Source organism: Cetorhinus maximus, chromosome 19, assembly GCF_964194155.1.
Source record: "Cetorhinus maximus chromosome 19, sCetMax3.hap1.1, whole genome shotgun sequence".
In the NCBI taxonomy this organism is placed as follows: domain Eukaryota; kingdom Metazoa; phylum Chordata; class Chondrichthyes; order Lamniformes; family Cetorhinidae; genus Cetorhinus; species Cetorhinus maximus.
Genome location: NC_135897.1, coordinates 37,161,290 through 37,651,720, shown reverse-complemented (window position 1 = coordinate 37,651,720; position 490,431 = coordinate 37,161,290). Strand labels below are relative to the sequence as shown.

The 490,431-nt window shown below is 42.6% G+C and overlaps 1 protein-coding gene and 1 pseudogene across 8 annotated transcripts; both read left to right on the top strand.

The window, feature by feature from the left end:
- The first annotated feature begins 44,033 nt into the window (after positions 1–44,033).
- dock10 (dedicator of cytokinesis 10) lies at positions 44,034–414,278 on the top strand. Of its 8 annotated transcripts, none has more exons than XM_078563739.1 (55): positions 44,034–44,271; positions 195,259–195,378; positions 206,749–206,838; positions 245,075–245,157; positions 245,859–245,931; positions 247,760–247,885; positions 250,715–250,849; positions 268,882–269,077; positions 269,559–269,635; positions 273,647–273,730; positions 281,379–281,534; positions 282,215–282,451; positions 291,266–291,388; positions 291,684–291,766; positions 293,879–294,001; positions 294,108–294,187; positions 297,471–297,658; positions 301,559–301,624; positions 303,835–303,927; positions 305,570–305,693; positions 308,740–308,861; positions 310,156–310,242; positions 310,508–310,600; positions 310,987–311,105; positions 314,676–314,745; positions 318,965–319,084; positions 320,448–320,522; positions 320,855–321,001; positions 322,217–322,300; positions 325,521–325,629; positions 329,282–329,460; positions 330,139–330,255; positions 330,516–330,633; positions 331,177–331,298; positions 332,077–332,194; positions 332,598–332,664; positions 333,571–333,618; positions 337,589–337,690; positions 338,321–338,445; positions 339,554–339,669; positions 340,247–340,384; positions 344,564–344,746; positions 347,240–347,350; positions 349,461–349,676; positions 352,406–352,463; positions 357,792–357,890; positions 360,902–361,008; positions 362,362–362,484; positions 363,255–363,368; positions 387,380–387,526; positions 387,808–388,018; positions 388,709–388,899; positions 394,290–394,390; positions 397,711–397,849; positions 413,095–414,278. In XM_078563739.1, the coding sequence occupies exons 1-55, from the start codon at positions 44,164–44,166 to the stop codon at positions 413,218–413,220; spliced, it is 6,567 nt and encodes a 2,188-aa protein (XP_078419865.1). In that variant the 5' UTR covers positions 44,034–44,163; the 3' UTR covers positions 413,221–414,278. The 8 variants fall into 8 exon arrangements, with proteins under 8 accessions (XP_078419865.1, XP_078419864.1, XP_078419863.1 ...); XM_078563738.1 differs by lacking the exon at positions 44,034–44,271 and adding an exon at positions 119,050–119,332 and having other exon boundaries at positions 331,216–331,298; XM_078563737.1 differs by lacking the exon at positions 44,034–44,271 and adding an exon at positions 119,050–119,332 and having other exon boundaries at positions 331,192–331,298.
- Positions 198,385–198,805, top strand: LOC144693752 (large ribosomal subunit protein eL34 pseudogene; annotated as a pseudogene).
- Positions 414,279–490,431: the final 76,153 nt, after the last annotated feature.

Sequence of the window (490,431 nt, the reverse complement as noted above, 5' to 3'; positions counted from 1 at the left end):
GAAATAGTTTATCGTTGAGTTTGCCTTATCTCGTTTCAGGTAGGAATGTTACAGCCAGGAGAGGAAAATTGTTGCATTATTAATCTAGGCTGCATTCAAATCTAGGTTCCCCAAGGATTTTGCTAGCCAATTGCATGATTAGTCTCATCACCGTTATCTGGGGTCTGATGAATACTATTGAGTCCCTTTAAAATTATATAAAGAAATATAATGCACTGATTAATTTTGATGATAGGGCAAAAGAATTATTTATGTTAGCGTGTAAAGGAACATAACAGCATTCAGAACCTTTTAGGGCTAATTGTTAAGCTTCTGACAGCCAGATGGTGAAGTAGGAAACCAGACACCAATCTTTTAATTAACAGTAGATTTACTTACCTCCTCGATAACCAACACCCACTGTGCCAGAAGTCTCTCTTCATACTTTTTTTTTGTAAAACAAATAAACAAATTGTTGTAAGATGGGTGTAGTTCCATAGGTCTCATGAAGAGGTTCTGAGACTTGTATAATTTAACAGTAAGTGTTTATTAACTACTGGTAAATATATACTTATATACGGTATAAGGTCTAAGCTAGGAGCTGTCTCCATGCTTGCCTCTACACACGTCTCTGTCCAGTCCAAGACTTCCCTCTAGACTCAGGTCATATGTTCCTTTAAATCACAGTGTGGGTGGTACTGTACTCAGTCACACGTTAGCGCTTTCTATGCCAGACCCTTATACTACACCTTTCCCAAGTCTTTACCCAATGCATTTACAATGCACTTGGTTTACCCAACATTACTTCTGCTACCCCTTTTCCCTCCCTAAAGTCTCTCTGTTTACAGGTTCAGATGGTCTGGAGGCTTTATAATTCTATTAGATCTTGTCTTTACACTAATTGGAGGAATAGTAGCCTCTGTTGCACTGCGTTAACCTTGGTGAATAGGAGGTTGTTTTGCATGTGGTCATTCTGGCTTTTGGTTGACTGTTCTTATTTCTCTTTTTTCATTCTTTGGAGTTGAAACACTCTTTGTCAACTCCCCATCCGGTGTTATGGGGGGCCAGAGGTTTATCCCATTCCTTATGGGAGTACAAACTCTCAGCTCGTCTGTAGTGTGCATTCTGTTTTTCTTGCTATATTCAGTTCACTGTGATGCATATGGAAATTTGCAGTTAGTCGGAAGTACAGTTATAGAATATTTTTAGGGCACAGGTGGATAGATTCATCATAAGCAAAGGGATGATGGGATATTGGATTCAGATTTGAGGTTACTATCAGATCAACCATGATCATATTAAATGGTGGAGCAGGCTCGAGGGGCCAAATTGCTCCTTGTTTGGATGTTACTGGTAAGACAGAGTTTAAATGTTCCGTGTATGGGAATAAAAATCATTTGTTCACATCGTCTGCTGAGACTCCAGTGAGTTCACATCAACTGTAGGGGGTTATTCTGCTGTTATTTACACCCAGGACAGGACTATGGCAGAGGGAGGGTGCATTTTGTTTGTCATATCAATTTACTTAATAATGTTATATTTGCCACTGGTCATCGTCATCGGGTCAAGAATGGGACCTCAATTCCCACTTGTTTCATAATTTATCCAAAAATTTGATTATGTCTTATTTTCCAGTTGTTTTTCAAGCTTAGGAATCTTTTCCTTCAAATCAGCAATTACTCTGGTAAGTTCAGTTGTCTTTGTTTCAGAGTTACCTGTGGAACTCTTACATAAATTTAACAACTTTGCCCGGGAATTCAGCTCTTTTTGGAATGTTTCTTCCATGGTCACTGACTGCTTCTTAGACTTTTTCAGTTCATTTGTTAGATCTTAAATCTATTTTGTAGAATTTTCCGTATCTGCTTTCGAAGTCTGGATTTGCACTTCCATTTCGCGCATTTTCATGTTGTTCAGATTGGATCAGAGTTCAAGAATTTCATCAGTTTTGGTTGTTAATTTTGCTTTCAAGCAACTGTTCTGATGCATCAGCGATTGTTTCTCCTGTTGCAGGCATTTTCCATGATGCCGACCAGAGACTTCTGATATTTGAAGTTCATCAAGTTTTAACTGAAGATCTACCTTTGTTGAATGTGTTTCTACAAGGTTATCATTGAGGTGTTTTAAGTTGTCTTTCAAGTGTTCTGCTTCCTGTGAGCGACATTCTGATGTTCTCGCCAGTTCTTGTTTTTCCTTATCAAGTTCATCTTTTGTATGTGATAGTTGATTCTCTACCCTGATAAGTTTTTTTTTGTTGGCAGAGCCTAATTCCTCTATGTTATCTTTCAAGCTCACATTCTGTGATTTTACTTCTGCTAATTGTTTCTGAGACTCTTAATGCTCCTTTGTGAGAACTTTGACTTTCTCTTGCCATATTAGGCTCTTGACTTTAATTTCCTCATTTTTTTTGCAAGTGTTTTTTCCAAGTTTTTTTCCAAATGTGCTACCACTTTCTGCAGCTCTGCTGCCTCTTTCATGTACTGCCTGGCTTCCTCCATTCTGCTTTTTTGTTCACCTCTTGCCAACTCAAGCTGCCCCTTCATTGCTTTGCTTTGCTGCTGATAGTTCCAATGCAGCTTTTTCTGAACTAGTATTTAGCATTTTTTTAAACTCCTCATGATTTTCCAGAGGCTTGAATTGATTCTTCAAACAATCTTTCAAGGCAGCAATTTCTTTGAGTGCATTTTCCGCCTGCTATTGTGCCTGGCTGTACTTCTGGGTGAGTTCTGCCAACTGCCTCTTTGATTGCCAACTATGGAATTCAGAGTTGTTATTTCCTCCTTCTGCTTTTCTGGAGATACATACTGAGTCTGCAAATGATTTAAATTTTTGCTTATTGCACTCAACATTTTTGTTTCTGTCAAAACCTCCTTGTACGTTTGTGACACCTCAGAAATGTTGTTCAGATCTTGAACTGTTTGGTTCATTGAAGACTTTAGTTTATCATGCATTTTTCAAAGGTACATACACAGCTCAGATCTTGTGTTTCAAATCTTCCAATTCAGCTTTGATACAAACATTTTCCAATCTTATTTTTGCCTTTTCTTTCTCTGCCTGCTTCAGAGCTTTATCCTTGTCCCTCATTTTGGTTTCACTGTTAGCCAGGTCACTGACAGACCACCCAGCATTGACCTAGGCACCAGAAACGACAAAGGCAAAACCAGCACTGTCGACTCTGCAAAGTCCTCCTTACTAATATCTGGGGGCTTGAGCCAAAATTGAGAGAGCTGTCTCACAGACTAGTCAAGCAACAGCCTGACATAGTTATACTGACAGAATCATACCTTACAGATCATGTCCCAGACACCACCATCACCATCCTTGGGTATGTCCTGTCCCGCCGGCAGGGCAGACCTAGCAGAGGTGGCGGTACAGTGTTCTGCAGTTGGGAGGGTGTTGTCTTGGGAGTCCTCAATGTCAACTCCGGCCCCCATGATGTCTCATGCATCAGGAAACCTCCTGCTGATTACCATGTACCACCCCCACCCCTCCTCAGCTGATGAATCAGTACTCATTCATGTTGAACACCACTTGGAGGAAGCACTCAGGGTGGCAAGGGAGCAGAATGTAACCTGGGTGGGGGACTTCAATGTCCATCACCAAGAAAGGCTTGGAAGCACCACCACAGACTGAGCTGGCTGAGTCCTAAAGGACATAACTGCTAGACAGAGTCTGTGGCAGGTGGTGTGGGAGCCAACACGGGGGAAAAACACACTTGACCTCATCCTCACCAATCTGCCTGCCACAGATGCATCTGTCCATGACAGTGTCAGTAGGAGTGACCACCAATCCTTGTGGAGACGAAGTCCTGCCTTCACATTGCGTTGTGTGGCACTACCACCATGCTAAATGGAATAGATTTCAAAGCAACTCAAGACTGGGCAACCATGAGGTGCTGTGGGCCATTAGCAGCAGCACAGTTGCACTGAACCACAATCTGTAACCTCATGGACTGACATATCCCCCACTCTACCGTAACCACCAAGCCAGGGGATCAAACCTTGTTCAATGAAGAGTGCAGGAGGGCATGCCACGAGCAGCACCAGGCATACCTAAAAGTGAGATGTCAACCTGGTGAAGATACAACACCAGGACTGCTTGAATGCCAAACAACATAAGCAGCAAGTGATAAACAGAGCTAAGCGATTCCACAACCAATGGATCAGATCTAAGCTCTGCAATCCTGCCACATCGAGTTGTGAATGGAGGTGGACAATTATACAACTCACTCGAGGAGGAGGCTCCACAAACATCCCCATCCTCAATGATGGAGGAGCCCAAAAAAATAAGGCTGAAGCATTTCCAACAATCTTCAGCCAGAAGTGCCGAGTGGATGATCAATCTCGGCCTCCTCCAGATGTCAGTCTTCACCCAATTCAATTTACTCCACGTGATATTAAGAAACAGCACTGAAGGCACTGGATGCTGCAAAGGCTATGGGCCCTGACAATATTCCAGCAATAGTACTTAAGACTTGTGCTCCAGAACTTGCCATGCCCTTAGCCAAGTTTTTCCAGTACAGCTACATCACAGGCATCTACCCAGCAATGTGGAAAATTGCCCAGGTATGTCCTGTGCACAAAATGCAGGACAAATCCAACCCAGCCAATTACTGCCCCATCAGTCTACTCTTGATCATCAATAAAGTGATGTAAGGGGTCAACAACAGTGCTATCAAGTGGTACTTGCTCAGCAACAAGCTGCTCACTGACATTCAGTTTGGATTCCACCAGGGTCACTCAGCTTCTGACCTCATTACAGCCTTGGCTCAAACATGGACAAAAGAGCTGAACTCCAGAGGTAAAGTAAGAGTGACTGGCCATGATATCAAGGCAGCATTTGACTGAGTGTGGCATTAAGGAGCCCCAGCAAAACTGGAGTCAACGGGAATCAGGGGAAAAATTCTCTGCTGGTTGGAGTCATACCTAGCACAAAGGAAGATGGCTGTGGTTATTGGAGGTCAATCACCTCAGTACCAGGATATCACTACAGGAGTTCCTCAGGGTCGTGTCCTCAGACCAACCATATTCAGCTGCTTCATCAATGACCTTCCATCGTAAGGTCAGAAGTGGGGATATTTGCTGATGATTGCACGATGTTTAACACCATTTTGCGACTCTTCAAATACTGAAGCAGTCCATATCCAAATGCAGCAAGACCTGGACAATACCTAAGCTTGGGCTGACAAGTGGCAAGAGACATTTGCACCACACAAGTGCCAAGCAATAACCAACTACAACAAGAGAGAATCTAACCATCACCCCCTTCACATTCAATGACATTGCCATCATTGAATCCCCTGCTATTGACATCTTGGGAGTTACCATTGACCAGAAAATGAACTGGGCTAGCCATATAAATACTGTGTCTACAAGAGCAGGTCAACTCCTGGCTCCCCAAAGCCTGTCCACCATTTACAAGGCACAAGCCAGGAGTGATGGAATACTTTCCGCTTGCTTGGACGAGTGCAGCTCCAACAACACTGAAGAAGCTTAACACCATCCAGGTCAAAGCAGCCCACTTGATTGGCACCCCTTCCACAAACATTCACTCCCAACACCACTGACGAACGGTGGCAGCAGTGTGTACCATCTACAAGATGCACTGCAGAAACTCACGAGGGCTCCTTAGGCAGCACCTTCCAAACCCATGACCACTGGCATCTAGAAGGACAAGGGCAGCAGTCTCCTCTACGCTGGGGAGACTAAATGCAGACTGGGTGACCACTTTGCGGAACACCTTCGCTCAGTCCACAAGCATGACCCAGACTTTCCTGTCACTTGCCATTTCAACACACCACCCTGCTCCCATGCCCACATGTTTGTCCTTGGCCAATGTTCCAGTGAAGCCCAACACAAACTGTAGGAACAGCACCTCATTTTCCGATTAGGCACCTTACAGCCTTCCAGACTTAACATTGAGTTCAACAACTTCATACCATGAACTCTCACCTCCCTCTTGACCCCTTTTTATTCATTCATTCATTCATTCATTCATTCATTCATTTATTTAAATTTATTTTTTTAAATTTTATTTTATTATTTTACTTATTTGTTCATTTTTTCAAATTCTTTTTCCCCAAATCCTCCCACAGGACCATCTGTCATTTGTTCTTATGTTTTGCTTTCACAGAGCGCTGACCCTTGTTCTGCTGTTAACGTCTTCTGCTATCTTACCTTTATGTCACTGTCAACAACTTCTTTAGTCCTTACCACTACCATTAACACTCCCTTTGTCCTGTGTCTGTGACATCTTTGTCAATTTCTCCTTAGGTGTCACCTATCCCTGACCTTCTATCTCATTCTACCTGCTCCACCCCCTTCAAACAGTATAAAATCCATCACATTTCTACTTCTCTTTAGCTCTGAAGAAGAGACATACAGACTCGAAATGTTAACTCTGTTCCTCTCTCCACAGATGCTGCCAGATTTGTTGAGTTTTTCCAGTGTTTTCTGTTCTTATTTCAGATTTTCAGCATCCATAGTATCACTACAATTTATCACCACAATTACACTTAAGCTTCTTTCTTTGTATTATTTTGTTATTCAATGGGAAGATTCCAGGGGGTCTCACTATAAAGAATCAACTAGTTATTTCCTCACCAATGTGAGTGTTTATTCATTTGTAACAGTGAAGGATAAAATACAACAGTCTGGAGTATCTCTGAAAAAAGACACGTTGCAGCTTTTCGTCTTGTACTCATCTGGACATTTGCAAGAATACCAAATGTAAAGGGAACAGCAATTCATACTTCATGAGAAGAGAGTGCTGATTGGTTGGCAAATGAACTTTGATTGGTAGAGGCATTGCCATGGTGAATGCACCAGAAACCAACCAATCACATTCTCTTCTCATGAAGCATAAATTGTTGTTCACTTTACATTTGGTATTCTTGTGAATGTCCTGATGAGTGCAAAGTGAATACTTCAAAATTGTCTTTTTTCAATGATACCCAAGTTCTGTACTACCAAATGACTATTTGTATACAACAACCTGTTAAAAAGATTGCATATTGGATATCGTTGTTACTTTAGACCGCTCTCACTGAAACTTCTATTTATCATGTTAGCATTTCTTGGAAGAACTGAAGAGTACTGAACAAGGTCTAACAAGTGAGGATGTAGAAAGAGTAGATTTTTATTTTGCCACTTACAATAGATGTTAAAACAGAATAGTTTGCTTACAATCTAACAGCCTGCAACATTGTTTATTAATTAAGAATTTGACCTGCCCAGCCTAAAGGCAAACTATATCAAGAATGGTCAAAGAACATTTGAACCCAAAGTCACTTGTTGTTATGGAAAGGTTCAGGTTTAACCAGAAGAGGCAAAGGGGCGATGAAAACTTTCTTGGTTTATGGCAGAACAGAGGAAACTAACATACGACTTTAGTGAATTTCTTTACTGTGCAGCTAGAGACACTTTGTTTACGGTTTGAAGGAAATGTCGATACAGAGGTATCTTGGTAGAACACAGATTCACATTTGCGAGAGCTCTTGAAATAGCATTTGGGATGGAGATTGCTGTCAAACATGCTTGTGAGTTATATGCCAGAGGGTTCAGCAGCTCCAGAATGAACAGAATCACTCAACCATGCTATCAAAATATTAAAAGTAGTCATCTTCCAGACCAATGCTTTTTTTTTAAGGAAGTTAAATGCATACCTGCACAGAATTAGACCATTTAGTTCACTGTTGATATAATCAATAGGTGGTACTAGATTGGGGATATTGAGAAGAAAGAAAGAAAATGGTTGGAATTTTCTCTGCCCATTGGCATCGGGTTTCATGGCAGGTGTGAGTGGACAATATGGTGGGAAGGCCAAAAATTGGTTTCACAACGTCATTTGCAATCGTCCACTGCGCCTGTCAGTGGCGGGCTGCATTTCCTGCTGCTGCATGTCAGGAACTTAATTTTAATACACCTGCATATCATTATAAGCCCTGCTCACTGGAATCATTCCCCGCGCTGGATCATCCGGACACGTCGGCATGATTACACGCCAATGCGTTTCACAACTGTACATAAGCAACGTACACCTGGTGAGCTGCACTTCATTCAGGACTTTGAGGTTTGTTTGCCTACCTTGCTTTGGGCAACACTCGCAGTCATCAGCGCCAGGCTTCACAGACAGCACCACATCACTTTTAGGAGGGCTGACTGGCAGGTCTCTACCTACCAGACCAGCTGTGAGACGGGGTTGACTTTTCAATGGCTGCAGGGCTATGGCTTGCTTGGGGAAGGGGAATAAGTGGCCTCAGACAATGGAAGAGGCTGCAGGGTGAGAGCTGCACTGGGGAAGTCGGGTATCCCAGGGTGTGTGTTGAGACATAGATGATCTGTACCAGTGGCCTCAAGATGGTGAGGGCTGAGGAGGCAGACTCCAGAGGAGATGAGGCCAGAAGGAAATGTGAGGGTGTGTGTGAAGCAGTGAGTGGTGATGTCCTTTGAGCTGGCAGTGAGTGAGATACCAGTGAATATGTGATGGACTTGTGAGTGTGTGAGTTTAGAGTGATGAGATGGTTGCCTTACCCTGGCAGCACAGGTAGGATCATTCATCCTCTTTCTGCACTGGATGACAAACCTCTTCTGTGCAGCATTGGCATTGACCACCTCTGCCACCGCCTCCGAAGCCGGAATGGTGACACTGATGGGCCTCCTGCAGCCAGAGCATGGGTAGAGGACATCATGGCAGGCACCAATGATGTCCAGAAGGTGTCCCAGGGATGTGTCATTGAATCGGGGGACTGCAGTCTTCTTGCCTTTTAGTGCCGTGTCTTCTCTGCAGCCGTCCTGGGCTGGAAGCACTGAGAGGCGTATGCGTGGCTGCACTTTAAATCTGGCACCCGGTGTGAGGAAGCAGCAAGGTTACGGTGTATCAGGTGAATGGGAGGCCGCCCGTCAGTGAAATGCCATGTCTCCCAGGAATGTATGATTAATGAGGCAGGGTTGGGACGATATGGCGTGAAAAGCCACCATTGCGGCCGACGGGTAAAATGTTCTTTTTCTCACCTACTACCGCACTTAGTGCAAATCTGGGACGATTCCGTCCATAGAGGGAGAAGCTGTATTATCTTAATGGATGAACAGGAGGTGCATTTTCCTGTACATTTCCAACCTGGGGAAACAGCCGCACAAAATGATGGTTCCTGACTAGAGAGAAGGCATCAACTTATTTACTGAATTAGACACTGGGGCTGCAGTAACTGTTATATCATCAGAGGTATAGAGGAAGCATTTGGAAAATTGTCCCATAAAAACCTAAATTTTCATGAAAATTTATTGTGAAGATAAATTGCTGGACCCATAATTATAGTTTTGGATAATGGCCTTCATTGATGGGCTGAGATTGGTTTTGTTGCCAGAAGTCAAGGTGAGCCAGAATGAAATAGGTCACTATTCAAAATCCCATAGATTTACTCATGGAAGAGTACCAAGCCTTTATACAATCCTTGGTACAGCAAAGTGTATCCAGACGCACTTAATTATCAGGAGGAGGCAAAGCGTGAGCAAATTTTGATCCCAGATTGGTACCCTAAACTTTAAGGGAAATGATATAAATAGAAACTGCACAGAGCATAAGTGCATAGTTGAGAAAATTGACCACTGTGACTGGGCAAGACCAAACATGCTTGTGGTAATTCCAGAACAGAATAATTTGGAAACCGTTCCTGAAAGTGGAAGTACTGTGATCGCCATCAAAGAAAGCTTTGATGATGGTGTGTTACAGTTTCAAAGAAAAGCAGCAGAAATTCCTCCACATGTCAGGAAATTTCTCTTTGGTTTCCAGTTCATACCAGACAACATTCAGAAATCAGATGGTTTGCCAGCAATTTCTTTTTGACCCGAAGAACAAGACCAAACCACTAACAAGACTGAACCCTTCGTGAATACTGTCCAGGGGTCTGGTTCACACTATGTAATGCAAAAATTGGAAGGCAGGCACAATGTGAATGAGAAAGAGTTCCTGTTGACCCTGAAATACAAAAATAAAAAAAAAAAATACTCCAAGGAGTTAAAAGCATCATGGACAAATGTCATGGACAACCATGAAGCAGTTTCATGAGCTGACAATTAACAATGAGGCATTAATTGTTATAATTCTTCAGAAAACTTCAAATGTTTTTGCCTATTCCCATGTATATCAAACCATCTCCCAAGACATTATGCTCACTGCTGACTTTGAATTGAACTCTCTGGGACAGTCTCTGAAGAAAATTGTGAATCCTGACAGTGTTGAAACTGAACCTGAGAAGTTAACATATACTGCCCCCGTTGTTAGTCCCAGCTCGCCCATTGTCAATCCTGCTACTCAAAGATATCATCAGAGGTCAAGGAAATCGCTAAATTATTTGGATTTAGACTTAGTAATGAGTACAGTTGTTTTAGTTCTAGCATGACCCATCATTCTGGCATATTACTAAAAGAGTGTTCTGGCTTTTTTTTATTAACTTATTGTAAGATGGATTTGTTGAATTTCTTTACTTTATGTATTTTTAGCTATTAACTAGACACAACCTTGGAGATGATTTTCACCTTGTAATTCTTAGTGAGAATACCTGCATATTGTTAACTGAACATTAATGGCCCTGATGGAAATCAGCATGTTATTGCAATTAAAGTTGAATATCTTCCATTACATTGGTTGTTATTCTTTGATGGGAAGATTCTAATGAAGGACTGGGAAATAATGAAGCATCAATTTATTACCCCTTCAATGTGACTGTTTTTTAAGCATAACTCCTTCCATTAAACGAGAGAAAGGCTTGTTGAAAATAACAAAATAATCAAAAGGAACAGCCTCAAAGGTACACAGAATTTTTATATGACATGCTGTGTTTACCTTGATAGGCTTTCACAGAGACGTGTCTTCTTAAGGAACACTTGCCTCTCATTTTCTCCTTAATTCTCTTGAAAGTGCTGGCATCATGCAAGGGTAAAATTACAAGGGTGATGATCACGTTCCAATATCTCATACAGATGACTACTCTTTGTCTGTGTGGGAAGAAAGTTAGTGCAACCAACTACTTAACTGTGGGAAGAGGCATTATACAATGTCCACACATTTGGACATTTGGAGGCTGAGGCCTAAAGGATGCCCTTCCTATCTTTCCAGCTGAAATGTGAGAATGAACCTGCTATTTTTCTGGTCTGTATACATGGGCAATGTGCTGAACAGACACTAAGTGAGCTATATTGCTTGTGTAAAAAATATAGAGGTGTAAAGTTTCATATTCACAGTCTGGACATTAAACATCTCCTGAGAATAGTATGGAAAGGGAAAGCTGACACGGAGGAGCACAAGTCTCTTACAAAACCTACTGGATATTACTTCCATTAATTAATTTCAGGCATATAATCATCCCTGCTAGATCTCACATTCTGTGCTCCTCTGGGACAGTACTTAACACTCAGGTGATAGAGATAGAAACTTAAGCATGGTAACCAGTCTTCCAACTGATTCAACATTACAAAGTCTTGCTAAGCATTTACAGCACAGAAACAGATCTTTTGACTCAAAAGGTCCTTGCCAGTGTTTATGCTTCATATGATCTTCCTTTGTTTCCACTTCATCCAGCTCCGTCAACATATCCTTCTATACCTTTCCTCCACAAGTGTTTATCTAGTTTCTCCTTTAATACGTTTATGTCATTTGCCTCAACTACTCCCTGTGGTAGTGAGTTGAACATTCTAACCACCCTCTGGTTAAATATACATCTCCTGAATTCCCTGTTGTGTATCTTAGTGATTATCTTATATTTATGACCCCTAATTCCGGTCTTTCCCCCAGATGGAAACCTTTTCTTTACGTCTATCCTATTAAGCCCTTTTATCTGTCAGGCAACCCCTCTGTCTTCTCCTTTGTTGGGAAGACAGTCCCAGCTTGTCCAATCTTTCCTTGTGGGTATAAAATCTCAGCTCTATTATCGTTCTAGTAATGTGCAGGCTAGATCAGATGTCACACGGAGGGGAAGCTGCTCAATCCGAGACGACTCCAGGCAAAGACCAAGGTTTTCAAGGAAACATTTAGTGATTTCCTGTTTACCAATGACTGTGCACTAGCTGCCGGGTCAGAGCTGGACATGCAATGTGGTGTGGACTTGTTCTCCAATGCATGTGATAACTTTGGCCTTACAATCTGCAGGAAGAAAACTGAAGTAATGTATCAGCCTGCTCCAGGAAAGCCCTATCTCTTGAGCTGTCTATATTGACAACAAGACATAAGCAAGAATTGCAAAGGCAAGTGTGGCCTTTGGCAGACTTTGAACATCAATGGGAATGAAGAGGAGTAAATTTGCCTAACAAACTCAAAGTCTATAGAGCAATAAAAGCAAAATGCTGCAGATGCTGGAGATCTGAAATAAATACAGAATGTTCTGGAAAAGCTCAGCAGGTCTGGCAGCATCTGTGGAGAGAGAAACAGAATTAATGTTTTGAGTCCAAGATGACCCTTCTTTGGGGTCGAAGAGAGGTATGATGGATTTTATGCTGTTGAGAAAGGGTGGGGGGAGAGTCGGGTGGAACAAAAGGGGTCAGGGATAGTTTAGAGGGTGGGGCAATTAAATACCGAAGACTTCATGGAACAAAAGGCAAAGGGAACAGTAATGATAGTAGTAAAGAAACAAAGCTCCAGAGTAGGCGCTAATAGCAAAATAAAGGTCAGCTCTGAAAGCAAAAACAAGATACAAATTGGCACTTGGGGAAAAATTCAAAATGGAGGACAGAGTTCATGGTCTGAAGTTGTTGAACTCAATGTTGAGTCCAGAAGGCTGTAAAGAGCCTAATCAGAAGATGAGGTGCTGTTCCTCCAGCTTTTATTGGGCTTCAATGGAATATTGCAGCAGGCTGAGGATAGAAATATGAGCATGAGAGCGAGATGGTGAATTGAAATGGCAAGCGCGTGCTTTCAGACTGAGTGGAGATGTTCACTAAATTGGTCACCCAGTCTGTATTTGGTTTCCCAGTGTAGAGGAGATTGCAGTGTGAGCAGCGAATACAGTGGACTAAATTGAAAGAAGTACAAAAACCTATTCCTGACCATCCCTTTTGTTCCATCTGACCCTCCCCCCTTTTCAACAGCATAAACCCCTTCACATTTATACCTCTCTCCATTTCTGAAGAGGAATCATATTGGACTCAAAACTTTAACTTTGTTTCTCTCTCCACAGATGATGCCAGACCTGCTGAATTTTTCCAGCAATTTCTGTTTACATGCCTATACAATGATAGTCCTGCCCACTCTGCTCTAGCATGCAAGACTTGGGCTGTGTACCAGCGCCTTTCCAAGAAATTCAAACATTTTCACTTGAGCTGCCATCAGAAGCTTCTGAAGATCAGATGGCAGGACGAGATATCAGGCATTGAGATGCTCACCCGAGCTGACATACCAAGAATCACACCATATTGAAACAGTCACAACTGAGTTGGGTTGGATATGTAGCCAGAATGCCCTGACACTTGCTTACCAAAGAGAATCTTCTATGGAGAGCTTGAGCCTAGGCCTGCAGTGTACTCACATGGTCGAAGGAATCATTACAAGGACACTCTGAGGCTTCACTTAGGAGGCTTGATATCGATTGAGTCCTGGGAGAAGCTCACCCACGATCTCTGCACCAGAACCAAATAAAAAACAGTGCGTCCTTTGAAAGCAAGGGCATATCAGAGGCATAGAGAAAATGCAAGGAGAGGAAATCCCGAGCCAGCAACTTGTCCAAAACTCAATCGTCTGCGGTATCCTATCGTATGTGCAGCAGAACCTTCTGGGTGCAGATCAGCGTCAGTAGTCCCCTACATACCCATCCAAATCCTACCAAACACCCGAGATGATGAATGTGGCCACCTTCGCCTTGAAGGATGAACAAGAAACCTCTCAGTTTTGGTATCATCCCAATAACATGCAGGCTAGATCACCGCAAATGCTCTTGCAAATGACCATTTCATTATTTCACAGATCAACAATGCCTGTTAAGAAAAGGGAGGAATTAATTTATGCCAATTTATTGACAAAAATACAAAATTGCTGTATTGCATTTACTCTTGGAATTGCAGTATGACTAGCTTGAGGGGAAAATTAAGCCGTATGTCTGTATCTAGTATCTATTTCTGATTATCAGCACAAAGTAAGTGTAGCTAATGAAAGGCTGTAAAGATTTGATGAAACTCAGCTGAGCTGCTACAAATGTGCTAATTCCTGTGATACTCTATACACTGAAGTCTGTTGAGTGTCAGAATCTTTGTCTTGTTGATTTGCATGTGAGAGAGACAATGGTTTTCATGTCATTAATTCCCTGCATGAGAATGTGAAGCCTACAATAACTTATCAACCAGAACAACAATGATTGCCATCTGTGCTCTTTGTGTACATTCAAACATCATGCTTTGGAGTAAGAATTCAGTAATTGTACTTTTTTTATTGTAACCAGATGTCTCTGACTAGATATAAATCTAGATTTGAAGGCCTGAGAGATTTAAAATTCAGAAATGCAAACATGTCTGTCCTGAGCACCATCTTTATTGTTTTCATGTGTAGAGAATCCGAAATATTTGTCGAGGAATTAGTTTCTTTTTATGTATTCTTTAAATAAATTTTGGTATTTTCGTGGCCTTGCTGCAGTGCTAAAATGATACGAACCAACAAATTAATTTACAATGTTTTATGCTGCAGGGAAAGAGTGAGCAGTTGAAAAATCAACTTGAGGAATCAATATTACATAAGTATTCTGATTTGTTCAAACGCCTCCTCCCAAATCATCATGCTGTTGCTTGCCTGAAGTCCAAACATTGTGTTTTCATCTTCTTTCCTGTTTCCCACAGAAGAAAATAAAAATTTAGATTTAAGTTCGGGCATCTTGAATTCATGAATAATTTATAGACATTTTTCTGAATAAAATCAATGCATGGACACACACTGTGAACATTAAATAGCTCATTTTTCTGAAAATGCAGTTATAAAGTATATGAAGTCGAAAGCCAGTATCAGTGATATCATTGAGCAAGGCCATCTTAAGAAATAAAGCCAAATACTGGATATCGGAAATAAAAGCAGAAAATGCTGGAAACACACAGCAGGTCAGGTGGCGTCTGTGAAACGAGAAACTGAGTTAATATTTCAGCTCAATGACCTTTCATCCAAACCTATCACTCTTTACAAATATCTTTTTCTTTCCGTTTTGAATCGACTTCAGAAATTAGAATTAAAGTTCATGATTGCTGCTCAATAGATCAGAGCAACATAGCAGTCTGACCATTACTGGTTTGAATAAGCATGATTATTTTGTGCAGACTCTTGACTTGCCCCTCAGCAGATGTGATAACTCAATTCTGTATTCCATGTGCTGATTGCGAAATGAGGTAATTGGAAGGATGCATTTGTATTCTGCTCAGCCCACCCTTAGCCAAAACAGTAAGATAGCAGGTGTGCTAGTTTGATTCAAGTTTGTTATATTTTTAGGTGAGATGATTTAACTTTGTGGAATATTTGTGCTAAGATTATAATATGACAGTTTAACCAGGTATAACCCCACATCTCCACTTGTGTAGTAATTATGGTTTTATTTAGTGTGTAATGTACCTTTAAGAATAATTTGTTAGGAGAGATCACGTGACCTGTAGTAACCAATAGGAGAGTAGTGCGGGCTACCTCTGCAGTCAGTGTAGAGATAGAGTTGGAGTTGAAAGCACAGGTGTAGTTGCTGCTGAGCATATTATAAAATAAAATTAATGTTTCCACCCAGCAAGTGTCTGCAGATCAACTCTATCATTAATAGTACAACTTGGCCACCCTACAACAAACTGGTGATGAGGACAAAACAGGATTGAACAGAAAAAATCAAGTTGAAAAGAAATCAGCACTGTACCTTGCCCAGTGATTGTAAGTAGCAAGCTCCCTTAGAATTAAAGAAGTTATCCTCTCTCAAAATGCCACAATTTGGGAGAATTGATCCTCTGATGATTGGTCTCAATACATAGAATGCCTCACGTTCTTTTTTCAAGCGAACGACATTACCGGGGAAGAGAGGTGGTGAGCGACCTCTTGAGCACTTGTGGGAGCAAAATGTATGGTTTGATGCAAAGTTTGATGATACCCAATGCCCCAGATTCAAAGATTTTGTGTTTTGGTGGACCTCATGAAGGGTCATTTTCAATCCAAGCCCTCAGTCACAATACAGAGATTCAGGTTTAATTCACAAAATAGAGCCCTGGGTGAGGCAATTGCATGCTATGTAGCAAACTTGAAGCAGCTAACAGAACATTGTGAGTTCGGTACAACTCTGAGCAACATGCTCAGAGATCATTTAGTGTGGTGTGAAAGAGGGCTCTATTCAGAAAAGATTATTTGTCCGAAGTGAATCTGGATTTCAAGAAGGTGCTAGAGATAGCGCTGGCCATGGAAAGTGCTGTAAGAGATTCAAAATTAATACAGGGTACGCAAAATGGCACCGTCCTCCACATCGAGTGGGAAACGTCAGCCGAAAGTGGCGCAATAAAGCAAGACTCTGCCAAGAAGTGGGAAATAGCCTCTGCTAGCCGAAGAATAAAGAAAAATAACTTAGCTGCGAAATCGAAGAATAATTTTAATAGAGGTGGAAACAATCAGCCTTTTAGCGATTGGCAATTTAAAAAAATTGAATGCTGTTATTGTCACAGAAATGGACATATAATGAGGCAGTGTAAGGAATGATTCAAGCAGGCTTGTAAACAAAAGAGGAAGCCCAATGAAATCTACAATGTAGAAGAGCCTGAAACAGCAAATTCTGACATTTACTCATTGTTTAATCTAAATATTTGAAAGACAGAACCAATATTTGTCACAGTGAAAGTAAATGGCAAACCTGTTAAAATGGAAGTAGACATGGGAACTTCCACTACAGTAATTGGGGAACATACCTTCAGATATCTGAATAATGGTGAACATCAATTAAGCTTGGAACAAACAGCGGCCAAGTTAAAAACTTATACAGGTGAAGACATTCAAGTAAAAGGCACAAGCAGAGTAGCTGTCTGTTATGGAAGCCAATCAGCAAAGCTGACTGTTAGTATTGAGAGGCACAGGACCAAGTCTTCTAGAGTGAAATTGGCTAAGGGATATCAACCTTGATTGGCCATTGGGATTCCAAAAGGAAGCTGGAAGCATTCCTGTTCTGAAAAAGGAGTGTGTGAGGACTCAACAACCTGAAGAAATGCAGGCTGTCTCAAGCCAAAACCTGGAAGAACAGCAGAAGGAACTTGAAGAGACCCTACTTGATGACAGAGTTCGAGACGAGGTGAGCAACCTTCATAGGGAAAAAAAAAAACCTGTTGAAAGACCTTCACACACTATAAGAATCCCCCAGGTCAAAGTTTCTACTTCTGGAAAAGTATGAAGAGAAACAGAAAGAAATCAGCACTTCTCTGAACAAACTGAAGGATGAGTTGGCAGAGAAGAGACGACAATGCTCAATTTTCCAGGAGGCAGCAAACAAATACAAAAAAGGAGATGGAAGAGCTGAAGAATCAGCTAAATGAAGCCAAAGGGGCTTTGGAAGCAAAAGCCTCAGAATTTTCCAAGAAGCAGACAGATAATGAAATTTTGGGAGAATCAGCCACTGAGCTCACAAAAGTTGAGCTTGCATCTGAGAGAAGTCTGGCCAACATTGAAGTCAAAAAGAAGACCGAGATTAAAGTCTGTGCTAGAAAGAGGAAGGCATGTAGAAAGAAGATACAGAAATATTAATAGGGCTTTAATTCTGGCAGCATATGAATACACTTTCGCTCATAGGCCTGGCAATGAAATCGCAAACGCTGATGCCCTTAGTCTTTTGTCTTTACAAGAAAATGATGAGCACGTCCCCGTTCCACAGGAACTTGTTTTACTGTTAAATTTCTTAGATTCCTTGCCAGTATGTACTCGACAGATCAGAGACTGGACAAATCGGGACCCAGTCCTATCTCAAGTACGAGAACAAGTACTACATGATTGATCTCAGGAGCCCGTATCTGACTAAATGAACCCGTATTTCAACAGAAGACATGAAATAACAGTCAGGATGGCATCTTATTGTGGGGTGCACGAGTGATAGTCCTCCAAAGGGAAGGAATCCCCTTTTAATTTAATGAACTACACAGGAATTTCCCGAATGAAGACCTTAGCAAGCAGCTACCTATGGTGGCCTGGGATGGATGGTGAAATAGAAATAGAAAGTTTAGTAAAGCACTGTGTGCCATGTCAACTGCAAAAGTTGCCAGTGACAGTTCCATTACACCCAAGGGAGTGGCCAGGTAGACCTTGGGTGTGGTTACACATTTGCTATGTTGGAACTTTTCTGGGAACAATGTTTCTGCTCATTGTTGATGCCCATTCAAAATGGTTGGATGTATATAAGGTGAAGTCACCATTGTCGGGTGCTACAATTGAGAAACTGTGTCAGGGTTTTGCCATTCATGGATTACCAGAAGTAATCATTTCCGATAATGGCATGGCATTTATGAGTGCTGAGTTTCAACAGTTTATCAGCCTCACGGTATCACTCGTGAAAATGGCACTGTACCCACCCCCCCACCCCACTTCCTCAAAAGGGACTGGTCGAAAGGGCAGTTCAAACACTCAAAAAGGCACGAAGAAGCTAACTGGTGATTCCTTGGCAACCAAGCTATCAGACTTTCTTTTTCATTAGAGGACTACCCTTCACACAACAACAGGTGTCACACCTGTGGAGTTATTGTTGAAATGTGTTGCCATCTCAGGACGAGATTAAGCTTAATAATGCCGAATTTAGAGGGGAATGTGGAAAGGAGTCAGGGAAGCCAGAAAACCAGACATGACTGGCAGAGTTGTGAGAGGAAATTTACCGTGGGAGAGCCGGTGTAGTGAAAAGCTTGGGGGAAGGACCAAAGTGGTTACTGGGTGAAATAAATGCGGTGACTGGACCTCTATCTTACCATGTGGAGTTGGAATGGCCAGATCATCCATAAACATGTGGACCATTTAAAGAAGAGAGAAAGACAAATCATCAAGATATGGTTCCACCAGTGACCATGACCAGGTCTGCGTTTCCTGTTGAAGATACTCAACCCAGGACTGACATGTCTGATGTTTCTGTAAGAGTTGAGGATACAAACTGCAAGTGCCCACCCAAGCACCTGATGTTCAGGCAATTCCGGAAAAGGAGGTTCCTGACAAAGAATCTGAAGTTGTGGAGCTGCGACGTTCCACACGTACCAGGAAACCACCTGAAAGACTGAACTTGTAAATTCCTTACCCAGTGTAAATATTATGTTGTCCTGAAAAATATATACTTGTAAATATAATATGTATAGCCGAGTTAAAGGGGGAGGAATGTAGTAATTATAGTTTTATTTAGTGTGTAATGTACCTTTAAGGATAATACTTGTTAGGAGAGATCACATGATCTGTAGTAACCAATAAGAGAGTAGCATGGGCTACCTCCACAGTCAGTGTAGAGATAGAGTTGGAGTTGATCGCACACGTGTAATTGCTGTTGAGTGTATTGTAAATAAGCTTAATGGACAGAATATTAAGTTCAGCAGGCGGGCGCGCATCCAACCCGGCTGAGCATAAAATGATGCACAATGATGCTGGGCGAGTGTCCCAACTTCATCGTGCAGTCCCGTGATATTCCGTTCAGTGGGCACGGTCCGGAATCGACATCATGCACGCTGTCGACAATTAAAAGGCCTGTTAAGGCAATTAAAAAGATAATTAAATTCAAATTTACACTGCCCATCTAACATTACGGTAGGCGGGCAGGCGAAAAGGCCAAGTGGCCTTTGCACTTTTTAGGAAACCTCATCCAAGGGCGGGATGAGGTTTCCTAAAGCAAATAAAAAATTTGGATTAAAAACATGTCCCTGCTCAATCTGTTCTTTATTAATTTTTTTCAACATCTTCTTCATCTCCCTGAGGCAGCTCCATGCCTCAGGGAGATTATTCAGCGATCACTTGCGCGGACATGAAGAGTTCGCACAAGGCCTGCTTGCACTCCCCTGCCCACACAGGCAGCGCTCAGCACTGCCACTCGCGTATCATGCCGGGCGGGCCTTAATTGGCCCGCCAGCGTGAAATCGCGGTGCACTGTCGATTGCGGTTGGCTTCCCAACTGCCCCTGCCCGCCCCCGCCGATCCCACGTGCCAAAGGCAAAATTCTGCCCAATGTTTCCACCCAAGAAGTGTCTGCAGATCAACCCTATCATTAATAGTATCATTATCTTGGCCACCCTACAACAACTTAGTTAAACAAACTTCTTTTAAAACTAAGGATCTGAATTTTATTGGCTAGTATGACAACTTTTACAGTTTAAGATCATAAGAAATAGGGGCAGGAGTAGGCCATTCGGCCCACCAAGCCTGCTCCACCATTCAGTAGGATCATGGCTGATATGATTGTGGCCTTAATGGCACTTGCTTGCCTGTCCCCATAATCCTTGACTCCTTTGTCAATCAAAAACCTGCCCAACTCAGTCTTGAATATACTCAATGACCTAGCCTCCATTGCTCTCTGTGGAAGAGAATTCCAAAGACTAATGACCGTTTGAGAGAAGAAATTCCTCCTCTTCTCCATCTTAAATGGGACACCTCTTATCTTTAAATTGTGGCCCCTAGTTCTAGAATTCTCCCACGACAGGAAGCATCCTTTCAGCATCTATCATTTTGTCAATTCAGCAAATTGTGAGCATTTTAACAGCACTGAGGCTTGGTACTTAATTTAAGATTATTTATCCTATCACAAATGTACCTTTGATAATGTCAGAATTTACATTTCTTTTCCACCACTCAAAGGTTCCTTGCACCCATGAGGCCTGATTCCCTCTGCTGCTCCTGTAGATAGACACCCAGTTCTCTCTTTCTCCACTAATTTGCTCTGAACCATGGACGGTGCACAGCAGGTAAATCCAGGCCTTAATTTCTTCCATTATTACATTTTCGCTGCTAACTATTCTAATAGGCAACATCATATTGTTGTTGCTAATGTAAACTAATTAACTTGTGCATATTGTATGTTCAGGAAAAGAAGCAGTGTAACTGAGAGGGAATAGGATGCAGAAAGTGATATTTGAATCACTTTGTTTCCAATATAATTTTTGTTCCTTTGTAAAAGTAAAATGTACATGTTTTGTGGATTATATCATGTCTTGGCATAGCCTTAAAGTTGCAGCAGTTTGTTTTCTTCAACTTTTAATCAACTCCTGGGTCCAAACACTCTTCTTTAATTCTTACATTGTAAATTAAAATCACCTCCCGGTAAAACTCTTCCATTACTAAAACTCAGGTAGACTTTTGAAGGGCATTTTATATCCACCAGCACAGACATTGCACCTATAACTGTTTATTTCCAGGAACTGATGAGTAACTTCAGTTCCTGCAACTATCAGCTTTCATTTATCAATACCGAAAACATTTTAAGACAGGACTGACCATAAATTAGAAAGAAAAGGCAATTAGTGCAGTTAATTTTGGCATGAAATAACTGAAGCAATTTTTTCCTGGATACTGCAAATTAAAGAGTTAACAACCTTCCAGTTACAGAATTGATATTTTTACTAAATTGGGTTTTGTGTTACGATATGAGCATTTTGATTGATTGTAAAATACAATCCCGTTATATTGTGGAATTTATCACCTAGTGCTATGGAATAACAAATCTCAGTTTTATAATTCCTTCCACTGCTCTCACAAGATCTTAGTTAATTACTTTTTGTTTTTGATAGATGAATCGGAATATAGTCCCTGGTGGGGTTTATAATACTCATCTGAAATAATGATGGTTTAATTATCAGTAATCATGGCAGAATAATGAGTGATAATTGAAAAAGAATTCAGCATGGACATCATTATTAATCATGATTCAATGCCTCTGAACATAACACATGAAAAGTAGGTGAGGCTAAATTTGATAGCTTCTGAAAATGGGCATGGGGATCATGATGCTGAATAATCTGAACCCAATGACAGCAACGCAGGCATCATGCCAACTTTGTACTGCCTGCTGTTTTAAATTATTTCAGCATCCAGCAGTGCTAATCGTACACTTGTGTGGCTGGGCGCCTGAGCTGGGGGCCAATATTGTAAGTGGAACCAGTTAAAGCTAGCATGCATCTGTTAAAGGGGCGGTGCATTGTGCCTGAAGCAAGTTCTGGCAGTTGTGCAACAAGCGAATCTGACCTGGGAAACATTGAATGATGGCACAACATGGGAGAAAGCGGGCACCAAGATTTTCAGATGATGTACTGGAGGGTTTGATGAAGGAAATAGATGGTGGGGGAGATGTCTTCTACACACAGGAGGACCCCCCCCCAGACATAGGCTCTGAAGGCAGAGGCAACAGTTAGTTATGGAGGTCACTGCCAGGAGGACTTGGATGTAATGTCACAAGAAGTTTTATCTTTTTCACACAGTGAGTTGTTAGGATCTGGAATGCACTGCCTGAGAGTGTGGTGGCGGCAGGTTCAATCAAGGCATTCAAGAGAGAATTAGATGATTATTTGAAAAGAAACAATCTGCAGGATTATGGGGGAAAGGCATGAGAATGACACTCGGTGAAATGCTCATTTAGAGAACTGGTGCTGACATGTTGGGCTGAATGGCCTCCCTCTGTGCTGTGACAATTCTGTGATTCCATGAAATTAAATGATCTCGCACATGTGGTCAAGGTCAGTGAATGCTTCTTCAAATGCCTTATCCCACCAACTGTTCCACTACCCTCAGACACTGCTCAATTCACTATAGCCCTGTCATTCATTTACCCACATTCTCTATCAATCACGAGTCACCCCTAACATTCACATGATCCACTGCACTGTCCTGCACTTAACATTGCTGCAAGCTTCACACCTACATTTCACAGCTTGTACACACGATCAGCTGTTCAACATTAATAGCTACATCAGCCTAACAGATTGCATGATACTTACTGATACACTTCCCTCTCTCTTGCAGGCAGGGCCCAGTAGAAGAGGGTGCACGATGTGCAAAACATTGGGACCTGGCGGCTGGGGGTCCCAAGCTCATTGTCGTAAATGGAGTTCTCGTTGTTGTCCAGATTAAGCATCAGAGCTTCAGCTGGCTTTAAAAAAAAAAATCAGAACTGTCTGTTTCACTGATTGTTGTTGCAAGTAGGCACTGCTGCTACTGGCCTTTGGGCAGCTTCGAGGCTCTGATTTTTTTTTTTAAGCCTGCTGGAAAACCATGAAACTGCCCAAAAGTTAGCAGCAGCAGTTCCTACCCGCAGCAACTGTCAGTTACCTGTCAGTTGCTGAGAGTGGGAACTGACAGCAGAGCAGTGATTTGAGGAGCAACAGGCGTGGAAAAGACAGGGCTGCCACTCCAATCACAGGCTGGGATTTCCTGGCCCTGCTGTTGTGGTATAAAGATGAGACCACTCAAGTCTATGAGTTCCTAGTAAGCAAATGTTTTATTCAAGCATATGCTGGGAAGACACAGCTTGGTTCTATAGTGTGTCTCTCCCCGATACAAAGGCTGCATAGCATATTAATATAATTTAGTTATCACATTTCGCTATACAGCCTCGTACAATCTTATGAGCAGAATTATTCAGGCTGCAAATGTCTGTTATCTCACTGGGATGATGGGAAATGCCTCAGTTCTAATGCCTCCCAGTCTATGCTCTTATCGCCCTAACATGTGAAAGTCATTAAGTTTTATGACTTGTGACTGTTAGTTGGGTTCCCACAGTACCATACCCATCATGCCTATGTGTTGGTTATATTTCCCATCATTCTTAGAAAGAGCTCTGATATAGCCAACATAACCACTTAAAGTTATCAATGCTCATAAGCACATTTGACTACGTTTAAAGCAGTTAATGCATATCTTAATATCAGTTTTAATATGGAATTATTCCAATTATCCCACTTCACTTGCTGTGGCGGAGCCCGCCGTGGGAGGTTTGGTGGTCAGCCATAAGTCTATTGACTTTCATCGGGACGCGTGATCCCAGCGGCACGTGGGGCTGGAAAATCTTGCCCACAGATTCGGTTTCTCTCATGCTGGATATATGCAAGTTCTTCCTTTCGTTCTTTGATTTCTGGTGATTTGCTAAGCTGGTTTTCTGGTGGCTGTGTGGTGCTGTCTGCTCCTCTCTCCCTCATGCTGATTGGTCTTTAAAGGTTGTCGAGCAAAGCACTTGTATGAAAATGAAATAAACAAGTTATAATGTATGAACAGATCTGCAGGTATGAGCGTACTGCTGAAGGCTTTCTTTTGAAGTGTTCATGTTATCTTCCCTTGAAGTTGCTAAAACCTGTTGAATGCAACCTATTGGGGAAACCAATGAGACAACACAAGACTGTGCATTCGGCACTTAGGTTAGTCATTGCTCCAACTCTTCCAATCACACTTTCCCTCCCTCCTGTGCTTGCTGTTCCTCCAGAGATAGAATCTATGATTGGAAGAGCAGCAAGGGCAGGAGAGAGGGAACTTGTGATTGGAGGAACTGGAGCACCAGCTATTCTAGTACATTCCAGTGATACGGAGTTATCCTGACCAAGGTGAGTGAGTGCTGTGTCAGCTTAGGCAGCAGAAAGTGAATGGCACTGACCCCTCTCCTCCGCCCCTCCCTCTTTCCCTTCTACAACTCTCCAACTATGAAACAATGTGAGCTTCAGCATGGAGAATGAATCTGATTCCATTCCTTGTAATGCAGAAGTATCATGAGGCTATACCCCACTATTTTGAAAATATGATTTTTCAACTTTCAACTGACTGGAAAGTTTGCAATTTGAAGTTAGACCGAGCAAACTGTTTAAAAATGCAAGGCCACCTTTCATGGTGAAGGTGAAGAACAAACAAATCACCCTCAGGGGAGTGCGAAGAGAGAGACAATTACTATAATTCAGAGAGCTATCGAAACTCGCCACTGTCTGAAGAAGAGAATTGGGCTCAATTTTCCCAGAATTGCACTAAGTGCGGTAGCAGGCGGGTAAAATGGAATCCTACTTGCCGATGAAAATTAGTGCATGGCAGTGGCCTGTGAAAGAGGACACATCACTCATGGCATGGTTGTCTGCCATGGAAATGGCAGGTTTTCACGCTGTCACTTCCCAAGCTTGCCTCATTATATATTCAATCCCACGAAACACGCCATTTCCAATGCCGGGCAGGCCCTCATTCGCTTGCTCGCCATCACCCCGCCGTTGCATCACGCAGGCCGCCATCTTTAAAAGGCAGCTGCCAGCAAAGCGCTCATCGCCACCAGCTCACCACCACTGCCCGGGAGACATGGCCAGCAAAGGCAAAAAGACTGCAGCCCCTCCGCTTTAATGACGGTTCCCTCGAATGACTGCTGGACGCTGTGGAGGCCCATCAAGATGTGCTCTACCGCCGCAGGATGTGCAGCATGTGTGGCTTGGGAGGCGGTGGTCAGTGGGAATGCCTTGCAGATGAGGACAGCCACCCAGTGCCGCAAAAGGATGAATGATCTGCTTCGTTCCACCAGGGTAAGTCATTCTTTTCATCACTCCCAACTTATAGACTCACAAACCCATCACACGTCCACAGGGCCCTCACTCATTGCCAGTGCAAGGGACATCACCATTCACTCTTTCACACACACCATCATTGTCCTCATCCTGTCCGTTGGACCACTCATCACCCACACAGGCCATCATTTATCATCTGGCCCGGCAGGCATCCTGATACACTCTCCCCATCTCTAGCCATGCAGGACAAACTGGCTCACAACAGGAGGGAAAGGTTGCAGACAGGTGGAGGGATGCCAGAATTTAAAGTTCTGACAGAATTCAAAAACAGAGCCATCCAGCTGGCCGGCGATGACTGGGCCCAGTCCTGTGTTGATGGTGAGGTCGGCGCTGCTCTACCAAGTGAGGATCCAGCAGTGCAACATCCATCAGACAACCATGCCGTGGGTGATGTGTCCTCTTTCACAGGCCACTGCCATGTACTAATTACCTCCCTTTGCTTTCGCAGGCACATCTGGGAAGCAGCCGATGGAGTCCACGACCCAGAGCCTCTAAGCAAGCTCCGAAGAAACCTCTGAAGAGGAATCTGAAGGCACCCTCCCTGAAGTCCCATCACAGCGCTCACCCACACCCTCCACCAGCGCAGAGACACACACCTCGGTGCGGCCTAGCTTTAGAGTGGCCTCGGGATCACAATCTGGTGAGCAGATTGCACTTGCTGATTCACAGCAGGTGGAGGCAGGGACTTCCCAGGTCCCCGGCACTCGGAGGATTGTTGGAGGCCAGAACGTTGCTGAGTCCGAGTCAGATGATGAGCCTCTGGATTCGGTCATGTCGCAGTTGCTGGAGCTGCAAAGGCAAGCTCGGGAACATCAGGAAGGGATGTCTGCTGCACTCCTCAGATTGCAAGGCACGATGGAGGAGTCTGTCCGTCTTCAGGCCATGGCGATAGCGCCAGCATTGCAAAGCACCGAGGTCAACACTGACAGGATGATGGCCGTCATGGAGACCTTTGTCCAGGATGTCACTCCTGCCCTGCTGCGTGGGCTTAACTCCATCGCTGATGCCATAGTTGGCCTCCAACAGTGTGTACGCGAGAGGGATGCTGGGCAGCTCGATCTCACTCCAGCTACACCTTCCGCTCACGGAGTCAGCCAAGGGCCTTCGGGCACCAATAGGGAGGAGGATCAGCAGGTGCTCTGGGGCCATTCACCCAAGAATGTCTCCCTGCCTATGGGTCCTTGTTCTGATGAGCAGTGTTCTTGTCACTCAGATGTGAAACCTTTCTGCACAAGACAAAAGCAGGAGCCTTAGTCCAGGACCTCTTCCCTGTGTTCTCTGTGGCCTTCAGATCACAGTGATGGTCCAGCCTCACACACCTTGGAAACATTACTGATACCTGCACCGTGCCAGTGCTGGTCATTGCTGCCAGAATATAGTGGGCAGGCGCCACAGAGTTCTCTCATTCTCTCAGTGTGCTCTCAGCACCTTTAAGGTGGGGCTGGCCCCCTTCAAACCAGCATCTGTGACCAGTGATGCTGTGCACTAGCTCCTGAAGGGCTGAGGTGCTGATGGTGGACATGGCATCAGATAAGTTTCATGACTGCGTCTCGCAGATGGCCCTGATCATGGAGCGCAAGTGAGCTGCCCTTGGCCAGGCAGGAAGTCAGACATTCTCAGAGGCTATGTGAAGATCTATGGAGTGTCCTCACTGCATGTCATCAACATCCTCCACAAATCTGGCAGCTATGAGGGCCTCCCAAGCGCACCTGCCTCATCTAGCCAGTGCGAGAGCCTCATCCCCGACGTCGTCACCCCTGAGTACCCCTCACCCTCATCCCCATCAATGTCCTCTTTATTGGAAGAGACACATAGCTCCGGCATCTCCTCCTCAGCAAGTTTCTCACCCTGTTGCAGCACCAGGTTGTAAAGGGCGCAGCAGATGATGACGATGCGTGACTGTGTACTGTATTGCAGGGCTCCACCAGACTGGTCCAGGCACTGGAACTGCATCTTCAGCATCCCAATAGTCTGCTCCACCAAGTTGCGAGCTGTTGTATGAGCCTCATTATAGCGTCGCTCAGCTGCAGTCTGAGGCCGCCGCACGGGTGTCATCAGCCACGGCCTCTGCGGGGAGCCCTTGTCCCCAAGGAGCCAACCTTTGTGGACCTTGGAAGACTGCAGGGATCTGCGAATGATGCAGGATGTAGCAGTCGTGCACACTCCCTGGAAACTGTGCGCACACCTGCAGGATGCGTTTCTGGTGGTCACATACCAGATGCACGTTCAGTGAGTGGAAGCCCTTGCGGTTGATGAAGCCCACTGAGTGTAGCGATGGAGACCTGAGCACCACGTGAGTGCTGTCAATTGTACCCTGCACCTGTGGGAATCCCGAGATCAGGGCGAATCCAATGGCCCTTATGTCCTGGCCCCGGGCGAAATGCACAAAGTTGTGTGCCATGGAGGAGATGACATCCATGGCCTCATGGATGCATTTGTGGGTGGTGGATTGTGAAATCCCACAGAGGTCACCTGTGGAGCCCTGAAAAGAGCCACTGGCATATGGGGGGGGCAGGAGGTGGGGGGTAAGGCATGGAGCGCTTGGTGGCCCTTTGGGGCCACCACATTGCTTGCATGGGTGGGCAGGCTCAAAGCCCGACCCCAATCATATCATTGTGGCTGCACCTGATCTGTCTCAGTTGCAGAGGCATGGTCAGCTTATACAGGTGTCCCTAATACGTGGCCACTTCCCTCGCTTACCCTGCCCCCAACCTGTGCGCGGGATGCAGAGCCAGGGCAGCCCCCACCAAGCAGGCGCCTCTGAGGCTGGCCAGCACTTGCCCCCGCGCACAGTCCAAACCCCTCAGCACTTGCCCCCGGAGACCCCCACCCCTCAGCAGTCACCTGCAGGGCCAGGCATCAGTTGCCCCTGCGCCCCCAGTATCCCTGAGGCCTGTAAACAACAGGTGAGCTGTGGAGAACGCTACTGCTCACTCACCTCAGTTCCCCCAAAGTGAGGGCCGCAAGTGTACGTCGCCTGCGTGCTGTTGTGAAACATGTCGGCGTGCTTTCCCGCCAACGTGGACGGACGATACGGTGGGGTTCCAAGAGCCTGGCAGGATGGCCTTTTAATTACATACTAATGCTTTACAATTAACTCCCCGCCGACTGATGGCAGGAAATGCGGCCCACTGTCAATGGGCTGAGTGGAAGCTCGCGGCCTGCCTTCACGCCGTCATGAAGTGGGTCCTGCCATACTTTCTGCGCAAGCCACCTATCACGCCCGCCGCCAGCCGGCTTGGAAAATTCCACTCATTAAAATGCAAAGTGTTGGGTATTGAAACAATGGCTGCCACAGACAAACCCACCCAAAGCCTCTTGGAAATACACAACTGGTGAAGTATTCCAGGCCAAGTCTGCCAGCCACTTAGAGAGATTGTAAAAAATACTTTAGCAGAAGAGACAGCCTGAAAGTGACCCCTATCTTTTTCTCTTTTGGAACAAGTGTATTACTTGGTTAGGAAGCCATCTTTACTAGAAATGTACCGGTGAACTGTGATCTTGTAATAATTGCAAATTCTTCTACATTTGGCCGCAACCACAAAACCAGTTAATCTAAATCGGCCACAACTTTTAACAATCTACGCCTCCAGGACAATTAAAGGACAATTAACCGTATATTCTTTTAACCTTTTTTTATAGGACTCTACCTTTCCTTATTTCTGATACCTGTGTGTGACATCGCATTTTTAATATTTTTTCCCTTGAGTTGAGTGGTTAACAAATTTGCTCTTTCATTGACTCAAGGAAACCTTGTTTGATTGGCTTCTTATTGCTCACAGCTTAAATAGTCAAATACATTCGGATTCAGAAAGGCATATCCTCATGAAAAAGAAACTTAAACCTTTGTTGTGACAAACTGAGAAGGTTGAATAAAGGGGGGTTAGTTCGCCCCTTCTCACCTGGTCTTAACATACACCTGAACTGAATTCTGCTTTCATTCCATTCAATGATCAAAGATGAAATCCTCCCCTTTCTGCTGAGACAGATCCACTTCCATTGTTGAAAAAAGTAGGTAAGTTAATCAAAAAGTAGTGATTGGGTGACTTGTGGCAAGCTTGTATTCTTAAAGGAAGAAAGTGCTAAGGGTGATTTACTGTTTTGGAATACCACTGTTTGAATTGGCCTAATTCATAGACAAAGTTTAGAAGTATTTATATCGGTAGAAAACAATTGAGTGCTCGACTTTTAAATTAATAGGAAAATCTATCACCTGTTGCATTCAACTAGCCTACAAGTTATAATGTGTGATATTAAAGGTTAGAGATCAATACATTTATAATAAAAAATATAAGACAGGAATTTAAGTAACAGACAAAATAATTTGGTACAAACATATTAAGTCTCCATACAATATTACATTGTGTAATTTCAAAGCTGCTATATTTCTAATGCATTTTTTACTTAGTAAAGGTTATGTTTGGTATACCAGCTCATCATGACCTGTTTATTGCAAACCTTGCAAACACAACAAGAACAGTCGTTAACAGCACATTTAAAGTTATCCAATCTCCACAGTGCATTATTGGTGGGGTGGGTCTACTGTGTGTTGACCTCAGGTCAGCTGAAAGATCCAGCCCATGTTGAATGATAAGTGACACCTGGACATACTGTATCAAAGGCTTTATCATGAAATTTAAATTGGTTACATGCATTTTAAGGTCAGCTAAAAAAAATGACCCAGAAAGAGTGATAAATATTCATTTGTGCACACTCCAAAGAACTGCATCTATCCTGCATGTTAAAGAATTTGCCTACACGGAGATGTCAGCAAAAAAATAAATCAGTCATGGAGAATAGATTAAAAGGAAATTTATTTTCAGCCAAGCCTAGAAATACCATGGCCTAGAAATTTGATCATGCCCAAAAACGGATGGTGGGGTATGTGCTGCATCACAGCACAGTTTCTTCCATGAGAGATAGGATGAACCAGAGACTTGTGAAATTAGTGCTGGCAGCTCAACATAATGATTTAGGTGAGCAGTCAGTACTCCCCACACTATGACTCACTACACGTCCACGGGGAGCTGGTGAGCATAACTCATTGCACTTAAAGGCAGCCATCACTTCTTAAAGGAGAAGAGCTCTCTGGATGCAGATGACAGAGAAACTTCCAAGATTGTAAAAAATGCCTAGAAGAGATCCAGTGAGAGAATATCTCATCATTCTGATCGGCATTAGAGGCCCTGATTCAGGGCCACAAGGACAGATCTCCTTTTCCCACCAAGCCCAGAAAGCTTTTGAGGCACTACCAATGGAAAGAGGTTGCAGACGAGGATATTGCCAATAGTTTATCTCCAGGGCTGCAATGCCCAAAGAAGTCTAATGACCTCAACAAACTTAAGAATATACCTCATATACTCTCTGCTCACGCCACTACTACTTTCAGCCTTACTGCTCATAATACTGCCCTCGTCTACTTCCCTACAATCACAGTACCACATCTCACTACTACTCCTCCTCCTCATACTCACATACTCACCAAAATTCCAACCCTCACTTCCTTACATACTGTACACCAACTATTCTACCAAAACAGGCATATTCTGTAAGATTGTCATTAACACATTCCATTCTTTCTTGCAGGAGAACATTGTCCACAACTCCAGACAGCACACTGCCAGTAGAAGAGGCCCATCACAGACTAGTTCTGCTGCAGAGGACTCAAATACTAACTTTGAGGGCCCAGGATACTGAAGAAGGCTGTTAGATATATAGCAGGAAATGCTAGGGGCATATTGTGAGTAGAAAGGTGGTATTCCATAGAGAACAAAGCATAGTTTGTCCTGGTTCAGAAAGTTTTGCTCCTACAAATAAGATCCTTTGGAATCCAATCAAAAATTGTTCAACAATGTATTCGTTGTATCAATTTTACAATCTTTTTCCTTTATGCAACCCTATTTTTTCCAAATATACTAGGATATACTCAGGATGGGTGGCTTATATTAATGATGACAATGTCTGGAGGTTATGTGATAACTTTAATAAGCCATAGAAAGAACACGTAACCACCATTGTGTCCATTAAGGGATGAAGGGACAAATCTCTTCGCAATCCTTCTTGCCTAGAGACATGTTGAACAGACTAAGACTTCTGTTTCACTGTTTCCATCCATGTTACTAAAAGCCCCATACCGACTCATATTGACAAATTGAATTGAGCATTGCCTGGTTAAAGAAGACATTGACAATGGATATAAAACTCTATCATATGCTTCGTTGAGCTAAGTTACTCAGGATATATCATTGCTACATTATATTTGTGTAGACTGTGTATATTCAGTGTTATGGATTTCATGTTATTATTAGCCATTGGTTAACCATTATTAAGAAGACCTGATCTGCTTCACAAGATATCCTCAGGTTTAGGACTTTACTGTGATTTAGCTGCATTATATATGAAGTTGAAATACATAAATAAATTTGAGGACACTAGTCATTCTAATATCATGTAAATGTCACCATGTTTCACCTTTTTAATTTGCTGTGATCCATTTCCTGGTTACGAACTGCCCCTTTCCAATCCTCTTTATTCTGATCTACATATACTTGTTATTGTTCTACTGTCTGTGGCTAGTTCCCTTAGACTGACCCTTTAAAAGAAACTGTCAAAGTGATGGAATATTCGCTTCTCTGTGAGTCTGTTCTTTGCTGATGACTCTGAGAGTCTCTTAAGGGTGTTATAGAATGTTTGCATACATCTTATATGAAATGAGACACATCCATATTCTTTGGCAGTCTACAAAGGTTTGCACGCTGCTCTAGTAATCAGTTTTAGAGTTTGGCTACATTCATAAAGAATTTTACAGGTGGCAAATCCATCCTCTAGGACTATTGTAATTTATCCCACTGTCTAGCTGAGATTGCAGTTTCTGCTTAGTAGGTAAACAAATAAGACTCTGAAATGCATGCTTACTGGGCAAATATACTTCACAACTACAAACATATTTGACAGTAATTCCTTGGAAATATTGGAGCTTGCTTGTTTACTAGCTAATAGCTGATAGTGAAAGCTTCTCATTTTTTCCTCACTGTCTATTATACAAAACTACAGAGTGCTAAATAAGATATCTTGCACAGCCAGCGTACGATTATGATTATAATTCTCATTTGTATTCCAGTCACAGTAAATACATGCTCTTTTAACAATCTACAGTCCATGTAATTCTAAATGAAATGTCTTCTAAGTTGTAGGTTAAACTTGAGTGGTATTACTGTGTAGACAATGTTATACAGCTTTTCTGCTTCTTGGAACTGGCATAGTTGTTTAATTGAACCTTTGATTCCTGTCCAATCAAATGAAAATCAATTAGAATATGACTGCATCTTACATACAAAAATTTTTTTAATGTTAAAACTGAGTGAATAGATAGTGTGTGCTCTTCAAGAGCAGTTTCTCAAATTATATTTTTTTGGCGAATCAGAATTGTTTGACTAATATAAGCTCATAGAAACATATTTGTTTCTAAATGTGATTTTACAATCAACTGTGGGACTGACTGAAAGTCATTTCTCTCACTGCATTAATCCATTAAGTTGATGAGTGTCTCTCAGCTATACCTATCTGACCAGAGTATGCCACACTCATTTATTTAGGCCACCTGCATTGCCATGATAACATTTTTTTGCTTAGAATTGCGATTGATATTGCTGCAGTTTCTTTGCTTCTGTAGAAAACCTCCCATATGATAAAGTAATGAAACCGATGCCATAAGCAGAAGAGTTGCATCAGAAATATGGCTGCCAGAAATTACGGACGGATCTGGTATTTGATCTCTGAAGCACATTAACCATCATGTAAACCTGTATTAATTCCACAGTGTGTACCCATCATCATTATAATCATAGTGTATGTTGTAACTACATCTTTGAAGATGATTAGTCATCAGATCACTGCTCTTCCTTTTCTCACTCAGGTCTGCTGCTTTTGCTGTATTGGGTCTTGCAGGCATTCGTGTGATTTTCCCAGCTTGGCTCAGCTGGTAGTACTGTTGTCTCTCAGTCAGAAAGTTGTTGGTTCCAGATTGACTCCTAAACTTGAGCATATGATGTTAAATTGATACCATGCAGTCCTGAGGGTTTTGCTGTGTCTTTCAGATCAGATGTCAAACCTAGGCACCAGTTTCCTGTTCAGGAGGACATAAACAATCCTACAGCACTGTTTGAAGACATGTATTCCTCTGATGACGTGGTCGACATTCTCGCCCCCAAACAATACATGTAAACAGATTGCCTAATCACTTAGTGATTTGCTGTTTGTGGAACATTGCTGTGTGCAAATTGGCTATTATGTTTATCTGTATAACAACAGTGACTATATTTCAGAAGTAAATCATTGGACGTGAAGCTCTGTGGGATGTGCTGAGGAAATGATAAAGTGCTTTATAAGCATTCATTCTTATTTTATTACTTTGGTAGTTGATGTTTAAGTTTTATCATTATAATATTACAACAGCTACTTTTGTTGATGATCTCTTTTTTTTTCATGGTCGATTGCTGAAGAAAATAGATAAGTTATTCAGAAAGCAGATAATTCTGATAGATGTTTTCACTTTTGTGCCTGGCAATGCTTTCAACAAAATACAGGAAAAAAAGTTCAAATATATGGATGAATGAAAATTGAAAATTTCACCATTGTCAATTTGAGAATGTGAATTCATTTTTTTTGAAAAAGCTTTTAATTTTAAGAAAGCAATACAAAACGTGGTCACAAAACTAGTTGGATTGTCATAATAACCAGACTAGTTTACGAACATTCTTTTGAAAAATGAGGCTAAAAGTAGTTTATTTGCTCTGGCCTTTCTGAAACTCTACCTCAGGTTATTTTGGTTTGACTCTTAATTGCCCTCTGAATTGGCCCAGCAAGCCATTCAGTTGTATCAAACTGCTTACAGCAATGAGAGATTTGACAATAAATGCTGGTTTTGCCAGTGATGTCCGGATCTTGAGAATAAATGTTTAAAAGTTTGGCCAGATTGTAGTATCTTCCTGCAAGCTACCACTTCTTCTAATAACCACTGGCCCATCGTGTGTTGCATCCAGATGGCTTCTGAATGTATTACTGTTCACGATAGCCTGTACTTTGCCATTCCTATCCTTAGGAAAGTGTCATGCTATCTGCTGTGGTTAGCTATACTCTTGCCTATGAATGAGAAGGTTGTAAGTGTAAGGCTCAGTACTGGACTTGAGCACATAAGCTACTCTGACATTTTAGTTTACTATGGGATATACTGCATTACTGAAGATCTTTCAGATCAGATGGTAAACCAAGTTCCTGTCTGCCTATTCAGATCCTATCAGAGACTTTTAAGAAGAGCAGGTGAGCCATCAATCCAAAAACAGATTAACTGATCAATTATATAATTGCACTTTGCAGAATTTTGTTGTGCGTAAATATGCGGTTAAGTTTACCTACAAAAAGCAACACTGACTAATTGTGAATTATTCTTAAATACCTTGAGAATGTGAAAAACCAAAATATAAATTCAACTTTTCACCTGGAGCTTAAGTTTCTGCCATTGGCATTGGTCGTCTAGATCACCAGTAGCATCCACAACTTCCCACATATTACTGGACACATGTTCCACACAGCTGAGCTGCCCTGCCATGTCTTAATTTTACTTCCCTTATGTTAACTTTATTTTACTTATATTCCTTTACGTTACTGGCTCTGACTTCCCCTTATTCCTAGTGTTTCTTACTCAAATCCAAACAGCTATTTCTTTAAAAATAATACTTATCTAATTTACAGCTATTAAAAGACACCCCCTATCAGCAATTTCTTATCAACCAATGAACTTACTGTTATCCAGTGATGTCACTGTTCAATTTTGTTTTTCAAATTCAGCTCCAGTTTCAAACTCAGCTCCAAAGGTGAGGTTTACACCCAAAGTCTGTTCCTGCTCAGCTGCTCCTGTTCTTGACTTAGAATAGTTCCTATGTATACCACACCTCTTTCCCCTATGCACCAAATTCCCACATGAGCCTAATTTGCTACTCACTCAGCCTTTGTTTCACTCCAGTGAAGCTGCCTCTCTCCTCACGCACTCCTTACTGACCATGCAGTTTGGAAAGCCTATCTCTTTTATAGACCCTCTGATAAGTCACTAGCTGGTCTAGTTTCTTGCTACAGTAATAGACACCAATTGAACCAATTGCTTTCAAGTGACAGATAATTGTCACCCCAGGCAGTTCTCTACTTAACAAGCTAACCTAACTTACTTATGTCAGATATTCATTCTTAATCTATGGTTAAACCTAAAAAACACTTCCCAGAATTTACCACGTGAGCCTAATTTGCTATTCATTTGGTCTCTGTCTCATGCCAGCATAGTAACCTGCCTCCTCATGCGCCTCTTACTGCAATATTGTCCCTATTGTTATTTAGGCATACATGGCAGTGAATATACACACAGTAAGCACTCATAATGTGATACATTTATATGTTTTGATAGTGTTCATTGAGGTATAACTCTAGGCCAGTATTTCAAGGGAACTACCCCGTTTTTCTTCAAACAGTGCCATGAGATCCTGAGCTAATGTCTCACATGAGCAACAGTATCTATGACAACTACAATTCAGTCCAAGACTAAAGTTTGTGCTTAAGTTGTGCCTTTCTGACTCAGATGCAAGAATGCTACCATTAAGCCATGACAACAATTTTGAGTAGCTTTAGCTGTAACAAGGAGCTTGGATACGATTTAGCATTATCTTGGACTTCCAGTGCAATCTCTGCATTGACTCTCAAAAAGTAAGATAGAATTGGACTGAGGACAAGATCAACCAAAATAAGGTCACCAAAACTTCTAAAATATTTTGCACAACCTAATCAATATTTTCACACTAAAATGGTATACTTCTCAATTTCACTTCTTCTTCTAATTAGGTATTGGGTCTGAACTTCCTCAGAATGGCAATCAGAGTTGGAGCCAGCAGCTGTTAGGTTGGTTCTTAAAACACTGCCTGTGGCATGTGGATAGTCAAACAACAGGCAGAGCTCAAACTTGCAGAATGGATGCGGAGAAAGAGAAATTGTCCACTCAGGGAACCCTCTTCTTCTGTTCTCTGCTTCTTCTGGTCTGTGGCCTGGAGAAAAGTCATTCCTTAAAAGCACAAAAGAATTGGCTGTTAGTTGACTGACAGACTGGATGCTGAGAGGATGTTTCCCCTAGTGGGAGAGACCTGAACTAGGGGACACAGTTTAAAAATAAAGGGTCTCCCATTTAAGACGGAGATGAGGGGAATTATTTTTCTCCCAGAGGGTTGTGAGTCTGTGGAACTCTCTCCCCTAGAGAGTGGTAGAGGCAGGGTCATTGAATATTTTCAAGGTAGATGTATATAGATCCTTGGTTAACAAGGGAGTCAAAGGGTATAGGGGTAGGCAGGAAAATGGCATTGAGGTCACAATCAGATCAGCCATGATCTTATTGAATGGTGGAGCAGGCTCAAGCTCCTATTTCATACGTTGATAGGTTCATCACATGATTCTCTCCCACCAACTGACCAGTTACCCAAATATGGCCAGATAAAGTCAGTTTGTTGGTTTAGACATGACTAGATTTTGGCTGGACAAGTTCCTTTCTCAGCCAGAGTCCACTGTCCAAAGTGATTACATCTAATGGTTTGTTCCAAACTCAGCTGAATACATAGCTGTTGTCTGGATGTTTTGTGAATGGGGCAGGAGATGCAGTCATTCACATTCCTCTAAGGTGATTGTCTTTGATGGAGTTCTTCTAGATAGCCTGACTGCATTTTTAACGGCTGTGGAATTTGCAAGCTACAGTCATGCAAATGATCGGCTATCTTAGAAGCTGCTGCTTTAAGCCACTGAAATGCTGTAGTTCAGTTTTTAAAACTCAGCCAGTGGTTTCAACCCAATAAATAAAGTCATTTTTGGTATAAAGCATGACTTAATAACAGCTTGTTTTAGAATATCTAAATTTTAAGTAATCCCTTCACATTAATGCAAAATGCTAACTCTTTGATGTCAATTTCAATCTTAAGTAATGAAATATAATTTGTATAATACAGTGGAACCAAAATAATCTGAACTCCATTTTCAAGAGAAAAAAAATCATCTTAATATGAATTTAATCTTTCAGAGTTGATTCAAGGTGCCAGAGAAATTATGAGTGTAAAGATGATTGAATGTTTTATGTTAGAAACATAGAAATGCTGCTTGTGGAATAGAAATGGCCAGAGGTGAATATACATTGTAATATTTCATCATTTGATATTCCCATTCAATTGCATCTGGATTGAAGGAGAAATTTTAGAGCATTTGGCAGTTTTATCTATTGCTATTTACAATCCTTTGCCACTTAAAAAGAGACTGAAAATTGTCATGGTGCATTGGATGGAGATAATGAATTACTTGACATGCTAAAATAAAATATCCAGTATTTATCCATTCAAAATGTAAAATATTCTATTTTTATATGCATCTGACTTGCATTTCATTGCATGACACCTAGATATTGTTTATTAATCATATTCTGAAATGAAGAACACCATTGTTCTGCCACATCAAAATTTAATTTAACCTTCATCCATCAAACTATTTATTATTGTTCAGTGAAACATATAAGATATCTGCATATATTGAGGCTGTCCAAACATTCAATGATACAGTACGTAAATATTAAATAAAAATTACAAAAAAAACAAAAATGTGATACAAAAACTTAAAAGCAGCTGAATCCACAGTAATCCTGACCAATTCATATCCATAAATGTCCATGCTGGGTTGTGCAACAATGTTGTACCAATTTTATTTTAATACTAGGGACTACAAAACATTCAATGTACTTGATAATGCACCTCAATGGAGCTTTCACTTACACCTAGTTAACAAGCACCAGTCTAACTCTTCAGTTGATTAGTACATAAATATAAAATATGCACTTGAAATTGGAGTGCCTCCTCCACTTTCTTCTGAAATTGTGACAGCAGGTACTCTGCCATGGATGCTGAAAACTTGTGCTTATACATGTGTAGAGGTCCCTCCAGTTTTAGAAAAGTGAATCTCCAGCTATATATAGTCAAGTTAAATCAATTACCTGAGCCAATGACTGAGGGAACATACTTTAATGAGTCTCAGGTTTGAACTGTGGCTCAGTTGGTATCACTCTCACCCAAGTCAGAAAGAAGGTTATGGCTTTTAGCCCCACTACAGAGTATTGAGTACAAAATCTAGACTGACACTTCAGAAAAGCCCTGAGAGAGTGCTGCAGTGTCAGAGATGCTGTCTTTCACCTGAGACATTAAACTGAGATCCTGTCTGCCCTCTCAGGTAAATGTAAAAAATCCCATGACACTATTTGAATAAAGAATGATGCCTAACGTTACAAAAATACAGGTTATTTGGTCATTATCACATTGCTGTTTGTGGAACCTTGCTGTGAGGAAAATTGTTTGTCATGTTTTAGACATTACAACATTGATTACATTTCAAGAGCACATCGTTGGCTGTAATGTTCCTTGGGACATCCTAATGATGTGAAAAGTGCTACTTAGATGCAAACTTTGAAGCCTCATTTGTCCCAGCACTTGTGAAATAAAAGGTGTGGCTATGGGTACCCGCATGGGCCCCAGTTATGCCTGTCTCTTTATGCGGTATGTGGAACATCCCTTGTTCCAGTCCTGCTCAGGCCCCCTCCCACAACTCTTTCTTCGGTACATTGATGACTGTTTCGGTGCCACTTCTTGCTCTCGTCTGGATCTGGAAAAATTTATTAATTTTGCTTCCAATTTCCACCCCTCCATCACTTTCACATGGTCCATCACTGACACTTCCCTTTCCTTCCTTGACCTCTCAATCTCAATTTCTGGTGATAGACTGTCCACCAATATTCATTACAAGCCCACCGACTCCCACAGCTACCTCGACTACAACTCCTCACACCCTGCTCCCTGTAAGGACTCCCACCCACGGTGATTGACAGGACCCTCAACTGTGTCTGACCCATCTCCTGTGCCTCTGCCCTCACACCTTCCTCTCCCTCCCAGAACCATGATAGGGTCCCCCTTGTCCTCACTTTTCACCCCACCAGCCTCCGCATTCAAAGGATCATCCTCCGTCATTTCTGCCAACTCCAGCATGACACTACCACCACACACATCTTCCCTTCAACCCCCCCTTTCAGCATTTCATAGGGACCGTTCCTTCCGGGACACCCTGGTCCACTCCTCCACCACCACCTACACCTCAACCCCCTCCCACGGCACCTTCCTATGTAATCGCAGAAGGTGCAAAGCCTGCCCCTTTACTTCCTCCTTCCTCACCATCCAAGGGCCCAAACACTTCTTTCAAGTGAAGCAATGCTTCACTTGCACTTCCCTCAATTTGGTCTACTGCATTCACTGCTCCCAATGCGGTCTCCTCTACATTGGAGAGAACAAACGCAGACTGAGTGACCGCTTTGATGAACACCTTTGGTCTGTCTGCAAGCATGATCCAGGCCTTCCTGTCGCTTGCTATTTCAACACACCACCCTGCTCTCATGCCCACATGTCCATCCTTGGCCTGCTGCAATGTTCCAGTGAAGCTCAACTCAAACTGGAGGAACAGCACCTCATCTTCCGATTAGCCACTCTACAGCCTTCTGGACTTAGCATTGAGTTCAACAACTTCAGATCATGAACTCTCTCCTCCATCCTTACCCCTTTTTGATCCCCTTTTTTCATAATTTATTTTTAAATTTATATATATATATATATATATATATATAAATATATATATATTTTCCCCACCTATTTCTATTATTATTTTTAAACTTATTTCTATTCATTGTTTTATCCCCAACCCTTAGCCTATTTCAATCTTCTTTCCCACACCTTACCCTCCCCCCACCCCACCCCCACTAGGGCCACTGTCACTTGCTCATCCTGCTTTTTACTGTTAATGTCACCATCAGCACCTCCTTTAGCCAGCATCACAACTGTCAACACCCCTTCAACCTTTTGTTTATGACATCTTTGTCAATCTCTCCTTTGCCCCCACCTATCACTGGCCTTCTATCCAGCTTCACCTGTTCCACCCCCCCTTAAACAGTATATATTTCCCCACATTTCTACTTCTCTTTAGTTCTGAAGAAGAGTCATATGGACTCGAAACGTTGGCTCTGTCTTTCTCTCCGCAGATGCTGTTGGACCTGCTGAGCTTTTCCAGCAATTCTTGTTTTTGTTTCAGATTTCCAACATCTGCAGTATTTTGCTTTTATTTTACTTAAAAAAAGGTGTTGGGGCTTTGGATAATAACCTGATCGGGTGCAATATCTTTCGTAAAAGTATACAATATTGAAAGCAAAACAGTGAATTTAAGATTTTAAAAATCCATTGCAGTGCAAGTGATAAATTAAACACAGTGTCTTCCATTTGTAGCAAATATTTTGGAAGCAAATTTTCTTTACCAGTTTCGGTATCTGACTTTCTGCATAGCACTAAACAGATTTTCAGCTAAAATTCGTCAAGAATTAATTGAGATTGCCAGAGTAAGTTTGTTAGAAGTCAAACATGTGGACTGCTTATAGACATAAAACATTTTTGCCAAGACCAACACAGCTCAATTGTCTGAATTATGCTGGCAGTCTACTACTCAATCGTGTACTCACCTGTTTACATCAGAGTGAAATATTTTGTAATGGCGGTGAAAATAAATCTGATCCTAATATTTTGAAATTAAACTATATGATGGTATAGTATTCTCCGTCATGTTGATGTAAATTTAAACAAGTTCACCACTCCCTTATAAGTAGAAGATGTATTCATGTAAGGTTGTAAGTGTCATTTACAGATTTGTGTAACTGCTGGAGACAAGGTACACTTATTGCAATGGTCGTCCTCTTTAATTTAAATTGTAACATTTTATTTCACAGTGGTTGGCATTCTTCCATCTGTGAGAGATGATGGGAATGCAGCCTCAGAACTTAGGTGAGGTCAGTTGAGGTTATTTGCTGCTCTTCTTTTGCTGGCTGAACAAAGGCAAAGTCTACCACAAGTGCCACACGTGAAGTTGTCCCTTGCTGGTGGTGCAAGATGATATCTACTGATGCCTTGTTTGCAGGGCTGGCATCTGCTTTGGCGCTTCTGAAACCACATGTCAGTGTGGGGTAAACTCCTGCCCACAGCGGGTGTCACTATTTGCATCGATTGTCAACTGGCGGTTCCCACTTGGCATGGCTGATGTTGAGGGCTTTCACCTTTCTTTTGATGGCATCCATGAATCGGAGTTTTGGGTGGCCTGCTGTTCTCTTGGCACAGGCTACAACCCTGTATAGCATATCCTTGGGATGTGGCCATTCTCCATTCTGTGCATATCCCCAAGCCGGTGTAGCCTTCTTTGCTTGATTAGTGCTAACATACTCAGCACTTTTGCCCTAGGAAGGACAGCTTTATTGATGACTTTTTCTTTCGATGTGATGCCATGGATGTGTTGTAGGCATCAGAGATGGAAGTTATTGAGCTTTTGTTTTGGTAGGTGCAAGTTGTCCAGGCTTCGCTGCCTGCCATCCAGCAATGTGCAGAGGATACAGGCCTTGTCGATATCATCTTGTTCCTGTGGGTCAGTTGTTGTTTTGCCCATTTTGTTAGTCACCCAAAGTTGGTGACTGCCTCTCCAATGCATGTACTGAGCTCTGCGGCAAGAGACAACTTGTCTGTTACTGTAGATCCAAGGTGGCGGAATTTGCTGACTGCTTCCATTGGTGTGATGTTGAGCTATTCACCCTGCAGGGAACATACACAATGGTTCTGAACTTCCGCGGAGTAGCAATCAGAGTCAGATCGGCACTCTGCTCCTACTTACTTTGAAATTTTTTCGATCCTATCCCGCCCGACATTCTGACTCAGGCTGGGTGAGGACTGTGCAAGGCAGCGCGCTCCTGAGGCCTTCACTTGAACACTGTTGAATTGGATGGAAGAAGGCCACACCCCCTTTTTTACATCACCTGCTGTTGGCCAGTCCAGAGGGGGGGATTGTGTCAGCCAGTTGAAGAGGTAGAGGGAGGTGTTGGCCAATTCGGGGGGGCGGGTGTCGGACAGTTGCACAGGTGGGTGGGGTTGTCGGCCACTCGGGGGTGGGTGGGGGGGTGGGGGTGGGTGGGGGGTGCCGCAGCCAGAGGGGAGTGTTGTCCTGCAGTTGGTGAGGGTGGGACGAGGGCAGTTGGGCAGTCGAGGAGGGGTTCTCATAGTTGGGGGCTGTGTCGGGTCATGCTGGGCCTGGGGGATGGCAATGGGGGTCAGCGGTAGTTGGGTGTTAAGGGAAGTCCCGTCGAGGTGGGGAGAGCTGTATGGAGGGGGAGTCCCATGGAGGGGGGTTGGGGTTGGTTTGCGGGAGTCCCGTGGAGAGGGGTAGTCAGGGGTTAGGAGGAGTCCCGTGGAGGAGGGTTGGGGTTGGTTTGGGGGAGTCCCGTGGAGAGGGGTAGTCAGGGGTTAGGAGGAGTCCCGTGGAGGGGGGCTGCGGGAGCCCATGAGGGGTGGGGGAGTCCTCTGGAGGTGGTTATGGGAGCCCATGGGAGGATGGGTTGGGGGATTCCCATGGGGCAGGGTAGTCGGTGGGGTCGGGGGGGCGGTGGGGGTAGACCCCTGTGAGTTCAGGTGTGTGGGGGGAGTCCTGTGGGGGGTCATTGTGGGTCTGTACAATAGTTACCCAGAAGCTAGAAGTGGTTTTAATTCTTCTAACTTTTTCTGGGTGACGATCAATGTAACACAGTCAGAACCATCTGAACTTTGCAATTTAAATCACACTTTTCGGATGGTTCCCAGTGCAAGGCAATTGCCCATAGGAAGTTTGCATTTTCCAGGCAATTGCCGTGCAATCCTTACCTGGGAACTTCGTTGGGTGGGGTGGATGCAGAGGGTTCGCCAGCCCGTGTGCACACCAGCAGGCTTGGCAGCATCTGTGGAGAGAGAAACAGAGTTAACGTTTCGAGTCCATGTGACTCTTCTGCAGATATTTTACTTACTTCGCAGTCACGAAACTTCAAAATTCTCACTTGTCAGATGGAACAGTTGCAAAAGGATGCGTGTTTTATATCACTATAATTTCGAGTTTTAATTTTTAAAAAAATCTACCAACAAGCCCGGTGTTTTTCAGCTCTCCAACATCTGCAGTATTTCAGTCATTTTAACAGGTGATTTTTCTGTTGTAAAGCAAACCGTCGCCAGGTGGTGCTAACAATTCAAAAAGTGAAACTGGAAAGCTGCATGAAATTGAGTTTCACTTTTCCAAATGAGTTGTAACATTTCTACATTGACAATATGTGGAATTTGCATGAACTGAGATTTATGACTGGCTTTACTGCTTTTGTTTATTTTATTTTATGGTGGTGCTAACTGTAAAAAAGCAAAACTCCACATTGTAATAGGTTTCAGAAATTGCTTCTTCAAACATTTGCTCGAAAGTAGTTGTACAGAAAGAAAGTCGGTGGAAAATTAAACAGTCATGCACCATGTGTATCGGGGAGTTATTCGTTTCATTGCCCCGGGAACAGCTGGGCGAAGTGGTGTTTACTTAATAAAAATGAAATGATTGACGTTTATAGAAAAGAGCAAATGCCCTTGTTGTCACTTGTGGCTGAGTTCCGTTTCCTGGTTGACGAGAACTGAAAAAAAAAGCCAGTTCTGCACTGTGTGACACCCATACTTCGCATGGTTTCAATCTGTCAGAAAGGGACCATTCTGAACTGGAAACGACAATGGGAGAGTCAACTCGCCGCTTCACCAGAGGTCTTTTCAAACCTGGGACGGCTGCAGAAATCCGACAGAGCGCCTCGGTGGCTCTCAAAAGACGATCTCTGCTTCTGGTGAGTGAAATATTTCCTTTTGGTGCTGTTAGTGTGCGAAGATGCCTGAATGGGACAATGTGTACAGTCAGAAGACGATTCACAGCATCTTCGTGGGGTCTTCAAGTAACATTTTGCTGAAAGGGCTGCTTTTAAAAATGAAAGCGAAGCATTGAACCAGAGAGATCATTTCTTATAAACGTTAACTTTTATTTAAAATTTATTTAAGGGTACTTATTGTGCATTCTGTTAAACAGTGCCCTTCCGCCGCTGCGTTCGGGCGTTATTGCCCACGATTTTCTAAATGTTTACGATTACTCATTGCTATCACTTAAATGACCGGCAAGTGCTTTCCATCGTCGGTTATGAATAACAGTTGAACTATAACAAGGTCCAAAACGGATTGTTTGCTTTTCAAATAAGTTTGACATCGTTTCGCGGAAACTGTTTGTAGGTCTGAGTTTGGTATTTTGGAGGGAGGGGGTTAGTGACTCCAGACCATTTGGAGTTTACAGGTGAAGAACAGTAAATCGAGAAGAAGAGAATTGCAAACAACTTAATTCATTTAAAAAATGTTCACAAGTACAATTATGCTTCATTAAACGTTCATTAAAACATTTAATGTTTTAGCTCCTGCTTGTTTTGTTAAGTCTGTTCGTCTGTGAACATATCTCAAAAACTAATGGACAGATTTGACCAAACTTGGTACACAGATAGGGTATGGTTCAAGGAAGAACTGATTAGTTTTTGGTGACGTTATGGATCCGGATTTGGACCCTGGAAGTTTTTTAAAGGATCCATTAACATCGAGGCATGGTGCTGTGGGAATACCGTGGGTTGTTTTATTTGGAACACTCTTGATTGTTTTATAATGTTGTGGATTGTCTATTGTCACAGCTATCAAAATGTGAGCAGAGTTTTCAGAGCAGGTTGTTGGATGTGGATTGGCCTGAAGCCTCCTTAGTGAGATGAAAGCTCTTCATAAGAAGATTTCCTTTTTCAGCTTTGTAGTCACAGAGCAGGGTAAAGCCTCAAGGAAGAGCTGCGTAACTGAAATAATATTGAGCCAGCGTAGTGTGGCAGAGGTCTGCGCTCGGCTGAGTGCCCTCTTCACTTACTTTAGCTGAGATAGGAAGGTTAGAGATAGATTTATCTACAGTAATCATTCTTTTAAATCAATTTAATAATGTAGGAATTTGTTGGAAAGCTGCTCTTATTTTTTTTTAGATCTATAGACTATATATGAATATATAGCAGCAAATAAAATGTTAACTGAGTTGGATCCATAGAGTCAGTCCACTAAAATGATATTGGCAATCCTTCAAGTGTTGGCGAAATTACCCTTGTAATTCTGTCTTCAGTTAGATCACCAAATAATAATAGAAAGGAAAAGCAGACTGAAAAACTAAAGTAGTCAGGATTCACACTCCTCCCATCTAAAATCAGTGCCTATCACTTATTCCCTTGATGACAAGAGACTTCAAAGGGAAACATTGTGATTTGTCCATTGTTATCATTGTATAATTTCTGCATGATTTTTGTTCTCTCAGCAGCCAGTAAGGCCACGGTTGAATTGTGCGAGATATCTCCTCTTCTTACTGTTGTCTGTGACTGCAATCTGTGTCATTCAACTTGTCATCTGAGCCAAAAGCTGTGTAGGTGTTAAACCAATGAGCAATAGAGAAACAGGGAATAGGTGGGGCGGGGGAAGAAGAGGTGGGGATCGTGGGGGGAAGGGGGGCGGTGCGGGGAGAGGTAGGGATGGCGGGGGGGGAGGGTTGGGGATGGCGGGGGGGGCGCGGTTGGTGTGAGAGAGAGGGGGGATGGTAGTGGAAGAGGGGAAGATAAAGGGTTGGGGAGAGGGGGTGAAGGGGAGGAAGGAGGATGGGGAGGATGAGGGGAGGATGAGGGGGGAGATGGGGAGGGTGAGTGGGGATGAGGGGGAATGAGGGGGGATGAGGAGGATGAGGGGGAGATGAGGGGTAGATGGGGAGGATAGGGGGATGAAGGAGCGATCGAGGGATGAGGGGAAGATGTGGGGATGGGGAGTATGAGCAAGGGTTGGGGAGGATGAATGGGGGATGGAGAGGTTGAGCAGAGGATGGGGTGGATGGGGGATGGGGCGGATAAGGGGAGGTGGGGAGGATGAGCAGGGGATGGGGAGGATGGGGGGGATAAAGGGGGGATGGGGAGGATAAAGGGGGGATGGGGAGGATAAAGGGGGGATGGGGAGGATAAAGGGGAGGTGGGGAGGATGAGCAGGGGATGGGGAGGATGGGGGGGATAAAGGGGGGATGGGGAGGATAAAGGGGGGATGGGGAGGATAAAGGGGGGATGGGGAGGATGAGCAGGGGATGGGGAGGATGAGGAGTTGATATGGGGGTGGGAGGTTGAGGGGGAGATGGGGGGTGGGGAGGATGGGGGGGTGGGGAGGATGAGCAGGGGAAGGCGAGGATGAGGAGTTGATGTGGGGGTGAGAGGTTGAGGGGGAGATGGGGGGTGGGGAGGATGGGGGGGTGGGGAGGATGAGCAGGGGAAGGCGAGGATGAGGAGTTGATGTGGGGGTGGGAGGTTGATGGGGAGATGGGGGGTGGGGAGGATGGGGGGTGGGGAGGATGGGGGGGATGAGGAGAGATGGGGAGCATAAGAAGGGGATAGGGAGGATGAGGAGGGATGGGGAGGATGAGGGGGATGAGGAGGATCAGACGTGGTGGGGGGTGGGAAGGATGAGGGGGAATGGGGAGGATGAGGGAGTATGAGAGGGGATGAGGAGGGATGGGGAGGATATGGGGAGGATGAGGGGAGGGTGAGGAGAGATGAGCATGAGAAGGGGATGGTGAGGGTGAGGTGGGGCTGGGGAGGATGAGGTGGGGCTGGGGAGGATGAGGTGGGACTGGGGAGGATGAGGTGGGGCTGGGGAGGATGAGTGGGGCATGGGGAGGATGAGGGGGATGGGAGGATAAGGATGATGAAGGAGAGATGGGGAGGATGAGGTGGGGGTGGGGATAATGAGGTGGGGTGGGGAGGTTGAGGGTGGTTTGGGGATGCTGAGGGGGCATAGGGAGGATGTGGGGGCATGGGGAGGATGTGGGGGCATGGGGAGGATGGCAGGGCGATGGGGAGGATGATGGAGAGATGAGAGAATGGGGAGGGTGAGGGGTGATGGGAAGTGTGAGGGGGGGATGGGGAGGATGAGGGGGATATGTGCAGGATGAGGGGAATGGGTGTGGTGGTGAGGAGGAGGGCAGGGTGGGGAGGATGTGGGGTACATGCAGGATAAGAGGAGATGGGGGGATGGGGAAGATGACGGGGGCTGAGTAGAAAGAGGGGGTTGGTGAGGATGAGGGGGGATGGGGAGGATGAGTGGGGTCGGGGTGGTTGAGGGGGGATGGGAAGGATGAGGGGTGGATGGGGAGGATGTAGGCATCATGGGGAGGATGTGGGAGATGGTGGGATGGGGAGGATGAGGGGGAGATGGGAAGGTTGAGGAAATGTGGGGGATGCTTGGTGATGGGGAATATGGAGAATAAGGGGGAGATAGGCAGAATAAGGGACATGGCGAGGTGGGTGATTGGGAGGATGAGGGGGAGATGGGGAGGATGAGTTGGAGATGGGCAGGATGAGGGGGAGATGAAGGATGGAGTGTATGAGGTGGGGGTGGTGAGGATGCGGGAGAGATGGGGGAATGGGGAGGATGAGGGAAGCTGAGGGGGGATGGGGAGGATGAGGGGGAGATGGGAGGATGAGGGTCAGATAGGGAGGATGAGGGTAGTTGGGGAGGATGAGGGGGATGATGAGGGGGATGATGAGGGGGATGATGAGGGGGGATGGGGAGGATGAGGGGGAGATGGGGAGGATGAGTTGGAGATGGGCAGGATGAGGGGGAGATGAAGGATGGAGTGTATGAGGTGGGGGTGGTGAGGATGCGGGAGAGATGGGGGAATGGGGAGGATGAGGGAAGCTGAGGGGGGATGGGGAGGATGAGGGGGAGATGGGAGGATGAGGGTCAGATAGGGAGGATGAGGGTAGTTGGGGAGGATGAGGGGGATGATGAAGGCGGTTGGGGAGGATGAGGGGGATGATGAGGGGGGATGGGGAGGATGAGGGGGATATGGGGGATGGGGATGAGGGGGAGATAGGGAGAATAGTGGGGGAGGATGAGGTGCGAAAGGGAGGATGATGGGGAGATGGTGGGATGGGGATGATGACGGGGGGAATGGGAGGATGAGGAGATAATGAGGGGGATGAGCTGGGCATGGGGAGGATGAGAGGGCGATGGGGAGGATGAGGGAGAGATGAGAGAATGGGGAGGATAAGGGGGGATGGGTGGGTTGGGGTGGATGACAAGGGCTGAGTAGAAAGAGGGGGTTGGTGAGGATGAAGGAGAGATGGGGTGGATGAGGGGGGATGGGAAGGATGAGGGGGATGGGGAGGATGAGGGGGGATTGGGAGGATGAATGGGGGATGGAATGGATGAGGGTTTGGTGGGGAGGATGAGGGGGTGGTGGGGAGGATCAGGGAGGGTGGAGAGGCTGAGAGGGGCATGGGGATAGGGAGGATGAGTGGGGATGGGGTGGTTGAGAGGGGATGGGGAGGATGAGGGGTGGATGGGGAGGATGTGGGGGTCATGGGGAGATGTGGGAAATGGTGGGATGGGGAGGATGAGGGGGAGATGGGGGGACTGAGGGATGGGATGAGGGGGAGATGGTCAAAATGAGGGGGAGGATGAGGGTGGATGGGGTGAACGAGGGGGGTGATCGGGAGGATGAGGGGGAGATGGGGGCTGGGGTTGTTGGCCGGAGGGGGAGGATGAGGGCTGGACGGGGAGGATGAGGGGGCAATGGAGAGGATGAGTGGGGTCGGATGAGGGGGTTAGGGAGGATGAGGGACAGATGGTGGGATGGGGACGATGAGGGGGGGAATGGAAGGATGAGGGGGTAGTGGGGTGGATGAGTGGTCCATGGGGAGGACGAGCAGGGCATGAGGAGGATGACCGGGGGATGGGAGGAGGAGGGGAGATGGGAAAGATGAGGGAAAGATGGGAGGATGGGGAGGATGAGGTTGGGGTGGGGAGGATGTGGGGGAGATGGGGGATGAGGATGAGGGGAGGATGGGCAGGCTGAGGTGGGGATGGGTTGGATGAGGAGGGATAGGCAGGATGAGGGGGCGTGGGGAAGATGGGGAGGATGAGTGGGGGATGGGGTGAATGAGAGGGTGATTGGGAGGATGAGAGGGAGATGGGGGATGAGGGGTAGATGGGAGGATGAGGGTCAGAGGGGAAGGTTGAGGGTTGGATGGGGAGGAGGGGTGTATGGGGAGGATAAGGGGGCTATGGGGAGGATGGAGGGAAAGGGGAGGATGGGGGTTGGGGAGGATGAGGGGATTTGGGGATGTTGAGGGGGCATCGGGGTATGCTTGGTGATGGGGAGGTGGGAGAATGAGGAGGGGTGGGGAGGATGAGGGGGAGATGGGGTGGATGAGGCGGCAATTGGGCAGATGAGGGGGAGATGGGGGATGGGGATGAGGGTTGGTTGGGAGGATGACGGTTGGATGGGGAGAATGAGGGGAAGAAGGTGGTATGGGGAGGATGAGTGGGGGATGAGGAGGATGAGCGGGGCGGTAGGTAGATGGGGATGATGAGGGGGAGATGGAGAGGTGTGGAAGATGAGAAGGAGACGGGGGATGGTCAGGATGAGAGGACATTGGGCAGAATGACGGGGTTTGGGGAGGACGATGGGGAGGATGAGGTGGGGAATAGGGAGGATGATGGGGGATCGGAAGGATGGGAGGGTCGGAAGAATGAGGGGTAGATTGGGTTGGGAGCATGAGGGAAAGATGGAGGGTGGGGAGGATGAGGGCGAGATGGGGGCGATGGGAAGATGAGGGTGATGGGAGGATGGGGAGGGGTGAGAGTGGATGGGGAAGGCGTATGGGTGGGCTGAGGGAGGATGGGGAGGTGTATGGGTGTTTAGGGATGATGGGGTGGGGTATGGTGTTGATGGAGGATGGGGAGGCGCATGGGGGAGGTTTGTATGGGGATGGGGCATGAGGGAGGATGCGGAGGGGTATGGGGGTGAGGGATGATGGGGAGGGGTATGGGAGAATGGGGGGTGAGGGAGAATGGGGTATGGTTATGGGGTTGAGGGTGGATGGGGAGGGATATGCTGGTTGTGGGGAGAGAGGATGGGGAGGGATATGGGGGAGGGGGAGAGAGATGGGGAAGGAGGTGTGGGTAGTGGGTTGGGTGAGGGGGCAAGGGGAGGGGGATGGGTGGGAATGGGGGTAGGGGTAGAAGGGCAGGGGCTGGGAGGGAAGCGGGGAGGCTAATGGGATGGATGGGAGGGGTTGGGGCATGGGGATGGAGGGGACAGGTGGATATGGAGGATGGGAGATGTTTTGGGGGAAGAAATCATTGCATAAGGGGCAATGCTACTGCTAAATTTTCGCAAACAATGTTAAAAAATGTGTTACTTAGTACAAAATACTTGCTTTCTCAGGTCATAGTACAAAAAACGATAGATTACAATAGATTGCACATTACGATTATCTTTCAAATTAATACATTGAAGTCTTTTGAGTAGCTACAGTTTTTCAATCTTGCATGGGTGACTTGTTGGCTGGGATTGGTTCATCCCTTGCTGGCATCATATCCATTTCTGGTTAAGGATTTGATGGCTTCAGGAAACCTCAGTCCAAATTAGAAGGGGCATTTATTTGAAGCTTATATTCCTGTCCTCATAGCCTATTTAGCCAGTCAGCTAAAGTTATCTTCAGGCACAGTACTGCCAGTGGCTGTGAAGATCAGGACACCTCTCATCAGTTATACTTCTGGACCAATCCAAGATACCACTAACATTATCGTTCATAATTGTACACAGCAAGTGATGTTCATATGACAATATATTAACTTTATCAAATTACCAACAGCGGCATGAACAGGTTCTGCAATCCTAGCAAATAGCAGGGCATCTCAAGAGGGTAACTGATTGTACCCATGTGCTCTATTGCAGACTGCCACTTCTGAAATGAATTAGTACTAGATAATGCAAATTACTGGATTATGAAAGTCATTGCTCACTCCCCAGATAATTGTCACAATGCCTTTGCTTTAGGTGGCTCACTCGAATTTTCATCAAGTCTTTTAGGAAATTCAGGCAATCCTGTGGAGCAATATCCCAGTATATTTGCTGAACACTGTTGTGTGGAGTGCATGGATCTACCAATATAATTTACTTGCTGAAGCAGCCCTTTAGGTGCTCTAACAGATTTAGAGGCCATCTGCTATACAGGCCAGCAAAGATTTCTGCAAGAGCAGCATGATTTCACTCTGTAAAGAGACATTATAGTGAGGAGCAGGAGGAAGTAGTTGAGGCTGCAGGCAAAAATATCCCAGGCTGTTTAGTGAGGCAAGGGATGAGAAAGTAGAGGCGCTGGCAATAATTTTCAACACCTCTCTGGCTACAGGAGAGGTGCCAGAGGACTGGAGGACATTGTGGTACCGTTATTCAAGAAGGGAGGAAGGGATAAACCAGGGAACTACAGACCAGTCAGTCTAACATCAGTGCTGGGGAAACTTTTGGAACCAATTCTGAGGGACAAAACTAATCTACACTTGGAGAGGCAGGGATTAATCAAGGACAGTCAGCATGGTTTTGTTAAGGGGCTTATGTCTGCCCAATTTGATTGAATTTTCCGAAGAGGTGACCAGGTGTATAGATGAGGGCAATGCATTTGATGTGGTCTACTTGGACTTCAGCGTGGCTTTTGATAAAATCCTGCATGGGAGACTGATGACGAAGGTAAGAGCCCATGGGATCCAAGGCAATTTGGCAAATTGGATTCAGAATTGGTCAAATGGCAGTAAGCAGAGGGTGATGGTCGAGGGGTGTTTTTGAGACTGGATGCCTGCGTTCAGTGGGGTTCCACAGGGATCGGTGTTGGGTACCTTGCTGTTTGTGGTATATTTAAATGATTTAGACTTGAATGTAGGAGGGTTGATCAGTAAGTTCGCGGATGACACGAAAATTGGTGGGGCGGTAAATAGTGAGGAGGATAGCCTCAGATTATAGGAGGATATAGATGGGCTGGTCAGATGGGCTGATCAGTGGCAAATGGAATTTAATCTGGGTAAGTGTGAGGTGATGCACTTGGGCAGGACAAACAAGGCACGGGAATACACGATGAATGGTAGGATCCTGGGAAGTACCGAGGATCAGAGAGATCTTGGTGTGCAGGTCCACCGGTCACTTAAGGTAGCGGAACAGGTAGATGTGGTGGTTAAGAAGGCATATGGGATACTTGCCTTTATTAACCGAGGCATAGAATATAAGAGCAGGGAGGTTATGCTGGAACTGTATAAAACGCTGGTTAGGCCACAGCTAGAGTATTGCATGCATTTCTGGAATCCGCATTTTAGGAAGGATGTGAATGCACTCGAGAGAGTGCAGAGGAAATTTACCAGGATGTTGCCTGGGCTGGAGAGTTTTAGTTATGAGGAGAGATTGGATAGACTGGGGTTATTTTCCCTGGAGCAGAGGAGATTGAGGGGGGACATGATTAAGGTGTGTAAAATTATGAGGGGCATAGATAGGGTAGAGAGGAAGGAACTTTTCCCCTTGGTGGAGGGATCAATAGTCAGGGGGCATAGATTTAAGGTAAGGGGCAGAAGGTTTAGAGGGGATGTGAGGAAGAATTTTTTCACCCAGAGGGTGGTGGGAATCTGGAACTCACTGCCTGAAAGGGTGGCAGAGGCAGAAACCCTCATAACATTTAAGAAGTATTTGGATGTGCACTTGCTATGCCATGGCATACAAGGCTATGGGCCTAGTGCTGAAAAATGGGATTAGAATAGTTAGGTACTTGTTTGACTCGATGGGCCGAAGGGCCTTTTTTGTGCCGTAGACCTCTGTGACTCTAAAATCTGATGCTAGCTCTGAGAAACATATGGAAGATTTTCCTTTAAATGTGCAATGTTCCATTTAATTAACTGTTCTGCTTACAAACACCTCCACAAAATGGATTACATGCAGTGTCTTAAATAGTTCAGAAAACTTATAAATCTTGTATTATTACCACCATAGGAAATGTGTTTCAAAACACTTTGCTGTAATAATCTGCCACAAAACTTGTGCAACCAGATATTTGCCAAACCATGCCATGTGTGCAAGTGTTCCATATTTCCTTCTTTCAGACTTTCTCTAATTTAATGCCTAGTCTAAGTATCACCTAAGAAGCAGGTGTATGTAAAGTGACTGAGTGACTGCTGTCTGTCCATACCCATCTCAAATTGAGGTGGCTCTTGTCTTCTGGCTGTCAATTCCAGAGATGAATTACCTGCAAGTTTTGTCATTGCTGAAACTGTATGTGTGACCAGACCCTATGCTTTTTGTGACATGTAGCTTTTAAAAGTGGTGGTAGCTAGATAAACTGTTGGATTGAGCAATGATATCACATCACTATCCATTACATCTATACCTCTGGTTCATGCCCTGCCTGTCTTGTCATTATCATTAATTGATAATAGAGGATTGCATAAAGATAATAGTCAGAAAGGATCTAGCTCAAAAGATCAGGAAGTAAAATCAGTCGGGGTGGTGATTAGGAATAACAAAGGAATAGTTTATAGGCCCTGACCAGGGGTTATATTATCGGACAGAACACAAAGCAAGAAATAATTGGAATTTGGAACAAAGGCAATGTCTTAATTATGGGGGACATAAATCTTCATGCAGACTGCGCAAATCAAATTGGCAAAGGTAGTCTGGTGAAATAGATAGCCTGATTGACTCTGGAACTGTTGGCTTCTATGGGCAGCACTCACGACAGTCATAGGATAATAACTGACTGGCCTTGTAACCTTTACTATGTGGAGGAGGCTCCAGATATTCTTGGATTTGCCACATGCTCCATTGTGTACTGCAATGTTGCAAAAGCATCATAGAATCAGCTGGTGAACTCCTACCTGTGAACTCCTGTCTGCAACGTTATTGTCCATATCCATATACTTCATTAGAAAACATTCCTCATTCGAATGCAAGATCTGAGAGTTCCAGATCCTCAGGCTAACTCATCCTAACAGTGAAATAATGGACTCTGAAGACAACGGCTAAGAGTCTGTTTTGCACCTATCGGTGATTGTTTTGAAAAATGTTTCTGCTCAAGCTTATTTGTATATTCATTGTGTATATTCATTGCTTTGTGTCTCACTCAGTGGATTCACTTCAATGATTTTTCTTAAATTATCCTTGGTAGATGTGTCATGAAGCTATTAATGTATATAATATTTTGGAAAATATTTTTCTTTTAAAATAGGGGTTTAGTTTGCGCGTGTGTCTTAATTGGATTAAAGTCAACTAGTCTGGGTGCTTTGATGGGTACTAGTTTTGATATGTAAGAGAGATGGCGTGCATTTGCATTTTTTGAATAGAGCATTCAAGAAGTGGGGTGAAAAGGGATGCCTTTCTAGCAGCTACTAAGCAATATGTTCATATTACTAATAAAATTGGTACTATGAAAGGGGTTTTATTGTTAGACAGGTTTAGTTCAGAAATTGTTGATACAATGAGAATTAACATTCAAGGGGGCTGGAAGGTATAACTTCAGTAGTTTTTGGGAGTGCAGAGCAGAGGCAATGTGAGATCAAAAGGCAGCTGCAAGCCTCCAACTGGCTCCACAGGAACCAAGTAAAAGAACCTCATTTTGAATTCATATGGTGAAAATGCTTTGCCTGGTGTTTGGTTAAGTTTATGGGTTGCTGTTGCCTTAATGGAGATTAGTTTGGGAATTTGTTTATATATATATATATATATATATATATATATTTTAACCTGTGTAAAATTAATAAAATATTTCATTTAGTTTAATGTAAAGCCTCAAGAACTGGTGGTCTGATTCCTGAATTTAGAGTCGCATCTCAAACATACCACTTAAAATTATGGGTCATGACAGTTGTTTAAAGTTTCCCCCTGGGATTTTCAAATAACTCCGCTTTACCAACTGCATCGGTCATAACAGATGTTACATGGTTGATGCTAGAGAGGAGTAGAGTGAATGATGGTATTCATTGTAAAGTACCTTGGGTTACTCAGGCCTGGTTTAGTTCCTTTGGCATACTTAAGAGAGCAAGAAGAAAGGGAGATGCTATAATGGTCAAGCCTTTACAAATAGCTTTCAGAAGAGGGTGTGCCATGATAAAATGCTTCAGTGTGTGCTTTGTTGCCCCAGCAAGTAGAGACTAAAGTGTGGTTTGTAAATACTTGGCATCCAGATGGAGTGACCACTGTCTCAGTAGTTGAATTCCTGCCTCTGGTCAGAAGGGTTGGATTTGGCTCCCACTCCAGGCAGCCCTGATGAGTGGAGACCAGACAAACAACTTTGAATTCTGGATTGGCATTCAGTGAGGTTACTTGCATCCAATGGGTGCTGGCTGGTGTTCTACCACCCCCCATCATTTAGTGTAGATGGGACTGTTTAGTTTTGGCTATAGCCCAACTAAAGAAGATACTCCTGAAGATAAAAACTGAGAGGACAGCAAGAGGAAACCATCTCATCTACTCTTCCATAGTAAGCAGCTGAAGAATCTCATATGTACTACTTGAGATAGAACCTCCTATAGGGCAGAATACAATGGGCAGATATATCTCATTTATTGCCAACAAATGAATGCAAGAATAGTATGAGAAAAAGGGCAGATGAAAGTTTTGAGGCAAACTCTATGCTGATGTAAATTCTGCTCTTTCGTTCATTTTTAGGGACTCCCCCACCACATTCCCCTTCCCCACCAGACCCTTTCTTCATAGAATTTACATGACTTCTTCCTCTGTGTTTATACATGAAAGATCACCCTATGTGCATTTGTTTCCTCCTTTGTAAAGGATCATCCTCTGCAAGTAGAAAGTGAGTGATTGCGATTATGTTAATCTCCAGTTATATCCAGGGATCAGCAGACAGCCCACTGGGCGTTAAGATATTTACATGCTTCATAGTTAGGGTGATTGCTTTGGCTTGAATGTATGCAATTGAAGGAACAGTCCCAGGAGAAGATTGGTGTTAGGTGCATTCTACTTAATGGCATTGATAAGTAGCAGTGGAATTTATTGAAGACTGTGTAAGAGGGAGAAATGAATGGAATGGAAGACACTTGTAAGTATATGCCCTGCTGAAGTATGGATTGCATGAGATGGGGTACAGGAGCATAGTGGTTATATTACTGGTTGACTAATGCAGAGGTTCACATCAGTGATCCACAGAGACGTAAGTTCAAATTCCACCACTACAATAGGGAATTTGAGTTCAGTTAATTAAATAAATCTGGAATTTAAAGGTAGTTTCAGCAATGGTGACCCATCTGGTTCACTTTAGGAGAGGAAATTTGCTGTCCTATATGTGACTTCAGAGCTTTAGCAATCTTGTTGACTCTTAACTGTCCTCTGAAAAGGCCTAGCAAGACACCCAGTTGCATTCAATAAATGCTCGCCTTGCCAGCCCACATCCCTTAAATGTTTTCTTTTCTTTTATTCGATGAAAGGTTATATGAGGATTTGGATATTTCAGCAAAAGGAGAAAATTTAAATGAAAGGATTCCATAATTCTGAGGTCCAGGGAAGAAAATCACAGCTTAAGGATCTCATTGGCTTCCTACCCACTTTGTGCAAACATGTTTTGACCTGATTGTCTTCTGAAGTGCTCTCTGTCGTAGACAATATGTGCAAGAGCTTTGTTAAGCATTCAAATAGGGCAGCTAAAGATTTATGTGTTTTTCCACACTGAACTGAGCTCATCCAATTAACATCAGCATGAAAGACCAGCAAACTTATTGCTTGCAAGTTGTTTTGCTCTTTCTGTCATTCTATCGCATGATATGGGCTTGGACATCAGTTCTCATGTATACTGTGGAAAAGAATTGTCAGTTTAAAAGAATCGTACTGCAATTAGAAGATATCCCTTCCCAATTGCTGCCTTTTAATGCCCCTTCTAGCTTTATATGGAAAAACTGCAAATAGGTCTCCCTGCAGAGCCAAATTTTCTCTTCAGTCCTCGCAGGTGACATGCTTGTGCCAGCCATTAGTCATGAAGCCTATCCAGTTACCAGAATCCTTAACAGAGCGTGCTCTTGAAATTTTAAAGTTATCCCATGATCTTACAAGGCACATGTTGTAGTATTCCACCAGAGTTACCAAGATCACCATTGTCTCCGTACCGGTTAGCAATTCAAAGTGGCATAGCCCTAAGGGTTGGAGGTGGAAATGGTCATGCAATAATGAAACTTAGAGCAGGATATAGACAATGACGCAGAGTGTATCGCTGCAGAAGCGCCTGCACATCAAGAAGTTGTCCCAGTTTTTCATAGAAGAAACCTTCAGCTAAGTAAATGAGCGGTCTCTCTTGTGGAACAATAATGAACCTATCAGCAGCAAATGGAGGAGAAAAACAGACTGTGATTGGAGGAGCAGGTCCCTGAAGGAATCTTCAAAGGCACTGAGCCCCTTACTAGCATTTTCAACAATTGTTCTGGCCTGCGGATTGGACACACCTGGTTTACTGGAATGATATCTGGACTCCAGTGGTTAAATAATGAGGAGAGATTACATAGACTAGGATTGGGTCCCCCGGAATTTAGAAGTTTTAAGAGCTAATATTATCAAAATTTTCAAGTTATTAAGGGGAATAGATAGGGTGGATAGAGGGAAACTATTTCTGCTGGTTTTGGAGCCTATGGCTAAGGGCTATAATCTAAAAATTAGAGTCAGACCTTTCCGGAGTGAAGTTAGGAAACACTTCTTCATGCAAAGGGTGAGAGAAGTTTGGAACTATCTGCCACAAATGCCAATTGATATTAGATCAATTGTAAATTTTAAATCTGTAATTGATAGATTTTTGTTAATCAAAAGTATGGGGTAAAGACAGGTATTATGGAGTTTGGTTACAGTTCAGCCATGACCTCATTGAATGACAGAACAGATTTAAGGAGCTAAATGGTCTACTCCTGTTCCTATATAAGATTTTCTAAAGACGTTTCAAGTGGTCTAGTTTTTATTTTAATTCATTCTTGTCATGTGGACATCAATGCCAAGACTGACATTAATTTTCCATCTATAGCTAGTGGTGTGCCTTTTTCTACTGTTAACAGTTTGAAACAACTTTGTGCCTTTCTTGACCACTACAGAGTGCAATTCAGAGTCAGTCATGTTGATGTGGGCTTGAAGTCAAGTATGGCAGATTGGATAACATATCTCCTTTCCTAAAGGTTATCTTTGAATCAGTTGAATTTGGGCACTCATGTAAGTGTTATGGTTACTTTCACTGTTATCTTGCTTTTTATTTCTAGGTATGTATTAAACCCAAATGGAAATTCTCAAATTCAGTCGATGGGATTGGATATTGTGTTCTCTGGATTACTTATCCAGTAACATAACCACAATGCTAACATTCTCTGTATTTATAACAGTTTGAGCGAAATTACGTGGAATAGGGAACTGTTGGACAGCTCAGCTTGGCAGGTTACTTCAGTCTTGCTATCTTGCATGTTTGTTTCAAAGTTCTGTAGGTTCCTTCTCAAGATTGCCATTCGGTACCTTCAGTGAGGACTGCTGGTGAGAACAGATTGCACTTGGCTTTCATGCACCCTGTGGTTAAATATTTTGCTGACTCATGCTATCAAATATCACACATTGCTGCGATACAGCATGGTGACTGGTAGTCATGAAATTATATTCTAGCAAAGAATGAAGGAGAAGAGGAGGAGGAAGAAATTGGTAAGAAAATGAATCTTGTCACAAAAAAGTGATGTTCTGGATTGTAAAAACAGAACGCACAAGATTAAACAGATTCATGTTGGATATTCATTAAAATTCAGAACATATACACAACACCCGCCCAATTAATGCTGTGATAATGCATGCATGCTGCATGTCTAACTGACAGGAAGTGGCTTTTATCTTATTTCCTACCTGTTGATCTCTATTAGATAGCTTACACTGACATACTTACAATATAAATCTTCGGGACTTTGTTGAAGGAGCAATGATGAACTAGATAAAATAAATAAAAATATATCTGGAGGACTATATTTGTACACCTGATTTGCAATTTCTATGTATTCATGAATTTTGCAGAATGAAACTCAAAAGTTCAAAATGGGATAGATTTTGAACATCTAGCAACTCAAGACTGGGAAACCATGAGGCACTGTAGGCCGTTAGCAGCAGCAGTATTGTACTCAATCACAATCTATAACCTGAAGGCCCGATATATCCCCCTCTCTTACCATTACCGCCAAGCCAGGGGATCAACCCTGGCTCAATGAAGAGTGCAGGAGGGCATGCCAGGAGCAGCACCAGGCATACCTAAAAATGAGGTGTCAACCTGGTGAAGCTATAACACGGGACTACTTGCATGCCAAACAGCATAAGCAGCAAGTGATAGGCAGGGCTAAGCAATCCCACAACCAATCGATCAGTTCTAAGCTCTGCAGTCCTGCCACATTGAATCACGATTGGTGGTGGACAATTAAACAACTCACTGGAGTTGAGGAGGAGGCTCCACGAACATCCCCATCCTCTATGATGGAGGAGCCCAGCACGTAAGTGCAAAAGCTAAGGCTGAAGCATTTGCTACAAGCTTCAGCCAGACGTGCTGAAGGTCCCTAGCATCACAGATGCCAGTCTTCAGCCAATTCGATTCACTCCACGTGATATCAAGAAATGGCTGAAGTCACTGGATATGGCAAAAGCTATGGGCCCTGACAATATTCCGGCAATAGTACTGAAGACTTGTGTTCCAGAACTTGTCACGCCCCTAGCCAAGTTCTTCCAATACAGCTACAACACTGGCATCTACCCGGCTATGTGGAAAATTGCCCAGGTATGTCCTGTACACAAAAAGCAGGACAAATCCAACCCGGCCAATTACTGCCCAATCAGTCTACTCTTGATCATCAGAAAAGTAACGGAAGGGGTCATCAACAGTGCTACCAAGCGGCACTTGCTTAGCAATAACCTGCTCACTGATGCCCAGTTTGGGTTCTGCCGGGGCCACTCAGCTCCTGACCTCATTACAGCCTTGGTTCAAACATGAACAAAAGAGCTGAACACCCGAGGTGAAGTGAGAGTGACTGTCCTTGATATCAAGGCAGCATTTGACCAAGTGTGGCATCAATGAGCCGTAGCAAAACTGGAGTCAATGGGAATCAGAGGGAAAGCTCTCCGCTGGTTGGAGTCATGCCTAGCACAAAGGAAAATGGTTGTGGCTGTGGGAGGTCAGTCATCTCAGCCCTAGGGCATCATTGCAGGGTAGTGTTTTTGGCCCAGCCATCTTCAGCTGCTTCATCAATGTCCTTCCTTCCAACATAAGGTCAGAAGTGGGGATGTTTGCTGATGATTGCACAATGTTCAGCACCATTTGCGACTCCTCAGATACTGAAGCAGTCCATGTCCAAATGCAACAAGACCTGGACAATATCTAGGCTTGGGCTGACAAATGGCAAGTAAAATTCGCACCACACAGGTGTCAGGCAATGACCATCTCCAACAAGAGAGAATCCAATCATTGCCCCTTGATATTCAATGGCATTACCATCACTGAATTCCCCCACTATCAACATCTTGGGGGTTACCATTGATCAGAAACTGAACTGGACTAGCCATAGAAACACCATGGCTACAAGAGCAGGTCAGAGGCTAGGAACTGTGCGATGAGTAACCCACCTCCTGACTCCCCAAAGCCTGTCCACCATCTACAAGGCTCAAGTCAGGAGTGTGATGGAATACTCCCCACTTACCTGGATCAATGCAGCTCCCACAACACTCAAGAAGCTTGACACTATCCACGACAAAGCAGCCCACTTCATTGGCACCACATCCACAAACATTCACTCCATCCACCACCGACACACAGTAGCAGCAGTTTGTACCATCTACAAGATGCACTGCAGGAATTCACCAAGGCTCCTTCGACAGCACTTTCCAAACCCACGACCACTACCATCTAGAAAAGCAAAGGCAGCAGATAGATGGGAACACCACCACCTAGAAGTTCCCCTCCAAGTCACTCACCATCTGACTTGGAAATATATCGCTGTTCCTTCATTGTTGTTGGGTCAAAATCCTGAAACTCCCTTCCTAACAGCACGGTGGGTGTACCCAGACCACATGGACTGCAGCGGTTCAAGAAGGCAGCTCACCATCACCTTCTCAAGGGCAACTAGGGATGGGCAATAAATGTTGGCCCAGACAGTGAAGCCCACATCCCATGAATGAATAAAAAAATAATGCTGAACATTTGCAACAATCTTCAGCCAGAAATGTCAAGTGGGATGATCCAGCTCGGCCTCCTCTGGAGGTCCCCAGCATCACAGATGCCAGTCTTCAGCCAATTCGATTCACTCCACGTGATACCAAGAAATGGCTGTAGGCATTCAATACTGCAAAGGCTATGGGCCCTGACAATATTCCGGCAGTAGTACTGAAGACTTTTTGCCCCAGAACTTGCTGTGCCCCTATCCAAGCTGTTCCAGTACAGCTACAACTCTGGCATTTAGCCGGCAATGTGGAAAATTGCCCAATTCTGTCCTGTACGTAAAAAGCAGGACAAGTCTAACCAAGCCAATTACCACCCCATCAGTCTATTTTCGATTGTAGTAAAGTGATGGAAGAGGTCATCAACAGTGCTATCAAGCGGCACTTGCTCAGCAATAACCTGCTCACTGACTCTCAGTTTGGGTTTCGCCAGAGCCATTCAACTCCTGACCTCATTACAATCTTGGTTCAAATCTGGGCAGAAGAGCTGAACTCCAGAGGTGAGGTGAGAATGACTGCCCTTGACATCAAGGCCGCATTTGGCCGAGTGTGGCATCAAGGAGCCCTAGCAAAACTGGATTCAATGGGAATCAGGGGAAAGCTCTCCGCTGGTTGGAACCATACAAAAATACAAAATAGGGGCAGAAGAAGGCCATTTGACCCCTCGAGCCTGCACTTCCATTCAATAAGATCATGCCTGATCTATTTGTATTTAGAATTCCACATTCCCATCTACCCCTGATAACCTTTCATTCCCTTGCTTAACAAGAATCTATCTACCTCTGCCTTAAAAATATTCAATGATCCCGCTTCTACCGCCTTCTGAGGCAGAGAGTTCCAAAACCGCTCAACCCTCTGACAGAAAAAAATTGTCCTCATCTCTGTCTTAAAAGGGCGTTCCCTAATTTTAAAACCGTGCCCCCTAGTTCTGGACTCACCCACAAGAGGGAACATCCTTTCCACGTCCACCTTGTCAAGGCTGTTCAGAATCTTATATACTTCGATCAAGTCACCTCTCACTCTTCTAAACTCCAGTGGAAACAAGCCCAGCTTGTCCAACCTTTCCTCATAAGACAACCCGCTCATTCCAGGTATCAATCTAGTAAACCTCCTCTGAACCGCCTCCAGTGCATTTACATCCTCCCCTAAATAAGGAGATCAAAACTGCACACAGTATTCCAGATGCGGTCTCACTGATGCTCTGTATAACTGAAGCATAACATCCTAACTTTTATGTTCAATTCCTCTCATAATAAAGAATAGCATTCTATTTGCCTTCTTGATTATATGCATACCTGTATACTAACATTTTATGACTCATTCATGAGAATACATAGATCCCTCTGCACCTTGGAATTCTGCAGTCGTTCTCTGTTTAAGTAATACTCAGCTTTTTTATTCTTCCTGCCAAAGTGAACAACTTCACATTTTCCCACATTATACTTCATCTGTCAGATTTTTGCCCACTCACTCAACCTATCTATATCCATCTGCAAACTCCTTATGTCTTGTTTGCAATTCCTCCCTATCTTTGTGTCATCTGCAAATTTAGCTGCCATGCCTTTGCTCCCCTCACCTAAGTCATTGATGTAAATTGTAAAAATTTGAGGCCCCAGCACAGACCCCTGTGGGACTCCACTTGTCTCATCCTTCCAATTGGTCAAAGCCTTATTTATGCATACTCTGTTTTCTGCCAGCCAGTCAATCTTCTCTCCATGCCAATATGTTACCCCTTTCACCATGAGCTTTTATTTTCCGCAATAACCTTTGGCGCCTTATCAAATGCTTTCTGGAAATCCAAGTGTAGCACGTCTACAGGCTCCCCTCTTTCCATTGCACGTGCTACTCCTTCAAATAACTCAATAAATTGTTTAAACATGATTTCCCTTTCATAAAATCATGCTGACTCTTCTCGATTACCTTGAGCTTTTCTAAGTGCCCAGGTATAACCTCTTAAATGATCGACACTAACACCTTCTCCATGAAAGACATCAAATTAACTGGCCTATAGTTTCCGAGCACAAAGGAAGATGGTTGTAGTTGTTAGAGGTTAATCATCTCAGTTCCAGGACATCGCTGCAGGAGTTCCTCAGGGTAGTGTCTTAGGCCCAATCATCTTCATCTGATACATCAATGGCCTTCCTTCCATCATAAGGTCAGAAGTGGGGGTGTTCGCTGATGATTGCACAATGATTGAACAACATTTGCGACTCCTCAGATACTGAAGCCGTCCATGTCCAAATGCAACAAAACCTGGAGAATATATAGGCTTGGGCTGACAAGTGGCAAGTAGCATTTGTGCCACACAAGTGCCAGACAATGACCATCTCCAACAAGGGAGAATCTAACCATCACTCCTTGACATTCAGTGGCATTACTATCACTGAATACCCCACTATCAACATCCTGGGGGTTACCATTGACCAGAAACTGAACTGGACTAGTCATATAAATACGGTGGCTACAAGAGCAGGTCAAAGGCTAGGAGTAGTACAATGAGTAACTCACCTCCTGACACCCCAAAGCCTGTCCACCATCTACAGGGCACAAGTCAGGAGTGTGATGGAATACTCTCCACTTGCCTGGATGAGTGCAGCTCCAACGATGCTTGATAAGCTTGACACCATCCAGGACAAAGCAGCCTGCTTGATTGGCACCCCATCCACAAACATTCACTCCCTCCACCACCAACACACAGTGGCAGCAGTGTGTACCATCTACGAGATGCACTGCAGGAACTCACCAAGGCTCCTTAGGCAGCACCTTCCAAACCCACAACCACTACCATCTAGGAGGACAAGGGCAGCAGACACATGGGAACACCGATACCTGAAAGTTCCCCTCCAAGCCACTCATCATCCTGACCTGGAAATATATTGCTGTTCCTTCACTGTTGCTGGATCAAAATCCTGGAACTCCCTCCCTAATAGCACTGTGAGTGTACCTACACCACATGGACTTCAGTGGTTAAAAAGGCAGCTCACCACTACCTTCTCGAGGGCAATTAGAGATGGGCAAAAAAAACACTGGCCTAGCCAGCGGCGTCCACATCCCATGAATGAATAAAAGAAAATTGAGACCTCAGGACACCCCAAAGGACTTCACAGCAAATTCAGTACTTTTGAAGGAGAGTTATTGTTGGAACAAAGGAATACGAGAAAGCCATTCAGACTCTTGAGCTTGTTCTATTCAATGGGATAATATGTGGTCTGTGCCTAAATCATCATCTTGGTTCTATATTCCACAATACTGTTGGCTAGCAAAGGTCTATTGATCTCAGATTTTAAAATGATTAATCTATTGCTTTTTGTGGAAGAGTTGAAAATGTCTACCCTCTACTGCATGATTATAGTCCCAGAAAAATAGATCTTTCTATCTATGCTTGCAATTCCTTTCAGAATCCTAAAAACGTAAAGCAACTTCCCTTAACTCCCTATTTTCCAGTGATAGAAGTAGAACTAGGTCATTCAGTGCTTTGTGCCTGCTCCATCATTCAGTAAGATTGTGGTTAGGGGTTGACTACCTTAAATTCAATTTCTCACCCTGTCCCCATATCCCTTCATTTCCTTCGTATCCAAAAGCCTGTTGATCTGGCTTGAATGTAATCAATGACTGAGCAGCTTTAGCATCTGGGACAAAGTATTCCAAGGTTACACAACCTTTGATTTGTTGAAGAACTTTCTTCTCATCTCAGTCCTAAATGGTTAACTCCTTGTTCTGACTATGACCGCTAGTTTTAGACTCCGCAGCCAGGATAAACATTCTCCCAGCATCTACCCTGTTAAGCCCCTTAAGAATTGCGAATAGTTCAATGAGATCATGGCCTAGATTTTTGCAGAATGATGGAAACTCAGGAGACTTTAAAAATGGAGAGTGGGATCCGGACCTGGAAGGCCCACTGCCATTCCCAACAGATCCTATTTTCACAGGGGAGGGGGGAAGAGAACATGAGCCAGAATGTGACTCACACATGAGGGAAGCCCAAACTCAGCAGGCCGTTTGAACCCAGTGGTGAGTTTAAACAGATAGCATTTTTGCTGCAGCGAGGGCATTAGCCCGCAATGTGTCAGTAACGATTTTTTGGAGTAGTCATAAATGCTTCTGAAGTTATTCAAGTTATTTCAATAGCCTGTCCTTTAAAAATGCCTGTGTCTAAGTTGTAAAACATCAATGCTTGGAGTTTCAATAACAGTTTGTTGACATAAAGAAGTGCTATCATCATGGCATTATTATTGCTTGACTGCTTTCCACAAACTATCATTATCAAAGTGGGGGCTGTAAGTTCACAGTTTGATTGATAACTCAAAGACGTTATTAAAGGATTAGTTGTCTTTGATATGGGGTTATGAATACATCTATTTCTTTTTATAAGGGATTAAGTATTTGAGGGTATTTAAACGTATTGAATGGGCTTTTATGATTGAGGGTGTTTTCTTTTAATATAGTGAAGCCTATAATAGATATTTAGAACTTTATTTCATCTCAGCATGGCTCCTGAGGTCTGCCCATGGTGGATATTGGGTGAGTTGGCATGGAAGGTGTAAGGGCTAAATATGGGAGGCATGAGTTGGCACTAAGTTGGCATGGGGCAATAAGGGGCCATGAAGGTGGGTGGGGTGCTTGGGTTGGCATGTATGGGCATGGGGGCAAAAAGTGGACATATGGGTAGGTGGGGTCATAATTTGCTATAAATTGGCATATATGGGCATGGGAGCAGGTGATTGGGTATGAGGAGTGAGACCTAGATAGCTTAATGTTTAAGAAAAGAACTGGGACAAAGTCCCAGAATACTGAGGTGGGCCTTTTAATCAGTCTGCCTTGGCACACAGTAGCCCCTGTGTCTACCTCTGATCTCACTCTGGAGGTGGAAGGTTTGACTCCATCCTGCACCCACCCCCACAATGAAGATCCTGCCATTTGGGACAGTTTTTCCTGAGGTGGGTGTGGCGAGCAGGAGATTTCCTTGCTCTATTCATCCACCTCAGGAATGACAATCTGGGCCCACCACTCTCCTAAACTCGAAGGGATATCAATCTCAAATCAATCTCTGCTCTTAGGACAAATCTTGATTCCAGGAAGCAGTGCAATGAATCTTTGTTGCTCTCTCTCTAAGTCTAGCACATCCTTCATGGGTAAGGAGACTAAAATTGCACACTTGGAGTACACAATTGGAGTACTACTTCTTTACTCTTATACTACTCCAGTCTCTTTATAATAAAGGCTAATATACTTTTTTGCTTTCTTAATTGCTTGCTGTACCTGCATGTTAACCAGCTGTTATTCATCGACAAGGACCTTGCGTCCTTCTGAATACCAACTTTTTCCAGTCCCTCACCATTTAAAAAATATTCTATTTTTTTATTTTTCCTTCCAAAATGGATAACTTAATGTTTCTGCACATTATATTCCATCTGCCATGCTCTTGCCCACTTATTTAACCTATCTTTATCCCTTTGCATCCTCCTTGTGTCCCCCACACAGCATACTTTTCCACCTAGTTTTGTATCATCAACAAAATTATGTATATCACACTTGGTCCCCTCACCCAAGCCATTGACTTAAGTCATTGCAAATCAGCCTGCCAACCCAAAAGCAACCTGTTTATTACTATTCTCTGGTTTCTGTTCGTGAACCAAATCTTCAGCCCTTGCTAATGTATACCCACAGTGCCATGAGTCCTTATATTACCATGAGTCCAAATTTTGTGTAATAGCTTCTTTTGTGACATCTTATTAAAAGCTTTCCGAAAATCCAAAAGTAGTACAGGTACAGTATCCCAAATCTGGCACTTAGGACCGAGGCCATGCCAGATTTCGGATTTTCCTGGATTTTGGACGTCGAACTTGTACAGTGCCTGAATATAACAAAGACCCTGAAGCAAATACTAAAGAGGTTAGGATCTAGGTTAATCTGAAGATAAGTATTTCCCTACCTTGTCGGAAGTGTCGAACTGCAAATGAAGAAGCAGTCTCAAGGGCCAATTGCCCTCCCTCAGGGCAGTGCCACAGATGCCAGTAATGACCCTGAGGCTGGCGGATCCACACCACCTTCTCCAGTGATCATGCATTTCTCTCACCATCTACTCACTCTCATTTAATTGGTGCCTGGTGGAGAAGAACCAAGACCAAGGAAAGCCCAAGGAAAAGATTTCCCCGGAGGACTGGGAGAACGATTCTGTTTCACAACAGGGAACAAAAAGTGGAAGCCCGTCATTTTGAGAGACAATCTGGGCACAGCAGAAGTTAAGGAAGAAGACCGGGAAAAAACTGAGCAGAAGGATGATCAATAATTCAGACTCTGAACCTGAAACAGGCCATGGAACTAGAACAGTGTGCCATTTCAAAAATGCCTGGTTTTCAGATATTGCCATTTATCGAAAAGCCAGATTGGAGGTACCTGAATTCCTATTCAATCCCCCTTGGCTACCCTGTTAGTTATAGTCTCAAAGAACTACACACAAAATTTCCCTTTCATAAATACATGTTGACTCTGCCCACTCATATCATGATTTTCTAATATAACATAACATAAAAGAAAAACAGATAATGCTGGAAATACTCTGCAAGTCTGGCAGCATCGTGGAGAGAAAAAATAACTTAACGTTTCAGGCCAATGACCTTTCATCAGAACCTAATTTGGTTTATAATATTTTCAGCTGTGGGGCTTGTGACCTTTCTATCAAAACAACACATTATATTTGATTGCCTATTTCAAAATATTGTTGGTGGCACGTTGGATGGTTCAATGATTAAATTGAAAGTTTTTCTTTTGTAAAAATAAATCACTAACCCCAGTTTTTAACTTGATGATTTGTGGTGACTTCACTTTGTGGTACTTTTTTAACTAGATATCAAGTTATAAATCCATTCAATTAAAGTCTTTGTGGTATCACAAGACCTATGCACAAGTGTAAATGTTCCCTTTCGAATGGAATCCTCCCAGTATTCATTCAGAATTGTACAGTGTAGTTACAATATGTTGTCAAATGTTCAAGAACAGTCCATTGATTTCCTTTTCCCAAAAGAGAGATAATTAATGTCTAGGATATAATTGTAAATAGTAATATAGTGAGCCAAATCTTCCATGGAGTGGCCATCACTGTTGGATTGCCATTCTGTTCCTTTTTACTCAGCTTAGTTTGGAGCTGCACATTTCACACCTGGACTTCCGACGTGGGCCTGCTGAGGAATGTGCAGTGTAGCTCCTCCCAGAGTCCTTTAGTGCAGTGCAGGATTGTCAGGGGTAGTGAAGCCCCCCTTTTTTAACAGCATTAGCTGCCATATTCTAGGAGGTTTAAATATCCTAGCCACTTTGACAGGAGAGATGGGAAGTGTATAAGGTACAAAAACAGAATTACCTGGAAAAACTCAGCAGGTCTGGCAGCATCTGCGGAGAAGAAAAGAATTGACGTTTCGAGTCCTCATGACCCTTCAACGGAACTGAGTAATATTAGGAGAGGGGTGAAATATAAGCTGGTTTAAGGTGGGGGGCGGCAGTGGAGGGAGAGAAGTTGGGGGGGGTGGTTGTAGGGACAAGCAAGCAGTGATAGGAGCAGATAACCAAAAGATGTCACAGACAAAGGAACAAAGATGTGTTGAAGGTGGTGATATTATCTAAACGAATGTGCTAATTAAGAATGGATGGCAAGACACTCAAGGTACAGCTCTAGTGGGGGTGGGGTGGAAAGACTAACAGGGCATTAAAGGTATAGATTTAAAAATAATGGAAATAGGTGGGAAAAGAAAAATCTATATAAATTATTGGAAAAAACAAAAGGGAGGGGGAAGAAATGGAAAGGGGGTGGGGATGGAGGAGGGAGTTCAAGATCTAAAGTTGTTGAATTCAATATTCAGTCCGGAAGGCTGTAAAGTGCCTAGTCGGAAGATGAGGTGCTGTTCCTCCAGTTTGCGTTGGGCTTCACTGGAACAATGCAGCAAGCCAAGGACAGACATGTGGGCAAGAGAGCAGGGTGGAGTGTTAAAATGGCAAGCGACAGGGAGGTTTGGGTCTTTCTTGCGGACAGACCGCAGGTGCTCTGCAAAGCGGTTGTCCAGTTTACGTTTGGTCTCTCCAATGTAGAGGAGACCGCATTGGGAGCAACGAATGCTGTAGACTAAGTTAGGAGAAATGCAAGTGAAATGCTGCTTCATTTGAAAGGAGTGTTTGGGCCCTTGGACGGTGAGGAGAGAGGAAGTGAAGGGGCAGGTGTTGCATCTTTTGCGTGGGCATGGGGAGGTGCCATAGGTGGGGGTTGAGGAGTAGGGGGTGTTGGAGAAGTGGACCAGGGTGTCCCGGAGGGAACGATCTCTACGGAATGCCGCCGGGGGGGTGAAGGGAAGATGTGTTTGGTGGTGGCATCATGCTGGAGTTGGCGGAAATGGCAGAGGATGATCCTTTGAATGCGGAGGCTGGTGGGGTGATAAGTGAGGACAAGGGGGACCCTATCATGTTTCTGGGAGGGAGGAGAAGGCGTGAGGGTGGATGCGCGGGAGATGGGCCGGACACGGTTGAGGGCCCTGTCAACGACCGTGGGTGGAAAACCTCGGTTAAGGAAGAAGGAGGACATGTCAGAGGAACTGTTTTTGAAGGTAGCATCATCAGAACAGATGCGACGGAGGCGAAGGAACTGAGAGAATGGGATGGAGTCCTTACAGGAAGCGGGGTGTGAGGAGCTGTAGTCGAAGTAGCTGTGGGAGTCGGCAGTGTATAAAGTAGGTGAGTAGAATGAATTGGGGGGTGGGGGAGGGGTCAGGAGGGTGTAGTCAAAGGGGTCCAGTGGGGAGTCGGGGGGTGGTTGGGGGGATGGTCAACAGTATAGTTACCCAGGAGTAAGAATTAGTTTTAATTCTTCTAACTTTTCCTGGGTAACTATTCTGCTGAGAGAGTCAGAACCATCCAAAGGCTCTGGCTTTAAATCAGAGTCTTAGAGGTTCCATGTGCAAGGTAATTGCCCAGCGGAAGTTGAATCCCTGTGCAGTCCTCGCCTGGGGACTTCTGAGGGGTCCCGCAACGCATCTTCCAGGGTATGACCCCTCTGGAGAACAGAAAATCAGGGCCATTATGTACTGAAAAGATCAGCTGTGTATAGTACTATTGATTGATACTCCAGACGTGCCTGGATCCAGAATCAAAAGATTTTACATAGAAGTTTTCTTTGAAAAGATCATGCTGAATAATTTTTGAAATACCTTTGTTCATAATAACACAAGGATAGTTACTTTGACAAAAGAAAAAGACAATTAGAATAATGAGAAATCCAGTTTCAGTTAAATGAAACAGTAGCTGAATTACATTCTCATAATTTCTTTACTCTAAATTCAATAATTGATGAGAATCTAATGACTTGTGGTGTAGTGCAGTTCAAGATGCAGGGCTGTCATCTACAGAAAAAAAAAACACAAGTCTGAGGAGTGCCGGACAATTTCTCTTGTTGACCTGCACGTTAGACAAGTTTCTTGATCTCACTGCAGAGCTGTTAGTCAAATCTTTGCACTGAGATCATGTGTTTCAGCTTGGTGCAAGAACACAATCTTAAGAGACAAACTGAAAGTCCATATTTTCTCTGGTAACTTTTTTCTGCAACATTAGACATTCACACACAATGAAATTCTTTTAGAAACTGCGAATGGATTGTTCATCTGTGTTTTGTGTTGCCCTGAGAATTGTTCCTATTCAACAATAGCCACAGGGCAATGGACAAAAAAGGAAAAAGAAACACAGCTCTTTTTCAAGAGTCTTGTGAAAGGCTTTATATAATAAGCTGCTGTAGAATTGTCTGGTGAAGGAAGCAGAATATAAATGAAAGATGAGTATTGCAATTGAGGTCTGTCCCAGTGTTAGTGAATAGAATGAAATAGAATAAAGGGTAAGATTTTGAAGCATCACCACAACTGTACAGTTGCAGCAATGCTGTATAAACTCAAATATCCAGTGCCTAATCATAGTCTAATCAAGTCACACCCTGACAGAAATTTAGCCAAAAGAGATTGGAGATAGTGCTGTCCCAAATAAGTAGAAAGCTGTAGATAAGCTTGCAGAACAGCACCAGATAAACGGTTAGGGGAAAGGGCTGTTTACTCAGGCAATTGGCACAACTCTTCAACATTACTTGCAATGATCTATAGTTCTGGGACACCACTCCCATTTCTTAAAAAAATGATAACAATCAACTAGTGAATCATATGTACCGTACAAGATAATCATTCGAGCATAGTGCAGTATCAAAAATGAAAATTAAAAATGAAAACCACTTGATTCAGATGAGTTAAAAACAAAATACTGCAGATGCTGGAAATCTGAAATAAAAACAGAAAATGCTGGAAAAGGTCAGCAGGCCTGACAGCATCTCTGGAGAGAGAGAAACAGATTTTCTCATAGCTCTGAAGAAGTCATATGGACTCGAAACGTTAACTCTGTCTCTCTCTCCACAGATGCTGTCAGACCTGCTGAGTTATTCCAGCATTTTCTGTTTTGATTCAGATGGGTATCTGGGAAGCTTACAATCATATCCGACAATATCTGTCAGGTAGTGTGTTTAAGAGGAATGTGCTCAGATTTGTTGTCAGGTGCCACTTGTGGTTGTATCATTTGAATCCATTGTTCCAATGTTCCTTGTGGTTTTCCATGAATACAACTTTTTTTCTTGGTTGATGTTGACCAGCAGTGATCAAAATCAACCTGCCACAAATCTGCATTACTGTAGTGCCTGAAAAACCTATTTTAAGCCAATGGTTTTCTTCTATCAAAGAACAATGATCGGTTAATAAAAAACAGAAACAATGCAGGAAATTCTGAGAAGGTCTGGTACTATCTGTGGAGAGAGAAATCGATTTAATATTTCAGGTCAATTACCTTTTCCAAAAGGTTTGCTCAGACAGATCCCCTTTATTTATTTTTGTTCCTCATGTCATGTAATTCATATAAAAAAAATTGCACTTTTACACTTGCTGCAGGAAAATTAAGTGCAATTCATGCCTTTCGCTATCTCTTGATGATTTGTAGAGATCACTCTCTCTGTTGGTGAATTGCTCACGAGTTACTGCACATTCACCCAATGACTATTACTTACCCTTTAATGTGAGTAAACTGCTTTTTGGTTCTTTTCAGGTAGTTGCGCTCCAAAGGTTATCATGACCAGGTGAGGAGGAGTGAATTGGCTCCCTTCTATTCATCCTCCTCGGTTGGTCACAACAAAGGTTTAAGTTTTTTTCATGAGCATATGCCTTTTTCAAATCAGAATGTATTTAACTATTTACGCAGTGACCAAAAAGGAGCCAATAAAACAAGGTTTTCTTGAATTAGAGCAAATTTATCAACCACTAAACCCGAGAAAAAAAATCATAAATACATGACGTGTCTCACACACAGATAGCAGAAGTAAGGGGAGTTAGAATCCATTTAAAAGAAGATTAAAAGAATAAACAGTTAAGCTTTGCTTGTCCTTAAGGCATAGATCATTAACTATTCTGGCTGATTTGTATTAGCTGGCTTTGTGCTTGCAGTCAGATGTAGAAGATATTGCAATTATTATGAGATATCAGTTCACTGGTAGATTTCTAGTAAAGTTGTGTTCCATAAGACCATACGACCATAAGACATAAGAGTCGAAATAAGGCCATTCGGCCCATCGAGTCTGCTTATCATGGCTGATAAGTTTCTCAACCCCATTCTCCCACCTTCTCCCCGTAACCTTTGATCCCCTTACCAATCAAGAACCTATCTATCTCGGTCTTAAATACACTCAATGACCTGGCCTCCACAGCCTTCTGTGGCAATGAATTCCATAGATTCACCACTCTCTGGCTAAAGAAGTTTCTCCTTATCTCTGTTCCGAACTGGTTAATGCACTTTTTCCAAAAGTGTATTAATTATTACAGAAGAGAAAAAGGGAGACAGCACAGCTTTTCAGCCTGTTTCCTCTGCTGAAGACATTTTTGACACTCCCTGTGTCACTTGCAATCTCTCTGCAGTGGCTGCAGAATGGCCTGTTATACTACACCCAATGTGTATTTCCAAGAGGTTTTGGATGGGTCTGTCTGCGGCAGCCATTCTTTTAGTATCCAGCACTTTGCAATTTAATGTCTCTTCCTTAGACGGTGATGAGTTTCAATTGATCTTTGAATTATAGGAAATATCGCTCTCTTCACACTCCCCTGATATGGGTGGAATAATACAGGGGTGCTGGACAGCACCTTCCCTGGAAACCATGTCGGCGTGGAGCCAGCATGCTCTACATCGACCTGCCCTGCAGCAATAAAGCACTGCAGGGCTCATTAATGAAGGCCGAGTGGGACTTCCACTATCACTGGAATGGCCAGCAGCTCCCTCCGTCCCAGCAGTGCCATGAAGGTGTCATGAAGCAGCTGCCGGGACTGCATATGAGGAGTGGGGCCCAAGACCTAGGATCCCTGCAGCAGGTAAGTCGGGAGGGGCCGGGAGGGATAGGGGAGGTTAGGGAGAGAGGCAATGTGGGGGAGGAGGTGGGTAGGAAGGAAGGGGATGTTCAGTCTAAGGGGGGTCCACCCGCCATTGGCAAAAGGCAGCCCTTGAAGAGTGACCTCCTCCCTCCTTCTCACCATTTAACCATTTCAGATTAAATATAGGGCTTCCTGCTCTTGCCCTGTTGCCATGCCAAATGTATTATGGCGTGGGCAGCATATTATCAGGCTCAATAGGCTTGATAACAAGCCTAATTGGTCCTTAATTGTTGATTTAAATATGGTGCCTGCCTGTCACCCTTATTATGAGGGTGAGCTCGGGGTTGGGCAGGAAGGTGGTGGCATGGGTGCCCTCCCCATTTTACGTGACCCTCCCAGCAGGAAACATGCCTGCCGGGGGCATATAAAATTCAGCCAGGGATGTCTTGTTTGCTTTTTCAACTTCACTTTGGAAGGTGGCCTTGCATTTTTAAGTAGCTTGTTCCATCTCATTTCAAATTGCAAAATTTCCAGTCAGTTGAAAATCATTTTTTCAAAAATAAAGGGGCATAGCCTTGTGACAAGGTGTTTTGATTTATGGACTATTTCTGCTAAAGCTAAAGTTAAAATTAGCAATTTCAACCTCTTTGCAGACAGTCTAAAAGAAGTATTGGGGTGTCTGCTCCATTTTAACACTGACGTTGTTGATGTGAAGCCAGTGAGTTCTCTGTCCCAAATGGCCACTCAGAGACAGCTGGGACAGCATTGGGTGCCTTGCTGGCAGCGAAGCAACTCATCATGGAATGGGAAGCAGTTCGGAGATGCCAGGAAGATTTCAGGAAAATGTTTTTGGAAGCCCAAACTAGCTTTGTAAGGCTCAGAGGAGCCTAGTAATTTTATTTTTTAACTTAACTTTTGGGCCTCTGCTTCTGATGTAACAGCTTCCACTGAGCAAAGTGTCGATAGCAGCTGCTCCACCCAATAGGCCAAACTATAATATTTACAGGAGACACTACTCTAATCTGCATGGACAGTCAACTACAGATGGCATGGTGCCATGGATTCCATGGCGGACTGCAGTTCTGATTAGCAGATTTGTATTCTAAAACCAAAGCTAGCGGACTCCATAGTTGCTGGTAAATATTGCAGGTTGTTTGTTAATGCTATCTCATACTCCAGAAGACAATTGTACTCAAATGCCATCCTTTTATGTACAGGCCTCTTGAAGTCTGAATTTCTTGGTTCTGTAGATTAAGACAAACATGAGCCAGCTCTTTGGAAAGCTGATTCTTGCTTCTATACTGCCACAACTAGATGCCCTTCCTCAATTATTCCCTGTGATTCACTCAATGCTGCCCCCTCATACCAACTATCGGGATTGGATGTATTGGTTTTATTTCCCAATGCCAACTTTAAGCTCTCTTTGTTTCAAATTGTTTATTGGTTATATCTAATTATGCAGTTTTGAGTCTGAACTGCTGATACGTCTTCCTCCTTCAGTTAAGTAATAGGACAGTCTGTTGGTTACAGCCTATGCCATTTGATATTGATTGACAGAAAGTATGTGAAGTGTGGTGCTCAATGTGTAAGTTTTTCTATCACCAATCTTTCCTAGATTGAGCTCCCCTGCCAAAATTTCTGCCAGGCAGTGATGATCCAGTCAGCGCCATTTGCTCAATAAACACTATTGATTTTAAATATTCATTATAGTTGGAATTTGAGTTTTGGCCCTCACAATTATTCGACTTCTTGTTGGATTCATGGTAAGTAAAGCTAATCTTACGATCTTTCACATATGCAGCAGTAATTAACTTTACCATTGAAGGTCATTTTTTCAAAAGGTTCACTTGTGCTACCATCTTTGGTAGAAGTTTACTTTATTCAAAATACAAGAAAAGTGTTCCAGTTTCAGAGCAAAGTTAAATGGAACCAGAGCTTTCTGCATTTCATAAACTTGATTCATTCCACCTTTTGTTGACTGGTTAAACAATGATTTTCAATTATCAGGAATGTGTGAAGCAACAGTAAATCTAATGCAGTCTAAAGGCTGGCGCTCGGGCTGGGATTTTCTGGCCCTGTTGTGGGTGGGACCCGCTGCGGGTGTGGTGGTGCCCCAGCCCACAGCGGGTCCCACCTTCACTGTAACCTCCCCATTGACTTGCGGCAGGACCGGAAGATCGCGGCGGCGGGCGGGTGCGGAAAATCCCGCCCTCTGTATTTTCTAACAGAAATAGCCTAATGGCGACATATTCCTGATGAAAAGAAATATTTATTATGCTATATTCTAGGAATTAAAAATTTAACTTTATGATAGTTGGATAATACTGTGGCTTTTGAATTGAAGGGCTTCCCCCAAGTGATATGTTGGCAATGGCCAAAGCCTTCTGCCCCTGCCGGAGGCAAGAAAGAAAGCAGGGTGGGCCTGAAAATTTGGTGGGTTGGCAAGGGGACTCAACACCCAACGCCTTCCCACTGCCTCCGGAAGTCAATTCTGGGCAGGAAGGCCCATAGTTGACCTTCCTGCCCCCATCTCCATTTAAGTGAGAAATTAACGACCATTTAAGAGCCTCTTCCCATGTTCACTGTAATTTCCCCAGCTCCGGGCAGGTTTGCCGACATGCGGCCTGTACATCTGGTAAAACCATGTGGGCGGGCATGTCAGCTGGGGTTGTTGGCGGGGGCGGGGGTTGCCGGTGCCCCCAATCAGCACCGATCTGTGCATGATTGAAGGAATGGGCAGGGAGGTGGCTCATCTGTGGCGCTGCCGAGTCCAAGAGCTGCTGGCCTCTGATCCTTGGAGTCCTCAGTCTGGAGGAAGGCCCACCGCAGACCACTAAACTGCCTGATGGGCAGAAGATACGGCAAGCCTTCCCTCTCTGAGTCAGCGCAGATGTCTCGCTGCTTTTTCGGGCAACTGGCAAGACATCCGCTGGGAATGGAAGGTTCCGCTCAATTTGTGCATTGACTATTTGTCACTGTGTTGTAGCCATTTGTAAATGGATCATGTATTTCAGGAGGTTCACAGCATTCCTGATCTAGAATATAAAGGCATCAGTGGAATGCAATGTTTCAGTGTTGGGGAGATTAGAGATGAGGGATATAGATAACCAAGACCTTGCTTTGTTGATTTCAGTCCCTTTCAGAATAAAAGTAATTGAAAACTGCCTGAAGCTGGTCTACTTGGCAGAAACTTGAGGTTCCTGAAGCAGCCTCGCTTCCTCCATTCAGAAGGGTGAGAGCATGATGCTGCATGTGCTTTCACTCATTGAACTGGAAAGGGCATCCAGCTATTAACTGTAATACATACACTGAAGGTACTTTTGGTTTCCCATGGTTGTCAGTGTTACGTGAGTTAAATTTTTAGATGAATGGTGCAGTCCTGTCAAGCCTGATATGTGCATGAATAAAAGTAATCTTTCAGCAGTTTTAGTTGAGTAAGGTATCGGCTTGTACTTTTCCTGCACCAGGAGTTTAAGAACAATAATTAAGTTCCAAAAATGTCTGTGTTCTCTGTTGAATTTTCCATTAACAAGTGCACTTTTACTTGCCTAAAATAAGTAGAATGATTTTGCTTCTTTATTCAGGTTGGCTAAGTCATTTTAATTTCAAGTCTTTAAAAGCAGAAATTCATTGTTGCATTTGCCACAGTAATCAGATTGCGGTGTGCTTTGCCCATACATTACAAGAACATTTTGTAGCTATGATGACAACTTTGACCTCATCAGTGCAGTGTCATTTCCTTTATCACTACTTGCGAAAGATAGAAATGCCAGACAACCATTACTTTTATAACGTAAGGGGACATTGAGACTAAAACCATTGAAACAGCTAGAGGCTGTAACCTTTTGGTATTTTAGTTTTCCAATCAAGGGAATCAGTTTGGTTCTGTTGACTGTTGGCATCCCAGTTGAAGGAAGCAATGGAGGAAATTTTGAGGCTGCCTACCAGCGTGAGTGAGGCTGTAGTACCTGGAATGAAACAGTACTGCCTTATCGGCCCATTTTTACTGAAGGTATGGCCAATGTTATATTCTCAAGGGTCTGTTGCTGGGTGTTCCGGGTGACTGTCCAAGGCTGAGGTTAGGCCCTTTTAATATGCAAAATGTGATCGTACGATGTACATGGGTCTGGCATTGCCACTTTCGGACTCAGCTGGATGAAGCATGCACCATGTATGCTTTCAGCTGGTGCTGTAGCCGAACTGGTGTCCAGAAGATAAGTTTTAATTTATTTCTGAGGCACTATGTTTGAGTCTATACCCTCTTCTCCTGAAACATTATTGCTGTCTTACTCCATAGTTGGATGCCAGCTGTTAAATTGCTATTTCCCCTGCTGTTTAATACACTCTTCAAATACCTCACTGTCTCCTTCTTTTACCTTCAAAATCCTCTTTCCCTATGCTCTCAATTTCCCCTAATTATCCCTTTCTGTCTCTTGCTTGTTGTCCATTTTTTCTCCTTGCAAAGTGCACTGACGTGCCATACTTTAGGAGCAGTGCTTAAGTGTTGCTTGTTGTTGCTATCATCATATACTGTTCACAGGAATAACTGGAATATGATTCTCTTGAAGGGGTTTGAATGCTGCAAACTGGACATCAAAGCAAAACAATTTGAAGATGATTCTGAAGCAAAGTTGAAATTATCTTTAACGGATAGTTTATATTTTATGATGTGTGTTTACTTTTCATTGACAGTTTAAAATGCGCAATGTCATGTTTGCTGCCCATTATGCAACTGTCCTAGTTTTTGTTTTCATTTGAAATCATGAAAATTAAAATCGAAGAAATGTACAATGGGCAGCTGAACGGATATCCGTCATTTTACACTTTCACCCATCATCAAAATTAATTGCAATGTGTTGTTCAGAAAAGTACTGGCAGCTTCTTCCTGAACAATCCTTGTACATATGTACTGTACGCTGCTTGTTTTGGGATTTGTAAACCAAATAAGCAAGTGTTATTCTAATTTCCTTTTTGAGATGCTCATTGCTACATAATCACCTCCTCTCTAGAAAGACCACTTGTTCCACAGCATTTAGGTTTGGCATTTATTCCCACTGGATTGGACTTCAGCACAGTACGTGATAGTTGTCATGTGGGTGATGTTACTGTGCTCTTATTAGTTTGGTGTGTACTGTCTGAAGCTCTTGCAAAAGTGATAACATTGGCTGTCTTCTGTTTGTTTAATTGTCTGAGTATTTGGACCATTTGCTAATATTCTTTTCATATGTAATTGCTGGAATTGTCCTCCCAGTTAAACATGTGGCAGGCAATTTGTTTGATGCATTTAAGGAGAAGTTAGGTAAGTAAATAAGGGAGCAAGAAACAGAAGAATATGCTGATAGGGTTAGATGAAGTAGAATGGGTGGAGGCTCTTGTGGAGCATAAATGTTGGCATAAACTAATTGGGCAAATAGCCTGTTTCTGTGCTGTAAAATTCTATGGAGGAGAAATCTGATCATGCAAGCATGCTGCGGAGTCTACATTTGCTGGGGACAGACAGCACAATAAACTGCTGCCTACATGACTTGCATTAATTTCTTCAATGATATCAATGAGGAAATTTGCATGTGCTGCGCCAGGTAATGGCCTGTGGTGCTGTCTGTTTCATGGAATGGATGTAAGTCTACATTACGCAAACACATTTCTCCCTCAATGTATGTAAAAAAAAAACTAGCCTTTTCCATATTTTAATCTTGTGACAGTGTTTAAAAATTTTCCAGCCATTGAATGTTTTGTTAATGAAAGATTTATTATTTGACAAAGAGCATTTAGATGAATCTTTTATTCTGTCAAATATGAGGGAAGCAATGCAATTGTGGATGATCGTTAAAAACGTTAGTGGGAGCTTAATCCCCATCAGTGACCTGTCGGACTGAATAACCTTTTACTGTGCTGTAAATTCATGATATTACTGTAACATAACTTGAATCCTTTTCACTTTATTCATCATGACCTACACCTCATGATTTGTAAAAGTTTATATTCCCTCTCTGTGAAACAAACTTCAGTTGGTTCAGCGATAATTTTAACAAATGCTCAATAGTCCATGTTGTAAAAGATGGGAGACCAACCATTAAAAGCATAAATACTGACATTTTGTGCAAATCATGCACTAGCTTCAATATATTTAGAAGGGTTTTTTTTGGAGAGGGCTGGCCAGCAACTGTTACCTTGTGAGATTTAAATCATATGTTGACTGTGACTTAATTTCTGAATGCTGAGGATCGGATCACAAAGCAATCTGTGTTCCTAAATTGGCGGATCTTGCTGGTGGTGTTGGTATATAGCCAAAGTTTGTCACGTTGAGTGGAGGGTTATATTCAGGTGAGGGTTATTTTAGTGAACCATGGTACATTGTAGAGTGCAAATGAATTCCCAGTAGAGAATGTATTGGCCGTCAGTGTAAGGGAGGCAAGCCCATTACATTCTGTGCCAGCAGCATGTGATTTATTTAACTGTTTGCAGAACTTGCAGGAGAAGGCAAGATGTGGAAGCATACAATATCTCGTAATAATTTTGAACAGAGTAAAAATTTTTATTCAGCTCTCAGAGATGTCATCTGGCTTTGCAAACTGTCAATTTCGTGACACTGACGATGCCCCCTTCCCACAGACATCATGCCAGTGTAGAAACTGGCATTGCCCTACTTTACCAGAGGAAAATACACCCTTGGATCAAGATGTGGTCATCTGCCCTAATATCTCATATGTGGCTCAATGTCAAATTTTGTTTTTGGTTTTATTATGTTAAAGGTGCTGTACACAAATCCAAGTTGTTGTTGTAAGAAGCTTTGACATTTAGTTCATAAAGGTACCAATGTGCAGGCTTCCTGCCACTCTGGAGTTTTCCTCCTTGATTTCTTTAAAGCAGCTCATTAATTATTTACAGGCATTGGGACCGATTCTGGGGAAGATAGGACCTGTACAAACAGGACAGATTACATCCCAGCAGTACAGGGACTAACATCCTCACAGAGGTATTTGCTAGGACTGTGGGGGAGGATTTAAACTAGATTGGCAGGGGGATGGGAAACTGAGTGGGGAGGCACAGGACAGGGAAACAAAGATACGAAAGACAGAAAAGTAGAAAGTAAAAGTGGAAGGCAGAGGAAATGAGGGCTAGCAGCAAGTAGGGCCATAGTACAAAAAATGTGTAAAAATGTTAAAAAGATAAGTCTAAAGGCACTGTATCTGAATGCATGGAGCATTCTCAATAAGGTAGACGAGTTAACAGCGCAAATAGTTGTAAATGGGTATGACATGATTGCGATTACAGAGACATGGCTGCAGGGTGACCAGGCTGGAAACTGAATATCCAAGGGTACTCGATATTTAGGAGGGCCAGGCAAATAGGAAAAAGGGGCGGCGTGATGTTGTTAGTTAAGAATGAGATCAGTGCAATAGTGAAAGAGGGTGTTGGCTCAGAAAATCTAGATGTAGAATCAGTCTGGGTGGAGCTAAGAAGCAACAAAGGATGGAAAACATTAGTGGGTGTTATCTATAGGCCTCCAACAGTAGAAATAAGGTAGGGGATGGCATTAAACAGGAAATTTGAGATGCATGTTTCAAGAGTGCTACAGTAATCATGGGTGACTTTAAGCTGCATATAGCCTGGGCAAACCAAACTAGCAATAATATTGTGGAGAATTAATTCCAGGAGTGTGTATGAGATGTTCTTTTAGACCAGTATGTCGAGGAACCAACTTGGGAACAGGCTATCCTAGATTTGGTATTGTGCAATGAGAAGGGTTTAATTAATCACCTTGTGCGGGGTCCTTTAGGGAACAGTGGCCATAACATGATAGCACTCTTCATTAGGATGGAAAGTGAGGTAGTTCGATATGAAACTAAGGACCTAAATTTTAACAAAGGAAACTACGAAGGTATGAGGCATGAGTTGGCTAGGATAGATTGGAGAACTTCATTAAAAGGCATGACAGTGGATATACAATGGCTAATATTTAAAGAGCAAATGCAACAGTTACACATTCCTTTCTGGCTCAAAAACATGACAGGAAAAGTGGCCCAACCATGGCTAACAAAAGAAATTAAGGAGAGTATTAGATCCAAAGAGGAGTCATATAAAGTTGCTAGAAAAAGTAGCAAGCCTGAGGATTGGGAGCAGTTTAGAATTCAGCAAAGGGGCACCAAGAGATTGATTAAGAGGGGAAAAATAGAGTATGTGAGTAAACTTGAAAGGAACATAAAAGCAGACTGTAAAAACTTCTATTAGTATGTAAAAAGAAAAAGATTAGTGAAGACAAATGTAGGTCCCTTACACAAAAACAGAAAATGCTAGAAAAACTCAGCAGGTCTAATAGCATCAGTGGAGAGAAAAAAAAGAGTTAACGTTTTGAGTCCATATGGCTTCTTCAGAACTAAAAGCTAAACTTTTAGCTCTGAAGAAGAGTCATACATATTCGAAACGTTAACTTTTTTTTCTCTCCACAGATGCTGTTAGACCTGCTGAGTTTTTCCAGCATTTTCTGTTTTTGTCTCAGATTTCCAGCATCCGCAGTATTTTGCTTTTATCGTAGGTCCCTTACGGTCTGAAATGGGAGAATTTATAATAGAAAACAAGGAAATGGTGGAGCAATTAAATAACTACTTTACTTTAGTTCTGTCTTCATGGAGGAAGACACAGATAACTTCACAGAAACATTAGGGAACCAAGGGTCTAGTGAGAAGGAGGAATTGAAGGAAAATTAGTATTACTAAAACAATAATGCTGGCAAAATTAATGGGACTGAAAGCCAATAAATCCCCAGGGCCCGATAATGTACATCCCAGGGTACTGATGGAGGTGGCTAAGGAAATAGTGGATGCTTTGGTTGTCATCTTCCAAAGTTCTTTAGATTCTGAAACAGTCCCGACAGATTGGAGAGTGGCAAATGCAACCCCACTATTTAAAAGAGGAGGGAGGGAGGGAGAAAACAATGAATTACAGACCAGTTAGCCTAACATCAGTAGTAGAGGAAATGTTGGAGTCCATTAGAAAGGATGTGATAACAAGACACTTAGAAAATATCAACAGGATTAGACAAAGTCAACATGGATTTATGAAGAGGAAATCATGTTTGACAAATCTACTGGAGTTCTTTGAGGATGTAACTAGCAGAATAGATAAGGGAGAGCCAGTGGATGTGGTGTATTTGGATTTTTAGAAAGTTTTTGATAAAGTCCCACATAAGAGGTTAGTGTGTAAAATTAAAGCACATGGGATTTAAGGTAATATATTGGCAGGGAGTAAGAATTGGTTAGCAGACAGGAAACAGAGAGTAGGAATAAATGGGTCTTTTTCAGAGTGGCAGACGGTGACTAGTGGGGTACTGCAGGGGTCAGTGCTTAGGCCCCAGCTATTCACAATATATATCAATGATTTGGACGAGGGAACCAAATGTAATATTTCCAAGTTTGCTGACAACAGGAAACTTGGTGTGAATGTGAGCGATGAGGAGGGTGTTAAGAGGCTTCAAGGTGATTTAGAAAGGTTGAGTGAGTGGGAAAATACATGGCAGATGCAGTATAACATGGATAAGTGTGAAGTTATCCACTTTGGTAGGAAAAACAGAATGGCAAAGTAATATTTAAATGGTGGTAAATTGGGGAATGTTGATGTACAAAGGCACCTGGGTGTCCTTGTACACCAATAACTGAGGAGCAAGCATGCAGGTGCAGCAAGCAGTTAAGAAGGCAAATGGTGTGTTGACCTTCATTGTGAGATGACTTGAGTACAGGAGCAAGGATGTCTTACTGCAGCTGTATAGAGCCTTGGTAAGACCACAGCTGGAGTATTGTATGCAGTTTTGATCTCCTTATCTAAGAAAGGATATACTTGCCATAGTGGGAGTGCAGCAAAGGTTCACCAGACTGATTCCTGGGATGGCAGGATTGTCATATGAAGAGAGATTGGGCCGACTAGGCCTGCATTCACTGGAGTTTAGAAGAATGAGAGGAAATCTCATTGAAACATATAAAATTATGACAGGATGGACAGACTGGATGCAGGGATGATATTTTATCTGGCTGGGGGGTCTAGAACAACGGGTCACAGTTTCAGGATACAGCGTAGGCCATTTAGGACTGAGATGAGGAGAAACAGAAGGCTGTGGAGGCCACGCCATTGAATATATTTGAGAAGGCAGTGGGTAGATATCTGTACTCTAAAGGTGTCAAAGTATATGGGGAGAGAGCGGGAGTACGGCATTGAGATAGAGGATCAGCCATAAGCATATTGAATGGCGGAGCAGGCTCGAAGGGCCAAATGACTTACTCCTGCTCCTATTTTCTATGTTTCTACAGGGAGAATTTTCCCCCCGTTGGAGGGGGGGCTGAGCAGGAGCGGCGCAGGCTGCCATTTTATGTGGTTGGGCCAATTAAGGCCCGCCCAGCGTGACATGCACCTTGGAAGTGCTGAGCGCTTCCTGTGCGGGCGAGGGGAGGGGGGAGGAGGCTGAGTTGGTTCCTGCGCTCTTTTGCACATGCGCGCGAAACAGCGCAGAAATCTCCCTGAGGCACAGAGCTGCCTCAGGGAATTTAATTTCATTGTGAAAAGGTCAATAAAAGGTTTTTAAAAAATATTCGGACATGTCCCCTCATGTGACAGTGTCACATGAGCTGGAACGTGTCTTTGAATTTTATTAAAATTTTTTATTAAAGTTTAAAAACCTTCATGAAACCTCATCCCGCCTGTGGATAAGGTTCAATGAAAAATGCGAAGGCTGCCTGTGCTCTTCGCCTGCCCGCCAACCTTAAGGTTGGATGAGCAGCCCTGTTAATTGTTTTAATTGCTATTTAAATGGCCTTAATATGCCTTTGACAGTTCGGCTGACTCCGCTGCGCGCCCACTGAACTGAAGATCTGAATGATGCGTGGTGACATTGGGACGCATGCCCAATGTCACCGTGTGTCATTTTACCCATTGGCGAGCAGGACCCGCCCCCGCATGCCGACCAGAAGATTCAGGCCTATGTTTCTAAGTGCCTTGACGCACAAAAAATTTCCATTTTAACTGCTGCACAGGGAAGATGGTCACCAACTATTAGCTATATGATGATGTGAAAGATGTGAAGACATTAAAGAAGAGCGGAAAGGATTTACAAGAATGGTTCCAGGAATGAGGGACTTTTGTTACATGAATCGATTGGACAAGCTGGAGCTGTTCTTCTGAGAAGAGAGAAGGTTGGGAGGAGATTTGATAGAAGCATTCCAAATCACGAGGGGTGTAGACAGAGTCAATGGGGAGAAACTGTTCCCATTGGAAGAAGGGTCCAGAACCAGATTAAGGTGAATGGCTTTTTCATGAAGCAACTGGTTAGGATCTGGAATGCACTGCCTTCTAATGTTGGAGTCCGTTAGAAAGGATGTGATAACAGGACACTTAGAAAATATCAACAAGATTAGACAAAGTCGACATGGATTTATGAAGAGGAAATCATGTTTGTCAAATCTACTGGAGTTTTGATGGTGGAGGGAGATTCAGTCATGGCTTTCAAAAGGGTATTGGATAATTATCTGAAGAGAATAAAAAATTGCATGGCTGCAGGGTAAAGGTAATAAGTGGGACCAGTTGAGTTGCTCTTGCTGAGAGTCACATAGGCACAACAGGCAGAAAGGACTCCTGCTGTGCTACAATAATTCTATGAATTTATACGATTATATCAAAGTAATTTTTCTCATGTTTTTTTCTGAAATTGATGAAAGATGCTGGGGTTATAGTTAGTTACACAGGTGTTAGTGGGTCTCAATACGTAATTAGCCATCTTAATATGTCTCCATGGAGAGTGTTAGGGAATAGAGACAGTTTAAGTAAATTATATTTTTATTTGTGGGTGTTAGGAATGAGTCTTAGCTTTAAAGTTTAAGTTTGATTTGTATGTCTGTATTTGTGTGTTAAGAAAAGGTCAAATTGAGTTTTAGTTTCACTTTAAAAGGTGCCTGCATTTCTAATGAGAGTTTTACGACTGTTGTAGTCATAAGTTAAACAAACAAGAGTAGAGAAACTGGGCTGTTGCCTAGCAACAGGGGTCCAGAGAGGCAGGTCCCTCCCATAGACACACACAGAAGAAACTAAAAACAGCAGTTTTGATTTGGAAGCTGTTTTAGTTCAGTTGGTTTTGAAAGTAGCTGCCAGGAGAGACTGGAGCAAAGGGGACTGATAGCATGTCCCAAGCTAAAGAAAAGACCACAATAATCCAGGGGAGTGGTACGGGAGAAAGTCCCAAGCAGACCTTTTAGCCAAAGGAAGGACAGGAACCTGGAAAAGGTCCTGTTAAGTGAAGTTGTGAGTGAGGGGCAAAGCTTCAGATTTAAAGAGACAAAAGCTGCAGAAAGCAGATTTAAAGTGAGGACAGCTTGCAAGAGGCCAGAAGGTCCAAAGAGACAACTGAAGGTCTGTAACTCTTTGCTATGGGCATGGGAAGCAGTGGTGTATTGTTGACAGGTCAAATTCCACACACCTCTTTACTTACCTCCCATACCTCCTTTTCAGACCACCTTCCACAAACCTTTTAAAGACCACTATTCATATCCCCCTTCAAAGACAAACTTCCATACCCCCTTTAAAGATTATATGCTGCTTTTGCCTAATGTGCCTTTAGGACACGCCAAACATTATTTTCATGATAGATACTCCAAAAATATATTGAGTTTGAAGATACAACAGTTTTTGGAGGCCCTTCCTAATATTTTCACTGTTCTCTGAGCAATAAGCCCAGTGAAGTGGCTACCACAAAAAAAAACCAGGTCAAAATATTCTTAGAGCAATTTTATTTCATAGCACTGACATTGTAACACCTTGGGGCTTGCTCTGGATGAGCTATCAGCTGAGTTCTTGTTTTCTTGATACCGATATCTCCAGGGAGCAAATCAGATCTGTCTCAGAAATTCAGTTTTGATGGTTATTAGCATTTATATAGGCTACAGCTAGGAAAATAGCTCAGTAAATTGGTTGCAAATCAAGGTTTGTATTGTCAAAATTTGCTTTCACACTATTGAGAATGTGGCCTGCAGTTTTCTGCTATATGTTTCGGTTTTGTTTTCTAACTTGGCTCTGCTGATGTTTTCCTCAATGCTGCTATCATAAATATCCGCTCTTCATCCTAAATTCCTCATACTAATAACTTCCAGTTGACCCTTCATTACCTCAGTTTTGCCAGCAGATCTCATTAGTGTGAATTTTGCTGTCTGATCCTTATCCTTAAGTGCTTCCTGATTAGTTTTCCCTTTTTGAGTGAATTAAAAAATGGTCCTTAAGACACTTTTATATTATGCCCAGTTGCTACCTTCTGTCCAGGGAGAGCAGTCCCTATGCTTCATTATCCCATCGCTACCTAACCCTTTAATTTTTAAAATCAAAATGCTGGTTAGGTTGGACTTTGCTGGGTAATGCAGAAACCTAGTCGCTGTGTTGGTAGATACAGACGGCATGTTCAGCATGTTTACTTGACTGAAAATGAGCTGCTTTTAATCTGGCCCACACTTTCAGGTGCCTCAATTGTTGTTGGGTCTTAATGGATGGGAGAGGTTATACTATTGAATTCAGCCAATGGAGGCCCATCCACTTGTCTCCCATCAACATGCTTTTAATTGATAGAAGCATTATTATACATCACCTAACTAATTGCTTGTGTCTCGGGAATTTGATCTCCATGTGATGTTCTCCCTTTACTCATTTAATTAAAGCCCAACACTTGAGTAATGCAGAGACCCAATTTCTGAAATGGAGTGTGAACCTACATTTTTGTGGATGTCTATTGTTAACAATTCAGAGAGGTTAGGTCACTCACATGAGAGAGTGCAGCCAAAATGGGCAAACTCACATTTCACATGAAGGAGGTTCAGTAAATGGCAAAAAACAAAAAAACTGGTTTCGTGAAATCCATTACCATGAAAAATGTACTCAGCAATAGGGTGCTTGTCTGCTGGATCCATCCACTCTAATTTAAGTGTACTACATAAATGTGTTAATATAATTCGGCCTAATTGTGGTTCAATGCCTTAGTGAAAGGAACTTTTCCATTTCCATGAGAGTTCAGAATATACCTGTTGTATAGCAGAATTTCGGATATGGTGTCCTTTATGGAGGGTGGGAGACTGGCCAGGAGGGTATTGGAATATTTGTGTCTGGAGCATTATAAAGGCACAATTGAGTGTTTCAGCAGCAGGCGGGTTTAGCTGGATGATGCTATTGCTGGTGGAAGGAAGCAGTCATTGTGCTGGAGAGCATGTTGTATCAAAAGATCAGCTTGGGGTTGACAATGGGTGTAATGATTGTGAACACTGTCATTCAGCCTGAGTCAGTAGCCAGGGAGCTGCTTTGAATCAGTGGCAAGAAAACTGGTGTAAAAAACACAAACTTGTGCACCCCAACTGTAATATTTTACAGTCTGTACAGTGGAGTCCCAAGGCACATTTTTAAGCATTAATAGTCCAACTGCAACAAAAATTTTTATCAGTGTGTAGACAAATAAAATTCTCGATCCAGGTTTTTTTTTCTGACACATGCATTAAGGAACACAGCATTAAAGCTGAAAATAATTATAATTTGATGCTGAAGCTAATTGCTACTTGGATGCTTTACTGATTTTATATTAAAAGAATTCTGCATATCTTTGTGATTTGTGATACTGATTAGATTACAAGCCAAAGGTGCAATCTCACATTGAACACTAGGTGGCAGGAGGCACACAAATTTTGTGATAATGGTAGATCAAGTCTTATTTTAAATTGTGTAAATAGAATAAGGAAGTATTTTGCTTGATTCTTGTATTTTAGAATAACAACAATTAGGATGTAAAATCTTACTATAATTTGCACAATTTTGGAATAACAGTTTATTTAGAGAAAACATCCACCCATCAATTCAGCTGTTACCTTATGGGCAGAATTTTCTGCCTGTCGGGTGGGCGGAGAAGGAGCAACCGCGGGTGGGCGCGGACCTGATTGGTGCCCGCGATCAGGTCCGTGCTGCCATTTTGCGCAGGCGGGCCAATTAAGGCCAGCCCAGCGCATTTCCGACTCCCGTGAATAGCGGGAGTGTGCGGGCTGAGGCGGGTGTGCACAGACTACCGGGTCCAATGGCGACCCAGCAGTCTGTTTAAAGGAAGGCCTGGCAGCCTCCTGTAGGCTGCTCACAATGGCCACTTCAAGGTCACACCGCAGGGGGTCGGCTGAGCAGGGCAGGCTGGAGGGAAGGGCAAAGGAGCAGGGCAGGCTGCAGGGTCTGCCACAGGAGCAGGGCAGGCTGCAGGGTCTGCCCACAGGAGCAGGGCAGGCTGCAGGGTCTGCCACAGGAGCAGGGCAGGCTGCAGGGTCTGCCCCAGGAGCAGGGCAGGCTGCAGGGTCTGCCCCAGGAGCAGGGCAGGCTGCAGGGTCTGCCACAGGAGCAGGGCAGGCTGCAGGGTCTGTCACAGGAGCAGGGCAGGCTGCAGGGTCTGCCCACAGGAGCAGGGCAGGCTGCAGGGTACACCAATGGGGGGGCCAATGTGCCCCTCGCTTTACTGATGACTGACTTGCTGCCCATCTCAAGAAGGTGGCAGCACAGCGGGAGGTGTTGGTCCCCCAGGATAGGAGGAGGAGGCCCCCCCACATGACGAAAAGTGCCTGGGAAGAGGTGGCGGAGGTGGTGAGCTCCCCCGACGTAGTGCGGTGCACCTGGATCCAGTGCTGTAAGCGCTTCAACGATTTGTTGCGCTCTGGAACGGTGAGTACCATGTTGTTATTGGGCATTTAACCCAGTAGGTAGCCTTAGCCTTTGAGGGAGCCCCCCCAAGTCTTACTGTCGTGACTGCATTGAATCATGTTAGGCATTTCTCGTACACTGGGTGGGAAAGCAGATAGTGCCCATGCTTAGCTCAGCCTCAGTGGTTCATGAGGTGATGACTTCTCCCCCACTCCATGTGTCACACATGACTAGTCTGGGGGCAACCTGCAGGAGATGCAGCTAGGCGCATACTCAGAACTCCAACACATGTCCTATTCACGGTGATGAGATGGTGGAAGGGGAGCCTCAAGGTCTCATGGCCAAGAACCATCTGCTGCCCTCGACGCTGCACGTGGTTGCGCCTCCTTGCTATGGGAGCTAAGACCGTGTGTTTCCTAAAGTGATGGACGTAGAATGTGTCCAAGGTTGGTGGGTGTTGGGAGCAGGCTTACTATCTTTGTGTGACTGATCAGCAGTAGTGGGGAGAGGAGGCACTGGAGGCCTGAGATGGGTCACTGTGGTTGGGGTGCAGTGTGCGCATGCAGAGTCCATGTGCGATTAGCCACAATGAATGGTCTTCTCTGTTTTTCAGGAGGAGAATGCTCACAATGCATCTGAGCATTTGAGGACTGGAGGCGGCCAGGCCCCAGCTCATGATTTTACGCCATTTCGAGCAGGAGGCCCTGGAACTTGAGAGGTGCCACATGCGCCCAGGTCAACTGGTGTCAGTGAGGCTGGGGTGGAACGGCCAGGTATTTGAGGTCAACAGTGAGATCCACTCTGTCCTCCCAACATCCATAGCACTGATGATTGTTAGATTTGTTATTGTTGCAACATTGCTCATTCACAGACTGATAGAGTCAGACACGTGGGTCATAGACAAAGGTCCCTCGGCCTTTCGAAGGTGCGCGTGTCAAGCACCTTCCAAAGTCGCCTTATCCCATTTCTGACCACTATCCCCATGGCCTTGTATGCCATGGCATCGCAACTACACATCGAAATACTTATTACATGTTAGGAGGGTTTCTGTGTCCACCACCCTTTCAAGCAGTGTGTTCCTCATTCCAAACACCCTCTGTGGGCAAACATTGTTCATCACATCACCTGTCAACCTCATGTCCCTTACCTTAAATCAATACCACCTGGTTACTCATCCCTCCGCCAAGGGGAAAAGTTCCTTTCTGCCGACCCTATCTATGCCCCTCATAATGTTATAAACCTCAATAATGTCACCCCTCAATCTCTTCTGCTCCAGAGGAAATAACTCCAGTCTATGCTATGTCTCCTCATAAGTCAAACTCTCCAGCCCAACCAGCATCCTGGCCAGCGACCTCTGCACTCTCTCCACTCCAGTCACATCCCATATCACATATCACAACTGCACGCAGAACTATAGCTGTGGCCTAGGCAGTGTTTTCTGCACTTGTAACATGACCTCCCTATTCCTACATTGTATTCCTCGGCTAATAAAGGCAAGCCTGGCATTTACCTTCTTAAACACCTTATGTACCTGTCCCGCTACCTTAACAGGCCTGTCGACATGCCCAGCAAGGTCCCTCTGATCCTCCTTACTTTCCACGGTCCTATCATTCTTCGTGTATTCCTGTACCTTGTTTCTCCTGCCCAAGTGCATCACCTCACACTTATCCACATAACATTCCATTTGGCATTCCTTAGGCCATCTGACCAGCCCGTCCGTATCCGCCTGTAATGTTAGGGTCTCCTCCTGAATATTTGCCACCTACCAATATTCATCTCCATAGGTTCTGGAAGGTTGAGCGCATATTGAGCCAGGGGGAAAGGGATGAAGTGTGTCACTGTGTGGACGCTAACTGATCCACTGTCCTTGTTGTTCATTTCAGCATCATCAGAGCCTGTCCCCCATGATCAATTCCAGATTCCCCCTCTCACACATGAGGGCCCTCAACTGTCACCTGTGTCACACCCATTTATGCCAGGCAGGCACCAGCGCAGATACTAGCACCTCGGTGGGCATTGCAACATTGGCTAGTGTCCCGGGGCACAGTGGAGAGGGCACTTCACAATCACTGGAGGAGCTGGCAGAGACAGAGAGTACCGATGGTGCCAGCAGTCGGAGGACTGCAGGGGACCAGGCACATGCTCAGTTGGTGCCTGATGATGTGCCTCTGGAGTCGTCCGCGACGCAGCAGCTGCAGGAAATGCGGCCGGGTGTGCGGGGGTATCTGGGAGTGTTGCGTGAGACCATGCTTCGCTTGGTGTCCGTGGTGGAGGAGTCCACACGGAGCATCAGTGATGCAATGAGCCTCATGGCAGAGCGTCATGCTTTCTCCATGGAGAGAGTGGCGACTCTTGTGGAGAGGGGCTTCCAGGAGAACAAGCAGCTTCTCCTGGGGATACGCTCGGACCTGCAAGCCCTCACAGTGCCAGTGGCCACAGCTGGTCAGTGCCAATGTGGGAGATGGTGTGGGCTTCAAGCTTCCCAGCTCGTTGCCCTTTCATCGATGGTGAGTAGGGAGGTCCGGGATCACCTCACGTCAGCGCAGCAGCTGCCTGTCATATCTGCGGGCTCCTCTCAGGACACTCCAGATGAGGGCAACAGCTGCTCCGCCCCTCTCCCAGTGACCGTATCATCCGGTGAGGCTGTGACGACTGGGGAGATGCCTCATGTAGACCTGGCAGCTCCTTCCCAGGTGGGCCCAGCACAGGCTCCACGGGCCAGAGGACGGCCGTCAAGGTCATCGAGGCCAACAGGACAGCAGATTCAGCAGGCTGTCTCAGATGCTACTCCCAGCGATGGGGTGGCACCAAGACGTAGCTCCCGAAAACGTAAATACAAGCCACCTTAGGCACTCCACGGGATTCTCACTGGTGCTTTTGTGTTGGCCCTAGATTAGGGAATTATTACTTGTTTATGCTTGATAAACGTTTTGTTTTGACTTTGTGAGACCTTATGATGGTGAAAATTAAAACCAGATGTGTTACCGTGGCTGAGGGTGGCTCCTTTGTTCTGCATTTGTATGTTTTACAGACATGTCATGAGTGTTTGAGTGGACATTGAAGCTTATGTCCAAAGCCCTTAGTTGCAGCTGATGAAGTGGCAGATTTAGCATTTAAGAGCCGACTATGGAAGCGCCAGGCAAGGCTGGTCCCCCTGATCCATTTGTGTGGAGCTAGCTGAAGGTTCATTGGATTAAAATCTCCCGGGTGTCCCTGCCTCCTTGGTGTAGTCCCGGGTCAGCGTTTAGCCCCTCATCATTCCCCTGTGCTTCCTCATCCTCAGAATCAGTGCTGGACTCATCGTGTGCAGCCGCATTCACTGCGTCAATGTCTTCATTGTCCACTGCGTCCCCCCTTTCCAGCGTAAGATTGTGGAGAGCGCAGCATGCAACCACTATCACTAAATCATGATCTGGGGGGTACTGAGCAGTCCAGGCATCGGAAGCGCATCTTGAGAAGACCGATGGCTCTCTCCACCACAGCCCTCGTGGTACCGTGGCTCCTATTGTAGCGCTGCTCAGCTTCTGTTCTTGGATGGCGGAGAGGTGTCATGAGCCACCTTCTGAGGGGATAGCCCTTGTCTCCCAGCAGCCATCCATCCAGCCGGGCCAGAGCACTGAAGAGCCTCGGCACCTGGGAGTGTCTGAGGATGTAGGCATCGTGGGAACTGCCTGGGTACCTTGCATAGACTTGTAGAATCAGCATCCTGTGATCACACACTATCTGCACGATCATGGAGTGGAAGCCCTTCCTGTTGACAAAGGCACCGGGCTCACCTGCTGGCACCTTGATGGCCACATGTGTGCCCTGGACACGGGGGAAGCCAGCAATAGTCGCGAAGCCTCTGGCTTGCTGTGTCTGGCTTGCCTGGTCCTAGCGGAAGTGGATGAAGGTCAATGCCCGTCTGAACAGAGCGTCTGCAACCTGCTTGACACAAGTGTGGACAGCTGATTGGGAGACACCGCAAAGATCACCCACCGAGCCCTGGAAGGAGCCAGATGCATAGAGGTTGAGGGCAACTGTGACCTTCAGAGCCACTGGCATGAGGTGTCCGCCCACACAGTTAGGGGAGATCTCAGGGCCAATCATCTGACCGATGTATCTGACTGTCTCCCTTGACAGTCGGAACCTCTTTCGGCACTGCACCTCAGTCATATTGAGGTAGCTGCTTCGCCGCCTGTATACTCCGGCAGCTGGATAGTGGCATCTTCTGTGGCCGCTTCCACCTTGGACTACCTCTTGGCCCTCTGCCCCTTGTGCCTGTGTCTGTACTCCCAAAGGTGGCTCCCCTGGAGGCTGATTGTGCACTCCTGGCCTCCTCCCTATTCTAGCCCTCCCTTCCTCCTCAGAGGAGCTGCCTCCAGTGGACATGTCAGAACCCATACCCAGGCTAAAGGGAGGCCCCTGGAAAGCTGCAGGCCCGATGAAGATTACTGACTGCAGAGCGCTGACCTGAAGGTTCAAAGTACAGAGAAAGCTGCTGGAATTGGTTCTGAAATGCTACAGATCACACAGGCAAGTTTAAAACACTTTCTCCAATAAATACTCACAGACCAGATTGACAACCCCACTGAGCCCTCTTATCCTGCCCGTGGATGAGTTTTATTAAAAAGTCACTTACCCGCCTGCCCGTCGTGCCTGTGCTCCGACCCGAAGATTACACGGGCGCCTGAAAATCGGCGTTGATTGACTATTTAAGGGCCTTAACTAGCCCGTTAATTAATGGCGGGCGCGCGTTGAACTTCATCGCATGCCCGCCCAGCGAAACATCGTGATGGCGTGTGGTGACATCGGGACACTCACCCGACATCACCGTGTGCCATTTTACACACTAACGTGCGGTGCCCGCCCCCCCACATGTCAAGCAGAAAATTCTGTCCTATAATTATGGCATTGCCAAGAAGCCATCAAAGGTTATTGCGGAAAATAAAAGTTCATGGTGTAGAGGGTAACATATTGGTGTGGATAGAAGATTGGCAAACTAATAGGAAACAAAGGGTAGCCATAAATTGGTCTTTTTCTGGTTGACGGGATGTAATGAGTGGTGTGCCACAGGGACCAGCGCTGGGGCCTCAACAATTTATATAAATGACTTGGATGAAGGGACAGATGGTATGGTTGCTAACTTTGCTGATGACACATAGATAGTTTGGAAAGTAAGTTGTGAAGAGAACATAAAGAGGCTACAAAGTGACATAGGTTAAGTGAGTGGGCAAAGATCTGGCAAATGGAGTTTAACGTGGGCAAGTGTGAAATTGTCCATTTTGGCATGAAGAATAAAAAAGCATATTATCTAAATGGTGAGAGATTGCAGAGCTCTGAGGTTCAGAGGGAGCTAGGTGTCCTAGTGTATGAATCTCAGAAGGCTAGTATGCAGGTACAGCAAGTAATTAGGAAAGCTCATAGACTGTTATTGTTTATTGTGAGGGAAATTGAGTACAAAAATAGGGAGGTTATGCTTCAGTTGTACAGGGCACTGGTGAGACCACATCTGGAGTACTGGTCTCCTTATTTAAGGAAAAATGTAAATGCATTAGAAGCAGTTCAGGGAAGGTTTACTAGACTAATGCCAGGAATGGGCAGATTGTCTTATGAGGAAAGGTTGGACAGCTTAGGCTTGTATCTGCTGGAGTTTAGAAGAGTATGAGGTGACTTGGTTAAAGCATGTAAGATCCTGAGGGGTCTTGACAGGGTGGACGTGGAAAGGATGTTTCCTCTTGTGGGAGAATCTAGAACTAGGGGTCATGGTTTAAAAGTTTAAAAGTTGCTTATTTAACACAGAGATGAGGAGAATTTTTTTCTCTGCATTTCTGGGTCTTTGGTACGCTGTTCCTCAAAAGGCATAGTCGTTGAATATTTTTAAGGCAGAGCTAGATAGATTGTTGATTAACAAGGGAGTGAAAGGTTATCGGGAGTAGGCAGGAATGTGGGGTTGATGTCACATTCAGATCAGCCATGACCTGATTGAATGGTGAAGCAGGCTCGAGGGGCCGAGTGGCCTACTCCTGCTCCTAGTTCTTATGTTTGTGAGTCGCAAATATCTTGTCTAAGCCGCTGCACGTCTTATCATTTATCTTATAGCTTTCATTGCCTTCTTGCACCGAACAAAGCTAACATCAGGCTCAGTATCCTTTTAACTTCCTAGCTGTTAGTTTTACGATGTACTGTCCTTTATAAAATTACATTATTTATTAAATGTCAGAAAATCTTCAAAAATATTCGTCTGGGTGCACAGTAGTACATATTAAGAGCAATTAAAGATTATGTATAATTGTGACTTATTTATCTCGCTCTATCTTTACAATTCAATTGGGGTGTTAATATGCAGAGGTCATTTTGTCTTCAATAATCATTACCCATCAAAGCATCAACTAATTTAGTTTGAATTTCTAGAAGACCTTGGATTTTGCACTTAAATCATACCTCACAAACAGTTATAAACTCCTGAAACTCTTTATAGTCTTGGAAGGCAAGATAAATGTTTTGTGGTTTGTTATGTCTGATAAAATATTCTGGTGTTCTATAATGTGCATGGGAGTTTAAGGGCTGCACTCAATGTTTCAGTTGTTTTGAAATATCCTAATCTCACATAAAACATAGGTCACTGTTTCCTGGCAGGAGCTCCCTAAAATCAAATGATCATAACAAAGTGGAGGTCATTCTAGGAATTCATGAATACTCCACTATTACTAACTTTACAATAATGCACCAATTACGTTTATTTAAGCTTTATGTACTTTAGACATATATTTAGTTATTGGAAAACAATGTGGTCAGTCTTTGGCAACAGTGCAATTGCTTACCTTTAGAATGATGCATCCTAAAATACTGTATAGCCATGCAAGTTGTAGCTTAGACAATAAACCACATCTAATGTGTTTGGAGTCTATAAATCATGTACATTTGCATTGTGCAAGGCAATATATTCACGCTATCATTTTTTTCTTTTGTGGAATGTTTGAGTATATTCTGGACACATTTTAGGGAAATTTTACACACCTAATTGCTGACTTATTTGTTTTTCTTTTGTTTACATGGGTTCAAATTGTATCACACAATTTATGATGTCTTGCTTACATGTGGAGTAAGATCTGGATTTCTCTTGTGAATGTGTTGTAAGGCCAGGTTTGAAAAATTGTCTGGTAAATGACAATTACCGCTTTTATTTATCTCCACATGCTCTTGATATATGTATTTTTTGAATGGACAAATTCTAACTATGAGTAATGATTTTGATAGATTAACACTGTGGAAGACTGAGGCAGTGGCATAAGTGGTATTGTCACTGGACTAGTAATCCAGAGAGCCAGGGTAATGCTCTGGGGAACTGGGTTCAAATTTCACCATGGAAAATGGTAGAATTTTAATTCAATAAAAATCTGGAATTCAAAGTGGTTTCGTAATCATCATTGTTGACTGTCGGAAAAAAACCCATCTGGTTCACAAATGCCCTTTAGGGAAGGAAATCTGCTGTCGTTTCCTGGACTGTGACTCACATGTGACTCCGGATCTACAGTAACGTGATGACTCTTAAATGCCCCTTGAAATGGCCTAGCAAGCCACTCAGTTGTACAAAGTCAATAAAAAGGAACCGGACAGACCACCCGGCATCGATCTAGGCACCGACGACGGCAAACTCATCTCTGTCGAACCTGCAAAGTTCTCCTTAATAACATCTGGGGGCTTGTGCCAAAATTGGGAGAGCTGTCCCACAGACTAGTCAAGCAACAGTCTGACATAGTCATACTCACGGAATCATGCCTTACAGATCATGTCCCATTATGTCACCACCATCACCATCCCTGGATATGTCCTGCCCCATTGGCAGGACAGACCCAGCAGAGGTGGCAGCACAGTGGTAAACAGTCGGGAGGGAGTTGCCCTGGGAGTCCTCAACCTTGACTCTGGCCCCCATGAAGTCTGATGACATCAGGTCAAATATGGGCAACGAAACCTCCTAGTGATTACCATCCACTGCCCTCCTTCAGCAGATGAATCTGTGCTCCTTGATTTTGAACACCACTTGGAAGATAGCAAGTCACAGAATGTGCTCTAGGTGGGGGAGTTCTATGTCCATAGCCAAAAGTGCTTGGTAACACCATTACTGACTGAGCTGTCACAAGATTGGGCCTGCGACAGGTGGCAAGAGAACCAACAAGAGGATAAAGTCTACTTGACCTCACCCTCACCAATATGCCTGTCGCAAATGCATCTATCCATGATAGTATTGGTATGAGTGACCACAGCACGGTCCTCTTGTGGATACAAAGTCCTTTCTTTGCATGAGGATACCCTCCACCATGTTTTGTGGCACTACCGCCATGCTGAATGGTATAGATTCAGAACAGATCTTGCAGCTCAAAACTGGGTATCCATGAGGCACTGTGAGCCATCAGCAGCAGTAGAATTGTATACAACTACAATCTGTAACCTCATGGCCTGGCATATCCCTCACTCTACCATTACCATCAGCCAGAGGAGCAACCCTAATTCCAAGAGAAGTGCAGGATAGCATCCCAGGAGCAGAACTAGGCATACCTAAAAAAAACAAGTTCCAAACTGGTGAGGCTTAACATAGCACCAAGTGCATGTTAAACAACGGAAGCAGCATGTCACAGAAAGAGCCAAGCAATCCCACAAACAATGAATCAGACCAAAGCCTGCAGTCCTGCCACATCCAGTTGTGAATGGTGATGGATAATTAAATAACTAACTGGAGGAGGAGGCTCCACAAATTATCCCATTTAGTGCTTGGGGGAGCCCAACACAGAAGCACAAAAGACCAGGCTGAAATATTTGCAACCATCTTCAGCCTGAAGTGCTGAGTGGATGATCCACCTTGGCCTCCTCCTGGAGCCCCTGCATCACAGATGCCAGTCTTTAGCCAATTCAATTCAGTCTACATGAAATGGCTGAAGGCATTGGATACTGCAAAGGCTATGGTCCCTGAAAACATTCTGGCTGTGCCCCAGCCAAGTTGTTCCAGTACAGCTACAACACTGCCATCTACCTGATAATATGGAAAATTGCCCAGGTATATTCGCTCCACAAAAAGCAGGATAAATCCAATCGGGCCTTTACCATCCATCAATCTACTCTTAATCATCAGTAAAGGTATCATTGACAGTGATATCAAGTGGCACTTGCTGCTCACTGATGCTCAGTTTGGATTCTGCCAGAACCACTTGGCTCCAGATTTCATTACAGCCTCGGTCCAAGCACGGATAAAAAACCTGAATTCCAGAGGCGAGGTGAGAATGACTGCCCTTGAAACCAAGGCAGCATTTGACCGAGTGGCATTAATGGGCCTTGGCAAAATTGAAGTCACTGAGAATCGGGGGTTGCATTGATGGAGGCCGGGAGGGTGGTGGTTGGGGGGGCGAGGTGGTGGCAGTGGGGGGGAAGGTGGATGCGTGGACAGGTGGAAGCCTCCACTGGTTGAAATCCTGCCTAGCACAAAGGAAGATGGTTGTGGCTATTGGAAGCCAATCATCTCAGTCCTCATCACTGCAGGAGTTCCCCAGGGTTGTGTCCTAGGCCCAATCTTCTTCAGCTACTTCATCAATGGCCTTCCCTCCATCATAAGGTCAGAAGTTTGTGCAACAGCAGCTATGTTCAGCACCATTCCTGGCTCCTCAGATACTGAAGCAGTCCATGCCTGTGTGCACCAAGACCTGCACAATATTCAGCCTTGGCTTGATAAGCGGTGAGTAATGTTTGGGCCACACAAGTGAAAGGCAATGACCATCTCCGACAAGAGAGAATCTCATCAACCCCTCTTAACATTCAATGTCACTGCCATCACTGAATCCCCCACCATCAATATCCTGAGGGTTATCACATTGACCAGAAACTTAACTGAACCAGCTATATAAATACTGTATCTACAAGGGCAGGACAGATGCTAGGAATTCTGTAGTGAGTAACTCACCTTCTGACTCCCCAAAGCCTATCCACCATCTACAAGCCACAAGTCTGGAATGTGATGGAATACTCTCCACTTGCCTGGATGAGTGCAGCTCCAACAACACTCAATAAGCATGACATCATCCAGGCCAAAGCAGCCCACTTGATCGACACACCATCCATCACCTTAAACATTCACCCACCCTTAACCACTAGCATACAGTGGCAGCAGTATGTACCATCTACATTCTAGATTTTTGATAAGCAAGGGGGTGAAAGGTTATTAAGGGAATGTGGAGCTGAGGTTACAATCAGATCAGCCATGACCTTATTGAATGAGGGAGCAGGCTCGAGGGGCTGAGTGGCATATTCCTGCTCCTAATTTGTATGTTCGTATATACAAGATGCCCTGCTGCAATTCACCAAGGCTCCTTCAACAGCACCTTCCAAACTGAGACCTCCATCACCTAGAAGGACAAGAGCAGCAGAGGCATGGAAATACTGCCACCTGCAAGTTCCCCTCCAATTCCACACATAAAACTGACTTGGCTGTTCCTTCACTGCTGTTCAGTGAAAAACCTGGAACTCCCTCCCTAATAGCACTGTGGTTCAAGAAGGTCGCTTGTGATCACACTCTCAAGAGCAATTAGGAATGAGCTGGCCTTGCCAGCAATGTTCTTATCCCACGAATGGAAGAAAATATTGTCAGATTTGCTGTGAGGAATCATTTTTAACTTTACATTTAATGGAGAACAATGATGCTACGGTGTCAGTTGTTCACTGAGTCCTTTTTTTTTCCCTTTTCATATTGTGACATGAAAGATCAGTATGAATGTAAGGTAGTATTTCCTTGCTAGAGGCAACACCCATCAGAAGCCTGATGTTATCAGTCAAGCTATTTGGTTTGCCTGTGTGTTAAGAGTACAAATGATACAGAATCAAGAAATGGTTGATCATCGCCATAAACCATAGAAGGTCTTGCTCCACAGCCATCTGAGGTTATGGAAAATCAACTGTTTCTCTGAATGTTCTGCTAACAAATTTACATGACCATAGGGATCTGATTTCACCATTTGTCCTTGAATGAGCTCATATTGGCATTGAGAGAAAGTAAATAAACGGGAAAGGTGGATATGCTCAATGAAAAATGGGAAGTGATCTCGTTATTGCTTTAATTAACAACTTGCGAATAACACCCTAAGAATAAAACCTACCTCTGTTTTTGTCCATCTGCCCTAACTTTGCTTTATGTGGTTCAGTCTCAAACTTTACATTATAATGCTCCTGTATTACATTAAAGAGGCTGTATAAATAAAACTTGTTGCTGGTGTAAGAAATGTCGTGCTTTAAAGACATACATTCCCACCACATTATTAGTAGGGCAAAAGGCATACTTCCTGTGTGTGTTTGTGGTTCTGGCTCTGTTACATTCAACCTTCTCCATTCCTGTGCCTGTGCTCAAGTTACCTAGCAGGTTGCTAACATTGGATTCATCTATAAGCAAATGGGTTTATGTCGAGTGATTACTGCACAATACTTTGGCGGAGATACAAAATATTAGTTCTGCAGGTTGCCTAATTAAATAATTTAGCACTAGTAGTTTTATTTAAAGTAAGTCATGCAGTCTTTTGCAACACTTCCCCTTCCAGTTTCCTTTCTCTAAAAAATTGTGTTGGGGTATTTCAAAAAAATACCATGAAATAGTTCAATTGCTTTTGACGATTACCAGATAATATTGTATATATGGTGCTTGGCCAAGACATGCATTCGAAAATGTTTCATTGAAATTTCATGTGTTCTTATAAAAGATTAAACCACACTACAAGTAAGTGGATAGGTTGAAGTAGTTAAATAGCGTATTAAATTGTTTAATTCAAGAGCTTGTGTCAACACTTAGAATACATTTTCTCCACTTACCTAACAGCAAGACATTCTGCTGTTTCCTACTCAAACATGGATTTTGGGCATCGGTGGCAAGGCCAGCATTAATTGCCTACCTCCAATTGCCCCTGAGGATGTTGCAGTGACAAGTGAATGGCTTTGTCAGGCCACTTCAGAGGGAAGTTAACAGTTAACCATGTTGCTGTGGATCTAGAGTCACATATAGGCCAGACCGAGTAGGGATGGCAAGCTTTCTTCCCTAAAGGTCATGCATGAACTACTTGGGGTCTTTTATGATAGTAATAAAAAAGTAGTTTCCTGGTCACCATTACTGATAACAGCTTTTTATTCCAGATTATTTAATTAACTGAATTTTAATTTCCCAACTGCTACGTTGGATTTTGACCTCATGTCTCTGGATCCTTATTCCAGGACAATTTTCTTCTCCTTCTGTTACTTCTTTATGTCAGAAATGACCTTTTTTTCATCTTCTGAAAAGCCAGGTAAATAGTAGCAGTAATACTTGTACAAAGCTGTGTCAGCTTGGCTGTGTATATCCTCAAACACACCCAGGAAAAGCTGAAACTGCCCAAATAATATAACAAGAAGCCTTCACCTACCTCCCTTTCTAAAATTGATTACTGTAAGGATTCTACAAGCCAGGAGATGATCAGATTTTGCCTGTTCTTAAATTCAACATCAAGGCAAACCAACCTTTCACATTTGTAAAGCGATAATGGTGAAGGCAGCAGGGAAGAGGCATCTTTCACAATTGGTCAAGACTCCCTGTTTCAGCTCATCTTGTGGCACACAGAAAGGAGCAGCAGCAGCAGAACAATGTCTTTTTCACTCACCAGAGGTGTGACAAGTTTTGGGACCAATTTGTCATCTGTATGGAGAGTTAAACCACGAGCAGCAGCAAGCAGCTTGTAATGAGCTCGAGTGGCATGGATTACACTCGTCAGGTTTTATGAAACTTGTAAAACCTCGCACTCCCCTGCAAGTTTTGTGCTCCTGCAACACCTCTTCCTTTGCCTTTTCTAATATTATGCTGAGGTGATCAGTTTACATGTGAACATTTTTATAAAGTAAATTCACATTTTGCATACATGTTGACAGGAATGTGCACCCTTGTCAGGTAGCTGAAAATATTTTATTGCATTTGACCTGAACATGTACACTGTCATGAGCAAGGTATCCCTTTTGCTCCTATACAATGGCACAGAAAGTTTCTGTGGGTATAAAGGCATTACAAGTATAACAAATGAAAATATTTCTGAGAAGTCAGGATCCCAGTTGGAATTTGATGTGGCCAAATGCTTGTAGCTGTTTAATAAACACTGAAGAAAACAGTTTTGTATGTAGAGTTCCAGAACAGATGTTAAATGGGCCTTAACCTCCAGACAATATCTGTGCCATATCAATTACCATTACACAGGCATTTTTATTCTGCAAGAGTTTTGTGATGATTTGACTGTCAAAAACTCAATTACTAATGAAGGTGAGTTTTTTTGTTGTACAAGCATGGCGAATTTAGAAAAGTCATATCTCTAAGTGCATAATTCTCAAGCAGTGATTTTTGTTTGTTCTGATGTTACTATAATTAATGTCTGTTGTGAGCAGAAGTTCATATTTTAATCTAACTCTTCTTTGCTTAAATACTGCTGGTAAAAGTTTATTTTTTGTAATAATTGAGTGTATTTACTGGGTCTCCAATTTTCCCTACTGCATTTGGGTGGGTCAACAAATGATGTATTTATCTTGAGTGCATGCAAAACCCTGCTGTAATTCCCATTTTGTGCGACAAGTAACAAATAATTGTCTGGAACCTCAGCTTTTTTAAAAGGATGTATCATTTTAAATTATGAGGATTTCTATTCATGCACCACGTCTGCCCTTTTTTTTAAAGTCACGTAGACAAGTAAGACCCATTAAGAGCAAATGGCATTTTTGTTGGATGACCACATAACCATGAATACTACAGGGGACAATTCACATCTTAGTTCTTTGAGAGCTGAACACTTTTTCTTGGTTGAGGGCTATGTGATAAAATTATTTACATTTTCTGTTGGCTTTTGGAACATTGAACGTGATCGGTCTTTCCTTTCTCCAATATCAATGTCCTGCTGCAATGTGGAATTCCTGGGACTGCAAATGAGATGAGGATACAAAGACGTATCATTTATTGTAGAGACATGTGTAATGAATATTTTTTCATTTATGGGTCAAAGTGTTATCAGCTTTTTCAAATCCTATGGAATAGAGTAAGGAAACCAATTTGCAATTAAATAGTACATTATGATGTGCTGAAGAAGCCTCTTAATGGGAACACCCAAAAGAGCAAACCATTCAATTTATCCAGTTGTTTTGGTTAATCAGAGATTAGATTCTGTGGGGAGTTAATTGATGCCTGTGGAAATGTTCTTTTTAAATGAATGTTCTCATTGACAGGATGCCATTAAATGCCGTGCACTGCATTACCAAACATGATGTTTTCATTGTTACTGATCCAGAAAAAAAACTCTTAATTTCGTTCTTGTGTCCAATTGCTTTGCTTTTATGAAACTACTTTTACATTCCAGTCTACAAGGGAGTTTGGAACTTGAAGTATGCAAACAGAAGCCTTCTGTGAATGCATTGTGCATTCAGGCATTGTGGCTCATGGATTTTTGCGGCATTACAATCATTTATCAATATTTAGCCCTTGAGCTTTGGAATACATTCACACGATGGAGGAAATTCTGGCTGTGGAATATGAGTTTTTCTTAACTGCGAAAAATAATAAAGATAATATTTTAACTTGTGAACTATTACGCCACTAGTCTATCAATTAGATGAACTAATGCCTTATCTGAAATGATGCATCTATTTATGCTGTATTTATAAAATTTCTTGCACTTGTTTCTGTTTTTGCATCTAACTTGGGCCACATCTTTCTTCACGGGGGGCTAAGGGGATAGTTTGGACATGGATAGCCCATAAATTGGCACATTTAAATGTAAATTGAGATACTGTGATATACATTAAACCCTGACTATTTTTGGATCAGAATGACACCAAATGGTGGGGTTCAATCCCCTTACTGGTTGTGGTAGCTCATTGACACCTGCCTCCTCACCTTGCCACATGCTTGTGGAGTGATATCCCTCCAGTTATGTATAACTAATTGTCTCTCTCTAATAGAGAGACATGCCAATAGGTCCTTTGTTGCCTATGGCTAATTACCTGAATTAATACTATTTTGGAATGAACAGGGTGCACTCTCTGAACATTATCAGTTGGCACTTGGTTGAAGAGATTCCCAAAGGTATGTTCCTTTTCATGTTTGTGGGATCAGAAGGAGCAGGATTGCTCGTTTGAACTTCACAAGACCGGTCTTAGCCATTGCCGTTCCAACTATTTGCACACTCCTCATCCTCACCCCCCGATTAGAATCCCTCCCTTCATCTCTGCAAATCTATCTTCTGGCCCAGCCACCTGATAATGCCGTGGTCTGGAACTGGTGGGTTTCCCCGGCATTCAATCTTCTGTTGTAGCCCACCATCCCAATGATAGCCACTTTTAACCAATATCAAGCTAATGGGCCTGTAATTTTCTGGTTCTGAATCATTGGCCTTTTCAATATTGACACCACACTCTCCAGTCTGTGGGAACAATCCCAGAACCTAGTGAGCCACTAAATATATCAGCAAGGAACTTGCAGAGCATAGCTTTTTGTTTGAGCACCCTTTGTGAGAGTTATTGGGCCACTATCCTGATGTTTTTTGAGATCCCTTTTTTAGCGTGGACTTGGCTCTGCATGCACTTTGACACTTCAAGCTTCAGCACCAATTGTGCATTGTTTATTGGTAACTCAACATCATTAGTAGTGAAGATTGATGCAAAGTAATCATTTAAACCTATGCCATATCCTAGAAATTCACCAGAATCTGTCCCTAAATGCTTCAGTGCCCATGTACAGTCCTTCAGACCCACTTGACCTCAGAATAAAACTGAAAAGGTCCTTGCTATTACAGGCAACTCATTTAACATTAAATTGCTAAATGAATAGTGTTCAGAGCAGCTTACAAACTTTACTGGCCTCCTTGTTAGATCAACATAGTGACTCTTTCAATGGTTTTTCTTAGCATGAAGTTGATCCTTGAAACATGGGCAGAATTTTACCACCTTAGTCCTTGTTGCAATGACAGGTCGTTTTTCGGGTTTAGAACCTGACTCTGAGCAGTGTGCCTGGCAGCTGCTCTTTACCAGAGCAAACTAATTGTCATCTTGCCTCTGGGCTCCCTGACCAATTAGGGAGGCCGCATGGTATGATGTGCTCATCTGTCAAAGGAATGATTTCTAACTAAAGGGAGCAAGCCATATGTCAGGAGAATCAGGAGCACTTGGAATTTTCAGGCTGCAGCATCCACAGGAATGGAGAGGAGATCTTGGCAAGCTACCCCCTCCACACTTCTCTCCCCACCCTCCCCATTTCCGGGTCTTTCAATCTCTTACCTGGAGATGTTGCTGAGGGACTGCATTGAGGTGAGCTCTCCCAAAGATGAGAGGAAGAGGGAAACTTCTCCAACCAAGCAGGCATGGATGGAAGTACCTGAAAGAGACAGCAGAAGAAGTGTTTTTCCTCCAACTTGGAGAGAATGCAAGAGGACCTGGGACTGCAGGAGGGCATGATGGGTGAGTGGTATAATACTTTCAGATTCCAAGCTCCATACTCTGACTTTTCCAGCATTCTCTTGCACAGGACAGCTCAGATCAACACATCTTGCAGCTCCAATCATTCCTATCCCTGCAAGCACCTCACACCTATCTGAATTGCCAACACTCAGACTCACCCTTAGCCTATTATCCTCTCACAGGGGGCTCAGAGACAGGATGACAATTGGTTTGTCATGAATCCATGGCCGGAGAATCCAAGCTTCAGTGTTAAACCAGATGATAATTGACTTCTTAACAACCCTAACAATTTCATAATTCCTTATCTGACACATCACGCCCTGAGGAAAACTGGCAGAAGTGGGGAATCATGTCTGGATCCTGACCCAACATACATTTTTGGGAGTTTCCCACCATGCCCACTTTCAATGGCCTGGAAAAATTCTGCCAATGGTTACCACTTCTTTGTGGTGACATAACACAAGCCTCACTGTAGGACTGTGGGTAGACCAACCGAGATGAAATAGGCCACAAACAGCAATGTTCTCTCTGAATTTTCTTTATATCGAGTAGGCAACAAACTCCTCTGAGCACTATTTTCTTGTCTGTGGGCAGATCACATTTTAAAAGTTACTGAACTTTCATGAGGTTGAGTGGCCTGTTTATTTCAATGTGCGGTGCATTCCAGACTGCTGTGCAGCCCCATAAATGTACACCTAAAGGGGAAACATTGCTTTTCTCTCATTGCTCCTATTCCCCTACTCCTTGTAGGTACTATTAAACCTCCATTTCTCCCTGATCCCAATCGCCATTTCCTCTAAAAGGTCACATTATACTTCTACTCTCACATGTCCCAATCTTCTCTTCTTATTAATCCCATTCCTGCTCTGCTTTCACTGGCCTGACTCTCTCCTCTCATGTCCCGTTCTCCCCCTCATAATCTGGTGTCTTGTCCTTTATCCATGAACCTGGACAACTTCAATGAACCTGTGGTTTCCAGGCTGGTATATGTGGCTCAGTCAATGTTAATCTGTATCATAAACCTGTCTGTCAGAAAATATCAGGTACCCATTGAAACTAAATCCATTGATCAACTCCATCCCAGGCTGCATGTGTTTATTTGACCATGATGGGTCATGTCCACTGGATTTGTGGTCTTTAGATGCTGTGGGCCTTTCTGGGTCATTCAACTCCAGGTTGAGTCCTAGGCCATTGAGAAATGCTGAATAGGGAGCAATCTCGAGCCTCACTTTAATTCAGGATGACAACCGGATGTTGCACAGGTTCCATTACTTTCATCAGGCTCAGCCCCTCCCCTCACATGCCGACCGACTCTCAGGGATTTTTCCCAAGTTTCTCCCCCTCCCACAGACCTTGGCCAGTGAATCCAGAATGCTCTCACCTTCGGAAGCTCAGCTTCTCCAGTAGCTCGGAGACCTTGTCGGGCTCCTCATCTCCTGCCTTTTTTGCTGCATGCTGCTCACTTATGGACATACATCCTCCTCCTCCCCCCAACTCAAACTTGCTGTCCCTCCAATGACATATTCCTTCTCTCTGCACTGTTCCAATCACAGCTGCACTTTTTTCTACTCTCCAGTCACATGTACCTTTGCCATTGGGTCTTGAAGTCTAGTTTCATCTCCCGCTTGAACTCACTGTTGTAAACAGGCTATTTATTTCACTGGGCAGAACCTTTCCCTTGGTGGGTGGGCTTGGTGGGTGTGGTTGGGAAGTCGACCGCTGCCCGCGGTCGGCACTGGACCGCGATTTCACACTGGCGGGCCAATTAAGGCGTGCCCAGCATGAAACATGAGCAGCAGCACTGAGCGCTGCCGATTTCGAGATGGAGGAGGGCGAGAGCAAACTTGGTGCATGCACGCGAGTGAGTGTTTCATAATCTCCCTGAGGCACAGAGCTGCCTCAGGGAGATGAAAAGATATGAAAAAAACAAAAAAATTAAAAATGTAATGAAACATGTCCCCTCATGTGACTGGCACTTGAGCAAAGACATGCTATTAATGAAAAATTAAAGTTTTTATTTTATTTTTATTTGCTTTGGGAAACCTCATCCCGCCCGTGGATGAGGTTTCCGAAAAAATGCAAAGAACGCTTGGCCTTTTCGCCTTCCTGCCAACCGTTAGGTTGGACAGGCAGTGAAAATTTTAAATATATTGATAATTATTGGTTTTAACAGGCCTTTTAATTGTCAGCGGGTACGCTGCCGGCTCTGCATGTTGACGTTGGCATGCTTGGCCGATGTCAACATGTGTCATTTCACACTCGAGCGGGTCGAGTGTGTGCCTGCCCGCCGAGCGAAAATTTCTGCCATGTATTACATTCCAAACAGCCATGCGGTTTGTAACTGCACACATGCGCATCTTACAGCGAACATTGATTTTAAATTCTTTGTCAGAATCAAGTGCATAAAAACTGAATTATAACTGCACACACAACTACCCATTCATATGTGTCCATTAATTGTCAATATTTTTCCATAAAATTCATTCATTATTGCAGTAACAGTCACTGGTGGGCACAGGCTGTGATGTAGGCCAAGATGAGGTTGCACAAGTGAATGATATTGTTTTCAATTCAGTTTATTGGAGGGCAGGGAGTTAATGGAAGTTGCTGATAACAGGAGTGATATTATGTGCAGGGTAAGATGCAAGCCTTGTATTCTACATCAGTTAGAATTTATATAAAGTGGACCTTAGGAAAAGGGAACTACAAAAATTGAACTGGAGGTAACAAAAGCATAGATCAGGATCTTTCTAGTGGTGGTGATAAGGTAAGTATGGCAGGGATGGGAATTAGTGTTGCAGTGGTACAATAAATTCTCCCACTGATGAATTGGCTATGGGTTTTTGAACTCCGCTCCGGTTTTAACAGACCACTGATGTTGTGTACTGTCCAGTTTTTCCCAAGCCAGCAGCATCAAGGAGCCATAGCAAAACTGGAGTCAATGGGAATCAGGGGGAAACTCTCTGCTGGCTAGAGTCATACCTAGCACAAAGGAAGAGGATTGTGGTTTTTAGAGGTCAATCATCTCTGTTTCAGGACATCACTGCAGGAGTTACACAGGGTAGTGTCCTGGGCCCAATCATCTTTAGCTGCTTCAACAATGACCTTCCTCCAATCATAAGGTCAGAAACGGGGATGTTCGCTGATGATTGCACAATGTTCAGCACCAGCTGTGACTCCTCAGATACTGAAGCAGTACATGTCCAAATGCAGCAGGACCTTGACACCATCCAGGACAAAGCAGCCCACTTGATTGGCACCCCTTCCACAAACATTCACTCCCTCCACCACCAACAAATAGTGGCAGCAGTGTGTACCAAGATGCACTGCAGAACCTAACCAAGGCTCCTTAGGCAGCATCTTCCAAACCCATGACCGCTACCATCAAGAAGGACAAGGGCAGCAGACACATGGAAACACCACCACCTGGAAGTTACCCTCCAAGCCATTCATCATCCTGACTTGGAACCATATTGCCATTCCTTCACTGTCACTGGGTCGAAATCCTGAAACTCCCTCCCTAACAGCACTGTGGGTTGTACCCACACCACAGGGACTGCAGCGATTCAAGAAAGCAGCTCAGCATCGCCTTATCAAAGGCAAGTAGGAATGGGCAATAAATGCTGGCTTAGCCTGCAAAGCCTACGTTCCATAAATGAATTTTAAAAAAATTGATATAAAAATATTTTGTTGGGATCTAAACAGTTTATGGCTTTGGATTCTCAAAGTCCTGCTATTTTATCCATTACTTGTTGTTGGAAAAGCAATTTGATGTCTCACTGTTGTTGTGGAGTTGAAAGTGATGGGAGACTGAGAGCCACACATTTCCATTATATGTGATGAAACTGTAAGATTGTTAAGTTCCAACCAATATGGAAAGGGAATTTAATAACCAAAATTCTAATATTTATTTTGTATATTACACAAATCCTTTCCAACCCGTTTTTAAAAAAATATCTTAGATGTAGGAAAACTTGATGAGAATCTACCATTTATATTTAAGGTTTATAAGATACCTGAATATGTTGTTCTTTAGGTTGCCTTGCTTTTGGAATATGCAATCCAAATTAAACTGATTGTACACGAATCACTGTAACACATCAGGAATACTGCAAAATAGGGAGCAAAGTCCAATAGTCCTAGTGACCATGAATTTTGAATGATGTTGGATACAATGATGCATTAACTAATCATATAAACGATAACACAAGTACCATTAAAAGGTTGAGAGCCAAGATGAGGAGTTCATGCAATCTAAATTATCATGGGTACAACTTTAACTGACATTTATCAAAATATATCCACTTATGTTTTATTCAGTGGCAGTATCTGAGCTGTCATCAATATGCATGGCTACATTGTGGTTTAGCATTTGCAGTTTATATTCCGTGTATCATGGGTGAGTTCCAAGTTTCCAGTTTTCAGCTATTACTTCATAATGTAAACATAAAACACATGGCTTGTTCCATTTAACAGATTAGCTGCTGTAGTGTTGGGCAATTTAACCATCCTCTGGATGCTTGTTTCTCTAGCAATGTTTGTGGCAAGTTGTTGTCACAGAGTCATTTATCGCATAAAAGGAGGCCATTTGGCCCATCGATCCCATGGTGTTTTCCCCATGGAGCAATCCAGTCAGTCCCTCGCTCCCCTTGTTCTACCCCCATAGCCCTGCAAGTTTATTTCCTTCAAGTACCCATTCAATTTCCTTTTGGAACTTTTGATTGTTTCAACTTCTAGCATCCTTGTGGGCAGAGAGTTCCATCTTTGACTTCCATCTTTGGTCACTTTCTTACGTTCTACTTTACCTAACATTGTACATGGGTTGTCTCTCTGCACTGTTCACTGTTACTTTCCTTTAGGTCTGGCCACCTAAGCTATTAACTATCCGCTATGGTACAATTGACATGTCATATAACCTTGCTTAGTCCTGCTTTTGTGTCTTACAGTTTTACAGATTTGTGAGGACATGAGCTAATATCCTCTATCTGAATAAAATAAACTTCTCACAGCAGAGGAGGTTAAAATGGCTTCCAGGTTGATAAAAATTGCTGTTGTGTAGTAAACAGAGTCGGGTGTTGCAATCTATACCAACCTTCAAAAGCATATTTTAGTTTCCTGTTATGCGATCTGAACAGGATAGATATGATAGAATTTAAGATTAAACCTGTTGATGAAGTTCAGCAGAGTTTATCCATTCTTATTACTTTTGTTATACCAACCATATTGGGGTTCTTCCTTTATTTAGCAAATAAGATGCCTTAATGTGCTGTCATTTGCATTATCTTTGGATGATACCCAATGCAAATTATAATTAAATTAATCATACTCAAGTCACTCTATTATAACTGCAGCACTCTGTAATACTGAGTACAATATTCCTATTTGCCATTCATTTAAAAGATGTTTGACATAATGATGTATTAAATAACAATATCTACAACCACATAAGTTCCATTACAGGGTTGAGAAGTTCAGATCATCATAGATATAACTGTAATTGAAATATTCCAAGATATCTCAACCTAAGCTGCATTTTGTGCAATAACACTTCAATGCCGATGAAGTTCTTCTGAAGTGTGACCACTACTGTAATACAGGGAAACACAGCAGGCAAGGTCCCATTGATAGTAATGAGATGATTGACTAGGTAATCTGTTTTTAGTGATGTTGGTTGAGGGATAAATGTTGGCTGGAATCCTTCTTATTCTTCTGTTTGAATAGTTATGTAAGATATTTTACATAGACTTGAGAGAGCAGATGAGGCTCTGTTTACTGCCTTATTCAAAAGGTGCAACTTCCAACAGTGCAGCGCTTTCTCAAATATTGCACTGAAGTGTAGTCTAAATTATGTACTCAAATTTTGAAGAGTTAGATAAGGGCAGTGAACTGGTAGACAATCAGATTCAGTGAGATAAGATATATGGCCTAAATTAACTGGACAAAAAAGTTACAAAATAGTAAATGGGACATGTTGTAAAAGAAGTGGATAGAGTAAAATATATCCCTATAAGGTGAAATCAATGTGCATTGAAGTGGGGGGGGGAGGTTGTGGGAAAAAATAGAGGAATAAAACTAAACTGAAACTTAAAGGAGAGGCATGTGTTAATATCAGATCTAATAGCACTAAAGTAAATCTTGGGAATATGGAAAATATTATAGAAAGGTAAAAAGGCAAATGAGAAGAGCTAAAATGCAATATAAAAATGTAGGTAAAGAAAGAGATAAGGGGCTGGATATTTTTTATTTCTGGCGGGGTGAGGGAGGCAGGATGGGAAGTGCGCGGTACGCTCGTTCCTGCCCTGCCTTTTCAATAAGGCGAATCAAGCTTTTCTGGCCAACTAGCCACCATCCAGCAGGAAGGCCAGCCAAGTAGCACTGGGAAGGGGGGCTCCACGCCCAATCGGGCATGTAAGGTGGGACATCTGGTGGGAGGGGGGGTTAGGCCGCGAACTGGAAGTCGGTCACAGCCACCCATTTGAACGCATGCTGGCATCGCGTTGGTGGCAGCTTCACGAGAAATCTACGTTTGGTAACAGCACTCTTTGAAGAAACCATAGAAACCTTAGAAATGTTGCAGCACAGAAAGAGGCCATTCAACTCATCGTGTCTGTACCGTCTGAAAAAACTAGCTGCCCGTTCTAATCCAAGGTAGCATCCATATTTGACATTGAAGCAGTGCAGCAGCAGCAGATACCACACCTGCCTGGACTGCAGGGCGCACCTGTCCCTGGACAGCTGGCCTCCTCTGTCTCCTTCTCCTCATTTCCTCTGGCGTACACAATCCCCATGGAGATAACAAGCTCTGATTGCTGTGCTGGAGTCCTCACCCTCCTGTTTAGCCCTGTCTGCAGGCTCCCTTCCCTCTCACTCTCTCTTTATTTGCAATGTCAGCTTAAAAACAGTGAAGAAATAGGACAGAATTTTGCCCTTGATGGGCGGGCGGGCCCCACCGGCTCGGCGGTGGGCGGGCAGCCGATCGCCGCCGCCGAAACGAGCTCTGCCGCCATTTTAAGCTGTGCGCTTCCTGTGCGGGTGGGGGGGATTCCCCAACTGCCAGAGTGCGCTCTTTCGCGCATGTTCTGAGACTAAGTGCTGCCTCAGGGAGAGCGCTGAAAGTTTTTGAAAGTTTAAAAATAGAAAAATAAACCTTAAGGTTGGACGGGCAGGGCCTTTAATTGGTTGCGCTGTCCCCCCGCCTTCCTGAATATTTAAATGGGGCGGGATGATGTCATCCCGCGTCATTTTTGCGTCGACGAGTGGACCCCGCCCCCAGCTCGCCGACAGAAAAATTCTGCCCATAATGTCTACTAACAGCCAAACACTTCCAGTTCAGCACCTTCACTCTGCTGCTACTTATGTAGCCAGGGTCCTGTTTGCAGGCCTTTCTATCCATCCTTGTCCCACCTCCTCGTACCTGGTGTAAATCACTTTCAATTTTTTTCCTGGGTGCCCACTGAAAAATGGAATAGGCATTGTAAAATTGTGGTCAGTTGCCTCTTTACTGAGCTCAATGGCCTGCTAAGTGTTCTTTTTTCAAAATGATGATTGGACTTCTGATTTTGGCTCCGCTTGCCTTCTGTATTATCAGAGATTGGCAGGATAATGTCAGATTGCCAACCTGACTTCATCACTTATTTTATGTAAGCAGAGGGGGGTGGCCTGCCTGACTTTCGGCCATAAAATCCAGCCCAAGGAATTTAAAAACATGTGTCCCCCTATGGTAACACATTTAAAACACTCTCTCATTTTCTTTTGATTTCTAACTTACGCTTGGCTGGCCCCTCATCCTCACCCTTTGCCTTTATCCAAGGCAAGACAAGCAGCCGGCTTGCTGAGCAGCTAATCTCTGGGACAATGTGGTTGAAAAAGAGAGTATCATATTCCTGATCAAGCAACCAGATTCTTAACTCGTGGAATTATTTCCTGAAATTTGTCATTCAGTGTTAAAAGGCAAAGTCTTGATAGTCTGTTCTACCTTTGTTTTTAAGCATATCTGCCATGTACCTTCAAGCTGAATGATCATTTCTGAATGGATTCTTCCTTTATACAGGATAAACAGCACAGAAATAGGACAGTTGGCCTAACCAGTCCATGCTGGTGTTTATGCTTCACTCAAGCCTCCTCCCATCTTTTCTTACCTAAATCTACCATCGTAACCATCTATTCTCTTCTCCCTCAAATACTTGTCTAGCTTTCTTTGAAATGCATCTATAATATTCTCATTAATCGCTCCCCTTGGTAGTGAGTTCCACACTTTACCACTCTTTAGCAAAGAGGTTTCTTCTGAACTCCCTATTAGATTTTTTGGTAACTGTCTTATATTGATAGCCTTTAATTATGTCCTTCCCCACAACAGGAAACATTCCCTATGTATCCACTCTATTAAAAACCTTTCATAATTTTAAATATCTCTATAAGGTCACCCCTCAGCCTTTTTTCAAGAGAAAAGAGACCCAGCCTGTCAATCTTTTCCTGACATCCATACCCACATACTTCTGGTATCATCCTTGTAAATCTTTTCTGCACCCTCTCTAATGCTTCTATATCCTTTTTATAATATGATGACCAGAACTGCATGCAGTATTTTAAGCGTGGTCTTATCAAGATTCAAGAATTAATATTATTGAATATTATTCCAAGTAATAAACGATCTCTCTATTCTTCCTACCAAAATGTACTACCTCATATCTACCTGTGCTGAACTTCATCTGCCAATTATTTGCCCATTCTGCAAGTTTATTACCGTCCTTGCGTAATTTGGTGCAATCGTCTGCAGCAGTGACTATCTCCCCTTATTTGCTGTCATCTGCAAATTTAGAAATATGGTTTTGATTCCAAACACCAAATGGTTAATGTAAATTATGAACAGCAGTGATTCCAACACAGATCCTTGTAGAACACCACTTCCCACTTTCTTTTGAATAATTACCTTTTACTCCCATTCTCCGCTTTCTGTCTTGAAGCCAGTTAACAACCCATTGTGCCACTGGTCCCCTGACTTCCACATTCTCTAACTTTATTCATTAGTCTATTATGGGGCACTTCATTAAAGGACTTCTAAAAATCCAGATAAATTATATTTACTGCGTTATCATTATCTACTCTCTCTCTATTTCTTATCAAGTAATTCAATAAGGTTGTTCAAGCATGATTTTCCCTTTTGAAATTCCGAATTATTTTTTATTTTGTTTCTTAAATTTCTGTCTATAAGCTTCAGCCATTAAATTGAAAGCCCTGAGAACATCATACTTGACAATATCGTAGTCCAGATTATCTAGAGGATTGAAGCAAGAAAACACCAAAAGTACCTTCCGCTTCTCAATGTTGCAGGCTGTTTGGCCCACTTGGTTTAGTGGTGATCAGCTAACAATTTAAATGCCCAGAGGAAAAACTCTCATTCTCCCCTGAAAAAATCACAATCAGATATGATTTAATACAGCGCTGGTCCCCAAATTCCAAGACCACACTTACTGGACTTATTGCTGATGTATGTTTGTCTACTAATTCAACAGCATGATGATGCTCTTCTGCCATTCATTAGACTTAAATTTAGGTCACCTCCTCTCTTCCTCCTGTCTTCACTTTCACTCTCACTCCATTCCAATTTCTCTACCTATCTAAACTACTTATTCATTTGGTGGCTGTTATTGGAACCTTTTCAAATCTAATCCACTATTTGTGGGCATTGAGACTAGATCTAGTGTTGTTAATTAGGCCTGATGAAAGCTTTATACAGAGAAAGAACAGAACTTCTTGTTTTATATTAAGTTGTTCAGTAATACACCTTAATATCCCATTTACTTTTGCTATAGTATTGCGACACAGATCTGGACCTTCAGTGATTTGAGCACTATGGCACTCAGGTCCTTCTCCCACTCAGCAATCTTGAGCATGCAACTCAGCACGGTAAAGACAGTGCAGAAGAATTTGGTACTTTTTCAAAGTTTTGTCTTTTGGAATGAGGTTAATCCTGATCTCAATGACTTTACAGTATGGATGAATTGCAAGATGCTGACATCATTTCCAACTTGAAATGCACTTATTGAGAAGTAGTTTCAGAAATTTTGTTCTAAATGCAGAATGTTCACTTGGCTCCACTCTTACCTACCCATTTTTAGCCAGAGGATTTCCTGCATCTCTTTAGCTCCTGCCATATTACCGGTAGAATTCCCCCAAGGATCTAACCTTGGCCCCTCTTATTTTTCATCTACATGATGCTCCTCAGAGACATCATTCAAAAACACAATGCCAAGTTCAGTATCGTTGTAAGACCCAGCTCAATCTTGTCACTACGTCTCTCGACCCCACAACAGTCTAAATTGTCAAGCAGCTTGTCTAATATCCAGCCCCAAATGAGCTGAAATCAGCTCAAATTAAATATTGTGAAGACTGAGCCATTGCCTTGGATCCCTCACACAAACTCTGTTCCCTGGACATTGATTCTGTTCCTCTCCTTGGCCACTGTTTCATGCTGAGCCAGACTGTTTGCGGCTCAGTATCTCACTTGACCCTGAGTTCGGCTTCCAACCCCATATCTTTTGGTTGGAATTGATTTGACACATAATTGTGTCACTCATCCTCCAACCCATTGGCTAATACCATGTAACTCATTAGCTGCCACAGTAGCCAGGATTTACCGTGCCTGCCAGGGTTGGGCATGTTCGGTGCTGTGAGTGGGAAATATGGCGTGATTGGTTTCAAGACGGTGTGAAACCAGTTCGTGATTGTCTGCTCAGCTCGCCAATGGTGGTCTGTGATCAGATGTCGGGAACCTCGTTGTAATACATCAGCATATAATTATTAGGCCAGCCTGCCGGAATCGTCCTCCCCCGCTGGATCGTTCACCCACTTCGGCGAGAAAACACGCTGATGTGTTTCACAACAGTGCTTAAGTGATGTGCACCTAGCCGGCTGCACTTCACTCAGGACTTCAAGCTTCGTTTTCTTACCTTGCTTCAGGCAGCACTCGCAGTCATCAGCGCCAGGCTTCACAGGCAGCACCACATCACTTTTAGGGGGGCTCACGGCAGATCTCTACCTGCCAGAGCAGCCATATGTGGGTGGCTTTTCAATGGCTGCAGGACTAGGGCTTGCTTGACGAAGTGGGGAAGTGGCCTCAGGAAAGGGAAGAGGTTGCAAGATGAGAGCTGTACTGGGGAAGGAGGGTATCCCAGGGTGTGTGTGGGGGGCACATGTTGATCTGTGCAAGTGACCTCAAATGGTAATGCCTGAGGAGGCAGTCTCCAGAGGAGATGAGGCCAGATGGACATGTGAGGGTATGCGTGTGAGAATGGGTGGTGATGTCCCTTGAGCTGGCAGTGAGTGAGGTGCCAGTGAATGTGTGATGGGCTTGGGTGTGTGAGTTTAGAGTGATGAGATGGTTGCCATACCCTGGCTACACGGATGAGATCATTCACCCTCTATCTATATTGGATGGCCAACCTTTTCTGTGCAGTATTGGCACTGATCACCACTACCATCGCCTACCAAGCCATAATGGTAATGTTGCTGCCCCTCCTGAGGCCAGTGTGGGGATAGAGGACATTACAGTGGGTCTTCATGGCATTCAAAGGGCACTCGAATGCTGCAGTCTTCTTGCCTTTTGGGGTCTTGCCTTCTTTGCTGCAATCCTGGGCTGGAAGTACTGAGCGCTGCTGTACATTAAATGTGGTGCCTGGCGCGATGAAGCGGCGAGGTGACGGTGTGGCAGGCAAATTGGAACCCGCCCACCATGGAAATGGCATGTTTCCCGGGAATGCATAAATAATGTGGCGGGTTTGGGATGATACAGCGTGAAAACCTGTCATTGTGGCCGGCAGGTAAAACGTCTTTTTACTCGCCCGCTACCGCACTTAGTGCAAATCTGGGACGATTCCGGCCAGTGTTGTAAATGGACACTGTCCTTTTAAGATGCTCCTTAAAACCTACCTGTTTGACTAAACCTTTGGTCACTTGCCCTAAGGTATCCTTCTTTGGCTCGGTGTCAGTTTTTATCTGTTAACACTCCTGTGACATGCTTTGGGTCATTTCACTATGGTAAATGTGTTATATAAACACAAGTCATTATTGTTAAATATACACAAGCAAGAATTCAGTCAGCATGGAATTTTCTCTCAAGTAATTGTCATGTTGCAGTAGATACTATACAGTCAAGGATGCCTCAGACAAATGCACATAAAACTGGCAGTGGTCACCACTTCACGTCTTCAGCAACACACAACTTTGTAGCATCTTGTTAATACTGTAGCCTTTGTGCCTAACTGCTTTACAGTCATACGCTGTTAACTGTCAGTGACATCTTCCCATTATCATGCAGTTCTTGGCATCAGCCTATCAAAATATTCCATTTCTGCTTGTTTGTGAAAGGAAGAGGACTGTGGCAGTTTGCTGTGAAATTTAATTGGCCCATGTTTCATGGAAGAAAGCCTCCTGCGTTTACTTAGAATTGATTAGTCTGCAAAGCATCTGCATGTGTGGGCCCAAAACAACTGAGGCATTGAAAGGAAATCTGCACAAGCAACACCAGAGCTGTTTGCTTAGGGAACATAATTTTCTGATATAGAACTGAGGGGTTCAAAATGAGAGAAACAGAACACTCACAGTGCTTGAAGCACATTCTAATGTTAGTGTTAGCAACAGTATCTGATGCCTACTGCATCAGCATCATTATTATCTTGTGACAAGTGATTGTAAATCAGTCGTAATTATTACAATTTTCGGCAGTAGTCATTACTTCATTAGATACCCTTTCGCAAAAGAAATCCCTAAATAATGGTGTGTTTTGTAAATTCTGATGCTCGTGTGTTAGAAACACTGTTTGAACCTTGGCTCTTACGGAATGGAGTGCACTTTAGTACAGCATATTCCAGCTGTGCCCTGGCATTACTTCGTCGTGCATCAAAGCGGTGTAGTTGCTTATTGTCAGCTGACCTGAAAACTGATCCGGATTGGAAAGCTGTGTGCTTGCAGCTGCAATGTAGGCTGGTTTCAGGGACAAGGTTTCACTGTCTCTCAGTTATAGCATAAGCATTGAAAAAGTAATTCTGTAGGCTTCAGGATGCAGATATGGGTTGCACTGCCAGCATTGTTCTGCTTGAAGCCTTTCATTCCGTGGTTCAGAGGAACTGTGCACATATCTGCACCCGGCACCAGGAGCGATTGTCACTTGAATTTTTGCCACTGGATGAATCTGACCAAATGAGCAGACCCAGAACTCTTCCAATTATGGTAGCGTAATCTTTTTCTATTTTATTAATTTAAAAATCCTTGCACTGCTCTTGTTGCTTTGGCTTTCATAAAAACAGCAAACAGTAAAAATCTCATAATCCTTATGTAAATGTGAAGGGGCGAAGCCAGTATTAAATGATGCTTTCTTTTGAGCAGCAGATAAGCTGGGTTCTAATGGTATTTGACATTACTTAAATTGAATAGGAAGCTGAAGTCATTCATTTTCTCCATTTTTTTTCTGTAAATAAAACGTCACAAAGGGAAAGCATGTTGTACCATTATCCAAGAATGTTTCTCTTAAATCCTACCTCTTTTTTCACTTCTGGTGTTGTTGTATTTGTGTTGTTTGTGGTCATAAATTCTAGCAAACTTAGATTGAGTAATGATAAAAGATAAGCAATGTTTTGATTTTAAAAGTAAACATAATGTGCTTTGTACTGTATTAACATTTTTTGTGACTGCCAGCTTATGCATTTTATTTTTTAACAAAACTGACATTTAAATGCTCAGTGGATCCTTCTATAATAATGGAGAATTTCTTCTAAAGGTTTTCCATCTCTACAGCCTATGTGCTGCAAATATTTTTTAATATATGTTTAATTAAGGCAATGCAATATTCATAGAAAGTGGGAGTAATCTGAATCTTTTTGTGCTTTGATGTGACTCTACAGTCTTCAGCTTTGTGATATTGGCTGTGTAGAACATAATATCAATAGCCGATTTTAAAATTATTGGAGCCACAAAATATACTTAGTGCACCAGTAGAAAAAGCAAGAATGACATGTTGCAGTTGTATTCATGAACCAGTTATGTTACATAACAGCTGTCAATCTGTGTGGAATATATCAACTTCCCCATTCCAAGCTTATCCATTTAGAAAACTCAGGCCCAGATTTTTGCTCCCAGGTCAGGTGTACAGAGGAGGGAGAATTCTTTAAAACCTTTAAAAATGGCTGCCCAGATGTTGGGTTTTCAGTCTTGGGGGCGTGGGGAGCGGAGGCTGTATTAGGAGTTGGGGCAGGCAACCCGGGAAGACTGAGGAGGATGCCGGGTGCAGAGGCAGGCTGGGTGATAGGCCTGTCTCAGGACTCTGGCACTGTGTTGAAAGTTTAAAAATGAAGATCAAAACATGAACCATCCCTCCAGCCCTCGCCCTCAACCCCATCCACCCCACATAACGCCTCACCTTCCATGCCAACCAATGCCCCTCATCTATCCCACATAACCCTCAAACCCTCCCTGCCAACCTATGCTCCCTACCCACACCCATTGCCTTTTATAGCCCCTATGCCAACTTAGTGCTCACTCATGCCAACACATGCCCCCCACCCACCACCCTTTGCCCTTACACCTACCATGCAAACTTACCTGGAATCCTATATGGTCAGGCCTTAGGATTCATGCAGAGATGAGATAGAATAAAGTTCTATAAAATAAAGTTCTAAGTGTCTGTTGCAGACTGCACTTTATTATATTGGATAAAAACACTCTCATTCGTAAAAACCCTTGTGCTACATTTACATTACTTCAACTAAATAACACCTTATAACAACAAACATTTAATTCAAGTGCACAATCCCTTATAACATCAAGTATTGGGACTCTCAGTCCCACATTAAAGCATCTATAAACATTTGTAGCTGTCAATCAAACTGTGCAATGATAGGCAACTTATTGTGATACTGGATGATTGTGAAATCAACAATGCAGCACTAATCCAGTAATGGAAACCCTTAGGCTTATGTCAACAGACAGAGTGAAATAGCAAGTAATCATTTTCCTTAACACTCCAGACATTTTTTTTCAAAGATTTAAAGGGCAGGAATTTTAAATGACTTGACAGCTTGACAGTGCCCTTCGACAGGTCCCTTTGACAGGTGCTTCTGACAATTTTGACAGTTGATTTTGACAGGTCTGTTGACAGTTCCAATGAGCTTGATAGTATTGAGTTTATGCACTTTTTGTACACATTTATGCCTACTTTTAACAATCCCAAAGGGCACCTGACCTCCTCCAAATGTGTCCAGGGGCCAGATCCAAAGGGAACCTTCATTTCCAAAGGGGTACCCTGGCAATCCAAATGAATCCGTAAAGTTCATACTTGCTCTTACCTCATCTAATCTGCACACTTTGGGTTTCACACCTCTGGCCTACCAACATTCCACTGCAATGGATGCGCTGATGATTTAAATGACCAGCTGCCTCTGTAAACTGCGCATGTGCAAACATGTGGGCGATACTTAGGATTTTCATGCATTTCCACTACTTTCACCATGATGGAGATGTCATGATGAAAATCTGGGCCTCAGTGTCTGATTCACACCGTTGTGAGTTTAGGTCAAGCTTGCTTAGACTTGGCCAAGTGCTGCATGGGCTTGTAGCTAACTGTTAGTTTAGGCCAGCTATGCCTGACAGTTATCTGCTTGAATCCAACCTGGATGGTTCCTTTCTCATGACCTGCCCAGTCTGCTGAACACTTGAATACTATACAGACCATATACACTAAATAATTGCCATGCATCCTGTCAGTTCCCCTCATTAACTATGAAGCATGGGAATAAGGCTTAGCATATGGAAGTCCTGCAGATAATCTGGAAGTCAGGGTAGAAATTCCACTCCTAGAGACAGAAAACAGATAGAATATAGATGGAGGCACTGGAAGTTCGGGTGCAACGAAGGTCCATTGTGCTTAAATCATAGCTTACCAATAACCTTGGCTCGATTCGACCTCTGACTTCCCCTCTTGGAATGACAGGGTGCCACGTAAAGGTTTTGATCTTTATGCTGGGTGGGCACCTCTTCTTCCCCACTATAGATATGGGTAGTTTCTCCCAAAATGGACATAATCCAGTTGTCAGGATTTAGGGTGGGGTCAAGGTGGAAGCAAAGATGCAATGGGAATTTTCATCCTGTGGTGCACTAGCGTTGGTGAAATTTTTACCTTATTATTTCCATTGTCATTCTTAGCACAGAACATCAAAAGACTACTTTGTGCATGAGTCAGGGAATGAAATTTGGCTGCAAGGCAATAAAAAACCAACAAAATCATGTGACTTCAGGAAGATTTAAGATTACAGTGATGTTTTCTCTAAGCAGTGAATGTATGTGGTTAATATTGTGTTGATAGTCGCTTATTTAAAAAAAAAGGTGGTTAAATAGTTAGTAATAAATATGATATAATTTTTGTAGGGATAATAGTGGACAGAAATAATTTCATGCTGGGATTCTACTGTGCAAAGCAGGCTAAGCTGTGAAAGATGAATAAAGCGTTAGGTAGGGATTTGGCACTATTGATGGAGTTAATTTCTTATGGGGGGAAATTTGAGGCTGTCATTCTACTGTACTTCCCAGTCTGTCACGGTAAAATGTAAGACCAGAGACATACCGCCCCATGTGTTTGGCTGCAACTTTCACACCAGAAGAGAGCCCTTTGTATAGATGGCTACAACACTTGGCTTTAACCTAGACCGCAAGTAGCTTAGGATGCTACTCCTGAGTTAGTACTTTTTACCTGATAAGTTCTTTACACTGAAGAAAAAGTAAACTTGCAACCTAACCTGTGTTAATGAAACAGCAGGTGGCCTTTCAAGTTATTGCTCCCGTACATCAGAAGTGCTCAGGATTCCATCTTCTATTTAAATTAGGCAGAATGGATTATTGAGCTTGGTTTATGAACTGAAACTGGAACTCAGAATTACTATCATATTTAATAATGTGTGTGTATTTATTGCTTGCAATTTATTAGTGCTAAAACATTAGGCACAAGGTCAGTTTCTTGCAGAAGAGAGTTTTTACAGGGAACAAAGCAAGACATTGAAATATGTTAATCCCTTATATGAGAGCAGGGTTAAAGAAAGTACTTTTATTTATATAGCTTTTTTCGCATCCTTGTGATGTTTCAAAGTGGCTAACAGCCATGCATTTACTTCTTGGGAGTGTTGCCCCTATGGAATGGAGACAAACATGGCATCTAATTTCATTTCAGAGATTCTGCCCAGTACAGATTATCAAGGCTTCCTGTATTAAGTTTGCTGGGACCGGAGATCATAGCTTGACTGTAGATTCACTGACCTACATTTTCCTGGGTATATACTATGATCCACTCTGGAGTGAAGCTGACAGTAGGAGGACCACCCACAGAGCTGGCACTGGCCAAACTTATTTCATGTATGATCCCAAGTGGAAGTTACCTCAGAGCAGAAAAGGCTATTTTATCTATAATGCTGTCTGCTATTCATGCAAAAAAAGGTCTTCAAATCAATTAACATCTTTATTTTAACTATAGGTAAATCTATGCATTTTACCTCTTGAGGTTTGGTTCAAATCTTTCCTGGACTGCTGGGGTAAAAGTTTCCTAGGTTCTAACTCTTAAAGATGCTACTGAAATGAATCTCAATTCAAATCCTAATATGCATGAACCACACCACAAAACTGTACTTGGTTGATATTAAATTAAAATTTCACATTAATTGTCACTAAATTAGCAAACTTACTTGGACAGGCCACAGGTTGGCTCTCATATCTCTCCTGCATTGGTCATAACTTCCAGAGGCATGGGTACCATCTTTTTTAACAGCACATTTTACAACATAGGACTGAAGAAGATTATTATAATTTTACTTGTTCTGCAAATAATATGATAAACAGTGCAAAAGCAACAGAAGAATGAAATGCTCAGTTTGTATCCAGAAAAGTATAAAGTATTCTGCCCCCAGATGGAAAACCGATTTCTTTTTCAAATCCTCACTCCTAGTTCACTGCTTCTTATGTTTGTCTGTAAGTTTTAAACCTTTTGTTAATTAATACATATTTCCCTTCAGAGAATGTATGGCTTTATAAAGTAAAATTGTTCTGTGAGTTTTGACAATTTATGATGTGGACTGTTGGGGAAATGGTGGTATAGTGGTAATGTCACTGGATAAATAATCTAGGAACCTGGCCTAATGCTCTGTGGACATGGGTTCAAATCCCACCACAACAGCTGGTGGAATTTAAATTCAATTAATAAACCTGGAACATAAAGCTAGTCTCAGTAATGGTGACCATGAAACTATCAATTGTTGTAAAAACCCATCTAGTTCACTAATGTCCTTTAGGGAAGGAAATCTGCTGTCCTTACCTGGCCTGGCTTACATGTGACTCAAGGTCCACAGCAATGTGGTTGACCCTTAAATGGCCTAGCAAGCTACTCAGCTCAAGGCCAGAATTTTATGTTCGGCATGTGGGCGCACGCCCGACACTCCCGAACGTAATACGATGCACGATGATGTCAGGCATGTGTCTCGATGTCATCGCGCACTCGCACGATATTACGTTCGGCGGCCATGCGCCGGAGTTGGCTGTGCTCCCGCCGATAATTGAAAGGCCTATTAAGGCCATTAACAAGCAAATTAAAATCAAATTGACGCTGCCCGTCCAACCTTATGGTTGGCAGGCAGGCGAAAAGGCCAAGTGGCCTTTACATTTTTTAGGAAACCTCATCCACGAGCGGGATGAGATTTCCTAAAGCAGAAAAACATTAACTGTAAACTTTACTTTTGAATTAGAAACATGTCCCAGCTCATGTGAAAGAGTCACATGAGGGGATATTTAAAATTTTTTTTACTGTCTTTAATAATTTTTTAATAAGGCGCTTCAATCTCCCTGAGGCAGCTCCGTGAACTGCGCGCCAGGCCCGCTCTCCCTCCTCCCCCACAGGCGGCACAAGTAGCGCAGAGCGCTGCCGCTCACGATCCACGCAGGGCGGGCCTTAATTGGCCTGTCCGCATAAAATCGTGGAGCGGAGCTGATCGTGGGCGGTCGACCACCCCCGCCTGCTCCCGCCGAGCCTGCCCGATGAGGGAAATATTCTGGCCCAAGGGTAATTAGAGATTGGCAATAAATGTTGGCGTTGCCAGTGATGCCCACATCCCATGAAAGAATAAAGGATCTGCTTTGCAGTTGCCTGAGTTACATATCTATATTTTACACTTTAAATGTTGGTTTTCTATGATAATGAGTGCATTCAGGGATGTTTTAATAATTTATAATATGAAATTGTTCTTTAGCAATAGTTTAATAAGAGAAATGATTAAATTAACAGCATTTCTACAAAAATGTTGATTTAATCTTGTACATTAATTGAGTTGTAGCTATAATTGGAATTCATTGGCATGACGGTCTGACTCGCAATGTTGCCCCCTTCATTTTTTCTGACAAATGATGTGGAAAATTTACTGTTCACTTGGGCAGATCGAGTACGTTTGTATGCTCCTGTTGTGATTAATTCATGCCATGCAATTGTTCTTTTTTTGGTGCAGCATTTTTAAGTGGTGTCTTGAGGTTGAATTCTGCCAAATGACTCATTTTAAAAATTATTGATTTCCAATGTTAGCCAACATTTTTTCTAAAAATCTGTTCATCAAATTGTCACTGAAACCAGTATGTAAGGGTCATGTACACACATCTGATTTTTGTAATTATGATCTTCTTTGACAGTAGACTGAGAGAATGTGAATGCTATTATCTAAGATATGCGAATAATTTGTGTAATGGCAATAGATTATAACACATTGTTCTTATGGGTGTTGTGGCATTTTTAAAAAATTTAATTACTTCTGAGTTAGAAGTTGCTGGAATATTTGTTTGCCAAGTCAGTTGAGACTGATGCACCCGAATAGATGCAGGGTGAAGCTTCTTAAGTAGCACTCTATAATAATTCCTTTTTATTTAAATAGGCATAGAGCAGAATGTGATGCTTGGCGTGCGGGCATGCGCCCAACACGCTCGAGTGTAAAATGACGCATGATGATGTCAGGCGTGCGTACCAAGGTCATTGTGATATTTTGTTTGGCGGGTGCATGCCAGAATCGGCTGTACGCCCGCCGATAATTAAAAGGCAAATTAAGGCCATTAACAATCTATTAAATTCAAATTTATGCTGCCTGTCCAACCTTATGGTTGGCGGGCAGGTGAAAAGGCCAAGCGGCCTTTACATTTTTTAAGAAGCTTCATTCACGAGCGGGATGAGGTTTCCTAAAGCAAATAAACATTAAATAAAAACTTTATTTTTGAATTAAAAACATGTCCCAGCTTATGTGACAGAGTCACATGAGGGGCCATGTTTTATTAAATTTTTATTCTCTTCATTATTTATTTTACACAGTGCTTCAGTCTCCCTCAGGCAGCTCCATGCCTCAGGGAGATTGAAGCGCTCTTTCTCGCACATGTGCAAACTACACGCTAGGCCTGGCTCGCCCTCCTGCCCTCCCCCCCGGCCTGCTTGCGATCCACGCAGGCTTTAATTGGCCCGCCCGCGTGAAATCGCGGTGCGGAGCCGATTGTGGGCGGCGGTGGGCTTCCTGACTGTCCCCACCGATCACCCCCACCAAGGACAAAATCCTGCCCATAAAATGATTCTCTTCATCTTTGTTAACTTTTTAAAAAATGAGGCTCCCTAATAGCTTAGCATGTTCATTCAGTGAGTGGCAGAGTCACTTAGACCAAGAAGATTCCAGATTGATCCTTGGTCTTTGGTAAGCTAACTGACTTCAGCTTGAATGATGATATGGGCCTACAATTAGACGATGTGCTTCTGTGTTGGAAATTGGCAGGGGTTTTATTCCTAATTGTTCTTTAGTGATCTCTGCTGTAAATACGTGTGTAGGAAGACAGTTTTCAGGTTGGTCTGTGGTGCCAGATGGTAGGTTAATCTGTGAAGAATGAATAATGGCTACTCTGGAAGGGATCAGTGGAACTTTACCTCAGAAAGGAGCCCTTCAAGACAATTGTACTGTAGAAGTGGGATGAGGAAAAAATGGCAGAGAGAAATTGTTACAGAAACAGAAATGGGGAGAAAAGATAAATGATTTGGATACATAAATAAGTTCACAACTTTACCATTCATCTTGTTTGGGATATGTATTTCAAAAAGCACAACACCATCAGTACAAAGCACTTCATAGAGTAGCATTGGGAACCAAACATTGGAGAAAGGGTTGGAAAAATCAGGAAAAGCATGGTTCAAAAGAGGGGTTTTCAGGAAATTTTTAACGGCGGACAGATAAATAGCAATGCCAAGGGATTACAGGATGGAGTAATTGAGAGCAGGGCTGAGATAGTTGAACACGCTGCCCCTGCTGGTAAATGGAATATACAGGAGAGTAAAGGTGGCGGGCTGGAGTGAGATATCGAGTTGGAGGAGTTAACCAAGTTGGCCCGCCCAGTGTGACATGTGCCCGGAAGCTCTGAGCGCTCCCTTTGCGAGTGGAGTGGGGGGTTCCCTGAGTCGGGGCCTGCGCTCTTTTGCGCGCATGCGCGTGAAAGAGCACAGAAATCTGTGCCTCAGGGAGATTAGTTTAAGTTCCCAAAATTTTAATAAAGAAAGGAAAAAATTTTAAGACATGTCCCCTCATGTAACAGTGTCACATGACCTGGGATATGTCAATGAACATTAATGAAAAAATTTATTGAATTAATAAATCCTTCATGAAACCTCATCCCGCCCTTGGATGAGGTTCCATGAAAAATGCGAAGGCTGCCTGGGCTCTTTGCCTGCCCGCCAACATTAAGGAAGGATGGGCAGCTCAGTTTCTTAGGTTAATTGACATTTAAATGGCCTTAATAGGCCATTGACAGTTCAATCTAAATGACACGCAGTGATGTCAGGACGCCCACCCGATGTCACCGCGTGTCATTTTTATGCCTCGGCGAGTGGGCCCCGCCCCCGCTCGCCGAGCCAAAGATTCAGGCTGTAACTGTCAACAACAGACAAATGACAGGATAAAAGCAAAATACTGCAGATGCTGGAAATCTGAAACAAAAACAAAAATTGCTGGAAAAACTCAGCAGGTCTGACAGCATCTGTGGAGAGAAAGACAGAGTTAACATTTCGAGTCCGTATGACTCATTCTGATGAAGAGTCATATGGACTCAAAACATTAACTCTGTCTTTCTCTCCACAGAGGCTGTCAGACCTGCTGAGTTTTTCAAGCAATTTTTGTTTTTGTTTGAGACAAATTACAAGATTGCTCCAAAAGTGTGCCTTATTAAATGTCCTTACCTGAAACAGTTTCTGTCAGTTTCAAAAAGAAAGATAAATGTTCATTCTCAACACCCGAATGCATTTGCAACCACACTCACTCACACATTTATACAGACATGCTCAAGAAAATATGGTGATGTACTTAGGCCTTAAAAGTTCAAAGGTTCTCTGTCAGACTTGCTTTTCCTAAGGTGAAGCTTTGAAATTTTGCAGGTCTGTGATTAATTTTTGGTCCACTGAAAAATAGAGTCGGAAGATTTAGGAAGACAAATTCACTATGGTTTATTGTTTGCAGTAGCTGGTTCCTGTTGCTCCAGCCAGTCGGGATGCAGTCAAATCCCTGTAGTGAAAACCTAGTTCAGTTCCTCAAATAGAGAAATAAAGGTCAACCCAAATTCTTTACTTGCTGCTGTTCTTAGGCAGGGTCCTGTTCCTTCACTGGTTTGGGTCTTTCTCCCTTGCTACTCCAAAAAATGTACCTTATTAAATGTCCTTATCTGAAACCTAGTTTCTGTCATGAGAGCAGAGTGTTTCTGTCCATTGTCCTCTCAAACAGTTTCTGATGATTACCCATTGTCGAATAATGGGATGCGAATTTCACCCATTCACGTATCATCATGATAGAATAGAGGTTTTCACACCCATTCTCTGGAATTCCACTCCGAAGTTGAAAAGCCTGCAAGCAGTATTTTGACACGGTTTCTTAAATTATTTAGACAAAGGTAGCCATTAACCACAGGAAAAGTTTGTTGAATTTTATGAACTCCTCAAAGATATGTCCCAAAGTTTGTTTGCATTTTAATATCTTGTCCAAACATGGAGGTTAGCTCAGGGGTCTTGTGTAGTTCTCTGTGTATTGATAGGAAAGGAAATGTCACCTGACCTCCAAACTCCATTTTGTTTTAAAGTAGTGTCCATTTCAAATTTATACTCCATGGGCAAAATTTTCTGCCTGTCGGGCGGGTGGGCCCGACCCAATCTCCGGCGGGCGGGGAGCCGATCCCCGCCAGAGAAGCGGGCCCTGCCACCATTTTACGTGGGCGGGCTAATTAAGGCCCGCCCAGCGTGACATCCGGCGGGAAGCACTATGCACTTCCTGTGCGGGCGGGGGAAGGGGATTCCCCAAAAGCGAGAGCGCGCTCTTTCGCGCATGCGCACAAAAGAGTGCACATCTCCCTGAGGCTAAGTGCTGCCTCAGAGAGATCGCTGACACTTGTAAAAACATTAAAAATAGAAAATAAAATCCTTAACATGTCCCCCTCATGTGACAATGTCACACGAAATGGGACACGTTCATAAATTACACTAAAACTTTATTAAACTTTTTAAATCCCTACATGAAACCTCATCCGGCCGGTGGATGAGGTTTCATGTTTTCTCTATTTGCTGCCAGGGCTCCTGGCCTGCCCTCCAACCTTAAGGTTGGACGGGTAGGTCCTTAATTGTTTCAATGATCCTGTCAATGGCCTCAAATAGCCATTGACAGGTCGGCGGGCACACAGCTGATTTTGCTGTGACCCCGCCTTCCTGAAAATTTAAATGGGGCGGGATGAGGTCGGGGATTTCCCCCAATGTCATCTGCGTCATTTTACGCGTTGGTGAGCGGGTCCTGCCCCCTGCTCGCTGATGGCAAAATTCTGCCCCATAATTGCATATATTGCACAAGTGTGACACTGTTCTCAGACTATCATTCCTGTACAGCTGATCATAGCCATGTAGTGGCTGCCATGGCCAGGTTAATGCTGACTCCAAATCCACATCCATGATATGACTGGCACCAGTCAACATGAGGTTTGCATAATAGGTGGTCAAAGAGTGGTTTAGTGATAAATTATAAGATTTGGTGAGAATGCTGTGTTTTACATTTGTAAAAAAAAGGTGGCAAGGTAAATAATTAGGCAAAGAGTGCAGCAGCTGAGGCTGATGAGAAAACTCTGGTTATGAGAGAGAAAAATGAAACAGACCAGCAGATGCAAATCATTATTATAGCACAGAAGGATGCTATGTGACCAATAGTGCCTCTGCCAGTGCTTGCTCTTTGACTGGACTCATTTCTCAGCCTTTTCCCTTTATCCTTTATATTCTTTCTCAAATACTTATCACATTCTTGCTTAAACAGTATAATAGTTTGACAATAGCGTTTTGTGATTGATCATTCTATATTCCTAAAAATCTTCTATGTGAACATTCCTCTTCCCACTTTGCTCTGCTATTGCCTTCTTGAGTACGATTTCTAATTCCCTCCAATCTGGCTGGGATGATGCTTGGCAGTGTTTAAATTAATTTAAGTCCAATTACTGGCTCGAGGACCAGCGACCTTTTGGCTTTACCGAGGCTTCTATTACAGCCAAACGGGCATCTAATTGAAAACTGTTTTAGTATACTGGGATGTACATGGTCCAGGTCTTGTAACATTTCTGCTTTTAGCCCCATTAACTTTTTTGTACAGTTCCACCTTGAAGTAAGAAGGAAAGAGAGCCTGTCTTTATATAGTATGATTCCTGCCCTCAGGATGTCCCATAATGCACCACAGCCAGTGAATTAGATCCTGATATGCTCTGGCATGGCAAACATGGCAACAAATTTGTCCAAAATAAAATCCCACAAACAGCAAAGCAGATAAACTGTTGGTTAATCTAGTTTCATTCGCACTGTGTGAGAGGGACTTTCAAGACACTCGGGAACTCCCTACTTCAAAAAGTGCATTGGAATCCAAGTTAAGATTTCAAGCAGGCAGAGCCTTGATAAACATTGCATCTAAAAGAGAACCTGTTACTGAAATGGCAGCCGAGATTGTGTGTTTAAATCCTGAACTAATCTTCCACATCCTGCTGAGGTGTTCCTACAGTCCTGTTTTCATCTTTCTCTGTGAGATCTAATCAGGAAGAAGAACCTCTATCATCCCCTCAATGTTAATTACAACCAGACCCCTCTTTAAATAGGTTCACTCACTCCTCTTAGTCTATTTACTTTGCATTATACATTGACCACTAGTCTTCTGTCATATTTCCTATTGCTGTTCTAATTTCTATCCTTAATTTTTGTCCGACTTCAGGATCCTTTGACAATTTGTACATAGAAATATTTTGGAAAAAGAGTTACCTTTAATGTTTCTGTTAAGGCACAATGTGTTCAAGCAAACTTAAAAAAGGGCTATGAGATGACAGGAAGTTAAGCATTGGTATTGTTCCCCAAGAGCATTAGGTGAATTTTAAACCCCCATAACAATTGGGAGAGGAACTGGAGTTGGGAAAGGAGAAAAGGTAAATCCTAAAATTAACAAAACCCAGCATGAAGTGCCTGCTCCCATTTTGTTTAAGTCAATCCAGGCAGCCTGCTGATAAGGGGAAGCATAGCATATTCATTATTTTGTACTATTACATGAAAACAAGTATACTAATTGAACTGAATTGATCTTGCCCTGACTATCTTGTCTTGCTGCTCTTTACGTTCCCTAACTGTGAAATAAAGCAGCACAATGATTCATATTTGGCTTCACCTCACCCTGTGTTTTCATGGCTCACTTCGGAGAGATTGAAGAAGCAAATGTGTGACAAACATGACTTTCCAGTGCAGATCACAAGAGCTGCACTGTTGATCTATGCTCCTTATAAGTAGATACAGGGCAGTAGGAGCCAACTCCCATGAAACTAAGATGTTCAGACCATTTATGGGAGTGACCTAATGCCTTGACTTTTTACTTACTCCCTTTTCACTGTCTTTCCCCTTTGTATCGCTGATCTGCTCAAATAAAATGTCTCTCCATGACTTTCCAAGTTTGCTATTTTAGCTTTCAGTGAGAAGAATTTTCTCCCCGCTGGGAGGGAAATGCAGGAGCGGGCGTGGGCAGGCGCGCCTCTGATCGGCACCCCCAATTGGGGGTGCGCCGCCATTTTAAGTGGGCGGGCCAATTAAGGCCCGCCCAGTGTGACATCCACCAGGAAGCGCTATGCGCTCCCTGTGCGGGCGGCGGGGGGAGTTCCCTCAGCCGGGAATGCGCTCTTTTCCGCATGCGCACGAAAGACTAAGTGCTGCCTCAGGGAGATCAGTTCATAATTAAAACTTTGAAGGTAAATGTTGAAGAAATTTCCCTGACATGTCCCCTCATGTGACACTGTCACATGAGTTGGGACATGTCCATCACTTTAACTCAAACCTTTATTAAATATTTAAAAACCCTCATGAAACCTCATCCCGCCCGTGGATGAGGTTTCATGCTTTCTCTGAAGCCCACCAGGGCTCTCAGCCTGCCCGGCAACCTTGAGGTTGGACGCGCAGGTCCATTAATTATGGTAATTACTTTTTAAATGGCCTCAATAGGCCATTGACAGGTTGGCAGGTGCACAGCTGATTTGGCTGTGCCCCCGCTGACCTGAAAATGGAGATGACACGGGATGACGTTGGGAGTTCCGCCCGACGTCATCCCGCGTCATTCTACGCGTTGGCGAGCAGGCCCCGCCCCCCTGCTCGCTGACCTAAAGATCCTGCCCCGTGTCTTTTCATTATACTTATTCTTTGCCCCACTCACATGTGCTCTAGGATTTGTCTCTTCCCTTAGATTAACTAGTTTATGTCCTTCAAGAAGGCACAACGTTTGGCAAAACAGGGCAAGAGGGGAGAAAAAGACATAATTAAAAAGTAGTAATTAGGAAGAAATATGGCACAGGGTGATTTTAAGCAAGAAAGAGGAATGTGGAAACAGAAGTGGAATGAGGGGGTGCTAAGGAGTGAGGAAGTTGCAGTTAGTGGGATGGAACTCATGGACTTGTGCATTTGCACTTTTGCTACATTAGAACACAATCTATGTATAGACTCACTCAGCTCAGATATACCGTTACAAATGTATATAAATTCTGCAAAAGTGTAGTTTTTCTAAACTGGTTTGGGCCAGCAGTTATTCCACAGATATCAAATGATAGTATTATTTCAAAATCATTTGTTTAAAGCTGATGTCATTTCGAAGTACCATGGGAGAGAAATGTGACCTGCGTGTAAGTCAACAGTGCAGCTCTTGTGATCTGCACTGGAAAGTCATGCTTTTCACACATTTACAAGGATGCCACCCTTCAGTTTTTGGAACCAACTTAACAAATATATTATGGTCTTGCAATTATGATGCAGTACAATTAAAAAACTGATTATTGATTTCAGAGATGCGGGGCTTGTCTTATGAGGAGCGATTGAGCAGTTTAGGCCTATACTCGCTAGAGTTTAGAAGGATGAGAGGAGAACTAATTGAGGTATATAAGATGTTAAAGGGGATAGACAAAGTAGATGTGGAGCGGATGTTTCCCCTTCTGGGGCATTCTAGAATGAGAGGCCATAGTTTTAGGCTAAGGGGTGGTAGATTTAAATCAGAGATGAGGCGGAATTACTTTTCTCAAAGGGTCGTGAATCTGTGGAATTCACAACCTCAGAGTGCAGTGGATGCCGGGACACTGAATAAATTTAAGGAGGAGGTAGATTTTTAATTAGTAACAGGTTGAAAGGTTATGGGGAGAGGGCGGGAAATTGGAGTTGAGGCCGAAATGAGATCAGCCATGATCGTAATGAATGGCGGGGCAGGCTCGAGGGGCTGAATTGCCTACTCCTGCTCCTAGTTCTTATGTTCTTATGTATAATATAATATATTAGTGTCTTATTAATGAAAATTCAAGCAGCCTTCCCAGAGCCCGAGTGATTAGTTTTTCTCATGCCTTCACTAATGGTGGGCTAAAAATTAATTTCCTGTGCGCAGACCCCCTCATGGCCACTGCACAATGAATAATATTGACCCTTCCCCTGATTTCAGTTAATGTATTTCTTGAGATTAGACTGCCATTTTTGAAACCAGGAACTGCTGTTAAGCTATGGCTCTCCTCCAAGTTAAATGTTAACCACAAATGAGAAACACCAATATTGCCATTTACAAATAGGGAAAAGTATATAGTGAAAATGGTAATTATTTAGAAGTTGTATATAGAGTACTAATTGAAGTTAATTATTTATAAGGAATACAAAATATATAATTCAATATTATCATTAACAAAAGAATTCTATTTGGTTTAAAATTTTAATGAGTTTAGTCGACTTGTTTTTGCTTCATCCCCTTAGCAATTAAACCATGGTGCTAATGTGTTACTAATAATATGCTGGTGCGTTTTAAACCTGATTTAGCTCCAAAATGCTTCATTATTATAATTCTTTTGGCTAACACGTAGCCGTAGAAAGGATAATAAGGAACAAAGTACGGTGATTCATTGCCAGCAGAGTAAAATAAAACAACAGGAAGAGAGTACTAAATTTATAATAGAAACTTGGTTCAGCCACACTTGGAGCACTCTGGGTAGTCTGCTGTCCATTCGACAAAAAATCTGTTCAAACATTGGAGAAAATACAGAAAATACTCACAAGGATATTAACAGAATTCAGAGGATGCAATTATCAGGAAAGATTGAGCAGGCTGAGGTTCTTTTTGCAGGATGAGAGGCTAATAGGAGACCTTTAAAATAATTGATCAGGCAGATGAGGGAAAAAAGTTGTGGGTGGGTCCAGAACCAGGGCATAAATTCAAGATGGCCACTGACAGATCAAATAACGATGTTAGGAATGATGTTAGGAGGAATTTGTTTACATAGAGGGTGGTGACGGACATGGAACTTTGTGTCACATGGGGTTGTTGAAGCAGAGCAGTGATGCATTTAAGGGGCTACTTGATGCATACACGAAAGTGAAGGGAACAGAGGGATGCTGGTACAAGCTGGGAACAGATAATTAGAGTGGGAGGAGGCATGTGTCGAGTATAAATACCATCATAGACCAGTTGCGCTGAATGACCTGTTTTTATATAACTGGTAACATCAATGACATAAACTCAGTTCACAGAAATGTGTGTTTTTAATTTTACAATAATGTTTCAGTTTTTTTTATATGCTTATCAAGATGAGGGGTATTGGGAAATTTGAATATTTTCTACATCAAACATGCCCCCAGCTTCAATAAAGAACCTCACAGCAGCACGTGTGATCTTCTCATTATCCATCAAGTAAAAACAGGTGGATAATTTTACAATGTTTATTTGCACGTATTTCAAAAGCAACTGGGTTAAAACCATCAAGTTACTTTCTTTTACTCAGACCTTGTCAACATTCAGTAAAGGAAGTTTTATCCCATCAGTCCAAGGTAGATTACAATTGAGATCCCAAAGCTGCAAAGTCCGTTGTCTCAAAGCCCTCCAGATTTCATCTGTTTTGATTATGAAGTAAGGATCCTTTTTTTTTGCCAATAAAAGTAATAGATGTTTCAGAGTACGTTTGCATTATTTTCAATTGTGCTAGTGAGGTAAATCAAATATATGTAACTAATTACAAGTTTTTTACTGACCCTTTGGAAACTAGATAGATGAACTGCAAATATTAATTATATGCTGGCATGAACATTTGTTAAGAGATTTTTCAGAGTACGTGATAGCCTAGCAATTTAACCTTTAAAAGGTGCAACCAATGCCCTCTTTGCAAAAGGCTTCAACAACTTATATGTTGGGACACAAGAGTGCAACTCATGTTTGAACAAAGCAGATTTATTTAGCTTTTTAATGCAGTGCATAGTGTATTAAATTGAGGGCTTTAATTTCAAATTTGATCTTATCTCAGCTGCTAATCAGCTGCCTTCACTTTCTTTCAGTGCCAAATGCACTGAAAATTCTATCAGTCCCTCTGTAAATGAACTCAGCAGCATTTTCTGGGATAGTTTCCACAGATCTATGTCTGGTTCATAAAAATGCTGTACTTATTTGAATTTGGTTGAGTAGAGCACTGTTTCATGTACTGCGGGATTTGCATTAAGGGTTACTTTGCAGTGATTAGCTAATGTCCACATCATACAGTTAGATAAACTGTGCGCTAGTAACCTCTGTCAAGGGTTCTCCCACTCTCCCACCATAACCTTGGAAGGCAATTGGTGGAAACCCCAGATAAATGGTGAATACCTTGTGGAGACTACCAGAAAACAGTTCCAAATTTTGGCTATTCGAAACAAGCTTATATGATTTGTATCTGTTTGTATTATACTAGGGGCAGAATTTTCCCGTTGGCGTGCGGGGTTGGGCCCCGCATGCCGACACATAAAATGATGCGTGGTGACGTCGGGCAAGCGTCCCGATGTCACCATGCGCCATTGCGATATTTCGGTGGGCGGGCGCGTGATGATATCCGATGCACACCCGCTATTAATTAACGGGCCACTTAAGGCCTTTGAAGCAGTAATTGATGCCGATTTTTCAGGGCCCGTGCAATCTTTAGGTCATTGCACGGGTGCAACGGGCAAGCGGGTAGGAGACATTTGTATAAACCTCATCCACGGGCGGGATAAGAGGGGTCAGTGGGGTCGTGAATGTGCTCTGTCAGATATTTATTTTTGAAAGTTACTGATACTTGCCTGTGTGAGCAGAAATACTTCAAAACTCATACCAGCTGCTTGAACAGGACTCTCAACCTTCAGGTCAGCACTCTACAGTGAAGATTCTTTTTGGGGCCTGCAGGTTTCAGGAAGCCTTCCCTTAGCCTGGGAATGGGAGTTGTGCTCTCCAATGGAGGCAGCTCCTCTGACGAGAGAGGGAGGGCCAGAAGGGGGAGGAGGACAGGAATCCACATTCAGCCTCCAGGGGAGCCGCCTTTGGGAGGAGAGACGCAGGCACAAGGGACGCAGGGCCAACAGGAAGTCCAAGGTGATAGGACCGCAGAAGACGCCACTATCCTGCTGCCAGGGTATACGGGCGATGAAGCAGCTACATCAGTATGTCTGAGGTGCAGTGCCGAAGGAGGCTCCGTCTCTCAAGGGAGACAGTCAACTTTATCTGTCAGATGATAGGCCCTGAGATCTCCGGTAACTGTGTGGGTGGACACCCCATGCCAGTGGCTCTAAAGGTCACAGTTGCCCTCAACTTCAATGCCTCTGGCTCCTTCCAGGGCTTGGTGGGTGATCTTTGCGGTGTTTCCCAATCAGCTGTACACACTTGTGTCAAGCAGGTTACAGATGCTCTGTTCAGGTGTGCATTGACATTCATCCACTACTGTTGGGACCAGGCCAGTCAGACAGAGCGAGTGAGACGCCTTGCAGCGATTGCTGGCTTCCCTCGTGTCCAGGGTGCAATAGACTGTACACATGTGGCCATCAAGGCACCAGCAGGTGAGCCCGGTGCCTTCGTCAACAGGAAGGGCTTCCACTCCATAAATGTGCCGATAGTGTGTGATCACAGGATGCAGATTCTACAAATCTGTGCAATGCACCCAGGCAGCTCCCACGATGCCTACATCCTCAGGCACTCCCAGGTGCCGGGGCTCTTCAGTGCTCCAGCCCGGCTGGATGGATGGCTGCAGGGTGACAAGGACTATCCCCTCAGAAGGTGGCTCATGACACCTCTCCACAATCCAAGAACAGAAGCTGAGCAGCAGTACAATAGGAGCCACGCCTTCACAAGAGCTGTGGTGGAGAGAAACATCGGTCTTCTCAAGATGTGCTTCCGATGCCCGGACCATTCAGGGGGTGCACTCCAGTATCCCCCAGATCGCGTGTCACTGATATTGGTTGCATGCTGCGCTCTCCACAATCTTGTGCTGGAAAGGGCGACGCTGTGGACAATGAAGATGTAGATGCTGTTGCTGTGGCTGCACATGATGAGTCCAGCAGTGCGTCCGAGGATGAGCACGGACAGGGAAATGCTGAGGGGGTAGATGCTGACCCGAGCATACTCCAGGGAGGTAGCAACGCCCGGGAGGCTTTAATCCAACGAACCTTCAGCTAGCACAACACAGATGGACCTCCAACGAAAGCCTGTGCTGCAGGCTCCATACTTGATGCCTGAGTGCTAAATCTGCCTGGATAGGAACATTAACTAAGGGCCAAGTCAATAAAGCTCAATGTGACACAACCCACTCATAACATCATGGGTAACCATCCACCTGCAGAGGAAAAGAGGCACCCGCAGCCATGGTCACATGTCTAAATTTAATGATATAACAAAATTATCTTAAGTAAACAAAATGACAAAGGTATTAAACATCACACCAACTAATCATGACCTCATTGCAGGGCAACACAAAAACACCAGTGAGAAACCTGTGGTGCGCCTTAAATTTATGCTTTCGGGTGCTATGTCTCGGTTCTCCCCCCATGCTGCCACTGGCATCTGAGACAGCCTGCTCACTTGATGACCTTGGCGGACGTCCTCTGGCCCGTGGAGCCTGCGCTGGACCTGCCTGGGAGGGAGCAGCCAGTTCCACAGCTGGCATCGCCCCAGTCATCACAGCCTCATTGGATGCAACGGTCACTGGCAGAGGGACGGAGAGCTGCTGCCCTCATCCGGGGCACCTTGAGAGGAGCTCGTAGAGACGACAGGCAGCTGCTGCGCTGACGTGAGGTCGCTTCGGACCTCCCTGCTCACTGTACACGGATGGGCACTGAGCTGGGAAAGTTGGTGCCCAATCCATCTCCTGCACTGACCAGCTGAGGTCAATGCCGATGTAAGGGTTTGCTGATCTGCGTGCATCCCCAGGAAGCTCTGATTGGTCTCCTGGAGGAGCCTCTCCACGAGAGTCACCACTATCTCCATGGAGGAAGCATAGTGCTCGGACATGAGGCTCATTGCATCGGCGAGGGTCCACATGGACTCCTCCACCATGGAGACCAAGCCAAGTATAGCCTCGTGTATCACCACCAGATCTTCATGCACACACTGCTGGGCTTCCAACATTTGCTGCCTCATGGATGACTTCAGAGGCTTATCATCAGCCACTGGCTGAGCATGTGCCTGGTCCCCTGCAGTCCTCCAACTGCTGGTGCCTTGGGCACTCCCTGTCTCTGCCAGCTGCTCCAGTGACTGTGAAGTGCCTCATCGCTGTGCTCCGGGACACTAGCCGATGATCTAATTCCCACCGAGGTGCTAGTATCTACGCTGGTGCCTGCCTGGCAGAGATGGTGTGACGCTGGTTGGTCAGAGACTTCAGGGCCCTCAGGTGTGAGAGGTGGCCCCTGTGCCTCTTCCTCCCGGCCCTGATCCGCTGATGCTGAAAGGAAGAACAAGGACATCTGATTAGTTAACATGGAGACAATGTCATTGTGCATCCCTGTCCTCCGGATTATTATGCGCTCATCCTTCCATAAGCAATGGTCAACCCATGTTGCAAATTTCAATCACTGAACGTTCAGCAGTGCCATGGTTGCTGGGACACTAATGGTGACCTCAGTGCTGGGCAAATATACCTGCCCGTGGCACCCCAGCCTCACCGACATTGGTGGACCTGGCAGATGGCACCTCCCCAGATCAAGGGCTTCCTGCTCAAACCTGGTAATGATGGCCAACTGGGCTGGCCCTCAGCCAGTCCTCACCCGCTTGGCGGCATTATGAGCATTCTTCTCCTGAAAAGGAGAAAAGAGCATTGATTAGTGCAACTTGTACCTGGAATCTCTTCGCTGCCGTCCCACCCCAACCAGAGTGGGACATTGCAGGGCTCCAGTGCCTCCTCACCACGCAGCTGCCACACACTCACACAAAGATGCCAGGCCTGTCCCCTGTTTCTCCCCCCCCACCCTGGCTAAATGCAGCCTACATCACATTTGGCACCACATGGTCCACCCTTGCAAGCAAGGATGTGCAAGCACGTGGAACGCAAAGGGCAGCAGATGGACTGGTGCCCTGCCACCTGGAAGTTCCCCTCCCAGCATGTTAGCACCCTGACTTTGACAGGTTTTGCAATTGCAGCACTGAGCCTAGGTGCAGGTCCTCCAGGTTGACCCCAAAACAGTACTGTGGATGTCACTGTACCACATGCTGCGAGTGCAGAACCCACCACATCACCACCCTCTCAGGGTGACCTCGGCATGGGTAATATCTGTTGGTCCACCCAGCGAAGGACACATGCCATCAATGATTCAGTGCAGTCACTGCACTCAGAGTTGCGGGGGGTGCGGCCAGGGGCAAAGCCTAACTGCTGGGTTCACTGACCAATGGCAACGTGGTACTCACCCTTCCAGAGTGCTGAAGGTTGTTAAAGCGCTTGCCGCACTGGATCCAGATATGCCGCACCACATCGTGGGAGTTCACCACCTCTGCCACCTCAATTTGGTCATGTGGGGGGGGCCTCTTCCTCCTGTCCCTCGGAACGAGGACCTCCCACCATGTTGCCACCTCCTCGAGGAGGGCAGCAAGGCAATTGTCTGAGAAGCGAGGGGCAAAGCTATCCCCTGCTTGACCCTTCTGCCTGGCCTGCTAACCAGCAGCGCTCTGGGGAGCCCTTCGACTGACCATGATTGACAGGAGCTTTTTTAAACAGGCCGCTGGGTCGCCATTGGACCCGGCGGTCATTGCATTCTGGCCGCCGTCTGCCCAATCCTGCTGTCCTCGGGAGCTGCGTTTCACGCTGGCCGGGCCTTAATTGTCCCGCCCATGTAAAATGGTGATGTGGACCTGATCATGGGCGGCGATCGGGTCCTGCATGGCCCACCCGACAGGCATAAAATCCTGCCCTAGGTGTCAGCTTTGGCTTAGTTGGTAGCACTCTTACCTCAGAGTCCAAAGGTTCCTACCTCAATGCCCACTTCAGCACAAAAATTATGGCTGACCTGCTAGCACAGTTGTGAAGCTGTGCTGCACTGTCAAAGGTGCCGTCTTTCAGATGCAATGTTAAACCAAGGCCCTAACTGCCTGCTCTGGTGGATATAAAAGATCTTATGGCACTATTTTGAAAAAGAATAGGGGAGTTATCCCTGGTGTCCTGGCCAGTATTTATCCCTCAATGAACAACACAAAAACAGAATATCTGGTCATTAGCACATTGCTGTTTGTGGGAGTTTCTGTGCACAAAATTGGTGATGTGTTTCCTACTTTACAACAGTGACTACACTTTACAATTACTTCATTGGCTTTAAAGTGCTTTGAGATGTCCGGTGAGCACGCAAAGTGCTATATAAATGCAGATCTTTCTTTCTTTATCTGTGTTAAAATGATCCAAGTGGGATGCAGTCACTGTTGTGAGGCAAACCCCACAATCAACCTGTGCACAACCCAGGTGGTACAAACAACAAATAAGCTGAATGACTCTTTATTGTGTTTTTATGATTATGATGGTTAAGGTACGATTGTGGCCCAGTACAGCATTGAAGGATGAAGTTTTCATGGGGATCCTTGATTTCTCCGCCTGTACTTAAGCAAAAAACATGCAGGAAACCTGGAGAAATAACTGCTTCTCTACAGTTTCCATTGAAGTTGCAGCCGGGGAACGAGGAGGACCCCAATTGGAAATTACTGGCAAAGATGTTTTATGTTGACCTAAACAGGCAGATAGAACCTTGAGTTAAGGCTCTCTTTAAAAAAAAAAGGCACCTCCAACAATGCAGCACTCATTCGGCATTTTAGTAAAGTGTTAGCTTAACTCAAGACCTGATCCCATGACTTTCTCGCTGAGAGGGTAACAATGAATACAAGTTGACACTTACTACAATTTCATCCTTTCTGACATCCTGATATTGAAACCAATATATGGAATTAAGTATTTCCTCAAGCCTAAATGACTTCTCCATATTATACTTTCAAGGTTGGTGATTTACAGCATCACACATCGGGGCGATGGGCTCAAATAATAAACTAATTAAAAAAAACCTCATTATTGAATAGTTAGGGAATTTACAAAAGAACAAATAATAAGCAGATATAAATACCGTCAATAAACATATAACAAACAGTGGCAGACACAATCAATCAATAATTTGCTTGCTATGGATTTCAATGCAAATGAAAATTGCGAGAGTTTATATTGGGCACCTGATTCGATATTACCCAAAGTTAAAATTACCCCAAAGTCTTTTCCATTTTAATTAAATATAGAAGAGAAAGGCCACATTCTGAAATGCAGGCATGTTAGAATTGGTGACCACTTGAGGCCTTCCTCAGTCACAGCTGTACGTTTTATACAGTATATAAGAAAACTTATGTTAACATTTATATCCAGCTAATTCTGGCTCTATTCAACTTTATACAGTAATAATACCATGGCATTTTCCATGGGCTGACATATACTGTTTGGCAGAATAGGGGGAACTTTAATTTACAAATCTATAGTTGCAACTATGGTTGAGACTATTGTTAGCTGCCTTAAATGGAAATTATTCCGTTATCCAGCACTAATTTCTTTCTCTCTGTGCACAAAATAAATTAGAAGGGAAATAAAGCTGTAAATGGCTTCTTGTGTTTGAAATCACCACAGCAACATTTCCCTTTGGAAAGTCAACCTTCATCAGAAGCGCTTGAGTTTTAATTGCTTTAACTCAGTTGTGGTCTCCTCTTTTGGGCTTTCAGTCTATTTTTTGTTGCTTCAATTTATGACCTCTGATTTATTCTGCATATCTGTAATCTAACCATTCCCTTCCTGCCGCCAGCATTGCTTTTTGGGAGCGGCCAATAGGTTCCCTAACAATGGTTGTAATGTCAGGCATAGCATAAATCAGGAAATTAGAGGCATATGTAATAAATGTAATAAGTAATTATGGGAGACTTTAATTTTCATATAGACTGGGCAAACCAACTTTGTAGTAATAACATGGAGGATGAGCTCATGAAATGTATACAAGGTAGTTTTCTAGATTGGTATTTTGAGGAAACAACTAGGGAACAGGCAAATACAAAAGCAGAATACTGTGGATGCAGGAAAATGAATCTGATGAAAGGTTATCAACCAGAAATTTAACTCTGTTTCCCTCTTCATAGTTGCGGCCAGATCTGCTGAGTAGTTCCAGGATTTTCTGCTTTTTATTAGGGAACAAGCTATTTTAGATCTTGTATTGTGAAATGGAAAATGATTAATTAATAATCTTGTAGTAAAGGAGTCTCTGGGGAAGAGTGATCTTAATATAACGGAATTTCATTTTGAGCTTGAAAGGGATTTGGTTGAGTACAAACTTAGGGTCTTAAATCTAAACAAAGCAACCTGATGTAGATATGAGGGGCAAGTTGTTAAAGCTAGATTGAGAAATCATGTTAAAAGACATTAAAGTAGATAAACAATGACAAACATTGAAAAAAAATACATATTCGTAATTTGCAACAAATACATACTTCCCTTAAGGAACAAAAGCCTCATAGGAAAATCAGCTCAACCTTGGCTAACAAAAGAAGTTGACAACAGTATTATATTAAAAGAAGGGATTTAGAATGTTGCCAAAGAGTAGTAAGCCAGAGGATTAGGAGGGCCTTAGAATTCATCAAAGGATGACCAAGGAATTGATAGACAAAAGAGAATATTTGAGTAAACTAACAAAAAACATTAAAAAATTGTAAAAGCTTCCATTGGTATGTAAAAAATAAAAGATAAGTGGATGTAAATGTGGAGCCCTTGGAGGCAGAAAGAGGAGCAATTATAATGGGGAATAAGGAATTGGCAGAGACATTAAACAAATACTTTGTGTCTATCTTTATGGTGGAAGATACAGAAACATTCCAGAAATAGTTGGAGTTGGAAACTGAGGGTCTATGGAGAATATGGACATTGGAGTTAAAATTAGTTAAGAAATAGTACTGGCAAAATTAATGGTGTTAAAAGTCTACAAATTGCCTGAACCTGTTGACCTGCATCCTTGGGCTTTTAAAGGAGTAGCTACAGAGATAGAGGATCCATTGGTTTTGATCTTTCAAGATTTCCTAAATTCTAGAATGGTCCCCATGGACTGGCAGGTAGCAAACATAACCCTACTTTTAAAGAAAGGAGGGTGGGGGGGTGGGGGGGGGGAGAGGAGAGAGAGAAAACACAACTTTAAGCCAGTTAGTCTGGCATCAAAAGTAGGCAAAAGGCTAGAGTCTATTATTAGCATATGGTAACAAAGCACTTTGAAAAATCATCATTTGGTTGGGCAGAGTCAATGCCGGATTTATGAAAAGGAAATCATGTTTCACCAATCGGTTAGTGTTTTTTGAGTATGTAACTAGCAAGGTGAAGAAGAGAGAAACAGTGGATGCAAAGTATTTGGATTTTCAGAAAGGCAGCCAGCTTGGGTTGAGGCCACGATCAGATCAGCGATGATCTTGAATGACAGAGCATGCTCGATGAGTCGAATGGCCAACTGCTCTGATTTCTTATGTTCCTATGTTCTTAAAGTATTCTATAAGATGCCACAAAAGAGGCTGTTGCCCTCGGATGGCGGGCGGGCCCCACCGGCTCGGCGGCGGGCGAACAGCCAACTCCCGCCACCGAAACGGGACCCGCCGCCATTTTGAGTGGGTGGGCCAATTAAGGCCCGCCTAGTGGCCTGCCTGACGGGAAGCGTTATGCGCTTCCTGTGCGGAGGGGGAGGGAATCCCCATCTGTCTGAGTGCGCTCTTTCGCGCACTGCTCCCTGAGGCAAAGTCCTGTCTCAGGGAGTTTACTGACAGGTAAGAAAAGTCAAAAAATAGAGAAATATTAAAATTATTAACATGTCCCCCTCATGTGACAATGTCACACGAGATGGGACATGTTAATAAGAAACACATAAAGTTTATTAAATTTTTAAAAAACTGACATGAAACTTCATCCCACCAGCGGATGAAGTTTCATGAATAATCTGCAGCCCGCTGGGGCTCCTGGCCTGCCCGCCAGCCTTAAACTTGGACAGGCAGGTCTTTAATTATCTTAATTATCCTGTCAATGGCCTCAATTGGCCATTGACAGGTCGGCAGGCAGACAGCTGATTTCGCTGTCCACCTGCCTTCCTAAAAATTTAAAGGAACCGGGTGACATTGGGGGTTCCTCCCGACATTATCCCGCATCATTTTCCCCTCGGCGAGCGGGCCCCGCCCCCAAATCACCGAGGGGAAAATCCTGGCCACAAAGCTAGAGCTCATGGAATTTGGGGTAATTTGTTAATGTGTACTGAAAATTGGTTAATGGATAGAAAACAAGTAGCAGGAATTTCAGGGTCATTTTCGGGTTGGCAGGCTGTTACTAGTGGGTTACAGCAAGGATCAGAGCTTGGGCCTTAGCTATTTGAAAACTATATCAATGAGTTAGATGAGGCGACAGAGTGTAATGCATCCAAGTTTGCTGACAATACAAAACTAGGTGGGAAAGTAAGCAGTGAAGTGGGTGTAAAGGCTGCAAAGGAATATAGACAGGCTGATTGTAAGAATGTAGCAGATGGAGAATGTGGGAAAATTTGAACTTGTCCACTTGGGAGGAAAAATAGAAAAACAGAATATTTTTTAAACGTGAAGAGACTGGGGAATTTTGGTATTCAAAGGAACCTGGGTGTACCTGTATACGAATTACGATAGGTAACATGTAGCACAGGAGGCGATTAGGAAAGCAAATATAAGCCTACTACAGTTATATTGAGGCTTGATGAGACCACATCTGGAGTACTGTGCATAGTTTTGGTCTCCTTAAGGAAGTGCAATAAAGGTTCACTAGATTGATGAGGGATGGTCCTATGAGCAGAGAATGAGTAGACTAGGGCTATTGTACCAAAAATTTAGAAGAATGAGATGAGCTCATTGAAACACGCAATTCTGAGAGGGCAGGATAGGGCCGATGCTGGAAGGATGTTTTCCCTGGCTGGGGAGCCTAGAACAAAGGAACACAGTCTCAGAATAAAGGGTAAGCCATTTAGGACGAGGATGAGGAGAAATTTCTTCACCCAAAGGGTTGTGAATCTTTGGAATTATCAGCCTCAAAAAGCTTTGGATGCTCAGTCATTTAGTGTATTCAAAACAGAGGTTAATAGATTTTTGAGTACTAAGGGAATGTAGGGATATGGGGATAATGTGGAAAGTGGAGTTGAAGTAGAAGGTTAGCCATGATCTCATTGAATGGTAGATCAGACTTGAAGGGCCAAATGGCCTGTTTCTGTTCTTATTTCTTGTAGTTGGGTTGATGGTTTTATTACCATTTTACTTAATCAGTATATTCTTTTCACTTCCAGCTTTCCTATAATATTTTTATTTTTTAATTTTTTAAGTTTTTCCCCCACGATTTAAAGGGGAATGCTTCTCCAGGTGATTATATAGTCATTAAATATTTACTGACACAATCGTAAATAATACACAGAATATGGAATTGGAATTAATAATTGTGAATTTCACTTTGAACTTTGTTGTTCTTTTTGTGAGAATCGTTTTACACTTGAATTCAGGTTAAAATAATAATTTACCCTCATTGGGATTGAGTTTCAAATCCACTGCGCTGATCCATTACGCAGTCTCCCTCCACCTGTATAATTCTTCAAGCCACCGCTATCAATTTTTATTCTAAAAATGTACTTAATATTATTCAGGGTAAACTACCCATGCCTGTTCTATATTGTCTGCACTTCATGTCTTTCCTACTCAGGGGTGCATGGATGCTACACAACTAAGTTAATAATCATCAGACTCTGTGTCACAAAGCATGACCACTCCAAAATTTAGTGCTAATCCGCTAGCTCCATTACCAATATTGAAAGTATCTTATATCCTTGTAATACGGAAATCTAAAATTCTTATTTTTGAATCATTATGGAAATATTAATGTTTTTCATACAACAACAGCAACAACTTGCATTTTTAAAGCATCTTGAACAATATGCCAAGCCATTTTCACAGAAGCGTAATCTGAAAAACCATCACTTTTTTTTGTTGGGGATTATTATTAGCGCTTAATTCTTAGAAAACTGATTGAAGACAATTTACTGGTGCAGAAATTTTGGCATTAAATTGAAAACTCTAAAAGGTTGAATATTTGGTGAGAACAAGTTTAATTAGTGCGTTTGCTGGAAACCTATATTTGTGGTTGAGGCCGAATTCTGTTTATATTAGACAGACAATGGTTAATGTCATATAATTGTCTTACTACAAAATCTGGCTTGAGATGCTGATGGTTTATTCAGTGTTTCCTTGCCCTGCATATTTCCAGCCACCACAACCTGCACCCAAGTGTGACCTAAACACCACTTTTTTCAGTGGCTGAATTATAACTGACATGAAAATACTGAATAGCCTACTATAACATATCAGTTCCCAAAATGAATGATCATGATGCAATCATTGCTATGGAAGGGCAACAAAGTGTGTGATCTTCGTAGAGGATTTATAGCACTTCCTGTGCATATCATTCAGGAAATTTAACAATGTGATAGCCAAGTCCTGCAGATGTTAGAAATCTGAAGATAAACAGGACATGCTGGAAATACTCAGCAGGTCTAGTAGCCTCTGTGGAGAGCTAATGTTTCAGACAAAGTTGCCTGTTACTGTGCAAATGAAAGACCCAACAAGCATTCAAATCTATTTCAAACATTTAGGATGTGTGAAAGAATTTAAGTAAATGATTGGGATTGTCAGACAAATATTGTTATTAATAACGAAATAAAATTAAACTAGCATTTTGACCTGGGATACAAATGAGGAGACAATACAACAGCGGTGCACAAAAAGGGGATAAAAAAGCACCAGTAATTCCCCGTGCACCAAAAAAAAAGAGGTTTGTCTTTTGATTATGCTTCCATTAAAGTTGGAGTGCACTTTTTTTAAAGCTTTTCCTTTTTGAAATGTTTGAAGCAATATAAAAAAGAGACCTCAGTTAGAAAGTTGGAACTAGGGTAGGAAGCGAGTAATAAACTCTGACAAAGTTGAATAGAACAATACACACGTGCATTGAGTAAGGGATTCAGTACAGGCCAAACCCAAAAACAACCATCTGTCACCTTTGTATGATGTCATAATCATGTGAGCTTAGCAAATTATACAAGGCAGTTCTACCACGAAGCTGAAAGGACCATTGTTGATTTTTTTGAATGACTTACAAAAAAAATGTTAAATACAGTTGAATATTTACTTTAATATGGGTTGTCATTTAAACAGATATAAATCTGTCAGACATTTAAGGATCTATTTTTTAAAGCATTAATTTTGCTGGCAGAAAGAACAAATGTACTTGGCATAATCTTCCCTCAACCTTCCCTCAACCTTCAACTTCTTGTTGCCACCTTCGAGTCTTTCCTTCCTTTCCAGTTGGAATGGTAGTTATCTGGTACTGTGACTTACCATAGGGCCATAGGAAGGCACATTGGCAGATTCTATTTGAGACCAGCCACCACTTAAATTTTCTTTTGGCATTCTATTTCAAATTCGGCAGCATCCCAGTCAAATTACTTTAAAAAAAACGTTTGAAAAAGAAGAGAAAAAAAGCTTGAAACTGGTTCTGTTCTGTTTGAGGCAAGAGCCCACAAGTTAGTCACTAGTTAATGTCACCTGTGACTCGTTCCAACAGCTGTACCCACCTGTAAAGCTCATATCTGATGTATATAAGAAATATTCATTTTAGTTAGCACTTTTGTTGCTCTGGTGAAAATTGAAAACAATAATGGCCGACTTGCCAGCTGAATTTACAATGAATTTATATGGAGCAAATTTAGGGGCTTCATACATTAAAGAAATTTGAATTTGATGTACAAGATATTCCACCTTGGGAGTTGAGACATTCTCACAGGGCCGCAAACTCATTGCATAGACTCATTTCAGATACTGTCGAGTGATCAAAAAGATGTAGGTGTTCTGCATTGGTGGATGACTTATAGAGACTTTATATAGATAACAATTGTAAGTGAAGCAGAATGTTTAACTGTGCTGTTCATCATTAATGGAACTAAGACCCAGATGGCTCAATTGCAAGAATAGGTTTAGGGCCCCTATCCAATCCCAAATTGCTATTATGAGGTGATGTGGCGACTGTGGAGGAAAGAAGACATGGAAATTTGTTGAGGAGGTGTGAGCTCATGTAAGCTCTTGACCAGCAAGTAGAATCATAGGCTGGAATATTCCTGCCCTTTGCGGAAGCCCTTGGGGCGGAGGTGGGGTAAAATTGCGTTGGGTGGCATCTGAATGCAGTTCCGATGTTGTCATGCCAGGCACCAATTTCACGAGGGGCGGATGGCATGACTGGTTGAAAGGGCATGCCACTCTGAAAACCAGATACTTAAGGCACTTGAACTGCCAATTGACTGGAATGTTACAGACCTGTTCCAATTTTGTGAAAAGTGTATGAGGATCAAGGGCATCAGCGCCCTGGCAGGCACATCAGGGTGGCAGGGGAGTGGGAAGTCAGATTGGTGCTGAATTCAGCAGCCATCAGGTGAGACAATGTGTCTCCACAGGAGGCTGGGGCAGCATGGCCATAGCATATTGCAGAGGGGAGTTCAGCTGGCTGCTGGCACTTGGTTGCATTGAGAGTTGGCTGAGATGGGTGGTGATAGGAGGAAGTGTCTTAAGACCAGGAGTATCCATCAGCCATGGGCAGTTTCCACAGGAAGCGAGTCCGCTGGCGCGATGGAGAACCTCAGAGGGAGGGAGCTAGATCCACAAGGATCTGGAATACAGCAACCTCATGGCCACCCGCATGACAGCCTCGGCGTGTGGAAGCAGCTGAAGGTCCCAGAGGGACTGCAAGCTGCCCCTAGTGCAGAGAAGACGATATCTTGCAGCAAGGATGTACAGACAAGAAGGGCTATCTTCGGATGTCAGAGTCACAGTGTTGCTGAAGTCTGCATGTCTCTTGAGATCCATCACAGGTTTTTGCACATTGACGACAGACGAACTGAACCCAGTGGTCAACCAATGCCTATAGCAGTCAAGGTCACTGTGGCCCTTAACTTTACACCTCTGGTTCATTCCAAGAGCACACTAGAGACATGCTTGGCATCTCCCAATCAGTGGCGCAACATTGCATCAAGGTGGTGACCAATACCCTCTTCAGGAGGGCCAGCCCAATACGTCCATTATCGCACTGATCCAGACAGTCAGTATGAGAGAGCCAGAGGATCCAGAGCCACCACTGGATTCCCCACGTGCAAGGTATGATAGACATATGTATTTGATCATGAAACCTCTCACAGGCCAGCCAGCAGCCTTCGTTATCAGGAAGTGATTCCATTCCCTCAACATGCAACTGGCCTGTGACCATTGCCTGCAAGTCCTGCACATGTGTGTGCGGTACCCTGGGAGCAGCCACAATTCCTACATACTCAGGCACTCCCAGGTGACTGAGCTTTTACTTCCCGCATCTACCACCCTCTGCCTGCCTTCAAGGTTGGATTCTTGGTGACAAGAGTTACCTACTGAAGAGATAGCTACTAACACCAGTGAGAAATCTTAGAGCTTAGGGAGAGGAGAAATACAACACCAGCCAGGCTGCAACTCTCACCGTCAAGCAGACTATAGGCCTCCTATGAAGATGCGATTCAGGTGCTTGGATCATTCCAGTGAGGCACTTTCATTTGACCCAGCAAGTGTCTCCCAGATCATGCTGATCTGCTGTGCTCTGCCGTAACCTGATGCTGAAGAGGAGGGAGGCCCTGACTAATAAAGATATAGTGGAGCGTGAAGCAATAACAGATGAGGATGATGATGAGAAGGCTGATGATCAGCCGCAGTATCCAAAAAGAAACAATAAACCTCGTGGAAGGTGCAATGACATGGCATTTGGGAGGCTCTGGAGGCACTTAGACATATGTGTTTCAGATGACCCTTCCAATCAAACACAGGCCCAACTTCACCCTTCACTGTTGCTGTCTTACCTCAGTTGAAAACCCAGGTTCCTGAAGATTCTGAAGCCCCCTGTCCTGCACCATGTCTGTAGCCACGTGTTAAACTATCATAATCTCCTATTTATACTCTCACTAGTGCATGGCACAGGTAGTAACCCAAAGATGGCTACCTTTTTTGAGGTCCTGCTTTTTAACTTCCTTCTTAGCTCCTTAAACTCTGACAGCAGGACCTTAACCCACCTCCTCCCTATGTCATTAGTTCCAAGATGGCTCACGACTCCCACCACTTCCCCCTACCCCCTCAGAATATTCTGTACCCTCTCCATGATGTCCTATATCTTGACATCAGAGAGGCAACATAGCACATGGGTATTACATTGATGGTAGCAGAATTGTTTGTCTGTCGCCCTGACTGTTGAATCCCCAGTAAATACTGCATTCTTACATTGTGCTGTGCCACCATGTGCAGTCCTTAATCTCACTGTCCTAGACTCAAAACTGCACTGCTTCACTAGTATTCAGTGTTGTATAGCAGTTTGAGAGTGCCAGACTCTTGGAGGATTCATGCACTGTCTGCCTCTTCCTATCCTTCTGGGTGGCCACCCACTCGCTAGTCTCGTGGGGTGATCACATCCTGAAGTCTGAGATCCAGGAAACATTCAGCCACCCGTATGTCCTGCACCAAATCTAGCTGCCTCCTCAAGCTCAGAAACCGATAGTGTCTGTTCAAGTAGTTTGAGGCACTTCCTGGAAATATGGCCGTCCAGGACACATGAAACATTCTGAAATTTTCACATGGTGCAAGAATTGCAAGCTACTGGTTATAGCTGTCTGTCCACTTTAATTAGAAACTTAAAATGAACTCCCTTGATAAAGGCAATTATTTCTATAATTACTGTTAAGCAACTCCATTGCTATTTTTCTATTCCCTCCCCAAATTGAACTAATCAAAGACTAATTATTTACTTGAGCTTAACAAGAATCCCTGAGATACTAAACACCTAAATATTGGATATCTAGAAAATTAACCTAACCTAGATATTCATCTTAGAATCCTTGGTTTCTACTACTCCACTCCTTTGAGTTAGAGATGAGAACTACTGTCACCAAATTCTCAGTTTCCCCTGTGCCTAAAATGGGTGTAAATTGAAGAGCACTTTAATGCTGTGCTATTGTAGCTTGGTTTCCTCAGTGAAGATCTTGCTCACATGGACAAATGGGTCTTCCTATTAACCAGTCTTGCTGAATCCCAGTAGGTTGACATTTGGTTTGCAGTTAGCTGTGCAAGATGAATTTAATAGTACAAGCAATAAATAATCAATAAAAAAAATCCCAGCCACCTCTTCCTGACTTTCAATGTCCCCATCATGGCTAAGTTTGTCCACCATCATCTTGGGTCACCATTAACCACAAGCTGAACAGGACCAGTTATATCAACACTGTGGCTATGAGACTGGGGCAGAGGTGAGGTACTCTATGACAAGTTGCTTACTTCCTGACGTTTAGTGCCTTTCCATTTTCCACAGGGTTCAAGTCAGGTATATGATGAAATATTCACACTCACCTCGACCATTGCAGCTGCAAAATGCTTGGATGAAGGGATTGAATGTATGGTTGTTAAACTTACTGATGACACAAACATCGGCAGCAAAGTTACTTGTGAAGAGGGCATTAGGAGTCTGCTAAGAGATATAGATAATTGAGTGGGCAAAAATTTGGTAATATAATGTGGGAAAATGTGAACTTGTCCACTTTGACAGGAAGAATAGAAAAGCAGAATGTTACTTAAATGGAGAGAGACTGCAGAATCTGAGGTATTTGGGATCTGGGTGTCCTGGTACATGAGTCACAAAAAGTTGGTTTGCAGCAAGTGATTAGGAAGGCAGGTGGAATGTTGGCATTTATTGCAAGGGGAATGGAATATAAAAGCCATGATGTTTTGCTACAGTTGTGCAGGGCATTATTGAGACCACATCTAGAATATTGTGTACAGTTTTGGCCTCCTTACTTAAGAAAGGACATTTTTGCATTAGAAGCAGGTCAGAGAAGTTTCACTCGAATGATTCAAAAACTTGGCAAATTGAATGTAATGTGGGAAAATGTGAGATTATGCACTTTGACAGGAAGAATAGAGGAGCTGAATATTATTTAAATGGAGAAAGACTGCAGAAAGTTGTGCCACAGAGGGATTTGGGGTCCCTCGTGCATGAATCACAAAAAGCTAACATGCAAGTGCAGCAGGTAATAGGGAAGACAAATAGAATGTTGGCCTTTATTTCAAAGGGAATGGAGTATAAAAATAGGCAGGTCTTGCTAAAACTATACAAGGCACTAGTTAGATCACACCTAGAATAGTTTTGCTCCCATTATCTATGGAAAGATATACTGGCATTGGAGGCAATCCAGAGAAGGTTTACTAGGTTGATCCTGGGTATGAAGATATTTTCTTATGAGGAGAGGTTGAGTAGGTTGGGCCTGTAATCATTGGAGTTTAGAAGAATGAGAGGCGATCTTATTGAAACATATAAGATTGTTAGGGGGCTTGACAGGATAGATGCTGAGAGGTTTCCCCTTGTGGGAGGGTCTAGGACAGAGGGCATAATCTCAGAGTAAGGGCCACCCATTTAAGACAGAGATGAGGAGGAATTTCTTCTCTCAGATGGTGGTGAATCTGTGGAATTCTTTACCGCAGAGGGCTGTAGCGGCTGGGTCTTTAAGCATATTCAAGGTTGAGATAAACAAATTTTTAATCAGTAAGGGAATCAAGGGCTATGGGGAAAAGGTAGGAAAGTGGAGTTGAGGATTATCAAATCAGCCATGATCTCATTGAATGGCGGAGCAGACTCGATGGGCTGAATGGCCTACTTCTGCTCCTACATCTTATGGTCTTATGATTCCTGGGATGCAGCAGGGCTATCTCCTGAGGAAAGGTTGGACAGGTTGAGCCTGTATCCACTGGAGTTTAGAAGAATGAGAAGTGATTTTATTGAAACCTATAAGACGCTGAAGGGGCTTGACAGAGTGGATGCTGGAAGGATGTTTCCCTTTTTGGAAGAGACTAGAACTAGGGGACACAGCTTAAAAATAAGGGGCCTCCCATTTAATAAGGAAATGAGGAGAATATTTTTCTCTGAGGGTCTTGAGTCTGTGGAACTCTCTTTCCCAGAGAGAAGTGGAGGCAGGGTCACTGAATATTTTTAAAGTAGAAAGGTGGATAGATTCTTAACTAACAAGGTAGTCAAAGGATATTGAGGGTGGGCAGGAAAGTTGAGACCACAATTAGATCAGCCATGATCGTGTTGAATGGCAGAGCAGGCATGAGGGGCCAAATGGTCTACTCATGCTCCTAACTCTTGGGGCAAAAGGGATCAAAGGATATGGGGAGAAAGCGGGAGCAGGCTATTGAGTTGGATGATCAACCATGATCATAATGAATGGCGGAGCAGGCTCAAAGGGCTGAATGGCCTACTCCTGCTCCTATTTTCTATGTAATTCATATATTGACACTTTGCAGGACAAAGCAGTCTGTTTGCTCAGTGCTCCTGTAAATGAAATAATTATAAACCCTCTCACCTCACAAACTTCAACTACACTCTATAATAGCTACAGAATGCAGCATTAGAACTCACCAAGCTTACTTCAACAGTACCTTCTTAAGCCATCATCTCTATTATTGAGAAGTTCAGGAGCACGAAGATCATTCGAGCACTGTCATGCTCCAGTATATTATGAACTTTCAGACAATAACATTTTGAACACAAACAATTTATTAAAATGGCCACAGCAAATCATGTGACCCCTGGCATTTTGGGTCCCAGACAGCCCTAAGACTCAAGCAAATGCCTAATTAAGTATGGACATTCACAGCCAGCCAGGAAATTCACAAAACTCTTTATTTCAGGATGGACCATCAACAACAGAATTAAGCATTCCAGCTGACTCATCTTCTTGTCTTATCATGGACAAAAGAAACATTGAAACCCAATGTGTGTTAGACAAATACGTATGGGATCCCATTGGCTCAGAAAATCTAGATGTGGAGTCAGTCTGGCCAGAGCTAAGAAGCAACAAGGGGGAGGGCGGGAAACATTAATGGGAGTTGTCTATAGGCCTCCAAACAGTATTGTTAAGGTAGGGGGTGGCATTAAACAGGAAATTAGAGATGCATGTAACAAGGCTGCTACAGTAATCATGGGCGACTTTAATCTACATATAGACTGGGCAAACCAAATTAGCAATAATACTGTGATGGATGAATTCCTGGAGTGTGGATGAGATGGTTTTTTAGACCAGTATGTCGAGGAACCGACTAGGGAACAGGCTATCCTAGATTTGGTATTGTGCAATGAGAAGTGTTTATTCAATTATCTTGTTGTGCAGGGTCCTTTAGCGAACAGTAACCATAACATGATAGAATTCTTCATTAGGATGGAAAATGAAGTAGTCTAATCTGAAACAAGGGTCCTAAATCAAAGGAAACTTCGAAGGTGTGAGGCGTAAGTGGGCTATGATAGATTGGGGAACTTCATTAAAAGGCATGACGGTGGATAGACAATGGCTAACATTTAAGGAATGAATGTGTGCATTGCAACAGTTACACATTCTTTTCTGATGCAAAAACACAACAGGAGAATCAGCCCAACCATGGCTAACAAAAGAAATTAAGGATAGCATTAGATCCAAAGGGGAGTCATATAAAGTTGCTAGAAAAAGTAGCAAACCTGAGGATAGGAGCATTTTAGAATTCAGTAATGGAAGACCAAGAGATTGATTAAGAGGGGAAAAATAATGTAGGATAGTAAACTTGCAAGGAACGTAAAAGCAAACTGTAAAAGCTTCTATAAATATGTAAAAAGAAAAAAGATTAGTGAAGACAAATGTAGGCCTCTTACCATCTGAAATGGGAGAATTTATAATCGAGAACAAGGAAATGACAGAGCAATTAAACAACTACTTTAGTTCTTCACAGAGGAAGACACAAATAACTAGGGAAATACTAGGGAACCAAGGGTCTAGTGAGAAGGAGGAATTGAAGGAAATTAGTATTACTGAAACAACAGTGCTGGAGAACTTAATATGACTGAAAGCTAATAAATCCCCAGGGCCTACTAATCCACATCCCAGGATGCTCACAGAGGTGGCCAGGGAAATAATGGATGCGTTGGTTGTCATCTTCCAAAATTCTGTAGACTCTGGAACAGTCCTGGCAGGTTGGAGGGTGGCAAGTGTAACCTCACTATTTAAAAAAGGAGGGAGGGAGAAAACAGCGAATTACAGACCAGTTAGCCTAACATCAGTGGTAGGGAAAATGCTAGGATCTATTATAAAGGATGTGATAACAGGACACTTAGAAAATATCCACGGGATTAGACAAAGTCAACATGGTTTTATGAAAGGGAAATCATATTTGACAAACCTACTGGAGTTTTTTGAGATTGTAACTAGCAGAATAGATAAGGAAGAACCAGTGGGTGTGGCGTACTTGGATTTTCAGAAAGCTTTTGATAAAGTCCCACATAAGAGGGTAATATATTGGCATGGATTGAGAATTGGTTAGCAGACAGGGAACAGAGAGTAGGAATAAATGGGCCTTTTTCAGAGTGGCAGGCAGAGACTAGTTGGGTACCACAGGAGTCAGTGCTGGGGCTCCAGCTATTCATAATATATATCAATGATTTAGATTAGGGAACTAAATGTAATATTTCCAAGTTTGCTGATGACACAACATTTGGTGGGAATGTGAGCAATGAAGGGGGTGTTAAGAGGCTTCACGATGATATAGACAGGTTGAGTGAGTGGGCAAATACATGGCAGATGCAGTATAATGTGGATAAATATGAAGTTATCCACTTTGGTAGGAAAAACAGAATGGCAGGGTGCTATTTAAATGGTGATAGGTTGAGAAATGTTGACATACAAAGAGACCTGGATGTTCTGATACACCAGTCACTGAAAGCAAGCATGCAGGTGCAGCAAGCAGTTAAGAAGGTCTTCATTGTGAGGGGACTTGAGTACAGGAGCAAGTATGCCTTACTGCAGCTGTACAGGGCCTTGGTGAGACCACACCTGGAGTGTTGTGTACAGTTTTGGTCTCCTTACCTAAGAAAGGATATACTTGCCAAAGAGGGAGTGCAGCGAAGGTACACCAGACTGATTCCTGGGACAGCAGGATTATCGCATGATGAGTGATTGGGCTGACTAGGCCTGTAATACAGGAGTTTAGGAAAATGAGAGGAGATCTCATTGAAACATATAAAATTCTGACAGGGCCGGACAGACTGGATGCAGGGATGATATTTCATCTGGCTGGGGTGTCTAGAACAATGGGTCACAGTTTCAGCATACGGGGTAGGCCATTTAGGACTGAGATGAGGAGAAACTTCTTCATTCAGAGAGTGGTGAACCTATGGAATTCTCTACCACAGAAGGCTGTAGAGGCCATGTCACTGTATATATTTAAGAAGGAAATAGATAGATTTCTCGACTCTAAAGGCGTCAAGGGGTATTAGGAGAGCATGGGAGTATGGCATTAAGATAGACGATCAGCCATGATCATATTGAATGGTGGTGCAGGCTTGAAGGACCGAATGACCTACTCCAGCTCCTATTTTCTATGTTTCTATGACCCTGAATTGTATTATAATGATTTCTCATCCAAACTGGAGGGGATGAATTTCAAAGTGCAAAACACCAACACAAGGATTTGTAATCAACACACCACCTTGCTTTGAGCAAAGGATTTTTGAACTTGTACAGGTCACGTGTTGAGGACAGTCATCTTTTCTCTCTGCTTCTAAAACAAAAAAAGCTGCTTACAGAGAGAGAGGTCCATCTGAGTCCATCAGGCATACTGTCGAACCAGCTGCAAGTAATAAACACAGCCACTGTAATAAACAACAATAACTTGATATGTGGAAAGGGACTGTCCCCAACCCGTTCCAAGTTCAAGTTCACCTGAAAACCAACCTCCTGGAAATTCAACTACAAGAGGCTTCAGATAATCCTCTGTTAACAAGACTTTCACTTCAAGTAAAGTCATCAATTCATCTAAGAAACTACAGGCCTGCCATGAAAGAGGGACAGAGACAATTATACTTCGTAATCATATTGTTTTTCCTTCATCTGTATCTAATCTTCGGGCAGGATTTTCTGGCCCTGCCAGCCACAGGCAGCGTTGCAGGTGGGATGGGAAAATTTGGAGACCGGCCTTTTTAGCTGCTCTCCAAAATTCCCCGTACCACCCACGATGATGCCTGTTGCTGGCAGGACCGGAAAAATCCCAGCCTTTGTATGCGTAATAGAGTTTGTGAGGTGATTGGGTGACATATCGTGCTTTTTAAAAACCCTGTGGCAAGTGTGGGATAAGAAATGACCTTTTTTATTTTAATACTCACAAAAAGCCTGCTGCTGGAATAGTTTAAATTGGGACAATCACTCTGAGGGTAAAAAAATACACATACTTCACATACAAAATATATTGATCATGGACAGTCAGAAACACACTAATTTTGTCCATGACAGCACCATCGCCTGCAAGTCCCCCTCCAAGCTTCATACCATTCTGACAGAAATTGTCATACCTTCATCACTGTTGGGTCAAAGTCCTGGATTTCCCTACTTAACATCATCATGGAAACAGCATCTCCACAAAAACTGCTGTGGTTCAAGGAAAAGGTTTAACATTACCTTTTTCAGTGAAACCATTATATGCAATTGATGTCAGCTATGGTCTAAGAGCAAATAAAAAATAATTTACATTGGTTGGGTGACTGGGATAAAAGACTTCAGATTCATGTCAATATGAATAAGTATGCAATTGTTACTGAAGGCGCAAATGGCCATAAGCACATGGGTTAAATGGAACAGCAATATACTGATTTACAAAAAGAGTCTTGCATTTATAACAAATATGTTTATGAAACTATCAGCACAGTACTAAACTATGGTAATTAAAGGTAAATGAGGTAATGGAATGTATTAATAGATGGGTTTCGGGAACACCAGTTTGCCCTTGAGAATTTATGTTGAAATCCAGCACATATTGATGGAATGAAAGTCTGACAGCTGCAAAAGCCATGTCTCAAATTTTGGGCAGTCTTATGGTAGTTCCCAATTCCTGAAGCATAAAAGCTGCCTAATCATGATTGAATTAAACTAAATGATCAACATCTTGAGATGATTGCTATTGGAGTTGGAAAATATACAGTAGTTGCTGCTGTAATGGGCTGTCATTTCAGGAAAATTGTCGAGGCAGCTTTTGTTCACCTGTAATTGGAGCATAATTATACTTGAGCTGCAACTATTTGATGCTGACATCGGGTGGCTGGAATGGAAAGTGAAATGAAAATGAAAATTCCCCACATACATCACAGAAGAAGGGTGCAAAAGGATGGAGTACAAAACAAAGCAGTTTGTATTATAAAAACAAAAGACTGGGATGCTTGAGATCTGAAATAAAAACAGAAAGTGCTGGGAAAACTCAACAGTTCCAAAGAAGAGTCATATTAGATTCAGAATGTTAACTCTCTTTCTCTCTCTACAAATACTGCCAGACCTACCGAGTTTTTCCAGCACTTTCTGTTTTTATTTCGGATGCATTATTTGTCAGTTCCTACCTGGGAGACTGTGCATTTCTGACCACTTAATAAAATGTAAGAGGAGACGAGTTTATTTTGAGTAAGAAAGATAATTTGAGCATTTCTGACCCCTTAATGAAATGTAAGAGAAGATGGGTTTATTTTGTTTAGGAAAGATAATTCGAGGTGATCCAAGTTAACTTTTTAATATTCTGATGGGAATTGACAAAATTTATGCAAATACATTGGTCACTACCATTAAGGGTTCACGCACCAGCAGAGTCATTCCATGGGACTTTCCTAACCAACCTTATTTTCATTAATGACTCAATTATAGTTTTGAGACTAGCTTTCAGTTTTCTTTGTTTTCTGTTTAACTCATGTTTCATGCTAAATATAATTTATTTTGCATTTTTACCATTTAACTACCATTGCTTTTTCTGGCTTTGGGAGAGCCAAGTTCCTGCCATTTTGTTTTGAGCATGTGGCGAGTGCTATTGATTGTTGATGTCTTCATTTGTTAGGTCTATATATGATTGTGTGAGACTAAGAGAGCAGGCCAATCTGATAAACAATGAGGGGTTTCCAGCATGTTACCACTTTAACTTGGGTTTGTGCTACAACCAAGTAATAGTGGAAAAATATTTTTTAAAAAGGTAAAATTGAATACTTCTGATCGCAAACAGTAGATCATGAATAAATGTTGTCCCCGGAGGAGAATTGATCTAAAAATGCCTCCCATGAAGACAGCTTCAAAGTTTTTATGCTGATAAACACAAAGGTTTAAAGATTAGGGCATTAGATGTAAGTTTGGAATTAAGTGGAGCTTTGTCATCCAAGGGAAATAGAGTTGTGTATGTTACTTGGGAGATGATATAGATGACTTCCAGAGGCAATTAGATAAGTTTGTGGAGAAGTGAGGAGATAGATATATGCTTTAGAGCTATTAAAAAGGTAGGCTTTGTGTGTCCATTCATGTTGCTCCTGGCTCACAGGAATAAAACATTAAGATAATTCTCAATTTTTCTTGGGTGCCTCTTTCAGGACCATTTGTTAAACTGCTGAAGACATGGAACAATTGGGCAGAATAGGTGCGGCACAAGTTCAGCTCATTTAAGGGCTACAACTGGCAGCAGGTTCCCAAATGTCTTGTGCAGGGTGCTTAATGCATGTTTCAGGCAGGCACCCTGGATTCTGAAAGTAGCTGGCTTCTAATTTGGAAGCTGATGCACATCCACCGAGGTGGGGTGTGGGAGAACATGGCCTAAAATGTGTCCCCACAGCACTGATTATTCACCCATTTATTCAATCCAGTGTCTATCTGAAAAATGGCTGCGCCAACTAAGTGTCAGCTGAGGTGACATACTCATATACTGGAGGGATGCCGATACTGATAATGTTCAGATATCAACCAAAAGAACTATATCATTCAGCCAAACTTTATACACTTGACCTAAGGGTTATAGATGGTGGAAAGGCATTGAGGGGTCAGGAGTTGAGCCACTAATTGCAAAGTACCCAATTTCTGCCCTGCTCTCATAGCCACAGTGATGATATGGCTTGTCCATTAAATTTCTGATCAGTGGAGACTCTCCAGGATGTTATTGATGGGAGACATGGCAATTGTGCTGCTGCTGATGGTCAGGGAAATGTGTTTGAGCCTTTACTTGTTGAGGTGGTGATCCTTGCCTGCTACTTATGGAACATGTATTTTACCTGCCATTTTCCAGCCGAAGCCTTAGTGTTACCTAGGACCTACCATAGTGTGCCAGAGGCTGCTTCATTGTCAGTGAAAATCCACCTGGAGCTAAACACTGGAGCTAAATATCAGCAAACAGCTCTAACTCTGATCATTGTTGGAGGGAATGTCATTGATTAAATTGCTTTCATTTTTACCTTTCTATTTTCCCATTCGCTTGTTATCAATATTCGTCTTTCAGTTGTTATTTACTTCTCCCTTCTCTCTATATACTTCGATTGCTATTAATTTTCTCCCCAACTCTGTCCTAGTCCACATTCCTCTCTCTGCACTATTTGTGCTGGAACAGAGATTGCAGTGCCTGAGTAGTGTTGACGTGGACTCCTGTTCTCCAGAGAACTCTGCCCTCATGTTGACTGTAGTGTGGAGAATAGGGATTGACAGTCTAGTATATCAGTAGCTTGACCTAGGATAGAAGCAAACATTTTGTGGGGGAAGGAGAGAGAAGGGTCTCGTTCATGTTAACTTTTTCAATAAATGCTGCCACACTGATTGGGTTCCTAAAAGCTGTATGTCACTGTGAAGAGCTGATGATTGGCATGTACTTTTATAGTTTATTAATCCTTCGTGACAGAATCATAAGGTAATTTACAACACACGAGGAGACCATTCAGTCCACTGAGTCTATGCCTGCTCTTTATAGAGAATCCAATCAATCCCCTCTCTTGCTCTATTCCCACAGCCCTGCAAGTTTATTTCCTTCAAGTGCATCCAATTTCCTTTTGAAATCATTCACCGTCTCTGTGTTCCTCCTAGGCAGCAAGTTCCAGGCTATTACCACTTGTTACACAAAAAAAAAGTTCTTCCTCACATTCTCCCTCCATCTCTCATCCAAAACCTTAAATGTATGTCTCTAGTCCTTGAATCATCAGCTTATGAGAATAGTTTATCCTTGTCTACGTTATCCAAACCTATCATTTGTCTGTCCATTCTGCTAGCCTGTCTATGTCCTGTTGAAGTCAATTAGTATCATCCTCACTGTATTCCACTTACCCATGTTTGGTATCATCAGCGAATTTTGAAAACTTACTCTGAATTCCAATTTCTGAGTCAGTTATATATATTAATGAAGAAGCAGTACAAGCGCTGAGTCCTGGAGAACATCACAGCTTATCGTCCTCCAGTTTGAAAAACAACCATTTACCATGACTCAAAGATAAAAATAAAAAGCTAAAAGCTACTGCGGATGCTGGAAATCCAAAACAAAAACAGAATTACCTGGAAAAACTCAGCAGGTCCGGCAGCATCGGCGGAGAAGAAATCAGTCAACGCCTCGAGTCTTCATGACCCCTCGGCAGAACTGAAGCATAGTTAGGAGAAAGATGAAATATAAGCTGACCAGCTTATATTTCATCTTTCTCCTAACTATGCTTCAGTTCTGCCGAGGGGTCATGAAGACTCGAGGCGTTGACTGATTTCTTCTCCGCCGATGCTGCCGGACCTGCTGAGTTTTTCCAGGTAATTCTGTTTTTGTTTTTATTTACCATGACTCGCTGTTTTAGGACCGTGAATCAAAATGTTGTTAACCGGCCTTTTCTGTGGTAATTTGTCAAACGCTTTCTTAAAATCCATACAGAAGACATGCATTAAAACACCTTCATCAACCTTCCTTGTTACTTCGTCAAAAAAATTAGTCGAGTTTGTCAAGCATGATCTGCCTTTTATAAATATATGCTGGCTCTCCTTAATTAACTCAAGCCTCTCTAAATTCCTGTTGATTTTTCCCCCTGATTATTGTTAATAAAACCTTGCCTATCAGTAAGGTTAAACTAACTGGCCTGTCATTACTAGGACTGTCCTTAGACCCTTTTTGAAAAAGATTGTCACATTTGCCTCTCTCCAATCCTCTGATGCTCCCCCCGTATCCAGGGAAGATTTGAAGAATGTGGCAAGCTCTTCCACCATCTCCACTCCCACTTCCTTTAGCACCCTGGGATGCAAGCTATCTACACCAAACATCTTATCCACTCCAAGCATAGACAGTCTTTCCAGTACCTTCTGCCTCTCAATTTTCACCCCATCCATTACTTCTACCATCTTTGCTTCTACTGATATTTTGTCAGCTTCTTCTGCCTTAGTAAACACCGCTACAAAGTACCCATTAAGGATCCTAGCCATACCCGGTGCCTCTAAGCATATATCACCCTCTATTTCCCTAATAGGACCCACTCCACCTCTTACTCCCCAGTTACTATTTACATACTGGTGAAGATTTTTGGATTCTATTTTCTGTTGACTGCAATTCTATCCTCATATTCTCTTTGCCAATCTTATTTTTCTCTTCACTTTCCCTCTCAACCTATTGTATTTGACCTTGAAGAATTCACTGACATGCATCTTACACTCTTTTATTTTGTTTAATCATATTCTCTATCTCCCTCGTCATCCAAGGAGCCCTGCCTTAGACAAAAACAGAAAATGCTGGAAAAACTCAGCAGGTCCAACAGCATCTGTGGCGAGAAAGACAGAGTTAACGTTTCGAGCCCGTAGGGGCAACCTAAGCCCTGCCTTAGGTTGCACCTACATTTTGCCCTTGTTGTAAAGTACCTAGCCTGTACCTGAAGCCTACACACCTCAAAAAAACAACCATTGTTCCATTACAAATTTTCATGTCAGTCTTTTGTTTCAACCCTGGCAAGATCCCTTCCCATCGCATTTAAGCTAGCCTTCAGCCAATTTTGACGCTCTACTTTAGATTGTTCCTTACTTTTCTGTATTACTAGTCTAAACCATATGACATGATGATCACTCCTCCCCAAGTACTCCTGCACAGACAGTTGACCCACTTGGCCAACCTCATTCCCCAGCACCATGTCCAGCAATGCCTCCTTTCAAGTTGGACTGAGAATATACTGATCAAGGATGTTCTCTCTAACAAGGATGTTCTCTGCTGCCCTTGACCTTCAAGGTGGTAAAGGTAGTGGGTTTGGAAGATGCTGTTGACGGAACCTTGGTGAGTTGCTGCACTGCATCTTGCAGATGGCACACACTGCTGCCACTGTGCATTGGTGGTGGAGGGAATGAATGTTTAAGGTGATGGGTGGGGTGCCAATCAAGTGGCCTGTTTATCCTGGATGGTGTCGAGATTCTTGAGTGTTGTTGGAACTGCACTTATCCAGTCAAGTGGAGGGTATTCCATCACACTCCTGATTTGTGCCTTGTAGATGGTGGACAGGCTTTGGGGAGTCAGGAGGTGAGTTACTCACTGCAGTTCAGCCTCAGCTGGAGTATTGTGTCCAATTTTGGACAACGCACTTTAGGAAAGGTGTGAAGGCATTGGAGAGAGTGCAGAAAAGATTCACAAGAATGCTTCCCAGGATGGGGAATTTCAGTTATGATGATAGATTGGGACAATTTTCCTTGAAGAAGAGGAAGCTGAGAGGAGATGTGATAGAGGCATTCAAGGTCCTGAGGCGTCTGGACAGAAACTCTTCCCAGTTGTGAAAGCATCAAGAATAAGAGGACATAGATTGAAAGTAATTGGAAAAAAGATGCAAAGACAACATGAATAAAAACGTTTCACATAGCAAGTGCTTTGGGTCTGGAATGCACTGCCTGAGAGTGTGGTGGAAGCAGGTTCAATTGAGGCATTCAAAAGGGAATTAGATTGTTATCGGAAAGGGAAGAATGTGCAGGGTTATAGGGAGAAGGCAGGGGAATGGCAGTAGGTTAATAGCGGATTCGGAGAGCCGGTGCAGACACGATGGGCCAAATGGCCTCCTTCTATACATAACAATTCTATGATTCTGTAATATGGTACTATTCCCTTCTCTTGTACTGTCCAACACAGTCATTTTCTGCATCTTATTCCTGTTTTCTACTTCTATATACTGGTGCCCATCCCATCCAATTCATTTTGAACCCTTCCCAATCACACTCTTGAGCCTCCCCATGAAGGACCAGAAGCAGACTTCCTCTCAAATGATTATACTATTTAAATACTTACTTCAGTGATTTACAGCATCATCTAAAACATTAATTTCCAAGTTGTTAAAAAATAAAGGGCTACAGAAATTGACCCCAAACTCGAAGAATGGTGGTTCAAATGCTTCTGGCTGCTTCCCACGCAGTGTGTCCTGACAGAACGCTTGTGTGGCTGTGCCATTCATTTGCCAGAAGCAAGCAGAGTGAATGGATCGTGAAGACAAATAATCTCCAACGCTGTTTTGGTGCACAGACTGCCACTTTGGGCAGCGCAAGTCCAGTTAATGTCCCTCCTTAATCTCTCCCAGTTGGGCATGTGTTCAACTGTACAAGGGATTGTGGCCCCCACACTCTACCACTAGCGTTACTCAGAAGGCTAACCATCCAACTTCCAGGTGAACTGCTTTTTACTTGCAATAATCTACATCAGCAAAGGTATGTACTGCATTCTGTGTTATTGGAGGAATACAAGAATACAAGAAATAGGAGCAGGAGTAGACCATATGGCCTATCAAGCTTGATCTGTCATTCAGTGCGATCATGGCTGATCTTGGGCTTCAACTCCATTTTCTTGCCTGCTCCCATATCCTGTAATTCCCTAAGAGTCCAAAAATCTGCCTATCCCAGCCTTAAATGTCTTTAATGATGGACCATCCACAACCTTCTGGGGTAGAGAATTCAAAAGATCCACATCCCTTCGAGTGAAGTAATTTCTCCTCATCTTAGTACTAAATGATCGGCCCCTTATCCTGGCCCCTGGGATGAGGGGGTTGTCCTGTGATGAGAGGCAGAGTAAATTGGATCTATATGTTCTGGAGTATAACATGTGCCCCCATGTTTTAGACTCCCCGGTCAGCAGAAACAATCTCTCAGTGTCTACCCTATCACGCCCCTTCAGTATTGTGTAGGTTTCAATGAGATTGCTTCTCATTCTTCTAAACTCCAGAGAATATAAGCCCAATTGACTTATCTTGCATCATGGGACAACCCCCTCATCTCGGGGACCAATCAAGTGAACATTTGCTGTACCACCTCTAATGCAAGTATATCCTTTCTTAAATGTGGAGACCAAAACTGTGCACAGTATTCCAGATGCAAATGTTGGTAATGGTGAACTTTCATGGGAAAGGTGCTGGATCCTGACAAGGAGGTCAGAGAAGTTGGTTCACCTGTCAGGAGAAAGTATGTTTCCATAATGGGGATGAATATTGGACTCCCTCTTGGGTAGCAACATGATTTGGAAAGGGAACTCGGGCAGCAGAGAGGGGAAGATGCACAGAATTACACAAGAACACAAGAGATAGGAGCAGGAGTAGATCATATGGCATGTTCGGCCTCCTCTGCCATTCAATACGGTCACTGCTGATCCTGGGCTTCAACTCCACTTTCCCACCGGCTCCCCATATTCCTTGATTCCCTGAGAGACCAAAAATCTGTCTATCTCAGCCTTAGATATAGTCAACGATGGCGATTCCACAACCTTCTGGGGTAGAGAATTCCAGAAATTCACAACCCTTTGATGAAGAAATTTCTCTTCATCTCAGCCCTAAATGATCGATCCCTTGTCCTGAAACCGTGACCCTGTGTTATAGATTTCCCGGCCAGCAGAAGTAAGCTCTCAGTGTCTACCCTGTCAAGCCCCTTCAGAATCGTGTGTGGTTCAATGAGATCAATTCTCATTCCTCTAAACTCCAGACAGTATAGATCCAGTTTAATCAGCCTCTCATCACAGGAAAACCCCCTCATCCCAAGGGCCAATCTAGTGAACCTTCACTGTACTGTCTCCTATGCAAGTATATTCTTCCATTAATATGGAGACCAAAACTTCACACAGTATTCCAGGTGTGGTCTCACCAAAACGCTGTACAATTTTGCAAGACTTTGTTATTCCTGTACTCCAATTGCCTTGTAATAAAGGCCAACATGTCATTTGCCTTCATAATAGCTTGCTGTACTTGAATGTTATCTTTCTGAGTTCCTTGTATGAGTGTACCCAAGGCTCTCTGACCATCAATCTTTACAAGTTTCACACCTTTAAAAAAAAATCTGCTTTTCTATCCTTACGACCAAAGTGAATAACCTCACACTTCCCCACATTGTATGCCATCTGCTATCTTGTTCCCTACTTGCTTAACCTCTTTATGGGCAGGATTTTCCTGTATGCGAGCGGGGGGGTGGGGCCCGCTCGCTGACGCATAAAATGACACGCGGTGACGTCGGGCGGAACTCCCGACGTCACCGCGCCCCATTTAAATTTTCAGGTAGGCGGGGGCTCAGCTGTGCGCCCGCCGACCTGTCAATGGCCAATTGAGGCCATTGGCAGTCATTAAAGTAATTAATGGACCTGCCCGTCCAACCTTAAGGTTGGTGGGCAGGTCAGGAGCCCTGGCGGGCTTCAGAAAAAGCATGAAACCTCATCCACGGGCGGGATGAGGTTTCATGTAGGTTTTGAAAAATTTAATTAAAGTTTTTTAAGAAGTTATGGACATATCCCAACCCATGTGACAGTGTTACATGAGGGGACATGTCTGGGAAATTTTGTTTTTCTATTTTTAATGTTTCTGACAGTAGAGGCGATCTCCCTGAGGCAGCACTTAGCCTCAGGGAGATGAGTGTGCTCTTTCTTGTGCATGCGTGAAAGAGTGCACTCTCAGATTCCCCCTGCCCGCACAGGGATTGCATAGCACTTCCGTGCGGACGTCACACTGGGCGGGCCTTAATTGGCCGGCCCACGTAAAATGGTGGTGTGCCCCTGATCAGGGACGCTGATCGGAAGCATGCCTGTGCATGCCTGCACTTCAACTTCGTCCCCGACAGGGGGAAAATCCTGCCCTAATAAATTTGTCAAACATGATTTCCCTTTCATAAAACCATGTTGACTGCGATTTTTCTCCTCCAGTAGTTTCTAGATTACCTCAAATTTTTCATCTAACCAGTCTTGATACTTATGAGGGGTAGGGCCAAAGGCCTCTAGAGCAGTGGAGAACTCTATATCGCTGATGTTTGTCCATTCATCTGCATAGTAGTGAGTGTCCACTTTTGCTATATGCAGATGACTGTCGCGTTTCTCTGGGAGAGATTCTTTCATGACTGCCTATTTGACCCTTGAGATATTGGCCCATATTTTCCGATCTCTATATTGGTGGAAGACCCTCTCAAGTCCCAACCCACTGATTCCATGGGAATTGACTGGAAAGTCCCTCTGCTGACTGGGACCTTCCGACTTAGAGTCAGTGACTTTGGACAGTTCTGGCTTATTTTTAGGAAATGTTAGTCAAAAAAATCCTAGTATAACTCTTGGGTAATTATGCAACTGACCTCCGCTGACTCCCCAGTCCTGACAACTCCCCCTGCCACTCCCCAACTCCCACCCCCCAACCCAATCTGACTAGCCCCCACCAACTGACTCCCTCCCTGACCTGACCTGACCCAACCTCACCGCCCTACACAGCTGCCATCCTACCCAGCTTCCACCCTACCCCCTTGCCCACTTAACTCACCCAAGCTATCCCCTTATCCACTTTCCCACCGTACCCATACCCCACCCACCTTTCCCATTTACACACCTACAAGTTCACCCATACAGTCTAACGCACTGAGGATCTTTGGGGCATGTAAACTCTTAACAGGATATGGCAGCGAGTGCTGTAAAAAAGTGCATGCCTTCTGCACAGAATTTCTTCATTGCTCCCTCTGAAGTTTCCGTGCTAAGCGAGTTCTGCAGGATCCTCCTTCAGAAGGTTGGCCAGAAAAATCGGAGGAAGATAATTGGGTAGTTTTTTGACTAATCAGGGTTAGAAACAGGGGTTCAGACCTTGATCGGAAAATTTGGACCATTGAGATGCTTTTGGATCTCTGTGCCCTGGGGGCATCCGGGAAGATAGGTCTTGATGTTTAGCTTTGAAATGATAAGACAGTAGTCAGTCCAGCAGTCAGCGCCATACATGGCTTTTGTTATGTGTACATCCTGCCTGTCCCTCGGCCTGGTGATGACATAGTTAATGAGACGCCAATGCATAGAACAGGTGTGCCTCCAAGATGTCTTGTTGCGATTAGGAAGGCAGAAAATTGTGTTAGTGATTAAAGTCTCATGCTCAGCACACATCTTCAGCAAGGGGAGACTATTTCTGTTACAACTGCTAACCCTGTTTTTCCCAGTGACCTCTTCCCTCTTCTGCTGATCTGCACCAACTTGTGCCTTGAAGTCACCAAGGATGATTAGCTTGTCTGACTTTGGCACAGTAGCAATCGAGGAGTGGAGGTCATCATAGAATTTATCCTTGACTTCATCACGTTTGGTCATGCCTGTTGCTGCCCTGGGAGAGCTTAAGCATCACCAGACAATCATTAATGCCCTTGGGCAGGCAAGTCAACTTACGGGCAAGATGTTCATGATGGCATAACCTACAGCAACTTGGCGCCATTCTTCTTTTCCATGCCCACTCCAAAAGAATGTGTAACCTGCACCAATTTCATTGAACTGACCCTCTTCAGGTAGATGATTCTTACTGTGGGTGGCAAACTGAGTGTTGTACCTAGGCAGCTCTCTACCAACAAGAGGAGTTCTTCTCCCAAGCCCTGTGGTGTCCTCCATGAGGGTGTGTCATGTTCCATGTGCCAATGGTGACCGGTGTCACCTTTACTTTCTTGCCCGCTGGCCAGGGAGGTGAAGCAGGCAATGTTTATGTCACCTTTTCTAACCCCTTCTTCATCCTAGGGAGGTGAGCAGTGTAGCCCTGAAAATGGCTGCTCAATCGCTTACTGGGCTGCTGAGTTCCACTCTTGCTTCCTTCCAGTGAAAAACGACCCTATGGCCTGAGCTGCCTGCCTGAGGTTCATGGCTACAGCTCTCAATGAATCCACACCTGTTGCTATGTCAATCCCCATTGCCACAGGATTTATGACAGATAGTTCGTGGAGACAGATGATAGAATGATGAACATTACTTGTGTGTGAATTGGATTATTGCGAGGGAGGGTTGCGCATTGTCAGCCTCACTCTCTCATCCTGACCTATCTTGGTCCATTAGCAAGATGAGTCTAGACAGCTGGAGATAGGTCAGGATGCAGTGGGTTACCAGGATATCTTGGGTGAATGTTGAGCTCTACGTATTTGACAACACCTCAGATTGGTCTCGTCCACCCAGTCCTCTGGAATCAGACTTCGCATACCAGGGTAGACAAATCCCTAAATTGCCAAGGGTAGGAGGCCAAACAGCTACCCTCACCTGGTTTGCTCCACCTGTCAAAATGACTTATTGGGGTATGGCTGCTGTCGCATGCTAACAGCTAGCTGGAGCCAAAGGTGAGAGCTGGACGAAGGTGAGGACCAGTACAGAATGAACCACTTCAAGGAGTGCAGAGAGCCTGCCTTTCAGAGGTGCTACCCCTCCCTTACACCTCTTATATGGAGCTTGCCAAAAACTGGCCTTATCTAAGGAGTTCAAGGAAGTATTTCAAAGAGGTGATCTCATCTACACTGGTACGTCATGCATTTCAATAAACATAAAATTACTTAAATTGAAATCCATCGATACATAAATACAAGAACAATGAAAGTACCTGATTTTTAATTTTCACAGAAAAATGTGCTGTTGCAGAATTCAATCTCAAGAACAATGATTTAAGATTCCAAAATACTGATCGAATTTGACATATTTGGTCACTGTAAATTAGTGTCCCCGTAACCCATATCTACTATTTGTCAGACCAGCCTTAATGTTATAGAACAATTATCCTGTGATACATTGATCCTTGCCCCAGAATATCCATGCATTTTAAAAAAAAAATTATGTTCTTTCATAGAATGGTTATTCATCACTTTGATCTGATGAAATGGAAAAAGAATCATACTCCATTTAAAACTATGGATTTTACTTTACAAACATTGCTTTTTGCTTAGATAAAAATTACTTGGCTGGTAACTTCACCTATTAATATATTAAGTACTATTAGTGAGCACTTAAAAGTGCATAACATTTTTGCATTTAGCTTTTTGTGAAATGGAGACACAGGAAATATCAGATTAGTAATGTACATGATAATGGATGAAGTTTGATGTTTCCTGTCATACTGGCATGATATTGAGCAATGTATAATATGTGATTTTGTGCCATGCTTCTCTGTGATGACTTAACATTCATATATGTACTTTTACTTTTTTTTCATTCACGGGCTTTGCTGGCTGGGCCAGCATTTATTGCCCATCCCTAGTTGCCCTTGAGAAGGTGGTGGTGAGCTGCCTTCTTGAACTGCTGCAGTCCATGTGGTGTAGGTACATCTACAGTGCTGTTAGGAAGGGAGTTCCAGGATTTTGGCCCAGCGACAGTGAAGGAACGGCAATATATTTCCAAATCAGGATGGCGAGTGACTTGGATGGGAACTTCCCATCTATCTGCAGCCCTTGTCCTTCTAGGTGGTCGTGGTCATGAGTTTGGAAGGTGCTGTCTAAGGAGCATTGGTGAATTCCTGCAGTCCAACTTGTAGATGGTACACACTGCTGCTACTGTGCGTCGGTGGAGCGAGTGAATGTTTGTGGATGTGGTGCCAATCAAGTGGGCTGCTTTGTCCTGGATGGCGTCCAGCTTCTTCAATGCTGCAGGAGCTGCACTCATCCAGGCAAGTGGGGAGTATTCCTCACACTCCTGACTTGTGCCTTGTAGATGGTGGACAGGCTTTGGGGAGTCAGGAGGTGAGTTACTCGTTGCACGATTCCTAGCCTCTGACCTGCTCTTGTAGCCACAGTATTTATATGGCTAGTCCAGTTCAGTTTCTGGTCAATGGTAACCCCCAGGATGTTGATAATGGGGGATTCAGTGATGGTAATGCCATTGAACATCAAGGGGCGATGGTTGGATTCTGTCTTGTTGGAGATGGTCATTGCCTGACACTTGTGTGGCGTGAATGTTACTTGCCACATGTCAGCCTGGATATTGTCCAGGTCTTGCTGCATTTGGACATGGACTGCTTCAATATCTGAGGAGTCACGAATGGTGCTGAACATCGTGCAATCATCAGCGAACATCCCCACTTCTGACTTTATGATGGAAGGAAGTTCATTGATGAAGCAGCTAAAGATAGTTGGGCCTAGGACACTACCCTGAGGAACTCCTGCAGTGATGTCCTGGAGCTGAGATGACTGATCTCCAACAACACAACCATCTTCCTTTGTGCTAGATATGACTCCAACCAGCGGAGAGTTTTCCCCCTGATTTCCATTGACTCCAGTTTTGCTAGGGCAACTGTACTTGTGTACAGTTATTTGGAAAGGTTAAAAGATGTGCCTTGTCCAGAATGATATCAAGCTTAATAATCACGTGAATTGAAGAGGCCCAAGAAATTGCTAAACTTGAATGCATTGCAATTTAATTTAACTTGGAGTATTTTTAGGCGTTTCAGTAAGTTGTGCGCCTATTCTGAATGTTTCACATACTAAAGTAAATGCTGTGATTTCTAGCTGGATTTCTGGAGCATTGATCAGTCCAATAACATTGGACGGAATCTTAGCAAGACCGACCTGCATACAGTGAGAAAAGGAATGGGTAGCAGGTCGGGAATCCATTTGTAATTCTTTAATTTAGCCACAGTATTGACACCCCACTTCTGGGTTTCCTGACCAATCAGAAAGGGTGGGTGTAATGACGCTCTGAATCTGTCAAAGAAAGGATTTCTAGCTAAAGGAAGCCCACCATGGATCAGAATGACTGAACTTTACATTGATTCCTGAGACTTCAGCAACTAGAAGAATGGAAAGGAGACCTGGGAAAGCTGCAGGTCTCTCACTCTTACCTGAAGGTCCTGCTGTAGGGTCTGAGGGGCTAAAATGAGGCAATGTTTGTCAAGGATGGGAGGAAGATGCCAGCCAGTCCAACCAAGCAGATGTGGATGTAAGTGACCGAGCAAGTCAGCAGGAGTGTAGTCCCTTGAAGCTGGAGACAGTGCATCAAGAGGTTCAAAAGCCTCAGGAAGATAGGAAAGGTAATATCACACTTTCTGGTACCAAGCTCCACACCCTCACTTTCCTAGCATTCTCCTGCACAACACATTCCTCTCTTTCCTGGCACCTTCTCACATCCCTGTCTGAGCAGCCAATATTCACACTCTTTATCCTGACTCTCACCCAGACCTCACAGTCACACCCCACAAATGTTGTTCTTTCCTCCTCTCCATACAACCCATTTCTCAATTCATGACTGTCTGCTTTCCCTCCTTGCAGGAAAATATTGCAGAATTCCAGGGAGAGGCAGAGGATCAGGGGTGGGTGGGGGAACTGCCAGTGATAGCTACGTAGCCACTGGCAATGCATGTCTGCCTGGTCCAGTAGGAAGGAGGTCTTGTTCCAGGAGGATGCAGACGTCAGCAATGATCTGTCATGAAAGCCTGAGCCTTTTGAGGCACTGGTGCTCAAAAATGTCAAGAGAGCTGATCCTGTGCCTACACACCCTGTGTTGAGGACCTTCCAGCTGGATCTCAGTGCCCTTCGCCTCTGTTCTATGGACCAACATGTGGATGAGGAGAAGGCAACTGGTGCTGCTGCTGGTGTTGCTCATGCTGCTGCTGCAGCTGATGGGGTTAGTGTTGATGTTGCTGCTCTTGTTCCTCACCAGAGGTGCAAGATACAGCAGCATAAGTTGGCCCCATGGCACAGTGAAGACTGACAATAGGGAAGTGCAGGTCGATGTTTGAAGTACAAGACAGATGAACTGACAGCCACAGAGTTCAAAATACCTGTCAAACAGTAAACGCAGACTCTCAGATGATGTGCAATGAACAGTAGCTTCTGACCTAGATATGGCTGCACTTCTTCACTTTTAGTTTTTGAAGGCTTTCCAGCCTGTCAGTTTCACTGAAGGAGGGAATGCTGTGAGCTCACCTGGATGACCTGGCAAGTTGCAGACCACTTGGGAAACCCATGCACTGGCTGCTAAAGCCAGATGCAGGGTTAAATTGTAAGTTAATTGTCTGTTTAAATATTTTAATGACATTCCTGACAGCTGCACACAGGGGTTCCCCATGCACCTGCAATCCCACCTCGGTCAAACCTGGAAGCAGGCAAGATCATATGAGGTTCCAGATCTGATATCAGTTTTCAGGGATTTATTCCCACACCCGCACTCATGTCTGCCCCCTCTTGGCAGTTAAAATTCGGCCCATTGCCTTTGCACACTCATATTCTACTTTCAGTTTTGTGTTTTTTTTCTTATTCTAAACATTTAAGAAAAAATATATGTGGAATAGATTGTTGCCAAAATTACTTCCAACCCTACGCCGATTTAAGTTTTTGAAAATAGAATCATTTTATTCAAAATAGGGTTGGAAGTTTTGTGAATAATTATTGATCAGATCTGGAGAATCAAACCCTCTATGAAACAGACTAATTATTGTGCTACTGTGCCTATGGAAGTGCTACTTCTGATGTGTCAACAGGCATGATAGAATACTCGAGATTGTAAGGTGAAATTTGAGATTCTGGAGTTTTGTTGGATTTTGGGAGGGAAGGAACAATGGGAATTTTTAGCTATTTTGTGTCGAGAGTACAAATTATAGATGGTGTCAAGAAAAGATAAGCTGAATGATATTTCATGTACTTTATTTTCTTTTTGTTCATGACATTGTTAACTGTTAGATAGACAGACCAAGATCCAACAATTCTTTTTCTAATCTTAAATAGGTGTCAAGACTGTTCTGTATATGTTAGAAGAAGTAATAGTCTACAGTAATATCCTGATTATGTCACAAGATAATGGTGTGAGTTTTGGTTTTTGTTTCCTTCTCTGCATTTGTACTGTGACATAGGTTTCTCATGTACATTTACGTACTTCCCCTCCCACAGCAAATGACTATGTAAAAGCAGATTCTGAGATTCTGCAGCCATTTTTGGATTGAATTGCTATTTGTCTCTCCTGTGGATAATAATACAAACATGAGTTTCAGAGTTAAAGTTTTCAAAAGAGATCACAGCATTGATTTTCGGAGAAAACGACGAACTCGGAAGAGGATAGGTCAAATTGAGGAAAAGAGATTCAGTGCAGTATGTATTAGCCTTAATTTTCTGTTGAGCTGTAAAATATGGCAGTCTAGTCTGGAGAGGTGTTAGTGTGGCGAGGGTCATATACCTTTGACAGCTTCTTTTTGGTGATAATTTTAACCTGAGAAAGTTATTCTGTTTTATAACAGAACATAGCCTTGAAATTTTTTTATGTGGTTGCTAGTTATAACTCAGGCTGGAGCTTGAAACATGTGAGCCCAATTGCACTAAGAAATCACATAGGTAGAACAATTACCACACTGTGGAAAAGAAACAAGTACCAAATGTGTTTGTAAATAAATGGATTGCTATTTTTAAACATTTTCAAATCTTAAAATTAGATGTATAGGGCAGTGTGACAATGATTCTCATGCATGCAAACAATTTGGTATATATGTAAAATTGTGACGCCTTGGAGTAAAACCCAACAAAGGTTTCATTGAAATGTTGGTCTAATATGTTAAACAGTTAGCTTTGTGTCAGAACACAGAGTTTACTCAATGTTCAATGTAATAGCTCAGTACCTGAACGTCAGTGAAAAGGGATTTATAGGTGTAACTTATTTTTATTCAAAGAAACAAAACAGAGAGTTAAATAGTCAGAGTGTGATAGCTCAGTATTGTTTATTTTGCAGTGAAAGAGGAAATAATTACTATAAGGTACACAAACAGACACAGATTTCACTTTTAATTTATAATTTTGTACAACGGTGTTCCTGAAAAAGTTTAATGTTGAAAGCAAATGTGGATCATCTTATATTGATAGGATAAGGCCTGTGGTTATCTTGTGACTGAAACACTTTCCAAATAAAGTTAAGTGTAGCATGTCTCAACATGGCTTCCTGTGTTGATCTCCTTATTTTTATGTTGTAACTAGCAGTTGTGTCCTTTTTTTTTAAAACTTAGTCAGAAGTGTAGGGCTAATGCATAGAATCTGCTATTTTGACTTCCAAGTAAAGCTTAAAAAGTTTGTAACCTTTGACAAAAAAACTAAGCAAATTTATGTTTAGATTGGAATGAAGTGCTCCTGAATTTTCTGCAGTTGTTCTATGGTTTTCACTATAATCTTTCTAGTGATGTGTGCTTGGTCTCATTTTGCTTCTGTGTATTCTTTAAAGAACCTGCACTGCAGGAAAATTCTTATTCAGGAAAAGAGTTTGATTTTATCTTCCGGGCAGATTATATAAAGAAATGAGACAACAGGTTTTGTTGCCTGTTAGGAATTTTTCAGTTTGATGAAAGTGTTTTGGAAAGACATTGCTACACAAACTTATATACATGCTGATCTTTGGGTGGATGGTATGATCCTTTTCAATTCCATCCAAAGAAATCGAAAAATCAAAATCAATGGCCATCTGAAGATTTAAGGCAAAAATTGCAAAGTCCAAAAAGTATCAACTTCATTGTGGGGGTGGTGGGGAGGGTGGGGGTGGGGGGGAGGAATTTAACGAGGAGCAGATCTCGGGTGGACATTGGGTGGGAGCGTGACTCCAAACCTCCCAGCCCCCTTCCCCATCATCAATTTGTGGCCTGGCTATTTTAATTCCTGAGCCTCATTTACATTCAGTTGGTCAGCTGTCTGCATGATGTGGACTCTAAAGGGCAGCCGATCGGCTGCAATCAGGTAAAGAGTGGGTGGCTATGTGAGTTTAGCTAAGTCACTGGAGATGGGGGTTGGGGAAGAGGGTGGTTGGTAAAGTCTGGAAGGTAGAGGCCCAGACTTCCTTGCAGGTTCCAGGGAGATCACTCCTGTTTCCCCTGGTCCCTCCCAAGACAGGTTTAAGCTTTACCTTTTTAAGGCCTTTGTGTCTTCCATGACAGGTTTTACTGAATGTGTGGCTGTCAGGGTGTGTGTCAGGGGGGTTCAGTGGTGGAGGGTAATGGTGCCATACTCAGTCAGTGGTTAAAATGCCAGCACAGTCCTAGTAACGTCATAAGACCCAGATTTCAATTTATTAATAAGGATGCCACTTAAATCAGGCAGGCGCCTTGGCCGCCTTAAAAAAAAGTCCAGTTAATGTGGCGTTGGAACAGAAAATGTAGCAGGAACGGGACAGTAAACAATTCAGAGCTGATTTTAACTGTGCAGCTGCCACATTGCCGCCGGGCGGGTATGTTAAAATACCACTACCTGACAGCGTCTGCTGGCCATACAGAAGTAGGCTTGCCCTGTTATTTGTCATTTCAACAAGCACATTGTTTTGCTCCCGTGATGGTTAAATGACAACTCATGCTTCTGACTTCATCCTTGGCTTCTGCTAGTGATTTTAAATTTCATCTCCCTAGATTTTCCCTGCAGGGCTCTCTCTGATTTTAATCTGCAGTTAGTTGGGAGAGAAAGTTTCTATGTAAATATCATAATGCGGGAGGAGCAATGCTGCATGGACCAACAACTGAGATCAATATGCTGGGACTGTGGTGCTGCTGGATCCACTAACCCTGTCCATGAGGGATATCTGGCAGAGATATGTACATGTGGAAGACTGGCTACTTTTAACCACAGTCACATCAGTCAGCATATTGTACATAGTTCAAAAAATAACTTACCTTGGAGTCTGTGTGGTCTGCCTGATATTACATTTTGGAAAGGCTGGAGGCCAGTTTTACTTTGGCAAAATGATCTTTGTGTTCACCGCTGAGGCTCTTTCTTAATAGCTGTGGTGAGAATTAAAGGCTCAGTTTGAAAGGTCAACGTTTTGCATTTTGTTCAACCAACTGCAGAAATCTGTTCTCAGTTTCTGTGGCTAACCTATACACGCCTTTGCTGACATCTTAGAGAAACTGGATATGTTCTCTTCACTTCCTTCCCACCAAACCACTGAGGAAAATGAACGTGCGTGCACTCAGAGCAACAGGGATCACATACTACTCCTTGTACTTCTTTAAAAGTGCCCTATAAACTACAAAGGTCAGAAACCACCCCTACCCGGACACATTACAATAGAGCAACTTGTTGGTAATTCCAGTTTGTACTGTGTGAACAAAGGAAACTTTTTACCAATTGTCTAACTGCCATGTGACCTGAGCCTAAACCTGACCATGTTATAGAGAAATACCAAGGTGACTAACAGTACAAAAAGTGACTATTTAGTTATGTATGAACTAAGTGCTCTATAGTGAATCAGAGGTAAGATTCTAACAAGCTTTTAAAATATACTCTTAGACGTTACTGAGACCAAGCTTGTGGTTGCTAAAAAGCACCTAGTCATTTTAATAGAGACCTGTTCTTCTGTTATCCAAAGAGTGTGCATTCCACTTAGTGGTTTTGAATCGTGTAAATTGTACTGCTACAGTTAGGTCTTAATTAATCCAGAAGTAAATAAAATAATGTATGGGTGAGTCACCTTCAAAAATTTCTTTGTGATGGGAAGGGAAGAGTGTTCTAAGGCATGTCCAATACCTCTCCACTGTCATCTAGTTGAATGGGACTGCTGTCATGTGGTTCCATTCGTATCTATCCAATTGTAGCTAGAAAATCACTTGCAATGGCTCCTTTTCCTGCTCCTGCATTATTACCTCTGAAGTGCCCCAAGGATCTAGCCTTGGCCCCCTTCTATTTCTTATCTACATGCAATCCTTAGTAACATCATCCAATGGCACTGTGTTAGTTATCACACATCATTGACGACACCCATCTCTGCCTCACCATCACCTCTATTGACTCCTCCACGTATCAGGCTGCTAATCCAACACCCAGTACTGGATGAGCAGAAATTTCCTCCAATGAAATATTGGGAAGCCATTGTTTTTGGTTCCTGCTCCAAATTCTACTCCTTAGCTACGAACTCTATCTCTCTCCCTGGCAACACTCTGAGATTAAACAAGTTTGTTCACAACCTTGATGTCATGTTTGATCCTGAGGTGGACTTCTGACCTCATATTTGTACCATCACTAAGACTACATAACATTGCTCGCCTTCACCCTGTTTCAGCTCATCTGCTGAAGTATTCCAAAACTCTGCTGCCCATTAACTCACAGCAAGTCCTGTTCTCCTATCACCCAGTGCTCGCTGACCTTCACTAGCTCCCATTCATGCAAAGTCTTGGGCCAGGATTTTGCCCTCGTCGGGCAGGCTCAGCAGGGGTGAGTGGGAACGGTCAGGAAGCTGATTGCCATCCACGATTGGGCTGCAACCACGGTTTCACACTGGTGGGCCAATTAAGGCTTGCCCAGTGTGAAAGGCGTGCTGCAGCACTGCCTGTGGTCAGGCTGTAGAGTAATGATAAGATTACTAATGGTATGTGGTCTGACTGTTTTCCCCTGTTTAGAATGCTAGGAGAATATATTCTCTAATGGACCAGATTAAAGCTTCTCTGCACCTAATTTCAAATTTCTGATCCTCGTGTACTGTTACATTAATAACCTAACATATCAATATGCTGTTAGAATAACTTTCAAACAATAAAGGGAAGGCGGCATATCAACAAACTTAATTGATTCACTTCATGATAGCAAAGATATAACATCACAACCGGAATGACTAGGCATCAGTAAATTGGTTTTTGGAATTTTCCTCATAACCGGGCATGGAACAATACTGTCATTGCAGACCTGGGCACCATCTCACCTTCCAGGAGTAAGACACATTAGCATAAGGAAATTGCATCAAGAAATGGAAATTTCAACATGGGTTATTTGAGAATAGTGCAATGTCAATGAATGAAATAGATTATGAATTGATCTATTTTGCAATAGTATGTTGAAAAAAGGAACTTCATTTTTTTTGTGTTTGATGGTTTGATAGATTATCATAATATACTTATCATGTAAATGGACATGCCTGGGTGGATTTTGATCTGTGCTCATTGAGACATCTAGAAATGATCAGCTTGCATGCCTATTGGCAATGTATTTTGTACAATGTAGCTGAGGCCTGAGCACCAGGTGTTGAAGTTTGTGAGGTTGCCATTTGGGATGGGGTCAAGAAAAAGTTTCAACTTTGCTTGTCCATCAAAATAATACCCCAAGAATTGAAGCAAGAATGAACTTCAAGATCTACGGATTGCGCTTTTAGCCGTTGAATTTTAATCAGATGCTTAACCAGACATTTTACATGATAATGAATGAAAGAGGTGCATTCCAGCCTCCTGTTTTTTTTCTCTGGGAGAAACCAGTGCTTGGTAAAACATCTCACTGACATGCTGAGAACCCCAAACAATCTGAGGGTCTGCAAGATCTGGGGCAGACCAGTGACTGGTGCCTAAGTTTCTTTGATTGCTGTACTCAATGCTAGCAGCCCCTCCCCGCTTCTTGCTTCACCCCAATCCAAGATGCTCTGTGATATCAGGTGCATTCAGACTACTGATTTTATTGGCCTGCTAACACCTCCTGCTAACACCTCCTGTATAAGGCGTTACCCCAGGCAATGCTGACAACATGTGAATGGAAGGATGGCGCTTCAGGGGCTGCTCAGTCATGGGGAAGTGGGATGTCCAAGAAAATCTATCCTTCCAGGTTCTTACAAGTGGAGGCAGGGAAATTAGTAGAGAGTACTAGAATTAAAGAAAGCAGCAGCCTCAGTAGCCTTTTTGAAGGTTTGGCTTCCAAAAGAAGGGCTAGTTCTAAAACGTGAGTAAGAGGCACCACTTTGGAACAAGGGCCGGGATGGAAGAACTATTGAATTAGCTAAGGCTCCTGAAGTGTCACCATGGTTAATTGAGAATGTCATTGGCAGTGGCTGTTGACAGTTCTTCTTCTTCCCTGTTTGTAAAAGGTTATGCAATTGCCGAATAATAGGGATATCATTAGGGAGGGAGGAGCTAATGTGGATTCAGAATCAGAGGAGATTATAAAAGAGTGAGGGGCTAAATTGGGTGTAGGAATAGTGTTAAAGGAATGAGGGTCAGCTATGTCTGATGGTGGAATAGAGGGAGGTGAAATAACTAGTAAAATGTGATGCTATTTGAGCTCTTCACTTGCTTTGGCTATGAGCCATGTACTAAGCAAATATATTACTTCTAGTATCTATCTACCTTACGTTGTCTTTTTTTTATTTCATAAAGACAATTTAATTATTCATTTGTTTTTGAAACAACATTCTGGTAAAGCTCCTGAAAAAAATAACAGAATTTTCCGCCAGAAATTGCTGGGGGGAAATATCAATCTTGCCTGTTTTCCATATTACTCAGCCCATGTTGTATTTGCAGCCCTCACTATGACCTTAGCCATGGTAAAATTGGAGAAACTTTTTAGTGAGTTGTCTGGGGACTCTCCAAGAACCATTCTAGTAAATAAAAACTTAGCTGAAGCGATGACCCATCCATTCTGTTTTTGCGCAGTTCTTAACAAGCAGGCAGACCACCAGCATTCCTTCTGTACAGAGATGTAAAGATATCTGTTTTGGCTCCCTGTGGCATCCTGGAAGGCCATTGGAGCTTAAGGCATCATGCCCCATTGATGGGGCTTCGAGCATGAAAGGCCACAATTATGGTTGATCGTGATCCAGAGGAGAGGTCTATACACCATCCCGATGGACCTGCCGGCCTTGATCTTATTAATTTCTACACTGTTGTGTAGACTAGCAAGAGCACCTCTAAGTTGAGGTGCCCTCCCTGTTCCCAACCTGCCTCAGCAGCGCTCACCTCTCCTGGTGTGGCTGCCGAGGCTCTAGAGCTGCTGTCCCTCTGATTGGCCTGCAAAATTGGGAGTGTTCAGCGAGCTGGGAGGCAGGCAATTAAGAGGCTGCCTCCTGGAAGATTGCTGAATTCGCCTCATTGCCAGCAAGTGCAGGCTCAGGATCCCCATTTGGTCTCGATGTCAAGTTTCTGAAGCCTCCGGGAAAACCTATCCCAATATTTTCTATTGAAGGAAAGAAAACTGCTATTGGAAATTATTGATAGAGCTCTTATCCCATTTTTACACCCTGTTTTGTTCAAGAATTATGATTTTTCTGAATTTGACCCCCTCTAACACTCATGTAGATAAAACTTGTTTGAATACACAAAAACAAACATAAAAAGCATAATTTCTTTGCAGTAACAGAAAATTGTATTATATATACAGTTTCATGATTTCACAAATGTAGAAGGAAATACATGTGTTGCTTAGGAATATAGGATTTCATGTTGTGAAACGCTAATTTTATTCAATGATTGATTCAAAACTATGTATCATTGCATAATATTAAACTTCTGCATCATCTGTTGTCACTCTTTTGCTGGTGGAATGGACAGATAGGTTGCTAATATGTAAAATTGGCATCTATAAAGGATATTTACTGAGTTAAATAATTAAAATTAATAATGGTATCCTCCCCACCACCCATTTCAAGCTATAACCCAAAATCAAAATTACTCCGCATATAACCCCGCTTTGTGGAATGCTTCAGATGCCTTCACCTATGTCATTTGGTGGAGGTGAGATTGATGCTAAAAATACATAAGGTATTTATTAATACATTTTTGTGTGAATGTTTGTAATTATTATGACGTTAATTTTGGTAATGAAACACTCTTGTGACCACCTAATGCCAGTTATTCTCAGGTCCCTTGTCTCTCTCCTAATAATGTACCTTGGCTTTAACCTCAAGAGAACATCCTTTATTGCAACACTGTGACATTTTCTCATCTCTCACACTAGCCATCCTGTGGCCTATCTGAGTGATATTGTCAACATAAGAAGTGGATTAAGAGTATCCAAAATCCCATCATATAGGATGTTTCAGTTGATGCTGGGTTTGAATCCACATCTAATTTGTGAAAGGTCACTGTGGTATCCAGTTCCTGTATCATGGCTGTTCATTATAATAGACAAAGGGGAATTTTTTGGGTGGTCTACTGGTTAGTTTAAAGTGAATATTCATGGGTTTGAATTGGTGCTTTCCAACATGGGGACTTCCTTATATTTGTGTTGGACATCAAGCAAATGCTCAGGGTTTTCTCTGTAACAAGGGAAAAGAAAGTGAAATATTAATGTACCCTGTACAGTTCCTTATCAGAAGCCTACAGCAAGTCACTTTCTAGGCCTCTTAACCTCCACATTACTTGTTTACTTGTCTCCTACTTATTTGCTACCAATGTTGATGGAACTAAACCTGCCACTATGAATGTACACTTAAAAAAAAAAGTTGTTTTCAGACATAATATCAATTATGCAAAAAGAAAGTCCCAGCCTTATCTTGTTTAATTCTTTTTGCTCATTCATGGGATTTGAGCATCGTTGGCAAGGCCAGTATTTGTTGCCCATCCCTAATTAGCCTTGAGAAGCTGATAGTGAGCTGCTTTCTTCAACTACTGCAGTCCATGTGGTGTAGGTATATCTACAGGGAAGTTAGGAAGGGAGTTCCAGGACTTTGACCCAACAGCAGTGAAGGAACAGTGATATTGGCCATTGTTTTGGAAGTCATACATTTGGCTAATAGTAAAGGTTTTTGATGGTATTTAAATGAAAATTATGCTCCTTGTTTTATGGTTAATTGCTGCATTGAGATGGGAAATCTTCTGGAAAAACTTTTAAGATTACAGCCTACAATGTCTTGATGTAACTATGGAGTAAGAATAGAATTGTGTCTTTTTATTTTTCTTAAAGTTGTGCATGATTTATCGCAGTTTTACATGAAACATTATGACACATGGGGAAAAGTTTTCCCCCCGTTGGGGAGGTTGACCAGGGGCGGGCAGGGGAGGGCACGAACCCGATTGGCACCCCTGATCGGGGCTGCGCCACCATTTTACATGGGCGGGCCAATTAAGGCCCTCCCATCGTGATGCTCCCCTGGAAGCATGGAGCGGCCCCTGTGCCGGGGGGGGGGTGAGGGGGATTCCTTGAGTCCAGGCCTGCAGGGGGGGTGGGATTCCCTGAGTCCAGGCCTGCAGGGGGGGTGGGATTCCCTGAGTCCAGGCCTGCAGGGGGGGTGGGATTCCCTGAGTCCAGGCCTGCACTCTTTCGCGCATGCGCACAAAAGAGCACAGAAATCTCTCTAAGGCACAGAGGTGCCTCAGGGAGATCAGTTTGACATTTAAAACCTGAAATAAAGCTTTTAAAAACATATTCCCTCATGTGACAGCTGGGACATGTCAAAGATTCGGCTGTGCGCCTGCCGAACTGGAAATCTAAATGACACGCCGTGACGACGGGATGCCCGTCCGACGTCACTGCGCGTCATTTTACGGGTAGGTGAGTGGGCCCCACCCCTGCTCGCCGACCGGAGAATTCAGCCCATGAATTTGCTCAATTGTTTGCAGGGCTTGCGAATTACATCTGCCTAAATCCTCTGCCACTCATTTATGTGGCTCCACCCCCCCAACGGCTCCATTCCTCCATGCAAAAGACTTGCTTGCGTAAGATTCCTACATTTACGTAATGCATTGACATAGGTTCATGCCAAAAGCTTAAATAAAGCATACTTTGAAGCCACCAGAAACGAAGGTTTGTTTAGGGTCTGAAAATTATTTTGTTGGTATTTTTTTGAAATTTCTCTTTCTGAGACGTGCACTGTACTTAACCAAATATTGCCAGTATTACCAGTCTCAGTGCACCCAAAATGTTCAATTCTGTTCAAACAAAATAGCTCTGATCTTTCAAGTCGTCCTTTATGGTTATATGTCCTTATAACCCTAGCCCTAATCAGAACAAGGAATCAAACATGGATGGAGTAGCAGTTCCAAATATTTAGGCTGAATGTAGCTGGTTATTTTGTTGAATAAAATGCTGGATAGTTAAATAATTATTACAGACTTAGATCAACATGCATGAACTGTTCTGCACCAGATTCTCAACCCCACAATTCTGCCAGGTGTATGTGTTTTGTCATTTTTAAGGCACACTTTCAGAGATGTGCCTTTTTCTTCTCTTCCCATTTGGTTTTGCCAAACTGGTAAAATGCTATTTACATTAGAAAAGCTCAAACTTTGTGTTTCCATACAAAGAATGGAAAACATTCTGAGAACGTTTCATCATTTATAACAGTATGCCCATTTCTAGTTTGGCTACCTAATTGAAAAGAGGTGAAGGGAAAAGATGCATAATGATCTGCACTTTCAAAAAGCATGACAGAAAAGCCTGTGTAGCAGTTTTTGAATTTGTTTTTTTTTACTTTGTTGCAATTTCTAACCTCTCCATTCCTTTAGTGATAGTTCATTCAACCATTCATAATATACATACATAGCCTTGGACCTGATACAGTGCTGATGCTGAACTGCTCGCTTTGCAGTTCCTTTTAAGGTGGCTACTCTAAGGTGGAAGTTTAAGGTAACTGGAGCTGATATTAAACTGTTGAGGTCATAAATTTCAGCGTCCAAAACCTAATTGACTTTTTAAATAGATTGTTTTACATCTACGGCAAAAAGTGACCGATGTTGGGTGACTGATGTTGGCCTAGATTATAATAGATATGTGGTACATGCAGGACATTGGTGTATTTAGTCGCAGACCTTCTGCCCATGGGGAGGTGTTGGTTTCGGGGATGCTGTGGGGGAGCTACAGAGGTTGAGGGTGCAGATCTACTGCCACACTCGGGGCCCAGCCGCTCTTTCTAAGTTTATTTGGATTTTTATGTTTTAAATTGCACTTCGTGACAAACATACATTTCTCTTGCTAATTCACCTTGGCATATTGTAAAGCTGCTGCCATATTTAATCTCTTCACTTCTGCCCAGCATCTGATGGAAAATGGTGGCAGGTGGAAGGATAAATGGGAGGATGTGGGTGGGGATGGTGCTGAGGAGACACTGGGATACCACTATTGCACCACTTTCCTAAAATATAAAAGCACCTTTAAGGGCTGTTTTAGGTTGGTGCAAAGTGGGCTGGCCAAACCCTACTGGGATCTGTCCCTGCAGCTTTAACACAAAGCCATCGCTGAGTGAAATGCACTCCTCTGACAAAAGCTCTCATCTCTGAAAATCTGACTGGCAGAAACAGATGACTTAATGAGATTATCCGAACACAAAGCTTTAGGCTTCTTTCCCCCACAACAGACTGTTTTCATCCTGTTTATTCTGTGATGCTGTCCTCCTGCACTTATATCGAGTTTCACCTGCAAAATTTGTCTAAAGTTTTTGTTTTTTAAGTATTGCACATTCCAAAGTTTCCACTGTGTTAAAAGTAGTGAGTGTTCAAATGCAGCTAATTAGTCCAAATGGATGCCTGGCTGACTGGTGAGCAAGTTCATTTTAAAGTTTATAATTATTAAGTGCAAAAAAAGGCGATTTCATTTGTGGACAACACTGCCAATAATCACTGCTCTTTGCAATCAACTCCTTAGTCTCAGCTTCTAAATGTAATATAATTTTCTTCCACATCAGATTCTCATCACTTGGCTCCAGGTTTCCCTTTGTGTTTATTTCCTGCACTCTCTCCCATTCGGTTGGCTTTAGGGTCAGTGGACTGAAGGATTGAAATAAAGAAAATACTTGCAATTACTTAGGAAGTTGGTTAGCTTTGTTGGCTAGAGTGTGGTGCAGAATGATGCCCATGGCATGGGTTCAATCCCCATACCAGCTGCGATTGTTCATGGAGGCCTGTCTCCTGGCCTTGCCCCATACTTGCTGCAGAGTGGTGCCTCTCAACCATATAACCACTTGTCTCTCTCAGTAGAGAGAGATGCCAATGATCCCTTGTGGTCTATGGCTAATTACATTACATTACTTGCAATTATATAGCACCTTTCATAACCTCAAGAACATCCCAAAACAATCAACAGCCAATGAAGTATTTTTGAAGTGCAAACACTGTGTTGTAATGTAGGAAATGCAGCAAGTAATTGCTCATAGCAAGATCCCACGAACAGCAATGAGACAATGGCCAGATGTTTATTTTAATAATGTTGGTTGAAGGATAAAATATTGATTAAGAAAACAAGGAGAATTCCCCAGCTCTTCTTCAAATAGCATCATGGGGTTTTTTTACACCCACCGGAGAGGGCAAATGGGTTATAATTTAACATGTCATCCCAAAGATAGCATCTGACAGTTCAGAACTGAGGGAATGTTGCACTGAGGAACTATATCAATGGCCCCAACACAGAACACATTTGCTACATCTGCTTTCCTATATGGTGATTTATTCTGCATTTTGATTGCTTCTGCATTCAGGGAGCTGTGACCTTCAATTTCCACTTCTATTGCTCCCACATCCCCAGATCTTACTTATTCTTTACTGGACACCCATTTGGAAGAACCTTATCAGCTCTAAAGATTTTCAGGTTTTAGGTCTATATCTGGGTTCTGATCCCGCACTGGTCAGAAATGTGCTGACACTGGGAATCTTATAGGAGGTGGCCAACGAAGAAGCCACTGCTGTGTTTGCCAGCCGGTTGAGGATGGTGGCTGGATTCCTGAAGAAGGAATGCCGGACATCACAACCCACTCGAATGGGGGTCAGCAGCCCCCACAGGGAAACCAGTGGGAGCGCTGCTGAGGGCTGGACTGATGGATTGGCAGTGGGGCACTGCAGCGCCAATAGTATCCATGGAACAGCTGTCTCCACTATTTCAGAACTCAATGACAAAGCTCTGACATGGGCAGGCAGTAGCTTTGCCAATTGCTGCTTGCTGAGCTTCTCCACAGCCTGAAAAGCTATGAGCCTCCAACCTCCCACTTTAGGGCTGTCCTCTCTCATCTGCCCGGGGCTGACATGGCTGGTAGGTTTGTGCGCCGTTCACAACATCTCATACTATTAGGTTTAACTTTTCTAATTGAAACTTAATCTACTCTAATTGTGTACCAGTTGGTACCTGGTGGGGTAGCTGCTATTTTTAGCCCACCTCCTGCAAAGGTGCACGGAATTTGGAAGACATCGAGGAACCAACTTTTTCAAATTTACACTCACCTCCTCCCCCTTCCCACACCTCCAAAGGTGCCTCCACAGGGCTGATAAGATTCCACCCAGTACTTCATTACCCAGGCATTTATTATGTGAAAGTGCTTTCCTAGAAAATGCACCCACTGTATATTGAATTCAACAATAGAAAACCAGGCTGGGAGGTTAACTGTCATGTTAGCTTACTCATATTCAAATGACAATGATTGTGAGCAACTTTCTTTATTGCCTATTCATGTTTCGTTTGCCCCCATTTACTAGTGTCTTTTTCTTTTAAGAGAATAATTAGTGGCATAATGCAGTTACTTCTGGCCTCAGATGATATCACTTCCTGGTCAGGCAACTCCACTGATGTCACAATATGATTTTCTATATTTCTTCCCCTATTTGCCAAGGTCAGAGAGGAATATGCGGGAACTGTTAAAATTCTAGTTCAGTTATGCATATTGTGCTATGTGATGACATTAAATTATTCTGTTTCCCCATATGGTCCCCACCACAAACTCCATTCCCCAGCCACTGATGCCATCCCTCTCCCTGGCAACTCTGTGAAGCTGAATCAGTCTGTTCATCGTGTTGGTGTCATATTTGACCCTGAGATGATCTTCTGACCATACATCTGTGCCATCACTAAGACCACCTATTTCCACTTCCATAATATCATCAGAGTCTGTTTTGTTTGATAGTGCTCCCATGAAGTGGCTTGAGACATTTAACTACGTTAAATACTCTATGTAAATACAAGTTGTTGTTATTTCATGCACCTTATTAATATTCTCCTGATGATTAGAATAGGGAGACTTTTAATATCTCCCATTCTGGTGATGTCATTATTGTTTAGCTGAGAGCACTGTAAGTTATTTTGGACTGCAATACAAGTGTCCTCTTTTATCAGAAAAAACATATCTTTGATTCACTCTAAGCAATGTAATAAGATATCTTGTATCAATATATGGATATTTATGGACTCTTGGTGCAGAACAATGCACACCACTATTGGTATACTGAGCACCAAGGCTCCTTATGCAGTCCTGACAATGTGTTGATATACACTCCCAGAGGGCATTGCTCTGTGCCACAGCCGCAGAAGCAGAAAGAGACTGAAGTTTTTAAACCATCAGTTCGTGTACTGCAATTTGCTGGCAACAGGAAGTTAAGGCTAATGTTTAAGTTGTCTACCGGAACTGCCAATCTGTCAGACACAAATCAGTTGAAAGCTAGAAGGTTATAGCTGATATAAAGTCTGGAATGGGATGTAGTTTTTAAAAAAATATTTAAGTGTTTATGTGTTTTTCTTAAAAGAACAACAACAAATTACCTGTTAATGAGTTCCAAAACCACTGATATTTTTGAACAGTATTTTTAAAATTCTGTATAAAACCTCACAAGCCACATCCTGTCTCTTAATCTCAACTGACTCCTTGGTGTTTTCTTTTTATTCTGTTAGTGGTTGTTAAATGTATATTCCCCATTCAGACCTGAATAGGTTTCCTTGATTTACGTACCAGCTCATTTTTCTTGGAAATCGGTTTGGATTTCATTTGTGTGCTGCAGTTTTCAACTCAAAGAGAAATGTTGAAGGATTCAATTTTGGGCGGCGGAATTTTTTTTTAATAAATAGAGTCATGGAGAGAGAGAGAGTCACAGAGTTAGACAGCACAGGCCACACGGCCCAACGTGTACATGCTGGCCATCAAGCACCTATATATTCTAATCCCATTTTCCAGCACTTGGCTCGATAGAGATCTTGGATACAAGCGAATTGCTAACTTCAAAAGAAAGATATTTTTAAGGTGCTTTCTTACAGGATGTGACCATTTCGATCTGGGAGGATGTTCTGTCTCAGCAGCATTTGACATATCTAAAATATTAATATTTTCATCAAGAGCCTGATTCTTCAGTATAGATTCAGGGAAAGCTGGATCTTCACAAATTGGCACAGCAGATGCAGGTTACCTCACCAGTCCTTTAACATGGGTTACAATAAAATATTTTTGTTTTAAAGTTCTCTTAGGTCAGCACGACTTTGCTGATTACGTTCCCAGTGCTGTGGTAGCTGATGTGAACTAAAAATAGATTTAAGGGTGCTGATGGACTCAATGCTTAGCATGTCTAGTGATCAATAAAACAAATTGTGGTAACTATGCATTAGACAGGCATTCGGTTATATCTCTACCTAGCCAATGAACAAAGGTTTCAGAAAACCTATCGATACCAAGGAAGCCAACATGTCAAAAGTGGCTCTGGATATATAATATAACATATAATATTATATACTACATATATTATTTTATACTCATTACCCTTCTCAAGGGCAGTTAGGGATGGACAGCAAATGCTGGCCTAGCCAACGATGCCTACATCCCTTGAAAGGATACAAAAATATGAAAACCAGTAAATATACTAAGATTCCAGTTGAACATTGGATTATTATAATTTAAACCATGTACCTCCAAAGCAAGTAGGGTTAGAGATACCTGAAAGGGTCTGGGTCATGCTGTCACAGAAAATATTGATTTTTGACCTTTTATTTGGCCATTTGGAATCCACAATGGATCAAGCAATCCATTGCCCCTATTTCCTTTGTCTTTACTGGTCCACATGATATGAATAAGTTAATAACAAAATAACATTTCAATAGAAGTAAACATTTATAAAAAGCAGAGATGAAATGTACATCGAGCTATTAAGTGTTGATGTTTTGAAAATAAAATAATTGCAAGTAATTTTTTTCTGAAAAAACTCTGATGCAAATGTAGGCAATCTAAATGATAGTATTTTCCAAATGATCAAGTTAAAAGTTAAAAATATTAGCTCCCTTGAGTAGACAGAATTTTTAAAGATATAAAACTTTTATTGTTTTCCCAGTGTTTTTAATTGCAGTTTGCAGCCGCTCTAATTCAGCGCTCAGGGCACAAATATGTTGCTTATTTTTTATAAAAGGAGCAAAAGGGTAGAGGATTTACATTGGAGGGCTCTTCACTAACCCTCCATGCCAGCCTCCCTGTGCTTGGTTTCAAGTGAGGATCCAGATCTGGAACTGGTGAAGAAGTGGGCATCTGCTTGAAAATCTGGTTTGTGTGGAAACTACCCTGGGACACCTGGTGCAAATTCCCCTTTATTGAGTTGGCCCGTCCCAACACACCCTCCCACAGGTGCTGTCTGCACCATTACTCACCGACCATCAGGGACACTGGCAGATTGTTAGCTGCACCCCAAACCTAAGGGACTCTTCACGACTGAGAGGCAACAGGAACATGAGTGAGAATGAGGAGCAGGGCAAACTTCTCAGGTTCATTAAGGTAAAACAAAGGACTAACTAATACGACATGCTCTATTAACTGAGCAGCAATAATTGTCTGATGCAGTAAGTCATGCTTTTCTTCCAAGGTGTTTGTGAATGGATTTTATACATAACAGAGATATACAAAAAGGCTTACGTTTTTGAACAGTTTTATACCTAAGATTTGCAGGACAGCTAGTTTTTGACAAAATGGGCCCAATTTGAACTGTGTAGGTGGATTGGTTTTGAGTGAGTTAAAATTTCATCCATTGTCTTTACTGTCTACATTTAAACTTCAAAATCAAGATGAAGTAGGGATTGTACAGCCTCCGTTGAAAAGCTCTAGGACTGTGCAGACTCACTCTTATCTCAACTTTAATGTTTGTTTAGCTGGCTGGTGAGGTGCAGCTCTAGGGTCTTGATGCACACCTTCTTTGTGCTATTCTTCTGCCTGTTTCAGCTACCGGGAGAGCACGATGCTGCCAGATGGGTTAAAAGCTAGGCAACAATGAAACTTTTGGGTTCCAAGGAGACATTACTATGAGCCTGGCTTCTTTCTCTGTTTGTCACCTATCTGGCATCGTCATCATCTACCAGAAAAAACTGTGTATAACCTGAGTTACATTAGTAATGGGGTGAGACTGTAAAGTGCAATACTATATTGAATTTGAAGTTCAAGTGTGGACAGATTAGTAGCATATTGGCCTAAACCTAACTTTGTGTCCAACATGTTCAGCATAAAATCCATATCAAAATACTTTAAAATGCTATTCCCACATCAGAGGTTTAGAGCTGCTTAGTGCATAGTCCAGGTTCTGAAACACACAATTAACTCCCAGTACTCTTCTTTGAGGATTTTCAGACCCTCCTTCATACAACCATACATCAAAGAAAGAGAACATTTGGCCCTTCGTGTCTGCTCAGGCTCTTTCTAAGACTAAATCAGCTAGTTCCACTCCCCCACCCTTACCTCATAACTGTGCACATTATTTTCTCCTCAATGCACTTTTGATAGCCATGATTGAATTTGCCTCCACCACATTCTCAGGCAGTGCATTTCAAATCCTAAACATACACTGTATGATAAAGTTATTTCTCATGTCGCAGATGCTTCTTTTGCCAATCACTCTAAAACTGTATCCTCTGATTCTCGACCACTTCCTCCACCCCCGCCACCCCCTCCACCCCGCTAATCGGAACAGCTTCTCCCTATTGACCCTATCTAGACCTCTCATGATTTTGAACACCTATATCAAATCTCCTCTCAACCTTCTCTTCTCCAAAGAGAACAACAGCAACTTAGCCAACCTATCGAGGTCACTGAAGTCCCTCATCCCTGGAACCATTCTTGTAAATCTTTTTTCTACCCTCTTTAAAGCCTTCATGTCCTTCCAAAAACATGGTGTCCAGAATTGAACACAATACTCCAGTTTGATCCCAAATGATGGAGGCTGTCAATACCTGGGCTGTTCAGATATGAGAAAAGTTGATTTAGTAGGAGTCTCCGCAGAAGTACATAAAATGTTCCATGATATAGAACAGGCAAACCGGAAATACTATGCCAAGTTGGAAAGTAAGAAGGAACTTGTGGATAGTTCCTTTGATGACCTCAGGATAAGTGCCTCACAACTAATAGTATTTTTGAAGTGTGATGTAGGAAATCGTGGCAGCCAAACTGCCAACAGCAAGCTCCCACAAACAGCTATCAGATAATCTGTTATTGATGATGGTGAATGAGGAATGAATGTTGACCAGAACATCAGGATCAACTCTTCTGCTCTTCAAATAGTGCCATGCATCTTTTATGTCCACCTGAGAGAGCAGACGACATGGCTTTTGGTTTAATGTTTCACTTGTTGGCAGTAATTCAATTCATTTTTAATTGTGTAAACCTCCAGGAAGTTTACAATATAAATATTGTTGTTCACATTAACAGTTGTTTTGTTCTGAATATGTAGAATATCTTTCTAATTTTTTTGGTGTACCATTGCCTTTTTATTAATAAAAACAGGTAAGTGCATTCTACATCAAAAAGGCTTTGTGTTTACAGATTCTCTTTAAAGAATAAATACTCCTAATGTTGCACCTTATGAATAATCATGATTTAATTATTTAGATGTATAGTTACCACCATGCCCTGTTTAAATTCATAGGTTATAACCTGTGTCAGCTGTGGCTCAGTTGGTAGCACTCTGAGTCAGAAGTTCCAGTTCAAGTTCTGCTCAAGGACTTGAACATAAAAATCAAGACTGACACTCCAGTGCAGTACTGAGGGAGTGCTACATGTTGGAGGTGCCACCTTTTAGATGAGATGTTAAACCGAGGCTCCATCTGCCCCTTCAGGTGGACATAAATGATCGAAAGGCACTATTTCAAAGAAGAGCAGGAAGTTGTCTCTGGTATCCTGGCCAATATTTATCCCTCAATCAACATTGCAAAAACAGATTTTCTGATCATTATAACACTGCTTTTTGTGGGAACTTGCCATGTACAAATTGGCTGCCGTGTTTCTTATATTACCAGTGACTGCACTTCAAAAGTACACCATCGATTGCAAAGCACTTTGAGACATCCGGTGGTAATGAAAGGCACTATATAAATGGGAGTCTTTCTTTTCTTTTTTCTTCATCTCTTTGGTCTATTGAGGCATTTTACAGAATCGAAGATCTGAAGGAATGGCAAATTTCCAATCGGCAAATGATGCACAAAAAAATAGTTTTATTCTTTGGTGGTAGTTGTGAAACCATAAAGAAGCAAAGATGTTGCAATGTTTTATAAATTTTATGGAGAAATATTGAGATGAATCTATTCAAGAAATAATCATCAATAAATGACATGGAAATTTGGAAACATTCTATTTCTTATAAACATCACAGCTTTTTTGATACAAAGAAAGAATGTTACAAAGCAGAGGATGAAATTTTAAATACTTGGAAGAATAAATACATTATCCCAAAATGGTTGTTCATAGAAATAGAGTACTGTATTGATGCTATGGCTAATTTAGTTAGTCAGCCAGTGTGCTTGCTGTCAGAAGAAATTTAGCTGCTTGTACCTTCTTCCCTCGGCCTAATAATTCACTGGTCATTGGAGCATGCTATATAGATGCCAAGCTTGGAAGACTGCAGATCTGTTTCGTTTTGTGCACTGAGTGAGGCCAAATTCAGCCTGTGGAAGATTTTTAATTCAGTTAGAATCTGTCCTGCAATGCCCCACTTAAAATCATTCACAGGTTGAATACTGAGCAAAGAACAAGCTGGCCAAGCAACTTGCCACTACCTTCCAGGATTAATCTCTTGGACACTACTCTTCTATCAGGAGAAAAATCACAGGGCACTGAAAACGATTGTTTTTCTTTTGAATTTCTTTGGACACTTTTGTTTGATGTGTAAAAGCTTTATTTTGACAGTTAAGAATCATCCAATCAGACATTAATAGTCTACTTGCTTTCCATTGGCATAGGAAGATGGTATGCTGTGAAGATGGACATATTAGATTGCCAATGGCAAGAGCATGGTGTGGTCGGAGGTGGCAGATCATGTGGTGAAACCTACAGGGATATGTTCATGCACATTTGGCAACACTGCTTGGTGCAGGCTTATCTAAAGATTTTACTGCACATTCTGATGTAGTACTGATGCCAGTTTCATAGAGATGTCAGCAATGAGTTAGTCACACAGCATGATTGTGTCATTGCAGAGTGGCAGAGCTTTGTGAGGATTCACTCAAATGCGTGTGTCTAGTCTTCACAATCTTTGTAGTCAGCTTTTGCAAGTGAGAAGAACTAAAAAGACAATTAGCTGTTTTGATGTGGTAGAATTTGTAATGTGATGTCCAAAAAGGTTGAAACCAATAATTTCAAGAAAAAAAATCAGTGAAGCAAAAATGAGTAAGACTTATGATCTATGTGCTCTAACTAACTATACTGATGTGCAGTAATAGCTGTACAGGGTCCTTTGGACTTCAACCCAGTGTAGTATATATGTTAAATTTTAAGGGGTGGGGGTCCTCAGTATTTAAATGCAGATGGATTAACACTTTCTAAAAAAATTTTCTTCTGAAGCAAGAGAAGCCTAAAATCGTTGAACCACTGGACTATGAGGCAGTCGTTGGAGAATGCGAGAGCCAAATTCAGGATCACCCCCTTAAAGATATGCTGCTGTTCCCAGACAGTGATTTCTCTGTGAGTAGAACTTTCATATTTTAAATGTTTTTGCTTAAGTCCAGTTACAAAAAACACTTCTTAAAATAGGTTTTCTGGTAGATAGTGGTGTAAGTCAGATGCAAACTCATTTCATAAGCAAATTGTTTCATTATGGTTTCAATGTACAAATAACTTTTGACATTACATCAGTGGTGATTTTATAAGTTAGACTGCTTAGTTTTGTTTTAGCCAAATTTGAACAAGTTTTGAAGGTCTTGTGGCATAGTGGATAGCATCCTGTCTCTGAGCCAGAAACTCTGGGTTTGAGTCTCACTCCAGGACTTGATGGCCAAGGAAGGTGTGTACATAACACAGCCAAACAGATTGAGTGTCAACCTGTAAATCCTTCCAATGCACACCTTTGGCAGGCAGTAAGAGCCGGGGAGATGCCTGATCAGCCATGTGATGGAAAGAACTTTGGAGCCTCTACCATCACTATTCCTAGCTCGAGACTATAACATGGGTGTAAAAATACATATTGCGCATCAGCTTGGACTCCCTAAGTGAACTATAAAACACCACCACCATACAAATTGCATTGACCGATGTGCTTGTTTTCCTTTCCTCTTTCACTTCATGTACAACAAAAACAACAACTTGCATTGATATAGCACATTTTATGGCACTGCTCACTATGTTAGTTTGTGTTAGCTTGCTCTTGGCTTGCATCATTATTGGCTTGAGTGGACTGAAGACAGTATTAGTGGACTGAAGACAGTATTATAATGTTGGCCAAATATAAATGTATGCATAAGTTTAGCTGTCGGCATGTCCGAGTAATGCACTGAGTCTCATATGAAACTGGAACATGAACTAAGTGTCTTGTGATAAGTGGAAGTAAAGCTGTATTGCTCAATTCTGCTTCATTTGCAGCAGTAGGCTGATACTAGCAGTGTAACAGCAGCATTATGTATGAGCCATATCCATCTGCTGCACTTGTTTTTGTGGCAGAAAATTAAATGTGCATCAATCCCAAAGTGAGGGATTCTTAGATGTGTGGAAATCTACTGTGTGCAGGTGGTGGTTTGAACTGCAAGCCATGTACTAGGTACACCAACACTTGTACTTGAAATTTTTGTAACTGTTATATAATTAGAAATTCAGATTTAATTTGCTTTGGATCTCAATCTCCAAAGGTGCTCACAATTCTGCAAGTGAAAACAGCCAGCAGATGAATTGAACACACAAATCACTGGAATCCACAAAGGAACAGAACTGATTTAAATCATTTGCAAAACTTTTTGGCACACTTACTGACTTGTCTGGAATAAAGAGGAAAGCAACCTTCAAAAGAAATATTGAGAAGATTATTTCAAGCTGTTTTTAAAAACTGAATTATTGACTGACAAAGTATTTTTTATCAATTTCCACCCTTGCTTCCTTCAGTATCCTTGTATGCATTTCATCCAGTCCTGGTGACCCATCAACTTTAAATACAGCCAGCCTCTCTAACACCTCCCCTTTATCAATTTTTAGCTTATCCAATGTCTCAACTACCTCCTCTTTCACTAAAACTTTGGTAGCATCTTCTTCCTTGGTAAAGACAGATGAAAAGTGTCCGTGCAGTACCTTGGCCATGCCCATTTTCTCCATGCATGAATGCCCTTATTGGTCCCTAATTGGCCCCATCTCTCCTTTACCACCCTCTTACTATTTTTGTGCCCAGAGAAAACTTTTGTCTTTCTTTTTACGTTAGCTGCCAGTCTCATCTCATATTCTCTCTTTACTTCGCTTACTTCTTTTGTTACTTCCTCCCTGAATTTTCTATAGTTAACTTGGTTCTCAATTGTATTATCTGCCTGATATCTGCTATACACCCCTTTTTCTGCTTTAGCTTACTCTCTATCACTTTCATCTTCTAGGGAGCAGTGGATTTGTTTGCCCTTTCTCCCTTATGGCAATGCACCTTGACTCTACCCGAACCAGCTCCTCTTTAAAGATAGCTCATTGCTCAGTTACAGCTTGCCTGCCAATCTTTGATTCCAATTTACCGGGGCCAGATCTGTTCTCACCCCATTGAATTAGTTATTCCTAATTAATTATTTTTATTCTGGATTGCTCATTATTCTTTTCCATAGTTAACCTGAGCCTTATGGTATTATGTTCACAGTCCCCTAAATGTTCCCCTACTGATGCTTGATCCACTTGACCTACCTCATTCCCCAGAACTTCATCTCTGCCCTTTACATTATTGCTTCCCAAGTTTACATGAGGATAACTAAAGTACCCCATTATCACTACTCTAAATTCCTTGTACCTCTCTGTGTTTTTCTTGCACATTTAATCCTCTATATCTTTCCCACTTGTTGGTGGGCTATAGAATGCACCCATAATGTAATTATACCTATATGGTTTCTTAGCTCTAACCAAGCAGGTTGTGTCCTTGACCCCCCTAGGACATCCTCTCTCTCCAGTACTGTAATGTTCTCCTTAATCAGTATTGGTACCCGTCCTCCTTTCTTTCCTTCCCAATCCCTCCTGAACCACTTGTATCCAAGAATATTATGTACCAAGTCCTGCCCTTTTAGGTCTCTGTTATGGCCACAACAGCATATTCCCACATGGCAATCTGTAGCTTATCAACCTCATTTACTGCGTTCCATGCATTCACACACTTGCACATTAAACATAATTTAAACAATTTGAATGATGTTCCCATGGCATTGATGCTCTTGTCTGTCTTGCTGGAAGATGCCATGGGACTGGGAGATGCATTAAAAGTAAGATAAGTGAATTGTCGCAGTCCAGGCTGTAGTCACGATACTTTACATTTATGCTATGTCTTTCACGTAGCAAAGCATCTCAAGGTGTTTCTCACAGTCCCAAGGGAAAATAGATATCAAGACAAAGAAGGAAAGATTAGGAGAGGCTAAAAGGGTTTAAAGGGAAATCTTAAAGAAGGAGAGGGAGGTGGAGAGGCATGGGATTAAGAAGAGACCATCCAGTCTTGCTCGCCCATCATCCGTGTCTCAACAAAATGGGTGCAGCTTTAAAAGATGGTTCGGCTCCTAACTTACTGTCGTAGGTTGTCCGACAACACTGCCTCCAAGAAGAAAAGATTGTCTCGCACACCCGCTAACCGCATTGTGTTCCTATACACTAAGAAGGTTGGCAAAGCACCAAAGTCTGCACGTGGTATCTGACCTGGAAGACTCCGCGATATTCGGCTTGTTAGACCCAAAGTCCTAATGAGATTGTCAAAGACCAAGAAGCACGTCAGTCAAGCTTATGGTGGATCCATGTGCGCCAAGTGTATATGTGACAGAATTAAGAGTGCATTCCTTATTGAGGAACAGAAGATAGTAGCGAAGGTGCTGAAGGCCCAAGCACAAAGCCAGAAATCAAAGTGAACCATCTAGTTTTGTATAAACATGGAAGTAAAAAACTAATTGGAACTTAAAAAAAATGTCATTGATTCTTTATCCCTCAGCATTGATTTCAAAATCTTTAGCCTCATCTGCATATTTGTAGTAATCATGGTTTTATTTATTTGTAATGTACCTTTAAGAATAATACTTGTTAAAGCAAGATCACATGATTTGTAGCAACCAATCGGAGAGTAGCTCAGGCTACCTCAGCGGTCAGTGCAGAGATAGAGTTGGAGTTGAAAGCACGCCTGTAGTTGCTGCTGAATATATTATAAATGAACTTAATGTTTCCATCCAAGAAGTGTCTGCAGATCAACTCTATCATTAATAGTACAACTCAGCAACCCTACAACACACTGACAATGAGAATAAAACAGGATTGAACAGAAGAAATCAAGTTAAAATTAAATTGACACTGTACCTTACCCAGTGATTGTAAGTATCAAGTTCCATTAGAATTGAATAAGTTATCCTCTCTCAATTTGGGAGAATTGATCCTTTTGAACTAGCCACAGACGATTGGTCTCAATACATAGAGTGTCTCACATTCTTTTTTCAAGTGAGGGAAGAGGTGAGCGATCCTCTTGAGTACTTGTGGGAGCAAAACCTACAGCTTGATTCAAAATTTGACAACATCCAGTGCCCCAGATTTGAAAAAATTTCGATGAATTGGTGGACCTCTTGTAGGGTCATTTTCAACCCAAGCCCTTAGTCACGATGCAGATGTTCAGGTTTAATTCGTGAAATAGTGCCCCAGGCGAGACAATTGAATGTTACGTGGCAAATTTGAAGTAGCTAACGGAACATTGTGAGTTCGGTTCGACTCTGAACGACAGGCTCAGAGATCGTTTAGTGTGTGGTGTGAAAAAGGACACTATTCAGAAAAGATTATTGCCTGAAGTGAATCTGGATTTCAAGAAGGCACTAGAGATAGTGCTGGCCATGGAAAGTGCAGTAAGAGATTCAAAAGCAATACAGTGTGTGCAAAATGGCAGGAATCATCAGCCGAAAGAGACGCGAAAAAGCGAGACTCTGCCGAGAAGCGGCTAGCCGAAGAATAAAGAAAAATAACTTAGCAGCGAAATCGAAGGATAATTTTAATAGAATTGGAAATATTCAGTCTTTTAGCGATTGGCAGTTTAAAAAAATTAAATGCTATTATTGTCACAGAAATGGAAAAATGATGAGGCAGTGTAAGGATAGATTCAAGCAGACTTGGAAACAAAAGAAGAAGCCCAATGAAATCTACAATGTAAAAGAGCCTGAAACAACAAATTCAAACATTTACTCATTGTTTAATCTGAAAGTTGGAAAGACAGAATCAATATTTGTCACAGTGAAAGTAAATGGCAAACCTGTCAGAATGGAAGTGGACATGGGAGCTTCCACTACAGAAATTGGGGAACATACCTTCAAATATTTGAATAATAGTGAACATCAATTAAGTTTGGAAGGAACGGCTGCCAAGCTAAAAAACATAAACAGGTGAAGACATTCAAGTAAAAGGCATGAGCAGAGAAACTGTCCATTATGGAAACCAATTGGCAAAACTAAGCTTGCTGGTGGCAACAGGTGAAGGTCAAGCCTCCTGAGGCGAAATTGGTTAAAGGAGATTAAATTAGGATGGACTGAAATTTTCCAGTTGAGAGCAAGTGGGATACCAAAGCTACTTAGAAAATATGCCACCATCTTCAAGGACAAACTGGGGAAAATCCAGGGCCTGCAGGCCTAGATTCATGTGGGTCCAGAAGCAAACTCTCACTTCATGAAGGCGAGACCGGTGCCCTATGCTCTGTGAGAAAAAGTTGACATTGAACTCAACAGATTAGAGAAACTGCGCATTATAAAACCTGTTCAGTTTTCAGAATGGGCAGTATCTGTAGTCCTGTCCTTAAACACGACCAAAGCGTCCGAATTTGTGGAGGCTACAAACTGACGGTTAATAAAGTAGGTAAGATAGACAGACACCCCATTCCAAAAATCGAAGACCTGTATGCCAAGCTGGCAGGAGGAACAATGTACACAAAGCTCGACATGAGTCATGCTTATCAACAATTAGAATTGGATAATGCCTCCCAGGGTTTTGTCACAATTAATACCCACAAAGGGTTGTACCAATATACATAATTGCCTTCCGGTGTCTCCTCTGCTTGTGCCATCTTTCAGAGAACAATGGAAAGCTTGCTGCAGGGACAGCCCCAGGCTGTAGTTTATTTAGATGATGTATTGGTGACAGGATCCACTGAAAAGGAACATTTGGCAAACTTAGAAGAAGCCTTAAAACGTTTCTTGCAGGCTGGAGTGTGTTTAAAACAAGAAAAGTGCACGTTCCAGGCGAGGGAGGTTATCTATTTGGGTCACCGGGTAGATTCACAGAGCCTCCACCCAGTTGAGGTGAAAGTGAGAGCCATAAGAGAGGCACCGGCGCCAAAGAACACCTCAGAGCTCAAATCATTCCTCAAAATGATCAATTATTATAGGCGATTCCTACCCAATTTGTCTACAGTGCTAGCCCCCCTGCATTCTCTACTCAAAAATAACCAATATTGGTCTTGGGAGGTGCCCCAGAAAGAAGCTTTCATAAAGGTGAAACAATTGTTGCACTCATCCAATCTATTAGTGCATTATGACCAGACAAAAGAATTGGTGCTGACATGTGACGTATTTCTCTACGGAATGGGAGCAGTGCTCTCTCAATGGATGGACAACGGCACGGAACAGCCAATAAGTTTCAAGAACGCTCACCACAGTGGAAAAGGGATACTTGCGGATATAAGAAGAAGGCCTGTCCATCATCTTTGGTGTCAAGAAATTTCATCAGTATGTACAAGGTCACCATTTTACAATGGTTTCAGACCACAAACCATTGCTAGGATTGTTTAGTGAGGACAAGGCTATACCACCCATAGCCTCAGCAAGAATACAACAATGGGCTTTAATTCTGGCAGCATATGAATACACTTTCGTACATAGGCCTGGCCCTTAGTCATTTGCCTTTACAAGAGAATGATGAGCACGTCCCAGTTCCACAGGAACTTAAAAACAAAAAACTACTGCGGATGCTGGAAATCCAAAACAAAAACAGAATTACCTGGAAAAACTCAGCAGGTCTGGCAGCATCGGCGGAGAAGAGAAGAGTTGACGTTTCGAGTCCTCAGGTCATGAGGACTCGAAACGTCAACTCTTCTCTTCTCCGCCGATGCTGCCAGACCTGCTGAGTTTTTCCAGGTAATTCTGTTTTTGTTTTCCACAGGAACTTGTTTGACTGCTAAATTTCTTAGATTCCTCACCGGCTTGTGCTCGTCAGATCAGAGACTGGACAAGTCGGGACACAGTCCTATCTCAAGTACAAGAACAAGTGCATGGTTGATCGCAGGACCCGTATCTGATGAAATGAAACCATACTTCAACAGAAGACATGAAATAACCAGCCAGGATGGTATCTTATTGTGGGGAGCATGAGTGATAGTTCCTCCAAAGGGAAGGGAGCCACTTTTTATTGAATTACACAGTGCCCAACCAGGAATTTCCCAAATGAAGACCATAGCAAACAGCCAACTATGGTGGCCTGGGATGGATGGCGAAACAGAGAGTTTAGTAAAACACTGTGTGCAATGTCAGCAACTGTAAAAGTTGCCAGTGATAGCTCCATTACACCCATAGGAGTGGCCAGGTAAAGGAGTCAGGGAAGCCAGAAAACTAGACACGACTGGCACAGTCGCGAGAGGAAATTTATTGTGGGAGGACCAGTATATGTGAAAAACTTTGGGGAAGGACCAAAGTAGTTACTGGGTGAAACGTGTGGTGACTGGACCGCTATCTTACCACGTGGAGGTGGAAGGCCGGATCATCCGTAAACATGTGGACCATTTAAGGAAAAGAGAGACAAATCACCAAGATTTGGTTCCACCAGTGACCATGACTGGGTCTGCGTTTCCTGTTGAGGATGCTCAACCCAGGATAGACATGTCTGATGTTCCTGTAAGAGTTGAGGATACAGAACTACAAGTGCCCACGAAGCACCTGATGTTCAGGCAACTCCGGAAAAGGAGGTTCCTGACAAAGAATCTGAAGTTGTGGAGCTGCGACGTTCCACACATACCAGGAAACCACCTGAAAGACTGAACTTGTAAATTCCTTACCCAGTGTAAATATTATGTTGTCTTGAAAAATATATACTTGTAAATATAATATGTATAGCCGAGTTAAAGGGAGAGGAATGTAGTAACTATGGTTTTATTTAGTTGTAATGTACTTTTAAAAATAATACTTGTTAAAGCAAGATCACATGATCTGTAGTAACCAATAGGAGTAGCAGCTCAAGCTACCTCAGCGTAGAGGTGGAGTTGGAGTTGAAAGCACACATGTTGTTGCTGCTGAGTATATTGTAAATAAACTTAAAGTTTCCACCCAAGAAGTGTCTGCAGATCAACTCTATCATTAATAGTTCAACTCTGCCACCCTACAAGAATATCCCTTTCTGGCTTTGCTCTTGTAACTTCCTTCAGTCTGTGACTGAGATTTTTTCAATGGCTTAGTGTTGGGATCAGAGGGGATGGGCATGCAAGTTGGTGCAGCTGACCTCTGTGCCGGTTTGCTGCCACGATCCTGATCCCAGTCCCAAGCTGTCATCAATGAAGGCCAATTATTGTAAATTGTGGAGCCCCACTATTATCAAGGCCCCAGTCCCATGCGGACTGGAACTGGCATTCGTCAATGCGGGCACCCCATATTGACCTGTACCATATCCAGGCCAGCGTAGTGGGTGGGTTCAGGGTGGGGTGGGGGTGAGTGGGGATTGCATAAAAGATCAAGCAAGGGACCCATTCCCCCTGGACCACATTTGTGGCTACACGGAGTCCCCGGAGGTGTTGCCCACCCAGGATCATGGCCAGGTTCCTGTGGCTTCTTAAAAAGTGAAAACCAACTTAACCTGCCTTTGTCCCTCATAGTCTCTGTCTGCAGATGAGCAGCTACAACCTTGGCCAATGGTGCTGCTGATCACTGGGTGCTGCAGGACACTCCCATTGACCTTCCAGCAAGGGGAGATCACCTGCCTTCCCTGATTGGATGGTGAGTCTGCTCTCTGGCCTTTAGTTAGCTGGATCCTTAAAGATTGTGGTGAGTGTGTCAAAAACAGGCCTTGCGGGGTCGGGACCCAGAACTAGCCCCCATTTTCAGTTCCCAATCCCGATTGAAAATCCAGCCTTCTGTCCCTGCTTTCTGGCCATCATTTAGCTTTCTCACTCTCACATCTCTTTTTATTTTCCACTCCACCTGGGGCTCCAAAGCCGTCGGTATGCTCAGCATGGTGCTGCTAGAATGCTTTGCCCTCTCTACACTACTACTCCACTACTTAAAAATCCTCTTCAAAGTCTTTGATCATGCCTTCAGTTACCCCAACCCTTTTCTCATCTCATCCAGTATCTAGAAGAAGTCATATGGACTCGAAACGTTAACTCTTTCTGTCGCCACAGATGCTGCCAGACCTCCTGAGTTTTTCTTGCATCTTCTGTTTTTATTTCAGATTTCCAGCATCTGCAGGGTTTTGCTTTTATCCAGTTACTTTCATCTGCATGAAGCATTTTCAGACAATACATTAAAGTCACTATAAATATGCATGTTGCTGTTGTCATTGCTCTCAAATTCTTGTTAGAATAATAAAATTCCCTAATACCATGGCTTATAAGGTATTAAAGGCAAAAATATTACAGACAAATGCCAAAGTATTTAGACAGCAGTGTGTGGGATTTATATTTTGCAAACATTGTTTCTGAAAATATAAATTTCAGACTTAATGCATTTGTATTATGATGGGATTTTCTGTTGGAGCCCAAGGAGCTTTGCTGTGCTATATTTATAAAAAGAAACTTTGGATTTTTTGCCTGATTTAGGGAGTTAAAATTATATTGTTGGGAGCCATTCCAATAACTGTTGACCTTCACTATTCAGTTCTGGAGTGTCTCCAGCTACATTGACTGGCAACTTTAACATATTTGACATTTAAAATGTTTTCGTGAACTGGTTATATTTACGTTTGTCACATTAAACCAGCTTTACAAACTGAAATGCCAGGCAAAGCAGATTACCAAAGTTCCTTATGCATTGCACATGATGGACAAATTCATCCAGATTTAACTTTTTCTATTCATTAATGTTAATAGAGTAATGCCAGTGCATTACTTTTTGTGACATAAATTTACGAAAATTTGGCAAAATCTATATTTGTGTTGTAATTAGCCTGATTTTCTAGCGGCAGTTTCGTAACAGAAGTTGATGAGCTAGGAATTCTTTTGGGCACAGACTATGTTCTTTGCAGCCAGTGCTCACTCCAACTCAGAGGCCCAAGGCTAATTGGGTCTCATTAACATTTAATGTGTAAACTGCCTGTGTCTAATGTACCACCACAGGCAGCCTGTGCATTTGAACAGCAGGATGAGGCAAAAGTGTCTCCCTGGAGATGAGGTGAATTTTACAAGGGGGCTTGGGGGGCATGGGAGGGTGGGGGGGGGGGGGGGGGGGGGCGGGGGGTGGGGTGGGGGGAGCGGGTGTGAGGGGTGGGGGTGGGGGGCGTCATGTTGACTGTGAAATCAAGGGAACATTCCTGCTCACCTTGCCTCTACAAGAAAGTTTCTGTAATTGGGGAAAGAAACTTACAGTGGCTCAGAACTCCCTTTTCATAGCTGTCCAGTTTCACGAGAGGTGCTTACAATCTGTATTAAGCCCCGCCATTGGTAATGTAAAAGACCTAGGGTAGAATTTTACACCTCACGGGTGGGCACACGCCCGACCTGATCTGGCATAAAATCGCACAAGATGATGTCGAGCGAGCGTCCTGACATCATTGCGCACTCGCATGTTATTTCGCTTGGCGGATGTGTGCAAAAGTTGGAAGCACCCCTGCCGATAAATAAGCGGGCAATTAAGCCCATTAACAGCGCAACTAATGCAATTTTTCGTGGCCCGTTCAACCTTACGGTTGGCAGACAGGTCAATCGGCCAGGTGGCCTTTACATTTTTGATGAAACCTCATCCAAGGACGGGATGAAATCTCCATTAGGAAATAAAATAAAAAGAAATATCTGGGGATGGTATTTTTGAGGTATGCTTTCAGGTGCTTGATTGTGCTGCATGGCCATTTTTAGCAGCTTCTTGGTGGTTCATTTCATTATTTGCAGGTCTGCACCTCCGTGAGGCAGCTGTGTGCCTTCAGGGGGCTCTCTTGAAGTGCTCACCCGCGCCCGCGGTGACATCATCGCCTACCCTCTTCTGGCCTCCACCCCGGTAGTGCTGAGCTTTTCAGGGCACGTTTCATGCTGGCTGGCTGTTAACTGGCCAGCCAGTGTGAAATCACGGTTGGGGGACGATCGCGGTCGGGGGCCCGTTTCCTGACCGCTCCCGGGCCCGTCGATCGCCTGAGTCTGATGAGGGAAACATTCAGGCCCTAATGTCTGTCTTAGGCGGCTACCATGGGCATCTGAAAAATGGCCTGACCAAATTTGGGCCCAATTTTGAAATGCAGGAATTTGGTCCACCAAATTGGAAACTTTTGTGCCTATTTTATGCCTATAAAATCTACCTGCATGTGCTTCAACCTTCATTTTGGTCTTTTTATTCAAACAAACCCATTGAAAAGTTTTCATGAGTGAATTTGGAAGTGTGATTCTAAATATGTAGAAAATAATTGCCAAAGTATTGCACAGTGGTGAAGATATTATGGCATCGAAAGGGAGCAGTTCCTGTTGGTGGTGAAACAGCTATTGATGCGAGAAATAATTCGGGAAATGGTCAGCAAACTTATGAGTGAGACATAAATGTAAGTGATTTCCGTGTCACTGAAATCAGGCGTGCAGCAAGTTTTCATACTCAAATTATTTCCATTTATGCGCTATTAATGACTGGGCATTTAAAACACAAAGGAAAGAACACTGAACCTCTCTTAAACAAAATGTAACAATAATTACTGTTTCTTTATGCCCAGACATCATCAATCCCAAGGGAAAGACATACCATATGTTCCACAGTGCCTGAAGGGGCCGAAAATGAGGCAGAAAATCTACTAGTAAAACAGGTAAGGAATGAAAAATGCCCAGCAGTTCATTGCCAGACAATGGCAATTGATAGGTGGTGTTGAGGATGGTGGATTAGTTTATATGACATTTGATGAATTGCAGAAGTGCCTTCTTGTTCTGTGCTCCTATAGTAAGCCATTTCGAATTGCATTAAAATGGATACAAGATTATACAGCTGATCTTCATTGCCAATAATTGGCTTAAAGTTGAAATGTGTTGGCTTTTACTCTTGCACCTTGCTATTGGTCTCCTGTCAAAGCCCCAGATTAAAAATTACAATTAACAATCAAATGATTTTCTTTTCTGTTCATTTGAGAATTTTCTTTTTGATGAAATAACTTGTGGCAAAGTATCTAACAAGCCACGAACAAAACACGTTGGCTGAATTTACCTGCAAAGTTCCTGCTTATACAGAACTACATAGCATATACAGCACAGATCCATTCAGCTCAACTGGCTAATGCCAATGTTTATACTCTAGATGAGCCTCGTCTCATTTCTTCCATTCTAAACATCTCTTATAGCCACAGCTCTATAAAGATATGTCAGCTCCATCATTTTGCTGTTACCTCAGAGAATGTGATCAATACTTGCCACTGAATCAAAATATATTTTAAAAATCAAGAAAATGCAAGCAGCAGAACTAAAGAAACTGTGTGCTAGAAGCTACATATATTCACACCAAGGGCCTTGTCCTTTGCAAACAGACGGAGTATGTCCTCGTCCTCGCATTGTACCTTTTTCAACTAAGCAAATCTTGGGGGACAGCCATTCCCTGGTTCATTCCCCATGGCAAAGTACCTTGACCAGTGAGAGTCAACCTGCCAGGTTTGAATTTAAACAAAAGCTTGGCATTTAACTGTTCCCTGGCGTATCCTCCATGGCAATGCCTCTAGCAATCAGGCTCCTCTTTCCAACCAATCAGTACCCTCTTCTTATGTAGTATAAATTGTTGTTCCCTTTAGATTTGGTTTTCTTGCGAATCTGTCCTGATGATTGCAAGACAAAAGCTTCAATAGCATGTTTCTTTTTTTTAGCAATTTCCAATTTCCTTGTTACTTAAGCTTTGTTAAGGGCTGGAACATGTCCCTCTTGAATCTTTCTCCAATGACAAGAATGAAATGGCTAATTACTTGTTATTTCACTTTTAAAACTTTCTTGATGATTCGACTGACTGTTTAAATTTGCACCATGGGGTAATTTTGACCCCTAAAAAAGGGTGGGTCTGCGTTGGGTAAAACTTAAAACAATCTTAAACCCAAACCCAGGTGGGCTCAAACCTGCCCACTTTCAGTTTTAGCAGGATGAGGATGAGGGGGTGGGCAACCAACCTACTCCCAGAAGGTGGGTTGTTCATTTAAATATTATAATGAGGCTGCATGCCTCAGATACGAACATACAAACAAGGAGCAGGAGTAGGCCATTCGGCCCCTTGAGCTTGCTCTGGCATTTAATAAGATCATGGCTGATCTAATAGTAACCTCAAATCTGCATCCCGCTGACCCCCGATAACCTATCGCCTCCTTGCTTACCGAGAATCTATTCACCTCTGTCTTAAAAATATTCAAAGGCACTGCTTCCACCGCCTTTTTAAGAAGAGAGTTCCATGACTCTCTGAGACAAAATTTCACCTCATCTTCGTTTTAAATGGATGACCCCTTATTTTTAAACAGTGACCCCTAGTTCTAGACTTTCCCACAAGAGGAAACATTCCCTCCACACCCACCCTGACAAGGCCCCTCAGGATCTTCTATGTTACAATCAAATTGCCTCCTACTCTTCTAAACTCCAGTGGATACAACCTAGGCTGTGCAACCTTTCCTCTTAAGACAACCCACTCATTTCAGGTATTAATCTGGTAAACCTTCTCTAAACTGCTTCTAATGCATTTACATTCTTCCTTAAATAAGGTGACCAATACTGTATACACTACTCCAGATGTGGTCTCATTAGTGGTCTGTACAACTGAAGCATAACCTAAAAGCAAAATACTGTGGATGCTGGAAATCAGAAACGATAACAAAAATAGCTGGAAAAACTCAGCAGGTCTGACAGAATCTGCGGAGAGGAACACAATTAATGTTTCGAGTCCGTATGACTCTTCATCAGAAGCATAACCTCCCTACTTTTGTATTCAATTCCCCTCGCAATAAATTATAACATTCTATTAGCTTCCCTTATTACTTGCTCTACTTGCATACTAGCCTTTTGTGATTCATGCACTAGGACACCCAGATTCCTCTGCACCTCAGAGCTCTGCAATCTCTCACCATTCAGATAATATGCTTCTCTTTTATTCTTCCTGCCAAAATGGACAATTTCACACTTTCCCACATTATACTCCATTTGCCAGATCTTTGCCTACTCACTTAACCTATCTATATATTTTTGTAGCCTCCTAATGTCCTCTTCACAACTTACTTTTCTACATATCTTTGTGCCATCAGCAAATTTGGCAACCATCCCATCCATCCCTTCATCCAAGTCATTTATATAAATTGTAAGCAGTTGAGATCCAGCACTGATCCCTGTAGCACGCCACTCGTAAAACCTGCCAACCTGAAAAAGACCCGTTTATGCCTACTCTCTGCTTCCTGTTAGCCAGCCAACCTTATACTTTTGCTAATATGTTACCCCCTTTACCATGAGCTTTTATTTTCTGTAATAATCTTTGATGTGGCACTTTATCAAATGCCTTCTGGAAATCCAAGTACAGTCCATCCACTGGTTCCCCTTTATTCACAGCACATGTTACTTCCTCAAAGAACTCCAATAAGTTGGTTCAACATGATTTCCCTTTCAAAAAACCATGTTGACTCTGACTGATTTACTTGAACTTATCCAAATGTCCTGCTATAGCTTCTTTAATAATAACTTTTAACTTTTTCCCTATGACAAATGTTAAGCTAATTGGCCTGTAGTTTTCCGCTTTTTGTCTCCCTCCCTTTTTGAATAATGGAGTTACGTTTGCTATCTTATGGAAAATAAAAGCGCCTTGTGTAGGGGGTAATATAATAGAATTAATAGAAGATTGGCTGGCTGGCAGAAAGCAGTGGGTATGCATAAATAAGTCTTTTTCAGATTGGCAGGATATGACAAGTGGAGTCCCACAGGGGTCTGTGCTGGGCCTCAACTTTTTATGATTTACATCAATGGCTTAGATGAGGGGAGTGAAGACATGGTCGTTAAATTTGCAGATGACACAAAGATAGGTTGGAAAGTATATTGTGAAGAGGACATGAGGAGGTTGCAGATGGTTATAGATAGGTTGAGTGAGTGGGCAAAGATATGGCAAATTGAGTTTAATGTGGGAAAATGTGAAGTTATCCACTTTGGCAGGAAGGACAAAAAGCAGAGTATTACTTAAATGGAGACCGTCTGCCTTATTCTGAGGTGCAGAGGGATCTAGGTGTTCTAGTACACGAGTGACAAAAAGTTAGTGTGCAGGTACAGAAAGTAATTAAGAAGGCTAATGGAATGCTATCCCTTATTAAGAGAGGAATTGAACATAAAAGTAAGTATGTTATGCTTCAGTTATACAGTGCATTGGTAAGACCATGCCTCGAATACTGTGTGCAGTGTTGGTCACCTTATTTAAGGATGTAAATATGTTGGAGGTGGTTCAGAGGAGGTTTACTAGATTGATACCTGGAATGAGTGGGTTGTCTTATGAGGAAAGGTTGGACAGACTGGGCTTGTTTCCCCTGGAGTTTAGAAGAGTGAGGGTGATTTAATCGAAGTATACAAGATCCTGATAGCTTTGACAAGGTGGACATGGAAAGGATATTTCCTCTTCTGGGTGAGTCCAGAACTAGGGGGCACTGTTCTAAAATTAGGGGTCACCCTTTTAGGACAGAGATGAGGAGAAATTTTTTCTCTCAGAGGGTTGTGCAACTTTGGAACTCTCTGCCTCAGAAGGTGGTGGAGGCAGGGTCATTGAATATTTTTAAGGCAGAGGTAGATAGATTCTTCTTAGGCAAGGGAACCAAATGTTATCAGGGTTAGATGGGAATGTGGAATTCGAAACACAAGCAGATCAGCCATGATCTTATTGAATGGTGGAGCAGGCTCAAGGGGCCGAATGGTCTACTCCTGCTCCTATTTCTTATGCTTTTATGTTCTTATCTCCCAATCAAATGGGATCTTCCCCGAATGTAGGGAATTTGAGAAAATTAAAACTAATGCATCAACTATCTCACTGGCCACTTCTGATAAGACCCTGGGATGAAGTCCATCAGGACCTGGGCACTTGTCAGCCTGCAGTACCTCCTCTCTGGTGATTGTAATTTTCCTGAGTTCCTCCCTACCTTCCATTTCCTGATTTATAGCTGCTTCTGGCATGTTACTTGTATCCTTTATAGTGAAGACTGATGCAAAATACCTGTTCAATTCATCTGCCATTTCCTTGTTTACCATTATCAATTCTCCAGACTCACTTTCTATTGGACCAATGCTCACTTTGTTAACTCATGTCTTTTTAAAATATTTATAGAAACTCTTACTATCTGTTTTTATACTTCTGACTAGCTTTCTGTCATACTCTAATTTTCTCTCCTTATTCGACTTTTCGTCATCCTTTGCTATTCTTTATATTCTCTCCAATCTTCTGACCTTCCACCTACTTTGCAAAGTTATGTATTTTTCTTTAAGTTTGATACTATCTTTAACCTTTCTAGTTAACCACGGATGATGTGTCCGTTCCTTGGACTTTTTCTTACTCGTTGGAGTGTATCTATTCGGTGTATTCTGAAACATCCACTTAAATGTTTGCCACTGCATCTCAATTGACCTATCCCTTAACCTAATTTGCCAATTCATTTTAGCCAGCTCTGCTTTCATGCCCCCATAATTGCTCTTATCTAAGTTTAAAAACATAGGCCTGAATTTTGTGTTCGAAGGTCGGGCACACGCCTGTCCTGAACGCGTGTAAAATTGCATGAAATGACATTGGGTGTGCATCCCGATGTCACCGCACATGCATGCAATATTGAGGTCGGCAGGTGCGTACGAGAGTTGGAGCCACGCCCACCAACAATTAAAGGGCTAATTGAGGTCATTAAAAAGCTTATTGACTGCGATTTTATGTTACCCACCCACTTTTATGGTAGGCGGGTGGGCCAATTGGCTTGGCGGGCTTCACGTTTTTTCTACAACCTTGATCCAGGGCGGGATGAAATGTCCAGGATGAAATATAATAATAAAAGATGTCTGGTGACTGAGGGTTTTTGAGTTCTGCTTTCAGGTGCTTGAATGTGCTGTATAGACACGGTTTGCTGCATTTTTTTCTTCTCATTTAATCTGTGCAGGTCTGCAGCTCCCTGAGGTGGCTCCGCAGCAGCTGTCTGCTTTCAGGGAGCTTGTTAGAAGCGCCCACCCGCATCCTCACTTTTCTCGGCACCCTCCCTCTTCCCGCTGCTCCCCGGCAGCGCTGAGCCTTTCTCAGTGTGCGTTTCACGCTGGCTGCCCATTTATTGGCCAGGGTGAAATTGCGTTTGGGGGCCGATCGCGGCTGGATGTCCATTTCGCATTCGCTTCCGGGCCTGCCCATTGTGTGCGCCCGACAAGTGCAAGATTCAGGCTATAGTCTTGGACTCCCTCAAACTGAATGTAAAATTCAATCATATTATGCTGTTTGCTACCTGGGGGTGCCTTCACAATGAGGTCATTAATTAATCCCATCTCGTTGCACAATACCAAGTCTAATATAGCCTACTCTCTGTTTGGCTCCAGAACATGCTTTTCTAAGAAAGTATCCCGGAAATATTCTATGAATTCTTCATCTAGGCTACATTTGCCCATCTGATTTTTCCAGTCCATATGTAGATTAAAATCTCCCATGATTATCGCCTTGCCTTTCTGGCAAGCTCCCATTATTTCTTCCTTTATGCTTCATCCTACCATGTGGTTACTATTAAGGGGCCTGTACACGACTCCCACAAGTGACTTCTTGCCTTTACCTTTTCTCAACTCTACCCAAACCATTTCCACATCTTGGTTTTCTGAACTTAGGTCATCCTTCTCTATTGTGCTAATACCATCATTAACTAATAGAGCCAACCCTCCACCTTTTCCTTGCTTCCTGTCCTTCCTAAATGTCCTATACCCTTTAATATTCAGGTCCCAATCCATGTCCTTCTGCAGCCATGTCTCTGTAATGGCTATCAAATCCTACTTATTTATTTCTATGTGTGATCTCAGTTCATCTGTTTTGTTTTGAACTTTGTGCATTCAGATGCAGAGCCTTTAGTTTTATCCTTTTTATAACCTCTAGACTCATCTGTTGAATTACTGTAAGATTTGTACTCTCTATCCCTTCCTGTCACGGTCTGTTTTTCATTTCCTGCCTTGTCTCCACTCTTTCATTTTCCACATCTTCCCAAATTTGTACCTTCGACCCCTTTACTTGGTTTAAAACCCTCTCTACTTCCCTAGTGGCTCACCAGAACACCAGTCCCAGCATGGTTCAGGTGTAGACCATCCCGACGGTACAGATCTCACTTTCCCCAGCATTGGTGTGGGGCTCCACAAACCGGAACCCACTTCCCCTACACCAGGCTTTGAGCCATGCATTCATCTCCCTAATCTGATTTGTTCTATGGCAATTTGTACGTGGCTCAGGTAATAATTCAGAGAATATGACCTTTGAGGTTCTGCTTCTTAATTTGGTGCCAAAATCCTCATATGCAGAACATCCTTCTTTGTCCTGCCTATGTCATTGGTACCAACATGGACCATGATGACTGGGTCCTCCCCCTCCCACTGCAAGTTCCTCTCCAGCTCCGAGCAGATGTCCCGAACCCTGGCAATGGGCAGGCAATGCAGCCGCCTGGACTCACGCTTTTTGCTGCAGAGAACGGTGTCAATCCCTCTGACTATACTGTCCCCTACTATCATTACATTCCTTGTAACTCCCCCTGCTTGAATGGCTTCCTGTACCATGGTGCCATGGCCAGTTAGCTTATCCACCCTGCAGCCCCGGCTCTCATCCAAACAAGCTGAAAACACCTCAAACTGTTGGACAATTGCAAAGGCTGAGGCTCTTGCACTCCTGCCCTCTGGGTCCCCTTACCTGCCTCACTTGCAGTCACACCCTCTTGTCCTTGACCACTGACCAAATCAGAAGATTCCACTCTAAGGAATGTGACCGCCCCCTGGAATAAAGTGCCCAGGTAACTTTCCCCCTCCCTGATATGCTGCAGTGTCTGGAGCTCGGCCTCCAGCTCAATAACTCGGAGTTGAAGTTCCTGCAGCTGCAAACACTTACTCCAGATGTGTTTGCCCTGGATCACACTGGTATCTAGAAGCTCCCACATCTTGAAATTGCAGCACATCACCTGCTCTGCCATCTTCAATATGTGTTAATTAATAATTGCTAATTAATTGTAATTAATAAAGTCAACGGCCCCCAGTAGGTTTAAGCACTGCCAGTAAACTTTACAATACTGCTAAAACAATACAATATTTACAATACTGATAAAAATAATAATACAAGTTACTGGTTTACCTGCTCCTGCTGCTGCACCAAAGTGGAAATCAAATACTGGAGGCTCAAAAAGAATAGAAGAAAAAAAGTACCTCCTCCCCACCCTTCACTGAGCTCCCCACTTAGCACACTTTACTCCTTGCAGTAAACCTCACCTAAAGCACCTCTTTCCCCATATGCACCGAATTCCCACTTTGAACCAAATTCCAAGATATACTCATTCAGTCTGTCTGTCTCACTCAGGCTGAAGACTCCCCTCACTGACTGTGCACCTCTTATTGACCCTGGATCATGTGGCTGGATTTCCCACTTTTCCCTTCATGTCGTTGGATCTCACCACCCATCTACGCCACCAACCATGTGCAATTGGAATTTCCCCCCACCCCCCCCGCAATCTGATCTCCATCTCCACCCCACGACGTCCACTCCACCAGCAGGAAATCTACCTCCCTCTGGACTGCAGTCTCTTCTGCAGTGTTCCCCACCCAACAAGGAGCCAAGCCTGTCAATTAGGCTGGTTTCTGGTTAGTGATTCTTTTGAAAAAAACATACATACTCAGAACTTTCGGGTGAACATGAGTTTCCTGACAACAACTCCTCACCTCCCCAGATAGAAATCTGCCCCTATAAAGATTAGGGCACATATGTCTAATATTGAAAGGAAGATAAAACCGTTTGAAAAAATGTTATGTTTCTATGACATATTCCATTGGAAGGGCACATCAAGAACAGCATTTATATGACAGCGTTAATATACAAGATATCCCAAGGTGCTTTGCAACGATACAATAAGAAAAACAGATGCCAAGTCGTGAAAGAAATGTTCAGAGAGGTGACTGAAAATCAGATCAAAAAAGATTGAGCCACTTTTCAAAGAAGAAGAGAGGAACAAGGAGGAGGAGGGGTGTGGAGAGACAGTTCAGAGAGTAGGGAGGGATAATTGATGTTGAGTGAGGAAGGAATGAAGGAATCAGGAGGTGAGCCTTACAGAAGAGATAAGCCTGGAAAAAGGCCGGGGGGTAGATGGGGAGACACTGAAAAGTGCAAGGAGTTTAGGATTGGAGTGGTTGGCAGAATAGGGAAGGATAGTGGTCAAGGACAGGAAGCAGCTCGATGGAAAGGATTGATCATAGAGATATGAAGAATAATTCACAAACTTGGAATAGGAGGTAATAGTGAAGGAAGCAAGAGATAGAGTTTGAGGTACTGATTAATTGTTGAGGAGGAGGTCCTCAAGAATGATCTTGGAGTGCTATTGGTGCTTTTGGCTGAGAAGAGTAAGGTATGGTAAAGCTTGACATAGTTTGATCAAATCTGGCAATTGGTAACCAGGCTAGCTGTGCACCAGGTATGTGTAAATTTGTGCTAATTTGACTTGAGAGTTCAAAGATTGAAACTGCACCAAAGAAACAGGTGGAAGCTGGTGATTGATTTTCTGGGAATAAGGCCATCAAAGATGAAGGTGAGAGTGTCGTTCTGTAGGTGGACAGCATCAAAGATGTGACTGGAGGAGATTCCAGAGGGAGGGAAATGGAAATTACTGGTGCAATTTGTGGGGAAACAATGAGAGTTTTTCTACAATCAGTGATGGTTATATGATTGGGGGAGAAGAAATGGAGGTGGGTGGTAACATATAGATTTATAAAGGAATATATACCCATTTACTTGGAAGGACAAAATTGTAATCTAACTGGTTTGTATGCTGGTGTTTAGTGAAAAATGTATATGATTGGCACAAATTCAGATGACCCAAACTTCAGGCTTTCAGTTCAGCTGAAAGACTAGGGCTAGAATTTTCTGCCCCGTTGGCATCAGGCATCATGACGGGCTTGAGCGGACAATATGGCAAGAAGGCCAAAAATCGGTTTCACAACATTGTGAAATCAGTTTGTGATCATCCGCTCCACCCGTCAATGGTGGGCTGCCTTTCCCGCAGCCACACGTCAGCAATGCCATTTTAATACACCTGTATATAATTATAAGCTCTGCTCACCAGAATAATTCCCCCACGCAGGATCATCCAGGTGTGTCATCGGAAAACATGCCGGCCCAGAACACGTTTTGATAAGTGTAACGTGCAGAAGTCGGGACTTACCATAAGGGCCTTGCTCACATCGCGGACATCCGAGGAGCAGGAGTTGCTGGAGCCCTATAGCTACCAGATCCTGGAGGAATGCATGCATTGCATGCTGGGTTGATTTTCATGGAGATGGCTCTGCATAAAGCAAGTCACAGAAGGTGGAAGGTCACTGTTGATGTCTGGGGTCTGCTTTGGGACATCAGGGTCTTGGCCATGGGCTGCTATGGATGATCGGTGAGGGGAGGGAGAGGAAGGTTTAGATTTGACTGGGAGAGGAAGGTATACTGGTCGGTGGGTTGGGGTGCGGGGGGTTGCGGGATGATTGTGTTGGGGGGATGAGGTTGGGAGGGGGAGGGGGAGGGAGTATGGAGAGAGGAGAGTGTAATGGGGGAGAATGCGGCAACTGAGGAGGTAAGGAAGGTGTAAGGAAAGGAGTTCAGGGGGGAGGAAGGATTCTAGTGGGGGGAAGGAGCAATGGTGGAGGAAGGAGTAAGGGGGGTGAATGTCCAGGTGAACGTGCAAGGGAGGGATCTGTGGAGTCGATCACTGCCTCCTGGGGAGTGAACTGAGGGTGGACGTGGTAGGAGGGAGTGGTGAGTATGAGAGGGGGCAGAGTGAGCTGGAAGGGGGGGAGGTTCAAGGCACCGAGGGAGGTTGGTGGGGACTCGGAGGCAGACACAGACCCTGAGGGTGGGAAGGAGGAGCTCGGGGGAGTGGTGGTCATTGTGAGTGTGAGTGGGATTCTCAGGAAGATAGGGAACGTACACGTTTACTTGGACATCCTGGAAAGAAAAGGGTTCTGGCTGATAGGTGATGTTGGGGAGGTGGAAGGTGATACCAGGGGGCTCAACAGTGATGGGGGAGAGGACATTGGTGACTGGGGGAGGGGAAAGGATGGGGGAGCTGAAAACATACTTAACTACCACCATGCTTCTCAACTCAGAAGTGAAAGGAGCCTCCGGTAGAAGGGGTGGCAAGGCAGGTTGGTGGGCACACCGAGGCAAACATGGACTCTGGGAGTGTGAAGGAGGAGGTCAGAGATGTCAATGTGGATGGAAATTGGATTTTCTCGAAGGTAGCAAACGTGCACATTCACCTGGACATTCCTGAAGGAGAAGGGTTCTGGCTGTAGGGTAACAGTGGGCAGGTAGAAGGTGATGCCGGGGGGTACACTGTGATGGGGGAAAGGACATGGGCGACTGGGGGAGGGGAAAGGACAGGGACCTTATCAGAAACTTTATTACGGCCATTTCGCACAAATCGAAAGCATCAGAGGCTCATGTTGGACAGGCACAGGTGCTGCATGGGAGTGTGATCAGTGGGTGGTTGGAGATGCAGCTCAGCTCAGGTGGACAACTGAAAGAGAATCCCAGAACACACAGACACTTCTCCCTCCACCTTCACTCATGGTCCGGCTGCATGCCGCTGAACTGCTAGTGTGGGGGGTGGGGGGTGCAGGGGGAGGACTCGCGAAGCCTGTCAGTGAAGATGAAAGACAACGTTACACATTGTACAGTGAAAGTGAATATATTTTCACATTATTAAGTGACAAAATGTGTTCACCCTTGCAACCACTTGTGATCAAAATTTCCCGACTTTTCTAGGTCTACCACTCCTTCTAGGTGCTGCTCTGACATCCACAGCAAGGGTGGAGACAGCCTGTGCAATGATTGGCCCTGTTGCATGTGATGACTTTGGCGTGTATTCTCTACAGAGCTGAGGCTTTGAGGGTCCTGGCTTGCTTTGGCTGTCCTCCTGTGGGCCAGCTGCTCCCTCTGCAGTCACAGTGGACGAGGTTGAGGAGGTCACAGGCAAAGGGGACTCAGAGGGAGAGGACAGCCTCTGAGATTCCTGAGTGGATGACCCAGGGGTGTCCAGCTGCCACTCCTCCTCCCTTTTGGTGCCTGAGTGCACCAGCCTGACTCCTTGAGGGGGAGGAGCACCTGGAGGGACATCAAGCTGCCCGTGTCCCTCTCGCGTTGCCACTGTAGGAACTTGCCCATGGCTACCGTGATGGAGTGCAGGTTTGTGCATATCTCCACATTCTGCTGAACCAGTGTCTCCATGGCGTTCACCATCCATCCCATGGAGACCTCCATAAGCACACATCTGGGCACCACTTCATCAGAGAGCAGGCAGACACACTCCTCCGATTTGCATGCCACTCTGTTGAGGGCTTCCAACAGCTCTGCATGAAGGTCCCACGCCTTCTGCTGACTCTCCACGATGAGCCAGAAGGCCGAATCCAGAGGCTCATCATCTGACTAGGACCTTCCGGATGCCTCTTCCCCAGCAGCCTTCCGAGTTCCAGGGAGCTCGGCTGAACCTGCCTCCTCCTGCTGCGGACACGTGTCCGCGTGATGACCACCAAATTGTGAACCCGAGCCTGCTCTAGATCTAGGTCCCACCGAGGTGTGTGTTTCTGTGCTGGTGCAGGGTGTGGGTAAGCGCTGTGACAGGTCTTCCAGGCTGCTTATTTCCAGCTCTTCAATGGAGGAGGTGTCCTCTTGGCTGGAGCTGAGGGACTGGCTGGCTGAGGATGTCAGTCGCTTGGCAGAGCTCCCTGTGAACCAAAGTAGAGATAATTAGTGCATGGCAGTAGAGTTAAAAACAGGGTAGAGCTCTCACATTTACATTGTGAGAGACGTTGATGTGGTGCAGGATCCTCGTGGGTGTTCGCCACTGTCATTGCAAGAATGGTCCACGCCCTCCCTAACCAACATGATGGCACTCTCCTCAAAGTGAGTGAGGAGCCTAATATCAACCACTCTACCCCTAGCCTGGGACCTCTCCTTCCTGTTATGAGCCAGCTTCCCCTGCATAAAAACAGATGGAGAGAGTGAGCTGGACGCATGCCACAGCAGATGATAAGGATGCATGGAATGTTTCTGTGGTGACCAGAGCCATGGACAGGATGAGGGTGTGAGTTCCCGAGGATATGAGCCTGATGGAGATGTGAAGGTGTGTGTGAGAGTTAGTGGTGTTGTACATTGAGGTGTGGGATCCTTGCAAATGTGTGATGGGTTTGAGAGTGTGTTCAGAGTGATGGGTTGGTTGACTTACCCTGGCAGAACAGATGAGATCATTCATCCTCTTCCTGCACTGGATGGCTGACCTCCTCTGTGCTCCATTGGCACTGACTGCCGCTGCAACTGCCTCCCAGGCCGGATTGATGACTCTGGTGGACCTCCTGCGGCCAGAGCTGGACATTGCGGCGGGCCTCAACAGCGTCCAAAAAGAGCTTCAGTGAGGAGTCAGTACATTTGGGAACTGCTGTCTTCCTGACTTTTGGGTCCATCTGTCACCTAGAGCAGTCCTGGTGTATAGGCATGAAGTAGGCTGTGCTCTGGTGCACTTTAAATGTGGCACCCGAGTGCAGAAGCGTTGAAGTGACAGCATGGTGGGCAAATCCGAGGCTGCCCACTAGCGATGCGACGTGCTTCCCGTGCATGCATTATCAATGATGTGGAATGTGCTGGGAAGAGGACAATACACCGCAAAAATCCGTCCTTGCGGCTAGTGGGCAAAGCGTAATTTTTCACATCTGCCACCGCACTTGGTGCAATTCAGGGAATATTCTGCCTTACGTCTATCCCTGTCTACAAAGTGACAGGAGCATTTAGTACTTTTAGAGATTGAACAATTGGGAGGTGAACAGTCATTGAGGCAGTCCAAGTCGGAGTGGTTTTTGAGGGAATTCAAAGGCTATACCTTCAAAAGTGATAAGTTGAAATTCCTCTGAGGGAGATAGAGTTTTAACCAGATTTTGTGACTCACAGTGGCCACTGATGTCTGGTTGGTTGCTGAGAAATCCATGGGATCTGTCATGGGTGTGTCTGTCATTTCATGTGCAGTATCGTGTGGTCGACCACAGTTTGCCTGTTAATTCATATTTACCTCATGTTAATTCTGAATGTTAGAGCATAAGATGGATATTGTAAATTGTTTACTTTTCTGACTTTGTACAGTGAAGGTTATTTTGTTTGTTTGAAACAGTGGTATCTTTTGGCTTTATTCTCCTAGTGAGAAACTGTGATTTCAGACATCGTCTACTTTAAACAAAAAGCTACTGGCCCTTAACCGGATCATAACATCATGATTCACTTTATAGAATCAGGCGGATGCAATGTATTTAGGATGACAGAGAATTAACTTCCAAGTTAACATAACTTTGACATTATTCAGATAGATCTGGTTCTGCTAATGACAAGTGCCATGATGGATGGCAGCAATTTTGGCATTACATTAATGTGCATACAAAGGGGGAGAAACAGGTGTACAGGAAATCAGTGGAATGTACATGGAATGTGTACCCAAGTACATCAACTTGAGGCTTGCAGTAAATTGACCGTTGGGCCTTATCTGTATAAAACTGGCAAGCTGCAGATGCTGATTGACTTCCCAATGCAACTCTCTGGTGCCCTGGAAAATTCAGCCTCCAGGAGGGTGAGGTGAATGGGAGGGGTTCCTACCTGCGCTGGCATGGGCCCACAGTATTGAAGTGGAGCCAGGAGAAGCCAAATGCCTCTTTTAGATGAAAGCTCTGGAGACTTGCAAGTTGTCAGCTGCTGCATTTCCAGAAGGGAATTGATGCAGTAGATTATACCCGCAGATTGGTCCTCAATCCCACCAGTTCTATTTATTTGCCCACAAAATGGGCATGGTTTGCATGTATTTTGATTTAATCTCAGTTAAGTCTCTTCACAGCTTTATAGATTCCATGAATAACATGCCAGCTCATTAGTCTGAATTATGGGAAGCATTTTAAATCACTGTGTCAGAAATAATGAGCACTGTAGTGAGCAACACCCCTCATTTTATGCAGTGGAGCTGGAAAAAGAACCAGTTAGTATTAAGTTTTAACATTTACAACTGCAAAAATGTCTTTCTTTTTGACTCATTAACAGTTCCTCTTTCATATTTTCACTCTGAATGAAATAATCTCTGGACTTTTGGGCAGATATCCCCCTTTGAGGCAGGAATGGGAAGTCGGGTTATTTTCTGACGCTGCAGCCCCACCTCCTGTATTGTCGCTCCTGCCCACAGTATTTTCACCCGCAGAGTCAGTCGTGGGCTGGAGTCAGGGCGGATGCTCAAAGTTATGCCCCACACCCATTCGCTGGCACATTGGACCCCTAACTCTCACCTCCTTGACCCCTATATCCCCCCATGCCCCCCTCACCATTTCACCCCTTCATGCTCACTCACCCACCCTGCATACCCTCTCACTCCCGACCATGCCTACTTGTCCAGTGCCCACTATGTACAGAAATCTTGAGCCCGATAATAACATTGGAAATCTTTGAGATGCTCATGAAACTGTCAGGATAAACAAACACTCATTCAAAAAACATAATGCTCAGAAGTGATCATAAAACTGTCAAGATAAACAAACTCATTGTCTCTTTGACAACTGTGCCAACCACCCCTGCTGTTGCTGTGCTGAATCCATAGACTGAACTTAATGCCCTTCCCTGAGGCAAGTTTGGGGGTCATTTAATCAGGCAGGTGGCTGCTGGGGAGAAACAATTTGGACCATTATGATTAATGCGGCCAGTGAGCAGCTCTAATTAACAGAAACTATGGCCGGGATTTTCCGTGCCCACTGGCGTCGGGCGTGTTCGGTGGCATGAGCGGACAAAATGGCGAGAAGGCCAAAAATCGGCTTCACAACGTCGTGAAACCAGCTTGCGATTGTCCACACCGCCCACCAATGGCGGGCCATGTTTCTTGCCATCAGAGGTTGGGAACCTCATTGTAATACATCATATCATTATAAGGCCAGCCCGTCAAACTCAACCACCCCCCGCCGCCACCCCCACTGCCCCCCATCCGCCCCTAGCTGGATCATCTGCCACATTGGCGGAAAAACACACCGGCATGTTTCACAACAGCATATATAAGGTGCTCACTTGGTGGGCTGCACTTTGCTCAGGACATCAAGGTTTGTTTGCCTACCTTGCTTCAGGCAGCACTCGCAGCCATCAGCACCAGGCTTCACAGACAGCACCACATCACTTTTAGGGGGGCTCATGGGTAGGTCTCTACCTACCAGACCCATATGTGGTTGGCTTTGCAACAGTTGCAGGGCAAGGTCTTGCTTGGGGAAGGGGGAGAAGTGGCCTCAGGCAAGGGAAGAGGCTGCAGAATGAGGGCTGTACTGGGGAAGGAGGGTATCCCAGGGTGTGTGTGGGGGCACATGTTGACCTGTGCAGGTGGCCTCAAGATGGCGATGGCTGAGGATGCAGTCTCCAGAGGAGATGAGACGAGGTGGACAGGTGAGGGTGTGTGTGTGAGAATGGGTGGTGATGTCCCATGAGCTGGCATTGAGTGAGATGCCAGGGAATGTGTGATGGGCTTGAATGTGTGAGTTTAGAGTGTTGAGCTGGTTGACATACCCTGGCTGCACAGATGAGATCATTCATCCTCCATCTGCATTGGATAGCCAATCTTTTCTGTGCAGCATTGGCTGCTGATCATCACTGCCACCGCCTACCAAGCCGGAGTGGTAATGTAGCTTCCCCTCCTGCGGCCAGAGTGGGGATAAAGGTCATCCCAGTGGGCCTCCACGGCATCCAAAAGGCGCTTGAGGGCTGCAGTCTTCTTGCCTTTTGGGACCATGTCATTTTTGCTGCAGTCCTGGGCTGGTAGCACTGAGCGCAGCTATACTTTAAATATGGTGCCTGGTGTGATGAAGTGGCGAGGTGATGGCATGGCAGGCGAAACAGAGCCCGCCCGCCAACGAAATGGCGTGTATCCCGGGAATGCATAATTAATGCAGCGGGTTTGGAACAATACGGCATGAAAAGCCGCCATTGCAGCTCGTGGGTAAAACGTCATTTCTCCCGCTCGCTGCCACACTTAGTGCAAATCTGGGATGATTCCGTTTTATGGGTTATTAAAATGCATTGTTGCTGTTTTAACCATAAGCAATTTAGGACTGGAAAATAACCTATTTTCTATGAAAAATCCAACACGCTCAAATGATACTGTGATAACATTAGAGTTCCTTATGTATAGATGAATTATTAATGAGAAAAGGATTATATCAATGATCCCTTAATAGGGAAGTTAAATTCAAACTGTTGTCTCTTCAATTATAACGAATGTCATTTATTGTTTTGCAAGTTGAGTAATTTTTTTTTTGGGCAATTCAGATTGTCTTGATGCATATCCTTGGCAGGCAGCCATACCTATCCTTACTTTTCTCTGATAATTCACTTGGCTGGATTTTGTCAACAGTGTGCCATTCCCGACATCATAACCGGAACTTTGTGCAACTTCGACTTTCTTTGGCTTTGCCTTTTTCCAAGTGATTATAACTAAAATTTGCAGTGCCAGCGGTGTGTATGCAAAACACATTTGGTTTAATGGCTGGGGAAGCTTTTCATTGGGGAAACCCGCCATCAGCTGACAATGCTACATCTACGGATGACCTATTAAAGAGTCTCTGGTAAAACAAGGAGACTCTATTTCATGACCACAACTTTCTTGTCCAACTCTTTTGCAATCGACATAAGATTTGAAAGTACAAAGGTGGCATGGATATTTTTTCAAAATTAATTTTCACTTGTAAATGTTTCGTATTACATGGGTTTCATGTATGCATCATTGTTATTTGTTGAAACTAGCTTAGTCTGAGAGCTAAATGTACTGGAATGATTCATGGTTGGCATGCATTGATTGGTGCCGGGAACTGCTATGGGAGATGTGGCGGCTCAGCCAAAAGTGCATCGGCTATTGGCAGGACTGGACATTTCCGGTGGCGGGCAGAACTGGAAAATCCCGCTCTACATCTGCAATTCAATGTGCCATCGGCAAATTGTAATTTTGCATCCATTCTAATTAAATCATCCTGCATGCACGTTTCCCATCCCTGTAGGGTGCATAAAATCCACCCCCCTCCCCGACTTCAGTTTAAAACTAGATTGATATTTGCTTTGCACCTGTGCACATTTTTAATGCCGCTTTATTCTAATACTGCAAAATATAACTGCTTTTCCATAGGAATGTTAATTTTAGTTAACCTCATGTGACCTTATTTGAGTACAGTATGACTTTAGGGCTATAATTAAAAGTGTAAAAAGATAATTTTTACCTCAATTAAAACTTTGAAAGGCCCTGAAGACTGGCACTCCTGTTGCCTATTTATAGCAAAAATATTGACATGAGTGAAGATTGATAAAATGTCAGGAGAATTAACCAAAAGTCTACGTTTATCTATGCTCCCAAAATTCCTATACTAAGATGCAACAGAAAAGAGACAGATTTAATGTTTTTACAGTATATTGTTATAATCCCCATGAGGAAACTGTAAACCAAAATAACCAAATTTACTGAATGACCCCCAATTGAAGAAATTACCATTAAGATTCCACTTTTTGTAGCTTTTACTTTTACAGGAATCAGAATCAATGCAAATTACACATGAATTAACAGGCAAATGATACTTCAAATAAGAAAAGGTAAATTTAAATAGTTGATGCAACAAAGATACGTCTTACACAGCCACATTCGCATCATTTCCCGCACAAGTGTGGCACTATAAAGTGAAGACCTTTGACCCAGATGCAGTGCATGCAAGGAAGGTTTGTAATTTCATTAAAATGTCTGTGGAATCAGTAATTGTTTCAACAATGTTGAAAAGGATTTTTAAGAGTTTGCATCATTTTTGAAGGGATCAATTGCAATTTTCTTTGATAATAAGAAATGCTGGTCCATGTGACCTGGCAAACCCTGACCTAGAAGCAGTACCAACAGGAAGGAAGTCAAGAAAGCTCAAGAACAATTCTGCAAAATGCAGTTCTTTATTCACAGGGTAGATCAGGAGTGTGATTTGCTTCTTCTCCTCACAAGAATTCCCCATGTTCTCCTCTTTCTATCCCTGTCTGCTTTCCCTTTTTTGTGTCTGCATCCCTGCACTGTTTGCCTTCACCCTCCTGCTCCTCTGCTTGAGCTCTCCTTTGTGTCTGCAGCTCTTCTTTGTATCTTCCAGCCATGCAGCTTCATTCTTGGTACTGCTTCCAAGTCAGGGATTGCCTGGTCACATGAACCAGCATTTCTTATTATCCAAGAAAATTGCAATTGATCCCTTCAAAAATGATGCAAACTCTTAAAAATCCTTTTCAAACATTGTTGAAACAATTACTGATTCCACAGACATTTTAAATAAATTACAAACTTTCCTTGCATGCACTGCATCCAGGTCAAAGGTCTTCACAATTTGCTTTATAATCACATCTCTTTGAAACATCTCAAAGCACTTCACTTTGAAATTCAGTGACTATTGTTATTTGAGTGAACTTGGCAACCACTCTGTGCACAGGAAGGTCCCTTTATACAGCAGTTTTGATGTTTTTGGTGGTGTTTGTTGAAGGAAGAACAGTTGAATATGGAAGACTACTCTGTTCTTCAAATCATTAACATCCTTCCTGGAATACTGAAGTGTACAGATCAGTCAGATGGTTTTAACAGCTCATCTGAAGAATTGAAAGGAGCATGGCTCAATGGCTTATTTGATCAAACCCTAGTAAACTATCTCTGATCTTCTAGTACAGTGTTGTCGTATTCAATATCTTATCTATATATAAATAAATATATGTAATAGTTTAGCTTCGGAGCTTGTGCTAACTGACTTATAGTGGCTTCCGGTTCACCCAATGTTACAAATTTGAAATATTCTCATGTTTAAATTCTTTCATGGCCTTGCCCCTTCCTAACTCTCAAATCTCCTTTAAAATCTACAATAACCCTAATTCCCCCTTTCCTGTAACTTTAGCCTTTTGTGCACCTCCCACCCCTTCATCCACCATTGGTGGCCTTGCCTTAACCATTTAGTTTTGTAATTTGCTCCTTTAACACTTCAGCCTCTCCATCTCCCTCCCCTTTAAGATCATTCTTAAAATCCATCACTTCGGTTGCCTTTCCAAATATCTCTCTTTGTCTCTCTATCCATTCTAGGTTCAACATTACATTTTAGTGTTTTATTTTCTCTATCTTGCCACAGAACAATATCCCATTAACTTTTCTAATGGCCTTGTTCACTTGAGATCCTGCTTTTAACATCTATTGAACCTGAACCCAAGTCCCTCTGACCTCATACATCATCCAGTTTCTGGACCTAGTTATGAAACAGCAATGAAAACTAACCAAAGCTGGTGTGGTCCTTTTTTATATTAAGCGTGTTGGGTCCAGGATGACATCATTGGGATCCGATTGTGGTTTTTATTGGGTAGTTTGAGCAGGAAGCTGCAGTGATTTTCCCACCAGGTAATGATGACCATGAAAAGGATTGGGATCAGAAGAGGCCCAAACAGGTAAATTTGGTTTCGTTTTTACTTTTCTCCTCTGAGCTCCACAAGGAAAACCTAGGCCTCCACTTACTCACCCACTTCCATCCCCATTAGGAATCACAAGGAGATGCTCCTGACAGCTGGTCCCTGAAAGGGTGGAAAGGCAACTGGCGGGACTCAAATCAGGGCCAGGCTGTTAAAACCAGTCAAGTTGTGTGCTGGCATGGATGAGCAGGAAATTACATTGTCAGCTCCAATTTTCTAATGGACCACTAATTACTCTTCTCCCTCCTGAAAATACATAAAAATTCAAATTATTTGAAACAGATCGGAGTAATTCCAGACTGATTCAAGTTTAGGGTTATCCCACCTTGGCTCTGTGTGCTGACCAAGCACTGCCCTGGGTACAATGATAAGCTAGTTTTGTTTTGTCAATGTGGATGTTTTGTTGTCAAAAGATTTCTCTCTTTTTTTGTAAATTAAAATGGATGGTCTAGAGTTTGATTCAGAATGAAAGGAATCGAGCCCTGGGAAGCTATATGAATGTCAGTACAAGTATTTTTATTGTTAAGGTTAAGTATGGCAATACATTCTGAGGGAAAGACAGAATTGTTATAAGCTGCAAAATGTTTGCATCTCAGATGACAGATGTTAGTGTTTGGGTGGATCAGGGAGCTGAGTGGGTGGATGGGATGCTGTTAGCCAGAAGTAGAAAATTAATATCATGCCTCCAACAGGCGTTTCTCCCTTCGGTACTTTCTGAATACACTAATTGCTGCAAGCTGCTCTTTTTTTCCCTATAATAAAAGTGATTTAATGTTGGGTATACCTGCAGGTTACATTATGATAGGCTTATGCGTTGTTGCATTTTCACTTGAATTAGTTGGCCTGGAAATTATGCCATAGGGTACTAGCAGACGGATACTCTCACATTCCCATGAAATTCCTTTCACTGTTATTTTAGCAGGGGCATCAATCACTTTAAAATAAATAGGCTAACCTGATTCTTAAAATAGCAAAGAGAGGAACTTCAGGCTGATGTGCTCATTTGCTGACATCCAAAGTCATAATTTCAAAACCCTGTTTTTCATAGGATTGTTTTTGAGTGGTTAGATTTTTAAAGTCATTCGTCAGTTTTTGTTATTTTTCTAGGTTCTTACTGATGCAGTTTCCTATATAAAGCACTCTGACATAAGATCCTGGATATTAACTGTTAGTTGTTTGTTGATACAGAGATGAGCACACAATTGCAGTTGAAAATTGGTATGTTCTGTCTCTTACCCCAGACATATCAATTTGTGTGATGTGGTAGAAAGGGCAGGGGATAATTCGATAAGATCGAATGCAGGCGTCATGATGCGCGATTAACCCATGCACATTGCTTCTGATATATAGGCAACATCATGCTACCTGCTCGTGTGCATGAATGCTTCGTGCAGCCAGTGCTAAAGATGCTGTTGAGCGTCTGCTTGCCTCAACAGGGGTCCAAGTTTTGTGAGCATCACTTAAAGTTAGCCTGTACTACTCAGGGCCAGCCTGCATCTCTTAAGGGGAGTTGCCTTCTGGCTGGAACAGATGCTGAGCTGTTTGTGGCCAAGTGTCTGAGCAGGAAGAAGAGTGGATTATGGGGCTGAGTTTTTCACTTCCTCACCGGCTGGTTTGAAGTTGTGGGGGGACATAAAATCAAGTGGGTGCCGTGCCCACTGCCTAACTGACCACCCCTGCCCTCGTAATTTTACCACTGGTGGGGCGGGAGGGTGCGTGGCCACATCAGGCAGCCCTTCTGCCCATGGGACATTGAGGCCCTCAAGTAGCCACTTAAAGGCATCATCCTGCCGCTGCTCAGATTTAACCGGTGGTGAGAGAGGCACACACCAAGTATCCAGCCTAGTTGCATTTTGTGCGTGAGTTGATGGTGGGCCAGGGTGTCCCTCCTTAACGAGTGCCCTGGACCCATCAGAAGATACCCCAAGGTGTAAATCCAGCATCCCAGGTTCCCCTCCCCACTGGCCTTCCTACCCTGGCCTCCCAAGCTCCTCACCCCTCTAGCCGGGCCCTTCCAGCCTGGCCCCAGTAAGACACCTAGACTTACCTCTGGTCCCGATTCCAGCACTGTTTACCTTCCTGCAGGCCTCACTAAAGTACGCAATGGCCACCTGGTGGTGCTGCCAGTGCTGGAGAACTGCCGACCTCTGGCCAGCACATCTGAACTGGGTCTTCCGCACCCCATCACTCACCTACTGCTCAGTTCACCCCACACAATCATTCACCTACTGCTCAATGCATCACACCCCATCACTCACTTATCAACAAATTCTATCAGTTTTGACTCATTCCTAATATGCATTAGACTTAGACACCCTTTGACACTTACCGCTACTGTAAGCCTCACACCTGCATCTTACAAACTGGTACACACTGACAACTATTCGATTCTAACAACCAAATCACTCAAACACCTTGCACTACACTCACTGACACACTTCCTCCGTCTTGCAGGACAAGTTAGCAGCATTGTCTAAACATCAAAAGGCATAGCTGCGTGTCCTTATCCGATAGAGGAGATGATGGTTCAGTAGAGCAGACTTGGTTGTGACGTGGCCAGCAGCAGGGTTGAATCCATTGAAGATGACAGTATCCTTATGCTTAATCATCCTTCTTACATCCCACTTCCCCCTTAGTCAACAATCTCCTCTGGTTTGCAAGCTGCAAATGGTGTAAACATGCACCTCTTGCTTTCCCCTCCCATTTTACTACAACCCAAATTGTGTGCCTTTCTCCTTTCAGATATCTAAGAACAGCAACCTAGCCAAGCAGTGATAGAAGAGCAAGAAATGTGAGAGCAGGAAGACAGTGAGGAAGAGGAAAAACCATCACTTCCTCTCACACTTGCAGCCACCAGTTCAGAGAATGACACTGTGGGCATTTTTGAGAATAGTTGGGATCTGCACTTGTTGAGACACTGGGCACTAGTGTCCTGGTAGGAGGCAGGGGAAAAGGATAACACAGGTGACAATTCACCAGAGGGCAAAGCTGAACACTAGGTCTACTGCAGAGGACTCATCTGAGAAGCTTCAAAGGGGCAAGCTACAGAAGATGGCCAATGGGTGCACACAATGAAATGCTCGGTGCATTGGTGGGCCTGCCAGAAAGCCTTTATTCAATGTCAAGAGTCTCAGATGAATCCATCACCAACTTGGGAACAAGGCTTTGTGCTGAGCTTGGAGTTGATCCTCTCCAGTGTGTAAGTTGTGGCCAACTTGTTTAAAGCAATTAAAAGCCCAACCATGTTGCAACGTCTGATGGCTGGTGTCTTCGGGCTGCATTTTATGGGAGCATAGACGTACTGTTTGCCCACAGAAGTGAAGGCGGCTGAAAGCCGAATCGCTCCAAGCCAGCCCACCCCGCTGCCATAACACACTGCAGGCTAAATTGGTGAATAGTGTGGAATGTCCGTTCCTCACTCAGAAAGAAGTCCTGTCCTCTGGAGCTGCCGGCTGATCATCCTAGCCAGCAGCTCCATCACTCCCAGCACGTCGCAGCTCGGTAGTGGCTGCTTTCGGGACTGCAGGAAGAAGGCCAAAGAGGATGGCTGCCCCAAGAATGTCGGACCCAGGATTTTAGAGCGGGAGGAATCCCAGAGCCAAGGGTGGGGAGAGAGAGGGGTGGGGGGCTGGGATCTATTGGGCAAGCAGCATGGAAGGATGGGGTGTGGGGTGACATCTTGGGGGTTGCCTCTGAAGCACAAAGGGGCACTCCCCTCCTTTCCTGCCTATTTTCATGTAGGCCTTTAAAAACGGCCTGCCTACTCTAGCCCAACTGCCCATGCCAGCTGTTATGGCATGGGCAGCATATTATTCGGTTAATGGCTTGTTAATAAGCCTAAGTGACCCTTAATTATTTATTTATTTTTGGTGGACGGGTTGCTGATTTCGGCACCCACCCAGCTAGTATATTATGGGGGTAAGCTCGGGGATGGGTGGGAAGATGGTGCATTGGCCACCCAACCTATTTCACGTGCCCAATATCCAGCATTTATTTCCAAGCAGAAGCTACCCAATGTGTGTCTGCTGCAGTAGAAGCTCAGTCTTCTGTAACACAAGCACTGAAGTTCAGATTGCTTTCATGCAAGCTTATCTGTTGCCACGCAAACCAATTGCTGCCATCATGGCTGCGGATACCAGTGTGTGAAAAAACTTGCAGAATGTTCACAACTGTCCAGCAATCTCTTCTCTGGCAACTTGCGGGATTGCTGAGGCAATGCCCATGGCTGTGGCAGTGGCTGCATGGAGCACAAACCTGCTGTCATTTCTCAGGACGACAGCATTTGTCCTCCTTCACTGCTACTCCACCCTTGTTATTGGCTGTCACTTGGCCAGCTCAGATTGCTGCTGCCCATGCTGAGATGTTGCAGTGAGAAGCTGGGCCTTCTTAGACCCAGAGCTGCTCAAAGTCTTTCTCCCAGGCATCTGGGGTGTCCCCCAATGAGTTTCAGCAGCCTTCCACCAGTCATGCTGCAGCTACTGGAGCTACTAAGACACGTGAAGGCACAGAGTAGGGATACTAAGGAAATGCATAATATTGATTAGTTGACTTTCCTATGCAATATGGTATGATTTGATTTATAAACTTGGTTTGAAATGTTCATTTTGTGGTGGCTTTTATTTCTGCATTTTAACCAAGTAGTCACTGTGATTAGTCAATGACATAGGGAAAGAAAAGTGTGGGTCTGTGGTGAATGGGGGGATTGGGGTTGCATTTTACTGCTGTCATTGCTGGATGAATCATTCACGAGCAACCCAGCCAAAAAGGGAACAAAAACAGAAAATGCTGGAAAAACACAGCAGGTCTGGCAGCATCTGTGGAGAGAGAAACAGAGTTAATGTTTCGAATCCGTATGAAGAAGGGTCATGCAGACTCAAAACATTGACTCTGTTTCTCTCTCCACAGATGCTGCCAGACCTGCTGAGTTTTTCCAGCATTTTCTGTTTTTATTTCAGATCTCCAGCATCTGCAGTATTTTGCTATTACTAGCCAGAAAGGGGTTGTGCTGGTTGCCTCCTCCCTTCCTCTTTCTGCCCCACTATCCTCCTTTTCCTGTTCCTCAGCTAGTCGCCCTGGAGCTAATGGCAAGGGCTTTGCCCACATGATGGTGAGGTTGTGCAGCATGCAGCAGACCACCATGCGTCTCAACACCAACTTTGTCCTATACCGTAAGGCTCCTCCGGAGTGACCCACATAGTGGGAATGTTGTTTCAGCACCCCACTCGTCTGCCCAATCACATTCCTTGTGACAGCATGACTTTTGTTACATGCATGATGCACACATGTGTATTGTTGTGCACTGGAGTCATAAACCATGTCATCAAAGTTTAGCCCTTCTCACCCAGTAGCTGCCCTTCAGTTTATCATCATGGTTGAAATGCAGATGGCATTGCAGACTGCCCCACAATGAAGGCATCATAACTGCAGTCAAGTTACTGGCATTGACCTGCATGACATGCTGCATTTGGTTGCACACTAGGTGGATGCTGAGGGTATGGAATCCTGTTTGGTTATGGTGACTGACATTGTTTCCATGCAGTTCTTTGCATAGGCAAGTGAATGGCTTGCTGCACATGGGGAAGCTTGTAATCCTTGTGACATCACGTGCTTGCTCTGCCTGTTTCTCTCTGATGATAGAAAATGAAATACAGAACCTCAGCCACCTAATACAAACATACGAAATAGGAACAGAAGTAGGCCATTCGGCCCCTCAAAAGCCTTATGTAACAGTGGATGTCACAGTGAAGATGTTGCAAATATCGCCAGCTCCAGCCAGGAAGGAGCTCATTGCATAAACGTTCATGCTATGGTCACTTCATAGCCACTGACAATGTGGTCCTTGCCCTGCTCTGAGATTGCAGTTGTGGCTACAGCAGGTGACAGATTTCAGTCAGGAAGTCATTACTGAAACACAGAAATCTGACACAATTCTATGCTGAGGCTCATGTAGAAGAAATGCTCCCTAAGCAGATACCCAGAAGGAAAAAAAACAGTAAAAACTGGGAAATAAGAATGTTTTTTCCTTCTGGGTATGGCTTCCTGCTGAGGCTCCTCCTCCTCATCCTATTTTTAGCAGCTTGTTCTGCTTTGTGCGATCTTTGCCTCTTCTCCCCGTCAGGGTGTAGTTCATGCGGAATGCCTTGGACTGCACCCTTATCTGTAAGCAAATGGTTTATCCATAGTCGCTGAAGCCCACACATGCCACTTCACTCCCTGTAGACTTTAAAAATTATAAGAACTCTAGAAACCACCAAGCACTTCTAGAGTTGCAGCAATGCAAATCAGTAACTAACCAGTAAATAGTTGATGATCCTGTTGAATAGTGTTTATAGGGACGTGTGCAAATGGCCTCACCAAAATGGCACGTGTCATGGCTCACACCAGATGTATACGCATGCCCCACGGACACCATTTTGGAGCCAAGATAGCACTCATTGGGCTGAAAATCCAGGTGCTAAGGAGCCAAATATTGCAGCCAGGTTGTCACTGGAGAGCCAAGAGATTTTTTTTTAAGATGTTGTAAAATGTCTGGTTTTAAGGACCAGCTGGATGAAGCTTGAATAATCATTTTAAAGTTTTTTTTTAAGAAGACATAGAGATTCTGAATTTATGACATTTAAATATTCCACTTCTGCAAGAATGGTGGGTGATTTTGGCACTGCATATACAACAAAGAACCCTAGGCCTGGATTTTTCATTTATTGGGTGCGCACGATTGGCGGGCCTGGAAGCGGGTGGGAAATGGGTCTCTGGCCGTGATCGCCCCCTGACCGTGATTTCACACTGGCTGGCACTGAGAAATGCTCAGCGCTGCCAGGGTGGGGGCAGGAAGAGGGTGGGCGCCGACCCACTGAGGGTGCGGGCGAGCGCTTCTAGTGAGCTCTCTGGAGGCAGACAGCTGCCCCAGGGAGCTGCAGACCTCCACAGAATAAAGGAAACAACAAAAATACTGCACAGCATATCCATGCAACACAATCAAGCACCTGAAAGCATACTCATAAAAAAAACTGTCCCCAGATATCTCTTTTTATTTTATTTCCCCGTGGAGATTTCATCCCGCCTGGATCAAGGCTTGAGCAAAAATGTGAACGCTACCTGGGAGGATGGCCCATCCACCAACCGTAAATGTGGACAGGACACGTAAAATCGGTGTTAATCACATCATTAATGGGTTTAATTGTCCAATTAATTGTCGGCGGGTGCACTTCCGACTGCTGCAGGCGTCCACAAAGTGAAATATCATGCAAGTGCGTGATGACATCGGGACGCTCGCCTGACGTCACCTCGCGCTTTTTCACATACGTTGAGCGCGCGACTGCTCGTGGGACATAAAACTCTGGCCCTAATATCAAATCCACAAAATGCCACTCATCTGAGAGAAGTATCTTTGAAAAGAAATGTGTTCCTGGAATGAAAGTAGAAAATAAATGTCTCAGTACTCCAGCCGAAAACAGAAAAAGTTGCTGAATAATTTTTTTCCCACATATTTACAGTTGGTTTTATTTATTAGTGTTCCTAAAATAATTTGGAAGAAAATTCATTGTGTATTGGAGATGTAAATGAAAATTAATTTCAAAGGATTTGGACATTTTTAGGTGACTTCACAGATATCAGAAATTTGCCCACATTGTCATGGAGTGTGTGATAGGGTCTAGGTGGCTTCAAGGTAGGTGTGTTTCTCTCTAAGCCATGGTTAACTAGTAGGTGGAGTTTTGAAATGCTCCTAATAATAGAGAATTGGTTTGATTTATTGCGGTCTAGAAAGCAGCCCAGAAATAGTAATGGCAGCTGAGGAGGGAGGAGGTTGACTTCAGGATCATGAGGTCCTGGCTTTGTACCCCTATTTTTCAAGATGTAAAATCAACAAGCAAGAAGAAACAACAGCAAATGTAATGTAATGTGATTGAAACAAGTTGTACAAATTATGATGGTAAATCAGGTTTCATGAAAATTCTCATACAATGAAGACGAAAAACATCCCCATCCTCCTTTTCCCCATGATGGGGAGGAAGGAAGAAGTGTCACATCTCAGTAGTTAACTGGAGTAGATTGTTAACTCCAGTGTGGAATATATGAACGGTGGGTGGAATGTTTCCTGATTCTGCCTTTACGAGGGCCGGGTTCCGTTACCATGCCACAATGAACTGTAAACATCAAATGTGGATCCCCCCCCAAAGGCCATCATAGTATCAGGTGACCTGCAAGCCAAGCCAATTGAGAGTCAGGTAGCAGGGCAGGCAGCCTGAGGTGACAGCAGCTCCTTCTGGGCCATAAATATAATTTTGAACTTATTGCTTCTCTCGCTGGAGAGCGTGCACACTCCATCTAGTTAACTGTTTAAAGTCCGATGCATGTTGGTCAACTCCAATTACAATAACAACTTATATTTATATGACATCTTTAATGCATGCAGGAATGAAGATCCTGCCCTCTCCCTGCTTCATCAATTCCCACAAGAAATTAATCAAGTCAGATGAATTTCATATATCTGTGAAGTCATCTAAAATTGACCACCCAACAAAAGGCCCCAGGAATTATGACAGGCTACAGGATTGGATAGAAATGGCAATGGGGCAGTAAGTGCAGCACAGCTCATAATGGGTTGCTACTGTCCCCTTTCCACAGACAGATTGAGCTTATGCTGGATGGTTGTTCTTTTACACTATCCATCCCTCACCCCAATACCACTCTGTTGTAGCAAAGGAATAGATTTCCCACCAGGCTGAATCTAATAGGTTCCTGATATACTTAAAAATATTAGTGTTTTGGAATATATATTGACTGATAATTTTGTAATAGAGGAGTATCTATCTGACCCTTGATCACCTGGTGGTAAACTGGGGGCTGCTGGAGGGGGCAGGGCTGAGGCTCCACTAAACTGGACTGCAATGTGTTGGAAGCTATTTCCCTTCTTTTCCATTTGCATTGTCGTTCAAGATCATATATTTCTCCAGAATCCACCAAGACAAATCCAGTTTCCTTTCTTTCCATGACCTGCTGGCTCTTCCATCATCCTGCTTCTTGGGACTGGGATTCCAACAAGTCTAGAGAATGTATACGGTGCATTTACCAGAATGATGCCTGCAATAAGCAATTATGATTGAGAGTAGAGAGCAGAGATACCTGGACTATTTTCACTGCAGCAGAAAAGGTTAAGTGGTAATTTAGCAGAGGATTTAAATTTTTTTTTTAGCATTTTGATAAGTGACTATGGAAAGATTTTTTCCTCTAGTTTGGAATTTAGTGACAAAACAGAATTATGAATTTAAAATTTCCATTGAGAGAATAAGCAGGAAGACTTGGAGAGATTCTTTACATTGAGGGTGAATGGAGCATAGACTGCTTTGGCACTAAGTATAATTGAGACAGAGGCCATTGCATCTTTCGAGGGAAATTTGGATAAATATTTATAACAGAGGAAGATACAAGGCATACAGAGAGAGCAGGGCAGTGGCATTAGTTTTGGGATTCCTCCAGCCTAGTCCATACATTTTCACACTTGGCTGAGTGGGTCACTTGTGTGCTTTAACTTGTAGGCTTAAGCTTATTCCAGTTGCACTTTGCCTTTTTCTGTTTGATTTTAAATGTACTATGTTACACCATTGGTGAACAGTTGACAATGGTCAATTGGACACACAATGGTGAAGATTTTCATCATTTGCATTTTGCTATCCAACAATCAGTGACTTCGACATTGTAATCCCTCTCTGCACATATACTGCTATTAACTCATACATGGAAACTGAGAGGGTAGGAAAAAGACTTTGTCCTGGAAGTATGACTTGGCTTGTGTGCTGGTTTTCCATGAAAAATAAATTGTCATGAGAACCTACCTGTGCCCTAATCAGCTGACCAATAAAATAATTTCTAGACAACAAAACACAATTTAAAAATATGTAAATTACAAGTTTCTTAGCTGATAACATAAGTTAAACAAGACTTTTCTACAAATATGATAAACAGATATTTTTGGGATCAGGTTTGTGATCTGAGAATTGTGGAAAGACTTTGTGTTCAACTGACCTTGAATAGTCAATAATACAATATTTATAGGAATTTTGAACTCCGTGGGCAGAATTTTCGGGTTGTTGGGTGGGCACGGCAGGCGGGCGGGCCTGGGAGCGGCCGGGAAATGGTCCGACACCCGCAATCGGTCCCTGTCTGCGATTTCATGTTGGCTGGCCAGTTAGCGGCCAACCAGCATGAAAGGTGTGCTGAGAAGCTAGTGCTGCCAGGGTGGGGCCGGGAGGAGTGCAAGCACAAAAGTCTGCGCATGCACAGAGCAGCACGCACTAAAAGCTCCCTGAAGGCAGGAAGCTGCCTCAGGGAGCGGAACAATTTTAAAATCAAACATAAAGATTTTGAACATGTGAAAACCATGTCCCAACATAGGACTCAGTCACAATAACAATAACAAAATTAAAAGTTCTGTCCAAAAATCTTTATTTTTCATTTAATTGTGGAAACCTCATCCCGCCCGTGGATGAGGTTTCTGAAAAAATGCATAGGCCGCCTGACCAATCCGCCCGCCTGCCAACCATAAGGTTGGATGGGCAGCGAAAATTTGATTTCAATTAATAGTTTAATGACCTTAATAGGCATCTTAATTATTGGCGGGCGTGCTGCCGACTCTTGCGCATGCCCGCTGACTGAAACATCGCATGAGTGCGCAATGACTTCGGGATGCTTGCCCGACATCATCGTACGCTATTTTACGCCCGATCGGGTCGGGCGTGCGCCCACCCGTGGGACTTAAAATCCTGCCCCATTTAAATAATATGTTAGATGTATAATGAATGGATAAAGTGGAATTTTGTGCAGTTACAAATAATGATGCATTGTTGTGCATGATAGTGGCTGATTAAATGCTGATCTTTTGCCGTGATGATCACTGAAAATACACAAATTGCTGTTGGGGACTTGTAAGCATTCCTTTTATGTTTGTATCAGAACAAAAGAATTAGTAGGAACACTACTCACATGGACTCTCTAATGCACTGCTCTGGGGTTAAAATCTCAGCTTTGAGAGTCTTGTGTTGTCACCTGAATCTTTTATAATTTTGATGTTTTGCATATTCAACAAAAAACATGCAAAGAATGGAATATTTCATGGCTGTACAGCTACAACAGAACTGAAGGAAAACAGAGCAGCAAAGGCACAGAGACTAAAGTGATTTAGGCAGAGACATATCAGCTGGCCTCGAACAAGACTGATCAAATATTGGAATAGAAAGGGATGAAATTTAGCTTTGTTGGGTGCACGATGGGTGGTAGCAGATTGGCTGCCCATCCCGCACATCACTCAACTGTTCTTCCCATTGGAGTGCAGCTTCACTGAAGGTGGATAAACAGAGATCATGGAGTTCAAATACATAGGGCAGAATCTTCTGTTCGGTGTGCGGGGGCGGGCCCCACACACCGACATGTAAAATAACGCGTGGGGACGTCACCGCGCGTCTTTCTGATCTTCCGTTTGGCGGGCGCGCATCGAAGTGGGCTGCACGCCCGCCAAACTGTCAAAGGCCATTTAAAAACCAATTAGCCCTATTGAGAAAGCTGCCCATCCAACCTTAAGGTTGGTGGGCACTCGAAGAGCCCAGGCGGCCTTCGCATTTCTCATGAAACCTCATCCATTGGCGGGATGATGTTTCATGAAGGTTTTATAAATGAAAGAAAAATTTTAATGAAAATTCATAAACATGCCCCAGCTCATGTGACACTGTCACATGAGGGGACATGTCTAAATAATTTAATTTTTTTATTTTTCCCAACTTCAACACTGAAGTTAATCTCCCTGAGGCAGCTCCGTGCCTCAGGGGGATTCTTGTGCTCTTTCACATGCATACACGAAAGAGCGTAGGCCCCGACTCTCCCTCCAACTCCCCACCCGCACAGGTAGTGCTGAGCACTTCCAGGTGCGTGTCACACTGGGCGGGCCTTAATTGGCCCACCCACGTAAAATGGCGGCACGCAGCCGATCGCAGGCGGCAATTGGCTCTGCGCCCACCAGCACCCACTCCCAACCGGCCGGCCCGACGGGGAGAAAATTCTCCCCATAATTTCCTGAAGTGTGGGTGCGGGTAGACGAAACCACATAAAACAGCAGTAGAAATTTGGGTTTTAGAACCATAGAAGACAAGAGTAATGAAGTCAATAATTACTTCATACAAAACATTACTTAGGACATAGTTAGAAAAATATGTTCAGCTTTGGGCACTCCATTATACAAAAGAAACCAAAGCCATAGAAAATGGCATGGATTAGCAAAGAATGGTACCAGGAATGAGAAACTATGGGGAGAATATGACCTAAAAAAAAAAATGGGTGAGTTTGGGTCAGGGAGGTTAAATTCTTAAAAATAAGGTTCCCGATCGAAACTTCCCCCAAGCCACCCACTTCCAGCTTTAACTGAGACTGAAGGAGGTGGGTTGGAACTTTTAAATCTGATAATGATGGGTGAGGGTAGGGTCAAAAGTCAGATTTCCCCGCATGCTGTGGAGTTAAAAGGTGCATGTGGCATGGACAATCGGTTCCCCGCCCAGATGTCAGTCTGATTGGCAGGCTTGGCTTCCGGTCAGAGAAGGCCACAGGACCGGGTAGGTCTGTACATTGCCAAAGAGGGGTGCTTTCATGAAGGAGCTGATCCTGGGCTCCTGGTTGGGGTGAGTTTCGAGACCTGGTGTGTGGGGGCAACATCAGATGGCTTGGGAGGGAAAAGCGGGGGTTTGCCTGGTCATGGGGTTGCTCAGGCAGGCACACTGCTGGGTAGGTGTAAAGGTATCTAATTCTTGAAGCTGCCAAGGCCTCGCCTGGATGAAACTGCTGGACTCCCAGGTCGAAAAGTAGAATAAGTTAAAAAGCAGGCCTATAACTATAAGAGACTTGAGAGACTTGGGGCAGAATTTTCTGGATGACGTGCGGATGGCGGGCCCCGCACGTTAGCGCTTAAAATGGCGCGCACTGACGTCGGGTGAGCTTCCTGACCTCACCGCGCGCTATTGCAATATTTAGCTGGGCGGGTGCGCGATGAAGTGCGACGCGCGCCTGCCATTAATTAAAGGGCTTGTTAAGGCCCTTAACTCGGCAATCGGCGCTGATTTTGAGGAGCCCGTGTGATCTTCGGCTCAGTGCACGGGTGCAACGGGCAGGCGGGTAAGTGACTTTTTAACAAAACTCATCCACGGGCGGGATATGTGGGCTTAGTCTATTGCATCCTGGACACGGGGGAAGCCAGCAATGGCCGCGAAGCCTCTGGCTCACTGTGCCTGACTTGCCTGGTCACAGCGGAAGTGGATGAAGGTCAAATACCTGGCTGCTGCACCCCAGCCTCACCGATACCTGCCAGCTTGGCTCCCTTCTAACTCCATGGCCTGTTCTTCGAAGCGGGTCAGTGTGTGCAGCATGGCCTGGCCACCACCAGTGCGCAAATGCTCTTGGGTGTTGTGCGCAGTTTTCGCCTGCAGAACAGAGAAGAGCATTTATTGGGGCTCATGTACTCTGTACGCGCACGCCGCACCCCAACCACAGTGGCCCATCTGAGGCCTCCAGTGGCTCCTGTCCACACTACTGGTGATCAGTCCCCAGAAGATAGTACGGCTGCTCCCAACCCCCTCCCCCAACGGACACCTTGGACACATTCGGCGTCCATCACTTTGAATAACACACGGGTCTTAGCGCCCATGGCAAGGAGGTGCAACTAGGTGCGGTGCCAAGGCCAGCAGATGGCTCTTGGCCGCGACACCTTGAGGCTCCCCTTCCACCATCTCATCACCATCAATATGACATGTGTTGGAGTTCTGAGAATGTGTCTAGCTCCCTCCCCTGCAGGTTGCCTCCAGACTACTCAAAAGCGACAAATACAAATATGCGGCGGGGAGAACCCATCTTCTCATCAACCACTAAGGCTGATGTAAGCATAGTCACCATCTGTTTGCCCACCCAGCATGTGCCAAATGCCCAATGCAGTAACGACAGTAAGACGTGGGGGGGGTGGGGGGGTGCCTCAAAGGCTAAGGCTACCTGTTGGGTTAAATGGCCAAGGCCAACATGGTACTCACTCTTCCATAGTGCAACAAATCGTTGAAGTGCTTGCAGCACTGAGTCCCTGTTTGACGGACAGCATCTAGGGAGCTGACCACCTCCGCCACCTCCAGCCAGGCCCGCTTCGTAATGTGGGGGGCCCTCCTCCTCCCAACCTCGGGAAACAGGACCTCTCGCCGTGCTGCCGCCTCCTCGAGAAGGTCAGCAAGGCAGGCATCAGAGAAGCAAGGGGCACATTGGCTCCCTGCTGGCCTACCCTGCAGCCTGCCCTCCTCCTCTGGCCTTCCCTCCTCCTCTGGCCTTCCCTCCACTGGAGCCTGCTGTGCAGACCCCCTGCACCTGTAGCTGGCCATGGTGATCAGCCTAAAGGAGGCTGCCTGGCCTTTCTTTATACAGACTGCAGGTTCCCCATTGGAACTGGCGGTCTGTACATGCCCGCCGCAATTTTAAAAATCCCGCTCTCCGTGGGAGTATGAAATGCACTGGGCAGGCCTTAATTGGCCTGCCTGCGCAAAATGGCGGCATGGCCCGGATCGCCAGTGGCGATCGGCTCCGTGACCACCTGCGATTGGGTCAGCCCCGCCTGCCTGACATATGGAAAATTCAGCCCTTGGACTATTTTTGTTGTAGCAGACAAGACTGGGGAGTTTGAATAGAGAGTTTTAAGATCTGTTGATAGGGTGCGTAGGGAAAGATAATTTTTTTCTGGTTCAGGATTTAGTGATGAGGAATCCTCGGTTTAAAATTATCCTTAAGAAAGTATTGAGAGAGGTTAGTTGAAGTGTCCTTCCACAGAGTGTTATCAGAGCATGGGATATTCTGCTGTATGCCACAGTTGAGGCAGATCACGGCACCTATAAAGGTAATTTAGATCAATTTTTGAAGTGGAGAAAGATACAGGGTATCTTAAGGGATTGATGTTTCATTCATGAATGGGAACTCAGCACATACCAAATCTGTGCTGTAAACTTCCATGAGGTCAATTTTTGCGGTAAATTGACAGAGCACCTAGGGCAGAATTTTGCCCTTGGTGGGCATGTGGGCCCCACCGGCTCAGTGATGGGCGGACAGCCGACCCCCGCCACTGAAACCGGGCCCGCCGCCATTTTGAGTGGGCGGGCCAATTAAGTCCTGCCCAGCGGCCTGCCCGACAGGAAGTGCTATGCGCTATGTGCTTCCTGTGTGGAGGCGGGGGCGGGGGGGGGAGGAGATCCCCAGCTGTCAAACTGCGCTCTTTCGCGCATGCGTGCGAAAGAGCACACTGCTCCCTGAGGCAAAGTCCTGTCTCAAGGAGATTAATGACAGTCCAAAAAACTTTAAAAATAGAAAAATTAAAAATTTATTAACATGTCTCCCTCATGTGACAATGTCACACGAGATGGGACAGGTTAATAAATATCACATAAAGTGTATTAAAGTTTTTAAAAACAGACAAGAAACCTCATCCCGCCAGTTGATGAGGTTTCACGTATTATCAGAAGCCCGCTGGGGCTCTTGGCCTGCCCGCCCACCAGCCTTAAGGTTGAACGGGCAGGGTCTTTAATTATCTTAATTACTCTGTCAATGGCCTCAATTGGCCATTGACAGGTCGGCGGGAGGACAGCTGATTTCACTGTCCGCCTGCCTTCCTAAAAATTTAAAGGGACCAGGATAACGTCGGGGGTTCCTCCCGACGTCATCCTGTGTCACTTTCCCATCGGCGAGCGGACCCCGCCTCCAAATCACCAACGGGAAAAATCAGGCCCTAGAGTCACAGGGGCATTATGGCATTGAAAGAGGCCTTTTGGCCCATCGATCCATGACATGTCATCAGAGTTGTCTACTTCTGTGCTTTTCAATATGATTTCAATGGAATGAATATTGGCAGGCACTATAACAGATGCGTGATCTATTTTGCCAGATGACCGCCTAGATTCTGAAAAGAAAATTTACCTTAACAAGTTCTACTGTGCCAAGAGGAAAGAGAGTGACTAGTGGACTTAGATCTTGGAGCTCTAGATTTTGCAGATAATATGGCACTATTAGAAAGACTGGAAAGAGGAGCACACTGAAACAAATATTAACAAAATTAGGCTATAAATCCGAACAGAGTGGGAAAAAAAATTTTGACAGTTGGAATGGATGACATCAATGTTTGCATCAAACTAATAGAAAAGACTAAAAAAGTATCTCGGCCTCTTTGCCTTTATTTGAAGTGCGCTTTGCAGCAATGCTTTTATCGGAAAAGACTTATTAGCAGAAGTAAGCCAACTTGTGAAACAAAAGGGTGTTACTTGGCTTAGTCATATATGCAGGATGCTGAAGTCCTGGCCACTATGCCAAGCATTGAAAGGGCAGCTGAATGGAAAAAAAAAAGTATGGAAGGCCAAGAATAATTTGGCAAATAACTGTAGAGAAAGACTTTCTGAAAGCTGATTTCACTTGAGAAAAGACACTGCAGTTAGCCAAAAACAAAATAGACAAGTGACTGGTGCTGGCTCTAGGGCAGGACTCAAAGATATATATTTCTCCTCTCTTGTCGCCTATCACTGCCTGCTGGTATCCTTCACTGGTATGCTCCTGTAGTTTATAAAGATGGTATGATGCAGGTACCAGTTTGACATCAGTACTAACTGAGAGTTACAAAGACCTGGGAAACAAAATTATTCCAAATGTGCAATAAACAGAGTGCAACAGTCAACCATTATATTGTTTAGATAACAGGTGACACCATCGATTTTCTACTCAACTTTATCGGTAGAGCGATAGTTGTGTTGCACTTAGTGTATGTTAACTAGCAAACCTACAGTTTCTGTTGTAAGCTACCAATACACCTGGCTCCATAGTTTGCTGCCCAGCCCACACTGGCAGTATACCAACTAGCAAGTGCATGGTCACTAAATGCAACTTTACTATAAAATATCTTTGTACCTCAAATAATGACTGTGTTCAAGCAATTAAATGATATAATATAGATGTTGAATTCTTTAAATCACCGGGTATATCACATAAATGTATATAAGGGATATTGTACATTCTGATAAAATAAATTATTCCTTGTCTGTTAACAAATGGCTTTCATTAAAATTAACAAAATAAATTTTCTCAGTAAGGCATGGAATTATGAGTTTAAAAGGTTTTAAATATGAATGGAATACTATGGAAATTGATATCAGGGTAATGCATATTTTGTTAAACGTTTCAATAAAATAACCAGGAACATAAAGGCTACAATTGAAATATTTAAAGAGCACATTGTTAATTATAGGAATTCATCTTGATCTACTTACATCCTTAATTCTACTAAAGAGCACATATACTCCATAATTATTGGTTAAGAATTTCTTAGAGTTGAGCATTTTGTCCCATTGTGTGCCCCATTCATTCGTTTTTTTTTTCCCCTCGCCCTCAATTTTGTCCTGGAAGCCTGAGCTGATAACAGCATAGTGAGGGCAAAAGGCATCTTGCACCTTGGGACCAACAACCTGTCTCCTTAACCAATAAAATTTAAGGATTAAGAAACTAACAAAGAAATGACAGAGAAGGGGGGTTTATTAGAGTGAGTGTATTAAAGTCGAATCAGGTAGAGAGAGAAATAATGATAAAAAGAAAGATTGGATTAAAAGAGAGGGAAAAGATAAATCAAAAGTATGAAAAAATATATAAGTAAGAATTTAATTTTTTTTAAGAACCTTTTACTCCCTATACGAATGTAACTCAATTCTTCAAAGTGTTCACTTTCTGGGCTGAAGAGATTGATTAGCATTGCAGTACATGTTTCTCCACATTAAAAAGGTATCTGCACTGTTAATTACCAGCCCTAATTTTTTACGGTGAGATAACTTGACAATGTGCAAATGCAGCAACTTCATTAAAGTCACACAGAAGTTAAGATCTTGTGGTGCTAAGCAGTTCATTTGGTATCTCTTCCTTACCACAAGTTGCTGGACATTTTACACATTATTAATGATGATACCCATTAAACTTGGTAGTAAAAACAAGAAATGCTGAAATTACTTGGCTGGTCTGGCATCATCTTTGGAGAGGAAAACATAGTTAACATTTCAGGATGACCTTTTTTCAGAGCTCTGATGGGTGGCCATTGACCTGAAACATTTAACACTGATTTTCTCTACTTAAATGCTTTCAGACCTGCTGAGTGGTTCCAACATTTTCTTCTGTTTTTCAGATTTCTAGCATGTGCAGTATTTTACCCTTGAGTTCAGCTCACTGTTATTTATATGGGCTAGAAATTCTGGGAATGCAAGGAAGTTGGAAATGGACTTGTTTGGCTAACTTTTGTCTCACTTTCTTAGGCCTGTAAGTACTACAATTCCAATTGGAATACAGTGAAGTACAAATATGAAGAATATTCAGGGGATCTTAAACAGTTACCTCGGTAAGTTTTTAAAAAAGTTATCTTACTTTGATCCAGTCTTCTGTTGTATTGTTGTTTACTTTATCTTGCCATGGTCCACACAAAATTTCACTGCTGAAAATCTGAATGCTGATAGAGTATTATTAGTTTAGCGTTGAAGAATATTTGGTGCCTTATTTGGCACCAAATAAGGTGAGTGTGGATACATATAAATGTTTGACCAAACACTTGTGTAAATGTTACAGTATTGCTTGAAATAAATATACATTGAATTGAAACATATAGTGCCACAGACTGTAATCTACTTTCCTTTAAAGGGTGGTGACCGTTTCTATATAGTCCACAGCTTTGCTACTTATTTTGACACTAGTGTCATTGAAGGGAATTCTGGTGGAAAGTGGTACAGATAGAGTGGCAGGACAGTTAAAGTGAGAGGCTGAGTGCCAGATCGCATAAGTGTGGAGAAAGCATGGAAGCTCACTCCTCTTCCAAACTCATTAATTGATGAATTAATTAAGTCAAATAATTGTGCAGAAAACCTGTTATTTTTATCTCAAAATCATGTATAATTGACCCTAGTTATTATAGCAATATGTGCTTAAAAACTCAGTGCAATATTAAATAGATATTGGTAAGGGCACAAAAAGGAAAATATAATTTCAGAAAAGTAACACTTTTTCAAACAGATTATTAAGATAACTAGAAATGTGTTTCTTTTGTAGAAAACAGTTTAGACCAGATAAACTGCCTTCACACACATTCGAGATTGACCATGATGACGTTGAAAAAGATGAGGTAGGTGTATGTGAAGAGACTGAAATATTGTTTAAATAATGTAAATTGTTATAGTTAATGGATCCTGTGGTGTTATTTCACTGAATATTCACTGCCAGCAATTTAGCAGTTATGTTGTTTGCTTCCCACTTCTGTGATTGCAGATTCACTCATAGAATACCAAACCTAAAAATAAAGTTCAGCCTGCAGTTACATCATAATCATCAACAATTAAAATGTAAATAGCAGCCTCATGTTGAGACAGGACAAAAGAAGGCATTGCCACTTATCTATGAGAATTTACTTCATTCATATTCAGTGGGATTTCTGTTATTTCAGCTTAAAAATGGTACTTCTGTAATGTGTCTTTCAAATGTAATCATTAATGGATTGAAAGAGACTAGTAGCAATTTTACTTCATACATATTAGGGCACAGCACTGCTGACATGCAATTATTTCTTGGTTGCATTTTTGAGTTGTGTTACTTTCTCTTCTTCTTCAGGCACCTTATGTCATTGAGCATTTTTGGGCAACGTTTAGCAGACAGGTGGCTGAGCTAATCCCCTGACTGCTAAATGTCATCCAAGATCAACCCTGTTATGAGAAATGCCTGGGCCTGAATTTTTCAGTTGGCGGGCGGGCTTGGCGGGCTTGGTCGCAGAGCTGACCGCTGCCCGCGATCGACTCTGCGCTGCCATTTTATGCAGGCAGGCCAATTAAGGCCCGCTCAGCGTACTACGTGAGTGGTAGCGCTCAGCGCTACCTGTGTGGGTGGGGGGAGGAGGGAGAGGCGGGGCCAGTGCTCTTTCCTGCATGCACGTGAAAGAGTGCAATAATCTCCCTGAGGCACGGAGCTGCCTCAGGGAGATTGAATGAATGTTAAAATAATTAAATAAATGATTTGAAAATTTATTTAAACATGTCCCCTTATGTGACTGTGTCACAGGAGATGGGACATGTTTTTATTTTTATGAAATTTTTAAATTTAATTAACAAGAGCTTTGGGAAACCATATCCCGCTTGTGGATGAGGTTTCCTAAAAAACATAAAGGCCAACCTTAAGGTTGGATGGGCAGCGTAAACAATTACACTAACTAATTCGTTAATGGCCTTAATAGACCTATCAGTTAACGGCAGGCATGCAGTTGACTCTGGCGCACACCCGCCGAACGAAACATCGTGAGACCGCGCAATGATGTCAGAATGCATGCCCGATGTCATCGCGCGTCATTTTACGTGCTGGCGTTTCGGGCCCGCCCCCACATGCCGACTGAAAAATCCTGAACCTGGTCTTTCCTTTTGGCCTCTTTACGGTGGATGGATGAGTTTAGGAACTCACTGTATGAAAAGTTGGCAGCACAGTGTATAAAGCACATGAAGTGCTGCATACCTCCTTGTACAATCCTTTCACAATGGGAAAGTCGGTGTTATATATTTTTCTTCATTTAGAAGACAGAGGAAAATATCTTCCCATGTAAATAATTAGATTTGTTAAATTTGTTTATGTAGAACAGTGCTGTTTCAAATTAGTTACTAATTTTATTTCTATAAATGGAAGGTATTTTGTTCTTGAAATAATCTCTTCTCAGGTACATATCTAATTAAGACATAATTGTCACACTACCCTGTTTTAGAGGATCACTGCTAAACAAGTGCCCCTCTAGTAGGTTGACATTAAGTGTTCCTGAAGTCATACGGATATCTATGTCTCACTTGTATTTCCTTCAAACTGCTAGAAGACAAGATACTATCGCCTAACCACTGCTGTAACGTGTTTGGGAGGGGAATTAGAAATTCAATGAAGACAGAATTGAAATATCATTGTATTCCTACTTCTTTGATTTACAGGACACTACATCTCTATCCTCCTCGAAAGGAGGGGGTGGAGGTGGAGGAGGAATGGGAGTTTACAAGTCTGGCTGGCTTCACAAAGGGAATTTTAATAGCACTGTGAATAACAGCATCACTGTCCGAGTAAGTTTTTCTTTACTTGACTGATTTAATTAACAGTGGATTTGTTTAAAATTTTACAATGTAGGACTGTTCCAAATATTAAGGACACAAGAAAACTTAACAAACATTGTATTCAGCAGCATTAGTTTGCAAACATTACTTTGCTAAAAAGGTTAAGAAGTTCAATATTAGTTCTTAGTAATTTTAACCTTCAGTATTTTCGCAAATATTTCGTTATTGTCCACTTCAAATTAGTGAAACTACTTAAACTACCACCGTAATACAAATATAAAATACTGCAGATTCTGGAAACCTGAAATAAAAACAGAAAATACTAGAAGTACTGAGCAGGACAGGTAGCATCTGTGGAGAGAGAAACAGAATTAACATTCTATGTTGATGACCTCTCAGAACTGGAAAAATTAGACATGTAATTCTAATATGGGAATTCTAAACTTGGGACTGCACATGAGGATTCTAACCCTCTGGGCGGTACATAGCAATTCTAACCCTTAGCCTCTGTACAGCCTTGACATCTTTCCTGAAGTGTGATGTCCATAATTGCCCACAATACTCCATGTGAAACCTATCTGGCAATTTATAAACTTCTATCATGTTCTCTTTTTATCTTTTATATTCTATTCCTCTAACTTATATCCCCTGGACCATAACCTCATCACTGAACATTATGCCATCATTTCCTAGACTATCACGGCCCTCAGCTCCTCTGGAGAGCTTTCCTTCATGGCCTCAAACCTCAGTTCATCAATTCCGCTTAACCTGCTTCTACCTCCTTCTCAAAATCTACAAACAGGTCTTCCCTGGTAGAACCATCACTTCAACCAGCTCTTGCCCTACAGAACTGAGTTCTTGGCTCTATATTTTCTCCCCATACCCAGTCCCTTCCCACCTATAACCATGACTCGTTTGATGGCCTCCATCACTTGAACAGTTTCCTGGCTCTAAACATTTCCTTTTCACAATGGAAATCCAACCCCTCTACACCTCAATCCCCCACTGACATGACCTGAGGGCTCTCCCCTTCTTCTGTGAATGGAGGCTCAACCAGTATCCATCCACCGCCACCCTCTTCTACCTGGCTGAACTTGTTCTCACATTGAGCAACTCCTCCTTTTGACTCCTCTCACTCCCTTTAAATAAAAGCTGTTGCTATAGGAACCCTTGTGGGTCCTAGTGATGTCAAGGGATATGTGGAACTTTATATGCTTTGTTGCACTTTTACTCAGGTCCCCTTCCTCACCTCTTTTCCTGATACATTGATGACTGTATCTGTGCCATTTTCTGCTTTTGCCACAAATGAGAAAATTTCATCAACCTTGCCTCTAATTTCCACCGTTCCCTCACCTTCACATGGAAAATTATTGACGTTTCCCTTCCCTTCCAAACACAGATTGAGTGACCACTTTGTCTCCAGGTCAGGAAGGAAACCTCAAAGACTTCCTGGACCACGGTGCCTGATTTGTCAGTGGGAGGCCAACTCCAGGAGCTGTCATGCTCCCAACTCAGGCCAACTGGAAAATTTGAGTCAGCCTCTGATCCATGGCCTTAATTGGCCTTTTAATCAGCTTAACTACAAGCCTCAATCAGGCCTTCTTGAAAAAAGCTCAGGGCCAAGATGTTGTTGGTAAAGTGACACCTCCATTCAGTCCATAAGCATGACCCCGAACTTCTGGTTGCCTGTCATTCTAATTCTCTATCCAATTCCTACTTTGAGCTCTCTGTCCTAAACCACCTATGTCAGAAGTCTGATAGTCAGCCAAGTTTTCATAGACTTAAAAGCTTTATTTGCAGAAACATTCATTGTCCCATTATTATATGCTTTTGCCTTGCACCACCATCCTTGTTTTTCTTGTAACTTCTCTGGCCTTCCACCCAATCACAAACCTTCCACTTAGCTCCTTCTACCTCTCCCTCATTTCCCTGCTTAAAACCTGTTGCATTTCCAACATTTTTCAATTCTGATGTAAGGTCATTGAACTGAAAAGTGGGGCAGGATTTTATCCTGATATGGGGACAAGAATGGAGGCAAGTGAGTGCGCAACTTTGTACTGGTGGCCAGTGTACCAGTTTACCAGCACCATCTCGGCCCCGAGCCATTTGTGAGAAGGCCTGGTTGGGGCTTGTGGTTAAAGTGATTAAAAGGCCAATTAAAGCCATGGATCAGAGGCTGACTCGACTTTTCCAGTTGGCCTGCTGGCCCTCTTTGGCGTCAAGATCACAGGTGCTACTGAAGGCAGCTTCCCAGTGGTAGACTGGGGTCCTTGGTCCAGGAAGGCTTTGAGGGCTCCTTCCCAACCATGGCTACAGCTGCACCACAGGCTGCCCTATGGAGGGGTTTCCTCTCCACAATGATGGTCCAGCAGCTGTGGCCATTTTGAATTTCACTTTTTTTTTTAAAAGAGCTGAGGGCATGACTCAAGGTGGAGTCGCCCTCTCTCTCTCCCTTACCTGCAATAGCAGGCTGCGGCTCCTTCAGTGTTTGAGGACATCCTGTTAGCCCTCCAGCTTCAATAACCTGCTCGATGTCGTCAATTGGACAGGGAGTGTGACCTCTGGCTATTGATTGGCTGATCAAGGGAAAGTCAATGTTGGATAACTATTCTCAACACAGTGTGGTGTTGGGCTGCATTTGGCACTGACGTTAGTGTCCCGACGCAGAACGGAAAACCTGTCCGTAAACCATTTCTCTCTTCTCAGATGCAGCCTGATCTGCTGAGTGTTTCCTGTTTTCCTTCTGTGTTTATAATTAGAACATGTTCACTTAATGACTTTACATTTGTTCAGACATTTTATATGGCTGCAATAATAACATTCACTCTCTCTTTGCAGTCCTTTAAGAGGCGGTACTTCCAACTAACACAGTTATCAGATAACTCCTATATTATGAATTTCTACAAAGATGAAAAAATCTCCAAAGAACCTAAGGGTTGTATCTTTCTGGACTCTTGTACAGGCGTCCTACAGGTAAGAGTGCATGGTCAACTTGTATTAAATCAGAGATCTCAGATACCTTTTAGAACTCAAGAGATTAAAATCTTGAGCCAGCGAGGTCTCTGATTTTCAATTGCCTTACTGTTTACTGTAATTTTTATAGTTATTGCTAATTCTTACCTGTTCTAATTAATCTATTGTTACGGACAGGAAGAGGGTTAATTTAAACAGTAGTAATTTCTCCTGTACAGAAACAAAAAGGTGTTTTGATTTGTTTCTCTCTTTATAAATGATGGCATACTTCCCAACCCCTCCATTTTGGTATGATCCAATTTTCTAGTAATAATCCCACAACAAGCTCAAGATAGGATGAACTCAAAGGGTTAGTTTACTTGCACACACTCAAAATGCGGAAAGGAGAGTTGCAATGACCCCTAGCATTCATACAGTACAAAGAGGAATAGAGAGAAGGGTTTGCAGTACAGAGACAACAGAGAAAAAAAACATTGTTTCACGTGGGTTCCAGAGTCCAGAATCAAAGCCCAATGAAGTATTAAGATAAAAGCAAAATGCTGCGGATGCTGGAAATCTGAAACAAAAACAAAAAATGCTGGAAAAACTCAGCAGGTCTGACAGCATCTGTGAAGAGAGAAACAAAGTTAACGTTTCGAGTCTGTATGACACTTCGTCAGCTCTGAAGAAGACTCACTGTGGTTGACAGGGTCCTCAATTGTGCCCGACCCATCTCCCACGCCTCTACCCCCACACCTTCCTGTCCCTCCCACAACCATGATAGGGTCCCCCTTGTCCTCACTTTTCACCCCGCCAGCCTCCGCATTCAAAGGATCATCCTCCACTATTTCCGCCAATTCTAGCATGATGCCACCACTAAACACATCTTCCCCTCAACACCCCCACCCCCCCAACTATCAGCATTCTGTAGGGAATGTTCCCTCCAGGACACCCTGGCCCACTCCTGCATCACCAACACCTCACCCCTTCCCACTTCACTTTCCCATGCAATCGCAGAAGGTGCAATGCCTGCCCCTTTACCTCCTCCCTCCTCACCGTCCAAGGGCCCAAACACTCCTTTCAGTTGAAGCAGCGCTGCACTAGCACCTCCTTCAATTTGGTCTACTGCATTCGCTGCTCCCAATGTGGTCTCCTCTACATTGGAGAGACCAAGTGCAGATTGGGTGACCGCTTTGCAAGTATGATCCAGACCTTCCTGTCGCTTGCCATTTCAACACTCCACCCTGCTGTCATGCCCACATGTCCATCCTTGGCCTGCTGCAATGTTCCAGTGAAGCCCAACGCAAACTGGAGGAACAGCACCTCATCTTCCGACTAGGCACTTTACAGCCTTCCGGACTTAACACTGAGTTCAACAACTTCAGACCATGAACTGTCTCCCCCATCCTCTTCCCTTTTTTCAAAATTCATTTTAATTTTTTATTCACTTATTTTTATTTTTATTCACTGATTCATTGTTGTATCCCCTTTTTATCCCCCCTTTTTATTCCATATTCGATCCTTTTTCCCCCCCAACGCCCCCGCACTCCCCCTAACCCCCACAAGGGTCATCTGTTACTTGTTCCATGTTGTTCTTTTCAGAGTGCTTACTCCTATTCTGCTATTATCACATTCCTCTTTATTACCCCTGCCACTATCAGCACCCCCTTTAGCCCTTACCACTGCCATTAACATTCCCTTTGTCCTTTTGTTCATGACATCTTTGTCAATCTCTCCTTTGCCCCCACCTTATCGCTGGCCTTCTACTCCACCCCCCTTAAGCAGTATAAATTTAATCACATTTCTACTTCTCTGTAGCTCTGAAGAAGGGTCATATGGACTCAAAATGTCAACTCTCTCTCCACAGATGCTGCTGAGTTTTTCCAGCATTTTCTGTTTTTGTTGTGATGAATATCCATCGTTTGGCATGTGGCTGGGTTTCGAAGATTGCTAAATATCTCAGCCATTATAAATTTAAAGAAAGGTTGCAAGGCCTTTTGTCTTAGCAGACCATCAGTCTCCTTCTGGTCAGCCTGGGATATTAAATACAGATGGCCTATAATTAGCTGTCTTTGAAGTTGGGCTGTGCAGTCCACAGGTAGTTGTTAGTGGTTCCTCAGAGATAACGAGCTGTGAGTTTCCCTGAAACTGAAACGTGACTTCTTTTGTTCAGGGGTCAGAGACAGACATAGGTTTAGTCATTTTGGATCTTGTTCAGTTCTAAGATTTATGAAATAATGATGAGGATATCTGTATATATTTTACAAAAATATATGGGGTGAGGTCTTAGTCCCTCACTGTTATATACTGAAAACACTGTAGTAGCAACATTAAAATGGCATTGCACTTGGTGGTGACCTGTGAGCACAGGGCCATGTGATATGAGGAGAGAAATTCATTTGCATTTCGTGCTTCTGCAAGACCTTTGAACGAGGAAATAACTGAAGAAGCTAAATGTATGAATGAGCTGAAAGCAACTTGAGGCAATCACAGCCATATACAACTTTACATCAAATGTGGCCATGAAGTTTTCAACCTAAGTGAAAAACTAAACAGTACTGCACAAACTATATAAATACTATTCAAAAGGAAATTAATATAATTGTACAAACATGTAAAGTCAACCTAGAAAAATGTTCATTTTTTTAAATATTTGGAACCCCCCCCAAAACCTTTTACCACCCATTGACCCTGAAGAACTATTCATTCCTGAGCACTTGTAAGAAAAATTACAACCTCCCCCCTCCACGCATGCCCCCAACGACAACTCACCCCCAAATAAGACACACATCTGATGCTTTTCAACCTCCCATTGAGGCTGGCAGTGGACATGAGATCTTCCACCCACTCCTTGCTGAGGTAGATGTTGACTCCATCCTCCAACAATAAGAGAGCAAACAGCTATAGGCCCTCTGACTGAGTCAGATTTGCATACAAACACCACTTTACAGTTGAACCAAAAAACAAATTCACACCCCATCCGCTAATTCCGTTGAATCCCACCTTCCAATCCTTCCCTTTAAAGGTGGCAGTTGCCCCCCCTAGAGCCTGTTCCTTATGTTTATTTCTCACAACTACAACTCCCTTCCACACCTCTCCTGACCCCAGTGATTGTATTTCTCCAGTGGTTGGCTATTTACTGCCCCAACTTCCTAGTTTAGCTGATCCTATTTCCAGTTCTTCCACATTTGCTTTCTCTCTCAGTCCTAACTGTTTTGTCTTCACCTTCTCTCTTCCACCCTCCCTACTTCTTTGGCCCACTTCTGTTCCTTGTGCCACATTTTCACATTTTCCACATCATCCTCCCTACTCTGTTTAATTTTGACGGCTTGCTCTTGACACCTGCCCTCTTATCCCATGTTGGTTTCATGGCCTCTTTTCTTCTAAACCTGCTTGACCTGAAAAATTCAAATTGGCCTTGACTATCCATGTACAATGCCACTTGTGATCAACTACTTAAGTAAAAAAGAAGACTCTGATGGTACAGTGGTTTGATGATGTGCATTGTGTTTATGATTCCGTCATCTGAGTTCCCTTGGCAAAATCTGATGCTTAACCCTGGGTTGTTTTATTTCAGTAAAATGCACCAATTACTGTGGGAAACTTTCATTGCCGTCCAACCTGTTCTGATTTTTGTGAAGTGTCTGACAATATTGTAGTAATATCACAGTCAATGTTGCTAAAGCTTTGAGAATGCTGGGGATAAACTCCCTTCTGGTCCAATATAAAGTGCACTCGGTTCTCCATATAAAGGTTGTATAACAATTAGTGCATTAAGATAGCTAGAGACAAAGAGCCGATTTTTATGGCCCTGATTGGGCAGGGCCAATCCTATTAAGGAGACAACCAACAGCATTGTGGGCTTATTGAGAGCTTGCCCCAGGTAAGTTTTTAATTTTCATGCAGGCAGCCAGACTTGACTCCGGCCCTATGACGTCTCATGCATCAGGAAACCTCCTGCTGATTACCATGTACCACCCCCTCTCAGCTGATGAATCAGTGCTTCTCCATGTTGAACACCACTTGGAGGAAGCCCTTGAGGGTGGCAAGGGCGCATAGTATACACTGGGTGGGGGACTTCAATGTCCATCACCAAGAGCGGCTTGGTAGCGCCACTACTGACCGAGCGGCCGAGTCCTAAATGACATCGCTGCTAGTCTGGGCCTGCAGCAGATGGTGAGGGAACCAACTAGAGGGAAAAACATACTTAACCACATCCTCACCAATCTGCCTGCCGCAGATGCATCTGTCCATGACAGTAGTGGTAGAAGTGATCATTGCACAGTCCTTTTGGAGATGAAGTCCTGTCTTCACATTGAGGATATCCTTCATCATGTTGTGTGGCACTACCACCATGCTAAATGGGATAGATTTTGAACTGATCTAGCAACTCAAGACTGGGCATCCATGAGGTACTGTGGGCCAACAGCAGCAGCAGAATTGTACTCAAACACAATCTGTAACCTCATGGCCCAGCATGTCCCCCACTCTACCATTACCATCAAGCCAAGGGATGAAGAGTGCAGGAGGGCATACCAGGAGCAGCACCAGGGATAGCTAAAAATGAGGTGTCAACCTGGTGAATCTATAACACAGGACGACTTGCACGCCAAACAGCATAAGCAGCAAGTGATAGACAGGGCGAAGCGATCCGACAACCAACCAATCAGATCTAAGCATTGCAGTCCTGTCATATCCAGTGTGAATGGTAGTGGACAATTAAACAACTCACTGGAGGAGGCAGTTCCACAAATATCCCCATCATCAAATGGGGGAGCACATCAGTGCAAAAGATAAGGCTGAAGCATTTGCTACAACCCTCGGCCAAAAGTACCGAGTGGATGATCCATCTTGGCCTCCTCCGTAGGTCCCCAGCATCACAGATGCCAGTCTTCAGCCAATTTGATTCACTCCATGCGATTTCAAGAAATGGCTGAAGACACTGGATATTGCAAAGGCTATGGGCCCTGACAATATTCCGGCAATAGTACTGAAGACTTGTGCTTCCGAACTTGCCATGCCTCTAGCCAGGCTGTTCCAGTACAGCTACAACACTGGCATCTACCCGGCTATGTGGAAAATTGCCCAGGTATGTCCTGTAGACAAAAATCAGGACAAATCCAACCTGGCCAATTACCGCCCCATCAGTCTACTCTCGATCATCAGTAAAGTGATGGAATGGGTCATCAACAGTGGCAGCACTTGCTGAGCAATAACCTGTTCACTGATGCCCAGTTTGGGTTCTGCCAGGGTCACTCAGCTCCTGACCTCATTACTGCCTTGGTTCAAACATGGACAAAAGAGCTGAACTCCCGAGGTGAGAGTGACTGCCCTTGACATCAAGGCAGCATTTGACAGAGCGCGGCATCAAGGAGCCCTAGCAAAACTGGGGTCAATGGGATCAGGGGAAAAACTCTCCGCTGGTTGGCGTCATACCTAGCACAAAGGAAGATGGCTGTGGTTGTTGGAGGTCAGTCATCTCAACTCCAGGACATCACTGCAAGAGTTCCTCAGGGTAGTATCTTCGGCCCAACCATCTTTAGCTGCTTCATCAATGAAGGTCAGAAGTGGGGATGCTTGCTGATGATTGCATAATGTTCAGCACCATTCACGACTCCTCAGATACTGACGCAGTCCATGTCCAAATGCAACAAGACCTGGACAATATTCAGGCTTGTGCTGACAAGTGCTAAGTAACATTCGTGCCTCCAAGTGTCAGGCAATGACCATCTCCAACAAGAGACAATCAACCATCGCCCCTTGGCATTAAATGGCATTACCATCACTGAATCCCCCATAATCAACATCCTGGGCGTTACCATTGACCAGCAACTGAACTGGACTAGCCATATAAATACTATGGCTACAAGAGCATGTCAAAGGATGAGAATCGTGTGATGAGCAACTCACCTCCTGACTCCCCAAAGCCTGTTCACCATCTACAAGACACAAGTCAGGAGTGTGATGGAATACTCCCCACTTGCCTGGATGAATGCAGCTCCCACAACACTCAAGATGCTTGACACCATCCAGGACAAAGCAGCCTGCTTGATTGGTATCACATCCACAAACATTCACTCCCTCCACCACCGACGCACAGTAGCAGCAGTGTGTACCATCTACAAGATGCACTGCAGGGATTCACCAAGGCTCCTTCAACAGCACCTTCCAAACCCTCAACCACAACCATCTAGAAGAACAAAGGCAGCAGGTAGATGGGAACCTGGAAGTTCCCCTCCAAGTCACTCACCATCCTGACTTGGAAATATATCGTCGTTCCTCCACTGTCTCTGGGTCAAATTCCTGGAACTCCCTTCCTAACTGCACTGTGGATGTACCTACACCACATGGACTGCAGCAGTTCAAGAAGGCAGCTCACCACCGCCTTCTCAAGGGCAACTAGGGATGGGCAATAAATGCTGGCCCAGCCAGCGAAGCCCACATCCCATGAATTAATAAAACAAAACTGTAGAACAGTATTCTCTGTTGTACAAAGTGAAATTTTGTTCCAACTTAAAAATCTGTTTCAGAACTAGATGTGGGATGATTCTGCATTGTGGTATACTCACCAAACAAATAATTATTTTAACATAAAGGCGTAAATGAAAAAATAAACAAAATCAATTTTCAATAGGAAATGGAAAGTATTGTTTAAAACAGCATTGTTCTCGCCTCTCACAGTGTGGTTAAGAGTGAGCTGTGGGCAAATCTGCATGGCCTAGTTGGAGTAAATTTGTGGTGTACTGTTAATGTTTTTTTTTCCATTGTGGCGCTTTGCATGTTCAGGTTGTCACAGCTTATTTAGGCAGCCCACAAATTAGAAGATAAATGCCATACTCCTGGAGTTGCTGCATTAATGAGGTGCAATCCAAACATTTGTCGTTTTAAAGCCTGTTTCCTGCAGCTTTACATGCTTATGAATTGTTTAGTGTTATGCACAGTTTCAATTCCAAATGAATGATATTCACATTAGCTGAATTGTCAAAGCATATATTTATTATTGTTGGTGTTGTCGGACGTGGAACCAATTTCATACGTGCCTGAAGGTAAGCTAACAAAAGCTGATCTATAATTTGAAAAGCAAAAGCTGAGAGCTCAAGCCACGCTGAATGCTGGCCTAAAAAAAATCCTTACACATGCAGTTGGGCATGGGCTTGTCATAACTTAACCTGCAGATACATTACAGTACAGTTACAACACTGGCAACTACACAACAATGTGGAATCTTAACCAGCTGTGTCCTGTCCGAAAAAGCAGGACAGATCCAATGCGGCCAATTGGCGCTCCTTCTCTCGAGCATCAGCAAAGTGATGGAAGGTGTCGTCTAAAGTGCTATCAAGCATCACTTACACAGAAATAACCTGCTCACTGATGATCAGTTTGAGTTCCACTAGGGTCTCTCCACTCTTGACCTCATTACAGCCTTGGCCCAAACATGGACAAAAAATCTAAACTCAAGAGGTGAGGTGAGAGTGATCGCCCTTTACAGCAAGGTATTATTTGACCAAGTGTGGCATCAAGGAGCCCTAGCAAAACTGAAGTCAATGGGAATCAGGGGGAAAGCTTTCCACTAGTTGGAATCATATCTAGTGTCGTAAGGTGTTTGGTGTAATTCAGTAGGTCTTAAGGTATCTATAGTCTTAGGTAGTTTAACAGTAAGTATTTATTAACTGTTGTTGCTCTGCATATAGTTTCTCATAAAGGTCCAAACTAGGAGCTGTCTCCATGCTTGCTTTTACACACAGCTCTGTCCAACACTACACTGACCCCTAGGTGTGAGTCATGTGTTCTCTTACATTACTGTGTGGGTGGTACTGTACTTAGTCCCACGTTAACTGTTTATGTATTAGATCTTATACGACACCTCCCTCCAAGTCTTTATCTAACGTATTTTCCCAATTTACTCCATGTATTTACATCATTACTATTACACCATCTCCCCCCTCAAGCCTCTGAGTTCATCGGTTCAAGCGGTCTGAAGGCTTTATTACCCTTCCATATCTTCTTCTCACGACTGTTGAAGGTAGGATCTGTCTCTGCAGGTAAACTTTGTTGAATTGGAGGTTATTCTGGCAACTGGGTGTCTTTTCATCCTCTTTTTCCATTCTTTGGCATTGAATTGCTCTTTGTCGATTCCCCAATTGTAGTGATAGATGGCAGTTGGTTTATCCTGCTCTTTACAGGACAGATAAACTCTGAGCTTGTCTCGATAGTGTTTTTTTTTTCCCTCTTCCTTCATGTGGCTCACCATGGTGCATACTGGGATGGAAAATGGCTCTTCCTGCTATGAGGGTGTGACTTGGTAGTAAGCTCACCTTTGCATTTGGCTGTGTGGTGTGCTGTCTTCAATGGATGGCTGCCGACTTGCTGGCAAAGGGTTGCAGCATCTGATCTGTGGTCTTAGGGTTTCTCTCTCCAAAAGCTGGAGTTCGAGGCTCTTCTCATTGCTGGTTCCTCTCTTGACTGTCATCTACTTGGTGTCGTGGTGACCAGCTGAGTGGTTGGCTGGTCTGACCAATGACAGATTCCTGGCACCTGTAACGAAAGTGGACAAACCTGCCCTGCAAAGAGAGAAGACAATTCAGAGCCAAAGTCCCAGTCGAAAGAGTCTTTCTTGTTGGAGCTCTCAGAAACTTGCAGCTCTGTATAATTTACGACAGTGGTGGTCTTGGCATCCTGTGCTGTTTTGAGGAGATTCAGGGCTCACCGGCATCTCTGCTCAAGAGAGATAAAGACTGTTTATGGATGACATACATCAGTTCAAAGACTTGTTTGCCGCCACACCTTAATGGTTCCAGAATCATGCATATGACCATAAGTCGCATTCCTTCGGGTCCATAAAATGGTGTGTCTGTTGTTCATCGTCAGAGGTATCTCAGCCATGGTTCTTTGTCCGATAGGTACATAACACTGGCTCCCATGTCCGATTTCAAGTTTGTGAAATGATCATTAACTGAGATGTCCATATTCCAGAACAAAAATCCAAGATCTTTGACCTCACTCAAAAAGCGAGATTGTGTGTCCTCTTGGTGTGCTGTCTTGACCTAGAGATTCCTTTTGGGATCTGTGCATTTTAGTGTATTGCCTTTGCACAGCTTCCTGAAGTGTCTTGCTCAGTTACATTGAAAGCATTGGGCAGAAATTGCCAGACATTGATGCCTGTTGGGGCGCTTTGCTCCACAGTGTTGGCATGGTCGCTCTACTGGTTGTTTAGGGTATTGCTTCCCTTGGCATGGAGTGCCCTATTCCTGTGCTATTCCACAAACTGGACAGTGGGGTTTACTTTATACCACAGTTTGCTTCCTCCCCTTAATATGGACCTGTGTTGCAAATGGATTTCAGATTGCCTGACAATCTGGATGGCTTTCTCGAGGATTAGATCTTCCTTTGCTTGAAGCATGTCTGAGAGTGTGTCATCCGCCACTCCTACAAATACTCTACCCCTCATTTGCTCAGATTTCAGGCCACTGGAATCACAGCCTTCAGCCATTCTGTACAGCTCATTAATGAAGGAGTTGACAGGTTCTCCTGGCTGCTGGACATGTTTATTAAATTTAGCCCTTTCAAGGATTTTGTTACTTCAGACGTTAAAATAAGCGTCGAATGATTTTAAAACTTCATCAAACTTTGCAGATGATTCGTTAATTCCTTGTCTAGCTATTATATCATTGGCTATCAGGCCTATCGAATGTGTGTTAACTTATTCAGCTTCTGTCCTTTTATCCGAACCTGAAGCGATCATGTATCTATGGAATCTCTTTCTTAAAAGTCCCCAGTTCTGTGATTGATCTGGGCCTTGCACAAGTCCAAATTGATCTGGAAGAGTGGAATTCTGATCCATGGTTAAAATTTTTAAATGGCAAGCTCAGTTTTAAGAGGTTTCCAAAAATCCAAGATGGCTCCACTGTATGCTTCTTTGCAAAAGGTTTTCCCGAGCTTGCTGATTTTGGCGCACTCCTGCAGTAATGGCATTTGTGATCTCAGCATTTAAATTTTTTCAACAATGGCTACCTGGATCAAATGGTTAGCGTCTTCCTCGCTCCAGCGGAATGCTCTCAGGCCTTGGAAGCATTGAATCCCAGCTTTTGCTGTCTTTTTTTAAAACTGCCTACTCAGTCACAATTATTTTTAAATTAATTATTATTTTCTTTGTTCAGAACGAGCTCAACTGCCACACATTCAGGCGTCCGCTTGGGAATCGGGTTTCTTGGGCTGCGATTTAAATGGCAATTTCTGATTGCTGCAGTATTTCACTTTTTTCAGGACTTAGTTTGTCCAGGAATTTTCCCTGCTAGGTCTGCTGACTCTGCAAACTCTGGATATTGAAGGTGGACAACCAGGGGAGTCAATGGAATCTTCTGCTACAGCAAGGAATTTAATTTCAACTTTTTAATGTCATCAGCAAATTTTGAAATGTGTTTCTTGTAGCCAAGTCCAAATCATCTACATGTACTGAAAATAAATTCTGGACACAGCACTGACCCATAAGCTGCATAAATTCCAATCTTTCTTCAGTCCAAGCAATAAGCATCTACCTAACAGTTTTTTGCACTCCATCAACCAACTCTTATGCTTGCTGCTACATTTTCTCTGGCAGTATATACCCTGTATTTGATTTTTTTTCAGAAAAGGTTCTTATAAGGCACCTCAATGAATGCCTTCTGCAAATTTTCATAACTACAATCAACATTTTATCTTTTCTTTGAAATACTATTGAATTTGTCATTCATGGACTTGTCTTTAACAAAACCATGTCCGCTGTCCTTGTGGCAAAATAGCAGGATTGTCCCTCAATTTTCGTAGACAGTTTGAGGATTGCTGTGGATATGTATTGCTATGCTTGATTGCTAAATCTGAGGGTCAAATTGTTGAAGAATTAGTTATATAGTTGGCAAGGTGACATGGAGTTATTCTTCTTTCCCTCCTCTTGATTTCATGTTGCCACTTTTTACTTTCTAGCTGTGCTTCTCCTTCACTTCCCTGCACCCATTTCATTCTGGCAGTTTCTGGCAGTCATGGTTTCTGCCTGCTCTGCTCCAAAGGATTGAACACTGTTGCATATGAACAGGAATTCCTGACCATGCAGAATTAAGTGAAGAGTTTCCACTGGTGGCATGAAACTCCATCCAGCCAACCTCATCAAACAACAGGAACAGGAGTGGCACGGAGTGTGGAGGAGGGAATGAGAGTCAGGTTGGAAGAAATACGAATTTTTGTCTACAGTGCAGGCAAGCAGACTCCAAACTGAAGGCTCTGACTGCCCACTTGAAACACTGCTGATTGCAAATGTGCAAGGTTGTTGTATCATTAAGGCAAAAGACAGATTGCACAATGCAGACTGATTGATGATATCACTATGATTGTGGCTAACTTTCGGTATATTTATTGGATGTATTAAATGTGGTCTTAAACCAGCATAGCTGGTGGAAATAACATTAACATAGGAAACTGTTAGAATTAAAACTGCTATTTTATGGCACCCATTTCAAGTTGTATATGAAGCAACCTGAGTAGAATCAGTCTGTGATATCAAGTATTGTGTTACAAATCCTCCCAGTCAATTTCAATTTTAAAAAGTGGATCAAGCATCCATGTATCAAGATTAACATTCAATACCACTTGGTACATGAGAAGGGCTCTGACAGAAGTGAGTGCAAAGTTAGAAAAATGATCAATCTGAATTTTAATTGAATGCAATTTGGTAGAGTAAATGGAGTTATCTGAAGACATTTGTTAAGGGCATTAAGTGGAATGACTTTGAGCAAGCTTAATCTGGTTTCCAATAGAATTGAATCCACAGTGGAACATTTCATTATGGCTGAGAAACCATGGAAACTGCGAATTTGCTATTGGGTCATCAAACTGTCAGGAAACTAGTTTATATTTTACTCATGCTGCAGCTGGACTGCTAGTTTCTGGTACTGTCATACTGAGAAAAGAATAACTATCTATATTGGTGTGAAAAGTATTTCGTTCTTGGCTGGATAATCAGATCCAGTTAATGAAGATCTGCTTGACAACTTGTTTCTTGTCCTTCCCCTCATTTCAACATTTCCCAATGCCATTAAGTACATGGACCATCTCTTGCAGTATGTACTATCACTTGTTCTGCCTTGCATTTCATGTCATGGCCACATTAGCTGGCACTTGTGTGTAACAGATAAATTTAGTGCACTACATTTTTATCAAATTTATTTTTATCTATTGTTACTGCAGACAGAATCTAATGTGAAATGTTTGTTAGAGGCTAAGAGGAATTTGAACATGAAAGGTTATTCCCCAGCCTGTAACATTACTGTATTTTGATTACTCTTGGTACTATGGCAATTCCATTCAAATGATTTTTAAAACATTTTTGTGTCTAATGCCAGTAAGCAGGGGCATAAAATCCATGCTGGAGTCATCCCAGCCCTACCACATTTGTAAGATACTCTGCCAGAAGTGACATAGATGTTGCAAATGCCTGTTTATATTTAGGTGCATGTAGTCACATTGCAAGTTAGTGTCAGGGAAATGAACATATGAATTCCACCCCTCAAACCTGCTCTGCTGTTCAATAAGATCATGGCCTATTCTGATTGTGGCCTCAACTCCACATTCCACTATCCCCACTAACCTTTGACTCCCTTTTTAACCAAGAACCTATCCACCTCTGCTTTAAAAATATTCAATGACCCTGCCCCACTGCTATTTGGGAGAGAGTCCCAAGGATTCACGGCCCTCAGAAAGAAAATTTCTTCTCATCTCCGTCTTAAATGGGAGACCCCTTATTTTTAAACGGTGCCCTCTAGCTCTACTCTCTCCTATTAGGGGAAACATCCTTTCAGCATCCAGCCTGTCAAGTCACCTCAGGATCTTATGGGCAGGATTTTCCCGTCGGCGAGCAGGGGGCGAGGCCCGCTCACTGACGCATAAAATGTCAGGCGGAACACCCGACGTCACCATGCCCCATTTAGGTTTTCAGGTAGGCGGGGGCGCAGCAAAATCAGAGTCATTGAAGTAATTAATGGACCTGCCTGTCCAACCTTAAGGTTGGTGGGCAGGCCAGGAGTCCTGGCGGGCTTCAGAAAAAAACATGAAACCTCATCCATGGGTGGGATGAGGTTTCATGTAGGTTTTAAAAAATTTAATTAAAGTTCTTAAAAAAGTTATGGACATGTCCCAACTCATGTGACAATGTTACATGAGGGAACATGTCAGGGATTTTTTTTTTCTATTTTTAATATTTTTGACAGCAGAGCCAATCTCCCTGAAGCGGCACTTAGCCTCAGGAAGATGAGTGCGCTCTTTCGTGTGCATGCATGAAAAAGCGCACTTTCAGGTTTAGGGATTTTAGGGCGTAATGCTTCCGTGCGGACGCCTTAATTGGCCCGCCCACATAAAATGGCGGTGCACCCCCGATTGGGGGCCCTGATCGGATGCGTGCCTCTTGTGCGCCCACACTTCAACTTCCCCCGCAACAGGGGGGAAAATCCTGCCCCTAAACTCCAATGGATATTGGCCCAGCCTGTCCAACATTTCCTTGTAAGATAAGCTCCCCGCCCTCACATACCAGGTATCAGTCAAGTGATCCTTCTCTGAACCTCATTTTATATCCTTTCTTAATAAAGAGACCAAAGCTGTACACAATGCTCAGTTATGGTCTCACTATTGCCTGTACAACTGTAACAAGATATCCTTACTTTTATTTTTCATTCCCCTTGCATTAAATGACAACATTCCATTTGCCTTCCTAATTGCTTGCTGTACCTACGTCCTAACTTTTTCTGATTCATATTCCAGGACACCCAGATCCCTCTGTACCTCAGAGATCTGCAATCTCTCTCCATTTAAACAATATGCTCTTTTATTCTTTCTGCCAAAGTGGACAAGTTCACATTTTCCCACATTACACTCCAGCTACCAATTTTTTGCCCACTCACTTAATTGTACAATCCTTATGTCCTCTTCACAACTTACTTTCCCACCTATCTTTGTGTCATCAGGAAATGTAGCAACCATATATTCAGTCCCTTCATCCAAGTCATTGATATAAATTGTAAATAGTTGAGGTCCCAGCACCCTCCACTCGTCACATCTTGCCAAACCTAAAAAGATCGATTTATCCTTACTCTTTGCTTCCTGTTATAGCTAATCAATCCTCTACCGATGCTAATATGTTACCCCTACACCAGGAGCTCTTATTTTGCATAGTAATCTTTGATATGACACCTTGTCAAATGCCGTCTGGAAATCTAACTACAACACATCCACAGATTCCCCTTGTGATGCAAATATAATAATTTTCATGATATTTGTCTGGTTTATTGTAAAGTGGGTTTATGGGTGTAAGTATAGATGGTTCTGTCTGTGTTATGTAATTACATTCTGAGTCAAGTAGACTGCAAGCTTGAAATCATCAAAAGAAGCTTTGTGTAGAAATGCTAATGAGTAAACATGGATATGGCTTTGCATGTAAGGTGTGAAGGGAATTGCTTTTTTTAGGTAAATGAAGGAATTGTTTGGCTTTCAAAGGGATATTAGTCTGTTTACAACTAGCCAGATAAGCAAGGCTAAGGAGTGTGTTTATTTTTCCCAAAGGTTACTGACAATATTGGCAACATGAAAGTTTTTATATTATGAGCAAGATACAGTTTCAAAGACATATGGAACAATATAATTTACATATTAAAGAGAGGGAAACATATATAAAGGAGAATGAAATGTTATGTGAGGAGAGAGCCATGTAAGATCTAACAAAAGTGTGTGAAACAGCCTTCAAGAAGCTGCCTACCATTTGTGCATAAGTCTGTTATGTACAGTAATTGAAATTGGGAAGCCATTTGGAATTCCACTGTCAAGTGGGTACTGTGTTAACTTACTGGGCTTGTTTTAAATCTAAAACCTATTTTGGACTGTTGCCTTAAAGAAGGTGTGTAACTGGGAGTCAGGTTAATTAGGAATTTTAGGAGTTGTTGTTGTAGTAAGTAATTTGTAATCTTATGTATGTGTTTGAAATCTTTTATTTTGTTAATAGATATTCTAATTTATTTTTTTAAATCTCAAAGTCTTGGTGGACTCATTACTTCTGAATCTAGTGCACATATCTTCTCGTAATAAATATAATTTGCAAAACTGTTGTGATAGTGTGACCAAGTTTTCCTTGTGAATTTGGCCCGCCTGGCACACATCATCTGCCACATCATAACACCCTTTATCCATGTTGCTTGTTTCTCCTTCAAAGAACTCCAATATATTAGTCAAAAATTATTTCCATTTCACAAAACCATGTTGACTCTGCTTGATTGCATTGAGATTTTCTAAGTGCCCCACTATAACCTCCTTAATAATAGATTCCAGCAATTTGCCTATAACAGATGTTAAGCTAACTGGCCTGTAGTTTCTGCTTTCTGTCTCCTTCCTTTCTCAAATAGAGGAGTCACATCCACTATTTTCCAATCTGATGGGACCTTTCCAGAATCTAGGGAATTTTGGAAAATTAGAACCAATGCATCTACTATCACAGCAGCCATTTATTTTAAGACGCTTAGATGAAGTACTTCAGGATCTGGGGACTTGTCAGCTTTTAGTTCCAATAATTTTCTCAGCACCCTTTCCCTGGTGATTGTAATTGTTGTATGTTCCTTGCTCCTTTTCACCTCCTGATTCACAATTATTTCTGGGATTTTTATTTGTATCCTCTACAGTGAAGACATGAAAATCATCTGTTCAATTGATCTGCCATTTCCTTATTTTCCATTATTAATTCCCCATTCCCACTCTCTACAGGACCAATGCTCACTTTTTCTTAAATACCTGTAGAGACTCTTACTATCTGTTTTTATATTTCTTTCTAGCTTTCTCTCATACTGTAAGTTCTCACCCCTTATTAATCTTTTAGTCTTTCTTTGCCTTTCTTCATATTCTGCCCAATCTTTTGACCTGCCACTCATCTTTGCTGAATTATACACTTTTTCTTTCAATTTGATACTATCTTTAACTTCTTTAGTTAGCCACAGATGGCATTTCCTTCCATTAGAGTATTTCTTTCTCACTGGAATATATATTTTCTGGGTATTCTGAAATATCTCCTTAAATGTCTGCCACTGCATCTCTACTGACCTCTCTCTTCACCTAATTTTCCAGCTCACTTTAGGCAGCCCTATCTTCATGCTCTTCTAATAACCCTTATTTAAGTTTAGAACATTAGTTTTAGACCCACTCCACTCTCCCTCAAACTGAATATGAAATTCAATCACTGTTATGATTACTGTTACCAAGGGGTGCCTTCACTATGAGGTCCTTGTATAACTTGAAACACTCTGATCATTATTTCTCTTATTCCTAATTTGCCCATTTGCCTTGCCTTTTCTATTTAATTTATCACATCTTCCCAAACTTGTTCCCTTGCGCCCACTATTTAGTTTAAAGTCCTTTCTACTGCCCTAGTTATATGATACACCAGAACACTCGTCCCAGCGTGGTTCAGGTGAAGATCGTCCGAATGGTACAGCTGCCACTTTCCCCAGTTCTGGTGTCAGTGCCCCATGAATCGAAATCCATTTCTCTAACACCAATTTTTGAACCGAACATTTAACTCTCTAATCTGATTTACCCAGCACCAATTTGCTCATGGCTTGAGTAGTAGTCCAAAGATTACTAGTTGCTCATAGCCCCTCATCAGAACCCCTTTCCTAGTTCTACCTATGTCATTGATGAATATGTGGACCATGACTATTGTATTCTCTCCCCCCCCATTCCACTGCAAGTTCCTTTCCAACCAGAGCCTATGTTCTGAACCCTGGCACCAGGCAGGCAACACAGTCTTTTGGACTCCTGCTCTTGGCTGCGGAGAATTGTGTGTATCCGCCTGCCAATACTGCCCCCAACTACCATTACATTCCTATTAACTCCCTCCACTTGAATGGCTTCCTGTACCACGGCCAGTTTGCTCACCCACTCTGCGGCCATCCTTTTCATCCATACAGGCTGCGGCTTTGAACCTGTTGGAAAATTGCAAAGGCTGAGGCTCGTCCACTTCTAACTTCTGGGTCCTCATGCCTTCCTAGTTCACAGTCACACCTTCCTGTCCCACATTCTGCAGTCACAACACATCACCTGCCCTGCCATCTTTATTATGTTAATTAATTTATTCTTAACCTTTACTACTGATCATAAACCTTACTGCAACTAATAAAACCTTACAATTATTAATAAATTACACGGGATTTGAAGATAAATGAGCAAAATATTCACCAACCAATCACTTATCTGTTTTCCTGTGCTGCCACACTTTGATTGCTCTCAGAATGCAGTTGCTCTGCTTTAGAGCCTCAGACTGGACTGGATAGCTCTTCTAGGTGGTGGTTACTGCTTCCGGGTCCTCTTTTCACCAGCTCTTCTTGAGATGTCATACAATGCATTCCCTGTCATTAATACCAAAATAATAGTGCTTTCCATAAAATGATGGGAACAGTGATTTTCACTGTCAAAGTTTGGAAGTTGGGGGTAGAAACTCAAGTGGACAGACTTGGGCATGCATTCCTTTACTCTTGCAGGTACTTGACGTTTAGTCCCACTTTCCAACACAGGCACTGGCTCCCCAGAATACCTGGGAATCCTGTCAGCAGCCCATCAAAATTCTTATAGTGATACTAGCTGCAGCAAATCTACCAGGGGGAGCAACAAGCTGAATGGACAGACAAGATCAAAAAATACTGGAAGTCCCTACTTTATAGCATTGCAGGAGTTCTTTCTACATGAAAGCTACGACAGTTCAAGAATAAGGCTCACCTTAACCTCCTCGAAGGCAAGTTGTGATGGGCAATAAATGCAGGCATTGCCAATGATGCCCATGTCCCAAGAATGAATTAAAGTAAAGTCCTGTCCTCCCATACAGCAAGATTCTATTCAAGCAAAAGATCCCATCTCCAGAACTGAGTTAGTGAAACACAAAGTTAATTAATAATATCATTGTTTGTTTGTCCTTCTTACTTTATGCTTGTCAATTTATTTGATCAGAATGACCAATTTGATCAATCCTTTCTCTCTACCTTGTCTCTTGAATCTTTCAGAACAGTAAACTTCGTCGACATGCCTTTGAGCTGCAAATGAACAATGTGACATACTTTGTGCTGGCAGCTGATAGTGAACAGGACATGGAGGATTGGATTTCCACCTTGAACCGAATCCTCCAGATTAATCCAGAAGGATCAAGTCAGGAACGGAAAAGTGTGGACCTTACAGACATCAAACATGATGAAACTCTGGGTAAATTGATGCTGAGTACATGAGTTTAAAAGGAGGATTGAATTGAGTCATGATGTATAATTTAATTCCTTTTTAAGTACGTATCTTAAAAAAATCTATGATGTAAAAATATTTTATTGTGTGAACAAAAGTTATGAATTTTCCAGTGCAATGTGAAACAACACCCAAGTAAATTCTTATTTTCTTTTAAAGTTGCAAAACCATTTTAAGTTAATCAAAAATATTACTTTGATAATTGAGAAGGAGCTAATTTCAGAAAAAGTTCACTGATGCATTTAATCACATAACCATAGATGTTGAAACCTTTTAAATGGATACTTTACCTGACTGTTCGAGTTTCATATTATTCATTGCTTCTTTAAATTCATTAACTGAATTGTGCTTACATTTTGGTGTAGTTAAAGTATAAGTTGAAGCTTGGTAAATTGATCAAGCCAGCACATTACATAAATTACATATGTTTGACTTCATTATTCCACAGAGGATGAAATGGCAGATGTTGGCTCAAATGATGTAATAGACTCCTCTGAGGACATCATCCATTCAGAATTAGCAAAGGTAAGCTAATTCAGCATCTAAGCTCACTTTTTTTGACTTCCAAGGACTATGTTGGCAAATGACACTCATTCTGTTGTGATCTGTGGATTATATAATAAATATGAACATTTTTATAAACTCAAAGAATCAATACATTTTGCAAAGACAAATACATTGAAGTGGAACTAGTTATTGAATTGAGATTTGAAGGGCACATTTTTGTGCTCATAACTAGGTATGGCCTTTAAAGGCTTATTACAAATTTTGGGACAAGCTGTGCATATTTAACACCCATCAATCACATCCGAGTTCAAATCCAACCCTGCAAGCTTGGGGTGATTTTTTTTTGTCTAGCAGCTATATATATAAGTAAAATCAGGTTTGTGTCATTTGTTACCAACAAATAATTATTTATCATAATTAATTTGACACTCAAGAGAGGAGCCCTAATGATGCCTACTTTGTGAAGTGAACTTAATTGTGATGTAACTGCATGTCATTATAAGGCCAACCCGCCGGAAGCGGGTACCATAATAGTGATAAGCTTCAATTGTGGATCATTGTTATCTCGTTGCCTTGGGAGCTTTGCCTTGCCTCATCAGAAAATGGAACATCCCTTAATCACTGGTGGTACCAAAATAAACATAGTTTAGTCACGTGGGAGGACAGAACTTGAGTATTGCTGAAAAAAGAGACTTTTATTTTGTCGAAGCTTTTCACCTTGCACTCAGGACAATTCGCAAGATTATGTCATTGTCGCGCTGTATATCGCGCAAACTCATGAATGCGCCCAAGGCTGTCATTTTCGGCCCTGAAAATTGCCCAGTCTACCTCAGATACCTTGCCTTTCCAGGATAATATCAAAAATTTAAGCAACAGCTGAAGCTAGCTGTCTCATGCTGCTACTAGGCAGTAGCAACACAAATGGTATTCATCACTAATGGATGCTGCCGTCAAGCCAAAAAGACACTCGGCCTATCACACAAATGAGTTTTGTGGTAGATGAATTTCAGCGCCTGTGTGATGCTAGGTATGTAGGCCTTAAGTCTGAAAGATTGGCGAATCATATCAAACAGCATGTCCCTTCCGCTGTTCGCAACAGGCAAGGTACAGACTGTACCCAACCAGCCCGTGCTTGCAAAGCTCAAAACACAGTATCCAACATTAGATGTGATTCCCTGATTGGACAACATTTGTTAAATAATCCTCAGTGTGCTAAGAATTACGCTGACAACCAATTTAAGATTGTCAGTCGGGCTCGCAATGTGATGCATTTGCATGTACTGGAAGCTAAATATATTAATACACAGGGCCCTGTTCTTTGCAGACAGAAAGAACATGTACGCACATTGCAACTGTTTCAGCTAAACAAAACAAGTGACAGCCATTCGCTGGTTTTGGACAATGTCTTGACCAATCAGAGTTAATCTGCCTGGTTTAAAAATCAAAAAAAATGCTTGGCAGTTAACTATCAGTCAATGTAAACTAGTGCATTTTTAAATGTCAATGCCTCTGTCAATCAGAGTCTACTTGCCAAACAATCAGCTCTCTCTTCACATATAGTATAAACTTAATGTTTCACCTGACATGGGCATTTTCTTGTGAATTGTCCTGATGAGTGCAACATGAAAAGCTTTGACGAAACATGTCTCTTTTGTTTCAGAAATACCTTTTAGTCTTCAGTGGTCATCTGCTTAGATGGACTACTTATTCTCTGCCAGTGACCAGGCTGTTCAAGAGCTATAGAGATGGCGGAACTGTACCCGCATTTACATTCAGTGCAACTTGAGTTTCTATGAGCAATCTTTTGCAGTAATCTAAAAGATACCATGCCAGAAGCTGGTTACGTTCACAAAACTGTCCACACCCCAGATCGAATTAAACACATTTGGGACTTACTATTAATGGTGCTCTTTTTGCAGGCTTTTGTTGAGGCTCCAAAAATTAAGCTGGACACTAATAAGCATTTACTCAAAGCTTTTGAATATAATTTTAAAAAAATTTACTGAGTATCTGACTATTGTTTGCCAGTATAACTAGTAAATGGTTAAATTTAGGTTTTTAAAATCATTTTGAATTATTTAAAATCAGATTACCCACAGGTGGTGGATGGGACACTGATTAAAATCCTTATTTTTGTGACAAACTAATTTTCAGCTGTGTTAATCAAACTGTATCAAGTCACCATTCTTAAATATATCAAAGAACATTTCATGAACATCAAGGTTCATGGCAAATTTTATGTATAGCAATATGAGAATGGGTTTGAATGGAAGCTTGATGGGAAAATTTTCAAAAAAAAAGCACTTTTTGGGAACAATTTGCATCCAGATCATTAATAATGCCCAAAGTGAAAACGCGACTCCAAAACTTTTTTGGGAGCAAATTGAGAGCCTGGAAATTCTTGGGCTCCAGCTTACCAGTGAAGCTGCAGCGGAGCAGATCACCTGCCTCCCCTGCAGTAAAGCCACAGACACTGAACCAAGTTCCCTGACTGCAGTTTAAAGATCAGGCCTACATAGGGCACAATTCTAGGTCATATTCCACACTCAACTCCATCTCTCCATGTCCACCATTACACCCAGTATTTGTTGCTCATCCCTAATTGTCCTTGAGCAGATCGGGGTGAGCCGCCTTCTTGAACTGCTGCAGTCCATCTCGTGTAGGTACACCCACAGTCCTGCTGGTTTTTGACCTACCGACAGTGAAAGAATGGCACTATAGTTCCAGTCAAGATGGTGAGTGACTTGGAGAGGAGTTTGCAAGTGGTGATATTCCCAGGCACCTGCTGCCCTTGTCCTTCTAGGTGGTAGAGGCCCTGGGTTTGGAAAGTGCCGTTGAAGGAGCCTTGGTGAATTGCTAAATAGGAACAAAGAGCAGGAGTAGACCTTTCAGCCCCTCGAGCCTGCTCCACCATTCAACTGGATTGTGGCTGATTGTCTACCTCAATGCTACTTACACACGCTATCCAATATCCTTTGATGCCATTAGTATCTAGAAATCTATCGATCTCTGTCTCAAACATACTCAACAACTGAACTTCCACAGCCCTCAGGGGTGGAGAATTCCAAGGATTCATTACCCTCTGAGTGAAAAAATTCCTCTTAAACTCAGTCCTAAATGGCCTACCTCCTATTTTGAGACTGTCCCTAGTTCTAACCCCCCCAGCCAGTGGAAACATCCTTCCTGCTTCTACCTTGTCAAGCCCTGTAAGAATTTTATAAGTTTCATTGAGATCACCCCTCATTCTTCTAAACTCCAGAGAATATAGGCATTATATTATAAGTTATTTTAACTTCATTTCATTATTATAATTAAATTATAAATATTATAAATGCTATACATTACACACTGCTGCCACTGTGCATCAGTAGTGGAGATGGTGAATGTTTAAGATGGGGTGTCGATCAAGTGGGCTGCTTTGTCCTGAATGGTGTCAAGCTTCTTGAGTGTTGTTGCCACTGCACTCATCCAGGTAAGTGGAGAGTATTCCATCACACTCTTAATTTGTGCCTTGTAGATGGTGGACAAGTTTTGGGGAGTCATGAGGTGAGTTACTCGCTGCAGAATTCCCAACCTCTGGCCTGCTGTTGTGGTCACAGTATTTGTATGACTGGTCCAGTTCAGTTTCTGGTTGATGGTAACCCACCCAGGATGTTTATGTTGAGGGATTTAGCAATGGTAAAGCTGTTGAACGTCAAGGGGAGATAATTAGATTCTCTCATAGTGGAGATTGTCATTGTCTGGTACTTGTATAGTGTGAATGTTACTTGTTTATCTTATATTGATGGCTTCTAGTTTTGCTCTTCCCCACATGTGGAAACATTTCACCCCTCTCCAGTGCCTCCTAATCCTTTTCATAATATGCTGACTGGGACTGTGAACAGTATTCCAAATGTAGTCCAACCAAGGTTTGATACAAGAGTAGCATAACATCTATCAATTCTATCCCTCCAGAAGTAAAGCTTTTGATGTTTTTAGAAATAAAGTATGTGCTGACTTTCCTTTTCCCTTTTCGTTTATTGTACACAGTATATTGCAGAAACAGAAGAGACCATAAAAATGTCCAGAAATGAAGAACGACTAAATCTGTTTTCGCTTGACCCTGATATACCAGTAAGTAACTTATATATGTTGCTGTTAAATTAGTCAGAAAGGTACTGCTATCCATTTCTTTAAAAATGTAATTAATATGGTAGAGAAAGTCTCAGTCACTGCGACTCTGGAATCAGGTGCTAAAGGGGACTTTATGATTGATATAGATTGACTTGGCTGCCAAGAATTTCCCCTGTTGTGCACTCCAAACTCGTGTACCATGTTTCCCAATGTATTTTGCTTCTAGTCTCTGGCCATATCTACATTCAGCAGACAAGTCAACCTAAACCAGTCTTAAAGTCGCCTTTAGCACCTGATTCAAGAGTCGAATTGACTGGGACCTTGGAACTTATTTCAGCAGTACAATGATTCATAGCAAGGTGCAGGAAACCACATGGACATGGAGTGAAGACAAGTTAAAAAGTGCATGTAAATTATAATATGTATCTTTGTAACCTACCAGTACCAAAGGACAATATCAACCATAATTAATAATTTGAATAAACTCTGATATTGTTTACCATTCCAATTAATTATGCTTGTTTATACCAGGTGTTCTTAGATTATGGTGGACAACAGTGTGGGGAAAATACAATCACAAACTCATTGCAGTCCATTAATATTTTATTGATTAATGTTTAGTTTTAATTAATGTGTGGCTTAAACACTAAACGTGATGAGGAGGAAAAAAAATCAGCAAGCTTTCATTCACCATCCGATACATGACTTAAAATGTAGAAACAGCTCTGAGTTACTATCTTGTGCGTTGGGTGAGCGCATGGCCATTGTAGTTTGATGTTCCACAATGGGATAATTTGCTGCATCTGCTGCCAAGACTGATGCATAAAGTGTGGCCACATGGATGAAGCATAAACCTATTGTTTTTGGGAGAAAATTAAGGAGTGAAACTTGCAGTTTTGTGTTAAGTGAGCATGTTATTTTACTTTAGCACTTTCAAAGAAGTATGTTTCTTCATAGGCCACAGCAACTCCTACCTCTCAACTTATTTCACCTGTGGTTCTGTTTTGAACCCACTTTCTTGTCCTTCAATTGTGTTATCCTTCACCTCTTATTACATATTTCTTTTGCTAGCTTTTGTTCTGCTGATGTCCTTCCTCTAAATATCACTTGCATTGACATTCTCTTTCCATTTCTTTTCTTGTATCTCTCATTTTTTTTCCTGCTTGATTATTTTTCTCTTTGTCAGACCCTATTTAATTCTTTCTTTAATCACATCACCCTCCCTCCCAGTGTGGTGCACAAATTGCCATAAAATCGAGTGTTGTCAATCTGGGATATGTACAACTCTCCCCGTCACTTCCATCACCCACCCACCCAAACCCCACCCCTGCCCCTGCCCCTGGCCCTGTCAGACATCATGCTAGTGATTTGAAGGGATGCCCAAACTAGCAGGTCTCCCAAGGAGGGAACGCATTCAATTGATTGCATTCTCTCCCCTCTGAGTCAGAAGGTTATGGGTTCAAATCCCACTCGAGAGACTTGAGCAAATGATCCAAGTTCACAACTTGGTGCAGTACTGAGGGAGCACTGCATTGTCAGCACTGTTTTGTCAGAAGTGTCACCTTTTGCAACAGACTTTAAACCAAAGCCCCATCTGCACTCTCATATGATTTAAAAGACCCCAAATCAACAATATGTTGAAGAAGATATGAGATGTTCTCCCCAGTATTGTGGAAGGGCAGAGGGGTTTGAAGGCATAGATTCACAGCCTCACTTCAGATTAGTAGAACTGTTAATAAATAAATAATTTAAATAAATTTAAGACAATACAACACAGATTTGTTAGGATGCTGCCTGGTAAGAGGAAAAAAAATACTAAGAAGGACTTGAAAAGTTGAGGCATTCAAGGGGGCATTAGATGATTATTTGAATAGAAACAATGTGCAGGGGTACGAGGAAAAAGCAGGGCAATGGCATTAGGTCATAATGCTCAACTGGAGAGCCGGTGCAGACACGATGGGCCAAATGGCCTCCTTCTGTGCTGTTAAGATTCTGTGATCACCACCACTTCCTCTCAAGCACTTACATTGGCCACTAATAGGAAACCAAGAGCAGATGGCCTATAAGTTTGCATGACTGTTTCACCATTGTCTGTGGTACATTCCAGCCCCCATTTCTCTACCTGATTGTTCTGTGTACGTGTGAAACAGAAAGTACTCCAAAAATGGAGTCTCACCATGAAAATCATTTAAAAAAAAAATCCCATTTAACATCCTTTTTCTTTAATGTTGCTGTCTGTCTCATTTAGTATATATTTTTTAAACTGAGTGCTGATAACAAAAGCACTGTGGCCAACAATGTGAGGCAGCTGAATTATCATTGCTAATTACTATTATTAATTAAAGGGTCCTTTCTGAAATGTGTTATTTTGGCTCCATTTACAGTATTCACTTTGCAGCACGACCCCCCCCCCCCAACCTTCCCATTTTTATAGAGAACAGATTTTGGTGACATTTTATTCTCACAGTGCAGAATTGGACAATTTTCCCTAGCATAGAGAAACAAAAATGAAAATTATCTCTTCTCTGTCTGAACAATTTCCTTTAACCTCAACCTCAAAAGTGCACCATCTACAGCCCAGTGTGAATTTTCTTTTATCGCACCAATAATCCTTATGACCTTACTGTATGAGATTGTAAGATTGTGAGTTATATAGAATTGCAAAGAGTCTGCAGCACAGAAAAAGGCTGTTTGGCCCAGCTTGTCTATGCTGCCATTTATGCTCTACGTGGGCCTCCTCCCGCCCTACTACATCTAATCCCATTTGATTCCTTTCTCCCTCATGTTTATCTAATTTTCCCTTAAATGCATCAATGCTCTTTATCTCAACTACTCCACGGGCAGAATGTTGCTCTTGGCGGGGGCGGGGAGGTCGGGAAGCCAACCGCTGCCCGCGATCAGGACCACACCGGAATTTTACGCAGGCCAGCGTGGAGCGCGAGCAGCAGCACTCAGCGCTGCCTGTGTGGGCGGGGAGGGGAGGAGGGTGAACGGGCCTAGCACGAACTTTGTGCATGTGCACGGAAGAGCATTTCAATCTCCCTGAGGCATCAGGGAGATAAAGTGCTGTTTTTAAAAAAAATAAGGAAAATAAAAATGTTATAAAACATGTCCCCTCATGTGACTCTGTCACGTGAGCAGGGACATGTTTTTAATTCAAGTGTTAAATTTTTATTTTATTTTTATTTGCTTTAGGAAACCTCATCCCACCTGGCTGCTTGGCCTTTTCGCCTGCTCGTCAACCGTTAGGTTGAATGGACAGTGAAAATTCCAAGCAATTATTTACTTAATGGCCTTAATAGGCCTTATAATTGTCGGTGTGCCGCTTCTGGCTCTGGTGCACGCACGCTGACCTAACTATCCCGAGAGTGCATGTTGACGTTGGCATGCTCGGCCTGCGTCAATGCGCTTTATTTCGCGCTTGGGTGTGTCAGGCGCCGCCCGCACACCAGGCGTAATTTTCTGCCCCATGTGTTGGCGAGTTCCACATTCTTCTCACATTCTGGATAAAGAATTCCCTGAATTCCCAACTGAATTTACCTATGACCACCTAGTATTGATGATCCCTAGTTCTGATCTCTTCCACAAGTGGAAACATCATCTTTACATCTATTCTGTCAAACCCTTTCATAATCTGAAAGACCTCTCCCAGGTCAACACTTAGCCTTCTCCTTCCTAGAGAACAAACTTGCAACCTGTTCAGCCTTACCTGATAAGTACATGCTCCCAGTTCAGGTAATTTTCATGTGGACCTTTTTTGCACCTTCACCAATGCTTCTATATACTTTTTATAACATGAAGACCAGAACTGTGCACAGTACTCCAAAAGCGGTTTAACCAAGGTTCAATGCAAATCTAACATAACTTCTATGCTTTTCAATTCTATCCTTCTAGTGCCTGGCCTGCTTTTTTATGGCCTTATTAACCTGCATCAAGACTTTGTGATTTGTGTAGCTCTTATTGATGAAACAGTCCTTTATGAAACATGTTATTTTGGCTCCATTTACTGTATTAGCTTTGCAGCACTAACCCCCTATTTTAAAGAGGACAGATTTTGGTGACTTATTACCCTTAGAATTCTTTGCTGTTCTATCCCACTTAAGATTTTTATTATATAAACAGTATGTGACCAGCATGTTTTCTTCCTATCAAAATGTATCACCTCACATTTACCTATATTGAAATTCATGGGTGGAATCTTGTGAAGGTGACATGGTCCTAGACCTGCATTGTCTCTAAGGGGGAAGGCCCACCAAACCATGAGCCAATCAGGCAGTTGAAAGGCCACCGGCAGGCCTTTTCTGGGATCAGGAGCCAGTGAAAGGCTGGCAGCTCTTTTGCTCTGCAGCAGCACTGGGAAGGTGGTGGCTGCTGCTGGAACAACAGCCACTAGTGGCCCAGGATTATGGAGCAACCAAGGTCAGAGGTAAGAAATGGCAGGAAGGGATTCGTGAGATGGGGGTTTTGGGGGGGTGTAGAGAGGGTCGGCAGCAAGAGCAGGGGTTGGCTCTCAGAGCCCCCCTCCCTTCCTGATGCTGGGTCCTTTGAACCACCCCTACTCCCACCCGTCCCCACCCAGGAGATGACAAGCAGCCTGCACAGGTTTACTTCTTGTGCTCCCCATGTGGTGAAAGACATTCCCGCAGCTGGTTTAATACTTGCGGCAGGGGGATGAGGCCCTTAAGTGGTTACTAATTGCAAACGTAAAGGCTTGAATTGGCAGTGGGGGAGGAAGATTGACGATGGGCCTTCCTGCCACGAATGTAATTGGGATGGAAGTGAGAAGGTGGTGGGGTGCTCACCTGCCACTTTCCTGCTTGATTAAATGCCCTCCCTGTTTCCAAACACATCAGTACACAGGGCAGAAAATACTGCCCCATTTGTCAGTTACACAACAATTCTGCAATTTTATTCATGTTTTCTGGTATTTTATTGCAGTATTTACTATATCCCCAATTTGCCATAGTCCCCAAGTTTTGAAATTGTACTTGTGATTCCCAGGTCAAAATTGTTTATGTAAATTGTGTACAATTGTGGTCCAAACATCCACCTTTGGGGAACATTATTCCCACTTTTTGCCAGTTCGGGTAGCTTTTCTTACCTAATACAAAAGCAAACTACTGCAGATGCTGGAAATCTGAAATAAAAACAGGAAATGTTGGACATACTCATCAGGTCAGGCAACATCTGTGGAAAGAGAAACAGAGTTAAAGGGGCGGATTTTATGTAGCCAATCGTGGTGGGAACACTGGTGACCAGGCCTACTTAATCATGGGAGAGGCCCTGTGTCAATCACCCAGCAGCAGGAAATCCTCCTGCGATTAAGTCAGAGGATGGATGGCACTGATGTGGGATACTTGGCCACTAGCGGCAGGATGTCAATTAGGCTCATTAATGAGCCAATTGACACCCATTATCCCTGAGCCCATTGCAATTTACTGATGGCTCAGCGATTAAATGGAGGCCACATGGGTCTTCCGCACCCTCAGATGGGCACCCAGCTAAACCTTTCGGGTTTGCCAGTGGTCTCCTGGGTTTTGGCAGGTGGGTGGAGTGGTGGGGTGGTGGAGTGGTGGGGTGGTGGAGTGGTGGTCCTCACACTCAGGTACTCTGTATGCAAACACAGCACTGAAAGCCACTCCCCCCCAACCCCGTGACCCCCATCCTGCCTTCACTTACCTGTGACCTGGTGTCCTTACATGATCCTGGATCTAGGATGGGTGCAGTGTGCCAGCAGCCACCATTCCCGCTGGTGCTGGCGGCAATGATGAGCTGCTGGCCTCTGATTGGCCAACAGCTCTTGAAGGGTGGGACCTCTGTCACCAGGGGCCTCAATCCTGGCTGATTTCCATTGGGCCTCCCCCAAGGAACCCACGCCAGTTCTCCAACCAGTGAGTGTAACCCCTATTGGCCTGGCAAAATTCTGGACAACGTTTTAAGTCAAGGGTCATCATCGATCTGCAACGTTAACTCTGTTTTTCTCCACATACATGGCCTGACCTGCTGAGTATTTCCTGTATTTTCTGTTTTTATTATTGATTCTTAACACCAGCTCATATTTTCTGTTCTAAAGCTAACTTGCTGTCTATTCTGCTTGTTTTATGACTCCACATGCTCTGACCTTCACCTTGAATCTTGTTAACATACCTTCTCAAAGGCCTTTTGAAAATCCAGGTATCTTCCATCTGATACATAATTCTTGCCTACTCCTCCTGTATCATCTTCAAAGAATTGAATATAGTTTTTAAAATCTGTTCTGACTACCCTGTTACTGTATTTTTATTTCTTTTGATTTTTTTTTTTGTTCCATCTTTAATTATTCTATTACCCTTTCCACCACTGGTCTTAATCTAACTGGTCTATAGGCCAGGATATTTAGGTCGGCAAGTAGGAGGCAGGGCCTGCTCGCCAACACATAAAATGACACGGGATGATGTTGGGCGGAACCCCCGACGTCACCCCGCGTCATTTCAATTTTCAGGTCGGCGGGGGTGCAGCCGAATCAGCTGTGCGCCCGCCGAACTGTCAACGGCCTATTGAAGCCATTTAAAAACTAATTCAAGTAATTCATGGACCTGCCCATCAAATCTTAAGGTTGGCGGGCAGGCCAGGAATCCTGGCGGGCTTCAGAAAAAGCATAAAACCTCATCCATGGGCAGGATGAGGTTTCATTGGGGTTTTTAAAAATTTAATAAAAGTTTGATTAAAAGTGATGGACATGTCCCAACTCATGTGACAGTGTCACATGAGGGGACATGTCAGGGAAATTTTATGTTTGTACATTTACCATTTTTAAATTTGGGGCCGATCTCCCTGAGGCAGCACTTAGTCTCAGGGAGATGAGTCCGCTCTTTCGTGCGCACGTGTGAAAGAGCCCACTCTCGGCTGAGGGAATCCCCCTCCTGCCCGCACAGGGAGTGCATAGCTGGGCGGGCCTGAATTGGGGGAAAATTCTTCCCATAGTTACCTGACTCTATTCCTTGATCTAACATTTTTAAAATATATATGTCATAGTGTCTTTGGTAGCTTTATCTTAACTTATTTTAATATGTGAAAATGCAATTCATTTGGAACAGGGGTTTTGTCCTGCCTTAAGTGTGATTAGTTTATCAATTATCTGCCCACCTTAAATATCTTTATACTTTTTTAAAATCTCTTCATTCAATGTCATGTTCACCTCATTAGTCTCCTTGAAAAATAATGAAGCAAAGTAATTATTCAATATTTCTGTCATTACCTGGATAGTCTTGAGTTACTGCTGATTATATTAAAAGTGATGATTTAATTTCATATTGGATCCTTGCCATCGTCAGAGAGTTGAGACTTTTAAAATACCAATCTGAGTTGAATATGAATTTGGGTTGATGAAATGAACACTTGACAACTTAGTTTCCAACCCCGTAACTCCCTGTAATCTCATCAGCATCCCCAGTTTAAACAAAAAAAAATGAAGGAAATGAATAGAAATGAATAAAGCAAAACCAAAAAAAAAGTTTTTCTTGAAGAGAAGCTGTGTAGGTGAGATGGCCCTTTTAATGGAGATCAGCACAATAACAATGTTATTTCTGCTAATATATGACTTCTAAAAAACTTTCATTCTCTGAAGACATGTATATCTCTGGACGATGTGTACACATTATCTTTTCAGATCCTCAAAACGCAGAAGTCAGATTTTTTGCTGAATGAACCATCATTGAAGCCTTATGAACAGAAGCTGGGCAAGCGGATTATGGTTACATGCAGATCTCTTCTCTTAAATCTTCAGGCTTGTGTCAGTGATACTGAAGGTGGTCAGCTAACCAATGTAAGCACCTACTCCATTATTGCTGAATCCAGGTTAATTATCCAGTTAGTTTTCATGAGTTGTTCTGTGCTTACAAGGCAGTCGTTATCCTATGAGTCTGCTTCATTTTTGATCTCTTCTGCATTAAATAATTACATCTGCACAAATTGCATTCTACTAGACATTTTCTAGTGGAAAGATTTAACTCTAAATCTTATTATGAAAAACATGTTAAGCCATTATTTGAGTTTTAGCTTTCCTGATATCAGAGTGGGTAAACGTGCTGTGTCTTACTGAGCTATACGCCATTCCCTGATTCAGTTTTTTATCTGTGTTGAGTCACTTCTCAGCTGATGCAGAAGTAGATGGCTGGATTTTCAATAGCTGGCAGGTTAAGTGCGGATTATTTTCTGCTCTGATGTTCTCCACAATACATTAACTAGCCGGTATTCATGGTGTCGCACACAAAAAAATACCCACTTTGGAAAATTATAGAATGGTAACTATGGAACCATATCCTAGCAGAGAGTCAGTGCCTTAAAGAATTGGCAGGTAAAGGAGGAGGGAGAAAAGATCGGAACCAAAACCTCGGCAAAGTTTTTCTTGATTGATTTAGATTTTAATGGCAATGTTGAGCAGTTACATATTTCATGCTTAATACATTGTAAACAGAAACTTTTAACCTGTTTTATTTTGTGTAGGTTGAGCCATTCTTCATCAGCCTTGCTCTCTTTGATACTCGAGAAAACAGAAAAATATCTGCAGATTTTCATGTGGATTTAAATCATGACAATGTCAGGCAGCTGCTCTCTGGTTCATTGTCTATGACAGAAAATGGAGGAAAAAAAAATTCTCCTGTGAAAACAGCTGGGGGAGAAAAATTTGAGGAGCCCCAGTTACAAAAATTCCCTGAAGGGTGGCTACAATACCCAAAAAAGGTACTATGATGTGTGTTTCTGTTACTTTTCATAAATTTCTGGATTCTAACAGATTGAATGTGAGTTGATTCTGTAGCTGGATGTTGAAAACCAACTGTGATTACCTTAAAACTAATGTATAGTTAGATGTTACTGTCTTAAAAGCTTGCATTTTTATTAAGGGCTGCTTAAAGCTCATTGGTGCTTTTATGATGTTCCAATGTTTGCAAGTTATAATAGTGCTGCATAAAGATGTGGCTCGTGTCCCTGAGTTTATGGTTGGCTTATATAAAAGTTGCTGTGCTTAACATTTTGCCTTCGGCAGAATGTGACATGTCTTGTGAATAAGTAGAATGGAATCTTCAGATAACATTTAAAAAATATATTGAGAAGACATTTTCTCATCTTCAGGGGGAGAATTTTTCCTATGGTGAGCGGGTGGGGGCGACTGCGCACCGCCATTTTATGTGGGCGGGCCAATTAAGGCCCACCCAGTGTAACACGTGGCCAGTAGCGCTCAGCGCTACCTGTATGGGTGGGGGGAGGAGGAAGAGTCGGGGCCCGCGCTCTTTCGCGCATGCGCGTGAAAGAGAGCAGCAATCTCCCTGACGCACGGAGCTGCCTCAGGGAGATTGAATGGGTAATAAAATAACTATAATAAATAAAGTTCAAATTTATTTAAACATGCCCCCTCATGTGTTACATGAGCTGGGACATGTTTGTGAAGTTAGGAAAATTTATTTAATTATTTTATAAAACCTTCAGGAAACCTCATCCCGCCCGTGGATGAGGTTTCCTGAAAAACGCGAAGGTCGCTTGGCCTCTTCACCTGCCCGCCAACCTTAAGGTCGGACGGGCTGCGTTCTTAACAAGTTTAATAGCTTTTTTAATAGCCTCCGGTGCACACCCGCCAAATGAAATGTGGAAATGACACATAATGACAGGACGCACGTCCAACGTCATCGCACATCATGTTATGTGTCGGTGTGTCCGGCCCGCCTCCGCACACCGACAGCAAAATTCTGCCCCAGGTTCAGGGCTCAGGAGAGAGATTAGGGATAATGGAAGTGGCATGTTAGACATATTCAGCCTGTGATGGTACAACATATCCGGTTAATGATTATACTGAAGTTGTGGAAGTGTATAGAAAATCTAATAATGGGATCTACTGATGATTTATCTGATTTAGGATTGCCAATACCTCTGAATAAAAGATGGAAAATGTTAAGAGCTCAATTTGCTCCTTCCCTTTCCCTATCCCAGCACAATGCGTGTATCATTCAGTGCAAGAAACCATGGAAGCCATCATCCTTCCCACATGACATAATTTACTACTTAAATGTGAAGTGTTTCAAAATAACCACAAAATGCACCTTCCCAAACTTGGCACCCTGTTGGTAATTACTATGCAGACATGGGGCAGAATTTTCTGCTTAACGTGTGGGGGGCAGTCCCCGCACGTCAGCACATAAAATGACACGCGGTGATGTCAGGTGAGCGTCCTAACGTCACCGCGCACCATTCATTAATTAATGGGCTAGTTAAGGCCCTTAATTCATCAATTGATGGCGATTTTCAGGCGCCCGTGTGATCTTCGGGTCGGTGCATGGGCGCAACGGGCAGGTGGGTAAGAGACTTTTTAATGAACCTCATCCACGGGCAGGATAAGAGGGCTCAGTGGGGTCGTGAATCTGGTCTGTGAGTATTTATTGCAGAAGGTTTATTAAACTTGCCTGTGTGATCTGCAGCAGTTCAGAACCAATTCCAGCAGCTTTCTGTGTACTTTGAACCTTCAGGTCAGCATTCTTCAGTCAGTAATCTTCATCGGTCCTGCAGCTTTCTGGAGGCCTCCCCTTAGCCTGGGTATGGGTTCTGACATGTCCACTGGAGGCAGCTCCTCTGAGGAGGAAGGGAGGGCTAGAATAAGGAGGAGGCCAAGAGTGCACATTCAGCCTCTAGGGGAGCCACCTTTGGGAGTACAGGTGCATGCACAAAGGGTGCAGGGCCACGAGGTGGTCCAAGGTGGAAGGGGCGATAGAAGACGCCACTGTCCTGCTGCCGGGGTATACAGGCGGCGAAGCAGCTACCTCAATATGTCTGAGGTGCAGTGCCGAAGGAGGCTCCGACTGTCAAGCGAAGCAGTCAACTATATCTGTCAGATGATTGGCCCTGAGATCACTCCAAACAGTATGGGCAGTGTGTTGGGAATGTGGAACACACTGCCTGAAAGGGTGGTGGATACAGAAATCCTCCTAACATGTAATAAGTATTTGGATGTGCAGTTGCGATGCCATGGCATACAAGGTCATGGGGATAGTGCTGGGAAATGGGATTAGGAGACTTAGGAAGGTGTTTGAGCCGCACATCCTCGAAGGGCCGAAGGACCTTTTTCTATGATCCACACGTCTGACTCTAACGCTCTGTGACCGAGCAGTGTTGCAACAATAACAAAGTAAGCAATCGTCAGTGCTATGGATGTTGGGAGGACAGAGCGGATCTCACTGTTGGCCTCAAACACCTGGCCGTTCCACCCCAGCCTCACTGACACCAGTTGACCTGGGCACATGGCGCCTCTCAAGCTCCAGGGCCTCCTGTTCGAAGCGACTTAACATCATCAAGTAAGCCTGGCCGCCTCCAGCCCTCGAACGCTCAGATGCATTGTTAACATTCTTCTCCTGAAAAAACAGAGAAGACCATTCATTGCGGCAATTTGCACATGGACTCTGCACGCACACGCCGGACCCCAACCACAGTGACCCATCTCAGGCCTCCAGCTACTGCTGATCAGTCACTCAAAGATAGTACGGCTGCTCCCAACCCTCCCCAATGGCCACCTTAGATACATTCTGCGTCCATCACTTTAGGAAACACACGGTCTTTGCTCCCATAGCAAGGAGGCACAACTACGTGAGCATCGAGGGCAGCAGATGGTTCTTAGCCACGATACCTTGAGGCTTCCCTTCCACAATCTCATCACCGTGAATAGGACATGTGTTGGAGTTCTGAGTATGCGCCTAGCTGCATCTCCTGCAGGTTGCCCCCAGACTAGTCATGTGTGACACATGGTGCGGGGAAGAAGTCATCTCCTCATGAACCACTCAGGCTGATGTAAGCATGGGCACTACCTGCTTGCCCACCCAGCGTACAAGAAATGCCCAACATGATTCAATGCAGTCACAACAGTAAGACTTTGGGGAGCGGGGGGGGTGGGCCTCAAAGGCTAAGGCTACCTGCTGGGTTAAATGCCCAATGCCAACATGGTACTCACCCTTCCAGAGCGCAACAAATCGTTGAAGCACTTACGGCACTGGATCCAGGTGCGCCACACCACGTCACAGGAGCTCACCACCTCTGCCACCTCCTCCCAGGCATGTTTGGTCACGTGGGAGGGTCACCTCCTCCCATCCTGAGGGACCAACACCTCCCGCTGTGCTGCTACCTCCTCGAGGAGGGCAGCAAGGCAATCATCAGTAAAGCGAGGGGCACATTGGCCCCCCGCTAGCCTACCCTGCAGCCTGCCCTGCTCCTGTGACAGACCCTGCAGCCTGCCCTGCTCCTGGGGCAGACCCTGCAGCCTGCCCTGCAGCCTGCCCTGCTCCTGTGACAGACCCTGCAGCCTGGCCTACCCTGCAGCCTGCCCTGCTCCTGTGGCAGACCCTGCAGCCTGGCCTGCTCCTGTGGCAGACCCTGCAGCCTGCCCTGCTCCTGTGGCAGACCCTGCAGCCTGGCCTGCTCCTGTGGCAGACCCTGCAGCCTGCCCTGCTCCTGTGGCAGACCCTGCAGCCTGCCCTGCTCCTGTGGCAGACCCTGCAGCCTGCCCTGCTCCTGTGGCAGACCCTGCAGCCTGCCCTGCTCCTGGGACAGACCCTGCAGCCTGCCCTGCTCCTGTGGCAGACCCTGCAGCCTGCCCTGCTCCTGGGGCAGACCCTGCAGCCTGCCCTGCTCCTGTGACAGACCCTGCAGCCTGCCCTGCTCCTGGGGCAGACCCTGCAGCCTGCCCTGCTCCTCTGCCCTTCCTTCCAACATGCCCTGCTCAGCCGACCCCCTGTGATGTAACCTGGAAGTGGCCATTGTGAGCAGCCTACAGGAGGCTGCCAGGCCTTCCTTTAAACAGACTGCTGGGTCACCATTGGACCCGGCGGTCTGTGCACACCCGCCTCAGCCCGAACACTCCCACTATTCACGGGAGTCGGCAAATACACTGAGCGGGCTTTAATTGGCCCACCTGTGCAAAATTGTGGCGCGGACCCGATCGCGGGCGCTGATCGAGTCCACGCCCACCCGCAGCCGATCCAGCTCCATCCGCCCGACAGGCAGAAAACTCTGCCCACGATGCTGAAGGGGCACAGCTATTAGGTTAAGCAGTTCCTTATCTAATTTACAAAAAGAGAAATTAGCAAAAACAAATCAAGAGTTCATATGTTAATCCCAAATTAAATCACCATTACTATTCACCTCGCTTATGTATAGTCTTCATGGCATGCCTGCACTGGGGCTGGGATTGAGCAGATGTTAAAATAATCACAGTTTTATTTTGGTTATGGCACCGACTACACATTATGCAGGTGAGAACATTTTCCAGTGCTGTCACCTTTCCATTTGGTGCAAGTCGAAAAAGAGACTGGGGAGATGAAGTTTAACATCAGCAGAGGTGTAAGGTGGGTCCTCACACATCAAACCCAGTTTCCTTTCCATTGGCTTCTCTTCCTGGCCACACAACAGTAACTTAAAACAACTTTTTTTGGGATCCCTTCAGGATACACCACCAGAAACACTGCCCTGAGTGTCTACAGCACAAACTGTGACCAGTCTTCCCAAAAAGGGCAATCGGACATCGATGTACATCATCAAATTCAAATGTGCATATTTAAAGGCTCCTGCTGACTGGAACAGGCAGACGTTTTAATCACCCAGTGGCAGCCAAGTGTAGGCAATCAATCTGCCAGCCCTAGTTGGAAGCTGTTGCCACCCTATTAACGCTGATTTTGGTGGGCTAAAGTTGACACCCATGGGTTTCAAGTTAAAGGCCATTTGTGGTTGTTTTACTTTAACCAGCATTCATCAAGAAGCATATTATAACAATAATTACTGGTACATTCATCATTATTTTGATGTAAAAATATACATGGATTCTAAACACTCTTGCAAGCATTTTTTTAGGGTGATGTGCACATTTAGACAATGATAGATGACGTCCGATGGAAGTGCAGATTCCATGATGCTGATTCATTGATGCTCAGGACTGCAATTTTGAATCTTCCTCGGGGCAATAATTGCAATAGAAGCATGAGATTAATTTAGTGTCCATGGGGAAAATTTTCCCCCCATTGGGGGGAAGTGGGGGCTGTACGGGCGGAGGCGGGCGCGAACCCGATCGGCGCCCCCCCGATCAAGGACGTGCCGCCATTTTATGTGGGCAGGCCAATTAAGGCCTTCCCATCATGATACTCACCTGAAAGCGCTGTGCACTCCCTGTGCAGGCAGGGGGATTCCCTGAGTGGTTCCCTGTGCTCCTTCGCGAATGCGCGTGAAAGAGCGCAGAGAGCTCCCTGAGGCACAGAGGAGCCTCAGAGAAATCCGTTTGACATGTGTAGGTTTAAATAAAAGAAGAGAAAAACTTTTGAAATGTCCTCTCATGTGACACTGTCACATGAGCTGGGACATGTCAAAGTATTAATGTAAAAATATTTATTAGATTTTAAAACACTTCATGAAACCTTATCCTGCCCGTGGATGAAGTTTCATGATAAATGCAAAGGCCGCCTGAGCTCTTCGCCTGCCCACCAACCTTAAGGTTGGACAGGCAGTTCATTTAATTGAGTTAATGACTATTTAAATGGCCTTAATAGGCCTTTGACAGTTCGGCTGCTGCGCGCCCACCGAGCTGAAAATCTAAATGACGTGCGGCGACATCGGGATGCCCGCCCGACATCACCGCGTGTCATTTTACGCATCGGCGAGCAGACTCCGTACCCCGCTCGCCGACGGGAAAATGCTGGCCCGTGTCAATGATACATTTTTCATTTATTGTTTGCTGATTTTCATTCATCAGAGACAGTTTGTACTGATTCAGTGGCATTAAGGGACTGTTACTATGTGACTTATATTCTTCTGTTGTACTGTTAATTAAAATATATGTAAATAATTTGATAATTACTCTACCTAATGCAGTTTAATGTGTACTACAAAGAAGAGTTGAATTTTATGCTCCAGAACTGGAAAAACTGGTAGTGAATTTTAATATGCACAATAAATGGTGAAAGCTTTCATCATGAATTTGTACAAAAATTCTTATTGTTATTGGAAATCATATGTAGCAGAAGGATTTGTTCCAATTTACCATGATGTTGGATGGAGAAAAATTTAATTGATCTCCTGAACATGTGTAAAATCATTTAACTATCTTGACAGATTGCGCTGTCTTTTTTGAATACTGCATCTGCCAAGATGTTTTCCCTACTTTGGTCGCCCATGGAAACAGACAAAAATCTGGCAGTATAATTGTTAACCGTCTCGTCTGTCAGGATTGTTGTCATGGGTTCAAATACTGTGCTTGGCTGTATTTCTTTCTGTCTCTTTTAACAGTGTATATTTTAATGTGGCATCTTGAAAGAAAGTACAAAATGTCTGCAAACATTACATTAGCTGAATTTGAATTTTGTGTTAAATTCCATTTAAATAGAATATGGCCTCTTCCTTCTAGTGTGTGTATAGATCCCATTACATGTCTTGAATTTGAAATCCAGCTAGGTTGGCATCTGAGTTTGACACTAAAGTAATCCATCTTAGGTGAGAAGAGAAAATCATCAGGTGGCTAGAAGGTGTATCTTTAAGTTCTGGAATTCCTTCTCTGAATGTTCCTACCTATCCCTTCGTCCTTTAAGACTGCCCTTAAAACCTACATCTTCTACCAAACTTTTAGTTACTCTTCCAAATATCTCTTCGTTTGAATCAGTGTCAATTTTTGTCAAGTGTTTTGGGACGACCTGCCAAGTTGAAGCTGCATTATGAATGCCGTTGTTGTTGGTCTGTTAGGAGATGAAGAGGCGTTATATAAATGAAAATTGTTTTGTTGTACCTCTTCCTGGACAGTGTTTCCTCTCTCAGCTACTTGAACCAGCCAAGACTAGCAAACTCATATTATTTCTGATCACAGCTATATTGTAGGATTTGGGAAATGTGGTGAGCCAGAAAGCAATGTTTAATTCTCGGTTATTCTGTCATGTCTTTAAAACAATGGGGTAAATCATTTGGTGCACTATATTTAAGTAACACTTGCTTTAGGCGGTTCAAGAATTGTCTCTGTGTCCTTTGAGCATAAAACTATGCATGTTGTTTAATGATTGGATTTAGGCCTTAATCTGTTATTGACTGATATTGAACCATTCATTAATCCGTGGCTATTGATGCTGTCAGTACAATAGCTATGAAATGTTATTACTCTGGACATGTCCACGAAGAAAAATTCACTAATAATAAACCAAATTCCAGTCAGTGATAGTGTCTCCTTTCTATTCAGATTGTGTTTAAACCCATTGCTCGCACTAACAGAGTAGCACAGCTCTATAGCTCTCTACCAAGCTGTTCCTGCAAGTTAATCAGTAACCTCCAGTACCTGCTACCTCTTGTATTCAGGTGACTTTAATAAGCCCATAAACCTAAGCTGACTTTCAACATTGGGCCCAACAAGTGATATACGAACCGGTTTCCCAGGGAAGACTTGGACCTCCAGAAACCATTCCCCTTTGATTATTGGGGTAAGGGGCTCAGGGGTGGATCTGCCCAAGCTCCCCACTGAAATTTCCTTGACTCCTATCCATTGGTTGGAGTCCTGATTAAATCTGCCATATTTCATAAGCTATATAAATACTTTGGCTACAAGAGCAGGTCAGAGGCTGGGAATTCTGCAGTGAGTAACTCAGTTCCTGACTCCCTAAAGCCATCTAGAAGGCACAAGTTGGGAGTGGGTTGGAATACTCCCCACTTACCTGGATGAGTGCAGCTCCAACAACACTCAAGAAGTGTGACACCATCCAGCACAAAGCAACCCACTTGATTGGCATCCCATCCACCAGTTTAAACATTCACTCTCTCCACTACTGATGCACAGTAGCAACAGTGTGTACCATCTACAAGATGCACTGCAGGAACTCACGAAGGCTCCTTCAACAGCACCTTCTAAACACATGACCTGTACCGCTGAGAAGGACAGGGGCAGCAGATGCATGTGAACACCACCACCTGCAAGCTCTCATCCAAGCCACACACCATCCTAACTTGGAACTATAGCGCCGTTATTTCACACTTGCTGGGTCAAAATCCTGGAACTCCCTCCCTAACAGCCCTGTGGGTGTACCTACACCACGTGGACTGCAACAGTTCAAGATAGCAGCTCACCAGCACCTTCTCAAGGGCAATTAGCGATGGACAACGAAAGCTGGCCTAGCCAGCGACATCCACATTGAGTGAAAGAATAAAGAGGAAAAATATCCTTTATGATTACTTAGCTTGGGCATGTTGGACAAAATGAAGACTGATGGGCACTTGTAGGAAATAAACTCGTAGGGCTGCAGAGATAGAGCAGGGCAATAGGACTGGCTGGATTGCTCCACAGAGAGCCGGCATAGATTCAATGGGCCAAATGGCCTCCTTCTGTGCCATAAATGACCCTGTTTGTTGCAACGTTAAGTGCATCATTGAAATTGTTCATATGATTAAAAAATGTAGCAGCTCCTATCCATCTCTTCTGTTTTTTTTTTCAAAATGAAAACTTTGCACAATCGTTCCACTCTGGGAAAAATGAAATTAATTTATGAATTATTATTTAACATGTAGGCCATTTTCTCTGTATCAAACCCACATATGGACATCATGCTGGTGGCAAAAATAGAAAAAGTACTAATGGGAAACATTTCCAGCTGTGCTGAACCCTACATTAAAAGCTCAGACTCGAGCAAGGTACCTGTTTATTTCTGTACTGTTCATTATTCTTTAGACATACTTTATATTATGTAATGTTCTATTAATAAATCGAGCAATAAGTAATAAAACTCTTCCTGCATGGTTGTTAAATTATTAATATGACCCCAAACAGTTTCTGTTCATGAATGAGTGGGTCTACTACAAAGGCTAAAGATGACCTGCATTGAAAACATGTTCATTCTAAAGATGCTAATTAAATTAAGGATGTGGTGTTATCATGTATTCTCATAAGGTCTTTGTCATTTTTTTAAAAAACTGTTTCCTTGTCAAGACTGCACAGAAGATTCTAAAGACTAACAAGCAATTTTGTAATAAGTTAGCCAAGTACCGGATGCCATTTGCTTGGTCAGTGAGGTACGTATATGTTGATGTATACTGATAGATACCTAGATGAGTGGTTGTACATTAATCATTTATTTGTATATCTGTTGGGCGCTTTGTGAGAATTGTTAAAGAATTGTGCTTATTTTATGCTGCAAAATCCAATACTATCCAATCTTAATTGGCACAGAATTCTTGAGCATCAAATATACAATTCTGTTACTCACAGCTCCAGTTATGAAAACATGCAAAAGGATCAAAGAGGTGTTGAAGGTGGTGATATTATCCTTAGATAACACCTCTTTGATCCTTTTGTCTGTGACATCTTTTGATTATCTGCTCCTATCACTGCTTGCTTGTCCCTACAACCACCCCACCCTCAACTTCTCTCCCCCCCGCCCCCCACCTTAAACCAGCTTATATTTCACCCCTCTCCTAACTATACTTCAGTTCTGTTGAAGGGTCGTGTGGACCCGAAATGTCAACTCTTTTCTTCTCCACCGATGCTGCCAGACCTGCTGAGTTTTTCCAGGTAATTCTGTTTTTGTCCCTGCCTTCAGGAAGCTTTCAGTATGCGTTCCCCCGCGCATGCGCAGACTTCTGCGATTGCACTCAACGCACCTTTCATGCTGGCTGGCCATTTACTGGCCAGCCAGCGTGAAATCATGGTTGGGGGCCGATTGCAGGCAGCGGACCGTTTCCCGGCCACTCCTGGGCTCACTCACCGCATCCGCCTGATGGACTAAAAATTCTGCGTATGGTTTCTAAGGGCAACACTGACCTTAGCTCAGTGACGTAAATAATGCCACCTCTTAATAGTGCCTAGTTACAAAACCATTCTGAATGGCCCTTGCTAGCTTCACATGTATGATTTTTTCATTGTTCCATTATCCATAGCAAGCAAATTTATTGTTTTTATTTCACAATTTGTGGCCCTATTTTCAGTATTTTGATGAAACTTCAGGACATTATCATGAAATCACATCAGGAATCCTTATTAAGTGATGTGTTTAGTGTGACATGTTTAATTAAAATTGCTAGAACTAATATTTTAGGATGTTGCCAAATCATGAATTATGAGGTAATAAAAATAATATAAGAACACTACATCTCAACATGAATGCAGTTTTTCTTCAATATCGCACGCCTGGAGTTAATTTTCAGTCTCCAATATAAATCTCCAAATCTGAAATTTAGAAAAGCCAAAGTAAGTGAGTTACATTGACTCCCAAAATTGTTCAATAGCTTTTTCTGTAGGTATGTGCAGTAGCCTTAGAGATGACTAGTATTACAGAGCTATCCGAAATGATGGAAGTGGCCTTATGGGCCACAACTTGCTGTCAAAATAATGGCAAAGCAAATGCCATTTGCTATTATTTGTGGGTAAATGGTACAGCAACTGCAAACGAGGAACAGATTCATGGTTAAATTTGAATATCCAAAGGCTGTTCTCTGATTGAATTAAGCTGCTCCATTGTTAGCTTTGTAAAAATGGTTTCTCACCCATAGCTTCACCATTTTCTTCAGAAACTTGTTATATTTGCCTATTAATTCCCCACTAAACTCGTCACAGACTATTAAGCCTGTTATCATTACAAGCATAAGTATTCCATTAATAATGTAATGAGCGTTAATAACTGACAATCAGCCTCTCTTGCACTGAAAATTAACTATTACAAGTGTGAAGTCACATTCCTTCAGATTTTGAATTCTTAAGGAAATTTTTAAAAATGTAAAATTTTAAATTTTATATTTTTTGTCTTTCTTTTCTTCATTTATTTAATTTCTCTCTTACTATTACCCTTCTTTCCCTCTCTTTATTTCTATTTCTATACTTGAATAAAGATTGCATGCAGCCCTTTTAATTCATTCCTCCTCAGCCCTTCCTATGTTTATTTCCCAATTCCGAAATCCTGTTGATTGTCCTATTCACTCAAATGCCAAATGTCCCTTTTTCCTCACTGTGCTCTTATCTGTTCACACTTTGATTTGAGCAACGTTGTGGGTAAAGAATTGTTGAGGTAAGCATGTAGGAGCAAGTTTCTAATGCCATTAAATGCCATACTACAGCAAATGCTAGTCCATATTGCCTTTCTTCACACTATTTACTATAGTTCTGGTTTTGCATTGCTGTTTATCTTTTAGGGCATTATTTAAAGACAATCAGGGAACAATCGACCGAGACTCTCGCTTCTCTGCTCTCTTCAGGCAAGAAAGCAGTAAGATTTCTACAGAGGACTTGCTGAAGTTAGTAATGGAGTTCAAAAGGTATCGGTACCCTTCACTTGTAATTTGAACATTGGAATACTTGGAGGGCTATTTAATTTTGTTTTGTTTTTGACCTAATGAGATACTTTATTTTTCATGGTTGTAGAGCAGACAAAATGACCAAAGTACAGACCATCCCTGGCAATCTTGATATATCGGTGGAATCTGTCCCCATTGACCATCCAAGTATGAGATTTATTTTGTTGTCTTTTTAGATATATTTAACTCTGCACTTATTTCTCCAACTGTAGCATGTTTCAGTCAAGATTTAATGAAGCACTTCTCACCCTACACCAAATGTAACGCAAATAGAAAAATACGCCAACATATATAGCTTTGCTCAGTTTTTACTCGCAAATAGTATAATTATAACTGTAGAAACGTACAAACAAAGCAGTATAATGTTTCTTTTTCACCCACCAATTCCATGACAGATTTTTTTTTTGGCCGAAGGCCAAGCATTTATCAATGCTTCCCTCTAAACATCTGCTGGAGGTGTGCAATGGATCCCTTGGGCGACTTGCTTGTCAATTTTCTTTCCCTTCCTGTGAAGAATTGCTTAACATCTTTCTCATAATTAATCGACCAAGATTGAGGACTTCTTGCATGGGAAATTTCGGGCTGAAAACCAAACCTTGGAAAGGCTGTGTGGCAACCATCTGCAGTTGGGACAATCATTCCAAGGCTTGAAGAGTAGATTATAAAACAATCTCTGAACACCTTGCTAATATTGTTATTCCAGTATTTCTGAGGGAAAACCTATCAAAACTGCACTTGAAATAATTTCTGCACAATAAAATGAAATATGATGAAATTATGGGAGAGAAATTTAGCAATGAGCACAGCCTGCTCCTGAAGAATCCATAGAAGTCTCTATAGCACTGCTACATGAATCCATTTAGCCCCCTATATCTATTTGGAGAAAATTGTAAATTAACAAATATTCTGTTGTCCTGTGCATTTCTCTTATTCTCCATTTTTATTAAAAGAATTTACATAGAACCATAGAAAAGTTACAGTGCAGAAAGAGGTCAATCAGCCCACCATGTCTGTGCTGGCTTAGAAAAAAAAGAAACTAGCTGCTCATTTTTGGAAAGTCACACTTTCCTACCCCTGGTCTGTAACCTTGCAGCTTATAGCACTTCAGGTGCAGATCCAGGTACCTTTTAAATGAGTTGACGGTTTTAGCCTCAACCACCAATTTAGGCAGTGAGTTCCAGACACCAACTACCCTTTAGGTGTAAAGGTTTTTCCTCACATCGCTTCTGATCCTTCTACCAATCACCTTAAATCTATGCCCCTAGTAATTGACCCCTCAGCTAAGGGAAAGCGGTCTTTCCTCATAATTTTGTACACCTCAATTAAGTCACCCCTCAGCCTCTTCTGTTCTCAGGAAAACAACCCTAGCCTATCCAATCTTTTCTCATAGCTGCAATTTTCAAGCCCTGACAGCATTCTTGTAAATCACCTCTGCACTCTCCCCAGAGCAATTACGTCCTTCCTGTAATGTGGTGACGAGAACTGTACACAAAATTTATTTTATTGTGCAGAAATTGAGTCATTTCTGTGCCTTTGTACATTGGAAATGTCTTAGAGTAAAACTCCTGTGAACCACGATCCAGTTATCCATCAGAATACATACAGTACAAAGCCTCACACAAATTGTCACCTCACTGCACTTTCTGCTCCTCTCTCACATAAATCAGTACCTCAGCCCAAGAAAGATTGCATTTAATTTGTTATTGCATTTTGCTTATCTTTATTCCCACGCATATGATTTTTTAAAAATTCTTTGTTGGAATGTGAGTGTCGCTGGCTAGGTCAGCATTTATTGTCAAATCCTAATTGCCCTTGAGAAAGTGGTGGTAAGCCACCTTCTTGAACTGCTGCATTCCATATGGTGTAGTAAAGTATTGCTTTGTTTTGTGGTTTTGTGTGTAAGGCCCAAAATGTGAACACTCTGGGCAGAATTTTCTGCCTTCCGGGGGGGCAGGGAGCTGATCCCCACCGGAGAAGCGGGCCCCGCCGCCATTTTATGTGGGTGGGCCAATTAAGACCCGCCCAGCGTGACGTTCGCCAGGAAGTGCTATGCGCTTCCTGTGCGGGCGGGGGGGGATTCCCCAAAAGTGAGAGTGCGCTCTTTCGCGCATGCGCAAGAAAGAGCGCACATCTCCCTGAGGCTAAGTGCTGCCTCAGGTAAATCGCTGACAGTTCTAAAAACATCAAAAATAGAAAAAAATCCTTAACATGTCCCCCTCATGTGACAATGTCACATGAGATGGGATATGTTCATAATTTACACTAAAACTTTAGTAAACTTTTAAAATCCCTACATGAAACCTCATCCCGCCGGTGGATGAGGTTTCATGTTTTTTCTATTCCCCGCCGGGGCTCCTGGCCTGCCCACCAACCTTAAAGTTGGACGGGCAGGTCCTTTAATTGTTTTAATGATCCTGTCAATGGCCTCAATTTCGCTGTGCCCCCGTCTACCTGAAGATTTAAATGGGGCGGGATGACGTCCGGGGTTCCGCCCGACGTCATCCCGCGTCATTTTACGCGTCGGTGAATGGGCCCCGCCCCCTGCTCGCTGACAGCAAAATTCAGCCTTCTAAGTATTTTTCATTTCAAATATCCACTATGTGTAACTTTGGAGATTCCACTGTATTTTGAAAGTGGCAGCAGAAATTCATTTGTCAAAACTCAGCTGATAAATAGATAAAATAAGTACTTCTGAGGTCATCCTGAATTCAGGCAGGATACATTATATACAATAACATTCTCTCATGCTGTGGTACAATATTTAATAGAGCAACAAAATATATTATATTGAGACAAAAGAAAAGTGTGTCAAAGTCAAATTTTCTTTTAGTGTTGCAAACATCACTTAAAACTGATGTTATACTATTTTCCTTCTTTCAAACTAATTGAAATATTTTCTATTGGCTGTTACCCAATAAAAATGTGAGTTAGAGTTTGCATGTTTAATTTATATTTCTCCCTTTCTACTTTTGGTTATTTCTCTTCCCTACTGCCTAATTACTTCCTCTGCCTCATGTACCATCTCCAGTTGATAAGGCAAGGGCTCTCCATTGTTATTCTAAGTAAATAGCAGAGTGTGATTTATGTTGTGTTGTGATTTCCCCTCTCCTGAGGAAGTACTTGGCCCATACCCAGCTCCTCTCCGTAATTACCTGTCTGAGATTAGGATCTCAGCATTCATTGGTACAAATCTGAACTTCAATTTGACTAATCAGTATAATTTGATATAAACTTTATTTGTTCAGTTATTGCTAAACTTGAATTGTTGTTCAAGAAAATGTGTTTTTATATAAAGTGGAGAATGTTTTACTCTCTTTTTAATTGCTGCGAGACGGGGCAAGGTGATATACAGTCATGAAAGCTACTGGATTCTTATCTCAGATCAAACTTGGGTAAAATGAAAAAACAACTTGTTATTCATCTGTTTCAGATTGTGTTACCCCGTCATATGTGCCTATTAAACCATTCAAGGACCCAAATACATATGAACCTACCATAGGGGTTGAAGAGTTTGTGCAAGAGTCTGCAAAATATTCCCAACCTTACACAGCATACAAAAACCATGTTTACATTTACCCCAAACATTTGAAATATGATGGTCAAAAATGCTTTGCCAAGGTAAGGTACTCAGCAAAAATTGGATTGTTTTACATCTATACCATTTTCATCAATAATCTTCTTGAGTATCTCTGGAAAAAAGAGACATTTTTTGTTGAATCTTTTCTTCTTGCACTCGTTAGAATAACTTGCATGAAAATACCAATGTCAGGGGGGTACAACATATTTATACATATTTATATATGTCTAAGAAGAGAGTGCTGATTGCTTGGCAAGTGGCTGATTGGTAGAGGCGTTGCCATGGAGAATGCACCAGTTGATTGTGATTGACAGTTAACTACTAAGCATTGTTTGAAATTTAAACCAGGCAGCTTGACACTGATTGGTCATGACGTTGCACCGGAGGCAATGTAGAAAACTAATCATCTTCTTTGGAGGTTGTGGTTGGATTTTTTTCCTATGGTTTCAAACAAGGGAGTCATTGTCAAAGAAAAATTGAACACCAAGGGCCAAATTTTTGCTCCCAAGCCAGGAGCACAGAGTCTGGAAAATTCCCAACTCCGCGAACTTGACTCATGAGAAAGTACCCTGAACGATTCTCATTCTAGGTGGGGAATGGATGCGTGCCAACTGAAGTCGGGCCTGCTGTCCCCTGGAAAAAGTTCGGAGGCAGTCACAGGGGCTGCCGGGTGCCAAAGCAGGCTGTTTAAAAGGCCTGTTATGGTGCTCTGGGACTTTGTCCCAATTGTTTAAAAAAAGCAGTAAAACCAAAAATGGCCTTCAAGCCTCACCTCCACACACTCCCCATACTCTCTACCCACCACGCTATGCCCTTATACCCTCCATGCCAACTTGCCCAGTATCCACCAAGGGCAGGCCTCAGGAGCTGTGGTGAGATGAAATAAAATTAAGTTCTAAGTATCTATTACAGACTTCACTATATTTTAAAAAAACACTCTAATTGATAACAGCCTATTCAATACATTTAAATCCCTTCAAGTACTTCATCCATTATAAAAAAGTGTATTCATAGCCCCACATCAGAGACAGTTAATCTGTTTATAACCACTCAGAGCTGTCAATCGAACTGTGGACTTGCCGGCTCCCTACTGTGATAGTGATGGGTTGTGGAAACAGTCAAGTAATACTCTAATGATAGCACTCAGGCTAATGGCCACAAGCATCTAGTTAAATTGGAAACACTGATTTTTTTTTCACCTGCAGCCTGGCTGTTTATTTTTCAAAATTTAGTGCAGGTGATTTAAATGACTTGACAGTTCTGCAGACCTCATCCATTTTTTACATACATTCATGCCTTCTCTTAACAATCCCAAAGGGATACCTGCTCTCTCCCAAAGGGGTACATGACCTCCAAAGAACTCTAGTATGTTCAGACCTTTTCCTCAAATATCCAAAGCCAACAAGCCGTGATTTGGTGTCCCCTTCAGTGACCAGAATTTCTTCTGTTTGAAAGAAGCTGCACTTTTAAATGTGCAGCTGCCTCTGTGAACTACGGATGTGTGAAATACAACTCATCCCCATTCCCACCCCAGCGAAAATGGTGGGGACTGGTTTTGGGGGTGGAACTTCTGGGTTCCAGAGCCATTTTAGCTAAGGTACAGAGCCATTCCAACTTCACAAAAATTCAGGCCTAAGTATTTTTATCCAGTAACTGATTCATACAAATCACAAAAACCCCAGATTTGATCCCCCAGTTGGTGCTGTGACAGTTGAACTTTTGGCGAGGTCTGTAGTTGGCTGACACACCATCAAGAATCATACATGAATATTGAATACTTAGGAAAAGTATTTGAATGCAACAGCCCAGGTAAGACCTCAATAGAGAAAGGGAGGGAAAAAGTTGATGAGAAATACATTTTCTTTCCACTCTGAACCATTTTTTAAACTTCAAGTTGTTACTTAATTGGACTACTTATGAACATTAGTATTTTTAAATTGCTTTGTGTAAATACTGTGTTTGATAGCTTCTGTTATCTTCCTGCTCATTAATCTTCTTTTATTACCTAAGATGTAAGGTGTCTCTGAAATTAAAATGTGTCTGCCACAAGAACTCTGCAGGTCTCTGCTACTATATGTTTTGGAAAGATAAATTTACATATATATGTTCATCCCATATGGTTAATACAGTGACCTGTAAATCTTGGACTAGAATGTCATGGAACATGGTGAGGTGAGAGTGACTGCCCTTGACATCAAGATAGCATTTGACGAGTGTGGCATCAAGGAGCTCTAGCAAAACTGGAGTCAATGACAATCGGGGGAAAACATTGCTGGTTGGAATCATACCAAGCACAAAGAAAGATGGTTATGGTTGTTGGAGGTCAATAATCTCAGTTCCAGGACATCACTGCAGGAGTTCCTCAGGATAGTGTCATAGGCCCAACCATCTTCAGCTGCTTCATCAATGACCTTCCTTCCATCACAAGGTCAGAAATGGGGATGTTCGCTGATGATTGCACAATGTTCAGCAGCATTCGCAACTCCTCAGGTACTGAAGCAGTCTATGTCCAAATGCAGCAAGACCTTTATAATATCCAGGCTTGAGCTGAAAGTTGGCAAGTAACATTCGTGCCATACAAGTGCCAGACCATGACCATCTCCAACAACAGAGGATTTAACCATTGCCCCTTGACATTCAATGGCATTACCATCGCTGAATCCTCCACTATCAACATCCTGGGGGTTATCATTGACCAGAATCTGAACTGGACTAGCCATAAATACTGTGACTACAACAGCAGGTCAGAGGCTGGGAATCCTGCAGCAGTTAACTCACCTCTGACTCCCCTAAGCCTGTCCACCACCTACATGGCACAAGTCAGGAGTGTGATGCAATACTCTCCATTTGCCTGGATAAATGCAGCTCCAACAACACTCAGGAAGCTTGAAACCATCGAGGACAAAGCAGCCCACTTGATTGGCATCCCATCCATAAACATTCACTTCCTCCACCACCGGCATACAGTGGCAGCAGTGAGTATCATCTACAAGATGCACTGCAGGAACTAAGGAAGGCTCCTTAGGCAGCACCTTCCAAACCCACGACCACTACCATCTAGAATGACAAGGGCAGCAGACACATGGGAATACCACCACTTGGAAGTCCCCCTCCAAGCCACTCACCATCCTGACTTTGGAAATATAGCGCCAATCCTTCACTGTCGCTGGGTCAAAATCCTGGAATTCCCTCTCTAATAGCACTGTGGGTGTACCTACACCACATGGACTGCAGTGGTTCAAGAAGGTAGCTCACCACACCTTCTCAAGGACAATTAGGGATGGGCAATAAATACCGGCCTAGCCAACGATGCCCACATCCCATGAATGAATAAAAAAAAACATATCCCTTATCATTTCTGAAGTACAGGCATTGCTTTCAAAATCTACAGCGTGTTGGTGTCTTCTGTGCAATGTTGCTAAGCTCTGTTGATTATGTAACTTCCTTACTATGTGGGTCTCAGTAATTGAAATCTCAGTCCATTATCCATTTGTAGCCACCAATTAAAGATAAGCCGGCAGCTATGAAATATCTCCGGACTCTATTATTGTGATGTACAAGATTGGATACACATTGGAAGAATTTACTGCTTGAAGTCTGATTTATTTTTTCCTGAAATTTATGCTAAATCAATGCAGTTCTATGTTAATGTAATATTGAGGAATTTTCACCAGTATCATGTTGCTGACTTAGTACCTTCACCCTGTTACTGCAAAATGTTATGTTTTGTTTGATGTCATATTTGTTTTTAGAGAATCTCACTGCTAACTTTTAGATATACCTGGGGTGTCTTTCCACAGAATCCATTGTTGAGGGGAGGAGGGGAAACTTGTGCCTTTGTGGCACATTGTGAATCTTGGGGAGAGCTTGCTCTCATTTAGTGTGCAGAAGCCCAGTTTTCTAAGGGATATGAAATACTTAATCAGTTTCCATTTCTGCAGGCAAGAAATCTAGCAGTGCGCATTGAGTTCAGGAGTTCAGACGGAGAAAATGCTCAACCATTGAAAGTAAGTTTCATTGACAATATGTTTAAATGCTGTGTGAAGATGCATCAACACAAAGGGCAGAATTTTGCCATTGGCGTGCGGGGGCGGTCGGGAAGCCGACTACAGCCCGCGATCGGCATTGCACTGCGATTTCACGCTGGCTGGCCAATTAAGGCCCGCCCGGCGTGAAACGCGAGCAGCAGTGCTGAGCGCTGCCTGTGTGGGCGGGGGGAGGAGGGCAAGTGGGTCAAGCGCAAACGTTGCGCATGTGCACGAGTGCACACTATACAGTCTCCCTGAGGCACAGAGCTGCCTCGGAGATGAAGCGCTGTTTAAAAAAAAAGTAAAGAAAATAAAAAGATCGTAAAACATGTCCCCTCATGTCACATGAGCAGAAACATGTCTTTAATTCAAGTGTAAAATTTTTATTTGATTTTTAGTTGCTTTAGGAAACCTCATCCCGCCCGTGCATGAGGTTTCCTAAAAAGTGTAAAGGCCGCTCGACCTTTTCGCATGCTCGCCATTCATAAGGTTGGATGGGCAGCGTAAATTTGAATTTAATTACCTTTTTAACGGCCTTGATAGGCCTTTTAATTGTCGGCTAAATCATAAATTATGCTAAATCAGTACAGTTCTATGTTAATGTAATAATGAGGAAAATTCACCAGTATCATGTTGCTGACTTAGTACCTTCACCCTGTTACTGCAAAATGTTATGTTTTGTTTGATGTCATATTTGTTTTTAGAGAATCTCACTGCTAACTTTTAGATATACCTGGGGTGTCTTTCCACAGAATCCATTGTTGAGGGGAGGAGGGGAAACTTGTGCCTTTGTGGCACATTGTGAATCTTGGGGAGAGCTTGCTCTCATTTAGTGTGCAGAAGCCCAGTTTTCTAAGGGATATGAAATACTTAAGCAGTTTCCATTTCTGTAGGCAAGAAGCCTAGCAGTGCGCATTGAGTTCAGGAGTTCAGACGGTACGTGCCCGCCGAGCAAAATATTGTGGGACTGCGCGATGATGTCAGGACGCTCGCCTGACGTCACCGCGCATCATTTAACGCTCGGCTGGGTTGGGCACGTGCCCATCTGCCGAGCTTAATATTCTGCCCAAGGTTCCATAAGAGCGAACCACAGTGGTTTGATTTTCTGCATTGTTGAGTTGTTGATCTCAACCTCATTGTTGCATAGACACGAGTTCAGGGTTCATACCTCTCTCTCAGCTAGAGGAAAAAACGGAGCTGTGAGTCATCCCTGTGTCTGAGAGCTATCATCCATCTCGATTACAGATGGTGCCCAGTCTAGGAAGTCAATAAAATAAAAGATTAGCATCATTCATATTTCTGAAGTTAATGCACAATCATCGACTTTTGCCTGAAAATGGAAGTGAAGTTGTTGGAAAGCCATAAGGTGAATCCCCACTGCCTTGTTGGTACAGTTGTGAATTCTGAGACAGTTTGATGTCTAGGCCTCATTAAAAGCAAGGGACTCCAAGTGAGGGCCACTACTCTGGGAAGGCAGGAAATCAGACAGCTGACTAGGAGGTTCACTCAGGGTTGGGTGGGGAGCTAATCCTGGGTGGGGCCTAAATGGGCTGGTAGCTGGCCTGAATTTTTCTGGTGCCCTGGAAGAATAGAAGTGTACTCCTGAGCACACCAAAAAAAAAAATTAAAGTCTTGAGGGCTGTTTTTTGAACAGACATCAGTTCCCTTTAATAACCTTTGTTTAGGCTGCTCAACTGCTTAGTGCAATCAGATTCCTAAAACATGCTGAGGTCCCCAGTTTGCACATTTGTGCAGCTTCTCGCTTGTTTAATCTGACAGTCTGCTTGCCCATTTTCAGGAATGCCTGAACATTGCATCAGGCAAACCTTAGACAGCAGTGCAATGGCTAGGACTCTCATGTGTATATTTTCAATACTTGGCATTCATATTTCATATGAGAAATGGATAGTCAGCAGTTGAAAATTGTCCCCAGTTTCTTTATTGCATGGTTTCAGAAGAGCAGAAAGGTGATGCTATTTCTGAACTGTGCTTCAAATTTTCACAGGTTATTTTTATTTATTGAATGTTTTCAAGTCTGAAAGGTTACTTGTGCAATGAAGCAAACTGTAATATTAACAACGAAAGAACATAAAACTAATGGGTCACTTGGGTGGATGAGATTCACACAGGAGCTATTTCTTTGTACTTTCAATAAAGTTATTTTACTTTGCTCTTCATTTTTGTAACAGCGCATTTATGGAAAACCCGGGGGATCACTGTTCACCACTGCAGCACAGACAGCAGTCCTACATCATTCCCAGAACCCCGATTTTTATGATGAGGTACGTTTATCGAAAGTGTTTGGCACGTGCTGCATTTAAGTTTGTGATTAGCATGCAAGACATGTGAATCGCAGACGGAGGATCTAAAATACATCCGTTCACTAAAAGACTGAATATGTTGCAACAACTGATTAGCTACTACTGATTCTGCTGAATTTAGACCTTGGCTTCCAGCTAGTCTTAACAAACAATTGTTTCAAAATCTGGTATAGAATTTACACATGAGCCATATAATGACAGTTGTTAATCAAATGGTAACTAAAAAAATCAAGAAAATTATATGCACCAAATGTTATACTAATGGGAAAGGACAAAATTATCTTCCTATCTGATCTCAAAATGTAATTTTTACTTTAATACATTTAATTGTGAAAAATAGGCACCCTGGTAGATTTTGTATGTGACATTTGCAGCCACTACAAATAAGTAATTGGCAAAGCAACTAGCATGATGAGCTGTATTTTCAATATTTAGGAATAAAAGTTTTGCTTAAACTGTACACTGCTCTAATTATACCACATCCCAAGTGCTGATTCCTGTTTTGTCCATCAGGACACAAGAAAAATACTTGTTTCTTAGACCAATGTTTGCTGGTGGTGTCTAGCAGTCCACTCAAGGAGCCTGAGTTGCTGTGGCAACATGCACTTTTACATGCATGTTGTAGTCTAGAGCCAAGGGTAGCCCCATCACATGGCTGACCAGGAATCCCTCCTGCTCTTATCACCAGCCATTGGCGTATATTGGAAGGATTTGCAAGTTGATACTCAACCGTTTGGCTGCGTTATGAACACACCTTCCTTGACCATCAAGTCCTGGGGTGGGACTCAAACCCAGAGCTTCTGGCTCAAAGGCAGGGATATGCTGCCCACTGCACCACAAGACCTCCTTTCAGGCCAATGCTTAGGAAAGGCTAATTCTTAGCTTTAGAAATAAAAACCAAAAATGCTGGAAAAACTCAGCAGGTCTGGCAGCATCTGTCGAGAGAGAAACAGAGTTAACGTTTCGAGTCCACACAACTCTTGTACGGACTTGAAACATTAACTCTGTTTCTCTCTCCACAGATGCTGCCAGACCTGCTGAATTTTAAAGGCATTTTCTGTTTTTATTTCGGATTTCCAGCATTCACAGTATTCTGCTTTCATTTTAGCATTAGAAGACTGGGTTTTGAGGAAAGATTGGAGAAATGTGAATATTTCACTTCTGAAAAGAATAGAATAATAGGAAATCTGAAACACACATACAAAAGCAAAAGGTACATGAAATGTAAATCTGGAACATTAGCTCATGATAAACTGTGACAATAGGTTCAGAAGAAAATTTGAGACTGATATCAATCAGGTCTTCAGCCAAAGAGTGATCAGCACATTAAATAGATTTCTGGACTGGGCAATAGAAGTGAGAACACTAAAATCATTTTTTTAAAAAATTGTTGCACTTGACTTATTTGTAGATTTTATTCGGTACAGTTGAGTTACAATAGAATGAATAGTTTTCCTCATTTATATTTCGGTTGTGATCTTGTGAATGTTCCATTCCTGAGCCTTGTAGAGTAAACATTAGACCTAAGTAAAAGCTGCTTATAGTGGAACTGACCTGTAAGAACGGTGAGTTTGAACTCTTGTTTGGTATTTCTATTACTCAGGTGAAAATTGAGCTTCCCACTCAACTGAATGAGAAACATCACATTCTTTTTACATTCTATCACATCAGTTGTGACCTTGCTACGAAAAGTGGTTCCAAAAAGAAAGAGGCATTGGAAACACAAGGTAAAAGATCTAATAGTTTAATATAACAATTTTTCACAAATGATTATCTCCTTTTGCTACACTTGCTATAGGATATTCACCCAAAATCCAAATCTTTGGCGATACATTTTTTTTATCGTTTCAAGCTCTTATCAAATGTTCTTGCTATTTAGAAACAGCTATTAAACACCCAGTGAAAATGTTACCATATTAGGTTGGAGAGAAAATAAAAACCCATGGGCAGAATTTTCTCCCCGCTGGTGGGGGGGAGTTCAGGAGCGGGTGCTTGCAGGCGCACCTCCAATCGGCACCCCCGCTATGCGCTTCCTGTGTGGGCGGGGAGGGGGGGATTCACTAAGCCGAGAGTGCGCTCTTTCGCTGCCTCAGGGTGATCGGCACCTAATTCAAAAATATTAAAAATAGAAAAATAAAATTCCCCTGACATGTCCCCTCGTGTGACACTGTCACATGAGTTGGGGCATGTCCATCGCTTTTAATTAAACTTTTATTAAATTTTTAAAAACCTACATGAAACCTCATCCCGCCCGTGGATGAGGTTTCATGCTTTCTCTGAAGCCCACCAGGGCTCCCGGCCTGCCCACCAACCTTAAGGTTGGATGGGCAGGTCCTTTAACTACTGCAATTAGTTTTTAAATGGCCTCAATTGGCCGTTGACAGGTAGGCGGGCGCACAGCCGATTCGGCTGTGCCCCTGCCGACCTGAAAATTGAAATGACGCGGTGTGACGGCGGGAGTTCCGCCCAACATCATCTGTGTCATTTTGTGCATACATGTGGGTCTCACCCCTCGCTTGCCAACCGGGAAATCCTGACCATTTAGGAAAAATCTCATGCAGCTCACTGTACATTATATTTCAAACAACAGCTTGTTTTTATATAGTGTCGCTAATGCAGCAAAAAGTACCCCAAAAACATCACATAACTGTAGTCAGTCAAACATTAACCCTAAGGGCCAAATTTTCATCCCCAAGTTGGAAGTGCAGAATCGTGAGATTTCCTAACTTTGCAAACCCAACTTGGGAGAAAGTGCTTCGAATCTTCAGATTTTCATTCTAGGGTGGATGGGTGTTGACTGGAGTCAGGCTCTCTTCCCCCAATAAAGAGTTCGGAGGCAGACACAGGGGCTGCCGGGTGCTGAGATGAGCCATTTAAAAGGTTCACCTCGGTGCTATGGGACTTTATCCCAGTTTCGACAAAAACAGTAAAACAAAGAACAGCCCTTTACAACCTCACCCCTCATACCCCCTCAGCCTCCACACACTTCCCATGCCCACCCATGCCAACTCATGTCATCGTGCACCCACCGCCCACCCCCATTGTCCCGCCTGCACTCCATGCCAATCTATACCCCTTTACCCACCCCCATGGCCCCTCACGCCTTCCTTGCCAGCACATGGCCCTTTATAGTCCCTATACTAACAGTGCCAACCCATGCCCCCACCCATTACCCTTTGCCCTTACACCCTTTATGCCAACTGACTAAGTACCCACCAAGGGCCGACCTCAGGATCCATGATGAGATGAAATTAAGTAAAGTTCTAAGTGTCTATTGATAACATTTGAATCACTTCAAATCCCTGACGACAGTTTGACAGTTCCGTAGAGCTTTTTGACTTTTTACACACATTCATGTCTACTCTTAACAATCCCAAAGGGGTACCTGACTTCTCCTAAAGGGGTACCTTACCTCTGCAAAGAACTCTGCTAGGGTCGAGCCTTTTCCTCAAATGCCTAAAACTCACGAGTTGTGTTTTGGATATCCCAGTATTGCGCAGCTGCCTCCATGGACCGCAGATATGTGAAATATCTCCTTCATTCTCCCATACCCCCCCACATTGGTGAAAATGGTGGGTGCTGGGTTTGGGGGGTGGGGGAGTGGAACCTCTGGAATCGGGGCTGCAGCGCTATTTTGGCTCAGGTGCGGAGGCCTTTCCTCTTTACGAAAATCAAATATTTGATCAGAGGTAGATTTTAAGGAGTATCTTAAAGAAGGAGAGGTGAAGAGGTTTATGGAGAGCGTTTCAGAGCTTCAGCTGCAGGTGGCTAAAATAAGGCCACCACAGGTGGGGTGAAGGAAGTGAGAAATGCACAAGTGGCCAGAGTTGGAGGAACACGGAGTTGCCAAAGGGCTGCAGGGCTGGAGGAAGTGACAGGGATTGGGAGAGGTGATGCAATAGAGGGATTTGAACATGAGGATGAGAATTTTTTGGTGTTGGTGAACTAAGAGTTGATGTAGGTCAGTGGTGATTGGTGAATAGAACCTGATGCGAGTTAGGATATGGCAGCAACAGAGTTTTGGATGAGCTCAAGTTTATGGAGGTTGGAAGGTGGGAGGCTTTCTAAGAGAGCATTAGAATTGCTAAGTTTGGAGGTAACAGAAGCATAGATGTAAATTTCAGCAGCAGATGGGTTGAGACAGGAGGTGTGATATTAGTGAGGTGGGAGTAGGTGGTGTATGTGATGAAGAGTTTATGGGATTGGAAGCTCAGCAAAGGTAGCGGACAGTCTGGTTCAGCCCGACACAGGAGCCAAGGAAGGAGATGTAATCAATGGTGAAGGAAACGATTTACGGTGGAAGACAATGGCTTCAATTTTCCCAGCATCTGGTTAAAAGAGTTATCAACTTATTCAGGGCTGGATGTCAGACAACATTGAGCTTGTGGGCAGATCAAGAGACGTGGTGCTGATATCACTGCACATGTGGAACCGGATGTTGTGCCTTCATGAGGTTGACAATTGGGGGCAGTGTGTAGATCAGAAATAAGAGATGCTAAGGACAGATTCTAATGAGGCTCTAGAGGTAGTCGTGCAGGGGAGGGGGAAGAAGCTATTTGCAGGCGATTGTTTGACTTTGAGTGGCAAGAGTATGGAACCAGTGCCTCTGTTTTGGGGCCAAACACACAAAAAGCAACACAAGAAAACATTGTTATTATTAGAATTTATTGTAAAGGTAATCCTTAATGAATATGAAACAAAATATATGAAAATTGTTGGACATCTTCTGGCCACATAGAGCATCACAATTTTGTTTGTTCTGTTTCTATATAGTTGGATATGCCTGGCTACCTCTCATGAGAGATGGCAGACTTGCATCTCATGAGCATTCTTTACTTGTAGCAGCCAGTCTTCCTGCTGGTTACCTTGGTAATCAGAACACAACACCAGGGAAGGTAAGAACAAATGAAATGTGTCAATCAACCTGAAACAATAGAAGCAGTAAATATTTTTAATTTTTTCCTCATTAGAAGCAAGGGCAATAGAACTGAATTCTAACTGAAAGAACAGGCGGGTTATGTGCGGGTGGGGGTTAAAGTACCAGAAATCTGCTCCTCTTTAACTGAACTTGGAAGTTGGATGGGTGACCAACCCAATCCAAGCAGGTGGGTTGAAAATTAAAATATGAAAATGAGGCTGCAAGCCCCTTTTTTTGTGCAAATTTACAAACTTTATTGCTGTTGGCAGGATTTCCTGAGCCACCAGCAGTTTCCTCAGTGCATGGATTCAGGAGGTAAGTGCCTTCACACTTAACCCCTGGATCCAGATATGTCTAGGGGAGGATCCTCCTTGATTGAGGGCTCTCAACAGCCTTTCCTTCCTACACCCTCAACCCCAAAGCCACTGTCCTCCTGTGGCACTCTTACCCCACGAATAGCACCAGGCCCTCACCCTACCAGGCTCCGAGGTCTTTTATCACCTCCATCATGAGGTCTCTGACCTTTCCAGCCTCCCCCACACCCCCTCCATGAGAGCTGACCTTCTCCCGCACCCCACCCCCACCCCAGATACCCCCCAACCTGCAGCAAACACTTACCTGCTGCTGTGTTTGTCAGTGACCAGGTCCCAGCCCAACTGAAGGCTCAGCTGACAATCAAGCTGGATGTCTGGGGGGCAATCGGTGGCCGAAGTCCCTAACATGCTGTGGCATATGCAGAGAACTCCTGAATGGTGGATTCCACCTGACTCTGACCAAGTTGCTTCCAGCCAGTCAGGTTAGTGAAAATTCTGCCCCTAGTGCTAACCTTGAAGTATTTACAGGAGTGGATAGGGTAAGGTGCAACCTGAAGATGTTTTATTGCAATGGTTATTTAACACCAGGTTCCTTGCCATTGGTTTGTGCCAACCTGCCAGCAGGCATTTGGGTGTTCAGAATGATCTCTGTGCTGGAGCAGTTAGGCCCAACGCAAAGTTGATATAGTACCTTGGGCCCCATTTATATCAGGTCAGCAAGCTGCAGGCACCTGCTTGGGCACCTCAGGTAACTTGCTGGCAGAGAAGATTTGAATTTTGGGCCAGTATGTTGCCTGCGTCAGCTTTGAAGTCGGTCTGTAGAGGGGAGATGGAGCAGTTGGGATTGAGGGGATGACCAGAGGAGGAGGAGTGAGGTTAATGAACAGATGAGGAGGGAGTTGGTTCGCCGAGTGGTCACACATTTGTAATTGATTTTTAAACTTTATTTCTGAGCAGGCGAATGGATCTGATATTAAGTGGGTTGATGGAGGGAAGCCAATCTTCAAAGTCTCTGTGCAGGTCGTATCTACAATCTATACTCAGGTATGGTTTTAATCTGATTTTCTAATTTGGATGCAATGCTTTCTAGCCCCACTTTCCATTTAAAGGCTGATAGTGCAGTAAGGAGTGAATGCTGAGAAAGAAGTTGCCTAAACCAGTTTAGAGTAAGTCAGGAGCAGTGGGCCCAACTAATGCTCTCCTTGAGGCACTGTTCCTGCCCAGGAGCACCTGATCAGGGAATTAGCTTGTTAGTATACTAATCTATCAAGGAAATGAAGAGTCCATGATTATTTTTGCTTTTTATTAGGAAGAAAACCTGAACAACTTTTTTCAGGAATGCCAAAATAGAGAAGATGGGAGGTCGCAGCCTCCATCCTCAGACTTTATCAACTGCATAGAGGTTTGAACATTTAAATGAATTTAAAATTGAAATAATTTCATAATATTGTACTTCAAATTGTATATACAGTCGTTTTTGTTGATTACATCAGTTGCTCTTTCAGGGGAAGCAAGTATCATTGTTGGGGGAATTTAAACCCTAAATTTGTAATGAACATTAATGTTCACGGACAAAATGCAAACTAAGTCATATGTTAACTGATAGAGAGACTTTAAAAGTAAGTGAAGTACTTCAAAATAGATGTGACTCTAAACAGTAATATCAACATCTGGTTAAGTGTAGGGAAGCAATACTCCAAAGTGGACCTCTGTTTAATTCATTGGAGCTTATTGTTAATGGTGTGTCAGAAATGTTTTGATCCTTAAGCTGTTTCTAATCATTTTCAGGGTCTACTTGGCATTGAAAAAATCCACGTGACAGTACATTTCCTTCCTGTTCTTCTGAATCAGTTGCTTTGCATCTTGATACAGAATCATGAAAATCAAGTTGCTACTGCCACCATCAGGTAGAAGTATAGAAAATATTAACTAAGAAAATAGCAGTTTGACTTCAATATATATGCAATATATTTAGTTTATCTGTTATGCGAGTCAATAATGTGCTAAATGTTTTAAATTAACTTTGACAACAAAAAAGGAAACATGCACCACTGTCTCTCCACATATCTGGTATAATGATAGCACTTTGATATGAATTGGTGATGATAATCCCAGAGTTGAATATTCAAATTTGGTCATAGTTAGACTTCAAAAATTATATGTACATTCATTTTTACTGCTTATTTCAAGTAAAATATTCAGATATTAGATATTTTATCTCCAGATGTTATTGCGGAATTTATACTCTGCCTTGGGGGCCCTCCTGTCTGATAAGTGCTTGGAGGCTGCTGACTGAATTTGAGTGAGAAAAGCAGCAGTGGTTGGATGGGACATTCTGGCATTCTTGCTGTGTAATGTTACAGGACATAAGGGGGATAATGTTCACTTTGTGAGATGGCATAAAATCGGCAAAAATGAATTGGCAGTTCATCTCTCCTAATGTTTATTTCCATGGAAATCAATGGGCATAGAGTTGGGAGACAATGGCAAGAGGAAAGTGAGGTTTGAGATGGAGCTGAAGTTGTAGATGATAGATGAATTGAGGTAGCTTTGTGAGGAGGGGAATGATACTGCCCAGCCCCAAAATCATTCACAACGTTGACAATTAAGCTTGGGACAGCAAGAGATAGTTACAGTGTTCATGTGATTAAAGTTCACTTTAGTATTAATATTTTAAATTAATTTAAATGGAAGGAATATTAGGTGGACCCCCTTCCTCCCTGCCAACTTGCCTCTATCCACTGTGCCCAGGTGATCCAGTACATCCAGGAACTGGAACAGGAAAATCTACCCCAATGTTCGCAGGCTCCCAAAATTATAAATTATGCAAGATAACTGTGGATTAATTTACTAATCATTGATTTACTGATTCATTCACCAGTATAGAGTTGTGAAGTTAGGACTTTGACAATGCAATAAGATGAATAATTCTGAAATGTAAATTGCGTGTTTGATCAGACCAACTGTCCAAACAGATCCGTGATCTTAGGGAGGTGCTTGTCTTTACAGTAACTGAAACTTAGCAATCACTATTATCTGTAAAAGATCATTGAACAAAGCTGAAAAGCTCAAAATAAATGGAACAATTGGGTCTGTCGGTCCAGATCAAAGAGGATACCTCTGCAAGATGTTTGATAGGGACAGGAAATACCAGTGCCAATTAACTCAAGTTATAAACTTGCTGGGTAAGCAGGAAACCAGAGCATGGGCTGGCGTAGACAAAAATGATTAGACTTATTGAGTGGTACTGGCCCTATGGGATAAACATCAAAGTGGCACAAGGAGGAATTTCTCTGATGTATTATCAGGAAGATCACTCGGAGATGGGTCAGTACCTGGAAAGGCTACCCTCTAGCAGCAGCAGGTACCCAAGCTGCAAATGAAATGCACATTTGTGGGCTGATTGGGCACATCAGAGGGATCTTCCCGGTGGGAACAGGTCCCCTGCTGAAGGTGGCCTGCAAAGCCTCCTGTTCTACACCCCCTGGAGCTGCAACCATCAAGCAGACCACTGCTGCCACCAGCCATCCTATGGAAGGATTTCTCCTCCACAGGTTTGACCTTGCAGCTGTGGTCACTGTTTACTATATTACATTGAATATCTTTTCACAGAGCACCTGAAGATGGAGGTGCCCATGTGTTCCTTCTCTGACAGTAGCACCTTTCGTGGTGGGGATGCTGTCCTTCTAAGGCTGTAGGACCTCTGATTGGGCATGTCACCCCAGGGACCCATCTGCTATCCTTAATTGGATGCCAGACCCAGAGGCAACTTCTTAATTGGAAGATCTGTCAGGCGGCACCCTGACAGTTGGGAGCGTGACCCGGCAGTGGTCCAGACACGTTCAGTCCCTATGAGCATAGATTCTATCCATTGATGTAGATTTGAAAACATTGTGACAATTAAGTTACAACCAGTTGGCGTCAAGTCCAAAACCCTTGCAAGTCTAACAGTTGTATGGAAATATTTGAAATGTCATCATTATTAAGGACCATGTTCAAATGTACAGAATTTTAAGTTTCAATAACATTAGAACTTGTAAGAAATCATTGACCGCTTGCAATTCTCTGAAAGAAGACACTGGGCAGCATTTTCCGGTCGGCAAGCGGGGGGCCGGGCCCACTCGCCAACGCATAAAATGATGTGGGGTGATGTCGGGCGTGTGTCCTGACGTTACCCTGCGTCATTTAGATTTTCAGTTTGGCTGTGTGCCCGCTGACCTGTCAACGGCCTATTAAGGCCATTGAAAAAGCAAGTAAAATGATTAATGGACCTGCCCGTCCAACCTTAAGGTTGGCGGGCAGGCGAGAAGTCTAGGTGGCCTTCCACGAGCGGGATGAGGTTTCATGAGGGATTTAAAATGTTTGGAAAATTTTTAAATAAAAGTAATGGACATGTCCCAGCTCATGTGACAGTGTCAGGAAAATTTTTTCTTGCCTTTAATAAATTTTTAAAAGTTCAACCCAATCTCCTTGAGGCAGCACTTTGCCTCAGGGAGATCTGTGCACTCTTATGAGCACATGCGCGAAAGAGCGCACTCCTGGCTCAGGGAATCCACCCCGCCTGCACAGCGCTTCCGGGCGGACGTCACATAAAATGGTGGCACGCCCCCAACTGGGGGCGCCAATCGGGAACCCGCCTGCTCCCGCACAGCCCCCCCCCCCCCCCCCCCCAATGGGGGGGAAAATGCTGCCCATTGAGTAAATATAATCGATTGCTAACCCATCTTTTGTGAAAAAATGCTATATTTGAAACTGAGTGTGATCTGTAAGAGATAATTTTAATAAATGCCAATATAGATCTGTCATGTGAACAATCTGACCTTTTTTAGTGAAGCGATCACTGAAGTTGATGCGGTCACTTGGGCTTTAGAAGCAGTACATGTTGTCAAATTAATACTTTTGATTGTTAATGATCTGAACTTTTTTATTGGTGGAAACCAAAGCTTAGGTTAGAATTTAGTTTTGAACCATGCTAATTACAGGCGAAATGAAAACCAAACTTGGGAATTTTATCCTTAATTGCTGTAGCCTGACCTACACTGACCTAAACCTTCAGTGAACTGTCACTGTAGTCCCAGAGGACCATAGGCTGCTGCTGTCTCATTAGAGAGAGTGACAACTGGTGGTGAGTTTAACCTGAGGGTCAACACACCTCAGGCAAGGGCAAGTTTGAGAAGGCAGGGCCTTTGTGGATGACCTCAGCCAGTACAGGAATTGAACCCATGTTGTTGGCATTGCTCTGCATCACAAACCAGCTGTCCAGCCAACTGAGCTAACTGACCCCCTGAAACCTTCAGTGCCTCTTAACACGCTTTTTTTTGGTCTAATCCATTGCCAGCCCTGGCTATTTTGTTAATGAGAGATGTAAAATTAAAATAGACACTTGTACCTGTAAGAAAGATCTGGTCATAAAGGCCTTAAAACGAAGCATGCAATATCTTTCTATGTGCTAAAATACTTCTTTTTCTGTTTCTAAGGGCCATTGTTGACATTGTTGCTAAGTGCCATGAAGAACAATTAGACATCCACCTCCGCTCATACATTAAGGTATAATTAAAGGTTTAACACAGTGTATCCATGTAATTGAGGTGTATTTCCTTATTCAGAAAGCGTGTACAGGTATAGATCTGTGTGTCCTCATTATTCAAAACATAATGATTCTCTCAGCCCTGCTGAGGGCCTGGCATTGGGAGCTCACTGGAAGGGGAGTCTGAAAATTACATAAGCAGCCATTAAACTTACCTCTGGCTACTGAAAGATAAATGGCCGCCTATAGATCAAAAGGAAGGAAAGGTTCTTCTAGCCTTTGAAAAAGCTCTCAGTATTTATCACACATGTTTCTGTAATAAATTCAAATCTGCCATTGGCACCTTCGTGAGTTCAATATTGTCAATTGCTCCCACAACTGGTTTGAGCATCTTATTGTTATAGGTGTTGACTCAAATTGCCACACATTGTACGACTGAAATATTGTGCTTTTGATACATACACTTATATCCTTTTCCAACCTTTTTAAAGTTGGACAAAAAGCTCCTTGAAAATCCTAGGATCCTCCCTTTGAGAAGAGGCCAGTTAACAAGAACACAAGAATTAGGAGCAGGAGTAGGCCATTTGGTCCTTCGAGACAGCTCCACCATTCAATAAGATCATGGCTGATCTGATTGTGCCCTCAACTCCACTTTCCTGTCTGCACCCCAAAACATTTGATTGCTTTGTCATTGAAAAATTTATTTAACTCAGTCTTGAATATATTCAATTACCAAGCCTCCACTGCTCTCTGGGAGAGAGAATTCCACAGACCAATGACTATCTAAGAGAAAAAAAAATTCTCACCTTTATCTTAAATGGGAGACTGTGTCCCCTAGTTCTAGACTCCCCCACAAGGAGAAACATCTCCTCAGCATCCACCCTGTCAAGTCCCCTCATATGTTATTTGTTTCATTAAGACCTCTCATTCTTCTAAACTTCAATGGACGTAGGTCCAACCTGCTGAACCTTTCTGTGTAAGATAACCCCTTTGCAAATAACACTAAAATTGGCCATGTCGTTGATAGTGAAGAGGATAGCTGTTGTCTCCAGGATTATATCAATGGCTTGGTTAAGTGGGTGGAAAAGTGGCAAATGGAATTCAGTCTGGAAAAATTTAAGGTAGTGCATTTGGGGAGGGCATAAAGCAAGGGAATACTGAATTAATGGAAGGATATTGAGAGGGGGTGAGGAAGTGAAAGGCCTTGAAGTGCATTTCCACAGGTCCCTGAAGGTGGCAGGATAGGTGGATAAGATGGTGAAGAAAGAATTTGGAATGCTTTCCTTTATTGGATGAGGTATAGAATACAAAGGTAGGGATGATATGATGGAACTGTATAAAACACTGGTTAGGCCACAGCTGGAATTTTGTGTACAACTCTGGTCACCACATTACTGGAAGGACATAATTGCTGTGGAGAGAGTACAGAGGAGGTTTACAAGAATGTTGCCAGGGCTTGAAAATTGCAGCTATGAGGAAAGATTGGATAGGCTAGGGTTGTTTTCTTTAGAACAGAGGAGGCTGAGGGGTGACCTAATTGAGGTGTATAAAATTATGAGGGTCCTAGATAGGATAGACAGGAAAAACCTGTTTACTCCTAGCAGAGGGGTAAATTACCAGGGGCATAGATTTAGGTGATTGGTAAAAGGTTTAGAGGAGACTTAAGGAAAAACATTTTCACCCAGAGGGTAGTGAGCATCTGGAATTCACTGCCTAAATTGGTGGTTGAGGCTGAAACACTCAACTCATTTAAAAGGTACCTGGATGTGTATCTGAAGTGCTGTAACCTGCAAGGCTCTGGACCAGGAGTTGGAAAGTGAGATTAAAATGAGCAGCTAGTCTCAATTTTTTCTCTTTTTGGTCGGTGCAGACACGATGGACTGAATGGCCTCTTTCTGCACCGTAACTTTTCTACTGTTCTATGATTCATGCCAGGAAATCAGTTGAGTGAACCTTCTTTGAACTGCTTCTGATGCAATTATATCCTTCCTTAACTAAGGAGACCAAAACTATTAGCAATAATCCTGATGTAGTCTAACTAAGGCCCTGTATAGCTGTAGCAACACTGCCCTACTTTTATATTGATTCCCCTTGCAATAGACGCCAACAATTCATTTGCTTTCACAATCACATGCTGTATCTGTATACAAAGTGTTTGTGATTCATATACCAGGACACCCAATTCCCTGTGTACCCCCAAGTTCTGGGGCAGGACTTTGCCCTTGGCAGGAGTGCTTAGCGGGAGCGTATAGGAAGCTGACCGCCACCTGCGACTGGCTGCGCACCGTAATTTCACGCGGGTAGACCAATTAAGGCTCGCCCTGCGTGGATAGCGAGCGGCAGCGCTGAGTGCTGCCTGTGCAAGCGGGGGAACGAGGGCGAGCCGGGCCTAGCGCGCAGTTCGCACATGCGTGAAAAAGAGCGCTTCAAGAGCGCTTCAGCTCTGTGCCTCAGGGAGATTGAAGCACTGTGTAAAAAAAAACGAAGAGAATAAAAATTTTATAAAACACGTCCCCTCATGTGACTCTGTCACATGAGCTGGGACATGTATTTAATTCAAAAATAAAGTTTTTATTTAATGTTTATTTGCTTTAGGAAACCTCATCCCGCTTGTGGATGAGGTTTCCTAAAAATTATAAAGGCTGCTTGGCCTTCTTGCCTGTCTGCCAACCATTAGATTGGACGGGCAGCGTAAAGGTGAATTTAATTAGATTGTTAATGGCCTTAATAGGCCTTTTAATTATTGGTGGACGCGCAGCCGAATCCAACGCGCACCCACTGAACAAAATATCACGAGACTGTGCGATGACGTCGGGACACACGCCCAACTCCATCACACGTCATTTTATGCTTGGGCGTGTCAGTCACGTGCCCACACACTGAGCGTAATATTCTGCCCCTGCAGTTCTTCTCCATTTAAATAGTATACTGCTTTTTTATTCTTCCTGCCAAAGTGAACAAGTTCACATTTTCCCACATTATACTCCACCTGCCACTCAGTTAACCTAAATATAATCCTCTGTAGACTCAGTGTGTACTCCTGACAACCTACTTTCCTACCCATCTTTACGTTGTCAGCAAATTTAGCTATTGTACATTTGGTCCCTTCATCCAAGTCATTGATATAGATTGTAAATAGTTGAGGCCTCAGCACTGATCCCTGTGGCACTGCACTAGTAATAGCTTGTCAACTTGAAATTGACCCATTTATCCCTCTACTCTGCTTCCTGTTAGCTAACCAATGTTCTATCCGTGGTAATATGTTACCCCCCTACGCATGAGCTTTTATTTTGTGTAGTAACCTTTGATGTTGGCACCTTAATGGACGTCTTTTAGAAATCCAAGTACACTACATCTACAGGTTCCCCATTATCCATCTTGCTTGTTACTCCTTCAAAGAATTCTAATAAATTCGTTAAACCTGATTTCCCTTTCACAAAACTAAGCTGATTCTGCCTGATTGAATTATGATTTTCTAAATGTCCTGCTATTATCTCCTTAATAATGGATTCTAGCATTTTCCCTATAACAGATGTTAGGCTAACTGGCTTAAAATGTCTTCCTCTGTCTCCCTCCTTTCTTGAACAGAGGAGTTATACTTATGATTTTCCAAACTACTGGCACCTATCCAGAATCTAGGAAATTTTAGAAGCTCACAACCGATGCCTAAGATCCTAAGATGCAGGCCGTCATGTCAAGGGACTTGTCAGCCTGTAATTCTAATAGTTTCCTCAGTACTTTTTCCATGGTGATTGTGATTTTTTTGAGTTCCTCTCTCTCTTTTACCTCTTGATTTTCAAATATTCTTGGGCTATCAAATTAAGAAGAAACCAGCAAGAACTGACTGGCCATCTTTTTTATAAATATATTTTTCTAAGATAATTCTTTAGCGGTTCCTGTCTAGTTCAGGCATGAACATAGGGCTGGATTCTCCTTCAGTGTGCACCACTTGGTGATTTTCCATCCATCAAAATGGCTGGGCAGACAATTGCTCACTGGGGAGCAGAGAATTGGAAAATCCTGCCCATAATGTTCTGGCCACAAAGGTGCAAGGATGGCACAGATGTTACATGTGTGATATCTTCAAACATGATATACATGCTAGGCTCAATATTTTTAAGATTCAGATATTAATAATGAACATATTTGTTAACTATTGCATATTGTGGCCATTATTTAGTGCTTGAAGCCAACTGTGGGGGTCCTGATTTTCCTCGTACAAATCTATGTTTTATGTAGTTTGTTTTCAAGGCTGAATTTCCTGAATTGAAGCAGCAAACAATTCATGAAGAGCTTTTAAAAGGCATAACCAAAGTCCTGACATCTCCTGATGCCACAGATGTTAAACGATTGCTAAAAGTAAGTCTTAAATTGTGAAAAATAATGTTTCTGTCAATGTATTTGTGTTGTCATAATTTAAATATATTCAAATATAAACCACAGAACAATACTATGGGTTGATTAGCATCTAAGGTTCAAATCCATTTAAAGCAAGCTGATGATCAAATATTAAACAAATATTGGATGCAGAGTATTTGAATACAATTTGGAGGTGTCTCCTGAATTCTGATACGTTTGGCGAGGCTTTATGGAGTACAGACGTGTAGCATTAAATTTGTTTCAATCAAGTTTAGCAATTAAATCATTATTTTTCCTCTGCGGAGCTGTGGATCTGTAAAATGAACATTTAACAAAAGCAGTTATTGATAAATTGAGGAACTCCTTTATAAGGGAGTTGGACAAATTTGGAATGCAGTGAAGTTTGTCAGGGAATGAATTGATTTATGGAATATAGTTGTTTTTACTCACCCTCAGGAAGTTGGACATCTTGCTTTATTATCTTTAAGAATCTGGCAGAAAATTTCCTGAAGTGTTATTTTGTGCAAGCTTTCTCTAGTTTTCTTTACCAAAGGAAATTGGGTAGTTGAATAAATTTAGTCACCTTTCAAGAGAGTACATTTAATGGCCCAAACATAACTATCTTCTTCCTTAACTAATGTTCATAGTTTTTAAACAAAATATAATCCTTCACATAAAAAGTAATTGAATTGTATTAAGCATTCTTCTTACGTTATGTGTATTTTTTTTATAAATACAGTTTCACTGCCCCTAGGCCATTAAAATTAAATCAAACAGCTGAATATTTTTACCCTTAACTTAAGCATCCTTTTGTGCTATCTGTTCTCTTTCAGTAGTTTTGTTTAAAGCAAGTGCTCTGCTATTAATTGGATACTGACTGGGAGGAGTTACTGTTGTTTGTCAGTATGAGAGGAGCAGAATTACCTGCTTGTGAAGGTGGTGATTAATTCAGTTTCATGTCAGCTGCATCATGCACGTCTTCTTCACACCATTTACCTCAGCAGCACCTCAAAGTTTTAAAGCTGTGGCTCATTGTTCCTCAGTGTCCAAGCAAAAATAGTCAGTTGAAAGTTAACAGATGGTCAGGCCATAAGTATTGTTCATCAGATTTAATATCATTGTAGCTATGACTCCACTGTAAACCTTGACAGTGAAATATGTACATTTTTCTTTGATTTTTGTTTCTAAAGTCATGCACTCATTTTGTCAGATAGTATAATGAACAGCCAGTGTTAGCTTCTAATTTAGTGTTTGGCCAACTTTCATGCTTCCACCCTGAAGTTCTGCCATCCCACAGGTTGTTTACGTTTTTATAGTTCTGGCCATTGTTTGGGTTTCTGATGATCTAATTATTGTTTTACAGCATTCATGGTTCCTCTTTGAAATTGTTACAAAGTCAATGGTGCAATATTTGGTTGATGATGACAAGAAACTGCAGGTAGGACTATGTGGGGGTTGGGGGGAGCACAGAAGCCATTTGTTGCAAAAGATAAAATATCATGTTACATTTTGATTAAATTACACCAAAGTATTGTACAACTACTCATTATACCCAATTCTGAAGTTACAAGCTCCCCTATTGCAACATTTGAGTTTATCCTTGAGCCAAGGAAAACAATGGAGTTCCAACCTTCGTAATTGTAACCAATAATGAGAAATAATTTAATGTAACTTCAAATATTTAAAATGTAATAATTCTAGTAGACTTTATGTCAAATGAAATGCAAAATCATTGTATCCCAATTCATTGCTTTTCTCTAAAATGCCTAGCTAAAGCGTACCGAGAGGTTTCCACTGTCATATCATAATGCAATAGAAATGTTGGTGGCAACTATGGGAGAACTAATTTACAGAAAATTCAAAGAAGCAGAAGAGGAAACTAAGGAGGCAAACCATTACCTTGCCAAGTTTGTAAAGGTAAATTCTTTCTCAGTCTGAAAATGCATCAAAAAGCTAATACTTGATCAGTATTCACATGTTTGGAATGCAAGGAAAAGAGTAGGTAGGGGCTTGGAGCAAGTAGAAATGTTTCTCCTTGTAGAATTTTTCTGAACAGAAATCTTAGTTCCCTTCTCCTAACCTTTCCTCATACACATCCTTCTTAATTTTTCTTTTCAAAGAATTATCCATTTCCCTTTTGAAAGCTATGGATTTTGATTCCATCATTGTTTCTGGTTGGGTATCATGGCCTTGAAATTCAGGCCCACCTATTTCTGAGCGTATGTAGGGTGCAGGGAAAGTGGCTGTGAGACCTGGGATCCACCCAATGTCGGGCATGATTTCCATCGAGCTGGTTAGCAGTCGCTGAAAGCAGCTCATTCATAAATCACTACTTTGTTTTCCATCCTTTTAGTCAACTTCTTCTCCATGTTACCACATTACCTTTTATACCAAGTGCTTTAATTTTATCAACAAACCTCCTATGCAGTACTTGATCAAGCGCAAGTTGGAAATCCATGTCCATGACTGATTACATTTTCTTTATCGATTCTCTACTTATCAAATTACTCAACAAATTTGTCAAACATGATTGACTTTTAAAAATTCATACTGGATGTCCTTAATTAACCCATGCCTTTATAAGTGAGAATTAGTTTATCTATAAAATACCCTCTGGAAGCTTGCCCTCTGCTACTTTAATAAAGGCAAAATACTGCAGATGCTGGAAATCTGAAACAAAAACAAAAAATGCTGGAAAAGCTCAGCAGGCCTCACAGCATCTGTGGAGCATTTGCTACTTTAGATTGGCTGGTCTACATTTCACCATTCTTTGAGCAGAAATGTTATGTTGCCAAACATCCAGTCCTCAGACAAATCCCTATATCCAACATCCACATTTTAACACCAAAGAATTGACTTGTCTGTTCTCTGCAAATGCTGCCTGATCTGCTGATATAGCAGAAAATAGTTTCCACTATTTCCTGTTTCTAATTTCTTCTTCGTCCCACATTTCAGGTTTGGGAACTCATTATTCATCAATTATAAAAAATGTGAATGATAAGTTTTGCAAATAGCATAATAATGTAAAGTCAACTTTAAAAATCTATAAATTTAATTTTAAAGATGCTGCAAAACTCTTGTTTTATTGGCATTTGAAGCATTAACATAATATTGTGCTTTGGATTTTTGCAGCGATGCTTTACCTTTATGGACAGAGGATTTATATTAAAGTTGATTGGTAGTTACATGAACATCTTCAATCCTGGAGATCATAAGGTAATTTTCACAATTTCTAAACATTAGAAAATCAAACATAACTTGCAATAATCTCATAAACATAATTCCATAATATGTAAGCGTGATTGCCTATTTTCTACATGAGCCTCCTCAAAACATCTCCACATAAAAGTGCTGAGTCATTACTGAATGAATACTACATTGAATTGTCCTCTAATCTAGAACTTCTGCTATAAGTTCTTTCAGATGACTCAAAAGGCTTAATATATGGGAGCTAATTTTAACCTAACCAATCTGGTGGGAAACTGATATGGTCTGATCTGTTGCCATTTTACACTCCACCTGATTCTTTTTTCCATTAAGTTGTGTCACAGACAAGGCCCATTTTTTGCCCATTACTAGTTGCCCTGACTAGGCAATGGTGACCGTTCTAATTGAACTGTTGCTATCCTTGTGCTGGGTCCTGTCACAACAGTGTGAGGTAAGGAATTCCAGGGCCAGCATTTAATGTCCTCTCCTGAGGTGAGTTTGGTGGTGGTGAGGCATTTAATCAGATGAGAGGATGGTGGGTGAGGTCCATGCCACCTTACAGTATCTGCCCCATTTAAGTCCATGCGGGAAGACTTGTGAGTGGCCTTCCTACCATGCTACCAATTGAGGCCCTTAAGTGGTGGGTGGGGGCTCACCATGCAAGAAGCCTAAAAAGCAAACAGTGTCAGGTATGCCTACGGGCTTTCAGAGTGGTGGATCCTTGTTGTCACAGAATCACACAATGCAGAAGGGGCCCTTCAGCCCACCGAGTCTGCACCGACACGTAAGAAACACGTGAGTCAGGAACTCCATGCATGATTGAGGAACCTGACATCAGGAGGGGCTGCTGAGAGCATTTCCTGCACTTGCTGTTGAACCCTTCCACCCACGACCTCCCCCTTCATCAATACACCTCTATAGCCTGGGCCTTGGGGGAGGCTGTTTCCCTCGTTGGGCGGGCTTGGCGTGGGCGGGCGGGAGCGGTTGGGAAGCCGACCTCCATCCGCGATCAGGGCCGGACGGCAATTTCATGCTGGTGGGCCAATTAAGGCCTGCCCATCCTGAAACGTGAGTGGCAGTGCTCGGCGCTGCCTGTGCAGCAGGGGGTTAGGGGTGGAGGAGGGCGAGCACAAACTTCACACCTGTGCGCTGGAAAAGCTCCCTGAGGCACAAAGCTGCCTCAGGGAGATGAACAGTTTAAAACATCAAAAATAAAGATTTTAAAAATGTTATAAAACATGTCCCCTCATGTGACTCTGTCACGAGCAGGGACATGTCATATATGAAATTTAAAATTTTTTATTTTACTTTTATTTGCTGTTGGAAACCTCATGCCGCATGTGGATGAGGTTTCCTAAAAGGCAAAGGTCGCTTGGCCTTTCCACCTGCCCGCCAACCATAAGGTTGGATGGGCAGCAAAACATTTCTCTAAATTACCTTTGCAATGGCCTTCATAGGCCTTTTAATTGTCGGTGGGCGTGCTGCCCACTCCGCCACTGACCCGCCGACTGAAATATCGCGCATGTGCACGATGACATCGGGACGCTTGTCCAACGTCATCGCGCGTCATTTTATGCTCAGTCGGGTTGGGCGTTCCCCTGCCTGACGAGCTAAAAATGCTCCCCTTGATGATCTTGGGCCGCTGGTGGCTGCATTACTGGCAATAGCCACTGCGTCCCTGGTGGCGGTGCTGAGCAAGCACAGCTGCTAGCCTCTGATTGGCCGGAGGCTCTCAGGGACAGGATTTCTTCTCCCGGGGTCCTTGATCCTGGGGAAGGCCTGCTGCTGTCCAGTTAAGTACCTGATTGGCACTTCCCCAAAGGAGGCAACGTGGAGCTCTAGCCAACTCCCCTGACAGGCAAGATCCTCCTCCCCCTCAACTCCCCTGTCACCTACATTAAGTTCTGCCTGAGTGTTCTGAACCAGTGCTGCTGAAAAAATAGCAATATATGTCCAAGTCAGGATGGTGTATTTAATAAACTCAGCCACTTCCTAATATCATAAGGTGTGAACTAAATTGGCTGAGTACCAATAACTGTGGTGGTAACCCTGAAAAGAGGCTGTTTAGGATCATCTACATCACCCTTCTAGCTGAAAACATCTCCAAACACTTCAGCCTGATCTCTAGCACCCGCAGCCAAAGCTCCAATGTACTTGGGAATATCAGTTAAGGGATTTCCACTTCCCACCACATAAACTTTTGAAACACTGATCTGATTCCAACTACACTGGAATTTATACAGGAGAGGTGATTGGGCAGAGTGAAAGCAGGAGAAGGCAGAAGCAAACAGATAGAATGAAAATGGCAATAAATTAAAAGCAGTAGTTAAAGAGAAAAATGGAAATTGCAGGCTAAAGCCATGCATTAAAAAAGCACATCACTAAAAGAAGGAAGTTTAAGAAAATAAGTAAAAAAAAGTACATCCAAGACAGAAAATGGAAAAACAAAGTAATTAAATGTTACAGATGGAAGTTAGAAATAAAAACAGCAAATGCTGAACTTAGCAGGTCTGACAGCATCTGTGGAGAGAGAGAAACAGTGTTAACATTTCAGGGCGATGAGCTGATGAAGGATGGACTGACCAAAGTTCATCAACCTGGAGCATTAACTCTGTTTCTTTCTCCACAAACGCTATCAGACTTGATAAATATTTTTAGCGCTTACTGTTGTTATTTCAAATTTCCAACAACTGCTATATTTTGCTCTTGTACAAATGGAAGTTAATTGTCTTATGAATTTTAGTTCTTTCCTCGAGTTTTCTTGATAGCGTTCCTGTACACAGACACTTTAGGGTAGATTTTCAATTTATCAGAGGTTAGGATTGTAGTTTGGCCGCCCATTTTAGAAACCACCTAATTTTAATGAGCAATCAATCCGCAATGCTGGTTTTACACCTGGGCAACAATGTGTAAATCTAGCTCGTGGAATCAAATTTTTTTATATGCACATCTTTAATGTGTGTATGAGGAAGGAAACACCAAATGGAGTGTAAAAATTCTGCATTATACAGAAAATATCTGATTATGATCTCGTACCTCTGAGTATGTTTTGTAACCATGTCTATGGAATGCTGAGAAAAATTATGTGCTATTTTAGAGATGAAGGATTTCCTACTTTAGTACTGGCTGGCCCATTAAATTGACTATCAAGCACAAAATTAGAAAATTGGTAAATCTTGACTGAAATGTCCAAAGAAATAAAATCGTGCTTATTATTTTCTAACTTCAGACTCTATTTGGATACAAGTTTGACTTTCTTCATGAAATTTGCAACTATGAACACTTCATTGCACTCAACCTGCCAATGCTGTTTTTGAAGAACAGATCAGGAAAAGAAGGTAAGTTAACTGTTTTCATTTCATGATGGTGGGAGTGGGAGAAGGTTGCATTGAGGGTTGGAGGGAGCAATGAGGCGGGCCCATGAATCTTTTGAGTGCCCTCCAGGGGCCCAAGAATTTTCACTGATCACTTTGAAGTTGTTAATTTTTTGCTGTTCCTCTGCTGTGTGGATGCCAGCTGCAAGCAATATGTGTTTCACAGTTCTTTGGTTGGGACTAGCAGTAGCACATAGGAAGTAGGTGAGATGGGGTAAAACACTACGCTATCACCTCTACATGGCAGCTTTTAAGTTATTTCCAAACAGATGGATTGAAAGATTTCTCAATGGGACTTAAGAATACAATGTGAAAAGACTATTATGAGTATCAAGCACCCCCAGCTCAAATATAGCATTGGTCAGATAGTTAATTTTACATTGTAGATGAGTGAAGTCACAATGCTGGGGCCAAAAGTGTGAGGCGACTCTGCTTGGGTGGGCAACAGGACCTGAAGAGGCCTGTTCTCAGTGGTGATCAATTAAGTGACTGCATTGTGATGGCAACCTGTCCCGAAGAGCTGCCTGCCCAATTAGGGTGGCCATTTCTGAGGCTGCACCCACAGGATGAGGGTGCCTCGATGACCAGGCACACTCGAGAGTGGTAAGTGGGGTCTGGGGGCACAGGGGCAGGCAGGCAAACCCCGGTAATTGGGCGGAGCATCTTGGTAAACTGGCAATGCTGTTACGATGGGGAAACCATTGCCACAAGGGGATCATCCATGGGCCAGGGAGTGCCAAAAAAAGGAAATCCCCAAATTTCACTGAATGGTCGGTGGGAAGTGGCCCGTTGGTCACTTAAGTGGCTGAAATGGATGCTGGGCAGGTGGTCGATCTACCAATTTTCCTGCCACTGGAAAAATGGGATGGCAGTGGGGAGAAGTCAGGTATGCCTCCCGACACGTTGTTGTACCATTTTGTCAGCCTTCTTGCCTTCCAGCCTATCCCCAAAGGGATTGGAATTAATAACACTATAGTTTCAATCCAGTACTTAATTTGTGTGAGCCCGCGATACAAATTGCCTATTTTGACAAAAGTCATCAATCTCATTCAGAAGAGTCATAAGAATGAGCAGTGTGGGAATTTGCGAAGAAAAAATCACTTTGTTAAAGTTGAGACATACTTGGTGCTGAGTTGAGGGAGTTTTATTATGTATTGGGCCATCAATGTTATATCTGACCTGACAATGTTTGATACTCAATGTCAAGAATGGAATAGTGCTGTATTTCCGGCACTTATGTTCCTTACTTTACTTACAAAACAGTGCAAAATATAAATTGCTACATTTGTATATGTAATGGTAACCAAGGCCAGGTCCCCTGTTCATTTCTCCAAGCCTTGCAGTCCTGTGCATTCTTCTTCAGCTGCTGGTAAGAACTTCCCGTTTTCAACTTCAATGAGCGATATACTTAGGGAAGAGAATACATGAGATGGTTTCCCTTTGCCTTCCTTATGTGTACTTAAAGGAAAGCTAAGTCCTCTTGTCGAAAGATCTTCCGCCTGTAAGCAGCTGACGTCCCTCAAAATTTCAGCTGTTCCATCGTCACCACTGAAAATTCACTGGTTCCGTCATTGACCATAGCTCATAACTCTGAGCATTGGACCTGACCTCGCCTTACCATTTGCATGAGAGGATTTTAATTGCAAACATGTCCTTGCACTTCTTCAGATGAGCTTGTATTCATGTGTGTACATCCAACAGTCATTGCCAAGAATCAAGAAAATAGTATTGGTATATAGACAACCTTCATAGCTTACCTTTTTTGCTTTTGCCTCCATGATTTCCATTTCACCTTCTCGAGGCACTAATGAGATCCTTGCTGTGGATAGGCATTGGCAAGCATAGTGTTAGCTTCGTAGCATTTCTACATTAAACATGACCCCGTTACACCGAGCAGGGCAGAGGTTGTCTAGCATTTAGTCTGCTCAACAATATATGCATATGGCTGCCAATATATGCTATAGGGCAGAAAACTCAGTCAAGGTGTGCAGTAGTCCATTCATTCGAGCAGATGTAGAATTAGGTTTGAATCAGTTTTATTGCAGACAGCATTCACACACTTTCCTTTCGCACTTTTTTTCCCATTCTTTTGTCAAAACAAAATGAACCATTTGTACAGCATTTTGTGATACTAAAGATGGGGGGATTATTACACTGAGACAAAATACCAAGGACTAGAATTTCTGCGGGAGGTCCCTGATCTCTCACCATAACTTTGGTAGAACAGTTGGAGGAATGGCGTAACCACAGGGGACGATTAGCACATGGGTCTTTGTGGTTCATTCCCAGGATCCCCGTCAAACATGAGGCTCCTGGTAAAACTCATTGATGCAGGAAAGTTGCAAACAACCTCTGGATCAGTTTCACTTACATGTAGTATATTGTGATATGATTTGCTTCATTTATTGTGCAATGTGTAGATATTGCACTGACTTGTTTCTATATGTATTTTATTACATGTTTGTGTTTCACTGGAATGTGGGGAGGGGGTCCTGGGTAGGGGGAAGGTCATTTCCAGGTGATGCAGAAGGGCTGTGAAACTTTCTGGTACCTGGAGGCCCAAGAATTCTTAACCCAACTCTGCAAAGTAATTTCTTTGAGCTTTCTATCAAAGTTATGGCAGTTCAGGTAAACTTGACAGAAACTCTGCTCCCCAAACAATATTCGGGTCAATGCTAGGCAGTGTTAAAAGTGGGAAGCTATACTCAAAACTGTGTAGACCAGGATGGGCCAAATCTTCCAGTCTTTGGATCGTCAGAGACCACATGTACAACTGAAGATGCATGTTGGGACCCTGTGGAAATCCTGCTGTGTGGACCTACATGGGAATTGCCCGGGAAGTTTCCACTCCATGAATGTCTCTGACTCTGAGCTAGAGATGGCGAATTTGGATAGTTCTGCGGTACTTACCTGAATCGTTACCCAGGAAATGTTAGACATACTAAAACCTAATCTAACAACTGAGCCCCCAGTCACCCCACCCTCCAACCATCCAACTACCCCCCTGACTAGCTGACTACCTTCTGACTCCCGACTACCCTCCGGACCACCCGACTACCTCTTCGGCCAGACCTGACTACACCCAACCACCTGATTACCCACTCAGCCATTTATCCACCACACCTCCTACCACCCTACTTGCCCTACCAGACTGCCCACACCCCCCTAGTCACCCTCCCACCTTCCCATCCTCCCTACGCTATTCATCCAACCCACTTCACCTACCTCTTCATGTGTAAGTCTCTTATGGCCTCACCCTTCTGTATCTCTGCAACACCACCTCCTGAACTCTCTGTTCTTCTGATTTCATCCTCTTTCCACCCCCTCGACATCTCTTCATTCATGTCTGCACCTCCATCTCCTTGACCCCATGTTTTGGAATTTCCTCCCTAAACCTTGCAGACTTTTCACTTTAATTTCTTTCTTCTTTATGATCCTCCACCAAAACCTCTTTTGTCCAAACCATTAGTCACCCCTTCTACTATCTCATTATTTAATTCAGTGTCCAGTTTTTTTCCTCACGCTTCTGTAAAGAACCTAGGGACTTGTTTTCTATCTTAATTGAGATTTATGGAATACAAATATTGTTGAAAGATTTTTTTTATTCCTAATATAGGCATACAGCCAGAATACACCTTGACAAATGAATTTTGTCGTAATCATTTTCTCATTGGGCTGTTGCTCCGTGAAGTTGGATTTGCACTTCAGGAAGATCAAGATATTCGACATCTGGCCATTGCTGTCCTTAAAAATCTGATGGCCAAGCATTCCTTTGATGACAGATATGCTGGAAAGGTAAATAATAAATCTGTTCATGGTATATTGATAGTGCAGTTGCCTAAAGCAGTTAATGCTTTAAAAAGCTATGTATTTTCAGGTTTGGTTGAGGGTTTGTGGTGTGAGGTTTTGTGCTTCCCAGGGGAGAGGAAGGTTTGGGGGATGAAGCATTCTGGGTCTGTTCTTACAACCTCTGAGCACCTGGTTAAATTGTTGCATTGGCAGAGTTTGATTACTAAGCCATCTCTTTAAGGAACTGTGAACGGTTCCACAGAACTGAAATTCATTTATTCATTCATGAGTGCTCTGCCCAAATGCAGATCCTTGGCTCATTGTCTTCTGATGCTTCATCTTGAGCTGTTTTCCTTGGCTGTTTTTTGTCAGCTGTGGCTTGCCATTGCCTTCCACTCTCGGGGAGAGGGCAAGGAGGCAGGTCCCAAGTCTACCTCAGCCAGAACGGGAATCAAACCCATGTTGTGGTGATATTCTGAACTACACCCTAGCCATCAAGCCAACTGATAGGCAGCCTCCTACAGAACTGAAAGAAAGGAGAAAAACAAGGGGGCATGAAAAATGTTAGAAGTAAAATATATTTTAAGAGAGAAAGATCTAAATGTTTCATAAAATGACAGAGAATTAGATTTATTGTTTCATTTAAATAGATCAGCTTGGTTAACAATTATGCGTTCTTTGTAGAGTCAGCAGGAACTGATAGCCACTTTGTACTTGCCATTATATGGAATACTTCTCGACAACCTTCCACGAATCTTTATGAAGGACATGTTCCCATTCAATCTCAGTTCGTCTAATCCGGTTAGTGTCACATCAAGAAATAACTAACATTGTAGTTACAATGACTAGAACATTGGTGACCTACCCTAATACATATAAAAATAGATATAATGTGCTAGCTTTGTATGTGTTAGTATATCATTCTGGCAATGTTGTTAATTTACTGGGTGATGTATTACAGAAACCTACAATTATACTATAAATACATATCACTACTATTAGTGATGATAACTAAAGATGGAGCTGATATTATTATTTTAAAGGAGTTCTCTAAATTTCAGGGTTCCAGGGATGACCTGAGTACTGCTGGTGGATCACAGAATCAATCAACCACACCAACAAGGAATACTAATTCACTGGAAAGCTCAGTTTCAAAAGATGTTTTGAATTCAATAGCTGGTATGTTGTAAATTCTTTTAAATCAATACACATTTTCCCCTTATACATTAATTCCCATTTATATCCAACTTAAGTTTTTTTTGTATTGGTTTTAATTGCCCTTTATTTGTTATTGGTCATTTTGAAAATTGGATTTATTTTTCTTATTCATTCTTTGGAAGTGAGCAACACTGGCAAGGCCAGCATGTATTGCCCACCCTTAATTGTCCTTGAGAAAGTGCTGGTGAGCCACAACCTTGAACCACTGCAGCGCATGTGATGTAGGTACATCCATAGTGCTGTCAGGGAAAGAGTTCCAGGATTTTGACCCAGCGATAGTAAAGGAATGGTGATTTCAAGTCAGGATGCCATATGACTTGAAGGGGTACTTGCTAGTGGTGGTATTCTCAATTGACAGTAATGACAAGTAATATTAGAATACATTTATTTTTTAAAAATATATAATTATTATTAATCAATTGTAATTACATCTATAATGCAAACTCTTATTCAGTGCTTCTTTTAATTAATTTAAGCATGTGATATTAACGGTACTATTTTTAGCTTTTTCATCTGTAGCTATTTCCACGGTGTCCAATGCAGACTCCAAAGGTTCACTTGGCAGTCTGGATTCTACCTCCGGTACCTGTGAGAAATTGAGCGAAAAACCTGATTCCTCTGAAAAGGTATCATTTTAAAGAATTAAATTGCAGCTTTCACAATATTTGGAGGTGCAGCTTATCCGTTTATGTTTTTCATAAAATGCTGTGTAAAAGCAATGGACGTTGCTGCATTTCTACTCCTTGTTGAGAGTTGTCTTCCATTTATATCATTACTTCCTGGCCTTCCCCTTCATCTTGTCCTCTTGACCTAGAGAGCAACCAAGCTTGGGCAATGTATTCTTACTCCATGGCTATTTGTGCAGTGGCAAACAGTAGGGATTGTCTGTAAGGCACAAGTCACTAGCGACTTAATGTTCGAGGGTAATCAATTGCTGGTGTAACTCTCCCATGTAGCAGGATAAAAGTTTGTGTCGTCTGCAGTATACTTGACTGTTGTTATATCCGCCTTCACGTCGGACAGTGATACTCATAGTTTGTGGGCCACTAGTAGCAGAAAATTACTTTTCAGCTTTTGCAGATGATCTTCTTAGTGGACTTCATTTCACAGCTCTGTGATATCATTGGGGTTCACATTCAAGAGAGAAAAGATGTACGTGTTTAAAAGAAAAAGAACACACAAATCTTTAAAGTAATGTATGGCAAGTTTGTAACGGTAACCCTCAAACAAATCGCATTTAGTGTGGCTTCAGGTAAAAAAAAACAATGTGTGTCCCTTTGTAAAAGCTAAATATGTGTCAGTTAAACGCTCATTTGAGAATCTCCAATGGAAAAATTGATACAACCCAATCACGCATCAATTCAATCACACATCACTTGAGTGACAATGCTTTTAACTCTCCAGGCTTATTCAAGACCGTTGTCTTTAATTGGATCCGCTATTCGATTTGACAAATTAGATCAAGCTGAAATGAGAAGTCTGCTTACATGTTTCCTTCACATTATGAAGACTGTTTCTGAGGGTAAGACTCTTCTTCCTGACATCATGTGACAGAGGCTCAGACAACTGGCTTCTCTATGTTATCCTGATAGTCAATGATGAATTCATTTGATGCTATAATTTCATTTTGTTTAAAAGTAATGTTTTCATATTATGTGATATTTATGGGATTGCATTTTCTTTGTGAAAAAGGGAAAAAGCATTTTTTTCATTTTACTGGAGACCTGTAGGCTGCAAGTATACTGTTGCACCTTAAAATCCATAAAAACTATATGCCTTTACCCACAGACCAAGGTTTTGCAGTCAAGGTTAAATCCTAAAATAATGAACAATTAGAAAAATATATTTAGAACATTAAACTTCAACAGTTAAATTGGGGATGGTTCAAACTTCATAATAATGAAATCACCTCTATTTCTTTCCAGAGATTCTTAAAGCCTACTGGTGCAAAGCATCATATTCAGAACTAATGGATTTCTTCAATATTTTAGAGTAAGTGGAGACCATTCAATTTTCTGTTTATTAGCTACCTGATACATACTAAAGTAATAAACTCAGGAATTATAAACGAGTAAAAATGTGCTTGGAAGATGTACTTAAGGGTTATTTCAAATATGTGTAGCACTGCAGCCATGCAATAGAGTATACAAATCGGAAATGGCATGATGCCACACAGAATTGTTGTATCAACTTACTGTGTCATTGATAAGTAGGAAAGGGTCTGTCTCCTCAGCTCCCTGTATGAGGTCGTATTCCTGTCATCATGTGTAATGTTAAGGAGAGGTTTAGAGAATTTCCACAAGAAGGGAGAGGAAATCTCTTTAGTACAGAATGGCAATCACTACAGCATGCTGTTTTCCCCTTGTTCACTGGGGAATGAGGTGCAGTGAAATGGGAAATCAGAAGGTGACAAAATTACATTTTCACAGTTATGGTCTGGGAAGTGATAAATGTATGAAGCAATTAAATTCAATCTGGATACAAAAGCATTATCACCTTATATTGTTTTTTATATTCTGCATTTATACATATTAATAAAGGTTAAATTAAAGCATGATTTTATTTTTAAATTCTGCTGGATGTTTGAAAAAATTAATGCCCAACTTAAACAAGTGACTCCCAGCTGTGCAAGGGGGCAAGTAAACCATTTTAAATGATGTTTTTTATGTTGAAAATTTCTAAGGCGCTACTGTGAATTAAATGACACTGACATCAGCACACAACTTGGCTGGGGATATTGTCCATGTACATCTAGTTGTCGTTTCATCAGTGCCAAATCCTTGACATAGCATTTGGCTTCCAGAAGAAACAACAAAATCGACAGCATCCGGTAATTATTTTACAGTGACATGAAAAATGGGGACAATTTGTGCTTGAACTTTTTTTGTTTTCTTTCAGAGTTTGTGTTCAACATTTCAGATTTCTGGGAAAAAGGCATGTGGCAAGGTAACCTTTACAATACTATGAGTTTGCAGAACAACAACTACAACTTGCATTTACATAGTACCGTCAATATATTAAAATGTCCCAAGGCGTTTCACAGGTTCATTTTCAAATAAAGTCTGACAACGGACTAAATAAGGAGATTAGAACTGGTGATCAAACACTTAATGAAAGAGACAGGTTTGAAGGATCAAAGGAAGAGAGAGAGAGAGAGGTAGAATAATGGAGAAATTTAGCGAAGGAGTTCCAGACTGAGGGCCGAGACAGCTGATGGCATGTGCCAGTAGTGGAGCAGTGAAAATTGGGGATGCAACGTAGGCCAGATTTGAAAGAGTGCAGAGATCTCGGAGAGTTATCGGGATGGAGAATGTTAGCCTGATAGAGAGGAGGTAGGCCATAGGGAAATGTGAAAACAAGGATGAGAATTTTTAATTTGAGGCATTGCCAGACAATTTTAGCATTTCAATTACTTTTAAACCGCTTATTTTTGGATCCATGGAAGGAGCAAGTGTTGATTGAGCCCGTGACTGAGTCATTTGATTCCTGTTCTGTGCTCCTTAATTGGCTTGAGCCAGACAGATAGTACAAATAGCAGCAAACGCCCTGGGCTAGGAGGAAAAATACTTGAGCTGTATGATTGGATTAGGCCTGAAAATGGGCACAGGGATCATGATGTTGAATTAACCTCTGCCCATTGCTTCCAATGCAGACAGCCAGCAAACATCTAATTTAAAAGATTGTAGCATGCAGATGATTTGTGCTTTGTGTATGATTGAGTGGCTGCATGCCTAAGCAGGGGTCACAAAATTGTGAGAGGCCAGCATGAGCTCTAGCTAGCCTGCCCTACTTGAAGCTATCCCGCACCTCCTAAAAGGGAGGTACAGTGTGGCTGGAACAAGTGCTGGAAGTCATTCTAATAGGGAGTTTCATGTGAGGAGCACTCAATAATGGCACACCACCACAGAGTGCAGGCTCAAAGATCCTCTTACGTTGCACTTGAGGCCTTGGTGTGGGAGGTGGAGAAAAGGAGGGATGTCAGCCATCCGCGCAGTCAAGAGGCCATCTAGAAAAGCTTTGAGACAGCAGTGGGATCAGATAGCCATGGCAGTCAATGCTAGGAGTCTAGCCCCAAGGACCTGGGTGTAGTCCCACAAGAAGTTCAATGACCTCACACAAGTAGTCAAGGTCATTGAGTATATTTTAAAATGCCATATCCCACAGACTGCACCAATAGCTTCACGCACTGCACAATACACCACACCTCATTGCTCACTTAACAGTCACCTCTATTAATCACCACTCATACCGAATTAAATGTATTGCAAGAAAGCTGGATACACTTTGACAGGAAAACACACAGCCCCTTTGACACCATACCCCTTTAGGATTGGCAAACGGCAAGGGGGTGAAAAGACAAGTATTGTCACTGTTGAAAATAATCTTGGAGTTCCACTGTTATAACCTAATACTTTCAATGAGGCAAGAAAAATAATCTGATTATTTTGGTCTCACCTGTTGAAAATGTATTATGAAAATTAATTATTTTTCATCAAAATATTTTAAAAATACCCAAGATGTTTTATCAGGATACACGATGTGAGAATTTCTAATTCAATGGGTTCCTTCAAATATCATATGAAAATGAAGAGTCAAATAGCCACAAAATTGAATCTGCTACAAATTCCATTGCACAGATTTCCCAAAAGTTATTTTGATATTATTTAGGAAAAATGTTACATAGGCCTGAATTTTTCGCTTGTCGGGCACACGCAATTGGCAGGCCCGGGAGTGGAGAGGAAACCAATTAACGGCCAGCCAGCGTGAAAGGCCCGCTGAGAAAGGCTCAGCACTGCCGGTGGGGGCGGCAAGAGGGCGGGCACTGACGTCACCGCGGGTGCTGGTGAGCGTTTCCATTGAGCTCCCTGAAGGCAGCCAGCTGCCTCAGGGAGCTGCAGACCTCCACTGAGTAAACAAAACAACAAAAATTCTGCAAAATATGCCCATAGAGCACAACAAGCACTTGAAAACATACCTCATAAAAAACCAGTCCCCAGATATCTCATTTTATTTCCCCATGGAGATTTCATTCTGCCCTGGGCCGAGGTTTGAGCAAAAATATAAAGGCCATAGAAGTGGACGGGCCATGACAAATCGCTTTCAATTGCCTCCTTAATGGGCTTAATTGCCCACGGAATTGTCAGTGGGCATGCCTCTGACTGCTACACATGCCCGCCAAGCAAGATATCACATGAGTGCACGATGATGTTGGGATACTCGCCTGATCTCACGCTATTTCGTGGCCGGACGAGTTGAGCGCGTGCCTGCCCGCAGGACGTAAAATTGTGGCCGTAGTTATTTTATGCATTGATATTTTCACAGATAATGCATTATAAATACTACACGCTAAGGGATCTTTCCATTTGAATTGAAATTGTCTCATCTTAAGGTAGTACTCCATATTGCTGTAATTAAGAAAATTTATAAATGCAGTTTAACATTCCATCTGTATACTGCACAGCAGTTGTATTGTTTGAAATTGTAAATTGTCTTCACTCACAAGCCTTAGAAGTCTCAAAATGGTGAATGCATTAAAATAAGCAGGAGGTTATGGGAACAGAGCTGATATCAGATCAATAATATAAGCTATCATTGGAACGAACTATTGACTACACCAATGGATGGGCTCATTCTTAAGGAACCACAATTCTGCGAGCTCCTTGTATTTGGTATTGGAGGCAAGGGCAGAAGGGACAGGGAGAAGCATTTTTATGGTGATGGTTAATAGTAGATAACAGAAGCGAAGTATTATCTTTGCTCTCCGGAATTATCATGGAGTCTTGGGTGAGCTGAGACCTTATGGTACTTGATATGGCCAACAAAATCTGGTGATGGATTGCTAAACCAGTTATACACAGGTGTGTTCTCATATGCTCACCTTGAACTTGAGGGAACAGATAGGACCATGCAAGGGAAGGTGGGAAAGAATACACATTCAAACGTTCTGTGATGATAAAATTTGAAGCTTTGCCTCATGGCAAAGCATATTCTTGATGTATTCTATTTTCTCCTCTCACTTGGTAATGGGCCTGATGAATATTGCCAGCATTTTTTGTTCCAGTTACAGGTTTTGAATTAAAAAGACATAGACCTGAATTTTCAGCTCAGTGGGCAGGCGCGATTGGCGGGCCTGGGAGCGGCCAGGAAAGGGACCGCCAACCATGATCGGCCCCTAACCGCAATTTCACGCTGGCTGGCTGATTAACGGCCAGCAAACGTGAAAGGCACATTGAAAATCTCAGTGCTGCCAGGGTGGGGGTGGGAGGAGGGCAGGCGGTGACATCACTGCTGGCATGGGCATGCGCTGAGACAAAGCTCCCTGAAGGCAGAGAGCTACCTGAGGGAGCTGCAGACCCAAAAACCATGCAGCAAAGTTTTGAAAGTCAGGAAAAAAATGTCCAAACATCACAATCAGGCACCTGAACATATAGATGATAAAAATGCTGCCATAGGTTTTTATTTTAATTTTATATAATAACGGAAACTTCATCCCACCCTTGGATGAGGTTTCACAAAGAATGCAAAGTCTGCCTGGCCTGGCCGTAAGGTTGGACTGACCACGAGAAATTGGAGACAATTGTGCCGTTCATGGGCTTAATTGCCCTCTTAATTGTCGGCAGGCGCACTTCCGACTTTTGCGTGCGCCCACCGAGCGAAATATCGTGTGAGCACGAGATGACGTTGGGACGCTCGTCCGACATCTTCTCGCGCGATTTTATGCCCAATCAGGTCGGGCGCCCGCCCGCAGGACGTAAAATTCTGCCCATAAATTGAATATTGGTTGTTGCTTTCTGCAGCTGTAAACTTTTATCAATCCACTGCCATGTTCAAAAATTTTTTTTTTTGCTTATATATATATATTTTCAAGTTGTTACACACAGCTGTAACCACTTTAACTTGTGTTTATTTGAAACAGGAAGTTAGCTGCTGCAGCTAAACTCGCACAAGCCAGCCAGAGTAATGGAACTCTCAAAGGGTCTAACCCTACCCATCAAAGTACTGGTCTTCTCTCTCAATGGTAACTCCTATCAATAAGTTCAGATAATCATGTCCAACTTATTTTACTGGCCTGTTATTGTACAACCTTATTAGATAATTAAATGAGTGATATGATTGGCTGAGATAGCACATAGTTTTTGTGTGTGTGTTTGCCTTAAAAGACCAAGAGTGACTGTTAACTACTGATGGTAATAACATGCAACTCTAGCATGTTTATACTAGAGTAGGTCCTTGAGCTGGTTACAGCAATTGTACTTTTTACTTTGTTTTGTCCCCAATCCTCTTAATGCCATATTTCACCCCATAACACACTGCAAGTCACAGTTTCACTCTATTACAAATCAGTGCTGTGAATAACACAATCGCCCCCTATTAAAATCCACCTGCGTTATGGAATATAATGAATCTGTTTGTCACCCTGCATTCAGAGTGTTTATATCAATGTATTTGCAAAAAATATGAAATTAAGGATAATTGAGATATGGAAACAAGAGAAAAAAGCATCTTCTCCTAAAATTATGAAATTTCAAGTTTAGCAGCAGTTTTACTTTTATTTTTTACTCATGTAAGTAACTCATGATAACAGCAGGGAGTTTAAAAACTGAAGGCATTTGTACTTTAGGTTACATTATGCCTTTTTATTTATCAGGATACATTCAGGCCTTGATGGACATAGACATGGAAGGTGCCAGACGATGCCTATAATACGTGGAAAGAATGCATTATCAAACCCCAAACTGTTGCAAATGATGGACGCTTCCAACATAATATCCAGTATGTTTAAAAAGAAATTTCAACATTAGGCATTTGTTTTTTTTGCATGTGAAATGTTACTTCAAGTGCCCTCTTAAAATAATATAAATCATGTTGAATTAGAAATCTCGAATAACTTATCAAATCCACAACTTACATTTATACCTTGCTTCTAAAGTAACAAAAATATCCCGTGTGCTTCATAAATCAGGATTAGATCTAGAAAAACTTGAAAGAGGTATTTGGGAGATGGCTGAAGGTATGGCCAAAATTTTAGAATACTTCTGAAGGCGGGAAAAATGCAGAAAAGTTGAGGCGTGTAGGAGAAGGATTCTAGAGTATGTGGATAAGATGACGAACAGCTCTACCACAGATGCTGGAGTGGAGCAGGCCAAAGGAATGCACAACAGAGACAAGGTGGAGAAACTGATGGTGTACACCCACGGTGGGGTTTTTCTGTGAGGTTGAGTGAAGAGGTCAATTGAAGCCTGATAACCTGTTCAAAATTGGCACAAACTTTAGAACCAGTTAAGCTTAAACGAGTAAAAATATAATGCAGTTTGTGAAGAGGTTGATGTGTGTGAGGAATGGGCTCCCAGGGTGATGGTGAATGGAGAATTTGATAGATGTTTTAGGAAGTGAGCAGCTGAGAGAAGTTAATTTTTGTCACTGGTCAGGTAGACTGCAGTCTCTTATGATCCTGTACTCACCTACGTTCCTAAGGTGAGTATCTGTATTACTTTCTTTAAAAGTTAGTCTTGAAGCATGTAAATGGACTCCAGATGAAGTATATAATTCTCAATTGTTGGTGCTTTTGTTAACGTTTTACTGTTTAATGATTATACATTAAGCACAATAGGCAGACAGATTGAGGTGTTCACTTTTAGCCAAATTCAATTCATTATTGTGAGCCTACATTTTTAGTGTGGATCCATGGTAGATGAAAGCAAAGGTTGCACAATCATATCTTTGGTGTTGTTGGCCTACATTTGACCTGTGCTCCTATCTAGTGATGCTCACAAAATTACTCCATATAAATGTATGTGTATCAGAAGAAAAATCAGCAATAACTTTCTATAGTCTCAGTACAGCTTGGTAACAGACTGACTTTGATTTTCCATTTGTTTAGATGGTTCTCTAACTGAGATGGATACCTTGCCTCTTATAGATGTAGAAGCAAATATTGCAACAGAAGTTGGCATCACTGTGCTTGAGATCATTTGTCTTTTTACTCAAGCCCATCAGGTAGTTCTGATTACACCCATATTTGTTTTGCTGATAAAATACAGTGATGATGTATGAATTCCAGACTGCATTGATGCGCGACAGACATTGATCAATGTGTATTCAGAAAATCTGGTGCTAATGAAGACCTGATGCTTATAGTTGTATGTATTGCATAATCAATGCTTTCCCAACAATATGAAAATCATAACTCATAGGGTTTATGGAAAACCATACCTTTTAGATTATCCTGTGTTTTTTCTGGTACAAATTGCAAGATCACATTCATACCAGTGTCTGTTATATTCTAAACTGGCAGTTCTTTATTGCTTTCAAGAACAACCCATGAGCTTTTACCTACAGTGACAGTTGTTGATTTGTGCTTCGTAATGATATTAAGATATTTGGTAAAGGGGTAAGGTAGAAAATATGTGGTGTAGGCTTAAATGTTGCATAAAGTATCATTTTTAAACAAGTGCCAGAACTTTCTTTTCTAGAATGCCCAGTTTGAACCAACCTGCAAGTGTAGAAGGTATTTTATAGTTTGCAGAACCTGTGTTTTCAATGCAATTCACCTCTTTTTTATCTGACTTTACAGAAACAATTGCAACAGGATGATGGGCAGAATCCCACAATGAAGAGAGTCTTTGACACCTACTTACTGTTCCTGCAAATTAATCAGTCATCAGTTGCTCTGAAACATGTATTTGCAGCTCTCCGACTATTTGTTTCCAAGGTACAGATAAGTAGTGTTAAATATCAAAATATTTCTGCATTACTGTGTGCATCTAATGGATGAATTATTTTAATTTATCGCGCCTTATAATGAGAACAGATCTATAATAAAAATGGTGCAATAATGCGCATAGCACATTTTGTGTCCCACTTCAGTACCACATCTTTTGATTTGCTTAAAATTTCAATCACACCTCCAGCTGGAAAAACTGTCACCCTCTGCCTTCATCTTAGTGTTGTCAAACAATTCAGTGCATCCCTCCCTCCTGACTGGTACCACTTGCTTACCAGCCATTAAAAAATTGAGAGATAAAATTATGTATATAGATGAAGTAACCTGTTCATTGAATTCTGCTTCTCTCCATTTTTCTAACATGAAAATTGCAACACAAATCCCAGAATACCATGTAATAAAATTTCAATGATTTAATAACTGTAGATCAGTTGTCCTGTTTAAAATATTGTACAGTATATAGCACAGCACCTCTTTAATTATAAAACTCATCTGACTGTGAGTAATTTCGCAGGAGATCTGCTAGTTTTATTTAAAAACAGCTCCCAATCCTTATTAGCAAGAACAAATTGACTTGATGAAACATTGACACCTTTTACAGTCCCAATCTGTACCTGTGATAACCACTTTTTCATTTATGGGTACAGTGGCAGCATTCTGTGTTTTAAATTTGAGTTGATAAGATTATAAAACTATTTCAGCACAAGTGTGTGCTGCTCTGAGTGTTCTTTACAACAATGATACAATTGAGTAACTTCATCACAGCCTTTTGGGGAGATGGTGGTTGTAATGTTGCTGGATTAATAATCCAGACACCCAGCTAATGCTCTAGGGATTTGGGTTCAAATCCCACCACAGCATCAGGTGGAATTTGAATTCAGATAATAAATCTGGAATTTAAAACTAGTCTTAGTAATGGTGACCATGAAGCTAGCATTGATTGTGGTAAAAACCTATCTGGTTCACTAATGTCCTTTAGGGAAGGAAATCTGCCATCCTTACCTGACCTGACCTACATGTGCCTCCAGTCCCACAGCAATGTGGCTGACTCTTAACTGTCCTCTGAAATGGCCTAGCCAGCCACTCAGTTCAAAGGCAATTAGGGATGGGCAAGAAATGCTGGCCTTGCCAGCGATGTCCACATCCTGTGAAAGAGTAAAGAAAAGAAAGATACCTACATTGTTAATGCGTAAAAAGAGTTGATATTTTGTTCATGTATTATCCATTCACACTAGATATACCTTTTCAGTCAGCAATCCGAGAAGATAAAAGATCATTAATTTTGATACATCCTACTTAATCAGAACTTACTGCTGAGAAGGCATTGAGATATTTGGCTTTTGATTGCAGTCAGCGTGGAAGGTGTTAAATGTTCGATGCATCACATATAGGATGGAATCTAAGTCTAGTGGTGGGTGGGAAAGTCGGTGTGATTCCCGCTGGATGACGGGATGGCTGAACATGCGCAATCTTCCACTGTTCAGCTCATCCATGAGGAGCTCGGTGAATCTTGTGGTGGGGCGGGCAGGAAGTCATTAAATCATGGGGTCCAAGGTCCTAGCACCATATTTAAAGGGCAGCCAGACAGATATTCACTAAATGCAGGCAAGGAGCTCTGCATTACTCCTCTAGGGTCTTTTCAGCCGCAGCTCATACTGGAGGAACTGGCAGATGTGAACAGCCATATCCTGGGACATACGAGGGCGCCTCTGGCATTGCCTTTCACTCATCTCCAGGTAAGAGCACCACTAGGATAGACCCATGGTCGGGCCAATGCTCGCCATTGCAGTGCTCCATGTTCACCAGCATCTTGATCTTCCTGAGGCCCCGCTGCCACTTGCTGCTCAGGCCCTTGCTCCTCCTGGCTCTATGCCAACCTCCGATGGGCCCTCCTTCTCCCCATCTAGATGAGAGCCATTACCAAAGCAGGGTTACCTGCAGCCTGCATCATCGGCGCCTCAGTGGATGTGTGAATAAATTGCAGTGATACATTGAGTGACCATGTCCTTTACAGGTTTCCCTCTACCTCAAAGCTAATGGGCCAGTGCTAAGCCCTTCACTTGGCTTCCGTCTAGACATGTTATCCCCACCTCACCCTTTTCACGTGAAGGGTATCCTTGAGGACCAGAGATGATTGTTCCTCCCATTCTTACGTGGCTATGCATGGAGTCATTGCTCTTTGACCGGGGTGATGAGAGCCATGTGTAAGAAGCCTTTTCCACTTGCCTCCACTATTCTTGAGACTCTTCAGAGAAACCATTGCCTTGGCAGCATAGAAAGACTAACCACATGAGCCCTTGTCGGCCATGACCATTCACCAGGAGGGTGGACATTTGGACTCACAAGTTGTCCTTCACCAGCCATGAACCTCCCTCCCTTCTTCCCTGCCTCTGACTGTAGCTAATGGCAAAAGGCACAGAATGAACATCAGCTCCACACCTTGTTGGATCTCAAATGTTGTGAGATCCATGAGTCGGGAACAGACCTGCTGCAGTGTGGGCTTCACCATAGAAAGGAGAAAACAACTGTGCATGGTTGATATTCAGTTGCCTCATAATTATTACAGTGTCCCTTTAGCCAGCCACTTGTGCTGACCTTGAACTCGACCCACCCGAAAAGACCCTCCGTCCACTTTGAGGGATCTCACTGATTGATTAACTGTGAGATCAGGTTCGAATTTGAAAAAATGGTGCACGTCACCTTCTAGACTCAGTCTACCACATTCTACCCTCTCCCCATCACCCTTGACACACCCAACGTCACGATTCCTCTTCGTCCTGTCACCCTTGAACCCCCCCCCCCGTTACCCTGGACCCTATCACGATCCACCTCCACATGCCTTCCCACCCCTTGGAGCCGATACCCATTACTGTCCCCATGTCCACCCTATTTGTGACCACCCCCAGCCATGAGACCTTCACATACCAGAAACTCACCGTAGACTGCCACCCTCCCACTCCCCACTCTGATTGTGCCTGTTCCTTCCTAGCACGATTATCCTGAATTCAACCCCCCACCAAGACCCCATAGTCAACACTACCAATCCTGCCCACTAAGGCTCTTCCCCCTTCCCCCCCAACCCCTTTTTACCCGGATACACACTCTCCCGCTTTCCCCGGGCACTCTTTCTCCTCCCCCTACCTTCCCCATACACTCTTTGCCACCCCCCACTTTCACCGGACCCTTTTTTTCTCACCTTTCCTTACTTAGCCTGCCTCCCATGTCCAGCCTTAGACAGTTTCACAAGAATACCAAATCTAAAAGGGAGCAACAGTTTATACTGCATGGGAAGAGGGTGTTGAATGGTTGGCAAGTGAACTCTGATTGGTAAAGTCAGTGTCATGGAGAATGAACCAGGAAACAGTTAACTGTCAAGCTTTTGTTTAAATTCAAACCAGGCAGGTTGAGTCTGATTGGTCAAGGCATTGCCATGAGGAATGAATCAGTGAATGGCTGTCCCCCAAACTTTTGTTCAGTGAAAAAGATGCAATGCGTGGGCATGTTCTTCTTTTTGCAAAGGACAGGGCCCTGTGCATGAATATATGTAACTTCTAGCACATGTAAATGAGCCACACTGCAAGCCGGACTGACTATTTTAAATTGGTTGTTACTGTAGTTCTTAGCACAATCAGGGTTATTTGGTAGAGTGTTGTCCAATCATGGAATCGCACCTAATGTTGGACACTGTGTCCTGAGTTTTGCAAGGACAGGCTAGTTGAGTACGGTCAGTGCTTTGCCTGTAGTGAACAGCCAAAGGGACTTGTTGTTTGACACGATCCGTCAGTCTTCTAGTTCTGATGTAAGGTCCACATCTGAAATGTTAACCCGCTTGTTCTCTGTGCAGATGCTGCTCGACCTGCATTGCAAGCATTTTCTGTTTTTGGTTTATATGGACCAAGTGCACATTTCCTACATATTTTTGAATGAATTCGATTGCATGGCAGTACTTCTTGGGATGTTCCAAATCTAGGACCCCATTTGTAGCAATACTACCGTGATCCCGATACACATCACAGATCAAATTTTATGCAATTTCAGAGCTGTTCTGGTTCCTAAAGCATGGTTGAAGTGGATAATGACACTGTGAGTTAGTGTTGTGTATGTATGGTATTATTTAATGTCGATTGTGCATTACTAAAAGATTTCATATCTGCTGCTTCTCACCAGTTCCCGTCAGCTTTCTTTCAAGGCCGAGCAGAGCTTTGTGGTACACTCTGCTATGAAATCTTAAAATGCTGCAACCACAGGTCTAGCTCCACCCAGAATGAAGCTTGTGCCTTGCTCTACCTTTTCATGAGGAGGAACTTTGAATTTACAAAAGGAAAGTCGATAGTCAGATCTCACCTCCAGGTTAGTGTTGCTGCTGTCATTTTATTAAAATTAAGCTGAATATTTTTAAATGGTTGACCCCCATGCAAACTGTCACAGAATCATTGCAAATAGACTGTCTAAAACTAGATGTTTCAAAATATTTGAAAGCCATTCTCATCTTAAATTGGTCACATATCACAGATCAACTAATGTTTTGTGTCTTGTGCCCTTTGTCAAAATCTTACTGTTTAAAAATGCAGGTAATTAAGACCCTCACTAAGCAGATCAGCTATATATAACTCCACATGGAGTTTTTTTTGGAATTCAGCAACAAAACAAGCAAGTTTTATCAGACATCTTGGATTTCCGAGGGAGGGAAACAGAGGTTAGGACCGTATCTGAGTCCAAAAGCTGCCCCTGGAGGGATATAATCACTGACCAAAACTTTCATGCGGTACCCCCTTAACTGGCGTGGAGATGGTATCACTATCCAATTAAGCAGGGTGGGTGGGCTCTCAAGGCTGAAGGGCCACTCAGAGGCTGGAAGAGCAGTTGGCTGCAATAGAAGGTAATTAAGGGAAAGGGCACTTCAAAATGGAGGCGCCCTCTCTCCAACATTATTAAAACTTAAATTAGGAAATGCATCCTGCAGCCTGGTCACCATATTGTAGGGGTTTGGGAGTGGTGGGGGGGGCAGTGTGTTGGAGAGAACCCCTCTCCAGGATGGCGTGCAGCTGATCCTGCATCCAGATAGACTTAGCCTGGCTGGAGTGCTGGACTCACCGGTCTACTGCCAGGGTGCCACTTCCAAGCACCGGAAAATCCAGTCTGCCCCCCACTACATGCGGGCGGGTATCCCTGCTTTACCTCTCCTCCACCCCCCACCCCCCCACCAACCACAAACCACCACCACCCCACCCACCCCCTGCTCTGTCTCTGCAGAAAAGGCCTGGGGCCAGGATGGAGCTGGGGAACTGGCACACTGGCTGGGCAGCAGCTATATTTAGCTCACGCCTGTCTCCGTTCCTGGCTCTACTGGGGACTCAAGATCCTGCCCTTTGAATGGAAGTTTCTTCTGCGCATTATGTTTCACAAAATGGGCTTACAATTTTGTTATATGCACCACATATCTTTCCTCGTGTCATACATCCGATGGATTTTAAATTTACAGGAATAAAACAATATGGCAGAAGGCGTATGCTGCATTCTGTGCCAGTAGTGCGATGCCAGACATCAAAAGGGGCACCTAGGACATGCACCTAAAACAAACATTAATGCCTTTGCTTGTGCAAATATGGAGCCTAACACTTGCTTGAAGCCCCCTTTCTAAAATTGAGCCGCTCTGAGTGTGCCAGTGCTAAGCCAGTTGTGTTGTGGAAAATCAGACCTATTTTTGACAAAACCATTAGTCTTTAAAGGAACTAGTGCAGGCCACCACCAAAAAGGTAAAATTTTCAATAATTAGCGTGGAATCAGAATGAAGCACAAGCCATGCACCACTGGCAGCCACCACTTTCCAACACGATCACTACCTCTCTCTCACTCTCAATCACTGCCTCTCTCCCTCACCCAGTCGTTAACATCCACCCCACACTCCTTCTTTTGATTACTATCCCCACACATTCTTTTGACCTTTCTTCCCCTTGTCCAGGACCTGCCTGACAAAGTTAAAACACGTGGCCACTGACCCGTTGCTGTAAATATGCAGTGGGCTTTCAGTCTGTCTGCTCTGGCATAGGGATTGTTCCCAGCAGACCTGCACCCACGAGAACGATGTTTTTTAAGGTTCCATGTTAAGTAGCCTGTCAATAACGCCATGACCACTAAAAATACAACAGTTTTGATTTTGCCAATGGAATGTTATGTATAACAATCACTGTTTATTATCGACATAACCACCACTTCATGCCTCGCAGTTAAGTTTAGAGAGTAATCTAAATTCTGGCTCCAGCTGATAAACGTAAGCTTCTCTTACTTGCATGTTTATGATGTCCATCAATCAGATCTTCCCTATTAATTCACTGGGTGGTCTTCCTTAACTTTTATTTCATATTTTGGTCTGCAGAAGATAAAACTTGTCATTTACTGAGCAAAAGTTTAACTGAAACAGTTTTAACTTTTGTCAATAATTGAATATTAGCTGTCCTCACTTCATAACAGCGCAATTTGGTGATGTTAAAACAATATTATTTTTGAAAACTGGAACAGATTCCCAAACTAAATAAAACTAAATAATGTGTCTAAAATTTGGCAAAATGACACATGACTGCTGAAAAATCCATCTGATATTTTGTTATTTTTCTGTCTCCATTTTTAAAGCAGTTACTTATGATGTTCAGTGTAGGGGCTAAATGCAACTAGACATGGTCAGTATGTTTGTTCAGACTGATATCAAAAGATCACAACAGTTTAATTTATCGATTCATTAATACATTAAAATGAAATATAAATGTGTTACGTTATAATAGCCTTGTCTATTGCCTTGTCTCTGTGCAAGGCAATTTTGATGTACATTTTGTATTTCCTTTGCAGCTTATCAAAGCCGTAAGTCAACTGATAGCAGATGTGGGAATGGGAGGCACTCGATTTCAGCAATCACTGGCGATAATTAACAATTTTGCAAATGGAGATAGACCCATGAACGTAAGCAACTTTAGAAAAGTCATTTTAACTTCCATTTGAAAACAAGATATTGAATGTTTCTTCCATGTATTAAATGTGCAGAACTATGATCAGGGACAATGTTGGGGGAAATGCACAGTACCATCTGTGTAAAGTTATTCCACTCTATAAATGTACAGATTAAATGTTGGAACTGTCTTTGTAACCTTTTTGAATTAAACAGCTATTTCTCTTCAGCCCTCACAACTCATTACAATAGTAATTGACAGTGATAATGGCCCAGATCTTCCTGTCTCTGGATCATTAGAGACCGGACACACCTCCCAAGATGTGCTTTGGGGCCCTGCGGAAGTCCCAATACTCTGACTCCATGGGAATTGCCTGGGAGGTTTGAACTTCTGAAAAACAATTCCCCTGCTCCCTGGGACCCTCTGAAAAAGTCTTCGGTTCTGGGCTAGAGTCGGAGGCTTAGACAATTCCAACTTACTTACCAGGATAGTTACCCAGGAAATGTTAGTCAGAAAAATCCTAGTCTAATTCCTGGGTAGCTATACAATTGAACTTCCCCCCCACCACCCCGCAACTCACCCCTTGAATCCCTAACTTGCCCCTTAAGCCCCCAGCTATCGTGATTCCCCCATCCCCCAACCCCCCGACCTGACCTGAATACCCATCCCAACCCGACCTGAAAATCCCTCCTGACCAGACCCCATTACCCACCTGCCACCTCACCCATTTGCCACCCTACCCACTTACCTCATCCACCTACTCACCCTACCCAATAACCCCACCTACCCATCCTACCCATTCACTAACATTCACACTGGACATTTAAACTTACAATACGGCAGCTAGTGCTGTAAAAAGGTGGTGTGTCTTCCGCACTGAGTTTCTTTGCTGCTCTCTGCATGGATTCCCGTTGCTGCGGGAGTTCTTCTGGCTGCTGCATCGGAAATCGGAACCTTTTAATCGTATCAAGGTAAGTGCACAGTTTTCTGTCCAATCCATGTCGCACACAGTAGTTCTACTGCTGATCAGAAGATTTGGGCCATTAAATCTACAAAACAACACCTTTATGATAGGCTGAATATTGTTAATGAATATATTAAGCATGGTTCATATAATCTTTATCTTCCATTTTTTTGGAGTTTTATAGTCTGTTTAGAGTCAACTGAAATCTATGATTAGAACTTGACTTCTGCGGAATTAAGGACCATCATTTTCATTGGTGTGATACATCAATACTTAGGGCTTAGGGCTGGATTTTACCTTGGGCTTCAAGACCCTGCCTTCGGGAACAAATGGAGGTCCCAACTCCCGAACCCTGCACTTGCTGGCAGTGAGACTGGCTCAGCAGCCTTCGTGGAGATGGCTTCCTAATTGGCCTCCTATTAAGGGTGATGGATGGGCTCCTGATGCTGCCAGCAGCTATCAAGCCATGGCAGCCCCAACAGGAGAAGTGGGCGCTGCCCAGGCAGATCGGGGGCTTGAAGGTGCTGCAATATGGATGTGCTCCTGGAGGCGTGGATCTAAAATAAAATTTGAGGGTTGTAGGTGTTACACCCCCTTGGAGCAGAGGGAAACCCCTCCAGATGAATCATTCACGATCCCATTACTGGGGCATGAAGAATCTAGCTGTGATGATCCACCCCCACCATCCCCCACCAAACCTGCTGCAGGGAGACTGTCTCCATTGAGATGGCAGCCTCCATAAACAGTAGGGGACTGCTGCTTCAACGACGAGGCCATAAAATTTGACTTAGTTGGGGCCTTAAACAGCTTAATAGGTGCCCTCTGTGGAATGGACAGTCAATCCTGCTCCCAGTTTGCCCCAGGAAAGCTCCCCAGCCCGAAATGTGCCGGTCAGCTGTCCTGATAAGGCTCCTCCTTATTTTCCCAGCTCCTGCACCCCCCACAGCAACACCCCCCGCCCCCCATTCCCCCCTTCCACCCACCACCACCACCACCAAACCCCCACACCCTGCCTCCAGAACTGGGGTCAGGAAAATTCAGCCCTTAATTTTTTGTAAATATCAAGCTTGAGTATGCCCAATCTGAATAGGTTCATAATAGTTAAATACTTATAATATGTAACTTTGAAGTAACCTTTCCTTTGGTTCATACCCTATAGAACACTTTGTTTCCTGTGGAAGTGAAGGACTTGACTAAGCGAATAAGAACAGTATTAATGGCCACAGCTCAGATGAAAGAGCATGAGAAGGATCCAGAGATGCTAATCGACCTTCAGTACAGTCTCGCAAACTCATATGCCAGTACTCCTGAACTGCGAATGACTTGGCTTGAGAGCATGGCAAAGATTCATATCCGAAATGGAGATGTGTCAGAGGTAATTTATATTATTTTATTTATTGAGGCATTTATTCCTGTTTCTGCCAAAAAGAAAATAAACACTAAATTATGTTCCCCACTCAAGACTTGGGAAAGGAGGAAATTAAGAAATGTATATTTTAAAAGAAAACAATAAAAAGTATATATATGACGTTCATTAATGCCCTATTTGATCAGGATTTTCCCACCAGAGATGTCATGGTTGAAACATCATTCTGAGTGATTACTATGTTGGTGATTTGCTAAGCATGATGACATTGGCAAATTTCTGCTTCCTCGCACATGACTCATGTTATCTGAAATGTAGTGATAACTGCAGTACCAGTTTTATAACCAAGTACAATAATGCTTTTTACTGTCATTTCCAACATCATTGTCAGTGTTTTGTTTGCAAGCTCAATAGAAAATTAGATGCTTGCAGCAACAAATGGATGTAATTTCATTTTTTTGTCTTCAAGAATTTAGCACTCTGTTGCCATAGCAGCCAGGATGCAGATGAATTAACAAGTCAAGGCAATAATCATGCCTATTTCCTGAATTGGGTAGAAGTAAGTTAGGCCCAGACTTGTGCACACAAACCAAGAAGGTTGAAGATCCATAGAAATTAGTCATGAGCCTCATCAATGTACTCGAGGCAAACTGTCAGGACTGGTTGTTGGCGGTCATGGGGCTGCTGAATATTCCTAACCAGATGTCAACCCTAGTCATCACTGAGGGCAGAATTTTCGGGTTGGTGAGTGGGGACGGGGCCCATTCGCCAATGCGTAAAATGAAGCGCGGTGACATCGGGCGTGCATCCCGATGTCACCGCACATCATTTAGATTGTCAGTTCAGTGGGGACGCAGCCGAGTTGGCTGGGCGCCCTCCGAACTGTCAAAGGCCTATTAAGGCCATTAAGAAAGTAATTAAAGTTGTTTAGAATGCTGCCCCTCCTACCCTAAGTTTGGTGGGCAGGCAAAGAGCCCAGGCGGCCTTCACATTTTTCATGAAACCACATCCACAGGCAGAATGAGGTTTCATGAAAGGCTTATTAATGAAATAAAAATTTTTGAAAAAATTAATGGACATGTCCCAGCTCCTGTGACAATTTCACATGAGGGGACATGTCCTCAAAAATTTTTTTCCCCTTTATTAAATTTTTCAGAACTTAAACTAATCTCCCTGAGACACCTCCGTGTCTTAGGGAGATTTCTGCACTCTTTCGCGCACATGCACATGAAAGAGCGCAGGCCCCCACTCAGGGAATCCTTCCCTGCCCGTACAGGGAGCGCACAGTGCTTCCAGGTGTGCGTCACGCTGGGCATTTGGCCCGCCCACGCAAAATGGCGGCATGCACCCGATCGGGGGCACTCACTCCCGCTCGCCCCCGCACAACCCCCCCAACGTGGGGGATAGTTCTGCCCTGAGTAATTTCACAAAGGGATCTTTCAGCATGTGTTCATCCATTAATTCATACATTCAAGGGACACAGTATCTGTTTTAGGTACTTAAAACATGGTAAACTTAACAGTGTGACCAATTCCTGTGCAAATTGGATGCAAGGTGTCCAGTTACTAAATCTGTATGTATTATGCTTGTTTTACACCCGAGAACAGGCACAATGATTTCCAATTTCTATTCCAATGAGATTTGTCATGTTGTAATATTCAAAACTGCAAGTAAGATGATGTAGCTTCAATTTAAAAAGTCCTTCAGGTTTATTAATACATTAGTTTGCTTTGTGCCACTTGGTCAATTATTTTGTTGTGATTCATTTCCCGACAAAAGGATAGTGTAATATTAGCTGTACTGTAGCTTCTAGCAGGAGTCTTGTGGACAGGGGCTGGGGTGGACAGGAAATTCTCTGATCCTCCACACAATGAGGCCCAGCAGGTTTTAAATCCTAGGCCTTACCTACATGTGTCCTGGAAGGCTCCCTTCAAAAGCCAAAAAAATACTCCAGTAAAAACTGGGAAATAAGAGCACTGGTCCGAACTGCTTTTTACCTTCTGGGAGGGCTAGCTGGCTACTCAGCAGGAGTAGAATTTTGGTTGACTAGAGGCCTGCTGGGATGATAGCCAGGTAAATGGTTAGCAGGGAGGTTGGCAGGGCCTCGCAGTTAGGGGAGAGGAAGGGAAACCCCAGGGGAGAAAAGGCCCAAGGTTTTCATGTGGGGCCCAGAGGAACAATCATGCTCCTCCTGGCCTAGAAGAAAACCAAAAATTAAAATTAAAAACAACTTTTCTGGGCCTCTTCTCATCATGGGTCTACTTAAAGGTTGGCCGGGATTCCCTGCTCAGATCTCAGGTTAAAGTTGTAATCAGGCCTGATGACATAATTGGCGCTCGATCTGCACACTTAAACATGGACCTCACCGCCTTCTGGCTGGTATCCCGCTCACCTGTTCAAAAGAGCAGGTTGAAATTAGAATTATAAAATAAAGTTACAGTATAAACCTGTGAGACGTCGGGGGATTGAAGGACGGTAAACCTCCAAAGGCTAGTTTAACTGCCTAGTTTCTGCCACAATCAGCTCTGTAGCAAAGACGCTTTGCCTAATCATAATCCGTGAAGTTTTTTCTTGTTTGTTCATGGGTTGTGAAGGACACTGGAAAGGGCAGCATTTGTTGCCCATCCTTAATTGCCTTGAGGTGGTGAGCTGCTGCCTTGAATTGCTGTAATCCTTGTGTTGTAGTAAAATGTACTTTTTTAAATAACATTTGCATTTTTATGTTTCTGATGTTACAGGCTGCAATGTGTTATATCCATATAGCTGCTCTTATATCAGAGTACCTGAAAAGAAGAGGTAAGTGAATAAATAAAAAATTAAGTATAAATTTGAAAACCAAAAAGTGTATAACAATCAAAATATTACGGATTCTATTTTGGTGAAAGGGTGAAAACAGGCAGTAAATGGGTGTTGTGTTAATAAAACACACATTTGAATGTCTGGATTTAGCATGCAATTTTGGTCCTAATTACTGATTGACCATCATTTGAATTTGCCTGAAGGTGCTAAAACAGACACACGTAAAGATTTAGCATTCAACTGCTGACTGGATGGAATTTCCATGAAGCAGTCTATAGGGCACAATTGTCTGTGCCCACTGGTGTCTGGCATACTCGGTGACATGAGCAGACAATATGGCGAGAAAGCGAAAAATCGGTTTCACAACGTCGTGAAACCAGTTTGTGATCGACGGCGGGCTGCATTACCCACCATCAGACGTCAGGAACCTCATTGTACTACATCTGTATATCATTATAAGGCTAGCCTGCTGGACCCATCACCCCAGGCTGGATCGTCTGCCCATCACGCCGACGTGTTTCACAACAGCACATAAGTGGCATGCACTTGGTGAGCTGCACTTCACTCGGGACTTCAAGTTTTTTTGCCTGTCTTGCTTCAGTCAGCACTCATGGTCATCAGCGCCAGGCTTCACAGGCAGCACCACATCACTTTTAGGTGGTCTACCAGACCAGCCATAAGGTGTGGGTGGCTTTGTATGGCTGCAGGGCTAGGGCTTGCTTGGAGAAGGGGGAGAAGTAGTCTCGGGTAGGGGAAGAGGCTGCAGGGCAAGAGCTGTACTGAGGAAGGGGGTAATGCATGGTTTGTGTGGGGGCACAAGTTGATTTGTGCAAGTGGCCTCAAGATGGTGAGGGCTGAGAAGGCAGCTTGCAGAGATGATAAGGCCAGATGGAGATGTGAGGTTGTGTGTGAAATAGTGAGTGGTGATGTCCCTTGAGCTGGCAGTGAGTGAGATGCCAGTGAATGTATGATGTGCTTGAGTGTGTTAGTTTAGAGTGATGAGATGGTTGCCTTCCCCTGGCTGCATGGATGAGACCATTCAACCTCCATCTGTGTTGGATGGCCAACCTGTGCTGTGCAGCATTGGCACTGACCACCACTGTCCACGCCTACCAAACCGGGTTGGTAATGTTGCCGCTCCTCCTGCGGTCAGAGTGCGGGTAGCGGACATCCCAGTGGGCCTCCACAGTGTCCAAAAGGCGTTCGAGGGATGTAGCACTAAACCTGGGGTCTGCAGTCCTCTTGCCTTTTGGGGCTATGCCTTATTTGCAGCAGTCCTTGGCTGGAAGCAGAGAGGTGTGTGCACAGCTGCACTTTAAATACATGATGAATCGGTGAGGCGACTGCGTGGCGGGCGAATCAGATCATGCCCACCATGAAATGGAGTGTTTCCTGGGAATGCATAATTAATGTGATGGGTTTGGGTGATACAGCATGAGCAGCCGCCATTTCAGTCAGCGGGTAAAACGTCTTACCCGAATGCTGCCACACTTAATGCAAATCTGGGACAATTCCGCCCTATGATTGCTCCACTCACCCACTTCCATAGAACAGGTGGTGTGTGCTGACTGATGCACAGCAGCTTGTTTCAGGATGGCTCAGAGACTACATCTCAGGTAAGACTCTGGAAAAGCTGATGGAGAAGGTCCAGAGGAGGAGGAATGTCTTGTACCCACAGGGAGGAAGGTGTTTGCCATGCCTTCCTGGCTCTGTCTCCTGCAGCTGGTGGTGCTGGTCTCATTTCCCTCTCCCATTCCTCTTGCAAACCAAGGGGAATCCCTAGCAAGATATTGGTGACCAAGCACAACATAGCATTTACTCTTTTTAGGCGCAGATAATTTTTAGAATAAGCGTTGATAACATATTGGTGCATTCTTGTCAGCGTCCAAGAAACTCTCCCAATGTGTATCAAATGTGTCAAACCTCCATCAGCAAGTGAATAGTTAAAATACCTTTACCTTTCAGTCGTACTCAAACTCCTCTGCAATGACGAGTTTACTCCCAATCAGGTGGTCGCTTTTAGGAGAGGGTTTTCGTTCAAGGGCTAGCCACCAACATGCTGTGCAGGCAGTTTAATGAGATCTAACAGGCAATTTAAGTGTCAGTCAGCTGCTTAATGATCTCCGAGGATACTGCTCCCACCATAAGCTTCAACTCCTTTACCAAGATGGTGTTTTGTGCTAAGTGTGGACTAAACCAGTGTTTCAGCTTAAACCCCCCCATCTTGGCCACCTCAGAGGCTCTTTAGTACCTAAAATATTCAGGGAAAATCGCCCCATGATGTTGTAACTTAAAGAAAAAGTCAAGTACACTGTTCAGAAACCTAGGGTTAGTTGTACTTGCCCAGATGGTGAATTTCTATCTTAACATAGTTGTTAGGAGACATTTGCTGAGTACAGGTCAAGCAGTTCCCAGAGCCGAGGCAGGAAGAATCCATTGATGGACAAGTCACCTAGGCCTCTGTTCCTCTCTTAATGTGTGGCAAAAAGCATCATAGGAAAAGTCAGAGCAGAAGGTCCTGACCTTTTGTCGAGGAATAAACAGCATGTTACTAATGAGTAGGAGGCAATTGAAAGAAAATTAAAATCACTGATTTATGATGACCATCTTAAAAATAACCCCTGTAAAGCAGTAACAACTACTGCCATCAGATTTTGTATGCAGATTTTGGACAGCCCTCCAGAAGATGAAACATCACTTGACATTAACATTCATCTATCAGCTCAAAGACTGGCACTGCATTCGCTGTAGAGGGTCAGGTAGAGGGATCTGCACTGCTAGATTCACCGTGTACATGTACAAAGGAGAATGACCAGGGGAATAGAATGGCCAAGGAACCAGCTCACTGGAAGGTGAACTCACATCCTCACCTTGCTTCAGGGAACACAGATTTTTATTTATTCACTTACAGGATGTGGGTGTCACTGGTTAGGCCAGCATTTATTGCTTATCCTAATTGCGCTTGAGAAGGTGGCAATGGGCTGCCTTCTTGAACTGCTACAGTCCATGTGGTGTAGGTCTACCCACAGTGCTGTTAGGGATGGAATTCCGGGATTTTGACCCAGTGACAGTGAAGGAATGGCGATATATTTCCAAGTCAGGATGGTGAGTGGCTTGGAGGGGAACTTCAAGGTTGTGGTATTCCCATGTACCTGCTGTCCTTGTCCTTCTAGATGGTAGCGGTCGCGGGTTTGGAAGGTACTACCTAAGGAACCTTGGTGAGTTTCTGCAGTGCATCTTGTAGATTGTACACACTGCCACAGGCAGGCGGACAGGCTTTTGGGAGTCAGGAGATGAGTTATTTGCTGCAGGATTCCCAGCTTCTGATCTGCTCTTGTAGCCAAAGTATTTACATGGCTAGCCTGGTTCAGTTTCTGGTCAATGGTAACCCCCAGGATGTTGATAGTGGGGGATTCAGCGATGGTAATGCCATTGAATGTCAAGGGGCGATGATTAGATTCTCTTTTGTTGGAGGTGGTCATTGTCTGGCACTTGCGTGGCGCACATTTTACTTGCCAGTTGTCAGCCCAAGCCTGGATATTGTCCAGGTCTTGCTGCATTTGGACATGGACTGCTTCAGTATCTGAGGAGTCGTGAATGTTGCTGAACATTGTGCAATCATCAGCGAATATTCCAACTTCTAACGACCTTATGATGGAAGGAGGGTCATTGATGAAGCAGCTGAAGATGGTTGAGCCAATAACACCACCCTGAGGAACTGAGATGATTGACATCCAACAAACACAATCTTCCTTTGTGCTAGGTATGACTGCAACCAGCAGAGAGTTTTCCCCCGATTCCCATTGACTCCAGTTTTGCTGGGGCTCTTTGATGCCATGCTCGGTCAAATGCTGCCTTGATGTTAAGGGCAGTCACTCTCACCTCAGTTTACAGAACCTGATTGATGACTGCACACCAGGAACTTTTAAGCATTCCCAGCAGCTTCCTGTGCATGATGCCAGCGCATGGACGAATGCTCCTTCAATTTGTATTTTTTTTTTGATTTGTGCATGGAATCATAAGTCTGTGACCAAGCTTGGAGTAAGGTATCAGCTGTATGAACACTGCAGTTGGATCCACAGTGATGACACCTCTGAAAACTTCAATGGGAACTCAGATTGTGGCCATCTTGATTGTGGGGTCTAAAATCTCCTGTGGCTTTCCAGAAAATAGGGCAATTTGCTCGTAGCGCTTTCTTCTTGCTCGATGCCTCCATGGGGAACTGATGAAATGTTGCTTAACAAAGAGTGAACTGTCTAACGGAACTCTGCACAGAAAACTGACGGCAATTTGGGCTGGATTTTCATCTCTGAGGCGGGATTAATCTCACTGTCACAATCCTACCGGGAGATGGGATTTTCTGGCAACCGTGGCCTTGATTGGCCTCCAGCAGCAGACCTGAGGTGGGTTTGGAAGCTGGATGATTCCAGAGTGGGCCGATTAAAAGGCCTGCCCCCGTTCCCAAAAAATATTGGCCTGGTTCTTCCATTGGAATCAGTGGCCAATGTTAAGTTCTATCAAGAAGGCCTCACAATCAATAAAATGTAAAACTTCTAATCAATTTAAACTTCCCACACCACCTTCATCCCCCTCACCCATCATCCACTTTATGAACAGAACTCACAAGCCCTATTATAAGAGTTGAAAGCCATTGAATTGCCCATAAACTCCCCAAATAAACAAACTCACTCTTCAAACTATCTGTGTAAACAGAGTCAAGAATTTGCAAAGTGATTAATGTAGTTGGATTGCAGACAAGCGCCCATAACGCTCCCTAATTAAACAAACTGACTTCAGAACTGCCATCTCAACAGATGCCTAGACTGTATACATAAAAAGCAATGAGGAAAACTTAAATAAATAGGCACTCGGGAGATTCTGTCCCGATTTTTTTGGAAGCTTTTCCCTCCTAACCCAAAAACTGGCTGCTGGTTTCTTGTTTCTTCATACTCTTTAAGGATAGGGTGGAATGCTGGCAGGACTCACAGGCTGATTAGCAACCTGGTAGGCCACATCATGGATGCACCTTCCATGGGCATTTTCAAGCCCTGAAATGGGACTTGAACCTGGGGCCTTCTGGCTCAGAGCAGGAGTGCTACCAACTGAGCCACAAAACCTCCAAAAACTGGGCAAACTGGGGTTGAATTCCTACCCCAAAGTTCTTATGAAAAGACAGCTGTCCAAATTAATGGTGTTATTAATAAAGAGCAAACTTGTGTAGGCTTCTTTTGACAAAACCATAGGGTCTAGTTAATGTATTTAGAAACTTTAAAATCATCTGCTTATTTAACAGTAGTATCATATTATAACACTGCCTTGCTATAGGTTATTGGAAAACAGAAGTGACTCGTTTATCAACCACCTTCTCTGAAGAATCACATAACCCTGACAGTAACCAATTACTAACATCAAATGAAGGAAGAAGTGAGTGATCTAACAGTGCTTTGTGATGTGTGTAAGGGCAACTCCATGCATATTTCATTAATGCTGTAGTGCTTTACTGTCTTTGATGATTACTTCTTGCTAATATGTTTAAACAGATCCAAGTACTAATTTATAATTTACAGCTTTAGCAAGAGTACACTAAACTTTCATGTTGACTGGTTTGCTTTTCTGACAATTCACGTGCTTTGTTAATATTAATGATTTCTTAAATTTTTCTTTCATATGTGAATATTACATACTCATTTTCCCTTTTGTTAGCTTTTATAAGAAGGAGATGGACGTGCAAGCACTATCCCAAAGTGTGAACTAGTCATAAAAATAATCTCTTTCACCTCTAAAAGAAACTTGCAATGCACCACAATATAATTAATGCCCTACATAACAAATAAAAAAGATGTTATTGATCTAAAAAAAACTAAATCAATTTGGTAATTTACTGACTTTTATTTGTCAATTGAAAATGCTGCAGAATTTTTTAAATCCTTGATTATTAGTTCTATTAGGATCACAAGCGCATAAAATGTTTATTCTTAACTTAAACAATAATATTTTTTAAATTTATGTTTATATTCCCCCCCATATACTTATGCTCACTTGCTTAGAAGATGGCTTGTTCTATGACCAGTTGCTGAGATGTGAAACAGGTCACTGATTCTTCTATTTGCTTTCCCCCCTCACGAAGAAGAAAGGATATTGCCAAGAATGGCGATTTTTAACTATGAGGAAAGATTGAATAGGCTGCCATTGATTTCTTTGGAACAGAGGAGGCTGAGGGGGGATTAAACTGAGGTGTGTAAAATTATGAGGGGCCCAGGTCAAGTAGCTATGAAGGACCTATTTCCCTTAGTGAAGAGGTCAATAACCCAGAAACATAGATTTAAAATAAAAGGTAAAAGGATCAGTGGGGTGTTGAGAAGTGTTTACACCCAGAGGGTGGTGGGGATTTTGAACTCATTGCCTGAAAGGGTGATGGAAGCAGAAATCCTTACTGCATTTATAAAAACACTTAGCTATGCACTTGAAGCACCACAATCTACAGGGCTTCCGACCAAGAATTGAAAAGTGCGATTCGGCTGATTAACATTCTCAGCCAACGTAGAAACAATGAGCTGAATGGCCTCCTGTGGTTTAAATGTTTCAATGTTTCTATAATTCCTAATCTGACTTCTACAGCATGGTTAACAGCAACAACTTATATTTGTGTAACCCCTTCAACATAATAAAATGTCCCAAAGTGCTTCGTAGAAGTGTTATAAAGCAAATTTTGTCAATGAGCCACAGAAGGTTAGATCAGGGCAGATGGTCAAAAACTTGGTCAAAGAGGTAGGTTTTAAGGAGTATTTTAAAAGTAGGGAAGAGAGGTAGAGAGGCTGGGAGGTTTATGGAGAGAATTCCCAGAACTTAGAGCCCAGCTAACTGAAGGCATGGCCACCAATTGTGGAGCAGTTAAAATTAGGGATCCTCAAGTGGCCAGAATTAGATGAGCACAGATATCTCAGAGGGCCAAGAGGTTGGAGGAGGTTACAAAGAAAGGGGAGATGCCATGGAAGGATTTGAAAACAAGGATGATAATTTTAAAATTGCTTGACTGGGATGCAATGTAAATCAGTGAGCACAGGTTGATGGATGAATGGAACTTGAAGCAAGTAAGGACAAAGACAGCAGAGTTTTGAATGACCGCAGGTTCACGGAGGGTAGAATATGGGAGGCTGGCCAGCAGTGCATTGGAATAGTCAGGCCTAGCGGTAACAAAGGCATGGATGAGGGTTTCAGCAGCAGATGGGCTGACGTGTGTGTGGAATCAGCCAATGTTCTGGAGGTGGAAATAGGCAGTCTTAACGATGGTGCGGATATGTCATCGGGCAGGTGGCTCATCTTGGGGTCAAATATGACACTAAAATTGTGAACAGTCTGGCACAGTCTAAGATAGTTGCCAGGTCAGGTCCAGAAGATTCACTGGGGAGGAAGTTTCAAGCACATAATCCTGTGCCCTCATCCTGACAATGGAACAATATTGGGCAGGTATTATAACCGGTGTCACACGAGGTAATAAAGACAGAAAATGTGGAAACACTTCACAGGTCTGGCAGCATCTGTGGAGAGAGAAGCAGAGTTAACATTTCAGGCCTGTGACCTTTCAGATTTGAAAAGTTAGCTTGATTTGTCTTTCCAAAATGCTGCCAGATTTACTGAGGATTTCCAGCATTTTCTTTTTCTATTTTGAGATTTTCAGCATCCACAGTAATTTGCTTTTCTATAGGTGTCTTGTGCAGTATCACCCACTTTGGTCTGTTGCCCACAATGAACTTCCACCTTATAATAAATGTCACCTGAAAAATTCCTTCAGATGGATGTCACTTCATTTTCCATTGTGTTATTGTGCAATGATACTCCAGAAGTTAGATGCATTACGTCTCAATATAAAGCACCAAATCTGAGGATATGGTTCTTCAGAAAGAACAATAAATCACCAAAGAAATATTGTGGCTTTTTGAGTACTCAGATGGAGAAAAGGTCTGTCATCCCTGGCACAAATATTGATCATGTTATGGTTTATAATAGCCAGTGTCCTGGTGTCAAATCATATCCCATATATGAAGCTGAAGCAGTCACAATTTTTTCATGTGCTATATGCTTGAATTGATCAATTCTACAAAGTTTTGAGTGACCTTTGAATTTTTTGGACTTTAAATTTCATTCACAGGTGCTTTAATATTTAATGTCAATAAAATAATGGTTCATTAATTATAAGCTGTTTCTTTTACAAAGTTAGCACAATAACACTAGAGATTAACCGAATGTGTAGATGAGTTTTGTTACATTCGTGGAAGATTGTACATTAAATATTACTGATCAAAACAAAGTATAAATTAAAATATTCATTTGCAGTACAGTCTTCAGTTATCCTTATTTGAAATTATTTTGTTTGTCAACATGTTGATCAAGATAAAAATGTATGTAATTGAGCTTAACATAACCTTTTCTCTTAGGTTTGTTTTCCATGGGATGGTCAGCTTTTCAGGCTATTACTCCCAATGTGAAAGAAGAGGGGGCAATGAAGGAAGACTGTGGAATGCAGGACACTCCATATACTGAGGTTGGAATCATTAGCCATCTTAATGTAAAGAATTGTTTGAGTTAATGATAAGTAGACACTGAACAGAATTGGAATGCTTGCTTTGCATTCCAATGGTTGCAAGTTTGAGTTTGTTTCTTTTTTACTGTGAAACTAGATAGTTTTGGTCACAGAATTTTACATCACAGAATTAGAAAATTCAGCTCAATGCTTCAAAACAGCAGTCCACTTAGTCCTATTTCCTTGTCTTCCCAACAATTGTCATTTGAAAGCCACTATACTTCCATCACTGTCTCTGCTAAGACACAGATATCAAATTAAATATAAGAGATTTAGAACAGAGAGCAGAAGCAATGTTTTTTATACAGTGCTGAGAGGCTCTGGAATACACAATTAACAAATGAAGCGGCACCCTTGTCAGCTTTTCAGAATAGATTAAATAGGCAGTTGAAGGAAAGGGAAATAAAGGAATATAGGACCAGCACATTAGATTAGGAATGCTGTTGATGTGGAGAATAAGTTCCAACATGTCCATGGTTGGGCTAAAGAGGTTTCTATCTTGTGATTTCTATACAATTCTCTGTATGTCATTCTACATGATTGTATAGAACGGAGTCTCCATTTTCTGAATTTGTGTCTTAGAATAGGCCTATAGGAACTTACTAAGGGTGAATTTCAATTCAATGGAATTGCAATGAAAATCAGGTGGGGTATAAAATGATCAACCAATCCGTGACAGTCCATTTCTCGCTTGACAGTAAATGAAAATTCATCCCTTGAAGAACATAGGAAATAAATAGATTTGAAATAAACCTCAGACCTAGAACACCTGAAATCTAGTGAGCCATCCTGTGTGCCGTGCACTGGGAGATAATTTTATATTAACACACAAGCATAATAATGTGCTAAACTGGCTAATTGCATTAGATGATCACTGTGAGAGCCCAGAGTGTTGATATCAGATCTATAGATCAAGCAAAAAGTTGGGTACTATGACTGGAAACTGAAAGTTTACTTTTAATGGTGCCATAGGCTTTATTGGATCCACACATGGGGAACCATCAGCACTATAATAATGTAAAAGAACATTAGAAACCATAGCTGGTGCAGCCCATTGTCATTAGGCATTAAGTGTATTTTCCAGTAGCTTTGATAAATGCCCATTGGTCAGTATGACCCTCACAATCCTCAACACATACCTGAAACACTGCTGCCTGTTTGTCTTTCTGTACATGAGCTAAAGGATCTGTTCAATCCAATCATTATCTTAATGTATTTTTCCACCTCACTGTTATGATAGTTGGTCCTGCAGTGTTATTGTAAATGTCAAAGTAAAGAAGACTTTAAGTCTTTATTTTTCCTTTTTGTGAACAGGATACTCTTGTGGAGCAGCTGGAGGCATGTGTTGATTACCTGTGGAAATCTGAACGGCATGAACTTATTGCAAATGTCTACAAGCCTGTTATTTTGGTTTATGAGAAGAAGAGAGACTTTAAGGTACATTGTGGTCTTTGCTTATCAGTTTTGATAATATCTGTGTTTTCATAAGATGAAACAGTTGTTCACCATTATGCATCCATAATTGCACATGATTTTTCTCTCATTAGAGTATCATTTATTGTTATTATAATCCTATGAAAGTTAGATATTGCTGGAGATAGGAATTTAAAAAGCTTTAATATAAGTTTATAATGTTTGCCTGAGGGAATTCTCTTAAGTTTGAGTTTGGTCTGAAATATTTCTGTTAAATTGCAAGAGGAAAGGAAATCAAATAACTATCTTATTAAATCTGAAGGAACTCCTCCAAGAAGCCAGCATAAATCTTTTATGTATTGCTGCCATTTTGTGTAATACATTCTCTCTCTCTCTCTGTTACTCTTCTGGCTTCTCTTTTGCTGTTTTTTTTCTCTCTGTCTCCTTCGCTCTCAAACTTCTCAGGCAAAATCTGACCCCTTTCTTGATTATCTTTTAAAAATCTGCCAATTTTAGTTTGGTCGGTAACCAAATGACACAGATGTAAGATAATTAACAAAATAACCCCAATGTCGGGCTGGCCAGTTGGGAGCGGCACCGCTATTTTATGTGGGCGGGGACGCACAGCTGGTAGCTGAGCGCTACCGGCCATGCGTCCCCGCCCACATAAAATGGCTGAGCACGCTACCTGTGTGGGTGGGGGGAGGAGGGGGAGTCGGACCATGCGCTCTTTCACACATGCGCGTGAAAGAGGCACGGATAAAATATTCATATAAACATTTCATTCATTACAGAGATTGTCAGAACTCTACTACACCATTCATCGATCCTATCATAAGATCACTGAGGTTGTACATTCTGAAAAACGTTTGTTTGGAAGATACTACCGTGTTGCTTTTTATGGTCAGGTAAGTACAATGTTATAATGTGACACTCAGCATGACACCTTGCTCTGGACATTACTTCCATTCATTCGTGTGCTTTGAGCTGCAGTGAGAATTATGCAAGTACTCTGCATCCATCCCAGCCTCAAATGCAATTTTAAACAGTTTTAAAAAAAGTACAGTAAATGTTTCTGGTCTTAGTTTACATTCATAGCAGTATTTATGATTATCAGTGCTATATCTGCATGAATTGCTTTTATAAATATATTGAGCACACTTAACATTTATCTTGACATTTGATTTTGAAATACTTTATGAAACACTGTTCCTGAAAATATGTTGGCCCAGATCTTCTGGTTCCAATAGCAATGAGCACTAAGATGTGTCTACTATTTGGGGTCACACTGACTTTGGAAGTTCCAGGGTCCTCTCGGTTCAAGGGAAATTAGGGATGGGCAACAAGTGCTGGCCTTGCCAATGATGCCCAGATCCAATGAAAGAATAAAATTATGATAGAACAGGGAACTTCCAATACCTGAGAAATGGTACCATGGGAGCCCTTGCTGATGGTCCCCCAGGACTTGTAACCATACTAATTTGGGCTGTGTCTGCTCTATACTTACACTGATTTACTCAGAGCTGTTCCTGGCAGATGTAAGCTTACTGAGGAGCACAGCTCTAAGTCAATCAGGTAGTATGCCAAAACACCTCCAAATACAGCTCACCCCCACCATCAACACAGCTCACGCTCCCTCCCGAATCTGCTGCACCCCCTCTTGATACCACTCACCCTCCCCGACATTGCTCTTCACCTCCCCGACACTGCTCACCCTCCCCGACACTGATCACCCTCCTCAACACTGCTCAGCACCTCCCCGACACTGCTCTCCTCCCACCATGACACTGCTCAACTCCCCCGCCCCCCAATACCCCCACCAAATGGCTCATACCTCTGATGGTGTTCAGTACCCTCAACACTGCTCACCCCCCAACACATGCACCCTTTCCCCTGACACTGCTCACACTTCTTCCCCCTTCTGCACCCCAGGCAATGCACAATCCACACCCCCTGCCCCCAGCTCACCTTCTGAAATCCCTGTCCATTAGTCTGGCCGTGTCAGAACAGTGTCAGCATTCTGGAGCTGGTTTGCTGGCGGCATTGGGCACGGTGGGGTGATGAGCATTTTTGATCGGGAGGAGGGTGAGCATTGTTTGGGGTTGGGGACGGATGAGCTGTGTCAGGGGGTGAGCAGTTTTGGGGGCGTGCAAGGGGGTGAGCATTTTCGAGGGTGCAGGAGAGGGTGAGCATTGTCGTTTTGGGCAGGACAGTTTTTGGGATTGCAGACGGGGGAATGAGCATTGCTGGAAGGTAGCGTGAGCAGTGTTGGGGTGTGCCGGGTTGGGGGGGTGAACCTAACATGGACTCTGCAAGTCTAAGAACTGAAGACAGATCTTAAGGGGCTTTAATTGGGACTTTAATGACAATAATAGGCCTTTTAATTGTTGGCGGGCGTACTGCCGACTCCCGTGTGTGCCCACCAACTGAAATATCGCACGAGTGTGCGATGACGTTAGGATGCTCGCCCGACAATATCGTGAGTCATTTTATACTCAAGCAGGCTGGGCGGGTGCCCGCCCACTCAATGAAAAATCCTGCCCATTAATTAGAACAATAATAATACTCCAATTTGCATTGGAATATTTAGAAAATGAGGAACGAGAGAGAGGGGTTTATTTTCTGAGGTATGATTCCGAGTACTGGACTAATGATTTAGATAGGTTACACTAATCATTTAGTGGGTGTATCATCACCATCAAATATGAACATATGAACATACGGAAATGATAGGCAGGGAAAGCGCTGCTGATCCAACAAGCCCTGCAAACATTTTCTTAAGTCAACTGTTCCTTCCTTAGGTGCACCGAATTACAGTTACATCTCTATATTACACGCCTTCAAGTAAAAGATGTATGTTTTGATATTAGGTTATGTTCTTTTGTTCCATATTCTTAAACGCCTAATTTAAGCAACATTCCTGTTTTCACTGATTTAATTCAAATTCTAAGTCATACCTTCCCATATTTCTCTTAGGCAAAATGCTGTTGGCTCTATCAGCTTTTCATAACCAAGCTGTGCTTGAGTTTATATAGTAAAAACAGTCTCAACTACAGGCAAAGCTGTCAATGCCATGCCGATCTAATGAGAGAATTTTAGTTATACTTGAAGTATCCACTGACACTAAAAACATGAACTGTGAATGTGACATAGGCCACAGTGAGATGGTTAAGTCACAGTAATATATTCGTCTTTCCTTTCCCTTACTTCTATTTCCACGTTCCAAAATATATATTTGCTTCTTTATAACCTATGGGATTTGCTAAATATTTTTCTTGCTTTTACTTGAGACAGCTGTACAAATAATCAGCCCCATTGTCACAGCTGAGATGATGGATGGGAATTTGGTCGTACTATTGGTACCCAGAATTCTGGAATAGTGTTATCTCTCCAGCAACCTCCTGCCTTCTCCCTCTTTCTAATGCCGCTAATTCTTGGTACAGTTCACATCTTGATATGGTTGGAGATTGTGGTCTTCAAGGAGGAACTTGTGACCTCCTGTATGAAATCCCTTCTAAAAGTAGCTGTGTTGGTGGGCTTGGGTACACAGAAAATAGGGTTAACTAAATTATGTGAGTTACTCAGAGGTCCAAGGATGCCACAAGAATATTTGATTACAGGCAGTTCCGGTTCAAACTCCTCTTGACACGGCTCTTCAATATAACTAAGTGTTAAAGTGCATGTGATTGAATTTTCAAAACGTTCTGCAAAAAGTACCTGTACTTTTGCATTTTTTTCAGGACAGTTTCCAAGCTTCTCTTTGCCTTTCTATCTAACTCGGTCATGCTTAGCTTTCTGGATCGTGTAATGTATAACCATTGCAAGTACTGTCGATCCATAGAAATGCCAATGTTTGTTCTCACTAAATTGGGTGCAATATTGGTTAATTGTTTGGTTCACCTTGGCAGTAGTGTACATATATATATGTATATTTTAATGCAGAATTTTTCCTTTTTTCCACTTCTTCAAGGCTGTGGTAAGTTTTTCTCTCTGCTCTCTGTATGCTGGTCCTGCAGCCTGCCCTTAACACTACAAATAAATAAACTAACACTGTTTAGTAATTAATCGTATTGTTAAAAATTATGATCAGCAACCTATCTGAGATATGGAAATATGCATCAGAGTGCACTGTTATGTTTTGTGTTCTAAATGTTACTGGGAAGTGCTAAGTGTTTTCAATAAATACTGTACATTTTAGTCAGTGTTTAAAGAGACCATGGCCTGGAAGCTCCGGCCCCGTCATGGCGGGACCTGCCACGGGAGATTCAGCGGCCCAGCCAAAAAGCCCATTGACTTTCAGCTGGACTGAACGATCCTAGTAGTGGACTGGAAAATCCCCCCCCCATAACAGATCTAGGATGGGACTAGTCCAGGCCATCTGCAGCATGGATATTACAGCTGAACGTATACCCTGTTTATACCACAGCCCCCAGTAAAATCCGGACTACTGAGACAGATTCCATCTCCTGAAGCATACGCAGTGCATTGACCTGATATTAAGTTTCAAGTCCAACACATAAATTGCAAAAATTGTCAGTCATTATTTCCTCATGCAAAGTCAGGCACAGAAATGTGAATTTTTGCACCAGATTAGGATATTATAACTGTATAGCTTGTGGTTTTGTATTTCATCTAGCCTCTTTATCTTGTATTCAAAAAAGTGAATGGTAATTCTAGGTTAATATTTCATCATTACTTGATAATTCAAGTAATTATGGCAATGTCAAAATCTGGCTCGTTTATAACAACTGTTAAATGTGGATTAAATTTGGCCTGTCAAAGAATAGATTTGTTTTACCTGAAGATCTCCAGGAGCAAAGAAAGAAAGGGAGACTTGCATTTATACAGTGCCTTACATGATCTCAGAATGTTCCCAATGCTTTATAATAAATGAAGTATTTTGGATGATAGCCACTGCGGTAATGTAGAAAATGCGGTGGCCAATTTGCACACAGAAAGGTCCTACAAGCAGCAAGGAGGTAAATAGCCAGGTCATCTGTTTTTACATGTTGATTGAAGGATATATTTTGGCCAGAACATTGGGAGAACTTTCCTGCTTTTCTGGAGGGAATTCTCTGTCATTTCTGATGTTCCTGTGGGCTAATTCTGGGAGAATTTTAGGTTATCTGCATTCTTCCCCTCAACCACATCTTAATTTTTTTTATTCATTCACGGGATGTGGACTTCGCTGGCTGGGCCAGCATTTATTGCCCATCCCTAGTTGCCCTTGAGAAGGTGGTGGTGAGCTGCCTTCTTGAACCGTTGCGGTCCATGTGGTGTAGGTACACCCACAGTGCTATTAGGAAGGGAGTTCCAGGATTTTGACCCAGCGACAGTGAAGGAATGGTGGTATATTTCCAAGTCAGGATGGTGAGTGGCTTGGAGGGGAACTTCTAGGTGGTGATGTTCCCACCCATCTGCTGTCCTTGTCCTTCTAACTGGTAGTGGTCGTGGGTTTGTAAGGTGCTGTCTAAGGTGAGTTCCTGCAGTGCATCTTGTATATGGTACACACTGCTGCTACTGTGCGTTGGTTGCGAGGGAGTGAATGTTTGTGGATGTGGTGCCACTCAAGCAGGCTGCTTTGTCCTGGATGGTGTCAAGCTTCTTGAGTGTTGTGGGTGCTTCACTCATCCAGGCAAGTGCGGAGTATTTCATCACACTCCTGACTTGTGCCTTGTAGATGGTGGGAAGGCTTTGAGGAGTCAGGAGGTCAGTTACTTGTCGCATGATTCCTATTCTCTGACCTGCTCTTGTAGACCCAGCTACATATGGCTAGTCCAATTCAATGCTGGGGACCTCCAGGGTAGGCCAAGATGGATCATCCACTCGGCACTTCTGGCTGAAGATTGTAGCAAATGCTTCAGCATTATCTTTTGCACTGATGTGCTGGGATCCCCCATCATTGAGGATGGGGATATTTGTGGAGCCTCCTCCTCCCGTGAGTTATTTAACTGTCCACCACCATTCACGACTGGATGTGGCAGGACTGCAGAGCTTAGATCTGATCCGTTGGTTGTGGAGTCCTTTAGCTCTATCACTTGCTGCTTTTGCTGGTTGGCACACAAGTAGTCCTGTGTTATAGCTTCACCAGGTTGACACCTCATTTTTAGGTATGCCTGGTGCTGCTCCTGGCGTGCCCTCCTGCACTCTTCATGTACTGTCATTGAATGGCAGCTTAAGTAACTGGGTGAAACCAGCAGTCCCACGTGTAGATTATCTCCAACATGACAAATAACAGAAGAGTGAGAAAGCAATTTGGGCCAGATGATCATGTTTATCCAGTACATCTTTTCATTCTAAGATAAAATTTGGATTATTCAATAAGATACAGTTTTATGCAGAAACATTAAATATGTTTTTTACATTTGCTATTGTACATGCTCATTGTATAATTCCTGGAACTATTCTGTGAAGATGTTGATTATATCAATCCTGTTAGAGAAAATTTACACAACTTCAATGAATAATATGAAAGAAACTGATATATTGGAGCTTGAAACTTATGCAATAATGAGACTTTAAAAGAAAATTGCCACTAACTCTTCAGATTAAACATGAAGTTAGTTTTGGAAAATATTTGGGTATTGAGAAAAATAGTGGTGCTAAATCTAGGAATGGTAACAGCATTTACAGAAATTGTGTAACTACTTAGCAGTAAAGTACCAAGATTTGGCTGATTAAACTACAGTTTGCTCATGTACTTTGCAGAATCCTATTTTTCAAGCGTAGGGCAGAATTTTCCTGTTGTTGTGCGAGGGCGGGCTCTGAACGTCTGCGCATAAAATAACTCACGGTGTCGTTGGGTGAGTGTCCTGACGTCACCACGCGCCATTGCGATATTTGGCTGGGCAGGTATGCGATGATGTCCGACGCGCGCTCGCCATTAATTAATGGGCCACTTAAGGCCCCTGAGTGTTCAATGGACACAGATTTTTCTGCACCAATGCAATCTTCGGGTTGGCGCATGGGCGCAATGTGCAGGCGGGTAGGACACATTTGTATTAACCTCATCCGCAGGCGGGATAAGAGGGCTCACTGGGGTTGTGAATGTGCACAGTCAAGTATTTATTTTTGAAAGTTTTACAAACTTGCCTGTGTGATCTGCAGTACTTCAAAACGCATCCCAGCTGCTTTTTCTGGACTCTTAACCTTCAGGTCAGCACACTGCAGTGAGTAATCTTTTCTGGGCCTGCAGGTTTCAGGAAGCCTTCCCGTAGCCTGGGAATGGGAGCTGAACCGTCCACTGGAGACAGCTCCTCTGAGGAGATGGGGAGGGCTAGAAGGGGGAGGAGGCCAGGAGTGCACATTCAGCCTCCAGGGGAGCCACCTTTGGGAGGAGAGACGCAGGCACAAGGGGCGCAGGGCCAGGAGGTAGTCCAAGGCGGAAGGGGCCGCAGAAGGCGCCACTATCCTGCTGCCAGGGTATACAGGCAGCGAAGCAGCTACCTCAATATGTTTGAGGTGCAGCGCCAAAGGAGGCTCCGTCTCTCAAGCGAGACAGTCAACTATATCTGTCAGATGATTAGGCCTGAGATCTCCCCTAACTGTGTGGGTGGAAACCCCATGCCAGTGGCTATAAAGGTCACATCTACCTTCAACCTCTATGCCTCTGGCACCATCCAGGGCTCGGTGGGTAATCTTTGCGGTGTCTCCCAATCAGCTGTCCACACTTAGGTCAAGCAGTTTACAGAAGCTCTGTTCAGTCGTGCATTGACCCTTCATCCACTTCCGTTAGGACCAGGCAAGCCAGACACAGCGAGCCAGAGGCTTCGCGGCCATTGCTGGCTTCCCCCACGTCCAGGGTGCAATAGACTGCACACATGTGGCCATCAAGGCGCCAGCAGGTGAGCCCGGTGCCTTCGTCAACAGGAAGGGCTTCCACTCCATGAACGTGCAGATAGTGTGTGACCACAGGATGCTGATCCTGCAAGTCTGTGCAAGGTACTCAGGCAGCTCCCATGTCGCCTACATCCTCAGACACTCCCAGGTGCCGGGGCTCTTCAGTGCTCCAGCCTGGCTGGATGGATGGCTGCTGGGTTACAAGGGCTATCCCCTCAGAAGGTGGCTCATGACGCCTCTCCACCATCCAAGAACAGAAGCTGAGCAGCGGTACAATAGGAGCCACACCTCCACAAGGGCTGTGGTGGAGAGAGCCATCGGTCTTCTCAAGATGCGCTTCCAATGCCTGGACCGCACAGGGGGTGCACCCCAGTACCCCCCAGATCATGTGTCGCTGATAATGGTAGCATGCTGCGCTCTCCACAGTCTTGCGCTGGAAAGGGGGGATGCAGTGGATGATGAAGATGTCGACGCAATGGCTGCGGCTGCACACGATGAGTCCAGTAGTGAGTCCAAGAATGATCACGCACAGAGAGATGCTGAGGGGTAGACACTGACCCGGGCATACTCCAGGGAGGCAGGGACACCCGGGAGGCTTTAATCCAATGAACCTTCAGCTAGCACACCACAGATGGTCCACCAGGACAAGCCTGGGCTGTAGGCTCGACACTCGACACCTAAGTGCAAAATCTGCCAGGTTAGCAACAGTAATTAAAGGCATTGTCAATAAAGCTGAATGTCCAAAAAATCACTCATTACTGTTTTGGAAACCATAAACATGTAGAAGAAAAGAGGCACCTTCAGCCATGGTGACGTATCTGAATTTAACATGTCAAACAAAGCAGCTTATTACTAAAAAAAAGACAAGAGTGTTACAAATCAAATAAAACCATAAGGGCCTCATCCCGGGCCAACAAAAGTGCTCCAGTGAAAAACCCATGCTGTGCCTAAGGTGCTTTATGTTTTCATTTCCAGGTGCTAAGTCTTGGTGCTGCCCCATCGCTGGGAGTGGTATCTGAAACAGCCTGCTGACTCTGCTGTTCTGTTGACCTCGATGACCTTGGCGGATGTCCTCTCGCCCGTGGAGCCTGTGCTGGCCCAGCCTGGGAGGGAACTGCCAGTTCCACAGCAGGCGCCTCCCCAGTCGTTGCAGCCTCATTGGATGCAACGCTCACTGGGAGAGGGCGGAGGAGCTGCCGCCCTCATCCTTAGTGCCCTGAGAGGTAATCGCAGAGACGACAGGCAGCTGCTGACCTCACTGTTGGGCATAAATACCTGGTTGTGGCAGCCCAGCCTCACCGACACCAGTGGACCTGGGCGCATGGCGCCTCTCCAGATCCAAGGCCTCCTGCTCGAAACAGCTTAGAATGGTGATCTGCGCCTGGCCACCGCCAGTCCTCACCCGCTCTGCCACGTTGTGAGCATTCTTCTCCTGAAAATGAGAGATGAGCATTGATTAGTGCAAATTGCACATGGACTCACTTCACGCACGGCCCACCCCAACCAGAGTGGGACATATCAGGGCTCCCGTGCCTCCTCACCCCGCTGCTGCTGAACACCCACACAAAGATGCTAGGCCTGTTCCTCCCCCCACCCCCCCACCAGGACACATGCTGCTTACATCACATTAGGCACCACACGGTACATCCTTCCATAACAAGGAGGCATAAGCACGTGGAGCGCAGAGCGCAGCAGATGGATCGTTGCCACGCCACCTTGGGGAGGCGGGGGTGGCAGCAGGGGGGATAAGCAGACCTGCTGGGTTAAATGCCCAATGCCAACATGGTACTCACCCTGCCAGAGCGCAACAAGTTGTTGAAACGCTTGCAACACTGGATCCAGGTGCGCCGCACCACATCGCGGGAGCTCACCACCTCCGCCACCTCCCCCCAGGCACTTTTTGTCATGTGGTGGGGGCCTCCTCTTCCCATCCTAGGGGACCAGCACCTCCCGCCGTGCTCCCACCTCCTCGAGGAGGACAGCAAGGCAGTCATCCGTAAAATGAGGGGCACACTGGGCCCCGCCCTACCCTCCAGCCTGGCATGTCCCGCTGGCCTAGCCTCCGAACTGGCCTGTTCACCAGAAGCCCTCTGCTGTGACCTTGCATTTGCCATTTTGAGCAGCCTAGAAAAGGCTGCTAGGTCTTCATTTAAACAGACTGCCGGGTCGCCATTGGACCCTGTGGTCTGTGCACGCCCGCCGCCGCCTACCCACTCCCGCTATCCTCGGGAGTCGAGAAATATGCTGGGTGGGCCTTAATTAGCCCGACTGTGTAAAATGGCGGCGCGGACCTGATCGTGGGTGGCGATCGGATCTGCGCCCGCCGGTGCCCGCTCCCGCTCCAGCTCCACTCCCCCGCCAATCAGAAAATTCAGGCCATTTTTCTGTTGCCTCACTATCTACACTATGTGCATTGGATATTTCGTTATGTTAAAGGCACAATTTTTTATTGAACCCAGAATGTTTTCTCCTTGAAGGAATGAGTAGTAATGACAGAAGGTGTCACGGAATGTTAGAATAAATAATCAGTAGGAGACATAAGAAATCCTACTCACCTGATAGTGACATTCTCCTTTGTTGAGTTTGTTAATCCTCATGTAATGTAACACTTACATGGCACCACATATTCTACCCCTCATCACTTATAGTGTAGCTGAACAGCACAAGGGTTATAAATATCACACTCCAGTCACATCAACCATTTGAGACTTTCCCCATCTGGCCTTCATGAAGTGCTTTAACAATTCCTATGATATATGGAATATACAATCTGTTTGTGCAGAAGGTGTCTTAATTTCAAAATATTTCCCTCACTTAAAATATCATGTAGCAAAAGGAAATTATGCATTTAAGAATAAGCTAGACAAGCACATGAGGGGAAAAAAATCAAAGGATATGTCTATAGAGTGGAGTTTATACATTGGGATAGACCTATTGGGCCGAATGGCCTGTTTTGTCCTGAAAAATTCTATGACATTACTTACTCATCTGCCTTGTCTATTCCGTTCCCTTATGAATGTGCCTTTTAATTTATTAAGTTTGCTGGCTACAAATCCATCCCTCTCCCTAGCCATAGTCTGAGATTAAGCCAGTCTGTTCCCAACCTTGGTGTCACATTGATCGAGTTGAGCTTCAGACCTCATATTCCTGCCATTGCTAAATCTGCCTATTTCCACCTCTGTAACATCACCCGACTTCATCCCTGTCTCAGCACATCTGCTGCTAAAAACCCTTGTTCATGCCTGTGTTACTTCAAGACTCAACTATTCCAACACACTCCTGGCTGCTCTCCCATATTCTATCCTCCATAAATTGAGATCATCCAAAACTCTCCTGTTTGTATATTGACTCACCGCATACTACTTATGTGGCCCTATATCATATTTTGTTTTATAATGCTCCTGTGCAGTGACTTGGGACATTTCATTACATTAAAGACACTATATAAATATGTTGTTGTTGAGGATACAACAGTTATTTTGCAGTAACTTTGAATATTTTCACAGACTGGTTTTAGTACTATTTCAGAAACTTGAATGCACAACTGTAATAGAGTGATGCACATTATTTTTGCTATAGAGATGGAATAAACTATGTAAAATATTTGAATGGAAAGTGACATTAATTTCAGTGCAAATCATAGGAGTTAGAAGAATCTAAATGATACGCTGCAAGTAGGAAAGAAAAGTTTTCCACTTGAATCTAGAAACATTGCATTTGCTGCTGTAAGAAATTTAACAGCGCAAGTGTTTGGATCCTATTATTTTTCATACTACTAAGAGTCAAATAGTTTGCCAGTATTGTTTTCAATAAGGCTAATCATAGAATTATATCAGACTTTTTATTCGGTACTTCTCCTGATGTTTGGTATCTGATCCGACCATTAGGGCACTCAAAAGTAAATAACTGTCTGGTGTCAATTTCCTTGAGTATTATGTTTCAACTTAGTGAATAGAAAATTATATCTTTTTATTTAAGAAGGTTTGCTGTTGTAGTTTCTAAAAGACTCCACATGGTGACAGTATTTATTAACAAATGAATACAGAGCTGCTCTCACATGTTATTGGAATACTGGATGTAATAATATCAGTAAGTCTTATACACCTGAAATAGCTGCATCTGAATAGAAAGGTTAATCTTATGTTGTTTCACCATGGTATATTCATTTATTTTCAAATTTCACAAGAGTTTTACATGGCTAAACTATATTAATAAAGCTACTGTTAAAAGACAAATACATATCAAATTCACAATGCAAAATTAAAGTAAAAATGAATAGCAAAATTAAAGTCTTCAGTTGGAGAGTATTTCAACTGTCAAAACTAAACTAAGTATAAACTATTTTATTAACCTACAGACCCCAGACCAATCTTTATCATTTTGTAAAATTATTGTCTTGTGTGGACATGTTTTAAGAAAAGGTACTGCCAATACTTTCTGTGATAAATACTGAAATATCATAAATGCTTCAAGGTAGATTAAGTACCTCAAGTTCGGTCAGTGGTCAGGGTCAGCAGGGTGTGACTACAAGTGAGGCAGGTAGAGGGATCCTGTGTTCAGGAACAGAGGAGCCTCAGCTCTTGACCTTGTCCAACAGATGTGAGGTACTTGCTCCCTGTGTGGATGAGGAACAGGGCTGTAGGGAGGATGAGCCAGCTGACCACGGCACCGTGGCACAGGAGGCCATTCAAGAGGGGGGAGCAAAAAGACAAGTGGTAGTTGTAGGGAATTCTATAATTAGGGTAATTGATAGCATCCTTTGTAAGCAGGATCGAGAGTCCTGCATGGTATGTTGCCTGCCCGGTGCCAGAGTGAGGGACATCTCTGACCGGCTTGAAAGGATATTGGAGAGGGAGGGGGAGGATCCAGTTGTTGTGGTCCACGTCGGGACAAATAACATAGGTAAGACTAGGAAAGAGGACCTGTTTGGGGATTATCAGGAACTAGGAACTAAATTAAAGAACAGGTCCTCAAGGGTCATAATCTCCGGATTACTACCCGAGCCACGTGCAAATTGGCATAGGGACGCGAGAATAAGGGAAGTAAACAAGTGGCTAAAGGAGTGGTGCGGGAAACAGGGCTTCCATTTCGTGGGGCACTGGCATCAGTATTGGAACAGGAGGGATCTGTACCGTTGGGATGGTCTCCACCTGAACCAACCTAGGACCAATGTTTAGCGAAAAGGGTAAATAGGGTGGTCAACAGGACTTTAAACTAGAAAGTGGGGGGGGATGGAAGAGTAAAACTCCAAGAAGTATGACTAATGGGAAACAAAGCAGCAGGTTAGCATGTGGGGGGGTGGATTCAACTTCATGGAAAATTATGAAAAAACTGAAAAGAAAGGAGAGCCCAGGAGAGGCTATTAAAGTCCCCAGAACACAAAATAGGACACAGTGTTTGGAAAGGGCTAGGAATCTAACTTCAAGCACATCAGATAAAGGGACGACAATGAGAAAGGGGATGGGAAATACAGGACTGAAGGTGTTGTATCTGAATGCACGCAGTATACAAAATAAGGTAAATGAGCTTGTGGTGCAGATTGAAATTGGCAGGTATGATGTGGTAGGCATCACAGAGACATGGCTGCAAGGGGATCAGGACTGGGAGCTAAATATCCAAGGATATACATGCTATCGAAAAGATGGGCAGGTTGGCAGAGGGGGTGGGGTTGCTTTGTTAGTAAGAAATGAAATTAAATCGATAGCAAGAAATGACGTAGGATCAGATGATGTAGAATCTGTGTGGGTAGAGTTGAGGAACCGCAAAGGTAAAAAAACCATAATGGGAGCTATGTACAGGCCTCTGAACAGTAGTCAGGATGTGGGGCACAAGATACACCAGGAGATAGAAAAGGCGTGTAAGAAAGGCAAGGTTACAGTGATCATGGAGGATTTCAGTATGCAGGTAGACTGGGAAAACCAGGTTGGTAGTGGATCCCAAGAAAATGGAATGTCTACAAGATGGCTTTTTGGAGCAGCTTGTGGTGGAGCCCACTAGGGAACAGGCAATTCTAGATTTAGTGATGTGTAATGAGGCAGATTTGATAAGGGAGCTTAAGGTGAAGGAACCCTAAAGAGGAAGTGACCATAATATGATAGAATTTACCCTGCAATTTGAGAGGAAAAAGCTGGAATCAGATGTAATGGTATTACAGTTGAATAAAGGCAACTACAGAGGCATGAGGGTGGAGCTGGAAAGACAGTGGAACAGCAATGGCAGGAGTTTCTGGGAGTAATTTGGGAGACACAGCAAAAATTCATCCCTAGGAAGAAGAAGCATACTAAAGGGAGGACAAGGCAACCATGGCTGACAAGGGAAGTCAGGGACAGCATAAAAGCTAAAGAGAAAGCATACAATGCGGCGAAGAGCAGTGGGAAACCAGGGGATTGGGAAGCCTATGATGACCAACAGAGGACAACTAAAAAAGAAATAAGGAGGGAGAAGATTAAATATGAGGGTAAACTAGCCAGTAATATAAAAGAAGATTACAAGAGTTTTTTTTAGATATATAAAGGGTAAGCGAGAGGAAAAAGTGGACATTGGGCCGCTGGAAAATGACGCTGGAGAAGTAGTAGTGGGGAACGAAGAAATGGCGGAGGAACTGAATAGGTACTTTGCGTCAGTCTTCACGGTGGAAGACACGAGTAACATCCCCAAAGTTCAAGAGAGTCGGGGGGCAGAGGTGAGTATGGTGGCCATTACCAAGGAGAGGGTGCTAGGAAAACTGAAAGGTCTGAAGGTGGATAAATCACCTGGACCAGATGGATTACACCCCAGAGTTCTGAAGGAGATAGCTGAAGAGATAGTGAAGGCATTAGTGGTGACCTTTCAGGAATCACTGGAGTCAGGGAGGGTCCCAGAGGACTGGAAAATCGCTAATGTAACGCCCCTGTTTAAGAAAGGAGTGAGGCAAAAGACGGGAAATTACAGGCCGATTAGCCTGACCTCAGTCGTTGGTAAGATTTTAGAGTCCATTATTAAGGATGAGATTTCAGAATACTTGGAAGTGCATGATAACATAGGGCAAAGTCAGCATGGTTTCATCAAGGGGAGGTCATGCCTGACAAATCTGTCAGAATTCTTTGAGGAGGTAACGAGTAGGTTAGACAAAGGAGAGCCAATGGATGTTATCTACTTGGACTTCCAGAAGGCCTTTGACAAGGTGCCGCACCAGAGGCTGCTCAGTAAGATAAGAGCCCATGGTGTTAGAGGCAAAGTACTAGCATGGATAGAAGATTGGCTGTTTGGCAGGAGGCAGAGAGTGGGGATAAGGGGGTCCTTCTCAGGATGGCGGCTGGTGACAATTGGAGTTCCGCAGGGGTCAGTGTTGGGACCACAACTTTTCACTTTATACATTAATGATCTAGATGAAGGAATTGAGGGCATCCTGGCTAAGTTTGCAGATGATACAAAGATAGGTGGAGGGACAGGTAGTATTGAGGAGGCGGGGAGGCTGCAGAAGGATTTGGACAGGTTAGGAGAATGGGCAAAAAATGTGGCAGATGGAATACAACGTGGGGAAGTGTGAGGTCATGCACTTTGGTAGGAAGAATAGAGGCATAGACTATTTTCTAAATGGGGAGAGAATTCAGAAATCTGGAGTGCAAAGGGACTTGGGAGTCCTAGTCCAGGATTCTCTTAAGGCTAACTTGCAGGTTGAGTCGGTAGTTGGAAGGCAAATGCAATGTTGGCATTTATTTCGAGAGGACTAGAATATAAAAGCAGCGATGTGCTGCTGAGGCTTTATAAGGCTCTGGTCAGACCCCATTTAGAATATTGTGATCAATTTTGGGCCCCGTATCTCAGGAAGAATGTGCTGGCCCTGGAGAGGGTCCAGAGGAGGTTCACGAGAATGGTCCCAGGAATGAAAGGCTTAATATATGAGGAACGTTTGAGGACTCTGGGTCTATACTCGATGGAGTTTAGAAGGATGAGGGGGGATCTGATTGAAACTTACAGAATACAGAAAGGCCTAGATAGAGTGGACGTGGGGAAGATCTTTCCATTAGTAGGAGAGACTAGGACCCAAGGGCACAGCCTCAGAGTAAAGGGAAGACCTTTTAGAACAGAGATGAGGAGAAACTTCTTTTGCCAGAGAGTGATGAATCTATGGAATTCATTGCCACAGAAGGCTGTGGAGGCCAGGTCATTGAGTGTATTTAAGACCGAGATAGATAGGTTCTTGATTGGTAAGGGGATCAAACATTACGGGGAGAAGGCGGGAAAATGGGGTTGAGAAACTTATCAGCCATGATTGAATGATGGAGCAGACTCGATGGGCCGAATGGCCTAATTTCTGCTTCTATGTCTTATGGTCTTATGGCTACTTTATTATAAAAATCATTTGCAATTATATATTAGCCAGAGCAACCATGGCTTATGGGAAAATTCAACCATTGTTACTGCTCCTGGGCATCAACTAAGTGACCATGTGTCAATCTTCAGCTAGGAAAGGGTTGTGCTTGATTGTGATGTCCCCACAAACAACTGGGATGTTAAAATACAATGTAAGGACTTGTGTAAAGTGACAACTTGCATGAGGTTTCAGAAGACTTTTGTCACCCATGCAACTGTACTGAGGATGAGTCAATACTCATGAAGAACTGGGGAAAGAGGAGAATGTTGCAGAGGAGCAAAATAAAAATATTTCTTCAAGATGTAGTATTGTGTAACAATGCTATTGAATTCCCTTATATTTAAATGTAATATTTTAAGTATTATTTGAATGTTAACTTTGGAAATTGAAAGAAGTTATAACATTACTGTGCACAGTAAGGTGCAAAGAGAACTCAGCATGAGTTAAGGTATTAAACTTAAACTTATAGCTTCAATGCAAAGTCATGGGAAATTATAACAAGATATTAATTCAACATAAATGGTATGGTATAGGTGAAAATCCTGCACAATGTGTGAGAATAGAATCTATCGCTTCTTTTATGTAGGAGGAGACACAAACCCAAATGGGTAGTGGAGCAGCTTCCGATTTCTGCAATAATAAACAAGCTACAAATGGGTGAAAACATTTGTCAAACTTCTCCAGTGAGTCATTAATCAAACTCCAGAGAAAACTAGAACTGGAGAATACACAAAAGACCTATTGATAAGGGCAGACCTCAAATTATAACATAGGAGTGCCACTTTTGTTGTTTCGTTGGTTCTGCCCTTTGAATAAATATCATATTCAAAGGATTTTTGACATGTTTTTTGTGTGCTATATTCAACAAGTTTAACTTGCATTTATATAATGGCTTTAATGTAGAAAAATGTCTAAAAGACTTCCCAAGAGCAAAATGAAAAAAAATTGAATGTCATTGAAGGGAGATTATTAGCGGTGACCCAAAACTTGATCAATGAAGTGGATTTCAATTAGAGCTTTAAAGGAGAGGCGTAGGGAGCATGTGAATGTTGGTAGTTGAAGGCACAGACACCAATGGTGAAGCCAAGGGTGGGGGTGATGTACGCATGAAGAATGGAGAATTTGAGAGGAGCGGTGGGCAGTTGTTGCACTGAGATACAGAGGGAAGAGGTGATGAAGAGATTTAAACATGAAGATGGGTCTTTGGGTGTTGGGTAACTGGCAGTCAGTGAGAGCAAAGAGATGATTGATAAATATCACTTAGCGTGGATAGCGTGGGGATAAATTGAAGTAATTTCAAATACTTGCCAAGGGCTAGAAATATTTTTAATAAGAAGTAATAAAAATTGAGTAAATTTATTGTTGATTAAGTTGACACAGCATGCAGTCACAGAATAATAGCAAAATCTGCAATTCTATAGTGCTTTTAATGTGGAAAAACAATCCAAACCAATTGAGAGTTATTTTAAAAGTCAGTTATTCCCGGGTTATTATCTAATGTAGTACGTCCAGGAGCTAATTTCCTATTCATGGCTGGTAGTGTAGTTGTTGGTGCACCTTCTGTTCTGTCATGTTCCATTTCCTGTGGTTGTTTGCTAGAAGCAACACTCCTTCCTCAGTGAGCATGCCCACTTTTTAAATTAATTTACGGGATGTGGACGTCACTGGCTAGGCCAGCATTTGTTGTCTATCCCTAGTTGCTCTTGAGAAAATACTGGTGATCTGCCTTCTTGAACCAGGGCAGTCCCTGTGGTGTAGGTACACCCACAATGCTGTTAGGGAGGGAGTTCCAGGATTTAGATCCAACGACAGTGAAGGAACAGTGATATATTTCCAAGTTAGGATGGTGAGTGGCTTGGAGGGGAACTTGCAGATGGTGGTGTTCCCATGTATCTGCTGCCCTTGTCCTTCTAGATAATAGCGGTCGTTGGTTTGGAAGGTGCTGCCTAAGGAGCCTTAGTAAGTTTCTGCAGTGCATCTTTAAGGCGGTACACACTACTGCTACTGTGCGTCGGTAGTGGAGGGAGTGAATGTGGTGCAATCAAGTGGGCTGTTTTGTGGTGTCAATCTTCTTGAGTGTTGTGGGAGCTGCACTGATCCAGGCAAGTGGAGTGTATTCCATCACACTCCTGACTTGTGCCTTGTAGATTGTGGACAGGCTTTAAGGCATCAGAAGGTGAGTTACTCACTGCAGGGTTCCTTGCCTCTGACCTGCTCTTGTAGCCACAGTATTTATATGGCTAGTCCAGTTCAGTTTCTGATCAATTGTAACCCCCCAGGATGTTGATAGTGGGGAATTCAGCGATGGTAATGCCATTGAATGTCAAGAGGCGATAGATAGATTATCTTTTGTTGGAGATGGCCATTGTCTGGCACTTGTATGATGCGAATGTTACTTACTACTTCTCAGCCCAAGCCTGGATATTGTCCAGGTCTCGCTGCATTTGGATATGAACTGCTTCAGTATCTGAGGAGTCGTGAATGGTGCTGAAGATTGTGCAATCATCAGCAAGCATCCATACTTCTGACCTTATGATGGAAGGAAGGTCATTGATGAAGCAGCTGAAGATGGTTGGGCCAAAGGCACTATCCTGAGGAATTCTTGTAGTGATGTCCTGGAACTCAGATGACTGACCTCCAATAACCACAACCATCTTTCATTGTGCTAGGTATGACTCCAACCAGTGGAACGTTTTCCCCGATTCCCATTGACTCCAGTTTTGCTAGGGCTCCTTGATGCCACTCTCAATCAAATGTGGCCTTGATGTCAAGGGCAGTCACTCTCACCTCACCTCGGGAGTTCAGCTCTTTTGTCTTTGTTTGAACCAAGGCTGTAATGATGTCAGAAGCTGAGTGACCCTGACGGAACCCAAACTGATTGTCTGTGGGAAGGTTGTTGCTAAGCAAGTGCCGCTTGATAGCACTGTTGATGACCCCTTCCATTACTTTACTGATGATCAGCAGTAGACTGATGGTCAGTGATTGGTTGGGTTGGATTTGTCCTGCATTCTGTGTACAGGACATACCTGGGCAATTTTCCCATTGTTGGGTGGTTACCAGTGTTGTAGCTGGACTGGAACAGCTTGGCTAGGGGCGCGGTAAGTTCTGGAGCACAAGTCTGCAGTACTATTGCCAGAATATTGATAGAGCTCGTAGCCTTTGCAGAATCCAGTGCCTTCAGCTATTTCCTGTTATCACATGGAGTGAATCGAATTGGCTGAAGACTGGCATCTGTGATGCTGGGGACCTCCAGAGGAGGCAGAGATGGATCATCCACTTGGCACTTCTGGCTGAAGATTGTTTCAAATGCTTCAGCCTTATCTTTTGCACTGTGCTTGGCTCCTCCACCGCTGAGGATGGGGATATTTGTGGAGCCTCTTCCTCAAGTGAGTTGTTTAATTGTCCACCACCATTCATGACTGGATGTAACAGGACTTCAGAGCTTAGGTCTGATCCGTTGGTTGTGGAATCACTTAGCTCTGTCTATCACTTGATGCTTATGCTGTTTGGCACGCAAGTAGTCCTGTGTCGTAGCTTCACCAGGTTGACACCTCATTTTTAGGTATGCCTGGTGCTGCTTCTGGCATGCCCTCCTGCACCCTTCATTGAACCAGGGTTGACCCCCTGGCTTGGTGGTAATAGTAAAGTGGGATATATGCCAGACCATGAGGTTACAGGTTGTGGTTATATACAATTCTACTGCTGCTAATAGCCCACAGTGCCTCATAGATAAAAACAAAAAACTAAAAGCTACTGCGGATGCTGGAAATCCAAAACAAAAACAGAATTACCTGGAAAAACTCAGCAGGTCTGGCAGCATCGGTGGAGAAGAAAACAGTTGACGTTTTGAGTCCTCATGACCCTTCGGCAGAACTGAAGTATAGTTAGGAGAGAGGTGAAATATAAGCTGGTCTAAGGTGGGTGGCGGGGGGAGAGAGAAGTTGAGGGTGGGGTGGTTGTAGGGATAAGCAAGCAGTGATAGGAGCAGATAATCAAAAGATGTCACAGACAAGAGGATCAAAGAGGTGTTGAAGGTGGTGATATTATCTAAGAAAAGTGCTAATTAAGAATGGAAGACAGGATACTCAAGGTACAGCTCTAGTGGGGGTGGGGTGGAAAGACTAACCCAACGCAAACTGGAGGAACAGCACCTCATCTTCCGACTAGGCACTTTACAGCCTTCCGGGCTGAATATTGAATTCAACAACTTTAGATCTTAAACTCCCCCTCCCCCCATCCCCACCCCGTTTCTTCCCCCTCCCCCTTTTTTTTTCAATAATTTATATAGATTCTTCTTTTCCCACCTATTTCCATTATTTTTAAATCTAAAACTAAAACTTTGTTAGTCTTTCCACCCCGCCCCCACTAGAGCTGTACCTTGAGTATCCTGCCATCCATTCTTAATTAGCACTTTTCTTAGATAATATCACCACCTTCAACACCTCTTTGATCCTTTTGTCTGTGACATCTTTTGATTATCTGCTCCTATCACTGCTTGCTTATCCCTACAACCACCCCACCCTCAACTTCTCTCTCCCTCCGCCCCCCACCTTTGACCAGCTTATATTTCACCTCTCTCCTAACTATACTTCAGTTCTGCCGAAGGGTCATGAGGACTCAAAACGTCAACTGTTTTCTTCTCCACCGATGCTGCCAGACCTGCTGAGTTTTTCCAGGTAATTCTGTTTTTGTCACAGTGCCTCATGTTTGTCCAGTCTTGAGTTGCTAGAATTGCTAGAATTGTTCCTATTTAGCACGGTGGTAGCACCACACAACATTATGGAGGGTATCTTCAATGTGAAGAAGGGACTTCGTCTCCACAAGGACTGTGCTGTGGTCACCACTGTGCCACCACCTTTGCTGGGTCTGTCCTGCCGGTGGGACAGGACATACCCAGGGATGGTGATGGTGGTGTCTGGGACATTATCTGTAAGGTATGATTCCGTGAGGATGACTATGTCAGGCTGCTGCTTGACTAGTCTGTGAGACAGCTCTCCCAATTTTGGCACCAGCCCCCAGATGTTAGTGAGGAAAACTTTGCACAGGGTCGATAGGGCTGGGTTTGCCATTGTCGTTCCTGGTGCCTAGGTTGATGTTGAGTGGTTCATCCGGTTTCATTCCTTTTTATTGACTTTTTAGTGGTTTTATACAACTGAATGTCTTGCTAGGCCATTTCAGAGGGCATTTCAGAGTCAACGACATTGTTGTGGTTCTGGAGTCTCATGTAGGTCAAAGCAGGTGAGTATGGCAGATTTCCTTCCCTAAGGGGAAGAAAAATAGTATTCAGATAGTCGTTTGGTAGTACAGAACTTGAACATTGCTGAAAAAAGAGAGATGTCTAAGCTTTTCATCTTGCACTTATCAGGACACACACAAATACCAATGTAAGGGGAAAACAACAATTTATATTATATGTGAAGAGTCTGCTGATTGGTTGGCAAGTGGCCAGTGATGGTGACTGACAGTGAACTGCCAAGCATTGTTTGAAATTTAAACCAACTAGCTTGACCTGATTGGTCAAGGCATTGCCCAATGGAATGAGCTGAAACGCAATGTGTGTACATGTTCTTTCTGTCTGCTAAGAACAGGGCCCTCTGTATTAATATATGTAGCTTCCAATACACACAAAAATATACAGGGCCCTGTTCTTTGCTGCTGAACTGCCTCTACCCCACCTCATGATCCCCCTCCCATCATCACTCACCCGTGGACTGGGTCACTCGGTGATCCTGGCCCTCGGATAGGTGCATTACAGGCAGCAGCTACCTCTGCTGGCGCTGCTGAACCATAAAGAGCTGCCAGCCTCTGATTGGCTGGCAGCTCTTGCAGGTGGGACTTCCACCCATGGTCCTTGATCCCGGGAAAGACCCGCCACTGCCCTCTTAAGTACCTGACTGGCACTCAATGTGGTGGACCTGCCTGAAAAGAGGCGACGCCGGGCACTCACCGGCTCTCCAGCCAGTGGGCAAGACCCCGATCCCCTACATTAAATTATGCCCCATATTACACCTTTTTTCAAACTGTTCTTTCATCAGTCTGTCTATGTACTGTTAGGGCAGGGGGCAGTGCCTGTTCATTAATTGGAGCAACAGTGCCTAGGAGAATTTGGTTTAAGGTTTTCTAAGGGCCGACAATCAGAAATTGGTGAATGTTGAGCCAGACAAATGAGTATTTTCCCAGCTGCACATGGAGCCAACATACGACTGCTTCAGATTGAAAAATGCTTCCATCGGGGTGCTCAGTGCACATGTTTGTTATGGGAGGAGCAGAATGGCACCATAGTGCAGAGAATATTTTATCTTTCTGCAGTCAGTGAGAATTCTGCCAGTCTTTGTACCACAGGCAGTCCACCTGGGTAAGAAGCTGAGCAATTTCTGAGAGGCTATCAGGTTCTTATGACTTGTAACTCCCTTATTTAAGAGGACTAGATGTTATGACAGTAATGAAAAGAGTGTTGCAGTGTATCATTGGGGCTCTAGGTTCTTGTGACAGGTGGATATGGAATTGGTGAATTCAGTATGTTTCATGCGTAATATGTCTTGCATATGATTGGAATTAACCTTCTGCATTCTGCTCATGGACAGGCCAAGGTTGAGGAATTTTGTGTCTCTCCCCTTGGTCTGCTGAGTGGGAACGAGATCCACACCTCATTTCTGGGGCTGTTTTGAGTTTTCACCTTGTAGCTGATGTAATTGCACATGATGAATACAATTGAAGGAATGAAAATAGTGACTTGTAAAAAGAAAGAGAAAATGGTGATCCATTGTTCGACAATCACTTCTGTGCTGTTAAATTGCTTACCTGAAAAAAAAATGGATGAGCCAGGTTACCTCAAATTGAACATTTGGACCATTGAAACAATTTTTATTTGTTTTTAGGCAAAAAAAAAATCTTACTCTTGTTCCTGATTCCATCCAACTCTCCGGCAGTTTACTCGAGCTGAATTAAATGGTTCACAGTCATTGCTTATTTGACCCTGGCCCCAAGTTTGTAATTCCACATCCTTTCAAGCATCAGAGTTGCCTATTTTCATTTCAGCAACATCGTCCATCTTCACTCTTACTGCTTCCGGACTGCCACTGATCCAATTATCCACACTTTGGTTTCTTCAGACTCCATTTTCCACTGTTGGTCTGTAAGCCATTACATTTCCCCTCTCTACCTTTGAAATTTCCTCTAGTCTTATGCTGCAGCCTATACCCTTTGGCCTTCTGACTCTAGTCTCCCACACGTTACAGGCTACTTTTCAGTGTCAGGGCCTTCAGCCACTTTGGCCCTGTTCTCCCAACAGCCTTCTGAAACCACTCCTCTTCTCCCTTTGCTGTAAAAAAAATCTTCAAAACCCGTCTTTTTGGTCTCATGGCCATTATCAGGTCATTTTGCTTAACTCCTCTTCTCTGTGAAATGTCTATTTTAAAAGAAAAACAGAAAAGGGGGGTTGTTCTGGTTGATATAAGCTTGGGGCTAATGAATGAATCAAGCATACCTGGATGTTGTTGAATTAGTTCAGTGCATTTTATCAAAATAATACTAACTAACCTATTAATATCTTAACATGATTAATTATTGAATAAAACTGAATTTGAACTCAAGTATGCAAAGAAGTTTCCAATTGTTTTTCTTTCAATTCTTTTAATGCAAATATTCGTCCCTCCTCTTCCCAAGGGTTTGTTTCTGTTTCCACTTCCACTTGTCATCTTAAACTTTGCCCAATTGGTCCTTATTCCTATTTGAGCTAAGGCATTGTGGGGCATGGGGGTAGGGGAGATATTAACAGTTTGTTTCTGGCAGAGCAAGTGTTAATCACTGCCACCATCATTTCGATGTTTAGGCTATTTTAATTCCCTGGCCTCGTTTGCATCCTGTTGTTCCCTTAAAATGGGTGAATAGAGGCAGCCAAGTAGTGGCCCACTGGTTAAAATTGCATTGCCCAAAGGCCATCTGTTAGCCGGGATATGAGTGAAGGGAACTGCAGGCAGCATAGACTGATGAGTTTCCTTTTGTGTCTAGCAGGAATACTCTCAATTCTCACAGCTGAAAGTAAAGTTTAACACTTGCGTTTTTTGGCCTCATCAGTCACCGGAGCAGCTTTCATTCAGCCAGGTGATTGTGTTGGCATTCCACCAAGACCATGGTTAACAGGCCATCAATGTCCTGTTGATACAACAGAACCCACATTTGTCTATGTGCACAAGGCATGATTTATCAAGGCAAGTCATCAATCACTAAAAACAAGTGTTAAAATCTCTAGAGCATGGAGCACATATGGAGCTACCTGAGAATGGAGCACATCATTTATCCATCCTCTTTTGACTGACCCTATCTAGTTTCATGTAGTCAGGGGGACTTTAAATCCACCAGTGTTCACTTTCAACAGGGATCAGTAGATACAGACCCCAGGAGCAGGAATCTTGGCTAATTTTTTCCACCTCCCTAACCTAGACACGCTAAAACCAAATGTAATGCCTAGAGTACAGTTTGACTGAAAATAGTACAGCCCAAAGATTAAACCCGGACCTTTCCAGTTTGTAGGATGCTGTTACTCACTGGCCGGGATTTTCCGGCCCCGTCACGGTGGGACCTGCTGCGAGAGATTTGGCAGCGCAGCCAAAAGTCCAGCAGGAGTGGACAATTCCAGCAGTGGGCGGGGCTGAAAAATCTTAACTGGTTAACTTATTGTAGGAAACCTGTGTTTTGATTTCAATATTTATTTTTATTGGTCAGGCATTTTTTGAAGAAGATGACAGCAAGGAGTATATTTATAAAGAGCCCAAGCTGACTGCACTGTCAGAAATTTCCCAGAGGTTATTAAAACTATACTCGGATAAATATGGAACAGAAAATGTGAAAATGATCCAGGATTCTAACAAGGTAAAGGCTGCAGATGCCAACCAGGCAGCTTTTGAATGAATTAGCTTTTATAGAAAAAATATATAAAACCAGAGCAATGAAAATAATATGTGTTGTGTCTGCTGAAATCTTACCAAAGAACAACTTAAAATTATGAAATTTTGAAATGCGAATAATTTTTAATTAAGGTATCAATAATCCTGTAAAAAGTTTTTGTATGAGTAGGAAAAAAAGTCGCAGTTAGCAATCTTTATTTGATGATTTGTGTCACACATCTCATATGTGGTGTTCTCTTCATTTAGGTCAATCCCAAAGATTTGGATCCAAAGTTTGCATATATCCAGGTTACCTATGTCACACCATACTTTGATGAAAAAGAGCTCACTGAAAGGAGAACGGATTTTGAAAAACATCACAACATTAAACGTTTTGTGTTTGAAACCCCTTTTACTCTGTCTGGAAAAAAACATGGGGGAGTAGAAGAACAATGCAAGAGAAGGACAATCTTAACAAGTGTGTAATGATTTTTAAATGTAGAGAATTTAGAGCGCAAGCTCCTAATATTTTATTAGCTTTGATCATTAACAGGATGCTCGATATAAATTAAAACGTCTAAAACAAATAGAATTTTTGTATATTGACCAATCCGATTCAGTGAATTAATCATTAGCCAAAATTAAAAGAATTATATTATGATCTGTGTAGCTTCAAGTGGAAAATTTCTGCAGAGCTCTCCTATTCCACCATTTATGTGACGTTTCTCCAGGGATTCTGTCAAAGTTAGAAACGTAGATTGGGCAAGCCCCATAGAAATTTTAGTTTTTGAGCTAACAATTTTTGTGGAGCTGTGTTGCTTTTCTGAAGTAGCTTATTAACCTTTGGTGGTTTCTAGGTAAGCATGATATTCTAACACGAGCACTTTCAGCAAAGTTCACTAATTAGTAGGATTGGGAACTGTGGCCAGGCTCCCTTTCCCTGACATGGGACACCTAGACCAATGCAATGCTCCACTGCTGCCATGATAATAATGTGACTGACTCAACATAGGCCAAGGATTGCTGTCTTGGTCTATATGGTTGAGTGCCACAGCAGATGTTGCATTTATTCAGTGACTGTATTAACTTTCTGCCATTTGTACAAATAAATGAAAACATAGCTTCATTGTGTTTTCATTTCACAAATATTTTTGCTTTGTTCATGTAGCTGGCCAGACATTTCCATATGTTAAGAAGAGAATTCAGGTTGTTAACCAGCAAAGCACAGAACTGAACCCCATTGAGGTGGCAATTGATGAAATGTCAAGGAAAGTTTCAGAACTAAATCATCTATGCTGTATGAATGACGTGGACATGATTCGCCTGCAACTCAAACTACAGGGAAGTGTCAGTGCCAAGGTAATGGTTTTTGTGTTGAAAGAAATTAATATTTTTGATAGTAAGCTATTTTTAAATTTATTTGTTCACAGAATATGGGCTTCATTGGCTAGACCAGCATTATTGTCCATCTCAAATTGCTCTTGAGAAGGTGTTGATAAGCTGCATTCTTGAACCGCTATAGCCCATGTCGTGTAAGTACACCCACAATGCTGTTAGCAAGGGAGTTCCAAGATCTTGACCCAGCGACAGTGAAGGAACGGTAATATAGTTCCAAGTCAGGATGGTGTGTTACTTGGAGGGGAACTTGTAGGTGGTGGTGTTCCTTGCCCTTGTGGTAGCGGTCATGGGTTTGGAAGGTGTTGTCAGAGGAGCCTTGGTGAGTTGCTGCAGTGCATCTTGTAGATGGTATACACTATGTTGGTGGAGGGAGTGAATGTTGATTGTGGTGGATGGGGTGCCAATCGAGCAGGCTTGTTTGTCTTGAATAGTGTTGAGCTTCTTGAGTGCTGGTGCAGCTACACTCATCCAGGCAAGTGCAGAGTATTCCATCACACTCCTGACTTGTGCCTTGTAGATGGTGGACAGGCTTTGGGGAGACAGGAGATGAGTTACTCACCACAGGATTCTGAACTTCTGACCTGCTCTTGTAGTCACTGTATTTACATAGCTGATCCAGTTCAGTTTCTGGTCAAAAACCCCCAGCATGCTGATAGTGCTGGATTCAGCGATGGTAATGCCATTGAATGTCAAGGGGAGATGGTTAGATTCTCTTTTGTTGGAGATGGTTATTGCCTGGCATTTATGTGGTGCAAATGCCAATTATCAGCCCAAGCCTGAATGTTGTCCAGTTCTTGCTGCATATGGACACAGACTGCATCAGCATCTGAGGAATCATGAATGATGCTGAACATTGTGCAATCATCAATGAGCATCCCCACTTCTGACCTTATTGTTGAGGGAAGATCATTGATGAAGCAGCTGAAGATATTTGGTCCTTGGACATTGCCATGAAGAACTTATGCAGTGATATCTGAGGACTGAGAAGATTGACCTCCAACGACCACAACCATCTTCCTTTGTGCTGGTTATGACTCTAACCAGTGAAGAGTTTTCCCCCAAATTCTCATTGACCTCAGTTTTGCTAGGCCTCCTTGATGCCACATTCGGTCAATTGCTGCCATGATGTTAAGGGCAGTCACTCTCACCTCACCTCGGGAGTTCAGCTCTTTTGATCATGTTTGGACCAAGGCTGTAATAAGGTCAGTTACTGTGGCCCTGGTGGAACCTAAACTGAGCATCAGTGAGCAGGTTATTGCTGAATAAGTGTCACTGTTGATGACCCCCTTCCATCACTTTACTGATGATCAAGAGTAGAATGATGGGGCGGTAATTGGCCAGGTTGGGTTTATCCTGCTTTTTGTGAACAGAACATAACTGTGCAATTTTCCACATTGCCAGGTAGATGCCAGTGTTGTAGCTGTACTGGAACAGCTTGGCTAGGGGTGCAGCTAGTTCTGGAGCGTAAATCTTCAGTACTGTTGCTGGAATGTTGTCAAGGCCCATAGCCTTTGCAGTACCCAGTGCCTTCAGCTGCTTCTTGATATCACATGGAATGAATATAATCAGTTGAAGATTGACACCTATGATTCTGGGGGCCTCCAGAGAAGGCTGAGATGGATCATCCACTTGGGCCTTCTAGCTGAAGATTGTTGCAAATGTTTCAGCTTTGTCTTTTGAACTCATTGAGGGTGGAGATATTTGTGGAGCCTCCTCCTCCTGTTGTTTAATTTTCCACCACCATTCACTGGTGTGGCAGAAATACAGAACATAAATCTGAGGCCATGGTTGTGGGTTCGCTTAGCTCTGTCTATCGCATGCTGCTTCCACTGTTTGGCATGCAAGTGTCCTGCATGTAGCCTTATCAGGTTGACACCTCATTTTATGCATGCCCTCCTGCTATCTTCATTAAATCAGTGTTGATCTCCCGGCTTGATGGTAATGGTGGAGTGGGTGGTATGCCAAGTTGTGCAGATACTGATTGTAGTTGTATACAATTCAGTTGCTGCTGATGGCCCATGCACTTAAGGTTTTGATTTTGAAACCTATCCCATTTAGCACAATGGCAGTGCCACAGAACACGATGGAGGGTATCCTCAATGTGAAGGCAGGACTTTGCCTCCACAAGGACTATGTGATGGTCACTCTCACCAATACTGTCATGGACAGATGCATCTGCAACAGCAAGATTGGTGAGGATGAGGTCAAGTAAGTTTTTCCCTCTCGTTGGTTCCCTCAGCACCTGCCACATACCCAGCTATGTCTTTTAGGGCTCGGTCAGTAGTAGTGCTACCAAGCCATGTTGAAGATCCCCTTCCCAATGTACATTCTGTGCCCCTGCTACCATCAGTGCTTCTTCCAACTGGTGTTCAACATTTCAGGAGTGCTGATTCATCAGCTCAGCAGGGTGGGTGGAGGGGGGGGGGGGGGGGTGGGTGGGGAGCTGGTGGGGGTGCGGAGGTTGGGGGGCAGTGGTGGTGGGGGGAGTGGGGTGTGCGGTAGTGGTGGGGGGAGTGGGGGTAGGTGGTGGGGTGTTGGGGGGCGGGAGGGGGGGGGTGTGATAGGTAGTAATCAGCAGGAGGTTTCCTCGCCAATGTTTGATCTGATGGCATGAAACTTCATGGGGTCGGTCCGGAGGCAATGACAAGGTCTCCCAGGGCATCTCCCTTCTGACTGTATACATTGTGCCGCAACATCTGGTGGGTCTGTGCTACCAGTGGGTCAGGAAACACCCAGAGATGATGATGGTGGTGTGTGGGACATTTCCTGTAAGGTATGATTCGGTGAGTATGACTATGTTAGGCTGTTGCTTGATTAGTCTGTGAGGCAGCTATCCCAATTTTGGCACTAGCCCCCAGATGCTAGTAAGGAGGATTTTGCAGGATCGACAGGGCTGAGTTTGCTGCTGTCATTTTCAGTGCCTATATCGATGCCAGTTTGTCCATCTGGTTCCACTTGTTTTAGACTTTGTAGACCTTTGATACAACTGAGTGGCTTGCTAGGCCATTTCAGAGGGAAGTTAAGAGTTAACCACATTGCTATGGGTCTGGAGTCACATGTAGGCCAAACCAGGTAAGGATAGCAGATTTAATTTCCTAAAGGACATTAGTGAACCAGATGGGTTTTCGTGACATTCGCCAATGGTTTCATGGTCACCATGGCTATGGAGGCTAGCTTTTTGCTTTAAATTCCAGAATTATTAATTGAATTTAAATTCCACCAGTAGCCCTTGTGGGATTTGAACCTGTGTCCCCAGAACATTAACCTGGGTCTCTGGATTACTAGTCCAGTGAAAATCTGACCATGTTCTCTTGTATACATTTCTCAATGTGAATGCAAATTAATACATCATATCCCATTTTACTGGAAGACGAAGTACATATTTTCAATTAATTTTGTGTAGATCTTAACCAACATATTCCTTTATCTTATAACAAAGACCTTCAGACATTTTCATAATAAAAAATACTTAGTGGTGCCTTTTGACTGGGAGAGGAGTATGTTATTTGTGAGAATTAAAATACCTGTATTTATATAGTGCCTGCTATGTCTTCAAGACATCCCAAAGCTATATTGGCATTGTTAGCAAGGCTGCATTTATTGTCCATCACTATTTCTTCCAAGAAGGTGGCAGTGGGCTTTCCCATTGAATGGCTGGAGTTGTATGATGATGGTACCCAGAGTGGTGGTCGATAGGGAATTCCAGAACTCAGTGATGATATACCTCCAAGTCAAGATGACGTATGACTTATCAGAGAGTCCTGAGGTGACCATGGTCCAAAAGCATTGCTCCTCTTATACTTCTCAATGTTAAAGATAGCTTGGGAGGGAGATGCTGTTAGTGTCTCATCCAACATTGCAGTACTGAATGGAAGTGTCAGCCTAGATTATGTACTCCTGTCTCTGAACTCATGACCCTTTGAATAAGAGCAAGAATGCTCTCTGAGTCAAGGCTGACGCCCAGGTACTGAGCAATCTATAGTTACCATTATAATTCCCTTTTAGCCCTTCTATCGCATACCAGTGTACATAGAATCACATCTCTGTGGCAGTAAGCCAATTGGCAATTTCTGAAATAAATACATGCTTAATGTATGGAATAAAGCAAATTAGGCAAGGAGTTAGACAGGAAGTAAATAAACGCACATGGCCTCAAATACATCAAGTCGGACTTCTGTGGCAGAGGGCCAGATGAAATCAATTAATAAATAAACATGTCGTGAAGAAGTATATATATGCTTCAGGGTGAATGGATCATCCACAAATTAATGATTTAAGTAAATGAAACCATAATAAATTAAATCTGACCTTGAGGAATGTGGGATAGTTATAAATGAGTCAATGAATTAAATAAGTGTAACCTGAATAAATCGAATCTGACTTCTACAGATCAAGATACAGCACGATATCCTATGCTATGATTCTGCTGTGGTGATTTCATGCAATTTACCCTCTTCAGCCACTCTTTTTCATACAGCTGATTAGGAAACTAAAGCCCCGCTAAACACAGACTGACTCTTAGGTCAGCATCAGTTCCTTGGTTGACCAGACAATTTGAAAAATCTGAGGTGAATCTCACTGTGTCCAAGATAACTTTTAGAATAATCTTGGAGCGCTGACTGGTCAGAGCATATGACTGTTTACTGGAATAAGCATGATATATTATAGCATGCATATATAATAATTCCCTTATCTTTTTGCTTAGAGAAAACATTGTAAAATACAAGCAAGCTAGTTGCTTTGGATATTGGACAAAGTCTAAGGACACAAGTTTCAAAGTTATAACCATCAAATGAAACTGTGTTAAGACTAGAAAAAAGGGTAGATATGTGGAACAGACACTGCAAAAGCAGTTACTGTGACATTGATTAACTCCTTCAAAAAATAATTGAATAAATATTTGATTAAAAATTGGGGTTTAGGATATTTATGGATGTACACCAAGGTAATCAAGTAATCATTGAATTGTAATGTACCTTTGCAGTTGGGATCCATATTTGTGGAAAATAGTTGGCCAAGTTTGAATGAAGGATGTCTCAGTGTGGACAAGCATTATAGAGTTTTAATTGATTGCCTTTGGAGTCAGGGTATTTATTAGAATGAGCATTCCCCTTAGATGATAAAATAAGTCAGATAGAACTGGGTTATGGGAGATTGTACATTGTTTCTGGAAAGAGTGAATTTAATGGGAGTCTTTTCTTGTTCTCTGTTTTCTTGTGTTAATCTAATGTGAACAATGATTCCAAGGATTATACTCTGTTTATAACATTGCATTTGTATTTCGTTTTTGTTTTCTACCAAATTTACTAATTTGCAATGGTGCTCATTTAGTTGTATCTTTGTCTGCACAGGTAAATGCAGGGCCCATGGCTTATGCTTGGGCTTTTCTAGAGGAAAAGAATGCAAAAAAATATCCAGACAACCAAGTCAAACTCCTCAAAGAGATTTTCAGGTAAGCATTGCGGGAAGATGAAGGTTAAATACTGAAATATCAATTTTCTTGAAATGGTATATTGATCCAAAGATTCTTCACGTATATTCTTCCTTACAATGTAAGTAATATGCAAACCACATGGTTGGAAAGTCTAGTCTATATAATTAAAAGTTTTATATCCAACAGACTTCCTTTATTTATTCCTTCCTTTCTTATGCCTTTTAAAGGTATCTTGCATCAAGAAAAGTTGCACTTGAGGCTGCCGAGCCTGAAAGCACCATGGGGAGAATTTGCTCGGCTGCGATCAGCTGCACACCGCCATTTTGCGTGGGCTGGCCAATTAAGACTCGCCCAGCGTGATGCGCACCCGGAAGTGCTGAGCGCTCCCTGTGCAGGTGGGGGGAAGGAGGAAAGTCGGGGTCTGCGATCTTTCGTGCATGCGTGCGAAAGGGTGCAGAAATCTCCCTGAGGCACGGAGCTGCCTCAGGGAGATTAATCCGATTAATAATTTTAAAAATTATTCAGACATGTCCCCTCATGTGACAGTGTCAAATGAGCTAGGACATGTCTATGAATTTTATTAAAAATTTTTAATAAAGTTATAAAGCCTTCATGAGACCTCATCCCGCCCGTGGATGAGGTTCCATGAAAAATGTAAAGGCTGCCTGGGCTCTTTGCCTGCCCGCCAACCTTAAGGTTGGACGGGCAGCCCTTACAAGTGCCTCAGTTAGTTGATTAATGACCTTAATAGGCCTTTGACAGTTTGGCGGGCACACAGCTGACTTCGGTATGTGCTCATCGAACTGAAGATCTGAATGACGCGTGGTGACGTCGGGACGCACACCCGATGTCACCGCGTGTCATTTTACACGTTGGCGTGCAGAGCCCGCTCCCGCACGCCGATCAGAAGATTCAGGCCCATGTGTCCACTGGCTGAGAATTTGTAATTGCTGAATTAAGCAATTATGTTACCAATCAAATATCCTGTAAATGTGAACAACTCAAAGAGCTGCAAATGAATCGTCAGAAGCAAGCTGAGCAATTGAATTCCACAATTTTATTCCAAAGTTGCCATTCACAACCTAGAAAGCACAGCAAACTGACCAATCTCACTGCTCCAGTTATTTCTTAACGCTATTTTTAACTGTCATTACGCTTCTTCTTTGTAATCTTTTCAAACATAATAAATGCATTCAAAATGACAACATTCTGAAAAGACAATTATCCAGCTTGCCTGTTAAAGTGATTGCTTAGTGTTAGAAATACATGCAACAAATTTCGATCAGATCTTTCCAGACACTTTTGTTAAGAATCTGAACCTTGAATTTAAAATTTCACACTGGCTGCTGATTTCCAGCTTTTTGGGAGAAATTCTGCTGAGATAATTGTAACTTTTATCATTAAATGAAAAATGGGTGATAGCAAACCATAAGCCCATTTTACATCTCTCCTGATTTTCTTTTTCCATCATCCATTTTCCCGTGGCAATGAAAGCTACAATGACCTTCTTTGTGTGTTTGATTTGTTGTGAAAATTGTCATTTTCACTCTTCTCCTGTGAAATTGTGCAACGTGCACAACAGCAAACCAAGTCATAGCAATCAGGTAGAAAAAGATGACGGAATTCTAAGGGTGCGGGTGTGTGTGTGTGTGAGATAGAGAAGTAGAGATGCGTCATAGGAGTTTCTGTTTTCACCCTTGAGCTGCAGAACAGCAACATCCAGACATAATATGACTAACTCCAAGGCACCAATCAGGAATGTGCTGCATATAGAACATAGAAGCCGCGCACAAACTACGTTCCTTTTAAGATGTGTGCATGTGCAGCTACACATCAAGAGACCACACCAAATGAGTCAAGCACAGCAATCAGAAGTTAGAAGAAATATTGACTATGACAGCGAGCCAGAAATAACACCAACAGGTTTTACAAAGTTTTTGAAGGTGGAGAGAGAAATAGATGTTGGAATGTAACAAATAAGAGCAGTAGGAGGCCATATTTTGGAATTCTCTATCCCAAAGAGCTCTAGATGTTCAGAGTTTGTCCAAGACCGAAGCTGAGGTGAAAGATCAACACCTTGATCTTATTGAATGGTGGAGTAGGTTCAAGGTGCCATGTGGCCTACTCCTGTTCCAATTTCTTATGTCCTAATGCTCTTGCTTGCTCATGGCTGATCTTGCAGCTCAACTTTAATTTCCTACCTCGATATCTCTTGATTTCCTTAGAGCCCAAAAATTCATCGATCTGTTTTGAATGTATTCGGTGACTGGAAGGAAGGGTTTAAGGGATAGGGTTCCAAACTAGAGCGGAGGCGTGAAAAGAGGTTACATGAATGCCAGCGTTAAGATCTGAATGGATCCATCTCAGGCCGTGTGGCAAAAACGCAGAGGTTTTATAATGTAAGGGAGTGGGAAAAATTGGTTTTCAGGTGGAAAGGGAGCAAATAAAATGGCTTGCATCATGTCATTTCTGTAAAATGATAGGTAAATATTATAAGACTTGTACGTTTCCCTATCAACAAGGTAATACAGGAAAGGTACATCCTGACTCTTAGATCAAACTAAATGGTGTTGAGTAGAAAATGAGGGTACATTCAAAGCAGACAACTCGCCCAATGAGCGGTGTCAATTTCGGGGTGCTTTCCTCATTGTCAGTGGCCCTCATTAAGTCCCAGGACAGTGGAAATGGGGAGGGGTTCAATCAAGACTCCTGTAAAGCCAGAGGAAGCACTTCTGCTTCTCTTGGCTCCACAAGGAGATATTTCTCAAATGTGTTAAAAAAAAATACCTTGGTTGGCAGCTGCTGAGTGGGGACCTTTAACAGGTATGACACCCCTAATTTTTATGTTCAAGGAGATCAATTATTGTTACAAGCATTTGCCTGGAATGCCTAAATGTACCACAAATTTGCAGGTGTAGGTTGGACTCAGACAATCTTGCTTACAATGTGGTATGTTTTATGCCACTTTTATACCAAAACACCGGGTGCAATGCACACAGATTTCTGTCTGACAACTACAAAAATAGTGCTTGCTCTCTGCAGTGGAAATGACACACACCATTCTTCACATGCAACATTTGTTGGCTCTGCTAGTTTTGTCTCCACGCAAACTTTGCATGTTGTTCTATGTGCAATCTGTTTTTTTTGTCACCCCTGTGACAAACATCAAAACTAAGGCTATCAGGTCAGTTTAGTCAACAGTGCTACCTCATACCTTCAATAAAACTCCTGACAGGTATTTGGCTGTAATGCTGTTAAAAGCATTAATGATGTTCTGGGCATCATTATGAAATAATCAGTAATTAGTTTATTAATTGTCTTAAATCTTATTTGTGCAGACAATTTGCAACTGCATGCGGACATGCTCTGGAGGTTAATGAACGGCTGATTAAAGAAGACCAATTAGAATACCAGGAGGAGATGAAGTCTCACTACAGAGATCTGCTGAGCGAGTTGTCTACAGTCATGAATGAGCAGGTTAGCATTACTATCAAATTGCTGCCATCTTGTAGGTTGCACAGTTCATCTTTTTGTTTATTTGCTCGGACTTGGGTCATGCACAGTGCTCCCCTCCCCCCTCCCCCCAGAGGAGGATGCAGAAAGCCCCATCATTTTGATATGGGGTCTTCATTATAATGTGAGCATGAAATCTGCTCCTCAGTAGGCAGGTTGGTACTCTGGAGGCAGAAAATCAGGTAGTACGATTGAACTTGAAAGTTCTGCAGCAGCACCTTTAAAGAGAAGAAGCAGAATTGTCAGGAGTATAAAAATCAGCACTTCAGAGCAACAGGTAATGTTTCTGTGGAACCTACGGCAACAACAACATTAAAGTTGGAAGCCTTTGATGCTGAAAACCCACAAGCAACTGCCATAAAAATGTGCCTCAAAATCTCCATTCAGCTTCCCCTGACTGCTGGGGATCCCATTTATTTATTCTAACCATGATTTGGTTTGTAGTGGGGTGGGGGGAGCAGGAAATCATGATGGTACAGGCAGGCTGAGAGTTGGGGGTCATTCCTAAGTCCTTTAATACCAACTTTCATATAATAATGAGGCTCACACCTGTTTTCAGTGAGACATCTGGTCACCCGGATTGAGGTCTCCTGAAAAGCACCTATGGCCACTCAGTAAGTGGCCACTTTCATTTTGCACACTAATTTTGATCCTGTTAGTGTCCATTTTGAAATGCAAACAGGGCAGCCTGGACATGAAATGTCCACCTCTTTCTGTGCTCTCCTCCCCTTCACCCACCATCCCAGCTGCCTACAGATTTCTACCTATCAGTTGGAAATGAATGGGAATCTAGCTGCAGTGTAAGAATGTTTGTTTATTCTGATGCTTACATAATGTAATTAATCCTATGCACGTCCCTGTTTTCTGCGAAGAATTAATGAAATTTTAATGATTTGTTCAGCCTGATAGTAGGTCTGCTGAAGATGGCAAGAACTATGTTTAACAATCATATCGTTAGTTCTATCAATTCAACATAGCCTTCTAAAATACTCCTAAAATGCTCCTGGGTCTGTGATATCTAAATACACTTTATATGTTTTTCTTACTCTGGCTAGTATTTAAAGCACATAATCTGTTTTCATTTCAGAGCTGTACTTGGTTTATTAAGCTGTAATATTAGCATAATCGGACAGATGCAGACCACTAAACTGTAACAAATAGGTTTTAGCTTTGTAGCTCCAGTAATATTTAGTCACAGCTCTCTTAGCAGTCATTTTATAATTAATAACCAAATGAATTCCTTAAACAAACAGGTTAATTTTTATCAGGTTTCTTCTTTCACTTATGATGATCCTGGTCACTTTTACGGACAGAAAATGTTGGAAACACTCAGTAAGTCAGGTACAGCATCTGTGGAGGGAAATTTCTGATGAAGGGTTATGCCCGAAAAATTAATTTGTCGTTTTTCTCCAGAGACACTGTGCCTGACTTACTGTCAATTTCCAGTATTCTTGGTTTTTTTATGCCAGGTTTCCAGGATCTGCAGTGTTTGATTTTCTGTTCACTTACACTCTTGACATTTAAATTAATGAAACTTTTGGCCATAACAACTAGTGGAATGAATCAAGTAAAAATACAAAAAAATTAGTAATAAAGTGTATGAAGGGACAAGTTTTGATCCCGTAAATACATTTTTTTTGAAAAAGGGAATGTTGTTTTAAGTTGTGAATCATGATAATTGTTCATAATCTGGTCTATAAATGTTCGGCACCACTTGATCAAGTTCTGAATACATCTTTCAGCATCCAGCTGTAATTTAGGTACAGATATTATAATCTTTTTGATATTGAGTGATAAAGGAAGACCTAAAGCACTTATAGTAAGATTAATTGGAGCCTCATTATACATGATCAACTATTCAGACCACAACTTTGTTAGCTAGTGTAATACCTATACATTGCTGTGAGCAGAGCATCTGATGGTGTCTGCCAATAGTTAGACCTGCTGTAGCACATTTGAATTTTTAAATTTTTTGTCATTTGAACACAAGGATAGTAGTGGTCTATAAAAGAAGTATAGCAGAATGTTCTCTCATTTAAATTTGCCCTCTTCCATCTCGTTTGGGGGTTTACTTACCTTAAAAAGTCATGGAATAATTGAGGGTTTAAAAAAAAAACTGGTGCTAATCCTTTGTTTAGTAAAATCAAGTTCATTAATTTATGGCCTGTATTTTCCAATGGCAAAAAAAAAAATCAGGGTTCACCCTCACTACTCCTCTGAAGCTAACAGCAACTCCTGGAGTCCTCACATGCACAGTTAAACATGGGAATACAGAAGTTGCTGTCTGTAACTTCCCAGCATTGTGCACCTTTGAAATCCCCACAGACTACAATGAAGTAGAATTCTCTGGACTGATGGGTGCTTGCCCTTTTATGCTCTTAGTCTATCTGTAAAAACCCTTATAAAAGTTGTTGAATAATGTTAACTGGGTTTTTAACTATGCATTAAGTTCATAATTAGTGCCCCTGAAAACTAATTTTATATTTATTAAAGTCAAATTTCTCCATTATGATAAAATTCCATTATGCAAATATATTTTAGGTTTATTTGAAATGTCAGTTTTTACCTTAATCCCATGCATATGTCCCAACCATTTATTCCATGCTCTGTAAAACATCAATTAAAAGTATAAAATGAAGTGCATTTTACTTCCTGATTTGCTATCAGTGAGAATGCTTCAATGTGATTGGCTGCTTACCCCACTTGAAGATACACTGTTGCTGGATGCATGGAGATTCCCTTGGTTTGGTGCCAGACTCAAACTGTAGCCAAGAAAGGAGCAATCCTCAGCACAGAGATTGCAAAATCTTTGCAAGCAGCTTTCTTTGAAATCAGTGGTGAGAGGAATGGCTTCATCACAGGCTGAAAAATCTGAGCCTGTAGATGAAGGGAATGTGTTTAATCAAATAAAACTTCATCATCATAACCTCTTCCTTTTTCCGTCTTTGCGAACTGACGTCCCTTTGTTATGTATGTCTCCTGTTGCAGTGTGTTTAACTTTAAATTAAAATGCATCCACCAGAGGACTAGATGGTGCAGTGGACCAGGGCATTGTTTTTCACTTCTGTGCTTTTTAGGTTTGTACTAGCCTAGGTTAAAGAGGCAGTGGCTGTGAAGCTCCTATGAATAATCATCTGGGTAATTTCACCAGGTTCTCAGTTGGCATAGATTTCTAGCATAAATTGGTCCTATTGGGCATTCAATTGTATTGTTATTTTGTCATAAAGTTTCAACAATGAAAACATCAGCCTGGGGTGCGAGGGGCTTCTTCTGAGGTTTAAGGTATGTTGTTGGGGCAGAACAAAAGGAAACCTTACTGCAGCTAGCTATGCCATTACTGGCATCAGATGGATGGATAATACATTTCCTGAGAAGAAAATCAGTCACTTTAATATGTAGAAAGACATTATTAAAATATACCCAGCAGTCATTCCATAGCTCACCTGATTGGTCTTCACAGGGATTGTAACAATAGCTTTTAAAAAGAGATCCAAATTCCAGTCAGTGATTGAAAGGCTCACAAGACAATATTCCAAATTATAAGACATTTACTGTAACAATCTAACCAAAAACAACATTGACTAAACACTATTTAGTAGGTAACTAATACACTAAACTACAGAAAATATATCCCCCCCCACCCTTAATTCTTAAGACAACCGAAAATCCAATGCCATGGTTATGCTTTTATTTTGCTCAAAATAACAGTTTTCACAAGAAACAGTCCAACATCACTCCCAGCCTCCAACAAGTTCACTTCTGCCTGTTTCACCAAGCCCTGTTTTGCCAAGTCATAACCCTGAGTGACTGTCCAAAAGGAGCTTTTCTCAGTTTTTAGAGAAGTCCAGCCTATTCCAGTGATTCTTTCTCCAATTAGTCACACCAGGATGAATCGTTCAGATTCCTTAGATTGCCACAGGACACACCTCTTTAACTAGAGGCAGTGTTCTCTCCCACATTCTTCCTGGTCGTCTACAGTGTTATGATCTCAGTAAACCTTTTTTAAAAAAAAGAAATCTGAAATCCCAGGTATGTGCTAAAAGAACAAAGCCAGAAGATTCCACAGCTTAAATGAAAAGATTTTTACTATACGAGAGTCAAACAAAGCAAACACCAAACATTATCTTAGGTATTATCTATGCTCTAAAACCCAGAATCAACATAAGTTGAACATGAATTAACCGGCAAATTGTGGTTGATTCTAAACTATGAATTACACATTAAATGACAGATACAACTGAGACAGATTTTATAAATTGGCTTGGCAGTCCACTCAGCATATCAATCTCAGTCACAAAGTTCTTCAAAACTCTGTCTTCCTCATGAAGAATGTCAGCTCCTCTCCTTCTAGGTGCTAGTCTGATCCCCAGCTGACAGCGCACAACCAACCCGAGTTCCACGGGCACGGTCTTCACCAAAAATGGCACATGTCTGCAGAACCTCCTCAACTTGAGCTGGATGGTGTAGATCCACCAATGTTATCTTCAAGTTACAGAAACAGCTGCACCAACTTATCCTCAGCCTCTGGATCTGGATTCTATCGATTTTTAGTTTTCCTGTACTGCACCACCAGACTCATGAACTTCCACTGAGCTTGGATTAAGCTGTGTCCTTTTGTATGCTTTCAATCAGGTTCAGTCATCCTAGAAGTTTTGGTTTCCAAGCACAGTTTCAGTTCATTTTCTTAGGAAACTGAGCCTTCCAGTTACTTTCTCTGTTTCATTTTTTCCATTTCCCTTTTCAGTTAGGGTCTGTCTCAAAAAAAATACAAACTTTGAAACCACAGATTTCATCACAACAGAAAAGGACGCACTCTCCTCTCTGCTGACCACACTGACTGCACTCCCTTGTCTCTCTTCCTATGAGACCTCCCTCCCTCTCTTTATTCTGCCCAAAACGTGGAAACTGAAAGTCTATCCACAGTTAGCACAGCTGCCCTTGTCATTGTTTCCAGGTGTGAAGATCTTATACCTTTAAGTCAACCTGGGCCCCCCTGTCCCTGCAGCAACCAGGCCACCCAGGCTCGTTGTCAGGCAGAATTCAGACCAGGTCACATGACCCCTTTCATTCCTCCATTTTACCTGGAATTTAAAAAAGACAGCACAAACATAACAATCTTATAAACCTGGCATTAGTAACATGATGAACCAGTTCACCATTCCCTGTAGCAACCTTGATTTGCCATAGCAATTACTGTATGACAGAAAATTTGAAAGAAAAATAGTGGAGATGAAATATTTAGAATACTTACCATGAAAATAATTACTCTACTTCTGTTTCCTGTGTTGCCAATTTGAAATATACACAATGTAGAAATAGGGTAATTGTGTTCATAATATTTGTTTCATTTGTAAAAGTATTTGTTGTATACTTGTACTGTTTCAATGACTAGAAGAAAAATCGCAAGATATGATAGACACAACATATCTTTATGATTGATTGATCTGAATTCTCGCAGAGGGCGATCTTTCGTTTACGTTCTTAATCTGGGAGCTGAGATGTGTGTATGCTTATGGTAGTTATCTCACTTCAGCAAGAGCGCTAAGGAGAAATGGGATTTTGTCACTTAAATTGGGGATTGCAGATGAAAAAGAGTACTGATATGAAACAGCTCACGGTTTTTCTTCTAGTCTGTTGAAGCATCAATATTGAATTTATTTGATATATGATAATAGGGACTTTGTAAGTAACAGTATCTCATTGAAAATGATTTGAAGATGAATCTTAAAAATTATTTTATCGGTTGTAATACTTGAGCACCTGGCTCCTCAATAGAACCACCTCACTCAATAAATCTTTTTTTTATTTTTCTCTGGCAGCTGAATTATGCTTTTACTTCTTCCAACTTCTACTCTTCTCAGTCTATCACCTCCTTCACTACTGTTAGCAAAAATGGTATGTCTGGACCTCTATCTATGGTGACTTTTTACTCTTTACTGGCTTTGCATGGTTTTGTATTTCAACTTCTGTTTTCATTTTTGTTAATTTATTAATTTATTGTAAAATGGCTAGCCAAATATGTCAACCAAATTGCACAAACTTGGCAGATCTATTTGTTTGTTTTCTAGTAACTCTTCAGTCCAAGTTGTAGCACTCTCAGAAATTAAAAATCAGCATTTGGGTTGCATGATTTTATACATTTAAAAATCCATCTGTCAACAAAGTAACATGACAGATACCCTGAGAAAAGTTTTGAATGACACATCTTATTCAATTTTAATAAAAGAATGGTAATTCATCTCTACAAATTTGCATGGTGCAATTATTATGGTTATTGTCACTCACACACGCATGCACACACCACACACACACTCACTCTCACACACATGCACACACCACACACACACTCACTCTCACACACATGCGCACCCCTTTCTATTCATGGGCCAGGATTTTCAGGCGGTGTGTGGGAGCGGGCCCGACATGCTGGCACGTAAATTGACGTGCGATGATGTCGGGCATGCTCCCGACATCATCGTGCTGTGTCGCAATATTTCATTCGGCGGGCATGCGCTGGAGTCGGCTGTGTGCCCGCCGATAATTAAAAGGCGCTATTAATGAAGTAATTAAGTTCAACTTTATGTTGCCCGTCCAACCGTTACGGTTGGCAGGCAGGTGAAAAGGCCACGTGGCCTTTACGTTTTTTAGGAAACCTCATCCACGAGTGGGATGAGGTTTCCTAAAGCTTTTACAACTTAAATAAAAAGTTTCTATAAAAATAAAAACATGTCCCATCTCATGTGACACAGTCACATGAGTAGACATGTTTCATAAAATTTTCATTGGGCTGAATCTTACCTCTGTCGGGCAGACTGGGTGGAGCTGATCGCCACCCGCAAACAGTTGCGTGCCGCCATTTTACATGGGCCGGCCAATTAAGGCCGGCCCAGGATAATACGCGTTCTGTAGTTCTCAGTGCTACCTGTGCAGGTGGGGGGAGGAGGGAGAGTCGGGGCATGCGCGCGAAAGAGTGTAACAATCTCCCTGAGGCACGGAGCTGCCTCAAGGGGATTAAGTACATAATGAAACTTTTTTATAAATAAAGTGAAAAATTATTTAGACATATCCCCTCATGTGACAGTGTCACATGAGCTGGGACATGTTTGTCAATTTAGCAAAATTTATTTATTTATTTTACTAAACCTTCAGGAAACCTCATCCTGCCCGTGGATTAAGTTTCCTGAAAAACACGAAGGCTACTTGGGCTCTTTGCCTGCCCGCCAACCTTAAGGTTGGACAGGCAGCGTTGTCAACAACTTTAATTGTTTTTTTAGTGGCCTTAGTGGGCTGTTGACAGTTTGGCGGGTGCACAGCCGCCTCCGGTGCGCACCCGCTGAACGAAATATCGAAATAATGCATGATGACTTCGGGATGCACGCCCGATGCCATAGCACGTTATTTTACACGTAGGCGTGTCGGGCCCACCCCTGCACGCCGACAGCAATATTCTGCCCATTGTTTTTATTTATTTTTTAACAGTCACTTCAATCTCCCTGAGGCAGCGCCATGCCTCAGGGAGATTGAGGCACTCTTTTGAGCACATGCACTAGACCTGACTCTTCCTCCTCCCCTCGCCTGCACAGGTAGAGCTCAGCGCTATTGCTCGCATATTATGCTGGGTGGGCCTTAATTGGCCTGCCTACATAAAATGGCTGTGCGGAGCTGATCGTGGGCAGCGGTTGGCTCCATGACTGCCCCTACCCGCTCCCGATGAGCTCGCCCGAAATGGGGAAAATTCACGCGATGAAGTGACTGGCTTCTATCAGCAAAATATTGAAAATGGTGTTGCCAGCATTAATCGCTTCCCATCAAAGAATAAAGAAAAAAACATGCGTGGAAAGTCATGGGTTTCAACCAATGGCCTGTCACACTAAAATAATAATGCACTGCACCATTATGTTATGTTTTGATTTTCATGTTACAAAATCTCTAGTTTGCAATTATACTATCAGTTGCTTGTGTGGCGTTGTTCCTTTTCTCAGAAGGTACCAATGTTTCCGTGATCTGAATTTTAAGACAATAAGTTTTATAGTTCTAATTTTGCAATGAATATTTCTGGCAGCTGGTTAAAAGGCTAATATCTAAAGTTCCCTGAGGGTTTCAAGAATTAAATTAGTGAAGAAGTGATCTAATGAAGTCAACTGATAAAGATATTTGTACTGATGGTCAGGAACGCATAAAAAATTGACTATTATGTCAGGTAGGAGCATAGAGAATTATAGTTTTTATAGAAAGGAATAAGACCATAATACTTTGCCAAATTGCAGAAATGTATTTTTGATATTATGTTGCTACATTTGAATAATAATAATTAGAATTGTTAGAACTCACATTTTAGGTACAAAAACAAAAATACCTGGAAAAACTCAGCAGGTCTGACAGCATCTGCGGAGAGGAATACAGTTAACGTTTCGAGTCCGAATGACTCTTCATCAGGGGTTCTGATGAAGAGTCATTTGGACTCGAAACATTAACTGTATTCCTCTCCGCAGATGCTGTCAGACCTGCTGAGTTTTTCCAGGTATTTTTGTTTTTGTTTCGGATTTCCAGTATCCGTAGTATTTTGCTTTTATCCCATTTTAGCTATATGTTTTTTTATCATATTGTCACTAGCTGTTGAAATGGCACTATAATCTAACGTTTTTTTACATGTCTTCTAATTCTGTGTTTTATAATCGTGCATTTTTTATGTCTAGGAACAAAACATGTGATTCATTAACCTGGTAAACTTACAGCTTTCTAAATTGGCTTTGCATGAGAGAAAATGCACTTTGCACTAGCAAAATGCTTTCTTGCTTCATTTTCACATTAATTGCCTGCAAAAATTATTACGTTTAACCATAATAACGTAAGCCAAACATCAACATTATTTTAGCATCACTGCCAACCACACTTGTAGGTGTTTAGTTAAACAACTCCACACAATCCTTTATTAACTTCTAACCCAATTTCATATCAGTTCTAGCCTGCATACTACCAAACAGCATTACTCTGTTAACAGTTATAGGTGGTGACAAGCAAGCAATAGAAAAATTGGATGAGAAAAAAAAAACAGGATAATCATCAGACAACAGAAAGTATACTTGTTGCATATCAGCCAATAACAGTCTGATTTCCTTATTATAGGGGCACAAAAATCTCAGTAAATTAAACTTCCATCTTATGCCCAAAACTTAACTGCACAACAGTATTATAGAAGAGACTTTTGTCCTGCACGTAATTAAGAATCCATTCTGACTTCTCTGAATTAATTTCACAGGAGACATAGAGAAATGTTTAAAACATTCCTTCCAGAATTGCAGCACTTATTGCTTTGTGACATTGGGAAAATATCTAAGTGTAAATAACATGCATTACTCACTTGTAACTTCAGAATTTGTGAGTTAAGAGATAACTCATTGATGGGGTAGTTGCTGAATCATTCTTGGTAGCATGTTCTGGTGCACCAGGACCACCACACCATGAAAACTATATGGTGAGATTTCAGGATGCACTTCCCTACACATTTCGCTACTAGCTTTAAGGTTCAACATTACATGGAATTATTTCTGCTGATGTTGTGCAGCCAGAAAGGCGCACTGTTCAGGAAGTCGACTCAGAAGTATGCTACCTTGGACTTAGATGAAGTTGAAATGAAATATAGAATGAGATTGTATAACATTCACCTGATTGGTTTGCTGAATATTATAACATGCCAGGAACCCAGAATATCTTAAAATACTTTTTAGGTGTCTTGTGTGTGATAATTATGCCTATTATAATTTAAGTTTTGAAGATTTCAAAGTTATGTTGATGTTCTCATTCCCTTCCAATTTTTGGAGTGCTGACATTATAGTACTTCGAGTACTTAAATATTTTTTTCATTCATTCTCATCTGTGGGCATCACTGGTAAGGCTAGCATTTATTGTCCATCCTTATACAACTGAGTGGCTCACTAATCCATTTTAGAGGGCAGTTAAGAGCTAACCACAATGCTGTGGCTCTGGAGTCACATACAAGCCAGATCAGGTAAGCAGATTTTCTAAGGGACACTCACAAACCAGGTGGATTTTGAATACAATTCAATGGTTTTTTTGGCATCATTACTGATAATAGATTTTTATTTAATTGACTAAATATAAACTTGCCAGCTGCCATGGTATGATTTCAACTCATGCCTCCAGATTATAAATCCAAGCCCACTAGGATAACCATTATGTTACTGTATCCTAAAGTTAAACTAATGCAAATTTGTTTTTCAAAGACTATACCAACCTTTCAAGGCTTTCACTTGGTGCATTTGGTACAAACACTGAGCTGACTTTGCAGCAATTTGGTCATTTTTTTTTAACTTGACCTCATTAATACTCCAGACATGACCCAATGAGTGGCACTACCAGGAACAAGGAGCCCCTGATTGTGTCACTCAAGGAATCGGCAGAGTACACAAGCATTATGTCAAGGTGGCGATTCACAGGTTGGATGGAGGTAATGGACAAAGTGCAGTCCAAAATATCCTCAATGGCAGAATTGGCAAAGGAAGACTGTGCATCTCACTGGCTGTGAAGGTGGAAGAAGGTTGCAGCAGCAAGGTGGTCCCAATTATCGTGATTCAACACATACCAAAATCTGACCACCAACCTGGCAAGTTCGTGTGGACAATGATGGCATCCTAAGATTCCCACATTAAACAAAGTCATGTGTAGGCTTTTTCTAGGGTCCATTTGCCTTGTGGTGATTGAGAATTGTCGACGGGGACAGAGGTGACAGATGCATGAAGGTTAGCTGACATCTTGTGTTGGGACAGAGGTACCTTTAGGCAGCAGCTTCTGTGACTGAACAGTCCTCTTCAGGATACCCGATGCTCACTCCAAATGGGGAAGGGACTAGAAAAGGTGCCCTAAAAATCGGCTGTCCCATTTCTCCCGGTTGGGGAGCCATACTCTGCAGGATCACTGCCTTTGTGGTCAAAGAAAGAAAACTTTAAATTTTGCAACTTGGAATGTTAGAACACTCATGGTTAATCTCAAGAATGACCGTCTGGAAAGAAGAACTGCAATCATATCACGTGAACTATCAAGACTCCAAATTGACATCGCCACCCTCAGTGAGACCCGATCTCCTGAGGGGAGGGCAGCTGAAGAAACAACTGGAGGGGTTGCACCTTCCACTGGAAAGGAAAGGCTGACAGTGACCCTCTTGCCCATGAGTTGATTTTGCCAAAGGGAATTGGCTTGGCTGCACTGCCAGAACTCCCCAGTTGTATAAATGAAAGAGTCATGATACTTCACCTACAGCTCTGCTGTTAAAAACTTTCCACCATCATCAGCACTTAAGCGCCGAACCTTGACTCCATTGAGGATGTTAAGGAAAAGTTCTATTCTGACCTTGATGAAGTTTTCACTGCCATCCCAGAAGAAAAGACTATCCTTCTGGGGGAATTTAATGCCAGTGACGCTGATGTCTGAAGGAGAACCACTGGGAAAACAGGTTGGGAAAAGTCAATGCAAATGGTGTCTTCTTGCTGACAAAGTGTGCTCAGCATGGCCTCATTATAACAAACACCCTCTTCCACCAGATGGGAAAATACAAAACCACATGGAGGATCTTAGATCAAAGCATTGGCACCCCCTGGACTATGTTATTGTTCGGGTGAAAGATCAAAGTGATTCCTGTATTACTCGATTCATGCAGATGATTGACAGACCATTGACTTGTCCGATCGGTGATGAACAAAGACAGAGGGGATCAACGTCTCAGCCCTAAAGCAGACTGTCCAAAGGGAGGAATTTGAAGTACAGCTGACGACTAATCTGGAAAATCCTGACAAATGTAACTCAATTCTAGAACAGTGGGATCAAATAAAACCAGCTGCACCAGGCCCTGACCAGACCATTGGGTGGGATTTTCCAGCCCCACCCATCACCAGGATCGCTCAGTTCCGCCAAAAGTCAATGGATTTTTGGCCAGACCGCTGCATCCCCCACGATGGGTCCCGCCATGGCGAGTCCGGAGAATACCAGCCATTGGGTTAGAGCATCGTTGTTACCATGACTGGTTCGATGAAAATGATGCTGAAATATGTGACCTCCTAGAACAAAAATGAGCAGCATTCATTGCCTGGCAGAACAACCTAAGTTCACAAGTCAAGAAGGTAGTATTCCAACAGCTCAAGGCTGACACCTAAACACCAATCCAGAAGATAAAGGACATGTGGTGGGAGGAGAAAGTCCGAGGGATCCAACAATATGCTGACCGTGAGGATACACAAAGCTTTTCTGCAGCTACTAGGGCCATCTATATGTCAACCAACAAAACCTGCAGCCCCGATGGTATTCCAACTGAGGTTTTTTGCTCACATCAAGACAGCATGCTCAACCTATGGATTCGGGAGGAAAAAGAACTGTCCTTTTCTTTCCCCTCCCTCCCTGCCCCTGTTAGCCCCTCCCCCACCGACTTCAGGAACGCAACAATTGTAACTATCTTAACGAGAGATAAATCATCTGAAGAAGGGCCATACAGACTCGAAATGTCAACTCTGTTTCTCTCTCCACAGATGCTGTCAGACCTGCTAAGTTTTTCCATAATTTTCTATTTTTGTTTCAGATTTCCAGCATCCACAGTATTTTGCTTTTATCTTAGAGATAAATCAAGCTGTGGAATCTATCCAGGTAATTCCCTTTTATCCATTGCGGGGGAAAAAAATCCTGACATGCATTCTCCTCCATCACCTTTGGCTGAGGAAATCCTTTCAGAGACACAACATGGCTTTAGATCTTCCAGGCAAACCTCTGACATGGTTGTTGTTGCCAGACAAATCCAAGAAAAATGTCAAGAACAGCAGCAGGAACTCTTCTTTGCATTCACCAACTGACCATAGCATTTGATTGTGCTCCAAAGATTTGGATGTATAAGAAACTTCATCACAGTCCTGCAGTTGCTTCATGATGATATGACTGCAACTGTCTTGAGGGGAGATCAGAATTAGGTGCCTTAAAAATCTGGACCAGGAAAAGCTGTGTGATGGCCTCCATACTATTTATAATCTACCTCACAGTGACTATTCACCTCGTCCAAGATCGACTGCCCTCTGATGTTGGTATTAAATACTGCCTAGATGGAGAACTCTATAACCTTAGTCGCTCCCTTGCCAATACTAAACAGACCACCATAAAAATACATGATCTACAGTTTGTGGATGACTGCAATGTCGTTGCCCACTCTGCACCAGATTTGCAAGCTGCTTTTGATCTCCTCAATTCTGCACACAAGAAACTCGGCCTGTCCTTGAATGTTGCCAAAACAAAATTCATATATCAACCCACACCTGGTCAGCCAAATAGTACACCATATGTGTTGAAGGAGAGCCTTTGGAATATCTTGAGCACTTTTCATAACTTGGCAGCCACCTCTCTCAAAAAGTCACCATTGATGAGGAGGTCCAACACTGGATCAGCTGCGCCAGCTCAACCTTCTACAAACTACCGGAATGTGTGTTTGACAACAAAGATCTGCACTAGTTAATAAAAGTTCTAGAGTGTAGAGCAGTTGTCGTCAACACTCCAGTGCTGCAGTGAGACCTGGCTGTCTATCAGTGACACATAAGAGCGTGGGAGAAATTCCATCAGCAATGCTTCCACCACATCCTCGAGATTCAATGGGAGGACCATCAAACAAACTCTAGTTTGTCCTGCCTGAAGCATCCACAAGCATTCAAGCCAAACTCCTGAAAAATCAACTTCTATAGACTGGATGCTATGTCCAGATGGCTGACGAACATCTCCCCTGTCAGGCCCTGTTTGCTCAACACTCAAATGGCCAACGTTTCATGGGAGGAGAAAGAAAATGTCTCGAAGACACACTGAAATTCTCATTGAAGAGCAGCAGCATTGACATTCATGACTGGGAGGAGTTTGCTACCAATTGTTCAAAATGGCAACAACTTGTCCATCAAGCTGCATCACATTTTTGAGTCACAATGTCATACTGATGGGGCAGAGCAGCGGCAGAGAAAGAAAGAAAAGGAAATAATCCTGCACTCTGAATCCCACTACATTGAGGGGCATCCTGCCCCTTGTGCTCGAAGCTCTGTGGGTTGAGAATTGGCATGTTTAGTCAAATGAAGACACACGGCAGAAACATGTGACCCTGAGAAGATGTCATCGTCGAATCAAAAGACAACCTATGACGACCGGAAAAAATAGAAATGACTAAAGCTGGCACATGGAATTTAATTGAAGCACATGCAATCTCAATGAGGAGAGACGCTCACTCTTTCTAAAATATACGCAAAAGGACTTGTTCTTAATTTCATTTCGGATTTTATTTATCGTGCTCCATGTTATAATTGCATTGCAAGAGAATGCTTGCCTTTGCCAATATTTTCTTAAATTATGCTTGGTTGATGCTGCAATTTATAGTACCATAAAAGGTGAGTGAAAATGGAAACTTCTTTGGGGCTCCAATAGTACTGTATGATTAGATGAGAGACAAATTTCATGGGGGAGGGGAAATAAATACAGGTGAGAAAACACCTGAAGCATCTCTACATCTGTGACTGTTGCGAGACAAGAATTTGTTGACAGATCTACACCTTTTATCTATCACTAGAGAGACGTCTTTGCTGCCCTGCTTCACAAAAGGGGCTGTTATGTAAGCTATGCCATCTGCTGTAAGTTCATCAGCAGACAACTTGCACCAAAGAAATAGCTTTATCCAATAGGCTTGTATTATACTTTTATGTTGCTGGATCATTTCAAGCAACCACGAGTGGTGCATGCCACTTTCATCATTTAATTGAATTTGAAGAATTATAGTGGGTAGTAGTCCATTTAATGGGCACACATTTCATTTCAAACATGTAGAGCATTGTGTCTACATAAATCTATGTTCACAACCGCTTCTGTTTGTTTGCTAAAAAATATATTGGGGCATTATTAATGGAACATGGAAGCTATTTTGAGTTCCACTTGTTTAACAACTCATTTCCACTCAGTTATAACACTTCTGTTTAACTTCAGTTCTTTTGTATAAGATGTCACTTCTCACATTTATCCCATGTGCATCATGCAGCACTGAATTTGGTTTAATTGTGCAAGTTCTCTGGGCAGCAGCACTGCATCCGCAGCCCCTCATCCCCGCCCCAACTGTTTTCCTATGATGCGTGATTTTAAGAAGTGGAGCTCTTATTGAAAAAAAACTTTTCTTATTGTTTTGCATTAAAAAACAGGTTGTGTACGGGGAGGACATGACAAAGCAGCAAGGACTGGAAAAGCAGCACATGCACCGAGTAATCAGTAGAACCACCACTTTGAACAACTTACCAGGCATAACAGTTGCATCAAATTCTGAATAATATCACTTTATCTTCAATAAATTACCATAAATTATAGCCGTTGTCAGATCTTTGATACTGGAAATGTTTCAAGCTGCAAATTAAATGTATTCTGTAAAATAAAATAGAATTCTTTTATTGTATTGAACAGTTACAAACTCCAGCTTGTGATTTATTTTTGCAATGTACCTGCAGTATCTGCACTATTTACTTGAGTTGTTATTGTTCAGTGATCTTTATTACACCAAGTTGGATATGTGTAATGGATAAAATATGAATGTACAGTTCTTGCAGTAAGCTGTATGGCACCTAACATTTTGTTTGCTAGTATTGTTTTAAATGGAAATATTGATATTTTATAACCTTTAAAGATGTCGAAATGCTTTTATTTGCTATTTTAACTGTAAATATTGACATTAATATGTAAAATAAATCTTTTACAATGACTTTAAATGGACATACTGATGAGATAAATTTAACAGCAAAGTAACAATTTTTTAAAAATAAAATATGTAAATTATTTGTGTACATATACTGGAAACTTTTAAAAATTTATTTTTACAAATCTATGCTGAAAACACCATGCAAAGGAAAATAATAGTACCATAAAGCACGAAGGTCAGCAATGGGATACTGTAATCTGTAGTCTCCCTTCTGATGGATATGTAAAGGAGTAATAGATAATGGCGCGACTTTCAAAGCTAAAATTTAATTGCAGGGTTTAGCTGGTACGTAAAGCATGAGCCACAAGCCCTTGGCTCATGAATGCAATCTGATTAGATTATATGTTTAAACATCATGGCCTTCTGCCTGCTAATATTTATAAATATCCTAGTCTATGCAAAAGTGTTAGCTTTGTTTTGGTAAATAATTGTCGATGACTATTTTCAGTCGTGGCCCAGTTTCTGGAAGCTATGTGAGGTACTGTGAACATGCTCTTGTTTTATACTTGCATTTGGCAGCATTTTATTTGTCTTCAATAATGCTGTGTTTCTTATGTTTGTTGTTAGCTATATCTTCTCACCAGTAAAAGTGGTGTTAACAATAAATAAAATGTGTTGCGGCACAGTTTTCAGGCACCTCACTTTGATGTTACACTTTTATTGTGCTATCCATCCAAGACTGTCTGATGTATTGTGTGATCCTCAGTAACAACATCTCTATTATCCAGCTGTGAATCACACTATTAGAGCCACAAGAGAGCTCAGCATGTGTACGCATGCATTCATGTACATTTGTGAATGCTTTACTAATATAAGCAGGAGTGGCTGCTTTCTCAATTGCTTTCTATGTTAAAGGCAACATATGTTGCTGAAAAAGAGACTGTCTAAGCTTTTCATCTTGCACTCGTCATGAAAATATAAGAATTTTCATAATATTATTGTGACTTATTGTAAAGGTATGTTAATAGTGGGGTTTGGATTAATTTCTCTGTGTGAGGTTGTGTGTGTGAGGTGGGGATTAATTGAATTGCAGACAGCTAGTCTGGAGCTTTTTGAGTTATCAAAAGAGAAGTTAGGTTTGAAATGCTAAATATGTAAACATGGCTAAAGTTTTAGAATGTGAGGCGTGAGGAACATTTGCATTTTTAATAAACCAGAGTAGCGAATTTCAAAGAGATGGTAAGGTGTTACACCTAGCTATAAGAGGCTAAACCAAACTGTGTTCATTTTTCCCAAAGATTACTGATAATATGAGGGTTATGAAAGATTTATATTATGAAAAAAGTAGTTACAAAGACATATTGGAACAATGGGATTTACATTAAAAAGGGAGAAACATGTATAAAGGAGATGAGGTTATGTGTAAGGAGAAGGCATTTTAAGATCTAACAGGTGGGAAAAGCCTCCAGCTTCTATGCATCAAGCTGCTGTCTACAGGAACTGAAGCTACGAGAATTCACTTTGAATATCACTGTCCAGGGTATTGTGTACTTTGCCTGGATCTGTTGAAATCTATGTTGTTTTACTGTTGCCTTAATGGAGGTATAGCTGGGAGCCAGATTAATTAGGAGATTTAGGAGTTATTATAGTAGTAATTTGTAGACCTACTTATGTGCTCAAAAACCTTTTTCTTCTATTAATAAGTGTTTAATTTAGTTTTGTTAAAAAACTCTAAGTCTTGGTGGGCTCATTATTTTGAGGTGCGTGTTTCAGTAAATTCAGCAGTAAAGTACAAATTCCAACAGTTGTGGCAGCTATTTCAAGTTTCCCTCTGGGATTTGAGCAGCTTAGCACTTACCATTTGCTGTGCCACAACACTCATCAAGACACTTCATAAGAATACCAATATAAGGAGAAAACAATGATGTATACTTCATGTGAAGAGAGTGCTGCTGTGCTAAGAATGGCACTGACAACCAATTTAAGATTGTCAGTCAGGCTTGCAATGTGGTGCGTTTACATGTACTGGAAGCTACATAAATTAATAACAGGGCCCTGTTCTTTGCAGACAGAAAGAACATGTACAAACATTGTGCCCGTTTCAGCTAAACAAAATAAGTGACAGCCATTCACTGAATCATTCCTCCGGGCAATACCTTGACCAATCAGGGTCAAGCTGCCTGGTTTAAGTTTCAAACAATTCTTGGCAGTTAATTGGCAGTCACCATCACTGGTGCATTCTCCATGGCCACTTGCCAACCAATCAACACTCTCTTCACATGGGGGAGAATTTTCTCCCCGTCGGGCGGGTCGATCGGGAGCGGGCAGGCGCGGAGCCAATCACCGCCCAAAATCGGCTGCGCACTGCCATTTTATGTGGGCGGACCAATTAAGGCCCGCCTAGAGAGACACATGCCGGGTGCTACTCAGCACTACCTGTGCGGGCTGGGGGGGGGGAGGGAGAGTTGGGACCTGCACTCTTTTGTGCACGTGCATGAAAGAGTGCAGAAATCTCCCCGAGGCACGCAGCTGCCTCAGGGAGATTAATTTCAAGTATAAAGATGGAAAAAATAAAAAAATAAAATTATCCAGACATGTCCCCTCATGTGACAGTGTCACATGAGCTGAGACATGTTTATGAGTTTTCATTAAAAATTTTATTTAATGAATAAACCCTTCATGAGACCTCATCCCACCTGTGGATGAGGTTTCATGAAAAATGCGAAGGCCGCCTGGGCTCTTCGCCTGCCCGCCAACCATAAGGTGGGACAGGCAATCCTGACAATTACTTTAATTAGTTTATTAATGGCCTTAACAGGCCTTTGACAGTTTGGCGGCCGCGCAGCCAACTCCGGTGTCCGCCTGCCAAATGGAAGATCAGAATGATGCACGCTGATGTCGGGACGCATGCCTGACATCACCACGCGTCATTTTACACATCGGGCATGTGAGGCCTGCCCCCGCACGCCAAACCGAAGGTGCTGCCCATAAAGAATAAATTATTGTTTTCCCCTTATATTGGTATTCTTGCGAAGTGTCCTGCTGAGTGCAAGAGGAAAAGCTTAGACATCTCTATTTTTCCAGCAATACTCAAGTTCTGTCCTACCAACAACTACTTGCATCATATGTTGTTGTATATAAAAGGCTTAACATTTATACAGACTGCATAGTTTAAAAATTGCTGTCGTAACACCACACGAGTTGTTTTCCACACTTGTGCTAAGCCCAAACGATGTGCTGAATTCTCAAAGAATGTCTTTCAATTACAATCTGGGGCGGAATCCTCTGTGCCCGCTGGCAGCGGGCGTGATAGGTGGTGCGAGTGGACAATATGGTGCGATTGGTTTCACAATGGTGGGAAGGCAGGTTGCGATTGTCCGCTCAGCCCGCTAACGGTGGGGGGCGGGGGGTGGCATGTTTCCCACCATTGGTCGTCAGGAGCCTCACTGTAATACATCAGCATATCATTATCAGGCCATCCAGCCAGGCTCTTGCAGCCCCACTGGATCATCTGTCCACATCGGCATGCTTTCCCGCCAATGTGTTTCACAACAGCAGAGGCGATGTGCACTTGGTGGCCTGCACTTTGGGTGAACTAGAGGTGAGTGCACAGCAACTTTCTGCAGAGTTTGCCAGGGTCGCCTGTTGCTTTGTAGGCTTCAGGGGCGCCGGCGGAGTCAGGGTTAAGTGCCGCCCGCCTGACTGGTGGGGGGATATGGGGGAAAGTGTAGCCTTGCCTCTGAGGCGGCTTTTGAGGGTTAGGGAAAGTGGGGGGCAAGTGCAGCCTTGCTGTTGAGGCGACTGGTGGTGGAGAGGGTGGGCAAAGGCAGACCTGCCGTTGAATATAGTGCACAAGCATTTGGGGTGGGGGGGGTAGGGCGGGTGAGGGAAGTAGCCAGGCAGTCGGGAAACCTGTAGAAAATGACTATACATCTGCAACTGAGACAGTTCAGGCACAGCCTCATTGATATGATTGGGTTGGGCTCCTAGCTTATCTGCCCAGTCAAGCAAAGCAGAGGCATCAAAGTACCACTAAGTTTTCCAGAGCTCCTGGTCCCTTTTAGTGGACTGCAGAGCAGTTGGACTGCACACGTTGTGCAATCTCCTCGCTAAAGCTGGGCATTTAGCAGTCACTGCTGGAGGTGCTCACAGCCTCTTGCAATGTTAGCATCCTGATTTGGCTCAAGCTAACAGGGCAGTCATGCAGCGCACTAATCTCTGGCCATCCAAGTGGTGGCCAGCACTCTCCGGGAAGCGTTAAGCGGCTGTCACACTTAACCAGGACAGGTGCTTAGTATACCCATGCTAACCACGTGTCTCTCCCATTCATCCTGCAGGAGGATCACATCAGGACCATGGAGCCTGGTGAACTAGCTGTATGCCTGATGGGCCTACAGAGCGCGAAGAAGATGGAAGAGAGAGGGACTGGCTCCTGGCTGTGCAGAGGCAGGAGCAGCAACCTCAGGAAGATGGGATGGTTGAGGCTCCCACACATGCCACCCAAGAGCCATACCGAGTCATCACTGGTCGACGCCTAGTGACACCCAGGGTCTATAGATGCCACCTTTCATTCCTGCAGATGACTGAGAACCAGTGTGGCCAAAGACTGTGCATGTCGAGGGAACTGGTTGCTTACATCTGTCATTTACTGCAGGATTTGGTGCCCCGGGAACATAGAGGGCATCCAATGCCAGTGGCTGTGAAAGTGACCACGGTGCTCAATTTCTATGCCAGTGGCTGAGGAGGTCCTTGGAGGCGACAAATACAGGGATGAGGCCCTCGCACTGGCCAGATGAGGCAGGCAAGCTCGGAAGGCCCTCATAGCTGCCAGATTTGTGGAGCATGGTGACGACATGCAGTGTGGTGACCCCATAGTTCCTCACATTGCATTTGTGAATGTTTGACTCCAGTCTGGCTGATGACAGCACGAATAACCTCTGTGAGCATGCTCCTGTCATGGAGGCGTGGTGAAGGCCCTAATAGTGGCTCAATTGCAGGAGGATGATGACGACATGCAGTGAGGACACTCCATAAATCTTCACATAGCCTCTGAGAATGTCTGACTCCTGTCTGGCCGAGGGCAGCTCACTTGCACTCCATGATCAGGGTCATTTCATAGAGACGCAGCCATTAAACTTTTGAAGCATCTGATGCTGTGACTGCCTTCAGCACCTGAGCCCTTCGGGAGCTGGAGCACAGCATCAGTGGTCACAGATGCTGAAGAAATGGGGCCAGCCCCTCCTTAAAGGTGCTGAGAGCACACAGAGAGTATGAGAGAACTCTGTGGTGCCTGCCCACTACATTCCGGCAGCAATGACAAGCACCACTGAGGTGCAGGCATCGGTAATGTTTCCAGGGAGTCTGAGGCCAGACCATCGCTTTGGTCTGAAGGCTGCACAGAGCACCGGGAAGGGACCCTGGACTGAGACACCTGCCTTTATCTTGTGCAGAAAGGTTTCACATCTGAGTGACAAGAAAACTGCTCATCAGAACAAGGAGCCATAGGCAGGGAGACACTCTTGGGAGTTTATTGACAATAGTGAAGAGTATGTACAAGTGATTAACACCCGTGACTAGGTTGTGAAATGAATTCTCCTTAACTGTCCTAACCCTGCCGCTACATCTTGGTACTCCCCGGACATCCACAGCGGAGGTGGAGGCAGCCTGCTGACTGCGACGCCCTGTCTGTGATGACTTTGGCAGGCATCCTGTAGAGGGTCGAGACTTGGAGGGCCCCGGCCTGATTTCAGGTCCTGCTGTGTGGCAGTGGCACCCTCCTCAGCCTGTGGAGCTAGAGCTGCTGAGGTCACAGGAAGAGGGGAGTCAGATGGGCTGGACACTCTTGGAGTCACCTGGATGGATGGACCCGGAATATGCATCTGCGGATCCTCCTCCCTATGGGTGCCCGGGGACCCCAGGCTGACTCTTTGAAAAGCAGGGGTAGCTGGAGTGAGATCAAGCTGCCCAGCACCCCTCCTGCCTACACAAGGTTGGAGGCCAACAATGGCATCAGCGATGGAGTTCAGCCCTTGCAGCAGTGCAGGGGCAAAGTCCTGGACCAAGGTCTCCATGGCAGCCGCCATCCTACCAGTGTTGACCTCAGTGCATTGGCATGCCGGCACTATCACGTCAGCCTGAAGGCAGACAGACTCCTCCATTGTGCCTTGAAATCTGAGGAGTGCAGCGGACACTCCTTCCTGATGTTCCCGAGCTTGCCTTTGTAGCTCCAGCAACTGTAACATGACCGAATTCAGAGGCTCATCATCTGAATTGTTGTCAGCAACATCCTGGCCTCCAGCAATCCTCCGAGTGCCGGGGACCTGGGAAGTCCCTGCCTCCACCTGCTGTGGATCAGACAGTGCGATGTGCTCAACAGATTGTGATCGTGGGGCTATTCTAAAGCTAAGTCCCACCGAGGTGTGCGTCTCTGCGCTGGTGGAGGATGTGGGTGAGCGCTGTGATGGGACTGCAGGGAGGGATTCCTCTTCAGAGGTTTCTTCAGGGCTTGACTGAGGGCCCTGAGTCATGGACTCTGTCGGCTGTTTGGCAGATGTGCCTGCGAAAGCAAGGAGAGATAATTAGTGCATGGCAGTGGCCTGTGAAAGAGGACACATCACTCATGGCCTGGTTGTCTGATGGATGTTGCACTGCTGGATCCTCACTTGGTTGAGCAGCGCTGACTTCACCGTCAGCACAGGACTGGTCCAGATCCTCGCCAGCCAGCTGGATGGCTTTGTTTTTGAAGTTTGTGAGGATTTTGATTTCGGGCATTCCAACACCAGTCTGCGACCACTCCCTCTTGTTGTGTGCCAGCTTGTCCTGCATGATCAGAGATGGAGAAAGTGTAAGCAGGACACCTGCTAGGCCAAGTGGCAAGTATGCTTGGCCTGTGTGTGTGCTGAGTGGTCCCATGGACAGGCTGAGGACAATAACAGTGACTGTGAATGAATGGTGATGTCCTTTGAACCAGCGGTGAGTGTGGGCCCTGTGGATGTGTGAATGATTTGTGAGTGTGCGAATTGAGCGATGAGATGAGTGATTTACCCTGTGGAACAGAGGAGATCATTCATCCTCTTGCGGCACTGGGTGACTGTCCTGTTTTGCAGGGCGTTGGCACTGACCACTGCTGCTAACACCTCCAAAGCCAGGTTAGTGCTGTTGCTGCCCATCCTGTGGCCAGAGCAGGGCTGGAGGCCATCTGGTGGGCCTCCACAGCATCGAAAAGTCGCTTGAGAGATGCGTCACTGAACCTGGGCCTGCAGTCTTCTTCAGTTTCAGGGCCATGGCTTCCGTGCAGCAGTGGTGAGTTGGAAGCACTGAGACGTGTGTTCGCGACTGGGCTTTAAATATGGTGTCCGGCAAATGAGAGCCCACCCACCATGGAAACACATGTTTCCCGGGAGTTCATAAATAACGAGGCAGGTTTGGGATGGTGTAGTGTGAAAAACCTGCCATCGTGACCAGTGAGTAAAATGTCGTTTTACCCGCCGGCTTCTGCACTTAGTGCAATTTTGGGAAATTTCCGTCCCTGAGGCCAGATCAGCACTTGTCTCTGGAGTTGTTTCACCAGGTAGCCATTGCTGCAAACCAGAAGCTACTTTGCAATAAAACAAAAGTGGTAACTTAAACACATTCTGAGCCTATCATGGGTGTTAGACTAATATCAGGGCAGAATGTTCACGGAAAGGTAATTCTGTGCCAGAGCAGGTTGTTTTCTGAGAAATGCTCTACATCATCTGATAAATGAAAGATTAAATCCCCAGTGTATTTGTTTGATGCAAAGAAAATTAATCCAATTCAAAATGGTTCGAATCACATATCCTTTGCTTTTGTATTCTGCCTGACTTAACATTCAACTTCATGTTTATACTTGCGTTGACTGCAGATTCTGTTTGCAAAAACAAGTTTGACGCCATATTATTTATTTAGCACATAAAACTCCATTGTAACTGAGCAGTCCTTTCACATTAGTGAAAAAATTGATTAAACAGTTCAGTAGATTCCCAGAAAGCCTTCAATAGAATGCAACATCGCTATTGAGAAATATACTAAAATATACTATTATATAGCATTGGCAGTAAAATACTGTGCTGGATAGGAAATTGGTTTGGATCTTTAGGCAGATGGTCATCATCAATGGCTGCACAACTGCATTGGGTTAAGTTTCAAATGGAGTCTAATGAGTTTTGTCTTTGTCGGAAGGCATGGCCCTGAAACTGAAGAAGACTGTAAATGATTGTCAGTGATAATTTGCATCAGAGCATTCATGGACTTATTTACAAGTCAACGGCTGAGTCAAAATGCACCTGAACCTTATCTGCAATTGGACAGGGACTCTAACTTAAGTAATAGTGTCCAAGAGTTTACTATTCTTCTGGGATATGAAATGCTTTTTTATTTACTGAAGAAAATATGGTTATTGTACCGTAAGTAATGCTCCATGTGGTCCATAAAATTATTGCAGTCCATTCCTGGTTGCTCCATGCCCCCCCACCCCACACCACCATGGAAACCCTCTCCCCAAAACGTGACTGTCAGTTGGTTGTCACGCTGGGCAGAAAGGAGGAAACGCTTGAGAGTGGATGAGGCCAATTTGATGAAGAATGAACAGAGGCTGATTATGGTCTTCAAGACTGCTGCAAAGCTGAGGGGAGAACCCCTCCTCCATTTAGCACATTGTGGGGGCAGCCTGGTTAACCTGAACTGGTACACTCGGCATTGACTGTGTCCAAGGCAGCTCAATTTCAAGAAGGGTTCCTGAAGCAGACATGAGCCCCTGATTTGAACAAACAAAGGTGTTATCCTCCAGTTTCATGTTCAGAGCCTGGTGTCAACAAATTTCTCAACCAATGTTTAAACCACTCAGTTGCACAGATCAGTAATCAGAACAGGGACGATAGTTTTGAAAAGAGCTCTTCCTATCAACACTTTGATCAACCAACTAGATCAAAAATAATGGTTAAATCTGTAAATCAGAAGTCATGAATCTAGAGAAAAAATCTTCATTTACACGTAACCCTGGTAAAATAATTAAGTTTATTCCTACTTGTTGCCGTCAGCCTTACTCCACTCTACTACTACAGCATTGAGATTCTCCCTCCCAACCAGTGTTGGTTCTTTCTGCTGGTTTTAAACTCTGATCATTTATTTAAAGAATAATTTTCTTTCCTGATTTAAAATTTGAATGGCTTATTTCTTCCATTTTCATTTTTCTATTTGTTCAGGGGAAGTGGGCATCACTGGCTAGGCCAGCATGTATTGTCCCTCCCTAACTGCCCTTGAGACTCTTAGCAGTCAAGGTGTCCAATGCATCAATTTGAGCAATGAATGGCTGTGTTGAGTCCTAAACACTTTTTGGATTAGCAACATTTTATTGTATTTAAGGAGCTATTTCAACTGGTAATGTTAACACGATTGTTTTGAAATTACAGTAATGAATATGGTTTTGCTAGTCAAATGTGTTATTTTATTTCCTCCATGACAATGCCTCAGTCAACCAGAGCTGACTTGCCAACCAATCAACACCCTTTTCTCCTGCAGTATAAATTATTGTGGCAGTTTGAAATTTGGCATCCTTGTATTTTTCCTGATAAGTGCAAGACAAAAAGCTTTGGCAACATGTCTCTCTCCCCAGCAATATTCAAGATCTGTACTACCAAGCAACTGTTCATTTTATTCAGTTTTTGTGGGGTTTGTGTAGAAAAATTTTAAGTGAAAGATTCTGCATTTACCACATGCTGATCTGTACCATCAGATTTATACAGGTTTAACTCTGTATGTCATTCACCGACTGATCTCACACACACATGCACACTCACACGCACCAATAACACTTAATGTAATTTTCAAAAACAACTGTTGAACAGATATGTGTGAATGCTCTTGAAAGAGTGAATGAAATGCTATTAAATACATATGTAGATGGTCCTAATGAAGCAGCAATATTTTCAATTGTGCATTTGTCTTTTTATAGCTAGATTGCGCTCAATGGGAATTGCAGAGAGGAGAGTGGAGGTTGAGAAGGAGAGTGCCACAAGATTTTTTTTTTGCTCAGGTCAACTCACTGTCTGTAAATTTGATTTCTAATGTGTCTACGCAAGTTCAGTGGGCCTCTAACTTTCATTCTGGTTGTGACAGGGTACATAAGGTTTTACAACTGTTTAAAATTGTGTTCTGAGAAAAGTGTTAACATTCTTTTTGGTTCTACCCTTCCAAAAAGAATTGTTAATAATTCTGAAGATAACATTATTATTTTGACTTAGTTATACATTTGCACATTAGTTTAACTTCATGAGCTTGAATAATACAATACAATCTTCTCATTATCTGTCACTGAGGGGCAACAGTTCACTCATTAAACACCTTTTTCTCTGCATAAATATATCTGTAACAATGTAGGTCGTGATTACTGTTCGATTACTAAAGATGTATTATGGTTGAAATGTCTGTTGAAATTGGACTAAAATTTGCAGGCCTCTTTTCCACACAGATGAATAGACAGTAACAATTCCAGTATGTGCTGCTTTTTTCGTAGTCCTGCTTTGGTGCTGCTTTTGTTCTGCAAAATCTGCTCTAGTCCACACCATTTGGATGACTCTAGTCCATATTTCCTTGACCAAGCAGATTGCTTTCATCTGATTTTCAGTCTAGAAATAATAAATACAAAACCTTTATTTATCAATAGAAAATTCAAATATATGCATGATTAATTATAATTTAAAGCTTTCACCTGACATTCACAACCCACGATGTGCTTCAATACCAATAACATAAGAAATAAACTTAGTTTTAGTCTGTCGTGATAATCTTTTTGGTTGATTAGCACTTAAATAGGACAACTGATGTGGCAGTTTATGAAGGTTTATTAAATTAACTAAATGTTGATTTTTAAAATAAAGGTGGAATATAAGTGCAAACTACTGAAATAATAAATTGTTTCAGGAGAAAATAGCCCTTTTTGTTGTGATAAAGTTTTTCATCCTGTTATATATGTATTTCTATTCACATTCAGTGTAAAACATTACCATTTTAACAGCTTCCATGAAATGGAAAAGCAGTGCTATGTGTTATGCAGCTGTAAGCTACACATAGTTAATTTCCTTTCTATTTGTATGGTGAAAGTATGAGCACATTGAGGTAATTATAACTAATTGCTCAACCCTTCACCCCAGTAATAGAAAGAATAGTGAGAACTACTTGCATATGATGAAAATCATGCTTTATTCTACCAGATTCTACTACTTTTATACAATAGAGAATCAGCTCAGTTCTCCTCTTTGAAATTCTAAAGAAAGCACCTGCTTCTTTATTGAAATTCCATACTCTTTGAAGCCAAATCAGAGCTTCCTTTGTTGAACCATTGTTGAAATACTAAGACAAAATAGTTTTCTAGGGGCTGCATTTTCCGGTTGGCGAGTGGGGGCGGGGCCCGCTCGCCAACGCGCAAAATGACACAGGGTGATGTCGGGTGTGCGTCCCAACGTTACCGCGCGTCATTTCGATCTTTAGTTCGGCGGGTGCGCACCGGAGTCGGCTGCGCGCCCGCTGAACTATCAGCAACCACTTAAGGCCTTTAAAAAAGTAATTAACCCAATTAGTGGACCTGCCCATCCAACCTTAAGGTTGGCGGACAGGCGAAGAACCTAGGCGACCTTCAGAAAAAAACATGAAACCTCATCCACAGGCAAGATGAGGTTTCATGAAGGATTTGAAATGTGTATAAAATTTTTATATAAAAGTAACTGACATATCCCTGCTCATTGTCACATGAGGGAACATGTCAGGAATATTTTATTCTCCCTTTAATAAAGTTTTCAAACTTGAGCCGAGCTCTCTGAGACAGCACTTTGCCTCAGGGAGATCTGTGCGCTCTTCCGCATGCATGCGTGAAAGAATGCACTCCCGGCTCAGGGAATCCCCCCTGCTCGCACAGGGAGTGCACAGCCCGCCCCGGCAAAATGGCGGCGCACCCCCAGCTGATCATGAATCCGCCTGCCCGTGCCTGCACCCGCACAACCAACCCCCCTCCCCCTCCCCCCGACGAGAGGAATGCTGCCCTATGTGTCTATTGCAAACTAAGTATTACAAACAGAAATTACAATTAATATTTTGGTTGCTCGTTGATTTTCAAATTTCCAACAACTTTGATCCTCTTGGACCTCTTAAACTTATTTATCGACCAAATGGTTAGAAATGAAGTTTCCATTTGAAGAGAGAAACCTGGGAAGCAGCTGCTAAAATGTTATTCAAAATGCAACCATAAAACTTTAAGCACAATATGTTTTACTAGAGGTAAACACTTGAAACTTTTGTTATTTAAAAGCAATTTTCAACACAGTCATACACATGTTTCAATCTTTTGCACAAGGTGATTCTGCTTAATGTTACTTAATGTTATGGATAGGTAGAGATGTGGGATAATTTCCCCCTTTTCTCACCTCTTGACTGACCACAGCAAGATGTGTTTTAGAGAACGAGTATTTTAACCCCTTGAGTGCTCTGACTTTAAAGGACAGACACAAAACTGGCTTTCTTGTAAGTTTAAATCAAAAGATAGGATAAATGTTTATTTTTTGGAACACCTGAAATGTAAATGTAACAATCATCGACTCTTCAAGCAAACACACACGAGAAAAGATGAGCTCTAAAGATGTTGCATGCACTTAGGTTATGAGGCGATTAAAACAGAAACAAGTCATTTTCTTTCCACACTTCTTAAGATGGTGGTTGAAATGTTGTAGAGCCGAAGGATTCTTTGTTAGTTCGCTCAAGACAAAGAAGGTTGAAAGTTTCTGGCTTTTCAGTTGAAGTTGTGGTCAAATCTCTAGTGAAGAAATATAATCTTGCAGGTTTTCTCTAACTAAGGTGAATTTTGTGCTGTGCAGGAAATGGCTTCCTTCTGGTCTTCGTATCCAAGACCGACTCTGTGGGCTGCCGTTGTGGATTAATAAGATTAATCTCCAGTCAGCTTCAGTCATGTGATGACATTATTGATATACTCCATTGTCCACACGATGGGTTGAGGGCAAATGTAATTGACCCACAGTGGGGGAATGTTTGGCATCTTATCAACATTCTAGTCTTTATCAGAAATACCAACTTTGGATAGCCATTGTCATTTTAAGTTGTTTCTGTTGAAATGGTATAGGGTAGTCAATCAGCACCTGGGAATACCATTTGCATTTTAACTAATTTCCCAGAGATATGTTCGGACATGTTTGTCTCTATCTGTACAGAAACCACAGAATAAGTCATCTGAAATCCCTGAAGTCCATTTTGTTAAGGTAAATTGTCAATTCTATGCTGCTTTTTCAAAAAAAAAGTAGTGATCATCTTCCTAATAAGTTTTATGGGCATAGGACATAATCGTGATACTAATATGAAGTGAGTTGTTGAAGTTTTGAAGTTTCTAGTTTTTGCCTTTTATGTTTGTGTTCTTATTTGCAGTCAATTGAGGGCAAGACCTGTGAGGCTGGAGTAAAAAAAAAATCTGATAGTGATTGTAAAGATGATGACAATAAGGATTGCAGAATAGTTGGTCTATTGGGAATGGGAGGGATGGTTTAGCTGAAATACTCTTGGGTGGTACTGCACCTATTCTTCCTCATCTTTGTGCTGCTGTTGACTTTAGTTTTTCAGATGGCTAGCAACCACTTTTTAGGCTCTACGAGTGGTTGTAGAGCCCAAAATGGCATCCATGGCATGCACACAAGTTGTAGCAAATGTCATACTGCTGAGGGTGTTAGCACACACACAGTGAACATCTGCCGGAAGTATGCAAATTAGACAGATCATGATGTCAATCTGGGTGTAATTGATTTGATACCAATGCTGCCATTTTGAACTCAGTAATCCAGCTAACATTGTCTCTTAATCACACACACTGAACACATGATCAGCAGCAGGGTTTTTTAAGTAACTCTTTCGAGTTATCAACAGTTCGCATGTAACTCTTTCGAGTACATTCACAATTCTTGGTTTCCGGGAGTGGGACATGAACCCACAACCCTCTGATTCAAAGGCAAGGGTGCTATGAACTGAGCCACAGCTGACACCTCTATGATCAGCAGCAGGAAGGACTCCCCACCAGAGCTATTTAAAGTGATGATCAGCTACTTTCAGGTTAGTTGCTGATTGATTTTTACTGGCTGTTGTTATAACTGTATAAATATTTGGTATTTTCCAGTGTTATTTAAAGTAGCTAAAGTCTACAGGGAGTGATGTGGCAGGTGCTTAAGGACTTCAAGGTTTCTGCACAAGCCAGATGCCCCCAGACATAGGTTCAATGGCAGGCATTCCCCTTGGAATACAGCATGATTAGGAGAATGAGCAGAGGGTATTGAAGAGCAATGCATGCTGTCAGAAGAGGAGGAGAAGTGCTCTCAGCAGAAGACTATGTCTGCACAAGTATTCCAGGAGTGATTCTATCACCTGAACCTCAGCCAGGTATAAGGTGTGAGATGTCTGCGCTTCAGTCAGGATGTCTTCACTTAAATCCAGCTGTAGCCACAACTGCAACCTCAGTGCAGGGCAAGGACAGCATTGCCACTGGTTGTGAAGGTGGCTATAGCCATGAAGTTTTATACATCAAGCTCTTCCAGGCTGGAGCTCGAGGCATTTGCAACATCTCTCAGTTTATCATCCATTGCTGTATAAGGCAGGTCACTGAGGCTCTCTATTCAAAGAGAGCTGAATACATTTCATTCACACTTGCCAAAGAACAGCAGGCAGAGCTAACGCATGACTTTGGCAGGATTTTATACTTCTCCACGATGCAAAGTGTGAGTGAATACACACACTGCTTGTCTACTCTGAAATGTAAACAACTGAAAGGGATTCCTTTCCCTCACCATCCAGCTGGCATGTGACAATACAGACTAAATATGATGCCTTCATTCTCCAACTCTCTGGTGTGCCATCTGCATCTGAGCCTCAACAAACCAGAGGGTGATATTGGACCACAAGGACTATCCACTGGCAGTATGGCTGATGATTCAGGTATGTACAGGTGGGCATCATGCATTCAATGAAAGTCATGCTGCCATGCAAAAATGTGATAGGGCAGGACATTGATGTCCTGATCCAACCTTTCTGCTGCCTTGACCATTATGGGCTCAGCAGAGAGATGTCAAGATTGTTGGTGGACTGCTGTATGATGCACAATCTTGCAATCATGTGGGCACAGCTCTCGTCAACAGCTACACAAGGAGTAGCGGAGGAGGAGGAGAAAATGGAAAGGAGGAGGCAACCCAGACAGCCCCTTTCTGGCTGGGCTATTTGTTAAACTGTGTTACCAGTAACCGCAACTCGAACTCCCCAGTTACCAACTGTCCCTCACCTTACCTTCCCTCTTTAACTGAGGTCACAGTGCTAAAATAAAAGGCAACACAAAATAAATGCTCCAGAATTATAAATGAAATCATGCCATAATGTATACAAATGTCAACTACTCACTCTTGTCCTCACCTAAATGCTCTTACGCCGTGTTAACTCAGTGGCTGCAGCATGGTAGGTTGAAGGCTGCTGACATTCAGTGAAAGAGACTGCAGATAGTCTTGGAGGATGATCTTGATCATCCATGGCCCTAGAAGACTTGGCTTTCAACTGTGCCATCTCAGCATAGACAACGGCAGCCTGGGCTGGCTGGCTGACAGATAAAGTGCTGACAGAACAGCAGCAGAGAGAGGCAGAATGCTGTCATCCTGCGAGAGGACAGCAAGTTTGTGCTCCATGGAGCCACTACCGCTCTCCTGGGATGACACCTGAGCAATCTTAGCAACACCTGATTCACATTTGAGCTCTAGTATCCACTGCATAAGGCCAGCAGTGTGAGTTCAGCCTGAACTTCCATTGCAGCAACTAAATGTTGTGTAACTTCTGCTGGTGCTGCAGTGGAACCTGAGAGACATCAGTCATCAAACACTGCATCATGGTTGGGGATCTACATACATGCTCATTGAGCTGGCCACCATTGCCATGCTAGAAAAGATGGACTCTAAGCTCTGCACAAAACCTGGTGCAATGTTGGTGTCAGACTCCTCCTTGACATTGCATAGTCTTTCTGGCATACCCATCAGCCAACTTCTGGATGCTGCCCCATCAAAGTGTTCATCAGAGTCATCTGAAACAGACTCATCTGCAACTTTGCTCTCCCAGGAGCTGACGCACTGCACTCCTTACCCCCTCTTGGATGCAGGCCATGTGGGCCTTATGCATATCTCATCTCAAAGCTATATTCTGAATTTCATGACATAAATTACATCATTATCTGAGCTGGTGACTGCAAGTGTGATTTGCATGATGGTATTTCTTCATAATCACAGTCTTCATACTTCTCCACCTGCTGCCCTACCACCTCTGCTTGGCCAGGTTCCAGTCCTTGGGTATATGAAAGCCACAAGGATAGGATTGTGGTGAGGGGATGAGGGGAAAGTAAGTGGTATGTGCTTGCACCATTTACAGCTTCTAAGTCAGAAGAGATTGTGGGATGAGGGGCAAGTGGGATAGAGAATTAGGAATGAGCTTACAGTCATTTTCTACAATTTCAGCCCCACCGCTGACCATGACCTCATGAATGGCTACTCCAATGATGGTGAATACCATCTCCTCCATGGGGTTAGGACAAGCAAGCATGCCTGGCACCTCCTTTGCTTAGCATCTTTTGTTGTGTGCCACCTTTTCCCTCAAGATAGAGGAAAGTGTGTCAGTGAGTGGTGCAACCTGTTTGAGTGAAGTGGCTGTTTGTAATTAAATAGCTTGCAGTGTGCACAAGCTGTGAGCTGTGGGTGTGAGGCTTGTGTCAGCATGTGAATGTGAGGAAAAGCTGAGTGTTGGGTATGAGTTGTTATTGATGGAGGTCATATGTAGGTGAGTGTTGGGCTGTTGGTGTATTGAACAGTGTGTGAGGCAAGTGGTGTAGCCTGTGGAATATGAAGCTACATTCACTGACCTTGATCACTCATGTAGTGTCACAAAAAGTTCAGTGACCTCACATCAGGTCCTTAGAGCTTGACTCCTGCTATTGTCTGTCACAGCTATCTGGTTGTACTGCCTTCTGAGAGTTTCCCTGATGTTGTCTTGGCTTCCTGTGGATAGGCATCTCTCCTTCCCTATGCCTCCTTGAACAAGGCCTCTGTGCAATGTCCCCAAGTATAGGAACCATCTCTCCCATGTTGTATGATTCTTCTATCTTTCCCAGGTCACAATCAATTGGGGAAAGGCCTCCAGTACCTGCTTAGCCACAATGCAACTTCCCTTTAAGAGGTGCATGCTAGTTTTAAGGAGTGCTTGCAAGCTTTAACTGGTGCTCGCCTCTCAACACTTTTAGTCCCCTGCTGAGACATGCAGCCACTGAACAGTGCGGTTAGTGCTGGCTGTATGCTGTAATTATGTAATTAGAAGGCACTAGGAAATTGGTGTGCTGACTCTATGAAGCAACACGCATTGGTTAATCCCACATCGTGATCCTTGTGCCCATTTTCAACAACTATCGAATTTAGCCTCTTTTATTTATGCCACAGGATAATAATTCTGCATTCAACTTCACAGTTCTGATCTTTAAGATGATAATTCAATGAACTGATTACAATTGTCATTTATTTTGTTGTTGTGAGTTATCATATCACCAAGCCATGAAATTATTCATATGTATGAATAATGAGCAAACGTTGATTAAGCATATGATAAAAGTAATGCCTGAATGAAATGTAAATTAATATTTTTTATATAATCCATCCTGTTTTGTAGGTTTTGATGAAGATTAACTGGAAGGCTGACAGCACTTAAAATTAGGAGATATATTTTGCCTGAAAAATATCTCTATTGTGATCAAACATATTGCTAACGGTTCTGTCTTTTCGGGTTCTGAACATTTCTCCTTCAAGTCTAACATCATTGCAAATCTGCTCAAGAAACCATCCCTTGACCCCCCCATCCTTGCAAACTACCATTCCATCTCCAACCCCCCCTTCCTCTCAAACGTCTTTGAATGTGTTTTCACCCCAGAATTTGTGCCCGTCTTTCCTGGAACTTTGAATCATTCCAATCAGATTCTGCACCTGCCACAGTATCAAAGAGCTTTTTTATCAAAGTCACAAATGACACCCTATATAACTATAACAAAGATAAGCTGTCCCTCCTTGTCCTTCTCAAACTGTCTGCAGCCTTTGAAATGGTAGACGACACTATCAGCACCCAACACCTATCCATTGTCATCCAGCTGCATGGAACTGCATTCACTTGCTGCAACAGTGACTACACATCAAAAGTACTTAATTAGCTGTAAAGCGCTTCAGGACATCCTGAGATTGTGTAAGGTGCTATATAAGGGCAAATCTTTCTTTTTCGCTGGTTCCATTCTATCTATCTAATCATAGTCAGTGTATTGCCCGCAATAGCTTCTCTTCCTGCTCCCACACTGTTACATCCAGTATACCCACAAGGATTTGTCCTTGGCCCCCTCCTATTTCTCATCTACAAAGGCAGAAATTTCTTCCAGCTAAATATTGGGAAAGCTAAAGACATTGTCATTGGTCCCTGCTCTAAACTCTGCTCACTGGCTACCGATTCCATCCCTCTCACTAACAACCGAGCATGAACCAGACTATTCACAGCCTTTGTGTCATATTTGGCCCCAAAATGAGCTTTTGACCACATCCATGGCATCACTAAGACAGCCTATTTCCACTTCTATTGCATAGCCCAAATGGATCTCACCCTATCTCATCCGCTTCTGAAACCCTCATCCTTGCCCTTGTTACCTCTAGTCTTGATAATTCCAATGACTTCCTGCTGGCCTCCCACATTCTACTCTCCATAAACTTGAGCATATACAAAATCCTGCTACTCATTTCCTAATTAGCAACAAATCCCGTTTCCCATATCACCACAGTGTTCATTGACCTCCTGGGCAATCAAAGTCTCAATTTTAAAATTCTCATCCTTATTTTCAAATCCCACCATGATCACGTCTCTATCTCAGTAATCTCCTCCAGCCTGACAACCCTCCGAGATCTCTTTGCTCCCCTAATTCTTGTCTTTACAGCATTTCCAGTTTTAATCGGGCCACCATTAGTAGCTGTGCTTTCAGCAGCTCAGGTCCTACACTTTGGAATTCCCTACCTAAGCCTCTCCACCTCTCTGCCTTCCCTTCCTCCTTTACGCCAGTCTTTAAACTGACCTGTTTGACCAAGCTTTTGCCCATATACCCTAATATCACCTTATGCCATTCTGTGTCAAATTTCTCTTCATAATGCTCCTAATGCCTTGAGGTATTTTCATACATTAAAAACACAATAAAATACAATTTGTTGTTGTGATCTCAGCAGTTGTACAGTCTGACCCACATTACTATATTTCAAGAAACCATTCATGTACACCACAAAAATGTCATTTTCAGAAGACAGAAAGTAGAGGCTTATAGAGGTAATTTTGGGAGGCTCTGCTACCAGCAATTGCCTCACACACATCACTAGTATGGATCAAACTGAGCGTATGTTATGTTTACATAAATATCTTTGTGCAATGTGGCTTGCCATATTCATGTGACCCCTGATGTCATGATATGTAAATAAAGGCTTTTGGGTAGTAGTCATTTTAAACACCACATGGACCATGGGGTAGAATTTTGTCAATGGCATGCCATTCCCAACGATATATTCGGAAGTGTGCTCCACTTCCGCTCTCTTACTTTACTGTGTTTCCCACGTAATTCAATTAAAATTTAAGTGGCGGCAGCATGCACAGGAAACACGTGTGATTCCTTGGTGGAGGAAGCTTTTCATTGGTGAAACCCACTGTTAGTTGACAATGCTGCAGCTACAGGCGGGGTGATAAAAGAGCCTTCTGATCATCACAACCAAAACTTTCCTGCCCAACTCTATTACCATTAACATAATTAGTGAGAACACACAAGTGGCATGGGTGTATTTTCAAATTTAAATTTCACTTGTAAATGATTCACATTACATTAGTTTTTCATTATTCTGTGTGAATCATCATTATTTGTTGAGACTAGCTTAGTCAGAGAACTAAATATACTGGCACGCCTCATGGTTGGCACTCATTGATGGTTACAGTGGAGTTAGGGATATTTCTTTATTTTGGAATAAAAAGTGTTGTGCTTTTTTGTTCACTCACGACCCTCAAATGAGAAGAAGATTCCACCCATTGAATCTGATGGACAAGCGTCTTGTTCAGATCCAGCAAACTACACAATGAGATGCAGCTCTTCAAGTGCTACAGGAAGTTGTGATGAAAGAATGGCCTTAAACCATCAAGGACACATGTTGCTGTAAGAGAGTATTGGGCATACAGAGATAAAGTGACCACCCCAAATGGTGTCTTGTTCAAAGGGATTAGGGTCATTATCCCTAAAAGATGAAAAAAGAGATGCTGGAGCATGTTCATGCAAGCCATCAAGGAACTAGGTCTAGGCTGAGGAAGGCAAGAGAAGTGCTCTACTGGCAAACATAAGTGATGAGATTCAGTGCTACGTCAGCCAGCGCAATGCTTATAATGAACATCAAGCTAAGCAAGCTGAAGAGCCACTCATGACTCATGATGTCCCAGGCAGATGAACAGTCAACAATTCATACGCATACTATAAAAAGACCCAAACACTTTAAATATTATGGGCTGAATTTAATGTCTATGCCCCTGGAGAGTTTACAGGCAGAGTCATTTACTCAGCTGAGTTGGGGACCCTGTCGCCTTCCTGCTTCTGCTCGATTAAGTCCGGGATGGACTTCCCACTTGGATGTTAATTCAGGCCCTTAAATGGCCAAATATTGCCCCCGTCAGGATTTTTTTGCTGGCTTCCGGGGGACTCCCTCATTGAAAGGCACTCAGTGCCTGATCAAGGACCTGGCGTCTAGAAGGAATTCCCATTGAGAGCCACCCCCTCCTGGCCAGCACCCTCCTCCCTGCAATCCCCATCTCACCATCACTCACCCGTGGCCTTGGCCCCTCATCGATCCGTGGCCTTTGGTGGGGGCAGCGGCCACTGCTCCCATTAACTGTGACAGCAATGGAGAGCTGCTGGCCTCTGATCCTAAGTCCTGGGGAAGGCCTGATAAGCACCTAATTCCGGCAGGCCTTCCCCAACATGGGCAAAACAGGGCTCCCACTGCGCCTCCAGCCGGTGGGCGGGACCTTTGTCGTCAACATGTGTGCAATACACTTGCTTTTGCAATTCTTGTCTTTTGTCAATACAGACAGCTCAAGAGAGTGCACTGCCAACATAAGTGTATTTATCCATTGCTGACAGGTTCTAGTCATGGACTGAAACCTTGGACTTGAGATAGGGCTTTCCTGGAGCAGGCTGGTACATTACTTCAGTTTTCTTCCTGCTGATTGTAAGGCCAAAGTTGTTGCATGCATGCATGTCCCGCTCTAAACTGGTACCAGTGCAGTCATCAGCAAACAGAAAATCATGAAGTATGTCCTTGGACGTTGCTCTTTGCCCAGACTCATCTCAGTTGAGCAGCTTTCCATTCCTGCAATATCTGATTTTGATGCCAGAATCACCATCACGGAAAGCATCAGAGAGCATGGCGGAGTAAAACATGCTGAAGAGGGCTGACGCTCGGAAGTAGCCCTGTTTTACACACCACATGGAACACAGTGTTCCTGCCCTATCTCTGACCCATATTTGCCTCTGGGGAGGCTCCACATCAGCAACAAGGCCTCACAAAGTTATGCATGCCTTTAAACACTGGTTGAAATCTGGTAAATGTGTAACTTGAGTAATAATTTGCTGGATTAAATGACTTGATTGTTTATTGCCATATTTCACTTGAATCTGTAGCAATTGTAAATGATAAAACTGATATTTCCTGGAACTACTTCTTATTGCGTGACCTATATAGATATATAGTGTGGTTCATCACCAAGGAAACTGATCCCACTCCACAAAGCAACCCATGCAATGCAGTGATGTGATAAAAGGGTTATTTTAACACAGGAGGTGACTTTGACACATCAATGTGAATAGGGTCACAGCAACAGAAGTGAAGATAATGAAATGGAGGGGGAAAAAAAATCAAAAGGCTGATACTCTTCTTCATAGCACAATTGTCCTTTGTGTGCTTTGGAGTAGTTTGGAGCATTTTTTGAGATTCCATTATATTTCTTTATCTTCATTCTACCTTTCTATATTTCTTCACACTATTGTTTCTTTCCAGGGCTAGACAACACTATACTTCTTAATCATACCCTTTATAGTAGGTTACACTTCTGCAGTATTCATAATGCAATGCTTTCGCCCAGACATAAGAGAATACATGAAGCCATTTCCATTTTAATACGTGTGCTTTGCCTGATATGTAAATTAAATAATTCTGATTTTTATACATCAGTTTCCTGTATGGCAAAGTATAATTAATATTAACAATGCCAGGAAATGACTGACTCCCCTCCATGGAGGAGCTGATAACTTTTGACATGTGTAACAGTAAATATGGAAATAAAATAATATTAATCAGATTTAATAACAAATCTTTTCCACAGAAATTTCAATTCTCTCTTTTTAACTTCTTAACTTCCTCGCTGCAACTTTATTTTGTGCAAAGCTCACACTGAAGGCCAACAATAATGCAAGAAATGAAGATAAGAGAAATAGTGAATGATTTTAGAAAGTGAGAAAGTTAAACTCTCCATTGAGATTTCCTATGAATTTTTAAATTCAATGCATGCATCAATGCACCAGGATTGTCCCAATAATACAAGTAATTCCAGGGTGGTGCAGCTTTACTCAAAATTAGCAAAATCTGTTGTTAAAGGTCAGTGAGAGACTGTAAGCAGTGTTACACATTTTTTAAAAACATATTTCTTATTTATAATGTTTATTGTCTGATTTTGTCAAAAAGAACTTTGTGAAAATTTCCTTTGCCAATTATTTTGGTAGCGGCTTCAGCTGGCATCAGTTTTGTCAATCTGTTATCCTGATTTTCATTCACTTGCAAAATCAATTGAACTATGATTGAACATCCTAGGTTGCACACATATCCCCACTGAGTTAATTGCTTAATCATTTTGTAGATAGTCTTTCACAAAGAACAAGGCAACTGATGCTGAATCTTAGACAATATGCAAATCATAAGGGGGGGCTAAAATTCAACATCATTTACACATTTGGAAAATGGATGCAAAGGTCCAATTTGGTCTAATTTAGGGGGCCAACCTCATATGCCTTTGAGTATGATCTGTTCAAAATTTTATAAGCCATGTTCATATTTTAATGACAGTAATTCTTTCACTCTCTTGTACTAGCCTTGCCTCCAAAATCTCACACTATAATGAAAGCATAATACTCACCTTGGCTCAGCAGACAGAAGAAAATCTTAATGATTTTTGTAAATAAAACATATAATTTTGGTCAGATTTCATCCAAAATGATATAGTAATATCAGTAGCTAATTGAAAAAAATTGATTTTTTTTGTATTTTCTATGTTTACAAATGGCTTTTGGACATTCGTTGCAGCTACTATAATTGCAGTTACAATACTCCATAAGTAAAATATACATCCGTATTGTAACAAGAAAATTTAGCAGAGATATCACTTGGAAACATCTTGAATTGTGTATAAGCATCATAGTATCTCCTATTTTGCAGACAAGAAGTTTCTTCCCTTCTGTTATTCTGTTATTAGTTATGAGGGACATGGCGAGGGCATGGGGTTAGGAGAAGGTTGGTGAGGGGTGAGGGGATGAGGAATATGAGTTAGGAAGCATACAAATAATATAGAGAGCTAGGTCAATGACCCCCAGAACTGAAGCGGGCCTTCCAATCAACCCACCTTGGCACCCGTACTCCTCAACGCTGCCTCCAGGCTTCCTTGGGAGATGGCAGACCCAAACCTTTCCTGAACAAATCTCCAGGAGATGAAATAAAGCAGGTATGGGAGGTGGTGACGGATTCCGGTTGCACTGCCCCGACTCACGTTTCCTGAACCTGAGTGGAAAATCCAGTCCATTAAGTAGCCCCATATGCGGCTCGCTGTCATATTTTGTTTTACACTGGTCCTATGAAGCATCTTGGGACATTAAAGGGACTATATAATATCACGACTCACTGGGGTTAGTGCACTGCGAAATCAAGCCGCGACAAATGTGAAAAGTTTGATCAAAACGCTTAATTGTTTAATTTAGGTTAACAGAATATGAGCACCAGGTTTGTAAACTTAATAGGTAAACAGCTGTTTATTGAACAAACTGTCTTTAATCAGTGGCAAAAGAAAGAAATATGAACTGCTAATTTCTAACTTTATAACCTAAACTCTAATCCTTCTTAAATCCCTATACACACACATACAAGATACATAAGACACACAAAAACATGGATTTTAAGGGTGGGATAAAACAGTTCAGTAGTACCAATTCTGGAACACAAGATTCAATGGGTTGATTTTGATCGATGCCTTCCAAATCCCTTTCAGTTCTTTGTTGATGACACAAAATGGTCTTCCCAGCACTTTCAGTCTTTAGTTCACTGGTCGAGCATTTGCTTTTCGATGTCTCTAACAGATTTTTCCCTCTTCCTCTTGACAGGGGTTTTTCAGAGAGAGAACAGGCTCTAGAGATATGAGGGAAAAAAAACCCAGCTAGCTATTATTGTAGAATTACTGGAATCTTACACATAGGAGAAAGAGGTTTTAGGTCTTTTCTCTTTTCAGGCTAGGAGCGTTTCTCTCTGCTGTACTGCTCTCACACAAACCCTGGTCACCTGGTTAAGAGCTAATTAAAATATTGTTGCCAGGCAGTTCCCCGTTAGACCAGACTCCTACTCTGCACCATCCTGTCTTTCATGGTGCACTCTGTTCCAGGACAGCAACATTGTATATATGCCTCACACTGTTCCCATAGACATAGCTTTCAAACTGCAGTCATTTTAATTTTAATCCACAGTCCAACAGAAATAAAAATGTATGTCCTTTACAATAAATATAAGTTGTTATTAAAAAAAGTATATAGCTTTCACTGTGGCGTGCTGTAGATGAGGAATATTCATTATTTTTATTTTCTATCTTTTTTTATTGCATGGACATGTCTATTGATGTATCTCACTTTTCATAATGTTGTTGTTGTCTAAATTAAAACCCTTTTTAGGATACCAATTTTAGAAATGTTAGAAACAACAAATACCTCTACATTAAGCCTTAATCCAAATGCCGCCAGTTCTTCAAAATGGACCAAGTTTTTGCTTGCAGGTAACCTGAAAAATGCACTGACGGTTGGATTTCTATTTGATATCAAAACATTCTGTGAAGAACACAATAGATGAAAAAGAACTAAGAGTGGAGCTGTCAGTTGCAATATTTTAAAAAAAATGTTTTGTCTTCCTGAACTACATTAGCCGATGAGTTTCCTTTCTTTTACATGATTCTTATTCAACTATGATTGATGGGGAGTTTGCTTTATGAACCTAGTATTTGAAGTCCCCCTTTTTGAATTGGAATATGTAACCTGTTTGGTGCTACTTACTCATTATCATTTCAAAGCCCAGGTAGAAGGACAGAGCTGTCAATTTGTACAACAAAAACTAAAACTGCACAGCACATATTTGCTGATGAAAGCCCTTATAATTTTCTTAGCAATTTATAATTTTTCATAACTTTGATGTTGACTGCTCATTTTATCCTCATTTTTTCTAAGTTTAAAATAATATTGGTGAAAACTCTGGTTTACTGCAATGGCAACAATATCAAGGCAGTGATGGAAAACATTCTCACGACACCTCATTTGTATTGTCTTTTCCTTGGACCATAATTATTTATGCTATTGCAAAATTAAAATACAGGAATAAATTAGTCCTCGTACAATCTTTATTAGCACTTCAGAAGTATACTTATATGATGTATATATATTCATTATGAAGAATTAATTAACTGTGGCAAATTATTGTTCAAGAAACAAAATTAAATCTGGTAGCAATTGAAGATAATGAATTACTAAAGCTAAGTTACTCTTTAACTACTGGTTTCAGCCAGAAATGCCATGTATAGCCAACAGACCAAAGTTATATTGGTGGTCATCCACTCTACTTTTGTATGGGTGTATGTGCAGGGTTGTGCTACCTGGCCAGCTTATTTGCAATGTTAGTTAATAACCTTGAGTAACTGCATTCTCCTGACATTAAAAAGATTGAATCATGCATATATAAAGCAGCAAGGAGGCAACCACCAGCCGAGACCTAAACTGCAAACAAGGGGACTTGTGTACGGCAACCTTCCCTCAGAAGGTTATCACACTGATTTGGCTTTCATTCGCCAAGCATTCAATTTAGATTCTGACTACTGTATTACACTGTAGCTTTCACATTGATGAACATCAAAAGCTGCTTTACATTTATTCTTCCAGTTCACTGAACATTGCTATGCTTTCTGTTTGAACCCGCATAAATTGATTCATCTTCAACTTGATGGAGGGGTGAGGAAAAGATTCCCCACAAGTCCTCAAAGTTTTTGCCAGTCACCAACTAATTCTGTCATTAAAGCCTAGCTTTCACAGGCACTGAGCAGTTTTGGATGTGCAACAAATCAAAAGTGACAGTATAACAATTTGATTGCAAGATGAACTAAAGACTGCATCCAATAATCCACCTCATATCTCTTGGGATTGATAAGCATAAGTATAATCTGATGTGAACACAACTTCAAAAACAAATTTCAGTCAAGCTTGAACTGATTTTTGCCTCAACATTAAAGTTAAACTGAATTGAAAATACATGTGTAATTTGGGTTTGCAAGATATGCATTTCAGTCAGCAGGATAGCACAATCCAGCATAATGTAGGATAATGATACCCTCAAAAATATGTTACTGTCCCCATTTATCTACATGTGAGACTTCCAGAAATATTGGATATCATAAGTTATCAAAAAATTGTCTTCTATTCCTTTCAACACCAGACATAAATAAAAAAAGATTAAGTACACATGTCCTAAAACAAAATTTTATTTAGAAGTTGCTCAGGGGTGATTTCTCAGTGTGCTACAAGCAGCCTTAAGATTTATGCTTGACCTTCTTAGGTAGCTATGAAGTAGGTATGATGAGATTAGCCAGTGGAGTGTAAAACTGCATCTGAATAGGAAGGCACTCAGACAAATATGTAAATTTGTCTTGATCAATGCAACAATAAAAATGATTTGATCATTCAAATAATCAAATATGCTCAGGACTTAAGGAATAGGCATTTACTCAGCTTGGTTAATATTGACTTACTGGAACAACAGGTTAAGCAAGATGTTTTACACTGTTACTATGCAGTCGCTATGCAAGTAGTATATTAACAGGATGTTGCCACCAGTCCAAAAAGATGTTCCTTCTACTACACAATTGAGCAAGTTGTGTATGAATTTCAGTGTCAGTACAATGCCAAGTATGTAGGCCGCATGTCCCAGCGATCGACTGATTGAATCAGACAGCATGTCCCTTCTATTGTTTGTAATAAGTAGAGTACAGACCATACTCAACCAACCTGCATTTTCAAAACCAAAAACAAAGTGCCTGCTGTTAGATGTGATTCTGCAACTGGACACACTTGCTAAATAATCCTGAGTGTGCTAATAGCTACACTAACAACCAATTTAAGATAATCAGTCAAGTTTGCAAAGTAGCTATTTTATGTTTGCTAAAAGTGACATACATTCATATATAGGGACCTGTTCTCTGCAAACAAAAGGAATACGATCAAGCCTTGCACTTTTTTGAATTACCTGGGAGCTTGGGGACCCTATAGTTCCTTGTTGCTTTCTCCTTAGCAATGCTTTATCCAATCAGCATCCTTTTCTCCTGTAGTATAAATTGTTCTGATCATTTGAAATTTGACATTCTTGCATTTGTCCTGATGAGTGCAAGACAAAAAGATTTGGCATCATGTCTCTCATTTCAGCAATATTCAAGTTTTATACTATCAAACAACTTAAATAATCTTTTACTAAAGTTAAGTTTGGTAAAAAGATACATGGATGTTAATTATATTAGTGACTAATATTTATTAAGGAAATATTGGGATTTCTTACTTTTTTATTTACAGCAATATTATTCTAGTAAATTTAGGTAAATAGGCAATTAAATCTCAGTAGTTCTACTGGACATTTTGTCAGTTATACACATTTTTGATATGGGCAAAATCAATAAGGCTGTGCAGATGTCTCCACCAGGGTAAATTTATTGTAATGTACAGTGGATTAACTTGAACTTATTTTAACCCTCATTCCTTAATGTAATTAATGGAATGAACTGCTATCAATTTTTCTATAAATGTTCAATTTCAGTGAAACATACTTTTAGTCACTTTTTACAATCCCAGTCCAGACCAATGACTTTTAAAAAGATATCTGAATTTCCAGGGACTGACTAGAAGGATCACACAACAAGATTTCAAGTTTTAAGATGTTTACTGTAACAAACAAATTAAAAACAACATTGACTAACCACTATTTTAGTAGGTAACTTATACACTAAACTACAGAAATGTTTTAAGATGACCAAAAATCCCCCTCCACAGTTATACTTTACTATGTTCCGTCATTGGACACGCTAATCTCCATGAACCAGAACAAGGCTCTTTTCAGCTTCTGATGGCTCCCTCCCTTTTTCTTGCCAGATAACATCTAATCGCTGAACTTGCTTTCATAGTGAGGGTTGCCCTGGAAATTCCTCCCTATAGACAAAGCGAGGTGAATCTTCCAGTCTTGTTTCAATCCTCACTAACTTGATCTTATCAATCTGAGCATGAGCTCCCACCTACATTGTGTGGTGAACAATATAAATTTGCTGCCTCTATCTCTTTGCTCTCTCTCACTCAGATTCTTGCAGACTGACCATGTCTGTGAAGTTCCGTGATATCTAAGGAAAACCCTGTAACCTGATACTATAAAGGCTTTCCATGGCTTGTTCCATTCTCAAAGCCCATCTCTGTGGCACTATGAATCACATGCACCTTGTAAACATGTAGAAATACTGATTAACTATCTTCTAAGCTATGTTGATAATCCAGGAGCCAGGACGTTTTTGTCCACATGCAGCACCCATGCTTCTGTACAAACAACATTCATATACTAATCTCAACTTTATACTGTGTAGTTGTCCTTATGGTTCAAGGGATCAGTATTGTGTTAGTAATTGGTCCTTCACTGATAAGTTAATGCCTGGTACATTCTTGCTTTGTGGAACCATTTCCAAATCAATGAAACCCCTTCATCTCAGTTTCCTTCTACTTCCCACATCAACCTATCCCACCCCTGCCCTGGACTTATCTGATCCTACGGCCTTCACTGACCGGTTCGTTAGCCAACTGAAAACCAACCCTGTCAATCAGACTTTGCCTCCAGGCGGAACCAATGTGTGACATCACATCTATGTTGTGAATTTAAAGTTCCACTTCATCATGAGGGGGAATCCTCACTTCTGTGTTCCCCGAGACTTTCTGACCCACCTGCTCTGGCAGGTCAGTTAAGGAAAAATTCAGTCCCATGTAACCAAAGTAGGAAATGCAAATTTCTGCATCATATGTATTTGACCTAACAAGCATGTGAAACAATTCAATAGGAAAACTTCATTTTTCAAAATACCTGTGTGTAGCATGCAAAGCACCATCTTAGCTGACAATATTCTAGATTATGTTTCTCAGAAGCGATTTGTTATATTGTTATAGTATTTGTAAAGAGCTAGGAACTAATTGTTATGCAGATGTACATCCATGGTATCACATTTACTGAAGCACTGAAGTCAGGTGCCAAGCAACAATGTATCATTCCACCAGCCACATGGAGAGCTGTAAGAAGTACACTCGATGAAGCTCCTGCATTTTGAGTCTAGAAGTGTGATTATTTCAAACTTCTGAGAACTACAAGACACAATCCTAAAATCTCTTTCAGATGGAAATGAATCTCTTGCAATTTATTTATGAGTTCAGAGTTCCCTAAGCAGGGTGATCCTTCTCCCTCTCCCTGCCCACCCCAGTTTGTAATAACATCAATTTTTAGTGCACTTCTGAATTGATAATGACCTCGCCCTTTATTTTGCATACTGTTTTAATAAGATATATACTACATTTCAACATGGCATTGTAGGCTATTCCTACTACCTGGGTTCAAAGGTTTACTCTAGATATCAATGACCCAAACTCAAGAATTTGCCCAAAACAACTGCACTTTATTATTTGATTTCTGTTACAGATAGTTCAATAATATTTATGCCAGTGACTACTCACCCAGTACTTTAGTTGTTTGGTTTCCTTGAGAAACAGACAGGATCAGGTGGTCGATCCGTCCTTGTCCATTCTCAGATAGCTGACCAGGCTAACCCCCTTCCTTGTCCGGCTGCATCAATGGCCTCGAGCTTAACAAACACTGTGCTTAAATAGGCCTCTGCTTCCCACCCTGCCATGTACACATTTTCTGATTGGTTCCTTTCTCTGATAGCAACGGTCCATGATTGGCTCCTTTCTCTGATGGCGATGGTCCATGATTGGCTCCTTTCTCTAATGGTGACGGCCCATGATTGGCTCACGTTGACTCCCAGCAATCCTCCCTAGAGCAGAAAGGTCCCGACAGCAAGTTTAGCCAATCCCCTCCTAGATCTGCTTGCTACAGTACCTCCCCCATCCGTCCCCAGTTCCACCAAGCAATCATTACGTAAGGGTGATTACAAACTGCCGAATTTCTACTTATTCAATGATATTCTAAGCAAACAGCAATCATCAGTTGCATTACTTTAACACATTGCCTTTTGACCTTACTTTGAGTTTTAAGCAAACAATTTTACATGATATTTGTAATCAAGAAGGTCACAAACTTGGGGCGGGGGGGGGGGGGGTGGTGGAGTTGTTGCTCGGCCTTTAACTAGTCACCTTCCTAATATTAGCACAAAACCATGAACACAGCATAAAAATTCTCTGTTAACTCATTTGCAGAGATTAGCCTAGGTTAACCTTATAAATAATGTTAAATAGTAATAATAATGTTAAATAATAATAATGTTAAATAGTGATTGTAAGCTTAGCTTTTTCCTGTGTCCATAAAAAGCTTCGACAATGTAATGAGCCTTTTATTACCTTTGAAATGCAGCAGCTGCCCACAGCATGTCCGTTACTTTCCCTTACTCCACCAATGTTAATTCCCAACATTCTTGGATATTGTCGTGAGATCCATAGCAACACATTCAGGAATATAATATTAATACAACTGAAACCAACATTCAAAGAATTAGTGGCAATGCTGCAAGTGTTGATGCACGTGATGACTTTGCATTGCATTTTCATTTTACTTTGCATTTGACTTTATCTGTCTGTAATTATTTAATTATTTCCCTTTAGCAATAATAGCTACAGTTTGGAGTTTATGCTTTGTGATTAAAGTACCACACAAAAAAAGAAAAATTAATCACTTTTTCTGAGCCACAGTAATATGTATATCCATCAATTTTTATCACAGGCTTCTGAAGAATTATAGACAGTATTAAAAAGGACTTGCATTTACATAGTGGCTTCTCAATCTCTCAGAAACCTCTCGAAGCACTTCAAATACAGGGAATTACTTTTGACCTGAAGTGACTGTTTTTATGTAAGCAATGTAGCCGCTAATTCCTACAAAACAATACCTCACAGGCAACAAGGCGATAAATAACAGATAAACTGTTCCTGGTAGTAATTATTTGCAGAGAAATATTGCTAGAACAGCCAGAGAATTTTCTGCTTTTCAACATGTTATGACCTTTAACGTCCATTCAATCCAGCACAACAGATTAACAGTATATTTGTTTTTTCATCTTACCAAGAGGGTACCACCTGTGACAATGTAGCACACTCCGAGGTGAGAGTTACTAACAGAGCCAAGCTAACAAAACCTTCAGATATGAACAACCAACTGAGCAAAGTGCCATTTTAATAATGATATAAGTAGAATAAGGGTTTAATCCGTTCAAAATCCACACTAATCAAATGCATTAAGAGCTTGTGAAGATATGAAGACCTTCTGACCACAAAGTCATGTCTTCACTAACACTGCCTATTTCCATCTCTGTGACATCATCCATCCTAACCCTTGCCTCAGCTCATCTGTTGCTGAATTCCTCATTCATGCCTTTGTGACCCTCTAGGTTTGACTATTCCAAAACACTCCTGATTGGCCTCCCCGATTCTACAATCTGTAAACTTAAAGTCATCCAAAACTCTGCTGTGTCCTTAATTACATCAAGTCCTGTTTACCTATCACTCCTGTTTTTTCTGACTTACATTGGCTCCTGGTCAAACAAATTTACAATTTTCATCCTTCTTTTCAAATCCCTCCATGGCCTCCCCCTGCCCATCACTTTTATCTCCCCAGCTCCACAATCTTTCGAGATATCTGTCCTCTTCGAAGTCTGGCCTCTTGAGTATCTCCAGTTTTAATTATTCCACCATTGGTGGCTGTGCCTTTCAGGTGCCTAGGCCCTGAGCTCAAGAATTGCCTCCCTAAACTCTTCCACCTCTCTTTCTTCTTTTAAGATGCTCCTTAAAACCTTTTATCTTATGTCACTCAGTGTCTCGTTTTGTTTTATAATGCTCTCGCGCAGTGCTTTGGAATGTTTTATTAAATTAAAGGTGCCAGATGGATATAAATTGATGCTGTATATGTGACTGTGCAGCAAACTGTTTTCTTGTCTGTCAAGTAATTGTTTTTGTCAGAAAAATATGATCTTCAAAATGATGTATTTGTTATCTTCTATAAATATGTAAGAAATAATCTGGAACATGCCTGAGCATGTGATGGAGGCAGATTTGATTATGGCTTTCCAAAGAGAATTGGATAATCACCTGTAGATTTTAAAAATGCAAGGTTAGGAGGAAAGGCATGGGGATTGAGACTAACCTGAATTGCTCTTGGAGAGAGCTGATGTAGACTCGACAGGCTAAATGGCCTATTTCTGTTTCGTAACCATTCTATGATTCGATGATTAGCACACTGCTCACATACTATATTTACTACTGTCTGCATGCAGCCAGCTAAATTTCACAGTTACCAAAGTTTATTGCCTTCTAGTCATCTATCTTGCTAGCATGCCAACTACTACTTCTAATTGTCAAGAAGATATAATAATGTCTATAATGTTATTGGAAATTATTTTAAAATAGAGTTTAGTGATGTCTGTGTCTATGTGTGTGTGTGCCTTAATTGGATTAATGCCAGTTGGTCTAGAGGCTTTGATGTATGGAAGAGCAGTAGGTTTGAAATGTTAATTAGGTAAACATCAGGTCAATTTGCATTTTTTCTTCAAAAAAAACTAGCGTAGCTTGGATTCAAAGAGAGGGTGTGAAATATTACACCTAACCAGGTGAAGCTTAGAACAGTGTGTTTGTTTATTTTTCCCAAGGATTACTAAAAAAGTAGGTATTATGAAAGGGTCTTATTATCAGAAGAGGTAAAGTTCAAAATACATAGTGATACAATGAAAATTTGCATTCAAAGGGGAAAATATGTATAAAGGAAGAGAAGGCTGTTGGTAAAAAGGAGGGATTCTAAGATCTAAAGCCTCCAACCTGTATGCCTCAAGCCGCTGTCTGCAAGCACCCAGAGCTGAAAGAAACATATTTTTAATATGACTTTCCAGAGTGTGCTTTGCCATTGGTCTGTTTAAATCTGTGTGTTTTACTGTTGCCTTAACAGAGGTGTAACTAGGAGTCAGAATAATTAGGGGATTTTTGTAGTTATTATAGTAGTAATTTTGTAGACATATGTATGTGCTTACAATCTTTGTTTTAATAAATGTTTAATTTAGTTTTATAAAAACCTCTTGAGATTCAGCGGTCTTATTACTACTGAATTCAAAGCCTGCATCTCGAAACATACAAAATTGCAAAAAATGGTTATGACAGTTGTTTCAAGTTTCTCTCTGGGATTTGAACAGCTCAGCATTTATCATCAGCTATGTCATAATATAAGACACAATATATTTGTGTGTAGAGTAATGGTGGGAACTATGCAAAGCTTAAATATACATCAACTTCTTTTACACATAAATTATCTTCCTGTTTGTGCAAAGAACAGCATTGTTCAAGACAATCAATGCCCATTGACCGTTGAACTATAGACTCTTTATTTCTTTATGTATAAAACAGCATTGCTTTTTCATAGAAATTATAAAATAGTTTTTACAACACCCAAAATATTCTATGTTTGTATTATTATGCTGCTACTTTAACAACTGAAAGATCCCAATTGGGATTTAAATTTCAAAATCTGAGCTTTCATGATTTCAAATTTGCAAAGCAATATAGCTGTTACACATTTCATACTCCTGTTTCATGAACATTCCGAGTTCAGAATACGAAATCAAGTCCTACTATTAATAGCTTAGCCAACTCATTTCTGTGTTGTCTGCAACCAGTTAGATAAGGGATCAATTTGATTTCACATAATTCAAATTTCCTTGACAGAAACGTTACTCTTGCGTGTGAGTTTCAGTTTCTTTAGTGAGTGAAAAGCCATAACAAAGTAGTGACTGATGAAGTACGTGCTTAATGCTGAATGATCAAAATGGATGAAGTCTCTCAGCAGTTATATAGTTTTGGATACATTTCTAACAAATATTACAGATTTATTTACCAGCTAGCAGCTGATTTCTTTATTAAAATATTATTCATGCTTTCAGTCACCCTGTAACCATGTTTTCATTGTTCTAAAATATCCATCATTTTGTTTGAATATATCTATTGATTCAGGGCATTTGATGCTGGGAAAAGCAGACTCCTAACTCCAAATTTACACCTGAGCTACATAGTGTTTGTGCAGAACAAATTGAGCAGAGTGATGGGAGCTGCCCACAAATCTCCTGATAAAGGTAATGTAGTGGGACACATGTACAAGTAAAGAGGTAAGGGAAGCATGTAACAAAAACAATGTAATTATAAATGGAGACTTATATTTTTACATAGGCTGGCCAAAGCAAAGCAACTCGAGCAGGAAAGGCAGTGAGATTCTAGAACGTATGCAGGACAGTTTTCTAGAACAATCTCATTTAGAACCAACAATAGACAGGCTACAATAGATTTGGTAATGAGTAACAACCTAGAATCAATTAACAATCTGATGATAAAATAACATCTTGAAATAGTGACTATAACATGATTGAATTTGATACTATGGCTGGAATTAAATGACCTTCAAGGGGCAGGATGGCAGGTGGACAGGGGGAGGCCAGTGCCAAGTCACCTGCCAGGCAAGGGGAAGGGGACACCTTTTCGGGCCCCCTATGCCCATCAAAGGCCCCCAGAAGGTCTTCCTCAACCGCGTTTCCCTCCTCTCTGCCCTGTCCACCCCAGCCCTTAACCCCCTCGACGAGGCCTGCTAGCCTGGCCCCAGAGACACCTCGGACTCACTTGCATCCGGGCTCCATAAACTTGCTTCCCTTTGGGACTGCCTGAGGTCCCAGCAGTGACCACCAGGCCCAGTGGCGCTATTGGGACACGAGAGCTACCGGCCATTTGATCGATTGGCAGCTTTGGAAGGTGGGGCTTCCTCCCCGATGAATGTAGGTGGCGAGGGCGGGCTCACCCCCAACTTTTACTCAGTTTGGGCCAGTAAGTGTAAAATTCAGACCAATGTTTGAGAGGAAGTAGTAAGTAAGACAAACTTCAAAAGGATGAAAAATAAATTAAGTGCAGTAAACTGGGCTGAACTGTTGATCGGTAAACCTACAAACAAAAAAAAATCAAAGTATTGGCGAATGGATCTCGTACAATAAAAACCCAGTACATACGGTGAAAGGCTCTGTCGATGTATTTAAACAACAATGTTCAGCAAATGAGGTAAAAGACAATGGGCCAGATTCGGCATTAGAAAGGGGACATCTAACACTGGCCGCAATTTAAACTGCCCACTTACCATTGACGGTGGAGTCTTTAACCTTCCGATGCCGCCCTCAGTAGGGATGGAGGGACGAACAGGGTCGGGAAGCAAATTGTCGGACAAAATTGCAGCGCAGCCACGCCCCCATTTTCCTCGTGAACTGAAGACAAGCCCTTTAAGGTCTAGTTCATTAACTTTCATTGTTTTAAATGGAGCTGTCAACCTCCGAAACTGCACAGCCTCATCCCCCAGACAGTGCTATCCACCCCCTCAGTCCCTGATAAAGTTCACCCCACCCCCCGGACAGTATTCACCCTCCCCACCCCCCGGACGGTATTCACCCTCCCCACCCCCCGGACGGTATTCACCCTCCCCACACCCAGACAGTATGCAGTCCACACACACTGCCCCTCCCCCTCCCCACCGGACAGCATTCAACCTCCACCTCCCCCCCCCGCCCCCCGGACGGTATTCAGTCCCGTCGTGGGTAGTTGAACATTGTCGGTGTGGGGGAGCATTGCCTGGAGGAGGGAGTTTGAACATTGCTGTGGGTATTGGAGTGCTTTGACACTCCAGCTTATTTACTTAAGAGTTAAGCTGACTTTATACTTGCTATGAAAAGCTCTGTAAATCCTTAAATAAACCAGGGTAGTTACGGCACAAACAGCTCAAGTCTTTGTGCTCGGAGCCATCTGATCCCACTGTCGTTGGAAAATTCTTTTGAGTTATCAACAGTCACAGATTGCAACTCTTTCGAGTACAATCACAGTTCTTGGTTTCCGGGAGTGGGACATGAACCCACAACCCTCTGATTCAAAGGCGAGGGTGCTATGAACTGAGCCACAGCTGACACCTCCCACTGTCGTTGGAATCGCGGAGCAATCCGGGCAGGGTAAAACCAGCAATCGGAACCTTAAACGTCTCCCTTGAGTACTGCGGATGTGCGCAAGCCCAGGTCTCCCTCAGAGTGCCAATGCATATCAGCGACGGCAGTTGAATCGGAAACTCTCTCTATGTGTAAGATTTGGGCCAATATCATGCTATATTAAAGCATAGATACAAGGAAATCCAGTGGATTGGGAGATGTATAAAAACAAAAAATAAAAGGAATTAATAAGAGATGCAAAAGGAGAAGAAGAAAAAGAGACAACGCTAACAGCAATATGTTTTGTGAATACATTGAGAAAATGTTGTTAGAGGGGAATGTGGTCCCATTAAAGACACATGCAAGTAAAACTATAACAGACAATAAATAAATGGCAGACGAGCCAAATGAATGCTCTGTGTACATTTTCACGCTGGAAAGAGAGGATAATATACTAGGTGGACTGCGAGAGAGCCTTAAGTCAAGATGAGGAACTTAGTAGATTTAATGTAAGTTTAAAAAAGTTAATGAGTAAAATAATCAGACTTACAATAGACCAATCTTCAGTTTCTATCTAAAAGTATTAAAATAAATAAGTGAGGAAATTGCAGGCACGTTACTGTTAATTTTCAAAAGTTATCTAGATTGTGCCTGGATGTTTGTATTTCACATGGCCCTTTCTAGAAGTGTGATTGTTTGCTAAATCTACATATTAAAAAAAATGACAGCCCTTCAACTGCTTGAGCAGCTAGTTTTTCCAGCAGTGACACTCAAGACTGGGGGGATTTCCTGCTCTTCCTCTATCCCACTACCCACACCCCTCATCACCCATGTAGCAGGCTTCTAGCCTTAAATTAGTCTGATTCTAGATCGTTCACCAGAGCCAGTCAGCTTCAAGTTGGGGAGACACAATGTTTGTTATATTAACTTCACATTAGGGTTTTACCAAATAAGAAATTCTCCTGGCAATTTTGTCTTGTTCTTCCATATCCCATTCCATTAGTCTTAACTTTTACTTTATTTCTCTTCCTTAAAACCTGTTCTTTATTATTTGCTTTAATGAAGAAATATTTTTAAACGTACCTGTTTTTTTTTCTGTCTCTCGGGATCCATTATCCATCCCAAGGGGACAGACAGATGTCAAGCTTTCAGCCAATTAGATGCCCAGAGTTTGAAGATTGATTTTCTTCTATTTATGGCATAGCAAAGTCAATACCAGAGGCATTTTGTCAATGCATCATACCCTCAGTGCATCATGAAGGTAGGATTGAGGAATAGTCCTCTTCTGGATTTCACTTTAAGAAAACAGTTTTCCATTGTTTATTGAAAAGCTACTGATAAACCTAATATAACAAAAGTGACAACTTCTTTTAGAGTATCTATTCCTTCAGGATTCCTTTATGCATTTGAAAGAAAATGTAAGATACATTCAGAGTTCTTCAGAATAAAACCAACAACTTCACCTAACCTTTGAGAATGGGGCCAAAAAGTGTGACAGGCAAATATTATTCAAAAACAATGTTGCTCTTGTTTGATAAACCAAATGATGTGTCTATACAAAGCATTGCTTCTGTTTTCATTGTTACGATTTACAATTGTCACAAATATCTATAATAGTAGATACATGTAAGGCTTTAATTGTTTAAAGTATGTCAGTTTTTTGATTGAGAATGTTGACTTCAGTTTGAAACTCTTTCTTCAGGTGTTGCCTCTTATAAAATGATCACATCTACGAATCCATGTACTACAGTGTTGTCCAACATACGGCCTGCATGTCAGAGTCCAGCCCACTAAAGGTTTCTATCTAGCCTGCCAACCTTTCAGTGGCAAGGTTGAGGGATGCAGATTAGAAGCGGTACAAGTTCTTCCAAAGTTTGAGGAAAAAGACATTGAAGCATTCTTTATTTCATTTGAGAAGATAGCTAAACAAATGAAATGGCCAGTGGAAAACTGGACATATTGTTACAGTCGAAGTTGGTGGGTAGAGCGCATGAAGTATATGCTTCGCTGTCTGAAAAAGTATCAGTGAATTATGATGTGGTGACAAAGGTTATTTTGAGTGCATATAAGTTGGTTCCTGAAGCCTACAGGCAGAAATTTAGGAATATGAGAAAACAGCCTCGGCAAACTTATATTGAGTTTCAGAGAGTAAAACAAAGTAATTTTGATGGTGGACATGGACATTAAAAATAGAGACAACTTATGCAGCTCTTAGAGAAGTAATTCTTTTGGAAGAATTTAAAGATTCAATTCCTTTGGTAGAGAGAACTCATGTGGAGAAACAGAGGGTTGATTCTGTCAGGCAAGCAGCAGAGATAGCTGATCAGAGTATTATTTAAATGGCGATATATTAGGAAATGTGGATGTACAAAAGGATTTGGGTGTCCTTGTACACCAGTCAATGAAAGTAAACAGGCAAGTGGAGCAAGCAATTAGGAAGGCAAATGGTATGTTGGTTTTCATTGCAAGAGGATTTGAGTTCAGAAGTAGGGATGTCTTACTGCAGTTATACAAGGCCTTGGTGAGTCCAGCCTGGAGTATTGCGTACAGTTTTGGTCTCCCTACCTAAGAAAGGATATACTTGCCTAGAGTGAGTGAAGCAAAGGCTCACTAGGCTGATACCGGGGATGGCAGGACTGTCATATGAGGAGAGATTGGTTCACCTGGGTCTGTATTCACTAGAGTTTAGAAGAATGAGAGGGGTTCTGATTGAAACTTATAAAATTCTAACAAGGCTAGACAGACTAGATGCAGGGAGGATGTTTCCCCTGGTTAGGGAGTCTAGAACCAGGGGTCACAGTCTCAGGATATGGGGCAGGCCATTTAGGACTGAGATGATAATTTTTTTCACTCAGAGGGTGGTCAATCTGTGGAATTCTCTACCACAGAAGACTGCAGAGGCTGGGTCACTGAGTATATTCAAGAAAGAATTTGATAATTTTATGGATATTAGGGGCATCAAGGGGTATGGAGAAAAAGCAGGAATATGGTGTTGAGATAGAGGATCAGCCATGATCATATTGAATGGTGGAGCAGGCTCAAAGGGCTGAATGGCCACCTGCTGATCCTAGTTTCTATATTTCTATATTTCTTTGGGTTAGTTCATAGAGCTAAACCTTTTTGTCATCACCCTTTTAAATCAGAAAAGGATAGAAAGTGGGAAGGTAAAAGGAAGGTAGGTAGTCAGGGAAGAGAAGGAGATGCTGGAAATTCCCAGGAAGTTTTTTCTCAGAATAAAAAGGAAGGTGCTGAGAGTAGAAGTGACATTCGAAAGTTGAGGTGTTTTCATTGTAATAAAGTGGGGCACAGAAAGTCATTGTGTTGGAAATTGCAGGGAAAATCTGTTGGAATTATTCAGGTGCAGAAAAGTTCTGAAAGTACATGTACTGTGGGTACTGAGGTTCAGGCATAGGAGAAACCAGTGGTTTGTGTACAAGTAAAACGGAGAATCGGTGATAGGTAAAGAAGTGAGAATGTGTTCACGTTTTACCCAAGAGAATTCTGAGGAGCAGGTTGCAGAAATGTATAAAGATTTTGTGTGTGAAGGGAAAGTCTTCTATGTGTACAGGGTGGAGTAGGTAAAGGTGTTACAATTTTATGAGGCACAGGGGCTAGTCAGTCCTTAATATTGTGGGATGGTGATATTTGTTGTTCAGAAGGAGTATTGCAGGAAAAGGTAATAATGAGTGGGGTTCACTGAGTTGCTAAACCTATTCTATTGTGGAAGGTAAATTTAAAGAGTAAGTGGAAAACTGACAAAGTAGCTGTTGAGGTGGTGCAAAAATTGTCCATTGCAGGGGTTCACTTTATTCTGGGTAATGATATAGCTGGATCATAAATGTGGGTGATGCCTATTGTAGTTGAGCAGCCTGTATAAGTGTTTTCAACAGGGGTGTTACAGAAGGAGCATCCTGGATTGTTTCCAGATTGTGTGATGATGAGATCACAGGTTTACAGGTTGAAACAAGAAAAACAAAAAGGGCAAGCAGTTCAAAGGCAGAAAGAAGGTATGGAAATCCAATTAGCAGGCATTGTGTTTGATAACTTTATTCAGAAAGACACAGGAGAGGACCATTCAACTGACATGTTTAACTCAAGGCAGTTAATTGAGTTGCAGCAAAAGGATTTGCAATTAAAATAGTTATATCAGAAAGCCTACTCGGAAACAGAAGCAAAATGTATGCCAGAATGTTATTACCTTATGAGTGACATTTTAATGAGAAAATGGAGGCCGGGTCATGTTTCAACAGATGAAAGCTGGAGGGAGGTACATCAGAATGTTATCCCATTAGGATATAGAAATGAGATTCTGAGGATTGCTCATGAAATTCCAATGGGGGGTACATTTAGGAATTAGAAGGACACAGGCAAAAGTACAGAAACATTTTTATTGGCCAGGATTGCATAGTGATGGAATCAAATTCTGTAGAACATGTTACACATGTCAGGTAAGAAGGAAACCACAAGCAGTGATTAAGCCGGCACCATTAATCCCAATACCAGCCTTTGAAGAAGCTTTTACTAGGGTCATGATTGCTTGTGTAGGATCCCTCCCTAAGACTAAAAGTGGAAATCAGTACTTACTGACAATAATGGATGTGTCTACCAGGTTGCCTGAAGCAATACCTTTAAGAAATATTACAACTAAGAAAATTGTGGAGGTGTTAACTAAATTTTTTATGAGATATGGTTTACCTTAAGAAATACAATCAGATCAGTGTGCAAATTTCATGTCACAGCTGTTTAAGGAAGTAATGAACAGTTTGAGGAAAGAACAGTTCAAGTCAAAGGCTTATCATCTGGAGTCACAAGGAGCTTTGGAAAGATGCCATCAAACTTTAAAAACTATGATGAGAGCGTACAGTCAGGATTATCCACAGGATTGGGTGGGGAATTCCATTCTTGTTGTTTGCTATTAGAGACACGCCTAATGCATTGATTGGTTTTAGTACTTTTGAACTAGTTTATGGAAATGAGGTTAGGGGATCACTGATATAAAAGCAAAAAAATGCGGATGCTGGAAATCCAAAACAAAAACAGAAACAGAAATACCTGGAAAAACTCAGCAGGCCTGGCAGCATCGGCAGAGAAGAGCACAGTTGACATTTCGAGTCCTCATGACCCTTCAACAGAACTAAGTGACTAACAGAACTGCTGAGTTTTTCCAGGTATTTCTGCTTCTGTTTTTGTGTAGGGGATCACTGAAATTGATTTATGAGAAATTGGTGGGTCAAAATCCAGAAACTGCTCTCCTGGATTATGTATCAAATTTCAGAGAGAGATTAAACAGAGCATATGAATTGTCTAGGGAATATTTAAAGATATCACAGCAAGTGATGAAAGTGAAGGCAGATAAGAAAGCTAAAGCTCGCAGTTTTATTGCTGGAGAGAAAGTGCTGGTTCTGTTACCAGTACTGAGTGACTCATTAAAGGCAAAGTTTAGTGGACCTTACAGGGTTGAAAAGAAATTGAGTGAAGTAAATTATTTAATAAATACTCCAGATGGAAGAAAGAAGCAGAGGGTGTGTCATATAAATATGCTTAAAAAGTACTTTGACAGGAAAGAGGAACAAAAGGAGGTGTTAGTGGTGGTAGATAATGAGAAAGAGGTAGAAATGCAGAATTCTGAAATTGATTTTCCTTTAATCAAATTGGACAATGAGGGGGTAGTTGAAAACTTAAATGGAATATTAAGTTGCCTTCCAGGCAAGTATCAAAGTGATTCGGAAAAGCTATTGCAGTCACACAAACCTATTTGTGGAAATACGTTGGGGATGATAGGTTTAGCTACACATAATGTCTCTGTAACAGTTTCATCTTCGATAAGGCAACATCCTTATAGATTAAATATGGCAAAGTTATCAAAGTACAGAAAGAAATTGATTACATGCTTCAAAATGATATTGAGTCTAGTTGCAGTAACAGGAGTTTGCTTAGTGTACTGGTACTGAAACCAGATGGAACACAAAGACTGTGTGTGGACTATCGAATGGTGAATGCGGTGACAAAAGTGAATTCATATCCTATACCACGATTGGATGATTGCATTGAGAAAGTGGGACAATCAAAATTTATCACAAAGATTGATTTGCTAAAAGGATATTGGCAAGTATCGTTATCAGAGAGAGCAAAGGAGATATTGGCTTTTGTGATGCCAAGTGGACTATATCAGTTTAAAGCCATGCCATTTGTTATGAAGAATGCACCTGCGACATTTCAAAGACTAACGAACAAAGTAATTGCAGGTTTAAGCAATTGTGCTGTTTATATTGATAACTTAAAAGTTTTCAGTCAGACGTGGGATGAGCATTTACAGCATCTGGAAGAATTATTTACTCAATTACAAGAATCTAATTTGATGATGAACTTGGCTAAAAGTGAATCTGAAAAAGTGCAAGTTACGTACCTAGGCTATACCATTGGACATGGTAAAGTGGCTCCAAGAGATGTGAAAGTCAAAGCTATCATGGATTTCCCAGTGCCTACAACAAAACAAGAAGTTTTGAGATTTCTGGGCATGAGTGGGTTTTACCGGAAATTTGCACCAAAGTTTAGCAGTGTGGTTGCTCCACTGACTGAACTATTAAAAAAGAACAAAAAGTTTCAATGGACACTGGAGCGTCAGAAGGCTTTTGAAAACTATTAACTATGACACCAGTTACACCAAGCAATTTACGCTGGCCATTGACGCAAACGATATAGGCATTGGGGCCATACAGTTGCAAGTAGATGACACTGGAATTGAAAAACCGATAGGGTGTTTTTCAAGGAAGTTGAATGCACAACAGAGAAGATATTCAATGATTGAAAAGGAGATGTTGGGTTTGGTGTTAGCAGTGCAGCATTTTGACATCTATATGGCAAACAGTTCATCAGAAGCAATTGTTTGTACAGACCGCAACCCTTTAAAGTTTCTGGACGAACTTCAAGACAGAAGTGCAAGGCTATTCGAAGGGTGTTTTTTACTGCAACTATTTAATCTACATATAATACATGTCGCTGGACGAGAGAATCTGTTTACAGATGCGTTATCAAGAGTTTGAAGCTTAAAGGAAAAATTGGTTATTTTAAAACATGCACATTGAACTGGACTGATGTCTGCTGATACCGAGGATTTGTACATATATTGTTATGTTAATGTATGCATCTGGTAATGAAATAATGAAATAGTTAAGTATAGGAGATAGTGTAAGATGGGTTATTAAAAATGAAGCCGTCTTTTAGAATTATGACAATTCATTTTTCGATAAGGAGAGGGATGTCATGAAGAAATTAATGCTTATACTGTTATTGGAAATTATTTTTTTTTAAAATAGAGTATAGTGGTGTCTACATCTTTGTGTGTGTGTCTTAATTTGATTAAAGCCAGCTAGCCTGGGTGCTTTGATGTATAGAAAAAAGTATGTTTGAAAATGGTAATTAAATAAATACGGGGACGTTTAGAAACATTGATGCCAAGGAGGCAATTTACATTTTTAAATAAAGCATTCGAAAGAATGGATGAAATCCTGCACCTAGCTAGAAGACGCCAAGCAATGTGTTCATTTTTTTGAAGCTTACTAATAAAATTGGTGGAATCAAAGGATATTATTGTTGGAAGAGGTAACGTTTAAAACCTAGTAATACAATGGAAAATTTACATTCAAATAGAAAGATATATATAAAGGAGAAAGGAGGTTATGTGTAAGGTAGCGGCATTTTAAGATCCATCAACTGTGAGAAGCCTCCAGCCTGTAAGCCTCAAGTCTGTCTGCAAGGACCCAGGGCTGAAAGAAACTCATTTTGAATACGACTATCCAGGGTGTGCTCTGCCAGTTGTCTGTTTAAATCTGAGTTTTACTGTTGCCTTAATGGGGGTGTAACTGAGAGCCAGATTAATTAGGGGATCTTTATAGTTATTATAGTAGTAATTTTGTAAACATATGTATGTGCCTACAATTTCTCTTGTGTTAATAAATGTTTAATTTCATTTTATAAAAAATCTCTTGAGACTCAGTGGTCTTATTACTACTGAATTCAAAGCCTGCATCTTGAAACGTACAAATTGCAAAAATGGGCTGTTTCAAGTTTCCCTCTGGGATTTGAGCAACTCAGCCTTTATCATCAGCTGTGTCATAATAATAGCACCAAGCACATGTACAATCATAACAGCAGCCAGAGGAAATCAACCAGCAACTAGTCCGTAAACAGCTGATGATCCCTTTAAATAGGGTTGGTTTGGGGCGGTTTCCTTCCCGCTGCAGAATGAGTGTTCAGGTATGCAAGGTTAAGAGAGGGCATTGAGCTTCAAAATGGCACTGCTGGCCTCAAATCAGAAATGCTCATTGATTGATGTCACAATTTGCCTGCTCTGCACACTCCCAACGAATGTTAGAATGTGTGCATGGTAACACCTGCACCAACATGATCTCCGGCATCTTCAGCACCAGAAGTTAGCAGGTGTGCCAATGACACCATTTTAGAGGCAAAATGGCACTCAGCACCAAAAGAAATGGGTGTTACACATCCAAACTGTGAGGCCAAGGTGTCCTTTCTACCTTCCCCAACTTTTTAAATTTGATTCAAAGAATTAATTTCAGCAGAGTACTAACACTGACTATTGCAAGTGTTTGATAATATTTAATAATGGTTAAAGTGCGACTGTTATTGCTTGGCACAGACTTGATGACTATCAATCTGGCAGAAGCAACATTTGCTGGCAATGTCTGTGCCACCCCAGGCTATAAGCAATCCCATCTCCATTTTAAAACTCATGCCTTCGTGCAGCTCAGTGCATGCCCACTTTAAACAGTAATACATTGCTCGGTTTTCTATAGCTCAGTTGTCAAAGCATGAACATGCCATTTCTTCCCTCCAGGTGAACCTAGAAACACATCAGGTAATATTTCTCAACTTGTGCATTATAATAGCAACAGTGGCAGGGTTAGAATAGTGTGAACTGATCATCAAACTTGTTTACTTCCTTTCAGTGAAGTGAAATATCTGCACTGGCTAATCATTTAACGTTTGGAATTATATTGTTGTCTCTTCACTGTCACTGGGTCAAAATCCTGGAACTCCTTTCCTAACAGCACTGTGGGTGTACCTACACCACATGACTGCAGCCGTCAAGAAGGCAGCTCACCACCACCTTCTGAAGGGTCAATTAGGGGTGGGCAATAAATGCTGCCTAGCTAGCAACACTCACATCCTGTGAAAGAATAAATTAAAAAAGGTGAAATAAATGATGAAGGGGCAAAAGTTGTTTTCCACTGCAAGAGAAATCAGAGGAGGGAATCACTGCAGCAGATGCCATCAGATCAATAGTTTCAGAGATCTGACAGGAAATCTTCTGACCAACTTCTTTGAGGAATGATGTACTGGGAATTGAATAGAGCAAGCAGCAACAAAAAATGCGGTGTAAAACTTGAATTAAACAAAATTAATGAAGTTAATTTTGAAAGTTACAAAGAAGAGCCATATTGGACTCAAAACGTTAACTCTGTTTCTCTCTCCACAGATGCTGCCAAACCTGCTGAGTTTTTCCAACTCTTTCTGTTTTTATTTCAGATGTCCAGCATCCTTGGTATTTTGCTTTTATTGTAATTTTGAAGGCTATTGAAATGCAATGATCAAGCCCTCTGCGTATTTCCAATTGTCAAAAGCCATCTGGTACTTTATCATTGCTGAATTATACTCGGAGAATGTTTGTGTGCCTTTTTTTTATGATCCTGGAATCAACTTATTTGGGGCACTAAAAGGCACTGCAAAAATGCAAATGACTGTTGAAGACTTTGGAAAGAACCACTTTAATAAATTATTCAACATCAAACTAAATACTTTGAAGCTCAGGTGAAGTACATTTCAAAGATTCTGCGGTAAATATTGAATCTCATACATTTCCATTTTAAACGATCAGAATTGGTGATTTACTTATGAAGAATTTGACTTGAGAGCCATGAAGCAGCAAAAGATAGATTTTTGGCTTAGGATTGTTCATTATGGGTGTTAGAAGCTGCATATGTTTTTAAGAAAAAGGCGTCTTTAAGATCTCTTCATTTCTTTGAATGACATTTCAAAAGCAGACTCTCATACTTCGCAAGCTGCTGTCATAGCTTATCTTCATTCACCTTTCTTTTCATTTGTTTAAAATAGCTTTTATTGACAGACATTATTGAAGCTGAATAGTCTCTTTGCTGCAGTGCACGTGCGTGGTGTCTTCTGTCAGTATCCATTATCTGAGATACCATTCCACCCAGATAATCTGTACTGCATGTCAATCTTGATAGCAGTCCAGAGATAAGCTTTTGTCTTCTCTTGGACATTAGATTACAGTTCACTGTTTATCCATTGTAAGTTTCCAGAATCATTGGGCATTGAGATAAAATCTTAAATTGTAAACATCCCATAAAGTTGAATACTCTTGGATGCATGTCATACTTCCTGCTGAAACTCTCTAACTGGCTTTATTGATAAAGATTTGTCATTTCACTGAGATATTAGAGAGCCTCTGGCTCTCTAGTGGGAAAGCATTTTGTCCCTATCATCATTTACTTCACTTTTTAAAAATTCTTTCACAGGATGTGGGCAGCATTTATTGCCCAACACTATATAAGTGTGTTAGTATACATATCCATCTATATATAGAATGGAAAAAGCTCAAATAATTATGATGAACATCACTGTTTTAGCGTTCTCAAAAAGATAAAATGCAAGCAGAAACTGAAACCTTTGAATTTTCAGTGCAAAGGTAACATACATCTACGGATTAATTGTTTTTCCCTGTGCAAATTGAATTCAGATTTTATTTTTGTTAGCTTTCTTTGTCCATGTTTGTTCTTAGAGTACCATTGGGTTTTCTGTTTTATAACCCTGTCTTATTTAGCTCATTTGTACCAAGCCCTTGCTTTCTTTTGATTTTGCTACTGTCTGTTGCAAGTCTGGGGAGCCTTTGTTCAATAGCTCTTGACTTCAGTGAGTATCATCTCTTTGTTCAGTTAAGTCAAGTATAATGACAAACAGAGCTCTTGCAACAGTGAGTAATGACAGGCCTCTTCACTCAATCTCTACTGTACAGCAAAGTAATATCAAAACTGTTATGCATCTTATTTAGAAGTGTGCATTGAAGCAGACCAAACAATACATCCCTTTAAAAAAAAGTCTAAACAATCTGGTGAAGTCTAGCACTTCAATGATCAGCTAACAACTATGTATGTATATTTTATAAAACAAGGTTGAAATTTTAGCATGGTAATGGGCAATTAAACAAATAACTGGAGGAGGAGATTCCACAGATATCCCCATCCTCAATGATGGAGCCCAGCAAGTTGGGCAAAAGACAAGGCTGAAGAATTTGCAACCATCTTCAGCCAGAAGTGCTTGGTGGACGATTCATCTTGGCCATGCATCACAGATGCCAGTCTATAGGCAATTTGATTCACTCCATGTGATATCAAGAAACAGTTGAAGGCACTGAATACTGCAAAGGCTATGTGCTCTGGCAATATTACTGAAGACTTGTGCTCCAGAATCACCCATGACCCTAGCCAAGCTGTTCCAGTACAACTACAACACTGGCATCTACCCTGCAATGTGCAAAATTGTTCAGCTATGTCCTGTCCACAAAAAGCAGGACAAATATAACCCAACCAATTGCCACTCCATCACCCTACTCTCAATCATCAGTAAAATGTGGTACTTATTCAGCAATAACCTGCTCATTGACACTCAGTCTGGATTCCGGCGGGGCCACTAAGCTCCTGACTGCATTATAACCTTAGTCAAAACAAGGAAGAAAGAGCTGAACCCCAGAGGTGAGGTGAATCACTTCCCTTTGCATCAAGGCAGCATTTGACCAAGTATGGCATCAAGGAGTCCCAGCAAAACTGAAGTCAATGGGAATTAGGGAGAAAACTCTCCACTGGTTGGAGTCATACGTAGCATAAAGGAAGATGGTTGTGATTGTTGGAGGTCAATCATCTCAGTCCCAGGACATCACTGCAGGAGTTCCTCAGGGTAGTGTCCGAGGCTCAACTATCTTCAGATGCTTCATCAATCACCTGCTCTCCATCATAAAATCAGAAGTGGGGATGTTCGCTGATAATTGTACATTGTTCAGCACCATTTGCAACTCCTCAGATACGAAGCATTCCATGTCCAAATCCAGCAAGACCTGGACCACATTCAGGCTCAGGCTGATAAATGGCAAGTTACATTCATGCCACACAAGTGCCAGGCAATGACCATCGCCAACAAGAGAGAATCCAATGATCTCCCCTTGACATTCAATGGCATTGCCACCAGTGAATCCTCACTATCAACATCTTGAGGGTTACCATTGACCAGAAACTGTATTGGACCAGCCATATAAATACTGTAGCTACAAGACCTATGATGGGAATAATTTCAGGCACATCAGAACTAACAGCATAAAGGAAAGGTTTTAGAGGGAAATATTTAACCCTGTCTGCTCAGTGATCAGTTAAAATCTTCTGGAGAGGTGGTCTGCTCCCTTCCCATAGTCTTCACTTTTTTTTCTGAGCAGACAGAAGAGAACCCAATAACAACAAAACTTTTATTTATTTAGTGATTTAAATGTAAAAAAAATCATGAGGCGCATCACAGAGGCATTTATAAAATAAAATATAACACCAATCCAAATAAAAAGGTAATATAACAGATGACGTTGACTTGCTTTTGGTTTTAAGGGGTGTCTTAAAGGAGAAAACAAGGTAGAGAGGTGGAGAGCTTTCAGGGAGGGAATTCCAGAGCTTATAAGGCCTAGCAGCACATGACCACCTTTTGAAACTGGTGGCATTCTTCTTTAAAATACCTGATATCATCATGGCCTAACTGTTAATTTAATTGATGGCCCGAGCAGGGAAGTCATTGTGGCTTTCCCATTAGCTAAAGTGAACAAAAGAAGGTGGCCAGGTCAGAAGAGGCCAAAAGAGGAGTGAACAAAGAACAAAGAACAAAGAAAAGTACAGCACAGGAACAGGCCCTTTGGCCCTCCAAGCCTGCGCCGATCATATTGCCCGTCAACTAAAACATTTTGCACTTCCGGGGTCCGTATCCCTCTATTCCCATCCTATTCATGTATTTGTCAAGCTGCCTCTTAAACGTCACTATCGTACCTGTATCCACCACCTCCTCTGGCAGCGAATTCCAGACACTCACTACCCTCTGCGTAAAAAAACTTGCCCCACACATCTCCTCTATAGTTTTCTCCTTTCACCTTAAATCTATGTCCCCTAGTAATTGACTCTTCCACCCTGGGAAAAAGCTTCTGACTATCTACTCTGTCCATGCCACTCATAATTTTGTAACCTTCTATCAAGTCGCCCCTCAATCTCCATCGCTCTAGTGAGAACAATCCGAGTTTCACCAACTTCTCCTCATAGCTGATAACCTCCAGACCAGGCAGCATCTTGGTAAACCTCCTCTGCACCCTCTCCAACGCCTCCATATAATTCTGGTAATGTGGCGACCAGAATTGCATGCAATATTCCAAGTGTGGCCTAACCAAGGTTCTATACAGCTGCAGCATGACTTCCCAGCTTTTATACTCAATACCCCTGCCAATGAAGGCAAGCATGCCATATGCCTTCCTGACTACCTTATCCACCTGCGTTGGCACTTTCAGTGACCTGTGGACCTGTACACCCAGATCCCTCTGCCCGTTAATGCACTTAAAAGTTCTGCCATTTACTGTATAATTCCTGCCTGTATTAGACCTTCCAAAATGCATTACCTTGCATTTGTCCGGATTAAACTCCAGCTGCTATTTCTCTGCCCAAGTCTCCAACCGATCTACATCCCGTTGTATCCTTAAAGTGTTTCACAACAAATGTTTCAGTCATCCCAGCTCCAGACGGATCCTTCCCTGATCATGTGACTGTCTCAAAACATCTTCAAGTGGCTTCACTGGCTCTTTTGACTCTAGCCAGCTTCTCGCTTTTTTTGTTATTACTCATTTCCTGTTGGTTATTGTCAGGCAATTGACTGGGGGCATGCAGCTGAGGCCTGGGAGTTATCACCCAGGTCTCATGCTGCCAAGGTCAGGGGGTTTTGGTACTTGGTACAATCCTAACCCATCCGATTCACCATCTGTGGTAAAATCAAGGTTTTAATGCCACTTAATTTTCTGGTTGAATCTCAATCATTTATAACTTGTACAGCATATTCAATTTGGTATTTGAGCACATTGTAAATCATTTGCCTTATGAAAGGGTTTCAGCATTCAAAGTGAAACAATGCATTGTATACTCAAGGCTCTATGTCAAAGAGTATTCATAATTTTATATTTGTTACTCTTGTTCATCTTGTGTGACTGTCTGCCTTCCTAAGCATGTAATAGTGAACTCTCCAACCTGGCAATTTGGTCAATGGTCTTTTCTGGTCCTGTTCACTTTATAACCCAAATGATTATTTCTTGCGCATGTATGTTTGTGAAACTGCCATGAAAGTAGGTGAGACAAATCGGTTGTATTATGACAGGTTCCCATACTCATGCAACATGAAACTCCTATTACAGTCTACTTTTGATGTGTTGGAGCCAGCAACAGCCGTACTAAGTAAAGTTTGCACGGATGCCTGATTTATATAAATTAAGATGTTCATTATTTTGTGGATTGGTACATTTCTGTATTATTCTACTTCATTCGGCAGCACTGGTACAGATTGTTCTTCAAGAAACGGGGGAGGGGGGGGTGGTCTAGCTTCTGCTAAAAGCATAACAACGCAAAAATGGCTTTGGACTTGGCTTTTGTTATACTGCAGTTGTCAAACCTGGAAAACTATCTGTGGGATGCAATGCAGTCAGTAGATTACAATTCTGTTGCTGCTCACATTTCTGTAGTTTGTATTCAGATCAGTGACAGTTCTGTGAGCGAATGTCAGAAGGGTGGAAGGGAGAATGCCTGCCTTGTACCACAACACAGATTAAAACATAATTTCATCAATTCGCCTGGGGATTAAATTGCATTTGAAGCAAATCCAAACTGGGTGTAAATTACTCTTCTTGAGATGGTCTTGCTTCCTGATTTTAGTTTGCTTTGGAGTAACATTGGGACTTTTGTGTGAAAATTTAACAAAAGGCTTTTGTGACTTGTTTGTCCATTTCTATCAGATTAAGTTGGTAAACTCATATCTATGAGTGATTAGGGAGAAATTTGACTGACACCAAAAACAGACAGCACACAGATGCTTCACATGCTGGTCTAAGGCTTGAGCCAAGTTTATATATGGGCCTTGTTAAAACAGAAACAGAAGCTGTGGGCATCACATGGGTGTCCTAGAGCAATTTGCAAATACTGTCCAGTTGCAATGTCAAGCCAACCAACAGGTAGGTCCCAACAGAAAAGGGAGGGGAATCCAATGGATGGAGGTCAAGTCGGGGCCAGCAATGGTCCTCGCTATGCATGTGGAGCCAAGAGGAGGGCTCCTGCATCTGCTAACTCCATAAAAATATAACTTTGAAAAGATCTAGGGGCCACTTTGACTGCCTGTAGCAGTTTCTTCTAAGATGGCTGGCTATGACAATGATAAGCTGCTGAAGACCAAGTACAAGAATACAAAGCTTGCATGGCACAAGTTCTGCCTTATTTGTACATGAATTTTGCAGCAAGGTCCTATAACTGAAGCCTGCCAAGCCCTGCCGAGGTCAGGACCAGAGGTGGACAGGGTTCAAAAATACCAGAATTGGCCAGCAGGTTTCCCCATGCTGTGCCCAGTGCCAGCTATGTTCACCAGGGTGAGGAGAGGATGAGCCCACCCCCCATTAATGTCAATTAAAATGCTTTCTGAGCTCATTAAGAGCTCGTTAATGGGGGATTCAATAGTTTCATGGGGGCTCACGGGCTACATGTGCTGTCTGGGGCAGTCCAAATGAAAGGCAATGGGTTTAGAGTGAGGTATCTGTCAAGTCTGCTGCAAAGGAATTATCTCAGAACCATGAACGTTTCAATGGCACACAGGGGGACTCGGACATTGAAGGATATGTGCTCTTGACACTGCACAGATTCCAGGCAAAGTGGGAAGTCAATGTCAGGTAGTATAAGACGTTGTGTCTTGCAGGACTGCACACAATGCCCTGCCAGTAGCAGTCAAAGTCACCTTGGTCTTGAATTCCTTCGCATCTGGCTTCTTCCAAGGATCAGCTACATATTTTGGTGGCATCTCGCATTCCTCAGCATCTCGCAGCTGCCAGCACATTTATTTCTCTTTGGATTCCCCCCAGTTGCAGAGCACCATGTGGACATCAATGCACCAAGTGACAGATAGTGAGGAATGTGAACAGTAAGAGCTTTCATTCCTTCAATGTTCAGCTGGTCTGCAACCGCAACAAGAGCATTCCCTATGGGGGCGTTCATTGTCCTGGCAGCTGCCATGACTCCTTCATCCTCTGCCAGTCCAGCCTGCTGCAGATCTTCACTTTAACCCCTAAAGCGTGTGAATGGATTCGAGGGGACAAACAATTTTCCTTTAAAAGATGGCTACTCACCCCTCTACGAGAGCCCAAAAGATGCACGCAGGCGGTACAATCAATATCACTTCCCTACTAGGACCACCTTTGGGCAGGCCATCAGACTTCTGAAAAATGAATCCGGTGCCCTCTGACACACCCGTGCAACGCACTGCTGCAAGGGTCTCGATCATTGTGATGACCTATTTCCTCCATCACGTCGCCCTCCAGGGGGGTGTGAGCCTTGACAATGGTAAGGCCCTGTAACCACATAGCTCATCAAACAATGAGGAGGAGCAGTAAGTAAGAGAAGAGGTTGAAGTGGAGGCTGAGATAAAAGATGCCGAACATGGTGGCACCCCGGCTGTCTAGAGAAGTGACCAGACACGCTGCACCGCATGAAGATCTTGTCAAGCTGACATGAATGCCAGGGATCATTTGATGCAGGAATATTTCAACTGAGCCCTTCTGACCCAGGATGAAGGGCATGCTATGGATGTAAGCCTGAGGTACCTGTGTAACACACCAATGCAGGGTGCAGCCTACAAAATCTAATCACTTACCGCTAAGGAAGGATGTGCATCTCACCGGAGGCTTTGCCCTTGCCATGGAGAAACCCTTGACTTCCTTCACCTCATACCACTTTTCTTGTCTCTGACTCTCTCTTCAGGTACCACATTCTAAGATGATGTTAGCAACCATGGACTTCCATGTTAACCTTGCTCTAGAGACAATGATCATCAATGACAATAATCGCTTTTCCTTCCCATCAGCATCAGACTTGCTAAATCATAAGTTCTTATGTGCCCAAGAAATTCCAACTGCCTCTTAACCTTGGAAAATGAGTCTCAGGCATGTGACTGAAAGTATCATTATTTATACAATGCAAAGCAATGGGCATTATGATCAGAGACAGTAAGAAGACAGCCCAGTGTCCCACTCCCTGCTTCATGCTACTCTCTGAGCCATTCTGAGGGGTCATTAAGTACCCAGTACACTGCTCCTTTGTTGAGGACTAGCATATGCCCTAAGGCTCCTCATCTGGTGTATCTGCTGGAGGGCAAAGAGCCAGAGACCTGTCCTGAGGGGTAGTATGCCATTCAACTTTCCAGAGTGTATGAGGTCACTGAAATGTTTCCAACACTGGATCCAGCATCTACAGGTTATGCCTCTGCCACTCACAATTGCTGCTTGGTCCTGCTAGGCCTGCTTTGTTCATGTTGTTTACCACCTCCTACCACCCTCTGGCGAAAGAGGACCTCCATCTCCTAAGTCTGCATCGGAGAACCAAGGGGCTGGCCTGCTCCAGGTTCCAGCCATGCCACGGATTCTAGGTCTGCAGCTCCCCTGAGGCATCTTTAAAAGGAAGGCAGATTGAATTAAACTTTATCGAAATCAGGCCTACTCTTTAGAAATCCTGCCTCTGTTTCTGCTCCGACAGCTGCTAATTGGACGGTGACCTCCTCTCCAAATCAATTAAGGGTTGACCTCTTGTGTTTATCATGCATCATTTCCATTTCCCCCCTGGCCAGTTCCCAACCTGGAAATCGTCCTGGCTGATGTTACCTGCCCCAATATAAAAATTCAGCCCTTGTGTCAGACCATGATTCATATGGCTGAGCAGCCTTACCCCTGCTTCAGGCTGGTGGACTGCTCAATTGTTTGCTTACAATACCTGAATCCGGCATCAGATCCTCCCCAATTTTCAACCGCTGGCTGAAAAGAGTTTCAATACAATAGAGTAGATATTTTAAAAAAGCATGTCATGGAATAAGTGACATGTAGATTTTCATTTAGTACCAGCATTTCAAGGGGCACTGTTTAAACGTATTTGGCTACAAATCACAGCATAGCGCATATTTAATTTTTTGAAACTGTTTAGAATGATGATTAACTGTTTTAATTTCCTACGCACCATAATTGAAGACTGGTGAAATATATTTTGGTGATGGAAAGGTGGTTGCTCCTGGAACTAATGTTCCTTCAGGGCAAGAGTGAGATTGATGTATGTAATCAACCTTTTCCCAAGACACACAAATCTCTTATATTACACCAATCCAGAAGTAATTATGAACAGTTTCCCAGAATTTTCTCAGACAGCATTAAAATAAAGGTTAGGCTGAATACTTTTGCCCTTGGGCTTGATTCTTAAACATTGCTTTGTTGAAAAGAATATACAGCAGGTTAATCATGTTGAAGGTGGTGCTTATTATTGTGAGTCAAACTGTGGATCACAGATTACACTTTCACATAAAATATTATGAAAACCAGTACAATTCTGTTCAGTCATTGCTAACATCAACAAATCACATTATTTAAATTAATTTTGTTGCACATCACAGCAAAACATACTTAATAGCAGACTGTGGAAACCTATTTCTTCTCAATGCCTCTTCCCACATATGCAATGAATGGCTTGTTGACTAAGACACTGGAAACAAATACTTATCCTGGAGTTTTCTCGGAGCAATTGCCACTTCACTGGCGTGACTATACCAGAAATGCAGCAAAAGCCCTGGAAAATGGCGGGGCATAGTCACTTGCATCTAGTCCACTTGTATTTTATTCCAGCAAAATCACATACGTACTAATTGACTAAGGTGTCCATGCCAGTGTTGTCCTTATTGTGCTTCTTCAAAAAAGCTACCACTAGAGCTTTTGACAAATTAAAGATATTTCTTGGAGATTAGATCCGTTTAATTTTATACAGCTTGGTTAATGGCAAACAGTTTAAAATTGCACCGAAGATTGTATAAGCATTCAGCATATCATAATATGTTGTCCTGAAAATGTGAATATTACAGCAGGAAATCAATGAGACAATTTATGTGCCTTTGAACCATATTTTGATTGACAGCTTTGCCTGTTTTTAAGATATCCCTTTGATCTCTGTTTGTCATAGCTTGGATTTCAATGCGATGAAATGGTATAATATTTTTCCCTTTACTGAATCTCTACTTTCCAAATCAGTTGAACAAATTTAGAAAATCTCTGAATATCCAAATCATAAGTAAGCTTTTCCTTCAGATGTGTATTTCAAATTACATGAACATTAGCATTTTGAGCCATTTATTATTTATGAAATTGGTTTATACTGGTGGTAAATCAAATATTCTTTTTCTATAACCTAGTGAAAACCTTTGTGTTGATTCTTATATTTTTACAAATTATTTCATAAACATGGTTTGTAGTTATAGCATCAGAAATAAGATGCTATTTTTTGCCTGTTGGAGAATTCAAAAAGTATGAAAAATATCATACTGTTCCAATGTGCTTATCAGCAGCATAAGGGCCTGACTATTCTCCTGGGCATGTTGCAGTTCCAGATACTTTGTGCAGAAAGGCAAGGGTTTGCCTTTGGGGCTGATGTTTTGTGCGGGGCACAAGAATAAATATCAAAGCAGCACCTAAATTATAACAGTTTACTTCAAATGGGAAAGTACCTCTTCCAAACGAATGTATAATTGGTTAATATTCTCCTAAGGCAACAAATTGTGCTCAGCAGGGTGATATCTTACATCTTGCAATGAATATTTTAAAAATCTTTGCTTGGAGTTTTGCTGCACTGCATCTTGCAGATGACACACACACTGTTGCCACTGTGCATTGGTGGTGAGGGGAATGAATGTTTAAGATGGGATGCCAATCAAGTGGGCTGCTTTGTCCTGGATGGTATTAATTTCTTGAGTGTTGTTGGAGCTGCACTCATTCAGGCAAGTGGAGAGTATTTCATCACATTCCTGACATGTGCTTTGTTGTTGGTGGACAGGCTTTGGGGATTCAGGAGATGAGTTACTCACCACAGAATTCCCAGACTCTGACCTGCTCTTGTAGCCACAGTATAAATATGGCTGGTCCAGTTCAGTTTCTGATCAACAGTAACCCCCAGGATGTTGATAGTGGGGGAATCAGTGTTGGTAATGCCAACAAAGTCAATGTTGAATGTCAAGGGGAGATGATTGGATTCTCTCTTGTTGGAGATGGTCATTACCTAGCACTTGTGTGGCACGAATGTAACTTGTCATTTATCTGCCCAAGCTGATAAGTGAATATTTTCCAGGTCTCGCTGCAAATGTTTCAATATCTGAGGAATTGTGATTGGTGCTGAACATAGTGCAATCATCAGCGAACATCCCCACTTCTGATCCTATGATGGAAGTGACGTCATTGATAAAGCAGCTGAAGATGGTTGGGCCTAGGACACTACCGTGAGGAACTCCTGCAGTGATGTCCTGGGACTCAGATGATTGATCTCCAACAACCACAACTATGTTCCTCTGTGCTAGGTATGACTCCAGCCAGTGGAGAGTTTTCCACTGATTCACATTGATTTCGGTTTAGCTAGGGCTTCTTGACGCCATATCGGTCAAATGCTCCCTTGATGTGAAAGGTTGTCACTCTCATCTCACCACTTGATTCAGCTCTTTTTTCAATGTTTGGACCAAGGCTGCAATGAGGTCAGGAGCTGAGTGGCTCTGGCAGAACCCAAACTGAGCGTCAGTGAACAGGTTATTGCTGAGTAAGTGCCACTTGATAGCTACGTTGACGAAACATTCCATCACTTTGCTGATGATTGAGAGCAGGCTGATGGGGTGGTAATTGGCTGGTTTGAATTTGACCTGCTTTTCTTTGTGGAGAGGACATAAATGGGCAATTTTCCACATTGCCAGGTAGATGCCAGTATTGTAGCTGTACTGGAACAGCTTGGCTAGGGGCGTGTCTAGTTTTGGAGTACAAACCTTCAGTACTATTGCCAGAATATTGTCAGAGCCCATAGCCTTTGCAGTATCCAGTACTTTCAGCCTTTTCTTGATATCATGTGGAGTGAATCAAATTGGCTGAAGACTGGCACCTGTGATGCTGGGGACCTCTGGAGGAGGCCAAGATGGATCATCCACTTGGCACTTATGGCTGAAGATTGTTGCAAATGCTTCAGCTTGTCTTTCGCATTAATTTGCTGGGCTCCCCCATCATTGAGGATGGGGATATTTGTGGAGCCTCCTTTCTCCATTTACTTGTTTACTTTCCCACCATCATTCATGACTGGTTGTAGCAGGACTGCAGAGCTTAGATCTGGTCCATTGGTTGTGGGATTGCTTAGCTCTGCCTATCGCTTGCTACTTCGGTTATTTGGCATGCAAGTAGCCCTATGTTGTAGTTTAACCAGGTTGACACCTCATTTTTAGGTATGCCTGGTGCTGCTCCTGGCATGCCCTCCTGCACTCTTCATGGAACCAGGGTTGATCCCCTGGCTTGTTGATAATGGTAGACTGGGGGATATGCTGGGCCATGAGGTTACAGATTGTGGTAATATACAATTCTGTTGTTGCTGATGACCCACAGCACCTCATGGATGCCCAATTTTGAGTTGGTAAATCTGTTCAAAATCTATCCCATTTAGCACGGTGGTAGTGCCAAACAACATGATGGAGGGTATCCTCAATGTGAAGGTGGGACTTCTCTTCCACAAGGACTGTGCAGTGGCCACTCCTACCGACACTGTCATGGGAAGTTGCAACTGCGGAAGGTAGATTGGTGAGTATGCAGTCAGGAAGGTTTTTCCCTCTTGTTGGGTTCCTCACCACCTACTGCAGACTCAGTCTAGCAGTTATGTCTTTTAAGACTCGGCCAACTCAGTCAGTAGTGGTGCTATCAAGCTACTCTTGTTGAAAAACATTGAAGTCCCCCACACAGAGTACATTCTGTGCCCTTGCCACCCTCAGTGCTTCTTCCAAGTGGCGTCCAACATGGAGGAGCACTGATTCATCAGCTGATCGTGGGGAAGTGGTAACCAGCAAGAGATTCCTTTTCCCATGTTTGATGTGATGCCTGATGAAATATTCTCCACTTGACTGGATGAGTGCTACTCCAACAACAGTCAAGAAGCTTGACACCATCTAGGGCAAAATAGATCACTTGTTCAAAACCCATCCACCACCATAAACATTCACTCCTACCATCAGCGCAGTGTGGTTGTGGCGCTTAATATCTACAGGATGTTTGCAGGAACTCACCTAGGCTTCTCCAATAGCAGCTCCCAAACCCACAAACTCTACCTGCCGGAAGGATAAACAAGGCAGTTGCATGACCACACCACTGACTCCAAATTGTCTTCCAGCTGCATGCAATCCTAACTTAGAAATATGTCATTGTCCCTTCATTCTGGAACTCGCTACCAAATAGCACGGTGGAAAAACCATCACCCATGGAGTGCAGAGGTTCAAAAAGGTGGCACATCACCAGCATTTCAAGGGCGACTAGAAATAATGATCTGTTAAGCCAACTACAAAACTCAAGCAGATCAAAACTGGGAAGAAACCCTAAAACAGAATTTTTAAAGCCAAGCTGATCCAGCATGCTGTTGATTTCCATAGATATTTGTGACATGTTAGCTGAGATAAATGCTATTCAAATAGTCATTTGGTAATGCAGAACCTGAATATCACTCAAAAAAGGCACATGTCAAAGCTTCTGATCTTAAGCTCATCAGGACATTTGCAAGAAAACGAAACATAAAGAGAGCAACAATATATACTTCATGAGAAGAGGGTGCTACTTGGTTGGCAAGTGGACTCTGATTGGTTGAGGCATTGCCATGGAGAATGCACCAGTTAACTGATGACTAACAGTTAACTACTACGCTTTGTTTAAATGCAAACCTGGCAGGCTGCCTCTGACTGGTCAAGGTATTGCCCTGGGTAATGAACGAGGGAATGGCTGTTGCCCATTTTGTTCAGCTGAAAAAGGCATAATGTGTGTACATGTTTTTTCTGTCTGCAAAGTACAGGGCTCTAATCATTAATATATGTAGCTTCTAGCATGTGTAAGAGCACCACACTGCGAGCACTACTGATAATCTTAATTTGGTTGTCGGCGTAATTCTTAGCACACTGGGGATTGTTTAGCAAATGTTTTCCAATCGTGGAACATGTATATAGGAGATGAAAAGCTTCAACAAATACTATTAATATTATAAATCAAGGGTTTCAGAGAGCTTTTGACACAAATTTTAAAATTAGGAAGGTGGGAGAAAAAAGGGAAGTCAGGCAGAATGATCTCAATCAAAAAGGGATGAGTTTTTTTTGGACCTATTGGCCTTTTTCATTTTGTAAACTGTCTTATGCTCAGACTATTGTTCTATTTCTCAGAAACAGTAGTGCCACTGTAAAATCTATTAACTTTAACAATAAATATGTAAGTAATCAGGTGATCTTATTCACATTTTATGACTTAATTTTCATCAAAATGCAACGTGGACTAGAGATAATCTCTCCATTTTAGATTAGGCAAATATTATGGTCCAAGATGACCAATTCTGGGTGGGATTTCTTTCCTAGCTGGTGTGTTAATCCTTGGCCAGGAAATAGGGATTTGAAAAATTGCTAGTTAAGATTGGTTTTTGTTGCTAGATTCCAGCTTTCGAATACAGGTCCACTAATTCTCCAACTTCTTTGGAGTGAGAGGTTTTGATTTAAATGTTGGTCTGTTTGGAGAAAACTTAATGTAACTATGTATCATTTAATAAGTCTGTGAGCTTACTCATTTATTTTGAAATAAACCAGAGAGTGCTGGAATTACTTCGCAGGTCTGGCAACAACTGTGGAGAGAGAAACAGAGTTAACGTTTCAAGTCCATGACCTTTCATCAGAACCCCACTCATTCTGAATATTCATTTGACTTTTAACACTTCCTCAGCATTGGCATCTCTGGAGTAAGTTATATAACCTGCCTCTTTATCATTTGTGCCTGGAACTCTCTATACTAAATTTTCTAGGCTTTGGAAGTGGCGTGTTTGAAATGCAGGTCAGACTAAACCCCGATGCTTTTCCTTATTGCTTTAATTACAAGAATTTCAGAAATGTTTATTCCTTATTAGCCAACTATTATTGCACTCTAGAAGCAGTTGCTATGTTGTAGCAGTTTGATACAACTTAGTCGCTTGCTAGACTGCTTCAGAGGGCAGTTAAGAGTAAACCACAATGCTGTGTGTTAGGAATTAATCATGGGCCAGTCTAGGTAAGAACAGTAGGTCTCCTTCCCTAAAGGACATTAGTGAACTAGATACATTTTTACACCAATCTGGTAGTTTCATGGTCAACATTAGCTTTTTATTGCAGATTTATTTATTTAACTCAATTCAAATTCCATAATCTCTACCGTCTAGAAGCGCATGGGCAGCAGATGCAGAGGAACACCACCACCTGCAAGTTCCCCTCCAAGTCACACACCACCCTGACTTGGAAATATATCCCTGATCCTTCATCATTACTGGGTGAAAGCCTTGGAGCTTATATCCAGCAGTACTATGGGAGTGCTTTCAGTACACAGACTGCAATGGTACAGGAAGGCAGCTCATTATCACCTTCTCAAGGGCAATTAATGGATGGGCAACAAATGCTGGCCTTGCCAATGACACCCACATCCCACAATTCTTTTTTGAAATGCTATCTGTAACAGTTTGGGATAGATTGACAATGATAAATGCATTATTTCTTCACAATAGTTGATTCATCACCCTAAAAAATGCATTCCTCTCTAAATAAGTGAACAACTGAAAGATTTGCAAAATGTTAACATGTAAATTATATCAAATAACACTTCTTCAGTTGAGTTTTGAAAACTTTTTTTCATTTTTAACTTGCGTTCAAATTTGGTTAGTAGGTTGTCAGACATAAGTTTCTTTTGCTAATAGGTATAAGGAGACTTGAGGAATTTTGAGCACTTGTTACCTAATTCCCTGAGAGCATGAATGCATAGCACAATACTGGCTTGCTGTGAGTTGATACATATCAGGCAACCAGAAAAGCTATAAGATGTTGAGCGGTGCTTCCCAAAAAAATTAGGAAAATATAAAATTAGAAGTATCTGTCTTGCACACCAAGTGAACAACAGGTCCACTTTATTTGTGGCCTAACAGTAAACCTATTCTAAACGACTGCGTGCATGCACAGTTATACGCGTGGCTGCCATCTTTATAGAGGGCAATGTGCAGTAGGGTGCATGTGTGGTTATCACTGTCCCTGGCTTTAACAATCCCCTCCATCCACAGCTCACCCTAAACCTCACAGACAAGGCTGGAAAGTGCAAGTGGCAATTGAGACCGAATCTGTCCACCCATCCTCACCCCCAATTAAAATGCACATCACATTGGTGTCTCTTTACAAATTTATTAAAAGGTGAAATATTGAAAGAGAAAGCAGGAGAGACAGAGACAGAGAAATGGCCACGCCCCGAGTACCTGCCCGCTACTGGGCTCAGGAAGCCTGGAATTTCAGACCAACCATTCAATTAGTTCAGAGGAATGGTCCACCTGTTTGCATTATGCTTTTTTTTGTGGTACAAATCATTTTGGGGATATGTGGGCAATGAAACAAGATTCATTAATAAAAGTTTGAAGACTGCCGCAAAGAAGATGACGAGGGTGGATTTGTATCTCCAGCAAATGATGTCATTGGATTCTACATATGTGCTGACAGGTACTGGCAGCCATTTTGCATTGGCAGGGGATACAGTGACTCTAACCATATATCGTGACAGGTGCTCCTCTAACGATCCATTGAGATAGAAACAGGGAGCCACACTTTTCTTTTCTTTACACCTTGAGTTTGGAAAGTACTTAAAAAGTGCTAGTTGGGTGGAAGTTAACATTAGTGGGAGTGCAAAATGGATTGTAATGGATAGGCCACCAATATATGCCCAGCACAATGCTTCTTTCCATTGAAAGAAAGAAAGGCTCACATTTATAAAGCACTTTGGATGACCAGTGGCCACCTCAAAGTTCCTTACAGCCAATGAAGTATAGTCACTGTTGTAATGGAAAACAAAATTGACGGAGTGTCTAATGGAAAGCTGATCCACTACTGTCCAATTTACACCACTGCCAAAGTTGAATTTCACCCACCACTTTCTAAGGTTTTATTTTTGTTAAATCTATTATATATAGTTAGTTGTGTTTGCTTTGAACTGGACTTAAGCTTAAACCATACTCAGATGCACAAACACAATCATACTCTTTTTCTATGTGTTAAAGCATAGAAAAATACTCAAGTTTCTGGCACAACTAACAAATATGTCAATCAATGAACAGAGGGTAATGCAACTCCAATTCACTATGGCTGATTAATAACAGATGTGGTGCTCAGCCATATCAAGCTTACAAGCTGTTGCCGTAAGTAGTTCTTGAATAACATTCCATTCTGCTTTTCATCTTTATTTGTTGAGAGTTATTCAAACATATGCAAAGCATTGTACTTTGCATGTAACTCCGCTGCATCACTCTCTTGTTTAAATCTTATAAAGTAAGTCAGGGAATTCTAGAAATACTTCAGTTGTCATCATCTGATTGTGGGGCCCACATTGTTGAAATTCGGCTTCTGTTATTCTCAGTTAAGCAGCTGAAGATATTATTTTGGAGGGGGGGCATTAAGCAATAAGTAAATACTGCTTAACCTAGCATTTGAAAAAAATACTTACCAATTTGCCAATTCCTGGATTTTTTGACAGATTATTTAATGACACTATAATGAAAACTTTGTCATCTGCTTTCATTAAAATAGACAATAAAAGGGGCTTACTTAATTGTTTGAGCACTGAGCGTGGACAAAAGGATGTTGAGTGACTTTAGACATCTAGTGAGCGTGTCTGCTGACTTCTCCATGATAAGCCAATACATATAAAAGTAGCAAACTGAGTCAAGAATGTATTCTTGATAGATTTACATGTGCAAATAAATATGAATCACAAATTAAACGTTGAATGTATTTTAAAAGTAATTCAATTTTTGTTTCACTGGAGAGAAAATAAATATTTATTTAGGACTCCAATTTTTGGGGTATTTTTTTCAGATCAGGCGAATGAACCTTATACATCCACAAACTGGGGTTTTCTGGCCCAGCTGTGGTGGAGCCTGCTGCAGGGGATGCAGCGGCCCAGCTGAAAATCCATCGACTTGCGGCAGGACCAGATGATCCTGTAGGACGGGCAGGGCCAGAAAATCCTTCTCTGTTTTTTTTCTTTTCAATTTGTTTCGCATCATTATGTTTTCATTATGTTAAGAGACAGAAAGAGTGAGAAAAGCAACAGAAGAGAAAAATTATAACAGAGAAAAAAGTGGCCAGTAAGATGTATTTTATGTTCTCCCAGTACTCCTTAACACTACTGCAAAAACAGCGTTTGTGTGTGCTAAATGCCATTTAATTCTGGTATTAAGCAATTTTAAAATCAATATTTACATTGTGCTACTTTATTACCATATCATGAAGAATATATAAGAGTGTTGGTACAAACTTGGTGTACAATTAATATCTATGAACAAGATTAAAGACAACCAAGCTCTTATTCTTAAATGATACAAAACATTTCCCTTTAAGGAAAAATGCACAAGTTGTTTGATTATTTGACTGACGGCGTGATTTATCTGTAAAAATGTCTTTTTCAATTGCATTGATTCCGTTTGTCATGTCTATAATCAGTCATAAATGTAAGGCACAGGCAAATAGCAAGGAATCCAACACTAAGCAACTATAGCATTTGATGTAAGTAGATTTAGTTCCTGCACAGACACTAGTTCTATTAATTGCCTTTTGGCTGATAATTGAATTGTGATTATGAAAACATCATGCTGTGATTTAAATAAACAGATGGAAAAAGCAGGCAAAGGATTAAGTCTCTTGCTGTGACCAAATGTTATCATACACAAGAGATTCATAACGTTGACAAAGTTTGCTAATGACTATTTGAATACGATATAGAACATTACTTGTGCCAAGTTCCCCTCTTTCAGATCCAAAATCTACATGGACATAGATAGAATTTGCAAGGATGGACCTGTAATTAATTATGGACTTCTTTCTTTCCTTAGCTTATGTAATCGTTAGGAAAATGATACCTCAGCTCAGTGAAGTGAGAATTTAGATGGGTATTTCTTTATCATATCAGTAAATAGAGAAACATACGATAAGCCATTGTGTTGATGATGGTGTTTAATACATATATATTTCGTTCAATTTTTATATTTCTTTATTGAGAAGGCCCACATTTTAAAATATCGTTTACCAAATGCCTTTTTCAAAAAACAATTCCTGTCTTCATCATGCTAGTTCTCCACATAGCAATATATTGAAAGAAAAATATTTGCTAACCCCTGAACCACCATAACAAATAACATTTATTGTCAGGCTTTACTCATTCCTTTGTTATGAAGTATGCAGAATGGCTGCATATCTTTATATAACACCAGCTGGATCGAGATAGTGTTGGGGCATTCTTTTGTGACAGAGAGGAAAAGAGGTCATAAGCTCAGTTTGGAGCTTAAGAAACTGAGCATGGATATAAAAGGAAGGTCAAAACAGGATTTTTGGCCAACCATTCATTTTAAGTTTCTTATTGATTTTCTAACCTATATATTTTTAGATATTTAAAAATTTCTTGATGGCTATGCTATGTTCTTAACAAAGTGAAGTTTCCACTTGTCTGCAAAACTATTGACCAGTTAATGGATATTTAGTTGCTTTAAAAATAATCTGTGGAATATAATATGAATATCTTTTTGTAAATGAAAGTGAACAGTAAAAACCTCAAGTTTATTTGCAAAAAGTGATGACTACCACCTGGATAAAATGTTTTGTTTAAAATGTATGTGGAGACAACCTTGAAATGTTTAGGGAGTAAATTGTGGAATGAAAACACCTCTGTTCATTGTTTGAGAACCTACTCAAACCAGGGTAAGTTGATGATGCCGAGTCCTGCAGAAAGTATCCAGTGTCTCAGATTTGTCTCACAGCTTTTCACTTGGTTTAGAATATTAATATCCTCCCAAACTTCTGACAATTCAGAGCTTGATTTTCTGAAAATGATCCACTGGGAAGTGTCTTGTTTGTTTCTTTTCAATGTTCCTTCATCTGTCTTTCTCTGACTGGGCATTCTTCCAGGTGCATATGGATGCTGTTGCTAAGAAGCTAACAGCTGTTTCAGATTCTGGATTGAGGATTTGCCTTTTGCTACTGAATCAGTAAATTTCCTGGGGAAAGAGCTCTTGAAATAAATGTTCCTCAGACATGGTAATCTCAGTAGCTCTTATTCAAAAATTGTGTCCCTTCTGTTTTAGTTAGAGGCATGACCAGGAAGATTGATGCTATCTTCCTCCTAAAGGAGCTCAGATATGAAAAAACAAATAATTTAGGCTAGTTATAATCAAAGTACTGGGTGCTGGATAATTTTCACATTCAATTAAACAAGTGAGATATGAGGCAGCAGATGTATTTCAATGTGGAAAAATTACATGAATAAATGAACCAGATTAGAAATGGAAACTTTTCTCTCAAGAGCTTCATTCTTGTCTAATATCATAAATTATCAAGTATTGGACACCATGACACATAATTTCTTTCAATAATATACTGGTTAAAGCATTCAGGTAGAATCCCCTTGTTTACATGTTACGGAGACAACAACTGTTTTAAATTAGCGTAGTTATTTTAAATGAACTATTTAATCAGTGTGCTAACAGAGGGATTTACAGTTTTAGTCATTACCAATCTCAGGATTTTCATGTAGTTTGTTGATTAGCGAGAAATCTGCCCCTCAAACTAATAAGGGAATTAAAGTTCCTCTTCCTTGTGAGATTTGATAACAAGCAAGGCAATGAAACAATTAACAAGTGGCTGCCTGTGCAATACCTGATGTGACCTGGGTGCCCCACAATGGGCAACACCTCAATATCCTGTGTCGTTCATTTTAATGGCAACAAACAAACCAATTGATGCAGGAGATTATCGGTACCTATTGAGTAACATGATGTGTTGAATAATTGAGATAAAATTTACCAATTAAGAACTGTGGGGAACAGAGTAATGGAGAAAATTTGGCAGCTTCTTTAAAGGGGAAACATGATTTGCTGACAGCAATTAGCTGGATTCTTGTTGATGAAGTCCTGGTTTGCCAGAGGCAGAATTTCAGGTCAGCATTACAACTAAAGCCCACAGAGTTTGTTTATGAACCGAGATGACCGAGTAGAGTCAGTTTACCCCTGATGCCAGATGGAAAGTGTTTCTGAGCATTAACTGCAGCTCCAAGGCAAGAACAGGAACTTTTGATTGCCAGTGGGATCGGCAGTCAGAGGTTGCTGGATGTATTTAAGATTCTGGGCAGGGATTAAGTAATTAACATCAAACCCTCACTTGTCATTTCTCAGCCTGTTCTGCTGTAGGGTACCAATGCTCTAATTTGGTTAGCTGATATTCACCCAGAAGAATGAGGTGGGAAACCTTGAATGCTCTCTTTCACTTCATGTACATTGTTCCATCCAATCTTGACCTTCAGTTGGCACAGACCTTGCTTGCTGCCTTCCCCAGTGCCTGCAAAACCCAAAACTCCTGGAGCAATGTAAAAAATGGAGAGATCCTGTTGTTGTATCACTCTCTTTTTCCTGATTTTACACCTAAAGAACTGAGTGCTGCCTGAGGGAAAGAGTCAGAAAAATTGTCTAAAGCATGCAAAATTCTTTTTCTGAAATCGGAGATTGTAAAAAACAATTTAGTGGCATTAGGAAATTGGCTTCCAATTGAAATTATACTCTGCAGTATGAAATATTGTGGCTTTGTTTAACCAATAGTATTAGGGGACTCCTGTTGCTATAGCAACAAGCTTACTGTATAAAGAGACAAGCTCAGCAATTATTATTGAATGAGCACAGGAACTAAACCAGCAGTATGAAACAGCTGAGAATTTTGTGCTTACGAGGGTTATCAATGTAAAAAATAAAGTGGGGGAAGGCTACCGTATCTTCATATTTCTGGATAGTTCTTGCAGAATTCCAATTTTTAAAAATGGAACCATTTGAGCAGTTGTAGGATACGTTGGCTAAGTGGCAGATATGTTAATAAATACAAAATATAATCTTTAAGTATTTATCTGGCCATCATTCTGTGCATCTGGCAGGCCAAGAAGCAACACAACACAAAGAGGGTAGCCATCTTCAGTAAGCAGTGCTGAATGGATAATCTTAATCAGCCTCCTCATGTGGTCCCTATTATCATAGATGGCAATGTCTAGCCAATTTAATTCATTCCACACGATGTTAAGAAATAGTTGAATGCATTGGCCATGGGACTTGAGAAAAACCCAACTGTAGTGCTGAAGATCTACGCTCCAGAACTCGCCTCCCATTTTCAGATTGCACACCAGCATTATATTAGTTCCTATTGATGACGAATGTTGGTGCTGGTCTTGTGGTGCCTTGATGGCTACATGTGTGCAGTCACAGAACCACAGAATTGTTACAGCACAAATGGAGGCCATTCAGCCCATCATGTCTGCACTGACTGTCCAAATTAGCAATTCACTTACTGCCATTGTCCTGCCTTCTCTCCATAATCCTGCACATTCTTCCTTTTTGAAAAGCAGTCTAATTCCCTTTTGAATGCCTCGATTAAACCTGCCTCCACCACACTCTCGGGCAGTGCATTCCAGACCTTAACCACTTGCAGCGTAAAGAAGTTGCTTTTGCTTCTTTAATCAATTACTTTAAATCTGTGCCCTCTCATTCTCAGTCCTTTCATGAGTGGGAACAGTTTCTCCTTATCTACTCTGTTCAGACCTCTCATGATTTTCAATACCTCGAGGGGTGATTTTGTGACTGGATGCCTGTGTCCAGTGGGGTTCCACAGGGATCGGTGTTGGGCCCCTTGCTGTTTGTGGTATATATAATTGATTTAGACTTCAATGTAGGAGGGTTGATCAGAAAGTTCGCAGATGACACGAAAATTGGTGGGGTGGGAAATAGTGAGGAGGATAGCCTTAGATTACAGGAGGTCATAGACGGGCTGGTCAGATGGGCTGATCAGTGGCAAATGGAATTTAATCTGGATAAGTGTGAGGTGATGCACCTGGGCAGGACAAACAAGTCACGGGAATACATGATGAATTGTAGGATCCTGGGAAGTACTAAAGATCAGTGGGACCTTGGTGTGCATGTCCACCGGTCCTTAAGGTAACGGGACAGGTAGATAAGGTGGTTAAGAAGGCATATGGGATACTTGCCTTTATTAGCTGAGGCATAGAATATAGGAGCAGGGAGGTTATGCTGGAACTGTATAAAATGTTGGTTAGGCCACAGCTAGAGTATTGCGTGCAGTTCTGGAAGCCGCATTATAGGAAGGTTGTGATTGCATTAGAGAGAGTGCAGAGGAGATTTACCAGGATGTTGCCTGGGCTGGAGAGTTTTAGTTATGAGAAGAGATTGGATAGACTGGGGTTATTTTCCTTGGAGCAAAGGAGAATGAGGGGGGACATGATTGAGGTGTATAAAATTATGAGGGGCATAGATAGGGTAGACAGGAAGGAACTTTTCCCCTTGGTGGAGGGATCAATAACCATGGGGCATAGATTTAAGGTAAGGGGCAGGAGGTTTAGAGGGGATGTGAGGAAGAATTTTTTCACCCAGAGGGAGGTGGGAATCTGGAACTCACTGCCTGAAAGGGTGGTAGAGGCAGAAACCCTCATAACATTTAAGAAGTATTTGAACGTGCACCTGCAATGCCACGGCATACAAGGCTATGGATCTCGTGCTGGAAAATAGGATTAGAATAGTTAGGTACTTGTTTGACCAGTGCAGACTTGATGGGCCGAAGGGCCTTTTCCTGTGCTGTAGACCTCTATGATGCTATCAGATCTCCTCTCAGCCTTCTTTTCTCCAAGGAAAACAGTTCTAACTTCTCCAATCTATCATCATAACTGAAGTTCCTCACCCCTGGAACCATTCTCGTGAGTCTTTTCTGCACTCTCTCCAATGCCTTCACATCCTTCCTAAAGTGCGATGCCCAGAACTGGATGCAACTTTCCAGCTGAGGCTGAACGTATACAAGTTCAACATAACTTCCTTGCTCTTGTACTCAATGCCCCTATTAATCAAGTTAAGGATATTGTATGCTTTATTAACTACTCTCTCAACTTGTCCTGCCATCTTCAATGACTTATGCTCATATTCACCCAGGTCTCTCTGCTCCTGCACATTTTTAGAATTGTGCCCTTTATTTTATAATGTCTCTCCATATTCTTCCTACCAACATTTCTCCGCATTGAACTTCATCTGCCGCCTGTCTGCCCATTCCATCAACCTGTCTATGTCCTTTTGAAGTTCTACACTATCCTCCTCACAGCCCATAATGTTTCCAAGTTTTGTATCATCCACAAGCCTTGTAACTGAGCCCTGTACACCAAGATCTATGGCATTAATACATATCAGGAAAAGCAAGTGCCCCAACACTGACACCTGGGGAACTCCACGACAAACTTTCCTCCAACACAAAGAACATCTATTAACCACTACTCTCTGCTTCCTGTCACTTAGCCAATCCCATATCCATGTTGCCATTGTCCTTTTTATTCCATTAGCTATAACTTCTCTCACAAGTCTGTTGTGTGGCACTGTATCAAACGCCTTTTGGAAGTTCATGTATACCATATCAACTGCATTGCCCTCAACAACCATCTCTGTTACCTCTTCAAAAAACTTGAGCAAGTTAGTTAAACACGATTTTCCCTTAAGAAATCCATACTAGCTTTCTTTAATTAACTGCACTTGTCCATGTGACTATTAATTTTGCCCCAACTTATTGTTTCTAGAAGTTTCTCCACAACTGAAGTTAAACTGCCTGGCCTGTAGTTGCTGGGCTTATCTTTGCACCCTTTTTTGAACAAGGATGTAACATTTGCAATTCTCCAGCCCTCTGGCATTTTACATTTCTATTTTTAGGTTTTTAACATTTTGAGCCGATCTCCCTGAGGCTGCACTTGGCCTCAGGGAAACGAGTGTGCTCTTTCGTGCGCATGCACGAAAGAGCGCACTCTCGATTTTGGGATTCTCCCCTCCTCCCGCCTGCACAGGGAGCACACAGCGCTTCTGTGCGGACGTCGCGCTGGGAGGGCCTTAATTGGCCTGCCCACGTAAAATGGCACCACGCCTCTGATCGGGGGCGCTGATCGGAAGCATGCCTGCCCATCAACTTCCCCCCGACGGGGGGAAAATTCAGCCCTATGAAGTCTGGCTGATGTCTCCTCTAATAGCTTGGAAGGAGTCTGAGGCAAAAATTTAAAGGTGATCCTAACTGTAACAGTCACTGGTAAAGCATGGTCTCCTGAGCCAGCAGGTTCTATTACAGCTTGCGACATAAATCAGTGATAGACCACCTGGCAAAGCACAATTTCCTGATATAGTGCTTCTCAGTCATAGTAAGAAAAATACATATTTTTTTGGGTGGAGGGAAATATACTTTATTCATAAAATAAAATACCTGAAAAAGCATTACAAAACATTTCAAAATGGCCATCACAAAAAGTGCAATCATATTCAAGTTTTCCACATAGATCATGAGGCGCTTCAATATAATCAATGAACATTGCAGACATTTCAATATGGTCATTACAGACAGTCAGTCAGTGCAATGGTATTTCCTACTCTTTGGCCTATAGAACCTTTGGATTGGATAAGGGGATTCCGTGAACACCTCCCTCACTGGCAATCTTCTAACAGGCCCATTTGCTGTTCCTTCTGACTGCTGAGGCTGCTGCTGTCACTCCACCTCTTGCTCCATCCAAAGCTCTAGTGTGAAAATGGCACCCATAATGAGTTATGAAAGCTGAATCAGGGTGAGTAAACCAAAATGAGATAGAAACATGCAATCTCCAAACTGAAAACTCTCTTGGGAATTAACTACGCACACGGATCCTTTTGATCTGACCGCCTATAGTGGAATACCCTTTTAAACAGTGCTTCCAGTCAGTCAGTGCCTGAAGCCAATTCATTAATGTTCTACTCAGCGAGTTGGCCACTGAGCAAAACTTCTATCTTTTGTAATTAAAATCGTGCAAATGCATATTACACCATAGGGACCCAATTTGCATGTATTCAGGCTTCTGGCAGGCACTTCAGGTGCACAAATTAAGTCAGCAATTAAGTAGTGACCTCAATTACATTGGGAACAATTATCAATCCCCAAGTCTTTGATGAACTCTTAACCACCTCCATTTCAACATTGACCAAAGCCATTAGTCAGAAATTTCCTCAGAGCTGCTTTTGCTCTAGAACCTTGCTGACAATGCAGCAGTAATGCCATATACATGCATTGGCTTCGATCCCTGCCACAGAGTTTACACTCTTGCCACTAATTCCATCTCCTGCCCAATGACAGTCATGTCCTGAAGCAGACCATTATCAACATTAAATATTGGGAAAAACAAAGCCATTAACTTTGGGTCACAGCCACAAACTCTGTTTCCTCACCACTGATTCTCCTGCCCTCCCTGTCTACTGTCTCAGGCTGAACGACATCCTTTGCATGCTAATTGGCTTTGACTTGAGCTTCCCACCCCATGTCTTCTCCATCACAAAGGCTGCCAAGTTCCACCTCTGTAACATCACCCATCTCCACCTCTACCTCAGCTTATCAACTGCTGAAACCTCATTCATGCTTTTGTTCCTCCAGAAGTGACTGTTCCAATCACTTACGTGACTCAAGTGAAGGCACTTTTAATATGCAAGTAAGGACTCCGTGAGTTACATAAGATCTCAATTGCCATATTTTGATCAGTACAGGGTAGAGTGTACATCAGTTTCAGCTAGTGGTCCAGTTGAAGACGAACCTAGAAAGTGTTAATTTATTTCTGTGAAGCCAAGGGAGCAAATGACTGTGACTTCAATTGAAAGGAAAATTGAACAGGATTTATAACAAGTGGATGATTTTTCACCCATTTTATGCTCCTGCCAAAGTTGAATGTTACTCCTTGTGGTTCTCAATGTAGGCTAATACTGAATTATATACAATAACAATTTTCATTCGGATTTCATGGAAGACTTGTCTAATGCCAATGTATTTGCCAGGAATCTTAATCCACTTTCTTCATTAAGATTTTAACATCCATGAACACTTGCTTTACCTCCCTCAATTTGTCTTAATTAACATGGACATTGGAGACTGGGGAGATTTGAACTGTACAAATGTGCTTATAAAGCTGAGCTCCATAATGTCAGTGTGACCTCATAAAATTGTCCCATTTGATACATTAACAGACGTAATACTCCAAATATGATGCTATTTCCTAAGTTATTAGGTGAGCAGATGGGTCAGCTTGACATTATGCCTGGAATATCTAACCCACAAATTCAGCTGACCTCTACACAGTTGAGGATGAAGCTTCTCTCTGTGGTATAAAATTTTTTTCATTTTTCTCACTAAAGCTCATGTCTTGGAAAATTATTTTCTTCTTCAAAATCTATAATATTACCCTGAAGCACCCCTTAACATGTTGCTGTCCTCCCCCCAAAAGTAGGATGTTGAAGGTCAACGTTGTATTGTACTCCTGAAGCGTATCCCAACTTAACAAAGAACAATCACAACTGGTGAGGAGAGACTAACTTGTTGCTCTGACGAAAGATCACGCCCTGAAACATCAGGCTTCTCTCTCTGCAGATGCTGCCAAACCTGCTGAGTCTTTCAGCATTTTCTGTTTTTATTTCAGATTTCCAGCATCTGCAGTATTTTGCTTCTGGTCTAATTTGTTGCTGCTGGGCTGAAGGATGATCTTCACTGAAATTAATACAAACCTTTAGAACATGGCCAGAGATGTCACTATTCCAAATATATCACAGCATCAAGGAATAAGGGAATCATAACATGAAGTTTTAGGTATCCCTTGGGAAAAGTGTATTGATATCGATTGGAACATTGTCTTTTCAGCTCAGGGATGTGGACTGGAAACTAATCCAGACCGATGGGTTGAAAAGGTCTCTAGAGCTAGAAAAGAAATTACGTTAAGTAAAATGAGTTGGTGCAATCTCAAAACAATTCCTTCTGGGCATAAACCAACAACATAAAACTACCCGTAATTCTAACTGAAACTAAATTGGCATTAAAGCCATTGTGGCGACAAGAAAGAGGTAAACTGAGGTTGCATTTCAGATTGAGCAAGAGAAGAGGCATCAGCAATTTCATCTTATTCATGCTTTATATGGGTTGGAAATATTAACTGCGGACTTCAAAAATGATAGGCACGGAGATTTATAAAGCACAATAAACTGATACAAAGCCAATTTTCCAGCCAGTGGCTGAATGACTCACTGAACAATTTTGAAACAGAAAGCTGTGAGAGAAAGCTATTCCTAGGTTTACAAGGAAAATTCAGGAGGGTAGTTAGGAGCTGTTATTGTGTAGAAATCTAACTGTGTCTTGCCCAGGTTTCAGGTTCTAAAATGCCCTCCAGATACCAATTACATGGTGGGACATCCCAGATCAGAAACCTGCATGAAAGGCACTGATCACCTATATTAGTTAAGACACTTCCTATAGGCGCCTCAGCGGCAACCTGAAATCAACATTCGGTTCATTAAAATATTACCGGGATCCTAAACATGATTTAAGTTTCTTTTGTGAAATTATTGCTTGGGAGAAATTAGTTTGATCATTTTTGAACTTGCAGAACATGGCATGAACACATGGCTGAGCAGTGATATTTAAAGGAATCCCAATCTCTATTAAGGCAAATCTCAGGATGGTTGTTCTTGGTTGCTGGAGATGTTTTGGAGCAGTTTTTTTGGTCTGAGGTTTGGAAGTCGTCAGCCCTAATTTTTGGGAACTCTGACTTTCAGCTGCATCTGTACTCTATCACTTCACTGGCTGCGGGAGCACTGGAAACGTAAGAATGTTGCTTCGATTGCCACTGAAGCTGACGAGCCACATTGAGTAGTAGCAGCAAAGCAGAGCATCACTCACCTGCAGAGATGCAACAAAAAAGAGGACAAAGGAAGCCTTGCAGCAGTGTGTCTTTAACAATAGGATGTCCTGCCTAACATTATAGAGGAGCAACATATGAGGGGGTTCTGCTTCAGCAGGCAGGCAATCACGGACCTAACTAACCTGTTGAAGCAGGAATTGGGGCCAAAGATCAGAGCACACACAGCACTACCTGTGGTTGGGAAGGTTACTGTGGCTACTAAGTCACATGTTGGAACAGGTGACATAAAGAACACCATAGTGTTACCTAGCAAGTGATGGATGCCCACCTTGTATGGAGAAAGCAGTATTTGCCCATTCCCAATGCAAGCTGCCAGACATGAGGAGCGAGCTGTTTAATTTTCTCACATCACTGGGTTTCCCCAGGTGCATGGCCTCATATGTGGACCCACAGTTTCCCTGCCAAGGACCAGCCAGGAAGGCGTTCCACTCTCTGAATGTTTAGCTGGTCAGTGACCACTAGCAATGGATAATGCAGGTCTCTTCCTGGTTTCCTGGGAGTAGTCATGATGCCCTCATACTGTGCTAGATCACAGTCCCTCCTATCTTCCTACAAAACCATTTATTGCTAAGATGACTCATTGGAGGCAGAGGGTATTCCTTCTGGAGCTGGTCTGGAACCCAGGCACAGATGTTGAGCACTGATAAGTGAGAGTCATATTGCAGAGTTCTATTTGAGTGAAGTGCAAAAGACAAGGCTGAAGCATTTTCTACCATCTTGAGCTGGTGGTGCCAAGTGGATGATCCATTTTGGCCTCCTCCTGAGGTCCCTAGCATCACAGATGCCAGTCTTCAGGCAATTGGACTTGTGTGATATCAAGAAATGGCTGAAGGCACAGGATACTGCAAAGGCTATGGGTGCTGACAATATTCTGGCAATAGTACTGAAGACTTGTGCTCCAGAACTGCCTCTAGCCAAGCTGATCCAGCACAGCTACAATACTGGTATCTACCCGGCAATATGGAACATTGTCCAGGTGTGTCCCGTCCACGAAAGGCAAGATAAATCCAATCTGGTCAATTATTGCTCCATCAGTACTTACTCAGCAATAACCCACTCGCTGACACTCAGTTCGGGCTTTGCCAGGCCCACTTTGCTCCTGACCTCATTAGAGCCTTGGTTCAAACATGGGGAAAAGAGATAAACTTAAAAGTTGAGGTTAGAGTAACTGCTCTGACATCAAGGTAGCATTTAACCGAGTGTGACATCGGAACCCGAGCATAACTGCTGTCAATGGGGATCGGGGGAACGCTCTCCACTGATTGGAGTCAGAGCTAACACAAAGGAAGATGGTTGCGGTTGTTGGAGGTCAATCATCTCAGTCCCAGGACATCACTGCAGGAGTTTGTCAGGATACTGTCCTAGGCCCAACCATCTTCAGCTGCTCCATCAATGACCTTATCTCTATCATAAGGTCATAAGTGCAGATGTTCAATGATGATTGCATGATGTTCAGCACCATTCACGACCCCTCAGATATTGAACAGACTGTCTGTGTCCATATGCAATAAGATCTGGACAACATTCAGGCTTGGGCTGATAAGTGGCAAGTAACATTCACACCACACAAGTGCCAGGCAACAACCATCTCCAAGAACAGAGAATCCAACCATCACCCCTTGACATTTAATGGCATTACCATCACTGAATCTCCCACTATCAACATCCTAGTGGTTACCATTGACCGGAAACTGAACTCGACCAGCCATATAAATACTGGGGCTACAAGAGCAGGTCAGAGGTTAGGGATCCTGTGGTGTGTAACTCACCTCCTGACCCCCCAAAGCCTGTTCACCATCTACAAGTTACAGGCCAGGACTGTGATGGAATGCTGTCCACTTGCCTGGATGAGTGCAGCTCCAACAGCACTGAAGAAGCTCAACACCATTCAGGACAAAGGAGCCCATTTTATTGGCACCCCACTCC

Coding starts and splice junctions, on each gene's coding strand:
- dock10 (XM_078563736.1), top strand. CDS start 119,171: ATGGGTTGCACTGCCAGCATTGTTCTGCTTGAAGCCTTTCATTCCGTG. Junction 330,256..330,515: donor ATCTCAGTTCGTCTAATCCG/GTTAGTGTCACA, acceptor TCTAAATTTCAG/GGTTCCAGGGATGACCTGAG. Junction 332,665..333,570: donor GATTTCTTCAATATTTTAGA/GTAAGTGGAGAC, acceptor GTTTTCTTTCAG/AGTTTGTGTTCAACATTTCA.